This window comes from Artemia sp. Qi Xiang Cuo, chromosome 20 (assembly GCF_049724085.1).
Source record: "Artemia sp. Qi Xiang Cuo chromosome 20, ASM4972408v1, whole genome shotgun sequence".
Taxonomy (NCBI): Eukaryota; Metazoa; Arthropoda; class Branchiopoda; order Anostraca; family Artemiidae; genus Artemia; species Artemia sp. Qi Xiang Cuo.
In genome coordinates this window covers 3,243,432-3,748,323 of record NC_142813.1, presented here as the reverse complement: position 1 = coordinate 3,748,323, position 504,892 = coordinate 3,243,432, and the positions used below count along the sequence as shown (strand labels likewise).

Sequence of the window (504,892 nt, the reverse complement as noted above, 5' to 3'; positions counted from 1 at the left end):
CTAGCCTACTATAGAAATTTATCAATTTGCCTATTTGAAGCAATGTCACAAACAGTGTCCTCAAATAGCGAATCAAATTCTGTCACAATCAAATAGAAATCAGTCGGATCATAATCATAATAGCCATTGTCGTCACAACCATGACTTAAAAACCAAATTCCATTGTGGTTCCAACAGTTGAATCGCTGACCTGTCTCGTCCTCCCAGAACAAACTAAAGCCATGATGGCACCAATCTCTTAGAAATAAACTAAAATCACGCTTAGGATTCTTTCCAATCATACCAGGATATGTATTCTCCCAATGATTACATTTATCGCAGTGGCAATTAGAGCATAGGTGCCCTCTAGGATGAGAGTCACACACCCTTTCAAGACAGGAATCACAACCTTTAATTTGTACAGCATATCCTTTATGCAATTTGCACGGGTTGTATAATCAGCGCTTTTTCATCATACTCATCAATCATTGTACAATTCTCACATGATGACCAGCTGCCCAGTGTATACATGCATAGTGGATATGTTTGCAACATTTTTTTTCATGTGTTGACACTCTCACCGCCAAAATGAAACTGAGTTACTATCAATAAATTGAGTGGGATAGAGATAGAGAGAGAGAGAGAGAGAGAGAGAGAGAGAGTAGTAAATAATCCTTGAACAGCATCTTTATCATGAAAAAAAAGTCTGAAATTTCTAGGTTAGTGTTTAAAAGCATATCCAAAACATTATTTTGTCTTGATGTGGTCAATATGTCAATACATTGTGTAATCGCCTTTGGACGACGATGTAAAAGCTTCAGGCAATAGTCCAAGGATGCTGAATCAGTTTTCATTATATCGGCAAGCATTCACTGAGGAAATATCTTCCGTTGAATGGACAACTCTAGAACATCATCATGTAGAATCAAAGTTTTTCCATAAACATAACATTCCCCATGATTCGCTCTTTCTCAAATCTATCCATTTTCTAGAGTCCAAACACTCTCATAGCCAACTTCAGACTAATCGGGATTCTTTTTTTTCTACGCTAAAAAATATACACTAGCCTACTATAGAAAGAAAAATATCTTCGATTTAGAAACAGTTTTATTTAGCATAATTACAAGAACAATAATCACTTTTTAAATTTATTTTCATCAATATATTTTACTAGTACATCTAATGCTGCCTGAAGTCTATTTATATGCTCAATGCTCAGTTTCGCAGCAAAGCATAATTGCTCCTCCAGTTTAAATTTATTCAATGATATCACGTATCTTGCATAAATATCGTCCCATTCAAGGCTTAGTCTACATTCTCGTCTTATTTCAACGGCCACGTTTGGTACTCTCACCCATGTTTTATTGACATTGGTACCTACTCCTCCGTGAAGCTCTAATAGTTTAAACATACCATTCATTTTCTCTGCTAATAACGTCTTAAATTAACTATTCTCTCTGAATTCAATTCTCTTACTAATATGAACTACAATGAAAATCTCCCTTTATTTGAATCCAATTACTAATCAAGTTATCGTTTATGTAGTAGCCTCATATATATCTTATTGGAAAAAAAATTGAAGTGGTTCCACAGACACCATTCTGGTAACTCATATCGTTCATAGTAATAGGTGACTGACCTCGGTCAGTCAATATACCTGTTAAACCGCGCTGTATATTCATGTCCCAGGCGTAGGATTCCTTGTCCCTTTGATATTGCGTATCCTATCACTGCTCGACTAGGGGGCAAACTCCCTAAAATACGTAATAAAACATACGAATATAGAAGTTTGTTACGTAAGTTAATTCGTAAGTTACGTCAGAACAACATTTCGAAAAAGCTATTTTACCAAAAAAGTAAAATTAATACGCAAACTTTGTTCTAATTATTTTTGTACGGTGAGCCAAAATCAAAGCTGCATTAATTCAAAAGCGTTCACAAATTAAATTAAAAAAAAAAGTTTTTTTTAACTGAAATTAAGGATCAGCATTAAAACTTAAAACGAACAGGAATTATTCCGTATCATGAAAGGGGCTGTCCCCTCCTCAATAACTCGCTCTTTACGCTACAGTTTGAATCTGTCACAAAACTTTTTTTTTAAACAATAAAAAACTTTAGCGCAAAGAGCGAGGTATTGAGGAGGGTACAGCCCCTTTCATATACGGGATAATTTCTCTTCGTTTTAAGGTCTAATGTCGCTCTTTACCTTCAGTTAAAAAAAAACTTGTTTTTTTTTATTTAATAAGACTAGAAGAGAGCTTAATCAAGTTCGGAATATGTTGTCAAGAAAAACAGGACAAATGGGTACATGGGGTGATAAATGGTGGTAGTATAACTAGCCCTAGCAGTAGGAAATACATCTTCAAGAGAATATTACTGCTCAAAGGACCAAAGGATAGTTGGCCTTCTAGTTTCATAGAGAAAACTTTTCTCTATGAGACTAGAAGAGATCTTAGTCCACTTCAGAATATGATGTCAAGAATAACAGGACAAATGGGTACAGGGGGTGAAAAATTGTGCTTGTATACCTAGCCATAGCCGCAGGAAATGCGTCTTCCAAAGAATATTACTGCTCAAAAGACCAAAGGATAGTTGGCCTTCTAGTTTCATAGAGAAAACTTTTCTCTATGAGACTAGAAGAGATCTTAATTCACTTCGGAATATGATGTCAAGAATAACAGGACAAATGGGTACAGGGGTGATAAATGGTGCTTGTATACCTAGCCCTAGCAGCAGGAAATGCATCTTCCAAAGAATATTACTGCTCAAAGGACCAAAGGATAGTTGGACTTCTAGTTTCATAGAGAAAACTTTTCTCTATAAGACTAGAAGAGATCTTAGTCCACTTCAGAATATGATGTCAAGAATAACAGGACAAATGGGTACAGGGGTGATAAATGGTGCTTCTATACCTAGCCCTAGCAGCAGGAAATGCATCTTCCAAAGAATATTACTGCTCAAAGGACCAAAGGATAGTTAGACTTCTAGTTTCATAGAGAAAACTTTTCTCTATAAGACTAGAAGAGATCTTAGTCCACTTCAGAATATGATGTCAAGAATAACAGGACAAATGGGTACAGGGGGTGATAAATGTTGCTTGTATACCTTGCCCTAGCAGCAGGAAATGCATCTTCCAAAGAATATTACTGCTCAAAGGACCAAAGGATAGTTGGCCTTCTAGTTTCATAGAGAAAACTTTTCTCTATGACACTAGAAGAGACCTTAATCCACTTCAGAATATGATGTCAAGAATAACAGGACAAATGGGTAGAGGGGGTGATAAATGGTGCTAGTATACCTAGCCCTAGCAGTAGAAAATGCATCTTCAAGAGAATATTACTGCTCAAAGGACCAAAGGTTAGGTGGCCTTCTAGTTTCATAAAGAAAACTTTTCTCTATGAGACTAGAAGAGATCTTAATCCACTTCAGAATATGATGTCAAGAATAACAGGACAAATGGGTACAGGGGTGATAAATGGTGCTTGTATACCTAGCCCTAGCAGCAGGAAATGCATCTTCCAAAGAATATTACTGCTCAAAGGACCAAAGGATAGTTGGACTTCTAGTTTCACAGAGAAAACTTTTCTCTATGAGACTAGAAGAGATCTTAGTCCACTTCAGAATATGATTTCAAGAATAATAGGACAAATGGGTACAGGGGGTGATAAATGGTGCTTGTATACCTTGCCCTAGCCACAGGAAATGCATCTTCCAAAGAATATTACTGCTCAAAGGACCAAAGGATAGTTGGCCTTCTAGTTTCATAGAGAAAACTTTTCTCTATGAGACTAGAAGAGACCTTAATCCACTTCAGAATATGATGTCAAGAATAACAGGACAAATGGGTAGAGGGGGTGATAAATGGTGCTAGTATACCCAGCCCTAGCAGTAGAAAATGCATCTTCAAGAGAATATTACTGCTCAAAGGACCAAAGGTTAGGTGGCCTTCTAGTTTCATAAAGAAAACTTTTCTCTATGAGACTAGAAGAGATCTTAATCCACTTCAGAATATGATGTCAAGAATAACAGGACAAATTGGTACAGGGGGTGATAAATGGTGCTTGTATACCTAGCCCTAGCAGCAGGAAATGCATCTTCCAAAGAATATTACTGCTCAAAGGACCAAAAGATAGTTGGCCTTCTAGTTTCATTTTGAAAACTTTTCTCTATGAGACTAGAAGAGATCTTAGTCCACTTCAGAATATGATGTCAAGAATAACAGGACAAATGGGTACAGGGGGTGATAAATGGTGCTTGTATACCTAGCCCTAGCAGCAGGAAATGCATCTTCCAAAGAATATTAAAGGACCAAAAGATAGATGGCCTTATGGTGCCCTGCAACATGTTCTATGTGTGAGAAAAAATAAGTATAACCCGGTCTTATGTCAAGGAAACTATACTCACTTAACTATTGAAATGGACTTGGCGGAGGATATTGAGGAGCGGAATTTCTGACTCCTGATTGGTATGAGGAGACACATGATCCTTAAATCTCTTTACAGTAAGGGGCTAAGCCATTTTGCTTAGCCCCCTACTAAAAAAGATAAAACATAAAGAAAGATAAAACATCAACCCTTATATAGGTGACAAGCCAGTATCTTCATCACAACTGTAAACTACTTCAGTGTTTTCAAATGAGGCAGACATTAGATTGCTGGTAGATGAATTGGCATCATTGTCAGGGTACATCATATAATGTTGTGTGGCTGCTAGCAATGAGGCAAACACATATACCGTTGGTGAAAGAGTCTTGATTTTGTTCAAGTTCAGTGATGGAAATAAAATTATTACATTTGGGCGTTTTACATTTGGGTACATACACTTCATCTGTATCTCTGTCTCCGGGGAACAGTGGTAAGTGATGCCAACCTATGTAACATATACCGCACCGTCTTTGAACAATTTTATTGCGTTGATATGTTTCATTGTTTTTATTTCAGAAAACGATCGATTTTTCAGTGCTTACTTCTCGTATATAGTACTCAACAGTATAATTTAGGAAGGATTCTTAAAATTTTTCTTTGGGGAAGGGGACGATCGCCCCCATCACCTCCCCCTTGTATCCGCACTTGTCTGAGGAGGAGCCAATCTCTTCAAACATGGAATAATTTCTGTTCGTTTTGAGTTTTAATGTTGCTCCTTACTTTTAGTTGAAAACACTTTTTTATTTAATCTATAGTAAAACAAGTGTATAGGTTGGAGAAAGTATTTTTTGCCGCAAAGCGACTGAAATTTTCGAAATAAGTTATAAAAAAGTGAAATTGCTTTTATCTTTGCATCCCTTTGAAAACCCATTCAAGAGAAGAGAATACTTAAAGAAAGTATTATGCAGTTAAGGTTCGAAGTTTCTTTGAAATTCACAATTTGAGAAATTTCATTTTGCTTGTTTTCCAAATGAATGAACTGAATTAATGAATGAATTAAGTAGAAGGCCTAGGTCAGTATTTTCTGGCAAGAAGTGCCGTCAAAATAAGCAAACTACCTTCAAAATATGTTTTTTTTTTCTTTTATTTATCTCTCGAAAACATTTGCTAGAATATAATTTATCTTAAAAGGCTGTTTTAAGCTGTGAAGCAACAAAAAAAATTGAATTGTTGGCAGTAGGAAGCGTATTTCTCCCAAGCATTTTTCTCCTATCATACTTTTGTTTAAGATGGCTTCCGAACATCAAGATGGGAGAAGGGGCAAAACATGGTCTAGAGGGAAAGACTTTCCCTCCCAAAACAACCATAGGCTCTGCTTAAGCACTAATGATTTTGAGATGACTGTATCAATTGATGACGGAAATTAATTTATTATACTATTATATAATTATTGTATCTCTAATAACTAGTATGCTTTTCCGGGAAGTTCGAAAACATGCTGTTTAAACATAATAGCGTATTTTTGGAAAGAGGAAGAGGAAAATGGAAGAAAAAACCATAAAAAAATACGGCCGTGTTTGTGGGTACAGAAAGTTTTTCACTTTCAAAGACTTAACAAATGATGCTATTATTATCTTTGTGATAATAAACCAAAACTTATCACCTACACTTTTTATTTTTTAAGTGTTAAAAAAACAGCGTAAATAGAACAGAACCAGTTTTTGATTGACCTGTTTTGTTTTTATTCTGTACCATTCAAGCCCTGTTTATTTTTTTTTCTGTTTCTTCTGAAAAACAGAACAGTACCCATCCTTAAAGTGACGGGTTTTGGAAGTTAACAATGGCTACACTGTGGAAAGTCGAAGACGTTTAAGTGCACTCTAATACTTTTAGAGCGCTTCAAAAATTGTAATAAACATGTTCTCACATTCTTCAGTATTTTTCTTCAAAGCACCTGAGGAACTTCATAGCAACTAAAACAATTTTACGTAAGAAAAGTATGCAAATAAGCAAATGCAATTTAAACATTATTTAAAACTTACATTATTAAGATTTTGTATATTTTACAATTCAAATTTTTTTTGAAAACTTTATTATAATCAAAAATATATTTTAAGTTACTCAATAATATATTAATTGCATGTAACTGTTAAAACAAACTTTTTGTTTTCCAATCAAATTTTGAGATAGCCTTTTTGTCCCGCGCAGTTTATTTCAGGAAATTATACCTTTGAGCAGGGTACTCCCCCCCCCTCAGTCAACAGGGCAAGGGTTATAAGTTATGCCCTGGGAACATATAAGATTTTATTGAAATCTTTGTCATAGAAACTTGAAAAAGGGCTCATTCGTTTGGAAATTCAAAGGTCTAGGGCAGTTTTTAATAGTCGAAAGTGATTTGAGGGCAACTAATCCCCCTCTCACGCCCACCTTTTCCCAAAACACATCCAATCAAAATTTTTAGATAGCAATTTTGTTCAGCGTAGTTTTTTCCAGATAGGAATTAAGTTTTTAAGGAGAACACTCCCCCCAGAGCCCTCAGGGCAAGGCTTGTAAGTTATGTCCTTGGGGCACATAAGGTTTTTATAGAAAGCGTTTTCGTAAAAACTTCAAAAAAGGCTCAGTCAATTGGAAATTCAAAGGGCTAGTGCCCTTTTTAATAGTCGAAAGTGATTGGAGAGCAACTAACACCCCTCTTACGCCCACCTTTTCCCTAAACACATCCAATCAAGATTTTAAGATAGCCATTTTGTTCAACGTAGTTGAAAGTTTAAGAAACTAGGTCTTTTGAGGATAACAACCCCCCCCCCCACAGCCCACAGGGCAAGGGTTGCAAGTTTTGCCCTGGAGGCATATAAGATTTTTAGAGAACAATTTGTCTTAGAAAATTCAAAAAGGGCTCATTCAATTGGAAATTGAAATGGCTAGATGCCTTTTTTAATAGTCGAAAGTGATTGGAAGGCAACTAACACCCTTTCACGCCCACCATTTCCCCAAAAACATCCAATCAAAATTTTGAGATAGCCATTTTTTTCCACGCAGTTTAAAGTTCAGGAAATTATACTTTTGGTTAGAACACTCCCCTCACAGTCTTCAGGGCAAAAGTTATAAGTTATTCCCTGGGGGTATATAAGTTTTTATTGAAATCATTGTCGTAGAAACTTGAAAAACGGCTCATTCGATTGGAAATTATAGGGATAGTGCCCTTTTTAATAGTCTCGAAAGTGATTTGAGGGCAACTAACCCCCTATCACGCCCACCTTTTCCCCAAACACATGCAATCAAAATTTTTAGATAGCCATTTTATTCAACGTAGTTGAAAGTTTTGGAAATTAGGTCTTTAAGGATGGCAACCCCTCCACCCCCACAGCTCTCAGGGCAAGAGTCGTAAGTTATGCCATAGGGGCATATAAGGTTTTTATAGAAAGCAAGGTTGTAGAAACTTCTAAAAGGGCTCATTCGATTGGAAATTGAAAGGGCTAGTGCCCTTCTAATAGTTGAAAGTTACTGAAGGCAACTAACCCCCCTCTCACGCCCACCATTTCCCCAAACACAACCAATCAAAATTTTGAGATATCCATTTTGTTCAATGTAGTCGAAAGTTCTGGAAATTAAGTCTTTTAGGATGATAACTCCATCAGAGCCCTCAGTACAAGGGTTGTAAGTTATGCCCTGGGGGCATATAAGGTTTATATAGAAAGTTGTTCTAGAAATTTCAAATAGGTATCATTTGATTGTAAATTGAAATTGTCCTTTTTAATAGTCGAAAGTGAGTGGAAAGTAATTAACCTCCCTCTCAAGCCCACCATTTCCCCAAACATATTCAATCAAAGTTTATAGATAGTCATTTTGTTCAACGTAGTTGAAAGTTCTGGAAATTATGTATTTAAGGATGACAAACCCCCCAGAGCCAAAGGAGCCAAAAAAAAACCAGAGCCCCCCAGAGCCATGGCAAAGGTTGTAAGTTATGCCCTTGGGGCATGTAAGGTTTTTATTGATAGATTTGTCGTAAAAACTTCAAAAGGGGCTCATTCAATTGGAAATTGAGAGGGCTAGTGCCCTTTTTAATAGTTGAAAGTGATTGGAGGGTAACTAACCCCCCTCTCACGCCTACCATTCCCGCAAACACATCCAATCCAAAATTTTCAGATAGTAATTTTGTTCAACGTTGCAGAAAGTTCTGGAAACTAGGTCTTTAAGGATGACAACCCCCCCCCCCGCCCTTAGAGCAGGGGTTGTAAGTTTTGCCCTGGGGGCATATAAGGTTTTTATTGAAAGCGTTGTCGTAGAAGCTTCAAAAGGGCTCATTTGATTGGAAACTGAAAGGGCTAGTGCCTTTTTTAATGTTTGAAAGTGATTGGAGAGTGACTAACGCCCCTCTCACGCCCACCATTTTACCAGACACATCCAATCAAAATTTTGAGATAGCCATTTTGTTTAACGTAGTTGAAAGTTCTGGAAAGTAGGTCTTGAGGATGGCATACCCCCCCCCCCTAGTCCCTCGGGCAAAGGTTGTAAGTTATGCACCGGGGGTATATAAGGTATTTACGGAAAGCGTTGTCGTAGAAACTTCAAAAAGGGCTCATTCAATTGGGAATTGAGAGGGCTAGTACCCTTATTAATAGTCAAAAGTGATCTGATGGCGAACCCCCCCCCCTACCGGCCCCATTTGCCCCCATCATTTCCCTAAACACTTCCGATCAACAATTTTATATAGCCATTTTGTTGAACGTAGTTGAAGGGTCTGGAAATTATGTCTTTGAGTATGACATCCCCCCACAGCCCTCAGGGCTAAGGTTTTAAGTTATGCCCTGGGGCCATATAAGGTTTTTATAGAAATCCTTATCGTAAAAACTTCAGAAAGGGCTCATTCGATTGGAAATTGAGAGGACTAGTGCCCTTTTTATTAGTCGAAAGTGATCAGAGGGCAAATGCCCCCCCACGCCCCTCATATCCCCAAACACTTCCAATCAAAATTTTTAGATAGGCATTTCGTTCCACGTAGTTGAAAGGTCAGCTCCGCCCCCATACACACACACACACACGTCGTATTGTCCCGAATTGCATCTAATAGAAATCTTGAGATAGCCATTCTATTCAAAATAGTCTTAATATCATATAACAAGGCTTTTGCGGTTAAAACAAATCCCAGAGAATAGGAGCAAGAGTAGTAAGTTATGCCCAGGGGCTATTTAAGGATTTTGTGGAAGGGATGGTTGTTTAACTTTATGAGAGGCTCAGTCTTTTTCCCTGAAAACGACTATGTCAATATAAACGAACAGAAATTAATTAAAAAAAAACTTTTTAATTGTTAAATTAATTAAAGAATTGAAAATTCTTTTAAATATTTTCATAGCTTTAAGAAATCAAATTTAATTAAGATTTTAAGGAATAAATATCAGCACATTTTTTCAGTATATTCATTTAAATTTTTTTTCACTAAAGTATAAATTATATTCTGGCTTTTAGAAAACATAGGGGTTTAGAACCCTACTCATATTAATTTCTGCTCGTTTTGAGTTTGACTCTCTTATTTATTTTAATTTCTGTTTGTTTTTGGTTTTATTTATTTATTGTTACTGATTTGTGTTAGTTGTATGCTTGGTAGATTATTTGATTCTATTTTTGTTCATTTTTGGTTTAGTGGAGTTCTTCAATTTTTTTTTCTTTTTTGAGTTAAAAAACTCAAGCAAGCTCACCTTCTAGTAAAGCACTAGTTTTTCAGAATTCAAAACCAAGAGATAATCTCACGAGTTATTTGAACTAATTTTGTATACATATATGTATATATATATATATATATATATATATATATATATATATATATATATATATATATATATATATATATATATATATATATATATATATATATATATATATATATATATATATATATATATATATATATATATATATATATATATATATATATTGAGTGAACTGCAAAGCAATTATTTTTATTCGTTTCAAGTTTGCTTTTTACTTCCAGCAGAAAATACTAAACTCTAAATATCTTGGAAGCCAAATAAAATAGGATAAATCAGATTGAATCAATCGATAAAATCTCTTGGCATGAGGAGTTGGAGTCTAATCCATGTCTTCTAACATAACCCATAACGCTTTTTGATTGCCAGAACCGAAGTGAATATCTAAAATCTATTAATTGAGTGTTAGCTATTCAAAAAAAATTTAAGGGTACTATCCAGGCTTAATAAGATGATTTTTGTAGCAAGACGCTTTACCGCAATTTCAAATTTTACACATAATAGTTTTCAATATATTTTCAGGCAAATTAATGTTCCTGTGTCAATTCTAAATTCTCGGTCAACCTTCCTAAGACCATAGGCGGTCGTGCCTTGTTTGCCTCTCATTCCAGGCAATCTAATGGTCCTATGTCAATTTTAAATTCTTGGTCACCCTGCTTGAGACTCTAGGCAGGCATAGCTTTCCAAAAACTAGCATACAAGTACTTGTGCAATAAGAGAGTCATACTTACTCCCACCATTTACCCATGCCATTTAAACGTTTTTGCCTCTCAATTACTCGGACTATCTGTCTTGGTTTTATTCCTACAATTAGCCATATATGAATTAGCTACAATTAGCTACAGGAGCTACAATTAGCTCCTGGTATGAGGAGTTGGGGTCTAATCCATGGCTTCTAACATGACACATAACGTTTTTTGGATTGCCAGAACCGAAGTGAACATCTTAAAATCTATTAATTGAGTAATAAGTATTCAAAAAAAATTCAAAGGTACTATCCAGGCTTAACTGCTCATAAGGTGATTGTTGTAGCAAGACGCTTTACCGCAATTTCACATTTTACACATAATACTTTTCAATATATTGTCTTAGGCCTAAAGGATCCAGAAACAATTGTCAGAAAATACATGACACAAATTAAATGGTTACTTTAAAGTTTGATGGCTAATCTGACCTTACAAATAAACTTTAAGTGTGTCTAATTTAGGGTGTGGCATTTTATCAGGGTATCTAAACTGTCGGGTATGACCATTTCACAGACCTTCGAACTTTTGGGTGTGAACTTTAATAATTTGTTACTAGAATTGGTAATTGTTACTACTTCAAATCATAGTTCTATTAGACTTCAAATTTTAGTTTGTGTCTTTTTTAACTGGTTTCAGTACTTGTATGATAAGCCCCTACCGTCCAAGTTGTTTATTCATTGACGCATTATAGAACCAGGGTTTTTTTCGTTAATTTCTTTCAGCTTAGCATGAGACAAGAAAAAGTGACAAAATATATATGGAAAATATATAATTTGGGCTATATATTTGCACCTTAGGGGGGGGGGGGTAAAGTATTTGGATAGAGTGAAGTTGGAAAACAATTCTTACTAAATAATATGCAGAACGATTTTATCTAACGCATTAGGCATGCTGACCCGCTATATTTTTACCACCCCCCCCCTTAAAGTGCAAATTTGTAGCCCAAATTTCTTCCTAAAGTATTATATTTTTCTCTTACTTTGGTATATTTCATTAGGATTGAGCTTCAGAGAAACATATTAGAAGAATATTAGGTAGGGGGTATATCATACAAGTACCCCGATTTCAATTTTTTTTTAAGTTTTGGTGAAAGATTTATATTTTGAACTAAGCAATATAATGATAAAATAATTACTTCATTGTATTCCAAAATTTCAAAGTTAGTATATTTTCAGAAATGCTTCCAATATAACAGAATCCCAGCCCACTCCCCAACACATGTATATAGTCCTGGGCTATACCCAAAAGCTTACTGATTTTGTTAGTACATTTTAAATTAATTCTCGTCAACAGCTGGTTCATAATGCCAAATAATACCCATTTAAAAATAAAACCAACAAAATTAAAACCAAAACAAAATAAAAAAATGTAGCGTCTGGTAACTTCATCAAAAAGGTGGTGAATTTGAAATCGAATATAATAATATATATATAATAGCGAATAAATAATTCGTATAACTAATCAGCAACGTTATAAGATTGAAGCTGCAACTGCTCTGTAAGTGACAAGCTAAGAAGCTTTTTTTTAAGTTGGTTCATATTTTATTAAATTATGTCATAATGCTGTCTGAACAGAGTAGAATAGATAGCTGGGGAAAACCATGGCAGTTTAATTCGGCTAATTGACCTAAAGATCTTTGTCGAAAAAGTCAAAACTTGAGGTTTACTTGACTTCTCAAACATCCCTGGAAAATTGAACGGTATTTTTATGATATACCCCCGACCTTCTGTATGTTTCTCTGACACTCAATATTAATGACATATACCTAACTATGATAAAATATAATACTTTAGAAACAAATTTAGGCTATAGGCTTTATTTGCACATTAGGGAGGGGGAGGGGGTAAAGTATAGCCTGTCTGCATGCCTAATGTGTTTGGTACAATTATTTTGATTATGTAGTAAGAATTGTTTTCTAATATCACACCGTCAGAATACTTCACCGGCGCCCCACTAATGTGAAAATACATAGTCCAAATTCTATGTTTCCCACCTATTTTGTCACTTGTCTTTGAATTGTCTCACGCTAAGCTGAAAGAAACTACCGAAAAAAAACGGTTCTATAATGCGTCAATGAATGAACAACTTGAACCGTTGGGGGTGTATCATACAAGTACCATTTGAACTACAAAAATTATGAACTGTGATATTGTAAACATCGCTCGAAATACGCTATTTTGCGTTTACGCTAATTTTCTATATGAAATATTCCATAATGTATGCAAAATAGCAGATTCGCTATTTTGACAGTGTTCGGTTGTCTGGTAAACATTTGCCCTGGTAAACATTACCGGTTGTCTAAAATTGCTTTTCTATAACATATAATACGGAAGTACCGAATATACAAAAATAGAGCAAGAATTTACTTAAAATTCAGTAAGAATTGCAAATATTAAAAATATCCTTTCAATAGCCTTATCCCCCCCTCCCCACCATAAATCTTTTTAGTCTTAGAGCCCGTGAGACAAAGCTTAAATCTTGTCTATATTAACCCATTAAACTAAAAGTTTTTTCCCTTTAAATATTCCTAAGCCCAATTTATCATCGGAAAAAAAAGACTTTTGTAAATATAAATTTATTGATAAGAAAAAAAATCTATAGAATGATGAAATCACAGAAAAAGCACTTAAATTCAACAAATGGAAAAAAAAAGATTGAAAATGTTTTTAGGGAATGTAGAAATAGTATAGGATTTTTATGAATTATTAGATTATGGATTTTAGATTTGAAGTAATTTTTTTAATGATTGTTTGGAATTTGTTTTAAATTAGTGGAATTTATTTTATGTGTTGAGGGGGATACGATTCGCCTGGATTGTAAAATATTTGAGTTTTGGAAATTGTTTTGAGGATTGTTGTAGCTACCCAATAACGCAAGACCCAGCGAGAGTAGAGTGTGTTGAAATGTGATGTATTAAAAAAAATAGTGTTATATTTTTAATTTTTTTTAAATTTATATAAATCTAGTGAAACGTGTGTTAAAGTGTTCTAAGAAAAGCGAATGTATTTTAAATTAAAAAAATATATATGCATTGTAAATTTTTATTTTACTGTTATATGTTATAGGCTGGGGCGGATCCAGGATTTTTTTTCTGGGGGGGGCGCAAAATAGGTTGATCCGATAAACTTGCGTTAGAAGCAAGTTTAATTCACGCAAAATTGCAGTAATTAAGTAAAATACACTACTTTAGACTACGTTAGGGGGCGCCCCCCTCGCCCCCTCTGGCTCCGCCACTGGTTATATGCCTAATGAATGGGAGCAGTGCCTTGCTGTCGTGGGTAGCTAGAATGAGAATTTTTAAATTGTTGTACGGTAAATTAATGGATGGAGAATCGTATGAATGAAAAATAACATTTTTAGGAAAAAGGTAGATAAAATGTACTATGAGAGACAAAATTATGCATGTGAGGTAGTATAAAAATGGAAAGCTATGGAATATCGAGTAATAGGTAAGATAGATAGGTAGTAAAGTGAAGAAATAATAGAGAAATAGGGACAAATTAGATTACAAAATAAATAAAAAAAAACAAGTTTTTTTAACTGAAAGTAAGGAACGACGTTAAAACTTAAAACGAACAGAAATTATTCCGTATATGAAAGGGGCTGTGCCCTCCTCAACGCCTCACTCTTTACGCTAAAGTTTTTTATTGTTTAAAAAAAGAGTTTTGAGAAAGTCAAACTTTAGCGTAAAGAGCGAATTAATGCAGGTTTTGATTTTGGCTCAACGTACACGAATAATTAAAACAAATTTGCATGCTAATTTTTTTTTTTTTTGGTTAAATGGCTTTCCCGAAACTTGTTTAATTTTATTTACGAACGTTTTTATTAGTAATAAATATACGTAACTTACGAATTAGCATACGTACCGAACTTCTATATTCATATGTTTTTAATACGTATATTAGGGGGTTCACCCCTTAGTCAATATCTTGCTTTTTATGCTAAAGTTTGAATTTTGTTCCGATTCTTTAAAAATGACCCCTTAATCATAAAGGCCGTTAATTAGAATAAATAGCTCTTATGAAAGTACTAAAAAATCCTTGGCTTAAAGAGCGAGGTATTGACTAGGGGGTGAACCCAAGTATAAACGTAATATTTTCTGTTTGTTTTAAGTGTTGACGTTGCTCCTAACTTTCAGTTGAAAAACTTGTTTTTTTTATTCAATTTCTTATCTTTTTTTTAAATAATGCTGGGAAATCCGGCGCCTCCTTCATAGCAATGCCCTCTTCCCCATGAAAATTTCCTCCATGGAAAGATAATCCCACATAACCCCCGACCCACCCACCCCTCACTACCAGAAAAAATCCCCCCTGAAAACGTCTGTATGCTTCCCAATAACCAACACTATATGTTAACATTGGGTAAAGCTCATAACTTTCAGCCATACCCCGGGGACTTCGGGGGAATAAGTCATCCTAAAAGACATAGTTATCATATTTTCGACCATGCTGAACAAGATGGCTATCTCAAAGTTTTGATCGGGTCACTTAAAAAGGGCACTAGAACGTTTAATTTCCGTTCCAATGAACCCTCCTCACGATATTCTAGGACCACTGTGTCGATACGATCATCCCTGGAGAAAAAAAAACAAAAAACAAATAACCACGCATCCGTGATCTTTATTCTGGCAAAATTGCCAAATTCCACATTTTTGTAGATAGGAGCTTGAAACCTCTACAGTAGAATTCTCTGATACGTTGAATCTGATGGTGTGATTTTCATTAAGGTTCTATAACTTTTAGGGGGTCTTTCCCCCTTTTTTCGTAAATTAGCCAAATTTCTCAGGCGCGACTTTTAATGAGTAGCACTAATCTTGATGAATATTATATATTTGACATCAGCATTAAAATCTGATTCTTTTGATGTATCTATTGGTATTAAAATCCCGTTTTCTAGAGTTTCGGTTACTTCTATCCATTCTATCCATTACATGGATTCTATCCATTACATGGATAGATGGTTGATTCTATCCATTACATGAAGCATCAGCAACCCATCATGAAGAAAACGAAAAACGAGGAAAGGAGGAACAAATGAAAGAAAGATAAAAGAAAAGAAAGATAGAAAAAAATAAAAAAAAAAATATAAAAAAAAGATAGAAAAAAAAGATAGAAAAAAAGAAGCTGGATAAAAGAAAGAAAAGAAGAAGAATGTAAAATATGCATTAGAAAAGGATTTTGTATATTTTCAATATTATAGTTTATTTTTGAAGAAAAAAAAGTCCAATTTATCATTATACAAAACCGATGTTAGAAATAGTGATCGCTAATTACCATATTAGGTATGCTGTTACAGTCAATGTAGTTTGCTACGTTTATGCTGCTAATGCAGATATATACAGCAAGCAGCCAATTGCAGCAAGCTGCCACATTTTCTTAACACTAAAAACATGCTCGCAGTATAATAAATTGTATTGTTGCAAACAATGGAATAAATTCGCAGTTTTACTAATCAATGCTTAGTTACTGATATTAACTATGGGCTGCCCACTCTCTGGCATTTGGTTTATACCTCACAGCGCCACGTGATACATTACTTGCGGCAATTTTCGGTACGGACCACAGCCATAGAAAAAAAAAAATTTTAAACAGAAATGATGAGAATGAAAGTGTATAATCATAATTAACTGAAGCATATTGTCAAGGGCGTAGGTAGAAAATTATGTTTTTTATTTGCACGTGTGCTTGTTAAACAGTCTAAAATCTTGTTTTTAGAGGTAGCAGCTTCAATGATTATTGACTGTTTGACATTCAGCCAACTAATTATTCAATGAGCCTTAATCCACTAAGAAATACTCAATCAGAACAATTATTGATTTAATAAATAAAAGATAAAAAATTACTTGACTAGAATTAATAATTTATAAATTTATTTAGTTAATAATGAAGTTGTCGAAGAGACAAAACAACTAATAAACAACCACTGCAGGTGTTCCATATTAAGAATTATATTCTTCATAGGCCATAATTATGCTTTCAGTTTGACACACAAGCGAGGGCGTTTTCTGGCCCATGAACTCCTCCTCAAATCTCAACATTTTTTATTATTTTGTATATTTTAGCTGTTCTTTTTTAATTCCCTTTCCACTGCAAAAGAATCCTCAAACCTCCCTTCATTCAGTGTATCTAATTTTCAGTTTCATGAAAACACACAAGAAACACGTATCTCTTAGAGTGTTTTCAAATATCCCTTATCCAATTTATCCACTTAATAATAACTTTCCCGGATGTAATTCACAAAAGATAATAACAAATGCTTATCTGGCAACTTGTCAACTGAAAAGCAGTAGGCAACTAAGCGAATAACAACATTAACACGTGTATTCCGCTGTGAACATGGTTTATTTACAAACTCTTGAAGGTCCGCCACATTTCCCAATACTGTCCCATCTTGTTTTTTGCATATAATTTCAAATGTTTTTTTTTCGTTTTTGGAAAGATTGAACTTTTCTTTTACATATGGCGTCACTTATCCTCGGTTATCCTGCAATTTCCAGGGTTAGCAGGCATGGGCGCCCATAAGCTGAATTTTAGAGGAGGGCTAACCTGGTCTAATCGGCACTTCCAATGCTGTATAATAGAAGCTTCAAAACAAAACATAAGAATATATGGCAGCATCGTTCCGCAAGGGGGAGGGGGCTGTAGCCCCCCTCTCTATGGGCGCCCTTGTTAGTAGGCGTAAGCTGTAACTCATCTGACTACTAACACCGGACCGTTTCAAGAAGTAATCCTACTAGCCTCTGACGTCATTTACTTTTTGTGAAACGCTAAGGATAAGTAACCAGGCTTGTTGAATAACCCTTGGTTCCTATTGACACGATTTTTTTTTTTTAACAGAAAACGACTCATGGAGAGCGGACGCAGGAAAATCGCAAAAATCTAGGACGCAGGAAAATCGCAAAAATCTAGGACGCAGGAAAATCGTAGGAAAATCGCAAAAATGTAGGACGCAAGAAAATCGCAAAAACGATTCACCGTTGCCGTTGAAACACAAAAGACTACTATGAGATATTTAAACAGCAAATGCATAGGAATATGCTAAATCAGGTTCTTGAAGCCAAGAACAGCATTCAAAGGGCTAACCTGATAATCCTAGGCTTGCTATTCTTATTTCAAGATATAATTCTTATCTAAGAACTTTCAAAGTTGTTTTAGAACTTTTAAGAAATCTTGTTACTCTATTTAAAACCGAAATTTCGAAGGAAAGTTCAGTTTGGCTAGCCGGATACTTACCTCATACGTTGGTACATCTATTAAAAAAAGCTTTCTTCGGTTTTGCAATACAAAGACGGGGTCAAGACACCACAATTCCTCCGAAAAACAAACGTTTCCACAGCGATCCAGTCCCTCTCCATGGCCAACTCAGACCAGTTTCTGTTTTGAACTAAATCCCTTATAATTCCTTAACTCTCAATAAGCGGGGAGGAGGGAGGGACTCTATGTACCAACGCATGAGGTATGTATCGGCTAGCCAAACTGATTTTCCTTCGAAAGTTCGATTTTGGCGTCGCCATTACCTCATACGTTGGTACATCTATTAAAAAAAGCTTGAATTCCAACCGATTTGGTGGTGGGTTCATAAATTAATTAATATAAAATACTAGTTTCAAACTCAAATATTCAAATGTATAAACTATAAAACTGTCTGAACCGCAACAAAATGTAGAGCATCGGTTGGATCTTCTATTTCATGAAGATAGTGTTATCTGGGAGTAGACTCCGAAGACCACCCAGCAGTACTCATTATATTAGCAAGTGGTACTGATTTTGATAGCGCCCATGACACCGCCATGGATCTTGTGTCGTTTGATTTCCCTTTTCTACACTCTTCTTTTGCTGCCTCATATGCCATAGTTATGGCCTGCTTTATCCAAGAAGAAATGGTTCCAGCTGCCACCTCTCGTGGTGCTATTTTAGAAAAAGGAATGAAGAGCCTTTTTCTCCACAACTGTCCTCAGACAACTGTCCGAGTACTGGTTTTGAGAGGATTAATCTTCCTTTCGATACACCAACCCATGAACACTTGCCATTTTCCATTGTACAATTCGATGGTAGATCGTCGCTGGGGCCGGGCAATTGCACGGGCTGATTCCTTAGAAAAACCTCTCTTTTCGAGTCCACGCTCGATATCTTCCAGCCGTGTAAATTTAGATTCCTTAGTGCTGGGTGGCGAAGTCGACCCTGCTGGAGGAGATCTGACTGATCTCCGAGGGGTATAGACAAATCTACTAGCAGGTTGAGAAGATTCGTGTACAAAGCTTGGCGAGGCCATCGCGGAGCAATTAGTGTTATTTGGCAGTTCACAGACTTTCGAACCATCTCCAGAACCTTTGGGATCAGGGCAAATGGAGGGAAGGCATAGCTCTGTTTGTTCGACCAATCGTGGACAAGGGCATATGTGCCAATCGCAAGAGAATCTGGAACTGGTGAGAAATATACGTTGATCTTCCGGTTCAATCGAGTCGCAAATAGATCGACTTTTGGCAATCCGTATTCTTTTGAGAGGACTCTGAACACACTCTGGTTGAGACTCCATTCCGTGGACAAACCTTTTGCTTCACGTGACAGTGTGTTGGCTGCTAGATAGAGTGACCCGGTGATGTGTCTTGCCCTCAAGTGAATGTTCAGGGCCCTCGTAATCTCGAAGAGCTTTATGGACTCCTTCTCTAGGGAGAAAGAACGGGTTCCGCCCTCTTTTTTTATGTAATTGACTACAGTCGAGTTGTCCATCACTACTATGACTACTTCGTTTCTTAGCTCCTCCACAAAGGCTTTGATTGTGTTGGCTACGGCTCTCATCTCGAGGCAATTCATATGAAGATATTTCTCTTCTGGAGACCAAGCCTTCGATGTGTCTTGATGTGGGCCCTCTAGATAGCCATCCCGTCCGTAGATGCAGCTGTCAGTGAATATCAATTTGGAAACAATAGAGGGCTTGAGAGGGAGGCCTTTACTCAGCCAATCTTTTTTCAGCCACGGTGAAAATGTCTTTTTCATCTCTGTCGAAATTAGGATGTTTAAATTTATGTTCTTCCAAGACCTGTCCCACAATCTGAGCATTAGTAACTGACATTTCCTGAGATGTAGTCTGTTGAAAGGAATTGCTCTTGAGCCCGCATTGATGAGTCTAATCAGCTTCATCAGTTGTCTTTTTGAGGCATGCGATTTTTCCAGAGCTGCCTTGATTGCATGTATCAAGTTCTAACTGTTTTCCGAGGTTAGGTACACCCTCTTTACCTCCAGGTCTACCAGAAACCCGAGAAATATGATCCGTCACATAGGTTGCAATTCTGATTTCTCGCTCAGCAAGAACCCAAGTCTATGCAGGAGAATCATCAAGGTCCTTACATTGCTCTGTACTACCGCATTTTGGCGGTCGTGCAGAAGACAGTCGTCCATGTAAGCATGGAGTTGGATGCCTTGAATGTGGCAATAACTCACGATGACACCAATCACGCGGCAGAAAACAGCTGGACTTGGTGCTAGTCCGAAAGGGAGCACCTTGAACTGATAGATCTGGTTTCTGAAGGTGAACCTTAGATATTTCTAATGGCTCTTGGATATGCTAGTAGGCATCTTTCAGATCTATTGATGCTGCCCAATTTGATTCCTGCAATGCAGTTAGTATTGTGGCCTGGTTCTTCATTTTGAAAGTTGTCATGTCCAAGAATTTGTTTAGGCAAGATAAGTTTATTACTGGGTGCCAACCCATATTTTCTTTTTCGGAACCAGAAAAATCTGACTGTAAAAACCTGGAGACGACTGAGTTTGGACTTCCTCTATTACACTTTTCTCGAGCATTACGACAATCTCCGATTCTAAAATTAGCAACTGATTGCTTGACATATTTGATTCTTTGATTGGGTTGCGTACTAGAGGAGGGTATTTTTTGAAGTCCAGACGGTAGCCCTCTATGATGACGTTCAGAACGAACTTGTCGTCTGTTGTTTTTCCAGTTTTCTACAAAGTGAGACAAACAATTTCCGACGGGAAGAGGATCTTGAGGTGGCGCCAGGATCAAGTCATTGAGTATTTGACCGTTTTCTTTCTCCCGTTTTTGGGGCTGAAGTAAAGGTACGACCTTTTTTGTTGGTAAAGCCTTCCCTTCCATGTTGGGAACGAAATGGCTGTTCTTCTTCATATCTTGGCTTCTTTTGTTTTGGGCCACCGAAGTCTCGTCGGTCCCGTTGCAGTTCATATTCTCTCTTTACTGGTCGCTTAGACTGAGCTGTTAAATGAGGGCTGGGAAACTGTCTACTTTCAACCCTATATCGCCTCATTCTCTGAGCCAGGTCCTTAAAGTCGGCGGAAAAAAGGAACTCACTTTCCAGAGATGATGACCTCAATTCATTCCTAATCTCTTGAGCCAAGTCAGGGATTGATTTCAAGACGTTATCCCTTCTCATGAGCATCAAATTTGAGCATATTGTTGAGAGAATATTTCAAAGGGGTTGCTGACATCTATTGATAGATTCCAAGAGCTTCATCAGTTTTGGAATAGTGTCAGGAGAGACATTCTCTGCCTTTAACATTTTATGACAGTACCTAACATGAGGTCACTATGACATCATGCTCATAGCCACCAAGAATGCCAAGAATGACGCCACTCTAAGGCCAAGAATGACTTTCTGTTGACCGATATGAAATTTCTATCCTCTGATTGTGCAGTTGGTGAAAACAAACTGATCTCTGGGTTGACGCGTGGCACTTATGAAGCCAAATGTGTGTTGTGACGTTTGTCAGCTTTCGCTCGGCCCGGTATGTCAAGAGGATAGAAGAAAATACCACGTTCTGAGAATGACTTATTTTTTGTTGTTGACTGCAGTTCTTCTGAGCGCTGCTTGACGAAGTTTTTCAGCATTGGAGAGAGAGGCAAAGTGATAAGCTGTTTTCTCTTGAATGGCTCAATCGCCAAAACCAGCTCTGCCGCCGAGCGAGGCTATTGGACGGTAATGTTAGGCCTGGGGCAAATGGTATCACCCAGTACTTCGTATACAAGGTCCAGTGACTCTGCTAAAGAGACCTTGTCATCTGTTCCAGGATCGGTGTCTACCATCGACTGCTCGTCATCGAAATACAAAGAATCATTGTCGTCAATCTCAGAATTGCCATCACCTGTATCTTCTCGGTCTCTCGAGGCTGTTAATGAGGGGCCCTCATCCCTGTTAATGTTGAAGGTGTGGTCACGCTCGGAAAAGGATCTTCCATCACTTTGCAAACAAACAATCTGTGACTTCATATTTTTCATTTTATCCTGTAGTGATTTCAACATTTCCAAAACTGCATCTTGATTATTCATCTATATAAAAAAATTAAACTTATTTTCATTTCATTTTTTATTTATTTATTTATTTTTAACATATTTAAACAATTACAATATTATAAATACATAATTTTATCCAACTATTGTCAAAACTGAAACACATTTTTCAGATTCTTCCGGCATTCTGTCAAAACTTTTCAAAGTACTCAGTGCAACTGTCAGCATTAAAAGAAATTTTTGAAAGGTAAAGCTATTGATCCCGAATATATTTTTGGCACATCTATAACATAAAAAGTACTTTTACAACCAACTGATTATTAACAACTGTCAATAACTGAAATATATTTTTCTGATTTTTCCAGCTTTCCTTGTCAGAAGGCCTATACGCGGTAGGCCTTATAACCTTATGTAATGGTGGTCTGTACTCCCTAGGCGTTGTGACCTTATGCAATGACGGCCTATATGCCCTAGGTGTTAAGACCTTATGTAATGACGGACTATATGCCCTAGGCGTTATGACCTTATGTAATGACGGCCTATACGCCCTAGGCGTTATGACCTTATGTAATGACGGTCTGTACGCCCTAGGCGTTATAACCTTATGTAATGACGGCCTATACGCCCTAGGCGTTATGACCTTATGTAATGACGGTCTTTACGCCTTAGGCGTTTTGACCTTATGTACTGACGGCCGATACACCCTAGGCATTATGACATTCTGTAATGACGGTCTATACGGCAAAGCTGTTATGATCTCATGTAATTTGTAAAATATAAACTTATGAAAGGTATTATCCACACTCAAATACTGGATTTACCGCCGCTAAACCAATAAAATATAAATAATTATCTGGCCTACTAACCACCAGGCTCATACATAAACAAACTATAAACTCATTTTCTTTTTTACTAAATAAAAAATGTTTTATATGTTGAATTAAAACTAAGAAACTACCTAGGCTAGTGTCTATCCGTCTGACACCTTGTACCACAAAACAGAAACTGGTCTGAGTTGGCCATGGAGAGGGAATGGATCGCTGTGGAAACGTTTGTTTTTCGGAGGAATTGTGGTGTCTTGACCCCGTCTTTGTATTGCAAAACCGAAGAAAGCTTTTATTAATAGATGTACCAACGTATGAGGTAATGGTGACGCCAAACGGCCGATGTGTTTCAGGAGTCATTCCTAAATAATTGGAGCAAAAAGCCAAATTTTAGCAAAAAAGAGCAAGGTATTGAGGAGGGGGCAGCCCCCTCATATACTTATCATATCTGTTCGTTTTAATTTTTAACGTTGCTCCTTACTTTCACTTGAAAACACTTTTTTTCTATTTAATGACAAACAAAATTGTACATTGACGCAGTTCACGAAAATATCACGAGGGGCACGAGTCTTTAGTGTGAACATAGAGCAAGGCTTTTTAAATTTGGTTTTCCGTTTTGGATGAGTTTAAGGTTTTGTCGAGTTTTGTTTAAATCCAATTCCTATTGGTTGATTTCTATAATTGCTACGCAGAAGGAAAATGGTTGGAATTTATAAATTAAAACATATAAACAATTTAACAATTATATATTCATTTAATTTATGAGCACGTCTCCTCACATGCATTAGGAGATTTCAACGCATATGTATTTGTGTTTTTTGCACCAACAGGTAAAAAAAACAGCATTGTGTTAATCGTGAGTTATATTGCGTCATGAAAGCACACCACCGAATATGCATGCGAGAGAAATCTATTATAGAAGTTTCAAGCCTTTATCTACAAAAAATCAAATTTTATGATTATTCAAAAAACATTTTGCCACAGCTAAAGAGCATTTTATGTCATTTCGGGGCGTACAACGACTCACCATATCAGACTTATGACGACTATAACTCGTGACGTCATAATCATGAGTTTTCTTCACTTGACTGGAAAGTTGATGGTTAACAAGCCAAATTTATATACCAGCCGATTCATATGGTCGATGTTTGTATATATTCCCTTGCTGTTCAAGCCAAGGGACAGAAAGTTTCCTATACAGGGGTTTCGAACAAGGCGGTTCTAATGGTGTACTTTTTGTTTTGATGTGACTCTTTTTTTAGGAGTTATGGGTTTTTGTATTTCTTAACATTGGACGTGATCGTCTCTTACTAGGTTGCTAGCTACCGCTGCAACCCGGATTGGTTTGTTTATCAATTATTTGGTTATGCATAAAAAAACACGGTATTTAGCAATTTTTTTAATTTGATTAATTTTAATATTTAGCAAGCGTTTCAGCTATATAACCATTTAAATGCTTATTAATATTATTGTTTAGAGTCTCCGTTTCTTGGAATTATTTTTGCAGGATAACCAATTTTTTCTATGTTTACATCGCAGTTTCTTTATCGAGAATTTGAATACTTTGACATTATTTGCTTCTTGCTCCCCCCCCCCCGCAAAACAGTGGCTAGAAAAGCCTTCACCACAATGAACCAAATTAAGAATTATAAGTATCGTAGTGGACATTTTTCAAAGGAGCATTCTCAAATTCTCTTTTTGAAATTTTCGCATCCTAACACACCAAATTCAGTTTTTGTATTTTTTTTTTCTAAATAATAGATGAATTTTGTTGCACATAAGCAATTGGTAATTTGGCCTATACAGCAACACTAGTCGATCAATTCAAAAGAGTGAAATGCTCCAGACGAATGAAAATGTTACGGTGCTCATTATAAAAAAGCACCAGATTGTCTGCCTCATCATATTTAGAAACTTGTAAAAGGTAAAGAATACGGCATTGGACTTTACAGTCCCTACTGGCGGTGCTGATCTCCGTGTCTTGGCCCTTCAGCCAGGAGGTGCAATGGGGGGTTGGTGGCCAACCATCCTGTGCTTTCGCACACCCTTCCTGTTTACCTTCCCCAGATTTCTCTAGCTACCCATTTAAAGCTGGGTCAACTCTGGCTGAGCTTACTGAGTCACACCACTGACCCTCGTCCCAAACCAAATAATTGGATACACTAAGATTCAAACCCTAGCCCTCTCGGATTAAGAATCCTAAATACCAGGTATGAGAACTTAGAGGCGGGCCCGCCATACGGGCAAAGAGTCATTATTAGATGAACCATGTATAAGTGCTAAGGGCACCAAAATAAAACAGCGTTTGCCGCTTGGACCCACCTTAGGACTATTCATATCTAAAAACCAAGATTTTCTCAAGTTTTTATTTCACATATTTGTCAGTGCTGCCACGTTGAACCGCGAATACAAATAAGGGGAACAATATGAGAGTCATTGAAAGTCCTTTTAAATTACTTTTTCACTTCTTGATTTAGTCTTTTCTTACTATTCAACTGTATGGATGACAGCTTTTCCTTCTGTATTAAAACCTTTCCAAGGTTTACAATAAAACTATAAACCTCATTCAGGAAACAAATCCTTCAGTTCTTCCTTTACTTGATCTTGAATCACTATTATTTCGTGTTTATGTTTTACCTTTTCTCAGCTTCATGGGGATCTCCCCTAGCCCCCAATTGTTCCACCTTTTATTATCTCTAGTCAAAATAAGTATAATCTTCGTAATACAAAAAAATAATTTAAATTCCTTTTACTCCCTCCGCGACGTCACACTTCAAACCGGTCATGGCGAATCAAATTGTATGGAATAGGATGCCCGACTCAGCTCAAAGGTGCCACAATTTTAGCTTCAACAAGAAAATTGTTCAATTTTTTTTTGGCTCTTTAGAATTTTTATTTACTTACCTAATTTATTTAATTATAAATCTAATCTAATTTTTTTTTGTATTCTACATGTTTTTTCTCTTTCTGAATTATTGAGTAAGTGAGTCGCATTTCCTCAACCTCCTTTATAGGCCAAGCAGCTTTTTTGGAGATTAGTATAGTGTATTTTCTTATAAATATGTCTTATCGCACAGTTAATCAGATTTGGCAATGTTTTTTGTTTGTGAAAATTCAAGTGTTAGCAATGTGCTTCTCATTTTCCTCTTTTGTTAGTTTTTTATTCGTGTTTCCAAGGGGAAACAATCACCCCCTGGCGGCACCCATGCCACACATTACCTACAATATGCACAAAAAGCCATGTGTATTATCAACTCAACATATATTTCATTACATATATACAGAACAAACAAAATAATGTACATATTGTGCAAAAATACAACAAAAAACAAATGTTGTTCAATATTGGCAAATTGAGCAAAATCAAAATGATTACAAGTTCTTACGGTGGTATAGTCAAGGCAAACACTGGGAATGTTTATACTAAATAATATACGGAGTAACTGGAATAATTCGTTATAATTAAACATTATAATAATCATATATAATTACAAACAATTACTAACACCATTATAGTTGTATGTAATTATTATAAACCATTGAAGTTACAAATAATTATTATAGTAATTAATAAAAAATATAATAATTACATTTAATCAGTAACTAATTATATATTTTCATACCAAATTATTAGCCTAATTTTACGGGATGTAATGGGATAATTGTGTGCTATAAATCTAGGTTGTGACAAAGCACGAAAGGTTCGTCACTACGAATTGTTCGGCTGGTTTGTGTGATTAGAATAAAAATTGTCCAAGTCTCTCAAGCAAGATTCTAAAAAAAAAATTCTTCGACGAAAAAAAAAGGAATTCAAATGCTACGTCTTCCCAGCAGCACAATTGGAAAATTTTGTATTTACTTTAAATATTTTTTTGTTCAGTAAAACGGATTGCCGAAGCCTATCGATCGGTTTTCAGGCAATGACTGAATGAAACCTGTGCCACGTCATGATCGGGCTTTTTAAAATTGTGAAACAAGCAAAAGGATGACGTAGCTCAGGTCCTAGGTCAGGTCAGGGTCTTAGGTCAGGTATAATTTTGCTTGAAAAACACGTGAAAGCCTCGGAAATTAACAGAGCTAAGGTGAGTAGAAATGTCAATTTCACTTTGTTGAAGAAAAAGGCCTTAAGACATTATATTTTAGATAAAACTTTTAATATATATTATATATCTAATGAAGACAGCATAGTTTTATCATTAAAGACGTTAATAGCTATTATTTTTAGAAAATGTTTCTTAAAAAATTGTTTTTCTACTTAGTAAGTTTCTTGGCAATTGTATAAAATAAAGTAAATCAGGTTAATTGTGTATCAGAAAATTGATGGTGTATATAAAAACTGAACATGAGTTAATAAATTAGGCATTCTGGAATTAAACTGAAAGAAGAATTCAAACTGGAATTTTACATTCTGAAATTCAGTAATGCCTTATAGTATATGATTTGGTACAGACGAAGAAGAAGCAGTTTCTACTCGCCGCTTTTTGCTTTTTTGGCCACTGGCTTGCGGCCAGTTTAAGTTACCGTAAGTATAAAGACTGGAAGATAATATTTGCATTATTATAATCAAAAGCATATCCATAACTTAAAAACAAATCATAAACAAAAAGAACAATAGTAAAATTTTATTTTTATTTTTTGTTTTACAAGACAGTAGAATGCGAAGTAAATAAATAAATATTTCGAATAAATATTTCGACCCTATATCCAGGGGCGGTCCTCAACAAAACAAATAAAAAAAGAAAATCTAAAAGAAAAATCACATTAAATACAATCTTCAATTTTTTTTTTTTTAAACAATCGTAGCATCATTACTTCAGGGAAGTTCAACCAGGACTTCCTGAAAAGATTTTAGTTTTAAACATCGTTTTTTAATGTAAGATTTTCTTCTTTCATTTGTTTTGCTGAGGATGGCCCTTGGATATAGGGTTGAAACGTTCATTTTAAGTTCGCATTCCAATGTCTTTTAGGGAAAAAAATTTCCCTATTGTTTTACTCGTTGTTTATGATGGGAAGGCAATATGGTATTCGAATTACAAAAAGCAAATCAGAGAATAAGGCTCAGTGGCAAGGCCAATAGGCCAACATTACCTGCCGAAACTTTTAGATCACTTACTTGCGGCCAGTTCTAACTACCATAATTTTATAGACTGAGGAGTGCACCAAGGTAATTAAATGCAAATACACCGTTAGGGGACACCTCAACACAGAATAAGGCAGAAAAGTGATATAAATTACAAAATAATAATGGCTTTTCGCTATTTTTCAATGGCTTCTGAGGTACAAACTTCTATAATAAAAATAAACAGCATAAAAATAACGAAAAGCAAATCAGAGAATAAGGCTCAGTGGCAAGGCCGATAGGCCAACATTACCTGCCGAAACTTTTAGATCACTTACTTGCGGCCAGTTCTAACTACCATAATTTTATAGACTGAGGAGTGCACCAAGGTGATTAAATGCAAATACACCGTTAGGGGACACCTCAACACAGAATAAGGCAGAAAAGTGATATAAATTACAAAATAATAATGGCTTTTCGCTATTTTTCAATGGCTTCTGAGGTACAAACTTCAATAATAAAAATAAATAGTATAGGAAAAAAAAATGACTGCGCCAATACATGTACCAAAGATAAGGCCCTTTGAGGGAGGGAGTGGGAGATGCCCAAGAGGATTTTTCGGGGAAGGGGGGGGGGGGTGAAGGACACAAAAAAGTACATTGTATTCCACTGTTTTCAACATTATTCATGGACGGGACTATTCGGAACCACCTCACGATGAGGTTCTCCCTTCTCTGCATGTTGATATCAATAGCGAAATTTGAACAAACACCAAACTTGTTATAATGTTAGGCTGCATACTGCACAGATTAGTTACGACGAAATCTGAAAGATTTATAGGGGGAGGGGTGGCCTCCGGCAACAGAAACATTACCTAAGTTTTAATATTAAGATGTATTTATCAACCCTAACAAAAGTTTGCCGCTCAATCCAAACTAAAAGTTTGGGTATACATTTGGGTCAATCGGTCAACCCTGATCTATTAAAGTGAAAAAAGCGATTCTCGCCAACAGTCAACACTCAAATAAGGCATGTAATTCCAACCATAGAAAAATATTTAATACTTTCTAATACTTGACGGCAAATATATAATACATCAATGGAATAATAGACAACTTTGAATCGACTAAACACTAGTAAACAATAAGAATACAATATAAATAGGGAAATAAAGCCAAGACAAGGGAGACATTGAACTAGGTCCAAGACAACAGGGGATTACGCCATTCTTTTCCGTAGGAGGAGCGACAATGGGTGGTTTATAGACTACATTTCAGTTATAAGCGACACTAAAAACAAATTATCAAAATGAGACTCAAAAAAAAGGTGAAATACCAAACAGGTACGTTAACGGATCTTTTTCAATCTTACTCGGAAGTTATCCCCCCCCCCCCCTCAGCAAAAGGGTGTGATGAGCAGCTTTTAGGGTAATCATAATATAAGGACCGTTCTGTCACTCATCTTAAAAGTGAACGCTTAAAAGTGAAATCTTAGCACTGAGATCTTACATCTTATGGCGTTCTTTTGCAAACATCTTTCATAATTCTGCTTTGATCAGCGGTCTAAGAACAATGATGAGTATATCATCAAAGTTCTCTCATCATTGTTCTATATGGCAATAAGATGGCGCATTTCACTTTTTGCTAACATCATTGAGCTGTAAGATCTTAGTGCAAAAGAACGGGCCTAGAGGTTACAGCTACAAAGCCTGCCTTAGTAAGGAAAGACCATAATGCCATCTATTTTTTCTAGGTCAAAGAATGTGCTTAAATTTAGATATTATATCAATTTGAATGTAGGAAAGAAGACACGTAACCGAAAGCACAATTGTCCTATTTTGTAAAATTCATTGTAGCAGTACCTTAAGATCCCTTTAAGATCCGCCTAGCGGACGGATCTTAAAGGATAAGTTAAAGCTGTAAATAGTGATTGATAATCTCATTTATTAAATATTATTCTTTCATACATCTTGTTAATATATTTACCTTAAAAACCATATGTTATCTTTTTTTCACATGTATATTATTTGTTTTGTTTCTAATTAGTTCCACTTTTTATTTTTGAGTTGGCCATAAAAGGCCAACTCTTTCAGTATATCTTGTTCATATATAAACCCTAAAAACCATATCTTATCTTTTTTTTCACATGTATATTGTTTGTTCTGTTTCTAATTAGTTCCACTTTTTATTTTTGAGTTGGCCATAAAAGGGTGGTTTTACACTATTTATTTTCAAGTTGGTCGCAAAAGGGTAGGGTCGCCTTTGTATTTTTTATTTGCGGTTTTTTGGCAGGTGTATGGAGGGTCGAAACACATGGAAAAAAATTTAACTGATGCAACTGGACTACAGAACGCTCGAAAAGAAAAAAATTAATCGGATTTTTCCCCGAATGAGTTTTCGAGAACTAGGACATATTCACTCAGATAACAGATCGTCTTCCATATTCAACCTACAAAATATCACGGACGAGGCGCTAATAGCGTTTCTAAGGGCGTTAATAACGTTTCGTTAGTAAATGTTTTCTTTTCAGCTAGTAGGAATTTTTTTGACTGAGCATTTGAAAATCCGAATCAAATTAATTTTGTACTTAAAACTTTTTTTTAAGGTCGTATCAACTTTTGAAAACGCAAGGTACAAAAGACAAAGTTCACTTAAAAATAGGCAATAACAACATGATAATGGAAAAACTAATAAAATAATGGAAATAATAAAATAAGATAATAATAATGGAAATAGTAATAAACTAATAAGATAATGGAAATAATAAAAGAAAAACTATAACGGAGAGAAAATTTTGGTAATATCAATGAAATGAAATGATTATCAATGAAAATGTTGATAATCAACAAAAAGGAGAACCAGCGGAAAATGAGAAAAGGCACGTCTTTGACATAAATTTATATAGTTTTTTTTTTACTTTATACATTTTTTTTTTTTTTAAAAAAATAAATTCTGAGGCTCTTCACTGTTTAATTAATCGTTGAAATTTAGTTTAAAAGCTTGAGAAAGAATAAAGCTATTTTTATTGAGAAATTGCTTAAGGATTGTTCTGGGTACCCGGCTGACTGACCGTATGTCAAACAATAGGCTATACGAAAAATGTGGTTCAATACCGCTCTCTAGGGGTATAGTGAAAGAAAGGTTGAGGTGGCTAGGGCACGTTGTGCGGATGAAGGATGACAGATTGCCGAAGATTGTTCTTTCGGCCAACCGTTTAGGGACAAACGGAAAGCAGGTCGTCCTCGTCTGGGGCGGGAGGACGTCATAAAGAAAGATTTAAAGGAAATGGGAACTTCGTGGGCGGGTGTAAAAAGGGAGGCTTTGAATAGATTGGGGTGGAGGAAAAGCGTGCGTAGCTGTGTTGGCCTCAGGTGGCTTGGTGCTGCGGTGAGTTGTGAGTAGTAGTAGTAGTTTATTGCTTATATGTATATTTTGATCACGTCACATTTTCTGTTGGTTTCAAAATTACTAATAAAAGAAAAAAATGAAGTTGCTAAGAAGCAGAATGTACTGTGAACTATAGCAGAAAACTGAAGTTGAAACATTTGAAGTTGAAAAATGGAGAAAAAGAATGGAGTAGTTAAGAGGCTAAATATTGGCAATCATAATAGAAAATTGAAACTGAAAAAAATGGAAGTTGTTGCGAAAAGAAAATCTGTTGATACTCCTGAGAAACAGAGCATAATGCGAAACATAGTTGAAAATTCAAGTTCAAATAGTTAAAGTTGAAAAAAGAAGCTGTTAAGGAACAGAATACGCGAAAGTTGCAAAGAAATAGGAAATATCATACAGCTTGGTAGACAATGAACTGTCTTTCAAATTTGCTTACAGCGAAAAAAAAACATTTATTTCAGGATCTAACTCATTTATTCATTTAGACTATTTTCAAAATATTCATAAAGGCCATAATCTTGAACATGGCATGAAAGGGTCCATAACTATTCATAAAGGCCATAATCTTGAACATGGCATGAAAGGGTGTCATAACTATTTGAGTAAGGTAGTTAAATTGACTTTGAAGACATCATGACCATACTCTAGTAGCAAGAACAAATGAATTCTGTTCATGGAACGAAATGAATTTTGTTCTTATAAAATGAAATTTTCTAGGATACTTCAGACAACTTTCAAAATGCGTAATTGGATTTGGCACACAAAGTGCCAAACAGCTAAAATCAACGCTATTTTTTAGCCCGACAAAACGTTGCACTGCACTTTTTAGAACAGATTTTAGCCTACAGAGGGGGGAAAAGTCAGTTTTTAGCCCCTAATATCCAGAGTTATAATAAATGTTAGGGACATTTTCAAAAAATTTCCCATGGGATGTGGGGGCAACTTTTGTTTTTGTTGTTGTTTTCGGGGGGGGGGGAATGGGGGTACCCGTTTTTTTTCTATGTTTGCATAGTTGGGATCATATCTAAGCTAAACTGGCTAAAGATCTGCATTGGCAACATAAAAAAGGAAATAAATTATCACATAACATTTTGGGCATATCACTTAGCAGTTACTAAATGGAAGATTAAACGTACGACTCCTCTCCACTTGCACTTTCTACCGAGTCCGATCTCTTTGACTTTCTCGTCAAAATTTTCGCATCGCTCCTTTGTGAATCACTAGAGAAAAGTGCACGCAATTTCGTTACGCTCCAATTAATTTCCTCACGAGTTGCGTTAATCACACGTGGCTGGCATTGTTCCTCATCTTGTCCTGGCAAAGACTGTGATCTACTAACTTTCTTTGACCTATCACGAGACCGCAGTCGTTCACTCGGTCCACGCACCCGTTCACCGCCATTTTCTTCTGGTTGTTCATTAGAAATTTTTTCCAAATTCAGCCAAGATCCTGATGTCTGGCAACCCTGATCTCTCATGAATTCATTAGCACTGTAATCACTTTTATCTGTTTCAAAATCGTAAGTCTGAATAGCCATATCAGTTTTAGCTTTACATTTAGTATTTAATTCTTTCCTCTCAGGCTTTGCTTCGTGGATTTCTCGCTCGCGTCTTACGTTATCTGTTTTTGACCTGAGTCTCTCCTTAGGGGGTAACAAGGGGGATTTTCATTTGTCAATCTTAAGCTACTTAAAAAGTTGGTGTCAATATGTACTGTTACTGGCCTTTGTCTTTTTATCGATTCTTTCTTATAGAGCTTAATTTCTTCTCTGGTTCTTTGTTTTGGAGGGAGTGGAGGCGGAGTCATTTTTGGAGGTAAAGATGGCGGAATGTCTCGAATTGACCCGTAAATTGCCCTGCCTTGACAATGTACATTTGTTAATTTCTGCTCTTTTGTCTGATTATACTGTCTTACTGGATCAACACGTTTGGCTTGGGCTTCTTGAAGCTTTTTCGCGCTATCATTCACAGCTCTCTGAGGCTCATAAACCTTCAAAGAAGATCGCTGACTATGGCGAGGCACTTCTTGATAAATTGACAGCTTTTTAGCAACTGTTTGTCTCGTCATCGTTTCCTCATAAGTCGGAGGGACCGACCGTTCTTCCCACTCTTTTCCTCTTGAGTTGGACCTTGAAACATGCGGTGTCAGGTCATCATCAGAGAGTGTGCTCGAATCACCTACATCTTCCATATGTGGGGTTGATGTGCTTAATGACGGCCTAGTTCTACCATAAATTGGCTCTGATGATATATAAGTCCTTGAAACTTTAGGTGAATTCTTCAAATCCGGTTGAGTTTTTGTTTGACGACGTGCCCTAGCCCCAGAATTTAGTTTCGTCATGCTTGCCAAACTTTCATCAGAAGTACTACGTCGTAGACCTCCAACATCATCATAAATATCACACCCCATCTTGTTCCGTATTTCCCTACGAAGAGCAGATCTTCTCCGAAACAATTCTTGTCTCCTATGATTCTCTGAATGATCAGAATTCAGAACTGGCTGAATACTCTGTCTTGGCACTGCATATATATCATCGGCAATCGGAGACACATACGCGCTAGAAAATTTATCACTCAATTTCGTTCCATAGATAACATTTTCAGTTCTAGATAATTTACTCTTATAAACAGACTCATAAGGCACATGTACTTTCCTCATATTCTCATATGGAGACTGATCCCATCTAGGATCAGAGCCACACCCTGAGCTACTATAGTTCGATTTTCGGCTGCTAGAGGCGCTCGATTCGTTTCCCTCTTCTTCATCAACGTTCAATTGAGTATCACTTAGTGTTAGGCCTGAGTCACGACTTAAGTTCGTAACGGAATGTTTGTTGCGTCGCAAGTCACCTGGATGCTCGTCAGATTCGACAGGAACCAAATCTCTTTCTAAAGAATCGACGGATGAGTCATCACGACGGAGCTCTCCTGCAATAAAACGTCTACTTGTAGTAAACCATCTAGTTACAGCATAAAAAAAAGTCTACAAACGTTCATCTACGTTTATTTACCGTGTACTATTAATAAATACTTCCGCCTATGTAGTTATATGACTGTTTGTCTACAAACGTCAATTTATAGATAACAAACTGCTACTTATAGACTATAAACCTATAGACCACTTATAGACTATAACGCCTATTCATAGTCTATAAACATCTATTTACAATTAATAAACAGGTTATAAAAACTTTTTAAACGTTATCCATCTTAATTTACAGTGCACTATTGATAACTGATCCTGTCTATGTAGTTACATGACTGTTTGTCTATAAGCGTCTATTTATAGACTATAAACGCCATTAAGGCTCATTCATAGTCTATAAACATCTAATTACAATCCACAAATAGGTTATAAAAACCTTTTAAACGTTATCCATCTTAGGCAATATTGGTAACTGATCAAACTATAGTCTATAAACCATCTATAAAGACGTCTAAGTTTACTTACACTGCACTTTACTGCAGTGTCTATTGCGTCTATTAACATATTATGAACAACGATTTAAATTATGAACAACGATATTAACGCCTAAAAGCATCTATTAACAAAAGACGCTTAAAAGCGTCTATTAACCGATTATGAACAACGATTTAAATTATGAATAACGATATTAACGCTTAAAAGCGTCTATTAACAAAAGACGCTTAAAAGCGTCTATTAACCGATTATGAACAAGGATTTAAATTATGAATAACGATATTAACACTTAAAAGCGTCTATTAACAAAAGACGCTTAAAAGCGTCTATTAACAGATTATGAACAACAATTTAAATTATGAACAACAATATTAACGCTTAAAAGCGTCTATTAACAAAAGACGCTTAAAAGCGTCTATTAACAGATTATGAACAATTTAAATTATGAACAACGATATTAACGCTTAAAAGCGTCTATTAACAAAGGACGCTTAAAAGCGTCAATTAACAGATTATGAACAACGATTTAAATTATGAACAACGATATTAACGCTTAAAATCGTGTATTAACAAAAGACGCTTAAAAACGACTATTAACAAAAGACGCTTAAAAGCGTCTATTAACAGATTATGAACAACGATTTAAATTATGAACAACGATATTAACGCTTAAAAGCGTCTATTAACAAAAGACGCTTAAAAGCGTCTATTAACAGATTATGAACAACGATTTAAATTATGAACAACGATATTAACGCTTAAAACCATCTATTAACAATAGACGCTTAAAAGCGTCTATTAACAGATTATGAACAACGATTTAAATTATGAACAACGATATTAACGCTTAAAAGCGTCTATTAACAAAAGACGCTTAAAAGCGTCTATTAACAGATTATGAATAACGATTTAGATTATGAACAACGATTAAGTTCATAAACGCTTATCTTTATTTGCAATTTATTGACAAATACTTATGTAATTACATGACAATTTTTGTCTGGTTTAGGCACCTGGGTTCATGCACCCTTATACTTTCGTTTACGGTGTCGTTTATCGGCAAATACTCCTATCTATGACGAATAAATAAAAGTTCAAATGGAGATAAGTCCTTTTATTAGACAGTAAAAACAGATACAAAAAATCTGGATGTTTCGACCACATACACCAGCTGATTTGTTCTGTTGATGACGGTGACAGCCGATACTGATGACTGGTGTATGTGGGCAAATCCAGATTTTTTTTTATTTATTTTCACTGTCTAATAAAAGGACTTATCCCCATTTGAATTTTTTTTTTATTCGTCATAGACAGGCAGTGTGGTTTTAGAAAAAAAACTAACTTAAGGTATTACGCCAAAAATCATATCTATGTAATTACATGAGTTAGTCTAGTTTTCAAATGGAAACTTATCCAGAAGAGACACAAGATACCTTATTCTTGATTGCTGCGTATATTAAGTCAAGCTTTAAGGTAAGATTTTGTCGAGGGAAATAGTTGGGAGAATGGCCACACGAGCCCGAAGGAAAGTTGATAATTTTGATTCTATTCTAGCTCACGAAACTCTTGAATACCAAGATCTTTTAGTTCTTTTTGATGAAACAAACGTCCGCAATAAAGAGTTTACCAGAATCTTTTAAAGAATCGATTGATATAAAAACAAAAAAAGCATAAGGGCATCACTTTGAACAAGAGATACTAGGGTATTTTTAAAATGAGGGTATTTATGAAGGTTTAGCAAGAGAATTGGTATCGGGGTATTGATATTTAAAAAAAAAAGGCTTAATTAGTCATGCTAATACACTTCAAATCAATAGACAGTCTGCATCTATTGCCATCTATGTCTATTGCCATATATTGCCATCTATAAAAAGGCTCAATCCAATTTTGAATGGTTTTTTCGTTTGTGTTTTGGTTTTTAGTAACTTCTTTGCTTTTGTTCAAATTACTTCCAATTATTTTTTCTTTCCACCGACAGCTCTGAAGAAATCATATATGACTTTGACCCCACACCCCAAGGTTGGTTGTGAAATCGAACCACATGGAAGGACAGCCTTCAGAATTTCCTCAAACATGGCTGACACTAATGCTGTCGAGCCCCCCCCCCCCATAGCAGCAGATCGATCCACCTGGAGGAGCAAAGTAGCTACGTTCTCTACACCACATGTCAGGGGGCAGGAGCCTTAAGTAAAGTCAGTTTTTTTCTTTTACAGTATGTATAATATATATACTAAAACAAAGCAAGCATTACGGCAAGGATCACCACTAAGCCGCCTTCAGTGCTCGAGAAAAATATTTTTATAATTTAATAAAAATATTTTTATAAAATTATAATTTTATTATAAAATCATAATAAACTTATTATATAATTTTATAATGTAATAAAATATAATAAAATAATTATAAAATTATAATTTTACAAAAATATATACATATTTTTATAGTATGTATATATATATATATTAAAATTATATTTTCCGAACACCCAAGACGGCTTATCAGTGGTATCTGCCAAAATATCTGCTTTATTTTCGTTATTCACTGACTGATAAGGCTATATATTTAGCCATATAAAACTATACGATTATGTACATAGTTCTTTTTCTAAGGATTCAAAAATATACCAAGAATTTTCTATCTGTAAAAGAACGAATTATTGCTTATTCAAATTTGAAGCGCAATGTCTATTTTTAGGTTTTAAGAAGATTTAAACCTTAGAAATGCCTTAGAAAACCTTGGGAACCTTAGAATTTAAACCTTATGAAAGTAAGCACGACTTACAAACAGGGTTGTCAGTTCTACATTTTCAAGTCAAAATGCACTTTTTTAAAAGGTTTACAGACAATTAAGCTTTGATTTGTAAAACATAGCTTGTCAGGATTCTAGAATATTAAACTAAAAAAATTTAGAACGTTAGAAAACTTTGAAAAATACATAAAAAAATATTATGTTTCCAATCTGAACTAGTCAGACTAAACCTTGCCCGAGTTCTAGCCCGTTCAAGGTCAAGGTTTAGGCTTAGCTAAGTCAAGTTTAGCTGTTTAGTCAAGTTTAGTTAGGGTTTAGCTAAGTCAAGTTTAAGTTTAGCTAAGTCAAGTTTAGGTTTAGCTAAGTCAAGCTAAACCTTGACTAGCTAAACCGTGCTAGACTAAACCTTGCCCGTTCTAAGAGAAAATATACACATTTTAATACGAATATGCCCTGATTTTCCTACATCATATTTTGAGGAGGTCATTAGGAATTTCAAATTAGTTGTTTTCATAAATGGGCCAATATTAAATAGCACGCTGTATTTTAAATTTTAATCATCAAATTTTTAATCATCATTTAATCATCACAATTAATCACAATCACAATTTAATCATCAATATTTTAAATTTTAATCATCAAAATTTTAATCATCAAATTTACATCACAATTAATCACAATCACAATTTAATCATCAATATTTTAAATTTTAATCATCAAAATTTTAATCATCAAATTTACATCAATTACCAATACACTGAATTATTTTAAATTCCAAGTTATTAACTGAAATGTGTCACTGTTATAAAAAAAGCAGCCAATAAAATAAATAACAGTTTTATATTGAAATTGTAGCTAAAAATAAGCTTTGTTATAAAAATTGTTATAAAAGAAGCAGTTAATAAAATAAATAACGGTTTTATATTGAAATTGAAACTAAAAAAATAACCTTTTTTTTCCGTGAGTATAAAACCAATTTCAGATTCTGAAAAACAAAGACCACAAAATTCATGATATTTCAAATTCAAAATTCCACAATAAAGACCACAAAATAAATCGGTTTTTAAATAAATATGAAAAGTTGTTGTAGCAAAACATGAGCAATACTAGCAGTAAATGGGTGATTAAATGAAATTAAAACTAAATTAAATCGATTGCTGGAAGGAAACCTCAAAAGCCATGGATGGCTGCCAGACAGTCAATGACAGCCAGACAGCCAATGAGATGGCTGTACAATTTGAACAATTGTGAAGCAGAATACGTAACAAGAATATGCCGCAAAACTCATTTCCAGAGAGGATTTGTTTGTGTATGTGTGTGTGTGGGGGGGGGGGGGGGATTATAAACTTGAGATCTATACAGCAAATAGTGTAATCTAAGCAATTTAGAAGAAAACTTTTTATTTTCAATTTATATTTATAACGATGTATTTTATAACAGACTATTATTTTCCAATCTGGTATGGTTCCAATTTTTATCAGGAACACTAGCTAAATAAGCACAAAGCTTTATTGAATGATGTCGAGTATAGATGGCACTAAACTCTGATCATATGTTTCAGCGTTTCATGAGTTGCTTATCAGTGAACCAACACTTTACCTGATGTACAAAATATTCACAATAAAAGATTAATAAATTAATTAATTGCGAGTACTCATAATTGACTCATGAAATCTGCGCTGGTGCTATTCCAACTGGAAATTTTTTCATGTAAAACATGATCTAACCCTACATTCAGTAGAGCTTATTGTCAATAATTTATGTAGGTTTGACAGTAGAAAAGGCCTCTCATTGATTGAAAGAATGTCAAGCAATCAGAATCGTGACAAGCCACAATGTTTGGCGGGGGGCAGTGGACTTTACCGACTGGTTGGTCATTTTTACCGACTGATTTGGGTGATGTTACTACTAAAATTACTTTTTTTTTTAACCAACTGAGACTGCTATTGGCCAAATATTGAGCCAAGAAAATAGCAATCTTGTTACTTAGTTTTTTTTAAACGAGTGTCTGAAAACGACGGAGGGGCAACACCCCCCCCCCCCCTACGGGAAGTCCCTGGATGCAAATAATTTCAACCAATTAAAGCCTTTGGCTGCTGAAAAATTTCCATTACAATGATGTCTACTGAACTGGGTCTAAATTTGGACAGTTTTATCTTAAGAGTTTTGTTTAAAAAAAAAGTTTTATTCTCTTTAAGTTCTCCTTAAATTCATGATGTGTTTGCCAAGCTTACTTCCTTGGACCCAAAATGTTTCTTTGCAGAAAGCATAACACTACAGATCCTACTGTTGAAATAAACGCCTATAGAGCTTCTTAAAAAAAAGTTTGGAATCCCGTCATATTTCGGTTTTAATGTTAAATTTCTTGCCCCCGTGTGAATATTGTACACTATTGTATTAATATTGAACCTTATATGTCATATCATTGTCTTTTTCTTTCTTATATCAATACTCTGTCAACAATATCAACAACATAATAGATCCTACTGTTGTAATAGATACACGCGTCAGGGCTTTTTAAATGAAATTATGGATTCGCTCCATCCTCGGAGGTCTATATTTCAGCATTGAATATTGTAGGATTTGTTGTATGAATACAATATGTTCTGTCAGTGTCTCTTCTTTTGTTTTTGTCATTCCGTCTAAGGGTTTCGGACCTCCTTGTCATTGATGGCAAGACCAAACCGACTGGCTGAATTCAGCTTTACACTGGCAATTCTGCATCAAAAACGTAGAGTGATGGTATTTCTGGAAGCTAGCAGCATCTGGCTACACTGAGATCAATAACGGTAGCTGAGTGAGTTAAAACAAGTCAGGGTATTGAATAGCTGATGATGTCACATGATCAGGGGCGAATCTTCAGCTTTTTATTGGGGGGGGGGGCAAGAGGGACCATATCTGGATAGTCAAAGGACATGGGATGTATATTATTTTTTTCTCCATATTATTGGGGGGCAACGCCCCCCCCGTGCCACCCCAAAAGACGCCCCTGTGCATGATATCTCTGAACCACTGATTGAATCATTGTTGGTACTAGAATCAGCGGTAATAGTAAAATAACTGAGTAAGTCAAAATGGTGCTTGTTTAATATACTTCCTATCGTTCAAGTTGTTCATGCATTGACGCACTTTAAACCGGTTTCTTTCGCTAGTTTCTTTCAACTTAGTGTGAGAAAATACAAAGAGAAGTGACAGAATAGATGGGAAATATGTAATTTGGGCTATATATTTGCACATTAGGGGGTAAAGTATTTGGACAGTGTGAAGCACAGTTTATAGAATTATCCAGTAAGTTTATCGCAGATCATCTCTGGTCTTCATTCTCGGTACGAACAAAAAGCTCCTCCCACTTATTTCTACATTAGCGGGTTAGTCTGTTTCCGTCAATCAATGAGAAATGGTTACAAAGTGCATTATTCGTAATAGCGGGTTTCCACTTGTTTCATGTCCAAGAGAAATCTGACTTGTCTACCCGTGAAAAGATCTAATGCCGTTTATGTTTATATCTGCAAAAACGTTCTCTGGAGCACTCGCACCTTGGTCCGGGTTTTTATAATGGGTGAGATAGGGTATGATCATACTGCTAATTCTATAAACTGTGGTGTGAAGTCAGAAAACAGTTCTTACTTCATGATATCATAATATTTGTAGCTAACACATTTTGCATGCAGACCCGCTGTAATTTACCCCCCCCCCCCATCCCTAATTTGAAAATATTTAGCCCAAATTTGTTTCTAAAGTATATTATATTTGTATAATACTTGGGTATATTTTACCAGGACTTCTTGAGCGGTAGGGCGTATATCGTACAAGTACCATCAAAATTATGTCTGCAGTTTAGGATTAAGATTAAGCTTCAATCAATGACGAAATAACTAATTGTACTAAAATCACTAAGCAATTCAAAAATACCTGACTTAATAATAAATATATTAATTGACTGAATTTACGGACGACAAGCCTTGTCAAATTTAACTAATTAATTTTGTTTACTTGAATTCACGGTTGAACGTGGCAACACTGAAAAAAATTTAGTACTACCCTTAAAACTTCATATCTTCGAAATGATAAAAAGAAACATCTAAGAAAGTCACGGCTTTCACGTATGAATAGACCTAAAATTGACCAAAGGACAGAGGCAGTTTTGGGGGATAACATAGGGGGTACTTGCCCTGGGTACAGAAATTTTAGGGGCAGTAAATTTTAAATAAATAATTTAATGGTTACAGTCATTTTGTAATTTTGAAATGTTATTTTATTAAAATAAGGTCTATTTTATAACAATAATTAGATTATAGTAATTAAATAAAAAATTTATAATAATTAAATAGTTTAAATAAAAACTAAAAATAATAAAAAATAAATTATTCATTTATTCATAAATCAATTTACTCATTAATTAATTATTTTTTCTTATATTTAAAAGGGGGCAAAAACTGTTTGATTTCTTTTGGTACTTTAAACACAATTTAGTGATCGTTTTTTTTGTGGCTCTTTGCATTTGTTGAAATTAGGCAAGGTGGGTAAGGGGTTATAGTTTTACCTCTCTCTTTTGAGTGACGGGTGTTGCCTACCCCAGCCGGTCTGAAGCTGCCCAGTGGGAAACTAGATGGGGGAAAACCTTGATGAATGCCTTGACACTACCAAGCCAGCCTCTTCTTCAAAACTGGGAAAAAAAGGATAGACAACCCAGCGGCTAGTTTAAATTATTATTATTAATATCATTTGGTAGTGAAGGAGACGGGTCTTTCTGGTCTGAGCCTCGACAGTTTTACGAGTCTCCCCATAATAATAACAATGAAAATAAATTTACTTAGCAGTGAATCATAATGGCACATTGAATCACTTTAGATTATCAAAATAAATAAAATATAACTAACTGAAAATAATCGAAATAACATAATGAAATATCTAACCTATTCTTCTTTCCTGGAAGAAGCTAGGAGACTCTCCAGTGCCACTCTCCGCCGAGCACCGCCCACTAGATGGCAATAGGTCACTGCGTTCTCTTCGAACAGCCTGTTTGAAATCTAAATATTCAGGAACCCGATCAAACAGCCACAGAGTTTCTGGCCCAAACATTTCACCACAATGCTCAATTAACATTGTTACAAGCAGAGGCACCTAAAAAATTCATTAGTTAAAGTAGATGGCAGAACAGTAGCAAGTCTTCCAAGGATTGGATGGGTCGCTCATATTTAGGGTGAAAATCCGTTAAATTATAGGGAAGAAATCAGATGTGAAAAAAGAAATATAGCCTTGAATTCTCCGTTCAATGCTTTTGACAAATATTCATCTCTGACGTCGCAATTCCGTCCCTCCCCCACTAATAAACCAGATATGGGCCTAGGAAATATAATTATTTTTTTTTATTAGGCATTATGAGTCAAATGTTGAGGAGAAATAAGAAAGAAAAGGTAATCAAATCGGTCCATTGTCCCCTAAAATGGGTTTCCCTTCACCCAGTAGATTTCGAAAAATAGCTCTTATTACTTATTTTTTTTTGAAAAATGGCTTTTTTGGTAATTTCATTTACAAAATTGAAAAAAAACAACAACAAAGATTTCCACCCTAAATCTCATGAAATACACCCCATCCCCAATTTTTTTGTCGTCAAATTTTTGTGAATTTCTGAAAATCAACCAGAGCTTGTCAGATGACAGACGTAAAATAAAAATAATTTTACATGATTATCCTTTCGTTTTTTTTTTTTGCATTATTTTCTGCTTTAACCCCCAAAATGAACAAACTGAAAAGACATACATTGTGATTAAAACAAAATAGAGACCTAGGACTATATCAGGTCTTATCAGGGGGAAAATAGTACCTGAAAATCGCAATATCAGGGGGATAGGACACAACTGCAATGACATTTATATTAACTATAAGCGGCGTTGAATGAAGTATCTAGTGATGTATTTCTTTTTTTTCCTATCTGATTTCTGCTCTATAATATATCTTTTACCAAAATTCCGCCATTGGTTTCGTGAATTACACTCAAAACACCCCGTTTGCGATTGAAAGCGTAATGATTTAAAATTTTATTTTCAAGATTTTAAAAAGGGGTTAATAATTTTAGAAATTATGTTTTCTTAATTGGGCTATATGTAGGACCAACAGGCGGGAGGTTGTGCATTTGCGTGGGTATTGATTTTTATAGTTGTTAAAAACGTAAGAAAGGAATCAAGCAATGTATTCACACTGTCCTTATGTCAGTTATGGAATCTCTTATATATTTACGGTCAATGTTTTGAAGCCCCCTCAACCCCCCACGGAAAAAGCAAAAGCAACAATTGTGATTTTTCAATGAAAAGTTTGTGAACAGCATCTTAGAAAAATCATATGATTGTGTACCTTGTGACAGCGTAGTGGATGAAGCTGGGATTTTTCAATTCAAGGTATCCCGGTTCAATCCCTCGTGTCGCAAGGAAATATGAGTTGGTAAATCTTGGTTAATTTTTTTTATGTTGAATTATTTTCTCCTTTCTTTTCTATCTGGATCAAGAACATATTTGGTATGTAAAAAAATACATCACAAGTTTTATCCGCCACAACTCAATTTTTTATCTCATTTTCTTAATATTTGACCGATGATGTAAGACTTAAACTTTGCCCTAAAAGGCACAAAGAGGATACAACTTTTGGTATATTGGTGTTTGTTACCAAATGTAACTTGGCATCAGCAGGGGCGTCGTTTGGGGGTGGCAAGGGGGGCAGTTGCCCCCCCCCAATAATGTGAAGAAGAAAAAATTATACATCCCATGCCCTTTGACTATCCGGATATGGACCTCTCTTCCCCCCCCCCCCCAATAAAAATTCTGGAGATTCGCCCCTGGGCATCAGTTATATTATTATATTTATTGTTATTATATCATATCCTTATTATATTATAAGTTATATAATCATGTTATTGTTTGGTATGTAAAAAAATACATCATAAATTTTTATTCGCCACAACTCAATTTTTTATCTCATTTTCTTAATATTTGACCGATGATGTAAGACTCAAACTTTGCCCTAAAAGGCACAAAGAGGACACAACTTTTTGTATATTGGTGTTTGTTACCAAATGTAACTTGGCATCAGTTATATTATTATATCTATTGTTATTATATCATATCCTGATTATATTATCAGTTATAAAATAATGTTATTGTGTGCACCAGTTATTTATCCCTAGACAACCGTCTAGATATAAACGAAAAGCAGGACGTCCTCGAATTTCTTTGAGCGTGAATCCATCAATAAATGGCGAAAAAATGAGCTTAATTTGCTATTTGAATGCATAGTCAATCTCGTTCTTCGGGTTCGCTAGAACCCGATAAATTGGGGCAATACTATACTATTGCCCAACTGATAAATTGGGCAATACTATAGAGCTAACTTGAGTACTTTTATATATTACAGTTGCTCATTTTAACGAATTAATTAACTTATTTAGCTTACTTAATTTTTATTTATTATCATTTATATTAAATAATAAATTATTATTTGATAGGGTAGTCTATATATGGGTCGAGGCATTTACTCCCCAACGAAACTTGATGTGTAATCCATCGGGCCGTATACAGGACATTTAATTGGGAGATTATTTTTTCCGAGGGGGGGTACAGAAATACTTTAAAAACGCATAAAAAATGGGGAATTGATATTGAAACCCTCTTGATTCTGAGAATATTTCTGGTCTACCCTGTTATTATGATAGCGAAGACAAAAATTAAACCCAAAAATGAGCAGAATTTATTCCTTAAAAGACGGAGACTTCTCCTTCCTCATCCCCACCTTCAACTCATGGTCGCAGAAACTTCGGAGGTTGCTCATTACGTCAGAAATTGAGAGTTCTAGTTCTATCTTTATAAGTCGACAGTGATTGGAAACCAGCCGGTTACGTGGAGAGGGTTGTTTTCCTTGAGGGGGGGGGGTATTTTTGGAGGGGGTAAACGCCGGCTCTCCTAATATATACATCTGTAAGGGATTCACATTTATCATTTGTACATGTTAAGCAATATCCCGTACAGCAAATTAGTGTATCTCAAGTGATATTTGCAATATCACAGTTCATAATTTTTTTGTTATATTTTCTGGGATATTGGAGAAATCAAGCGCATGGCAAATTTTGTTTCGGAGGTGGGGGCAGACGAGAGAGGCGGGCTAATTATTATTATTTTTTTTTCTTTTTTTTTCCAACTTCCTTTACATACTTTTTTATTACATCTTCCCGCCCTAATAATAATAATAATAATTTATTACAAACCCGCTTATAAAAAAGAAGCATGAAAAAGCGGAGCAAAACAAAAGAAAAGAGAAAATAAAGACGAAAACAAAACAACCGAACATAATAATCAACTAAATACAAACAAATCACACTTCAACTATCAAGCAAGAAAGTCGCTGGGAAATCAAATAATAGTGCCCTGTGTTTCACGAGAGCTTGTTTTTCAAAATTCGGCATGAACTCAACAGGATCAGGTATATGATACTTTTCTAGCAGACCAGTGTTACGGAGGTAAAGTGGCAGACCAAGCAGAAACTTTAAATATTTGCAAAAGCCTGAACGGATTCGCAACATATCCGAATTCGATAGCCAATGCCAAACGGGGACCTGCTTTTGTTTCGCCACCCAGATGGAGATGGGAGGCTTAAAAGTAGGATTTCTTGGCAGCCTGTCACCCCTCAGCCGCCCATCTTAACCTTTCTTTTTATAGTCCAAAAAGTAGGGTCAAACTACAAGTTCTTCCATCTTATTAATTAACATAGGGCCAGTCAATCGAGTACCTGAGACTATCCTTAGACAATTCTTCGGAAAAAAATTGTCTTATCTTCCTCTACCGTTTAAAGTGCCCAGTCAGGGCCATGCTTGATCACTATTATTATTGCAGCTTAGTTCTAAAGCTAATAAATTTCTTTAGTCGACAAAAAAAAATCGAAAAATAAAGTCAAAATTTAAAAATGAAATTCAAAAATTCAAATCACCTGTTTTGAATTTTCAGGCGTAACATGCGAAATGCCCCCATCAAGAGATGGCCAAAGGAGGCTGGGCCCAATGCAGATTGCTAAATTGTTGGCACTCATCAGGTTGTGCGACGATTTTCGTGCCACACGATGGAGAACACAAAGCAGGTGCCGCAATAGTGAACGGTTGGAAGCAGGTAACTGCTCACAAAGACTGCAAAAAGCACATAATTAACATCTCACTGAGTTTGAACCTCCATCTTCAAAGATGTCAATAACCCCTTTATAATGATTACCGAAAACAGCTCCCCACTAATTATTTAACCCCAAAAATTCCAACCAGACAACCTTGAAATCTGACAATATCTTCTGTTAGCTAAGGGGGAGGATTTAAAGACCCCAAAGAGATTGGGTCAGGGAATGGACATAAAAGATATACTAGGACACAGACTCTTTGTTCTCACCTATTATGGTCGAAATCTAACAATCCCCTTTGGTAGATGTCCTCAAGGCAAGAATTTAAAGATAACCTGTACACCCAAGGCGTGTGTTATTCTAGGGATGTTATAACTCCTAAACGTTGATAAACTGCGTTGTTACCCTCTGATACCCAACGTAGACAAAAGACAAGTTTGCCCATTCGTAGACAAGTTCACCCTCTTTAGGCTTTATTCTAAGGCTGATATCACTACCTGATTGTATTATCCCATCAAAGATAAAAACTGATACCCAGTGATACCCCTCGTAGACAAAAGAATTTAGAGATACCCTGTTTACCCATTTTAGCTTTTATTCTAGGGCTCATATTACTACCTGATTGTATTATCCCATCAAAGACAAAATCTGATACCCTGTGATACCCCTCGTAGCGAAAAGAATTTAGAGATATCCTGTTCACCCATTTTAGATTTTATTCTAGGGCTGATACCACTACCTGATTGTATTATCCCATCAAAGACAAAACCTGATACCCTGTGATACCCCTCGTAGAGAAAAGAATTTAGAGATACCCTGTTTACCCATTTTAGGTTTCATTCTAGGGCTGATATCACTACCTGATTGTATTATCCCATCAAAGACAAAAGCTGATACCCCTCGTAGACGAAAAAAATTAGAGATACCCTGCATGTACATTTCAAGTGTTATTCTAGGGCTGTTATAGCTTCCTGATCGTATTATCCTGTCGGACCAAAAGTTGATACCCTGCGATACCCATCGAAAACAAAACAAAATTAGACATATCATGCATACCTCTTTTAGGTATTATTTTAGGGTTGTTATCACTCCCTGATTATATTATCCCAAGACTAAAATTGGTACATATTTCAGAAATAGTAGCCTATTTGATTTTCACCAAAGTTGGTACTTAAAGATTTCTGAAGGTGTTGATTGAAAATTTGAGGTTATTATCCCGATATTTACCACCATAAATTACTGATCTAAGGCTAATACACTAATATAGGTATAATCTCTGAGGTCACACTGTCAAAGCACTACAAAACAAAAAAAAATTACAAAACTAGAAAAAGTAGAAAATTGCAGTCTCTAAAAAAAAAAAAAAAAAAAAAAAATAAAGAAAAAAAATGCAAATATTTCGACTGAGACCTCCGCTCATCCGTCATTAGTGGACAATAAAGAATAAGCAAATTAATAAAAAATATTATTAATATATCATATATTATATAAAGATATGGTTGTGAATTAAGGGAAAACATACACCTCAAAATGTTAACGTTTGTCATTTTATATTATCCCGTGGAATTTACCTATATTTTGTTATTGTAAACATGTTCAATGGTTTAACAGCTACAAATTAAATAGCTAATAGCATATCAGGCACCTAGTGGCATACCTGCCACAGAACATGTCCAAAAAAAGATTGTTTTTGCTAAAAACGAAAATGAATCTCTATCACATTATAGAGACAAATGTCTTAGTTTGGACAATTATTACTTCAGTGGAATAATTGTGATTTGCTTCAGTGTAAGTGTGATCTGCTTTGGTTTCAGATCAAAGTTGAAAATTTTAGTTTCTCCCGCATAAAAACTGTGTTTCAACTTTGACCCCCCCCCAAAAAAAAAAAAAATATTCCGGTCGTAAAAATGGAAAAATGCAGAATAAACTAAATTCTGATTCCGTTGATTTTGAATTGAAGTTATCCAGTATTTTACGGTAGGTTGCATGGGTTGCATCAAGACATGGCTAATTGTAGACAGAGAAAAGCCAAGACAGATAGTCCAAGTATTTGAGAGACAAATGTTACTAAAAATACAAATAGGAAAAAAGTCGGTGAGTCGAGGAAAACAAGTTAAGAAAATCAAGCTATGCGGTAGATTTTTTCTAACTTGACTATTTCCACTTAAACAGTTTAAATCTTCTGTTACCAATTTAATACCTATACAGAGATCACAGCTCTGTGATCTGCTTTGGTTTCAAATCACAGTTGAAAATATTAGCACATTAGGGAGTGGGGGGTGGAGAGGGGGGAACATTAGGTAGAGCGCATATCATACAAGTACCGAAATGTCTATTAGAATATAGAATACAGATATAGGTATTAAATATCGATAAAATATATATAATCAAAATATGTGTAGATAATTAATAAAATGTGTTAAACAATAAAATGAATATAAAATTATATTTATATACTTGTAACCTTTGGTTTTAGTTTAAACCTAACCATTGAAAGCTCCGAGGAAGTCGATTTTACTTTGGTTACTTTGGTAGTCCAATTTCACGTCACCCGGCGAAAAAACTGTCTTCGTAGCGGCAATTATTCAGTTTGTTTCTGTTTCGGACAAGGTTCAAAAGTTCACTTTTCCACCACGAGACACTTTATTTAAAATACACATATTTGTTTAAATTAAAATATATATAAGATACAACTAATTGAGAATATTTTACAACGGTTTCCCAAAACGAAATAAAATAATGTATTTCCCCTTTCTAATCCTTGTATCTCAAACACGGGTACAGTTTATGGTTTTTGCCATTAACTGGTCACTTTAGAGCACCTCCTTTGATTTGATGTGTTATATGAGGTGTGTCTCCTTTGATATGGCTTGTATTTACTAGCTACAATCTTGCGTATTTTTGGTTTAGTGTTGGGATCGCCCTAGGTATTTGGATTAGTGAGGAAGGTCATAACCTCGTGCAAGTGCTTATCTATTCAACTTTTTCTATTCAACACTTTTTTTCAACAAATAATTTTTTTTTCGAAAAATATACATAATAATAACGTGTATAGATAAATAAAAAAATTGTTTAAAATTATCAAATAAATAAAAAACCTATGCATAAATGTAAGCTTTAATTCTAACTTGGATCATAATGGATCCATCTTTTTTGTTTACAGTGTTTGTTTAAATCGTTTTTCCTAGGTATTTGGATTATTGGGGAAGGTCATAACCTCGTTCTAACACTTATCTATTCAACATTTTTTTTTGTTCACCGAATTATTACTTTCAAAAAAATATAGATAATACAAATGTACATTTATTATTACTAACAATTTGCTTAAAATTATCAAAATAAATAAAAAATCTTAAGTATACATTTCTAACCTTTAATTCTAATTCAACCAAAGCCTATAGTTGGATCATATAGAGATAGTATGATCATTTAGATTGAACTGGATCCATCTTTTTCGATTACTGTGTTTGGATGTACTGTTTGCCCTAGGCCTGGTGCTGCGGTGAGTTGATAGTAGTAGTAGTAGTTTGCCTTAGGTATTTGAATTGGCGAGGAAACCCCGTTCAAATGCTTATCTACTCAAATTACCATTGTTAGGAAAAATACTTTTTTTACGGAATTATTACTTTCAACACATTGTAGATATCAAATATAAATAATACAAATGTATAGAAATAAATGACAAAATGTGTTTACAATTGTTAAAATAAATAAATAAAAAACCTATGCAAGGCCGTACCCAGGGGGGGGGGGGGGGTTGTGACCCCCTCCTAACTGTTTGTCCGCCCCCCCCCCCACCAAGAAAAATCCTGGATACGTCCCTGACTCTATGTATACATTTGTAAGCTTTGATTGTAACTTAAATCTAACCTTTTGATTCTAGGAAGAATACGACAGGCTTCAATCCAGGCGCAATATTTGCTACTCATAAGAAGGCTGTCAGGTAATGAACGAAGAAAATCTTTCAACAACACAGCCAAGACAATGACATGAAATTGTTTGATATCAACATCAACTCCGTTGTCAATATGCTCCCGGATTTCGCGAATCTGTCGGGCGTTTGCAGATTTGCGAAAAATTCCAACAGCAGATGGACCATTCTCTGCTAATTGTTGCAAAATTTCCTGTTAAAAAAGGGAGTTTTTCAATTTATATATCAAATAGATATATAATTATAAAATATAAATATATGTATGTACTAATATGTTTATAATTATATAATATATATTATTATATATTTATAGTTATATAATATATACGTAAATATATATTTTATATATAATTATATAAAAATATAATTACAAAAAATATAATATAATTATAATTATAAAAAATCAATAAGAAAAGCGAAAAACACAAGCGGCAATTCTGGTCTTTGAAGTTTTAAGGATATAAAAAAAACATTTCTTGCTTCTTCCATCCAAATTCAAACCTGAAAACAGGAGTTTTCTACTATATTTCTTCTGATTATTTAAAAATTAGGAAGCTTTGGGGCAGTACCATATTTTTGTCAGTGTTGTCAAGTAGCTGTTAAAATAAATAAGCGAAACTGATTAGTCAAATTTGACAATGCTTTTTGTCCGTAAAAAAAAATCCAAACATTAATAATGGGTTGTAACCTCACGACGACCAAACATTCGGTAGAAAGCTGTTTGGTATAATTTTTTTAGCTTTTTTTTTGTCAATTCCTCCCCCCCCCCCGGGGTTTTCTCTTAATTTGATAACTGTTACTACCCAAAACTGCATAACTACAAATGAAAATCTTTTTCGTCAAAACTTTTTCGTCTCGATTCTTCCTTCTTTTTGTTAAATAAATACGGTAATGTAAGTCTCCATTTAAACAAGTCATACAATGTTTTGTTTCAGAAGAAGAAGAGGAAAAAAGGTTTTTATTAAAAGTAAACACATTAACAACAAACCCTAAGTTTATAAACTTGTATGGGTACACAAATGGGAGGCCCCCGTTTGTTTTATTATCAAACAGGCTAGTGCATCTCTGTCTCTCCTTAAGCTAGTTGCTAGATTCGTATGCCCAAAAGCAAATATCTTCCGCCTTTACATTTATTTTATCTGTCCTCTGCTTGAGTATGGTGGATCAGTCCTACTAACACTACTACTACTAACAACTCACCGCAGCACCAAGCCACTGGAGGCCAACAAAGCTATATCTACTCGGGTTCTAGCCTAATCTATTCAAGACCTCCCTCTTTACACCCTCCCAGGAAGTTTTCATTTCCTTAAATCTTTCTTTATGACATCCTCCCACCCCAGACGAGGACCGCCTACTTTCCGTTTAACCCTAGACGGTTGACCTAAAAGGACAATCTTCGGCAATCTGTCATCCTTCATCCGCACAACGTGCCCTAGCCACCTCAACCTTTCTTTCATTATACCCCTAGAGAGCGGTATTGAACCACATTTTTCGTATAGCCTATTGTTTGACATACGGTCAGTCAGCCGGGTACCCAGAACAATCCTTAAGCAATTTCTCTGGAGCAATTTCTCAATAAAAATAGCTTTATTCTGTCTCAAGCTTTTAAACTAAATTTCAACGATTAATTAAACAGTGAAGAGCCTCAGAATTTATTTTTTGAAAAAAAATGTATAGCATTTTTCGTATAGCATACAGTTTGAAATACGGTCAGTCAGACGGGTACCCAGAACAATCCGTAGTCAATTTTTCTGGAAAACATCTAGTAAATCTTCATCCGCTTTTCGGAGCACCTTTGCTTCAGAGCCATATTTGACCTCTGTCATCACTGTACCTTTCAATATTCTAATCTTGGTTTGCAAACTTATCTTCCTATTCTTCCAAACTTCTTTTAACTTTGAAAAAACAACCTGAACCTTGGCTATTCTGCTTTTAGGGTTAGTCAGATAGGCTAGAGATTATCCTGGGAATTATTTACGGTTGGGGCAAAGTGCATTACACTCTCCTCTTCAAGGAATTCCACCTCCCTACCCTGGCAGCCCGACGTGTTACTCTTTGCCCCGTTACCTCAATCAAAAGCACACAAAATTCCGATTTTAAATCCTATCAGTGCAAGAACTTAGCGTTAGAGAAAGAGCTTTGTGCCGGTGATTGTTGAAATCCTAAATAACAAAAAATTTTGTTTGTTAGCGTTTTTAAATGACAGGGATAATTTCGGAGACCACACTGCTTTTCCATGACGATAAAATAAAAGTTCAAAATAGGGATAAAATCCGTTTTAATAGACAGTGTATAGAAATTCACAAAAATACCAGAAATTTCAGCCACATATACAGTGACCAGTCACTGTATATGTGACCGAAATATCTGATATTTTTGTGAATTTCTATACACTGTCTATTAAAAAGGATTTTATCCCTATTTTGAACTTTTATTTTAAATGACAGGACGATCTTTATGTTTTTATAATGCGAAGGGCGACAATGTTTTTATAATGTTGTATGTTGATGTACCTGATAAAAAGCATGATGTACCCATAACAATTATGACGTACCGACAATGTTATGTTTATTTTATAATGTGCCTGACAGAGAACGACAAATTCGACAGTTTGACGTTGTGAAATTCCGTTTGTTACTAAAGTATCATTCACAATTCATTAACATCACCTTTTGCAAAACCCTACATCATTATCGTTATCAGCCAACCTTACCACTAACTCACCCCAAACAACAATAGCAAAATAAATAAAACGATAAAATGACTAAATATATGTTACTAAATATAATTAAATATAATAAAAAATAACTAAATATACTAAATATTCACGACCTAACTGGATGTCCAATACACAAAATTAAAAATCATTTTATCTACTTTAAATCTACTTTATCGCCTTGTTCCCCTTTTCAACATGGAACCTTTTTTTGTGGCAAGTTTTTGTTCAATCTTCCATTTTTCCTTTTTTTATATTCAAATCCTCTACACCTTTTATGTATCATTATGTTGTTAAATATGATAATAATATATTATATTATATATTAATATGTTATGTAATTACGCCATATAATAATAAGGCAGTATTTCCTATTTATATGATTTTTTTAATATTATCCCTTTCCTCCTTCTTTTCTTTAGAATTATGAAGGAGTGGTCACTGTTCAAATCTTCTCCAGGCTACAGTCTGAAGTACAGGGCCGGATTTAAATCTTTGGTGCCCCTAGACCCTAGCATCTTGGCGCCCGTGGGCCCAGTGACTTTCGTTTTCGGGGAGATACAGAGATTTATGAGGAAATCCCCGAAATTCGGGGATAATGGAAGCCCTGAACGGAAGGCAACTGATGAGTGTTGAGCCAAAATTATTTCCCGAGAGGTGATACCGAGCTCTCAGCTGCCATTCTTGGGGTACATCTGAAACTTTATAAGCGGCTATGGAATTCCTGCGCTGTTTTAGAATGACTTTTCTGTGAATAGGCAGCGCAGCAGTAAAGTGCACCTGACACTTTGACGATAAATGATATCAGTCCAGTTTTTGTTAGGAAAAAAGAATCGCTCTTTTTTGTCACCCCTCGGCATTGTGCGCCCTTAGGTCTGGGCCTAGTGGGCCTCGTAAATCCTTGCCTGTGTAGGCTATAAAATGTCCGAAAATATATAATATTCGACCAAAAATAGGAAACAGAGGACACGAGAACTCAATTTATTTCCCTGGAAGCATTTCTTAATTTGTGTTTTAGGGCGTCTAAGCTGAACGTTCGATTTCGGAGCTGAATTCTGCTAATAGTGAAATTCAATAAGCGACTGACTATTAAATTTAGTTCTGAATATTTGCCAAATCCTATTGTTGATCAATTAACAAAGATTATCAAAATACCTTCGTGCTTTATCTTATATCGTATATCCTTTTTATTTATCTACTATTTACCCAATTTGTACTAAACACAAATAATGGTAGCCTATTGAAGGTTGACGCTAGATGGCAGACTAGTTGGCAGACAGATGGCAAATAGTTTCCTGATTTTTTATTTTATTTTGAAATAATGTTGTTTTGTTTTTTTTAATTTCGACTCAACTTTGAAATTATGTGTCAAGTTAGACAGTTCCAAAGGGACCTCGCGTTAACTTTTCCAAATGGGCCTAACTGACTTGAAGTTTCCCAACCAGCCCAGGTTCCAGGGGCTTCACCCTTATTCACAATTTTGTTTCCAAGATTGACCTGAACGACGAACCCTAGGAAAAACTACAACACAGAGTGCACTTCCTTTTTATTTTTACCCCATTCTCTTCCCCAGGAAAAGAACACCTGATTCTCCACTCCCAACCTCTATAAGAAACACGCTTATCCCATTACTTCCCCTCTGAGGATCAGATTAATCTGCATCCATTTTCCAGTTTATTCAAGCGAGGGAGCCATCCACCCCAACCTCTCCCAACCTCAATAAGAAACACGCTTATCCCCTTACTTCCCCTCCGAGGATCAGATTAATCTGGATCCATTTTCCAGTTTATTCAAGCGAGGGAGCTATCCATATCAAATACCTCCAAATATCTTCCGCTTGGTGTAGACATAAGCCTTTATTATTCATTATTTAATACTAATATACAGCTTACCATGATTGGTTGAGGTAGTTTACCCCCATCACAGATAGAAGGCAGTGATTGGCCAAAGATTCTCCTTTTTCCTTCATTAAGGCCTTCTCCCTTGCTGCTCGCTCGTCGAAACACTTGCTGAAACTTCATTGGAGATCTTCGATTTTTTTTCGATTTTTTAGGACTTAAAATCTCTGTGGCTTTTAGTTCTTTCTGAGAACTTCTGAAAAAATAGTCAAAATGAAAAGAAATCTACAATAATACTAAATACCCCTTCTTAGTCCTAAACTCTAGCCTATGAGGACAAATACTAGGATCCATAGCACTTGTTGCATTTCTGCCATGTTAATTCAAAGACAGGGACGAATCTCCATCATTTTTATTGGGGGGGGGGACAAGAGGGGTCCATATCCGGATCGTCCAGGGGCAGGGGATATATAATATTTTTCTCTGCATTTTTACGGAGGCAACTGCCTCCCTTGCTCCCCCCCCCCAACGACACCCCTTTTCAAAGGCAGTATCTGAAACTAAATGTTAAATTGAGATTCATAGAATATACTTTCTTAAACTTAGAACACTTTATCGATTGGTTCAGCCAGTCTTTCTATTTAGCCAGTCTTTGGTATCAAGATATTTAAAAAATTCTGTTTTTTTTATAATGTTTTCTATTAACTTTTTAATTTATTTAAAATTTATTTACTTTTATATTTACTATAAAATAAATTATATTTTAATCTTAAAAATAGTTCAAGTGGCCAAAAATTCAAATAGTCAACATGGTTTTAAAATAGTGAAAATGACGACCAAAGACCACAAAAAAAAATTAGCCTTTGACGACCAAACAAGGGGTTGCCCACTTGTATAGCGGGCAAACACTATTTCACAATATGAACAATAAATGAAAACCCATCAGGGAAAATCAGGCTTTTTTCCACTCAAAATGTCTCCCTCGAATGCTATGGTCTTTGAATTACCACGGCAAACGAGAGGTTTACTGCTTTTAGAGAGTGTAGACCAGGTGACACGTGGTGAGCATGGATGAGGTTTACCATGCTTGCAGTAAACCTCAGAGGAGGTTTAGTATGCCGCGCGTAGCCCAAAAAGGCACGGCAACCTTGAAAGTTAAATTGTCAACTTACAAACTTTTGATGGTAGGTATTAGCATAAACTGATGTGACATAAATTACATTCTATATCAACATGACAATATGTGTATTAATAGAGAGGTTTCAGTATAACGCTTCATCTAGTTCTCCGGCATCACCTTTTTTAGGTAGCCTTAATTTTTTCAAACCAAAAACTGGCGTTTGAATTCTTTGATTCCAAAAAACTAATATTAAATTTTAAATTAACGTTTAAACATACAGGCAATATTTAGTTTTTTCAAATTGAAAATGTTATTAATATTTAATTAAACTATTTTCGTAACACTTTTTTTCGTCCATTCAGTGCAAACAGGGATTTAGTTTTTAGAACTAAACAGAGAAAATTCATCAAAAAATGTGTCAATGTGTCAATCCTTAAACTTGTTGACCCACCTGAGACTCTAGGCGGGCGCGCCTCTCCAAAAGCTAACACAGTTTACACTGAACGCTAAAATTTATATTCAATTCAATAGGATGACCCACTGGGCACCCGGATCCGAAATCCTTGCCGCCAACAACACCACGGTCGTCAAGGCATCTCGCCAGTTCCTAAAGAGAAAGTTATGTTAAGAGAATGTTTCCTTTTAAGCAGAACTTCTACCCAGTGGCATCAATTGGGGAGGGGGCATTGCCCCCCTCCTCCCAGATTTCGAAAATACAATTTTCTTGGGATTTCAGTTGAAAAATGAATTGTTGTTTCACTGAATGATTGAAAAAACAACAAGAGTGCCCCCCCCCCCCCGTACATTTTAAACATAAAATTTTTAATTTGTAGTTGTAATTGACGATGACGGTAAAGATGACGATGACGATTGACGATGACGATTGACAATGACGTATGACGATGACGGATGACCATGACGATGACGGAATCAAAATGCTGAAAATTATCTTTTGGGTTCAATACAATAAGATACAAATTTGTTTTTCATTTTTCGTTCCGAGTCTATTGTTGTTGAATAAATGAACTGTAAATGCTGAAAAAAATGTAAGTAGAATTTCTACTAAAAAAAATACAATAAACAGGCCTGTTTTTCTTCTTTTTTTCTCTCTATTATTGTATCTTTTCTCTCTTTTTCTCTCTATTTTTGTGAGTGGATGTTTTTTTTTTTGCATCTTATGTGGTTAAATACATTTTTAGACCACACTGGCTACTCATGACAAATGAAATTAAGAGAGGAAAGAAATAACAAAATGAAATATAAAATCAAAAAAGGTGAAAAAAAGAGGATTTTGTAAGCCAGTGACGAACCATGAAGAAGAAGAAATAAGCATATATTTCGAAAAGGACCTCCACTAAGTCGTCCTCGGTGATAAACAAAAAGAAAAGAAAAAAAAACCAACGAAAAACAAACTCTCTGTAGTTTGTTTAATAACGACAGAACAAAAACTAAATAAAAACCCGGTTACATTGAAAGAAAAAAAGTTCCAAGGCGATTGAACGACTATCCTTTGTTTTGCAACTACTCTGACCGGCCTACAAAGGTTCACCTGTAACTACAAACCTTTGCAACTACAAAGGTTTGGCTGGCCACAAATGTTTTTCATGGTTCACCACTGGCTGACAAAATCCTCGTTTTTTCACATTTTTTATTTTATTTTTCATTTTGTTATTTTCTTTCCTCTGTGAGTTTCATTTGTTATGTGGTTAAATGATTAATAATATGATGTTTGACTGTCTTGTTTCCTGGTCCCCCTTTTACAGGCTACAAAACCTTTGTGGGGGCTAGTGATTGTGTTATTGAGTTGTTTTTGTATGGTTGGAATATATATCTTATCCATAAAATGGCAGATATAAATCCTGGGTGATCTTATAAGTTACGGTTTTATTCAATTATCTTTGTAATCTTAAGATTCTTGAATGTCAATCAGAGAAAATTCGGTACTTGTCGGTTATTGGAAAAACACCCAAAACGTGAAGTTAGGTTAACCCTAATGAAAAATAACAAAACATGATGATAAAATAATACTTTAGAAACAAAATTATGGAAATATAGCCTAACCCAACCTAACTTAACCTAATCCTTGCCCCCACCCCTAATGTGCAAATATATAGCTCAAATTATACAAGTCTAACGCATTATGTCTAAGTCCAATTCATTGTATCATCCATCACTTGTTTTTGTAGCTATGAAATCGGTGTTCTAAGATGTAACCTAAGCATAATACTTGATTGTGTTTCCAATAGCCGACAATTACAAAAAATTATATGGTATCTGTTAATATTATACGCTATTTACTAGACATTTATAATCACTGTAAATTTAACGACTGTGTGTTAATAACTATTACAAATTTAATTGCTTCATATTAAAATTACTATTCTGATAAATTTATTTTAAAGCTTTACGATGTAATATTACTATTTTAATTGAAATTACTATAGTAACTAAGTGACTACGTAATAGTCAATGGTGATACTGGCATGTGGTTAGTTTATGTTTCAAAAAAGGGTCTGTTTGATTTATTTAAAAATTGATTTTTATTTTTTAAGCATAAAATGAAAAAAAAATATTTCTTGAAACTATAAATAATAAAATTATACTGTGACATAATTTAAATAAAGAAAAAATTCCCGTCAAGTGATTTTATCTAGGTGTTGTCCACTTTCCGCCACTTGGCGTTCATTTTAAAGAACCAGGGACAAACAGTTCTGCCAAGCACCATACAGTCTCCACGTCACTTGGCATAGTTCCGCCACGCTTGGCGTAATTTCGCCAAGCCTGCCAGGAGCCATCTGGTCTACATACTTTCGAAAATCGGCACCTCCTGAGATTTTATTTTTGACGGTGGAAAACGGTATTCTATTTTTAATACAACATTGCTCATACGAGAAATTTTTATGAGTTCAAAAACTTTGTCTAATCTTTTCTGCCTTGTTAAAAACGGTACCTTGTCACTCAATTCGTGGTTTAAAAAGGCTACTAAAGCGTATCAGGAACAATGACAATGAACTTAAAAAGGAGTCATTTGTACTTAATTTGAATATGAAGAAAATTTCAATTAACTTGAAAATGTCTTAATTACCAAAAGACGAAGCTTTGAATATTTCTTATGATTCAAATGCATATAAACAGTGGCAAATACATGTGGCATATTCTATTTCAGTGGCATATAAATTCACTAGATTATAAACTAGCATACAGGGGCGGATCCAGGGGTTCGGGGGGGGGCGCCTCCCAAGATTTTTCTGGTGCCTTAATTAGTTTTTTTCTCTTTCCTTTATCCATTTTTTAAGTAAAATTGTCAATTGGGTCAATTATTGGCGGCCTTGTTCCATTGTCACATAACCACTCAGTGACAAATGCGTCCCTTTTCAGTGGCAAGAAAACTAATGGATTCAGCGGCATTGGACCTATTTAAGCGGAATCCAGTTGCACGTAACAACTCAGTGTCATATAAATGTATTATTTTTCCGTAGCCAGAAAACTGATGAATTCATCGGCATAGGAACTATTTCAGTGGCATACAAATGTGTTCTATTTTAGGAGCATATAAATTCTGTACCTTATAAATGAGTGACTAAACTGAGATATATCTAGGCCTAGTGTGCTAAACTGAGATATATCTAGGCCTAGGTTTTGCACTAAGTGTGCTGTCAACCTTGTCAAGATTTCGGATATTTCGGAAAGTAAGAAGTCTAAATTGTTAGAAAACAAAATCTTAAAGTGGAAGCTTTGAAGAAATGTGACATTAAAATTACGCATGCCAATCTGTAGAACCAAAGTTTGGGGGGGGCGTGGTCATACTGAGAAAATCTATCAGATATGCAGTATTTCAAAATAATATTAAATCCCTTTAGGTCTCATGTACTTCTAAAATGAAATAAGCGAATGCGATGAAATGACGTATAATGTGTCTCCTTTGATTATATTTTAGTTTAATTTATCTGAATCGTTCAATCTGAGCGCAAGAAATTTGAAATATTAGAAGAAACGCATGGAGAAAATCACGAGAGAAATAGACGGATGCTTTGGGAAATGTTAAATAAAACCTATAAAACCTATAAAAAATGTTAAATAAAAGGAAATGTTAAATAAAACCCACACGTCGTGATAAAACCCACAAAAAAGAGATAAAAAGTAAAAAAAAAGAATTTGCCCTAGAAAAAAGATAAAATGTCATGACCCCAACTGCAAAAGACTACGGTAAAATGCGTAGGCATTAGTAGGTACACAGACTAGAGGGGAGTTACTGACCCCGCCAAAACCGACCAGAGATCTAAACACCATATACTATTCAAAACTATACGTACCTTAAATTAGGGAAATGAGTTCGATTTTGCAGGACAACTTAGTTTTAAGTTTCTGATAATAATTTTTACTCTTATCTAAGAGAATTCGTTTTCATTTATCAAACAGGTTGCGGTACCAAAATATAAATAAACAATGGCAATACAAATAATAACTGAATATATTTTTTTTTAATTTGATCTAGAAATTTAGCTTTTTCATGGCTATTTCATGTGTGTTAAATTGATTTAGCGGAGAAATGCCGGCGAAAATTTGCATAGTTTTGGAAAATGAGGGACAACAACCCCTAAAATAAAGGCTCCTTTAATTGATGTTTCAAGTTTTTATTGACAAAAATGTAAAACATCAATTTTTTTTTCAAAAGACAAATTATCAATGAGGCGGCTTTGTTTGTCATTTTTTTTCTTTTTTAAGCTTTTTATCTAGGGACGATCGTAGGAAATTTTGAGAGGGAATAGGTAACATATTGTTAATATTTGAATTTTTATGCTCGAAGAACGTTGTCAAGTTTAACTCATCAATTCCGCTTATCTATTTAAAGGATTATAAGCACTAAAAAAAGCATTATAAGAAATTATAAGAACTATAAGAAAATTGCAGTCTTCAAGTACGAATAGGCCTAAGATGGATCCAGGGGCAAAAAATGGGTATTTGTAAGATATAGCCCCTATCTAATATCTTTCTCATGTTCCTCTGACGCTCAATCTAATGAGATATACCAACGTATGATAAAAATATAATATTTTAGAAACAAATTTGGGCTATTTATTTGCAAATTAGGGGGAGGAGGCAAAATATAGCGGTTCTGCATGCCTAATGTGTTAGGTACAATTATTCTGCATATTATGAAGTGAGAATTGTTTTCTAACTTCAAAATGTCCAAATACTTTACCCCACCCACACCCTAATGTGCAAATATAAAGCCCAAATTATATTTTCCTTCTATTCTGTCACTTTTCTTTGTCTTGTCTAACGCTAGACTGAAAGAAACTAAAGGGAAAAAACGGTTCTATAATGTGTCAATGAAAGAACAACATTAGGTAGGGTGTTCATAATACAAGTTCCCTTCATTGTTTTAAACAACAAAAGGACAAATCTAAAAAAATCGCAGTTTCGCAGATGGATCCAGGGGACAAAAAAAGTTTTCATTTTAATGTCCTTGGTACTTTGAACCGTACAAAGGGAATCCTGAACGTAAACAAAGGTTATGTTTTCTTGGTTGCGTTAGGAGGTGAGCATTTCAAAACCAACCTGCTTGGAAACCATACTGCTTACGATGACAAGTAAAATATGATTCCAGATCATTTATATACTTTGTTTGCGCACTGACTACGCGGATACGGATGGCCTGTTGTGCCGAATCACCTTTTTTCTAGTGAATCCTAAAACTGATTTTGAAAGATCATGCAACTAATTTTGTACATCTCTGCAGGAATTCTCAAGTACATAAATGCTGAAATTATGCTGCACATTGTGCTATATATTTACAGCCATTCTGAGAAAGCTACGTTGTCAGACACAATCAAATTCCCGTTTAGTAAAAAAAAAATTAACGTTAAAGAATCACTGGAGACACTTGGGTCTTTCCGCATTAATTGCCCCAAAAAAACTCTCAAGTACAAAACTGCTTAAATTATGCTGGACATGATGCTTTATACATACAACCATTATGGAAACCTGAGTTGTCAGACACAAGCAAATTCAGGTTTAGCTAAAAACTTAACGTTAAAAAGCTCATTGAAGACATTCCGGGTCTTGCCACATTAATTGCCACCAAAAATTGGTGGCATGTTCCTCTGACGCTCAATCTAATGAGATATACCAACGTATGATAAAAATATAATATTTTAAAAACAAATTTTGGCTATTTATTTGCACATTAGGGGGAGGGGGTAAAGTTTAGCGGTTCTGCATGCCTAATGTGTTAGGTACTATTATTCGGCAAATTATGAAGTGAGAATTGTTTTCTAACTTCAAACTGTCCAAATACTTTATCCCACCCACACCCTAATGTGCAAATATAAAGCCCAAATTATATTTTCCTTCTATTCTGTCACTTTTCTTTGTCTTGTCTAACGCTAGACTGAAAGAAACTAAAGGGAAAAAACGGTTCTATAATGTGTCAATGAAAGAACAACATTAGGTAGGGCGTTCATAATAAAAGGTCCCTTCATTGTTTTAAACAACAAAAGGACAAATCTCAAAAAATCGCAGTTTCGCAGATGGATCCAGGGGACAAAAAAAGTTTTCATTTTAATGTCCTTGGTACTTCGAACCGTACAAAGGGAATCCTGAACGTAAACAAAGGTTATGTTTTCTTGGTTGCGCTAGGAGGTGAGCATTTCAAAACCAACCTGCTTGGAAACCATACTGCTTACGATGACAAGTAAAATATGATTCCAGATCATTTATATACTTTGTTTGCGCACTGACTACGCGGATACGGATGGCCTGTTGTGCCGAATCACCTTTTTTCTAGTGAATCCTAAAACTGATTTTGAAAGATCATGCAACTAATTTTGTACATCTCTGCAGGAATTCTAAAGTACATAAATGCTGAAATTATGCTGCACATTGTGCTATATATTTACAGCCATTCTGAGAAAGCTACGTTGTCAGACACAATCAAATTCCCGTTTAGTAAAAAAAAAATTAACGTTAAAGAATCACTGGAGACACTTGGGTCTTTCCGCATTAATTGCCCCAAAAAAACTCTCAAGTACACAACTGCTTAAATTATGCTGGACATGATGCTATATACATACAGCCATTATGAAAACCTGAGTTGTCAGACACAAGCAAATTCAGGTTTAGCTAAAAACTTAACGTTAAAAAGGTCACTGAAGACATTCCGGGTCTTGCCACATTAATTGCCACCAAAAATTGGTGGCATGTTCCTCTGACGCTCAATCTAATGAGATATACCAACGTATGATTAAAATATAATATTTTAAAAACAAATTTTGGCTATTTATTTGCACATTAGGGGGAGGGGGTAAAGTTTAGCGGTTCTGCATGCCTAATGTGTTAGGTACAATTATTCGGCAAATTATGAAGTGAGAATTGTTTTCTAACTTCAAACTGTCCAAATACTTTATCCCACCCACACCCTAATGTGCAAATATAAAGCCCAAATTATATTTTCCTTCTATTCTGTCACTTTTCTTTGTCTTGTCTAACGCTAGACTGAAAGAAACTAAAGGGAAAAAACGGTTCTATAATGTGTCAATGAAAGAACAACATTAGGTAGGGCGTTCATAATAAAAGGTCCCTTCATTGTTTTAAACAACAAAAGGACAAATCTAAAAAAATCGCAGTTTCGCAGATGGATCCAGGGGGCAAAAAAAATTCATTTTAATGTCCTTGGTACTTCGAACCGTACAAAGGGAATCCTGAACGTAAACAAAGGTTATGTTTTCTTGGTTGCGCTAGGAGGTGAGCATTTCAAAACCAACCTGCTTGGAAACCATACTGCTTACGATGACAAGTAAAATATGATTCCAGATCATTTATATACTTTGTTTGCGCACTGACTACGCGGATACGGATGGCCTGTTGTGCCGAATCACCTTTTTTCTAGTGAATCCTAAAACTGATTTTGAAAGATCATGCAACTAATTTTGTACATCTCTGCAGGAATTCTCAAGTACATAAATGCTGAAATTATGCTGCACATTGTGCTATATATTTACAGCCATTCTGAGAAAGCTACGTTGTCAGACACAATCAAATTCCCGTTTAGTAAAAAAAAATTAACGTTAAAGAATCACTGGAGACACTTGGGTCTTTCCGCATTAATTGCCCCAAAAAAACTCTCAAGTACAAAACTGCTTAAATTATGCTGGACATGATGCTTTATACATACAGCCATTATGAAAACCTGAGTTGTCAGACACAAGCAAATTCAGGTTTAGCTAAAAACTTAACGTTAAAAAGCTCACTGAAGACATTCCGGGTCTTGCCACATTAATTGCCACCAAAAATTGGCAAATGCCTCAGAAAGGGTATTCACCAAAAAATCTTAAGTTTATAACTACTTAGATTATGCTGGGCATTGTGATTTATATTTACAGCCATTCTGATAAAGCTGCGGTCAGACACAACCAAATTGACGTTTAGCTAAAAACGTAAGCTCACTGGAGACATTTTGGGACTGGCCATATTAATCAATTCAAGTAATTAATTACTTAAATTATGCTGGACGTTGTGCTTCATATTTGCAGCCATTCTGAAAAAGCTGCATTATCAGACACAGCCAAATTGACATTCAGCTAAAAACTTAGCGTTGGAAGTTCACTGGAGACATTTTAGATCTGGCCACAGTAATTGCCCCAGAAAAGGGTAATGATCCCAAAAATCTCAAGTACTTAACTACTTAAATTATGCTAGAAGTTGTGCTTCATATTTGCGGCAATTCTGAAAAAGCTGCATTGTCAGACAAAACCAAATTGACGTTCAGCTAAAAATTTAACGTTAGAAGCTCACTGGAGACATTTTGGGTCTGGTCACATCAATTACCCCAGAAAAGGGTAATGATCCCAAAAAATCTCTAGTACATAACTACTAGGACTATACTTGACATGGTGCTTTATATTTAAAGCCACTCTGAGAAAGCTACGTTGTCAAAAACAGCCAAATTGACGCTTACCCAAAAAACTTAACTTTAAAAAGCTCATTGTAGTTATTTTGGATCTGGACATATTAAGAAGATGTTTGATGGCACATTTATTTAAACGTCTCTTAAAATCGTGTCAAGTCAAAAATAACAAAGCTAATAAGATTTTGAACGAAAATATTCTCTCCATGGGCAATGCTTTTTAAACAACACTGACCGAAATTGTACGACAAAAAAAATAAAAAATGCATATGATTTTAAACTATCAACAGTTTCAGTGACTAAATACAACATTTAAAACTTAAGTAACTTAAATCATATATAACTTAAATATTAGACTTAAATCATAATTCCAAGCTCAACAAATATTTTACTCCCCAATATTTCACTCCAATACATGCAAATACATCAGTACACCACTGGAGAAGAGGGGGCAGGGTGAGAACACCCCATAAATTTACACCCCCGCTCTATATTTTGAGAAACACCTTTTCTGTAGCTTCATTTAAAAAAGAATAGAACTCTTACCCCCCCCCCCCCTAGACTTCCGTAAACTTGTGCTACAAAATAAAAGAATATAGTGCATAATAACCAATGCCATAGGGCACTCAATGAATCACTAGTGGCTGCACAGAAGATGTTCTAGTCGATTTTTTTTAGGAAGCCATTAGCAAAAACTTCAAACATGTGTCGGGAAACATTAGGATCAAGACAACCGTCCTTTACAAATATGCATATTCAATGACCCCCCCCCCCTGAAAATTCTGTCCGACTCGTAAAAACTTGACAAAATGTATATAAACGAATTTTTGATGCGTTTTTCAATTTTTTTTGTAGTCTCCCGGAACCCCTCCCCCCCCCAAAAAAAATGGCTAAAGCCATGATTTAGATACTGAGAAGTTATTTTATCTCTGTCAAAAGGTTAGGCCATAAAAAACAAAAAGGCTAAAAATTATTCAAACTCAAAAAATATGCTTCGAGGTTGGTTGGAGAATTACAAACAAGAAATTTATCATGTAACATTTAAAATCTTAAAGTACAAGTGATATTCAAGATAGAAATATTTTTATCCTTGGATCCATCTAAAGTGTATTTATACCTGAAAACGGGATTTCCAATGACTTTTCTTTTGGTTGTTTCAAAATTATTAAGTTTCTAGGAAAGGAAATTTTCGTCAGAAACTGTTGAAACTGTGAAAATAAATGAACAGAACTAATTAATTAAATTTGACAAAACTCCGTGTGTATAAACTCAAAATATTAGCAGTCTGTTGAATCAAACAGTTCGTGGTAACGAACTGTAAGTAAGGAGCGACCCGGCTCAATGGTAACCGAAACTCTAAAAAACGGGATTTTGATACCAATAGATACATCAAAAGAATCAGATTTTAATTCTGATTTCAAATATTTAAGTTTCATTAAGTTTAATCTTACCCATCAAAAGTTACGTGCCTGAGAAAATTTGGCTGATTATCCGAAAAAAGGGGGAAAGACCCCTAACAGTTATAGAACCTTAATGAAAATCACACCATCATATTCAGCGTATCAGAGAACCCTACTGTAGAGGTTTCAAGCTCCTATCTACAAAACTGTGGAATTTTCTATTTTTTGCCAGAAGAAAGATCACGGATGCGTGTTTATTTGTTTGTTTGTTTGTTTTTTTTTTTTTTGTTTTTTTTTCCAGGGGTTATCGTATCGACCCAGTGGTCCTAGAAAATAATAGGAGGGCTCATTGGAAAGGAAATTAAAAGTTCTAGTGCTCTTTTTAAGTGACCAAAAAAATGGAGGGCAACTAGGCCCCCTCCCACTCTCATTTTTTTCCCAAAGTCACCCGATCAAAATGTTGAGATAGCCATTTTGTTCAGCATGGTCAAAAATATGATAAAAATATCTTTTAGGATGACTTGATCCCCCAAAGTCCCCAGGGGGAGGGCTGAAAGTTATGAACTTTACTCACTGTTAACATATCGTATTGGTTATTGGGAAGTATACTGAGTTTTTCAGAGGTGATTTTTTCGGGGCGGTGGGCGACGGCGCGGCTGCCCCCCGATATGGAAGGATCTTTCCATGACGGACGTTTTCATGGGGGAAGGGACATTGCTATGAAGGGGGCGCCGGATTTCCCAGCATTATTAAAGAGAAAGATCAGGAATTAAATAAAAAAAACAAGTTTTTCAACTGATCAACTGATTGTGATTAAGAGGTCATTTTTAAAGAACTGGAAAAAAAATTCGAACTATAGTTTAAAGAGCAGGGTATTGACTAGGGGGCGAACCCCCTAATATACGTGTTAAAAATTTATGAATATAGAAGTTCGTTACGTAAGTTAATTCTAAGTTACGTATATTTATTACTAATAAAAACGTTCGTAAATAAAATTAAACAAGTTTCGAGAAAGCCATTTAACCAAATATAATATGCAAATTTTGTTTTAATTATTCATGTACGGTGAGCCAAAATCAAAACCTGCATTAATTCGAAAACGTTTACTTATTCAATGACGGCGAGCCAAAACAAAAGCTGCATTAACTCAAAAACGATCAGAAATTAAACAAAAATACAAGTGTTTATAAACTGAAAATATTAGCAGTCATTGAATCTCGAACAGAAATGTATTCCGCATATGAAGGCGCCACTCTTCTCGCTCAGTGTTACGCTACAGTTTGTTATTGTTTTAGAAAATAAAGTTGTGAGACAGAGTCAAATTTTAGCGTAAAGAGCGAGGCGTTGAGGAGGGTACAGCCCCTTTCATATACGGAATAATTTCTGTTCGTTTTAAGTTTTAATGTCGCTCCTTACTTTCAGTTTAAAAAACTTGTTTTTTTTATTTAATCCCAAAAAGAAATGCATTCCCAAGAAGCACGTTTTTTTGTCAGTATTGCCACGTTGAACCGTGAAAAGCGATGAGCAGAACTAATTCATTAAATTTGGCAAAACTTTCAATGTGTATGAACAAAATATTAGCAGTCTGTTGATTCCCAAGAAGCGCATTTTTGTCAGTGTTGCCATGTTGAACCGTGAAAATAAATGAGCAGAACTAATTAATTAAATTTGGCAAAACTTTTCGTGTGTATAAACTCAAAATATTAGAAGTCTATTGATTCCCAAAAAGAAATTCATTCCCAAGAAGCACATTTTTGGCAGTGTTGCCATGTTGAACCGTGAAAATAAATGAGCAGAACTAATTAATTAAATTTCGCAAAACTTCGTGTGTATAAACTCAAAATATTAGAAGTCCATTGATTCCCAAAAAGAAATACATCTTCAAAGGAAATATATGTATTTTAAAGCAATTAGATGCCGTAAGGTTTTCTCTTGTATTTTACCGACTTTCATAAAACTTTATTTTTTGTTTTGTGACCCGCTAATAACACAAAACTGCATAACAAGATATGAAGGTCTTTTTCACTGAAAAAAGACCTCCAAAGACCTCCTCCTCTTTACACCCTTCCAGGATGTTACCATTTCCTTTAAATCTTTCTATGACATCCTCCCGTCCCAACCGTGGACGACCTGCTTTCCGTTTAGCCCTAGACGGTTAGCCGAAAAGGGCAATCTTTGGCAATCTGTCATCCTTCGTTCGCAGAACGTGCCCTAGCCATCTCAACCTTTCTCTCATTATAGCCCTAGAAAGCGGCATTTTCAAATGCTCCTAGCTTTTTTAAAGATATATATGACTGTGCAACCAGATTCCATTTTCACTGTCCATGGTACTCAAACGAGCATTTGAATTACCGATAGAAATAACATCAGTAACAAACGAGCAAGGACGTTTTGAAAATGATTGATATATGCTAATGTGCAACAAAACACAGGTGCAATTACCACACCCCTCGGGATGTTTCAAAATGTGGCCAGTGGCCATTAATCATATTTAGCTGTAGAGTTTATTGATTTTTTGTCGGCTACAAACAAAGAAAACAAAACACGCCCCACAATGAGAGAAAAAACATGATTTTTAATGTAGAACAGTCCAACTGGAACAAGAAAGGAGGTCAGTTGAACAATTTGATTTAAACTGCTACTTCTTCTGCATAAAAAATGTCTTAGACAACACTGCCTTTCTATTTACAATAAAAACGAAATGAAAATTATAGAAAAGCAGAATAAAATTTTAATATGACAGTGGAAAAATAACAAAGGTTTTTTTCTAAACCAATGATAATAAAGGTTAAAAAAATAAACTTAGAGCATAAATAACTTCTTTCTTATAAATAAATAGACTTTCATTTATCCAGATTTCTATCAGCCAAAACACCAACTGTGGCCTATTTTCTTGTATCCTTGCCTTGTTTGCACTACGATATTCCATTTATCAGACAACATCACTTTCCAGCTTTGTGCTTTTGGCGCCTTAATGCATATCAACATCACTTTCCAGCGTCGTACTTTTGACGCCTTAATGCATATCAAATCTGGTAGTCATATACAAAACTGATATAAATAAGTATAATAAAAATAAGCAGATAGAAAGAAATAAAAATACTATTTTCGAGCCTCTAAAACCTTGAAATAAAATTGCCTATTGCGACTCTATATTTAGGAGACTTTGATTTAAGGATCCCCAATAGAAGCTCATCATGTCCACCATTAAATAAATCTACCCTTAGATTTGCCGAGTCATTGCACCAAAAAAGAAAATGTTCCAATCCATTCCCCAAAATGCCGCATAGTGGACATATAAATGTATATATTTATAAGTCCAGTCTGTTGAATCCCAATTTAATATTAGCAGTCTGTTGATTCCCAAAAAGAAATGCATTCCAACGAAGCGTATTTTTGTCACTGTTGCCATGCTGAACCGTCATAATAAATGAGGAAAACCAATTAATTAAATTTGGCAAAACTTTCAATGTGTATATAAAAATAGCAGTCTGTTGATTCCTAAGAAGCGGATTTTTGGCAGTGTTGCCATGTTGAACCGTGAAAATCAATGAGCAGAACTAGTTAATTAAATTTCGCAAAACTTTATTAAATTTACAAATATAATATGCTAATATTATAATTGTATATGATTTTTTTAATAGAATACTCTGTCATTTTGTTTCTTCCTTTTGTTTTTCTGCTAATAAAGGCTTTTGGATTTCAAGCCGAAATATTGAGACCATTATTATTAGTTTATGAAAAATTTGTTTTTTACTTGTTTTCCTCAGCTTGCCGACTTTTTCTCCAGTGGCAGATCCAGAGGGGGAGGGGGCGCGTGCGCTCCCCTAGCGTAGTCTAAATTAGTGTAACTTACTCAATTAACTCAAGTTTGCCTTAATTAAACTTGCTCCTAACGCAAGTTTATTGGATCAACCTATTTTGCGCTCCCCCCCCCCTAAAAAAAAATTTTCGGATCAACCTATTTTGCGCTCCCCCTCCCTAAAAAAATCCTGCATCCGCCCCTGTTCTTTTTTTTCATTTATACAATTACAACCTTAAATGAATTCGGTATATAAGTTATGGAAAGCCCAATCCCTTTTTCGTCCTACTCATAAATTCTCGAAAAAAAATTACTTTATAGTCTTTTGAAAACGAATTTTTCTATTTTTCGAGATTTGTTATTTTTCCGCTGTCTTATTTAAATATTACAACAGTTTTCCTTAATTTTCATTTGGTTTTGTTTATTTGTCTTTTGCATTTTCGCAACACAACCGCCAACCCTGTACTATCTGTCTCTGAGGGTTATTACAAAACCCGACAAAACCTGACTACCCGACGTAGTTCGTCATGAGGCAGTCTGGGGCAGTAAACACAAAATTAAGGATTAGCAGAGAAAGGGGTTGGCAACCACTAAGGGTGGCAACCCTGGACCTGAGTTTGGAATAAGAAAACTTCCCATCTTAGCTAATCCCATGACTTGCAAAGCTTTCATTGGCGAAAAATTTATTTTTCGAAATCTAGTGTGGGGGGGGGGGGGTCAAAGTTCCTGTTTTTACAAATATAATACCAAAAACCGCATTTTTCAACGAAAAATGTCGAAAAAAGTGTCTAAACCGCATTTAGACACTGAAGGTATGCCAAGAATCATTACGTACAGACTGTACTTCAACTTCAATCTTACACTAATTGATCTGAGTTTATGTTAATCACCTGATAAATTTTCACAAAAAAGAAGCAAGTTATAAACAGTTCGAAAGTTTATATCATGATTCTATTGGGTCGGTAATAAACGAAGATAGATGATTTTCAGCCCAGTTAGGTAGGTGTCAGTTTTGTGATATGAACCACTAAGTTTTCAATGATGGATTATCAAGCAGTTAAAAAAACAGCTGTTTTACGATAGGTACGCAAATTTTCCGCTTTCACTTCTAAAATACAAGGCCTATTACAACACCAAGGACATTAAATAAAAAAAATTCCAGGATCCATCTTTGGTCTATTCAAACTAGTTCAGTAAAACTACGAAAAAATTGACCAAACCTCGGCATTTGAGCAAAAGAAATGTTTTTGACGACAAATGTTCTGAGAGATTCGCTTAACAACGTATCCAAAAGTCGGCCGTGCAGAAATACCCCTTTTTTCAGGGAAAAGAGAGAAAGGGGATCTTGAATTTAAATTTCTATAATATTTTCTGGATTTAAAGGTCGTTTTCTATTATATTAATTCAAGTCCGGGGAGAACGAAAATAATATCAGAATTGGATAAGTTACATCACATAGTACCCCATTTCGCCTTTTTTTATTATGTATTGTAAGATAAGATAAGATTTATTCTTCATTAGATACACATACAATATTACATATTATTATTCTCCCAAAGACTCATTGGCCTGTAAAAAGGGGGAAGACAAATGAGTTGCCTACTCAGAGATGAAAAACAAAGGAAAATTTAAAATGATCACTTACTCACATACGAAGGAGAAGAAAAGAAAATATAGATAAAATGAAAATTATCGAAAAAATAGAATAAACTAAATTAATTAATTAGATTAAAAAGACTAAACAAATAAAATAAAATAAAAACATAAATAAAAATAACTTCTACGAAGCCAAAGAATTTTTAACAATTTTTATATACACAATTATAATATCACAAATGAGTTTTTACCCATTCTGACCTCACCTAGGGTGGAAATAGGGTTTTCTACATGATAGAATTTTTGAATTCTGATGTCGTGTTTGGTCTTCCTGGACTCAAATTAATAGGAAACGACCTTTGAATCCAGAAAATATTGCAGAAATTTAAATTTAATGTTCCCCCTCCCCGTTTCCCCTCTTCTCTCTTAAAAAAGGGGTATTTCTGCACGGCCGATTTTGGATACGTTATTAAGCGAATCTTTCAGAACATTTGTTGTCAAAAACATTTCTGTTACTCAAATACCAGGTCAAAACCATAATTTTTACCCAACTATATCTGAAAACCGCGATTTTCTAAGGTTCTGCTTACGAAGTTTTTGAGACAGTATCATAAATTCAAAACTGTTACTATATTCAACCATAAAAACAAAAAACTTGACGACGCTTTTCACCCGTAAAAACTGAAATATTAAAAGTGTGCTGATTCACAAAGACAAATACAACTTGAGGGGGAAGCTACGTCTCCTTAAACTGGATTGTGTCATATGTCTACGGTTTATTTTTGCTGTTTTTTCACCAGAGGCGGTCTTAGGGGAGGGAGAGAGGGAGTACTTTTTCCGGGCGGAGGGGCGCAAAATTTCAAACAAACAATCTAACAGTTATAACCGTTTTGAGATTTTTGAAATTTCATTAATAAAGTAGAAAACGCAGTTAATAAATAAAAATAATTAATCGATTATTGATTAATTAAATTAATTTTTTTTAATTTGGCATGAAAATTTTTTCGGAGGACAGGGAGGGTGCAAAAATCAAGATTTTGTCCCGGAGGCAGGAGAGGCCAGAACCGCCCCTGTTTTCACACACCATTCTTTTTTTTTTTAATTTGACGCCCGCTAGAAGCTAAAACTCCTCAACTGCGTATGGAAGCCTTGTTCATATAAAATCAAATTTCCAATCATGCTTATATTGAAGTCCCGTAAGGTTGAGTAAGTTTTCTTGTAACCAATTCCAAAAATAGGCATCATTTTCAATGTCCTTAGTAATTAAAATATGAATGAATACATCTAGTAGCACCAATTTATGCGTCCTGTTTTTATTCAAACCATAGACTTTAAAGGCTGCACAAAATTAGGGTCTTAGCAAGTACTTTTCGAGGCGCAAAAACTCTAAAAAGGTTTCAGACACTACCCCCAGATCAAATCTGTGTATATCTACATAGAGGTGATATTTAAATGTGCTACCCGAATGGTACGCTTTGATGATACATCACCAAGTGAGCAAGAAACTTGTTTTTTCGAAAATTTGGGATAAAAGTCAAACCAAAAACATTTTAGAACGTCTTTTGAATTACAAAGCCGAAATAGCGACACAAATAAGTAAAAACAATTCACATATGAACATAACGAATATTTAAACGCAGAGACATCATTATGTTTATTACAATATCAGTTATAATTTAATTAAAATACTTTACCACGAAAAAAAGAAATGAAACTTCATTTTAGAAATGACGTTTTTCGTAATCAAAAAATAATACGACACTTTTAAGATTTAATGATTTGTTATTTTTCTTTCTCCTAGAAATGTAGAAACAACTTGTAAAATTCAAGGGACTTCAAAAAGGAACTTCACGATGTGTCACTTCGTCTACCACCAAGTCATGGGGGGAAGGGGGTTATCCGAAAAAACGAACTTAATAAATTCAAAATAGGTCAATTCAACGATACGGGATATTTGGGGGGCAGTATTGAGTTTTCGGTGAGACCCCCTTTCCTTTGCATCCGCGCTACCCTGATTCATACGCACACCAACAAAAGAATCAGAGGAATGAGCAGGGGAGGAAACTGCCCTCCCAGACCTCAGTTCAACCCCCCCCCCTCGCCCCAGCTGAAATTTATCGTCTTCAAAAATCATCTCAAAACAAAGACAGGCCGGGCGGACGGTTGGGCGGAGATCTTTAGTATACCTTTGCATTTATGGTACTACACGACTTGTTTTTAATTTTCCACTTGGTCTGACTTCACTTGTCTTGGGAAAATTGTCTCAAACTTTGCCCTCTCCCAGGATTTTGACGAAATTCCACCCCTGGTACACAAGGAGCGTTGAACAGCTTCAAGACTGGCCCTGATATTGCTAACATAAATATGTTATAAGACCACGCTGGCTATACAAAAAAAAGAAACTAAGAAAATAAAAAAAAGAAAAGAAGAAAATTAAAAAAACGAACAAAATATAAAAAAAAACAAGGAGATATAAAAATAATTAAGAAGCCAAAAAACGAGGGTGATTTTCAATCAGGTAAAAAAAAGCGAGGTGAAAGGACAAAGCAGATATTTCGACAATGACCTCTGCCGTCCTCAGTGCTCAAAAAGCCTTTTTTTTGTGCTGAGCACCAAGGACGGTTGGGCGGAGATCTGCTTTGTTCTTTCGCTTCACTTTTTTTTAATGAATGAAAATCACCCTCTTGTCGTGGTTTCTTTAATATTTTTATATTTATTTTATATTTTCTTCGTATTCTTCATATTTTCTTCGTTTTTTTTTTTTTTTTTTTTTTTTTTAATCAAACAATATTGCCAACGTTTTGCGCACCTTGCTAAAATATATAAAATATATATATAAATATATATATATATATAAAATATATATATATATATAAATATATAAATATATATATATATATATATATATATATATATATATATATATATATATATATATATATATATATATATAAATATATAAATATATAAATAAATATATATATAAATATATAAATATATATATATATATATATATATATATATATATATATATATATATATATATATATATATATATATATATATATATATATATATATATATAAAATATATATATAAAATATATAGTCCTGACATCAACCAAACCTCAGGCATTTTTGGTCATCAAGGGTCCCTCCGATGTAATAAGCAAAGTCCTACCTTAGCACAAACTGGCACCGAACAGAATTATTTTGAAATCCTCCCTCTTCATCAGAATCAGCTGCGCGCGCACAGTGCATCCTAATCGCAAAGGGAACCTCGTGGCCGATCAAGGGGTAGGGAGCTTCATCCCCTCCCAGTCCAGTAGTGGATGCCCACAGTTGGTACTTGCTTGGTTCAATCTCAGGCAATTCCATATGAGATAAAGCCATGCGAATACAATCCTTAGCGGTGTCATTGGCACCGACGGCTAAAGTTTTAACCTAAAAAGATATAGAAGACATAAATATTTTTTCCCAATATTTCATGTTATATAGGTAATTAAATATTAAATTTTAAAATACTAAATTAAATTTTGTGCAACTAATTTTATTAGCAGAATGTTTAATGTGAAAATGCGTCATTATCAAATCACGTAGGGGCCACGGGAAAAAAACCGTGTTGTTTCAGTTGAACTGACGGCAAGAGCTTATCCAGTATTTTCCCGGGGGGAGGGGAAGAGGGATACATAAAATCTTACAAAACGCATCAAAATTTATTTTATTTTATGCATTTTTTACATTCTTATGCGTCGGAAAATATTCGGGAAGGGGGGTTCCTCCATGTTTTGTCTCCAATTCGTCTTCGCAACACAAACCATACTCGAATCCTCTTACTTTATCCCTAAGGTCACATTACAAATCTTTGACTCAGGGACGCACCCAGTGACGGGGGCCTCAGGGCCCGCACCCCCACCCGAAACTCTAAATTTTCTTGAATTTCTAGGTTATATTCATTAAAATTTTCAAATAGTTTTTTTGTACTATCTCCTCCCCCCGAAAACGTTATTATTACCCCTGCCTCGAAAAAAATTCCTGGGTTCATGCCTCCTTAGACTGCATGCCATATTGTTAGGAACATGTTACCTTAAGGGGCTCGAAGGTGTCACTCGTTTGGCACTTTTAAGAAACTGTTAAAATTTGATGGTTCGTGTTTGATTTTTTTTTTTTTCTTTGGAATAGGTATACCCAGGATCAGGGGCTTTCACAGGGGGGAGGGCCCAAGCACCCCAAATCCCAAATTTTCCCAAATTTCTGAGCACTTCATATTCAAATTATCAACTGAAAAAATTCTGTTTACGTCTCTGTCCAGGATAGACTGGAACCTGGTAAGTTTGTAGTCAGGAATATACTACTAGAACTTGTTATAAATGCATAAAGATCGAGGCCCGTAATAACCTCGAAGTAAAATTAAATTCAGCTTTCTATGTTTTTTGTATGTGTCCCCCCTTCCCACTAGTGATGTAAATTATTCGTGAGGTATTTAAATTTGCTTTCAGCTTATTTAAACTTCCCTCGCCTGGCATTTAAATATATTATCCAGTATCATTAGTTTATTTGCGATTTTTTTTCTAAGCTTAACTTAGTTATTATATAAATTATAATATAAATTAGCACCTAATTATTTTTGTGATGTTTTATCATCAAATTCTGCGTACCATTCTTATGATACAAAGAATTCCGTGGACCTAGTACAAGAGAAACGACACACTGCTAGGTCTAGTTTTGTATTTAGGCATGTGGGTGTTTCGGTATGGAACAGTCTTCCGGAAAGCACTAGGATGGCTGAGAGTGTGTCCTCTTTTAAAAATAAGATAAATAATTTCTTAATGAATAAGGATGGGTGAGGGGGGGGGGCGCGGTCTTCGGTCTTCTATCGTCTGTAAGTATTGGTTCGCGGTTCTCATGAGGTTTATTTTTATTTATTTTTATGATTGCATTTTTCTTCTTTTTTTTTCAATATATATGTAGTAAGTGAGTAAGATAGTAAGTGAGTAAGTGAGTAAGTCCTGCCACAAACAAATCTGTATAGATTTTCACGGGGTAGGTCTGTTTGATATCCTTTTTTTGTGAATATTGGTCTGTGAAGAAATCTGTGAAGAAATCCTCTTCACAGCTCTCTAGGGCATGTTTCAGAACTCAATCACCATTAATCATTATTAACGACTTGTTATTGCCTAGTTTACAATTGAGAAGAACAACAAAATTTAAGCCCTGCAATGCTTACCCTGCACTACATAAAATTGGGCAACATAGTAGTTTGTTATGCACCTTTAATAATAAGTAATTAAATAAATAATAATAAAATAAATTAATTAATTAAATAAAAAAATAATAATAATTAAAAAAATATACCCTGGGAAAATATTTTGAAGTGCCTTCATTCTCTCATCCCCCCTCCAAAGGTCATCGACATTTGACAACCTTTTACAAACTTTGTGTTATACATATTAATTTATAAGAAAAAATTCTTCTGATAAAACGAAACACAAGGAAAGTGTTTTGTGTCTCATAGCTTCACTCAACCGTAATATATATGGCTTTAAATATTAATCAATTTTTTCTTGAGTTTAGAAAAAATCTCTCGGTAAGGCTTAAAATATCACTAAAATAGGATGCAAGAAATTACATTTTCAAAAATTAGAGGAAACGGAAAAGGCATTGAAAACTCGAAATTAAGGTAAAACACATTTCATTCACTTATTCAACTATTTTCCAGGATAGCAAAAAACCCCTAATCTGAAATATTACCATACCAAGGCCGTATCCAGGGGGGGGGGGGTTATCCGGTTTGAACCCCCCCCCCCGAAATTTTTGACCGAGTCGAAAATAAGTCGAAAATTAGTAAAACCTAGGTAAAAATCAATATAATTAGTCGAAAACTGAGTCAAAAATTAGTAACCCCCCCCCCGAAAAAGTCAAAAATTAGTAAACCCCCCCCCCTCAAAAAAAAAATCCTGGATCCGCCGGTAACCATACAGTAACTAATTATATCAATGATGATAGTTGAGGTTGGGAACATAGTTCTAGTGCTTCCATTCCTCCTTGATCTCTGTGACAGTAAATCAGAATGAACGTAAAACAAATTACAATCAGAAAACGAACACGCAAACTTGACAAATGTCAGGAATTACGGTTGACAGAAAGAAAAATTTCCGATATGCCCATGAGCAAACCCTGTCACACCCATTTCTACTTTGTTGAATTTAACAAAGGGCTAGGAATGCACGCTCATGTCACAAGTTGATTGGCCACTCAGGCGTAAAGTTGTACCTAATTTTTTATAATTTTTTATACTTTAAAAAAGGATGAACAGGTGTAGCGTTGGGGCCAAGATGCAAGAAATACAAGATGCTTTATATTTATAGTTCAAGTATCAAGGACAATGAAGATGAAATTTCATTGTTTGGATTGAACAATTGGAAACGTACACAACCATATGTATATCCTTAAATTTTCTATTTTAAATTTATTAATTTAAATAATAAATTTTGAATGATAATAATAAATTTCTATTTTATTAATTTATTTCAAATTTTCTTTTGTTTTTCATCTCTGAGTAAATAACTCATTTGTCTTTCCCCTTCTTAACAGGCCAATGAGCCTTTGGGGGAATAATAACATGCAATATTGTATATGTATTTAATGAAGAATAAATCTTATCTTATCTTAAAAATTAATTAAAGTTAATTTTTTTTTTAATAATGGTACCAACATTTGCACTTTACTGTAAAAAAAAAACAAATGCAAAAAAACAACAACAAATGAATGTGGATTGACATTTATTCCTTAAAGTCCTAATAATTTTATTTGTTAACGTTAGAAAAGCGAAAAAATTTAAAATATATTTTGTTTTCAGTAAAGTGCAAATTATAATTTGGGCATGAGAAGGCATGAGGGTTGTCAGCACTACTTATTTTAATTTCTGCTCGTCTTGAGTTTGACTCGGTTATTGCGCTATTGCGTTGCCATGGTAACGAGTAAAGCCCCGGAGGAAAGAGGGAAGGAAATATGGTAAAGTTTGGCAAAGGTGGAAACTTTCCTTTCCCCAAAGGAGAGGAACGATGGCAAAATCCCAGGACGCGAATTTCTGCTAGCAGTTACAACAAAACGGCGCGAGGGAGCTGATCAGTCAAAATCAAAGAAAATCAAGCGGAACCAGGTACAATATTACAGTGTATAGAGCCTTCCGGTAATAGAGTACATAGAGCACACAGGTTAGAAAGCATACAAAGGTTATAGAAAGTATCAGGTCAGTGTAGTCGGAATTTTTGTAGAATAAAGTCAGAGTCGGTATATACACAATGCTGGAGTTGGAGTCGGTTATAACTTACAAAATCTAGTCAAATGAAGCTTTAAATTAGGGCTCTCGATTCGGAGTAAATTTTAACTAACTTATAACCGACTCCACAGCCCAGGAAATTATAGATATATCGAAATTCAAGATCGTAATTTTCTTTGATCTAAGCCGGGCAAGCTGAGGCGAGGAGTTCCGCTTCTGCCTATTTTCCGAGACCGAAATCCCAATCCATTTTCCGACAAAAAGAAGATACCGAAACTGCTAAGAATCTACAGAAAAAAAAATCAGAATCGTTGCAAATGTCACTTTGAAATTAATTTTGACAGTTTGAGGTCACTTCTGAGTCAACTTTGACAGAAATTGACAACTTGACAAAAATCAGCAAAATTCAGCTTTTCAATCTTCGAACCAAAGAATCTGCTTTCCGAATTTCCACAACGTGGTAGTTTATTTGCAGTTTGCTCGAACTCCTCGAAATCCTGACACAAAATGAAAAACCCTCCTGCTAATAATTATACTTAACCCCAAGAGCCACCTATTGATTTTCTACCGAAAACGGTTGGGGTTTTAAATATTACTTGAAAAGTGAAAACACTGGCAGGACCTTGAGCTAAAGCAAGGAATTGCACTTCTTATGTTGGTCCATAAGATCTTTTGCCTCAGTCATTTATTCATTCAGTCATATATAGTGAAGGCAGCAGAAAAACGACAAAAAATCGAGGGAAAAAATTAAAAGGTATTTCTTCTCTAATATTTCTTGCTTTTGCATTGAGACGGCTACGATATGATTTCACAGGCACGTACGCAGGAATTTGTTTCAGGGGGGGGGCAAATCCTTTAAGTCACTTGTTTTGTGAGAAATATGAGAAAATTATGGTAGAATAAAAAAATTGTGAAATTTCGAGGGGGGGGGGGGGGGCAGACCCAGAGCACTCCCCCTGCGTACGTTCCAGTGATTTCAGTGTCACTTCTATATTAAATCTGTTCCAGCCTCCCTCAATGTCTGATATAGCACTAGACTACCACAAAATGTGCTTCTTTTTCCATTTTTGTTAAAAATCCCATCCTTACTTAACGTAGGGACTTTTAAATCTTATTTTGACCCCAAAAGTGCGTACAAAAACCCACGGTACCTAAAAAAAATCAATCAACATTAATATGGATAAAAATTAACTTGAAAGAATTAGCACTAAAAAAGCGGAATGAGAACCCTGGCCATTCGGATGACTTTGAGATTTTACCACGCTATTTTATCATTTTTCACGGCGGCACCCATCAATTTACGGGCGTAAAAAACTTCTTTAAACCCAACAAAATCGCAGCGTAAAAAAAAACGGCAAAAACAAGAAACCTTGCAAATTGCACTTGCTAAGGGCAATTATAAAAACCCATACAAATTCCTCAATTGTATTTAAAACAATGGCTCTAAAGCAGGCTATTAAATTCGAAAAAGGCGAGTCTAAATTCTAAATAAAGCGATAAAAGAGAACTACACTACTTAAGAAAAAGCCCATAGCTTGTGGTCGAGGGGTTACGTAGTTATTTGTTGTGTGTACACGAGCGACAGGGCGTAAGGAATCTCGAGAAAAATGTAAAGGGCGAGTATTAGGGGAGTATGGGGACTCTTTTAGCTAAAATCCTCAAACACTTGAGCATTACAAAATTTAACGCTAGGCATTCCCTTTTACGGTACTAAGTGTTATAGCGACCACGCTGCTGTTCTTGATCTGAGTAAAACTAGTTTCTCTGTCTGCATTCGGAGATAATTAACATAGTATTAGTGAGAAAATATATTATGCAGGTATATTTTAATTAAATATTTAATTTATTTAGGTTAGGTATTTAATATAATGCGTTCTGGACGGCCTGCTTTCCATAATTCTCTGATGTAGTTTCTGTAAAATTTATTACTAAAGTATTTTATTTTCATCATACTTTGGTATATTTCATTATGATTAAGCTAACTTCACTTCTTAGGTGTGGTCGCTATAACACGTAAGTAACCCTTTTACAATGGCAGCAATAACCCGCTGCGTTCCCTTGGAGGCTTACAGGGACATGGACATGGGGCTTTACAAATGGGATATTACAGGGACATGGGGCTTACAAAAGGTATAGAAGAAGAACACTAGTTAATAGAAACAAGGGGCAGTGCTATAAGAGCAATGTCTTAGGGGTTTCCAGCTTTCAAAATTGTGTGTACTGGCTGGTGCGCACCATATATGGCGGAAGTGCTCTAAGTGTGGCGGGAAGACGCTCGGCAAAAGTTTTGATGTGTATTATCCCCCCCCCTGTACATATTTATAATGAAACAACAAGCTTTTATTCTGTTTCTTTGAATTTGGCATAGCTCCCAAAACGTACTCTGACATATTTACTCGCCCGGTAAGCAGAATATACTACAATTCATGAAATAATTTATAAAACAAAAACAAATGATATAAGATAAATGATATAAAACAAACCGTCTCAAAAATAGGAAAATATTCCTTTTTTGAAGGAATTTTAGCCAAATCGTGATGTTTTTCAATATAAAAAAAAATGGAACCGCATTTCAAAAATATTGTTCGATAGATTGATAAGCTAAATCTCAGCTGCTGAATGATAATACTAGGTTGAAATATCAAAACTGTTCGATTGAAAAAAAATAAAACGCCAAAAACTTCCGTAAGGGACAAGGGGCGTAATTTTGTAAGGGGGGGGGGACGGCCCCTCTCAAACCTCGATTTACCACACCAGACCACATTTTACCCCCCCCCCCCCCGTTCAACTGAAACTTATTTTCTTCTAAAATCTCTTTAAAACTAAGATAAGTCTGTATAATTCAAGCATCCACAGAAACGGATCAAAAATCATTTTTTAAGCATAGATTTGAAGATTATGATGTAGAAAGACCCTTTTTATGCATCAAATTTCTCCTTTTTTAAACTCAAGTTTATCCTTTTAAAGAATATCCATTTTAAAGGAGTGTCAAATTTATCCTTTTAAAGGACAGGTTTTAAGATAGATTTGAAGAACGGCCCTTTTTATGCATCAAGCTTATCCTTTTCTAAAACCATTGGAGCGAAAAAAATAATTCCAACTCATTGGAACAAAAAAAGATTAATACGATTTTTTCACCACAAGAGGGAATTAGATACTCTGAAATCTTTCCGCCTAAATTCAATGAAGAAGACGACTATAATATATTAAAACTTATTAGCCATGGCTGAGTGGACAAAGAATATACTTAAAGAAGCCTATAATAAAATGTCACAGAATTTATTCATCTAGACTCCTTAAAAGGCTTTACCCTTTCAAAAAGTAGCTATCGCTAAATGAAAAAAAAGTAGTTATATCGCTAAATAATATTATAGGGTCCATTTAAAGCAAAAGCTGATCCGGGTTGCCAACATGGTCAGTTCCTAAACAGGGGGCGTAATGTCGTCAAAATCCTGGGGGAGGGTGGGGGGTCGCAAAGGTGGATCAAGTTTTCCCAGATTAAGTGAAAATGACAGTGAAAAAATAAAAATGAGCCATATAGCCATATAATGAGCCATATAGCCATATAGTGCAAAAAAGTATTGAAGAAAACTGACCCGTTTCTCTGGATTATGTAGGCTTGTTTTAGTTTTGACCAGATTTTTGAAGAAACTAAACTTTAGCCAGGGGCAAACTGGGGTCTGGGGGGGGGGGTCAAACTGGAGTCTGCAGGGGGGTAGTTTCCCTCATAGAAAATTACACCCCTGTTCCTAAAGTGCAGCAATTGCCCAAACTTGCGTGCTTCACAGCGATTTCCGGTGCTACGGTCGAAAAAAATTTGCGCCTGTCACAGCGTGCGTCGCGACATGCGCAAGGTTCGTTTAAGTATACTTATATCAGTTTTTAGGTTGATTTTTTAATCTTTTTTGACGTAAAGGAATAAAAATGTATCCTGAGCAGATAAAAGCGCTGAATGGGAAAATGTACGGGCATACGCATATACCATATTTAAACGTATTTAGATTTTTGTCATACATAGAAAAATGTTCTGATATATATATTTTTATATGAGAAACACAATGTAATTGTATCTTATATGTCTATATTTTCAATTTGGTCACATAAGAGAAGAAGCGGTACATTCAATGTTGTACGTGCCACAGGTGAACCAAATACACATGTACCAAAATTCCATCCCCCTACGGAAATAAAAAAAATAAAACTTAAATTTGGAAAGCCTTATTTTCACGGGGGGGGGGGGGGGTAAACGCCGGCCACCGCTTATACGCTACTAGTCAAAGAGTATGACTAACTTATAACAGTCGAAACTGGTATCAACAAAGAACCACCAACGCCATCTAGCATTTGGAGTTTGCTGTAATAATAAAGCAAAATTTTCTGGGAGAAACACAATTAAGAAGCTGGTAAAATGCCAAATGCTAGATGGCGTTGGTGATTTGTTCTCGGCACTAGCGCTGGTTTCTACTCTTAAATTTTGTCCTAGTAGTCATCTAGGACTACTAGGGACCACCTAGTAGTTATTCTTTAACTATACTAGTCCTGGCAATCATATTAAATTTGACCTACTCCGCAAAGCAGTTGGGACCCTTCACAAACGAGTTTAAAGGTGACTTTCTGGAGAAGGCTTCTCTTGGATGTTAGTCCAACGAGGCAATTAGTCACTGAATGAACTTTTATTATTATAAAGTTTATTAGATCCTAAAATCATCCATATTATTAAAAAAGTATATTATGATTATGAAGTTTATTATTATAAAAGACTGAATAAAATGTAGTTTTATTATTTATATTGTCGGTGTCATGGATCAAAGTCGCATCCGACATTTTCCTGCTTCTGAGACAATTGCCAAAAAACATTCTGTTAAGCTCCTCTTAGTGGAAGGAGCAGCAGGACAATGTAGAGCAGAAGGATCCAAATACGATTGGGCATACATTAGCCTGCTGAACTTCCTTTGAGTACAGCTTAGTAAACGGTTGTGTCAGACATGAGCTTTCGGTGGCAGCGATGATATTCTGTCAACAGATAAGTCTGCTCTTTGCAAACAAAAGACGATAATTCCAAATTTCAAAATTTAAGAAAATATTAAGGTGAATTAGTCATTCAGTGAAACAGCTTTAACTCAAAACAGATAGTATCTTCTCTTTCAAATTCTGGAAGGGAGGGGGGCATCTGTCTTTCTTTGCGAGGACAAAAGCAAACACTTTATATAGTAATTAAAAATCCTGCAAAAGCTTCAGTCTAAATAGTAATCAATTACATTCTTGAATTTCAACTCTCATGCCACTAATTATTTTTTTTTAATTACTCAAAGTTTTTTTTTTATTTTCATTCTTAAATCCTAAGTGGTTACTATGTTTGTGTTCTGGAATTATTTATAATCGTAATGCGTCGACCTTAAGCGGCGCCTATTTTTCAACACCCACTACTATACATCATGCCCGCACGAGCGTGGGTTTAGAAGCTTCGCCCCCACCCCCTCCCCCGTCTACAATCTTAAATGAACAAAAATTACATCTATAATTACTTTGATTCTCGTTTAAGTTAGTATTGGGTATTTTTAATGTGATTATTTATTCTCCCCCCCAAAAAAATGTACGCATAATGTGCTTGATTCCCTGTCAGCACACAGAGGGAGGGGCGTAAGAACAATGAACAAATTATTTTTTAATGTTGACCCATCCCCCTTAGAGGAAAAACTCCTCCCTTAGCCCTTCATCCGTCAAACGCGTTGCTTGAAGCTACACAAAAAAAATACAGTTTACTTTTTTGAAACACCACATTTAATACGCAATTTAATTTTAACTTGGAAATTAAAAGTGCGCTGTAATTTTGAGGCAAGATATTGTCTCACATTTTGGTCGTACGTGTGTCCTCTTTGTAGAGAAGAGGACGAAGGTTTGGACCATTTTCTCCGAAAGTGCCCGGTGCTCTCTGATTTAAGGGAAAAATACTTACATGGGATTGTTCCGCTGCTTCCTGGTATTTTACAATGTAGTAATCCAATCATGTGTTTCGTAATTTGTTCTGTTGTGATTTCTTTATTTTTCATAAATTTTTGTGTGTACGTGGCTCTTGGGCTTTGGAAATACACGATCTATCTATCTATCTATCATTTTTTCAACTTAGTGCGTAGTTCCACAGACAGACCAAGAATAGGATCCTTGGCTGATTTTGGGGGAAAAGAGCCTTACCGATTACAACCAAAGGTACTTACGCATTCTACACCACTGGAATTGTCGTAGTATACAACTTGTATTGGAATGGCTGTAGGTTCCTTTTGACGTTCTCGCTCCGTTCCTTCGTGGAGTCGACTCCACCAGAGATCACGAGCCGCTGTGGAACTGAAATTGACAAAGAATTATTTTAAAATAAAAATCAATCAGGCTTTGCTGATAATAACATCTAAAGGTCTTCATGTTCTTTAGATGTTTCATGTAAAGGTCTTCAAGTCTTGAAGTTCGATATGCCCTGGAGGAGGAGCGTGCATAGCTGTGTTGACCTCGTGCGGCTTGGTGTTGCAGTGGGTTGTTAGTAAACAGTTTGTCTTAGAAACCTTAAGAAAGATATAAACTTAAATTTTGTAATCCAGGATCATTTGCACAAGTTATCTATTCTCAATTATCTATTTTGAAATTCGTATGAGTGTATGTTAATTGGTAATTAGTCAATATTAATGGTAATTAGTCAATGAATAATGGTAATTACCAATTGAAATCTAACGCTTCTTAGATACATTTTAGTGGAGGGCGGACAGAATTTCCCATATTTTTCATATAATTCACAAGTTTTGGCATCCATAAGTGCAAGTCCAATTGAAATGTAAATGTAGATGGGGGCTTGAAACCTCCCCATCAAGAATTTTTTTTTAAACTATATAAATAGATTGTGAAAAAAAGTTAAGGAAAGAAAATAAAAAACCGATGATACCCCTACAAAATCAATCTTGTGAACTGGCTGCTTAGTGAAAACTCGGGCAAAATAGGAGCGCTTCTAATGTTGGAACCTTTAGGTAAGTGTCCACCGTCACTCAAATATCTCGTTTAAAAAAATTATTTCCATATTCCCCCCCCCCCACAATTCACAGGGGCTCCAATTATCGGGATAATTGTCCCCCTACACTTTGAAAAATACTTCTTATTTTTACATCATAGCTATTTTCTATTTTATCATGACTGGTCGTTTTTGCCCTCCCCTACAATCCTTGCCCCCCTCCCTGCAATTTCGTGAATTGGCACCACAGAAAATTCACCTGCTTTTAGGTGTGTTTGACAAAATATAATCCTACATACCACCAGGGGCGTCCTGAGGGTTGGGGCAGTGAGGGGTGCCCCACCCAGCTTTTTTGGTATTCGGTATAATTTTCGCCGATGGCGCAAATTTTGCAAAATCATCCAAAATTAAAAAATTCTTGACGATTCGGTAAAATTTAAAAAGATCGCCCCCCCCCCCAATAAAATGAGCCTCAGGACGCCCTTGCCTACCACACGCCACTAAGCTGACTTTTGAAGATTCATATAGATTAAAGAGTTTATTCAGTGACGTGGTGCCAATTCTCGAAAATGTTGGGGGATACAATTTGCAAAATCTAGGCGGAGGCAATTGTTTTTTTTTTTTCACTGAAAACATGAAAAAAATGTATTTTTCGAAGTCTAAATGGGGAGCGAAAAATGGGGTGTGGTGGGAAATCTAGGGGGAAATTTCACCCTATAACACACAAAAACTTGCACGAAATGAGCAAGATATTTATATCATCGAGCTCATTAGTTTCATATATATTCTTTCACCAAGCCGGAATTACCATATTACAAAGAGAATGATCTTAACTCACTCAGAAAATAGGAAAATTCTTTCTTTCTTTTTTAACGATTTTCAAGAAATTTCCAACGTATTTTTCAATATGTGCAATACAACAGATGGATAAAACTAGATCTTCGCTTTCCGAAGGACAGCAAAAATTCATTATACCGAAAACTTGCACAGAGAACAGAAATCTTAATTTATATCAATTTCAACAACTAAATAAATTAAACTAAGAACAGAGATCACATCATAGGCAGCGCGCTAGCGCTGCCTAAGTAAAGAACGATGTGGCCACAATGTGTTTTTTATTTTCTTCTTCTTTCTTTGACAGGCACTTCGTAACGAAGGTGTTGTCGTAGAAAATTAGAAAAGAGCTCATTCGACTGGAATTTGGGGTGGCTAGGGCCCTTTTTAATAGTCGAGAATGATTGGAGGGCCACTAGCCCCCCCCCCCCCACGCCCATCATTCCCCCTAACACATCCAATCAAAATTTTGACATAGTCATTTTGTTCAGCGTAGTTGAATTCCATAGAGAATATATCTTTTGAGTACGATACTCCGCAACAACCCTTAGAGCAAGGGTTTTGAATTATGGCCTATGGGTATATAAGAACAATGTTGGTACACTTTACCATATATTATTTTTTTATTTTAGAACACGGCACTTCACATGGAAGGGGTCGTCGTAGAGACTTCAAAAGGGGCTCATTCAATTGGAAATCGAGAGTTCTAGTGCCCTTTTTAATAGTCAAAAGTGATTGGAGGGCAACAAGCCCCCCCTCCACGCCCGTCATTCCCCCAAACACATTTAATCAAAATTTCTAGATAGCCGTTTTGTTCAGCGTAGTTGATTTCCAGATAGAAAATGTTTTTGAGGAGCAAACTCCCCCACAACCCTCAGGGAAAGGGTTTTAAGTTTTGCCCTGGGAGCATTTAAGGTTTTTATAGAAGGCTTTGTCGTAGAAACTTCAAAATCAAAACAGGATCATTCGATTGGAAATTCAAAGGGCTAGTACCCTTTTTGATATTCGAAAGTGATAGGGGGCAACTCGCCCCCCCAAGCCAATCTTTTCCCCAAACACATCCAATCAAAATTTTGAGACAGTCATTTTGTTCAGCGTAGTTGGTTTCCATATAGAAAATATGTTTTTGAGAAGGACACTCCCCCATAAGCCTCAGGGCAAGGGTTTTAAGTTATTCCCTGGGGGCATATAAGGTGTTTAAATAAAGTATTGCCGTAAAAAATTCAGAAAAGGCTCATTTTTTTGAAAATTTAAAGGGATCGTTCCATTTTTAAAGCTTAAAAGTGTTTGGTGGGCAAATAGCCCCCCCCCCTCCCAGGCTCATTATTTCCCCAAATACATCCAATCAAAATTTTGAGATAGCGATCTTGTTCAGCGTAGTTGATTTCCAGATAAAAAATATATTTTTGAGGAGGACACTCCCCACAAACCTCAGGGCAAGGACTAATTATGCACTGGGGCATATAAGGTGTTTATTGAAATCTTTGTCGTAGAAACTTGAAAAAGGGCTCATTCGATTTGAAATCAAAGGGATAGTAGCCTTTTTAATAGTCGAAAGTGATTTGAGGGCAACTATCCCCCCTCTCACGCCCACCTTTTCCCCAAACACATCCAATAAAAATTTTTAGATTTTATTCAATGTAGTTGAAAGTTTTGGAAATTAGGTCTTTAAGGTTGAAAACCCCTCCCCCCACAGCCCTCAGGGCAAGGGTTGTAATTTGTGCCCTGGGGCCTATAAAGTTTTTATGGAAAGCGTTGTCGTAGAAACTTCAAAAGGGCTCATTCAACTGGAAATTGAAAGGGCTAGTGCCTTTTTTTAATAGTTGAAAGTGATTGGATAACGACTAACGCCCCTCTAACGCCCACCATTTTCCAAAACACATCCAATTAAAATTTTGTGATATCCACTTTGTTCAACGTAGTTGAACATTCTGGAAATTAGGTCTTTTAGGATGATAACCCCCTCAAAGCCCTCAGTGCAAGGGTTGTAAGTTATGCCCTGGGGGCATATAAGGTTTATATAAAAAGTTGTTGTATAAATCATAGGCAGCACGATCGCGCTGCCTAAGTAAAGAACGGGGACACTCAAGAACGAGACAAGGGACGGGGACTAAGTAAAGAGTGGGACACTCCCCCACAACCCTCAGGGCAAGGGTTTAAAGTGATGCCCTGGGGGCATATAAGAACGATGTTGGCACAATGTATTATTTATTGATTTTTCCCTTTAGAGCAGGGCACTTCGTATCGAAGAATTTGTCGTAGAAACTTCAAAAAAGCTCATTCAATTGGAAATGGGAGTGGCTTGTGTCCATTTTAATAGTCGAAAGTGATTGGAAGGTGACTAATCCCCCTCTCACGCCCACCATTTCCCCAAACACATCCAATGAAAATTTTGAGATAGCCATTATGCTAAATGTAGTCGAAAGTTCTGGAAATTTGGTTTTAGAGGAAGACAACTGCCCTAACAGACCTAAGGGCAAGGGTTTTAATTTATGCCCGGGGGCATATAAGGTGTTTATAGAAAGCGTTGTCGTTTCCAAAAGGGCTCATTCGATCGGAAATCTAAAGGTCTTAAGCCTCTTTCAATGGTCGAAAGCGATTGAAAGGCTTGACATTTTTATAGCAAATATCAAAGTGGGTATTATGTATTATTTTTTTGTTGTTTTTCTTGTTTAGACCCGGGCACTTTGTATCAAAGGAGTTGTCGTGGGAACTTCGAAAAGGGCTCATTCGATTTAAAATAGAAAAGGCTGATGCTCTTTTTGATAGTCGAAAGTGATTTGAGGGCAACTAATCCCCCTTCAACTCCCACCCTCCCATTTCTGTTCTTAAAATTTAACCAAATCAAAATAGCGTAGGTGTATCCAAGCCATCAAAGAAAGTAAACAGATTTTTTTACGAATGGTATCAAGTTTTCCATTTTAGGTCAAATAGAGGAGTTTTAAAACTAATTTAAACACCATTATTTGTGTCTAGGTCTTTAAAAAGATGTATGTTGTTAAAAATTGCTGAAAAATGTTTCTCCAGCATACAAATAGCAAGCCAAAGTATAAAGTCTTAAAAAACGAAAAAATTTGGAGTATTATTTTCTTTTCCCCTGAAAAAGCTATGTCAATATAAAACGAACAGAAATTAATTATAAAAAATTTTTCTACAAAATAAGTTTTTGAAAGAAAATTAAAAACTCCATTAAACAAAAAATGAGCAAAAATAAAATAATCTTCCAAGCGTGAAACTACCACAAATCAGCATCGATAAATAAATGAAACCCAAAAAGAACAGAAATTACAATAATTAACCGAGTCAAACTCAAAACGAGCCGAAATTAACATAAGCTGGGCGCAAACCCCTATGCCTTCCCAAGGCCAGAACAAAATTTGCACTTTACTGAAAAGACACAAATGAATGTGCATTGTCAGTTTAATATACATATACTGATATTTAGTAATCAAAATGTTATCATTATTTGATTTATTAAAGTTATAGAAGTAAAAACATTTGTATTTTTTCAGTAAAGTGCAAATTATGGTCTGGCCTTGGGAAGACATAGGGGTTTTGAGCCCAACTCGTGTTAACTTCTGCTCGTTTTGAGTTTGACTCTGTTAATTATTGTAATTTCTGTTCTTTTTGGGTTTCATCTATTTATCGATGCTGATTTGTGGTAGTTTCACGCTTGGTAGATTATTTGATTTTATTTTTTGCTCATTTTTTGTTTAATGGAGTTCTTTACTTTTCTCTGAAAAACTTATTTTGTGGAAAAAATTTTTAAATTAATCTATACAAGATCAATCAGATGTATCTGCTTAGATTTCAACTATATGAAAACAGTTAAACATTATACGTACTCCCGCAGCGTTAGGGCCTGTAGACCAGTCCTCCATCCTCAAAAATTCAAATTTATGAACTTTCTCATATTTTTGATATAATTCATCTTTTTTAAAGGTTTTCAGATTTACTCCCACCTACAACCCCCCCTCATCTAGTTACTTTAGGAAGCTTCATAAAAGATTAAATAGCTTGTTGTTACACGAACTTCGATTTTCGTCATGCAAGATCATTTGTGCAAGCGATTTATTCTTCATCATTTATTTGAAAAAGAGTCCTATGTGGACATTTTCCATTACTGTTAATTAGTCTATGTGGAAGGGTACTTAGTTATGGTAACTTTTGTTTATTGTTTGTGTGCGGTTGAAAAGCTTTTAAATATAATTATTTCTATTATAATGCCAAATTAATATTGGGGAAAGAACTAGAAGAGTGAAACAATTTTTATAACCCCCCCCCCTCCCCTCGTAGCCTGAATGTCGTAGCCGGAATTTAGTTTAATCCTATTCAGACTCTAAGCCTCTTCATAAGTACATGTTTTAAACCTTCTAACAGAAATTTTCTCGTCTTGGCATACATTAACTTAAAGATAAGATGCACATTAAAAAAAAAAAATCTTAAAAAAACAAAAGCCTACATTGGCTGAAATCATATTTTAGAGTAAGAAACGAACAAAAAAAGTCAAGAAAATCAAAACATAATAGTCTAAAAACTCCCACCGCCCCCATAAGGGGTAGGGAAGGGCAACCACGCCGCAAAATAGGTTTATATTTCCTTCTTTTGCTGATGTCTCAGGAATTATTCGACCTCAGGGTTTTTTATAATTATTTGACCTTATAATTCGATATTATAAATTATATCGAATATCGATAATTTGATATTATAATTTATAATTATTCAAGGAATTATTCGACCTCAGGGTTTGACCCTCTCTACCCTCGCGCAAATAAATCAAGCAGCCATTGAAAAAAAGACAAGAATCCAAGAAAAAGGAAAACAAAGCCAAATCGCTTTTTTGTAGTATTTCTACAACCGTAAAATGGATAAAAAAGAAATCAATAATTAATATTAATTTGAATTAAATAACAATTAATATTAATAAATTAAAAACTAGTATAAATAATTATAACAAATATTTAAATTGAATTGTTATTTAATTTAAAATTAATAGTAAATATTGAATTCATTTTTATCCATTTTACGGTTGTAGAAATACAAAAAAGCGATTTGGCTTGTTTTCCATTTTTTTATTCTTGTCTTTTTGCTCTACGCTGTCCATTTTGTTCAGCGTAGCAACTACGCTTAACAAAATGGCTACCTCAAAATTTTGATTGGACGTGTTTGGGGAACAGGTGGACGTGGAAGGGGTGTTAGTTGCCTTCCAATGGCTTTTGACCCTTAAAAAGGGCACTAGAACTCTCGATTTCCAATCGAATGAGCCCCCTTATTAAAAACTAGTATAAATAATTATAGCAAATATTTAAAGTTTTAAAATTTAAAATTCTTTTAATATTTTCAAAAGTTTTAAAATTCTTTAAATATATAAAATATTTAAAGAATTTGTCAGAAATGTGCATTCTTTTCTAAGCATGCATATTTATTACTGTCGTAATTTAACAGTTTTACTCGTTATCATAAATTTCCACTTTGATTATAAATGGATAGTCAGTAGAGTCTAAAAAAATATTTAAAGGATTTATCATGGCTTAAGCATAGATAATTGGAACAATAGGGAGTTACTAATCACATTTCAGGTGAAAAATTTATTTTACAGGAATAATTATATTATCTGAACAAATTAATAGACTAATAAATTACTAATTAATATACTAAAACAGACTAACTAATACATTAATAGACTAATAAATAACAATAAGTTTGTTGGTTAATTTACAGAATAACAGGTCTCTAGAAGGAGAACACAAGAGAGGTATAAAAGAGGAGACAAAAGAGAGGTATTTCTAGATTGCTAATTTTAAGCTCTTTTTTATGGTTAAACTTACGTTTGTGACAATTCATCCCCCAATCCCCCATATAACTTTAGGATATATACAAAACTGAATGAGATAAAAATGGTACCATATATTTTCATTTCATTTCGATTACAAATGGATAGTCAGTGGAGTCTAAGAAATTATTTAAAGGGTTTATCATGGCTTAGGTATAGATAATTAGAACATAGTGAGTTACCAATCACATTTGAGTTTACAAAAAAAAATTACAGGAATAATTATATTATTTGAAAAAATTAATAGATTAATAAATTAATAATTAATATACTAACTAATAAAATAATAGAATACTAAATCAAATAAATTTATTACTTAATTTACAGGATAGCAGGTCTCTAGGAGGAGAACAAAAAAAGAGAGCTATAAAAAAGGAGACAAATAAGAGTTATAAAAGAGGAAGCAAAAGAGAGGCAAAAAAGAGGAGACAAAAGAGAGATATAGAACAAACAGAGGTATTTCTAGATAGCTAATTATAAGCTCTTTTTTTATGGTTAAAGCTACGTTTATGACAGGTCATCCCCAATCCCCCATATAGCTTTAGGTTATAAACAAAACTAAATAAGATAAAAATGGTACCATTAGACAAAAATTAATAGGGAATTTTAACTGAGCTAAAAATGTGGATACTAATAGACGAAAACATGACAATCTGATGAAAAACATGATAATCATGCAATATACTTCATAATAGAAAGTAAAAACTTCACAATTTTATTTTTTGGTTTGCCTGTATATTCTGAGGCTATGGGACCATCAGGGAAGTGAGGGTAAATTGCCACAAATACGACTTGAATCAAAAAAGGTATAAAATTAGCAATCTAAAAGTGCCTCTCATTTTTCTCTGGAATGTCTATTGGAGAGACAGTATTCTGCAACTTGTCCAGTTTTTTTGTCCGTAAATACCGTTGCAATTAATCAGATTAGATCTGGTAACAATTTTTGTGCTGTGAGACCTCTCCCCTCTTTTAGAAGAACAGTTCTCTCGCATTTTAATTGGTTGACTCTTTTTCCCTAGTGTCCATGAAACTCAAATGAAAAGGGGCTTTGACAATTTTTAGGAAATTCTGAGAAATCCTATTTTTCAAAGGAATATAAATCTCACCATGTTTTGGATCGACGAAAAATCCTAAAAATCAATCTACAAAAATTTTTCAATGGATCCAAGCCCATCTTCCACCGTCGTCTGGACTAGGAAGACGAATACAATGAACTTGCACTACAAACTCCAGTTTAGCGCAAATGTAATTTGAATATTGGCACAAAAACAAATCAATCAATGAAAGGGTTCATACATCATACTAAGTGAATTTCAGTAAACAAGAGGGATCTGCCGTTAAACGTAAATGAAAATTCTTGGACGACTTCCAAAAGCCAAAAGATTAATTATGTAATGAGCTGAGAGATGAGAAAAATTTTTAGGTTCCTGGGGTCTTTAGCCCGACCTCGATTAGAACATCAACTTTAAGTAAATCAATTTTTCGTGACCAAAAACAAGGGAGTGTTGCTCTGGCCATAGGCCTACCCAGAATTTTGATTCAGCTCAACTAGGCAAACTGTCTTTTCATGTAAATTTTTACCTTTAGTAGGGTAAGGTTGAGCCCCCTCCCCTAGATACAGCCCTTGAACAGTTTTCTTTGGAATTTGATACTACATCTCCAAGCAGTCCTCTTGATAAGTAGGACTGTATATCCTCCCCTAGATACAGCCCTTGAACAGTTTTCTTTGGAATTTGATACTACATCTCCAAGCAGTCCTCTTGATAAGTAGGACTGTATATCCTCCCCTAGATACAGCCCTTGAACAGTTTTCTTTGGAATTTGATACTACATCTCCAAGCAGTCCTCTTGATAAGTAGGACTGTATATCCTCAATTACTCTTTACTGGGAGGAGAGTGGAGAGCTGAGTGGATCTGGAGGAGGAGGATGGAATGGAAGAGGAGGATGGAAGATCAACAACAGATCTTGTTGATAGAGTGGAGTGAATCTTGTTGATAGAAATGGGCGGCTTAACACTCATTTTTACATTCAAAGCAGGCATTTTCTACTTCGACCCAGAGTTCTGTACAACCTCCCGAGCAGTGGCGATTCTGGCCTCTCTTGCGCCCAGGGGCAAATCTTGATTAGAAATCAAGAAAACAAATTTTCAGGTTTCTTGATTAGAAACCTGAAAACAAAATTTTTGAGGCTAAATTATAAAAAAAATTCATGTATTAAGAAATTATTTTCTATTTATTAATTAATTAATAATTTGGTACTTGGACACTATATGGGCCTGCCAAGGAAACCAGTCACGAAAAACCCATTTTTGACAGGTTAACTGCTATAGAGTAGGCAATGATAGCGTGGTTTTCATTGTGTATGATATTTAAATGTTGTTTTTTGGGATTTAGGGGGGAAGGTACCTAGGTTAGGTTAAGTTACGTATTTAATATATGCTATGCTTTACCCATCATACCCCCCCCCCTAATGTGCAAATATATAGCCCAAATTTGTTTCTAAACTATTATATATTCATCCTATTTTATTTCATTAGCATTGACCAAACTTGACTTATTAGAAAGGCCCATATAATACCCAAGTACCAATAATTTACTTTTAACTTATTATATAAATTATTTATTGTTAGTGACTAATTAATAACTAATTATTCATTAATTATTTTAATCTATTATCTGCACCCTCTACTTTATTTCAATAAAAATAGAATTTCAAAAATAAGAAAATGATTTTCACCGTTAGATTATTAACTGAAATCTCTTGTACTTCCTAAAATTTCTGCGCCCGGGGCAAGTGTCCCCTTAGTCCGTCTCGTCAAACCGCATCTCCTCCTGAGGCAAGGCAAATACCGTATAACTGATATACAATAGTTACAAGACTTAGTTTCTGCGCCAGGGGCAAGTGTCCGCTTAGTCCGTCTCGTCAAACCGCATCTCCTCCTGAGGCAAGGCAAATACCGTATAACTGATATACAATAGTTACAAGACTTAGTTTCAGCCGCGGAGGTAGGAAATCAGTAACTTGGCAAACTACGAGGCCATTGAGGCGGGATTGAAGGTGAGGGCATAAAAGTCGGGCTCAGAGGAAGTACCAGATGGATGGGCCTTTTGAAAGACACAGGACATCCCGTTTGTCTGAAAAGCCCTTTAAAGACCCAACTCAATTCTATCGAAAGCTGTTTTTCCATGGTTCGTTACAAACTCCCCAAATTAAGTTGCTTACCCTTTTTAATAACTATCCGTATATAAAACTGATACAAATAAGCGTAATAAATAAATAAATAAAAACTCATATTTTCGAGCCTTTAAACCCTTTAAATAAAATTGCCTATAGTCACAATATATCTTGGAGACATTGATTTAAGGATCCCCAAGTAGCAGCTCATTATGTCCACCATTAAACAAATCTCCCAAGGCCGTACCCAGTATTTTTTTCGGAGGGGGTTTTACTCTTTTGGGGGGGGGGAGGGTTACACAAAAAAAACTCAAAAAACACATACAACATTTGTTTATGTCCATTTTTGTTACGCTTTTACAAGTCAGACAAACATTTATGGGGATGGGGGGTCAAACCCCCTAACCCCCCCCCCTGGATACGGCCTTGGAATATCCCGTAGATGTGCCTTGTCACTGAACTTAAAAAGAAAATGTCCCAATTCATCCCCCAAAATACCACATAGTAGTCAAAGCCGTAATCTATTTGGAAAATTAATAACCCTCAAATTTGTTAAAAGTGGTAGACAATTAGGTCGCACCAGAATCCAAATTATAATATATTAAATTGGCAAATTTAACTTAAAATAACATTCTTCGCCAAAACTCTTTTTAACACTTCTGAAGAAAAATCCATTTAAAGGCAGCGCGATTTGCAATAGAAAAACACATTTGAACGAGCTTAAATTTTCCGAAACGTATCTTTTGAAAACTTTCCCTGAATTTTTGTACAGAGATCCCAAAAATAATTCTGATCCCCTTTCTAGAAGACATATATGATTTTCTTTTTTTTTACAATTTCCTGTACTTTAATGACAGCACTGAAAATTTCTAAGACGAAAGAACGGCTAAAAATCCATAGTATTGAATCGAACAGGCACACAGGGACTTTTTCAGCGGGCGAGGGAAAATAATACAAAACAAAATCATTTGCTTTTCAAAATTGCCCAGAAATTCAGGAAATTCCGGATTTTAGCGATAAATGAGCCAGCCCCCCCCCCTCTTACGACCATGCTTTGAATGAGTAATACATTAGTACTTGGTTAACTTTTATTATTCGGATATTTATTTATATTTGTAAAAAAAACAAAGGTACTTGTCTAGAATCCAGTAACCACGCGCACGCGAGAATTGTGTTGCGAAGATCAGATAGGATAATAACCGGTTAGTCTCCAATGTACAGTAGTTTTCGCTGAACCGTGAGGTGTTGCTCACTCCGTGACAAAGATTTAAACTTTAGTTCTTTGGGTTTAGGGGGACTAAAAGGTATCTAGGTTAGGTTACGTATTTAATATATGCTATGCTTTACCCCCCTTAATGTGCAAACATATAGCCCAGATTTATTTCTGAACTATTATATTTTCATCCTATTTTCTTTTATTTCATTAGCATTAACCAAACTTTACTTATCACGTTGTTACTGGATGCAATGCGCAGTTGGGGGCAAATTATCCAACCCTCCCAAGATTTCTCCAAGTACCCATTACCCGACTCTGGCAGACGGGTATTAAAAGTTTTACCCGTTATTAATATATTAATTTTACGATTGTCTCGCTCAAGTTAGAAATAAGTAATTTCATTGAAGCAACAGAAAACGGAGAAACATGAAAGAAGAAAACAAAGAAATCACAATGACAATGATTGGTCATTGTCGACAAAATGACAATGATTGTCATTTTAGTTACGATTGTCTCGCTCAAGTTATAAATTTAATTCATTGCCAGTAAAAAACGATTCACTAGATTAATAATAGCCACTCTCCCCAAAAATTACAAAGCCCATAAAGCAGGCTGGACCCCTACCAAATAAAACCTTAAAAAAGGGTGGGTGCACAAACTAAACTTAAAAAAAAAAAGATTAACCATAAACAAAACTAAACAAAAAAGACAGCAACACTAGATATCCATTAGGACATCTAGACAAATAGACAAAAAAGGACAGATAGAAAAAAGGACAAATAGACAAACAAAATAATACGAAGACCTCAAAAGGGGCTTATCAAACTGGATTTTTTTAAACTATCCATAATTAGAAACAAATATTCCCAATAAAGCAACAGCGGAATCACGAAAAAAAAACATAAAAAAGTATTAACCAGATAAGTAACACCAAAAATCAATTAGGATGTCTAGACCAGCAAAGCGAAGCTAACGACCTCAAAAGAGGCTTATTAATTTGATCTTTTCTATAGACCGACCTTAACCAGAGGCAAAATCAATTACGAAAATATATTAGACCCAATAAAAAACAAATTTGCTTGATACCAATGAGTGGCTACATAAATTGTGGGCAATTAGTTGAGTGGTGGCGACTTGCAAACATTGTCAGGCCGTATAATTGTTGATACGGAAAAGTTTTACAAATAGATCATTTCGTAATAAATGAAAATATAAAAGACATTATTACAGGAGTGGCTAAGGGGCCAAGATTGGGCAATTTCCCACAAGAAAACTCACTACCCTGCTATGATTGGACGACAAAAGACGTTAAATCCCCCCCCCAGACGAAATTACAAGCTACACCAAACGATAGTAAAAAAAAGTGATCTGATGAGGCAAGCTGAATATTCGCGGTCAGAAATAGGGTTCTAAACATTATACATATCGTTTCTTTCTTTGTATTTTATTCGTGTCTGTCTATAGGGATGTTATACGGAGCTCCCAATACAAATGATCCCGGAAAAAATTGTTAAATCGAAACAAGTTCTGATGATTTCAGGTACAGAAATAAGGGCGATGGCTCGTCCATGTTTTGCAACCTGATGTACACTTCAAAGCATCATGTCTGCCACAAAGCTCCGCCGATTACGACGCAGTCCCCGCAGTGTTTGGCAAAGTTCCACCACCCTTGGCTCACGCCACCTGTTGTGAGCGATTTCTGAAATCCAGCACACCCTCGGATCAGGGAAGTAAAAAGGGATTTATTCTGTCATACGAACAAACAAGTAAAATGTTGTTGATTCCTGCAAAAAAAAAGTATTTTCATTGAAAAAGTCCCTTTTCATTATATTCATTTAAAAAAGACAATTCCCCCTTCCCCAATATATATAGAAAAGTTTATCCCCTCCTTAAACTTTCATGAATTGACACTACTGGCAGATAGGACCTGGCAAGTGTGTAAAACCGCACATAGGTGGAAGAACCAGAGGAAAAACTCTTGTTCGCCAAGCCATACAGTGCTTTGCCTTTTAAATTCATTAAGAACAAATTCAAGCTTTAAAATGAAAAGAATACCTATCCGTGAGGTCAATTGAATTCGATTTATAATCTTCAACTGTTACACGGAGACAAGAGCGCTTTCTTAAAGCAAGCCCCTCACTGCTCAGCCGACTTCTATCCCTGGAACTGGATTTCCAGCACTTGCGCTCTAAGAGATCATCTCTAATCTGCTTTTTTTTATATTGCACGTTTTTGATATCTTGGCAATGAGTCAAATTTTCAGCACCATTCACAAATCCACTATTATCAATTTCATCAACTATTTTTTCACAAGAACTTGCACTAGGCCTGTTGCTATCCATACTCCCAATTTTACTTTTAAGAAAAGGTATCCTTCTACCAAAACAAGTTTTCCTATCATAATCAGAACCTTCTAATATCCTATACTGGATACGGCCAACTGACCTATCAGCGGTGTTCGAACTATAGTCATCAAGTTCCTCAAAACTTCTCCACGTTTTAAGCTTCACATTCGAGTCTTCCAAATTCCATCCTAAGTGTTTCCGAATAAAAACATCTCTGCTTGAACTTTTGCTGGTCTTCAAACCATCTTTTACACAACACATCAAATCCATATTACTGACTGACCTCGCTTCAAGTCTCAAATGAGTTTGAATTTTGAATTTAAAATGAAACTATTACAAATGAATGAAAAAAAGAAATCCCTGGAGTCTTCGAGTCAAAACCAACTGCAGAAACAGAAGATAATCTGGTCAACATAATAACTGCTCAATAAATTAGATGTAGTAATAACGGTTTGGTTATCACTAAATGCGTTATTAATTGAAATAAACAGCTGAATATATACTAGCCTAGTTGTGGGCATAGTTAGTTGTGTTGCAATATAGCTTTTTGTTTTTCAATTATAAAAACGAAAAAGTTTTTTTTTTCAAAATCCAGGGGGAGGCGCAATCTATTGTCTTTCAACTTTTTCAATGAAAATACCAAAAACGGTGTTAAAATCTTGTTTCAAAATCTTGGGGGGGGGGGGGGGGGCACTAGTGTGCTAGCCCATTTATGAGTCCAAGTTATGTACAAATTGTGATGTAATTGTGATAGCAGCTAGCAAAAGTCACCTCGATCAAAGCAATTCAAAAGGTGTTATGTGATATTTTTTGGATTTTTTTATACTATATCACTCAAGCAAAGCAACTTATAATGACTGGCTAAATTCGTTTCCTCCTATATTATGCGGAAAACAATACACAACTTGGAAGCTTCTCTTTTTTCCCAGGCGTACTATTCCTCTTTTTTCACTCACAGAAATAGTGAAATTTTTTAGCTTTTTGAGTTGTTTGTAACAGGGTAATGACAAGGCCGTATCCAGGGGGTACCAGGAATACCCCCCCCCCCCCGCCGAAATTTGTTCCAACTCGTAAAAACGTAACAAAAATGCAAATAAACTAATTTCGATGTTTTTTTAAGTTTTTTGTACTCTCCCCCTCAACAAAAATCCTTGCTACGTATTTGGGTGATGCTATCTTTTTCTTTTAATTATATTTTTTGCCTGGTCTGTGTAGTCTCGCATCACCTGAACTGAGTTGATTAATGGTGACAAGTGTAATGGAAATGGTGTAATGGTGAAATCCTGGTGTAATGGTGTAATGATGTAAAAATGGTGTAATGGTGTAAATCCTTATTATTGTTTGGTTTGTGTTTCTTATCTTTCTCTGTCTTTGAGTCTATGGAGTCTACCGGTGTGTGTGTGTGTGTGTTTGTTTTCGTGTTTTTGTACAATATTTTAATAAACGAACTTAAGCTTAAGTTAAGGAGTAAAAGTCGCCTTACCAGTCTTTTTCGGGATAGTCGTTGTTAGTATTTTATCTATTTCTGCTTCCATAATGCCTATACCACCTTTTGAATTACCCCAGCAGACCTCCACTTCAACTCGGTAATGAAAATAAGTTATAGCCAGTTATTCTAATATATATGTTCGGGGGGGGGGGGGAGAATAACTCGTCATGAAAGTAAGAACAGTAGAACTTTATTTGAATTATAGGAAATACTCAGATCAAATGTAAAATTCAAGAAGGTTCAGAACTAAAAAATTTGTAATCTTTTAGTGTTTCCTTAACCAAAAAGCAAAATTAACGCTGGAAATTAGCAACACGCTCCTGTTCTCAGGACAATTTCCGGCAGCCCAAGGATTTTCCGGAGAAGGCTTCAGTCTCTAGCCCCCCCCCCCCTCTGAACTCATAGCTTAGATTAGCCGCTTACATTATCAACTATTTTTCTTAGCATTAGAACAATAAACGATTCTGTCCCAGGGGTTATCCACTTTCCATTAACTGGTGTACATCTGAGAGTGCCACGTGTGTCGCACAGTTCCACCACGCATGCCAAGGTCCCACCCCCTTAGGTACACTTTCGCCACGTTTGGAACATGCCATTTGGTTTACTTGGGTTCTGAAAGTCAGTGTCTCATACCATTATACCATTACCACATAACATACCATTATGGGCATGGCAAGGAACTTGTCTATTGGGAACAACTCATATGTCAAAACTACCCTTAATAATTTTTGGCCTAAGAAAAAAATCTCCTTAAAGAAGGGATACGCAGTTGAAGGGGCAGATAGGAGGACTGCCTTTAAAGAAAATTGGACTTCACTGGTGAGAGTAAAGGGTGAAATTTCAAACAGATTGGGAGGGAGAAGCATGTACGGTTGTGTTGATCTCAGGTGGCCTGGTGATGGGATGAGTTGTTAGTAGTAGTGCTAGTACATTTACCTAATCCCGCGTGTTTCTTTTGATATTTTTTCTTAGTTTTAATATCAAAATCATTGTTCTGTACTGTATCTTGAATCTTAGGCAGCGCAATCGCGCTGCCTAAGTAAAGAACGATGTTGGCACAATGATTTGTTTTTTTTTCATACCAGGGCACTTCGTATCGAAGGAGATGCCGCAGAAACTTCTAAAAGGGCTCACTCAATGGGAAATTGGATTGGCTAGTGCCCTTTTTAATAATCGAAAGTGATTGGAGGGCAACTAGCCCCCCCCCCACGGCCATCATTCCCCCAAACACATCCAATCAAAATTTTGAAATAGCCATTTTGTTCAGTGTATAAACCTTGTATCTTGAATACGTAAAAAAATCTCCCATGTATAACTGGTCCTTGATAATTTTTTGAAAAACTTGAAAAAGCTCTTTAGTAAAATCAGGAATGTAAGCAAAAAATGAGCCTTTCCCCGCCCCCTCCAAAATCACTATCCAAATTGTCAATTTTTTATTACTTTAATCCCTCGCCCGAAAAATGTCAGCGTAAGTGCCTGAGTTGAATGTATGCACTAAGCAGTGATTGCAGCCGAAATAATAGACGCAAACTACATGATTTCATAAGCGAAAAGAAATTTTTACTTTTCTTTTCAATTTATAGTCTGAGAACTAATTGCAACACAATTTTGCGCGGTTTTCATCGATAAAATAACTACCAAAAAAGGGCGTGTCATCAACAAAAGAGCTAACGCAATCGGAAACAAAGTCGTTTCCAACCACAGAATCTAATTAACCGCTCATCATTTCGCACGTGCATTACATGCAAATTGAAAAACAAATTCATACCCCCGTTTCTTGTTTACAAGGTAACTAACTGTCTAGCCAATGGGTTATAAAACTCAGCAGAAGGTACATAAAAGTTCGCTTGGCCGGGCAAACTATACAAAGACTAATGTAATGAGACGTTAAAAAAAAGTTAAAAAGAAAATGTTGACCAATTTCACACCCCAGTTTCTTGTTTATGGTGAAATGTTAAGCCAATAGGTTGCAAAATTCTGCAGAAGTATATATAAATAACTCTTCTGGGAGGAGGAAGCAGTTACTCAAAGATTTTTTTTCGGGGGGGGGGGGGTAAACAAAAACATCAAAAAACATACAAAATTTGTTTATATCCATTTTGGTTACGTTTTTTACCTGCATTTTTAAGACCAACTACGAATCAGAGAAATATTTCAGTGGGGAGGGGTTCGAAGCCTGTAACCTCAGCCTCCTGGTGAAAACCTTTTACTTTATATGATTGAAAGTGTCCACTAGATCCAATCAATCTCTAATCTTAAAACAATGACATGACATGATTACGTAGGTATTTTTGAACATCATACTACCTTTCCAGGGCAAAGTCAAGTGATCTCAATGAAAATCCCACCATCAGATTCAACGTATCAGAGAACCCTTCTGTATAGGTTTCAAGCTCTTGTCTGCAAAAATGTGGAATTTTGTATTTTTGGCCAGAAAAAAGATCACGGATGCGTATTTGTTTTGTTTTTTTTCTTCAGGGGTGATCCTATCGACCCACCCAGTGGTCCTAGAATATCGGGAGAGGGATCATTCAAACAGAAATTAGAAGTTCTAGTGCCCTATTTAAGTGACACAAAAAATTGGAGGGCAACTAGGGCCCCCCGCCAATTTTTCCCAAAATCTTCCGATCAAAATTTTTAGATAGCCATTTTGCTCATCATAGTTGAAAGGTCCAATAACTATGCCTTTGGGTATAACATGACCACCCCCCACAGCCCCAGGGGAAGGGTCTTTAAGTTATGGAATTTGGAAATTGTTTGCGCATAGTATTTTGAATTTAATTTAATTTTGAATTTAATAAAGTTTGAAATTTGTCCCAATTCTTGAATAATAACTCCTGAAACACAAGGGCCGTTTAATTAGAACAAGAAGACGCTTTTTTTATAAAAGTACTTAAAAAACTTTAGCGTAAAGAGCGAGGTGTTGAGGAGGGGGCAACCCCCTTTATATACACAATAATTTATGTTCGTTTTAAGTTTTAATGTTGCTCCTTACTTTCAGTTGAAGAAAACTTTTTTTTAATTCTTTATAGGCCTCAGGGCAATCAAATATTGTCATGCAGTTTAAAGAGATTACATACGTTGTTAAAAAGGGCTTTCATTAAAAGGTGAAAAATTTTATACGTAGTTTGCTAAGTATTGCCTCCTGGGGGGGGGGGTGAAGTTCAAATTTCCATGATTTTGGGGGGGGGAGAGGGATGTGTAAGATCGCTTGTAATTTCACATTTAGGGGAAGGGCTAAACAACTTTTTTTTTTTTATTCCAATATTCACGGCGCCAGGTACTTCAAAGTATCTGATATGCCGCTGTTCATTTACCTCGTTCAATGGCCTCGAGGTTTTTAATGTCTATTGAACCTTCTTTTGAAGGTGTCAACAGAGGGATTTGCAGGGATAATATCCCCATGAATATCGTTCCAGATAGAAGTGCAAGGCCGGATGAAGCTGTTCCTCAAGTAATCGGTTTTCGGCGTATCCTTCTTTAGATAATTGGACCGAGCTGTGTGCCTTCGTGTCTGCCTCGTCGGCTGGACAAAGGCGGGCACAATTCAAGAGAGATCGTCTGAGGGAGGTGAATTCATGTACTTGTAGAAAACAGCCATCGACGCTACATCAAACCTTTCATTTAGAGGCTGGAGCAATTCTTGTGTAGAGGCGCAGACCGCCCTATTCTGGATCTTCTTAAGTGGTGCCAACAGCATTTTCGGAGCACCAGCGAATAGCGGGCATCCATATTCAGCTATGGGTCTGATGCAAGACTTGTAGAGTGGGATGATCGAGCTTGATGGAAGAAGGTTTTTGCAGCGAAGAGTAACTCCCAGCTTTCTTGCGCAGGAGGTTCTCACCCAATCAAGGTGGTTGTTCCAAGAGAGATCGGTGGAGAAATGAATCCCCAGCTCGTCGACTCTCTTTATAGCTTCATTTTTGAAGATAAAACTGGGGTGTTCACGTGGCACCTTTGATTGGGTAATTAGAAGCTCCTTTGTTTTCGATGCATCGAAATTGATCATCCATGCATTATACCACTTCTCAGTTTTAAAAAGATCCATCTGCAGGGAAAGGGAGGCTTATGTTGGGTCTTCGTGTTTTGGGACGCCTGTGTGTGTCGTGGTATGGTCGGAAAAGTGATGCAGAAGGTTTGCGATGTTGTCTCCCATGTCGTTTGTGTAGATAAGGAAGAGCGTAGGTCCCAAGAAACGGCCCTGGGGTACCCCTGCTTTCACTGGATATTCGCGGGAAATAAACCCGTCAAGAACAACCCACAGTGAACGATCGTAAAGAAAGCTCTCAGTCACTTTTAACAGACATCCACGAACACCATACACATAGAGTTTCTTTAGAAGGCCACGGTGCCATACTCTGTCAAAAGCTTTCGCAATGTCGAAGGTGGGGGAGGGGGACTGTCGCCTGACAGGCTGGTTGGTAAATAATTCTGTTTTACTTTCTTATTTGATCAAAAATTATCCTTTGCGCAATTTTTTAATTAAGTTTTCTAAATAAGAAAGGTATTAATAGTTACTACAGCGAGATACTAGCCAACAAACTGGACATAAAAGTGTGGAGCTTGCTTAAGCAAAACGAGAAGTAACTTCCAGGGAAATTATTTCTTTTAAGCTAATCATCAGCTTAAAAGAAATGTTACATTTAATTTACCTACTTCAGACTTACACTTTTCGTTGCAAAGTTATTTATATAGACAAAGAAATAATTTATAGAAATATTATAGAGAAAAAGAAATTTTTATATCGTAGTTATGGAAACCGTCACGGAAACACTTATGGTTTTCTAGCATAGTAACATAGGCACTTCCAAATATTATAGCACCCAATTTTTTCAGAGGCGCCAATTCACGAAACCGCAGCGGGAGGGGGGCAAGTTTTTTTTCATTTTTAACGGATGCAAAAACACGTTTATCAAAACATGGGGGGGTTACCTTTTTTATCAAAAAAGGTAATTTTTGAAAACTAGGGGGCAAATACTGCCCCCCTCCACAATTGGTACCTTATAGATTTTAGCAGGAAATAGTTTTATTCTTCCCTCCGTTCTTATATCTGAGGATTCACGCCAGTGAATGGTGTAAACTAAACTAGGTCGGATTATAGACACATGGGTATACAAGCTATTTATAAATCATGAATCCGAGTTGCGAAGTAATTGCAAAGCCCCTACCCGGACCCCCTATCTTGTTTACAAGGTTGGCAACGTCCAGGAGCTTGATGGTCATCATTCAAACCTTGATAAATACAGTTTAGCCAGTAACAAAATTGTCCAATCAACAAGATGATACGATTATTATACTTGTCAAAACACTGAGATTATATCAGCAATTCTGAAGGGAATAGTAATAAATTAATATTTCATTTTTGTTGGCAGGTTTGCTAGATTTAATCAAGATTAAAATTAGGTTACTATCGATTAGCCATCATTGGTGTGACCATGGATAACAAACAGTTTGCCTTGCCAAAGTGTCACTTTACGCGTATAGCCAAAAGCCTGGGATGCTTAGGAAATGTTGGATTATGTGGCTGCCAAAAATCAAAAACCTTTCCTTCATAATTTATTTTTTAAGCAACGTTTAAAACCTCGAAAAGTTAAAACTCAAACGTAGATATGGAAAAGACATTTCCAACGGTCTCTTTTCCCTGATCCCGGAATTTTCGGTGGAAGTTTTTACTCAGCGGTTTTTGGCTAGTAGCAGCCCTGGTATTGTTTTATTTCTTCTCAAATCGTCCTTTTTTAAGGCTTCTAGAATTTTTTTTTAAGCCCAGAGGAGAGACATGGGAGGATTTACCCACCGGAGGCCAAAACGGCTACCAACACTCTTCTCCCCCTCCGATCTATTCAAACCCCCTTTTTACCTAGTTACACAGCCTCTGTGGTTCCCTCCCCCGCTGCGTCAGTTGGAGGTGATGAGTAACTGGTGTTATTCGTTCATTCTTTAGTTATTTGTTTGATATTGTTAAGAGTTGAAAAAAAAAATAAAAAATAGTGCGTAGTGGCCAAGCCTGATTTTATTGGTCTTTGGAGACTTACCTTGATTCAAAACATGAATCTCTATTGCATCTCCCTGGGTACAAGATGGAATATTTGGTACTGGTACATTATGCGGGCCCACCGCTATATACTGTATCAAGGAAGCCAGTCACGAAACCCGTCAAACGGGCTATTTGCAAGAGATCGCTATAGATAAATGATTGCAGCGCCGTGATTTCTTATCGCGTTTACAATATTTAAACTGTTGTTTTTGGGGGGTTTAGGGGAGGGTGGAAGGTACCTAGGTTATGTTACGTATTTAATATATCCTATGCTTTACCCCCACCCCATCCCTTATGTGCAAATATATAGCCCAAGTTTGTTTCTAAACTGTTATATATTCATCTTATTTTATTCCATTAGCATTAACCAAACTTGGCTTCTTCGCGGTGCCCGCATAATGCACCAGTACCGAATATTTTAATTGAAGAAGGATGGCTAGAGGTAGCCTTGTTGTTTATGTTTCGGGATATCTTCCGTACTCTGTTAGACGTGACCTGTCAAGAAATGAAGAAGGAATTTTTGAATCCGTATTTATTGAGATTAAAACCCAAGCTAAAACTTTGATCGTTGGTAATATACACAATACCAGTCCCCAAGTGGGTCTGTTCGCTCCTTCCTTCAGATTCTTGATGAAGCTTTGGAAACAATCTAACTTCATTCATTTGAACTTGCCGTTATGGGTGACTTCAACCTTAATTTGTGTGACCGGAGGTCATCCTCGTCTTTGGATTTTCTTTCAACGATGCTCGCTTGTGGAACATTACCCTCTGCATTCATTCCAACTCGCATTATTAACACTACTGCTGCTTTGCTTGATAATATTTTTTCATCGTTGACCTTGGTACAGAATTCTATATTGATGAGTGATATCTCAGGCCATTTTCCTGGTTTTTCCACGCATGATTTTTCCGATTGGTTGCCTAGGAGGAGCAAAGGAGCTGGTATTTCCTCTTTAAAATTTAATGATCAGGGTTTGCATCTTCTTAGGTCACGGATGGCGGGTCGTTCGTGTAGTAGTTCTGAAAATGAATCTGATATAGATTCTTTGTTTAATTCGTTTTATGATTCTCTGAAAGAAGTTGCCTTGGATACATGTGATGCGCGCCAGTTGAATCCGACATCGAAAAGAACAACCCCTTTGAATCCTTGGACGACTCCGGGACTCCTTAAAAGTTGGAGGAAGAAAAATAATGCTTGGAAGGCTTACAGGTCTTCTAAGCCATCTTCTCGTGATTCTCGACTTCAATTTTCCAAAGCTTATAGAAGAGTTTACAATTCACTTAGCCGAAAGGCTAAATCGTTATTTTATTATAAAAAATTCTCTGCGTGTGGTAAAGACATTAGGAAGACATGGCAAGTAATCAATTCTGTTATCAGGCCATTTTCTCTGATTCCTTCTACCCCTTCAAGTATTGTGATGGAAGGCGAAAATGTAGACGGTGAGCTAAAAGTTCAAGATGCGTTTACTTCCTATTTTGCTAATATCGGCGAAACTACAGCCTCTTCTGTAAGTACTTCTTCTTCTCTAACTGATTTTAGGTCTTACATTGGACCATCTTGTCCTAAATCAATGGCATTGGAACTTGCCTCTGAAGCTGAAATAGCCAGAATCGTCAATGATCAATGACAATAATTGTCAAATGTCAATGATTAGAATTGTCAATGTCAATGATTAGAATTGTCAATGTCAATGATCTTCTGGCCCAGACCGTATTCCGACTAAGGTTGTCAAGTTCAATCTTCCTGACATCGTTTCTGCCCTCACGAGACTTATCAATCTTTCTTTTGAATTAAATAAAAAAAACAAGTTTTTTTAACTGAAAGTAAGGAACGACGTCAAAACTTAAAACGAACAGAAATTATTCCGTATATGAAGGGGGCTGTCCCCTCCTCAACGCCTCGCTCTTTACGCTAAAGTTTTTTTATTGTTTAAAAAAATAGAGTTGTGAGAAAGTCAAACTTTAGCGTAAGGAGCGAGGCGTTGAGGAGGGACAGCCCCCTTCATATACGGAATAATTTCTGTTCGTTTTAAGTTTTAACGTCGTTCCTTACTTTCAGTTAAAAAAACTTGTTTTTTTATTTAATTTTTGAACGTTTTTGAATTAATGCAGGTTTTGATTTTGGCTCACCGTACATGAATAATTAAAACAAAATTTGCATATTATATTTGGTTAAATGGCTTTCTCGAAACTTGTTTAATTTTATTTACGAACGTTTTTATTAGTAATAAATATACGTAACTTAGAATTAACTTACGTAACGAACTTCTATATTCACAAATTTTTAACACGTATACTAGGGGTTCGCCCCCTATTCAATACCCTGCTCTTTAAACTATAGTTCGAATTTTTTTTCCAGTTCTTTAAAAATGACCTCTTAATCACAATCAGTTGATCAGTTGAAAAACTTGTTTTTTTTTATTTAATTCCTGACCTTTTTCTTTAATAATGCTGGGAAATCCGGCGCCCCCTTCATAGCAATGTGCCTTCCCCCATGAAAACTTCCTTCATGGAAAGATCCTTCCATATAGCCCCCGACCCGCGCCTTCCCCCCCCTCCCCCAACAAATCACCTCGGACAAAGTCGGGAAACTTCCCAAAAACCAATACGATATGTTAACATTGAGTAAAGTTCATAACTTTCAGCCCTCCCCCTGGGGACTTTGGGGGATCAAGTCATCCTAAAAGACATTTTTATCATATTTTCGACCATGCTGGACAAAATGGCTATCTCAAAATTTTGATCGGGTGACTTTGGGAAAAAAATGAGCGTGGGAGGGGGCCTAGTTGCCCTCCATTCTTTTGGTCACTTAAAAAGGGCACTGGAATTTTTAATTTCCGTTCCAATGAGCCCTCCCACGATATTCTAGGACCACTGGGTCGATACAATCACCCCTGGGAAAAAAAACAACAAAAAAAACAAAAAAAAAAAAAACAAATAACCACGCATTCGTGATCTTTCTTCTGGCAAAAAATGCAAAATTCCACATTCTTGTAGATAGGAGCTTGAAACCTCTACAGAAGGATTCTCTGAGACGCTGAATCTGATGATGTGATTTTCATTATAACTTTTCTAGGTTCTATAACTTTTAGGGGGTTTTTCCTCCTTTTTTCGAAAATCAACCAAATTTTCTCAGGCACGTAACTTTTGATGGGTAAGATTAAACTCAATGAAACTTATATATTTGAAATCAGAATTAAAATCTGATTCTTTTGATGTATCTATTGGTATCAAAATCCCGTTTTTTAGAGTTTCGGTTACCATTGAGCCGGGTCACTCCGTACTTACAGTTCGTTACCACGAACTGTTTGAAATGGTGTCTTCTCAAGTGCTTTAAAGCGTGCTCGCGTTAAAGGTGGATCAAGGTATGATCCTGCAAATTATCGTCCCATATCTCTTTTATCAATGTTTAGTAAATTTTTGAAAAAGCTATGCTTTCTCGGCTTCTTGACTTTCTTAATTCTAAGCACTTTTTTCAGGATTTTCAGTTTGGTTTTATGGCGAAGCACTGAACTGAGCATGCATGTGCAACGCTCTTGAATTATTTACATTCAGGTCTTGATTCTCGTCTGATACCTGCTGCTCTTTTTCTCGATGTACGAAAAGCTTTCGACTCATTAACATACGAGATTCTTCTTTGGAAACTGTCCCATAATGGTATAAGAGGGAAAGCTTATTCTTGGTTTCTATCATACTTATCTGGTCGAGTCATCTCGGTTGATCCGCACTTTTCTAACCCTTCTGGAATAGAGTTTGGTGTTCCACAAGGATGTGTCATTGGGTCAATACTTTTTTTAATCTACGTCAATGACCTTATTAATATGGTTCAAAATTTAAAACCTAGCATTTGCTGTCGTCTTTGTCAACCAGCATCCGTCATTAATTGTGACAGGAGTTCGTCCTTACCGGATGCACTTATTGCATTTGTTGATGACAGAACTCTTGGCACAGCTGGTAGAACTGAGTCTGATCTTCGTTCAAAGATGAAAGACCTTTTTGAAAGAGTTATCCAATGGCTTGATGTAAATTATCTTGCCTTAAATGTCGGGAAGTCATATTTTCTCATTTTCTCCTGAGTGTCAAAGGCTTGCCCTGACTTAAATGAAATATATGTATCAAGAGGCTCTCTAAGTAGACCTAAGGATCGTTACGTTCGATTCCTAGGCATCTTGTTTGACGAAAATCTTTCCTTCAAGCATCATATTGACCTGATTAAAATGAAAGTCTCCAGGAGTCTTGGAATCCTTAGAAATCTCAAACACGTATTTCCAGGGTCGATTCTTATGTCAGCCCCCCCCTAGCGTAGTCTAAAGTAGTGTAATTTACTTAATTAATTCAAGTTTACGTTAATTAAACTTGCTCCTAACTCAAGTTTATCGGATCAACCTATTTTGCGCCCCCTCCCCTCCTAAATTTTTTTTCCGGATCAACCTATTTTGCCCCCCCCCCTTAAAAAAATCCTGGATCCGCTCCTGCTTGGAGTTGATGTCTCTGGATTGAGTTGGTGAAATCATGTGCTATCCCCTGCCTAGCTTGCCAATTTCGGGATGATTAAGGTTGCCGACTGAATTTTTTTTTTTTATTTTGTTTATATTTTCTGTCTTGGTATTTTTTTCTCTCCCCTGTTCTTTCCTGGTCATGGAGCCTTATGGGGGAGATTGTGTTGAAGTAGTTTTTTGTTTATGATTTTTTAAGTTAAATAAGGAACTCAGATCCCCCTCCAATGGATTTATGACTTCAAATTCTTTCTAATAAAATCCTTTTTTTTCGTTTGGCTCCGGATGCATTTCAGAAAATCTTTGCCAATCTGACATCCTTCATTCGTAAAACGTGAAGTAGCATGATTAACCTTATCCCCTTATCATAGTCTTGCAAAGAGGGATTGAATCGCATTTAACATACCACTTATTTCTTATATACGGTATCTATGATCATCCCTAGAAAATCCCTCTAGAAAATATTTAACTAATCTGCCTCAGCTTTTCGAAGCACCCGCAATACAAAGCCGTACTTGAACATTGTCGCTACCGTTGCTTTCAATATTCTAATCTTAATTCGCAGGGAAATTTTCCTATCCACCAAACTTTCTCTGAGGGGTCTCTAACATTTAGAAATTACGTACACCAGGTGGCGCATGTCAAGTGTGGTGAAAGTACCAAGCGTGGTGGAACTACACTAAGTGTGGCGAAATTCTGCGGGATACGTTCAAGTTCAAATTCAATCATTTTATTATTAACATATAAATGTATATAATTGACATAGGCCCATGGGGAGACAAGGTCGAAATTCTAGGCGTAGACAAAGATACAATAAAAAATTACGCTACAATACAAAGATAATTACGACGGCAAAGATACAATAATACAACAATAATATGAAAGTAGCAGCTAGCCCAGGATCCAAATATAAATATAAAAATAGTCAATATTATCAAATATATAGAGTTTGGTGTTCCACAAGGATGTGTCATTGGGTCAATACTTTTTTTAATCTACGTCAATGACCTTATTAATATGGTTCAAAATTTAAAACCTAGCATTTGCTGTCGTCTTTGTCAACCAGCATCCGTCATTAATTGTGACAGGAGTTCGTCCTTACCGAATGCACTTATTGCTTTTGTTGATGACAGGACTCTTGGCACAGCTGGCAGAATTAATTCTGATCTTCGTTCAAAGATGATAGACCTTTTTGAAAGAGTTGTCCAGTGGTTTGATGTAAATTATCTTGCCTTAAATGTCGGTAAGTCATGTTTTCTCATTATCTCCTGAGTGTCAAAGGCTTGCCCTGACTTAAATGATATATATGTATCAAGAGGCTCTCTAAGTAGACCTAAGGATCGTTACGTTCGATTCCTAGGCATCTTGTTTGACGAAAATCTTTCCTTCAAGCATCATATTGACCTGATTAAAATGAAAGTCTCCAGGAGTCTTGGAATCCTTAGAAAGCTCAAACACGTATTTCCAGGGTCGATTCTTATGTCAGCCCCCCCCCCCTAGCGTAGTCTAAAGTAGTGTAATTTACTTAATTAATTCAAGTTTACGTTAATTAAACTTGCTCCTAACACAAGTTTATCGGATTAGCCTTTTTTGCGCCCCCTCCCCTCCTAAATTTTTTTTCCGGATCAACCTATTTTGCCCCCCCCCCTTAAAAAAAATCCTGGATCCGCTCCTGCTTGGAGTTGATGTCTCTGGATTGAGTTGGTGAAATCATGTGCTATCCCCTGCCTAGCTTGCCAATTTCGGGATGATTAAGGTTGCCGACTGAATTTTTTTTTTTTTTTTGTTTATATTTTCTGTGTTGGTATTTTTTTCTCTCCCCTGTTCTTTCCTGGTCATGGAGCCTTATGGGGGAGATTGTGTTGAAGTAGTTTTTTGTTTATGATTTTTTAAGTTAAATAAGGAACTCAGATCCCCCTCCAATGGATTTATGACTTCAAATTCTTTCTAATAAAATCCTTTTTTTCGTTTGGCTCCGGATGCATTTCAGAAAATCTTTGCCAATCTGACATCCTTCATTCGTAAAACGTGAAGTAGCATGATTAACCTTATCCCCTTATCATAGTCTTGCAAAGAGGGATTGAATCGCATTTAACATACCACTTATTTCTTATATACGGTATCTATGATCATCCCTAGAAAATCCCTCTAGAAAATATTTAACTAATCTGCCTCAGCTTTTCGAAGCACCCGCAATACAAAGCCGTACTTGAACATTGTCGCTACCGTTGCTTTCAATATTCTAATCTTAATTCGCAGGAAAATTTTCCTATCCACCAAACTTTCTCTGAGGGGTCTCTAACATTTAGAAATTACGTACACCAGGTGGCGCATGTCAAGTGTGGTGAAAGTACCAAGCGTGGTGGAACTACACTAAGTGTGGCGAAATTCTGCGGGATACGTTCAAGTTCAAATTCAATCATTTTATTATTAACATATAAATGTATATAATTGACATAGGCCCATGGGGAGACAAGGTCGAAATTCTAGGCGTAGACAAAGATACAATAAAAAATTACGCTACAATACAAAGATAATTACGACGGCAAAGATACAATAATACAACAATAATATGAAAGTAGCAGCTAGCCCAGGATCCAAATATAAATATAAAAATAGTCAATATTATCAAATATAAATTCATACTAAAAGATAGCCGAGAGAGGCCCACATTCACCTAGAACAACAATCCAAACAAATAACTTACTCATATTAAAAAGACACTTAATTAAAAGTAAACCTGAACTAAAAGAAATTTAAGATTCCTTTTTATTAAATGGATAGAAGAAAATTTATCAATAAAATCCTTGTGAGCATCCCAGCACCGGGCTATTGACACGAACGGGGCGAATTTAGATCTCTCAGTACTATACTTGTGATTTAAACCAGTGATTTAAACCGTTGATTTAAACGTTGCGCTCTGTGATTTAACCCAGGTGGCCGAAAAGTGGACAACCCATCGCTTTTCCAACTATGAAAAGAACTTTTTGCTGCCTTACTTCAGTGGCGGATCTAGGATGGCCGAGGTACCCCCCCCCCCAAAGATTTTTGCCCTCATTCCTTGTTTTTTTTACTCTTTTTTTAAGAATAAATTTGTCAATTTGGTAAATTATTGGCAACTTTGTCACATTGGGGCCTCCCAAGATTTTGCTCTATATCCGTACCTGTCTTACTAAACCCCATAAACCTGAACGAATACGACTTTCAAGAGCTAAGGCCCAACCGATGCCAAAGTTTGCTAGGGCCTCCATATATAGTTAGGGTTTACTGAAAGCACAAATAATGCCCAATGGCCACAATCCTTTCCATCCTTTGATATCCAAAGATCGTGGGGTTTAGGTTCAAATTTCTAATTTTCTTGCAATTGTATTTACTTTTATTATTTTGACATAGTTCTTTTTAAGTTGTGCGTTTCCGTGACGTAAAGTTAATGTTCGAATAGATTATTCTATATTATTTGTTCGTTCTTTGGTATTTAATTTTTTTGCGACGTAAAAAGCGCAAATATTTCATTACTAAAGCTGCCTTTATAATTAATCTTCATTTTATGTTAACTTTTAACAATTACCGGTATTTACCTTCATCCGAATCCTTCCTAACAGTAACCGTCGCGAGGAAGGGCTTCGTGCCCCCCCCCCCCGATATCCGAAGTTTCTCCGAATTTCTGGGCACATCTTATTAAAATTACCAAAAATATTATTATTGCCCCCAAAGGCCGTATCCAAGATTTTTTTTTCGGCGGGGGATTTTACAAAAGCATTTTTTCCGGGGGGGGGGGGGGTCACAATTTTTTTTTACGCATCAGAAAATTTGTTTATATTCATTTTTGTTACATTTTTAAAAGTCGGACAAACATTTTGGGGGAAGGGGTTCAAACACCCTCGAGGATACGGCCTTGATTGCCCCACCCCCACCAAACGAAATCTTGCGTAAGTAGCCGCTTTTTACTATTTTTGGTACATCCTAGCTAGTACAGCCGGACGTAGTAAACGGCAATAATTTGCAATGTTACCGTAGAAAAAGTACGAATTTCAGAGATTATATTGAAGTTATAAAAGGTTAATGAAGTTTAAATAAAAGGTTAAATAAAATATGAAGTTTAAATAAAAGGTTAATGAAGTTTAAATAAAAGGTTAAATAAAATATGAAGTTTAAATAAAAAGTTAATAACATGTGAAGTCGTGATACATAGATTTCTCTTTTCCAGCGTAATAAGTATCATTTCTTGTCTAAAATGAAAACTATTATATATAAAATCAAAACATATATTTTATTCTATAAAATATGAAATAAAAACAAAAAATAATTCAATCATTTATCATCTCTATTAAATCATTTCTTATCTAAAATAAAAACAGAACAAAAACTATTTAATGATGAACTGTTTGTTTTAATTACAGAAATCCAATTTGGAAGTGAAACCCTGTAAAAACAAAGTTTATTTTTCTGCAAATTGCTTTTGTTGATTCATTGGAAGTATTTACAACTTAAGAAGATACAGTTCTGTTCGGTATCTCGACATCTTCGATAAGTTGGTATTCGGATTGACATCAGATTTGATGGCAGTTCCTTCCTCAATTCTCTCCATCTTCGTAAAGAAGCTTCAGCACAAGGTTGGGACGGGCACTTTCAAACCTGGCACGTACGCAGGGGGGCATCTGCCCCCTGAAATATCACATTTTTTTTACTTTCCCATAATTTTCTGATACTTCTCATAGAATAAGGGAATTGAAGGATTTGCCCCCCCCCCTCCACGAAATTTCTCCGTACGTGCCTGTTTCAAGCCAATGAGGGCTAGACCTCCTAAGGCTTTGCGGAACACCTCTAAAACTAATTTGGAACAAAACTAGTAACAATTTTTATTGGATTCATTTGCACCCTCTAAAGGTACAGCAAAAGTCCTAGATGCTAATCCTTACCAAATTTAACTGAGATCAACGAAAATGACAAGAAATGGATGCGGTTGACAAGAATGTAACCCTTTTCTCCCAGAGGTTCGATCGAGCATAAACATCTGGGGCGAGAACTGTAACCCAGGTTTGTTTAAAGAATTTCCTGAGCGTATTTTCCCCTCCCCCTCCTTCCATATCAGTTGAATCAAGTAAAGACAATAACAGGACACAACTATTAGGCTAGCTATTGCTTTCCATCAAGTTTGTTTTGTTCTCTGGTTTACAATTTTCATAACAGGAACGTTCCGTACTTTCATCTCTCACCGTTACCAAGATACAGAACGAAGTTCAACGTTAAAGAATGATTAACGTTAAAAAACGGATAAAAAATTGTTTATATTCATTTTTGTTACACTTTTACTAGTCGGACAAACATTTTTGGGGGAATGGGCTCAGACCCCCTCAAGGATACGGCCTTGATTCCCCACCCCCACAAAATCCTGTGTAAGTACCCACCTTTTACTATTTTAACGAAAGAAAAGAATACAGTCGACTCTCGATAATCTGACATTCGATGATTCGGAGTTCTCGATAATTAGAACTTCTTTCGCAGTCCCTTGAAAAACAATTGATAAATTGAAAAAGAAATAACTCGACAATTTGAATTTGTGAACAAGGACATCTTGGTTGGCAACACTGTAAAATATATATAAAGTCTGCTGGATAGCACTAACTTAAGTGAGAATGTGAAAATGGCAGTTTTGGTCTCTATAATTATGAATGATAAGGCCTGGAAAAATGTCAGTTCTATCACCCCTGCTTCAAAAAAATTTGTTTGCTACGAAAACAGAAAACACAACAAGATGGCCGTTCTTTTGCACTAAGACCTTACATCTAAGATCTCACATCTTTCTGCAAAGATTTCTGTTCTTTTAACTCATCTTTGTTCTAAGATCTTACAGCTCACTGATGTTAGCAAAAAGTGTGAAGGACACCATCTTTCTGCCATATAGAGCGATGATGAGAACTTTGATGATATACTCATCATGGTTCTTAGACCGCTGATCAGAGTAGAATGAAGACAGACGTTTGTTAAAGAACGCAATTAGATGTAAGATCTTAGTGCTAAGATTTCACTTTTAAGCGTTCTTTGTCAAAAGATGTATCTTAGCACAAAGAAGAGTAAAAGAACGGCCCTAAGGTTATCCGTTACGAGATTTAACAGGATCAGGATGCATCCCCCTTGACACAGAGTGGTTACTTCTATCAAACTGTGATGAGTTTACATTTGAAAATTTTGTTCACATCGACGACGAAATTGCTGTCCATGGTGCTTCGACCGATGCAGGTGACCGATGACCGGTGCTTTGACCGACTATTCAAGATGAAGATGAGGAAGATTAAAAAAAAGACCCTGGCCACATTACTCTGGCCACTCTGGCCACATTAACCAGGAGGAGATAATACATCAACACTTTACATTCCTACGCTGTCAGAAGAGAAAAAAATTATAATTTATTTACAGCTCTTATCAGTATTGTAAATGAATTGGTCAATGTAAGATGGAAGTCGCTTCATCCTCCCAAAAAATAATCATATATTACTTTGCAAAATCATTTTTTCGCTCACATGGTTTTAACATACTTAATAGTGATTAAGAAGTTAATTTAAAGAGTTTATATGTAGACCATGTCCATACATAGGTTATGCATATTAAATAAAGCACTTATTGAAATTCTCCTTTGTTCCTTCTGATTATTTGAACTCTTGTTATTTTGAACGTCTCGGCAATTTGAACTTTTCCTCTGCTACCTTGAGTTCCAAATTATCGAGTCGACTGTAAATGCGATCCCATAGTGAGATTAAAAACAAATATCCCACACGAATGCTCAAATTTGACGGATGTTAATTAGGAAAATTTGACAAATTAGTAGGTACGTCAAGAAAAAAAGAGTAGGCAAATAGACAGTCGGGAATATAAAAAAGAAAATGTGTGTCTCTTCTGTTGACTCGTGGTCTTAAAGCACGATGAATTAATCAAAAGAAGTCTGGATCTAACTACTTTTGAAATTTCGTTGATCAAAAAGAAGTTCTTTGATCCTTTGTGTGTAGCAATAGAAAGATGACTGTCGAAAATTCGAACGAACGTTAAATCCAAAAAGAAAGAGAAGAAATAAAAAAAAATAGGGCCCTTTCACGAAATATATCGGGATTGACATGGAAAATCATGAGAATCGTGAATGTAGTCAAAGCCATGTCCAGGGGGATACGGGGTTTGACACCCCCCCCCTCATATAAATTTTTGGCCGACTCGCAAAAACCTAACAAGATGAACAAACACATTTTTGATGCGATTTTTGAAATTTTCTTATTGTATCCTCCCCCCCCCCAAATAAAAAAATCCAGGATGCATACTTTAAAGTAGTTTAAGATGCCTCTTGAACGACCGAAATGATATACAACACTAATATCATACTTTTATATTATGAGGGAAAGCATTGACTAAGACTGAAAGCAGCAATCTGAAAGACGATCTTCTAGACTTCAAAATAATTTATACAAAAACATAAGCCTAATGAAGCTTCTAAATCGACGATTGAGGCTCACTCGTGAGTGAGGCGAATGAGGCATGCAAATTAGCTTACGACTGAAATAATGACTATACCAACAAGATAAAACATGCAAATGGATGAGAATAAAGTTTTGAAAGCCTCTTCACAGATACTTCCTTTTTTGTAGAAATCTCTGATATGCACTCTCTATGCCGCTTCGGATAAGCCTGGTTAAGCGTGCCACTTCGATCCACGCTTCATGAGCGTGGATAGGGGCACACGAGCAGATGGTGGGCTTTGAATCCGTCCACTCATTCCAATTTCAGATTTTTCAGTGATTTCTTTTTTTTTTGGATAATTTTCTTATGCTCCCCGAAACAGTCAACCTACCTGTAAATGAATTCGATGCAGGTGCCTGCGCAGACCGAAAATACGGGAACCCAATCAAAGCAGTACAAAAGATGATTGACAGGGTCAAAGCAGGGCCGGAGGTGAGTGATTGTCAACCTTTCACTGCTCCATGTAAATGCCGGAGCGAAACTACGCGTGGCGCACTTCAACCAACCTATGTCTTTTTTCACTACACATGACACACTTTGTGCCCCCTTAACTAATAAACAGTCAAAGACTTACCAAAAGGTAGAGACAAAATTATAGTTTAATCAGCCAATGACAAAAGAGGAGCCCTTCGATCGTGTACCTTTGTAATCCAGTTAACTGTGTAACTAATAAACAAACTCCCTTAAACGTTCCAAAGACTTACCCAAAAGTCGAGACGACATTACAGGTTGGCCAGCCGATCACAAAAGACGAGTCCTTTGATCGAGATACCTCTGTAACTTCGTCTATACACTTGTCGGAGAGCCACATCTCGGCCAAACGTACTTTCTCTTTGAGTTTGAACGTTCCATCAGATCGAGCTTTAGCTACTAGCAACAGATCCGTAAATAGAAACAGATGCCGGTCTTGGCTTTGAAGACCCTTAAAGGAAAAACGAATTAGAATTTTTTCGTAGATATATTTATTCCGTAGGCCTATATATATATATATATATATATATATATATATATATATATATATATATATATATATATATATATATATATATATATATATATATATATATATATATATATATATATATATATATATATATATATATATATATATATTTTTTTATATATATATATATATATATATATATATATATATATATATATATATATATATATATATATATATATATATATATATATATATATATATATATATATATATATATATATATATATATATATATATATATATATATATATATATATATTTTTTTTTTTTTTTTTTTTTTTTTTTTTTTTATATATATATATATATATATATATATATATATATATATATATATATATATATATATATATATATATATATTTTCATTTAGCAGTTTTTGTACAAACTGATGTTTGTCTTAAATGAGGATAAACCAGTCGATCTTGTTGCCAAAGGGTAGACACATAAATTTATAAAGGGTAGAATGTCAGACTGGGATTCCATATCAGTTTTTTCAATTGTTTTCAGCATTTAATGCTGAACAACAGATTTTAGAAACCGACTTCTAAAAGAAAAACCCGCTACCTATGGAGGACTTCAGAATAACTCTCGAACAAAGCCAGAACTTTCGAGGATGGGGATAAGAGGATAATACAATATGGAGGTTATTGAATTCCAAATAAGAAGCATTTTGTTGCCTAAGCTATCGAAATTCTCTTCGTGGCCTGTCAGATTACTAATGAGGGGGGATACCCCGATAGTCTATACTCACATGTACGCCAAAAGTCATTTGCGGATTCCTTATTGAATCTTAAAAAGGTTCATCGTATTGGCTAAACCAGTGATGCACGAATGACAGGACCCCCCTCGAAATCTGAAATTATCCCGATTTCACGGCATTTCTTCTTGTTCAAATTATGAAATAAAATTTATTCTGATTTCCCTTCCCCCTCCCCTGAAAATTTTCCATCCATCCCGGGGTTAGGCCTACACAGAAGATAAAATCAGAGATGAGAATGGTATAATTTTCATCCATTAAAAAAATATTAAAAAACAAATATTTCGGCAATAATCACCACCAAGCTCGCCAAAGGGCAGAAGAACGTACCAGCATTGAAAGCGACTTGGTGGTCGTCCTTGTCAAAATTTTTCATGCATTCTTTGTTTCCTCACTGGCCTAGGAAATTCCTCACTTTCATCTGTGATCTTCATTCAGAAATATATTAGTAAAACTTAAATGAGCGGGACTTTTCGGTCGCTTATATATATATATATATATATATATATATATATATATATATATATATATATATATATATATATATATATAAATCCACTTTCTGCTGTACTTACCCCCCTCCAACCTCCTTGAGTTTCTAAGGTCAGAAAAATTTCTACACATACTTCTGACAAAGAACCTAGGCGAACGAACGTTCAGTATTCAGTATCTGGCACACAGTACATAAATTTATCTACAGTCGTCTGACAGGAGCTTTACAAATGCTAAATATGCCTGAACAGTATGCTAAAAGCACTGTATATAAATAATATAACAGTAAGATCAGAGTTCAGTGATTTTTGGCTACTACATCCTCGGTGCGTACAAACAGCTCCTCCCATTTAATCTGCCATCAGCGATCCAGTGTATATTACCCTGGAACGCGTATTTTCGCAGAAACTTTCTCAAAGTTTTTCTAAAAAAAGAAAATTTTCTAAAAAAAATTGGAACATACCAGAAAAGTGTATTATATTTGGTTGCAATTCAAAATTCGCTGATAAAATTACCAAAGTCCGTCTTTCAACAGACAAAAAAAGAACGGATAGCTTCCATTGGAGAAAAAAACAAGACAGTGGCTCTAAAATGATACTTATTTGCCATTGCCTTACATTTTAGTGCCAGTGATTATCAAGGTTTTCACAGAAGTTGGCTTACCAACTCCTGCTTCATTAATTTTTGCTGAAGATAACAACAAGACAGTAACTCCGAAATGACCTTTATAAGTTTCCACCTTACATTCTAAGCCGAAAATAGAGAGACTCCGTTAATATGATTTTATCATCAATGTACGATGTCCCGTACGATGTAAATTCTTTTCTCCCTGCAAATTACATAACGTAAGTTGAGATGGTACGGCCATCTCTTTTGAATGCCAGAAGAAACCCCCTGTCACATCACCTACGATTTCAGCTCCATGGCTGACGGCTGGGAATGACACGTGTTCGTCCAAGAACAAGACGCATAGTCTACATTAGTTCCTAAGCAAGGCAGGAATAAGACCTGAAGATGCACCCACGTCTGCTCAAGACCTGGTGTCCTGAAGGAGGATGGAGTTTGCTCTATCGAAGTTGGCGCCAAGTTGGGAGGAGAATTAAGCAGTAGTAAGAAGGGAATTCACATTTTAATGGCATTGATTATCTAGATCTCTAGTGAGGTTGACTTACCAACCACCTCCTGTTTTACAAATTTTTGCTGAAAATAACAATCACGGAGCATCTCCAAAATTATATTGATGTACTTTGCATTTCAACGACAGTGATTAACTACATTCTTTATTGAGGTTGACTTACCAGTCAACTCCTGTCAGAGAAATTTTCGCTGTGGGATTGACAGAGGCAAACATAACGGTAAGCAAAATCTAGCACACGTCAGTGAGATTACTTCATTTTGTATAACACCTTTCGAAAGAAGTGATGAGTAGCATGCTAATAAAGACATGCCTTCCATATCTACTCTAAAGATATAAAGGAAAAAGATTTTTGACAGCGATGTACTCCTGTGCGTCTGGGTACAGGCTTACAGTAGGTAATTTTCTATTTAAGATCAAGAGTTTGATGATTATGGGTATTTCATTTCATCAGAAACCAAAGGCCTTCATGTTTACTCATAAGCAAAAAAAAGAGGTTTTGATGGAAATATACCTCCTGTGTGTCAGGATACAGACTTACAGCATGTTATTTTTTGTACAAGAATGAACAGAATAACATGATTATGGAGGCTTCACCAGACATCAAAATCAAGGCGAAAGGCATTAAAGAAAAGCATGATGAAATAAAATAAATTTAGGTTATCAATCTGAAATACCAAGGACGACAAAATTAAATATTTTTTTTTGTCACCCGGGACCCATCTTAGATGAATTCCTACCACAAAACCATATTTTTTAAGATTTTCCCTTTGGCATTTGTACTACTACTACTAACAATTCACCGCAGCACCAAGCCACCTGAGATCAAGGCAGCTACGCACGCTCTTCCTCCCGCCCAATCTGTTTAAAACCTCCCTCTTTACACCCTCCCTTTCCTTAGATCTTGAAATATAGCCTACCTTGGTACTTACGTATTATAGCGACCCCACTCAAGAAGTGAAGTTAGGTTAATCCTAATAAATATACTAAAATATGATGAAAATATAATGCTTTATTAGCAAAATCAAAGAAACTACAACAAATAATTATGGAGAACAGCCCACCCAGAACGCATTATATTAAATACCTAACCAAACTTAACTTAACCACCTCTATATATATTAATCTAAATCATATATATCTAAACCATAGTTTTTCTCACTAAGACTAAGCTAATTATAACCGATTGCAGACAGACAAACCGGTTCTACTCAAATCAAGAACTTGACTGGGGTTGCTATAATACATAAGTACCTATACCTTTTCTTGGTTTTCTTACTTTCAAAAATAACCTCTTTTTTCTTATTTTCGTTTAAGGTTATTGAAAAAATCTTGCCCCCCCCCCATAGACTTTAAGAAATACATTCTCCCCAGCGTTTTCGTGAATTGACACCACGGGTCCATATAAGTCATTTCTTTTTCAAGTTAAGAACTTACCTTTGGATGAGCAAAAGCAAAGTTTGTGCTTACCTTCGCTTACTTTTTGTAGTTTTCACACGTAAATTGTCACAGAATAGTCACAAAATTATGTATTACAAAAGCCTATATTTTCTATTCTTATTTATAGACATTTCATCTTGTTTAAATTGTCACAAGAATGGGCAAACAAATATTGTGTGATAACTCTTGTGACTATGGCTCACAGTGCAATTTTTCTCAACGAATTTGTACATGAAAACAACAAAACGTAAGTCAACATTACCGCCCCCCCCCCATACACAAAAAAGACTGAATATGCCACTGGCCAGGTTTAATTCTAACTGGCTAAAGCCAAGTAGTATTTTAGGCCACCTTGAGAATCAAAATGCCTTACTGTTGTGAACTGCACTGGTGCTTCCATTATGAACTGCCTTCGTTGTGCAGGAGATCGTGCCATGGCTGATAGACCAGGTGATATTTCGGTGATGTTGTTTTGCTTCACAGAAGTAGGGGTAGATAATTTACCTGATTTCGAGGACAAGGCTCTCTGTAGCGCAGCAGTTGTTGACTTTCTCCGCGCCAAATTTTTCATATTCTAAAATAAATTATTTTAGTTTATAACAAAATAAAATAATTATATGATAATAATGTTGATAGTATGCAGACACAAAACAAAATCCAAATTACATATTAAAAAAGAATCAGTTACTTAGCGTGACCCATGCTTGCCGATACTGCCAAAAATATGCAGCAAGAATTATTTTCCTAACTTCACGCTGTCCAAATACTTTACCCCCCCCTAATGTCCAAATATATAGCCCAAATTTATATAAGCACAATGCATTCTGTCACCCGTAACCATTAGGCAAACCGGTTTTTCAACAGATCTTACGTAGCGTAATTCTTGGGTGTTTCGTTTAATTGACATGTACACAACAAATCAATTAAACAAACATAGCCACTGCTAGAGTGTAAAATTGCAAAAAAAAAATTCTATTTTTAATTTAATAATTGCAGAGAATCAAATTCAGTATTCATGTTTATCGGTTTTAAATAGTAAAGTATGCAAAAAAAATCTTTGTTTGCGCAAGAAATAAGTACAGGAACTGCGGTAGAACATTATCCTAGACTTGGCGGCCAAAAACCTAACCGCAAAATGATACTGGTATGCTATCTTGATACACTAATGTATGAGTATCACAGTAATCTCAAAATTCTACCAACGGTTAGACAAAATCGCACATTCATTATACTTATACAATTTATTAATTAAACAAATATTTTAATTTCTAAGAACTCTTTCAAGAAGACCGATTATGGAACTGAAAGTTGAATGTCGTAGATATACCTAGGTCACTCACAAAAACTTATCTATGGGCCTTTGTATAGCGTGGTTTTAATTGCGTATAAGATGTTTAAAGTGTTGTTTTGGGTGGGGGGGGGGAGGTACCGAGGTTAGATTTAGTATTTAATATATGCTATGCTTTGACCGACCCCCCCCCCCCTAATGTGCAAATATATAGCCCAAATTTGTTTCTAAACTATTATATATTCATCCTATTTTATTTTATTTCATTAGCATTAACCAAACTAGCAGTATATAAAAGAGTAGGTATACTAAAGGTGTACCAAAAAAAAACTGTTTAGTGAGAAAAATTGCAACTTGTACCTGATTGAGAACAGTAAAAGTTTATTATTGAAATAAACTTATGCGAATTTCGGAAGAGCCTGAAAGCTCCCAAATATGGCGTCGAATAGACATGAAAAGTGCACTTTTGGAATCATCATGGTCAAAAACTTAAGACCGGAGAATTACACCCCCCCCCCCCTCCACCTAGAACAACAAGAAAAATCACTTTTCTGCATCGGAAGCACTAATGCCTCCTTTTTTCTCTTTGCTTTTCTTTTTTCCCCGTGATCGTCAGTGGTCATTTAATAATGGGAGAGGGCTCATTTGAAAGGAAAATAATAATAACTAATGCCTTAGCAACGTGGCGTTTTCTGCCACTTTGTGCCACCAAACATCAATTTTTGCCCAAGGAGGTCAACATGGCATAAAATGGAAATTCAAAGACAACCATTCCATTTTTCAGGGTATAAAGCCTTTAACCAGGCACGTGCGCAGAAATTTGTTTCGAGGGCCTAAATCCTTCAAATTCCTTATTCTGTGAGAAGTATCAGGGAATTATGGGAAAATAAAAAAATCGTGAGATTTCGGGGGGCCGGGCCCAGAGGTCCCCCATCTTTGATCTCCTATATTGACAAACTCTAGCGAAGTGGCATTTTCTGCAATTTTTTGCAACAAAACATAAATTGTGGCCCAGAGAAGGTCAAAATGCCAGGGAATTCAAATTCTTAGATAGCCAATTGGTTTCTCATATTCTAAAACCCTATACTAGATGTTTTGAGCTCCCAAGCGTGAGAAAGGGAGAAAATCCCTTTTTTGCACGGCTAGCATGCATCCCATTACTTAGCCTACCACTTTTTTTTCTGTCAGGCCTAGTAGCTTACCGCAAGAATGCAGAGATGTATAATGGATCATTAAAATCTATCGCCTCTCTCTACGCGTCTCTTATAAGTTTGTCTCAGTGGCGTCAATTCAGGAAAATAAAGGGGGTAGGCAAAAAGAACTTAGTTTTAGTATCTAGGGGAGGGACAGACTTGTCGTGTTTTTCGATTTTTTCAGAAATACCAAAAAAGAGGCATTTTTCAACAAAAATACCCTAAATAAAGTATTTTTCAACAAGAATATCCCAAATACGGTATTTTTCAAAATCCAGGGGGCTATTGATATCTAGGGGCACAGGCCCTCACCTATCCGCAAATTGACGCCATTGGTTTGTTTTAATAGCACCATCGTTAGGTGCCATATAACACCTTCTGTTTAGGGCGGGAAGGCTGGAATGCATAATCAGGGTTCCATGACCAAAAATCCTTAAACAAAGTTTTTCTTGTGAAAGTAAAGATATATTTAATAGATATCACCTACCTATATGTTTAAAGATATATATACAACTGATATAAGTAAATATGATGGTGATATTTTCTAGTATCGGTAAAATTCAAAAAACTAGGCCTTCAATGAAAACATAAAACGATCAAAAAGCAAGATGTTCTCTAGGGGTGAAAAATTAAATGAGTAGCCTGCAGACAACAAAGACTTATTAATACGCATCTCTGCAGTCTTTCACCAGCCATTACATCGATAAATTTTATCATATAATTTCCATTCTTGGTACTGTTATATTATCTGTAAAACACGCGTCGAGAAAAGCAAAGCTCAGATAGCCATTAGCCGGTAATTGCCTATCTGACGCTGTATAACAAGGGGTTTCTCACTCCGGGAACTATACTTAAACTTTAGTTTTTTGGGGTTTAGGGGGAGAAAAAGGTACCTAGGTTAGGTTACGTATTTAATATATGCTATGCTTTACCCACCCCCCCCCTCCACCCCTAATGTGCAAATATATAGCCAAAATTTGTTTCTAAACTATTACATTTTTTTCGTCTTTTGTTTTATTTCATTAGCACTATCTAAACTTCATTTTTCACGTGTTTTACAGATAATAGAACAGTACCAAATTCTCTAACAAAACTCGAGCAAGCTCAGTTTTCAATAAATGGCTAGTTTTTAGAATTCTAAAGATATTGGACAATATGATAAATCAGCTTATTTAAGTTAGTTTTGTAGATATATCTTGTGTAATCTCTACAGCCAAATTTTTAACTTCCGTAAGAAAAACTTTTTTTTAAGTTGATTCCATATAATGACACGTAAAAGGGGCAGCCAAATATTTACTTTTCATATATCATCACTTTCCACTTCGGTTATAGATGCCCAGGGTCACCCCTGACACGTACGCAGGGGAGAGGGGGGGGCTCCGGGCCCAACCCCTCCCCTCCAAATTTCACGATTTTTTCTTTTCCCATAATTTTCTGATACTTCTCACAGGATAAGGGATTTAAAGTATTCGCGCCCCCCGAAACAAATTCCTGCGTAGGTGCCTGGGTCACGCCCTTTCCATCGCCTGGTGTATGTTTAGGGCCACCACACGTGCCACAGTTTCACCCCATCTGGCACAATTCTGCCACGCGGTGCACAGTTAGCACGCTTAGTACAGTTTCGACACGCTTGGGAAACGCCACTTGGTGTATGTAGTTCCTGAAAGTTTGCGACACTTCGATAGCCCCTGCACTATCTTTAAGGCACTAATATCAATATCGATCTGCAGCATCCATATATTATAGTATACGGTACTGTGCCTTATCATGGGATGATCAGGCAAGTTGAGGCATTTAGAGTCAATTTTTTCGAACATATGGTTCAAAAATCCCATCAATTATCAATACATTATGTGTCATCCATATAATTGCATCTCATCACCGAATGGTAGAAAAAAAATCTACAAGACTCCTTACTGCTACTACAGCGGTAAAAAGGCCTGGCTTTCTCCTTGAGGCTAGAATCATCAATAGTTCTTAATTTGATAAAGCAAGCTGTTTCATAGCAAATTTTAGGTATGTTCCTTTTAGAGATATTCATATCTATAAGTCGTCTTGTATAATCATAAAAAAACTTTACATTAACCTTACTCTAAAAATGTCACCACCACCCCCCTTTCTGAATGAAACGAACAACTACTCCGAGTGGAACAATTATCGACATAATAATAACAAAACATACAATACACTAACATAGTATTTTGAAATACATAAACTAGTATTTGAAACTGAACATCCTAGCTATTTTATATCTACATAATAATAGCAAAACATATAATAGCACAACATATCTAACATAGTATTTTGAAACACATAACATAGTATTTGAAACTGAACATGCTTTTCTTGCTATAACTTTAGTTAAGAATAAAAATTTTCCAAAAAAGGCAGATACTACTGTGAACTTCTCTTCTTTTTCTCCGTTAAAATTGAATGGAAAGGCAATTAGGAATAAAGCAGTTTGACACATAGAAAAAAACCTTAAATAAGCCCCAATTTTTAAGATATGTTGGAATAATAAATAAACCAGAAAGAAAATACACCTGCAATAATTAATTTAAAGAAAATACTGTAAAACCCACCCGTCACTTTTGTATTTCCGGTTCTTGCTTCGTCGCAGTTGGTTCAATTTATGGATACACGGGTTGAAACAAGAGAGACATTCGTAGAATGCATGGGAAATATATATATATATATATATATATATATATATATATATATATATATATATATATATATATATATATTTCTATTTGTCTTAGATGGAAAGCGACGAAAGCCGAACTCGCTGTTTCCCATAGCAAAGGATAATTTAGGCACAAGATACTGGTGCTACTCAAACCATAACCATAGCCAAACTGGATATAACTGAAGAGAACAAATTCCCGGATGAGAAGTACAGATCCGCAAAGCTCATGATGAAGTTTTAGTTGCAGAGCTAGCAGAGAAGTATGCTGCCTTTGTCAATTTTACATTTGACTAAGTTTGGCAGCGCTTGGAAGCTGAAGGGGTGCTACCATTTCGTCAACACCGTCACAAGCAACAAATAACATAACATCCAACCGTCAGGACATCGACAAAAAAATTATAGGGTTTATATAATAGTAATAAGTATAAAATAGTTTAAAAACAAATTTCGGCAATATAATTGCACATCCGGGGGGGGGGGGTAAAGCATAGCATATATATTAAATATGTAACCTAACCTAACCGAGGTATCTTTTCCCCCCTAAACCCCAAAAAACTAAAGTTTAAAAATTTTGGATTTTGTGACGGTTGGTGGATCTGACGGATTTTTCGTAGATGTCATGACGGATTTTGTGGATTTCCTGACGGTTGGATGTTATGACGCTTTCCCGAAGCTGAACACCCTAGCTATTTGTCCTAAATCAAAGCGGAAACCGATATTTCCCCTAACAAAGGCTAGTTTAAACAAAAGGTATTGATGGCACTCAAGTTAAAGTCAAAACTTGAAACACCAATTTAGACAAAAAAAAACACTCAAGTTAGTCAAAACTGAAAACACCTTAAGATATGAGAGTTAAAAAAAATCTTTCTATTATTCAAACCAAAACATATAACATATCTAACAAATAACAAAACATGACTAGATATCCTAAGTCTAAAATTACCAAAGGTGAATGGAAAAAAATAAAAGGTAAAGGATACGGCACTAGACCATCTAGTTCGAACCGGCAGCATTTATCTCTAGCCCTTCAGGCAGGAAGTACAATGGGGGTTGGGAGCCAGCCATCCTGGGCTTTCGTAAACCCTTACTTCTCCAGGTACCTATTTAGAACTGGGTCGACTCTGGTGGAGCTTACAGTCACGCCACTGACCCCCGATCCAAACCAAATAATCAGCGACACCAGGAGTCAAACCCCTGTCCTTGTAGTCAGGTTTGCAAGTCTAGCGCGCCAACCACTCGACCAGTTCGGCTCAAATTTTGCCAAAGAGCAGGTGACGCGCTTAAACCAATCGTGAGGAAAGATCTACCTAGGATAGCTCCTAAAACACTCCTCACAGCTCATTCACGCACACGGGAATTTCTCTCGGGGGTGCCCATCTTGTCAAAACAGGAGGAAAGACGGAATTATACCAAACCATGAAAACAAAAATTACGATATTTTGGAGGCCGACCAGGAAACCAAAAATACCCATCGTTCGGGGTATACCTTTCACTAATGGCTAGCAACCTCGGTACAGTTCTCTTGCACTTGCTTCCTCCTTAACAAACTTAATTTAAAGCTCCAGTCTTACTAAATTTTGTGATTGTTCCAATGCATCTAGGTCACTCCAGATCACCTGGCTGAGCAAGAGGGCGAGGATCTTTGGGGTCAGATCTAAAAGGGCACAGTGAAACATTTCTTTAAAGGATAAATTTATATTATATTTTTTAGAATTTTCTGTTTCAGGTTCTTTTATGAATCTTTCCCGCTGTATCCTTTTTCCTGTTCTGACGAACGCTCCTCATCGCACCCATAGAAAAGGAATACTTGCCACTATCAAAAGGATCTGCATTAAAAAAAAAAGTTCTAGAAAACAGGTGCTATAGTATACAGCCTAGAAATATAATCGCAGGAAAGGGCCTGGCTGGGCACCTATGAAGGGGCTTATTTCGGGGGGAAAGGGGCCAAAACGAAAAGAAAATTTAGGGAAAAGGTATTAAAAAAGAAAACTAGTGAAACTGAGGGTACTTGTCTGTTTAACGGAACACACTCAAGAATCATGCTGTGTAAGATCTGACAGAAACCGTTTTGCCTCTTTGGGATCGGTCATGATTTGCTTATTTTGAGTGAGAAAAACTACGATATGTGTATATTTTTATTAAATATTCAATATATAGAGATGGTTCGGGGTTATGTTAAGTATTTAATATAATGCCTTCTGTAGGGCCTGCTTTCCATAATTCTTTGTCGTAGTTTCCATAATTTTGTTTCTAAAGTATTATAGATTTTGGTGCATTATATATAACACAGCGCTATAGACTGTACAAGGATATACAAATGGAAACCCGTCAAACGGGTATTTACAATAGATAATGGATTGCAAAGCGTGATTTCTTATCGCGTGTACAATATTTAAACTGTTTTTTTCGGGTTTAGGGGGGGGGGTTACGTATTTAATGTATGTTATGCTTTGCCCCCCCCTAATGTGCAAATAAATAGCCCAAATTTGTTTCTAAACTATTATATTTCCATCCTATTTTATTTTATTAGGATTAACCAAACTTGACTTCTTTCGTGTGTTATATATGATGCAGCAGTAGCCTACCGTATTATATTATCATCTTGTTTTGGTATAGAGATGATATATAGATGAGATTACATTAATATATAGAGGTGGTTAGGGGCTAGGTTAGGTATTTAATATAATACGTTCTCCGGGGCCTGCTTTCCATAATTCTTTGTTGTAGTATCTATAATTTTGTTTCTATAGCATTATATTATCGTCATATTCTGGTATATTTCATTAGGATTAACCCAGCTTCACTTCTTGTGCGTGCCTCGTTTACCAGACAAGTACCAAACTGAAAATTTCGAGGGAGAGGAGGAGCCCAGGCCCAAAAGCTCCCACCTTTGTTTTAAACAGGTGGTAAGATCCACCTTTGTTGCACGACCTTTGTTTTAAACAGGTAAACAACTGCCATGATTGTTTTTTTTCCTTGTGCTTGACAGATTGAAATGCGAGAGAAGACTAAACGAAAGTACACTATACACACGTTAGGGTGACAGTTCCCCTCCAATTGCTCCGCTCCTTGGAATAAAACCCAGAGAGCATGTCTAATTTAGCCCCAATAAATAATATATTCCGTGAATAGAACCACTCAAGTGAAAACGCGAGAGGAAGCAACTTTGAAGATAAGAAACAGTGCATTTGAAAAAAAATCAAGCAGTTTCCGACCTGTTTTTTGAATTTGTCCCAATACCTTAGTTTTTTGTGAACAAAAGATTGTTGACAAAAGATAAAAAGTAATAATGAACCGGAAATGCGACGTAGCTAATGATACCTGTTTCATCTTCTTTTGTGCACCGTCAAATACCCATTTTAGAGGGCAATATTTTATGGTAATTTCATCTCCTAACGAAGTTAAAAGTTTAATCCATTCACAATGTCACAATACTCACGATGTGAAAGTGATCAAGCAAACGAAACAAGAAAACACCATTAGAAGCGAGAATATTCAATTTAATATTTCCTATATAAATGAAGGAAAATCTAACTGAACAGAAGAATGTTTTGCTTCAAACAGGAGTTTACCAGGTTTAACCCCCCCCCCCCCACCGAAAAAAAATATTTAAATCGAAAATTAGTCGCCAAATATAGGTAACAAAAAGACTGTTTATCCTTAAAAAAGGAAAAATATATTTTCAACTCGTAAATTGATCTTGAAAATGCAAGTAAAAAACCTTAACCATCCCCATAACAAATTTTCCTTCGACATACCTCCCTCCAAGCAAAATCCTGTTACGGTCTGTTGAAAACATAGAAACAATCTATTTAATACAAATAACATTTTCCGGCTTCAAAAAATATATACAGAAGCTCACGAGACCAGGTAAGTACACAGGATCAGAAGGCCAAACCACCCCCTCCCCGAAAACTTGCAATCTGTTTCCTGATTTTGTGGCACTTCCTTACAATCAATCCAAATTATATAGCTTACGTACCTAACAGAGATCTAGAATTCTCTTTGTAACCTTGATTACACTTGATTATTTTTTTATATTGGTAAGATAATTATTGATATATAACACAGGAAAACAGATCGTTCACTTTCAAAAACACTGTGAATAAAAAGCTTTTTGTTCTTTTTACTTGCTTGAAATTTCCTACAAAAGCAAAGGCGACATATTACGAAAGCGTAGAGGGAGTAAAATATATTTTTCAAAATCTAGCCGGAATGATTTTTTTAATATTTTTCGATTTTCGATGAATTAAATCAAAATATTTCATTTTTCAATAAAACTACCCCCCCCTAAAAAAATTATTTCTTTAATTTAAGGGGGAAATTAATCTAGGAGGAACAATTTCCCCTCCTCCTAGGGCTGGGTTTAAAGCTTTGACGCTTCTAGGCCCAAGCGTTTTCGTCACTTCATTTTTGCAAGATTTCGGGAAAATCCCCAAAAATTCGGAGGTAGTGGAAGCACAGAACATAACGCAAGTGATGAGGTGTTGTGATTTGAATTAATTACGATTCAAATAGATTAGCTTTTTTCATAAATAAGTAATGCAGCATTTGATACTATTTTTTGCGGTAATTAATTTTCACTCGGAAAATAGCCCTTCTACGTCCATTACTCTTCTTTTTTTTTTCTGTTGCCTAAGTATACCAACATATTTTTGCTGAGGATTCCCCCAGAAAAAAAAGAACAATTAAAATGGAGACCGAAAACACTTAAATCAGATGTAAAAAGGACAACCGATACGTGCATCATGGACAAATTGTCAAGCGCAAAGATAACAACACAAACTTATGTTTCCCAACAAAGCTATTAAAAGGAAAATTCATGGGTAACAGGTATTTTGAAACAGCCGGAAGAGTTCTTAGGTTTCTAACATGCCACTTGGGACAATTCGAAGAAAAAGTGCAATAATTTGAGCTAACTTAGAAATTTCTCTGACAATACCTCTAAAACCGAAATTCTCAGAAATATTCTGATTCCATATTCCTTTTCTTGATAAGTCATTAATCACCAGGGTTGCCAACGGGGTCAATAGCACAAATTTTGGTACAATTTTGAGGTCCTGGTACAATGCGGTACGTTTGAACATTTTAGGATACAATTCCAAATGGTTGGTACATTTTAATACGTTTGGGCTGTATTTGCCGGATCAAGTTTTCCAAATTCCTCATGTCACATCTTACGGATTTCAGCAAAAATAAGCGCTTACAGCAAATAGTGAAAGAGAGGTTGCTTGTCTATCAGTTTATTCTAGTGATTTTTTCTGTGGGATGGAAACTGATGAAAATACTATAATTGTGTTGCAAAGAATATTTCGGGCACAATCTGGTCAGAAAACTGGTACGATTTATTTCAAAAGTTGGCAACGCTGTTGCTCACTACTTGTTTTCTCATGCTAGAGTCACTTCAAACGAACGATGGTAAACTTGAAGTGGATAACCACATCTAATGGGAACATATTAATAAAATAAAAGTAATGCTGTTCTCATGCCATGTTCTTTCCAAATATCATGGTCACTTTACTGTCAATGAAGGGTACTTGTTAATTAAGCGGAACACACTCAAGGATTACGCTTAGGTTAGATCTCAGAAAACCGGTTTCATAGCCACTAAGACGAGTGACTGGTGATACAGTGCATTGGACTATAAAATTTGGGCTATGTATTTGCACCACAGTTTATATAATTATCCAGTATGATCTTTCCCTATCTCACCCATTATAAAAACCTTTGCTTTACCCCCCCCCCCTAATGTGCAAACATATAGCCGAAATTTGTTTCTAAACTATTATACTTTCACATGTTTTGTTTTATTTCATTAGCATTAACCAAAATTCACTTCTCGCGTGGGTTCCAGCTAATTAACAAGTACCATTGCAGCTAACACATTTTGCATGTAGATTTGTATCTCTCGATGCTTTTTTTTTGTTTACAGTTTGTTCCTCCATCAAAAGCATTCACCATCTGTGATTGCAAACGCATTATTTGAAATCTATAGAATATTATCTACTGAATAGTATCTATAAATCTATAGAATATTATAAATAGTATATTATAAATCTACAGAATATTTTAAATGGTTTAGAAACGTTGACAACAACGGAAGGAATCTGATTAATAGAAAAGTGTTGCACATTATAAAGTGACAATTTCACTGTCATAGTGCTTTCGGTACTTCCGTACACACTCGAGAAGTGATGTTAGGTTAATCCTAATGAAATGTACCAAAATATGATGAAAATATAATACTTTAGTTTATATAACAATAAAATCTTGGCTATAGCCTGTATCTCCACATTAGGAGAGAGGGGGGGGGAGGGGTAAAGTAACCTAATCTTACCCCCCCCCCCTAATATGAAAAAATAAAGCCCAAAGGTGCTTGTGTCTTATAGCCACCACACTCAAGTTCTGTCGAGAAGTGAAGTTTAGTTAATGCTAATGAAATAAAACAAAATATGATGAAAATATAATACCTTAGTTTACATAACAATATAATCTCGGCTATAGCTTATATTTGACATCAGGGGGGGGGGGGGGTTAAAGTAACCTAATATTACCCCCCTCCCCATAATGTGCAAAAATATAGCCAAGAGGTGCATGTGTCTTATAACCACGACGCTCAAGTTCTGTCGAGAAGTGAAGTTTGGTTAATGCTAGTGAAATAAAACAAAATAGGATGAAAATATAATACCCTAGTTCATATAACAATATAGTCTCGGCTACAGCCTATATCTGACATTAGGGGAGGGGGAGGGGGGGGGGGTAAAGTAACCTAATATTACCCCCCCCCTAATGTGCAAAAATATAGCCCAGAGGTGCATGTGTCTTATAACCACCACACTCAAGCTCTGTCGAGAAGTGAAGTTTGGTTAATGCTAATGGAATAAAACAAAATATGATGAAAATATAATACCCTAGTTTATATAACAATATAATCTCGGCTATGGCCTACGTCTGCATGTTAGGGGAGGGGGAGGGGGTAAAGTAACCTAATCTTACCCCCCCCCATAATGTGCGAAAATATACCCCAAGGGTGCTTGTGTCTTATAGCCACCACGACCAAGTTCTGTCGAGAATTGAAGTTTGATTAATGTTAATGAAATAAAACAAAATATGATGAAAATATAATACCTTAGTTTATAAAACAATATAAGCTCGGATATAGCCTATCTGCACACTAGGGGATAAAGTGACCTAATCTTACCCCCCCCCCCCAATGTGCAAAACATAGCCCAAAGGTGCTCGTGTCTTATAGCCACCACACTCAAGTTCTGTCAAGAAGTCAAGTTTGGTTAATGCTAATGAAATAAAGCAAAATATGTTGAAAATATTATATTGCATAAAAAAAATTTATGGAAACTACAACAAAGAATTATGGAAGGGGGGCTGCCCAGACTGCATTATATTAAATAAGTAACCTAAACTAACCTAGCCTAACCAAAATACCAACTAAACATTTAATTAAAATATAGCTACGATGTAGTTTCCCACCGAGCCGAAGCTAATATTGTCTGGTATAAAAACCATGAAAACGGTTATTGTCTCCTGTTCGCGACACAAGATCTTGGTGGCTATAAGACAAAAGTACTAGTCCAAATTATACAAGTCCAATGCAGCTTCTATCACCCGTCATTCGTCTTTGTAGCTACGAAACCGGTTTTCTTAGATTTTACATTCAGCAAACTTCTCAAATGGGATACTGGCTAATACGGATGTACCATGTTTTCTTTTACTTTTTTATATATCCTAGGGCTATATCTAGTATCATCAGGCGGCAAGGCCGCACCCAGAGGGAGGGTTAGGGGGTTTGACCCCCCCCCCCGAAATCTTTGTTTGACTGGTGAAACGCAACAAAAATGGATATACAGAAATTTTGTACGCGTTTTTTGAGTTTTTTTTTGTGTACCCCCCCCCCCCCCCGAAAAAAATCCTTGAGTAAAAAAATTCTGGGTACGGCCTTGTCAGGGGGGATGTATTGTCACAAAAGCAACTATTGTATTTTGAATGAGCATAAGCTAAGTCATCTAATGGTATTACTTTTATTATCATGTTTCCGGATTGCACAGACTATGGTCCGTGTTATGGTCACAGACTACAAGTTTACCAAAATGATTTTTGACTTAGAATAAACAATCAGGAAATTATTCATTGACAATTCGTACCTACACAAGCACGGAACACAGCAAGTGACAGTGAACATCCCAGTCAAAATAAACACAAACAAATTGGTACTACCTAATACACCCTTGCAAACACACTAATTCTGATTCTGATAGTCATAAAGCTTTACAAACACTATAGTTTGGATATGAGAGGCGATTTAAGGGGGTGTCAACTCCCTGCCAGCTGGTGTACATCTAAACCTCTCCCTAAACCTCTCCGAACCACGCATGATACACTCTGAATCAAGCGTTATGCACTTCCACCTCGGGCGGCGCAAGCCACCTGATGCACATAACTTTACAAAGTGTGGGACCCCTCAAGGCAATTCTTGTTTAAGGCATGGGCAAGCCGTAGCATAGCCCTCTACCAACAAGAAAATAACAATTGAGTTTAACACCGAGTTAAGAAAAACAAAAGGTAACAAACAAAGCCAATTAACACCCCTGTATGAAAGGAAATAGGGATTATCAGCAATCACAAGCGAAAACTCACGAAAAACTTCTAACACATTTTAGCTGAAAACCTCGTATTAATGCACGAAACAACGAAGAATGAAAAAACGAGGATAATTTCTTAGCCAAAAATAAACAAAAAACAAATAACGAAAAACAATAAATGAAACACCGAAACAAAATAATCAAATAACGAATAAACGAAAAATAAAGATGTATATGTTGCCGTGAATGTCTGAAATTGATGAAAGTCGAGATTCACAGGTGAATGTCCGAAATACCCCCCCCCCCCCCTTGGATTTAGTCAGCGGTGTCAGTGAAATTTATTGTTTTATGCAAGGTTTGATGGTGACAGCTTAGGTTCGGTTAGGTTTTTAACCCATTTCTGAGATTTATAACCTAATTTAACCTAAACTAAATTTAGCTTTTACCACTAAAGCTTGCATAAAATTTTTAAGTTTTATGCAAGGTTTGATGGTGACAAGTTAGGTTCGGTTAGGTTTTTAACCCATTTCTGATATTTATAACCTAATTTAACCTAACATAATATTAGCTTTTACCACTAAAGCTTGCATAAGACTGAAAAGCGCTGATTCGCAAAGCTAATTGAATCCAAGCAGAGAAAAAGGAATTTCGGACATTCACCAGCGAATGTCGACATTAACCAGATTTCGTACATCTACAGCAACATATGTACAACTATTTAATAGCATTAACTGCTATTGGCATTGGCGGGCAGCAACTTCTTTTAGGATTGAGTCATCAATGACTCTCGACATGACTCATTTCATGTGTCATGAGTCATAACTCATGACTCATAACTAAAAACTACTTTTGTTTACTCTTATTGTTATCTATATTACGGCAAAAAACACTTCGGACAAAATTTATTGGCTATTTAAAAGAAATTAGTTGGGCTAGGTGAATAAAACTTATGAATCACCTCAAGTATCTTTTTTAAGGAATCACTTCAGTCAACTTTTTATTTTTTCTCGAAAATACTGCAAAACTCACTTTCCGGCAAAAATTTCTTTGCTATTTTAAAGAAAGTGGCAGAGACCAGTAACTTGAACTTATAAATCACCTCAGATATCAGCTCTGAAAATCTCTTCAAAATTTTTTCAATATTCAAGAAAGTATGCCAGGGGAGTGTTTTTTTTTTTTTTTTTATCTTAAAGCATAGTGAATAAAAATGACTGTTGTCATGGCCATTATATCAAAGGCCAGTCATATTTTATGTTATCTTAACAAATTATATTGGTGGAAAACAACTTCTTTTGCGAATGAACCAGCAATTACTCAAGGAAAAAGCCATTTTTACAAAATCTTTTGCTTCTTTCTAAATTACGGTAAAAAATCAAATCCTCGACAAAATTTCTTCGCAGTTTTAAGGAAAATAGCAGAGCTAGTAAAATAATTAAACAACTTAGAAATCGCCTCAAATATATATTGTTTTTAAGGAATCACCTCAAATATATATTTTTTTAAAGGTATCCTCCAAGCAAAATTTTTTTTTTCTCAAAATTAAGGCAAAAAATCACTTTCTACACAAAATTTCTTTGCTATTTCAAAGTAAGTAGAAGAGCTAGGTGAATAAAACTAGAAAATAACCTCAAATATCAATTTCTTTAGGAATCACCCATGTTCAACCATTAGTTTTTTATTCAAAATTACGGCAAAAATTACTTTCCAGGAAAAAATTATTTGCTATTTTAAAGTAAACAGTAGAGCTAGTATATAAAACTTAGAAATCACCTGAAATATATTTTTTGCGGAATCACCTGAATCAATCTTTTGTTTTTTCGCAAAATTAAAGCAAAAACACTTTTTGACAAAACTTCTCTGCTATTTTTTAAAAAAGTGGTAGAGTCAGGTAAATAGAACTTAGGAATCACCTCAAATATCAGTTCTAGAAATCTCTTCAGATGTCAGTCACCGATCTCAACTACTTTCTTTTAAATACTGAGGAAAGTTTGTCCGGGGAGTGATTTTTTCCTAAAGCGAAGAAAGACAGAGTAAACAAAAATGACTATTGTCATTGTCATTATATCGAAGGCCAGTCACATTTTCAGCTATTTCAACACATTATATTGGTGGAAAACAACTTCTTTAAGGAATATGTCGGCAATAACTCATGAAAAAAGCTATTTTTACTAATTATTTTTTTTTTATCTAAATTACGACAAAAAAATCCATTTCTGGAAAAAAAATTCTCTGCTATTTTAGATGAAGTAGTAGAAGTAGGGGAATAAAACTTAGGAACCACCTCAAAAAATCTTTTTTAGGAATCACCGATCCACCTTGTTTTGTTTTTTTTAATTACGGCAAAAAATCAGTTTCCGGAAAAAAAAAATCTTTGTTATTTTAAAGAAAGTAGTAGAACTGGGTGAATCAAACTTGAACATCGCCTCAAAATGAATTTTTTAGGAATCAATCAATCGACCTTTTGTTTCTCTCTAAATTACGAACAAAAAATCCCTTTGTGAAAAAATTTTTCTCTGCTATTTTAGATGAAATAGCAGAAGTAGGGAATAAAACATAGGAATCACCTCTTTTTTTTCTTTTTTTAGGAATCACCAATTAACCTTTTGTTTTTCGTTTTTTAAATTACGGCAATAAAAATTAATAGAGCTAGGTAAATCAAAACTTAGGAATCACCTCAAATATTAATTCCTGAAAATCATATGTGTTTCATTCACCAAGCCCAACTACTTTCTTTAAAATATTAAAGAAAGGTTGTCCAAAAATTGATTGTCTACCGTACAGCAGAGAAAAACGACAGATTATATAGAAATGACTATCATCATGACCATAATATCGAAGGCCAATCCTATTTTATGCTATCTACCACATTAACTGCTATTTGCATTGGCGGGAAACAACTTCTTTTAAGAATGAGTTGGCCATTTATTAAACATACCTTGCAGTACGCAGTGTCATCAGCATGCCCTTCATTTAAATATTGCGCCACGAAACTGGTTACTTCTCAGAATTACTTTTAACCTGGAATTCCTTTAAAATTACATACCCACCGATTTGTTCACAGAAACAATAATTACAGTATATCTGTTCACATTGTTCAATGCTCTACTTTGGGGTGCGTTAAACTCTTGGTTCTGGCTAATTATGGTCTAATAACACAGCTACTGACTTATGTTAGTTTTATCAATAATCGATATATTTTTTAGTAAAATCCAACAAAATATTCACCATAAGGACGATAGTAATTTCGAAACCAGCAAAAAAGTTAGACAGACACAGCGTTCTTTCCTAACGTGTTTTAAAAGCGTATACGTACGAATCATAAGCTGGCGTTATCCCAGAAAAGGTAGCGTGTTTTTGGCAAACTGTTTTAGAAAATATAAAATGTGGTCACTCAATTAATACAATTTTATTTGCCAAGCAAATAATTAGCATATTAAGTGAGGCAGAAAGCAGCGGAGTCAAATCCCAAAAATGTAACGTGTGAGGGTGGGGGGGGGGCAAATGTAATCTTCAAAACATGGAACCCAATCTGACCCCTCCCCCAATTGACTTCCCTGGTAGTAACTCCACAAATCTTATTGAACATATTCCAATATAGTGGGGAAACCTTTCAAACTTGAAAGTCAGCCTAAAGAATGCTGAAAATGGGCATTAGCGTAGAAAAAAAAAATTCTAGTTCGAAAATTGGCGGGAAATATATATAGAATAAACAGGCCATTCTTAGCTTGAGAAACATTACGTTTGTCTAACCCTTAAGCTAGTTCTTATAGGAAACAAGCTTCACTTTGGTAGTCGAATTTGACATCGTACAGTAAGTTTTTTTTTGTGGGTGAACATTCGGCTCACAACTGCTTTAGATCAGTTGTAAAATTCGTTCGTCTAATTGGAAAAATGTTTAAAATATATAATATTTCCTTTTAAAAAAAGGTTTTGTTCGAAATACGTTCAAGAAAACCAGAAAATTTCACTTTGATTGGATATGCCAGACGAAATTTTTGGAAATATTTGGAGCGCCAAGATTCGGCGGTTTTCGCTTGACAAAATTTATGCTATGACAGACATACTACATCTACACAGACATACTACATCTACACAGACATACTACATCTGCACAGACATGCTGTCTGTGTAGATTAGCTGTATAAGCAGTTTTACCGTTGATAATTGGAATCTAGAAGGTTTTTTTTATATTCTTTGAAACAGAATATTTTTACATTGTAATTTTTTTTTTAGGGGGGGGGGCTGAACTGACCAATAATGACAACATACAAAAAACCAAAAAATGAGCTTCTCATAAGCGAAGTTCAGAAAAGAAAAATTCATATCAAATCTTTCAGAGGGAGAGAGGATTCGGTAATTCGAAAAAAAAATCATGCAATACAGATACGAAAATCTATAAAAGAATCCAAAAGGGTTCATTTTACTGGTGAAACAAAAAAAAATATATATATATTCTATTCAATAATTAATGAATTAACAATCCAACGATTTTTTTTTTAATGAATCCAAAGAAACATAAAAAAAAGCCAACGCAGACTTAAAACTAAGAAAATCAAGAAAATCAGAACTATAGTAAAACAGCTTTTTTGAGATAATTACCTCAGAGTTACCAGTACAAATTTACAATTTAGTTGCCCCTGTCCAAGGCCATGTCCAGGGGGTAGAGAGTTTGAATCCCCCATCCCAAAGAAAAAGAAATTTTCATCCTACTCGTAGAAACGTAACAAGAATATATATAAACACATTTTTGATGCTTTATGAAAACTTTGTGCTACCCCACACCCCGAAAAAAAACTACTGGATATACCCTTGTCCCTGTCAAATACAGAGCATTGCAGGTTGCCTTAATTTTTTTGTCAATTTCTGATTTTCCATTTGAAATGCAACATATTGCTTAATCCGCTATGTATATATATATATATATATATATATATATATATATATATATATATATATATATATATATATATATATATATATATATATATATATATATATATATATATATATATATATATATATATATATATATATATATATATATATATATATATATATATATATATAAAATTCAGTGTTAGCATTACAGTAAATATAATAAAAAACGAAAGACTAAAAGAAAATGTTATTTTCTAAAAGAAAAGGTTACTTTCTAAAAGAAAAGGTTAATTTCTAGAGTCACATTTAGAACATTACATTCTGACGTAAAATTTTGTTTATTTCGGCTTTCTCGTCGCAGCGATTGCATTCTCCTCAAATACCTTTCTCGCACACAATCACTCTCTGTCGGGATTTTCTCTCGTCAACTTAATTAAAAATAATAATTCCTCTTTTTCTAACAGGAATTAGGATGTATAGCAACCTTAATTACAAAACACATTCCACTTCGTATAACAACCCTATTAGGGCTATTCATTCAACTTAATTGCTCCTGCTTAAGGCCTAAAAAACATATAGCACAAAAAGCCTTTTACAATTCAGCTGAAGAGAAAAAAAAACATTAAAGCTGAAAAGAGGCATATATATCAAACCACATCATCAGACCTACCCCACGTAGAATTCCTTCACAAAGCCTATGGGGACCAGAAGTCTCATTAATTTTTGTGGTGATTAACTTTTTCATATCCAGTGGTTTTACGGACTAAAAGATTGATCGTTGATTTGGACAAGACACAAAATCACCCAGCCGGCTGTAGGAAGCATGCAAAAAGCTACTGCTCGTATAAGGACGATGAGCTATTGATTACGGTGCCACATTTGATAGCAATGCCATTTCGTGGCATATATTGATAGCATGCCTAAGAAGTGAGCGCAAAAAGTTCAATCATAGATTTTATAATTTAGATGGCATTTCATATGATTCCGTACGCCAATATAAAGGCAATAAAAACCGTATTACTTTTTTAAAACACTTTTATATGCTAAAAAGACCTTTAAAAACACAATAGCTTTTTCATATAGGCTACAGCGCTTTTACGGACTAAAAGATTTATGTGATGATTTGTACAAGACACAAGTCATCGAACCAGCTGTAGGAAACATGTAAAAATTTACTACTCAATCACGGATGATGAGCTATTGATGGCAATGCTAGATTTGATAGTAGTGCCATTTGTTGTCCATGAATCATTACCTGTCTAAGCAGGTACGGAGGCATCAGGGCCCGATCCCCACCCGGAAATACTAGATTTTCAAAAATTTCGGGACAGTTCTAACTCAAATTATGAAATTCAAATTACTGCCCCCAAACATTAAATTACCCCCCAGAAAAATCCTACTTACCTGCCTGTGCCTTCCAATAAAAATGGGAGATCAAAACTCAAATTGTAGATTTTATAATTTAACATAAATTTTGCATAAATTCACGCATCAATAAAAAAATATAAAAATGGGTTTATATATTACATTCTCCGGTACTGGTGCATTATTTTTGGTACTTATGGATTATATGGTACACACGAAAGAAGTCAAGTTTGGTTAATGCTAATGAAATAAAACAAAATAGGATGAATATATAATAGTTTCGAAACAAATTTGGGCTACATATTTGCACATTAGGGGGGTTGGGGTAAAGCATAGCATATATTAAATACGTAACCTAACCTAGGCACCTTCCCCCTCCCCTAAACCCCAAAAAACAACAGTTTAATATTGTAAATTCAATGATAAACCACGCATTGCGATCAATTATGATAACAAATACCCGTTTGACGGGTCTCCATGTCTGCATACCTTGGACAGTCTATAGCGTGTTAGGTATGATGCACCAGTACCCATTCTTCAAAAAATTACTTTTTTTACTTGAGTGGCTTTTCTACAGCCACAAACAGCTTATCGCGGCACATTGCCACCTGAGCCTTATCACAAAGCTCTTTAAACATACGGCCTCATAACATACGGTTTCCACATATGGCCTCATCTATTACAACGTTAAAATATTTGAGATGCTCATCTTGACTTCAGTAAAGATAGAAGGAGATGTGCGCTCTCTAATCTTTTCCTAGCAGATTGCATACCAAACGACTTAAGGCTTTGGAGTCACGGTAGGAAGTTAGCATTTAGGCGTCGATGCCGGTACACATGGACAAACTGTAGGTTGAATCTTCCGTGAGTACATTCTCCTGGTCACCTTTCCCAGTGATTGCCTTACCGAGGAATGCCGAAATTTTACCCTAAAATGTAGTCTCAACTACCACCTAGCGGCAATAGTGGGTGTGAATTTAACTGAGTAGTCTGGCTGCTGGAATCAAAATGTGGTATGTAAGATATCATAAATGTTTAGGGGAAACAATCCTTTTTATATTTTTATCAAGACACTGCTGTTTATAAAACAAAAATCATGTCATTGGATCGGTTTCCCAACGACTTCTGCAACTGAAAGAAGGGGATATAACCCATTTTGGAAAAAAAACTTCAAAATATCTTGAGGCTAGAGATAGGAGAAAACGAATTTAACCAATCGATACACCCTGCTTAGTTCAAGGGCGTGAACTGTAAAACAAATTTATCAAAATGTCATAACAAATTATCGCAGCCAGATCGCGGTTTGAAGTTGGGGGTTTATACGGAAAATTGTAGCGAAAATTGTATTTCGAGCAAGCATATATAGAAAGGGAGACGCATAGCGCACTCATGAATCGATATAGATAGATAGGTAACCATAAATGATCAAATTTATCTAAAACTTGTGGTCTTACAGGGACCAAGTTTTATTTTGGAAAGTTCACACAGCCACAACTAACCCCCCCCCCCCTGTATTCCCTTGTGTGCATAAATGTATAAAAAAGGTGTACTCACTTGAAATAACGCCCTTTTGTCACGAAGAAATAAGTCATCTCCCGGAAATAACGTCTGTATTCGATCTAATTCACTCCCTTCTTCAGTCACCACACGAACTAACTGAAAAAAAGAAATAAAAAATCCAAAAACGTTTGTGAAGTCAGCGCGTACATGGGGAGGCAACAATTTTTGGAGGGGGGCATTAATTTTTGTTTATATTTTCTCGGGACTGTCAATTAATTCCTATGTTTTTTTCGAAACTGTGTCCACTCCTCCTGACAATTCCTAAGTACAAAATCTTAAGTACAAGCCTATATGACGGCATGGATCCACTCTGGGCAGGTTGTATAAACAAATTATAAACAAGTATAAACAAATCAGTGAACCTGGCCAGCCTCTAGTAAAGTTTTTTTTTCTGTTTCCCGCCTCCAGAAGCGATCTAGGCCATATCCATAAGAGCCAGCACAATAGCGGTACCCGAGAAAAAGCTATATGAGCGCAATGTATTTTTTTTTTTTTTTTTTTTACAGGTCACTTGGCATGGAAGAAGTTGTCGCAGAGACTTCAGAGGAAGTTCACAAGCATAGATCGGGTTAACGGGAAACTTCAGAAGGGGGTAAATTCGACTGAGAATTGAATGTTCGATTGCCCTTTGAATCTAAAGTGATTGAAAGAAGGCATGCCCCCCTCTTACGCCCTTTCTAGTTGCCCCCTTCCCTCAGCCCTCAAAAGACATTCGATCCAAATTTTGAAATGGTGGTTTGTTCAAAATAATCGAAAGTCATAGTTTCACCTCAGAGGATGACATGATAACCCACAGCTGATGGGCTGTAACTTATGCAAGTTGTCCATTGTTTACCTATGGGTTCATTATTAGAAAAAGAATCTGTTAGTTTAGATTTGAATCGATTATTTATTGTAATATCTGTTCATTTTGCGTTTTATTTATTTATTGATAGTGATTTGTATTCACTTAGGGCTTGTTTGTCTTTGGTTTAATGTCACTCTTTACTTTGCTTTGAAAAAAAATCTTTTGGGAATTTTTTTTTTGAATTAACTGTACTTTGTAAGGATTGTTTTGGATACCCGTCTGACTGACCTTATTTCAAACAGTAAGCTTTTCGAAAAATGTGGTTCAATCCTGCCTTTCAGGGTTTTAATGGGAGAAAGGTTGAGATGGCTAGGACACGTTCTGCGGAAGAAGGATAACAGATTGTCCTTTTCGGCCAACCGTCTAGGGATAAACGGAAAGCAGGTCGTCCTCGTCTGGGGTGGGAGGATGTCACAAAGAAAAATTTAAACGACATGGGAACTTCCTGAGAGGGTGAAAAGAGGGAAACTGAGACTTTGAATAGATTGGGATGGAGGAGGAGCGTTGGAGCTCTGCAGATGAAAGATTGCCTAAGATCGTCTTTTCTGGTCAACCATCTAGGGTCAAACGACAAGCGGGTCGCCTCCGAATTGGATAGGAGGTCCTAAGGAAGGATTTAAGGGAAATTAGAACTTACTGAGAGGCTGTAAAGAAGGAGGATTTAAATAGATTGGGAGGAGCACGTGAAGCTGTGCTGGCCTCAGGCGAGTTGGTGCTGCAATGAGTTGTTAGTAGTAGCATAAAGTTTTGGTACTGTTGTATTATCTGTACCACACGCGAGAAGTGAAGTTTGGTTAATGCTAATGAAATAAAACAAAATAGGATACAAATATAATAGTTTAGAAACAAATTTCGTCTATATATTTGCACATCAGGGGGAGGGGGGTAAAGCATAGCAAATATTAAATACGTAACCCAACCTAGGTACCTTTTTTGCCCCTAAACCCAAAAAAACAAAGTTTGAATGTTGTAAACGCAGTGATAAATCACTATTTGCAATCCCCAGCATAAGAATTGTCCGTTGAAAAAAACCAGTTTGACTAGTTTCTTTAGCATGTTCAATGTACAATATCGCGCGTGTGTTACAGATAATACAACAGTACCGATGTTTCCGAAAGGAATATGACTCCACATCAATAACAAATTATTTAATTAGCTTCTATGATTACCGCTAAATTGGTAGAACTCTACAAAAAAACTAACTAATATTTGAGGGGCAAATTGAGGGCAAAAGAATCCTTGAAGCTTCACATTTGTATGTACATTAATCTATGACTGAGCGTAGAGCCTTTAAAATAGTGTACGTTGTTGATCCCGTGAATGCGCTCATGAGAAAGAATTTCAAGGTGTGAGTCGTAAGAGGGAGGAGACAGATAAACTACAAATGTTTTTATCAGTGAAAGCATCAACGTGATTATGACTCATAAATCACCCCACATTCTTTGTCACAACAAGATATCCTATTAAATCCTCGTTTGAAAATGATAGAAGTCATGTAGACAAAACAGAAATGTGAGCGATATGCAATACAAGCCCCAACCTCAAGGACTGAAACAGCATTCTTGAGGCAAGGTAACTATCCAATTCGACGTCCATCAGTAATTACCACAGTTGGTTATCAATGGAAATTAGATTAGCAATCACGAAAAAGAACAAATAATTTCATATATACTGCCCAAGGCAAAAGGTGACCACAACATACCGAAGTTACTTGGCTAATTACAAAAATGTGTTTCTTGTCAAAACCTTTGGAGATCCGGTCTTAAGTAATTAGCTAAATTTAACCACAAACATTTGATTGGCACTTGCATATCTCACCTAAAAAATTGATACCCCGAAAATGAAAATTTGGTAACCGGACTCTTTTATATAGTGCTAGTTTAGTTAATGCTAATGAAATAAAATAAAATAGGATGACTAAATAATAGTTTAGAAACAAATTTGGGCTATATATTTGCACATTAGGGGCGGGGGTGGGGGGGGGCAAAGCATAGCATATATTAAATACGTAACCTAACCTAGGTACCTCCCCCCCCCCCTCCCCAAAAAAAAAAACAAAACAAAAAACAACACTTAAAATATCGTATACGCAATTAAAACCACGCTATACATTGTATTTCTCTACAGCGGTGTCTTGCATCATCCCGTTGAAAAACGGGGTTTTCAACGCGTGTCGAGTTTGAGACATAAAAAGAGTCCGGTTAAATGAACAGTACCGAAAATTTATACCTCGTGCTTGTAATACCTCTGTGCAAGCACTTAACCTGAAGGCCTCCAAGTCAATGACGCCAATTCACGAACATATGGTAGGGGGCAAGGATTTTTTCAAGTTTCTTTTAATGAGGATACACCAAAATACATTTTTTTTTTAATATAGAGGCGGGAGGGTTCAATGAAATAAATGTATTTTGAAAATCTCTGGGAGAGTAACTTCTCATTCAAATTACGAAGTATTTTTTATTCCCCCCCCCCCCAAAAAATCAATCTTTGTACGTGCCTGCCCAGAACGAAACTGCAAAAAAAAATTTTTTTTTGTCAAAAAATTCATTTGGCTGTAGACAGGGTTTTTGTTCGAGGGTAGGGTGTTGTTTTTTCGGCGGGATTACAAAAAAAAACACATCAAAAATGTGTCTTAATGCATTTTTATTACATTTTTACGGGTCAGACAAACATTTCGGGGGAGGGGTTCAAACCCCCTAACCCCTCCCTTGAAAACGGTCTTGGTTTTGGAGCAATGTTCTTTAACAGACTAACAAAGACTAAAATTTTTTTTTTTTTTAAATTACAGAATTAAAAATTAAAAAATTTTTAAATCAAAATTAAAAAAAATTTAAAAATTAAAAATTACCTGTAAAAAATTACAGGGAAATTCTCTCATTTTAAATTGCATTTGATAATTCAAACTTTTGGAAATAATTACCTGTAAAGACTGGACACAATCCCCAACATAAACTAAACTGGGGAGATCTGGGACACACTACATATGTAATATGAAAGGAAATCAAAGTCCTATCTCTACTGACAAGCAACGAGAATCAGGGGCGGATCCAGGATTTTTTAAGGGGGGGGGGGGCAAAATAGGTTGATCAAAAAAAAATTAGGGGGGCGCAAAATAAGATTAATCCGATAAACTTGCGTTACGAGCAAGTTTAGTTAACGCAAACTTGAGTTAATTAAGTAAATTACACTACATTAGGGGGGCACCCCCCCCCCGGATCCGCCACTGACGAGAATGCGACGTAGAGGAAAACCAAAGGACACACTCCGCCGAACCTACCACTAGGACGTAAGAAATGCAAACACAAAACTTAACCAAGCCCGCCCAAAACTTCATAGACCTGACCAGGGACAAACGCAAGAGGAGGACCTCGAAGCCCAACCCCCTTGCTGAATTTCTAAATTTTCTAAAATTTGAGGCACTTCTTATTCAAATTATCAAATAAAATTTTTTTTTTTCAGTATTTGGGCCCCCCAAAAGCTCCTCCGCTCATGCCTAGGTATGGCCCTAAGTAACAAAAGCGCATTTATAGGGTACTATTTTCTCGATTTTGGCCTGGGGGGGGGAGGGTATTCCTCGTACCAACCTCAAGGGAGAACTCGTAACCAGCAGGCGCGAGAACCAGGTAGAAAAACATTTCGGTATTCTAATTCAACCGATTTACGTTCCAATTATCTTAATTTTACAATCAAACAGAATTACCCATTAATTGTTATATTGCTACAAGCAATACCAGATGAGATTGCAGAAGTTAAGGCTATTTAGATGCATTGCATGTTCTGTTGAAATTATATCGAACTAGAAAAATAAATTATTCATCTTATTTACCCTACATAAAATTTCGGGATTTGGAATTTATTGTTGGATTTTGGGTGGCATGAGTTTGGGTTTTGGCTCAGTTTTAGGTGTATTGAGTTTGATACAAACGAAACTTAAAGTGACAAAAAAAAAACACAAATATCTCTTTATTTTTTTTTCTTATTTACAGATTTTTCCATGCCATCAAACGTTGGTATCAAAACATATCAAGTCATACTAAACGCAAACGCATAAACGTAAACAAGCCAAACCAAAACTTTATAGTTAAACAGTTCGTGGTAACGAACTGTAAGTAAGGAGCGACCCCGCTCAATAGTAACCGAAACTCTAAAAAACGGAATTTTGATACCAATAGATATATCAAAAGAATCGGCTTTTTATACTGATTTCAAATATATAAATTTCATTAGATTTAAGTCTTAATTTAAGTCTTAGTCGAAATTTGGTGATTTTCTACAAAAGTGGTTGACATTTCATGCATGATTGGTTTCTACTGTCTTACTGAGGTGAAATAATCAGTGAATTTCATGTTTTATGTCTTGTTTTTATTCGTTATTTCTAAAGAATGGCGTTATTTTGAGCCGTTCTGTATCATTTTAGCTTGGCAATCAGCTTCCCTGTAGTCACAACTTTAATTTATAAATACATGCGTGTCCCATGTGGGCCTAGTGGGCTATAAACGAATTGAGGCTCAGAAACAAAAAAAAATTAAAATAATAGTTATTTTGTTGCGTAATTGCTGTGTAAAAAAACTAGATTTTATTTTGTTGTGGTGGCAACCCTGCCTGTCTGTACTTGTCTTGTTTATGGATAAACGATATTGAAATAAACCATAGACTTGAAGACCGAAATGTTTTGAGTTTCTACAAAAAAGTGACCTATTTCAATTTGCCAGTCATCCAGTTGTAAAAAGAGTAGGTCATGTCCTTACGATGATCATCACTCTCGTTTAGCCAGTCACTATATAACTTTAGTGGAGTTGACCAGATGACATTTAAATAGTAATTCGACAGCTTTTTTTTCATTTTCATGACTGGTACGAGGAGTCACCCACTCTCCAAAACCTGGTATACATCTCAGATGGCCACGTGCGTGGCACAGTTCTACCACGCGTCGCACACTCCCTAAAACACAAGGCACAATTCCAATACATGCGTCACACTTTCGCCACGCTTGGCAAGTACCTTCTGGTGTAAGTGATTTCTGGATTTCTGGTAGCAAAGCAGATCAAACGAGTTTTTTATTGTTTTAAAAAATTAAGTTGTGAGACAGAGTCAAACTTTAGCGTAAAGAGCGAGACGTTGAAGAGGGGACAGCCCCTTTCATATACGGAATAATTTCTGTTCGTTTTAAGTTTTAATGGTGCTCCTTACTTTTAGTTAAAAAAACTATTTTTTTTATTCAATTTCTGGACATTTTTGAATTAATGCAACTTTGATTTTAGCTCACCGTACATGAATAATTAAAACGAAATTCGCATATTAATTTTCCTTTTTTTTTGGCTAATTGGCTTTCTCGAAATTTTGTTCTGACGTAACTTACGAATTAACTTACGTAACGAATTTCTATATTCGTATGCTTTTATTACGTATATTAGTGAGTTCGCTCCATAGTCAATACCTCGCTCTTTACAGCAAAGTTTCGAATTTTGTTCGAATCACAAACCCCTGAATCACAAAGGCCGGTTAGTTAGAATAGATAACTCTTTTGAAAGTACTAAAAAACATTAGCGTAAAGAGCGAGGTATTGACTAGGGGGCAAACCCTCTCATATACGTAAAAACTTCTGTTCGTTTTAAGTTCTAATGTTTCCCCCTTTTTTTCAGTTGAAAAAAACCTGTTTTTTTATTTAATTTCTGATCGTTTTTTAAAAAATGCTGGGAAATCTGACGCCCCCTTCATGGAAATGTTCCTCCCCCCAAGGAACTATCCTCCATGGAAAGATCCTCCCCATAACCCCTACTCCAACCCCGACCCCCCTGAAAAAATTCCTCCTGAAAACACCTGTATACTTCCCAATAACCAATACTATATGTAAACAATGGGCAAAATTTATAACTTGCAGCCCTTCCCCCAGGAACAGGGGGGTTCAGTCATCCTCAAAGACATATTAAATATATTTTCGACTATGCTGAACAAAATGGCTATCTCAAAATTTTGACTGGGTGACTTCGGGAAAAAAATAAGCGTGGGAGGGGGCTAAGTTGCTCACCAATTTTTTTGGTCACTTAAAAAGGGCAGTAGAACTTTTAATTTCCGTTCGAATGAGCCCTATTACGATATTCTAGGACTACTGGATAAATACGATCACCCCTGGGAAAATAATAAAAAAAAAAAATAAATAAAAAAAACAAATAAACACGCATCCGTGATCTTTCTTCTGGCAAAAAATACAAAATTCCACATTTTTGCAGATAGAAGCTTGAAACTTCAATAGTAGGGTTCTCTGATACGCTGAATCTGATAGTGTGATTTTCATTAAATTTCTATGACGTTTTGTAGTTGATTCCCCCTTTTTTCAAAAAAGTGTAAATGTTCTTAGGCGCGTAATTTTAGATTAGCAAGAATAAACTTGCCGAAGCTTCTCTGTTGGGATTTGGCATAATAATCCAATTCTGTTGCTGTACCAACTGGTATCAAAATTCCGTTTTTTAGAGTTTCAATTACTATTGAGCCGAATCGCTCCTTACTTACAGTTCGTTACCACGAACTGTTTGATGAGAGACGAAATCCACCAGACTGGTCAAGGAGGCACACTTGTGCCTCTATAAAGAGGCGACCCACCACAATGTTAAGCGATTTCCAATCCTAGCGGTCGCAGAGAGACAGCGGTGATCGCATTTTGTAGCCCAAGCTCCAACTAAGAAACATGCAAAATTTTACCCCCCTCCGACTTTATCTTCATGGGTAAAAGTGGGCCGGAAGTTTCAACCCTCCGATCACAGCCCCCCTTTAACGTTGTCCGATTGGGCTGAAATTTATAGGTCAATCTTTTCTAGGGCCCAGTAGCTTTTCCTCGAAATTTCAGATCAATCCGATCACTCCTTCCCTGTTTTCCAAAAAACAAATATAGCCACTTAAAGTTCATTTCTCTTTTTTTATCAGCCACGCCTACAGGCCACAGTTGGCAACGGATCCGGATGAATGAAGATTCATTAGAAGTGTAATTTGACTTGTTATGTCCTTTTGATATTTTCAGACCGAAAAAATGATTCCCCGAATTTATATTTACGAAAAACGTCGTTTTCCTATAAGTACCCATGTTAAATTTTCCCACCACAGCCCCCTTTAACGTTGTTCGATCGGGCTGAAATTTAGAGGATAAGCTATCCTGGGGTCTGGAAGCTTATCCTCGAAATTTCCGCTTAATCCGATCACTCCTTCCTTGTTTTCAAAAAACCAAATATCAAGTTTTGTGGGTATTTGCTTGCGTAAAAATACATCGCACGGAATAAAAATAATGTGACGCGTCTCTTTGGTACAGTGGTCACTACTCCTGACTGTCAGGCGGAAGACCCGGGTTCGATTTCCCGGCAGAGAAAGTTTTTTTTACATATTGAATTTAAATTTTAAAAAAGAAACTCAGTTTCTTTTTTAAATCCAATCTTTTAAATCCTTCGGCTCAACAGGCGTCACCAGAAGAACTCTTTAAAGAGGCACAAGTGTGCCTCCTTAATCTTAAAGAGCAGGGGGTTTGGGGGGGGGCGGGGCAGCCCCCCAACTTTAACTCCTGACACGATCAGCTAACAGTTAGTCAAGCAATAATAAGTAACTGTACAAAAATGTGCAGGAATTATTTGAAAAAAACTACGTTTTCTAAAGAGTTAAAGAGGCTGAGTCAAAAGTTCGAACTGTAAAACTTACCGGTATTAGGAGGTACTGTTGGGGGGCCGCCGCCTCCCAAACCCCCCGCTTTCGCAGCCTTTAAATAAAAAAAAAGTTTTTTAAACTGAAAGTAAGGAGCGACATTAAAACTTAAAACGAACAGAAATTATTCCGTATATGAAAGGGGATGTGCCCTCCTCAACGCCTCGCTCTTTACGCTAAAGTTTTTATTGTTTAAAAAAAAGAGTTGTGAGAAAGTGGAGGGGCACCCACTTCCTGCCGCTAGGTGTACATCTTAGGACACCACGTACGTCACAAATTTCCGCCACACTTGTCACAATTTCCGCCACGCTTGAAAGACACCACCCGAAGTACATAATTTCTGAAAGGGGTGTCACTCGCATATAAGGGATGCTATCTGTACGTTGTAATTTTAATTAAGTTGTAATCATATTTAATTATTTTGTAATTAATTACGCATATCGCCGGTCTCATGCCTAAAGTTCGTATCTGACGTTTTCACATTTCTTATATATTTGCCAAACAACTGTTGGTACTTCTCGGTTATTCGAAACACACCCGAGAATTGAAGTTAGGTTAATTTTAATGAAATATAACCAAATAGTATGATAAAATAATACTTTTAAAACAAATTTATGAAAACCTAACCAAACCTAGCCTAAGACGACCTAACGTAACCTAACTTAACCCCCACCCCCTAATGTGCAAATATATAGCCCAAATTATATAAATCCAATGTGTTCTAAGTCCAATGCATTGCATCATCTATCACTTGTTTTTGTAGTTACGAAACCGGTTTTCTGAGATGTAACCTAAGCGTAATTCTTGAATGTGTTTCGAATAACCGACAAGTACCAAACTATTTACTAAGCTGATCTCAAAGGAAGAATCAGCAGCAGAACGTAGATAAAAAGGGTCCAGGTGAGATTAACATACATTGCCATGCTGATCCTTCTTCTGAGAACAGAAGAGCAAAAATGTCAGATACGATCTTTAGCCGTGACAAAGACGAGTACACAAGTAAATTGGGGCATAACAGTTTTACTAAGTAAAAAAATTGTTTTACTTTATGACTGAGAAGAGACTGAATAGAGGACTTAGATGCAGGGACGTACGCAAGGGAAGGCCTCGCCCCCACCCTCGATCGAACCTATGTTATTCTTGAATTTATGGGTACTTATAATTCAAGTTATCTAACAAAGTTTGTTTTTTATTATTGGCCCCCTTCCAAAAAGAGTCCCTGATTATGTGCCTGTCTAGATAGATCAAACAATTTTTTTTTTTGACGTTTTGTAATCCATTGGAGAAGAACTACTTAATAAAGGCTTTTTGTTACGCCAAATTTTTTTGTCACAAATTACACATCAAGTTGTTGGTAAAAAAAAAAATATATTTACATTGTCAAAGCATCTGGCTTTATAAATAGCCTTACCCTTGACTGCGCCTTTAGACACAATAATGGCACATAATAAGAAAAACAGCCATAAATCCTGAAGATGAATTGGTACAATAGCACCTGCGCTACGGGTACTTTATGAGCTGACCCCCTTTAAATAAAGGTTGCTAGGCATAGTTGGAGTTTGTTCAAATGCATCATTGGGTTAAAATCCGATAGAACTACTCCAATAAGTTTTCAAGATATAGTAAGATTTTGAATTAAAAAGGCTTTTTTTATTTTACTCAAAACCTCGTGAAGTACCAACGCCATAAAAACGAAGATATTTCTTGCTCCGGGTTTATCTTACGTCCTGAATATTTATACCTGAATATTTTCTAAGAATTTGCTTTTGATTGATTCAAAATTATGCTACCTCCGTCAATGTTGCCACGTTGAAACGTGGAAATATAAGCAAAACTTGTTAGTTAAATTTGACAACCCTTCTCATCCATAAAAATACGAACAAACAATATTTTGATTCTCTTCTTCTTCTCAGAGACAACACCTTCAAAGAAAAGCTATTTCTTCTTAAGCTACTTGATATTACGTGTTTTTAGTTAAATTTTCCGATGAGTCGCTCAATTTCTGCCACCTGCGTACTTCTCGGAGCGGCATGTGTACTGTACAATTCCGCCACGCATGGCACATCCCACGAAAGGCTTAGCAGGGTTCTGCCATGCTCAGAACACTTTCACTACGCTAAACACATGTCACTTTTTGTAAGTGATTTCTGAAAGTCGGAAACCCTTTTTTTATTTTTCACTCAAGCTTCTTTATCTATTTTTTTTTTAAATTGGCGCCCGCTACAACCAAAATCTGTATAACTCCATATGGACGTCTTTTACATTAAGAATTGAATTTGGTATTTTTCCTGTTTTTTTTTTTAAGATATAGATGGTTGTAGGCTATAACCACTCGGATCAATTCCACTTTACCAATTCAAACAATCAGATCGCATTTTCACTGCCCTTGGCACCTGAACGTCAATTCAGAATGAGAAACAAGTAATACCGAATTACACTGCACATTAGCAAATTACAAACCCATTCATAAATACGGTTTGGCTAGAATCCAAAACTGGATTTAGTCAAAACAGAAGTTCGATGTAACTTTTTAAGGCTCGGCCAATTACATTTATTCAAATGATAGTATCACACTACACCGTAGAATCTTAAGACTTTCCGTTATGTTATGCAATCTTGCGGGGCAAATTTCCGTAAAGTCGGTTAGTCGGCAGCACAGTTTATATAATTAGCAGTATGATCTTTCCCTATCTCACCCATTATAAAAACCCGGACCGAGGTGCGAGTGCTCCAGAGAACCTATAAACATAAGCGGCATTAGATCTTTTCACAGGTAGACAAAGAATAATCACCTACGGAACAAGTACTGACAAAACCACTTGGCCGGCTCAACCAATAAGTGGACAATAAGAGCACAAATAAGTGGGAAGAGCTTTTTGTTCGCACCGAGAATGAAGAGCCAGAAATCATCTGTGGTAAACTTACTGGATAATTATATAAACTGTGGTCGGCAGTTTCAATGACTCTAATTTAATTTAGGGTTTTACGTTACGCGAGTTTATGCTACGTTACGTGAAAGTCTAAATGGAAAACGGAGAAGAAAGTTTAAATAGAGAATGGAAAAGAAAGTCTAAATGCAAAAAAAAAGAATTTCTGCATGAACGACTAATAAATTAAGCAATAAGCCATTCCTGGAAAGCCTTTCAGGTTTGATCAGAACTTGAATCTCCATTTCACATTTTAACTTTTAAATAGTATGATTATGATGGTTTTATGGATTTTCTCGTTAGCCTAGTGAGGAAGGACTTATTTAAGTATTCAATGCCACACTTAGCGTAACGCAGCTTAACCATTTAGCATAGGAAATTACGTACCGTATATAGCATGAAAGCCACTTCAACCCTTTAATCAACTTACTACTTAGAAGAGAATTAGAAACTTATAAGGACCCAGGAGTGTATTCAGGAGGGAGATTTACCCTGTTTTACCCCCCCCCACACCCCAAAAAAACTACAAAGGTGACAAAAATACATGGAAACAAATTTTTATCCAATTTTGCAATGTTTTTGGCGAACCTCCACAAAAGCATTCCTGATACGGCCCTGCAAGAGCATATAAGGGTACTTACGCATTACAACGACCCCACTTAAGTTCCTGACCTGAGTAGATCAGTTAAATCTTAGAAAAACCGATTTAGCTGTCTGTATTCGGAGACAATTAGCTTAGGATCAGTGAAAAAACTACGTTATAGGAATATTGTCATTAAATATTTAATATAGTTGGTATTTTGGTTAGGTTAAGTTAGGTTATGTTAGGTATTTAATACAATGCGCTCTGGGCGGCCTGTTTTTCATAATTCTTTGCCGTAGTCAGGGGCGTCCCAAGGGGGCAGGAAGGGGGCGCGCCGCCCCTCAACTTTGTTGGCATTCGTTAAAATATTCGCCGAAGGCGAAAATTTCGGCAGAAATTTAGCAAAATAAGCTGAAATTTAGCAAAATTCTTGATTTCTGCAGAACATTCGGCATAAATTATATAGCGACTCGGTAAAATTTACGAAGATCTCCCCCCCCCCCAATAAATGATCCTCAGGATGCCCCTGGTCGTAGTTTCTATAATTTTGTTTATAATTATATAATTACTATATATAATATAATTATATTAACAATTATACTATATTTTTATCATATTTTGGTATATTTCATTATGATTAACCCAACTTCATTTCTTGAATGGGGTCGCTATAATACAAAAGCACCCATTTAAGATTATATTGTGCAAAATGTAGCAAAAGAGAAAAAAAGAAACATAACGAAATTACTTCTACGTTTTTAATTCAATTGTTAATTTATAATGTATTTCCCATTGGTCCTTACCTTCAAAAAAAAATAACACCGCTTTTTCAAAACCGGGTAAGCGAATACCCGGTTAAAAAACCGGTTGATGAATTATGAGTGACACTCAGAGAGACCGGTTTTCAAAACCGGTTAATGAATTCTGAGTGACTAAATTTATCTAAATAGACAAAGTAGTGAGATTTCCGGAAAGAAAACCTCTCCACCCTTTTAAAAACCTCGTTGTTTTTTTCTTTTTCTCTCTTTTTTGAACGATTTTATTTTTAGCGGTGACAATTTTTACGAGTATATCTATTTCTCCGTGAAGTAACTACCACAAGCCCTGACAGGCTGAATTCACATTAATGAGTCAATTAAAAAGGACCATTTAAAAAAAAGAGCCCAAAAAAATAAATAGGAAAAATTCCAAACGTAAAAACTAGGTTAAAAAGACAAAGTGAACAAGTATTTTAAGAAAGAAATATATGCAGTAAAATATATCCTTGATAACTAAACTATATTACATTAATTTGAATTTCTTATGGTGAGTTTTGTGAGTAAAAGTCAAAAATTGTCATCCAGAATTATAAAAAAGTGACGACTATAATAACTAATAATTAAAATTACGATGCATAATTCCTTATCAGCAGGTTTCGCCATTTTTTGTGCACTGAAAAAAAAAATACTTCATGCCGTTGGGACGACGACCAGAGCAGTTTTTTTTTGTAGTTTGTTTTTCTTGAATGTATTTACACATTTTTTGTGAATGGTATTATAAGTAATTAAGTACAGTATCAGGCACTAAACAAAAAAGAAAACAAACTAAACAAAGTAACAAAACAAAACTACAGTAAGACTAAACAAAACAAAAAGTAACTAAAACAAAAAAGAAAACAAAAAAGAGAGAAAGAAAATAAAACGGAAAGAGATATTCTTGTTCATATGCTTCAGTGTTAAAAAGTGCGCTTTAATTTTGACAAATCAGTTTGATTTTCTTGAATGTATTTAAACCTTTTTTTGTGAATTATATTATTAGTAACTAAGTACAGTAACAGGCATTACTAAGCAAAAAAGAAAACAAAAAAGAGAGAAAGAAAAAGAAAATAAAACAGAAAATAAAACAGAAAACTAGGCCTAAACAAAAAAAGAAAACAAAAAAGATAGAAACAAAAAAAAATAAAACAGAAAGAGATATTCTTGTTCTATGCTTCAGTGTTAAAAAGTGTGCTTTATTTCCATTGGTTTGTTGCTCAATTTCCGTAGCCCAATGGCATTGTACCTTATTTCTGGAGAGACATATAATCCAACCTTTCAGAACCAGAACTACGTGCATCAAATATACTGATGGTCACGCCTGGCAATGGTGATGGTCACGCCTATCATACACTGATGTATGATCATACACTATCATATGACTATCATACACGCCTACATATACTGATGGTCAGGCCTGGTATGTAAGACCAGTAAAAAGAAAGCAAAACCTCATTGGTTATTTTGTGTGAAGCTTTAAAAAGGTGCAGCCATTGGGCCTAAAACCACTCCTCACCTGAGATGTCTTGTTAAGGGCTCTTCCTATATCCTCAACTTCTGACGTGAAGTTCAAAGGCGTTGCATTGCGAAGGGAAGATAGAAACTTCTCATATTCTCGAAGCCTCTGCACCTATAAAAACTTATTTATATAAAACACTTATGTCAAATAATTATTATAGTGTTTTATTATTGTATTATAATTATATAATGATATAATTATTATAAGTGTATGTACAACACTTATACAATATAAAACACTTATATAAAAAAGGAAAAAAACAACAACAGCTTTTGTTATTGTTTTTCTTTCGTTTTGTTTCACTATTTTATTTAAATTATACCCGTTTTCTCTCTCATTAATTTATAAATGGAAAAGCAGTGTTGTCTGAGAGATTATAACACATTTATTTTAATTATTTCTTTATACAGAAGATCAATAACGCTATTGAGACACGGGGAGTGGATGTATTATTAAAAAATATAGCTAAAATAACCCTTGAAGAATGAGTATTTTGATAAATTTTAATTAGAAAAAGGTAGATTTGAAAACATCACGCATGCTAAGTCTCCTTCCTCTAAAAATCTCACTCCCACTTTAATTCCATTCTGAACATACAACACCATAGACAGCTGTTTTCTTGGAATTGGAGGATTGAAGTTTTCAAAGTTAATTAATTAAAACCGTACATCATAGCCTACGTAGGACCATAGACAAATAACACCAAGGACCATAAGGACCATGCTTGCACAAGCACCCTGAAGAAACCTTGAAGATACGTTTTCCGAAGGATTGTTTATATACCCCATGTTTCATTTCTTTTTTTTAGGGAAAATAGAAAAGTGTATGAAATCAGAATATTTTGCGGAAATTTCACCAAAAATAGAGCTTGATTATTTCGGTAACAGTGCATTAAACGTACTCTTTTTCTCGTATATACTGTATATGGAATGTCAAACTGGAGGCGCTACAGATACCGGGACAGATACCCTCCAGACTGGTTATTTCAAGACACCGCTATTAAGAATTGGAATGCAAAGATTAGTTTTCGTTGCGTTTACGATATTTAAACTATTGTTTTTTGGGGGTTTAGGGGGGAGGTACCTGAGTTACATATTTAATACATGGTTTGTTTTACCCCCCCCCCCCCTAAAGTGCAAATATATAGCCCAAATTTATTTCTGAACCATTATATATTCATCCTATTTTATTTTATTTCATTAGCATTAACCAAACTTGACTTCTTTAACAGTATATAAAAGAGTACGATTAATCCACCAATGCCATTATTTCTAATACTTGATGCACATAGTTAAAAAGCATTGCTTTTCAATGGTTCCTTTTTCAGTGGGGGGACGAGGGCCTAAATACGTCAAATCAGGACAAAACAGTTAAATCGTGCAAGAAACAAGCAAAAGGTTACAAATTTTTTTTTTTTCTGAATTTCTACGACTTTTCTTTTTTTCAAAAATTAGTAAGTCCTTAGGGTAGTACCGTCTTTTCGGCAGTGTTGCCATATTGAAACGTGAAAGTAAATGAGCAAAAGTAATAAGTGTAGTTAAATTTGATATTTATTTGTTATTAATTGATTTAATAATTAATTTAGTGTAGTTAAATTTATTTATTATTGCAAATTAATTTGATATAAAGTTATCGTCGGCCAATCTTAATTCTCAAAGACAATTACACATTCAAACGAAAGCATGATCTTAACCTATTTGGTGCCACCTGTTTCTAGACTTTTTTCTATATGGCTAAGAATAGAAGGCTAAGTCACCTTAACGGCTAGACAGACGCAGCGTTCCACCTTTAAAAGAGTACATAGGCATATTACTTCAAATTTCTAATATATGAACACTCGACAAAAAACTTGGCCAAGCCATCAAGTAGCATGTAAACTAAGGTAGAAAGTAACTCCTCAGATTCTAAATTGAAGCTATTTCAAAATACTGAGAAAATCTTTCAGACATAAAAATTAGCCTAAAAGAACTTGCTAATAGAGCGGAAAACTATAAAGAAATCCTAGTTTGAAAGCTGGTGTAAAATACGCCCGCAAGAACGTATCAGGATTTTTTTTTTCTTTTGTTACAAAAAAAACTTTGAAAAACGCGTCAAAAATTTGTTTATAAGATTTATTGCGAAAATCCTGCGGGCAATAGCAGCAAAAAATGCAGCCTACATACAAAGCTCAGGAACAAAATATAACTTTCAATAGCATAAATCGAAAAAAGGGTACTTTCCCATTATATGGGCCTCTAGGGTTAACCGCTGTAGAGTAGGCAATGATAAAACCCGTTTTTGGCGTGTTAGTAGGCAATGATAGCGTGGTTTTCATTGCGTATACGATATTAAACTGTGGTTTTTTGGGGTTTAGGGGGGGGAGGTACCTAGGTTAGGTTACGTATTTAACATATGCTATGCTTCCCCCCACTCCCTAATGTGTATATATATAGCCCAAATTTGTTTATAAACTATTATATTTTCATCCTATTCTATTTTATTAGCATTAACCAAACTAGACTTTTAAGAAAGGCCCATATAATGGGAAAGTACCAAAAAAGGCATATATGGTACTTGTTAAATATCAAGAAAACGAAATTATAGAAACTACAGAAGAAAATTATGGAAAGCAGGCCACACAATGTGAAATACCTAACCTAACCACCTCTATATATTAAATATTGAATTAAAATCTACCTGTACCGTAGTTTTTCTCGCTGAGACTAAGCTAATATAAACGACTGCAAAAGACAAACTGATTTTTATCAGATGACACAGATCAATTTTGTTTAATGTTTTCGGGATTTTTAACAAGCACGGTTTATATTCATTTTGTTACGTTTTTACGATTCGGATAAGCATTTCGGGAGGAGTCAAACCCACTAGCCCCCTCCACGCCCTCGATACGGTCCTGTACACCCGTATCGAATAAACACGGCCATTCCAATTAAAAAAACACAAGTCTGTCCAGTCCTTAAGTTATCTTAACCTAAGATTGTTTTTATTACTGAAACGGGTAGCAACGCGAATTATCGCCATAAAGGGCAAGATTAACAAATGATCATTGCGTAAATTGAGAACCTCAAAAATATGTTCCCACGTTGAGACAGGAAGTGGTAACATAAAGATTGTAATACGACTACAATAAAATGTGACACAAAAAAGGGAAATTTTTAGCTACATTTTATTGGAAAATGAAACTAAATGTCCTAGAAAAATATTCACTGTAGAATCAGATCGGAGCTGAAATGAGTCAAATTACAAAACTCGCTATGTGAATTTTTAGAAGATAATTTGGTACTCTTCTGAAATACAGGACACATGCGAGAAGTGAAGTTTTGATAATACTAATGAAATAAAACAAAATAGGCCGAAAATATAATAGTTTATTAACATATTTGGGCTATATATTTGCCCATTAGGGAGGTGGGGGAAAAGCATAGCATATATTAAATATGTAAACTAATCTAGCCTAACCTTACCTAGCTACCTTTTAGTCCCCCTAAACCCCAAAAAACTAACGTTTAAATCTTTGTCAGGGACTGAGCAATATCTCACAATGCAGCGGAAATCTGTTTATCGATAGCGGCTCTGAGATTTCGATGCGGTCTTTCTTCCATGTGTCCTGTATTTGAGAAGACTACCGAAATTTTTTTAATTACTACTACTACTAACAACTCACTGCAGCACCAAGCCACCTGAGACCAACGCAGCTACACACGCTCCTCTTTCGTCCCAACATATTCAAATCCTCCCTTTTTGAACCTTCCTAAGAAATTTCCATTCCCCTTAAATATTTCCTTACATCCTCCCACCCCAATTGGGGACGACCTGTTTTTCGTTTGAACTTAGACGGTTAGCTGACGAGGACAATCTTCGGCAACCTGTCATCCTTCTCCTGCAAAACGTGCCCTAGTCATCTCATTCTTTCATATAGCCATAGAAAGGTGAAAGCACACGAAAATAATGGATAGTTTGACTCATTGGCCAAACTATTATATATATACTAAACTATACTATACTATAAACTATAGTATGCTATATTTAGTATACTATATTAAACTATACTGTACTATAAACTATAAAAGATGATGTATCGGGGTGTTCCCATTTGAGCGCTTTCCCATTTGAGCGCCACGGAATTTTGTTCCATTTGAGCGCCATGGAATTTTGTTCCCATTTGAGCGCCACGGAGTACCATTTGAGCGCCAAACCCAAAATTGTGATTTTGCGGTGGATGAAGCGTGGTTTGCTGCCACATTGACCTGTAGAAATATTTATTGCCACGAAGACAACGAACAAAACTGAGGATTTTATTGGGTCAATGGTTGTGAAAATAACTTCCATTTATAGTATTATAAACTAAGTAAATATATATAGTATTTATGTATACCATATATATTTACTACTAAAGGTATATACAGGTACTTATGCATTATGCGGTATCCACCGCTATATACTGTATGAGGAAAACAGACATGAAGACCCGTCGGTAAATTTTTCGCAGTTGATATTATTGACATAAGAATAAAGTAAACATCCCACTCGATACCTTTTTTTGTCAATTACAAAATAGAATAATAATTTTTTCTTATTTGAATTTTACCCCCCCCCATATAAAACCCAATACAGGTTATTTTTTTGCACATTAGGGGGGGGGGGGTAATTTTTATTTCGGTGGGTAAGGGGAGTGAAGTTTAAACTTTACCCCCACCCCCCTAATGTGCAAAAAAAAACCAGGGATTGGTATAAATAGGGGTGGGGGTAAAATTCATTTCCGACAAAAATGATTATTATATTTGGAAAGAGCCTAAAAAGGCATCGAGTGGTGTGTTTACTTTATTCGTAAGTCAATAATATGATTTGCGAAAAATTTACCTGATCACCTAGCTATATCACCTAACATACGCAAAATATTATCTGGCGCTCAACTGGCACACAACTGAACTAATTAAAATACGGCGCGCAAATGGGAAATTCCCATTTGCGCGCCATGGCGCTCAAATGGGAAAGCGCTCAAATGGGATACACCCGATGTATCATCCACCAGAACTAGGTATAAACATGTTCAGCCCTTTGGGATTCCAGGGTAAGAGGGACCAGAGGTATATTCCTCTGGCCCGAGTCAAGGTCGAGGTCGACGTGTCAAGACACAAAAACCCTGTATTTTGTGTCACAATTTTTTTTTTCGAAAGGGTATCTACAAACAGATCTCAGAGGAATGACCCTTCGTATCATGGGCGCCCGCAGGGGGGGGGGGGCTGTGAGGACCATGGTCCCCATAGAAATTCGATACGATCCACCAACACTAAAAAAAAAATAATAAAAAAAAATAAAAGTGAGTAGCAACGGTGATGTTTCAGGCAAATAAAATGGTATTTTTGAGTAGACAATGCAGAGACAATTGATGCTAAAACTTTGGGTTTCAAATCCATAAATCCTACCACATTATAACTATTACCTTACTATTATTTACAATTATTATTTAACTATTATTGCTGTAAAACTATTATTGTACTGAATATTTTAGTCGCTTTGCTTCATTTTTGTGTTAGTTTTTAACTAGATAATTTATATAAAGTAAATAGACTCATGATGAGATAGAATCATGAGTGAATGTAGGTTGATTCATTCTTAACGGACATAACAAAATACTGAAACTTTGGATTTTGTTCAAAATCCAGCTAGTTTTGGGAATTAATAGGATTCGAACCCGCAATGAATAGAAGTTTGGTAAACATACAAACGGAATTCTGGCCAAGCCTGTGTTGAAAAAGGTAGAATAAGTTTTAGGAGATTTGTTATTCTATCTGGCCTCCCCCAGGCCATTCAGCGTGTGCCCAGATGGCGATAGGGGAACGCTCTACAGATATGTAGGGTACCTCCATAGGAGGCACGGGCCAAGGGGGACCTTGTCCCTGGGGGTCCATAATAAAAACTGAGGCACCCTCACCCAGGGTCATAAATACAGGCGGAGGAGGAAGAAGGCTCCTTGAACGCGTACTCAGCAATATTCACTTGCTTGCTCCCAGGTCTCTTTAGGTATGATCTTTTTTCCGACACGGGGTTAAACTTCGTGTAAATGCAGAACACAAGTATAGAATGATTCTCGAGTGGAGGAACACCGCTATGGAATGCTCAATCTAGGTCTCTGAGTAGCGACCTTTTCGCAGGGTTGCCTCGACCCTTTCGGGGTACCTGCAAGACTGGGGACCTTGCGGTCAACTCTGTTCCCACTTGAGGAGTGGCGCCCCTCGAGGAAATTATAGCCTAGTAAACGACACAGCATTCGCACGGGATTATGACTAATGGACAATTTTTATGGGTTTGGTATGTTTTGATGGGCGTCTTTAGGCTGAAAAACCTCTTCCTAGCTAATTTATCTATTAAGGGTTGCCTCCCCGTATTAGCATAATATATGTAGGCATGAATATATAATGAGTCGGAGGTAATAGGCTCGAGACTGTCTGTGCAGGATTTCAACTCTTGTTGATAGAAGAGCATCGCCAAGTGCTGAAAACCATGTTGTGACCAAGATGGGCCCAGGATTGCACAAACCTTCCATTCATGGAGGTCCCAGGGACTTCTTGCTGTCCAGTTCTAAGCCGGCTTAAGCACTTCGGTGTAGACTTGAGAAGATATGTGATCCCCATTCTGCACTGGTATCCAGGATCATTGCTTTTCCTGAGCCGAAAATATTTTCAATGATTTAAAGAGCATGAAAATTGGAACTTGGAATGTTACGACGTTAAAAAATCACTATCGTATCGACATTTTGACTGACGATTTTAGACGATTCGAAATGGATTTTTTAGGAGTTTCAGAAACTCATATCCCAGGGGTAGGAAGCATGAAATTAGGTGATATAATTAGGTGATATGTTTACTCGGGCAGAAGCGGTGGAATATTCCGGGGAAAAGAATATCTCGAGATACACAAGGAGGCTGCCAAGTCTTTCTAAGGCTGGCAAGGTATTAATGATTGATTAATTAATACTGATTTTATTCCAAAGATGCTTAGGATATAATTTAAAGTAGTATATACACATGCAGAATCATTCATAAAGATACTAGGCACTCGGTGGGATTTTAGTTACAGAAGCAAATAGACAGGGTCTCAGGTCGAATTGTGATGTTTTTACTGGGAAATTTTAACGCCCAGGTTGGTAGAATTAGGGATAGATGGTATCCTAGCTTAGGTACATTTGATTTAGTAAAAGAAGACCGTAATGGTTACAGACTTTTGCAATTTTGTAGGTATAACAATATAGTTATAACCAATACGGTGTGTGGTCATAAAATGGCCCATACGTTGACATGGTATTCGCGCGATAGTAAGACATCAAACCTTATTGATTTTACTATAGTAAATCGAAGACTGGTTGGATCAATAAAAGATACTAGGTTATATAGGATTGCCGCTATTGATGTTAAATGTCAAGATCACCATCTAGTAGTGTCAAGGGTTAATTTAAAGCTGAAATATCGGAAGAGTAACTACCTCCCGAGAAGTTAAGATGTTGGTGGACTCCAGGATGAGAATTTGAGAGAAACTTTCCAGGAACAGTTGAATACTAATCTTGAGAGTTTAACATTTGATAATGTGGAAGATGGTTGGAATAATTTTAGAAAAATAATTTGTAAAGTTGCTGAAGGTGTCTTAGGGAAGAAAGCTAGAATTGCAGCCAAGAATATTAGTGAAAAAGCTTTCTGTTCAATAGAAAGGAGAAAGGACTTTAATTATCTGAGTGATAGATCATATGAAAACAAAAGGAATGTAAAGAAAGTAGAGAAAGAATTAAAATATGAACTAAGGAGGTGTGAAGTGGAGGCCATGGATAAAATTGCCGATGATCTAGAAGATGCAGCTAGACGGCATAATAGTAAAATATTGTATTGGCACGTTAACAAATTGAGAGGGAGTAGTCAGTCCGGGCTTGGCCCAGTTAAAGATAGGAACAGGGCCTCAATTAGCGAGAAGGAAAAAACTAAAGAGAGATGGGCCGAACATTTTGAGAATTTGCTTAACCGAGATAGAGTTACAGGAAAAAATACAGAGGAAAATGAAAAAGTTTTTGATACCTTGGATGTGAAGGAAGATTTGTTTTGTGAGGAGGAATTTTAGAGACAGTACTAAAGGGATTAAAAATAATAAGGCTCCAGGTGCTGATAGGGTGGTAAATGAGTTTCTTAAATATGGTGGCTCTGAAGTTAGAAGTAAGTTACTGAAGATTATGAATATGATATTTGAAAAAGGGAAGTACCTGACGATTTTAGGAAAAACTTAATTAAGCCACTTTATAAGAAAGGTGATAAAAGTGAGTGTGGTAATTATCGAGGCATTAGTCTGGTCTCTGTAGGTAGCAAATTACTTAGTAATATGATACTTTTTAGACTGAGAGATGCCGTAGACAAAGTTTAGAGAGAAGAGCAGTGCGGTTTTAGAAAAGGTAGAGGATGTGTCGACCAAATTTTCACTCCTAGGCTAATAATTGAGAAGTGCCTAAGTTTTTAAACACCTTTGGTCCTCAGTTTTATAGATTATGAGCAAGTTTTCGATTATGTTGATAGAAGAGCTTTAATAAAGATTTTATCTTTGTATGGTATACCAGACAAATACATTAAAGTCATTAATGCTATGTACGAAAATAACACTACTGCAGATAAGGTAGGAGATGAGGTTAGCAGCTGGTGTTGTAATAAATCAGAAGTTCAGCAGGGTTGTGTTCTATCCCCATTTATGTGGATTATTTTGACGGATATTTTCTCTAGGAGCACAGGAAACGCAATGGGAGACCACGGAATCAAATGAGTAGGATAAACTCTCCTGACTTAGATTGTGTTGATGATTTAAGCATCCTAGATGAAAGTGTGAATAAAATGAATGAAGTTTTAGAGGTTTTGCGAGTTCAGGGTGCTAGACTGGGCTTGAAAATTAATGTTAGGAAGACTAAGTCACTAAGGCTAGGAATAAGTGAAGATGAAAAGGTGACGTTGGGTAATGAAAAGATTGATCAGGTGGGCAGCTTCACTTACCTAGGTAGCATTATTAGCAAAGATGGTGGCAGCAGTGAAGATGTTAAAAGTAGAATAGCCAAGGTTCAGGGTGTTTTTTCACAGTTAAAAAAAGTTTGGAAGAATAGAAAGATAAGTCTGAAAACCAAGATTAGAATATTAGAAGTTACATTGATGACAGGGGTCAAATATGGCTCTGAAGCATGGACGCTCCTCCGAAAAGCGGATGAAGATTTGCTAGATGTTTTCCAGAGAAATTGCTTAAGGATTGTTCTGGGTACCCGGCTGACTGACCCCTTTTTCAAACAACAGGCTATACGGTAAATGTTATTCAATATCGCTTTCTTGGGCTGAAATGAACGAAAGGCTGAAGTGGCTAGGACACGTTTTACGGATGTGGGGTGAAATATTGCCAAAGATCGCTCTTTATGGTCATACGTCTACGGCTAATTAGAAAGAAGGTTGCTTTGCTTGAAGAGGAAGGACGTCAAAAAGAAAGATTTAAAGGAAATGGGAACTTAGTGGGTGGGTGTAAAAAAGGGAGGCTTTGAATAGATTGGGATGGAGGAGGAGCGTGCGTAGCTGTGTTGGCCTCAGGCAGCTTGGTGCTGCGGTGAGTTGTTAGTAGTAGTAGTAGAATTCAACCCATCCAATGCTAAATACTACATCATAGGCTGTTCATTTGACTACGGTTCCCCTCCAGTATGTTTAATTGTAGTTTCCCCAAAAAATAATCTTAGACAGTTCCACCAACCAGATTGAAAACTTCCTAATGAAGTTTCAGTCAAAGGACTGATGACCAGTAAACTGTGCGCAGTGATCCTTAATCCATGGGTGCACAAAGTTCCAGCCCTTGGGGAGGGGCATAGCGTTTTCCCTATGGGAGGGTCAAAAGCAGAAAATATGTACTTTTTTTACCGATACCAGGCAAAATTATAAGGTAAGCCAATTTTTGGGACCAAACTCAAGAGGGATGGACTCTCCCTTGAATAGAATAGGCATGCACTAATCTACACAAACAAATGAACTGAACTTTTGAAGAAAATAGCTCACAAATTGACATTCAATATCAACCCTTCCATAGTCTCAGTTTCAAAATACATACCCCCTACTATCTAACAGCTTTCGAGGGTGAATGCTTAGAGGTCCGATCCAGCAAAGGGGGTCTTAAACCTATGTCAAAGATCACAAGCCTTATTTATGCAAAACTCATAAAAAATATGTCAATCAACACTGTGGGAATATTATTTTTCATTACTACTTTTAAGCTTAGGCAGCGATCACACGCAGGAACAGCAAGACTTCCGTGCCTACATGTGGATGTCTGCCACTCACTTGCTTAGGCAAGGAAGACCAGGGCCAGCCACATACCTATATCAACACCACTCTTGAGCACAGACGATCAGCACATTGACAAGCTACCTGATTGGTTGAATTTGAAATGCTAGAAACAGAGTTCTAGACTTATGAAAAAGTCAAATTAGTTTTTCTACCCCCCTCCCCCTTGGAAGAACATAAATCCAATGTCATGGAGGAGAATCCACCAACTTTGAAGCCAGACAGACACCAAATGGAGTCCAAGTGATTTCTAAAAAAGAAGAAGAAAAGTGCGGTTGTAAGGCTAACGGAGCCCGTTTAGGATTCCAGGTGCTTTTCTAAGAAGAAATAGAAGAAGAAGACTCTAGGGCTGGATGCTTGGATGTTAACTCGTTGCAACCTAAGCATTGAATTTTACAAGTGACCTGGAACTGGCTGGACAAAATGTCTGGGCAGACATGTAAGTCCAACTAGAGACCCACACGAGCGCCGCTTTACAAATTCTGTGAGATAAAACAAGTGGATCTCCAATTTTCGTCATTTTGTTATCACACAACCTGAAAATGATATTTATATGTATTTCATACAACCCTTTCAAGTTTTTTTTTATATGTGCTCATCCTCCCAAGAGATGATTTGGGGGGGCTTTGGGACTCCAAGTTGCCCTTTTACAAAACTTTAAAATTTTCCTAGTTTTCAGGAAATGTTAAAATTTACTGAAATTACTAATTCTTTATCTCCCCCCCCCCAAAAAAAATAGCCCGATATGCAAGTGCCTGTCCAAAGGTGCAATGGGTTGGCGGCATGTATGTGTGATCGTCAGCCTAAACGGTTTATCACGACACGTACACCTACCCATGTACGTGGCTGTTCTATACCTTAAAGAATCTCCCTTTTTGTTTTGTTTTTTTAATTATGCAAGGGCAGTTTGACCTTATTCCTCAGGGCTTAAAGAGAACAAAGTCACATCCCAATCACAAATGGTGAAAATTTAATAACAAAGCGATAACACTAAAATATTATAAGAATAATAATATTATCAAAGCAATAATATAAATGCCACTCCGATATTTTAGTGGATTTTGCATAGGACTTCACTGCAACGCTAATCTCTAGAATTGGAGTTTCTCAGGACACACCTTTTAGGTTGACCCATTGCACCTCCGGAGAGGCACGTACATTTAGGCTATTTTTTTTGGGGGGGGGGATAATCAAATTACATTTAGTAATTTCAATAGATAATGCCCAGAAATAAGAAAAAATTGGAATTTCAGGGGAGGGCTGGGGCACAAGACCCTCTTGCGGAATTTCTTCCATCCGTTCTAGGATTTCTGTGAGCTGGAATCTCATCATTGCTTCTATACTTCCCTGATAGTGTCATAGTGCCAGGACAAGACGTCCTGGCTAAGTGGACGTGCGCTGGGTTGAGAGTTCTCTGTCCCAAGGGGCACGGGTTCAATCCCTGGCGTGGCCAGTTATTTGGGTTTGGGACGCGGGTCAGTGGTGTGACTCTGTAAGCTTAGCCAGAGTCAACCCAGCTCTAAATGGGCGCCTGGAGAAATCTGGGGAAGGTAAGCAGGAAGGGTGCACGAAAGCACAGGATAGTTGGCCACCAGCCCCCCATTGCACGTCCTGGCTGAGGGCCATGAAACGGAGATCAGCACCGCCGGTTTGGACCTTAAGGGTCTAGTGCCGTCATATTTACTTTATTTACTTACTTATAATAGTGTCATATAACTAACCTAACTTTTGCAGTTTTGACTAATGTCCCCCTTCTCCTGGAGAAAACAAGATCCTCCCTATGTACTCATGAGGATCAGTCAATTTATCCTCTTTCCCATAGAACATTCATTTATAAATTAAAAAAAAAAACTAAGTTGGCATAGATACCGTCTACCCATTCAATCAAGTATTGAAGACGACGAAGGAATTTAGATCTCCACAACTCATAAATAAAAGATTTTATTTCTGCACAACACAATTCATTTGAATTTCGAATAGCCATCGAATGGAGCATAACGGACAAGGAAAAATTAAAGGCCACGTTCACTTTTAACTAAAAACTGAACTAAAGACATACTTAAGATAGGAGAATGTTAAACAAGTTGGTTAAAATTGTTATTTTAAAATGCTATCTTGGTTATTTTTCAAGCCAAAATATCGAAAATGACTGTTACTATCTCTATTACTGAACGCACGTGGGGGAGGCCGGACTGGACATGTTTGTGCAAACCAAGAGACGAGCATTGTTTATATTATTGTTTTGATAATATGGTACTTACATGTGAAGTGAAGTTAGGTTAATTCTTATGAATTACACCAAAATGTGATGAAGTGTGTGAAAATGTGATGAAAATATTATGCTTTAGTAATAATTTGGTTCTTATGCACTTTATGGTACACATCGCTATATATTGTACAAGGAACTACTAAAGGATACCCGTCAAACGGGTATTTGCAAGACATAAATTGATTGCAAAGCGTCATTTCTCATTGCGTTTACAATATTTAAACTGTTGTTTTTTGGGGTTTAGGGGGGGGGAGGTACCTAGGTTAGGTTAAGTATTTAATATATGCTATGCTTTAACCCCCCCCCTAATGTGCAAATATATAGCCCAAATTTGTTTCTAAACTATTATATATTCAACCTATTTTATTATATTTCATTATCATTAACCAAACATGACTTAGCGGTGTGTACCGTAAAATTTCTCTCACTGAGGCTAAGTATCGCCGAGTAGACACAGAAAACTGGTTTCATTACAGATCAAGAACAAAGTGTGGTCGCTATAACACCTAAGTGCCGATAAAATTACTTTAATATTGTATTTTAGCATTGTCGCTTTGTTATTTATTTTCGACCATTTGTGATTGGAATGTGACTTTGTTCCCCCTAAGGCAGTGGCGGATCCAGGGGGTGGCGTTGTGGGAGCCCCCCCCCCCCCTAACATAGTCTAAAGTAGCGTAACTTACTTAATTTACTCATAACGCAAGTTTACCGGATCAACCTATTTTGCCCCCCCCCCTAAAAAAGTCCTGGATCCGCCCTTGCCCTAAGGAATAAGGTCAAACTGCACTTGCATAATTAAAAAACGAAAAAAGGTTAGGTTAAGAACAGGCACTTGAACGGGATTTTTAAAACTTAGGAAAAATTTAGAATTTTGTAAAAGCGTAGCTTGGGTCCCAAGGTGCCTCTACCTTCGTTGCCCGCTTAGGAGCATATTGTTGTTTTTCAAAGTGTCAGAAAATGGTAATGGTCCATGTTTATAGAACCATTCCTGCCTCGTTCGCAAAAAGGGTACTTATCTGTTATAGCCACCACTTCTTGTATTATAGCCACCACACTCAAGAAGTGAAGTTAGGTTAATCCTAATGAAAATATGCCTAAGTATGACGAAACTAAAACCCTTTAGTAACAAAATTATGGAAACTACAGCATAGAATTATGGAAATAATTCCGGAAAGCATTAGGCTTATATTAAATGGTTTCTAACCTAACCAAAATACAAACCAAAATACTTGATTAAAATATACCTTGATTAAAATATTGTAGTGTATATACACTCTTTTACGCTAAGCTGAAAGAGACTACAGAAAGAAACCGGTTTTGTCAGACCAAGAATGACTGCGGTGACTATAACAGATAAGTATCGACAAAAAGAAGAAAAATATAATAAGCCTGTTTTTTCACTCATCAATGTGCTAAGATCTTACATCTTTTGTCAGAAAACGCTTAAAAGTGAAATCTTTGAACAAAGATCTTACATCTTTGGTCGTTGTTGTGAAAACGTTTTTCATCATTCTGCTCTGATCAGCGGTCTGAGAACAATGATGAGTAGATCATCAAAGTTCTCTCATCATTGTTCTATATGGCAAAACAGTGGCGGTCTTCACACTTTTTGCTAACATCTGTGAGCTGTAGGATCATAGAACAAAGATGAGTTAAAAAACGATAATCTTTGCAGAAAGATGAAAGATCTTAGTCCTAAAAAACGGGCCTAATGTCATTGCAAGGGTGAGTCTAGATCAAAACCTTGGGGGTGGGGCAATATGACAAGAGTGCCAAAAACTTACCCAAATTGACAAGCTTATTTAAAAGAGAGTGAAAAACAGAGAAAATCATAGAGGGACGCCTCTCCTGAATCCCCCAGTTTGTCTTTGTTTTTTTCATTGCCAAACTGAAAAAAATGACAAATTTATCCCCTCTGAATACTGAAAAATGCACTTTTAATCCCTTCTAAATTTTTCGGAATCAACACCACTGGTTTTCATTGACATAATTAGCCACATATGCCACATAAGTGCCAAGAGTCATGTCTTGGTTTAAGATAAAAGGAAAAATTCAAGAATACGACATTGGACTTTACAGTCCTTACCGACGGTGCTCATTTCCGGTCAATATATACCAAATCATATTATTGGGTTAGGACTAAAGTGAATACACCATTCGATGCCTTTTTTATGCTGATTACGAATATAATACGCATATCTATCGCAAATGAATTTCAACCCCCCCCCCCCCTATATCTGCCAATTCAGGGCTAGGTTAGGTTGGGTTAGGTTAGGGATATCCGATATCGGGGGGGGGGGCGGAAATTAATTTCCTATTTAAATGATGAATATATTAGTAATAAGCATAAAAAAAAGGCATTGAATGGTGAATTAACTTTAGTCATAACTCAAAAATATTATTTCGTATATATTGACCCTCATTTCCATTTCATGGCCCTTCAGCCAGGAAGTGCAAGCCATCCAGTACTTCCAGACACCCTTCTTGTTCACCTTCCCCAGATCTCTCCAGGTACCCATTTAGAGCTGAGTTGACTCTGGCTGAGCTTACAGAGTCACGCCACTGACCCCCGTTCCAAACCAAATAACCCCAGGACCCGAACCCCGTCCTCACGGACAAAGGATTCCAAGTCTAGCGTTCAAACCACTCGCCTAGGACGACTCTTGTGTTAGAACGGGAACCAAATAACTTCCACGAGGTATTGTCCTTTCCTGAATCCCCCAGGCTGCACATAAGTGTCTACACTTATGCCAGCAGTCAACATCTCAACAACAATGTTTGGTAGAGCATAAAACCGCTACTAGAGTTGAGGCACCCACCTAAGCAAAAACATACACAACTATAAATTCGATTTACTACAACTATAAATTCGAATCAAGCAACCTGAACATTGAATGAATAAGCAATTCCCAGTCAAGCATCAAATCCTAAATAGTTGCCAAAAATTATCAGTGATCTACCGCGCAATTTCACCGTGAGTGGCTTGTATCACAGGGGCTTATATTGCAAAAAGTTTCCAAGGGTAACCCCCCCCCCAAATATTGCATGACATTTTCAACTCGATCCCTCCGCCATTCCTGAGATATAGGCATTATATTTTAATAGCCTGGGTCAGGAACAGATGGAGGTCCTGGTCCCCCTGCGATCGCAACTTTTTCGGATTTTTTGGTCACCTGATTTTCCTAACTTAACCCCTTCCCAAGATAGCCAAAAATAGCTAAAGTACAATTTTACCCATTCGTTATTCTAAAAACAAAATTAAAATTAACCAACCTGAACACTTAATGAATAAGAAATTCCCAGTCAAGTGTAACATCCTAAATAATTGCCAAAAATTCACAATCAATTTCAAAACCTTTGACAAAAACTGGCTGTGCAAAATTGTCTACACTGTAATTCTTCAACTAAGCAAAACAACTGCCAAGGAAGGCTAAGGTGTATAGCCAAGGGCTTTAAATCCAAACCTCTTTGGTAGCATGTTATTAAATACCCAATGCGGCCATGCAGATGAAGAGATTTTTAAAAACCCGTTTGACACTAAATTACTTTAAAATTATTTCTGTCACATAAATATGAAATCAATAAAGCACCATTAACTGTACCTTTACAATCAGGACTATGTACAGGGTTGCCACGGACATTACATCTTTAACTAATTCTAATTAAAAGTTACTGTTGACATTAAGGTCCTAAAAATATTAATTTTTTATTAAGCTATTGCAAGAATCACCAAGTTACTCATTTTTAAGAGCTGACCACTTTTGAAGCAGGTAGTTTTTTCGGTACTTTCCCATTATATGGGCACTTCTAAAAAGTCAATTTTGGTTAATGCTAATGAAATAGAATAAAATAGGATGAATATTAATAGTTTATAAACAAAATCGGGCTATATATTTGCACATTAAGGGGGGGGGGGTAAAGCATTGCATACATTAAATGCGTAACCTAACCTAGCCTAACCTACCCTAGGTACCTTTCCCCCCCCTCCACCCCCCCAAAAAAACAGTTTAAATATCGTATACGTAATGAAAACCACGCTATAGATTGCATTACTCTGAAGCCGTCTATTCAATTAACCCGTCAAAAACGGGATTTTCATGACTGGTTTCCTTGTAGGTGCCCATATAATGGGAAAGCACCGTTTTTTCTTGTATTTCTGTTTTGTTTTTTTTTGTTTTTCAGGGAGTAAAAAAGTCATGCAAAAAATTTTCCTAAAAAATGGTACTTTTGTATTATACCAAACACACTCGAGAAGATTACTGAATGTAAGATCTCAGAAAACCGGCTTCCTGGCAACAGAGACAATTGAAGGGTGACAGAATGCATTGGACTTGTATAATTTGGGCTGTTTATTTGCACATTAGGGGGGAGAGTGGGGGTAAAGTTAGGTTATGTTGAGCTAAATTACTTTACCCCACCTCTAATGTACAAATATATAGCCCAAATTATATTATTATATAAACTTATATATTATATTTTCATCATGTTTGGTATATTTCATTATGATTAACCCAACTTCACTTCTTGAGTGTGTTTGGTATAGTACACAAGTACAAAAAAACGACAGATTGCAACCAAATCAAACATAATTTTATAATTTATAGATATTTTTGCTGCACAAGCAAAATGAGTACATCTGGTCCCCCAAAAGCCCCCAAAAGCAGTTTCGTCTATTTAAAGTGCAAAAAAGGTAGATTTGTGGTACGCTGGACGTTACAAAATTGTTTTCTCCTGAGGCAGCCATTACCATGTAGTGCGTGCAAAATAAAAAAAGGGGTTATTGGGTAATGCAAGAAAAAGATGTCCTTAGAAAAATCCATCTATTAAAAATGAAGGATTGGGTAATGCAAGAAAAAGATGTCTTCAAGAAAAATGAAGGATTATGTAATGCAAGAAAAAGATGTCCTAAGAAAAATCCCTCCATTAAAAATGAAGGATTGGTAATGCAAGAAAAAGATACCGTAAGAAAAATTGCTTGGGGCAAACATGTAAAAAAAACATTCCTGAAAGCCAGGTAAATAAGTTATTTAAATGACATCTATGAGCTACTAAAGGATTTTGCCGCGCAGTAAACCTACCCGCATTGATGACTGTTGAGAAAGAAACTATTGATACATTACACTCTAGAGCTAACGCGTATGCGATTTTTTCTCCCGTGGATTGGGCCAATAAAGAACCAACAAACTTGATTTTGTAATTTGGATACGGATGCCCAGGGATTCAAGAAAATTTGCCTCAGCAGGAGGGAGGGGGTCCCAGGACCCTATGCCATCCCCCTGGATATGTCCCTGCTCTGAGGGGAAATTCTTCTTAATTGTATTTTGTTTTGTAGTTTGATTGGCAGAGCATCAAAGGAGGGATTTCTTTGTGAGTGTATCCTCACGAAAATGTACTAGGAAAGGGATTTTTTCAAGTTTTTTAACAAAAATTTTAATCTGGGGGGCGCAACCTTTTCAATAAAAATAGCCAAAAAAGTATTTTCTAAAATATAAAGGAACCCCCCCCTCCAATCTAAGCACCGCCTCAAGAGTACTACAGCTGAGAGATTTTTGTGATATAAAACAAATTGCAGCGGATTTAAAAAATGAAACAAGTAAAATCAAAAGTAATTAAAGAATTTATTAAAAGAATTAAAGAAAAAAAATGTAATTAAAGAAAGTAATTAAGGAATTAATCAAAAGTAAAAAGAACTTTAATCTGAAAGAGTGAGACATCAAAAATTCCAAATAGTGCATAAAGGTTCGAATCATACACCTGGGCCAAGATCAAATTCCAAAAATAAAGGAATTAGCTTATATTACAGTAAATGAAAAACAATAAATAAAATGCTTTGCAAACGAGGATTTCTGGTATGACCTGTAAGAATGATCAGAAATAAAATATATAACCGATCTTTTTTCAAATGAAAGTATGCTAAGGAGAATTTTTCAGCCAAAATCGTCTGCAGGACATTTTTTTTGGGGGGGGGGGATTTGCAGCGAGGATAGAATTTTCCAAGGGAAATTTCCAGAGGGACGTGGGGATTTGACGCGGGAAGAAATTTCTATGAAAGGATTTTTTCGGGGGCAGGGGCATATTTTTCATGAAAAGGTAGGCATAATTGTATTATAAAGGAATATTACAATAAATGAAAAACTGTGGTGGCAAAAGAACATCTAGGCCATTTATAGCACAGGTCAACTTTCATGAGCTTTTTCAAACAGATATATTTTTTTGGCTTCCATTTACCCCTTTCTTGTTGTTCTGCAATCTATCTTTTACTTTTCATTGATTGTTTTATTCTATTTGCATTTTTTGGGGGCTTCCATTTACACCTTTCTTGTTGTTCAGCAATCTATCTTTTACTTTTCATTGATTGTTTTATTCTCTTTGCAGTTTTTGGTGGCTTCCATTTACATCTTTCTTGTTGTTCTGCACTCTATCTTTTAATTTTCATTGATTGTTTTATTCTCTTTGCAGTTTTTTGGGCTTCCATTTACATCTTTCTTGTTGTTCTGCAATCTATCTTTTACTTTTCATTGATTGTTTTTTCTCTTTGCACCTTTTTTGGGCTTCCATTTACACCTTTCTTGTTGTTCTGCAATCTATCTTTTACTTTTCATTGATTTTTTTATTCTCTTTGCACTTTTTTGGGCTTCCATTTACATCTTTCTTGTTGTTCTACAATCTATCTTTTACTTTTCATTGATTGTTTTATTCTTTTTGCACCTTTTTTGGCTTCCATTTACACCTTTCTTGTTGTTCTGCAATCTATCTTTTACTTTTCATTGATTATTTTATTCTCTTTGCATTTTTTTGGGCTTCCATTTACACCTTTCTTGTTGTTCTGCACTCTATTTTTTACTTTTCATTGATTGTTTTATTCTCTTTGCAGTTTTTTGGGCTTCCATTTACATCTTTCTTGTTGTTCTGCAATCTATCTTTTACTTTTCATTGATTGTTTTTATTCTATTTGTACTTTTTTGGCCTTCCATTTACACCTTTCTTGTTGTTCTGCAATCTATCTTTTACTTTTCATTGATTGTTTTATTCTCTTTGCATTTATAGTTTTTGATCTGTGTTTTACTATGCTTAATGCTTACTCTTTACTCTGCCAACTGCATACGTCTTCATTGACCAAATTGACAAGTTTATTTAAAAAAAGTGAAAAACGGAATGAGGGCGCCAGAAAAATCTTGGGGGACCCATAATCCCTCCTGGCCCCCTGGGTCCGCCAGTGCACCAGGCTCCTAAAAACTCAGGGCCTGTTATGTCAATAGTCAACCAATTACCTAGGCTTCCTCCCTTGATTTGTGTCTGTGAACCTTCCATTTAAGAAAATCAATAGATGCGTTTTGAGTTCAAATTGAACATGAGCATCTTACAAAGTTGTGAACTATTATCTTTACTTGCACACCTTTTACTATGATTTATACACCCTTTTTTCAAGAATTGTCTAATGAATCTAGAAATAGAGAAATAAATAGCAACAATTGAGAAACTTAATCAATATAAGATCATAAAATATCACTCATTAGATAATATTTTCCTCAGTATTTTTATCAAACTCATGTAACAAGCCAAAAAACGGAAAAGGAAAAAGATTTAGCCTACATACTCATAAGAAGTATAGTCTCTAATATATATAATAAAAATAGAAGAATCTTAACTTCCAAAATATTTAACAAACTAAACCACAGTTAAATTTAACAATAATTAGCAAATAATTTAGTTTATACTTTAGACTGCTGAATAAAACTGATGAAAATGACAGAAGCTCAGGGTGTACACACACAAAACTGAATATACACAATGCTGTTTTAGTACATGCTTGTTCTGAGGTTTGTGCTGAATGAAAAAGAAGTAGTTTAACTGTATACAAAGCTATTCTCAGTGACACATCTCAAGAAGAAGGAAATGCCACAGAAAGGTTTAAATTGTTTTTTTCTGTATCTACCTCTTTCACATTCAGTTGAGTTTTTTGACACATCTCATTTGACAGTTTTTTGACACATTAGTTTTGAGTGACACGTCTCAAGAAGAAGGAAATGCCACAGAAAGGTTTAAATTGTTTTTTTCTGTATCTAACTCTTTCACATTCAGTTGAGTTTTTTGACACATCTCATTTGACAGTTTTTTGACACATTAGTTTTGAGTGACACATCTCAAGAAGAAGGAAATGCCACAGAAAGGTTTAAATTGTTTTTCTGTTTCTAACTCTTTCACATTCAGTTTCACATTGTTTTCCTAAATCTTTCACATTCAGTTGAAACGTTGAGAAGTTTGCATATTCAGGTACTTTTTATCCCTTTTTTGTCTTTTTGGAACTTTTTAACCCTTTTTTGGTACTTTTTTGTCTACATTTTATTATCCTTTGTCTGAAACTTATTAATACGACTGCCTAAAGTGTATTTGTGGTGAAATGAAATGAATGAAACCAAAATGAAATGAAAATAATACTTCTACTGCCACTAACAATTTTGTTATGTAACAGATGAGTTAGTTTTATTTGCTCAAAAACACTAATAAGGTTTACCCTTTCAACTACTACTTCTAATAACTCACTACAGCACCAAGCTACTTGAGGCAAATACACCTGCATAATCTCCACCTCAAGCCCAGTCCATTTGTAACTTTACTCATTACCCCCTTCCCACTAAGTTCCAATTTTATTTAATTCTGACATCTTCCTTTTGACCTTCCTTTGAATTTGAGCACTTCCTTTTGACCGTTTACTTTTGACCTTCCTTTAATTTGACTGCTTCCTTTTGACCTTCCTTTTAATTTGACTGCTTCCTTTTGACCTTTTGCCCTCTTCCTTTTAATTTGACAGCTCCCTTTTGACCTTCCTTTGAATTTGACTACTTCCTTTTGACCTTTTGACTGCTTACTTTTGACGTTCCTTTTAATTTGACAGCTTCCCTTTTACCTTCCTTTGAATTTGACTGCTTCCTTTTGACTGCTTACTTTTGACCTTCCTTTTAATTTGAGCGCTTCCTTTTGACCTTCCTTTGAATTCGACCACTCCCTTTTGACCTTCCTTTTAATTTGACTGCTTTCTTTTGACCTTCCTTTGAATTTGACCGCTTCCTTTTGACCTTCCTTTTAATTTGACCACTTCCTTTTAATTTGACTGCTTCCTTTTGACCTTTCTTTTAATTTGACTGCTTACTTTTGACCTTCCTTTTAATTTGACAGCTTCCTTTTGACCTTTTGACCACTTCCTTTTGACCTTCCTTTTAATTTGACTGCTTCCTTTGAATTTGACTGCTTCCTTTTGACCTTCCTTTGAATTTGACTGCTTCCTTTTGACCTTTTGACTGCTTACTTTTGATCTTCCTTTAAATTTGACCACTTCCTTTTGAATTTGACTGCTTCCTTTTGACCTTCCTTTTAATTTGACTGCTTCCTTTTGACCTTCCTTTTAATTTGACTGCTTCCTCTTGACCTGCCTTTGAATTTGACTGCTTCCTTTTGACCTTTTGACTGCTTACTTTTGACCTTCCTTTATATTTGACTGCTTCCTTTTGACCTTCCTCTGAATTTGACAACATCCTTTTTACCTTTTTTTTAATTTGACTGCTTCCTTTTGACCTTTTGACTGCTTCGTTTTAATTTGACCACTTCCTTTTGACCTCTTCTTGCACCATTTGGGGATGACCTACTTTTCACTTGGCCCCAGATGAATGGCTCAAAGCACAATCTTTGATGATTTGTCATTCTTCACTTCATTCATTAGTCTAGCCATTTCAACCTTTCTTTCACTACAGCCCAAAACATTGGGATCAAATCACATTTTTGTATTGCTTATTGTTTCATATACACTCAGTCAAACAACTACTTAAGGCCAGGTCCAGAGGACCTTTAAGTTCTCAAATGGATTAAGGTAAGTTTATGTGTGCAAAAATTTGTTTGCATGTGTTTTTGTTACTTTTGTATGAGTTGGACACAATTTCAGGGGGAGGGAGGTTATAGTCCCCCTGGATATGGCTATGCCTAAGACTATCCTTAGATAATTCCTCTAGAAAGCATTTAACAGATCTAAGATCTGCTTCAGACTCATATTTCATAAAACTAACTCCAGCTATAATCTTAAGCAATTGCGCCTGCACCCAAAAATTAATATTTTGTCCATAAGTTGCTAATATAGAATTTGCAACCAACAATGGGCTAACCTAGGCTAACCTAGAATTTGCTAACCTACTTACACTTCAAAAAAAGCAAATGTCAGTAAAACTCACGCCAAAGCCCAAAACACTAACTTTCATGACCCCCAAGATACGCAAGAAAAGAAACAGGAGGGGACAGTACTGGAGAAAGTACAATAAAGGAGGGAAAGAAGAACACCACCAAAAGTTTGTAAAAGATCAAAATAAACTAAGAAGCCTAACTAAACAACTTTATGCAAGTTATGAGTCCAAGCTAGCTGATGATAGTAAGAATAACCCAAAGAAGTTCTGGAAGTACGTATCTAGTAAGGACCATAGCAGATGGTCAGTAAAAGCACTCAGTACAGATGATAGCAAGGAAGTGACCAACTTGAAGGACATTGCCAAACTCCTAAACAGGCAGTTTGTGTGCCTGTTGAACCAGATGGCCCTCTTCCTCATAGCTCTTCCTCACAGTCCACTGGTCCTGATAACTTGCATCCAAGACGAACAAATAAACTTTCAAATGGGGATAAATCCATTTATTTAGACAGTGAAAAAACAGGTACAAAAGTCCAGATATTTTGGTCACATATACAGCGACCGTCTTCAGTAGAAATACTAAAATAATAAAATTGAAACTAGCATATTTATATCCAACAAAATAAATAACTTTTCGGGTCATTCACAAAATAATGAACTTCCGGATTATTCACTGGATTATTTTCAGTAAACATCTATAAACTCAACATTGGTTTGCAATTAGAAGACATGGAAGGCTTTGCCACTTTCATTGGAAATTTGTTTTACATTTGGGCAAGATTAAAGGAGAAATTTTACATCAAGAACTTTGAATGAACTTTTGTCAATGAATTCTCTCTGAAAATAATCCAGTGAATAATCTGGAAGTTCATTATTTTGTGAATGACCCAAAAAGTTATTTATTTTGTTGTATATAAATATGCTAGTTTCAATTTTATTGTTTTAGTATTTCTACTGAAGACGGTCGCTGTATATGTGACTGAAATATCTGGACTTTTGTACCTGTTTTTTCACTGTCTAAATAAATGGATTTATCCCCATTTGAAAGTTTATTTATTCTTCTTAGAACGGCAGTGTGGTCTAAGAAAACAACACCTAGTTTAAGGGTGTTATGTCGAACATGCATCCAAGACTATTGAAGGAGCTTGCTAAAGAAATTGCACAACCACTATGCAATATATTCCAACTATCACTTGACTTGAAAAAGGTACCCATAGACAGGAAACTGACTTATGTCACCCCCAATACTGAAGAAAGGTGACCGCACCAAAGCCAAAAACTACAGACCCATCAGTCTGACCTCAGCGGTGGCAAAAACCCTTGAGCAGATTGTGAAAGGTGAGATTCGACATCTCCATACCAATAATATACTTTCCCCCAACCAGCATGGCTTTCAGCCAGGAAAATTGGTTGCAACCAATCTCCTTCAGACATAAATCATCATAACAGATCACCTTGAGAAAGGAATCCCTGTGGACATCATTTTACTGGACCTAGCCAAGGCTTTTGACAAGGTACCACACAACTGTCTCAGATTGAAGCTTTTGGCAGCAGGTACCCACGCAGACATGATCAATTGGGTCATGGACTTTCTGACTGGTTGGACTCAGCAGGTTCAACTCTTCACAGCTAATGGTGACAAGGTTTTCTCCAAACCATGTGATGTTGAAAGTGGAGTCCCCCAAGGCACTGTTTTGGGCCCTACCTTATTCCTCATATACACCAACAATATGGTGAACAGAACAGAAAACAACATCACTCTCTATGCTGATGACTCCAAGCTGTTCAGGCCTGCAAATCAACAAAGTCTGCAGTGTGACTTCATAAAATCCAAACATGGGCACAAGATTGGCTACTTGAATTCAACGCATCAAAGTGCAGTGTCCTTCACTTTGGAAGCAACAACCCCTGCCACCAGTACAACATGTCCAATCGCAAATCACTGGCAGACTTAGTACTAAAGACAAGTCCCAAAGAAAGAGATCTAGGAGTGCTGATAGATGAACAATTGAAGTTCCACGGCCACTGGCAACAAGCAGTTTCAAAAGCAAATTCAAGCCTTGGTCTCCTCAAACGCAACATAACCAGCTGTTCCTGTACAGTCTTTCTAAGGCTATAGTTAGACCTGTTTTGGATTTTGGTACATGTCTCACCTCACCTTCCCATAAGAATGATACCAGTCTAATCAAGGGAGTTCGGAGGCATACCACAAAGTGCATAGCTGGCCTACAAGATCTCCTATACAACAAGAGACTGGGTCGCATGCAGCTGCCAACACTCATCTTCAGATGCCGCCATGGCGATATGATGCTGACCTACAAGTATAATGCACAACCAAATAACACTCTTTTTACCTAACATTCAAGTCAGCACCATACAAGAGGACACTCACAAAAGCTGTCAAAACGTTCTGTCAATACACAAATGCAGGAACACTTCTTCTCCAAGTTTGTTGTCAATGATTGGAAGAGCCTTCAAGCTGAAATGACAACTGCACCCACGGCTGCATCCCTCATGTCTAGACTTGACAAGGAATGGAATGACAAGCCATGGAAATATGAGTGGGACTGTCTGTCTCACTCAACTACCAACTGATGCCAACTTCATCATAATGAGTGTCTTGCTAGGAGGCTGATGCTGCTTTGGGCTTAAATTGCATCTCTCAAGGAGACCTCCCTTATGGTGTGTCACTGGGCTTTAACACAGTGACGAAATTTTTCCATCATTGACCCAGAGCACAACAGATCCAGTACAGACCTTAATTTCACTCTGAAGTGTTGCACGGCTGCATCCCTCATGTCTAGACTTGACAAGGAATGGAATGACAAGCCATGGAAATATGAGTGGGACTGTCTGTCTCACTCAACTACCAACTGATGCCAACTTCATCATAATGAGTGTCTTGCTAGGAGGCTGATGCTGCTTTGGGCTTAAATTGCATCTCTCAAGGAGACCTCCCTTATGGTGTGTCACTGGGCTTTAACACAGTGACAAAATTTTGCCATCATTGACCCAGAGCACAACAGATCCAGTACGGACCTTAATTTCACCCTGAAGTGTGAATTAAGGTAATTGACTAATTAAGGTAATTTACAAGTAGTACTTGAGTACGAGAAAGGAACAAGGCAGTGTGGTGCATTTCTAACTTTTGGGACAATAGTACTAACTCTCCTAAATATCCACATTACACACACTAAAATAAGACTAACCAAACATAATAAATGTTTGCAAGTATCAGAAATACAAGCTTCAGAACTACAAAGAAATAGTGAGATACAATTAAATATAAACACAGGATTCGTCCTATCGCTAGCAAGTGCGATTTAAGGTAATTTAAGGTAATAAAACATTGAGAAAATATTAAGAAGCCTCTCCCATTTTAGACTACAGCTAAAATTGGACTGGCAGTTGCCTTATGATAAAATAATGTGATTGCATTACTTCCAGTGTCAAAATGTGTGGTGATTTTTTTGAAGTCAGGACTAACTTGTTGGTCAAGAATTTCATTTACTCAAATATCAACAATCAGTACAACACCAGATAAGATCAAAACACCAAAAGTAAATGTCAGTTGGTGTTACATGTCATGACAATAGCAAAAGAAAACATGGTAAATTTGTCAAATTTTAGATTAAGTTTCTAACTGAGCAAAAAACATGCTATCCAATGCTCTTTAAAAGTATAATAATTGATACTAGCATAATTGCAGCTCAGTTCCCCCCCCACACACCCTATTGCCTTGGAATAGTATTATAAAATTAGCCTATAGTACAATAGTATATGCCTGGGAAATATCATCAGTTGTCATTTTCAAAATTTTTTGGGCTCTTTTTAGAAATTTTTGCAAGTCTGTTTTTGAGTTAACATTACTAATAAGACTAATGAAGATCATAAATATCTTTCCTGAATTAGTAAAAGTGGCAATTTTTCCTCACTAGAGTTTTTTTTGGAAACACATTTTGAAACTGTTTGTTATGATGGACTGTTTGACCATTGTGGGGCCCCATTAAGACCTCAAAATGGAATTTATCATGAAAGAGCATAAAAGAAGGTATCAAGTGACATAATTTTTTTTATCCTAACTAAGTTTTGTTGTCAGCCATAAAGTAAATAAAATTTAAGGTGTAAATTTAGAATTGTGGCTCCTGATAAGGAGAAATGTAAAGAAAACAATTCTTATTTTAAAATATGTATAATGATCCTAGTTAACATATTATCCAAGGGGAGAATCAAGTCTTTCCTCTTTTTTCCTTCTTTTTCCAACTTAAAAGAAAATTTTTTTAATTTTCTCCATGCTAAAATGCAATGCATAATTCTTTTGAAATTGCCAAATAAATTGTTCTATAGATAGCATTCATCCTGGTCATTATTAATTATGTTTTTTTAAGGAGCAGTGGCAAAAATACAAAATATTAATACAACCTAACCTAACCTAACTTCAAAATCAATGGACTCAGGCGGGAACTTGGCTGTTATGAACGCTATCTATAAAAACAATTTATTTGGCAATTTCAAAAGATTTACACATTGTATTTTAGCATGGAGAAAATTGAAGTTTTTTTCTTATAGCCTAAGTTGAAAAAGGGTATAAATTTAGAACTGATTTAATCAGTTCTAAAAATAATTTTAGAACTGATTTAGAACAAATTTAATGTGTCTTCTAAGTCTGGATTGAAGCTGAACATTATAAAATTCATCAGGGGATGAAAAAAAAATATACTATTAGGGCTATACATATGACCATTAGGGAGGGGGACATTGGCAAGGTATTGACCATTATAGGTATAGGCCAATTAAAAAAGGAACATAAAATAAGGAATCTAATGATAATACTTTCATTTCATTAACATAGCCTATTTTCTTTAGAAGAGCAGTAATCTGCTCTGTTACTAGCCTATAGGCTATATTATTTAATATATAGTGGCCTATATACCATTTAGGAAGGAGGGGTTTACAGTCTCCATGGCAACTATTATATTTGGAAAAAGCCTTGATTGCACACAGTAGACACTCTTTTGGGTAGGCCTAGCCTAGTTTCCTCTTTTGTTATTATTATTCTTCTTTCAGAGGAGCCATGAAACACAGAGGTACCCAGAAGACAAATTTTGCAGCAGACTCAAAAAAATTTACAAACTTTGTTGTAAAAGCAAGAGAAATACCATATAAATTTTCAAAGGTTTTTAGTCCTTTTAAGTATTAGAACATCCTAATAGGTTGTACTTTAAAATTATTGCCAAATGTATTTTTCTACCTGGTGAGGTATGCAACTACTAGCCTGACATCTAGATATTTCAAAATACCATTTTGTGTCATAAACCATTCATTGAGCCAAATAAGGTATAGAAACAATTATAGTGGAAACTTTAGAACAACATTTAAAGTTATATTTACTATTAAAAATCAACTATTTGCACAAAAGAATATTAGAAGTTATCAAAGAAACCGCAGAAGCAACCCGAAAATCGTCTTTATCACGTATCTACTACTAGTGTTGCCATATGTTTGGCTATTAGTTTGGCTCTACTAGTGTTGCCATATGTTTGGTTTAATATTGCGCCACCATAAAAGTGGGAATGCGCCGAAAGCTCCATTTTTCTAATGAAAATGCGCTAAATAAACGATCCCCCCCCTCAAAAAAAAATGCGCAGATTTAAATAATTACAGCTCATATACCTCAAAATGGCGCAAATGCGCCCCATCTGGCCACTCTGGTATTTCCACAAGTGAGAAATAAGACATAGTGCTGTCTTCATTGTGGCTTTTTCAAGAAAATTCGTCTCATAAAAATTACCAATGGAGATTGAAGCTCCCAGAAAAAGTAAAAAAGCATGGGCAACTGAAAAAGCCATAATGAAGACATGGCTTAACGCATTTTGGAAACGGAAACTTTGAAGTATCTTGAATACAGCATCTTGAGTGCGTTTCATGCTGTAAATTTAATCAAAAACTCACAGAGATGAAGATGAATTTGCACGTTGGTGAATAGAAACATTTTTCTGGGAGCACTAAAAATTGAAAACGGCAATCTTTGAAAATCATGCTTTGGTTTATACACTTCTTTACAAATTTTGAATTAATATAGATATCCACAGTGCTTTTATAGACTAACCACACTGCTCGAATTTTAACAATGATAAAATGTATGCACGCTTGGCATCATAATACGGGACCATTAAAAGGGGGAGGGCAAGCTGCCCCGGGCAACGCGGCTGGAGGGACGCCACGATTTGAGCTTATTTATTTATTTATTTTTTGGTGGAAGGGGGTTAGAAAGGGGCACCGAATTCAATTTCGCCCCCGGCGAAAAAATAAAGAATTTTTCCTTAGGTAGAATTAATTTTTGGAGAAAAGAGGGTGTTTCAGATCAATAAATTCGGGGGGGGGGGGGGGTGAGGCATCGACACTGGTGTGCAGGTGTATATACCTTCTAGCCATAGAGACTGTCAGGCGACGTCCATCCATAAAAAAATGTAGCATATACTCTTCTGTGAGGGCGGGAGAAAAAAACTAGTTTGTCTCTTTCCCGCAAACATAGAAACCTAATCCCCCCCCCCCCCCCAACCCATCCACCGAAAATCAACTTTCCCAGAAAGCTTTAACTTGATCTCCCAGCTGTTAGACAAAACAAGGCGTACTTACCAAATAATGTACCGTATAAAATTTGGCATATATTAACGAAACTTACTGACTGAATGCAATATTTATAATGAGACATACTCACTTGCCTTTAGGTGTGAGGCATAGAATCGAAAAGAAATACATTTTTTGTGAGGATCTAAAAACCAACTGACTCTGGTTGTAAAAATACTCCAGAAAAACCAATACCACTTAAACAACATCACGTGATTCCTGTGAGATTTGTGACCAGTGTCGGAATCAAAACTCTGACGCCCAAGCGTTTACGTCGATCCGTTTTTGAGAGATTTTTGGCGAAATCTCCGAAAATTCGGGGATAGTGGAAGAATTGAACAGAACGCGACTGATGAGCCTGAGCCAAAAGTAATGAAAGAGAGTTAATACCGAAGTCTCAGCTGTCATTCTTGAGAAAGTTCTGACCGTTTATAAGTGTTCACAGAATTCCTGTGTTGTTCTAAAATCACTTTTCCGTGAATAGGCAGCGCGGCGGCGGAGCACACCTGGTACTTTGGGGTCTGGGCCCAGTTGTAGATCCAGAGGGAAGGGGGCGGGTGGGGGGGTGCGCCCCCCTAACATAGCCTAAAGTAGTGTAATTTACTTAATTAATGCAAGTTTGCGTTAATTAAACTTGCTCCTATCGCAAGTTTACCGGATCAACCTATTTTGCGCCCCCCCCCCCCCTAAAAAAATCCTGGATTCGCCCCTGTCTGGGCCTAGTGGGCCCATTGGTAAATCTAGGCCTGTTTTTGAGAGGTTGAGTGTTATGGACACCTACTTTTTTTCTAGAAAAACATGCAAATATCGAAATTTGAATCTTTCGCTTAATATTATCGATTTTAGACGGCCAGCCAATGCTGGATTGGCATTAAAGAAGCTTGGTTTTTGAGTCACTTCAAATTTACGTAGATGCTCAATCATGCTAAAATGCTCGTTTTAGGACATGTTTACACAAATTGTGGCTGGCATCAATATTTTGTCTGGTACTCTTGCATTATGCGGGCCTCTCGGGTAACTACTATAGAGTAGGCAATGATAAAACCCGTTTTTGACATGTTTACCGCTATAGACTAGGCAATGACAGCGTGGTTTTCATTGCGCATATGATATTTAACTGTGGTTTTTCGGGGTTTCGGGGGGGAAGGTACCTAGGTTAGGTCAGGTTATGTTAGGTCGTATTTAATATATGCTATGCTTTAACCCCCCCCCCCCAAACCCCCACCCACCCCTAATATGCAAATATACAGCCCAAATATGTTTCTAGACTATTATATATTCATCCTATTTTATTTTATTTCATTAGCATTAACCACACTTGACTTTTTAGAAAGGCCCGCATAATACAAGAGTACCTTTTGTCTTTTCTTCATTAGAAAAGCTTCGGGTTTAAACTGCCTTAAGCTGGATATAAACAGTATCAGAAAAGAGCAAGGCATGAGTTGATCTATTGCAGAGGCGTCCATTGGAGGGAGAGGGTTATTGCCCCCTAGCTTAAAAACACCTTTTTGGAGGTATTTCTATTGAAAAATACCTTTTTTTTGGGTATTAATTATTTTATTCAATACAGGAGAAAGCCATAGGCTTGTCACAATAAAAATTTTCATTTTCATTGTTGCAGTATTTTCAATGAAAAGATCGGAAAAAGCAAAAAAATACCCTCCCCCCTAGATTCAAAAGGTATAATTTGTCCCCTTCTATACATTTCCATTAACTGACACCATTGGTCAGCAAAAGTAAAAATATTAAAGAACAAAAATACTGTCACATTCATCTTTAGGTTCTTATAATCAATTTTTATATTTATAATAGGTAACCTCAGATGGCGCTGGTTGCTTTTTCCTACATTTCCTCTCGAATCAGTTGCGATGACCTTTGGAACCGTGGGTAAAAAGACAACCTACCAAAATTATGCAACTCTTTTATTTATTTATCAACAATTTAAAAGGAAATAATTTTGCTACCCAAGTATTATAAAGAGGATATGATTTAAGTTTGTGATGTCAGGAGAAACAACCTTGGAAATAAAAGTAATTAAATAAAATAAACTATTCAAAACCAATAGCTTATTTCTTAGGAGTGCCTGTTTAGTTATTTCATTATATAATCAGGAGCCATGAAGTTTCAACCCATCAACCAATATAAAGGAAGTTTCAACCCATCAACCAATATAAAAATTGCATTTTTGGACTTATAGTGAAATAGCGGGAAAATAGCCTATAGTTCAAGAATAGTTGAATAAAACTTAAAATTTTAATGATTGAGTTATTTCGGAAGGGCAGTTGAAGTTGTCCAAAAAGAAAATTTATACAGAAAAAAAAACTGGGGGATCTTTTAGCTATACTTCTACCACTGCAACTGGAGTGTACAGAGTCATCTATTTTAAACGTGTCAAACAATGGAACAACAACAAACATATATATTATTAGGGCTATATATGTACTCCTCAGGAGGGGGGTCCACCGTCAGGGTGGTAACTCTCATGTTGAAAAGAAACATAAAAAGAGGAACGTAATAATACAATCTTTATTTTAAGCTAATTTTAGATACAGCCCAAAGTAATATAAGGGACGGTCTGGGAAGTTATCGGGGAGTAAAATCGGGGAAGTGATATAAGGGACGGGGGTGGGTGTGAACTGTCACAAATGCGACTTTAAACATAAAAAAGAGCATAAAATTAGCAATCTATAAATGTCTCTCTTTCTGTTACAGTGACAAAAAAATGCCCAAAAACGGAAAAGGTCCAAACCGAGAAATACCATGAAAAAATAAGGACGTCAAAATAAAAGGATTTTCCCCCTGGAATTATCATAAGGCTATTCATACCTAAAAAACATCATTTGCTAAAAATTAACTTTTAGCTGTTTCAGAATTATGAAACTTTTAGGGCAGTTCTTTCGTCCGTAAAAATTCAAACGTTAGCAATGTGTTTCTGCCCAAAGGCAAGTACACCTTCAAAGGAAAGTAATACTTTCTTAAGCTGTTTGGTGTTTTAGCTTATTTTTGGCTGTTTTTCAGCAAAAGTTTCAGCACATTCTCTCCGACTTATAATGAAGGTAATATTATAATCAATAGTGACACTCTTTTTTATCAATAAAAGTCAAAACGTCAAAAAGAACAGAAAAAAATACTGTGATGATTAGGGAATGCTGAGATTCTCCTCTTATAAGTAAATTAATTTGCAAAACAAAGACAAAGGAATATTACCGCTTTATTAAGCATAAATATTTGGCCCATGAGATAAGGGGTTCTCATTCTTTAATCCCCCCCTCAAGGGCAGATCCAGGATTCTTTTTAGGAGGGGGGGACAAAATAGGTTGATCCGATAAACTTGCGTTAGGAGCGAGTTTAATTAACGCAAACTAGCGTTAATTAAGTAAATTACTTTAGACTAAGCTAGGGGGGGCGCGTTCCCCTCGTCCCTCCCTTGGACCCGCCACTACCCCCTCCCCCGGATGTACTTCTGGTTTGCAGCTTCGCTTCCCACAGGAATAAAAGGATTAAAAGGGTTAAAAGTAAATAAAAGTAAATAACAGGAATAAAAGTAAAATAAAAGGAGTTTAGGCAAAGATTAGTAAAGCTTGCAGGATCGAATTGAAATTTTTACGGACGCTGGAGGGCAAACTGAGCTTCGAGTTTCAACTTGGGGGGGGGGATCGAAAGAGACCAGGTATTTTCCAACTCTAAGGACGCCATGTTGTAAACAGATATTAGTTTATGTTCTTGCTTTTCTTCCAACTGGCGATAAACCAACTGTATTTCAAGATTTTCTTCTTTGGCTTTATCAGGTTATCAAAATGGCACATCCGCTTTTTTTGGAATATTATATCTGCAGCATCTTGGGAACGAAAGGTGCGGATAAAACTGAAACTTCGGGGGTGTTGGGGGGAGTAGGCAATAGGGCTTCATTATTTGTGTTTAGGGGGAGGGAATGTGGGAGTCAACAAATTTAAGTCTCCGATCCGCCTTTAAATTTTGGCACTAAAAATCCCGATGAACCAATTCACAATGAGGTTCACCACTAGTTCGGCGCTAAGATAAAATTTAATAGGGTTGTTCAAAGTATTTGGAGGCTGCATGCCACCTCTTGCGAATAGATTATGTTTTATAACAACATTATGAATTTATTTTATAATAAAATCCATCAATCTTCATTGCCCGAAAAAACGAGATTTAATGTGAAAAGAGGAAACGGTCATGTGTGGGTAGCATTACCATTGTAGCTTGTTAAAAGCCTTCTCTCCCCCTCCGGGAAACTATTGAGTTCTTGAAACTCAATGATTTACATCAAGGAAAGTCATTTGAGAGGATAAAAGGGGGGGGGGGTCAGACCGTCTTCTAATCATAGGGAGCGCAAGAACGATATTGGCACAATGTATTTTTTTTCCATACCAGGGCGCTTCGTATGGAAGGAGTTGCCGTAGAAAATTCGAAAAGGGCTTATAGGAAATTGGAATGGCTAGTGCCCTTTTTAAAAATACAATGAATGTGCATTGTCAGTTTAATTAACATATACTAATATTTAGTAATCAAAATGTTAATATTATTTGATTTATTAAAGGTATAAAAGTAAAAACATTTATATTTTTTCAGTGAAGTGTAAATTATGTTCTGGCCTTGGCAAGGCATAGGGGCTTTGAGCCCAACTCAGGTAAATTTCTGCTCGTTCTGAGTTTGACTGTCTTCGTTTGACCGTCTTGTTTTGAGTTTGACCGATGTTTGGGGTCATGGCCGTCTTCTGATTTTCAAAAAAAAAAAAAAAAAAAAACGACGGAAGATGCGACAGCATACATTTTGACTCCTTAACTGTGTGAAATACCGCGCGGATACATTGGTAGCCAAGACAAATTTGCAACCTGAGGAATAAAGACTAGCGATGATGTGCCAAGCTCTTTATGAATGAAGTATATGGATCCTAATATGTGAAAACCAAGAAAAAAGAAAAACAGACCAGTGCTACCCATACAAAAAGTGATTTTCCTTGTTTTTCAACATGAAGTTTCTTTTTCATGATTTTGGCACAGACGATTCTAATGGAGTACTTTTTATGCTACTTACGTCGACCCCACTCAAGACGTTTGATCCGTATGATCTGAGAAAAACCTGTATGTCTGTCTGCAGTAGGCTATAATTATCTTAGTCTCATTGACAAAATCTACGGTGTAGGTATATTTTTTTTTTAACATTTGGTACTAGTGCCTTAAACGGACACTTTTATATACTGTACATGGAATGTCTAACGGGAGATGCTACAGATACCGGGACAGATACCCGATACTAAAGCAGTTCTTAGAGTGGAATTGAATGAAACAGGTAATCTCACATGAATGTTAAAATTACAATTTGGGATTTGCCATTTATGTAATTCTTGTAATTTTGTTCATAAACCATTATAACAGGGTATCTGTCTCTGGTTTAGTTAGGTAACGTATTTAATATATGGTATGCTTTACCTGCCCCCCCCCCCCCAGTGTGCAAATATATCTCAAATTTGTTTATAAACTAATATATATTCATCCTATTTTATTTCATTAGCATTAACCAAACTTGACTTCTTTAGCAGTATATAGAGATGTCCGTATAATGCACCAGTGCCAAACATTTAATATAGAGGTGTAGGTATTTAATATAATGCACCCTGGGCGGTCTGCTTTCCATAATTCTTTGTCGCAGTTTCCATAATGGAAACTACTTCCATAATGGTCTTAAATTGAGCTTATCAATATGCAAAGAATTCGGGCAGGCTGCAGGTAAGAAAATCAGTAGCTGGTCAATAGCCTGTTAGTCTTACGAGATCACATTTTTCCATTCTAAAAAAGAAGAAGGGACTATCTTATCAAACTATAATTATAGACACAACCGGAAGAGAAGGGGTGGCTTTAAGGCCTATAACCACGGTTACCCAGGAAAATTTTTGCAAGATGGGAGGGCCAAACTTAAAATAATAGGTACTTTTCTGTTAAACAAAACACATTCAAGAATTACGCTGTGTAAGGTCTAACAACAACCGGTTTGCCTCTCAGGAATCGGTTTTGATTTGCTTATTTTTAGTGAGAAAAACTACAATTTAGCTATATTTTAATTAGGTGGTTAGGGGTTAGGTTAAATATTTAATATGATGCGTTCTGCGCGGCCTGCTTTCCATAATTCTTTGTCGTAGTTTCCATAATTTTGTTTCTACAGTATTATATTATCATCTTGTTTTGGTATATTTCACTAGGAAATAGCTTCACTTCTTGAGTGTGTTGCATTTAACAAACAAGTACCAAATAATATTCCATGGGAAGGCGAAATCTTGCAATATTTTAGATAGGATAAATAGCACCCCCCCCCCCGGTTTTCCAGGGAGAGGATGAATGTCTTACTGCCTACCTCTGTGCGGGCGAGCCGGTCAACTGTCTTCACTAAGCTTACGGAAAATGATTCATTTCATACATTTTATCGCCATTTTAATATAAAGACAGAGGAAACAACTGCAAAGATAGAAAACAAAAATTCCAAGACAGTGGCGTCGACTGTCCTTAAACGTCTCTATGGATTTTGTCTAGGGGAGAACTAATAAGCAACTGGATAGCTAGGGGGCAGATATATCGTCTACTTCCACAGCTTTGCACTTGCTTTAGAGGAGTCTTCTCTGTGAATACGTTTTGTGGGGTGCGGGTCTACCCGTGCCCACCACCCCCCAACCAACGTCCATGAGTTGAAATATCTGTTGAATGTTTTGACTATTTGCTATCCTGGTTTCATTGGAATTAAGTCTGAGTTAGACGCTTTAATAACACAATTAGTGCTTAATGAAATTCAGAAAATTTATACTTATTAGGATTATCCGGGTCGCTTCCAGTTTAACTGCATCCCAGTCGTCCCCCTCTCCTCTAATGCTTGGAGGTCACTTTCACAATTTTCTGGTTTTACTGTATTTATGTCAAATTGCCATTATTTGCCATTGTTTGTTGATTTTATTGTTGTTTTTTCCTCAGATTTGCTTTATTTGGGGCAAAAGTCAAGAAATGGGGCAGTTGAGAAGGAAACATAGGCTATAAGAAAAATTCTTTCATCATAATATGCAGAATAATTGTAGTTTTCACGTTTCTAATGCAGCTCAACTCCACTTACCCCCCCCCCCCCTTCAGTGTGAAAATATATGGCCGAAATAGTATATTTCCCATGTGATTTTGAGTTTGAGATTTCGTCTAGTTGATTCAATTTACGGGCATGCGGGTTAAAACAATAGTGATGCATGGCAAAATGCACGGGAAACATATACTTTAGGTTATATTTTTACAAATTAGGGGGGGGAGGAAGATAAAAGTAAAGTGGACCTGCATTCGAAAGTTGTAACTACAGTTATTCTGCATATTAGGAAGCAAGAATTGTATTCTAAACGTGGTTCCTTCTCAACTGCCCCAATTCTAGACTTTTACCTTATTTGGCATTATGAACCAACTATTCAAAAAAATGAGGGTGCATATGTATTATAGCGACCCCACTAAAGTTCTTCATTTGAGTAGAACCGGTTTGTCTGTCTGCAATCTGTTATAATTAGATTAGTCTTAGTGAGAAAACTGTGATTTAGATATATTTTAATTAAATATTTGGTACTTGTCTATTATATAAAACACACTCGAGAAGTGAAGTTTGGTGTTTGGTGAATGATAATGAAATAAAATAAAATATGACGAAAATACAGAACTTTAGTAATAAATTTGGGCTATATATTGGCACATTAGTGGGGGGGGGGGGCAAAGCGTAACCTAAATAAGTAACCTAAAAAAACCTACTCTAACCTAAATACCAACCAATTACTTAAAAAAACATAGATACAATTCATTTTCCAACCCACCCAAAGCTACCTGTCTGATATAAAGAAGTTACTTGACCAGTTTCTTGTACCATTTTCGCAGCATTCACGATCGAAATTCTCGAGTGTGTATCATATATTAGACAAGTACCAAATATTTAATATATAGAGGTGTTTGGGTTAGGTATTTAATATAATATGTTCTGAGCGGCCTGCTTTCCATAATTCTTCGTTGTAGTTTCCATAATTTTGTTAATAAAGTATTTTATTATCATCATATTTTGGGATATTTCATTAGGATTAACCTAACTTCACTTCTTGAGTTGGGTTGCTATAATAAATTAGTGCCAATTAAAATAATACAAACCCGAAAAATCACTATACTTTTCTATAATGTTTTAGAGGTAATTACTTGGCAAGAAAAAAAAGAGAGAGAGAGAGAGAAAAAGAAGAAAAAGACTGTCATCCTAATCCAGCAATTGAGACAAATGTGCACTTGAACGAGGTTTTGACCTTACTCATCTATCCAACTACCTAGGACCAAACAGTATAACCGAACCATCAACCAAATCGAAATGTCTAAATCCATGCAAAGTCGTCATCAATAAATGTAAGTGGTTGTAAATTCACAAGCAAAAGCACCTTAAATCTAGCGAAATATTTCCAAGTAGTACCTTCCATTGGGGCTCATCAGAAGAAATACCAGCTGCCTTAACGGGTTTCGAGGCTTTACTTTCTTTACCCGGCACAGCGGGTAAATTGGCACTAATACATTAGTCCCAATTAAAACAATACAAACCCGAAAAATCACTATACTTTTCTATATACCTAGCTAATTTAAGGGGGGAGGCAATTGCAACAGCAGTGATTATTGTATTTAAAATAGCACAGGATCAGGAATCGATTAATAGCCTATGCTGTTTTCTAACTGAAGCCTGTCATATAATATGAATTTACCAAATGTCCTTCATTTACAATTTTGTAAATTTCGTTATTCATATTAATGACTTAGCCTACGAATAAAATAAATATACCACTCAATGCCTTTTTTATGCTCTTTCCAAATATACCAGTCATTTTGTCGGAAATGAATTTTACTCCCACCCCTATATATACCAATTCATGGTATTTATTTACACATTATAGGGGTGGGGTAAAGTTTAAACTTACACCTCATTTACATCAGTAATAAAATTTACCCCCACCTTCCTAATGTGCAAATATATAGCCTACCCTGAATTGGTATATATAGGGGTGGGGTTACAATTCATTTCCGACAAAAATGATTATTATATTTGGAAAGAGCATAAAAAAAGCATCGAATGGTATGTTTACTTTATTCGTAAGTCAATAATATGAATAACTTGCTATAGAAGTCAAGTTTGGTTAATGCTAATGAAATAAAATAAAATAGGATGAATATAGGCTATAATAGTTTAAAAACAAATTTGGGCTATATATTTGCACATTAGGGGGGGGGGGTAAAGCGTACAATATATTAAATACGCAACCTAACCGAACCAAGGTACCGCTCCCACCCTAAACCCCAAAAAACAACAATTTAAATATCGTAAACGCAATGAAAATTACTCTTTGCATTCCAATTCTTAATAGCGGTCTCGAAATAACCAGGCTGGCGGGTATCTGTCCCGGTAGGCCTATCTGTAGCATCTCCAGTTTGACATTCCATATACAGTAGGCCTATATAAAAGTGTCCGTTTAATGCATAAGTACCCTTAGAATTTTACCCTCCCAGAAACAAAACAACAACGATTTAAACTATCAAGGTCAGAAATACTGACCTCTCTTGTTCCTTCAATGTATCCCACAGTCCTAGCACCTTGCTTTTTGCGAGTGCTTATTTCATTACACGGATCCGGGTCAATTACAGGGGCAAGAAAAGGCAGCGATACGGCCACATCATTACATGAATCACTGCTTTCAGAAGTTCTTTCATCAATGTTGATATTATCAACAAGAAATGTGTCAGAAAGCTTTCGAAACTGCCGCCAATAGTCACGCCAACCAGCATCACTCTTTTGACCTGGTGAATCACGCGCACTTTCAGATAATTTCTTCAAACTTTTCCAAGGTGATTTAAGCCCTTTATCTTTAATTTTAGGTGTTTGAATTGAATCCCAGTTTTTTTCGTAAATATCAGCCATCTCGCGAGTTCGTTCTAAGTCAGGCTCTGACATAGCTTCACGCAATTCACGTAACCGAGGTCTATTACGTATCCGTTGTGCACGCGATCTCTTAATAGAGCTTTTCGAGGTGTTGTTCATAAATTCCATTGTCGTTTTTTTTCACATATATGACAGGTCCACCTGTACAATAGAAATCTGATACCTTCTGAGATTGCCCAGACAACAGAATCACATTTCTACCATTCATACAACACTCAATCCCTGATCAAGTTGATAAGAGTATAATTTAATTCAGGTTTGACAGAGACAGATAAAATGAACCTGTTGCTAACATGGAATGAATTATCATTACTCAGAATTGATGATAATAATGATGAGGTCGATGATGAAAGGAACTTTTTGTTAAATCAAATCACTTATCTGAGTTCACAAATGTAACAAGGTAACCTGGCCAATTAGTCTATCAAGTCAATTCTGCTATGTTAATGCTTAATCTGGTTATTAAGGATGATTCCCATCAGCTTCAATAAGCTGTTTTATCTTCTTGAGTTAGTGTTTAAATAGCCTAATATATCCTTTATAGGCCATCGACCCTTTTTGGGGATTAGCGTATTGTTGTTCAGCAATTTTTGCCGTTTTGTTGGTCAATTCATTAATTATAATAATTCTTGACAACACGACAATTTGCTAGAAATTCGCTTGTTGAACTGGTATGCACTAAATTAAGCCTACATTTAATTCACTAGTGTTTTGCACGAATTTAGCTAGATAGTATCACAATTCACTGAATTAGAAACTTCTTATACTGGACTAGCTGCAATTCGTATATCCAAGTTATTTATAAATAGCCTATAGCGCCAAGCCTACAACTTTATTAAAAAACACTCGTGGTTTCACTGAGAACGTTGTTTAACACTTGTTTCAGACTGTTGTTAATTTGAAAATGTTCTCATGTACGCCGCGATTCCGGAGACCCGTAAAAAGACACGAGATGAGATGGGCTGATGGATGGACTCGGTGTGCGTCAAGTGTTGGTCATACACAAAATTTATTAGCGCTGGTTACTAGGTTGACAACCCAACAAATGTTATACTTAAAATGAAATGAAAGCGCGTAAAACTCTTAACGGTAATCCATCGTGAAAACTCGACTCGGGAAGGAAAGGAAATCAGGGGTGTCAATTAAGGAGAGGGGTAGTTTCCCCCCTTCTCTAAATTTTTGGTAAAATGGGATGTAAACGGCTTCGGTACTTGGGCACTATATGGGTCTTTACAAGAAAACCAGTCACGAAAAAATCGTTTTTGACGTGTTACTTCAAGAGACCGCTATAGAGTAATGCCCCTATGCCTTCCCAAGGCCAGAACATAATTTGCACTTTACTGAAAAAATATGAATGTTTTTACTTTTTTAACTTTAATAGATCAAATAATACTAACATTTTGATTACTAAATATCAGATATGTATATTAACCTGACAATGAGCATTCATTTGTATTTTTTTCAGTAAAGTGCAAATATTGGTCTGGCCTTGGGATGGCATAGGGGTTTTGAGTCCAACTTATTTAATTTCTGCTCTTTTTAAGTTTGACTCGGTTATTTATAGTAATTTCTGTACGTTTTGGGTTTCATTTATTTATCGATGCTGGTTTGTGGTAGTTTCACGCTTGGTAGATTATTTGATTTTATTTTTGCTCATTTTTTGTTTAATGGAGTTCTTTACTTTTCTTTGAAAAACTTATTTTGTGGAAAACGTTTTTTTAATTAATTTCTGTTCGTTTTATATTGACATTGTCTTTTCAGGGAAAAAGAAAATAACACTTAAAATCCTTTCGTTTTTGAAAGAATTTATAGTTTGGTCTGCTATTTGTATGCTGGAGAAAAATTTTCAGCAATTTTTAACAATATACACCCTCTTAAAAATCTGGACACAATAGTAGTGTTTAATTTAGTTTCATATCTGCTCTAGTTGACCTGAAATGGAAAACTTGATACCATTCGCAAAAAAATCTGTTTACTATCTTTGGTAGCTTGGATACACTTACGCTATTTTGATTTGGTTAAATTTTAAGAGCAGAAGCAGCCCCAAAAGTTTGAACATAATATCCTCAATCTTTTTTGGGATACTGCTGAGATGCCTTATTGGGAATTAGCATTAAAACAGTGCATTTTGATTTAATCTTATGGCAACATTTAGTTTTTAAACATAAAGTCAAATGGGAGGGTGATTAGTTTCCCTCTAATCACTTTCGACTATTAAAACGGCATCAGCCCTTTCCATTTTCAATCGAATGAGCCTTTGTCGAAGTTCCTGCGACAACTTCTTTGATACAAAGGGCCCTGGTCTAAACAACAACAACAACAACAAAAAAATAATACATTATACCCACATCGATCTTTACTATAAAAATGTCAAGCTTTCCAATCGCTTTCGATTATTAAAAACGGCACTAGGCCTCTCGATTTCCAATCGAAAACGGCTTCAGCCCTTTCTATTTTCAATCGAATGAGCCTTTTTCGAAGTTCCTACGACAACTCCTTCGATACAAAGTGCCCTGGTCTAAACAACAACAACAAAAAAAAAATAATACATTATACCCACATCGATCTTTACTATAAAAATGTCAAGCTTTCCAATTACTTTGGACTATTAAAAAGGGCACTAGGCCTTTCGATTTCCAATCCAATGAGCCCTTTTTGAGTTTTTACGACAACACTTCTTATAAACACCTTATATGCGCCCAGGGCATAAATTACAACTCTTACCCTAAGGGCTGTGAGGGTGGTTGTCATCCTCTAAGACCTAATTTCCAGAACTCTCAACTACGTCACACAAAATGGCTATCTCAAAATTTTGATTGGATGTGCCTGCGAAAATGGTGGGCTTGACATGGGTGTTAGTCTCTCTACCATCATTTTAACTATTAAAAAAGGCACTAGTCCTTTTAATTTCCAATCAAATGAACCCTTTTGAAGTTTCAACGACAACATTTTCAATAAAAACCTTAGATACCCCCTGGGCATAACTAGAAATCCTTATCCAGAGGGCTGGGGGAGGGGGTTGTCATCCTCACAGACCTGATTTCCAGAACTTTCTACTACGTTGAACAAAATGGCTATCTAAAAACTTTGATTGGATGTGTTTGGGAAATGGTGGGCGTGAGAGGGGGGTTAGTTGCCCTTCAATCACTTTCGACTATTAAAAGGGCACTAGCCCTTTCAATATTCAATTGAGCCCTTTTTGATGTTTTTACACCATCGCTTTTAATAAAAACCTTACATTGTCCCAGGGCACTTAACTTAAAACCCTGGCCCTGAGGGTTGTGGGGGGGATGGGTTGTCATCCTTAAAGATCTAATTACCAAAACTTTTCACTGCGTTGAATAAAATGGCTATCTAAAATTTTCGATTGGATGTGTTTGGGGAAAAGGTGGGCGTGAGAGAGGGGTTAGTTGCCCCCAAATCACTTTCTGCTATTAAATGGGCACTAGCCCTTTGAATTTCCAATCGAATGAGCCGTTTTTCAAGTTTCTAAGACAAACATTTCAATACAAACCTTATATGCCCCCAGGGTATAACTTATAACCCTTGCCCTGAAGACTGTGGGGGAGTGTCCTGCTCAAAGGTATAATTTCCTGAACTTTAAACTTCGTGGAACAATATGGCTATCAAAAATTTTGATTGGATATGTTTGGGGAAATGTTGGGCATTGAAGGGGTGTTAGTTGCCTTCCAATCACTTTAGACTATTAAAAGTGGCACTAGCCATTTCAATTTCCAATTGAATGAGCCCTTTTTGAAGTTTCTACGACGACGCGTCCAGTAAAAGCCGTATGTGCCCCCAGGGCATAACCTAAATACCTTGCCTTGAGGGCAGTTGGGCACTGTCCTCCTCAACAACCTCATTTCTATATGGAAATCCAAAACACTGAATAAAATGGCTATCAACAAATTTTAATTGGATGTGTTTGGGGAAAAAGTGGGCGAGAGAGGGGGGCAGTTGCCCTTAAATCACTTTCGACTATTAAAAAGGGCACTAGACCTTTGAATTTCAAATTGAATGGGCCCTTTTTGAAGATTCTACGCCAAGGATTTTACTAAAAATTTAAATACCCTCAAGGCATAACCTATGACCCTTGCCCTGCAGACTGTGGGGGAAGAGTCCTGCTCAAAGATATAATTTCATGAACTTTAACGGCGTTAAAAAAAAGAGCTGTTACAACTTATGGTTGAGATGTGTTTGGAGGACCGTTGGGCGTGAAAGGGTTGTCAGCTGCTTACCCATTGCTGTCGCACATTTTGAGAGGCCCTATCTGATTCAGTTTCCATTCAAATGAGTCCCTGGTGAACCTTATACGACAATGATTTCGATAAAAACTTTATATGCCCCCAGGGCATAACTTACAACCCTTGTCCTGAGGGCTGTGAGGGGGTTGTCATCCTCAAAGACCTAATTTCCAGAACTACGTTGAACAAAATGGCTATCTCAACATTTTAATTGGATGTGTTTGGAGAAAAGATGGGCGTGAGAGAGGGGTTAGTTACCGTCCAATCACTGTCAACTATTAAAAAGGGCACTAGCCCTTTGAATTCCCAATCGAATGAGCCTTTTTTGAAGTTTCAATGACAACGCCTTCTATAAAAACCTTATATGCCCCCAGGAAATAACCTACAACCCTTGCCCCGAGGGTTGTGGGGGAGTATTCTCTTCAAAAATATATTTTCTGTCTGGAAATCAACTACGCTGAACAAAATGGCTATCTCAAAATTTTTATTGGATGTGTTTGGGGGATTGATGGGCGAGGGGGGGGGCTAGTTGCCCTCCAATCACTTTCGACTATTAAAAAGGGCACTAGCCCTTTGAATTTCCAATCGAATGAGCCTTTTTTGAAGTTTCTACGATAACGCCTTCTATAAAAACCTTATATGCCCCCAGGGCATAACTTAAAACCCTTGTCCTGAGGGTTGTGGGGGAATATCCTCCTCAAAAACATATTTTATATCTGGAGATCAACTACGCTGAACAAAATGGCTATCTCAAAATTTTGATTGGATGTGTTTGGGGGAATGATGGGCGGAGGGGGGGTCTAGTTGCCCTCCAATCACTTTCGACTATTAAAAAGGGAACTAGCCACTCCAATTTCCAATCGAATGAGCCCTTTTCGAAGTTTCTGGGACAACTCCTTCGATACGAAGTGCCCGGGTATGGAGAACCAAAAAACAACACATAGTACCTACATTGTTCTTTACTTAGGCAGCGCTAGCGCGCTGCCTATGATATTTAATTAAGATATACCTGCATAGTAGTTTATCTCACCCAGGCTAACCTAATTATCTTGGAGTGCACACAGAGAAACCGGATTTACAACAGATCAAGAACAACAGTGTGGTCGCTATAATACACAAGTACCATTTATTTTATGCTTATTCCAAATATGAAATTCTCGTTTCTGACAATGCATACCACCCCTACCCTGATGGTCCCAGATATAAGCCCTGACAACACCTTTCTCCGATGGTTTTCTTCCCTCGATAATTCGTATTTCTTTGTTTATGGGTTTCTTGACTCGTCGAAATAATTCGCTCTATCTGATTGCAAAAGAATTTAAGGTCTGCTGGATATCGAGCATTATTTAAAATGCTTTAAAAATAGCAATGAAAGGAGACATGATAATCTAATTAATTGAAACATGCAGTATATTTTAAAGTTAGAATTCCACTGTTTTAGTATTTTCTTTTAGTGTTGTATATATCCTAGGGCTATATCAGGGACCATCAGGGATTGTGGGGTACATTGTCAGAAATACGAATATGATATTTGGAAAGAGCATAAAATAAGGCATCTGATGGTGCTACGTTATCTCATCAATACGATTCCTTCTGACGAGCCGCTTATATCCCCTATTTCCAGATTGTTTGCTCCCCCTCCTTGATTAAAAAAATGGGTACTTATGTAGAAAGCGGTAAGTGCGCGAAAAGGGAATTTTTGTTAATGCTAAAGAAATAAAACAAAATAGAATGAAAACATTCTATTTTGTTCAGATTCAAATTTGGGCTATATATTTGCACATTATAGGGGGGGGTGAAGCATAGCATATACTAAATGCGTAACCTAACCTAGGTACCTTTTAGTCCCCCTAAACCCCAAAAAACTAAAATTTAAATATAGTTCCCGGAGTGAGAAACCTCTTGTAATGCCTATCTTTATACAGCGTCTCATATAAGTACCGGGTAATGCGTATCTGTTTTCGCAAATACACTTACCGCTTTCTACATAAGTACCAAAATATACCTGTTTTGGTATTTTCATTAAAATAACTTGTATAATATATCAACCACAGTTATATCATATAAGTACCAATGTTAAGAAAACAATTATTACTTAAAAACTTAGTTAATACATTTTGTATGCAGCCCCGCAATACTTCACCCCCAATCCCCCTGATGTGCAAATATATAGCCCAGGCTATATATTTCTTATCTATGCACAAGAAAAGGCATTGGCTAGTGTATTCACCTTTTTTGGCAATAAGTTGAATAAGGAGACCAGGACATAACTTGCACTTTACTGAAACAATAAATTTTAAATCTTTCACTTTTTTAACTTAAATAAATAAAAAATTATTAAGACTTTAAGGAATTTAATTTTTTTTCACAGACCACACTGCCTTTCTTTGACGAAACGAAAAAGAGTTTCAAATAGGAATAAGTCCTTTATTAGAGAGTGAAAAAACACAAAAAAAGTTTTGAATATTTCGAAGACACAGTCGGTCTCCAACATCAGCAGAAATAAAGTATTTCTGCTGATGATGGAGGCCGACTGTGTCTTCGAAATATTCAAAACTTTTGTTTTTGTTTTTCACTGTCTAATAATCGACTTATTCCTATCTGAAAGTATTATTCGTTTTCAACTTTAAGGAATAAATATCAGTATATGTATATTATACTGACAATCCGCATTCATTTTTTTTCAGCAGTGGTGTCGTTCCTGGGGCGCAAGGGGGCAGTTGCCCCCCATAACTTGGAGAGAGAAATAGAGCCCACGCCCCTTGATTTTCCGTATGGAGACCCCTCTTGCCCCCTCCCCAATGAAAATGCTGGACTACGGCCCTTTTTTTAAGTAAAGTGCAAATTATGTTCTGGGCTTTAGAAGAAATGGGAGATGACAGCCCTACTCAGGTTAATTTCTGCTCGTTTTAAGTTTGACTCGGCTATTTATTGTAAATTTCTGTTCGTTTCGGGTTTCATTTATTCATTGATAGTGATTTATTTTTATTTGTTTTTATTTATTTATTTTGATTTATTTTATTTTTATTATTGATAGTGATTTAGTTTTACGCTTGGAAGATTAGTTGGTCTTATTTCTGTTCATTTTTGCTTTAATGGATCTCTTTACTTTTCTTTGAAAAACTTGTCTTGTGGAAAAAGTTTTTAAATTAATAATTGGAATAAGGCAAATTATGCTAATACGGTTAAAGTAGAACACCGTTCTATTCACAGACATTATGTATATAATACATTAGATATACTTTCATATACTATATAAATATCGTATACTTTTTGCCTGTGTTTCCATTTTCTTATTCATCTTAGCACCCACTTAAAAGTTGGGAGAGGTTGTTGGCTCAGAAGTGAGGAACGCGTGGGCTCTCCCAATCCTCTTCTGTATCATAATGAGGGCACTAATACAATCAAAGAATCCAATTAAGAGAAACCACCAGCGTTGCCAACGCTTTGAGAAAATTGTACCACTTTTCATATACTATATAAATATCGTATACTTTTTGCCTGTGTTTCCATTTTCTTATTCATCTTAGCACCCACTTAAAAGTTGGGAGAGGTTGTTGGCTCAGAAGTGAGGAACGCGTGGGCTCTCCCAATCCTCTTCTGTATCATAATGAGGGCACTAATACAATCAAAGAATCCAATTAAGAGAAACCACCAGCGTTGCCAACGCTTTGAGAAAATTGTACCACTTTTCATATACTATATAAATATCGTATACGTTTTGCCTGTGGTTCCATTTTCTTATTCATCTTAGCACCCATTTAAAAGTTGGGAGAGGTTGTTGGCTCAGAAGTGAGGAACGCGTGGGCTCTCCCAATCCTCTTCTGTATAATAATGAGGGCACTAATACAATCAAAGAATCCAATTAAGAGAAACCACCAGCGTTGCCAACGCTTTGAGAAAATTGTACCACTTTTCTTACTAAATTGTACCATAAAAATTTTGTGGCATAATTATAGTAATCTATATCAATTTCCATTTCATAGACAGAACACCAGAATAGACCGAAAATCAAGCAATACCCTCTGTCAGAATTCCATGTTTCATCCTGTCTTAACTAGTTTGAAATTCGTGAAGATTTTTTTTTGTGTCGATTATGGGTTCGATGAAGCAGCCCTTTTCTCTTCCTGTTAGCAATGAGAGCTGATTGAAGGAGAAGTTAAAAAATTTGATAAGGGAAAATTTGACCCGGTGAATAAAAGCAAGATGTACCGAAGTTTTTGATTGTAGGCTACCATAAAAAGTCTAAATATACTGCATTGTACCAGAATCTGCAAATTAAACCAAAAACGGTACAATTTTACTGCTTTGGCAACGCTGACACCCCCGTAATTAAAAAGGAACTCAGTACCGTTACTGTTAGTCGACAAATGATAGCGAGTATAACATGGGAGAAGATTAAATAATAACAAGCGAAGAAAAAAGGGAGGAATAACTTTGCTACTACTGACCTATAAACCTGAGGCCAAATAAGTAACAAATTTATAATCTGAGAAAAACCACTATTCAAGTATTCAAGTAGCGTCGTATCTAAGCAATCACAATTACTTCAAATTGCCTGTCACAGCAGCAAATTGCATTCTTTGGCTGAAGACACCGAACGTGACAGCCTGTCATTCTGAGAGTAGTTATTTATAGGTTCAAATCTTAACATGTACAGGACATACTATAATTGGCCACCGAGCTGTGGCCATCGGTAGTGGCCACCGAGTAAAAATTATCACTAGGTCCTTAGTAAATTAAACAAAAAAAAAAGTTTGTTTTAAACTGAAAGTAAGGAGCGACGTAAGGAAAGTAAAAAACGAACAGAACTTATTCCGTATATGAAAGGGGCTGTCCCCTCCTCAACGCCTCGCGCTTTAAGCTAAAGTTTTTATTGTTTTAAAAAATAAAGTTATGAGACAGAGTCAAAACTATATATATATATATATATATATACACACACACACACACACACACACACACACACACACACACACACACACACACACACACACACACACACACACACACACACACACACACACACACACACACACACACACACACACACACACACACACACACACACACACACACACACACACACACACACACACACACACACACACACACACACACACACACACACACACACACACACACACACACACACACACACACATATATATATATATATATATATATATATATATATATATATATATATATATATATATATATATATATATATATATATATATATATATATATATTCATGTACGTAAATTAACGGTTTGTCTATTTGAAAAACCTTGACCTACCTTTTGATTAACTTAAAATTCATTGCAACACCAAGCCGCTTGAGACTTGACCACATGGGTGGCCACCAAGCCGTAATACACCCGTCCAAACTCCTCCTCCACTCAAACCTGCAAATTCTTCACTCTTTACTCTCTCTCTCTCTCTCTCTATCTCTCTCTCTCTCTCTCTCTCTCTCTCTCTCTCTCTCTCTCTCGCTCTCTCTCTCTCTCTCTCTCTCTCTCTCTCTCTCTCTCTCTCTCTCATCAAGTTACCTTTTAATCCTTTTTTTAACCTCTCTTCTCATTCAGGGACCACCTGATTTTCATTTGGCCAGAAATGGATATCCAAATAGCGATTTTCGGCAATTTATCATTTTGGCCGTACAATGGGCTGTACAATAAATTTGGTCATAAAAATGGCCAAATCATCTTAATCTTTTTTTCATAATGCTAGCCTGCTAGAAAGTAGAATCGAATAGTATTTTTGTACAGCAAACTCCTTAATACACGACCAGTCAAAAGAGTAACAAAAGCTATCCTTGGACAACTCCTCTTTCTCAACCTTTCCCAGTACCCACGCTTAGAGCATACTTTACCATTGCCATTACTGAGGTTTGCACTATTCTAGTCTTAGCTTGACTACTTATTTACCAATTCTTATAAGCTTTTCTTTTTTTTGCAACAGTAAAAATTTTTTTTAACCTCTCTTCGCCTCATTAAGGGACCACCTGATTTTCATTTGGCCAGAAATGGATGACGATAAATAACGATTTTATCATTTTGGCCGTAAAATGGGCTGCACAATAAATTTGGTCGTATAAATGGCCAAATCATCTTAATATTTTTTATCATAATACTAGCCTGCTAAAAAGTAGGATCGAATAGTATTTTTGCATAACAAACTCCTTAATTCGCGGCCAGTCAAAAGAGTAACAAAAGGTATCCTTGGACAACTCCTCTTCCTCAACCTTTCCAAGTACCCACGCTTAGAGCATACTTTACCATTGTCGTTGCTGAGGTTTGCAATATTCTAGTCTTAGCTTGACTACTTATTTATTAATTCTTATAAAATTTTCTTTTTTTTTGCAACAGTAAAAATATTTTCCTTTGCTAGGAATAAAATGAAATGTATTCTTGGAATAACATAAATTACCGTTCGTCTTTTTCTCCTGTCTTATTTTCCTTTAAAAAATATCATATTCCAAAAAGTTACGAAATAAGTGGATGTAAAACTATCACTTACGCAGATATTTATTTTGGGGGAGGGGGAGCAAGTTCGTCAGAACTGTTGTAAATCAGAAATTGATTTGAAAAAACATAGGAAATTATAGTAGAACTCATAATAACTTGGTTATCTCGGAGCGGAAGCTTCCCCCCCTGCATACGCGTCTGGAGCAAAGATAAATTCGATAAAAAGACGGGAAAGAATATTCAGTTAAGAAAACAAATTAGTTTGAAAACCTTCTAATATCAAATGGAACAAGAAACAGATAGCGGTAATTTATAAAAACTATAATTGTTACTGCAACAATGCTTGTCCAATTGAGACCGAAAATGAACAAAAATACGCAAAAATAAAATAAAAAAAATAATTAACAGGTTACTGCTTCGGAATGCTTACTACCAAGGTTAACTCCATTGGTTTTAAGAAATGCCATTCCTCTGTCAATATTAGCAAGAACGCAACATAGTCCAGCGGTAACAGCTTTTTTCGGAAATTTAGATTCGATGCCTGCTGGGGACACGCCAAGACCATTCCCACCGGGTTTACAAGGGTTTCTAAGGCCACGTTTCCTAGCTTAACGGAATTAAAAAATGACAAACAGGTATTGGCTTATGGAAGTTAAGCCGATTGTTTTTCTTTGTGGGTCAGCCAAATTAACTAGACGCAAATAAGCCTTAAGCGGCTTTCATACTACGTACATGATTTTCTATGCTAAGCTACGGAAAAAACCATCATAATTGTCGCCTAAAATCATTACATTCATCATTAGCGAAGTATTCAAAAAATGTGGATGGAAAATATGGCTCCGATCAAGCGCAAAACGGTTTTAAACATCGCCTTTCGCGATGTTTTTTTTTTCTTTTTTTTATCCTCTCGTTTTTTTCTTTCATGGCACCAGGAAAGGGCTCCTAAACTGTTCGAAGCATTTGTCAGAGGAACAAAACTGATTGTTTGGGCGGGGTTATCTAAACTAAGTGCATTCAGTAATTCTTGCTACATGCGTTGTGCCTGGGGTTCTAGGCGTGTATTATGCGCCACTCACTCAAGTTTACGCTGTGCAAGACTCGAGAACAAACCGGTTTCTTCGTTAGTTTTTTTCGGCTTAGCGCGAGACAAGAGAAAGACAAGTGACAGAATATATGGGAAATATATAATCTGGGCTATATATTTCCACATAAGCGGGGGGGGGGGGTATGTAAATCATTTGTATAGTTTGAAGTAAAAAAAACAATTGTTTCTAGGTATATGGTCAAAAAAAAAAAATTACAGAAGAATAGCGAGGTATCTGGTAATTCTGTAAACTAAAAAAAAAAAAAAAAAAAAAAAAATAATGTTTCATCTAAGTGTTTTTTCCAAGATTTAAATGTTTTTTTGTTTTTTTTTTCAATGACCATTTTTCCAAGTATTAAGTACCATTATTAGATTAATGTAGTGTTTCATTTAAGTGTTTTATGATGATCGCTGATCAAATTTACATTATTTTTGCCTTTCGTTTATGCTATCTTACTGTGTTCATGGCCGTATATTTGCCTTTAAAATATACTTATCTATCTATCTATCTAATATGCAGAATAATTGTACCAAACACACTTTTCTTGCAAACCCGCTATACACCCTAATTGCAGACCCCCCCCCCTAATGTGCAATTCTATAGCCCAAATTTATTTCTAAAATAACGAAGAAACCAACGAAATAAATAATGTGCACTCGAATTTTACACAGCGTAAACTTGAGTGAGTGGCGCGTATTATACAAGTGCCAAATTTCCTTCCCCCAACGGAAATTAAAAAAATAAAACTCAAATAAAGCTCTCAAATTTGGAAAGCCTTATTTCCCACGGGGGGGGGGTATTTTCCGGGGGTATTTACCGCGGGAGAGGGGAGGGGAGGGGGTATTATCGGGGGGGGGGGTGTATTTTCCGGGGGTAATCGCCGGGGGGGATAACTCCGACCACCACGTTACCTCTTTGTGTATTGCTATGCTTGTTCTATATTATCTGGTGTTTATTCAGGTAATAAAACTATTTTAAATCTATTGAGGTATCTCCTCGGAAACTATTTTTCACGCGTTACTTTGGTAGAATATTAAAACCCTGTCAGATGCGTCAGAAATGTCAGTTACAGACTGACATGTCAGGCATAGTCTGTAATATCAGTTACAGAAATGTTAGTTACGGATTTTAGCCGTCAGTTACCGAAATTTCCGTTATGGCTTTTAGCTAAACAGTGATGCTTCTAGACTCCGGCGCCGCGCCGATGAGGGAAGAGCGGTGACGGCGGGGCCAAAACAGCGCACCGCCGCCGCGCCACCGGTAAGATGTTGGCGGCGCGCCGCCAGCGCGATCAATGTTGACCGCAAACATTAATTTTTTTCATCAGTCATTCTCAAATCACAGAAGGGGCGAATCAGGATTTTTTTAGGGGGAGGTGCAAAATAGGTTGATTTGAAAAAAAAATTAGGAGGGGAGGCGCAAAATAGGTTGATCCGATAAACTTACGTTATGAGCAAGTTTAATTAACGCAAACTTGAGTTAATTGAGTAAATTACACTACTTTAGACTACGCTAGGGAGGGCGCCCCTTCGCCCCTCTGGATCCGCCACTGAATCACAGCTTAAATTTACAGCAGATTCGAGCCTATTTTCATCGAGCATTACTGCATACAAAACTTCAAATACCGTATCACAAAATTCGTCAGTTATCTGAGTAAAAACTTTGAATATAACTTTGAACTTAGAAGATTAATTTTTTCATAATGCCCTTTGCCTATATCTTTTTTGTCACCTTTAAAACAGTTGAAATGGGCGACTTTGATATTGTTTTTTTTTTTTTTTTGCTGTTTTTGATTCCTAAAAAGCCTTATTTTATTAAAAACTGACTTTTAGTAAAAATTTAAAAAATGAATTTTAAAGGTTTTTTTGGCTTCTTTATATAATATATGTCATTTAGGCTAAGGCTGAACTGCTGCTTTTTTATTGCTTTTGGCTGCTCTTTTGGATATTATTTTTTCTTTTGGGGATTCATTCCAAATTATAAACTCATAAATACCTAATATCAGTCAAATTATAAACTGCATCTAAAATGAGTAAATTTATCAAATTGAAAAATACATGGTGAACGCTTCACATGAGAACACTTCATTTACAATAAAAAAAAAACACTTAATGGTTTATTCAGTATGAAGAAAAATGAAGTGCCAGCTATTTTCTTAGGTAAAGAAATGAAATAATAAGCAGACTGAAGTAGCTCCAGGAAGATGTTGAGATTGTCTTCCTAGTTCGTCACTTTTAATCCAAGCAAAATGTTAGGACACATAGTATCAGCTATTGAGTTTAAGATTGATTTCTAAATGCTCACAAAAATTACCAAATTTAAGAAAGTCCCAACAATAAGTCACCTATGGTCAAAATACTCAAAGACTCCTCTTTGATCCCCACCCAGGCTCAAAGCTTCTGCTATGGTCATATCCATGGAAATCTCCAAAGAGTTTCTTTTTAAAATAGCTTTCCCGCGTAGTTAGGGGTATTTAGCCTTTTTTGCTTTTCTTCAAAGCTTTGAAAAAGGTGTTATAATATTCCAAATGTTACATTTGTTATATTTGTGCATATTTTTGGTAATCATTTGTGGGGTGATCAAATTTTTTAAACCACTGTAGATATGTAAGAATGTTGCAACATCTAGTACCCTGAGGTCATAAGACTCCTCCTTGGACCTCCTAAATTGAAAGCTTTTATTATGACCTGGCCTTTTAATGTAACTTGGGCACTGGACCAAGGGCGCCATTGTCACTCGAGCGCAACGTTAGGGGGGTATGTCGATATCGTTTTGTCACACCAATTCGTTTTAGTGTGAATCTGCCTGGTACTTATGAATGAATGTTTTCAAAGTAAACCCGTTAAGAAAATAAGAAAAAAAAACAGGTTGGACGCATATGTTTCTTTCCCTTTGGACGATAAAACTATACATGTGCTGTATCAAGTATAACTCACGAAAATCTTGTTAATTTTTGTCGACTTTTCAACTTTTTGGCATCCCTGCTGTCAATAAAAAAAAACAAGGTACTATCACTTATATATAATAACTCCCTATGCCCCCTCCCCCTCTGGATACTATCTTGATAGGATACCGTCTCTGCTTTAAATAAAAAAATATTTAACTTATTGGCATCCCTGCTTTAAAAAAAAATCGAGTATTACCATTTAAATATCATAGCTCACTACCCCCCCCCTCTGGATACCTCCTTGATAGGATGCCGTCTCTGCTTTAAATATAACAAAAATAACTTTTTGGCATTCCTGCTTCCAATAAAAAATTTTGAGATATTATCATTTAAATGTAATACCTCACTATCCCCCTCCCCTCTGGATACCACCTTGATAGGATACCGTCTCAGGTTTACATTAAAAAAATAATTTACTTAATAATTAACGAGTTCACTATATGGTTCAAACAAACACGCAAAGTAACGTTAAACAGCTTAGTATTCCTTGACAAAAATTTGAGGGTATGAGTAAAGGGATACAAAGACAACAACAAAAATTTCGAAATTATTCAGATATACCTAAAATTGTTGGAAAACCGAGTCATAGATTCGCCGTGGCATTCAATAAGATCCAAAGAATCTAATTAAAAGGGAGCACACACAAAAGACAATTAGGCCAGTAGCCTATGAGAAATCGCAAAATACCCAAGACAATTAACAAGTCCCAATGGGGGGCCCTGGGTCTATCAAAATATTTCAATAATTTTCCAAGGAATTTGATATCATTTTCTTCTGTCTCGACTTTAAATGAAAAAAATAATTATCTTTTTGGCATCCTTGCTTTCAATAATAAAAAAAATGAGGTGTATTTAAAATTTATTTATGAATCAAATTTTTGGGGTAGCTTCCGTTTTGATCTTTAATTCCCCAACTTGTATATAGCTTACTCTATAGCTAAATTTTGTCTCAATAGAAGGTTTTTTTTTTAGGGGGGGGGGGTGAAAATGTTTCAGAAAGAAGATTGTATTTTCTATCAGGCGTTCATAAATTGAGTATTAAACATTAAGAAAATCCTATATAAAAACAGCAAAAAAAAGAAAATTCTGCAAACTTACAATTCAGCTGTAGAAACAATCTGTCGGCTGTCAATTTCAAAACCCAACTGAAGGCTGAAGCTGTATAGTAGTGAATGCGTTCTATAATTCTATTCAACTTGAAAATAATTCTTGGCTACGAATGATGTAAGAAATAGCGATTGGGAAACTGCATTCGAAATGATTTAAACTCATTTCATAAAGACGATACGTTTTTTGTCAAAATATGAAGAACTGTGTATATTGCAATATTTGCAATTGCAAATTGCCTCTGTCTGGTTTTTATACAAAGTAACAAAAGAGACGAAAATTAACGAACAAGAGAGTAGTGAAGGATTATGGTATTCAAAGTAATATTTGACAGGAAAAGTCACTGGTAATAAATCGCTAGGGGTGGTACTGTGATTGCGTGATTTTCGGGGATTCGGGGAACCAAATTTCTTTTCGGGTGACGCATAGATTTTCAGGGAAATACCCGAAAATTCGGGGATAGTGCAGGCCCTGCTTGATTTCTAATCAGGAAAATCGATGTACCAAACCACACGAGAAGGAAAAGCTCCGACTTTGCGGTTGACACAATATAGAATTGCCGGAAAATTAATTTAAAGTCGACCGAACGCCACCACCTCTGCCGAGGGCGGCGTTGTGACACTTCGGCGGCGGTCGACTTGGCCTCTCGTCGTTGGTGTTTGGTAGATCCGCCGGCGTGGCACCGGGGTCTAGATGCTTCCATGCATTTTACGCGCTTAGTAAAAGCCAGGATATCTCAGTTTGGGCTGAAGAGTTATAGGAATCCGCTAGTGAAAGGGATCTGCTCTTTACTTTATATATACTACTACTACTAGCAACTCTCCACAGCACCAAACGGTCTGAGTCCAACACAGCTACGCACACCCGTCCTTTATCCCAATCTACTCAAAGCCTTCCTCTTTACACCCTCCCAGGAAGCTTCCATTTCCCTTAAATCTTTCTTTACGACATCTTCCAACCCTTTCGGTTGGAAGATGTCAGTAGTAATAGTGGTAAAGGTCCTGAACGTGATTGCGTAATATGCCTCACCACGGGCCAGTGACCTATTACTATGAACTCTACATGGGTTGGCAGACAGGTTTTCTATTATGACACTCATTTTTTGTGTGTCAGTCGATTAGAGAAAGCTGGTGGTTACTCCATATGATAACTTGATTAGTCGGTTTTTTAAAAAACTTGGCAAGCTATAATGTACTCAATTAAAAACCCTATATAATGTCCTTACAATGCATTCCAATTTTCATTATGTTTTATCAATGGTATTTCATTTGTGTAAAGCTATCTCGATTTGCCAAAACTTTTATCGTTCGCGTAAAACTAACTCAATTTGCAAAAATGGTATTCCATTTGTGTAACTCTGCTCTGAATGTCCTTAATGAGGATATAAAAATATAGAATGGCATTGTGACTTGACCTAGCTTTAGCTCTCCGATGTGGTCTGTATAATACACAAGTAAGCGAAAACCCCGTGTGGATGAGTTGAAATAAAATTTTTTAACAAGAAATGGCTGAAAAGTGTTTTGGGGGAGATGGGTTGATTGGCAGAAGGATGCATTAACGAAGTTAAAGTGGAGGGCGAGTTGCTAGTGAACAATCTAAGCTAATAAGGGTTTTTGATCGTAAACTCTGGTTTTTTGTAAGAAAATTATGGAAAATACAATTCGTTGGTTCATAGGTGAAGCTTAAGTCCAGGTATGGATCGAAAAATAAACTATTTCTGTAGAATCTGAGCTAATAAGGGTTTTTTGACCATAAACTCTAGTTTCCTGTAAGAAAATTATGCAAAATACAATTCTCTCGTTCAAATGTGAAACTTAGGTCCATTCTCTGGTTCAAATGTGGAAAAACCAGTGTGAATGAGTTGAAATAGAAATTTTTTAACAAGAAAAGGATGTATTAGCGAAGTTATAGTGGAGGGCGAGTTGCTAGCGAAAACCCCGTGTGGATGAGTTGAAATAAATTTTTTTTTTAACAAGAAATGACTGAAAATTGTTTTTGGGGGGGGATAGGTCGATTGCCAGAAGGATGTATTAGCGTAGTTATAGTGGAGGGCGAGTTGCTAGCGAAAACCCCGTGCGGATGAGTTGAAATGAAAATTTTTAACAAGAAATGGCTGAAAAGTGTTTCAAAACTTTAGATATCTCTTTTGAAAGTTCTAAAGAACTTTAGCGTAAAGAGTGAGGCTTTTCCTTCATGGACAATCCCCTTCTTCTATACAAAATCCTTCCATGGAGAGACATTCCCACGTAAATTCCTCCTCCCCCGACCCCATCTCCCATCAGAAATAGTCAGCCCTGAAAACGTCTGTATACTTCCCAAGAACGAAAACTATATGTAAACAATGGGCAAAGTTCATAACCTGCAGTCCGTTCCCCTGGAGACTGTGGGGGATTAAGTCATCCTCAATGATATACTTATTAGATATTTCGACTATGCTGAACAAAATGGCTTTTTAAAATTTGGATTCTGTAACTTTGAGAAAATTGAGCATTGAATGGAGCATAGTTGCCCCTTCAGTTTTTTGGTCACTTAAACAGAGCACTAGAACTTTTAATTGTCATTCAAATGAGCCCTACAGTAGGATGTTCGCTACTATCCTAAGCTTCAGCTGAAGCTAGCTTCAGACATTGAACCTAAAAGATTCATACTACCATAGTTACGAAGTGTTTATAGAATTGGTGGTCTTTAAAAAGACCGTTGGGTACTCATGAGTATGATGACTATTGTAAAAATTCATCATTGTTTGTCATCCACTCAGTATGATTCCAATCTATATTACGGATTCGTTTGTTCTTCTTCTTCTTCTTCTTAGGAGAATTGTAAAAATTCATCCTTGTTTGTCATGCACTCAGTATGATTCCAATCTATATCATGGATTTGTTTATTCTTCTTCTTCTTCTTCTTAGGATATCTCACACACATATTCCGAGAAGGAATATCTATTGGTACCCATTTACTAAAAAATCGTTGTTTTATTTCATTTGTAATAACCAAACTTTACTTCTTGTATGGTTAACAGCTAATAGAACAGTACCGTAGAATTTTACTAAACTCTTTTTATTTATAAAAATGTACTATCTTAAAAATTTTGGGGGACATAAGACGCAAATCAAATGATATTAACATTTCGATTGCTAAATATCAGTATATGTATATTAAACTGACAATCGGATATTTATTTATTTTTTTTTTTTTGCAAAAACTGAATTTGGTTTATAAACTATTACATTTTTATCCCATTTTGTTTTATTTCATTTGCATTAACCGAACTTTAATTCTTGAATGGTTTAAAGCTAATAGAACAGTACCGTAGAATTTTACTAAACTTTTTTTTTGATAAATATGTACTATCTTAAAAATTTTGGGGGACATAAGACACATATCAAATGATATTAACATTTCGATTACTAAATATCAGTATATGTATATTAAACTGACAATCCGATATTTATTTTTTTTTTTTTGCAAAAACTGAATTTTGTTTCTAAACTATTACATTTTTATCCCATTTTGTTTTATTTCATTTGCATTAACCAAACTTTACTTCTGGTATGGTTTACAGCTAATAGAACAGTATCATAGAATTCTACTAAACTCTTTTTATTTACAAAAATGTACTATCTCAAAAATTTTGGGGGGGATAAGACACAAATTAAATGATATTAACATTTTGATTACTAAATATCAGTATATGTATATTAAACTGACAATAAACATTCACTTGTATTTTTCAGTAAAGTGTAAATTTTGTTCTGGTCTTGGGAAGGCATATGGGTTTCGTGCCCAACTTATGTTAATTTCTGCTCGTTTTGAGTTTGACTCGGTTAATATATTTATTTATTTTTTTTTTGCAAAAACTGTATTTTGTTTCTAAACTGTTACATTTTTATCCTATATTGTTTATTTCATTAGCATTAACCTATTTATTTTTTTTTTGCAAAGAAGGAAGTTCGTTTCTAAACTATTAATTTTTTAACCCATTTTGTTTTATTGCATTAGAAATAACCGAACGTTAATTCTTGTATGTTTAACAGCTAATAGAACAGTACCGTAGAATTTTACTAAACTTTTTTTATTTATAAAAATGTACTATCTTAAAAATTTTGGGGGACATAAGACACATACTTGATAGGAATTCTGAAACTGGAGTTAAATTATTTCAACAGATAGACGTTAGCACTCTAAAGAGAAATTTGAGTCGCATAAGCTTGGGCTATTAAGCGTTTGAATCTGATAAGAAGAAGTTTAATTTCTTTTAATCCTCAAGATATAGATTCCTCTCCCGTATGATTTTCGTAATAATTAACCATTACCGCATATCCCTGGGGATATTAAGCGTTTGAATCTGATACGAATTGTGTTTAATTTCTTTAAACGTAAACTTAGCAAAACATTACATACTGTGACTAGTGCAAAAACACATCCTCTTGATATTATTTGAAGGGATCGTTACCTAGAAATTCTCGTTCGAGATGTTAATATATTAAATTTCCTTTGTATATAATGTAGTTTCAATTTGGAACATTAAATAGTATGAATATCCATTCTATTAATATAACTTCAAAGATGTAAGGTGTTTTTGACTGTGAATACATTAGCGTGAAGAAATCGGCGTGTGGAGTGATTTTTGAATGCACATTTCTACTGTTTACTACTGATCATCAAGAGGTTTCTTGTTACCACTGGTATATAAACTATAATATGTATACGTACAATGAAGAGAGGTGGCGCAGTACACTATACTTTATAAACAAAATAGGTTTATATAATAGAATGATTCTTCCATCCTATAACAAAGGGAAGGATTTATCCTATGAAAGGAGGAAGTTAGAGAGGTATGCTGTTTTTTGGGGTAACAGCACTGTACACAAGAGGGAATGTGCCCACTGACTAACTTTTAATCGAGAAATGCAAATCATATATACCGTTATTCAACTTGGAAGACTTTAGTTGTGAGATATTTCCGAGTAAGATACACAGCCCAGAGGACGAGGTTCGATTTTTTAGTAAATGGGTACCAATAGATATTCCTTCTCGGAATATGTGTGTGAGATATCCTAAGAAGAAGAAGAAGAAGAACAAACAAATCCGTGATATAGATTGGAGTCATACTGAGTGGATGTCAAACAATGATGAATTTTTACAATAGTCATCACACTCATGACTACCCAACGGTCTTTTTAAAGACCACCAATTCTATAAACACTTCGTAACTATGGTAATATGAATCTTTTAGGTTCAATGTTTGAAGCTAGCTTCAGCTGAAGCTTAGGATAGTAGCGGACATCCTACTGTAGGGCTCATTTGAATGACAATTAAAAGTTCTAGTGCCCTGTTTAAGTGACCAAAAACTGAAGGGGCAACTATGCTCCATTCAATGCTCAATTTTATCAAAGTTACACAATCCAAATTTTTAGAAAGCCATTTTGTTCAGCATAGTCGAAATATCTAATAAGTATGTCATTGAGGATGACTTAATCCCCCACAGTCTCCAGGGGAACGGACTGCAAGTTATGAACTTTGCCCATTGTTTACATATAGTTTTCGTTATTGGGAAGTATACAGATGTTTTCAGGGCTGACTATTTCTGATGGGAGTTGGGGTCGGGGGAGGAGGAATTTACGTGGGAATGTCTCTCCATGGAAGGATTTTGTATAGAAGAAGGGGATTGTCCATGAAGGAAAAGCCTCACTCTTTACGCTAAAGTTCTTTAGAACTTTCAAAAGAGATATCTAAAGTTTTGAAACACTTTTCAGCCATTTCTTGTTAAAAATTTTTATTTCAACTCATCCGCACGGGGTTTTCGCTAGCAACTCGCCCTCCACTATAACTACGCTAATACATCTTTCTGGCAATCGACCCATCCTCCCCAAAACACTTTTCAGTCATTTCTTGTTAAAAAAAAATTTATTTCAACTCATCCACACGGGTTTTTCGCTAGCAACTCGCCCTCCACTATACCTTCGCTAATACATCCTTTTCTTGTTAAAAAATTTCTATTTCAACTCATTCACACGGGTTTTTCCACAGTTGAACCAGAGAATGGACCTAAGTTTCACATTTGAACGAGAGAATTGTATTTTGCATAATTTTCTTACAGGAAACTAGAGTTTATGGTAAAAAAAACCCTTATTAGCTCAGATTCTACAGAAATAGTTTATTTTTCGATCCATACCTGGACTTAAGTTTCACCTATGAACCAACGAATTGTATTTTCAATAATTTTCTTACAAAAAACTAGAGTTTACGATCAAAAACCCTTATTAGCTTCGATTTTTCACTAGCAACTCGCCCTCCACTTTAAATTCGCTAACGCATCCTTCTGCCAATCAACCCATCTCCCCCAAAACACTTTTCAGCCATTTCTTGTTAAAAATTTTTATTTCAACTCATCCACACGGGGTTTTCGCTTACTTGTGTATTATACAGACCACATCGGAGAGCTAAAGCTAGGTCAAGTCACAATGCCATTCTATATTATTTATATCCTCATTAAGGACATTCAGAGCAGAGTTACACAAATGGAATACCATTTTTGCAAATTGAGTTAGTTTTACGCGAACGATAAAAGTTTTGGCAAATCGAGATAGCTTTACACAAATGAAATACCATTGATAAAACATAATGAAAATTGGAATGCATTGTAAGGACATTATATAGGGTTTTTAATTGAGTACATTATAGCTTGCCAAGTTTTTTAAAAAACCGACTAATCAAGTTATCATATGGAGTAACCACAAGCTTTCTCTAATCGATTGACACACAAAAAATGAGTGTCACAATAGAAAACCTCTCTGCCAAGCCAATGTGGGGTTCATTGTAATAGGTAACTGGCCTGTGGCGAGTCATATTACGCAATCACCTTCCGGACCTGTACTACTATTACTACTGTTGTCATCTAGGAGTGGAGGTTTAACCCCCCCCTCCTAGTGCTATAATTTCGTAAAAATCCTGGGGTAGGGCGCAAACTTAGAGCCTTCTCCCACCGCAATTGTGGACGACTTACTTTTTATTTAGCCCTAGACCGTTAACAAAACAGGGTAATGTTTGGCAATCTGTCATCCTTCATCCGCAGAACGTTCCCTAGCCATCTCAACCATAGTAGTAACCATGTATAAGATTTGAAGGGATATTTCAGGGGTGATTTATTCCATATACACCATATACAGTGCAGTTTCACCGGTACATGCCTTACCACAGACAGGCATCTAGTAATATAGAAAGGACATGCCTTACCAGACAGGTTTCTGTGTCAACACCCTTTTTCTGGACCAATCAGAGACGAGGAATACGGACAGTTCTTAATATACAGTGCAATTTCAACGGTACATGCCTTACTACGGGCAGGTATATAATACTATAGACGGTACATGCCTTACCAGACAGGTTTCTAGGTTCAATAGTCATAAATAAAGACCTTGGTATAACGTGTTCAAAGGTTTATGGGACTTTCTGTAAAAAAAAATATTAGTTTCAGCCGTAGGGTGAGGTAATCATGTTTTTTTCGTATAAATAATGTTTTTACTAAAGATACAGCCAAGGCAAATTTGCTTCTGAGTTAAAACTTGTTAAACACTCTAATAACCTCTAGCCTGAAGGTATCTTGCATCTTGTTCAGAATTGATTTCATTATTAGGAATATCTAATAATGATAAAAAGTTGTATCATTTGCGTAAACTAACTCAATTTGCGAAAAAGGTATTCCATTGGCATAACTCTGCTCTGAATGATCTTAATCGGTGATTGAATAATAGCGGTGAAACAGAGCTCGATAACATTTTTAATTGGATTGTATGAAGGTGGTAAAAAGGGTTAAACTGTTTACCAAGTAAGGTAAAACCGAAGGCTTTACCTTCAAAATGGAATGGAATAATGATTGTTCTACTGATTACGAACTAAGGGAAGACAATAGCTACAGTATCAAGGCAGAGCATGATGAACTATTTTATGGAACATATTCAAAATGTCCAAAGTTGTTCATTGATATTAATAATGTATAGTAGTGTATTTTTTGTTTTAATATTCTACAAGACATTATTACATTAAAAATGTATTATGCAGTGCATTGTTATCTGTTAATTATTTTTAGAGTATGCTAGCATATCAAACGTTTAGAATGTCTATTGAAACATCGAAGATGTAAGAAAAGGAATTTGCATACACCATGTGTCGGATAGATAGGTTAATATGGAGAGAATATAAGTTTCAGAATGAATAAATTCTTTATCAACACCTTTTCTCGGATAGGTCAGGATAAAATTGATAAAATCTAAGTATCAGCGCGAATAGATTCTTTATCAACATCCTTTGCCGGATATGTCAGTTAACATTATCAAAACCTAAGTGTCAGAGTGTTGAAATTCTGTGTCAACATCTATTATCAGATACATGGGATAACATTGACAAAATCTAAGTAGCAGAGTGAATAAATTTTTTCGATCAGCATCTTTGTAAGATATATCGGATAAAATTGACTAAATCTAAGTATCAGATTGAATAAATTCTATATCAACATCCTTTGTCGGATATGTTGGATGACATTGTCAAAAATTATGTATTAGAGTGAATAAATTCTTTATTAACTTCCTTTGTCTAATGCATCAGATAACATTCACAAAATCTAAGTATCAGAGGGAATAAATTCTTTATCATCGTCTTTTGTCAGATATACTTGATAACATTGAGAAAATCTAAGCATCAGAGTGAATAAATTCTTTATCAATATGTTTTGACAGATACGTTTGATAACCCTGCCCAAATCTAAGTATCATAGTGAAACTTATTTTGTCGGATACATCAGATAACATTCCCGAAATCTAAGTATCAGAGTAAATAAATCCTTTATCAACTTCTTTCGTCGGTTACATCAGATAACATTCACGAAATCTAAGTATCAGAGTGAATAAATTCTTTATCATCGTACTTTGTCAGATATGTCTGATAAAACTGAGAAAATCTAAGCATCAGAGCGAATAAATTCTTTGTCAATGTCTTCTGACAGATACTTTTGATAACACTGATGAAATGTATGTATCAGAGTGAACAAATTCCTTATTAACATTCCTTATCGATATCATTTGTCGGATACGTCGGATAACATTGACAAAATCTATATATTAGTGAATAAATTCTTTATCAACTTCTTTTGTTCGATAAATCGGATAACATTCACAAAATCTAAGTATAAGAGCAAATAAATCCATTATCATCATCATTTGTCAGATGCACTTGATAAAATTGACAAAATCCAAGCATCAGAATGAAAAAATTCTTCATCAATGTCTTTTGACAGACACGTTTAATAACATTGACAAAATCCAAGTCTCAGAGTGAATAAATTCTTTATTTACATTTCTTATCGACATCATTTGTCGGATACGTCGGATAATACTGACAAATCTATGTATTAGAATGAATAAATTCTTTATCAACAGCCTTTGTAGGATACGTCGGATAAAAGTGAGAAATTCTAAGTGTCAGAGTGAATAAATTCTTTGTAAATGTCTTTTGACAGCATCTTTGTCGGATAAATCGGATAAAATTGACAAAATCTAACTATCAGATTGAATAAATTATTTATCAGCATCTTTTTTTAGATATTTTGCATAACATCGTCAAAATCTAAGTACCAGAGTGAATGAATTCTTTATCAATTTCTTTTGTATGTTAAATCAGATAATATTCACAAAATCTAAGTATCAGAGTGAATAAGTTTTTTCTATCGGCATCTTTGTCGGATATGTAGGTTAACATTATCAAAACCTAAGTGTCAGAGTTTGTATCAACATCTACTGTCAGATAGATGGGATAGCATTGATAAAATGTAACTATCAGAGTGAATAAATTTTTTCTATTAACATCTTTGTCAGATACATTGGATACAATTGACTAAATCTAAGTATCAGAGTGAATAAATTCTTTATCAATGTCTTTTGACAGATACATTTGATAACACAGACAATGTTTAAGTATCAAAGTGAACAAACTCTTTATTAATATTCTTAATCGATATCATTTGTCGGATATGTCGGATAACATTGACAAAATCTATGTATTAGAAAGAATAAATTCTTTATCATCATCCTTTGTCGGATACGTCGGATAAAATTGAAAAATTCTAAGTATCAGGATGAATAAATTCTTTGTAAATGTCTTTTGACAGATACGTTTGATAACATTGACCAAAACTAAGTATCATAGTGAATAACTTCTGTATCAACCTCTTTTGTCGGATACATCAGATATCATTCACGAAATCTAAGTACCAGAGTGAATAAATTCTTTATCATCGTCCTTTTTCAGATATGCCTGATAAAATTAAGACAATCTAAGTATCAAAGTGAATAAATTCTGTATCAATTTCTTTTGATAGTTACTTCTGGTAACACTGATAAAATTTAAGTATTAGAGTGAACAAATTCTGTGTTAAAATTCTTTATTGATATCATTTGTCGAATAACATTGACAAAATCTATTTATTAGAATGAATAAATTCTTTATCAATCTCTTTTGTCGGATAGGACGGGATAAAATTGATAAAATCTAAGTATCAGAGTGGATAGATTCCTTATCAACGTCCTTTGCCGGAAATATCAGTTAACATTATAAAAAACCTAAGTGATAAAATTTAAGTATCAGAGTGAACAAATTCTTTATTAACATTCTTTATCGATATCATTTGTCGGATACGTCGGATAACATTGAGAAAATCTATGTATTAGAATGAATAAATTCTTTATCAACTTCTTTGGTCAGATACATCGGATAAAATTGACAAAATCGAAGTATCAGATTGTATAAATTTTTTATCAACATCCTTGCTCGGATACATTGGATAACATTAACAAAATTTAAGGATCAGAATGAATAATTTTTATCATAGTGTTTTTTGTCAAATACATCGGATAAAATTGATAAAATCTAAGCATCAGATATAATAAATTCTTTATTGACATCCTTTTGTTGGATACGTTAGATAACATTGACAAAATCTAAGTATCAGAGTGATTAAATTATTTATCAGCATCTATTGACGGACACATAGGATAACATTGAGAAAATCTAAGTATTATAGTGAATAAATTCTGTACCTACATCTCTTATCAGATATGTCGGATAAAATTGAGAAAATCTAAGTATAAGCGGGAATAAATTCTTTATCATTATCGTATGACAGATACATAGGTTATCCGGATAAAATTGACAAAATATAAGTATCGGACTGAATAAATTCTGTATCAGCATCTTTTGTCAGATATGTCGGATAACATTATCAAAATCTAGTATCAGAGTGATTAAATTCTATATCAACATCCTTATCTCGGATACATAGGATAAAATTGACAAAATCTAGTCTTTTGACAAAATACGATGATAAAAAATTTATTCACTCAGATTATAACATTATCAAAATCTAAGTATCAGAGTGATTAAATTCTATATCGAAATCCTTTGTCGCATACATAGGATAACATTGACAAAATCTAAGTATCAGAATGATTAAATTCTATATCAACATCCTTTTCTCGGATACATAGGATAAAATTGACAAAATGTAAGTGTCAGAATGAATAAACTTTTTTATCAACATCTTTTGTCAAATATATCGGATAAAATTGACAAAATCTAAGAGAGACATGCAAAAAGTTAGGTTAATTTAGGTTCACTTAGAGTGGTGTGCCACTCTAAGTGAACCTAAGTTACCCTAAATTTTTGCATGTCTCCGATTTATCCGACAAAGGGACTGGTAGAAAAAAATTATTAACTATGATACTTATATTTTGTCAATGTTATTCTATGTATCTGAGAATAGATGCTGACACAGAATTTAAACACTCTGATACTTAGATTTTGATAATGTTATCCGACGTATCCAACATAGGATATCGATAAAGAACTAATTTGTTCACTCTGATACTTAGATTTTGTCAATGTTATCCAACGTTTCCGACAAAGGATGTTGATAAAGAATTTATTCATTCTAATAAATAGATTATGTCAGTGTTATCCGACGTATCCGACAAACAATGTCGAAAAAAATGTTAATAAAGAATTTATTCACTCTGATACTTAGATTCTGTCAATGTTATTAAACTTATCTGTCAAAAGACATTGATAACGAATTTGATCAAGTGTATCTGACAAATGATGATGAAAATAGATTTATTCGCTCTGATACTTAGATTTTGTCAATTTTATCCGACATATCCGACAAAAGATGTTGATAAAGAATTTATTCACTCTGATACTTAGATTTTGACAATGTTATCCGACATATCTGACAAATGATTCGATAAGGAATGTTAAAGAATTTGTTCACTCTGATACTTAGTTTTCGTGAATGTCATCTGATATATCCAACCAAATTAGTTGATAAAGAATTTATTCACTATGATACTTAGATCTTGGTAGTGTGATCAAAAGTATATGTCAAAAGACATTGATAAAGAATTTATTCACTCTGATACTTAGATTTTATCAATTTTATCAGGCATATCTGACAAAGGACGATGATAAAGAATTTATTCACTCTGATACTTAGATTTTGTGAATGTTATCTGATTTATCCGACGAACGAAGTTGATAAAGAATTTATTCACTCTAATACATAGATTTTGACAATGTTATCCAACGTATTTGACAAAGGATGTTGATACAGAATTTCATCACTCTGACACTTAGGTTTTAATAATATTCACGGAAATATCTGGTAATGGGTGTTAACTAGGGATCCATTCGGTCTCATTCCTAAATCTTTATCAATTTCATTCTAACCTAACTGACAAAAGATGCTGATGAAGAATTAATCCATTATGAAACTTATATTTTCTCCATGTCAATCTATCTATCCGACATATGATGTACGCAAATTCCTTTTCTTACATCTGCGATGTTTTAATAGCCATTCTAAACGTTTGATATGCTAGCATACTCTAAAAATAATGAACACATAACAAAGCAATGCACAATATATTTTTAATAATATAATGTCATGTAGAATATTTATACAAAAAATATATTATTATACATTATTAATATAAATGAACAACTTTGGACATTTTGAATCTGTTCCATAAAGTAGTTCACCATGTTCTCTCTTGATATTGTAGCTATTGTCTTCTCTTAGTTCGTAGTCAGTAGAATAATCATTATTCCATTTTGAGTCATACACAATTTTTAACGTATGTCACCGATAGGTTCAATATGCATTTCATTTTTGGTATTATTTGGTTCATTGACTGTTTGATCAAGTGTGGTAGTAACGTTTTCTGGAACTTTATTTTTCATCGATTCATCTTTATATTCCTTAGTGATTTTATCTATCAATACTTTTTTTATTTTTCCGGCAATTTCAATGTCTATTACAGCATCATTTTTACACAGGTAACAGTTCCGGCACGTAGACAAGATATGGTTTATGATATTAGTACAAGAGTAGGCCTTTCTTTTCCCCTTTGCTTTCATTCGAAGGCTAATATCCGAAAGCTGACGATAGGGTTTAACGCTGGGTAACATGTTACCATATATGTTACCATATGGGTAACATGTTACCATATAACACTAGCAAGAAGATGCCCCTCTTCATCAAATATTATTTTTATATTGGCATTCCCTTTGAGTGCAATCTTTTCCGGAGATCTCAATCTCGTATATCCACCATCATAAGAGTTGAATTTTTTGGTACTCCAAAGAAATTTAATTCCTCACTGCCATGACAATGCAGGCATACATTTCCGATAGTTGTACCATTTGTACTTGTTATATAGTTCAAACACTTCTACTTATTAACATTCAAGATTATACTAACACTGTGATGTGAACAAATTTTCTCAAGATGCTCCATCTCCACTCATTTAAAGATTCGAGTTATGTGTTTAACCTTCCACTGCGTAAAAATTATTTATTTACTTCATGCAATAAACTAGGTAGTGTCGATTATCCGCCATAGGGTACCAGTGGGAAAGCCGCGTCGTGTCTATGAGCAAGCTTAGAGTACAATTGGTAGATCTGCAAGCATATTTCATGTCATTTTAATATACGTAAAAAAAAGTTGAATAATTTCTAACTCCAAAAAAATTCAGTCCAAAAAAAAGCGCTACTACAAACAATTTTTTTCTACTAGTAAAAGTCACGACTAACATTTCTGTATCGTTCTCATTTGAATTTGGAAAGTATTAAATGTGAATTACTTATGTTTTAAGTATGTTTCATGTCATTCTAAGATATGTAAAAAAAGTTGAAAAAATACCAAGTTTAAAAAAATAAAAAAAAGTTAAAAAAAACTTCAAAAAATGTAAAAAAAAATTAGGGGAGGGGCCAAAAAGTTGGAGGGAGGGGCCCCTTGGAGGTTGAGGGTAGGGGGCCCTTGAAGGTTGAGGTCCTTGGTGGTTAGGGTTATGGGTGGTTGCGGTCCTTGATGGTTCAAACCGTTAATCATCTCAATAGTTGATTTCTAAGGATTTCTAAGGATTGTACTGAATTTCTCTATTAAAATTCTTTTCTTGGCATCTACATCTTTATTACTTTCAATTTTTTAGTATACTACAATGTTAGAACATATTTTATATTAATAACACTACTCAAATGGTACTTGTATATTCTACAGAACACAGTTGAGGAGTAAAGCTAGATCGAGGCATAAGGTCATCTTGGGGCCTATGACTCTATTAGTTTCAACTTTGTAGCATGCCCCAATTCTAAACCATATTTTATATTGGCAACACTGTACAAGTGGTACTTGTGTACTACACAAAACACAGCCAAGCAGTAAAGCTGAGTCAAGTCCAATGATCACCTTGGCATCCTTAGCCATTTCCATTGATTGATGCCAACGATGTTATTCCGAATTTATAATAAATTACCTAAGAGTTACCACCCCGTTCGGGCTTATCTTAACTGGTAAGCAGTTTAACCCTTTTTACTACTTTCATACAATTGAATTAAACTAATCGTTTCCATAGATTGACAACAATGATGTTATTCCAAATTTATATTAAATTGCGTAAGAGTTAGCACCCCCTTCGGTTTTACCTCACTTGGTAAGCAGTTTAACCCTTTTTACTACTTTCATACAATCGAATTAAAATAATCGTTTCCGTAGATTGACGCCAATGATGTTATTCCAAATTTATACTAAATTGCGTAAGAGTTAGCACCCCCTTCGGTTTTACCCTACTTGGTAAACAGTTTAACCCTTTTTACCACCTTCGTACTATCCAATTAAAAATGTTATCGAGCTCTGTTTCACCCCTATTATTCAATCACCAATTAAGATCATTCAGAGTAGAGCTATGCCAATGGAATACCTTTTTCGCAAATTGAGTTAGTTTACGCAAATGATACAACTTTTTATAAATATTAGATATCGGTAATAATGCAATCAATTCTGGACAAGATGCAAGATACCTTCAAGCTAGAGGTTATTAGAGTGTTGACAAGTTTTGACTCAGAAACATGCTTGGCTTGGCTGTATCTTTAGTAAAAACATTATTTATGCGAAAAAACATGATTATCTTACCCTACGGCTGAAACCAGTATTTTTTTTACAGAAAGTCAAATAAACCTTTGAACACGTTATACCAAGGTCTTAAGTTATGGCTGTTGAACCTAGAAACCTGTCTGGTAAGGCTTGTACCGGGTGTAGTACTAGATACCTGCCCGTGTTAAGGTATGTACCGTTGAAACTGCACTGTATATTAAGTACCGTCCGTATTCCTTTTCTCTGACTGGTCCAGAAAATGGGTTTTGACACAGGAACCTGTCAGGTAAGGCATTTCCCTTCTGTAGTGCTAGATGCCTGTCTGTGGTAAGGCATGTACCGGTGAAACTGCACTGTATATGGTGTATACGGAGTAAATCACCCCTGAAATATCCCTTCAAATCTTATACATGGTTATTTCTAACCTTCCTCTCATTATAGTCCTAGAAAGCACGATTGAATCACACTTTTCGTACAGCCTACTGTTTCAAAAGTTCATCAAAATGATCTATATAAATTGGGGTAGAACAAAACTCTGCAAAATTCCTGATTTAATACGAAAACAGTTATTAGCCTCATTACGTCATTGGGGATAAAAGAAAATGACTTTGGTCTTTTTCGCTCTTCGTTTTTCTTAAAAACTGTCAGATTCCAAAATCTCGCAAATAAAAACGATGTAAAACTAGCATTTAAACAAGAACTTATTTGGGGGGGGGGGCATGTTATTTAGAATAATAGGAATCCCTATGAAAAAAAGGAGGAAATTGTAATGTAGTTCTTAATAATTTATTCGTCTAGGAGTGGGGGTTCAATTCCCTCCCCCACTAGTGGCATAATTTCCCAAAAATCGTAAAATAATTTCGTAAAATAATGGAGCCAATTAATATGGCCATATAATACCGTAAAGGCAAATGCATAATAAATAAAACTGATGTGTTTCTGTAGATGATTGAATTATGTAGGCCTATCTTAGAGTTTACAGGACCTTGAAGACACTAAATTTAAGCTGGGGGAGGGGGCAAACTTGGATCTAGGAGGTAGTTTTTCCTCTGCTTCATAGCAAATTATGGCCTCCCCCTGACCATAGGTCTGAAGCCAAAACAGGAAGGAACATTCAGTCAGAAAACAAATTACCTTTAAAATCTATAGTATCAAACGAAAAACCAACATATGATGATATTTTATAATAACTATAACTATTGCTGCTTCAATGCTCGTCTAGTTGACGCTAAAAATGAACAAATAAAATGCGCAAAAATATAATTTAAAAAAAAGTTATGAACAGGTTGCTGTTTCGGAATCTTACTACCAAGGTTAACTCCATTTGCTTTAAGGAATGCAATTACTTTGTCAATATTGGCAACATCGTGATTTGGTCAAACGATAATATTTTTTTTGGGAAATTTAGAATCGATACCTGCTGGGGACAGACCACAAACCTACCCATAGGATTTATGAGGGTTCCTTAGGCCACGAAACTTAGCTTAATCACATTAACTGGCATCAAACAGTTCGTGGTAAGGAACTGAAAGTAAGGAGCGACCCGGCTCAATAGTAACCGAAACTCTAAAAAACGGATTTTCATGCTGATTTCAAATATTTAAGTTTCATCAAGTTTAATCTTACCCATCAAAAGTTAATAGCCTGAAAATTTTTTCTTATTTTCCAAAGAAAGGAGGAAATACCACCTAAAAGTGACAGAAAATCCGCAAGAATGTGGAATTTTGTATTTTTTGCCAGAAGAAAGATCATGGATCATTGGATGCGTGTTTTTTTTTGCTTTTTTTCTAATTTTTTCCCATGGGTGACCGTATCGATCCAGTGGTCCTAGAATATCGTGAGAGGGTTCATTCAAACGGAAATAGAAAGTTCTAGTTTCCTTTTTAAGTGACAAAAATTTTGGAGGGCAACTAGGCCCCCTCCCACGGTCACTTTTTTCCTTAAGTCACCTGATCAAAATTTTGAAATAGCCATTTTGTTCAGCATAGTCGACAACCTAAGAAATATGTCTTCGAGGCTGACTTCATTCCCCACGATTCCTGGGGGAAAGGGCTGCAAGTTATGAACTTTTCTCATTGTTTATATATAGTATTGGTTATCGGGAAGTTTACAGACGTTTTCAGGAGGGATATTTTCTGCTGGGGTGGGGTAGAAGGAGAGAGTTACGTGGGAGAATCTTTACTTGGAAGATTTTTTCATGGGGGAAGGGACATTTCTATGAAGGGGGCCGGATTTTCCAGCATTATTTAAAAAACGATCAGAAATTAAATAAAAAACAAGTTTTTTCAACTGAAAGTAAGTAGCAACATTAAAACTTAAAATAAACAGAAATTATTACGTATATGAGGGGGTCCGCCCTTTGGTCAATACCTCGCTCTTTACGCTAAATGTGTTTTAGTACTTTAAGAAGAGCTATCTGTACTAATCAAACGGCCTTTGTGATTCAGGGATTTGGGATTCAAACAAAATTCGAACTTTAGCGTAAAGAGCGAGGTATTGACTAGGGGCGAACCCCCTTATATATGTAATAATTTCTGTTCATTTTAAGCTTTAATGTTGCTCCTTAGTTTCAGTTGACTTATGAAACTTAGTTGATTTTTTTTTTTTTTTTTTGTGGAAAGCCGGACTAACTTAACGCAAATAAGACTTTCAACACTTAAGCTGCTTTCACACTACGATTGGAATTTTCTATGATAAGTTGTTAAGTTATATTACTTCAAGTGTAGTTTTTCACACTTAAACAAGTCTTTTCACAATAGGCTAACGTAAAAAAAAACATAAAATCATCGCAATCATCGTCTAAAATATCACATTGGCCTCAAGCGAAATTAAAAAATTAAAATTAAAATTAAAAAAAAAAAAATTAAAAAAAATTAAAAATGCGGAAAGGAGGCGACATTCAAACTTAAATCAAGCGTGACAAGCTTTTAAAAAAAGCTTATTGCATTTTGACTCGTCTAACAACGCCCGTATCCAGGGGGGTGATTGACGGCCTTGAACACCCCTCCTCCCTTAAATGTTTGCCCAACTCGTAAAAACGTAACAAAAACGCATATAAACAAATTGTTTGTGCGTTTTTTTCGTTGCCCCCCCCCCACACAAAGGAACATCCTGGATACGCCCTTGCTATTATACTCAAGGCCAAAGGTCCTATCGGGCATTTTCATACTTCTGAGACAATTACATTAATTAGATTAATTTGTTTTAAAAAATCGACCTAGTCAAACATGGTCAATAGGTAACGGCCCATGGGAAGACAAAAACCCTCATGGGAAGACAATGGCCAAAAATCTCTTGTTAGTGCTCTCTAACGCTTAGAGAGTTAGAGTGTTAGGGAGGATTAAGGATAAGTAAGGCAATATACATAAGGAGGAGCAGGTTGTGATTAAACAAACAATGTCCTTCTAAGCCTCCCTTTGAGGACAGCTTAGAAACTGGTTTTGGGTAATTCTCTCAAAAGCATGGACATCTCAGATATGAACTTTAGGTAAAACAGCGTCAATAGTGGTTTCAAATCTAAAAAAAGGATTCCATCAAATAACCGAAAGGGACTTGGATCCCTTCTAAGTCTCTTTCTTTAGAAGTAGATTGAAAAAGCACAACGTAATGAGAGCAACGAATTGTCGTTGTATCGATACAACGATACAGCCAAAAAAAACTTGGTTGTATCGATTCGTAGTGCTGATGATCCCTTATGTTTCATTACATTGATCCACTTGATAATTTTGGAGCATGAAAATTTCAAGGATCAAGAAAAACTCCATTAAGACAAAATAGTACTTATTTGGTAAAATAACAAAATAGTCAGAAAAAACTTTCATCGAAAGTATGTTGTGATAAAATGTGCTAATTCATATAAACCATGTCTGGCTATTCTCGTAATTCACAAAAAAAGCAAACCACAAAACCATGGAAAGAAAGTAGCCCGGAAATTTACAAAACATGTCAATATATCGTCGTCAATGCAATTTCTGAATGAGTGGCATTTGTGGTCATCCTGATACAGTTCATCACTTGGGCTGAGCTGAAAGTTTCACTTTAATTTTTATGCAATTTTCTGTGGTTGCCCCTGACCGCTTTCACTCAATCTATTCTTCCGGTCTGTTCTCCTTTTTTATTTAATAGCATATTAAATCTAAAAAAATGGTCCTGCACAAGTATCTCTAACCTTTCTCTAACCTATCTCTAACATTTCTTCACCAGAAAGAGACTTTTAGTTAAGATCCTCCAGGAAACCTCTGTATCCCGTAATAAAAAATCATGAAAGTAATTCTTCACAACCATTGCTAACTCCTCATTGTTAATAGTACTTAAATTAAAAAACAAATTGTAACTGAAAGTAAGGAGCAAAATTAAAATTCAAAACAAACAGAACTTATTCCGTATATGAAGGGGTTGTCCCCCTCCTCAATACATTGCTCTTCACGCTAAAGCTTTTAACATTTTTGAAAAAGCTTCTTGTTCTAACATTATGCGGTGCAATTTGACTTTTTTAATCCTTAAGTTGTTTGGGCCTAGCCTGTTAAGCTCAAAATGAGTCGAGGGCCAAATATCACTCCAGAAAGTAGTTATGGGCCGATACAAAAATATCCCCCACGAAAAGTCTGACTTGGCTCGGCTTTCTTTATATAATTTCATCTACATGTGGATTCTAGTAAAAATTATAGGCTATTTCTTTTTCTGTTTTTACGGAGTTGCGTCCAAAGCTCTTAGTTTAGCTACCCTATCAAATATTCCCTATTGGGTTTTAGTCTTACATTTTCTAATATTTGAGTGACGGGAATAAAATATATCTTCTGTACAAATCAAAAATAAAAACTTGAATGCAAATTCTATTTTCAGCTGACCTGACATTTTACTAGAACCCATAAAATGTCTATACTACCCCTTCCCCAAAGAACACCATTCGAAGGACACAACCGGCTGCCTTAGCTCTCCTCTAGTCAGAGCTAAATAAAAAAAAGAGATCACTCCGTTATCAGCTAAAATCTGTTCTCTTGCTGTTGTCCGAGGTCGGCTTCCCATTTCGAATGTATTCTGTATTCGCACCGGGACACAAGAATGCCCTATTGCTGGGCCAAGATGAACCTTTCGACGTCTTCAAAACACTTTTTTCTTTCTTCAATTTTTCCTTTAACTACTTGACCGTTTTTGCGAACACTCTCCACTTACCCAATGTAGGCTAACGGCAAAAAAAACAACATGCCGCACCATTAACACCCATTTTCTAGCCTTGACCCATTCCCCCCCTGCTAAGAAAGCAAGCTTTACACACACACCCCCCAATAAAAAAAATGTAAGTCTAGTTTATCATGGATGCAGCGATAGCTGCCATCCAGTTACTAACGGACCTCAGCCCTACTAAACAAAAATTTAAAAAAGTGTTTTAAGAAAAACTGTCTTGTAAGAAAAAAATTTGCAAAATTTTTTGCAAATAAAACTGAAAAGTGACGTTAATATCTCAAACGAACATTTATTAAGCTATAGTTAAAGGGGGGATAACACCCCTTAGCATCCCGCTATTTTCGCTAAAGTTTGACTAATATTTTCTTGAAATCATGTCAGAATATGAAGCATATCAATATATGAAAACTGTAAATCTATTATTTGTTGATTGTTTTTCAACACAGTTACACTAAAAATTAGTTCCGTAAAACAACTACAGCCGAACAAGGTAAAATAATCAAATTTTTGGGTAAAGAACGGAGGAAGGGGATGGTTTAAAGCAAATAAAACTTAAGTGCCATTGTTTAAACTTAATATAACTAAACAAGCCTTTCGTTTTCAAAAATAAAATAAAAAATAAAAGCGAGTAAGACTTCTTGCATTTCGTCGTGTTAAAACGTCCATTCTTTAGCTATTGGGATAAAAGAATATAAATTTAGCATAAAGAGTAGGGGTTAAGGGTAGTTTTATTCACTTTCAGCAAAGGCACAATAACCTCGAAGAAATAATCAGAATTTGACGCACAAAAAAAGAAAAAAAAAGAAAAAAAAGTTAGGAATTCACCATGTCATTTGCCTTTTTCTAACTCTCTCGTTAGTATAAATTTGACTAAAAAATCATGAAAATAAGAACAATTGGAAATTTTGAAAAAAAAATAGGGCGTGGATATATTAACATTAACAACAATGTTTGGATTTAAGAGCCCTAAAACTCCGAAAGAAAAATGCTATATTATTTTTATGCCATCATTTAAGAGTACTTAAGTATATTGTAATATAAATAAGCTGGTTTTGAAAACCTCTCAACTTAGCTTAATAGGTCCGACTCGTATGAGTCGGAGGAATTTTTCCTCAAGCGGAGCTGGGGTTAAAACTTGAAAAAAAAAATTTTGGCCACAATTCTTCAGAGTGATTTCCTCTTCCTACACCTCCCCGCGATATGTACAGGAATGCTTACAGTAAAAATAAAATTTGAATTAACTTAAAAGCGAATTTCCAGCAGTCAAACTTTTTCGACTTTCTACCATATTTCTTTTAATATCAAAAACAAATTACAAGACGGTTGTAATAAGATTTTTCGGCTCCAAATACGAAACCCAAACTAATTAAATTCAATGGTATAAGGTTACCGTCGACAATATTCTCAACTTTCTTTTACTTTGCAGTAACATGAAATGGTGATATCTTCATCTCCAGTTTCAAGAATCCTAAGATGGAAATATCACTGACGCAATAGTCTACAGAAGAAAACGATGAAGTTGAGCTTGAGCGAGGGTTTACCCGCTCTACTTCTCCTGGTGTATATCTTGTAAAAATACTTGTTCCACAGTACGTGCCACATTTCCGCCAAGCCACGTCTCCATGCACCTTGTGTGGCGTAATTAGCACCACCAAGGGGTAATTGGGATTTTTGTTCAGGGGGGTGTTTTATAGGAGGGGGGGGGACGAGAACAAATTTACAAAACACATGAAAAAATTGTTTTGTGCAATTTTGTTACTTTTTTGCAAGTCGGACAAAAATTTCAGGGGGGTAAAATCCGGTAACATCCCACCCCCCTGGATACGGCCTTGTGCACCACGCATCGTAAACTGTCGCTATACGCAGTACGTAATAACTGGTTTAAATAGTTTTTGAATGTGAGCAATCCCTCGCTTGAGTTACTTTTTGTTATAAAGAAGATTTATTTTTTTTAGATTCGGGATAATCGATTAAATTTTCAAGGATCAGCATATGTGCTTTTTGCTAATTATGAGCAAAAAAGTAGCTCCAGAAACATGAGTTCACACGATTAATATTACACAGACTAACCAAAAGTAGACTCAAATAGGTCAGGGAACAAAATAAGAACATGTGCTCAAAGTAAATTGTGCTCAAAATGTGCTCAAACATAATTCTAATATAGCCTTAGTTGAATTAAAAATAATAATCTAAATTTAAGCATCACCAACGATTTTTACTAACTGGTATCAAATCAATTAATGCAAATAAAATGTTATAGTAGATTATAATTAAATAAGCAAATTTGGTTTTATAAATATCCTTACCGGAAGATCCATAATTTCTTCAATTGAAAATTCTGCTGCTCCCTGACGCAGCTGGCATAACTCCGCAAATTCTTCATCATTCTCCAGTTTCTGCTTAATTGTACTGCAAATATTATTATTATAATTAATTTCACTGTTAGAACTCGGCCTGACCAAATCTACACTTTATCTCTGCTCCTACACAAGGACGGATAAAGAGCGGTTGGTCCCAATTCGGGCCCCGCTTTTGAAAGGGTCCCGCGTTACCATCAGAATGAACAAAATTTTTTCGAAATTGAAAGCAAATTGCTTTTGACGATGGTGAATAAATTATGAATTATTCAAATAATTGAAAATATATTTATTTTAAGTTTGCATTGCTGGATGAGAGTTATTAATGCGTTTACTATTGTATGATATATATTTGATAATATAGAAAACTGACATCTCTAAATACTCATGCCAAACGCATTGAAATGTATTATCAAATGAACTTGATTTTTATTTAAATATAATACGTAGATGGCCCCGCAAAAAAATTCAATCGGGCCGCACACCTATTCCGTCCAAGCCTGCTCCTCCAGAGTTTTCAAAGGTACACAGGGTGTCAGTAAGTTGCTTAGTGTTTCGGAGCAGGCTTAGTGTTAACGGAGTGTTTCGGAGCAGGCTTAGTGTTAACGGAGTGTTTCGGAGCAGGCTTAGTATTAACGGAGTGTTTCGGAGCAGGCTTAGTGTTAACGGAGTGTTTCGGAGCAGGCTTAGTGTTAACGGAGTGTTTTGGAGCAGGCTTAGTGTTAACGGAGTGTTTCGGAGCAGGCTTAGTGTTAACGGACTTATAGTCCGTTAAGCATTCGAAGTTTTCCGTAGAAAATCCGAAGATAGAGTTCCAAATACAGTAGAACTTTCGGTAAAAAGCCGGCAGCTTTTTCCGTTCTAATTGTTCAAAGTAATAAGATTGGAATTTCACCCAAATTTGATACTTTTTTTTCTGGCTTGTAAGGCTCTCCAAACTTTTCTTTTTTGTAAGGGTTGTGTCCAAAACCCCTAGAATAAAAAATACCAATGCGCAATACCACAGACAAAAAGTCGTAGATCAGACTGTATCCGAATTTGGGCATGACGAACCGAAAATTAGAATTTGTAGGGTAATTCTCTAGTGATTTGGGGTAAATATTATAAACGTTTTCGAATGCTGACCAAAGGTCTGCGTTGCGCCAGGAGTGCAAATCGTGGTTGGGGGCAAATCATCCGACGCTTCTAGTGTTTTCCCCCCAGACTTGCTCAAATACCATCTATAGCAGGGTTAACTCAGGCTAAGGTTACACAATCACGTCATTGACCCCCGTTCCAAGGCAAATAAATTTACTCATTCCAGGAAAGAGTAAATGTGACATTTGCAATAGGATTCTGTTTTTTTTTTTGTAGGTATTCTGCAGAGTTCTTAACTGCTTTCTTTGTCCTTGGATCATTGGTTCCCAACGGATCTTGGGCCAAGCCCCACCTAGGCATTTTTAAAATCCTGATGCCCTCCTCGTGATATTTAAATTTCGTAAGTCAAAATTATACTTGTGATCACCTGAAGGAAACATAAATGACCATTAACTCGGTATTTTTTTTCGGATCTTCCTCTAGACATACATTATAATAATGAAAAATTTGTCTGAATGCGACACAGTTTATACAATGTACATCATTGCAATGCTATCATGTATCACGGCTTTAGACGGGCATCAAATTCCGTAGATCTACGGAAGGATCTGTTGAAGTGGAAACACTGGAGTAGCTTCAATCATCCCTCATGTGGGTCGCATTAAATTCAAGAGTGGAATATTTTTCTTCATCCCACTCTTGGATGTGACTTGTCTGAAGGCCTCTTCTGTCACGTTCATACGTCCTATAGAGCGTGTTCTGTGATTCTCCTTGAGGAAAGGCGCTTTCCAGTTGCCAGTGAAGGAATCTATGATCTGGTATGCAGAGAATGCGTGAGCAAGTCTAGAATTCTGAGAATATTTTTCCAGATTTCTGCACACATATATTCATTGTGAAAACTTTTTAACAGCGAGAAATTGGTTGGTAAAGCTGATCCTCCATGTTCTGCTGTTTCCGTAAGGGGAGGGGAGTGAAATATAAGTTTAATTTCTAACTAAAACACCCAAAACTTGAGAGTTACATCCAAACGGTCCTTGACTTCCAATCGTCTTATTACAAAAAACAATCATGACAATCATTTCTGCTGTCAGGGTGAAGCTGCCCTTATCCCCACTAAACCCAATAAAGATGTAGAATAAAAAATAGACATTTCCGGTTCTTTAAACATTCCAATTTATGTGCAAAAAAATGCAAAAAAAATTAACTTAACAGGAATAAAAACTTTTTTCCTACTTAGAAAAAAAATGAAAAATCAAAATTCAAACTTTTTCGAACATTTTAAATTTAGATATACAAAGGTTTAAATGGGTATCAAGACAATCTATTTGGACTTCATTAGGTACGGAGATCCCTCGTATCCCCTAGGATACACAAGTTGGGTCTTATTTGGCCAAAGTGTGTCCCCTCCTAAATTGGTGGAAACAGCAAAAGAATATATATCTTGAGTACAAAAAAGTACCATGAACAAAACTTCACAAACCTGAAACTTTCAGGGTCACAGCAAAAAAAGCACACAACTAATGAGCCGGAAAGAGGTTCCCAGTCATTGTTTTATTTGCAACCTTAACCATGTGAAAGTAGTCGCGCCCTAAGGCAGCTTCAAAACAATAAAAGGCATTTAATTAATAGGGTTACATCATTTTTGCATATTTTGCAACAAATAACTTTAAATGAAACTACGAAACTTTATGCTATGAAAAAAAAATTCTACCAATTTGATCATAGCTTAACTCAGGGAGGAGGGAGCTTCAAAGATAGATCAGCTTCGAAACAATAATGATAAAAGGCGTCACTCCTCTTAATTAATAAATGTTACATCGTTTTTGCATATTTCGCAACAAAAAAATTTAAATGAAACTATGAAACTCCATGCTATTAAAAAAGTATGCTGCCAATTTGGTTATAGATTAAGTCAGGGAGGAGGGAGCTTCAAAGATAGAACAGCTTCAAAACAACAACAATAAAAGGTGCCACTCCTCTTAATTAATACATGTTACATCACTTTGCATATTTTGCAACAAAAGAACTTCAAATGAAGATTGCAAAACTTTTTGGTCATTAATTTGGTCACCAAGAGGAGTGACACCCCTGGGAACCTTGAAATCTTGGCCCCAGTATATTTGACTCCCTGTGTCCTCATATCCATTTAAAAACAAGTTAATGAACTAGAAACGATTGTATCCAGGATTATTATTTGAAGTAGGGAGGCTACCAAAAGAACTTTTTTGGGTAATGGTAACAAAAAAATGAAGAAGACTGGGTTTACCTCCCGTGAATTTCGTCAGTGGCTTTTTTTTCCTGCATTTTAAAGACGAACTTGAGAGTCGGGGAAACATTTTTTATTTTAATAGGAGAAACAGTTTTTGACCTGAATTTTACAAAACAAATTTACGAGTTGGAGAAAAATTTCGGGAGCTCAAACCGGGTACCCCTCCTCCTTCTGGGCATAGTCCTGCTGCTACATACTAACTCATTTAAAGTGCTTTAATTTATTTCCATTACACTGATTCATTGGAAAATACTGGCTCCTCCTATTTTAACAATGAGTCTTGATTCTTTGAATCTTTTTCACTAAGACCTGATTTTTTCACACCAGGAATAGTACACCCCCCCCCTCCCACGGGTGGATGAGAAAACTGCATACCATATATAGATATTTTTTGCTATATTATGTATGCAGTAACTATGTAAATTTGGTAAAAGAATAATTATTTTTTCTTGTCCTTTTAAAAAGTATGCTCATCCTTGTTTACACTATGTGTTGTTCATAGGTAGACCTTTTCATCTATGCAAACATTTGCAATACAAAAGCCGTAGCTATTCGAAAAAAAGAAGAAGACAAGGTACATCATTTTCATTATTACTATATAGGAAACCCCCAACACTATTTAAACCCAAAGGTCAATTGATTTTTAATATATCAATATAATTTAATACTTCTTCTCTGTCTCCATATACAAGTCTTCCTAATCAGTCCCTCCCCCCCCCCCCACAATAACGCTTAACTATTGATACCAGTTTTGGGGTGAGGATCGGAGGCAAGGAGCAGAACAACTGTATTTAGATGGAATAATTCCCAGAAAGAAGAACATATAGAACAGCCTTTGAACAGCCTTTAAAGAGCGATTAAATGCTGAATTTTAGTATATTTGCATCTTGTTAGATTTAAAAGACGAACCTTATCCCCCCCTCCTTGTAACCTTAAAAGTTGATCGATTTACATAAAACGCTCTAAATCTTAGAAACGTGTGAAGAATTTTCAAATGCCAGGCAGTATTGCCAGTTCTAGCTTTGATGTGTTTTGTAGGTTTTATTGCTTATTTTTCACTGACAATGTAATGTTATAGACTGCCACTTTCGCAGACTGCCATTTCTCTCTTTGATGTAAAAACTGTGTTGGCAACCTGGCATAGTAATTTTCAAAATTCTTCGCTATTCTATTATGTTGGTTGCTAAATGCTGACATATATAGTTAATACCCATTTACTGCTACTAGTTTGGGGCAGCAATTCACGAAAATTTAGAGGGTATGGGTTAAGTACTAAAATGAAGTTACAAGTGAATAGTGCGCTAGTCTTGAAATCCTTTGTTCTTGCGGAAGGGGGTTCGAGTCCTAGTATCTATGGTTATTTGGTTCTAAGCGGGGTCAGTGGTGTGACTCTGTAAGCTCAGTTAAGGGTCAACCCAGCTCCAAATGGGCACAATGGAGAAATCTCGGGGAAAAACACGGGAAGCGTCGGATGATTTACCCCAACCACGGAATTGCACTCCGGGCTAAATTTTGCAGTTCACTCTCGAATATTATACTATTTATTTATAAGTTATATATTTATAACTCCTATACCATTTATTTGGTTAAAATCATTCTAACTATCCATAAATTTATTTGCTATTTTTCTTAACTAGAAAGGTGATGTTTTTTTTCCCCGAGTGAACTCACAGTCTTAATAAAAAATCAGCGATATATCACAGAAAATCAAATCGTCATTACAGATTGAAGGAAATGGTGATCGAGAACTTTACCAAGATTGTCGTTTCAAGTCTGGACGATTGTCGTCAGACAACCCGAAGGGTGTAATGGAAAATAATGAACGACACATCAAGTAGTATGGAACGGACACAATAAAATAAATGATATACCTAAAAAAAGAAGACGTCCTCGTCAGCCAACCAAGGCTACCATGGATAATAATGAATGACATATCAAGCAGCATGGAATGGACAGAATAAAATAAACAATATAACACAAAAAAAAGAACGTCCTCGTCAGACAACCAAGGCTACAATGGATGATAATGAACGACACATCAAGAAGCATGGAACGGACAGAATAAAATAAACAATATAACACAAAAAAAATAATAATATAACGTAAGAAACATAATAATGAACGACACATCAAGAAGCATGGAACGGACGGAATAAAATAAACGATATAACATAAAAAAGACGTCCTCGTCAGACAACCAAGGCTACAATGGATAATAATGAACGATCCATCAAGTAGCATGGGACGGACGGAACAAAATAAACGATCTAACACAGAAAAAGACGTATTCGTCAGATAACCAAGGGTGCAATGGATAATAATGAACGACACATCAAGAAGCATGGAACGGACAGAATAAAATAAACAATATAACACAAAAAAAAGACGTCCTCGTCAGACAACCAAGGAGCATATATGAACGAAACATAATAATATAACGTAAGAAACATAATAATGAACGACACATCAAGAAGCATTGAACGGACGGAATAAAATAAACGATATAACATAAAAAAGACGTCCTCGTCAGACAACCAAGGCTACAATGGATAATAATGAACGATCCATCAAGTAGCATGGGACGGACGGAGTAAAATAAACGATCTAACACAGAAAAAGACGTATTCGTCAGATAACGAAGAGTGCAATGGATAATAATGAACGACACATCAAGAAGCATGGAACGGGCAGAATAAAATAAACGATATAACACAAAAAAACGTCCTCGTCAGACAATCAAGGGTGCAATGGATAATAATGAACGACACATCAAGAAGCATGGATCGGACAGAATAAAATAAACAATATAACACAAAAAAGACGTCGTCGTCAGACAACCAAGGCTACAATGGATAATAATGAATGGCACATCAAGTAGCATGGGACGGACGGAATAAAATAAACGATATAACACAAAAAAAATGTCCTCGTCAGACAACCAAGGGTGCAATGGATAATAATGAACGATACATCAACAAGCATGGAAATGGACAGAATAAAATAAACAATATAACACAGAAAAAGACGTCCTCGTCAGACAACCAAGAAGCATATATGAACGAAACATAATAATATAACATAAGAAACATAATAACGAACGACACATCAAGAAGCATGGAACGGACGGAATAAAATAAACGATATAACATAAAAAAGACGTCCTCGTCAGACAACCAAAGCTACAATGGATAATAATGAACGATCCATCAAGTAGCTTGGGACGGACGGAGTAAAATAAACGATCTAACACAGAAAAAGACATATTCGTCAGATAACGAAGAGTGCAATGGATAATAATGAACGACACATCAAGAAGCATGGAACGGGCAGAATAAAATAAACGATATAACACAAAAAAAACGTCCTCGTCAGACAACCAAGGGTGCAATGGATAATAATGAACGACACATCAAGAAGCATGGATCGGACAGAATAAAATAAACAATATAACACAAAAAAGACGTCGTCGTCAGACAACCAAGGCTACAATGGATAATAATGAATGGCACATCAAGTAGCATGGGACGGACGGAATAAAATAAACGGTATAACACAAAAAAAATGTCCTCGTCAGACAACCAAGGGTGCAATGGATAATAATGAACGACACATCAAGAAGCATGGAAATGGACAGAATAAAATAAACAATATAACACAAAAAAAAGACGTCCTCGTCAGCCAAGCAAGGGTGCAATGGAAAATAATGAACGACACATCAAGAAGCATGGAACGGACGGAATAAAATAAACGATATAACACAAAAAAAATGTCCTCGTCAGACAACCAAGGGTGCAATGGATAATAATGAACGACACATCAAGAAGCATGGAACGAACAGAATAAAATAAACGATATAACACAAAAAAAAGACGTCCTCGTCGGCCAACCAAGGGTGCAATGGAAAATAATGAACGACACATCAAGAAGCATGGAACGGACGGAATAAAATAAACGATAACACAAAAAAGACGTCCTCGTCAGACAACCAAGGCTACAATGGATAATAATGAACGACACATCAAGTAGCAGGGGACGGACGGAATAAAATAAACGATATAACACAAAAAAAATGTCCTCGTCAGACAACCAAGGGTGCAATGGATAATAATGAACGACACATCAACAAGCATGGAAATTGACAGAATAAAATAAACAATATAACACAGAAAAAGACGTCCTCGTCAGCCAACCAAGAGTGCAATGGAAAATAATGAACGAAACATCAAGAAGCATGGAACGGACGGAATAAAATAAACGATATAACACAAAAAAGACGTCCTCGTCAGACAACCAAGGCTACAATGGTGTAAAATATGTAGAACATCAATTCAAGAAGCTTTTCCGGGTGTCGCATTTCTTAGTCATTTGGGCATGTATGCGTCAACGAGAGCGGTCCAGGGGGGTCTCTTGGGGCTAAAGCTAGTCGTGGGAAAGGGCTCGTTCCCAGGCCTGGAACTTCCGTTCCAGGAAAGTTATATTCTTGGTTCATTTCTAAAGGCAGTCCATCTTTCGCCTTCGTCGTAGCTAGTTGTTCTTGTGCTACCTTATTTTCTCTATGTATATTCTCACGTTATTTAATAAAGACCATGCACCAACGTTTATCGTCTATCTTTGGAATTTATGTAAACCAGTACATCTGCCAATATAAAAAGGGCATATAGAAAGAACTTAAAACAGAGGGGAGCAGAGATTTACAATGGATAATAATGAACGACACATCAAATAGCATGGGACGGACGGAATAAAATAAACGATATAACACAAAAAAAAAATGTCCTCGTCAAACAACCAAGGGTGCAATGGATAATAATAATCAAGAAACATGGAACGGACAGAATAAAATAAACGATATAACACAAAAAAAGACGTCCTCGTCAGCCAACCAAGGGTGCAATGGAAAATAATGAACGACACATCGAGAAGCATGGAACGGACGGAATAAAATAAACGATATAACACAAAAAAGACGTCCTCGTCAGACAACCAAGGCTACAATGGATAATAATGAACGACACATCAAGTAGCAGGGGACGGACGGAATAAAATAAACGATATAACACAAAAAAAATGTCCTCGTCAGACAACCAAGGGTGCAATGGATAATAATGAACGATACATCAACAAGCATGGAAATGGACAGAATAAAATAAACAATATAACACAGAAAAAGACGTCCTCGTCAGACAACCAAGGGTGCAATGGAAAATAATGAACGACACATCAAGTAGCATGGGACGGACGGAATAAAATAAACGATATAACACAAAAAAAATGTTCTCGTCAGACAACCAAGGCTGCAATGGATAATAATGAAAGACACATCAAGAAGCATGGAACAAACAGAATAAAATAAACAATATAACAAAAAAAAAGACGTCCTCGTCAGACAACCAAGGATGCAATGGATAATAATGAACGAAACATCAAGTAGCATGGGAAGGACGGAATAAAATAAACGATATCACACAAAAAGACGTCCTCGACAGACAACCAAGGCTACAATGGATAATAATGAACGACACATCAAGTAGCATGGAACGGGCGGATTAAAACAAACGATATAAGAAAAAAAAGACGTCCTTGTCAGACAACCAAGGATGCAATGGATAATAATGAACGAAACATCAAGTAGCAATCAACGGACGGAATAAACTAAACGATATAACACACACAAAAAAAGAACAATTTTCAATCCAGAAGCCACAAAGGAACTTGTGCATTATACGGCAAACACGCAAGTGCTTCATTTAATTAGAATCTGTTTCTTTGACGCTCAATCCAAATGCAATATCACAAAATATGATAAAAATATAATGTTTTAGAAACAAATTTGGGCTATATATTTGCACATTAGGGGGTGGGGGTGAAGTATAGTGGGTCTGCATGCAGAATGAGTTAGGTAAAATTATTCTGCATATTATGTAGTAAGAATTGTTTTCTAACTTCACACTTTCCAATGCATCACCCCTACCCCCACCCCCCTAATGTGCCTATAGGCCAAATTATATATTTCCCATTTATTCGGTCACTTCTCTTGTCTCACGCTAAACTGAAATAAACTAACGAAGAAACCGGTTTGTTCTTGAGTTTTACACAACGTAAATTTGAGTGTTTGCCGTATAATACACAAGTACAGGTACAAGTATTAATCATAGCTAAATACCCTTAGGCATTTTAATAGGTAATTTAACACCCTTAGCCGCTCCTATGATCTTGTAGAAACGTCCTTTTGATAACTTGCATGTATGCAGTGTCTTCTGACTAAGCTTAACACCTCCCTTAACATTTCCTGAATTTCATCTTAACACCCTTAGCCTTTTCTGGCAAACCCAGGATCAAACTGCCTCCCTCTTCTTTCCAATGAAATTTTATTGATATAAACAGTGGAGGGATTGCATAATTTACAACTCTTTCCGGGTTTGGAGGGGAAGGGTGCATGACACCCCCAGAGGCATAGTTTTAAAATCTTTCGACTGGTTTGAAAAAAGTGGCTATTTCAGAATTTCATTCAGTGTTAAGGGGGGGGGGCTAGAAAGGGAAATGGCCTCTTTTGCCCCCCAAACACTTTTCAACATGCCCTGAAAGTTTCAGCTTAATACCCTTAGTTGTTCCTAAAATATTACAGGATCCCCTTTAGCCCGGATTCATACAGTATCTTTTTATTTAGTTAAACACCCCTCTCAACTTTCCCTGGAAGTTTCGAACAAATTTCCTTAGCCGTTCATAAGATATGGCACAAGCCTTTTTGTCACTTGGTCGCTGTCTTATCAGTTTTGGCTCTTAAAAAGGACTCTAGAACTATCGGTTTACAATCGAGTTAGCCCCCTCGAAATTTCTTTGGACATATGGGATGAAAATGAGGAATTACATTTAATATAAAATCAATTGGACATTAAGCTAATGTTCACGACTTTACAAAAGGAAACACTATTTCATTTCGTCTGTTTTGCTAGCATACATAATTCAGCATTCACTGTGGTAAACTGCAGGACAAGAAATGAATCACTCTTTCGGAGCTCCAATTTAGAGAGGTCGGAACAACCGATCCCTCAATTTTAGAGCCTTACAAAAATTATTTTCTCGACAAAAAATCTGTTCAGCCTTTTTTCCTTGAAGTCTCAATCTAAAGGTATTCTACCACAAAATGTAGCTAAATGTATAAACCCAAAATAAATAATCATTTTAGGACCTAATTTATAAAACTTAAATTATGTAACATCTTTTTTATTCATGAAATCTTCGTTACAAGCCAAACCTACTTAAATAGCTTAAATGATAAATTGATGACAAATGATAATTTATCTTACTTAAATGAATTTTCCAAAATTTTTACTTTAAACTAATATTCCCTCTGGCTAGTGAAAAGCCCCTGAAAATAAAAACTAGACTTTGGAATCGATCTGATCATCATATTTATGGTCTATGAAGCAATTACACTATATTCACGTTCTAATTTGAAACTAGAAGCAAGGGGGGGGGGAGGGGGAAGGAGAAGCAAAATGTATTTTTCAAAATCGAGAGGGCAATTGTTTTTGTTTTTTCTACATTACTGTCAATTTTGTTCTCTTTTTCCAATGAAAATACCAAAAAGGGATGATTTTTAATGAATACACCAAAAAGAGAATTTTTCAATTTAGGAGGGCAATAGAACACCCCCCCCACCAGTTTGTGCGGCTGAGAGCAACAATTTCTTCATTTATCCTAGCTAATATTAATTTAGAAATCCGAGTTTTTTCTCAAATAGAAGAAAGGAGGGATGTTGAAGCCTTTTGACAGCCACCATGCCCATAATGTAATTTGATTTTATTCAACATCCCTCTGAACCATCTCTTAAAGGTTAACTTTGATCCCCTAATCCTTTTGGAGACCCAGGATAAAACATGCCCCCTTTTCCAAATAAAAAAACCCTACATTTTTAACAATGACCAACTTGCATGAGCTACAGTCCTTTCCTCGGGGGCTGTAGGGGAGATTTGCATGGGCGCCCATAAGGGGGGCAGGGGGCGCACCCCCCTGGCTGAATGACGCTGCCTTATTTTTATATTTTTGTTCTGAGATTTCTATTATATAGCATTAAAAGTGCCAATTAGACGGGGTTTGCCCTCCCCCTGGAATTCAGCTTATGGGCGCCCATGGAGATTTGTCAACCCCAGAGCAATAGTCATTCCACCTTCGGACTATTTTAAGCACTATTTTGCTATTTAAGCAAAAAGCATATTTTAAGCCATTTTAAGGTGTCTCAAAATTAAAAATCAGATGTCTTTGGGGGAAAGGGATGTGAAAGGAGGCTGGTCACTCCCCGAACACTTTTTGCCTCAAATAAGGGCCCTAGAACTCTCAGTTTCCAATCCAAAGAGCCCCTTCCAAAGTTTATAAGACCAGCCCTTACATGTGAAATAGCTCTAGGAACAAAAAAATAATAAAAATAACTCGTTGAAGCCTTATGGCTCTTTACTCTAGGAATCGCTAGAGCTTTGGCTTTGATATTTTTCTTTCCTGCAGCCTGTAACCTCAACTTGTATTGTTATTTTATTTTCTCGTTGCTGTTGATGCTTTGACAAACCCAAATTATATATTGTTTTCAGCAAAGCGCAAGCGACAATAGACTTTTGGAGGGTCTACGCGGGGGGGGGGCAACCCCTCTCTTACTTGTTTTAGCTCCCGGATTAGCATTAAGATTATTTTGTTGTTGTCGTTGAATCTAAGTCAAATTGAAAATACACGGTCTGAAAACACACATTCTAACCTTCAGGGTGTTTAAAGAGGCTCCAAAATTCAAGCGGATTTTCCCGAGTCAAGTGAAAATGACAGTGAAAAATGGAAAATGAGCTATACAATTAAAGTAATTAATTAAAATAAAATAAATTGAAATTTAACTAAATCAAAATAAACTAATTGAAAAAAAATAAACTGATCTGTTTCTGTGGATGTTTGGATTACGTAGTTTGTGGCTTCTCTTTTATTTGTTGCTTCTTTATTTATTTTACTTCATGTTCATTTTAGGTTTCATTTATTCCTTCATAGCAATATCTTTCATTTCTAAGTCTGGAATGGCTTTTTAATTTCAATCTCTGCTTTTTAATGGTTTCATTTATTCATTCATGGTAACATTTATTCGTTTTAAGTTTGACTTATTGTATGCCTTTAATTCTGCTCAGTTTAGAGTCAATATCACTATTTAATTTTAACTGAATCTCTTTTTTAGATTTGTTTTTTTTTAATCAAAAAATATGCCCCTTTTTCAAATAAGAAAACCTTATATGTTTAACAATGGTCGTACTGCATGAGTTACAGCCCTTCCCTCGGGGCTGTAGAGGGGGGGGGGGCTTTGTCAGCCCTGGAGTTATAATTGTTTGACTTTTTAAGTTTGACTTAATGTATTAATTCAAAAAATAGCAAAGCTCTGGAGGTAAACCTAAAACGAACACCTTTCTCATTATTTGTAGCTCATTTTTGACCTTGAAATTAGTATCGAGTAAACGTTAATCGAAGGTAAAAAAATACAGAAGTTTCAAGAACAAAAAACAACTAGTGAATACAATTCACCGGAACTAATATTACTATTTTATGCATATATTTGATTATAAATCACCAACGTGTAGAAGAAGACGCACCTTATACTAGCTGAGAGAAATGTAAGGGCATTGCTCTTACGAATGATGTCGCAAATTTTTCGCATCATAAATGATGAATTTGCAATTATTGATGCATAGTTTTTTGTACACTAATAAGTTTTTATGTCGTAAAAGACTTCAAAGCTTATGGTCCATGAAGTTACGGTTACTACCGTAACTGCTCTCCTGGGCAGTATTGCCAGATGTCCGGTATAGGATAACTTAGCCAAAAAGAGTGATTTCCACCAAAAACACAATTTTTAGCGACACTGCACCGAAGGTACAATTTTACAAAAGAAAATTACTTTAGAAAATAGGCTGTTTTTAAGAATTTAAATATTCCAAAAATATAAGTGGTGTAAATACACCTATCTGGCAATACTGCTCCTGATAGCTTTTTTCAGACCCGTTTTTACCATTGGTCCTAGCCAATTGGTTAGCGCTCCGGGCTTAAAACCCTGAGGTCAGGGGTTCGAGTCCTGGTGTCGCTGTTTATTTGGTTTGAAACGGGGGTCAATGGTGCGACCCTGTAAGCTCAACCAGAGTCGACCCAGCTCTGAATGAGCACCTGAAGAAATCTGGGGAAGAAAAACAAGAGAAGCATCGAATGATTTGCCCCCAGGTTGGGGGCCCCAACCACGCATACCACTCGCGGCCGAAGGCATCGAATCAGCAGATCTGTACTTGCACAACATAAACCATTGTTGAGCATGCGATTTTTTTTTTAAGTTATGACCACTGTTTTCAGTCCGGGGTTTAAGCTGGAATCCCTTCACCTGCGTATTTATTTTAGTCAATTGACCTAAAGTGTAATCCGTAACGGTTAGAAAAGATCCTAGTAATACTAAAAAAAGTACCGACTTACCACTTATAAACAGGAGAAATCCTTACCATAATATGCAACAGGCCTTAATCATTAATTAAGGGCCTTGACATTTTACATTTGTATCTGCAAAATTTTCTTTTGAATATAAATGAATATGGAGTTAGCCTCATATATAATTAGTCTCAAACGAAAACTAAGTAGTTGTTACTACCGTATCCAGGAGTTTTTCTATGGGGCGGTGGTATTTTTTCCGGGGGGAAGGTACAAAAACTTATAAGAACGCAGAAAATATTTGTTCTTAATTATTTTTGTTACATTTTTACGAGTCAGACAAAAATTCCGAGGGCAGGTTTCCAAATCCCGCAAGCCTCTCCTGGATACCAAATAGTGAAGGATAGTCTGGATACCAGGGGTCGATATCCCGATAGTCAAGGGGCATAGGCTATATTATATTTGTTTTATCTAAATTATTGGGGGAAACTGCCCCCCTCCCCCCCCAAATAAATGACACCCATGTCTGTATGTGTTTGTAGTATGTTTTTTATGCCTTTTCTTCGTGTATATTGTATTGTCTTTGCGTTAATATAAGCACTGTGTGCATACCGTTTTTGGCGAAAATCAATAAACAGCATATCCATATTAACACCCCTAAACAAGATAAATCCTTTTAGTCCTTAAGTCCCTTTAGTCCTTTATAACAATCCTTGATTAAGGATCTTAATAGCACGTCCTTAAGCCGTCCCAAGTTGTGGAAACATATATATATATATATATATATATATATATATATATATATATATATATATATATATATATATATATATATATATATATATAACAAACCTTGAAAGAGAAAAACTAAAATTGAAGAGACGGAAGAGAGCTTTCAGGCCGAACTTTTACAAAACTTTGATTTATTAACCAAATTATTTTCAATTTATTAATTAGCTAATAATTTATTAATTATTTTCATTTATTAAATGCGCCCTCTACTTTATTGTAATAAAAACAAAATTTCCAAAATTACAAAAGGATTATAACCGTTAGTATATTTATTTAACCCTTTCTCCGTTACTAGGAAAGGGTCGTCCAATTTTAGTTTGGTGTTTTTATTTTAAGGTTTGGTTTTTATATTTTTATCAGTTTTATTCTGCACTGAGGACGGTCAAGCGGAGGTATTGACCGAAATATTTGCATAATTTTTCAATTTTTTAACTGGCTGTTAATTGTCCTCGTTTTCTTCCTTTCTTTGCGATTTTTCGTTTTTGATTAAGGATCTTAATAGCACGTCCTTAAGCCGTCCCAAGTTGTGGAAATATATATATATATATATATATATATATATATATATATATATATATATATATATATATATATATATATATATATATATATATATAACAATCCTTGAAAAAGAAAAACTAAAATTGAAGAGACGGAAGAGAGCTTTCAGGCCGAATTTTTACAAAACTTTGATTTATTAACCAAATTATTTTCAATTTATTAATTAGCTAATAATTTATTAATTATTTTCATTTATTAAATGCGCCCTCTACTTTATTTTAATAAAAACAAAATTACAAAATTATTATAACCATTAGTGTATTTATTTATTTTAATTTTGCGTCCCTAAAGTTTCTGCGCCTGGGGCAAGCGTCCTCTCTGTCCTTCCGCTAAAACCGACACTTGAAGAGACCGTTTCTTAGGCAATTGTAAAAAGGCGACGGTTGAGCGGAAGTATTGGCCGAAATATTTCCATTTTTCTCCTTTTTTCACTGGCTGTGAATTACCTTGTTTTTCTTCGTTGTCTTACGCTTTCTCATTTTGATATATGTAGTTACATTCAAATTCGTATTACTTCCAAGTGGTCTTTTTTCCCTTGTGCTTGTGTCTAAGTATCCAATGTCTTGGATTCTTTAGAGACGTAAGCACCAGCGTTGCCAACGCTTTGAAATAAACTGAACCAATTTTCCGAATAAAATTGTACCGCAAGAAAGCAATTTGTACCATGGCAAACAGGAGGTTAAAAACTTGCCATAACAATAAGAAAATTTTGAATAAACTAAAATTTGGAACAGATATTTGAGTCAAAAAGGAGCAAGTAAAACCTAAATGTACCGGGAAATCTGAATGAACCAAGAAAATTCAAAATGTACTGCACTGTGCCAGGACCTCTAAATTGTACCAAATACGGTACAATTGTACCGCATTGGTAACGCTGGTAAGCACTTCAATAGAGCTGTCCTTTTGAAGCACAAATTATTGCAAGAAGTACGAAGGCTAGACTGTGTACCTAAGCAGAATATAATATATCGAAAACAGATTCAGCTGTAATGAAATAATTATTTGGGATAAAATGGTAGAACTACCAAAGCCAAGATAGAAGCGTAGAGAAGATTCAGCTAGGATTAATCCCCCCCAGCCTCATATTGTCCTTTTCGGCCAACCATCTAGGGCCAAACGGAAAGCAGTTCGTTCCCTAATGGGGTGGGAGGATATGGTTAGGAAAGACAACGAAAATAAGATCTTCTTGGGAGGGTGTAAAGAAAGAGGATTTGAATAAATGGGGATGGAGGAGGAGCGTGCGTAGCTGTGTTGGCCTCAGGTGGCTTGATGCAGCAGTGAGTTGTTAGAAATAGTAGTAATAAGCTAAAAATGCCCACTTATCATTTTTCGGACAAGGTTAGCAGTGATATTAAGAGACGTTACTCACCTTTTCGCTTTGGGGTAAACGTCGAGATAATCTTCATAGAATTGCCATAGTTTCTTCGAGAAAACTGGTCCTGTAACGAACCAGAGTCAGATTATTTTTTATTTTTACTTTAATTTACATATAATAATGTACATTTAGTTTTTTTTAATTTCTATTTTATGTTACTTTTTATTTGGAACATTTTTAAACTTAAGTTTCTATTAATATTTTCTTAGAATATAAATTAAAAAACAACAATTCGCTGTAAGGCTTGGATTAATAACATTTAATAACTGCACGAATAACTAAAATTATAAGGAAAAAAAGTCCCAAATGATCACCAAGGACAAACACAAGGGGATCTTCGCCCCTATCCAAAATCATACAACGATCACGGCTTTTTCTCTAAATTTCAATAAATTTAATACAAATTTTCAAATTTCAAATTTTTGGAAAAATTACACCCCTCTTCCCCAAAAAAAATAAATTGTTTCATATGTACCTGATATAAATTGGTTTATGACTCTATCTCTACCCCTGGCCTTACTCTACCATTGAGCCCCTATGCGTTGTTGTACACCCTACGTTCATGAATTCAATGCCCCCCCCCACACGCGTGTGGAGGATATTTTCTTCTTTTATTTTTTTTTGGGGGGGGATTAATAAAAGATCAAATTAATGTGGTAATTTGAGCAAAATTGTAAAGAAATTTGGAGGTTGTTTTTCTTTGGGGGGGGGGAGGCTTCTCAATGTGTTATAGACTAAGGATGGTTTGCTGCTCTAAGTCCATGTTTTGAGTCCCATCCCCGAAGTCTCTGGTGTAGGGAATATTATCGCAGCGTAATCCCTTATTATTACAAACGATTTGTTCTGTGTGGTTCTTTATGACCAAGGCCCTGAAGGTTTATCCGACTTGTAAAAACGTAACAAAAACGAATATAAACAAACATTTGAGGCTTTTTTGAAGTTTTTTTTTGTACCCCCCCCCCCCTTGAAAAAAATCCTGTATGCGTTCTTGAACATAGGTTATTACAAAGCCGTATCCAGGAGGGGAAATTAGGGGATTTGAACCCCTCCCCCCAATGTTTGTCCAACTCGTAAAAATGTAACAAAAATGAACATAAACAAATTTTGATGCGTTTTTTAAAATTTCTTTTGCAGCCCCCAACCCAAAAAAATCTTGGATACGTTCTTGGGTTATTGGACTTTTCCCTAGAAAGCCTATCATGCTTGATTGGGGATAGAATCTTCGTTTCCCAACCATATTTTTTTTTAAATAATTTTTTTTTTTTTTTTTTTGGCTAATGATAAATGTGGTGGTTTTAGGCGACGACTGCCATCGTTTTTGCATTTTTACCTTAGCTTAGTGAGAATAGACCTGCTTAAGTGTGAAAGCTTATATTTTGGTACTTGATTAGAATCCAGAAAACACGGGAGAAGTGAAGTTTCGTTAATGATAATGAAAATAAAACAAAATAGGATAAAAATATAATAGTTCAGAAACAAATTTAGGCGATATATTTCCACATTAGGCGGGGGGAGGGGTAAAACATCATATATTAAATACGCAACCTAACCTAACCTAGGTACCTTTTATTCCCCTAAACCCCCCAAAAATAAAGTTTAAATATAGTTCCTGGAGTGAGAAACCCTTTATTTATACAGCGTCTGATGTAGGTACCGGGTAATGCCTATCTGATTTTGATATATTATTCTCGTGTGTTTTCTGGATTCTGGACCTATATTTTTACTCAACATAATTTAATCACTTAGCATAGAAAATTGGGTGCATAGTGGGAAAGCCACTTAATCCTAGCGCTGTAATTTCTGGTGTAGGCGAAGGTATTCACTTGGTAACCCCTTAAATATCATGTTGAAATTGCATGGCTAATTAACAACATTAATGACAATGGATGAGTACTTTTCAAATTTTGCAATAGAGTCATCACGGCCTATATAAAGTGTGACAGTTACAGGGCCAAAATTTGCCGAAACATAATTAATGCAATTTAATATTATAGGGTTCTACCCAAAATCTAATTCATGGCATCAGTTTAATTTTAGGATAGATTTTATCAATATCGGCAACAGTAATTCAAAGCTATAACCATTAAGACCCAATCTTTTAGAAAAGTGAAAACTAAGAAGTAACTTAGGCTATAATTGGCCGTAATTTGGCAACAAAGTTTGGTTGCAATTTGTTTCAGGCCTTAAATATTAGGAAAGGACATTTTTCAAATCAAAAGCTTTGTAAGCATTTCTGAAAGCAAGAGAATGTGGGCAAATACATTTTTGAAAACTTAATAAATAATTCCTGAAACCTCACTGGCTAAGAACGACAAAGCGAAAAATTGTAACGAAAAAGAAAACAAGGTTAATTACAAGGGCGTATCCAGGGCTTTTGTTCGGGGGAGGGTTTACAAGAAAATTAAAACGCTTAATTTTTTTTATATATAGGACCAATGTTTTCCGGGGGGAGTAGTTCAAACCTGGACCCCCCCCCTGGATACGGCCTTGAATGGCATCAAGTGAAAAAAGGGAGTAGCCTACAATGTAAATAGTTTGGTCAAGATCTCTGCTCAACCGTCTTCAGGGCAGAATTAAAAATTAAAATTACAAATAGAAGTTACTTAGTCGTGCTTTCATCGTTTCTTGGAAACACCCTCTTTTATCGGTGTTTTTTTTACGTTTATTGGTTTCAAAAACCGAAAGAAAAATCAATGATATGATAAGTAAGAGCGTCAATTGAGAGGGGGCCAATTGACCCCTGATATTTAAAAAAAATGCCTTTTTTTCGGTATTTTCATGGAAAAAATGAAACAACTACTACAGAATTACCTCCTTTAATTTTGAAAAGAATTGACCCCCCCCCCTTTTTCTTGAATACTCACCCTGATGATAGGTACAATAAATATAGTGAGGCATCATGAACTTTTGTGATTTACAGGGGCAAGGCAGGCCGTGAAGCTTCACTTCCTACGGACCTGTTCACCTTGTACCTTCTTACAGTATTAAAACTAAACCTGAAAATGTCCGAAACCCGAAAACTATAAAATGGAGGAGCTATTTTAAGCTTTTTATTTTTTCTTAGATAGAGTTGTAACACAACACTGCCCTTCCGGTTTTTATAGTGCTCTTACAAAAGAAAGAAAATCCACGGGGTTGCCAACTCGCTGCCATCTGACATACATCTCAGAGCACCACTTGTTCTGTCATGTGGCACTGGCAAATTTCTAACATGCAGCAGTTTTGCAACACGCGTGCCATACTGGCACGGCAAGTTATGCGCCTCAACTGATACACAAATTTGTGAGAGTAGGTAATCCCTCGTAAAATTCAAGTCCGACTTACCTATCTTTGAGATCAGTGGCTCCCATGACTGTAAAACATCTTCAATCTGGAAAAAAGGTTCTTAAATACAAACGGAAATAACATTATCTTTTAAAGACCAGGCTATTATTGCTGTTATCAGTATGCCATATATTTGCTAATAGGTAGGGGCAGTAGAAAGGCCTTATTGACTCGTGACATGACCACGTGGTTTATGGTTTGAATCTTTTGCCAGAAGAAAGATCACGGATGCGTAAACGAAGGGGAGAGGATTTCCGAGAAATTGATTTACATAAACGAAGGGGAGAGGATTTATGAGAAATTGATTTACATAATCGGTGGGGGAATTATTGATTCACGAAAGGGGAATTAAGAAACAAACATGGCTTCTTTGTTGTTTGGCTAACCTAACCTGAGAAATTGCTTTACAGAATCGGGGGGGGAGAATGTATTGATTTACGAAAGGGGGATTAAGAAACAAATATGGCTTCTTTGATCTTTAGGCTAACCTAACCTGAGAAATTGATTTACATAATCTGCGGGGGGAATGTATTGATTCACGAAAGGGGAATTAAGAAACATTATGGTTTCTTTGATCTTTAGGCTAACCTAACCTGAGAAATTGATTTACATAATCGGCGGGGAATTATTGATTCACGAAAGGGGAATTAAGAAACATTATGGCTTCTTTAATCTTAGGTCTGAGGGATAAAAGTTCTTTAGGACAGAGAGAAAAATTAATATTCTATTTTTAAATAGGGCTTCATTGATCTTTAGTGTCAGGAATTAGAAATGACATCACTTGTTATCTTGGAATTATGTGGGAGTCTAAAGAGATAGAAATTCTATTTTTAAATACGGCTTCACTGAGCTTTAAGTCGGAGAGATAAATTGATATTCTAACGAAACCTTAATAGTTTAGCTAGGAACATTTATGAGATGAAGAGATTAACATTGGAAAGGGTTTCCTAGAAATTTGAAATGTGACAGCGCAGGGATGCCAAAAACAAAAGGAACACGCTGAGATTACGTTTAGGGATTATTTGGGTGAAACGGTTTTAGACATTTTAGGGAATTATTTCGGCGAAACAGTTAGAGACATTTTAAAAGATGATTTTAGAAAAGGTTTTAGAAGAGGTTTTGAGTGTGGTCGTTATAGTAAACAAGTTCTATTTGAACAGTGTCGTGAGTTCCTCTACCCCAACCCCAAAGGGCCCCGATCGCCCTACCCCAACCCCAAAGGGCTTAGATCCCCCCACCCCAACCCCAAAGGAAGCCCCCAGCCCCCAAAGGTCCCCCGGGCTCCCAAAGGACTCTCGGTACCCCTTCCCCCCAGTTTTTTAAATAATTTTGAATTTTTAACATGATATTTTTTTAACTTTTTTACGTATCTTAAAATGACATGAAATATGCTTACGGCTCTACCAATCGTACTCTGTGCTTGTTCATAGGCACGAAGCGGCTTTCCCATTGATACTCTATGGCAAGTTATCGACACTACCTAGTTTAATGCGTGCATTAAATCAGTATTTTTTACGCAGTGGAAGGATAAACACACAATTCATATCTGTAAAAAGTGAAGATGAATTATTCGACGAAAATATGTGCACACGATAAAATCATCATCGTGTTGAATGCTGACAAGGAGAAATACCTGAACTATGAAACAAGTGCAAGTGGTAACACTATTGGAAATGTATGCATGCATTGTCATGACAGCGAGAAGTTAGATTCCTTTGGAGTACCCAAGAATTTCCATCATGCAAACGGTGGATATGCGAGAGTAACATTACCAGAGAAAGTAGTACTCAAAGAGAATGCCAACGTAAAAATAATAGTTGATGAAGAGGGACAACTTCTAGCTAATGGTTCTGCTAGCATGTTAGCCGTTGATAGATCTTATCGATATCTTTCCGGTGTTAGCATTCGAATGAAAGCAAAGGGAAAAAGAAGGCATGCATACAGCTGCACCAACATCATAAATCATATCTTGTCAATGTGTCAAAACTGCTATCTATGTAAAAATAATGTGACAATAGACAGTGAAATCGTAGGCAGAATAAAAAGGACATTAGCAGACAATATCATCAATGAATATAAAGATGAATTGACGGAAAGTGAAGCGCAAGGGTACTAATAATGTATAATAATGTATTTAACGTTTTTTTATATTAATATTCTACATGTCATTATTTCATTAAAAATATCTTATGAATTATTTTGTTAAGTGTTCATTATTTTTTAGGGTATGCTAGAACGTCAAACGTTCAGAATATCTATTAAAAGGGTCAGAGATGTAAGAAAAAGAATTTTTAGAGATAAAGATACTACTAGCAGGCTCAATTTTACATAGAAGATAGAAAAGTTCATGATCTCTTCTGAATTTTACCAAAGAACAGAATTCAATTCTAATTTCTCCAGAGAAAACAAAAATCTTCCACTTCAGTTCTTTATTTCACAAAGACATACAGAAATTTAAAGTTCAATTCTAAATTTTTCGGTGGAAGATAGAAAAAGTAATACCATACTTATGAATGTTTTCACGGAAGATAAAAAGTTCTAGTCCAATTTAAAATTTTCTCAATGAAGTGAAGAAAAGTTCAAGTTCTCTACTGAATTTTACCAAAGAACACAATTCAATTCTAATTTCTCAAGAGAAAATAAAAATCTTCCACTTAAGTTCTTTATTTCACAAAGACATAAAGAAATTTAAAGTTCAATTCTAAATTTTTCGGTGGAAGATAGAAAAAGTAATGCCATACTTGTGAATATTTTCCGGAAGATAAAAAGTTCTAGTTCAATTTAAAATTTTTTCAACGAAGTGAAGAAAAGTTCAAGTTCTCTTCTGAATTTTACCAAAGAACACAATTCAATTCTAATTTCTCCAGAGAAAATAAAAATCTTCCACTTCAGTTCTTTATTTCACAAAGACATAAAGAAATTTGAAGTTCAATTCTAAATTTTCCAGTGGAAGATAGAAAAAGTAATACCATACTTGTGAATATTTTCACGGAAGATAAAAAGTTCTAAGGAAAAAGAGGGCATGCATACAGCTGTACCAACATCATAAATCATATCTTGTCAATGTGTCAAAACTGCTATCTATGTAAAAATAATGTGACAATAGACAGTGACATCGTAGGCAGAATAAAAAGGACATTAGCAGACAATATCATCAATGAATATAAAGATGAATTGACGGAAAGTGAAGCGCAAGGGTACTAATAATGTATAATAATGTATTTAACGTATTTTTATATTAATATTCTACATGTCATTATTTCATTAAAAATATCTTATGCATTATTTTGTTAAGTGTTCATTATTTTTAGGGTATGCTAGAACGTCAAACGTTCAGAATATCTATTAAAAGGGTCAGAGATGTAAGAGAAAGAATTTTTAGAGATAAAGATACTACTAGCAGGCTCAATTTTTCATAAAAGATAGAATAGTTCATGATCTCTTCTGAATTTTACCAAAGAACACAATTCAGTTCTAATTTCTCAAGAGAAAACAAAAATCTTCCACTTCAGTTCTTTATTTCACAAAGACATAAAGAAATTTAAAGTTCAATTTTAAATTTTTTGGTGGAAGATAGAAAAAGTAATACCATATTTACGAATATTTTCACGGAAAATAAAAAGTTCTAGTCCAATTTAAAATTTTCTCAATGAAGTGAAGAAAAGTTCAAGTTCTCTACTAAATTTTACCAAAGAACACAATTCAATTCTAATTTCTCCAGAGAAAATAAAAATCTTCCACTTAAGTTCTTTATTTCACAAAGACATAAAGAAATTTAAAGTTCAATTCTAAATTTTTCGGTGGAAGATAGAAAAAGTAATACCATACTTGTGAATATTTTCCCGGAAGATAAAAAGTTCTAGTTCAATTTAAAATTTTCTCAACAAACTCCATAAAAGTTCAAGTTCTCCTATGAATTTTACCAAAGAACACAATTCAATTCTAATTCCTCCAGAGAAAACAAAAATCTTCCACTTCAGTTCTTTATTTCAAAATGAAATAAAGAAATTTAAAGTTCTATTCTAAATATTTAGGTGGAAGAAAGAAAAAAGTAATACCATACTTGTGAATATTTTCACGGAAGATAAAAAGTTCTAGTTCAATTTAAAATTTTCTCAACGAAGTGAAGAAAATTTCAAGTTCTCTACTGAATTTTAAAAAAGAACACAATTCAATTCTAATTTCTCTAGAGAAAATAAAAATCTTCCACTTAAGTTCTTTATTTCACAAAGACATAAAGAAATTTAAAGTTCAATTCTAATTTTTCGGTGGAAGATAGAAAAAGTAATACCATACTTGTGAATATTTTCACGGAAGATACTTGTGAATATTTTCACGGAAGATAAAAAGTTGTAGTTCAATTTAAAATTTTCTCAACGATGTGAAGAAAAGTTCAAGTTCTCTACTGAATTTTACCAAAGAACATATTCAATTCTAATTTCTCCAGAGAAAATAAAAATTTTCACCTTAAGTTCTATATTTCACAAAGACATAAATAAATCTACAGTTCAATTCTAAATTTTTTGGTGTAAGATAAAAAAAGTAATACCATACGTGTGAATATTTTCACGAAAGATTAAAAGTTCTAGTTCAATTTAAAATTTTCTCAACGAAGTGAAGAAAAGTTCAAGTTTTATTCTGAATTTTCTCAATGAAAAAGAAATTAGTTATTGATCCTTTCTATTTTTTCCAAATAATATAAAAATTTTCCACTTTAGTTCAGATCTGTCTCGAAGGGATGAAAAATTTAAAATACTGTTCCAAATTTTTCACAGAAGATAAAAAAGTTCAAGTTCTCTTCTGAATTTTACCAAAGAAAACAATTCAATTCTAATTTCTCTAGAGAAAACAAAAATCTTCCACTTCAGTTCTTTATTTCACAAAGACATAAAGAAATTTAGAGTTCAATTCTAAATTTCTCGGTGGAAGATAGAAAAAGTAATACCATACTTGTGAATATTTTCACGGAAGATAAAAAGTTCTAGTTCAATTTAAAATTTTCTCAACGAAGTGAAGAAAAGTTCAAGTTCCCTACTGAATTTTACCAAAGAACACAATTCAATCCTAATTTATCCAGAGAAAATAAAAATCTTCCACTTAAGTTTTTTATTTCACAAAGACATAAAGAAATTTAAAGTTCAATTCTAAATTGTTCGGTGTGAGATAGAAATAGTAATGCCATACTTGTGAATATTTTCACGGAAGATAAAAAGATCTAGTTCAATTTAAAATTTTCTCAACGAAGTGAAGAAAAGTTCAAGTTCTCTTTTGAACTTTACCAAAGAACACAATTCAATTCTAATTTATCGAGAGAAAATAAAAATCTTCCACTTAAGTTCTTTATTTCACAAAGAAATAAAGAAATTTAAAGTTCAATTCTAAATTTTTCGGTGGAAGATAGAAAAAGTAATACCATACTTGTGAATATTTTCACGGAAGATAAAAAGTTCTAGTTCAATTTAAAATTTTCTCAACGAAGTGAAGAAAATTTCAAGTTCTCTACTGAATTTTAAAAAAGAACACAATTCAATTCTAATTTCTCTAGAGAAAATAAAAATCTTCCACTTAAGTTCTTTATTTCACAAAGACATAAAGAAATTTAAAGTTCAATTCTAATTTTTCGGTGGAAGATAGAAATAGTAATACCATACTTGTGAATATTTTCACGGAAGATACTTGTGAATATTTTCACGGAAGATAAAAAGTTCTAGTTCAATTTAAAATTTTCTCAACGAAGTGAAGAAAAGTTCAAGTTCTCTACTGAATTTTACAAAAGAACACATTCAATTCTAATTTCTCCAGAGAAAATAAAAATCTTCCACTTAAGTTCTTTATTTCACAAAGACACAAAGAAATTTAAATTTCAATTCTAAATTTTTCGGTGGAAGATAGAAAAATTAATACCATACTTGTGAATATTTTCACTGAATATAAAAATTTCTAGTTCAATTTAAAATTTTCTCAACGAAGTCAAGGAAAGTTCAAGTTCTCTTCTAAATTTTCTCAATGAAAAAGAAATTAGTCATTGATCATTTCTATTTTTTCCAAATAATATAAAAATTTTCCACTTTAGTTCAGATCTGTCTCGAAGAGAAGAAAAATTTAAAATACTGTTCCAAATTTTTCACAGATGATGAAAAAGTTCAAGTTCTCTTCGGAATTTTACCAAAGAACACAATTCAATTCTAATTTCTCCAGAGAAAACAAAAATCTTCCACTTCAGTTCTTTATTTCACAAAGACATAAAGAAATTTCGAGTTCAATTCTAAATTTCTCGGTGGAAGATAGAAAAAGTAATACCATACTTGTGAATATTTTCACGGAAGATAAAAAGTTCTACTTCAATTTAAAATTTTCTCAACGAAGTGAAGAAAAGTTTAAGTTTTCTACTGAATTTTTCCAAAGAACACAATTCAATTCTAATTTATCAAGAGACAATAAAAATCTTCCACTTAACTTCTTTATTTCACAAACACATAAATAAATTTAAAGTTTAATTCTAAATTTTTCAGTGGAAGATAGAAAAAGTAATACCATACGTGTGAATATTGTCCCTGAAGATAAAAAGTTCTAGTTCAATTTAAAATTTTCTCAACGAAGTGAAGAAGAATTTAATTTCTTTTCTAAATTCTACCAAATAACACAATTCAATTCTAATTTAACCAGAGAAAATAAAAATATTCCACTTCAGTTGCTTATTTCACAAAGACATAATGAAATTTAGAGTTCAATTCTAAATTTTTCGGTGGAAGATAGAAAAAGTAATACAATACGTGTGAATATTTTCAAGGAAGATAAAAAGTTCTAGTTCAATTTAAAATTTTCTCAACGAAGTGAAGAAAAGTTCAAGTTCTCTACTGAATTTTACCAAAGAACACAATTCAATTCTAATTTCTCCAGAGAAAACAAAAATCTTCCACTTAAGTTCTTTATTTTACAAGGACATAAAGAAATTTAGAGTTCAATTCTAAATTTTTCGGTGGAAGATAGAAAAAGTAATACCATGCTTGTGAATATTTTCCCGGAAGATAAAAAGTTCTAGTTCAATTCAAAATTTTCTCAACGAAGTGAAGAAGAATTCAAGTTCTCTTCTGAATTTTACCAAAAAATACAATTCAATTCTAATTTTACCAGAGAAAATAAAAATCTTCCACTTAAGTTCTTTATTTCACAATGACATAAAGAAATTTAAAGTTCAATTCTAAATTTTTCCGTGAAAGATAGAAAAAGTAATACCATACTTGTGAATATTTTCTCGAAGATGAAAAATTTAAAATACTGTTCCAAATTTTTCACAGAAGATAAAAAAGTTCAAGTTCTCTTCGGAATTCTACCAAATAAAATAATTCGATTCTAATTTCTCTAGAGAAAACAAAAATCTTCCACTTCAGTTATTTATTTCACAAAGACATAAAGAAATTTAGAGTTCAATTCTAAATTTCTCGGTGGAAGATAGAAAAAGTAATACCATACTTGTGAATATTTTCACGGAAGATAAAAAGTTCTAGTTCAATTTAAAATTTTCTCAATTTGAAAGAAAAAGTAATACCATACTTGTGAATATTTTCACGGAAGATAAAAAGTTCTAGTTCAATTTAAAATTTTCTCAACGAAGTGAAGAAAAGTTCAAGTTCTATTCTGAATTTTCTCAATGAAAAAGAAATTAGTTATTGATCCTTTCTATTTTTTCCAAATAATATAAAAATTTTCCACTTTAGTTCAGATCTGTCTCGAAGGGATGAAAAATTTAAAATACTGTTCCAAATTTTTCACAGAAGATAAAAAAGTTCAAGTTCTCTTCGGAATTTTACCAAAGAACACAATTCAATTCTAATTTCTCCAGAGAAAACAAAAATCTTCCACTTCAGTTCTTTATTTCACAAAGACATAAAGAAATTTGGAGTTCAATTCTAAATTTCTCGGTGGAAGATAGAAAAAGTAATACCATACTTGTGAATATTTTCACGGAAGATAAAAAGTTCTAGTTCAATTTGAAATTTTCTCAACGAAGTGAAGAAAAGTTCAAGTTCTCTACTGAATTTTACCAAAGAACACAATTCAATTCTAATTTATCCAGCGAAAATAAAAATCTTCCACTTAAGTTCTATATTTCACAAAAACATAATGAAATTTAAAGTTCAATTCCAAATTTTTCGGTGGAAGATAGAAAAAGTAATACCATACTTGTGAATATTTTCCCGGAAGATAAAAAGTTCTAGTTCAATTTAAAATTTTCTTTACGAAGTGAAGAAGAATTCAAGTTCTCTTCTGAATTTTACCAAAGAACACAATTCAATTCCAATTTCACCAGAGAAAATAAAAATCTTCCACTTCAGTTCCTTATTTCACAAAGACATAAAGAAATTTAAAGTTCAATTCAAAATTTTTCGTTGGAAGATAGAAAAAGTAATACCATACTTGTGAATATTTTCACGGAAGGTAAAAAGTTGTAGTTCAATTTAAAATTTTCTCAACGAAGTAAAGAAAAGTTCAAGTTCTCTACTGAATTTTACCAAAGAACACAATTCAATTCTAATTTCTCCAGAGAAAACAAAAATCTTCCACTTAAGTTCTTTATTTTACAAAGAAATAGAGAAATTTAGAGTTCAATTCTAAATTTTTCGGTGGAAGATAGAAAAAGTAATACCATACTTGTGAATATTTTCCCGGAAGATAAAAAGTTCTAGTTCAATTCAAAATTTTCTCAACGAAGTGAAGAAGAATTCAAGTTCTCTTCTGAATTTTACCAAAGAACACAATTAAATTCTAATTTCACGAGAGAAAATAAAAATCTTCCACTTAAGTTCTTTATTTCACAATGACATAAAGAAATTTAAAGTTCAATTCTAAATTTTTAGGTGGAAGATAGAAAAAGTAATACCATACTTGTGAATATTTTCTCGAAGAGATGAAAAATTTAAAATACTGTTCCAAATTTTTCACAGAAGATAAAATAGTTCAAGTTCTCTTCGGAATTCTACCAAAGAACATAATTCGATTCTAATTTCTCCAGAGAAAACAAAAATATTCCACTTCATTTCCATATTTCACAAAGACATAAAGAAATTTAGAGTTCAATTCTAAATTTCTCGATGGAAGATAGAAAAAGTAATACCATACTTGTGAATACTTTCCCAGAAGATAAAAGTTTAAGTTCATTTTAAAATTTTCTCAACGAAGTGATGAAAAATTCAAGTTCTCTTCTGAATTTTACCAAAGAACACAATTCAATTCTAATTTCACCAGAGAAAATCAAAATCTTCCACTTAAGTTCTTTATTTCACAAAGACATAAAGAAATTTAAAGATCAATTCTAAATTTTTCGGTGGAAGATAGAAAAAGTAATGCCATACTTGTGAATATTTTCCCGGAAGATAAAAAGTTCTAGTTCAATTTAAAATTTTCTCAACGAAGTGAAGAAAAGTTCAAGTTCTCTTCTGAATTTTACCAAAGAACACAATTCAATTCTAATTTCTCTAGGGAAATTCATCTTTATATTCATCAATATAAAGGAAATTCATCAATTCATCTTTATATTCATTGATGATATTGTCTGCTAATGTCCTTTTTATTCTGCTTACGATTTCACTGTCTATTGTCACATTATTTTTACATAGATAGCAGTTTTGACACATTGACAAGATATGATTTATGATGTTGGTGCAGCTGTATGCATGCCTTCTTTTTCCCTTTACTTTCATTCGAATGCTAACACCGGAAAGATATCGATAAGATCTATCAACGGCTAACATGCTACCAGAACCATTAGCTAGAAGTTGTCCCTCTTCATCAACTATTATTTTTACGTTGGCATTCTCTTTGAGTACTACTCTCTCTGGTAATGTTACTCTCGCATATCCACCGTTTGCATGATGGAAATTCTTGGGTACTCCAAAGGAATCTAACTTCTCGCTGTCATGACAACGCATGCATACATTTCCAATAGTGTTACCAATTGCACTCGTTTCATAGTTCAGGTATTTCTCCTTGTCAGCATTCAACACGACGATGATTTTATCATGTGCACATATTTTCGTCGAATAATTCATCTTCACTTTTTACAGATATGAATTGTGTGTTTATCCTTCCACTGCGTAGGAAATATTAATTTAATGCACGTATTAAACTACGTAGTCTCAATAAATTGCCATAGAGTATCCCCGGGAAAGCCACTTCGTGTCTATGAACAAACATAAAGTACGATTGGTAGAGCCGTAAGCATATTTCATGTCATTTTAAGATACGTAAAAAAGTTAAAAAAATACCATGTTAAAAAATTCAAAATTATTTAAAAAATGGGGGGAAGGGGTACCGAGAGTCCTTTGGGAGCCCGGGGGACCTTTGGGGGCGGGGGCTTCCTGCGGGGTGGAGGTGGGGGGAGCGAAGCCCTTTGGGGTTGGGGTAGGGCGATCGGGGCCCTTTGGGGTTGGGGTAGAGGACCTCACGACACTGTTCAAATAGAACTTGTTTACTATACCGACCACACTCAAAACCTCTTCTAAAACCTTTTCTAAAATCATCTTTTAAAATGTCTCTAACTGTTTCGCCGAAATAATTCTCTAAAATGTCTAAAACCGTTTCACCCAAATAATCCCTAAACGTAATCTCAGCGTGTTCCTTTTGTTTTTGGCATCTCTGTTATTTCACATTTCAAATTTCTAGGAAACCCTTTCCTACGTTAATCTCTTCATCTCATAAATGTTCCTAGCTACACTATTAAGGTTTCGTTAGAATATCAATTTATCTCTCCGACTTAAAGCTCAGTGAAGCCGTATTTAAAAATAGAATTTCTATCTCTTTAGACTCCCACATAATTCCAAGATAACAAGTGATGTCATTTCTAATTCCTGACACTAAAGATCAATGAAGCCCTATTTAAAAATAGAATATTAATTTTTCTCTCTGACCTAAAGAACGTTTATCCCTTAGACCTAAGATTAAAGAAGCCATAATGTTTCTTAATTCCCCTTTCGTGAATCAATAATTCCCCGCCGATTATGTAAATCAATTTCTCAGGTTAGGTTAGCCTAAAGATCAAAGAAACCATAATGTTTCTTAATTCCCCTTTCGTGAATCAATACATTCCCCCCGCAGATTATGTAAATCAATTTCTCAGGTTAGGTTAGCCTAAAGATCAAAGAAGCCATGTTTGTTTCTTAATCCCCCTTTCGTAAATCAATACATTCTCTCCCACCGATTATGTAAAGCAATTTCTCAGGTTAGGTTAGCCAAACAACAAAGAAGCCATGTTTGTTTCTTAATTCCCCTTTCGTGAATCAATAATTCCCCCACCGATTATGTAAATCAATTTCTCATAAATCCTCTCCCCTTCGTTTATGTAAATCAATTTCTCGGAAATCCTCTCCCCTTCGTTTACGCATCCGTGATCTTTCTTCTGGAAAAAGATTCAAACCATAAACCAGGTGGTCATGTCACGAGTCAATAAGCCCTTTCTACTAGGGGCGTCGTTTAGGGGTGGCATGGGGGGCAGTTGCCCCCCCCCCCCCGATAATGGGGAGAAAAAAATATTATACATCCCATACCCTTTGAATATCCAGAAATGGACCCCTATTGCCCCTCCCCCCCAATAAAAATCCTGGAGATTAGCCCCTGCTAATAGGCTATTAATATAGACAACTACTGCAGTCTGTAAACCAATGAAAATTTATGATATACTTTAAAGAAGTTTAAAAAAATGAACATAAATCAAATAATTAAACACAAAGTGGATTAAAATATCTTTAATCACATAAGTTACAAACGACGCTGAGACTATGCAATTATTAAATAATTTAAGAAGTGACTTGTAGTTTTCCAATACCGTTTATATTTTTCTTTCGTATTCAAATATGTGTTTCAAAAAGTAAAGACAGAAATGTCATTAAGGGGAGGCAGGCCCCTCTTCATTATACTTCCTTCATTATACCCTCTTCATTATTCCTACTCGATATATATATATATATATATATATATACATATATATATATATATATATCATATATATATATATATATATATATATATATATATATATATACATATATATACATATATATGTATACAAAATCCTACATATATATATATATATGTGTATATATGTTATATGTGTATATAAATCCCACATATATATATATATATATATATATATATATATATATATACATATATATACATATATATGTATACAAAATCCCACATTTTTGAAGATGGGAGCTTGAAACCTCTACAGTATGGTTCTCTGGTTCAGTGAATCTGATGATGCTGTTTTCGTTAATATTCCTTGAATTGTTGGGGGTGTTACCCCCTTTTTCGAAAATCATACAATATTTCTCAGGCTAGTAGATTTTGGTGGATAACATTAAACTTAATGAATCTTACATATTTCGAATCAGGATAAAAATTGAATTCTTTTGAAATATCTGTTGCAATCAAAATTCAATTTTTTAGAATTTCGGTTACCATTGGACTGAGTCGCTTCTTATTTTCAGTTCGTTACCACGAATTGTTTGATAAATGCAGAACAAAGTCCATTGTTAGCCACCTTTACATATTAGAAGTATTTTAGAGGTATTTTATCTGGTATTTAGTTGAAGTTAGTAACAAATAATTAATGGTCATTAATGCTATATGAGCTCTGGAACACCCTTTAAGAGTCATAGCGGTGTCGAGTTTGAAGTACATTTTTGAAATCCCTTTTATCTATTACTTTGCAATTTAAAATGATAAAAAGAGCACAAAAAGGGGTTAGAGTACGGCTGTCAATTCACGAAATTATAGGGAGGGAATAAGCTTATATTTTCAAAATGGGGAGGGGTTAATTATGTTGTTTTTTTTCAAAGAAAATATCAAAATGAATTTATTTCTAATTACTGAAAATATGCAAAGAAGATATTATTCAAAATCAAGGAGAAGTGTGAAAAAAATCTTGAGGGGCCAATTTCCAACCAACCCCCTTTCCTCCAGTTGACGCACCTAGCATGCATATGTAAAGTGCCCATAATACGTAAAAGGTTGACCACCCCTGTGTTATCACACAAACTGAGACTGGAAGTGGTCTCAATTCTTGTTGAAATCACAATTTTTCGTTGTCCTCCTCCAGTTTCTTGAATGAAGTTTCTTGAATGAAGAGGGGCCTGCCTCCCCTTAATGACATTTCTGTCTTTACTTTTTGAAACACATATTTGAATACGAAAGAAAAATATAAACGGTATTGGAAAACTACAAGTCACTTCTTAAATTATTTAATAATTGCATAGTCTCAGCGTCGTTTGTAACTTATGTGATTAAAGATATTTTAATCCACTTTGTGTTTAATTATTTGATTTATGTTCATTTTATATATATATATATATATATATATATATATATATATATATATATATATATATATATATATATATATATATATATATATATATATATATATATATATATATATATATATATATATATATATATATATATATATATATATATATATATATATATATATATATATATATATATATATATATATATATATATATATATATATATATATATATATATATATATATATATATATATATATATATATATATATATATATATATGTAATATAGATTATAGTGGAGCACTACAAAAAGAATAAAGAAACCAGATTCAAAAATGCAGGTGAGAAACGCCGTCTATCTAATTCAACTTTTAGTATTGAATTATTTCGAATGCTAGACCATTGTTTGGATGGCTCTTTAAAACGATATTTTTCAAGGCGGGAATTCCTATAACGCTTGGGTATGTACAGTAAAAATTTTGCAAATTTACAGTAGCAGTTTTTGACGTTTTCAGTGTCTCTTACTGACAGCATGTGGGATGCACCGGCGAGGTAGGTTATGTGTGGTAAGCACACTGAAGCACCTGGAGTAGCTTCCGCAATTCGGTACTACAGACAGATAAGCACATCTAATGGCTTTAGTTGTTTGCTTGACAATGGTTTGTTTAGTTTTAATCACCGTTTGCGCAATCATAATACCAAGACATCACATGTCCGATACCTTAGGGACAACATGATTTCCAAGAGTGACAGAATCAGTTTGTGGTGCATTAAAGGACAAAAATTCACACTTATCAATATTGATAGCAAGCCCAATAGATTGAAAGTCACTTAGGAATCGATTCTGGTTCTCTTGTAAGTCTGCTTTGGATCTACTGAGCAGAAGGACGTCATCAGCGTATGCCAAGTAAGATAGGTCAGTGCCATGGAAGAGAGGGCGAGATCCGGTCCAAGATATTGGAGATGGCATGTTTGAAAATAAGAGGACTAAGAACGCTGAATTGCCTCACACCTCTTCTGATTTTTACAGGATCTGAAATTGTACCTTTCCACTTGGCCAACACAGTCAAATTTTCGTACCAAAATTTCAGAGTACTCACTATGCTCGAACTTACTCCATTGTGCAGTAGAGCATTCATTGCTTGTATGTGATTGACGCTATCGAAAAGTTTTGATATATCAATAGTTCACATATACAGAGGTGACATTTTTTGTTGCGAGTCCATAAGTACGTTAGCCAGAAGGCGGTGAGCCTCTGGGCACCCAAGACCTTTCTGGAATCCAAGCTGATTGTCCCCAAAGTGTCCAGTATCAAGCTCAGAGAAGATCACATTTTCAAACACTTTGCTCAAGATGTACAAGACGGTTATGGGTCTATAAGATTTGCATTTGTTTGGATCTTTTTCTTTTTTGGTGACAGATGAGATGATCCCTTTCAGGAAAGAGTTTGGAACAAACCCCCTAGTGATGCACATCTGAAAGATAAGCTGAAGATGGAAATAGAAACATTCAGGTAAGTGCTTGAGGTGTTTTATCGAAAGACCATTGCTGCCCATCCCATTCTTTGCTTTGGAAAGTACTTTTCTGACAGCTAACTAGATCTTCTCAAGGTAAATGGGAACAATGCAATGCTGCCCTGAGAAACGTGCAAGCCAGCTGGAAACTTCCGTTTCATATTGATTGGTTATAGAAAGATTCTCATCTCCATGCATCGAAGTATAGTAAGAGTGCAAATCATGTAGTGTCAGAAAAGTACTAGATGGACGATGTCTGGTCTGATTAGGCTTATCCACGATTTTTTTTTATCTTCAGTGAACTGTTGCCCGATAATTCGGTACCTCGTCATTTCAGCTTTATATTTGCGTTTTGTGCTCCGTTTCAGCTCGAATACAGTCCCGCGTAACGGTCTACCACAAGCAATCCAAATGTTGTTAAGTGGATTCGGACCACATCGGTTCTTCTGTCTTAACTTTGGCTCGTCTTGTAGGAACCGCTTTCGCTTCAGCAACTTTCAGAGCATGGATTACTTGATAGTAATAAGAGTTAAAATCAACCATGGAAAAGACATTGGAAGAGCCAGAGCAGAGTATATGAAACGGAACTTTGCAGAGTAGACTCAGAGTAGCTGAAACGGACCAAGGCAACAGTGGCGACGTGAGGGTTAATATTGCATTTCGCACAATTTTGCTTGTAGACCCACTTTCTGGAACAAGCGTAAATAGTGCTCTGTGTTGGCTGCATCTGTTGTCTTAGGGCATCTGTTTCTTTTGAGAACTTTGTCAGAGAGACAGTTTTGTTGTAGTTAGTAGGCATGTATATGTTGATGAACTCAAATCCCTCAACATGGATGTACAACAGACTACTTCTTCTAATAGTCGGCTTAGCCAAAAGTTCATCCCTAGCGTATATTGCCAAGCCTTCGGCCGGACGCCCTGCCGTAGATTTCGCCGGCTCTAAAAAGACATCGTGCGACCAGGATTTGTTTAGAAAATTTATATTCATCCCAGAAAGCATCTGCTCCTGGATATATAGCACTTCATAAATTTGAAGGAGATCATCTATGTCTTTTTCTTTGTTGCGACAACCATTGATATTCAGACTAAAAACTTTAAGAGATCTATTCATTGATTATTTTTGTTTATCAGAATCTGTCTCAATTTAGGGCATCTTAGGCTGAAGCAGACATGAGGTCCGTTGCAAGAAGTGCATTTGAGGTCTCCGTTGCACGTTGCACGGACCACACTGTTACTATAGTGCGGTCCGGAACATCTTGCGCATATGGGATTTTTTTTTTGTAGTTTTCAATGAGATGATCAAAGCTCTGGTACCTGAAACACTTTCGAGGGGCCTTCATGTACTTATCTATAATATATAGTGTATATATATATAGTATATATTTAGTATATATGTAGTATATATATATGTATAGTATATATTTACTATATACATAGTATATATATATAGTATATATATATAGCATGTAGTATATATATATTGTACAACAAATTATGATAATTTGTTATTAAGAATCTTCCGCCAATGGGGGTCAAACCCGTGGCCTCCAAAAAACTGGGTAACTTTGCCAACCAATCTTCCACCAATGGGAGTTGGACGAACGGCTTCCAAGAACCTACACAGGACACTGTAGTTATGTGGCAGCCACGAGCAAATTCTGTATAGGCACAAGCTTAATATTTCTGTTTGGCCTATATAATAATTTCAAGTAAAAATAATTAAATGGAATCTAGATTCAATGAAACTCATTATCAGGGGTGGCGAAATTGCATTAAAAGTGAGATTTCGCGTGGGTGTGTATGTAAAATATACCCCCGACATTTGTGCAGGCCGATTTCGACGACTACCGAGATTATCGGTTGTAGTCGTATACAGAAATTGGAGATACCTGCCTAGCTTCCTGGAAACCGTTGGTTCGATTCCCACCGATGCCAGCTTCGCTGTAGCAAATTTTCATCATGTGTTTACAACCGATATAATATTAGTCAAATGTTTTGACTAATCCATCTGCTAAGATATTACTTCTCTGATTTTAGATTTTTCTGCTCAGGTTCCAGTTTTTGATTCATCAAATTGCTAAGATCACTCTAATCTCAGTTAAACTTGTTGGAATTTAAATTTGTCTGCCCAATCGAGGAATGAACAAGGGAATTTGATGATATTTTCATCAAAGTTAATAGACTCCTGACCAGAGCAAAATGAATTTTGATTCTCTGAAAAAAAAAAAGATTGAGAATTATGATCAGGGCCCTCAGATTTTTTCAGAAAAAATATTTTTGTTAAATGATTTGTGATCTTAAAAGATAGGTTGGTCCAAAAAAAAGTATGTATAAACATTAGGGGACTCAGTCAAGATTGAATCCTTTCCAGGCCCGTTTTGTTTAGAGTTTCGTTTTGGCATTACCAAGCCTAACCTCGACGTGTACCTGGCAATTGGAAACGCGGCTCATGACTGACAAAAGGTAATTTACCTGCTGCTGTATGTACCATTAATGGACAAGATAATTAATAACAAATCTGCCCTCTACATTTGGTTGACCATGAAAAAGTCATTGTTTAAATTTTTGGAGCTTCAATTTTGGACAAGGTTCAATGAAAGTGAAACTGGAGAAAGTTACACATGGATGAGTTTTTAATTTGTTCGCCAAAAGAACCTGTATTATAGGAATTTGAATCAAAGGAAATAATAAAAGGTTACCGCCTTCTTTTAATGAATGGCAAAATTAGTGGACCGTAATGGAAGAAATTATCAGAATGCCTTCATCGAATTTCCGTAGGTTGAAATAGCTGTCATTAGAAAATTTATCTAATTAACACCAAATACTTTTTCAGTGTTCCCCCAAGGCAGGAAATAATTGTTATGTATATGTTTTACATATATATATATATATATATATATATATATATATATATATATATATATATATATATATATATATATATATATATATATATATATATATATATATATATATATGTAGATGTGTGATGTGTGATGAGTAAGAAACATATAGAAAACTATCACTACATTGAACTAGGAAGTACTGGGAGCGAGTGATGCTTAACCCTCCAAAATTTTAAAATGTCCAGATTCTAACTAAAACCTCACTTTTGACCCTTTTTTGGAATTAATTGGGCCGTTCCTTGCATTCTTGGAGCACACTCCTTGGCAGAACTATGCTACAAACACTTGAAAATGTATTTACTGTAGTTTCTACTTGCAACAAAATGAAGTTGAAAACAGCTTGAGATCTAAACAAAAATCATGTTTAAACATAACAGCCCAGACCCATGGCCCACACTGGTAGTTAAACCATGAATGTGATCGTTAAAACTAAACAACCAGACATATCCAAGAATCAATTTTCGTTTTTTGAGTAATTAAAAGAGACTTAAAGACTGGGACTTAAAACCATAAAAGACTTTAAAAAGACTATTTTACGTATGAAAGTACAATCTACATGAATATTTTAATTTGCTTCTTATTTTTATAAAGTAATATAAAAAAGTGTCGCATAACTTTGATCTGTAGAACTATGTGTTCTACAGACGGGTGTGCCTCATTTTATTTGAAAAAAAAAAAAAAACAGAAAGCGAGAAAGAATCCTTCAAGTTTTTTTTTTGTCCACTGGTTCGGAAGACTAGCATGAGCATTACCATCGGTTTTCAACTCCCCCACCCCCTAGGGAAAGGGAAGGCAGAAGCCTCACTATTCTACATAGACCCCTGTAATTCTACCCCTCTCCCTCTTCTTCGTCCTTGGATCTTTTTAAAACGAATTCATTGTATTTCGGGAGTAATATTTTGTCTTTGTCCTATTTTTTCCTCTACCACCGATTTAAGTTATGGGAGGAATTGGTAAGAATAAAACCCTTTATGGTATTACGGACCCCCGGCAGGATTAATGTAATATAAGGTTACATTTTTTAAATCTACCGTTAAATCCCGCCTGGGACAAAAAAGGTTTGTGCTTGTCCTTGAGCTTGAGTGAACAGTATGCGAACTGAAGTATAATTTTAAATTTTTTGTATGAGAGGGAGTTATGGGAAGGGGTCCCGCAATGTTTTCGTTTCATCGAGCCGTCTTTCTGTTTTTTAGCGGAAAGCTTGGTTTAAGCAAGTAGCCGGCAACTTCAAATCGTTTTCCAAAAATGGGCCTAAGTCCACTTTTCTCTGAAAATAATTTAAGCATGCGGTTCGAAAAGAACTCGAAGGGATTTATCGCTTGTTCTATTCAAAATGGATTATCTTTAATTCTGATTGAGTTACAAATTGTTCCAAAAGCGCGTAAGTCTCTTATCTTCTAAGTAACGAACAATTTAGCAGTTTGGACATTTCCAACGAATTCCGATCAAAAATTAGTTAGGGATCAGTCTTTAAAAATTCAAGTTTCTTAAATTCTGGATTCTGAGAAAGATTTTTTCATTGTGCGTTTTTATTTTGCTCTTCTGTAAAATTTGGCAAGTGGAGTTACGACCCTCTTTGCAAAACGCCACTGAAATTGAAGGGAGACTAAAATCCACATTTGTTTAAAATGTAATAAAGTCCTATAGCCCAAAAAGAATTTCCCAAAATAATCAAGTTAGGGATCAGTCTTTAAAATAGTTGGATCAGTCTAAGGGGTCAATCAAATAGGGATCAATCAAATCAGGTCAATCAAATAGGGATCAAATCAAATAGGGATCAGTTTTTAATAGTTAGGGATCAGTCTTTAAAAAATCAAGTTTCTTAAATTCTGAATTCTGAGAAAGATTTTTTCATTGTGCGTTTTTATTTTGCTCTTCTGTAAAATTTGGAAAGTAGAGTTACGACCCTTTTTGCAAAACGCCACTGAAATTGAAATGAGATTAAAATCCACATTTGTTTAAAATGTAATAGATCCTATAGCCCAAAAAGAATTTCCTAAAATAATGAATAGAAATATTTTGAGATTTAAAGAAAATCACATTCCAAATGGGTCTAAAAGGGGTTATAGTTATAAATTTGATTGATAAATTTGATAAATTTTATGGACCGGAAGCTATTATTTTGTTTTGTATAAATATGTCAGTTTTAATCTTAATTTTTTAGTATTTTAGCTGATGACGATCGAGGAACATTTGATCGAAAAATCCAGACTTTTGTATCCGTTTTCACTGTCTACTAAATGGACTTATCCCCATTTGAACGTTTATTTGTTCTTCATAGAAAGGCAGTTTGGACTTAGAAAAAAGGTATTACGTCGTATATATGGGGAAATGTGACCAATCAAGTATGTAACTATAAATTCAACAATATTTGTTTTGCAATTGCAGAAAAAGAGGAAGATTTTGCCACCTTCATTAGAAATTCAACTTACATTTAGGCAATATTAAAGAAGAAAATTTATAATTCAAGACTTTGGAGTGAATTAACCATGAACTATTTGTGGACCAGAATTTATTTTTTTGCTCTTTATAAATATGTCAGTTTTAATTTTAATTTTTTAGTATTTCAGCTGATGACGATCGCTGTTCATGTGATCGAAATATTCAGACTTTTGTATGTGTTTTTACTGTCTAATAAACAGACTTATCCCCATTTGAAAGTCTATTTGTTCTCATAGAAAGGCAGTGTAGTCTTAGAAAAAATACCGTATTTGAAGTATTACGTCGGAAATCTGGCGTTTGCAAATGGGGTCTAAGTCCATATTTCTCTGTAAATGAGTTAAGCATATGGTTCGAAAGAGCTCAAAGGGACTGAATTATATTTTTACCGAGTGACCAGAAACATTGGCACTCGAAAACCCCTGCCATACGTGACGGCCCTGCATGTCAGTACAATACTTCGCTATTTTTCCGTCTATCAACATCTTCCAGATCCTCGGCAATTTATCTATGGTGTCCAGCTTAATACCAATGGTCTTCAACTTAATACCCTAGGCATGGGCGTAGGCAGCATTAGGCAGCATATTGTCTAGGTGGGGGGGCAGTCGATCTTGTGATGGAGTTTTATCAACTGCTTTTTCCAAACCATCTGTTTTTTCAGCCATATCTAATGTAAATTTGAAGGTCTAGGGGGGGCAGTTGCCCCCTCCCTACGCCCATGACCCTAGGCCATTCCTGGGATATTGCTGATAAGCCGTTTTGACAGCGTGCATGCACAGAGAGTGTTTTGATTTAGTTCAACATCCCCCTAAGCATTTCCTGAAATTTTCACCTTCTTACCCTTAGAATCAGTAGTAGTAGTTGTGGCAATAGTAAGAATGTATCACTGGTCCACTTTGTCTCTTCAATCATACAAGTTGAAACTCCTTAGATTTATTATCTCGTAGTTAAGAGCAATTTTTGCTGGATATTCCAAGCCCTAGCACGCGGAAAGAGTGGGAATAAATACTGTAGGGATATGGATTCTGGTTCAAACAGATGCATTACATCGAACTTTTTGCAAAAAAGTCAAGATGAGTGGGGCACAAGGGGGAGGATTTTTGAACGGACTGGTCATGGACGGACTTTTCGCCTCCAGTTTTTCTTTTACAACGAATCAGGTTGCTTTTTGCAGATCCATTTTCCAATTTTTTCTGATGTAAACCACAACAAAGAAGCTTTTAGCCCTTCGAAATTTTCAGATTGTGAGTCTGAGGTAATTTTCATTCAATAAAAGATGATGTATCGTATTTCCATCAGCTCTTCAAGGAATTTCCATCCGTGTTTAAATCAAAATTGAATTTCTTTTTACTCCAAAATTGATTCTTTGGACGTGGGACAACTTTCCATTATCACTACTAAAAGAGAGAAAAGAAACATCCCCCAGTTGATTTTAGCAATTAAACAACCATTAAAGCTTAAAGCTCAGGTGGCACATGGGATACCTTTCATCTACCTCAATTAAAATATAGAAAATGAAAAATGAAATCAGAAACTCAACTGAATCAAAACAGAAATAACTTGTAAAAATAGATGACAGCGCTTTTAGACCTACCCATTGGAATATGATCTCTTTTGGACCTCAAAATGTTTCTTTTAATTGTTTTAGGGAATTCTTTCCCTAAAATAATTAATAGAAATAGGACCTTGGAACACTTTAAACAAATTTGTATTTTAATCTCGGTGGTGTTTTGCAGAAAGGGGCGTAAGTCCAACTTTCCCGATTTTAAAGGAGAACAAAATGAAAATAAAAAACGCACAATGAAAAAATCTTTCTCATAGACCAGAATTTAAGAAACTTGAAACTTTAAAGACGGAATTCTTAATTTACTTTTTTATCAAAATTCGCTGGAAATGTCCAAATTGCTAAATCGTCCGTTACTTAAAAGAGAGGGGTCTTACGCCCTTTTTTTACCTCCTCTTGGAACAATTTGTAACTGCGTCAGTATTAAAGATAAACCCATTTGACCGATCGATAGCTGTTACCAACGCCGTTAGAATTCTTTGTTCAGTTCAATAAAGACCACGAAAATACTGACATATCATCTACAGAAATTTCGAACTTGGTCGGTAAACGCAGCAGTTTTACCGACGCCTGCCGTGATATTATAGATGGTGCCACAACTTTCCATTTGGATAAATAAACAGCATTAAAATAGTGACATGATATGTACCGAATTCTAAATCTCAGTTGGTAAATGCAGCGGTTTTTTCGACTCGTGCAGTGATTTTACGTATTGTATTCGAAACGGACATTATGCTAATTATCGATAAAAAAAAGTCGGTAAAAATGACCGGCCAGCCGGTAAAATCTCTTGCTCCCCCAAACATTTTGGCTAGTAATGACACTGCTGACATGTTAATAAATTGAGAGGGAGTAGTCAATCTGGAGTTGTACTAGTTAAACCACAATTAGTGATAAGGAAAGAGTTAAAAGAGAGATGGGGAGCACATTTTGAGAATGCTCCCCAATTTGATAGAGTTACAAGAAAAGATAAAGAGGAAGATGAAAAAGTTTATGGCACCTTGGATGTGAAGGAAGAGTAAGAATAAGCGAGTGGAAGTGGAAGGATACTTTCAGTGGAAGAATAAGTGACAGCCCTAAAAGCATTAAAAAATAATAAGCCCCAGGTGCTGATAGTGTGGCAAATGAGTTTCTTAAATAGGGTGGCTATTAGGTTAGAAATGAGTCACTTAGAAATAAGATTATGAATATGATTTTTGAAAAAGAGGAAGTGCGCAGTGATTTTAGAAAAACTAATTAAACCACTGTATAAGAAAGCTGATAAGATTGAGTATGGTAATTATAAAAGCAATAGCCTGGTTTCTGTATGTAGCAAATTGCTTAGTATGATGATACTTTTTTGACTTATAGATACTGTAAAGAAGTTTTAAGAGAAAAACAGTACGGTTTTAGGAAGGGTAGGGGATATGTCGACCAGATTTTCACTCTTAGGTTAATAATTGAGAAGTGCCTGAGTCATCAAACACTTTTAGTGCTCAGTTTTATAGATTATGAGTAAGTGTTCGATTCAACTGACAAGAGAGCTTTATCGAAGGCCTTATCCTTGTATGGTATACCAGACAAATACATTAAAGTGATTAGTCGTATAGAGGAGAATAACACTGCTGCGGCTAATGTAGCAAATGAGATTAGTATCTGGTTTCGTATTAAATCCGGAGTTAAGCAGGGTTGCGTTCTATCTCCATTTTTATGAGTCATTTTGATGGACTTTGTCTTAAGGAGCATAGGAAAGGTAATGGGTGAACACGGAATCAAATGCGGAAGAAAACTTTCCTGGACTTAGATTATGCTGAATATTTAGGCATCCGAAATGGAACTGGGAACAAAATGAATGAACTTTTAGAAGTTTTGCGAACTCAGAGTTGTAGAATAGGTTCGAAAATTAATGTTAAGAAGACTAAGTCACTAAGGCTAGGAATAAATGAAGTTGAAAAGGTGACGTTGGGTGGGTAATGGAAAAATTGATCAAGTGGGCAGCTTTAGTTAAATTGGTAGTATTATTCGTAAAGATGGTGGGGTGCTGTGAAGATGTTAAAAGTAGAATAGCCAAGACTGAGGGTGATTTTTTGCAATTGGAAAAAGTGTGGAAGAAAGGAAGATGAGTTTGCGAACCAAGATTTGAATACTGGAAGCTAAAATGACGACAGTGGTCAAATATGGTTCTGAAGCATGGGGGCTCCGAAAAACAGAGGAAGATTTGCTTTATGTTTTCCAGAGAAATTGCCCACGGATTGTTTTGTGTAGTCGACTGACTGACCGTATCGCGACCCCCCTTTAGCGTAGTCTAAAGTAGTGTAATGTACAGGGCCAAGAAACGGATATCAGCACCACCGGTAGGGACTTGCCGTATTCTTTTTTTTTTTTTTTTAGTGGTAGCAGTAAGTTAAAACTTTCAGGGCATGCTAAGGGGGATGTCGAACGAGGCAAAATTGAAAATGTACATGCTACTACTACTACGATTGGTACTGGTTCTACTACGGCTGCTAGAGCTACTACTACAACTGCTACTGCTACTCCTACAACTACTACTGTGACGACTCTACTAGTACTACTGAAGCTAGGGGTATCAAGGTGATACCTTCAGTGAATATTGAAGAGGATAGTGAACTAGGCCAAATTAAAATGTGCTATGTGGATGCAGGCTATTAAATGGGGGTAACAGCTATATGTCAGGAACATCTTAGAGTACGGACTTGGCACTAGCCTATATAAATACTACTTATGTACTTCTACTACTACTACTACTAATATTGCTGCTAAAGCTTTAGAGTATTAGGCTGAAAATTTCAGGGACTGTGGATTGGTGTGTTTTAGTAATAAAATGCCCTATGTGTATGCTACTACTACTAGTAGGGCTACTACTACTGTTGTTAGTACTAATATTACTAAGGCTAATTGTATTAATCTGAAACTTCCAGAGACTTTTGAGGGGAATTCTGGGATAAATCAAAACAAATTATTTATATCCAGGTTATGAACATAACGCATCAGCAATATCTACTTGTTTTGTGTTTGACTCGAGTATTTATTGTAATTTCTATTCGTTTTGGGTTTCATTTATGAAGCCCAAAACATTTTGGGTTTCATTTCTGGGTTTCATGATGGTAGTTTCTGGTAGTTCTGCACTTGGAAAATTATTTGACTTTATTTCTGCTCATTTTACCTTTAATATAGCTCTTTACTTTTCTTTGAAAAACTTATTTTAAGGGAAAAGTTTTTTTAAATCAATAACAAGAAAAGGGCTTGAAATAGGATACAGCATTCTAAAAATGTTTAGGAGGACGTACATTCTTTTTGTGTAAAACGTTTAATTTCTTGTGCCCAACGACATTGAAAATGTCGATGTCGACATTGAAAATGTCGCTGTTGTCTAAAATATATATCCAAAACGACATTGAAAAAACTTCGTTTAAAATTATGCTTTACGTTTATTATTTAACCCTTAAATAAATCATTCCCGTCACAGACTGCGACTAATTTGTACCCAACTAATTATAAACCAACTGCTGACAAAAACTCATTATCATAATGTTTGTTAACTTTTATTCAGTCATGTGTAATGTGACGTTACGGCATAAAAAACTAGAGATGGACAGGGGCATATAGTGTGGGGGGGGGCTTTTAACAATGCTTCGCAGACGCTCGATCAAGGCCACAGACAGGAATTTTTTTTAGGAGGGGGTATTTTTTGGAGGAGGGTGAAAAAAAAACTTGAAAAAAAAAAAGTCGTATATCTTCGTTTGTCTAGACCAGTGGTCCTCAAACTCATTTACACACTGTACCCCTTTTTACCTACAAAACATATTAGGTACCTCTTCCCATCTACCGGTACTAAGTAAAATATAGCTAAATATAAATAAAATCGCCAGTCCTAGAGTTAAAGGGTTGTTTTTTTTTTCTTGGCCTGCCGCGTACCCCCCAAAATTTTTTGCGTATCCCCAAGGGGTACACGTATCACAGTTTGAAAACCACTGGTTCTCAAACTGTTCATAGTTTGAGAACCACTGTTTTTTAATTCTATTGGTAACGCTATGTTATCAATGACACCAAGAGTTATCAATGTTTAATGTTTAACAATTAAAGTGTTTTAACGTGTGTTACTTTCCGAATTAGTTTCTCACGCTCTTTGGGGTTGTCGTAGCTCCAGAAGTGACTAATATGCATTTACTAATACGACCCTTCTTATGCCTTCAGCAAAGCATCTAAAATAACCAGACCACATTTTAAAAATCTTGGAATATTCTAAGATCGTTATGGATTATCAAACTGCACCCTAAATAGGTATTTGTTTAGCTCAGATCTCCGTTACAAAGCTCAGGGTGTATATAAGTTCAATGTATCAATATACACGATACCAATGTCCACGATAACTTTTCAATATACACCTCAAATCCACATTACAAGAATTAGCTCAGGATGTACATAACTTCAACATATCGATAACCGTTATATGGATGTCCGCCATAACTTATCAATATCTAGCACTGATCTTTATTACAGGAAGTAGCTGAGGTTGCATCGGTATATCGGTAAGCGCTATATCTACTACTACTACTACTACTAAGACTCACTACAGCCCCTATATGGTTCGCCAAAAAGGACAGTGTTTGACAATCCCTCATCCTTCATCAGTATAACGTGCCTAACTCATCTCAACCTTTTTTTTTTATAGCCCTAGAAAAAGGGATAGAACCACATTTTACTTACAGCTTACTGCTATAAATATGGCCGGTCAGACAGGTACCCTAAAGAATCCGTACACAATTCCCCTGGCAAGTTTCAACTTCACTCTTTACTTACGTAAGAAAACCTTTGTTTTTTATAAGTTAATAACAAATAAAAAAAACATACACTTTTAGAGCTGTAATCAAGGATTGGAGAGCGCGTTCAATAAAAACCATCTAAAGGTGATAATGTCCTTTTCGTAATATTTTGACTTACAGAAGTAACAAAAAATTTTAGATTCCAATTTTTATACCCTGAAATATATGTTATCTGTTTTAGCATTGGCGAACATTTTAATTAATATAATGAATTATATATAGAGGAAAAAACTGCATGCCTGAGCAGTAAGAAGAAGCAAAAATAGAAGAAGAAGAGTGGAAATAGAAGGAAATAGAAGAAGAAAGAGTGAGGAGCAGTAGGACTGAAGAGTAGTAAGAAGAGGAAGAGCATGAATGAGGGGAATAAAGTATTAATTCAAAGTGTTTTTGAATTTGATCAACTTGGCGGAAGACTTGAGAGCATAGCAGTGGCTAATTAGAGTAAAGCCAAGACAGATAGTGTTTGTGAGAGGCTGGCAAAGCTGGCATAACTTTTTCAGAAACAATGCAGTAGCATTGAAGAACTGTAAGAGAAAGTAGCCGAAAGAGCGTCTGAAATCTAAGATTTTGTTTCGCAATAGCTTTTCAAATAAGGTCAAATGAACCTTCTTTCTTGTATGTTCTCTTAATATAATTTTCTATGTTATTGTATACTTTATTTTATATACTTTAAGATAATATGAAATTTATTTTGGTCAAATGATATTTTTGATTAGGCCTTTAGTAACTAAACTTCCAAGACTTCCCAACGACATTTAATGACAAAGTCCATTTAATTTTAATGATGTTCAGCGGCCTTCAATAGAGATAACGCTTGGGTAGCTGGTACTCTTCAATTTTTCTGTGAGGTAAAATTCCAGAAGAAAAGAATTATCAATCTATGTAGCATATATAATAGTATCGGAATTTCTGATGTCGAAAAAAGTGACGAAATTGGACACCGTCGGAAAACCAAATACGCTTGTTTTTACTACTACTAACAACTCACCGCAGCACCAAGCCACCTGAGGCTAACACAGGTACGCTTGCTCTGCCTCCATCCCAATCTGTTCAAAGCCTCCCTCTTTAAACCCTCCCAGAAAGTTTCCATTTCCCTTAAATCTTTCCTTATGACATCGTCCCACCCCAACTGCGGATACCCTTCTTATCGTTTAGCCCTAGGTGGTTAGCCGAAAAGGGCAATATTTGGCAATCTGTCATCCTTCATCTGCGAAACGTGCCCTAGCCATCTCAACCTTTATATCATTATAGCCTTAGAAAGTGGGATTGAACCACACTTTTCGTACAGCCTACTGTTTGAAATACGGTTAGTCAGCCGTTCACCCAGAACAATCCGTAGTTAAACATCTAGAAAAACATCTATTTCTCTGGAAAATATCTTGCAAATCTTCATCCACTTTTCGGAGCGCCCATGCTTCAGAACCATATTTGACCTCTGTCGTCACTGCAGCTTCCAATATCCTAATCTAGGTTTGCAGACTTATCTTCCTGTTCTTCCTAACTGTTTTTTTTTAACTGTGAAAAAACACCCAGAGCCTTGGCTATTCTACTTTTAACATCTTCACTGCTCCCACCGTCTTTACTAATAATACTACCAAGGTAAGTGAAGCTGCATACCTGATCAATCTTTTCGTTACTCAATGTCACCTTTTAATCTTCACTTATTCCTAGCCTTAGCGTCCTAGTCTTCTTAACATTAATTTTCAAACCTATTCTAGCACCATGAAAGTCCATTCATTTTGTCGACACTTTCATCTAGGAAGATTAAATCCTCAGCATAATCTAAGTCCAGGAAAGTTTTTCTTCCCTATTTGATTCCATGGTCTCCCATTGCATTTCCTGTGCTTCTTAAGACAAAATCCATCAAAATGATCCATATAAAGGGGGATAGAACACAACCCTGCTTAACTCCTGATTCTCGTACATAGCACTAATTACTTCAAAGTATTTGTCTGGTACACCATACAAGTATAAAACCTTTACTAAAGCTCTTCTATTAACAGAATCGTTCGCTTGCTCATAATCTATAAAACTGAGGACTAAAAGTGTTTGATAACTCAGGCCCTTATCAATTATTAACCTAAGAGTTGAAATTTGGTTGACTTTATTTGTATGATCCCGTCACCTTTTTCCTATTTAAGATTAATGGTCATATTTTGGTCACAATCACAATAATGGTTATGGTCATAATCATTATGGTCATATGGTCACATATGACCAAGAAGGGATATTCTGTAATGTAAACCCCAGAACAGGGTATTTTCTAAATCTAGGGAAGAAGCAAGAAGCTAAGGTTAATCGGTATGGCGAATTGACGTAGTAATTTTTAAGGTCAATCTCCTTCAAATTGCTATTTTCCACTTTTATCCGGAATCGTATATTCTGACGAGTACTTCTTTGGTGTTAAAACTTAAGACAAGCAGAATCGTAGCAGACTCGCAGGGGAGTAGCTCCAGTATTTTTATTGGAGGAGGGGGGCAAGAGGGGTCCATATCCGGAAAGTCAAGGGGCAAGTGCTATATAATAGTTTTTTCTCCGAATTATTCAATCAATCACTTCAACATAATATCCTCCGTAAGGCTCTATGGCCAGGAATAAACAGGGGAAAAACAGAAATGGCACAAATACTAAAAAAAGAGAAGAAAAGTATTTTCAATATAATGCATTTCAACCTTTCAAAGACAACACACACAAAAAAAAACAAAGAAGAAAAAAAAATAAAAATTTAAAAGACCCAAACAAAAAGCAATTTTAAGAGACCCCCCCCCCAAAAAGAAAGAAGATGTAGGACAATTCAATAAATTGAACCAATTTCCAAATATATATTTGAAACCAAGCCACAAAAAATATTAGACAAATCAGTACCCCTCGCAACAAACGTTTCTAACCCAGGCTAGGGTCACCCCCTCCCCCCTAAATAATAACAATAAAATTTAAAAAATATATTTAAACATGAAAAATCAAAACATAAAAAAATTTCTTAAAATTCTTTTAAAACTAGGCTATTCCAAACGATAAGACAAGCAGTTAATGGATTAAAGTCAGACCTCGCCGATGGAGTAAATAAAACATTAGTATTCCTTGAATTGCGAAGATCATTAGAAGACCTATCAGTGACGAAAGAAGGAGTAGTCTGAAGGGTGTTGGAAGATGACCATGAATTTGATGAAAAGTGAAAGACGAGCACGAAAGAATGTAGAGAGACTGCAAATCAAGTAATGGGCTAGTTGGGTTAGCTGTAGGACAATTTGTTTCCTTTATAACCCTTCTTGCCTTATCATATTACTTAGAAAGTGGTTTCAAAAAAGAAGGGAAAGTTGACATCCATATTGTAGGGCAATAAGAGACGTAGGACTGAACTAAGCAATGGAACAGAATTTTTAAACTGATCCAGGAAAAATGTGTTTTAGCTTCCTCAAAATTCCAAGACTCCTTGAGATCTGCAAATTAATTAGTACAATATGATGCTTGAATGAAAGGTTTTCATCGAGAAGAATACCGAGAAATTGGACATATCGTTCTTTAGGTCTACTGAGAGAGAGAACCCCTTGAAAGCTGGATATTAGTTAACTCAGGGCACGCTAGACAAATACGGGAAAAAATTAAAAAAATTGACTTAGCAACTTATTAGGCAAGGCATTTGGCATGAAAGAAAACCACGACTCTCTCAAATAAGTCAACTAATTTGGGAAGCATCTCAGACTCGGTTCCCACTACAGTACCAATCGTACTGTCATCAGCGAAAGCAACGAGAGTGTCCACATCCTGTGAAAACGATGGATTTTTTTTTAGCATTGAAAGATTCAGGATGACATAGGCGACAGCAAACTGTAGGTTTTTTATTCTTAACCGTAACTGTAAGGTCATTAACATAAATCAAAAACAGAAACGGTCCAAGAACAGGGCCCTGAGGAACACCAAATTCAACTTCAGACGAAAAGTGGAAAAGGGAATCTACGGAGATAGTTCTACCTGACAGATAGGAATCAAACCAAGCATGAGCCTGTCCTCTTACACCATTGTGTGATAGCTTATACAGCAGAATCTCATGAGTTAAAGAGTCAAAAGCCTTACGGACATCTAGGAATATAGCAGCAGGAATCAAACCAGAGTCAAGCGCGGTGTGGAGAAAATTTGAAAGAGTTACACACGCATGTTCTGTAGAATATTTAGCTCCGAAGCCAAACTGAAGATCAAGAAAAAATCTTTTAGCCTCTAGAAAAGCAAGCAAACGGGAAAGCATGGTCTTTTCTAAAATTTTGCTAAAAACAAGACAGCAAAGATATTGGAGGATAATTGGCTGGATCATTTCTTGGTCCACCTTTATATAAAACAATTACTCTAGCTCGCTTAAGCGAACTGAGGAAAATCCTATTTTCAAAAAAAGATTTACATGCTTTGTCAATGGAAAAATAATTGAAGGAAGAATGAACTTAACTGCCATAGTTGGAATACAGTCAGGGCAACACGACGAAGAACCTTTCAAGCTATTTACAATCCTGGCTACTTCAACATCAGAAGGAGGATATGCGATTTGAGACAAGATAGACCAAGATAAGATTTGTAATCTGGTTGTGACTGTGAAGACCTGACTGAAGAAACAGTGGTTTTCCCAATATTGGCAAAATATGATGTAAATGCTTCTTGAACAGATGGAACACCCTCAACAACCCCATCACCAACTACAAGACTTGGAGGGATAGAAGGAGCCGGAGAGGAACGTTTGAGGACGGAATTGATCACTTGCCGAGTTTTTTGAATATCTTTCCCACAGTCCGAGAATTTTTTTGGAATAATAAAGGAATTTAGCCTTCCGGCATAAAGAATTGAAAACATTCCTGTAGAGTTTGAATTATTGAGGCTCAACTGTCCCCCCTGCTCCCCTTCAAAACAACGCCCCTGCAGACTCGTAATTAGAAGTCATCTAATAGAAATCCTCTCAGTAGACCGTGAATAAAGGGAATTGAGGCCATTCCTCCCCAAAGCTACGAAAGTAACTATAACTTCCCGAAGCTACTATCTTTACTTATTTGAAAAACATTAAGACACCCAAAGAACAGTTGATAATTTTTGCTTTGTCGAAAAAGGCTTTGTCGTATTTAAATGAACTCTCTTACTCTCTCTCTCTCTCTCTCTCTCTCTCTCTCTCTCTCTCTCTCTCTCGCTTTTTCTCTCTCTCTCGCTTTCTCTCTCTCTCTCTCCCTCTCTCTCTCTCTTTCTATCTGCTTCTGCCTCTTATTTTTCTTTCTTTTCCTTTATGTATTTAAATGTACATTTTTTTTATGATCTCCCTTTCTACAGGCCACAGAGCATTTAAGGGGATTTGTGATTGTATTTATTGAATATTTTAATATTATCGAATATTTATATTTTTGAATATTTAAAAAATATTTTATTGAATATTTCTTAATTGTTTTTAGATTGAACTATATCTCATCTATATTGTCTTATTGACTCACTAAGTAAAGAAAAACAAGTTGTTTTTTCTAACTGAGAGTAAGATGCAACATTGAAACTGAAAAAGAACAGAAATGGTTACGTAATGAGGGGGTTGTCCCCTCTTCAACACCTCACTCTTTAAGTTAAAGTTTGAATTTTCTCCCAATTCTTCATCATACCATTTGCTTTTAATCAGCAATAAAAAGTATTTATGAATTAAATTATGAAAAGTATTTGTACGTAATTTTACGTGCGTAGTACAAGTAGGTATATATATAGGTAGAGTTAGTTATCTTGTACGTAGAACATATGTACGTGGTTTTCCTAAATAATCAAATATTTTAAAGTGATTTCATGCGTCATTTTAATAATAATAAAGGCAGCGAAGTCGCCAAACCAAATAGTATCTGTTGCTTTAGATCGGATCAATTTGACTAAATTACAAAACAATGAAATCAAAAAAACCTGGGCATTCGTTTTCTCTTTATGGGGCTAGTTTACTATTTTTATTGTTTAGTTTTTATTAAAATGGTTTGGTTTTTGCTTTGCTCCTTACACATTGCATAAATGCTTTGATACGCAGTGATATATTTACTTAGACATAGGCCACTCTGTGTTAAACCATGTATAAGGTGGCAACTGTGGTATTGTATGCTGATATCAAAACTATATGAGACTTCTAAGCAAAGAAACATAAAACCACGCAAAGCTGTTTCGCAGATATTAAACAATTATATAGGTAAATCTTCGCTGTTATTTGGTCTAAGAAATTACTTAGTTTTAGCTGCAAGTTTTAGTATCAAATTTGAATGATATTTTGATGCGAACAAATTGGTTGTGCAGACAAAACGGTTATGGAGAAAATGGTACGGTACTTGTATGATAAACGTCCTACCGTTCAATTTGTTCATTCATTGACCCATTATAGAACCGCTTTTTTTTCGTTAGTTTCTTTCAGCTTAGCGTGAGACAAGACAAAGGGAACTGGCATAATAGATGGAAAATGTATAATTTGTGCTATATATTTGCATATTAGTGTAGAGGTGGGGGGGGGGGGGTAAAGTATTTGGGCAGTGTGAAGTTAGAAAACAATTCTTACTACATAATATGCAGAATAATTGTACCTAAACATATTAGGCATGCGGACCCGCTATAATTTATTCCCCCCCCCCAAACGTACAAACAGATAGCCCAAATTTGTTTCTAAAGTATTATATTTTGATCTTAGTTTGGTATATTTCACTAGAATTGAGCGTCAGAGAAACATATTAGAGTAACATTAGGTAGGGCTTATACCATAAATAAGTAAGTATGACGGCACTAGACCCTTAAGGTCCAAACCGGCGTTGCTGATCTCCGTTTCGTGGCCCTTCAGCCAGGAAGTACAATGGAGGGGGGCAGCCATCCTGTGCTCTCGCACACCCTTCCTGCTTACCTTCCTCAAATTTCTCCAGGTACCCATTTAGAGCTGGGTCGACTCTGGCTAAGCTTACACAGTCACACCACTGACCCGCGTCCCAAACCCAATAACTCGCCACGTCAGGGATCGAACCCGTGCCCCTTGGACAAAGAATTCTCAACCCAGCGAACCCCTATTTAGCCAGGACGGCTTAAACAAACATATATTAGTATATACAAGTATATAAAATATATCATACAAGTACTAATTGTACATTTGTGTTAGCCAGTACACACTTGAGAAGTTTGCTTAGTCGAATCAGCGAAAAACCGGTTTACCGTTTTGAATTCGGAGACAATTCGCTTAGGTTCACTGAAATAAACTAGGTTGAAACTATTTAATATAATGCTTTACATAATTTCGTTTCTGAGGTATTGTATTTTCATCATATTTTGGTGTATTTCCTTCAGATTAACCTAACTCCACTTCTCGAGTGTGTACTGGCTAATACGGAAGTACCGAGAAAATTTTTGCGGTCGGCTAGAGGTTATTATGTATCTTGAAAAAAAAACCTTGATCCAAATTTTTTCAATGATGAAAAAAAAAGAGATCCAAATTTCTCCTTTCTTTATTTTGCAATCTGATTTCTCTGTTATATCAAAATGTTGATTTTTCATGTTTTGAATTATCCATTGATGCAGATAAATCGTAGAATATGCAATAGGTTACATGGGTGCTCGTATTTGGGGGCGGGGACAGAGGGGGATCTAGCCCCCCCCCTCTCTGGCTGAATGATGCTACCTTATATTCTTACATATTTTTTGAGATTTCGATTATACAGCATTGGAAGTGCCAATTAGCCCACGTAAGTCCCCCCCCTAAAATTCAGCTTATGGGCGCCCATGATAGGTTACACCCAAAAACAGTCTGTAAATAAGCAATTAAAAAGCAAGTAAAGGAATCATAAGAAGATTAAATTACAAGAGCACCTTACGACAGAGCTGTGGTTAGAGACGTGCCTGATGATCGCAGATTCAGAAGTTCAATCACACCTGTTGTAAGGAATATATATTCGTATCAATCTTTTTTTTTGAATTTTCACTGAAAATACCATTATTTATGTTTCCAAAAAGAGAAGGAAAAAAAAGTAAAGTTTATTCATTAGATTCATTAAAATACATTTTGCCCCCTCCCTATTGAATTGGTGCTAAAACGAGATTTTGTCTGCCCGAATCCCAACCCAGACCCGTCACCTATTCCCTGTTGACCATTAATGGTCAAATTTTGGTCAGATTCACAGTGATTATAAGGGTCATATCGTCATTATGGTCATATTTGGGATTATATATGAGATGTATCATCATATATGGGATTTGAGATTATATTTATTGGATGTTTTTATTTTTTGGTTGAAATATATCTCATTTATTTTGTCTTATTTATTCATTAAATAAAAAAAATAACTAAAAGTAAGGAGCAACATTGAAACTTAAAACGAACAAAATTATTACGTATATGAAGGGGATCCCCCCCCCGCTAAACACCTCACCCTTCACGCTAAAGTTTTTAAGTAGTTTTAAAAAGTTTCTTATCGTTCGAATTAAGCAACCCTTGTGTTTCAGTAGTCATTCTTATAGAAGTAGCACAAATTTCAAAGTTTAGCGTAAAGAGTGAGGTGTTGAGGAGAGTTAAATTCCCTTCATATACGTAATAGTTTCTGTTCGTTTTAATTTTTAGTGTTGCTTCTTACTTTCAGTTGAAAAAACTTTGTTTTTTTTATTTAATCTCTGTCTTTTTTAAAAGATGCCAGGAAATCCGGCTCCACCTCCACGGAAAAATCCCCCTTCCCGTGGGAGAATATATATATATATATATATATATATATATATATATATATATATATATATATATATATATATATATATATATATATATATATATATATATATATATATATATATATATATATATATAGGCGTGGTCACATAAAATTTAGAGAAGGCTCATTTAATTGGAAATTTTAAGTTATAGTACCCTTTTAATAGTCAAAAGTGATAAAAGGTTAACTGCCCCCCCTGAGGCCCTCTTTTACCCAAACCTATCTGAAAGAAATTTTGAGGTAAACATTTTGTTGAAAATAGTCCAAAGAACATACAAAAAAACTCCAGGGTTGACACACCCCACCAGAGCCCTGGGGTAAGGGTTGTAAGTTATGCCCTAGAGGCATACATGGTTTTTATGGAATGGATGGTCGTATGAACTTTGGATAGGGTTCATTTGATCGGAAATTGGAAATTATAGTGTTTTTTTAAGAGTCAAAAGTCGATTGAGGACATCCATCCCTCCGTACCCTCCCCCATGCCCATAATTTTCCAAAACAAACATCCTATCAAAATTTTCAAACATCCATTTTCTTTAGCATTGTTAAAATATCCAGTAATTATGCCTTTTGGGACGTCAACCCCCTCACAGGCCCCGCACAGTCACTGTTTACATATAGTGAATGCTATTAAGAAATATATGCATGTTTGGCCTTTACTTTCCAAAAAGACAAAGGGTCTTCAGGTGAGTCTTTCAGAGAAATAGCATTGAAACTTTTAAAGGAACCAATTTGATTCAAATTTGAAAGTTCTAGTGCAAATTTTAAGAGTAAAAAGCGACTAGAGGTAAAGCAGCCCTCCTCCCAAACCCATTCATTTTCCAAACACATCAAGTCAAATAATCTTATAAGAGTAAAAATACCACAAATCACCATCAATAAATAAATGAAACTCAAAACGAACAGAAAGTACAATAAATGACCGAGTCAAACTCAAAACGAGCGAAAAGTAACTGAATAGGGCTGACAGAACCCATGTCTTCTCAAGACCAGAACATAAATCGCACTTTACTGAAAGCAAAACACATTTTAAATCTTTTCACTTTTTTTTACATTAATAAATGAAAAATTATTAAAACTTTAAGGAGTAAATGTTTGTATATGCATATTAAACAGACAATCCACATTCATTTTTTTTTCAGTAATATGCCAATTATGTTCTGGTCTTGAGAAGGCAAGGGGGTTATCATCCTTACTCATGTTAATTTTTGCTCGTTTTGAATTTGACTCGCCTATTTATAATAATGTTTATTCATTTTGAGTTTTATTCATTTATTGATGCTGACTTGTGGTAGTTTTACGCTTGGAAGATTATTTGACTTTATTTCTGCTTATTTTTGGGTTAACAGAGCTCTTTACTTTTCTTTAAAAAACTTGTTTTGTTGAAAAATCTTTTTTACTTACCTTGGTAGTATTATCAGTAAAGACGGTGAGAGCAGTGAAGATGTTAGAAGTAGAATTTTAGAAGTAGGCTGTGGGAAAAATGTGGTTCTATTCCGCTTTCTAGGGCTATAATGAGAGGAAGTTTGAGGTGACTAGGGCACGTTCTGCGAATGAATTATGACAGATTGCCTAAGATTGTACTTTTTGGCCAACCGTCAAGGGCTAAACGGAAAGCAGGGCATCCGTGGCTGGGGTGGGAGGATGTCATAAAGAAAGATTTAAGGGACATGGCAACTTCCTGGGAGGATATAAAGAGGGGGACCTTGAATAGATTGGAATGGAGGATGAGTGTGCGTAGCTTTGTTGGCCTCAGGCGGCTTGGCGCTGTGGTGAGTTGTTAGTAGTAGTAGTAGTATTGGTATCAAAATTACGTTTTTTAGAGTTTCTATTACTATTGAGCCACGTCGCTCCTTACTTATAGTTCGTTCCGAACTGTTTGATGCCTGAAAATCACGGTGTCTTTTATTTTTCTTTCGGTTGTTACAAAGTCATAAAGTTATTGGGGAAGCAGCATTTTTTTTTTTAATCGTTTTTTTTTGTCACCCACGATCGTAAAAATAAACAAGCAAGCCTGATGGGGATGGTGTTGCTACACCATCCCCATCAATTTTGATGGTGTTACTATAAGTTTATCAAGATGGTGTACTATCGAGTATTTTAATAGTACATAAAACTATAAGTACTTTTAACCTGTTGATTCACCTTCAAAGCAAATCTAGCACTTCTTAAATTGTTTGGGGCAAATGTTTTTATTTTTTTTTTTCTGATTTAAAACCCACGTTTTAAATCCCTATTTAAATTTTTTGCCTGCTCCTGCCAAAACTGCAATTTTTTTTTAATATATGGCCGTTTACGTTTCCACTTAACCAATTTCAAGAATATAATTATTTTTGGCTCTTCTCGGTATTTTAAAGGGGAATGTATCGATAGTAAAGTAGCATATTTTCATAGCCGTTATTAATTAATTTTTTAATTTTTTTTTAAATAACTAATTTTTAATTTTGTAGTTATAATTAGGGGCACTTTTATGATATACCCCCTGATACCTAATATACCCCCTGATACCTGATACCTAAGTATGATAAAAATATAATACTGTGGAAAAAAATCTGGGCTATATGTTTGTACATTAGGGGGGGGGGGGGTAAAGTACAGCGAGTCTGCATGCAAATGTGTTAGCTTCAAGTATTCTGATATAATGAAGTAAGAATTGTTTTCTGACTTTACACTGTCAAAATACTTCCCCCTAATGTGCAAATACATAGCCCAAATTATATATTTCACATCTATTCTGTCATTTCTCTTTGTCTTTTCTCACGCTAAGTTGAAAGAAACTAGCGAAAGAAACCGGTTTACAGCAAGTCAATGCATGAACAACTTGAGCTGCAAGGGGTATATCATACAAGTACCTTATTAAGTTCTAAAACTATGCACTAAAAATAATACTACGGATGGTCCATTGATCCACATACATATACTAAAAAGGTATAAGATATAGGGATTTCCCTTTACAAAAGAACGAATTTCTAACAGGTATGCCGAACTCTCATGTATTTTTGTTTCAATACCTATAAGCAATAATAATCTATGTAAGTGGGGAGGGGGAGTGGGTAGGGGAGTGGAGTGGGAAGGGGGAGTATCTCCCAATACTTTTTGTGGAAGGGTATCCTACCCGTTTGCGAGTGTGAATGTTTATAAAGCTAGTAATTACTTAAGGCATCTAAAGAAAGTCCTCTCAGTAGACCCAGACTTAGGGGGAATTGAGTCTATTCTTCCCCAAAAATCCCTAAATATTCAATCTTAAAGCAGCAATGCAACGATTACTATTTTTACTTTTTGGAAAGAATTAAGACTTAATTAAAAAGAAAATAATTTGACAATTAATAATTTTGCTACTACTAACAGTTCACAGCATCCCCAAGCCACTTGAGACAAGGCCGTACGCAGAGGGGGGGGGGAGGGGGCTTAGGGGGTTTGAACCCCTCCCGAAATGTTTTTTTTACTTGTAAAAACGCAACAAACACGGGTATAGACAAATTTTGTATGCGATCTCTGAAGTTTTTTTGTGTAACCCCCCTCCCCGAATAAAAATCTTTGAGTAGAAACCCCCTCCGAAAAAAATCTTGGGTGCGGCCCTGACTTGAGACCAAAAAAACCGTGCACGCTCCTCCTCCATCCCAATTTATCGAAAGCCTTACCCCCTTTCAAGCAGCTTTAGTTCCATTTAAATCATTTATTACGACCTCCTCCCTCGCCAATCGGGGATGACCTACTTTACTTCTTCAATCACAAATTGTATTTGCAATTGCAGTTGCAAAACTAAATTTAATTAGACACAAAAGGGATTAGAGAGAGATATAAATACCACTGATTAATTAAATTACATAACAGAATATTTAATCCCTGCAAAATGATGATTGTTGAAATGAAATGATCCAAATGATTGTTGGACAATAGATAGATAGATGTTATTTCATACAAATATAAACAAACACAAATAATTAAATAGAGCCAACAAGGAACTAAGCTCGAAAGCAAGGCTAACAATTATTACAATTAGTTTAAGTACATCAAAAATAAAGATAAAGAAGATAAACCAAAAAACATCATAACATATAAAAGGAGAAGGACAAAGGAGGCTACCCTAGCACGGCAAAATCTAAAAATAATACTAAGAAACAAGTTATCAAGTAGAATCACTCCGTCATCAAAGGTTAGTAATATATTCTACTAATTTAGTCTTTAAAAGTGATCGGCTATTAAGATTTTTAAATTTAGTATTTAATTTGAGCCTATTTGCTATAGAAGAGATTTAGTACCTTATTGAAAATTTATCTCTTTCACAGTTAACCCAAGGGATTCTACACGCTCCAAAACGAGCCGACGAAGAAGCGAGTGAGCGAATAGGGGTGACGAGAACTTGTGATTCATAAAATAACTTGCCGGAGATTCAATATCGTAATGCTAGAGCGATAATTGCAAATCCCTAATTGGATACAATTTTCCAAATTTCTTGGTAACAAATTTCTTGGTTTTTTGAACTGTAACTTTGGCAGCCCTACCTGTCTTTTGGTTATGACTTTTTCCGATAATTTTTTCAGTTCTTCTATTTCCCAAATAATTCACCTATTTTTTCTGTTTTATCCAAGTTGATGTCATCCCACCCACTAAAAATCTCCTCCCCCCCCCAGCAAGATTCTGCTTTCTGGTCTGTTCCCAAAAAATATTAAATTTGTTGTTTTAGTACTAAATGAGATTCTAGTCCAGAGTACGTCTCTGTTATTTCGGTTTCGAAACACAAGAATGCACTTCGACTTTTAGTAAATAATGCTGATGTTGATTTTAAATCTAGATTCAAGGTCATGAGACTCTTGGAGCCTTTTTGGTGATAGCCTCCAAAGTTCAAAGCTATCAGGCATTTTCTGTCTCTTTCATGTTATAACTCACCGCCCCAAACCGAAATTTCGAAAAAATACATGTAAAATTTCAACTCCCATTTAAAGAGCTACCTATTTTATTTATATATTTTTACCTTAGATGGCGTTAATAGCAAGTAGTTTAAGCCGCTTCTCTATTCGGAAGGTCTAGCAAATCGGCAGGGCCAAACGGCCAATCTGTGCCAGTAAACTTCAAGAGACTTAAGGGCCAGACACACGTAAATTTTTTTAGACGGATTTCAGCAGCTCAGTGGGCAAATGATGGCGGTACAAAAACAGTGCCCTTTACGCAAGATTTTGAAAACTAAACATCATGGACACCGATAGTCAACTGTAGTTTATCCATAGTTACACGACTTATCTCAACTTAGTAATTTTAATTTTTCCTGCTGAAGGAAAGGAAACGATATCTTTTGCTTTAGTTTGATATCTTTCGCCTTTTTGTTTTTGGTGATCACGATGAAATTCGATTGCGTTTTAGTAAATCAGCACCGAAAACTAGAAAAATCGCCACCGTTTTCTTTGAAATTTTGTTGCAATTTGACGAATTGCTTCCAAAAAAAAGTTACGTGTGCCCAGCCCTTTTTTTTTACCAATTCCGTAATGCCAGCAATCAGACTGGAGACCAAAATTGTTGTAGAATGAGCAAATTACCAGACTAGCCGAATTTGCCAGATGAAAACGCTCTTTATCTTTTAAATTATTTTCTTATCAATGAAGAAAATGTGATTCATAACCGTTCACAGCTTCCGTTTTCAACAGATGTTGATATTCACATTGTTGCTTATTAGTGCACATACGCTTTTTCCCTTTTGTTTGTCTAGATTTTCCCTTTTGTTTCATACGTTTTATATATAACAAATTACTTTTAACGACAATGAATAAAATGACATAAAAATGTAAGAAGAAGAAATGGAAGCTTTGAAAGCTATTTTCATATCAGAATTTTTTGAAAATCCGTTTAAAATGTTAAAACTTTTGTTGGATATTGTAGAGCAACAGCATTAACTTGTTTATTGCTCTCCGAATATTCTTAACAATGCCAGTAAACGTTGCTTCTGGAGAGACATCGTTTTTCAGGCTAAAATAAATAATAAATTGTTTGAGATTGACAATCAGTCAGGATAGATTAAAAAGCTTATCAATTATGTCGACTGAAAGTGATAAAGAAAGGAAATTGGACTTTCAAAGTATTTTAGAGAACAAAAGCTAAAACAAAATTTAAATTCATGTATTTAAGCTCGGTGATGTAAATTTACGCTCAATAAATGTTTTCGTATATTTAAAATTTTTATTTTTTAACTTATATAGAATTTTAACTATCTGATGATCCATGACATTACTATATAGCATTACATTATTGATGATTATAATATTAAATTACATAATATAAAATTACTTAAATATTTAATATATAAGGAGGGCCAAATCCAATCGGGGCCCTTACCTATTCGCTCTGGGCCTGAAGATGGGCCTCCGGGTCTGTCTAGAAGGGCTATACAGGCTATGACAGTGAGGACCACAGCGATATTTGATTTCAGGGTTAAAAACAAGTTATCCCCGATAGACTAAGCCTAGGTTATGATAGTTTCTACTTTTCTTTTGAAATTATTATATATATATATATATATATATATATATATTCAAAATTCTTCTGAGCTTTTATATTTCTCCTCTTAACTTTTTAACTTTGATGGTCTAGTGCTGACCAGGTCCTCCTATTTTCTATTGTTTTTTTTTATTTTTTTTTTATTAGTATTTTTCACTGTGTTCCTGCGTATTTTCTCTGTTTTTTCTAAGTTATTTTTCTTAGTCTGTGATTAGGTGCACTGTTTATTTTACTCGTGATGTTTTATAATTGTATTATGAAGCCCCCCCCCCCAACAAATTAACCTTTATGGGATAAATAACCGTTTGATGTTTTTGAAAGCAAATTTTCTTTTAGTGTGAATAAAATGACTGCTTGGTCGATCGACTGCCATGAACCAAATAAGTAACTGCAAAAGATGTCAAACAGTCAGAGGTGTCATCCCAAGAGGCGTAGTTATTTTATTTTTCAACTATGCGGAACAAAAGGGCTATCTCAAATTGTATCGGATTTCTTTAAGGAGCGGACAGCAAAAAGTGGGGTGGGGGGAGGCAATTCCAGGGACAAAACACTCAGCAAGCCCTTTGAATATGGCAAAGCTATTTGTTTTAGTTTTTTTTTGTTTTCATTAGATAGGCTATTTTGACAGGATTAAAGTTAATTATATTGTATTTCTTCGCCATCATCAATAAATACGAAATACTTCAATATTTTTTTTTGTATTTCCCAACAGATATTAATAAAACAGTAGTTTTTTGTGTCACGAAAGACAAATTTTTAAAGATGCCAAAGTTGTTGATCTCAGTTTGTTAAGACATTCTACAAGTTCTTTTAAGATGGCTTTTAAGGTGTCAAATAGCTGCCGATCTCAGTTTATAAAGACATTCTGATAGTCCTTTGAAGATGGATCAAACTTCATGGCTAAGTTATTGTTTTAATGTTGCTATTATATAGTAAATTTTAAATCTCGCGACACATAGCGATGAAAAAGTAAATTCTTTTTCAAAGATGTTAAATAGCTGTTGACCTCAGTTTATAAGGAAATTCTGCTAACCCTTTTGAGATGTCTAAGCTATTTATGCGTTTTCATATGCCATTTCGTGGCTAATTTATTTGTGTTTTGCTTTTCTTGTGTTTTTCTTATAAAGTCTGTTTTGACTGGATTTAACTGTTGATTTTTTTTCTTCCCCATCATCAATAACTGTAAAATATTTACAATTACTTCATATTTCTTATATGAAATCACACTGAAAAAAATTACATTTCAAGGCAAAAAAATAGTAAATTTTTATTAAAGATTAGCTGCTTTTTAAAGTTTTATACATAAAATTTGTCCCTGGTCATATAAATGACTAAAAACAATGTAACCAATAAGGACGTAGCAAAAGTGGACATAAAAGAATTAATTCTTTGGATGGCACCATGACTGAATATGTCCATAAACTGAGAAACTGAGACAAGAAAAGTGAAACGAGGGTTAATTAATGTCATGACTTTACCTTGGAAATGAGAAGTTTGGACATTGATGATAGGGGTTTAAGTGATTGAAAAACCAGAAAATGTTCTTCATCTGTAATAGAAGCCAACTTCCTAAGTGGCCGTCCATAAATTTCTTCAGCACTGAAGAGTGCGTCCACGTAGTCTTTTTCATTTTCAAGAAATTCCATGCACAGTGCTTGCCGGTAGTTCGGATCGTCTAAAACAAAATTTAAACAACTTTATTGGAAGTGAATGGACAACTACTCTGTAGGTCATCTCCAAAGAATTATTTGCACTTTCTGCATTAATTCGACCAAGATAATTCAAAAAAATTTGAGTACCTATTTTTAAAGCCCACGCCTCAGACGAAGCATGTTCTAACAATAGGTCCATTTTCTCCTATTTTAATTAGCTCTCAAAGTGTTGCGAAGGTTCTATTTCTGAGTTTTATTATCACTGAAAAGTGTATTTATATAATCCTTGTTATTTACTAGGGATCCAACAATAGTTATTTTATTTGTTCCTATTCTCTCTCTTTGTCTGTCTGTCTGTCTGTCTGTCTGTCTGTCTGTCTGTCTGACTGTCTGTCTTTTTCTCTCTCTCTCTCTCTCTCTCTCTCCCTTTCTCTCTCTCTTTCTCTCTGTATCTCTCTCTCTCTCTCTCTCTCTCTCTCTCTGTCTCTCTCTCTCTCTCTCTCTCTCTATTACGAAATCGTCAAGAAAAAATAAAACATACTGGTAAAAAATACAGGCCAATAGTGGAGAGGGGGATATAAACCTGGTTAGGAATTGCGATTATATTCACAAGCTAAAATAAAGAAAAAAAAAATTTTTTTGCTCTACAAATTAGCATAACCAAAAGTATACCTCTGCTTGGTAAAAAGGATTGAAATATATTTGATAAGAAAAAATAGTAGCGAATTAACTATGCAAAAAAACAAACAAAAAACAACAACAACCACTATATGTACAAAACAAAAAACAAAAAACAACAACAACCACCAAATGTACAAAAAACAACAACAACAACCACCAAATGTACCAAAAAAAAAAAACAACAACAACCACCAAATTTAAAAAAACAAAAAAAACAACAAAAACCACCAAATTTAAAAAAAAAACAAAACAACAAAAACAACAAAAAAATGTGAAAAAAAAACAAAAAAAAAACAACAAAAACCCCCAAATGTACAAAAAAAAACAAAAACAAAAAACAACAACAACCACCAAATACAAAAAAAAAAAAAACAACAACAACCACCAAATGTACAAAAAAAACACAAACAAAAAAGAACAACAACCACCAAATGTACAAAAAAAAACAAACAAACAAAAAACAACAACAACCACCAAATGTACAAAAAAACAAAACAAGAACAACCTCCAAATGTACAAAAAACAAAACAAAAAAAAACAACAACCACAAAATGTAAAAAACAAAAACAAAAAACAACAACAACCACCAAATGTAAAAAAAAACAAAACAACAAGAACAACCTCCAAATGTAAAAAAAAACAAAACAAAAAACAACAACAACCACCAAATATAAAAAACAAAAAACAACAACAACCACCAAATGTACAAAAAAAACAACAACAACAACCAAATGTAACAAAAAAACAAAAAGCAACAACAACAACCAAATGTAAAAAAACAACAAAAAAAAAAACAAAAACCACCAAATGTAAAAAACAAAAAACAACAACAACCACCAAATGTACAAAAAAACAACAACCACCAAATGTACCAAAAAAACAAAAACAACAACAACCACCAAATGTAAAAAAAAAAAAACAAAAAACAACAACAACCACCTAATGTACAAAAAAAAACAACAACAACCACCAAATGTACCAAAAAAACAAAAAGCAACAACAACCACCAAATGTACAAAAAAAAAAAAAAACAACAACAACCACCAAATGTAAAAAAACAAAAAAAACAACAACAACCACCAAATATGACAAAAAAAACAAAACAACAACAACAACCACCAAATATGAAAAAAAAAAAAATACAAAAAAAAACAACAACCGCCAAATGTACAAAAAAAACAAAAACAAAAAACAACAACAACCACCAAATATAAACAAAAACAAAAAACAACAACAACCACCAAATGTACAAAAACACAAAAAAAAAAGAACAACCACCACCAAATGTACAAAAAAAAACAAACAAACAAAAAACAACAACAACAACCAAATTTACAAAAAAAAAAAACAACAACAACATCCAAATGTACAAAAAACAAAGCAAAAAACAACAACAACCACAAAATGTAAAAAACAAAAACAAACAACAACAACAACCACAAAATGTACAAAAAAAAACAAGAACAACCTCCAAATGTACAAAAAAACAAAACAAAAAACAACAACAACCACCAAATGTAAAAAACAAAAACAAAAAACAACAACAACCACCAAATGTACAGAAAAAAAAAAAAAAAAAAAACAAAAAATGTACAAAAAAAAACAACAAAAAACCAAATGTACAAAAAACAACAACAACCACCAAATGTACAAAAAAACAACAACAAAAAACAACAACAACCACCAAATGTACAAAAAAACACAACAAAATACAACAACAACCACCAAATGTACAAAAAACAACAACAAAAGAAACAAATTCATCACTGTGGATAAACTCAGACTTACATTCCGAATTGTTTCAGAATGAATAAACTATAAAATGATTAAACTTAAATTTCCCTCTACATGGGTCCACCAAAAATAAATAAAACAAAGATAATTTAAACGGAAGAAACGGAAAACAAAGAAAATTAAAAACAGTAGAAAAAAACAATATCGTGATGAAAATTTAAAACGAATATTGTTTTTACCATATTTTCTACAAGAATTTAATTTCAAGTTTCTCCACGGACTGACACAAGAAAAAAGATTGGACAGACAGACTTAACCTTGTTTTACACGGTTTTCACACAACATCAATCACACAATCAGAATTATTTCTTAGTGGGGTTTGGCAAGTACATTCTATTTTGTCCTTTAATTGCACCGAAAAATGCGCGAAGATTCCTCGTAAGACTGCTTAAAGCGTGCAAGCTGTAAAGGTTTGCTGATCCTGCATTTTTTTTTTATAAATTAATACTGAAAAAATCTACGGCCTATTTTTTAAGAATTTTGTTCTTTACATCCTGTCAAATCTAATCCGAAGACTCGTTAGGGGAAGAAATAGCCTCCCTTGGGATGGCCCAAAGAAAGTGGGGGGATTAAGGCTTGTTCTCTGTCCAGGTTTTTCATATACTATTTTTCTATAATGCTACGTACAGCAGTAATATTTTCCTGCTGTAAGACAACAGTTTTTTTCTATTAATCAGCGCCTGGCACTTGCCTTGGTGATTTACCAAATTGGAATTCCTAAATTTGCCGTGCTTTTTTATTATTGAAAAATACGGTAGTAAATGTATTTCATTATTTAAATATATTTATTCGCTACTCATTGCCATATAATAAAATATGGAAGTATGATTCGTTATATTCATGGGCGCCCATAAGGGGGGGCAGGGGGGTGCCCCCCCTGGATGAATGATGCTGCCTTAGTTTTATATTTTTGTTCTGAGATTTCTATTATATACCATTAAAAGTGCCAATTAGACCAGGTTTGCCCCCCCCCCTAGAATTCAGCTTATGGGCGCCCATAGTTATATTGACTTAACAAGTCTTCCCTCCTCTTCACTCCATCACTTTTCTTTGGGTCCTGTAAGCTTTCCTGTAAGCTTCCTGTAGGCTTTCTATATTCCTTGGCCTGTAAAGTACCTGGGCTAACCTTTCCCTTACTCGAAATACTTGCCTAATATGTTTTCATCCGATAATTCTTGGCCAAGATATATATATTGAGAGCTACAGTGACGACAGTGGTTAAGGATGGCTCTGAAGCGTGGGCGATCCAAAAAATCGAAAAGAATTTGCTAAATGTTTTCCAGAGGAATTGGCTGCGGATTTTTTTGGGTACCCGACGGACTGAATATATCTCAAACAGAAGGCTGTACGAAAAGAATGGTTCAATGCCACTTTCTAGGGATATACTGAGAGATGGCTACGACACGTTTTGTGGATGAAGGATGACATATTGACAAGGATTGTCCTTGTCCATCAACCGTGTAGGGTTGAACAAAAAGCAGGTCGTCCCTGAATGGGATGGGAGGATATTGTAAGAAAACATTTAGGAGAAATGGGAACTTCTTGGAGAGTGTCAAGAGGGACGTATTTTAATAAATTGGAATGGAGGAGGAGCATGCGTAGCTATGTTGGCCTAAGTTGGCTTGGTGCTGCAGTTATTTTTTAGTAGTAGTAGCTGATCCAACGGCGTGGTTGGACAATGCATGTGCAATTTTATATAAGCCCTTATATACCCAAAACAATCAGTAGGCAATTTCGCTGAAAAACCCCTAACAACACCTCTTCCATTTCTTGGAGCACCCTCACTTCACAATAATACTTGATTACTGTTGTCAAGCAAAGTTGATCATTCTCCAAAAAAAATCTAAGAAACGTAATAATTGTGGCTAGGTGAATGGATAGATTTGAAACTTATAAACCCAATAATATGATAATCTTGTTTTTCTGGTCCTAGTTACAGTTGTATTGGATGTATGGTATGATGTGTTCCCCTAAAAATTAAAAGCCTTAGCACCAAAGACAGTGTAGAGTAGTAAAATTATTTGATGTTAGACCCACAAGCAATACAGGGGTAAAATGTAAAGCTAATACTAGGTTCAAACGCACAGGGAAACAAATCTGTATGAATTAAAAAATATTCAAACGATAGGTGCACAATAGCACAGATGAAAAAGCACAGATAACATGTTTTTTTTCTGGAAAAGCACAGAAAACATGGTTTTTTTTTTGGAAAAAGCACAGATCCCATGTTTTTTTCCGAAAAAGCATGGATAACTTGTATTTTCTTGACAGGTATCTTCCTTTCACTTGTTCACTTTATATGGAGTATGAATCGTACCGTAGGAATACTGGTGGTTCTGAACAAGAACCACCAAATTTCGTACTTTTGCGTGCTTAACAATTCACATGCTTTCTATTTTCAAAAATACTTGCTGATTTGTGCTTGACGACACACGAAAAACCTATTGGTACTATATGGAAACTATAAAAAATTCCTAGCCACAAAAGCGATCTGTATCCGATCGGTTTTTTCATGGTACTGATCAGTTTTTGAGCAATTCCCTATGCGTTTGAACGGGCCATAAAAAAAGTATGGACTAAAAAAGCTTAAGAGTTTTGCTAGAAACGTAGATGGCGTTTATTTTATCTTGGTTAATAAACTAAGCTTGCTGTCGTCAATTGTAGAATTTTGCTGAAAGAAGGCAAACTCTCATTTAGTTTGAGCTTTTTGAAAAGTTGAAAAAAGAATTTACATGAAATATAATTGTAAATGTAATTTTTGACTTTTATTTTCATATACTTAGTACTCTAATCTATACTGAGGAATGCTACTCGTGATACATAAAATACAATTTTGCCGGGGTAATTTCAAGGAGGTTTGTTCTTAGGTCCTGGTGTCCGGGGCTTAAGATAAATATTTTCCCACCTACTTTCTCGTTTTTTTTTTCAATTTAATTTCTGTTGGTCGTGGAGTGAGACAAGGCAGAGTTTATCCCCTTGGGTAAATATTGATCATTAGTTTGAATTACGTTTTGGTAGAATTTCATTTTGACTTTCTATTGCTCTTGTTTATCTGGAGCTGCCTTGTTGTGAGCTTGAGATGCTTAGACACAGATGCGTACACCCCCTGGAGCTGCCTTGTTGCTGCTTAGATACTTAGACACAGATGCGTACACCTTCTGGAGCTGCCTTGTTGTGAGCTTGAGATACATAGACACAGATGCATACAATTCCCGCAGCTGCCTTATCTGGAGCTGCCTTGTTGTGAGCTTGAGATACTTAGACACAGACGCGTACACCTCCTAGAGCTGCCTTATCTGCAGCCACCTTGTTGTGAGCCTGAGATACTTAGACACAGATGCGTACACCACCTGGAACTGCCTTGTTGCTGCTTAGATACATAGACACAGATGCGTACACCTTCTGGAGCTGCCTTACCTGGAGCTGTTTTGTTCTGAGCTTGAGATACTTAGACACAGATGCGCACACCTCCTGCAGCTGCCTTGTTGTGAGCTTGAGATACTTAGACACAGATGCGTACACCTCCTGGAGCTGCCTTATCTGCAGCCGCCTTGTTGTGAGCCTGAGATACTTAGACACAGATGCGTACAGCTCCTGGAGCTGCCTTGTTGCTGCTTAGTTACTTAGACAGAGATGCGTACACCTCCTGGAGCTGCCTTATCTGGAGCTGCTTTGTTGTGAGCTTGAGATACTTAGACAAAGATGCGTACACCTCCTGGAGCTGCCTTATCTGGAGCTGCCTTGTTGTGAGCTTGAGATATTTACACGCAGATGCGTCTCCTCCATGTCAATCTATGCAAATCTTCTCTCTTCATAGCCCCCCCCCCCGTAGAAGTTCCACTTTCCTTTAAATCCTTCTTAAGACTTCTTCTCGCCCCAACTGGGAACGACCTGCTTTTTGCTTGGCCCTAGATGAATAGCCAAAAAGGCTATCCATCTGTCATTTTTGCAATCCAATGTCATCTTTGGCAATCTGTCATTTTTATTCGCAAAATATGTCCTAGCTATCTCACCCTTTCTCTTATTATAGCCCTAAAATGCCGGATGGAGCCAAGTTTTTTATACAACTTACTATTTGAAATATGGTCAGTCAAACGGGTATACAAAACAATCCGCAAATAATTCCTCTGAAAAACATACCTAATCACTATAGCTTCCAATATTCAGATTTGGGCTCGTATACTTAACTTTCTATTCTTCCAAACCTTTTTTCAACTACAAAAAACACCCTAGGCTATTTTACTTTTAGCATCTTCACTGCAGTCACCATCATTACTAATAATTCTACCCATGAAAGTGAAGGTATCCACTTGATCAATTCTCTTGTTACCCAGCATCACCTCTTTGCGTTCATTTATTCCTAGTCCAAGCGACTTAGTCTTCTTAACGTTAGTTATCAAGTCTATTCTTGAACTCTCAAAACCTCCAAAAAACCATTCGTTTTGCAAAAAAAATTCTTCTAGGACACTCAAATTATAAACTTAATCGAAGTTTAAGAGAGTTACCTTTCCACGTGGTTCCATGCTCTGGTGTTAAAGGCATTGTTTAGAACAAAGTCCATAAAAATAATCCATATAAAAAGGGGCAAAGCGCAACCCTACCTAACTCCTGTTTCAATGGGAAACCAGCTACTAACCTTAATGTTGTTTTCGTACATTTCATAAATCAGTTTAATGTATTTATCTGGTATACTACGCAAAGGTAGGACCTTGACTAAAGCTCTTCTATCGCCTGAATTAAACACTTACTCATTATATGTAAAACTGAGGACTAAATGAGTCTGATAACTCCGGCACTCGCCAATTATTAATAATTGGCAATTTGCCAATTACTAAGAATCAAAATTAGTTGAAGCATCCTGTGAATCAATCCGCTTTACTGCGCTTTTTCTGCTTCAATCTGTTCTCCAGCCAAGGCCGAACCCATGGAGAGAGATTAGGAGGTTTGAGCCTCCTCCCTCTTGAAATATTTGTCTTACTCTTAAAAGCGTAATAAAAATGAATATAAGATTTTTTTATGCGTTTATAATGTCTTTTTTGTACCCCCCTCCGCTCACGGGATAAAAATCCTTTTGTATACACTCCCCCCCCCCGAAATAAATCCTGGATACAACCCTGTCTCCAGCACTAGTCCTTGGTCAGTTGCGTCAACTCCAGAAAAAAGAGGGGAGGGAGCAGAATAGATTTATCAAAATCTAGGGCGAGGTGGTGGTGATTGCGGCAGTTTGTTTTTTTCGATTCTACTACCCAATTTTTCAAAATTATATTTCCAAAATCTAGAGAGGGAGGCAAAAAAATTAGGACGGAAAATGCCCTCCTACGCTCCTTTAACGACACCAGCCTGCTTGGTACTTTAAAAGATTTTATTTTTTCCAAAATGCAGAATATCTGTTTTTTTTGTCATAGGCAGCGCAAAAGCGCTGCCTAAGTAAAGAATGATGCTGGCACAATGTATTATTTGTTTAGACCAGGGCACTTTTCGTCGAAGGAATTGTAGCAGAAAGTTCGAAAATGGCTCATTCGATTGGAAATTCAAAGGACTAGTGCCCTTTTTCATAGTCGAAAGTGATTGGAGGGACACCAACCCACCTCCAACGCTCATCATTTCCCCAAACACATCCAATCAAAATTTTGAGATAGCCATTTTGTTCATCGTAGTTGAAAGGTACGGAAATTATGTCTTTGAGGATGACAATCCCTTCACAGCTCTCAGGGCAAGTGTTTTAAGTTATGCCCTGGGGGCATTAAAATTTTTATAGAAAGCATTGTCGTAGAAACTTCAAAAAGGGCTCAATTCTATTGGAAATTGAGAGGACTAGTGCCTTTTTTAATAGTTGAAAGTGATCGGAGGACAAATGCCCTCCTTCACGGCCATCATTTCCTCAAACACTTCCAATCAAAATTTTGATATAGCCATTTTGTTCAGCGTCATTGAAAGATCCGGAAATTATGTCTTTGAGGATGAAAACCCCTCACAGCCCTCAGGACAAGGGTTGTGAATTATGCCCTGGTTGCATTTAAGGTTTTTATAGAAAGAGTTGTCGTAGAAACTTTAAAAAGGGCTCAATGCGATTAAAAATTGAGAGGGCTAGTGCCCTTTTTAATAGTCGAAAGATATCGGAAGGCAAATGCCCCCCCCCACGACCATCATGTTCCCAAACACTTTCGGTCAAAGTTTTGATATAGCCATTTTGTTCAACGTAGTTGAAAGGGCTGGAAATTATGTCTTTAAGGATTACACCCCCCCCCACAGCCCTCAGGGCAAGGGTCGTAAGTTATTCCTTCGGGTATATAAGGTTTTTCTAAAAAAATTTATCGTAGAAACTTCAAAAAGGGCTCATTCAATTAGAAATTGAGAGGACTAGTGCCCTTTTTATTAGTTGAAAGTGATTGGAGGGCAAATGCCCTTCCAGCACGCCTATTATTTTTCCAAATACTTCCAATCAAATTTTGAGATATTCATTTTGTTCAACATATTTGAAAGGTCAGGAAATTATGTCTTTGAGGATGGCAACCCTCCCCTGAGCCCTCAGGGTAAGGGTTGTAAGTTATTCCCTGGGGGTATATAAGGTTTCTATAGAAAGCGTGGTCGTATAGACTTCGGAGGGGGCTCATTGAACTGGTAATTAGAAGCTCTAGTGCCCTTTTTAAGAGTTTAAAGTGATGGGAAGATAGCTAATCCCCTCCAAGACACACAGGTCGTATTATCCCGAAATACATCTAATATAAATTTTGAGATTGCCATTTTATTCAAAATAGTCCGAATATCATATAACAAGACTTTTAGGGTTGAAACAAACCCCCAGAGCCTGGGGGCAAGGGTTGTAAATTATTCCTGGGGACATTTAAGGTTTTTATGGAAGGTATAGGTGTATAAACTTTAGAGGAGGCTCATCTGGTTGAAAATTAGAAGTTCTAATTTCAAAAGTCAAACACAGAAAAAAGTAAAAAAAATTATGTTTTCACTTTTATAACTTCAATAAATCAAATACTATTAACTTTTTAAGGAATAATTATCAGCATATGTGTATTAAACTGACAATGCGCATTGATTTGTATTTTTTTCAGTAAAGTGCAAATTATGTTCTGGCCTTAGGAAGGCATAGGGTTTTGAGCCCTACTCATGTTAATTTCTGCTCGTTTTGAGTTTAACTCGGTTATTTATTGTAATTTCTGTTCATTTTGGTTTCATTTACTTATCGATGCTGATTTATGGCGGTTTTACGCTTGGTAGATTATTTGATTTTATTTTTGGTTCAATGGAGTTCTTTACTTTTCTTTGAACTACTTATTTTGAGGAAAAAGATTTTTTAAATTAATACTTATAAAAATGGTTAGAAAATAGAATTTCAGGCATCAAAATTGATTTTTTTTTGTCTCTCGACACCTAAAAATACCTTATAAAAATACCTTACAAAAACTATAAAAAAAATACCTTACAAAAACTATTACAAAAAAATGCCTTACCTAAAAAAAATACCTTACAAAAACTACCTGTCCTCTACAGTTGAAAACGCACAACAAAATATTCTTTTAATTTGAAGTTCCTTTAAAACTCATGCGTTGTAACATACATCCTTTTGAATTACTGCAGTCAGACTCGTGGATCAATGGACTGAATCTGGTAGTTTTTTTCTTTCATTTGTGACTTGTCAAATGTCACATATAATTTCGTGTCTTACTCCAGTTTTGATGAAAGTGGGACAAAATGTTCTATTAATATTGTTCTTTAAATACTCACCGTGACAACAGAGTTTGCCACCAAAGGCGAATCTTACGGACAAAGAATATTGTAATAAAGCTATTCATTATTAACCTATTAACGTCTATTTATATTTAAGCTATAATTAGTATTACTTGAGAAGTTTCGAAACAGCAATAATTAGGTAGTAGATACGCAAAGGGTTAAATAATGGAGCACTTTGTGGACTTGAGAGGCGGGTTGCACAAAATGCATAACTTGTGAAACATCATTTACAAACGTAGAATTAGAATTCTAATTAATTAAAATTTAATTTGAATTTACAGGTAATTAGTATTTACAGGTAATTAGTATATAGTTGGTAATTAGAATTTACAAACGATCCAAAACTCCACTTATTCCTGACCCCTAGTCCAAAGTTCCACCAAGTAAAAAAAAAGACACAGTAAGTACTTAAAACAGCATTTAGTTGGTAGAAAATAAATGCTAATTTTTGATCAATTGATTTGTGATGCCGTTGAAACTGGACTGAAAAGTTTTGTTTTCAAACAGAAATAATTAGTGTGAATTAATCTGAATAATTTATAAATTAAAAAAATATTAATCATAATTAAATTATTATTCCTAATTAATTAAATCATTAGTAACTAATTAAAATAAACAATCAAAATGACGTTTTAAATAATCAATTAAATTAGCTAAATATTTAGAAAATATTAATTAGTTCTATCGTATTAGCAAATGATTAATAAATCTAATCAATACAAAATTTCGGGATTGATAATGCATGAATATTGTTTTTAAAATAGTGTTAACTTCAGATCAGTACATAAACTAGACCGGAAGAATATATTTTCTCTCAATAGTTCAATTAGTCTAATTTTGTTGAGGAATGCGAACCTTTTCAAACAAAAGGGGATATCAGTAGCGCCAGATTATACGCCAGAAGAACGCGAGGCTCGTACGGCCCTAAGACCTTTATTATCCCAAGCTATAAGCAAAAAGAGACTTGTGAAGCTACGCGGAACTAGATTATGCATAGAAAAACAGACGTTTGGTTATGATTTTGATAGAAAAACAGTGCTGGAAATGGCGGAGCCGACTATGGAAAGACAAACTCATGATAAAAATAGTAGCATAAAAAACCATATCCCGAGAAGGTCTTATATGCGATCTCCGTCAAGCGATAGTGATTCAGATCCTGAAATTGAAAGCGTCTCAAACAGCGATTCAGATACAACGATCATAGAAAAGCCGGCTGCGGTACTAGACCCTAACATTCCTATTAGAAACTACGCAAAAAGTGGTAGGCCGAAAGGAAAAAGGGTCCTGGACATGATTATAAGCCCAAGCACCGATAGTGAGCAGGATCAAAGAAATGTGAGACCAAATAAAGAACCAAAATCGGAAAAGAAACGAAAAAGTCATAGTCCGAAAAAATGTGGCCAAACTCTAGCAGAACGACCACCATTTGTCATAGGATAGGGAAACAGCCATATACAGAAACTATCAGCTATTACGTGGAATGTAGAGGATCTAAGTAGTAAAAGAGATGTGTGTTTAAACAGATCATTTTTGGATTCAAAAATAAGTTACTTAGTTGAAACATGGTTTTTGCCAGTAGAGGAAATATCAGTGTTTGGTTATGTTGTTTTTCGTGTAGATAGAAGGACATCAAAGAATTCCAGGAACTATGGAGGAATAATAGTGCTAGTCAAGCAACATGAATTTTCCAGTTTAAGTCGTTTTCCAAGCATGTCTGAGAATTTGATATGGTTACGTTTGAATTTTTTGGGGAAGTGGTTTATATTGGGGTATGTTTATATTTCACCAGAAAATAGTTCATATTGTGAAGAGGATGCTTGGGCAATATTAGAGGAAGAAATTATTCTTATTAGATCTCGGTATAAAGGAGATTCAGTGTTAGTAATAGGTGATTTAAACGCTTACACTGCTGAACAACCAGAACTAAATATGAATTTTGTTTCAGATGATGAGGACGACCCTGTAGCGGGGATCATTCCTTCAATGTATTTTATACCACGAATGAGCCAAGATAGAAAAAGGAGAGTTAACTCAAGGGGGAGGAAACTGCTTGCACTGTGTGGAGGTTCTGGTTTGGCAATGGGTAATGGGAGATTTTTTGAGGATGGTAGCTTAGGTGAGTACACTTGTGTTTCTGGACCTTGCTTTAGTTTAATTGATTATATATTGATAGATACTTGACTCGAAACTGAATCCCTGAATGTGAAAGTGATACATCGAACAGGATCGGACCACTTTCTAGTTAAAGTAGAGTATATTATTTCTAGAAGGGAATATTGTTCGGTTGAGAGGAGTAATGAGGAGAGGTATGTGAATAAGAAACGAGGAAGAAAAAGGAGCAAGCAATTTTACCTCCTCTTTGAATCAATTGCAATTGGTCACATGAACAATGGGCACTGGTCCATGAGAAATTAATTAATGACCCCATAGCGAAAGAAATGGAACATCTGAAATATGAGGCCGAGGTACCGAATGCCGACCCGGAAACAATAGCGAATAGGTTTTCACAAATTTTAAGCGAATCACTGGCATCAGTAAAATCAGCCGAGAAAAAGAATGAAAGTTTTTATGATGAAGAATGTAAATTCAGTAGCGTTAACTTGGATAAAATATTACAAAATGTAAAGAATGCACCGGATGATGAATAAAAAAACAAGACATTAACAATTTACCTTTTATTACGTAAAGAGAAAAAAAAATTAATAAAAAGGAAAAAGAAAAATTAAAAAAGGAAAGAAAAAGCCACTCTTTTAAAGTGCTTTAGGGAAAATAACTGTAGGGAGTTCTGGAAAATCATAAAAAGAGATAGGCTAAAAGACCGACAGTCAGAGGTGTCCGCCCCCGAAACTTGGCCCAATTACTTCAAACTACTACAAAAAGATACCCGTGATAGCAACATACACCTAGAAGAGACATTAGGTCTAGATAACAGTGAAGAAACATCATTCCCTCTGAACCAAGAAGATTACGTGTTATGCGACCCAATCACCCCGGAAGAAATTGAAGATTTGCTTAACAAAATACGAGGTGATTCAGCTCCCGGGCCCGATGGAATTCCTATGAAGATCTTCAAAGCATTTCGGACTGTTCTTTTATCTTTTTTGGTCTCATTATTTAACCTAATAATTTCAAAGAGGAAGTGGCCAATGACCTGGAAAACCTCACTTATTCTCCCACTTTATAAGAATGGTAATCCCACTACACATAACAACTATAGACCAATAAGCCTCCTAAACAGTGCTGGAAAAGTTCTAGAAAAAATTATAGATAAAAGGCTGGGAATGTGGATAGAAGAGAAAAAAAATCTTGCAAGAAGAACAATTTGGGTTCAGACCAGGGTATTCCACAGCTGATAAGAGTTTTTGTTATTAATGCTCTTGTAGAAAAGCACTGCAAAGGTAAAGGAAAATTATATGTGGCCCTAATTGATTTGAAATCAGCATTTGATAGTGTAGATCGTGTTTTTTTGTTGAATGTATTATTAAATCTAGGCCTACCAGCCTCTTTTTTACAAATTCTATCATCTATGTATTCATTGAATAAAAGTTTTGTAAAAGTTGTTAGGAAGGGAATATCTCTGCCTTTTTTCTCGAAAAAGGGCGTGCGCCAAGGAAGTACACTCTCGCCAAAATTATTTGCTATGTTTATTAATTATATTGTTCCTTATTTCCGACAAAGATGGGCACCTACTCTCCGACTGGGAAATCTGAATATGTCAATACTACTATTTGCAGACGACATTATATTACTGGCAAAGACAAATAATGATTTACAAACTCTCTTGAATCTCCTTGAAAAATATTTGCAAGAGAAGAAACTAGAGGTGAATGTCACGAAATCCCAAGTCATGATTTTTAGCAAAATATCCTTGGAATCAGCACCACAATTTTTATTGAATGGAAAAATGCTGGAAGTGGTGGAAAAGGCCAAATACTTAGGTTTCATCCTTTGTCAAAATGGAAAATGGACGAGTCATATTACAACAATGGCACAGAAAGGAAGAAATGCATTATTTGGTATATACAGAAGCACACTAACAGCAGAAATAAGTGAACTAAGCCTCCACAAACATATATTTAATACTAAAATTATGCCTATCTTACATCACGGATCAGAAATATGGGGGTATCAGCCGGCAAAGCAACAAGAAACCCTTCAACTTCAATATTATAAACGAGTTTTTGGCCTACACAATACAACACATACGTTAGTCTTAAAAGATGATCTGGGTATATTTAACCTGAAATTGAAAAGATATACCCAAATCATCAAATTTTGGTTAAGACTTCTAGAACTTCCCCAGACTAGACTTGCCCGAGCAGCATATGAAGATCTTCTCCTTCAGTGTAACAAAACATCATGGACAGCACAAATCAAGAGGATATTAGATGAGAATGGATTTTCAAGTTCGTGGGAGAAGGGAAAAGGGCCAGAGGATCATGAAAAGTTATTCAAGGAATTTAGTGCAAGACTTGAAGACCAAGAAGTGCAACTATGGCAAGCAGCTGTGGACAAATCTCCGAGTCTTACTTTGTATAGAGAAGTAAAAGAGAATTTTGGTCATGAGTTTTATTTCAAGCTGGGATTGCCCATTAAGCATTTGAGGATTTGGATTCAGATTCGAGCAAATTGTCTTCCAATTTATACTAAGGTTGCAAGGAAAAAGAGGGAAGGTCCGGAGGTCGGGTGTAGTTGCTTGAGATGTGGGGAAAATGATTATGGGTTGGGCCATTTCCTCCTCCGGTGTAAGCAACTATCTCATTTAAGGGGATTAATTATCCAGGAGGGGGAAGATAGGCTGCTTTGTGAGTTAATGAGGTCTAGGACTCCCCGTTATATTGTGGCAGTAGGAAATTTTGTATTGATGGGAAGGATGTCAAATGAAGTGTAATTTTTCTTTAGTATGTCTTTTTGTATATGGCTTTAGTTGGCTTTTAAATACAGATTATTATCATTATTATTATTATTATTCGTTTGTTTAATTGTCTAAAGAAGGAGCAACACAGTAAGTACTTAATGCTCATGCCACGCTATACTACCCCTCTCTTCGATGGCTCGGTATTTCTATTACTAATAGTCTTCCGAGTTTGCGCCAGCGCACAGTCTCTGATATTAATAAGAAAATTCAATTAGGATATGCTAAGATTGTTGCCGATTGAGGTAAATATAATAAACTCGCCTTGGCCAAGTTCTACTCAACTTTTTGTGACCATTCAATTCTTTTTGCTTCTGGAATTTTCCCCCTTGTTAAGAAAAAAGCGCTAAATGAATCTGGATTATTTTAGATTTTGTAAATTTTTGTTGTTTCTTCCACCTTGGACTAAAAACCGAGTAATTATTAATAAATTTCTTGTTCCTGATATTAATGTAAAACTGGAAGCACTACACAGAAAACTTTCAAATACCGCTTGTATCTGTTTTTCTCCGCATCATCACTTTACCAGTTTTTTCAGTCGTAAGTTATTTTTCCTTAATTTGTTTGTTCATTTTTCTCTCTTTGGTCACTCCACATTTTTTAGTATTGTAAAGAATGAGTAAAAAATCAAATAATGATAACAGCAATGACAGCTTGTGTCCATATTTCTATGTGCTACTGTTTATTAGATTCTGCAAGTTGTGAGTGTTTTCTCTTCTTCTTTCCCCCTTCTTTTATGTTATTTCTCTTTTGTTTTAGTTTCTTTTAAATTTTATGTGTTACTCTGTAACTGCTTTTCTTTGATTTCTGTATTGATTTGCGTTGTATTTTTATGTGTTTTTCTTCATGTTACTCCACGTATTATACCTTTGTATAGGGTGGGTTAGAAATAAATAATAATAATAACAATAATAAGAATCTTTGTATACCCCCAGGGCATAACTTACAACTACGTTGACCAAAATAGCTATCTCAAAAATTTGATTGAATGTGTTTGGGGAAATGGTGGGCATTAGCGGGGGGTTAGTTGTTCTCCATTTAGCTTTGACTATTAAAAAGGGCACTAGCCCTTTCAATTTCCAGTCAAATGAGCCATTTTTGAAGTTTCTATGACAAAACTTTCTATAAAATCCTTAAATGCCCCCAAGGTATAACTTACAACCCTTGCCCTGAGGGTTGGGGGGGGGGGGGAGCATTGTCATCCTCAAAGACCTAATTTCCAGAAATTTTTACAACGTTGAAAAAAATAGCCATCTCAAAAATTTGATTGCATGTGTTTGGGAAAATGGTGGGCGTGAGATGGGGGTTAGTTGCCCTCCAATTTCTGTCGACTATTAAAAAGGGCACTAGCCATTTCAATTTCCAATCGAATGAGCCCTTTTTGAAGTTTCTACGACAGCGATTTCTATAAAAACCTTATATGCCCCCAGGTAATAACACAACCCTTGTCCTGAGGGCTGCGGGGGGGGGGGTTGTCATCATTAAAGACCTAATTTCCAAAACTTTCAACTACGTTGAATAAAATTGCTGTCTAAAAATTATTGATTGGATGTATTTAGGGAAAAGGTGGGCGTGAGAGGAGGGTTAGTTACCCTCCAATCACTTTCGACTATTAAAAAGGGTACTATCCCTTTGATTTCCCAGTTGAATGAGCCTTTTTTCAACTTTTTACGACAAAGCTTTCAATAAAAACCTTATATGCCCGCAGGGCATAAATTATAGCCCTTGCCCTGAGGGCTCTCAGGGGGTTAACATCTCCAAAGACCTAATTTACAGTACTTTCAACTACGTTGAACAAAATGGCTATCTCAAAATTTTGATTGGATGTATTTGGATAAATGGTGGGCGTAAGAGGGGGGTTAGTGGTCCAATCACTTTCGAATATTAGAAGGGCATTAGCCATTTCAATTTCCAATCAAATGAGCTCTTTTATAAGTTTCTATGAAAACTCTTTCTATGAAAACCTTATATAGCCCTAGGGCAATAACTTACAACCCTTGCCCTGAGGGCTATGGGGCGGTTATCATCCTCAAAGACCTAATATCCAGAACTTTCAACTATGTTGAACAAAATGGCTATCTCAAAGTTTTGATTGGATGTGTTTGGGCGTGAGGGGGGCGTTAGTTCCCCTCCAATCACTTTCGACTATTAAAAAGGCCACTAGCCCTTTGAATTTTCAATCGAACGAGCCCTTTTTGAAGTTTCTACGACAAAGCTTTCTATAAAAACCTTACATGTCCCCAGGGCATAACTTACAAACCTGTCCCTGAGGGCTGTGGGAGCAGTGTCTTCCTCAAAAACATAATTTCTATTTGGAAATCAACTACGTTGATTATAATGGCTGTCTCAAAATTTGATTGGATGTGTTTGGGGAAATGATGGGCGTGGAAGGGGTGTTAGTTGGCTTCCAATCACTTTCGACTATTAAAAAGGGCACTAGCCATTCCAGTTTCCAATCGAATGTGCCCTGGTCTAGAAAAAATAAAAAAAAGTAAACACTACATTGTGCCAGCTGTAAGGAACTTTTATTTAAATTCCTACTAAAAAGTGATTTATAGATGGGACATTACTTGAATAATCTCCGATTTTTAAAAGTCCGTTTTATGTGTCATGCATAAATTTCGTCTGAAATATATTTGATGATTAAATATATTTATGAAATATATTTATGTATGATTAAAATCTATGGGGCGCAGGGCTTCGCTGCACCTACCTTAACTTTACGCCAATGGAACTAGCACAACTATCTTGCAGATTACAAACATAAATTTGAAATTTTATTTGAAAAAAATTTGAAAAATTTGAAAAAAAATTCTCGAATTTAATGAATTAGTTTTATTTATTGATTTCCAGGGTTGAACTTGGTTGCACAATAATGTGACGCCACCCTAAAGATTTTTGTTGAACCGACAGGTGCACATAAATTTTTTTTTGGAGAGGGGGCAATTCATGGGAACCTATTAGGGATATTTTTACTTGATAAATTGAATAAAAAGTGCCCCAAAAGAAAATTTAGGATTTTTTGGGCCCGGCCTCCCCTGTCTACCTCCCTAAATTTACCATATAAGGGTGTATTCTCTGAATTCTCCATATCATCCTAACGTTATCCAAAAACGAGCAAAGAAAACACTAAACGAATAATGATTTACGGACAAGTTTCGGAAGCAAAAAGTGCCAAAGAGAATTTCATCTAATTCGAACATTTGACCTCCGCAGGAAGCAGTTTATTACTGCTAACTCCCAACAAAATACATAATTGGAGGAACATGCAAATGCCTTTAATCACTTTTTTAGTTCAAGTGTAGAACAAGTATTTTCTCATGTTTAGATAGCTATTTTAGTTTTGCGTAACAGTTAAGTCAAATATTAAGGTCAGAAGTACAGTCGCAGTAAACTCTGGATGAACTCATAATTGGCTAGAGTAAGTCAAAAAGTACTATGTAACATGACATCAGAATCACTAATTCACAAATATATAGGGGATTGGGGCAAGAATTTTTCATCAAATTCCTTAATGAAGAAACCAAAAAGGTATTCTAAACTCTAGGGAGAGCAGTAGTGATTGTCAATCCACAAAATTGTAGGAGAGAAAGCGGGGGGGGGAGAAGAGATTTCTTTCCAATTTTCAATCGAAGTGCCCTAAAAAGGCATTTTTCAACAAAAACACCATATAAAAAGGGTTTTTCACCATCTAGGGGACAGACAGAAATCTAGGGGGGTAAATATCATGCTCCCCAATGGACACCTTTGACAGAGTCATGAAATTTGGGAGGAGGCAATTGTCATCCCTTTGCTTCCAATTAGAATCCCTGTATGACACACACTTCACAGAAGAATGAAAAAAAATGTTTTCCGACTGTTATTAACGAATTCTTATCAAGCAGTACTTGACAACGAACTGTAACCAAACAGCAACTTGTGCCAAAAGTGACCGACACTAATTTTAAACAAGTATTTTTCTAATCTCTAAGAAACTATTTTTGTTTTTGTGTTAACACTAAAATTAGATTTCAAAGTCAAAACTTTGATCGTAGTGAACTTAAGTCCCGATATGCCATTATATTGGCTGCAGTAATTTGAAAAGTATTTTGTTAAATGACATCACAGGCACTAATTAGCGAAAATGTAGGGGGAGGGGCAAAATTATATATTTGTTTTTCTTAATGAAAACGCCAGATATAGATATTTTTTAATTTCCAGAGGGTGGGGAGGGGGACACAATGGAACCTAATAAGGTATTACATTACATGACGAACACTTTACAGATGAGTGTAAAAACGTTTTCCGATTTGTTATTAACGAATTATTGTCAGTCAGTTCGTAGTAACGAACTGTATGTAAAGAGTGACCTGTGCCAACATTAATTCAAGCTAAAATAAAAAACCTAGATATTAAGAATAATAACTAAACAGAAATAATCTCCTTTTTTTGTGGCGATTTTAAATATAAAAGAGTAATTAAGTTTCAGATTGCTCATAAAATGTTGAGTATGATAAAATTTGCATAATTTGAGAAAATAGGGGAATTTTTAGGACCACCTACCCTAAAAGGACTGCAATCTGGATGAACACCCTGCCACACGAAAGTTTGGCAGGGTGTTCAAAGGTGGCAAAAAGGTTCAAAGGGGTGGCAAAGTGTGGCAGGCGCCAATTTCTAACATTTTTTAACGGACAAATTAACATTTTATGGTACACAACACCATACACAACACAACACCAACACCATACACAACACAACACCACAACACCATTGTGTTATAACAATTAACACAACACATGTGCCAATTGAAGAAATGTAGGGGGGAGGGATTTTTCCAATTTCTTTTGAAAAGCAAACATGCAAAAAAGTACTTTTATAAAATTATGGAAGGGGACAATTTGTTGAGATCTAGAGGTATTAGCCTACCTCTCCCCTAATTGGCAGGTAATCAAATATTCGTAAGTGGTTGAAAATAGTTTACAAACAAACACATTTGTCACAAATATGACAGACATATATGAAAGTCGGTGAGTTGAGAAAAATGAGGTTAAGATACGTTTCGATTTTTTTAAACTGGTGTTAACGAATGCTTATTTATATTACTAATAACAACTAACTGTAACACCAATCTGCCCGGGGTCAACACACATATGCGTGCTCCTCCTCCATTCCAGTCTATTCACTCTCCCTCATTACACCCTCTCAGTAAGCTCAAATTTCTTTTAAATTCTTACTTACGAGCTCCTCCCACCCCATTCAACGACGACCTGCTTTTTGTTTAGCCCTGGAAGACCTGGAAGGTTTAGCAAGACGGCATAATAGCAATATATTATACTAACATGTTAAAAATTGAGAAGGGTCAGTCAATCTGGACTTGTCCTAGTCATGGGCGAATTCCACAAGCTGAATTCCAGGGGGGGGGCAAACCTGGTCTAATTGGCACTTTTAATGCTATATAATAGAAATCTCAGGACAAAAATATAAAACTAAGGCAACATCATTCACTCAGGGGGGGGGGGTAACGGGCGCCCCCTGCCCCCCTTATGGGCACCCATGGTCCTAGTTAAGATTGGAATGAAGCCACGATTAGTGATTATGAAAGAGTTAAGGAGAAAAGGGGAAAATATTTCGAGAATGAGGACTATTTATACAGGGAAGGCTTTTTTTTAAAGCCGTGCAAGTTTTAAGGGGGATAAATAGGTCACACACCACCGTTAGTGTCGTAATTCGTATGGTATATGCGGTAAGCATATTTTTTTTGCCTGAAGATTAAATAAAAAAATTCGTGGTAACGAACTGTAAGTAAGGAGTGACCCGGCTCAATAGTAACCGAAACTCTAAAAAACGCAATTTTGATACCAATAGATACATCAAAAGAATCAAATTTTAATGCTGATTTCAAATATATAAGTTTAATCAAGTTTAGTCCTAGCCATCAAAAGTTACGTGCCTGAGAAAAAGCTACGTGCCTGATTTTCGAAAAAAGAAGGAAACAACCCCTAAGAGTTATAGATCCTTAATGAAAATCATACCATCAGATTCAGCGTACAAGAGAACCCTACTGTAGAGGTTTCAAGCTCCTATCTGCAGAAATGTGGAATTTTGTATTTTTTGCCAGAAGAAAGATCACGGATACGTCTTTATTTGTTTTTTTTTGTTTTTTTTCCCAGGTGTGATCCTATCGACCCAGTGGTCCTAGAATATCGTGGGAGGGCTCATTGGAACGAAAATTAAAAGTTCTAGTGCCCTTTTCAAGTGACCCAAAAAATTGGAGAGCAACTAGGCCCTCTCCCACGCTCTTTCTTTTCCCAAAGGCACCCGATCAAAATTTTGAGATAGCCGTTTTGTTCGGCATGGTCGAAAATATAATAACTATGTCTTTTAGGATGACTTAATCCCCCAATGTCTCGGGGGGGTGGGCTGGCAGTTATGAAATTTACCCATTGTTTACATTTAGTATTGGTTATTGGGAAGTATAGAGACGTTTTCAGAGGGATTTTTTCTGGTAGTGAGGGGTGGGTATGTGGGAGGATAAATCCAAAGGGGAAGTTTTCATGGGAGAAGGGACATTGCTATGAAGGGGGCGCCGGATTTTCCAGCATTATTTAAAAAAAACGATCAGAAATTGAATAAGAAAAACAAGTTTTTCAACTGAAAGTAAGGAGTGTAATTAAAAATCAAAACAGACAAAGAATGTTATGTCTATGATTTAGTTCACTCCCTATTCGAGACTTTGCCCTATAACCCAAAGACTTTTTAAGGACTTTCATAAGAGTTATTTATTCTAATTAACGACCTTTGTGATTAAGGGGTAATTTTTAAAGAATTGGAACAAAATTTGAACTTTAGCGTAAAGAGCGAGGTATTGACTAGGAGGCGAACCCACTACTACTACTACTACTAACAACTCATCGCAGCACCAAGCCGCCTGAGGCCAACACAGCTACGCACGCTCCTCCTCCACCCCAATCTATTCAAAGCCTCCCTTTTTACACCCGCCCACGAAGTTCCCATTTCCTTTAAATCTTTCTTTATGGCGTTCTCCCACTCCAGACGGAGGCGACCTGCTTTTCGTTTAGCCCTAGATGGTTGGTCGAAAAGAACACTTTTCGGCAATCTGTCATACTTCATCCGCACGACATGCCCTAACCACCTCAACCTTTCTTTCATTATAGAACAAGAGAGTGGTATTGAACCACATTTTTCGTATAGCCTATTGTTTGAAATATGAAAGTAAGTTTTTAAACTTACTTAAAAAGTTCAGTTAAAAAAACTTTAAGTTTTTTAAAGTTTTTTTAACTGAAAGTACGGAGCGACATTAGAACTTGAAACAAACAGAAATTATTCTGTATATGGAAGGGACTGTCCCCTCCTCAACACCATGCTCTTAACGCTAAAGTTTGACTCTTTCTCACAACTCTATTTGTTAAAACAATAAAAAAGTTTAGCGTAAAGAGCAAGGCGTCGAGGAGGGGACAGCCCCTTCCATATACAGAATAATATCTGTTCGTTTTAAGTTTTAATGTTGCTTCTTACTTTCAGGTAAAAAAAACTTTTTTTTATTTAATTCATTAAGGAACCCATTCGCGATCGGTATTATGATAGCAATGGTGTTAATAGTATCTAGTATTGACATTATAGTAGCCCAATTGGTATTATGGCAAAAGGGTGGAAGTAGATCTTTCATAATTTTAAGGAAAGCAAAAAAAGAAATCCACTAAATCGGTGTTCTGAAAAATATTTCAAACTGGTAAATGAAGTCTTTGGCAAAAAAAAAAGATTTCCTTGTGTTTATAATAAAATTTGTAGATGAATTTAAATTTGAAAGCAAAAATTAAGGAAAGCGTTTGATGAAACTGATGAAGCTTTTTAATGCAGCCTTTTAAAGCTTTTTAATGTCTGCTAAATTAATAGGTATTCTCAATAAAAGTGTGTTTTCCAACCAAAGTAAATTGAGGAGTACGTGCCTATATGAAAGAGAGATGTCATTTCCAACATACTCACATATTCAAACTATACAATAAAATCTATATAATTATCATGCTTATAGTTGATATGGCTAATCCTGGGTGTCATTCACTCTCCGCCATCCAGTGCACATCTTGGGAACGTCACTTTTACAGACAAGGGTGGCAGGGTTCTAACACACTCTGCCTCTTTCGCCAGCCGTAGGTTGTGCCGCCTGGTGTAGACAATTTTTAGAAGGGATCTACTCCTCAGATTAATCTCAATATTCGTAGACTTGTTACTCAATTAAGAAAGAAAATCACAACAGCTGGCTCAGATAATCTTGTCGGTTATCGGTGAAAAAAAAAAAAAATCAAACGATTTATAATGCTTATAATGTAGTTCGGTAACACCATTATTAGAAATAATTCTTGTTACACAGCTAGTGACAGGACCAATTAGCGATGTGAGAAAATTACAGACATATAATGAGATGTACCAAAAATGCCTAAAGTCCAAATTCCACATGTGCTGCGGTAAGAGTACACCTTATAAGGTATTCTCATAAGGCACGCACAGGAAAAAGGAGTAACATTCTAGGACGAGGGCAGTAATTCGAGCAACACAAAAAAAGAAAATGTGTGGAATATAGAAGAATAATAAGCATGAATTGAGGAAATTAGATGCCATTTATTCGTCCAAATGAGCGGTTGCGCACTTTCCACTTGCTGGTTGACACCTGGTATCCCCATATGCCAATTAAAGGGTTGGAAAAATTACAGAAATAGAAGAACCTGTACCAAAAATGCCTAGAGTCCAAACTTCGCATGTTCTGCGGTGCAGCTGCACCTTATAAGGTATTATAAGGTGGGGATAGCCTCCCTCTTGTTCACATAAATATGCTCGTTTCGAGTTTTAAAGCCACGTTTTAAATGTACTTGAAAAATAAGTTAAATTAAATTATTACTGAAATATATTCCTCTGAGAGCCAGGTCAAAAGAATTTTCGTTCAAAAAAGAAAAAAAAAAAGAAGTAGGCTAAGGCGACAAAGAAAGATCCATATATCCTGTTTTATCCAAAATTGCCCTTATTAAAATAATACAATAGTTTGGAAAAGCAGAATTATTAAGAGAGTTACATCCAAGTAGGAATCAGGGAAAAATGGCATCCTCCATCATGGGCGCCTATAAGCTGAATTCCAGGGGGGGGACAGACCTCGTCTAATTGGCACTTTTAATGCTAAATAATAAAAATATCAGAATAAGAATATAAAAACAAGGCAGTATCATTAATACAGGGGGGGCCTCCCCCCCCCCTTATGGGCGCCCATGTTCTCCATAATACTATTCTACTGCTGTTCGAAAAAAAGATCGAGCCATAAGGGGAAAATCATTGACAGTTCATGTAACTATAATAGAAATTGTCTAAAGCTGTATAGCCTACAAGTTAAAGCTGTGTAAGCTTAAAGTTAAAGTTTTGTTATTAGCTAAAGGCCCTTTTAAGTTTATCTACTAACTTAATTACAGTTCACCCACAACTGAGTTGATGATAAGATCAAGGCTGTCAATAAGCACTGCGTTTATCTTATTCCGTAACTAATTAACGAAATACTTACGTAACGTAAAAAAAAGGCACGAAATATATATTTTATTCCAAATGTAATTTGAAATATCAGTGGTGTAAAAATAAAATGGCCAAATTGTTTTGGAGTGCGTTGGTTTTCAAGGACGCTGTCCTAAATGTTTCCTCCTCTAAGAAATCTGAATGCCTTCAAGATCTTTCTGACAGCTTTAAAACAGCGCGAGAAGAGAAAGCTCATAATGAGATGAGAGAATTTACTCGTAGAAAACAGTAATTGACACCATACACAACCTTTCTTATAGAACACGGATGCAGTGACGGATCCAGGGGGTGGGGGGGCACCCCCTAGCGTCGTCTCAAGTAGTTTAATTTACTTGATTAACGCAAGTTTGCGTTAATTAAACTTGCTCCTAACGCAAATTTATAGGATCAACCTATTTTGCCCTCCCCCCAAAAAAGAAAAAAAATCTGGATCCGCCCCTGCCCGGATGGTTGCTTATCATCTAAATTCGGAAAATACACTTATGTTTATGAAGTTCCCATGTTTAGGCTTGATGGGAGGGAGGGGGTACTTAACCAGAGTCAGAGCCTCAAAATCGGACGAGTAAAGTATTTCTTTTCAAGCAGTGATTTGCAGTAAAAAACGTTTAATTTAACTTGCAATCAAAATATTTTTAGTTCTACTTCCATTCTACTAATCCCTCTTTTTCACTCAACAGAATATTTAATAATATTGTAGCCAGGTAGGTAGGATATCCCGTAATTTCTAGTAGTATTTCCATAACTTCTCTGCGTTTGCTATCACGGTAAAGTTGAAGTACACACGAAATTGGTGAATTCGGAAACTGTAAACCGAATACCGCGAAAAAAAGAAGCACAATAAAGAGTTTCATTTAGTGACGAGACAACCCTGCCTAAAACACCCAGAGCCTATATTTTTAATTCATACCTTTAATTCCTATTATTTTGCTAAAAAAAAAAAAAAAAAACCACCCCAAAAAAAAACAACAACAAACCTGGGTTTTTTAAAAGGGGCTTAAAGCACTTAAAATTTTTAGGAGAGAATAAATACTAAAACGTACTTTTTCACTCTTGATTAATTCGGCGGTCTAGGCATAAGTTATTCGGCGCAAAAACAATTCATATCAAAACTTCCTATGTTTAACCAATATTTCTACGAGTGATAAAAGGGGATAATGTGATATTTTGGAAAAAAAAACATTCTTAGCCTTAGTTTACAAAAAATCACATCACATACTGCCTTTGAAACGCAGTGGAAGTCATAGGGGGAAGGGGAGTCTTGAGGAAACTTGTCTCCCAAGACACATCATCTGCTCTCTGTGGCTACTTACCACTGTTCTGTAGCAACTGATTATATACAAATGCTATTTAGATTATGATATCGATGACGTTGGATTAACGTGTTAACACATATCTCCCATAGCATTGGGAAACGATTGAGTTTTCGTCACCTTTATTTGTGTTGCGGGAGCAACACTTCGGTTTGCGAATTATGTAAAAGTACTGAACTGTACTTTTCGTGACAAAACAGATAACAGTTGGCATGACATTTTGTTATAGCCAAAGCCTTATAAAACAAAGAACCAAGAAAGGTCAAACACAAAAACAAAGTGAGACAAATACAGAGGAGAAAGAGAGCCAAGCGACACTGATTGGAAGGAGCAAAGGAACAAACTCAGGAAATTGAGGTTGATAGGGACCACATTATAGAAACTTATTGAACGAAATTATGACCCTACACGGCTTCAAACTACCAAGTAGCCCGTACGTAAAATCCAATGGCGAAAACGGACAAGATTTTAGCGGTATCTCATGAAATTTGATGTTGTTTTTTTTTAACAAGAAAGTTGACAAGGCCATAGCTAGGTTTGTTCTTATTTGCAAATGAAACTCTGCAGTAGCCGTTAATCCAGGTTATGACACAATTTATTTAATGCAAAAAAAAAAACAGAATCAAGCTTATAGGATTATTTTTTGTATTTTTCTTACATTTTGTCACGTCAAATCCTAATAAAACTAAGAACAAAGAAATGAATACGTCAAACAAAGTAACAAAGTGAGACAAAAACAGAGGAGTATGAGAAGGAAACGACACAAAAAGGAAAAAAAACCATAAAATCACGAAGAAAGGAAGAAAACGAGGACAATTAACAACCAGTGCAAAAATTGAAAAATTAGGCAAATATTTCGGTCAAGACCTCCGCTTGACCGTCCTCAGTGCAGAATAAAACTGATAAAAATATAAAAAACCGAACCTTAAACTAAAAACCAAACCTTAAAATAGTTTTGTGTTTTTATTTTAAGGTTTGCCTGTTAACTGTCACTGGCTGTTAATTGTCCTCGTTTTCTTCCTTTCTTCGCGATTTTATATTTTATCATGATTAGCCAATGTGGTCTCAGAAATTATTCACAAAAATGAAGGAGAAAAAAAAAAAAAAAAATCAAATTCGAGAAACAAAAACACAGAAATTAACATAATAAAATACGGAGGAGTGAATAAAAACAGTAAAAGAGAAAAACACAGGGCAGAAGACTTGAGCAAAAAAAGTAATGAAAATCGCAGCAAAAATGAAGCACAGGAACAAACAGAGTAAGGAACACATCATAACACTATGCGAAGCTCCAGGTAAATAAATCTGTACTGGATTAGCTGTTAATAAAGAAGCAGTTTAGTAATGATTCAGTTTAGCCCTGAATTACCATCGATTTACCAAAAAGACCAAAAACTACGAAAAAGACCCTAGCTCGTGGCAAATTAAAATTTTACTAGAAAACTGAATCTGGAGCATAACTGGCAATATCATTGTCTTTTACTAGATTAAACAAAAATAATAGTTTTATTTTCAAGTGAATGCAAATATCAAAACTAAAACTTGAAAATGAACAGAAATTGTTCAGTGTAATAGAGAGGTTTCCTCCTCCTCAATACCTCACTCTTTACGCTCAAGTTTTCTAGACCTTTTAAAAAAGCATAAACGGCCTAATTAATTAAACGGCCTATTCTAATTAAGCGGCCCTTGCGTTTCAGGATTCATTCTTAAATAGTTAGAACAAAAAGTTAAACTTTAGCTTAGAGAGTGAGGTATTCAGGAGGGGACCACCCCCTAGTGTACGTAATAATTTCTGTTCAGTAGAGTTCGCTGAGACAGTGAATCTGACGGTGTGGTTTTTATCAAGATTCATTGACTTTAAGGGTAGCTTCCCCCCTTTTTCGTAAATCAGGCATATTTTCTCAGGCCCGTAGCCTTCGATGAGCAAAACTAAACTCATTAATTGTTATATATTTGGAACCAGCATAATACGCAAATTCTTTTGAAATATTTATCGACATCACAATTCCATTTTTAGAGTTTCTATTACTATTGAGCCTTGTCACTCTTTACTTACAGTTCATTACCACGAATTTTTTGTTTAAAAGCAACGAATTTTTGCATTACAGTGATATCTGTGATATCTATGAGCGTATCAGCGTACCAGCGTATCATACCTCACTCCCTAAAGTGTCGTCGTATCATAGGCAGCGCAATAGCGCTGATTAAGTAAAGAACGATGTTGGCACAATGTACTATTTATTTTGTATTTGAAATGTTGCCATAAAAAGGTTTTTAGAGTATCCCTTGGATTATAGTACCCAAGTCACTCTTAAAGTAATTAAGTAATAAGGTAATTAAGTCTTTCCCTTCGTAAAGTACTTGAATCGTAAATCAGCTTTACTCAAACATCAAAAGTATCTTTGAATCAGGTTCAAATGGTTGCTTTGTTTTTTTTGGCCTGCTTTATATTTATCCCACACAGGAAAATCTTTCACTCTTTTCATAGAAAAAATCTAGTTGAGAACAATTCACACTGTCATCACTTTTACGTGAGCTGCTCTTTAAAGTCATTTATTCTTTTAGAGTCTTAGAATGACGTCATTTATGGTTGAATCCAATCATTTATCACACCATTCTTGTTATATCATCTTGTATAAAAAACTACAGTTTTGTCAAAAGTTGTGATTTATTTTTAATACTATGTTTTATCAGAGGCAACGCTATAGCGTTGCCTATAGTAAAGACCATACGGCTCCAATGCTTTATTATTATTATTTATTTATTTTTTCCCCCAGAAACACTTCATATGGAAGGGGTCGTCGTAAAAACTTTAAAGGGGGCTCATTCGATTGGAAATCGAGAGTTCTAGTGCCCTTTTTAAGGGTAAAAAGTGATTGGAAGGCAACGAACACCCCTCACTCCCTAAAGTGTCGTCGTATCTTAGGCAGCGCAATAGCGCTGCCTTAGTAAAGAACGATGTTGGAACAATGTATTATTTATTTTGTATTTGAAATGTTGCCATAAAAAGGTTTTTAGAGTATCCCTTGGATTATTGTACCCAAGTCACTCTTAAAGTACTTAAGTAATATATTAATTAAGTTTTTCCCTTCGTAAAGTATTTGAATCATAAATCAGCTTTACTCAAAAATCAAAAGTATCCTTGAATCAGGTTCAAATGGTTGCTTTGTTTTTTTTTGGCCTGTTTTATATTTATCCCACACAGGAAAATCTTTCACTCTTTTCATAGAAAAAATCTAGTTGAGAACAATTCACACTGTCATCACTTTTACGTGAGCTGCTCTTTAAAGTCATTTATTCTTTTAGAGTCTTAGAATGACGTCATTTATGGTTGAATCCAATCATTTATCACACCATTCTTGTTATATCATCTTGTATAAAAAACTACAGTTTTCTCAAAAGTTCTGATTTATTTTTAATGCTATATTTTATCAGAGGCAACGCTATAGCGTTGCCTATAGTAAAGACCATACGGCTCCAATGCTTCATTATTATTATTTATTTTTTTTTCCCCAGAAACACTTCATATGGAAGGGGTCGTCGTAAAAACTTTAAAGGGGGCTCATTCGATTGGAAATCGAGAGTTCTAGTGCCCTTTTTAAGGGTAAAAAGTGATTGGAAGGCAACGAACACCCCTCACTCCCTAAAGTGTCGTCGTATCTTAGGCAGCGCAATAGCGCTGCCTTAGTAAAGAACGATGTTGGCACAATGTATTATTTATTTTGTATTTGAAATGTTGCCATAAAAAGGTTTTTAGAGTATCCATTGGATTATTGTATCCAAGTCAATCTTAAAGTAATTAAGTAATAAAGTAATTAAGTCTTTCCCTTTATAAAGTACTTGAATCGTGAATCAGCTTTACTCAAAAATCAAAAGCATTCTTGAATCAGCTTCAAATGGTTGCTTTGCTTTTTCACCTTTTTTATAGGTATCAATTTATCCCACGCAGGAAAATCTTTCACCCTTTTCCTAGCAACGATCTAGTAAAGAACAATCCACACTGTCAGCACTTTTACGTAAGCTACTCTTTAAAGTGATTTATTTATTTAGAGTTTTAGAATGATGTCATTTATGGTTGAATCCAACCACTTATCACGTCATTCTTGTTATGTCATCTTTTATAAAAAGCTACAGTTTTGTCAAAAATTGTGATTTATTTTTAATGCTACGTTTTATTACTTACAAAAAGGAGGTAGGTATATCAGTTTCTTTTCAAATGAGCCACGAAAAATATTTTTATTTCGTTTCAGTCCCCCATCAGAAGCGACAAACGAAAAGACGAAAACAAAAAGAAGACAAAAGACAAAAAAAATAAAAAAATAAATGACTGCTTCCCATGTGAAAAATAAAAGACATTTTATTATTAGTTATAATTTTTGGGTTTAAAATTTTATTATTTCTTATTAAATATACTAAAAACATTATATATAGTTTTCAAACGTTTTATTATTGGTCAAAATGGGAGACATTAATTCTCCTAAATGGGGCTTTTGGCTGGGATGCCGAAAGCCAAGTTGTCTTGTCTAAAAATGGACGACAATTGTATTTTAGCATGGTTGCTTGAGGTCCCTTTCTCAAAACAGACCACACCACTATGACCTTAAAACTTGATCTGCCACGAGTCACGCTGGCGTGGCACCCCAACTTTTTTTTTACCTACAAGTTTCTCTATTGAACTTCTTTTTAAAGGAATCAATACCACAGGAGTAAAGATGTCAGTAGAGATGCCAACAATGGTAGCGGAGGCATTTTAGGGGGTCTCAAGCTTACTCTGCATGGTGTATCTTACCGACGGCATTTTCAGGGTGGTACCTGGATGATGCACCAAGATCTTTTAAATGAGGCCATGCTACATATTTTCTTGTATCTATGTCCCACGTGCCATTTTCTTGTACGTATCGGATTACAGAATCTTACTCCATGCAATCAAGTGTCTTCTGATCTTTAACCTATTCATCTAGGAGCCAAAACCCCGTAAATAGACTAGTTTTAATCGAGTATACTATTGGCCTAAGAATAAAGTGTTCTAACAATAAATTTCGTTTATTAATAAAAATTAATGTACAGAAAACTCTTTTTTCTCATTTTCTTCAGATTCCTTCTTATACATATTAATCATCATCGACGACAGCTAGCCGTGGTAGATCATTTAGTTTGCTTATGTTTTTCAATTTGCTTATTCACTGCAATATCGCACAAATAATCTTCATTCTTCGTAAAAGCCGAATAATAGTCAATAGGCTTATAATAATAATAACCATTGTCTTCGCATCGATGACGTAGAAACCATACTCTCTTTTTATTCCAACAATAGAAGCGCAGACCAGGTTCTTCCTTCCAAAACCATTTAAAGCTACGATGATACCAATCCCTTAGAAATAAACTAATATTTGGTTCAGGGTTCTTAGATATTATACCAGGATGGGTATTTTCTCACTGTTAACACTTATCATAGTGACAGTTAAAGTATCGGAATCCTCTAATGTGAAAATCAAAAACTTCTTCAATACGGGATTTACAATCCTTTATTTGAACTGCATATCCTTTATGTAGCTTATACGGATTGCACAGCCTATACATTTCATCATATCATAGGCAGCACGCTAGCGCTGCCTAAGTACAGAACGATGTGGGCACAATGTGTTTTTTTCTTCTTGTTCTTCAGTCGGGCACTTCGTATCGCAGGAGTTGTTGTAGAAACTTCGAAGAGGGCTCATTTGATTGAAAATTGGAGTGGCTAGTGCCCTTTTTAATAGTCGAAAGTGATTGAAGGGCAACTAGCCCCCCACGCCCATCATTCTCCCAAACACATCCAATAAAAATTTTGAGATAGCCGTTTTATTCAGCGTAGTTGATTTCCAGATAGAAAATATTTTGTTGAGGAGGATACTCCCCCAAAACCCTCGAGGCAAGGGTTTTAAGTTATGCCCTGAGGGCATATAAGAACGATTTTGGCACAATGTACTATGTATTATTTTTTCCCTTTAGAGCAGGGCACTTCACGTGGAATGGATCGTCGTAGAAACTTCATAAAGGGCCCCTTCGATTAGAATTTGAGAGTTCTAGTTCCATTTTTAATAGTCGAAAGTGATTGGGGGACAACTAGCCCCCCCACGCCAATCAGTCCCCAACCCTCAGCCAATCAAAATTTCGTGATTGCCATTTTGTTCAGCGTAGTTGATTTCCAGATAGAAAATATATTTTTGAGGAGGAAACTCCCCCACAACCCTCAGGTCAACCGTTTTAAGTTAAGCCCTGGGGGCATATAAGGTTTTTATAGAAGGCGTTGTCGTAGAAACTTCAAAAATGGCTCATTCGATGGGAAATTCAAAGGGCTACTGCCCTTTTTAATAGTCGAAAGTGATTGGAGGGCAACTAGCCCCTCCCCAAGCCCATCATTTCCCCAAACACATCCAATCAAAAGTTTGAGATAGCCATTTTGTACAGCATAGTTGATTTCCAGATAGAAAATATGTTTTTGAGGAGGACACTCCCCCACAACACTCGGGGCAAGGGTTTTATGTTATGCCCTGAGGGCATATAAGAACGATGTTAGCACACTGTACTATTTATTAATTTTTTTCCTTTAGAGCAGGGCACTTCATATGGAAGGGGTCGTCGTAGAAACTTCAAAAGGGGCTCATTCGATTGGAAATTGAGAGTTCTAGTGTCCTTTTTAATAGTCAAAAGTGATTGGAGGGCAACTACCCCAGCCCTCAGGGCAAGGGTTTTAAGTTATACCCTGGGGGCACATAAGGTTTTTAAAGAAGGCGTTGTCGTATAAAACTTAAAAAAAAGCACATTCGATTGGAAATTCAAAGGGCTAGTGCCATTTTTAATAGTCGAAAGTTATTGGAGGGCAACTAGCCGCCCCTACGCCCATCATTCCCCCAAACACATCCAATAAAAATTTTGTGATAGCCATTTTGTTCAGCGTAGTTGATTTCCAGATAGAAAATATATTTTTGAGGAGGACACTCCCCATAACCCTCAGGGCAAGGATTATAAGTTATGCCCTGGGGGCATATAAGGTTTTTATTGAAATCTTTGTCGTAGAAACTTGAAAAAGGGCTCATTCGGTTTGAAATTCAAAGGGATAGTACCCTTTTTAATAGTAGAAAGTGATTTGAGGGCAACTAACCCCCTTCTCATCCCCACCTTTTCCCCAAACACATCCAATCAAAATTTTTAGATAGCCATTTTATTCAACGTAGTTGAAAGTTTTGTAAATTAGGTCTTTAAGGATGACAACCCCTCCCCCACAGCCGTCAGGGGAAGGGTTGTAAGTTATGCCCTGGGGCATATAAAGTTTTTATTGAAAGCGTTGTCGTTGAAACTTCAAAAGGGCTCATTCAATTGGAAATTGAAAGGGATAGTGCCTTTTTTTATAGTTGGAAGTGATTGGATAGCGACTAACTCCCCTCTCACGCCCACCATTTTCCAAAACACATCCAATCCAAATTTTGATATATCCATTTTGTTCAACGTAGTTGAAAGTTCTGGAAATTAGGGCTTTTAGGATGATAACCCCCTCAGAGTCCTCAGTGCAAGGGTTGTAAGTTATGCCCTGGGGGTATATTAGGTTTATATAGAAAGTTGTTGTATAAATCATAGGCAGCACGATCGCGCTACCTAAATAAAGAACGGGGACACTCGAGAACGAGACAAGAAACGGGGACTAAGTAAAGAGGAGGACACTCCCCCCTTAGAGCAAGGGTTTTAAGTTATACCCTAGGGGCATATAAGAACGATGTTGGCACAATGTATTATCTACTGATTTTTTCCTTTAGAGCAGGGCACTTCATATCGAATAAGTTGTCGTAAAAACTTCAAAAAGCACTCATTCAACTGGAAATTGGAGTGGCTTGTGCCCTTTTTAATATTCGAAAGTGATTGAGAGGCGACTAACACCCATCTCACGCCCACCATTTCCCCAAACACATCCAATCAAAATTTTGAGATAGCCTTGTTGTTTAACGCAGTTGAAAGTTCTGGAGATTTGGTCTTAGTGGATGACAACCACCCTAACAGACCTTAGGGTAAAGGTTGTAATTTATGCCCTGGGGACATATAAATTGTGTATAGAAAGCGTTGTCGTTTCTAAAAGGACTCATTCGATAGAAATCGAAAGGGCTAGTGCCCTTTTTAATAGTCGAAAGTGATTGGAAGGCTTGACATTTTTATAGTAAAGATCGAAGTGGGTATAATGTATTATTTTTGTTGTTGTTGCTGTTGTTTAGACCAGGAAACTTCGTATCGAAGGAGTTGTCGTGGGAACTTCCAAAAGGGCTCATTCGATTGAAAATAGAAAGGACTGATGCCCTTTTTAATAGTCGAAAGTGATTTGAGGGCACCTAATCCCCCTTCCACTCCCACCCTCCCACGCCCATCCTCACACGCCCACCCTCCCACGCCAATCCTTCCATTTCTGCTCTTAAAATTTAACCAAATCAAAATAGCGTAAGTGTATCCATGCTATCAAAGAAAGGCAACAGATTTTTTTTGGCGAATGGTATCAAGTTTTCCATTTCAGGTCAACTAGAGGAGGTATGAAACTAAATTAAACAGTAATATTTGTGTCCAGATTTTTAAAAGGGTGTATGTTGTTACAAATTGTTGAAAACTTTTCTCCAGCATACAAATAGCAGGCCAAACTTTAAAGTCTTAAAAAACGAAAAGATTTAAAGTATTATTTTCTTTTTCCCTGAAAAGACTATGTTTATATAAAACGAACAAAAATTAATTTAAAAAACTTTTTCCACAAAATAAGTGCACTTTAATAAAATAATTCATAAATCAAATAATTAAACTCAAATAGTTAATAGTTAAAATCAAATAATTTTAACATTTTGATTACTAAATATCAGTATATGTATATTAAACTGGCAATGTACATTCATTTATATTTTTTTCAGTAAAGTGCAAATTTTGTTCTGGCATTGGGAAGGCATAGGGGTTTTGCGCCCAACTTATGTTAATTTCTGCTTGTTTTGAGTTTCTCTCGGTTATTTATTGTAATTTCTCTTCGTTTTGGGTTTCATTTATTTATCGATGCTGATTTGAGGTAGTTTCAAGCTTGGTAGATTATTTGATTTTATTTTTGCTCATTTTTTGTTGAATGGAGTTCTTTGTTTTTCTTTGAAAAACTTACTTTGTGGAAAAAGTTTTTTAAATTAATTCATAAGAAATAGTGCAGTTCTCTAGATTAACTAGCTTCCCGCTGTTACGTTCTTTTCACTATTGACTCTCGCACTGCTTACTTCAAAAACTATTCTTTTCTTCTGGGTACTCAGTAATTTAATCTCCTATTAGCTACTTAGAGAAACATGAGAAGTAATTGAAACTCTGGATAATCTTTAAACGAATATGCAATATTATTTTGTTTTGTCTCTAATAACACATCAATAAACTGACTAAATAATTTGGGACCACAGCCCGTAAGTCTTGTACAATCATCCAAGACTGGAAAGTCCTTTTTTATAGTATCGTGAATTATTTTTTGGCTGAAGATTTTCTTTTGCAAAGACAAAATTTGAAACTGATCATTTACATTTAACCATTTTTTCCAAGTAACGACATTCAATGTGATTTTCTGTCTCTCCACTTCATTCATTTTCACTACTGACTCTTGCACTGGCGATTTAAAACTAACCAATATCCAAAAAAATCTTTTGCTCCGGGTACCCGTTTAAGTTGATCAACAGAGTGCTCGCTAGAGGGACGGAAGAGTTTTTGTACATAGTTTCCAACATCGTTTTAACATGTGGTAAGCTTAGAATTAAAAAAAACAAAAAACTATTCAGTATATAAGTTCGACATTAATACATTCAAAATTTTAAAATACACTTGTAATAGGGTGAATACTCAACATTATACATCAGCTTAACTACATTTTCGCTGATATAATCATTTAGGACAATATACTTGTAAATATATTCAAAATAGCTTTAAAACTATATTCATGGCTCTTAAAAAAATAATTAGCACTACATGAAATCTACAAGACATTATAAATGTAGCTTGTATCTATTTTCTATTTTGATTTATTACAGAAAATTTTTCAAGGAAATTCTCCAAAAATGGCCATGCTTTACAATCCCAACCAAAAGCATCGAATATATCAACAGATACTTTTGAAGTAATTTAAATTCCAATCCAATGTCCTTCTTTAAGGAATTAATTACCAGTATTCACGACAATGGCCGTAGGATAATTTCCAGTATTTATTTTGTTTAGATGACTAGAAGGGATACAAAAACTATTAATCTTAGAACTTTTGAAATCGCTTTCCAAAATATTTAGATTTTGAAGGGTATGTATTACGGATGAAGAGACACTATAGGTATGGGCGTACAGATGGGGGGTGGTGGTCCGGGGGGCTGGTGCCCCCTTAGAGATCAAATTTATGCTAGATATGGCTAAAAAAGCAGATGGTTGAAAAAGCAGAAGGTTGATAAAGCAGTTGAAAAAAGATATATGGCTAAAAAAGCAGTTGATAAAAGGTAGATGGTTGAAAAAACTGGATATAAACAGCTGAAATGACAGAGTAAAACAAGAGAGTAAAAGCCAAACAAGAAGCAATTATCCATAATGTCTTGGAAAGATTTAGCTCTAAACCAATAAGATTAATGCTGAAGCTTATTGATGATTTTTGGTGATACCTTATTAATAAAGATTTCATAGGTATGATAGAACTTGATGGCAATGTAAGTCTTTGTGAACTGAAAATATAACTTCAGCTTCCCTGCCCGCCCTTCAACACAGAATCGGCTGCCCCCCCCCCCTAGACAAGAAGCTAAGTACACCCATGACTATAGGCCAGTTTTCAGCAGTAAGTTTCAATATACTTTAGTGAAAAGCAAACACCATAAGAGGTATTGAACTGGGTAAAGCTTCGCTAAAATTTAAATCTGAACGAATCTGTACATTTTTCATTTGGGGTAAATTCTTACTGCCTTCTTACTTATTTTTCTTTACTTATTATTTACTTATTATTCTTACTTACTTATTTTTTATTGGGGTAAATTATCGTATATTATATAACTTTTATGCTTGACCCTTTCCTAATAGTTAAGACCATTTTCAAAGTTGTGGTCGTCTTGAAATAATGCACGGACTTAAGTCATACAGAAGACAATAGCTCGCAATAGCAAACTTTAAGTTGGACAAAGGTTGACCAATGCTCATGTAGAGACATTTGCAGATTCTGAAGCTTGTTGAGATTAAAATTAAATGGGCTCTCATTGAAAGTATCCAAAATTCTGTTTGTTTTCGTGGGAGTAATGGCTTGCTTTGATGGGAGGAGAGACGAAGGGCATGGATTTTCTTCGAATAATGTTAGCGACCCTGTCTTGCATATGATATTATTTTACGGTGCACAAAATTTTACATGCTCGTCTTCAGATCTTAGCTTTTCTACAGCTAGTGCTGGGCTAGGCACAAAATTAATCTTTTTAACATGTAAAATGCATTCGATATTGGAAATAATCGCATGGGGGGATGTATTACTGCTTGTTCTCAAAAGAAATGGGGAAAAGCTTAACATAAACTTTCACACAAGGAGGCAAAAATAGTGAAATATAACATCAATCATAGCTAATCCGATCAATCAAATGAAACATGCCGTTTGATTCAGACAGCTGTTCTTCTTTTAAATAATATCCTAAGAATGATCCAAGTGTCGCTTTCAAGGCAAAAGGGGTTAATAGATCCGAAGATGGCGTGCTTGTGCTGTGTCTAATTATTTCCATTTGATATAATCTTGTCATTTATGTATATACACATATTTAACCAGAGAAATTTTCAGTTTGATTTCTAACAATGAGTTGCTGAAATAATTTTTCAGTCCCCGAAAAGTGAAAATGCACTGGATTTTTATGAGATATCAGTGTAATGGGTAATAAGCTTTATTTAAACAAAAAATATAATTTATTTAAACAGGCATTTACAAAAGGAGGGGGGGGGGGCTTTTCTCTCTTTCCTCTCCCTAAATATTAACATTTTTAGAATTTTTATAAATTTTCCTATAATTAGCTTATTGTTCATTTTATTTTTTAGTTATGTTTTAATTTAGTTTAGTTTGACACAGGAAAGAGTATAGGAAACTTATAAAAATGGAAACTGGCATTGGTGTCAAAAAGAATAGTTTAAAATGTAGGGAAGGGTGAATATAACAGAATTGGGAACACCTTAGAACACCTTAGAACACTAAGGAACACCTTAGATATATTTTCAGAAATTCATACGAGATCAAGACAGATTGAATATATTTTACGCGGGAAAAGGGTTTCCTGGGAATTTCAAATGTAACAGCGCAGGGAAGCCGAAACAAAGGAACACGCAGAAATTACTTTTAGGGGATTATTTGGGTGAAACAGTTTGAGACATTTTAGGTATTTTTTGGGCGAAACAGTGTGAGACATTTTAGAAGATGATTTGGGGTGAAACTCTGTGGTCGTTATAATACACAAATTCCATTTAAACAGTGTTGTAAGGTCCACTACCCCAACCCCAAAGGGCCCCCCTACCCTGGGCATCAAAACGGCCCCCAAACGGCCCCTCCCCCCGGGCCCCCAAAGAGCCCCCTCCCCCTCAGGCCCCCTTCCCCTAAGGCCCCCAAAGAGCTCCCCTCCCTAGTCTAGAGTTTTAGTTTGATATAGGATTACAGTTCTAGTTAGAGTTATAGTTTAGTTTAGTTGTAGTTCTGAGTCTAGAGTTTTAAGTTTGACTCTCAGCACTTAGAGTTTTAGTTAGAGCTATAGTTTAATATAGTTGTAGCTGTGTTTTTGAACTTGTAGTTTAATTTTAGATAAACCTTTTAGTTTAGAATTTTCGCCTAGAGTCTTAGCTTAGAGTTTTTCGTTGCACTTTTAGTTTAGTTTAGTATTAATTAAGAGTTTTAGTTTAGAGTTGTAGTTTAGTTTTAGTAAAGAATTTTAGTTTAAACTTATAGTTTAGTTTTAGTTAAGAGTTTTAGTTTAGAGTTTTAGCTTAGAGTATTAGTTTTGAGTTTTAATTACAGTTATGTTTTAGTTTAATTGTAGTTAAGAGTTTTAGTTTAGAGTTTCAGTTTGGTATTAGCTTACAGTTTTAGTTAGAGTTATAGTAGTTAAGAGTTTTAGTTTAGAGTTTAGAGTTTTGGTTTAGAGTCTTAGCTTAGAGTTTTAGTCAGAGTTTTAGTTTAATTTAGTTTTAGTTAAGAGTTTTTGTTTAGAGTTTAGAGTCTTAGCTTAGAGTTTTAGTTAGAGTTTAGAGTTTTAGTTTAGAGTCTTAGCTTAGAGTTCTAGTTCTATTTATTTTAGTTTAGTTTTAGTTAGCAGCTTTAGTTTAGATCTCTAGTTTAGTTTTACTTAAGAGTTTAAATTAGAGTTTACAGTTTTAGTTTACAGTTTCACTTTAGAGTTTTAGTTAGAGTTATAGTTTTAGTTTAGACTTAGTTAAGAGTTTTAGTTTAGATATTGGAGTTTTAGTTTTGAGTCTTAGCTTAGAGTTTAAGTTAGAGTTATAGTTTAGTTTAGTTTTAATTCAGAGTTTTAGTTTAGAGTCTAAGCTTAGAGTTTTTTTTAGAGGTCCAGTTTAGTTTTAGTTAAGAGTTTAAGTTTAGAGTCTTAGCTTAGAGTTTTAGTCAGAGTTATAGTTTAGTTTAGTTTTAGTTAAGAGTTTTTGTTTAGAGTTTAGAGTCTTAGCTTAGAGTTTTAGTTAGAGTTTAGAGTTTTAGTTTAGAGTCTTAGCTTAGAGTTCTAGTTCTATTTATAGTCTAGTTTAGTTTTAGTTAGGAGCTTTAGTTTAGATCTCTAGTTTATTTTTACTTAAAAGTTTCAGTTTAGAGATTATGGTTTTAGTTTACAGTTTCACTTTAGAGTTTTAGTTAGAGTTATAGTTTTAGTTTAGTTTTAGTTAAGAGTTTTAGTTTAGATATTGGAGTTTTAGTTTTGAGTCTTAGCTTAGAGTTTTAGTTAGAGTTATAGTTTAGTTTAGTTTTAATTCAGAGTTTTAGTTTAGAGTCTTAGCTTGGAGTTTTAGTTTAGAGTTTAGAGTTTTAGTTTAGAGTCTTAAATTAGAGTTTTAGCCAAAGTTATAGTTTAGTCTAGTTTTTGTTAAGAATTTTAGTTTAGAGGTGTTGCTTAGTTTTAGATAAGAGTTTTAGTTTAGAGTTTAGAGTTTTCGTTGCACTTTTAGTTTAGTTTAGTATTAGTTAAGAGTTTTAGTTTAGAGTTGTAGTTTAGTTTTAGTAAAGAGTTTTAGTTTAGAGTTGTAGTTTAGTTTTAGTTAGGAGTTTTAGTTTAGAGTTTTAGCTTAGAGTCTTAGCTTAGATTTTTAGTTAGATTTATAGTTTAGTTTAATTTTATTTAAGAGTCTTAGTTTAGACTTTAGAGTTTTAGTTTAGAGTTTAGAGTTTTAGTTAGGGTTATAGTTTAGTTTAATTTTTGTTAGGAGTTTTAGTTTATAGTTGTAGTTTATTTTTACTTAAGAGTTTTAGTTTATAGTTTTATTTTATTTTAGTTTTAGTTAAGAGTTTTAGTTTATAGTTGTTTTTTAGTTTTAGATATGAGTTTTAGTTTAGAGCTTTAGTTTGATATTAGCTTACAGTTTTAGAAAGAGTTATAGTTTAGTTTAGTTGTAGTTCAGAGTCTAGAGTTTCAAGTTAATCACTGCACTTAGAGTTTTAGTTAGAGTTATATTTTATTTTAGTTTTAATTAAGTGTTTTTGGACTTGTATTTTAGTTTTAGCTAAACGTTTTAGTTTAGAGTTTTAGCCTAGAGTCATAGCTTAGAGGTTTTCCTTGCACTTTTAGTTTAGTTTAGTTTTAGATAATAGTTTTAGTTTAGAGTTTCAGTTTGGTATTAGCTTAGAGTTTTAGTTAGACTTATAGTAGTTAAGAGTTTTAGTTTAGAGTTTTAGTTTAGAGGCTTAGCTTAGAGTTTTAGTTAGAGTTATAGTTTAGTTTAGTTTTAGTTAAGAATTTTAGTTTAGAGTTTAGAGCCTTAGATTAGAGTTTTAGTTAGAGTTTTGAGTTTTAGTTTAGAGTCTTAGATTAGAGTTTTAGTTCTATTTATAGTTTAGTTTAGTTTTAGTTGAGAATTTAGGGTTTTAGTTTAGAGTCTTAGCTTAAAGTTCTTGTTAGAGTTATAGTTTAGTTTAGTTTTAGTTAGGAGCTTTAGTTTAGATCTCTAGTTTAGTTTTACTTAAGAGTTTTAGTTTAGAGTTTATAGTTTTAGTTTAAATTTTTACTTTACAGTTTTAGTTAGAGTTGTAGTTTTAGTTTAGTTTTAGTTAAGAGTTTTAGTTTAGATATTCGAGTTTTAGTTTTGAGTCTTAGCTTAGATTGTTAGTTAGAGTTATAGTTTAGTTTAGTTTTAATTCAGAGTTTTAGTTTAGAGTATTAGCATAGAGTTTTAGCTAGAGCTATAGTTTAGTATAGTTTTAGGTAAGAATATTAGTTGATATATTTTGTTTATTCTTCGTCAAGAGTCTTAGTTTAGTTCATTAGTTAAAGTTAAAGTTTGGTACAGTGCTAGCTTGTAGTCTAGAGTTCTAATCTAGAGTGTTTGCCTGGAAGCTTAGGCTTAGATCCTTTTGACTACATACGTATGATTGAGCTTTAGTTTAGTGCCACTGTTTAGATTCATTTAAGAGTTTTAGTTTAGAATTGTAGTTTAGTTTTAGTTTTAGTTCAGAGTTTTAGTTTAGAGTTGTTGCTTAGTTTTTTTAAGAGTTTTAGTTTAGAGTTCTAGCTTAGTTTAGTTTTAGTTAAGAGTTTTAGTTTAGAGTTGTTGGATAGTCCTAGATATAAGTTTCAGTTTAGTGTCTTGGTTTGATATTAGCTTGCAGATTCTGTTAGAGTTATAGTATAGATTAGTTTTTGTTCAGAGTCTATAGTTTCCAAGTAGACTCTTTATACTTATAGTTTTATTTAGAGTTATATTATATTTTAGTTTAACTTAAGTGTTTTTGGACTTGTAGTTTAGTTTTAGCTAAACGTTTTCGTTTAGAGTTTTAGCCTAGAGTCATAGCTTAGAGTTTTTCCTTGCACTTTTAGTTTAGTTTAGTTTTAGTTAAAAGTTTTAGTTTAGAGTTTTAGTTTGGTATCAGCTTACAGTTTTAGTTAGAGTTATAGTAGTTAAGAGTTTTAGTTTAGAGTTTAGATTTTTAGTTTAGAGTCTTAGCTTAGAGTTTTAGTTAGAGCTATAGTTTAGTTTAGTTTTAGTTAAGAGTTTTTGTTTAGGGTTTTGAGTCTTAGCTTAGAGTTTTAGTTAGAGTTTAGAGTTTTAGTTTAGAGTCTTAGCTTAGAGTTTTAGTCCTATTTATAGTTTAGTTTAGTTTTAGTTGAGAATTTAGAGATTTTAGTTTAGAGTCTTAGCTTTGAGTTTTTGTTAGAGTTATAGTTTAGTTTAGTTTGGATATTGGAGTTTTAGTTTAGAGTCTTAGCTTAGAGTTTTAGTTAGAGGTATAGTTTAGTATAGTTCTAGTTAAGAGTTTTAGTTTAGGGTTTTAGCTTAGAGCTTTAGTTTAGAGTCTTAGCTTAGAGTTTTAGCTAGAGTTATAGTTTTAGTTTAGTTTTAGTTAAGAGTTTTAGTTTAGAGTTATAGTTTAGTTAAGAGTTTTAGTCTAGAGTTTAGAGTTTTAGTTTAGCGTCTTTAGTTAGAAATACAATTTAGTTTAATTTTAGTTAAGAGTTTTAGTTTAGAGTCTTAGCTTAGAGTTTTATTTAGAGTTATAGTTTTAGTTTAGTTTTAGTTAAGAGTTTTAGTTTAGAGATTGGAGTTTTAGTTTCAAGTCCTAACTTAGAGTTTTAGTTAGAGTTATAGTTTAGTTTTAATTCAGAGTTTTAGTTTAGAGTCTTAGCTTAGAGTTTTAGTTAGAGATATAGTTTAGTTTAGTTTTAATTCAGAGTTTTAGTTTAGAGTATTAGCTTAGAGTTTTAGTTTAGAGTTTAGAGTTTTAGTTTAGAGTCTTAAATTAGAGTTTTTGCTAAAGTTATAGTTTAGTTTAGTTTTAGTTAAGAATTTTAGTTTAGAGGTGTTGCTTAGTTTTAGATAAGAGTTTTAGTTTAGAGTTTAGAGTTTTCGTTGCACTTTTACTTTAGTTTAGTATTAGTTAAGAGTTTTAGTTTAGAGTTGTAGTTTAGTTTTAGTAAAGAATTTTAGTTTAGAGTTGTAGTTTAGTTTTAGTAAGGAGTTTTTAGTTTAGAGTTTTAGCTTCGAGTTTAAGCTTAGAGTTTTAGTTAGAGTTATAGTTTAGTTTAATTTTAGTTAATATTTGTAGTTTAGAGTTTGGAGTTTTAGTTTAGAGTTTAAAGTTGTCGATTGATTTATAGTTTATTTTTATTTTTGTTAATAGTTTTAGTTTTGAGATGAAGTTTATGTTTAGTTAAGAGTTTTAGTTTAGAGATGTAGTTTAGTTTAGTTCTAGTTAAGAGTTTTAGTTTAGAGTTGTTGTGTAGTTTTAGATATGAGTTTTAGTTTATAGCTTTAGTTTTATATTAGCTTACAGTTTTAGTTAGAGTTATAGTTTAGTTTATTTGTAGTTCAGAGTCTAGAGTTTCAAGTTAGACTCTCAGCACTTAGAGTTTTAGTTAGAGTTATATTTTATTTTAGTTTTAGTTAAGTGTTTTTGGACTTGTAGTTTAGTTTTAGCTAAACGTTTTAGTTTAGAGTTTTAGCCTAGAGTCATAGCTTAGAGGTTTTCTTAGCACTTTTATTTAGTTTAGTTTTAGATAATACTTTTATTTTAGAGTTTCAGTTTAGTATGAGCTTACAGTTTTAGTTAGAGTTATAGTAGTTAAGAGTTTTAGTTTAGAGATTTAGTTTAGAGTCTTAGATTAGAGTCTTAGTTAGAGTTATAGTTTAGTTTAGTTTTAGTTAAGACTTTTTGTTTAGAGTTTAGAGTCTTAGCATAGAGTTTTAGTTAGAGTTTTGAGTTTTAGTTTAGAGTCTTAGATTAGAGTTTTAGTTCTGTTTATATTTTACTTTAGTTTTACTTGAGACTTTAGGGTTTTAGTTTAGAGTCTTAGATTAGAATTCTTGTTAGAGCTATAGTTAAGTTTAGTCTTAGTTAGGAACGTTATTTTAGATCTGCAGTTTAGCTATACTTAAGAGTTTAAGTTTAGAGTTTATATTTTTAGTTTACAGTTTTAATTTAGAGTTTTAGTTAGAGTTATAGTTTTAGTTTAGTTTTAGTTAAGAGTTTTAGTTTAGATATTAGAGTTTTAGTTTTGAGTCTTAGCCTAGAGTTTTAATTAGAGTTATAGTTTAGTTTAGTTTTAATTCAGAGTTTTAGTTTTGAGTATTAGCTTAGAGTTTTAGTTAGAGTTATAGTTTAGTTTAGTTAAGAATTTTAGTTAACATGTGTTGTTTAGCTTTAGATAAGAGTTTTAGTTTAGAGTTTTAGTTAGAGTTATAGTTTAGTTTAGTTTTAGTTTAGAGTCTAGAGTTTTAATTCAGAATCTTAGCTTAGAGTTTTAGTTAGTGTTATAGTTTACTTTAGTTTTAGTTAAGAGTTTTAGTTTGGACTTATAGCTTAGTTTTACTTAAGAGTTTTAGTTTAGAATTTTAGTTTATTTTTAATTTTATTTAAGAGTTTAAGTTTAGAGTTGTTGTTTAGTTTAAGTTAAGAGTTTTAGTTTGGAGTTGTAGTTTAGTTAAGTTTTAGTTACGAGTCTTAGTGTGGAGTTGTTTTGTAGTTTTAGATATGTTTTTTAGTATAGAGTTTTAGTTTTATGTTAGCTTATAGTTTTAATTAGAATTATAGTTTAGTTTAGCTGTAGTTCAGAGTCTAGAGTTTAAAGTTAGACTCTCAACACTTAGAGTTTTAGTTAGAATTATATTTTATTTTAGTTTTAGTTAAGTGTTTTTGGACTTGTAGTTTAGTTTTAGCTAAAAGTTATAGTTTAGAGTTTTAGCCTAGAGTAATAGTTTAGAGTTTTCCCTTGCACTTTTAGTTTAGTTTAGTTTTAGATAAGAGTTTTAGTTTAGAGTTTCAGTTTGGTATTAGCTTACAGTTTTAATTTGAGTTATAGTAGTTAAGAGTTTTAGTTTAGGGTTTAGAGTTTTAGTTTAGAATCTTAGCTTAGAGTTTTAGTTAGAGTTTAGAGTTTTAGTTTAGAGTCTTAGCTTAGAGTTATAGTCCTATTTATAGTTTAAATTAGTTTTAGTTGAGAATTTAGAGATTTTAGTTTAGAGTCTTAGCTTTGAGTTTTTGTTAGAGTTATAGTTTAGTTTAGTTTGGATATTGGAGTTTTAGTTTTGAGTCTTAGCTCAGAGTTTTAGTTAGAGGTATAGTTTAGTATAGTTCTAGTTAAGAGTTTTAGTTTAGGGTTTTAGCTTAGAGCTTTAGTTTAGAGTCTTAGCTTAGAGTTTTAGCTAGAGTTATAGTTTTAGTTTAGTTTTAGTTAAGAATTTTAGTTTAGAGTTATAGTTTAGTTAAGAGTTTTAGTTTAGAGTTTAGAGTTTTAGTTTAGCGTCTTAACTTAGAGTTTTAGTTAGAAATATAGTTTAGTTTAATTTTAGTTTAGAGTCTTAGCTTAGAGTTTTAGTTAGAGTTATAGTTTAGTTTAATTTTAGTTAAGTTTTAGTTTAGAGATTGGAGTTTTAGTTTCGAGTCCTAACTTAGAGTTTTAGTTAGAATTATAGTTTAGTTTAGTTTTAATTCAGAGTTATAGTTTAGTTTAGTTTTCGTTAAGAGTTTTAATTTAGACTTGTAGTTTAGTTTTAGTTAAGAGTTTTAGTTTAGAGTTGTAGTTAAGTTTTAGTTAACATTTTTAGTTTAGAATTTTAGCTTAGAGTTTAAGTTAGAGTTATAGTTTTAGTTTAGTTTAGTTAGGAGTTTTAGTTTAGAGTTATAGTTTAGTTAAGAGTATTACTTTAGCGTAAAGAGCTAGGTGTTGAACACATTTTTTCTTTGAAATTCTAGACTTGGAATATTTTTATTACGGTTCACATACAAAAAAGTTAGGTTTCTCCACGTTTAAGTTAGGTTAGGTTATCATGACCGCTCATTTGATTGATCGGATTAGCTACGATTGATTTTGTGTTTCACTATTTTTGCCTCCTATCATGAAAGTTTATGTTAAGCTTTTCCCCATTTCTTTTGAGAACAAGCAGTAATACATCCCCCCATGCGATTATTTCCAATATCGAATGCATTTTACATGTTAAAAAGATTAATTTTGTGCCTAGCCCAGCACTAGCTGATTTTATGCACCGTAAAATTGTATCATATGCAAGACAGGGTCGCTAACATTTTCCGAAGAAAATCCATGCCCTTCGTCTCTCCTCCCATCAAAGCTAGCCATTACTCCCTCGAAAACAAACCGAATTTTGGATAGTTTCAATGAGAGCCCATTTAATTTTAATCTCAATAAGCTTCAGAATCTGCAAATGTCAGTACATGGTCATTGGTCAACCTTTGTCCAACTTAAAGTTTGCTATTGCGAGCTATTGTCTTCTGTATGACTTAAGTCCGTGCAATATTTCAAGACGACCACAACTTTGAAAATGGTCTTAACTATTAGGAAAGGGTCAATCATAGAAGTGCAAGAAAAAACTCTAAGCTATGACTCTAGGCTAAAACTCTAAACTAAAACGTTTAGCTAAAAGTAAACTACAAGTCCAAAAACACTTAACCGAAACTAAAATAAAATATAACTCTAACTAAAACTCTAAGTGCTGAGAATCTAAATTGAAACTCTAGACTCTGATATTCAACTAAACTAAACTATAACTCTAACTAAGACTGTAGGCTAATATCAAACTAAAACTCTAAACTAAAACTCATATCTAAAACTAAAAAACAACAAAATATAACTATTAACTAAAACTAAACTAAACTACAACTCTAAACTAAAACTCTTAACTAAAACTAAACAAGAACCCTAAACTAAAACTCTTAACTAAAACTAAACTAAGCTACAATTTTAAAATAAAACTCTTAACTAAAACTAAACTATAAGTCTAAACTAAAACTCTTAACTAAAACTAAAGTAAACTATAACTCTAAACTAAAACTCTAAGCTAACACTCTAACCTAAAACTCTAGACTCTAAACTGAAAATAAACTAAACTATAACTCTAAATAAAACTCTGAACTCTAAACTAAAACTCTTATCTAAAACTAAACAACACCTCTAAACTAAAATTCTTAACTAAAATTAAACTAAACTATAACTCTAACTAAAACTCTAAGCTTAGACTCTAAACTAGAACTCTGAATTAAAACTAAACTAAACTATAACTCTAACTAAAATTCTAAGCTAAGACTCAAAATTAAAACTCCAATATCAAAACTAAAACTCTTAAGTAAAACTAAACTAGAGATCTAAACTAAAGCTCCTAACTAAAACTAAACAAAACTATAACTCTCACAAAAGCTCTAAGCTAAGACTCTAAACTAAAACTCTAAATTCTCAACTAAAACCAAACTAAAATATAAATAGAACTAAAACTCTAAGCTAAGACTCTAAACAGAAACTCTAAACTCTAACTAAAACTCTAAGCTAAGAATAGGGACTCTAGAAAAGCTCTTAACTAAAATTAAACTAAACTATAAATCATACTGAAACTCTAAGTTAAGACTCTAAACTAAAAATCTTAAATACTATAACTCTGACTAATACTGTAAGCCAATAATAAACTGAAACTCTAAACTAAAACTCTTATCTAAAACTAAACTAAACTAAAAGTGCAAGGAAAAACTCTAAGCTATGACTATAGGCTAAAACTCTAAAGCAAAACGTTTAGTTAAAACTAAACTACAAGTCCAAAAATACTTTACTAAAACTAAAATAAAATATAACTCTAACTAAAACTCTAAGTGCTGAGAGTCTAACTTGAAACTCTAGACTCTGAATAACTCTAACTAAAGCTGTAAGCTAATATCAAACTAAAACTCTAAACTAGAGAGGGGGGCTCTTTGGGGACCCGAGGGGGAGGGGGGCTCTTTGGGGGCTCGAGGAGGAGGGGGCCCTTTGGGGTCCCGAGGGGGGCCCTTTGGGGGGCCCGGGGGGAGGGGGCCCTTTGGGGGTCCGGGGGCCCTTTGTGGGCCTGGGGGGAGGGAGGCCCTTTGGGGGGCCAGGGGGAGGGGGTCCCTTAGGAGTCCTTTGGGGGCCCGGGGTAGGGGGCCCTTTGAGGTTGGGGTAGGGGACCTTACAACACTGTTCAAATGGAACTTGTGTATTATAACGACCCCAGAGTTTTACCCCAAATAATCTTCTAAAAAGTCTCAAACTGTTTCGCCCAAAAAATTCCTAAAATGTCTCAAAGTGTTTCGCCCAAATAATTCCCTAAAAGTTATTTCTGTTTGTTCCTTTGTTTCGGCATCCCTGCGCTGTTACATTTGAAATTCTCAAGAATGCAATTCCCGCGTTAAATATATTCAATCTATCTTGATCTTGTATAAATTTCTGAAAATATATCTAAGTGTTCCTACTTACACTATTATGGCTTCGATAGAATATTAATATTTATCTCTCAGACCTAAAGACCTGAGAAGCCATATTTAAAAACAGAACATTAATTTATCTTTCAGACCTAAAGATCAGAGAAGCCATATTGTTTCTCAATTCCCCTTCTTTGATCAATAATTCCCCGTCGATTATGTAATCAATTTCTCAGAAATCCTCTCCCGTTCGATTATGCAAATCAATTTCTCAGAAATCTGTCCCCTTCGTGGATCAATAATCCATGCATAAATTATTTCCTGTTCGTATTGGATAAGGGGGTTCTACTCTTAGTTTGACAAAAAAAAAATGTCACGTACCGCCGTTTGAATCGCAGCGGAAGTGATGTTACTGAAGAAACTGGTCTCCCAAGTCTCAGTATCTGCTCTTGATGGCCCTAAGGACAGTAAAAGCAGTCAAGACGGATCAGAAGGTGTTTGTGGAATGTAAAAATTGTTTTTATTTTTTAATTATGTCGTATCCTCCAGCAGTCTACAAGAAGAAATCCCCCAGTACTCAATACCTAAGGAGCAAGTTTATCGGATAATGAAAGGGTCCTAACACAGACTAAACGAAGATATATTGCTTACCTAATTCTAGTCCTTTCAAATACCTTCTAATTGGTTCAACGATTAGATCAAGGCCATCTATAAGCACTGCATCAACATCGACACGAACTACCGCTCGTGTGTCCTCTTGCCTAATCCGAAACTCAGGAATGTTCAGGTCATCCGAAAGTGATTGAAATAGTGATGAAACCTTTTGGCTCTCTTCACCTTTGATCTAAAATAAAAGTATTGTAATATTAGACCAATGTTTATTAAACATAGCCTAACACAATGTTTGATGCTGCATCAAACATTGTGTTGAACACGACATTGATGAACGCTATGTTCGATAAACTATTTCTTGCATGAGCCACTTCTTTCATACGTTTTCTTTCATTTCTTTCATACGCGCTCAATTCCCAAAACACATCTATCCAAAATTCTGAGATAGCCATTTTGTTCAACGTAGGTAAAAGGTCTCGAAATTATGTCTTTGAGGATGTGATTGGCTTAAAAAGCTATTGTTATAATTAATAAAATTAAAGCAAACTTTTATCATGGAATCATAGGAAAGGAATTTTTCTTTTTGTATTTCGACTTTCATGGATTATGTATTTTTCTCCATTTTGTTTCCTTCTTATTGCTATCCCACATTATAAGAATGTAAGCGCGGGTTATAAATAAATTAATTAGTAAGTTAGGACGAATATTACTACAATTCATCTTTTTAGGCGGAGTTAGGCTTAAAATTTATTGACAGTATTTACCACTATAGGTACGTATGTACTATAAGTACCACTACATTACTCAACAAAAGTAGATTTACACCATTTTGCGCTACTGAATTCTCAAAAAGATTGACTAAAATATTTGAGGAATCAAATTTGGCGACGAACTAATAATGTGAAACACCTTTCTTTTTTACATTTTCTTTACTAAGTATAGGCCTATTAACTGTAATCTTTACAACCATGGAAAACCATGTGTTTTCCAGAGAAATTTCTTACGGATTGTCCTGGGTACGCGGCTGACTGACCGTATTTCAAACACTAGGCTGTACGAAAAATGTGTTTCAATCCCGCTCTCTAGAGCTATAATGAAAGAAAGGCCGAGATGGCTAGGACACTGTGCGGATGAAGAATGACATACTGCCGGAGATTGTTCTTTTCGGCCAACCATCTAGGGCTAAACGGAAAACAGGTCGTCCTCGTCTGGGGCGGGAGGACGTCATAAAGAAAGATTTAAAGGAAATTGGAACTTCCTGGGAGGGTATAAAGAGGAAGGCTTTGGCTAGATTGGGATGGAGGAGAAGGAGCGTGCGTATCCGTGTTGGCCTCAGGAGGCTTGGTGCTGCGGTGAGTTGTTAGTAGTAGTAGTAGTATGTAAATAAGTATATTATAATACATATTTGGATGAATTTGTTTAATTTTACGTTTTGTTGTTGTTTCCTGGGGGAGACTAAGTTGAAGTTATATATATATATATATATATATATATATATATATATATATATATATATATATATATATATATATATATATATATATATATATATATATATATATATATATATATATATTATATATATATATATATATATATATATATATATATATATATATATATATATATATATATATATATATATATATATATATATATATATATATATATATATATATATATATATATATATATATATATATATATATATATATATATATATATATATATAAAGCCTCGTATATATAAAGCCTTGATTGGCTTTTCTAATATTGTGTTTTAGAAAAGCCAATCAAACAGTTTTCAGGCGCTGCATGTGCTAAGCCAGTTGAGATATGATTTAAACTTAATTTAAATTTCAAGAACTTTTCTTCTCTTAAATCCTTTAAATTCTCTTGTGTAAAGCTTTGGCGATGTCAATTCATAAAAATGTGAGGGTAGGGGGCAAATGTATTTTTCTAGGGAGGCAATTTTGTAGTTTTCCGGTTCTTTTCAATGAAAATACAAAAAAAAAACATTTTCAAAATGTACGGAAGGAGGAATCCAAGGGCGGCAATAGCACCCTCCCTGTCCTCCCCTTCCCAAATTAACGTGCCAGACTTTGAAATCTAATCTCTCAACTGTCAATTTTATTCCCTCTATCCCGGGAAGTACGAGTTTACAATACTTCTTTTGAAAAGACAAATCTTAAAGTTCAAGTGAAAAGCATGAAAACTCAAAGAAACAGATATTATCATGTATATGACCGAATCCCTTGCCCTCTCAACCCTCCACCCTTTAAGCTAACGTTAACTAGTGAATTGCATTTTCAGGCATTTTATAATACCCCAAATATAACCAGATGGTCATTACAAGTATTTTATTTACCAATTACCTTTCAAAAACTTGGACTCACCAAGGTGTTCAGGTAAACAGGGGAATTTTAGAGCACAAACAGATACTTTCATTGGGTTTTGCAGTTTTGGTTCTCCTGTCAAAGGAGTACCGAGTGTCAGGAGGGCACCGTGCAAAAGGGTCGAGCAGATGTTGGCTATGATTAATTTGTATCAAAATGCCACAAATTAAATTCTTTTAGGATTTAAATATTTTCGTTTTTAATTGAAAGTGGCATTTAAATGCAGTTATTATTTTCGTTCAATAAAGATGTTAGTACCACTGAGAGGATGGGAAGTGGAATTAAAAATATTTCTAACTACAAATGTTATTATTTAAAGTAAAGACAATTACAGTTGTTTTTTTTATTTTTACAAATTTACTATTCTTCGTTTAATGTAGAGCCTCTGTATACAATAATTCTCAATTTAGCTATCATTTTCCAATATGATGCCCATTACGCAGAATTAAGTACGGTTATGCTAATTGAAAGGCTAAAAAAAGTGCCAGAAATTTCAATTTCCAGCCGACTGTGTTTTTTCTAGTATTGCACGACCACTGGTTCGACACAGTCACTCCAAGAAAAAAACCATCCTACCACACCATCCTGCGCCATCCAGCACCATCCTACCCGGAATGAAAACTAAATTTCCTATTTTTGTTAGTAGGACCTTGAAGCCTCTCAGGGTTGTGGGGGACTACCGGGTTTGAACCCCCCTCCCAAAATTTTTGTCTAACTTGCACAAAATTAAAAAGTACGCATAAACAAAACGTCGGGGTTTTTAGGTGTTCAATTAGCACCTTTTTAGCCTGTTTTTTTTCTTGCATAAAATGCTGTTTCTTACTATTAACACAAAATTGCGAACATATTCTTCTCTTGAAATCGATTTTTATGTTTCACGGTTTTCAATTTAAGCGATCGTAAAAATTTTATTTGCCATCATTATCCGATATGGATCGTGGGAATGAATGTTACGCAATATTAAATAAAAAGGAAAAAATAAATTTTTGTGAGCATATCACACTATTCCTTTTCTCTGGATAAAAAACAACCTCGCATTTTCAAAACCAGGTTAGTATTAGTATCAGATAAGTCTGGGATTAACTAACGCTGAGGGAACAATCAAGGATCATAGGGATATGCGTTTTTAGGGTAGAGAACGTCGTCAACAAGTATCACTGTTGTTTTGATAATGGAAACACCAATTTTTGACCAGTGTGCTTACACACTGACATTGCGCATGCATGGTGGCCAATAGAAACTGCCCCCAGTAAGTGTCAAATTAAAAACAGATGTATCGTGAAATGGTCTTTGATAGGATGAAAGTAATCGCATGGTATCACTTCCAACTAATCAGAAGTCTTTTCCATTGGCGTAAAGTTATTGAAATACCTTAAGTCAAAGCGTCACCAACAACCAATAATAACAGCTCTTTGTAGAGTAACATCAGAACTTCACGATCCTTCTGGTTCGAATTTGGCACTTCTGGTACAGTTTCTAAAAACCGCCATAAATGCGTTAGCGTGTTGAAAGTGTGCCAACACACTGTTCAAAATGACAAAACTTTGGTGATACACAAATGAGACTTGTGGATCATGTTCGTTACCCTGGCTTTCTGAGAGACAAATACATTTGATTTTTTAAAACCTGATTGTGTCTTTTGTGAGATTAAATTTAAAAAAACAAGTTTTTTTAACTGAAAGTAAGGAGCGACATTAAAACTTAAAACGAACAGAAATTATTCCGTATATGAAAAGGGCTGTCCCCTCCTCAACGCCTCGCTCTTTACGCTAAAGTTTGTCTCTGTCTTACAACTTCATTTTTTAAAACAATAAAAAACTTTAGCGTAAAGAGCGAGGCGTTGAAGAGGGGACAGCCCCTTTCATATACGGAATAATTTCTGTTCGTTTTAAGTTTTAATGCCACTCCTTACTTTCAGTTAAAAAAAAACTTGTTTTTTTTATTTAATTTTTGATCGTTTTTTAGTTAATGCAGCTTTTATTTTGGCTCACCGTCACTGAATAAGTAAACAAAAAATTCGCATATTAATTTTACTTTTCATGTGCTAAATGGCTTTCCAATAAACCAAAACCAATACTATACAAAAATACCAATACAGAAATTATTCCGTATATGAAAGGGGCTAACCCCTCCTCAACGCCTCGCCTCTTTACGCTAATTTTTTTATTGCTTAAAAAAATAGAGTTGTGAGAAAGTCAAACTTTTGCAAAAATCTGCAACTTTTGTATTTTTTGGAGAGAGAGAAAAATATACGAATATAGAAGTTAGTTACGTGAGATAATTTGTAAATTACGTCATAACCAAATTTAGAGACATCCATTTAAAGCAAAAGAAAAGTAAAATTTTTATGCAAGTCTGTTTACTTATTCAATGACGGTGAGCCAAAACAAAGTTGCATTAACTAAAAAACGATCAGAAATTAAAATCAAAAACAAGTTTTTAAACTGAAAAGCAAGGGAGCGACATTAAAACTTAAGCGAACAGAAATTATTCCCGTATATGAAAGTGCCGTCTCTCCTCAACGCCTCGCTCTATACGCCAAAGTTTGACTTTGTCTCATAACTTTATTTTTTAAAACAATAAAAAACTTTAGCGTAAAGAGCGAAGCGTTGAGGGGAGGGGACAGCTCCCTTTCATATACGGAATAATTTCTGTTCGTTTTAAGTTTTAATGTCGCTCATTACTTTCAGTTTAAAAAACTTGTTTTTTTTTATTTAATAACGTAAAGAACGAGGCGTTGATGATGAGGGACAGCCCCTTTCATATACGGAATAATTTCTCGTTCGTTTTAAGTTTTAACGTCGTTCCTTACTTTTCAGTTAAAAAAAAACTGTGTTTTTTAATTAAATTTTTGAACGTTTTTGAATTAATACAGGTTTTGATTTTGGCTCAACTGTACATGAATAATTACAACAAAATTTTCATATTAATTTTACTTCTTTTATTTGGTTAAATGGCTTCCTCGAAACTTGTTGCAATTTATTTACGAACGTTTTTATTAGCAATAAATATACGTAACTTACGAATTCAACTTACTTAACGAACTTCTATTAATTCATATAATTCTTAATACGTATATTAGGGAATTCGTCCCCTAGTCAATAATACCTTTCGCTCTTTAAGCTAAATTTCGAATTTTGTTCCAATTCTTTAAAAATGACCTTTAATCACAAATGCCGTTAATTAGAATAAATAGCTCTTATGAAAGTACTAAAACATCTTTTGGCTTAAAGAGGCGAGGTATTGACTAGGAGGTGAACCCAATCATATACGTAATATTTTCTGTTCGTTTAAGTTGTGATGTTGCTCCTTACTTTCAGTTGAAAAACTTATTTTTTTTATTTAATTTCTGGTCTTTTTTTTAAAGAATGCTGGAAAATCTGGCACCCCCTTCATAGCAATGTTCCTTTACCCATGAAAGTTCCTTCATGGAAAGATCCTCCCACATAGCCCCTAACTCCACCCCCATCCCCCTGACTACAAGAAAAAGTCTCCCCTGCACCATTTGTTAACATTGGGTAAAGTTCATAACTTTCAGCCCTCCCTCCGAGGACTTCGGGGAATTAGGTCATCCTTAAATACATAATTATCATATTTTCGACCATGCTGAACAAAATGGCTATCTCAAAATTTGGATCCGGTGACTTTTGGAAAAATATGTGCGTTGGAGGGGGCCTAGTTGTCCTCCATTCTTTTGTCACTAAAAAAGGGCACTAGAAATTTTAATTTCCGTTCCAATGAGCCCACCCACGATACTCTAGGAGCACTGGGTCGATACGATCACCCCTGGAAAAAAAAACAAACAAACAAACAAATAGACAAGCATCCGTGATATTTCTTCTGGCAAAAATGCAAAATTCCACATTTTTGTAGATAGGTGCTTGAAAACTCTACAGTAGGGTTCTCTGATACGCTGAATATGATGGTGTGATTTTCATTAAGATTCTATAGCTTTTAAGGGGTCTTTCCCCCTTTTTTCGAAAATCAGCCAAATTTTCTCAGGCGCGTAAATTTTGATGGGTAGAACTACACTCGATGAAATATATATATTTGAAATCAGCATTAAAATCTGGTTCTTTGATGTATCTGTTGGTATCAAAATCCCGTTTTCTAGAGTTTCGGTTACCATTGAGCCGGGTCGCTCCTTACTTACAGTTCGTTACCACGAACTGTTTGAAACACTAAGATAAACAAGAAAAAAATGAACAATAAAACTAATTAGCCGGGAAGAACGAGGGAAATGTCAGCCAGTGGACAGAAAAGAAGAGACAATGACAAAAGCAGATATTTCGGCAAGGACTTCCACCAAGCCGTCTTGAGTGCTCAAAGCATAAAGAAGCAGAAAAACTAACCTTTTGAAGTAACCTCTAACACAGCAGAAGAAACACAGAATTATTTTTCTTTGAGTAATGAAGGCTACTTGACGGTCCTTGCAAAAATATCTACTTTTGTCATTTTCTTTTCTGTCATTTTATTTTGTTATTTTGTCATTTTCTGGTTGACATTATCCTCGTTGTTTGGCTGTTTAAATTTATTATTTTTTTTCTTGTTTGTAATACGTCATGTATAGCCAGTGCGGTCTTAGAATTAATTTAAGAAATATTAAGCCAGTAAAAAGAATAAAAAGTGTTTTAGTCACAACAATTCTTACAAGTAAATTATCTGTTCCTATGTGATTAACTTGGCGATTTCCAATGTGCTAATTAAGTCTTCCAAGAACATACTTTTTCTTGTACTATAATGTTAAAATACATTTTTGGTACCGGCATAAGCCTAGAATTGGGGCTGTTGATAAGGAAATATGCTAAGAAAGCAATTCTTACTCCATAATATGCAGAAAATATTATAGTTGACACATTTTGACTGCAACTACACTGCATTTTAACTCAAGTGTGCAATGCTCCCCTAATGTGCGAATGTCGAGCCCAAATTATATACTTCCCATGTACTTTGCCGTGCGTCACTGTTGTGTCAACTCGTGTACCCGTAAATTGAATCAATTCTGACGAAATCAAGAAACAGAAAAACATATAGGAAATATATAATTTGGGCTATATATTTGCACATTAGGGGGGCTGATGTAATGTATAGTAGGATTGCAAAAAAATCTGTTAACTTCGATTATTCTACATATTATAAAGTTATAAATGTTTCCTTCACATTTTTCCTTCTCAACAGCCAAAATTCTAGGCTTATACCCTTTTTTTCTTTTTATGAAAATCCATGTCTTCTTCTTCAAGTCTTCTGAAACTCCAATTTTATTTGCAACAGATTTCAGTTCTAACGACTGTGAAAAGAAGTTAGCCTATTTGCCATTATTTCCAGACACTGATGCCGGAAATTCCTGTTGTGCAGCCTATAGGGATTTTCAATCTGTCTTCTAAGTAAAAGCCTTTGGTCAAGGCAATGTCCAGGATTTTTGTTTGGGAGAGGGGGGGGGGTTTGGACACCGTATCCTTCTCTGCTGAACACGGCCTTTCCCTTGATTACAATTTGTTTTATTAATGTCTAGATTAGGGGCTATTGCAAAGGAAAGATGTCAAGAAAACGATTCTTACTTCATAATATACAGAATATTTGTAGCTAACACAGTTTCACTCCAGCTCCACTATACTTTATTCCCAGCCCACCATCCCCAACTTGCAAATATATAGCCCAAACTATATATTTCCCAAGCACTCTGCCGATACGTCTCTCTTGTTTCGGCCCGTAAATTGAATCAACTGGGACGAATCAAGACCTGGAAAAACAAGACTGATGGGTGACGGAATACATGAGAAATATACAATGTGGGCTAAGTATTTGCAAATTAGGGGGGGGGGGGGTGGAAATAAAGTATAGAGAGGCTGCAGTCAAAATGTTTAAGCTTCAATTATTCTGTATATTATGAAAAAAAGATTTGTTTTATTAACGTGCTTCCTTCTCAATAGCCCCTAATCAAGACCTTTTTACCTTTTTTTGAGCGTAAAAAAATAAATATTTTATAAGAGCCATTGTCCCAAATTACCTTTCCTTGCTATAATCCGCTTTTAATGATAGATAATTACCAGATCTATAAGGTGTCAAAATTATCAGTAAATCATACTCTTTAGAGAAAAATGTCACAGCAGTTTTTGCCGTCCAGTTGAATGAAGCTTGGTTGGCTGCATCAAACTTCCCATCAGCGGCATAACTATATGGTACAAAATTAATTCATTTATAACAGTAAAAACTGTTTCAAAACCTCAGTTTAAACAGGTTGTGGATTTATTACATCTACAAGAATTTTTTGACATGTAACCAAAATTCTAATTCAACCACCTGCTGAGAGTTGTCCATATTTCACACTGTTATGCTATGAATTAAGCATCGTTGACGTGCAGCCTCACCTACTTTTGAATCGCCCACGAATTAGCAGTGACATAAGTTTTTGTACCACCCGGGGCATATGGGATATTAAAGAGGAGGCAAGTTTTCTTCAGTCAGTTTCAGCATTATAAAGGGGACTAGAACATCGGTCTGCGACTAAATGAGCCGTCTCTTAAGTGTATGCCACCATCTGGTAAATATCGTGTGGCCAAATGCTCATTACGTTATTATTTCCGTTGTACTCATTTACAAAATATACACGTTTTGATTTCTTTTGCGCCAATCGGCCATGTTCCAGTTCAGCATCGTCATGCTCTTTATTAGTTGTTATTTTCTTCACCATTATCACGTGATATTTTTTTTTATTATAGATCCATGGCAACAAAGACAAATTTTGTTGGGGCAGAATTCTTGAACCTTAGAAAAGGCGATTCGTCGTTGATGGAAATAAACTTATCACAATATGCCAGAAAAAAAATATATTAAAACAACTTGCGATTTCGGATGACGATGAAGCTGAAACACTCACACAAGGTGTCCCTCTCTGCAGAGAGGGATTTGCGGAGATGCAGAGAGGATTTGTTACATGTAACCACAGTTTATAGAATTATCCAGTAAGTTTATCGCAGATCATTTCTGGTCTTCATTCTGGGTACGAACAAAAAGCTCCTCCCACTTATTTCTACATTAGCGGGTTAGTCTGTTTCCGTCAATCAATGAGAAAGGGTTACAAAGTGCATTATTCGTAATAGCGGGTTTCCACTTGTTTCGTGTCCAAGAGAAATCTGACTTGTCTACCCGTGAAAAAATCTAATGCCGCTTATGTTTATATCTGCAAAAACGTTCTCTGGAGCACTCGCACCTTGGTCCGGGTTTTTATAATGGGTGAGATAGGGTATGATCGTACTGCTAATTCTATAAAATGTGCATGTAACAAATTGAAATATCCGAGGGTGTAGTATGCTTCGACAGAATTATATCGGCATCCAAGTTTTATAAAAGAAAAAAATTAATGTATTTGAGAATTACTAATGCTAGACGATTCAGGATATTAAATCAATCTTTTCTGACGGGGAAGAAGTTGAGGGCGTTTTAATACATTCTTCTAGGAATTTTTTCGTGTAGGGCTTATTCGACATATTGGCTGGTCATCATAAAACGATTTTGAAGGACATTTTTCCCCATCAGTTTCCTGGTAAATACAAGGAGAACGAGTAACCTTGCGACGAGCTTCTCACTGTCTCAACTGAGGAAAGGATCACAAAACAAGTTTCCTCAAAAGAAGCATGAAGTATTTTAGAGAACTGACAGAGCTAGGAAGATTTTGAGAGTATGTTGAATCAATCTGTTATTACGAGAAAGAAGTTGAAGGAGTTTAAAGACTGGCTTCTAGGAATTGCTTCTTCTGCAACTATATATCACGGCTTGATTGATCGTCAGATTAAATCTTCTGGTAAACATAAAGATTAAGTCTTCAGACTAAGGCATCTGATAAACATAAAAAGTACAAGGAGGTTGATGCCGAGGCTCTCTCATTACTGAAGCTCTGAACAAAACCACAAGGAAAGTTTTTCAAACGGAGCGTCAAGTACTCTAGAATACTGACAAAGCAGGGGCTGGGAGAAATACCCTCACGGAAAACTCGCCCAGCGGAAAATTAGGCTCTCTCCATAAAATTCGCCAGGATAATTACAGACAGGAAAATTCTCCCACGCGTAAAATTGAGCAGCCAAAAGGAAATTAAGGCAAATAAAAAAAGAGTAAAGAAAATTAGGGATTCTAGAATATTCTACCTACATTCCCAGTTATTTGTAGATTATCAGATCCAACAGTTTAGCGTTACTTATAGTAAATGGTCACAAGGCTATAATGTATTATTTATTATTTTTTCACTTCATAAGGAAGGGGTGGCACTAAAAAATTTGTAGGGCGCTCAATTTATTAAAAATCGACAATTCTAGTACCTTTTTTAAGAGTCAAAAGTGTACCAGTCCTGCTCCCATGCCCTTATTAACTGCCATCCCCCCAAACACACTGAATAAAAATTTTGAAATAGCAATTTTGTTCAAAATAGTCAAAAGGTCAAATAAATATGCCTCCAAGAATGAGATAGTCCCCAAAACCCTTACGGCAAGGGCTCCATATTACTCAAGTTGCCCATTGCTTACATATAGGGTTTAGTTTTAGGAAAAGGGGGGCATGCTTGATCCTGGGCTTCCATAAAGGGCTTAGGTTATTATGTTGAAACTCTCCAAAAACTTTCAGGATAATGTTGAAAAAATCAAAACATACTAAGTGCATCCTGGTTGTTAATAAGGCCCATCAGCAATATCTCAGGAAGAACTGAAGGTATTAAGTTGAAACTTTGGAGATGTTGAAAAGTGATCGGAGGGTAGCATCCCCCCGATTAACACCCCCACACTCTTTTTAGACCCCTCCTCAAAACGGATCGAAATTTTGAAATAGTAAGAGTCCAGAATACTCAGAAGTCAAATGACTATGGCCGCATAAAGTAAGGAGCTCTGCCCTTTCTTGGTTTTATTAACCTGTTATAACGAAATAAAATTGTTACAAACCAAAATTTTAATAGCGTTATAAAACAAACCAAAGTTGAGAGCTGGACAGAACTGTTTTTTTTTACGGAATTAATTTTAAAAAAAACAAAGTTTTTCCGAGGGAAGTAAAGAGCGAATTTGAAATTCAAAACGAACTAAAATTATTACTTCACAGCCTATTTAACATATATCAATAAAACTAGCGCAAATAAACAAACTGGTGATATATCCCTATATTTGTAGGATTACAGAAAGCTAGCGCTTTACTGAAAACGCAAATACCAAGCATAAGAAACAAGAATATTGATTTAGGAGTCAAAACTAAATACGTAGTCTCACAACAATAAACTAATCTATAACGTTTTTCATAGTCTTGCAGGAGCTGTGATATCAGTAACTTTCATTATACAATTAAAATTCATCTTAAAAACTTAGGCATAATAATAATATGTTTAAACTCATTAAACAGCATACAAAACAATGGATTGATTTATCAGGTAGCATCTTGGTTTCACCTAGTATTACTCGAAGTGAAGAACATATCAACCGTAATATAAACTCTGGAAATCCAGTTATTTCTCTCTAAAAAACGGAGAATTTCAAGTTGTAATGCAAACTCTTACTCGATGCTGTAGTATTAATACTAATAAGATTCCCTCACTTCGAACTTGTCTACAAAAACAAATCTTGAAATGTCATTTTCAGATCCAAAACGACAGTCAATCACAGCTTCTGCACAGCTCACTGTGCAGAAGGGATGCCAAATTAGAGGAAAAAAAATAAAATAAAGCAACAATTTAAAACTGCTTTACTTTTATATTGTTAAAAGTGTCCTTAAATGGTTCATGTTTACCGTACCAAAATTACTATATTGTTTTGTGTTTTCAGTAAACCGTTAGTTTTCTATAATCCTACAAACATAGGGAAATATCACCAGTCGATTTATTTGCACTAGTTTTATTGATATATATATTAGATAGGCTGGGAAGCAATAATTTTTGTTCGTTTTAAGTTTCAACTTTGCTCTTTACTTCCCTCGGAAAAACTTTGTTTAAAAAAAATTAATCTCTGCTCGTTTTTGATGAAAATGTAATTTAGAAACAACACTGCTATGATCTTTTTATTTACACAGAATAATATCTGTTAGTTTTAAGTTTTAATATTGCTCCTCAGTTTCAGTTGAAAACTTATTCTTTTATATAATTTCTAATCACCTCCAATCTAGGGGAGATAAGACACCTCAACCCTTATTAAGAAGCTGAATGAAGAAGCCGTACAAGAATTGAAGGAAAAAATAAGTTTAGAGTGGAAAGAAAAATAAAAAAACATAGTGTCGTTTCTTTTTGTTACTTTTTTTTTAAAGAAGAAATCGATCTTTAATTCTTTTTTTTAAAAAAATCAAATTTAGTATCACTTAAGAAAGTAGCTCTAGGCGAGTTGCTTCGACAAAAAAGGTTAACTGTAACAAAAAATGGTTTACATTTACCGTACCAAAATTACTATATTGTTTTGTGTTTTCAGTAAACCGTTAGTTTTCTATAATCCTACAAACATAGGGAAATATCACCAGTCGATTTATTTGCACTAGTTTTATTGATATATATATTAGATAGGCTGGGAAGCAATAATTTTTGTTCGTTTTAAGTTTCAACTTTGCTCTTTACTTCCCTCGGAAAACACCTCCAATCTAGGAGAGATAAGACACCTCAACCCTTATTAAGAAGCTGAACGAAGAAGCCGTACAAGAATTGAAGGAAAAAATAAGTTTATAGTGGAAAGAAAAATAAAAAAACATAGTGTCGTTTCTTTTTGTTACTTTTTTTTTTAAAGAAGAAATAGATCTCTAATTCTTTGTTTTAAAGAAATCAAATTTAGTAGCACTTAAGAAAGTAGCTCTAGGCGAGTTGCTTCGACAAAAAAGGTTAACTAGGCGGAAAAGTTTGCATATCGACATGCTTGTGCAAACTTTTACTAGGTCAACAGAAATCTGACTTTAGGCTTAGGGATTTATTTGAAGTGTCCCTATAGAGAAAAGCCACTCATTACTTAGAAATGAATTGAAATTTAAAAAATATAATTTCTTGTGCAGGCACGATAAATGGCATTATAAACTAAGCTACGTTTTCATTTCAAAAATTTTGGGAAGACTTACCTGAATTCTCCTACAGAACTGTTTTAATTTGTCCTTTTTCCTCTTTGGATGCATAATCTTACGTATGGAGAGAATATTACGATTGGATTGTTAAGTTAATAATAAGGAAGTATAATAAGTAATCTTTCTTTTAAAATACAACTTTGAGTAGTTCCAGAAATACAAGCCTACACTTCTCCCACCAATAAGTGGCAAGGGGTTGGGGTAAGGGGTATAGTCTATGGGGCAGAGGGCGCAACTGCCCCTCCCAGACCTCAGTTTTCCCCAGAACCCCATTTACCCCCCTCCCCTCTGCTGAAATTTAGCTTCTCCAGAAATGTTGTCAAAACTGAAATAAGGTTGCATAATTAAAGCATCCACTGAAACAGATCAGTTTTCTTTAGTACATCTTCGCCCTTTTTACTACTATATGCCTAGTTTTTCAATTTTCTCTGTCATTTTTACTTGATTTGAGAAAATTCACTCAAACTGTGCCCCCCCCCCCCACAGGACTTCGACAAAATTACGCCATTCGTTTTTGGTATGCATTTAGTGATCCCTAAGAATTTTGTTGCAAACCATGAACTGTATGAACTCTATTCCCTTTTGAATCAAAATGCTTGACAAAATACCTTCCCGGGACATGCTTTAAAAAAGAGTTTATCATATTCACAAAAACAGTGAAATTATTTGAAAAAGATCAAATAGAAGGGACAAAACCATGATTGAAAAAAAAAACAAGCAGGAATCAAATGCAAGACACTCTAACTTGAAGTCCAATGCTGTACTAAAAGAACCACGCCTCTACTAATCTAATTTGAAATATTGGTGTTTGTACCTCAATTACACCTCAGTAACCTCAGTGGCTTATTAAGGGGGATTGGAGAAGGAACATACAGAATATGTTATTGTAAACCTCGTGCTAAGGGTTTTTGACCATAATTATTACAATGATGATATGAAACTCTAAAAAACGGAATTTTGATATCAATAGATACATCAGAAGAATCAGATTTTAATGCTGATTTCAAAGCAGTGAGGATTATAGGCAACTATGTGAAAGATGTGAATGATACAAGCCCTAGCTTCACGGCTTTAAATTTGCTTAACGTGGGTCAACTACGTGACTATCAAGCAGCAGTTTTTGTCTTCCAGTGCGTGCATAATCTAGTCCCAAGTATTTTTCGTGATATTTACCGTGCTAACTGTGATAAGATGGGATCAGGATTCCGATTGCAGTTTCTTGGAACTGCCGCCTGGAATTCCTTACCAGTGGGCATTAGGGCAGCTGAACATCTTTTGGATTTTAAGAGAAAGGTAAAAGAATATTTATTTAAAATAGTTAATAAATGTGTGAATTTAATTTAATTTATTATTATTAATGCTATTTATTTATTTTTTGATGAGGGAGGTGTGGTTGGGAGGTTTAGGTGGTTTGGGTTACAGGGAGTAGCGGGTGGATGGGAGTGGTAGGAAGGAATGGGTGGAAGGGGTGGTAGGGTGAATGGAGATGGTAGGGAGGAATAGTATATACCATCTATTGAATTTGCTTGCGCCCCCGTACAAACAGGTTTTTTTCTGGTAGGTAAACAGGTCATTACACTCGGTCATTACACTCTTTGTCAAGAGGATTTACGCAATTTCAAAGTACAACTTGATTGGTGATTAGGATTTGAATAAAAGTAATATTTTTCTTTAAAATTAATATTAGTAAGAGAATTTAATTAAAATATAATAGTTTTTTTATTTGAGATTATATTATTGGAGAAAAAAAAAATGAGTGGTGAATTTAAATTATTGTAGATTAAGGATGGAAACGACAGCAGCAATGATACACGAGTACCTAATGTGGCTGTGGAAATAACCGAAGGTTGTATACTATGTCTTGAATAGGACACTATGTATGCTAGATACGTGATATCATTAAGCAAATTTAAGCAGGAGGAGCAGTTGTGTTTTGCTGGAAAAGTAAATATTCTCCATATAAATAAACTTCGGTCAGCATTAGATGTCCTATCGAAATATATTGATGAGAACAAAATGCATCAGTGAATATTATTATTGTTGTAATTATGATCAATAAAACTGTTTCTAAATCAATGGTATTTTTCTTTATATGGTAGACTAGCGCTTATTTTTTAGAGTAGAAAAAAAAATTCGGTTTAGTCAGAGGGTGATCGTGAGAGGACTCTAAAAAATGGATAGGTTCGGGAAAGATTGAATCATGAGGAATCTAATGCTTTTTGACGAACGTTTAATTCTAGACGATGATTTTCTAGAGTTGTCTATTCAAAGGAAGATATTTTCTCGGGGAATGCTTGTCGATATAATGAAAACTGATTCTCCATCATTAGACTATTGTATGAAGCTTCTACATCGTGGTCCAAATGCATTTACACAATTTATTGATATATTGATCACAACACGACAAAATGATATTGTGGATATGATTTTAAAAATTATTTTCTATAATTTTTTGACTTTTTTTTTCATAAGAAATATGGTGCTTAAGGTTTATTTACTACTCTATCTCTCTCTCAGACAATTTTTTTTTTGTTTCTAGCTAAGATTAATTGTTGCAGTGAGAGCATCAAAACATTACAAAATTTTCCATACATTTCCGTTATGTATGTATACACAGGGCAGTTGGTCATCATGTGAGAATTGCAAAATGATTGATGAGTATGATGAAACGTGTAGATTATGCAACCCGTGTAAATTGCATAGAGGATATGCAGTACAAATTAAAGGTTGTAATTCCTGTCTTGAATAGATGATTGACTCTCATCCTAGAGGCCACCTATGCTCCAAATGTCATTATGATAAATGTAAGCAGTGGGACAGTACATATCCCGGTATGATTGGAAAGAATCCTAACCATGATTTTAGTTTATTGCTACGAGATTGGTATCGTCGTGGTTTTAGATTGTTCTGGGAGGAGGAACCGGGTCAACGATTCAACTGTTGGAACAACAAGAGAATATGGTTTCTACGTCATTGTTGTGAAGACACTGGGTGTTATGATTATAAGCCCACTGATTTCTATTTCGCTGTGACGGAATGTGATTCGACACTTGAGGACACTGTTTGTGAAATTGCTTCAAATAGGCAAATTGAAACATGTGAATTCTATAGAATGAATGCGAATAGTATCATTGACTATACAAAGATATATGACAAGAGTGAAGTCACACTCTACTGTAGAAAATGTGACCCTGACATTGCAATATATCAGGATCAGTACACCGTGAATTCAGATAATCTACCTGCAATAGTTGTTGTCGAAAAATACCTAGTAGTGGATGAAATCTAAAGAGTAGAAAAGTCGTTTTATCATGTATATAATTTTTTTATTAATAAACAATTTCACATACATCTTTAGAACATTTTATTCTTAGGGAACTAAAATCAATATTAAATACAATTGTAATTATATTCTCCACTAGAAAGTCGTTCAATTGAGGTAAGTCAACGTAGATGTTGAGAAACTGCTTGTAGGTGTAGCCACGACATCTGAACATGAAAAAGAGTAGTGCATGAAAGCCACATGTCTTAATCGTTAAATCCTGTACTCTTCGTTGATTTTTAATAATGGTTTTCCCACTGCTTTCAATAAAGTTGCTGATGTATGGAGCGTAGAATTTATACGATAGGTCAAAAGGATCAAAAAATTCAATATTCTTCGCTGTTTGAAAGATGCATAGCCAATGGCCAGTCTTCAAAGTCGACGGACTGCTATTAACAATGATTAGGGTATTGTTAACACTTGGAATTTTTTCAATGAAGTCCGAGGGTATGCAATAGGACTTGTACTGGGACATGTATGGATCCATACTAAATACATTGATTATTTGGTTTGTGTTCACGGTGCAAGGTCTAGTAGAACACTGCCGTCGGGTGTGATTTCCAAATAGGTTTCAAATTGACTCAGTGATATTAGCGTGATACTCTCATTCAGAGCATCGGCAAATGTACACTCTAAACGTACATTCCCTGTTCGTACTATGGTCATATCTTGCATGCCTGACAAATCCAAAACAATAACCCCAGGATTTTTTGAAAACATTGAATCGGTTATTTCATTTTCAAATAGTTGAGAGTCATGATCTAGGGAGTGCATTGTCAACTCATACAGAGTTCTATATGATTTTTTGTCAAACGATAGAGTGTACAGTGGAATACCATTCACTTTGCGCACGAGGCTAGATAGACCGAAAAAATTAAAATCATGGGATATTCAGTCCAGGATCCAACGGCACTGCCACTCTTCACAAAGGCCAAAGCCAATTTTGATGGGATTTCTCCGTTGATAAATGATGAATCGCTATAGCTACGAGAACCGGTGGCAATGTGACGTTGATTGGTGATTGTATGGGAGACAAGAAGTTTAATTTTGTTACCATTGGCTCTTAGATTTTCCACTGCCAATGCAACAGAGCTCATAACTTGTTGTTTTCGGACGTGGAGATCTGCCGATGTGATAATAACAATTGCATTGGGTGCTGCAGGAAGTGTTTTTCTCAAAATGAAATTCGATGGGGCCATCTGCAACTTTATGTCAATCTTGACATTGGGGGGTAGCCATTGGGATATATTGAATATCTCATGATTTAATTTTCCAACTAGATGATACTCCTGGGTCACTGCAGTAGTCAGCTCACCGTCAGTATCAACACCTGATCGATATTCATAGCCCAATGATTGTCATCTCATCTTCTTGTACGCCTTTGCCGTCATCATCATAAATTGTATGTAGCTTGCATAGTTGGATAAATTATTGCTAGTGCTCCCCAATGTTAGATTAATAAATACATTAATTTGTTTGAATAGATTGTGTAGAATACAGTTTCATAGGAGAGAACATCGCCGGCGTTTGGAGTTGTATTATCTGACTTTTTCTTCACCACAACATTTAAATCAATAAATGTTGATGACAATTCAATGAAATAGTCTTCATTGGAAAATATTTGAAAGTGTATATTTTCCGAGAGGGGTTGTTGAGGGTGAAATTGTTCATAGTAGCCATACTTGACACTGACATCAACATTTTCAGCATTGAATAGATTCAATGAGGAACTGATTGATGGATATGATTCCTTGTGGGGAGAAAAGTCATCTTAAGAGAAGAAATCCTTCTTTGATCTAACAATCTTTTTCTTCTTCTGCTGCTGCTGCTGCTGCTTTTTTGTCTTCGTTTTTTTATTTCTGAAAGGCCTTGTTGATGTCCTTTGATTCCTGCCTGGGTGGAGACTGGTGAGTGAATGACGCGTGTGTATGTGTATACACATGTGTACACACATGTGTACACACATGTGTATACATACATATATATATATATATATATATATATATATATATATATATATATATATATATATATATATATATATATATATATCACTCTAAGTGAACCTAGATCAACCCGACTTTTTGAATATCTCTCTCACTATGATTCTGTTTGTGTGTCGTGTCTGTGTGTGTATTGATTCCTATAAAAATTTGTTAACTCGATATAAAATATATCCCTAGAATAACTTATGTAGTTACCATACGAATGTCAAAACTATGGCTCGTGAGGGGATCGAACCCTCGACCTTCGCGTTATTAGCACGAAGCTCTAACCAACTGAGCTAACAAGCCATTAAGAATATTAACTAAACAAAAACAGTATTATGAATTTTTTTAGGCAGAAAAATCACGTAACCCCGTCTAAATTTTTTTTTCATAATTTCTTGAATTAAATTTCTTGGTACTTTGAAATTATTTTAGTTGAAAATGTGGAGTTTTCGTACTGCTCACTTTTTTGCAATGTGTAGGAACCAGCGGGGAATCCCCGCTCGTTTGGAAAGGTGTCAAGGAAAGGCATGCAAGTAGCATGTAGTTTAAAAACGTGTTTAATCACGTTTCTTGAATGATTCAAAATGAAATTTGAAAAATCAAGAAAATGTAACTGTGACAGGGTAAACCACAAGCAAACACTACTGAAATATTCCAACTCTTGCATTTCAACGAAAGAAATTCAAAATGAATTTTGAAAAATCAAGAAAATGTAACTGTGACATGTTAAACCACAACTAAACACTACTGAAATATTCAAACTCTTGAATCTCAACGAAAGAAATTCAAAATGAACTTTGAAAAATCAAGAAAATGTAGCTTTGACAAGGTAAACCAGAACCGAACACTACTGAAATATTCTAACTCTTGCATTTCAACCAAAAAATATTCAAAATGAACTTTGAAAAATCAAGAAAATGTAACTGTGACAAGGTAAACCAAAACCAAACACTACTGAAATATTCCAACTCTTGCATTTCAACGAAAGAAATTCAAAATGAACTTAAACATAACATACAATAAAAAAACTATACTGAGAAAATCTTGCCATTTATTAACTTTTTTTTTATTAATACCAAAAATAAATCACAATGTTATCCAGGCTGGAGATGCCAAATTAAAGAAATTATTGAAAAATTCTCAATACTTAACAGTATCAATATGTTTTTACAAGATTGTATACGCACTACGGACATTTCATTCAAGAAATTATGAAAAAATTGTAAGTAAGTAGCAAATTCTTTTAACAAAATCTAAGTGTTATAGTGATTGGTTGTGGTTTACCTTGTCACAGCTACATTTTTTGATTTTTCAAAGTTAATTTTGAATTTCTTTCATTGAAATGCAAGAGTTGGAATATTTCAGTAGTGTTTTGTTGTTGTTTAACTTGTCACAGATAAATTTTCTTGATTTTTCAAAGTTCATTTTGAATTTCTTTAGTTGAAATGCAAGAGTTTGAATATTTCACTAGTGTTTGGTTGTGGTTTACCTTGTCACAGTTACATTTTCTTGATTTTTCAAAGTTCATTTTGAATTTTTTTCGTTGAAATGCAAGAGTTGGAATATTTCATTAGTGTTTGGTTGTGGTTTTCCTTGTCACAGATACATTTTCTTGATTTTTAAAAGTTGATTTTTTAAAGAATTTCTTTCCTTGAAATCAAGAGTTGGAATATTTCAGTAGTGTTTGGGTCTGGTTTACCTTGTCACAGTTACATTTTCTTGATTTTTCAAAGTTCATTTTGAATTTCTTTCCTTGAAATGCAAGAGTTGGAATATTTCAGTAGTGTTTGCTTGTGGTTTACCCTGTCACAGTTACATTTTCTTGATTTTTCAAAGTTCATTTTGAATCATTCAAGAAACGTGATTAAACACGTTTTTAAACTACATGCTACTTGCATGCCTTTCCTTGACACCTTTCCAAACGAGCGGGGATTCCCCGCTGGTTCCTACACATTGCAAAAAAGTGAGCAGTACGAAAACTCCACATTTTCAACTAAAATAATTTCAAAGTACCAAGAAATTTAATTCAAGAAATTATGAAAAAAAAATTTAGACGGGGTTACGTGATTTTTCTGCCTAAAAAAATTCATAATACTGTTTTTGTTTAGTTAATATTCTTAATGGCTTGTTAGCTCAGTTGGTTAGAGCTTCGTGCTAATAACGCGAAGGTCGAGGGTTCGATCCCCTCACGAGCTATAGTTTTGACATTCGTATGGTAACTAAATAAGTTATTCTAGGGATATATTTTATATCGAGTTAACAAATTTTTATAGGAATCAATACACACACAGACACGACACACAAACAGAATCATAGTGAGAGAGATATTCAAAAAGTTGGGTTGATCTAGGTTCACTTAGAGTGATATATATATATATATATATATATATATATATATATATATATATATATATATATATATATATATATATATATATATATATATATGTATACACATGTGTGTACACATGTGTGTACACATGTGTATACACATACACACGCGTCATTCACTCATCAGTATCCACCAATTAATGAAGCAAAGGAGTTCAACCATTCCTTTCAGAAATAACGCCCCGCTGACGTAGACGCAGCAGCAGCAGCAGAAGAAGAAAAAGAAAAAGAGGGGTAAATCAAAGATTGAGGCATTCGCTTAATATGAAATATGTCCATCCACAAGACTCATATCCATCAATCAGTTCTTCATTGACCCTATTTAATGATGAAAATGTTGATGTCAGTGTCAAGTATGGCTACTATGAACAATTTCACCCTCACCAACCCCTCTCGGAAAATATACACTTTCAAATATTTTCCAATGAAGACTATTTTATTGATTTGTCATCAACATTTATTGATTTAAATGTTGTGGTGAAGAAAAAGTCAGATAATACACCTCCAACTGCCGGCGAGGGTCTCTCCTATGAAACTGTATTCTACACAACCTATTCAAGCAAATTAATGTATTTATTAATGGAACAGTGTGGAGCACTAGCAATAATTTATCAAACTATGCAAGCTACATACAATTTATGATGATGACGCCAAAGGCGTACAAGGAGATGAGAGGACAATCATTGGGCTATGAATATCGAACAGGTATTGATACTGACGGTGAGTTGACTACAGCAGTGACCCAGGAGTATCATCTAGTTGGAAAATTAAATCATGAGATATTCAATATATCCCAATGGCTACCCCCCAATGTCAAAATTGACATAAAGTTGCAGATGGCCCCATCGAATTTCATTTTGAGAAAAACACTTCCAGCAGCACCCGATGCAAATGTCATTATCACATCGGCAATTCTCCACGTTCGAAAACAACAAGTTCTGAGCTCTGTTGCATTGGCAGTGGAGAAGCTAAGAGCCAATGGCAACAACATTAAACTTCTTGTCCCCCATACAATCACCAATCCACGTCACATTGTCACCGGTTCTCGTAGCTATAGCTATTCATCATTTATCAATGGAGAAATCCCATCAAAATTGGCTTTGGCCTTTGTGAAGAGTGGCAGTGCCGTTGGATCCTGGACTGAATATCCCCATGATTTTAATTTTTTCGGTCTATCTAGCCTCGTGCGCTAAGTGAATGGTATTCCACTGAACACTCTATCGTTTGACAAAAATCCTATAGAACTCGTAAGAGTTGACAATGCAATCCCTAGATCATGACTCTCAACTGTTTGAAAATGAAATAACCGATTCAATGTTTTCAAAAAATCATGGGGTTATTGTTTTGGATTTGTCAGGCATGCAAGATATAACCATAGTACGAACAGGGAATGTACGTTTAGAGTGTACATTTGCCAATGCTCAGACTGAGAGTATCACGCTAATATCACTGAGTCAATTTGAAACCAATTGGGAAATCACACCCGACGGCAGTGTTCTACTAGACCTTGCACCATGAACACAAACCAAATAATCAACGTATTTAGTATGTATCCATACATGTCCCAGCACAAGTCCTATTGCATACGTTCTGACTTCATTGAAAAAATTTCAAGTGTTAACAATACCCTAATCATTGGTAATAGCAGTCCATCGACTTTGAAGACCGGTCATTGGCTATGCATCTTTCAAACAGCGAAGAATATTGAATTTTTTGATCTTCTTGACCTATCATATAAATTCTACGTTCCATATATCAGCAACTTTATTGAAAGCAGGGGGAAAACCATTATTAAAAATCATCGAAGTGTACAGGATTTAACGACTAAGACATGTGGTTTTCATGCACTACTCTTTTTCGTGTTCAGAAGTCGTGGCTACACCTACAAGCAGTTTCTCAACATCTACGTTGACTTACCTCGATTGAACGACTTTCTAGAGGAGAATATAATTACAAATGTATTTAATATTGATTTTAGTGCCCTAAGAATAAAATGTTCCAAAGATGTATGTGAAATTGTTTATCAATAAAAAAATTATATACATGATAAAACGACTTTTCTACTCTTTAGATTTCATCTACTACTAGGTATTTGTCTACAACAACTAGTGCAGGTAGATTATCTGAATTCACTGTGTACTGATCCTGATGTAGTGCAATGTCAGGGTCACATTTTCTACAGTAGAGTGTGACTTCACTCTTGTCATATCTCTTTGTACAGTCAATGATACTATTCGCATTCATTCTATAGAATTCACATGTTTCAATTTGCCTATTTGAAGCAATTTCACAAACAGTGTCCTCAAGTGTCGAATCACATTCCGTCACAGCCAAATAAAAATCAGTGGGCTTATAATCATAACACCCATTGTCTTCACGACAATGACGTAGAAACCACATTCTTTTGTTGTTCCAACAATTGAACCGTTGACCTGGTTCCTCCTTCCAGAACAATCTAAAACCACGACAATACCAATCTCGTAGCAATAAACTAAAATCACGGTTAGGATTCTTTCCAATCATACCGGGATATGTATTCTCCCACTGCTTACCTTTATCATAATGGCTATTGGAGCATTGGTAGCCTCGAGGATGAGCGTCACACACCTCTTCAAGACAGGAATTATAACCTTTAATTTGTACAGCATATCCTCTATGCAATTTACACGGGTTGCAGAATCTACACTTTTCACCATACTACTCAATCATTCTGCAATTCTCACATGATGACCAGCTGCCCTGTGTGTACATAAATAACGGACATGTATGGAACATTTTGTCATGTGTTAACGCTCTCACTGCCACAATGAAACTGAGATAGCAACAAAAAAAAAATGTCTGAGAGAGAGAGAGAGGAGTAAATCATCCTTGAGCACCATCTTTCTTATGAAAAAAAAAGTCCTAAATTTCTAAAAACTAATGTTTAAAAGCATATCCACAATATCATTTTGTCGTGTTGTGATCAATATATCAATAAATTGTGTAAATGCATTTGGACCACGATGTAGAAGCTTCATACAATAGTCTAATGATGGAGAATCAGTTTTCATTATATCGACAAGCATTCCCCGAGAAAATATCTTCCTTTGAATAGACAACTCTAGAAAATCATCGTCTAGAATCAAACGCTTTTCCATAAGAACTAGATTCCTCATGATTCGATCTTTCTCGAATCTATCCATTTCTTAGAGTCATAACTCTCTCACAACCACCTTAAGACTAACCAGAATTTCTTTTTTCTACTCTAGAAAATATGTGCTAGTCTACTATAGAAAGAAAAATAACATTGATTTAGAAACAGTTTTATTAATCATAGTTACAATAATAATAATATTCACTGATGCATTTTGTTCTCATCAATATATTTCGATAGGACATCTAATGCTGACCGAAGTTTATTTATATGGAGAATATTTACTTTTCCAGCAAAACACAACTGCTCCTCCTGCTTAAATTTGCTTAATGATATCACATATCTCGCATACATAGTGTCCCATTCAAGACATAGTCTACAGCCAGCAGTTATTTCCACAGCTACATTAGGTACTCGTATATCGTTGCTGCTGCTGCTGTCGGTTCCATCATTAATCTCCAATAGTGTAAATGCACCACTCATTTTTTTTCTCCACTAATATCCTTGCAAATAAAAACTATTCTCTTTGAATTCAATTCTCTTACTAATATGAATTGTAAAGAAAACTATTCCTTTTATTCAAATCCTAATCACCAATCAAGTTATACTTTGAAATTGCGTAAATCCTCTTGACAAAGAGTGTAATGACCGAGTGTAATGACCTGTTTACCTACCAGAAAAAAACCTGTTTGTACGGGGGCGCAAGCAAATTCAATAGATGGTATATACTAGGAACGGGTGGATGGGAGGTCCTGGGGTAGGGAGGTTGGGAGGAAGAAGTTAATTTGGATTTGATAATGTGAAGGAGTTTGGTTTGTTTGTTCCCCCCATTTTTTAGTTTATTTAGTTGTTGTTTGTTCGTGTTTTTTGTAAATGGCTAGCCGTTTTACTGCACGTCAGCAAAAACATAGGTTTTTTCATTAGTGCAGTAATTGTAAATTGATAAGTGTTATAATCGTGTTTATTAATAAAGTAATAAAGTAAAAAAAATAAAGTGATTAAACAATCCTTGTGTTTCAGGGACGGTTCTTAAAGAATTGGAACAAAAGGTCGAACTTTAGCATAGAGAGCAGGGTATTGAGAAGGGGACAGTCCCTTTCATATGCGGAACAATTTCTGTTTGTTTTAAGTTTTAATGTTGCTCCTTACTATCAGTTGAGTTTTTTTTTTTATTTTGATCGTTTTCCAAAAAATATCCATAAATCCACCTTTTCCAAATATAGGAAAAACCGAAAAATTCCTCCATTGCAGTTTCTGCAGTCAAAATTCGTCCCCGGGCACAATTCACATCTTAAAAATCTCCCCATGTGTCAGAACAAACATTATATATGAATTCTTACAACTTTAGTCCCATGTAAAATTTCCTCTGTAAAGTTCACCCCCAAAACTTCCCTCCGATCGGAAAATTCCCCCTTCTCCCCACAGAAAATTCCCCCTCGAAAAATATCTGTGATGGCTGCCCTCCAATATTTTTGGTCACCTAAAAGGACACTAGAGCTTCTAATTTTCGATCAAAAGAGCCTTCTCCCGATTTTGCAGGATCACTGTTTTAATAAGATTACCCTTGGGGAAAAAAATAAATAGAATAAAAAATATACACGCAATCTGTCTTTTGGCAAAAATTGCCAAATTCCACGATTTTGTACATAGGAGCTTGAAATTACTACAGTAGACTTTTCTGATACGCTGAATTTGATGGTGTGATTTTTATTAGGATTCATTGACTTTTAGGGGATACTTTTTCCATTTTTCAAAAATAAAACAGAAACCTAAAAAGTACTTCAGTTTTTATGTTCTCCTGAAAAATATAGATTTTGTAAGATAATCCCTTTCAAATTACCACTGACTGTCATTTTTTGAAGTTTTTTGGCAATATTAGTGCAAGTAAAGGTATGAGGTCATAATATTGGCTCAGGGTGTTGGAGGCAAGGTTGCCACACCACTAAAATGAAACCCTTTATTTTGCTCTTTTTTTCGCGGCATTCGACCTACATTCTCCATTCACCAATTTCGGATGTACTTCAACTTTACAATGATAGCAAACATAGTTATTCAAATACTACTGGAAATTATGGAATATCCTACCTGCCTTGTTAAAACATTATTAAATATTCTATTGAGGGAAAAAAGGAAGCTGAAATAAAACTATTTTGATTGTAAATAAAACTAAACGCTTTTTGAGTCAGTGCCGCAAATTACTTCATTAAAATAATTTTTTTTACTCGGCCGATTCTGAGGTTCTGACTCTGGTTAACTAACCCCTCCCTCGCGTCAGGCCTAACTATGGGAACTTCGTAAACATAAGCGTATTTTCAAATTTATCTGATAAGTTTGCATCCAGATAAAATAGGAAAGGTTATGTGTGGTGTCCATCACTGTCCTCTACGATTAACTCCCCTCATCTCCTTATAGGGAGCTTTCTTGTCTTGTGCCGCTTTTTAAAACTGTTAGAAAGATCTTGAAGGCATTCCGATCCCTTGGATTTCTTAGAGGAGCAAATATTTAGGACAGTGTCCTTGAAAACCAAAGCACTCCAAAACAATTTGACCGTTTTTTTTAAACCGTAATATTTTGAATTACATTTTGAAAAAAAAATATTTCGCGCCTTTTCTTTTAAGTTACGTAAACATTTCTTTAATTAGTTACGAAATAAAATAAATAGCAGAGTCAAACTCAAAAGGAGCAGAAATTAATACGAGTAGGTTTCAAACCCCCCTATGCTTTCTAAAAGCCAGAATATAGTTTGTTCTTTACTGAAAAAATTCAAATGAATAAGCATTGTGAGTTGAATATACATATGCCGGTATTTATTCCTTAAAATCTTAATTAAATTTTGATTTCATAAAGTTATAAAAGCGAAAACATTTAAAAGAATTTTTTCAGTAAAGTAAAAATTAAATTCTTACTTTCAGAAAGCATAGGGGTTTTGAACCCTACTCATATTGATTTCTGCTCGTTTTGAGTTTGACTCGATTATTTATTTTAATTTCTGTTCGCTTTGGGCTACATTTATTTATTGATACTGATTTGCGGTAGCTGTACACTTGGTAGATTATTGGATTCTATTTTTGTTAATTTTTGGTTTGATGGAGTTCTTTACTTTTTTTTTGAAAAACTTATTTTGTGGACTTTTTTTAAATTAATTTCTGTTCGTTTTATACTGACATAGTCTTTTTAAGGGAAAAAGAAAATAATAGTTTGGATCTTTCAGGTTTTCCTTTAAGGATTTATAGTTTGGCTTGCAATTTATATGCTGAAGAAACTTTTTCAGCAATTTTTAACAACAGTAAACTCTTTTGAAAATCATATCACAAATAGTAGTGTTTAATTTAGTCATATATATCCTCTAGTTGATCTGATAAATAAAAGTTAATACCATTCCCAAAAAATTATATCTATGCTCTTTGACAGCCTGGATACACTTACACTCTTTTGATTCAGTAAAATTTTAAGAGCAGAAGTAGCAATAGAATTAGCCCCAAAAATTTGAACTTAATAACCTCAGTCGTACTTGGCATATTGCTGAGATGTCTTATTGGCAACCAGTATACAAACAGTGCATTTTGATTTAATTTTAAAATAACATTTAGTTTTTAAGCATAATGGGCAAATTACATAACTGAGGGGGGTGACCTACCAAATAACCCTAGAGATATAGTTACTAAAAATTCAGCTATGTTGAACAAAATGGCTGTCTTAAAATTTTGATTGGAAGTGTCTGGAAAATTATGAGCTAAACAGGAAGTCTGATTGTCCTCCAATTATTTTTTACTCTTAAGAGGGCACTATAACTTTTAATTTTCAATCAAATTAGCTCCTTTAAAATATCAATGATATTACTAGCTATGATAGAGCATCGCTGCCTGTGTCCTTGTACGCCCTATAGTGCTTATATGCCCTTTCAATACCTGCATTCACATAGATTTTTAATTGAAACTCCTCCTAAACGTTCCCTAAAAGTTTCAACTTATTGCCATTAGTGTCGTAAGTTACAGTAACCGTAGAAAAAACATTAAATGAATACACACATTGTCTTCTGGCTAGCTCAAAATCCAGAAGCTATGAAGGTATAAAGGTGAAATATTCAGAGAATATTTCTGTTGTACGGATGACAACCTCCCATGCGTATGCCGTTTGTCAAAAAGGCATATCAGCAATATCTTAGAAACAGTTTCGCATGTGAAATTAAAAACTTACAAAGCTTGTTGTGGGGGATGTTGAACTAACCAAAAGACAATATTTGCATAATAATCCTAATGCTTCTACTCCTACAACTACTGCTACTGTTGTTATTACTGCTGCTACTACTACTGCAGCTAAAGCTAAGACTACTACTATTAACTGTACTCCTACTGCTGCTACTATATTTACTGGTGCTATTACTACAACTAATAAACCTAAGGGTATTAAGGCAAAAATAAGAACCTTTTCACCAAATGCATCTGATTGAAATTGTGCTAAGTTAATTTTGTTCAAAATAGTCTAAAGAACATATAACAATGCTACCAGGGTTAGCACAACCCTCCAGAGCCCTGGGAAAAGGGCTTTTAGTTATGCACTGGGGACATATAAGATTTTTATGGAATGGGTGGTCGTATTAAATTCAGATGGGTCTCATTTGATTTTAAATTGGAAAATATAGAGCCCTTTTTAATAGTCAAAGTGATTTGAGAGACAAATCCCCCCCACGCCCATGCTTTCCCATAGTAAGTGTCCAAACAAATTTTTGAGGTATCAATTTTTCAATTCTTGTTGAAAGGTTCAGTAATTATATACAGCACTAATTTTAGAAGCCTCAGTGGCATTAATATTAACACTCAAATAACACTTTTTTTCAATATTCCTTTGAAAACATGATATAAATATCAATTTAAAATCATCAACCACCACAGAAGCATCGGTGATGTTGATGCATCCTCTTGATAAACTATATGGACATAGTGCGTTTCAATTTATTTCAATACAGTTACAATATTACCCAAAATTTTCGCCTTAATACCCTTGGGATGATTGGTCGGAGTAATAGTACCAGTAAATATAGCAACCGCAGTAGGGGTACAGTTCATATTAGTAGTCTCAACTTTAATTGAGGCAGCAGTCGCAATGGTAGCATAAGTAGTAGAAGTTTTAGGAACAGAAATAATAGTATTATGATGCAAATATTGTCTTTTGGTTAGTTCAACATCCCCCACAACAAGCTTTGTAAGTTTTAATTTCACATGCGACACTATTCCTAAGATATTGCTGATATGCCCTTTTGAAAAACTGCATACGGATGGGAGGTTGTCATCCGTACAACAGAAATATTCTTTGAATATTTCACCATCATACCTTCATAGCTTCTGGATTTTGAGCTACCCAGAAGACACTGTGTGTATTCATTTAATGCTTTTTCTACGGTTACTGTAACTTACGACTTCAATGGCATTAAGTTGAAACTTTTAGGGAACGTTTAGGAGCTTCAATTAAAAATCTATGTGAATGCAGGTATTGAAAGGGCATATAAGCACTATAGGGCATACAAGGACACAGGCAGCGATGCTCTATCATAGCTAGTAATATCATTGATATTTTAAAGGAGCTGATGTGATTGAAAATTAAAAGTTTATATTGCCCTCTTAAGAGTAAAAAATAATTGGAGGACAATCAGACTTCCTGTTTAGCTCGTAATTTTCCAGACACTTCCAATCAAAATTTTAAGACAGCCATTTTGTTCAACATAGCTGTATGGTCTAGTAACTATATCTCTAGGGTTATTGGGTAGGTCACCCCCCCAGTTATGTAATTTGCCCATTATGCTTAAAAACTAAATGTCGTTTTAAAATTAAACCAAAATATACTGTTTGTATACTGGTTGCCAAGAAGACATCTCAGCAATATACCAAGTACAACTGAGGGTATTAAGTTCAAATTTTCGGTGCTACTTCTATTACTACTTCTGCTCTTAAAATTTTACTAATCAAAACAGTGTAACTGTATCCAGACTGTGAAAGAGCATAGATTTGATTTTTTGGGAATGTTATTAACTTTTATTTATCAGGTCAACTAGAGGATGTATATGACTAAAGTAAACACTACTATTTGTGATATGATTTTCAAAAGAGTTTACTGTTGTTAAAAATTGCTGAAAAAGTTTCTTCAGCATATAAATTGCAGGCCAAACTATAAATCCTTAAAGGAAAACCTGAAAGATCCAAACTATTATTTTCTTTTTCCCTTGAAAAGACTATGTCAGTATAAAACGAACAGAAATTAATTTAAAAAAAAAATTCCACAAAATAAGTCTTTCAAAAAAAAGTAAAGAGCTCCATTAAACCAAAAATTAACAAAAATAGAATAAAATAATCTACCAAGTATACGACTACCGCAAATCAGTATCAATAAATAAATGTAGCCCAAAGCGAACAGAAATTAAAATAAATAACCGAGTCAAACTCAAAACGAGCAGAAATCAATATGAGTAGGGTTCAAAACCCCTATGCTTTCTGAAAGTAAGAATTTAATTTTTACTTTACTGAAAAAATTCTTTTAAATGTTTTCGCTTTTATAACTTTATGAAATCAAAAATTAATTAAGATTTTAAGGAATAAATATCGGCATATGTATATTCAACTCACAATGCTTATTCATTTGAATTTTACAGTAAAGAACAAACTATATTCTGGCTTTTAGAAAGCATAGGGGGGGGGGTTGAAACCTACTCGTATTAATTTCTGCTCGTTTTGAATTTGACTCTACTATTTATTTTATTTCGTAACTAATTAAAGAAATGTTTACGTAACGTAAAAGAAAAGGCGCGAAATATTTTTTTTTTCAAAATGTAGTTCAAAATATTACTGTTTAAAAAAAAAACGGTCAAGTTGTTTTGGAGTGCTTTGGTTTTCAAGGACACTGTCCTAAATATTTCCTCCTCTAAGAAATCCAAGGGATCGGAATGACTTCAAGATCTTTCTAACAGTTTTAAAAAGCGGCACAAGACAATAAAGCTCCCTATAAGGAGATGAGGGGAGTTAATCGTAGAGGACAGTGATTGACACCACTCCTAACCTTTTCTATTTTATCTGAATGCAAGCTTATCAGATAAATTTGAAAATACGCTTATGTTTACGAAGTTCCCATAGTTAGGCCTGACGCGAGGGAGGGGCTAGTTAACCAGTCAGAACCTCAGAATCGGTCGAGTAAAAAAAAATTCTTTTAAAGAAGTAATTTGCGGCACTGGCTCAAAAAAACGTTTAGTTTTATTTACAATCAAAATAGTTTTATTTCAGCTTCCTTTTTTTCCCTCAACAGAATGTTTAATAATATTTTAACAAGGTAGGTAGGATAGTCCGTAATTTCCAGTAGTATTTGAATAACTATGTTTGCTATCATTGTAAAATTGAAGTACATCCGAAATTGGTGAATGAAGAATGTAGGTCGAATCCCGCGGAAAAAAGGATCAAAATAAAGGGTTTCATTTTAGTGGTGTGGCCAACTTGCCTCCAACACCCTGAGCCAATATTATGACCTCATACCTTTGCTTGCACAAATAGTGCCAATAAACTTCAAAAAATGACTGTCAGTGGTAATTTGAAAGGGATTATCTTACAAAATCTATATTTTTCAGGAGAACATAAAAACTGAAGTAGGCTACTTTTTAGGTTTTTGTTTTATTTTTGAAAAAGGGAAAAAATATCCCCTAACAGTCAAGGAATCCTAATAAAAATCACACCATCAAATTCAGCGTATCAGAAAAGTCTACTGTAGTAATTTCAAGCTCCTATGTACAAAATCGTGGAATTTGGCAATTTTCGCCAAAAGACAGATTGCGTGTATATTTTTTATTCTATTTATTTTTTTCCCAAGGGTGATCTCTCCTCAACGCCTCGCTCTTTACGCTAAAGTTTTTTATTCTTTAAAAAAATAGAGTTGTGAGAAAGTCAAACTTTAGCGTAAAGAGCGAGGCGTTGAGGAGGGGACATCCCCTGTCATATACGGAATAATTTCTGTTCGTTTTAAGTTTTAACGTCGTTCCTTACTTTCAGTTAAAAAAACTTGTTTTTTTTATTTAATTTGTGAACGTTTTTTAATTAATGCAGGTTTTGATTTTGGTTCACCGTACATGAATAATTCAAACAAAATTTGCATATTAATTTTACTTTTATTTGGTTAAATGGCTTTCTCGAAACTTGTTTAATTTTATTTACGAACGTTTTTATTAGAATTAATATACGTAACTTACGAATTAACTTACGTAACGAACATCTATATTCATAGATTTTTAATACGTATATTATGGGGCTCACCCCCTAGTCAATACCTTGCTCTTTAAGCTTAAGTTCGAATTTGGTCAAATTCCATAGAAATGAACGTTTAATAACAAAGACCGTTAAATATAGTAAATAGGTCTTATGAAAGTACTAAAAAATCTTTGGCTTAATGAGTGAGGAACTGACTAGGGGTGAACCCAATCATAGACGTAATATTTTTTATTCGTTTTAAGTTTAGGTGTTGCTCCTTACTTTCACTTAAAAAAATTGTTTTTCTTTAATTTAATTTCTTATCTTTTTTTTTAATAATGCTGGGAAATCCCGCGCCCCCTTCATAGCAGATTCCTTTCTCCCATGAAAACTTTTTTTATGGAAAGATCCTCCCATACGACCCCCGACCCAACCCCCCTCTCCCCCCCAAAAAAAAACCTACCAGAAAAATCCCCCCTGAAAACGTCAGTATACTTCCCAATAACCAATACTATGTGTTAACATCGGGTAAAGTTCATAACTTTCAGCCCTCCTCCCCGGGAACTTCGGGTGATTAAATCATTCTAAAAGACATAGTTATCATTTTTTCAACCATGCTGAACAAAATGTCTATCTCAAAATTTTGATCGGGTGACTTTGGGAAAAAATGAGCGTGGGAGGGGGCCTAGTCCCCCCCCCCCATTTTTGATCACTTAAAAAGGGCACTAGAACTTTTAATTTCCGTTCCAATGAGTCCTACCGCGATATTCTAGGACCACTGGGTCGATACGATCACCCCAGGGAAAGAAAAAAAAAAAAAATAAACACGCATCCGCGATCTTTCTTCTGGCAAAAAATGCAAAATTTCACATTTTTGTAGATAGGCGCTTGAAACCTCTACAGTAGGGTTCTCTTATATGCTGAATATGATGGTATGATTTTCATTAAGGTTCTATAACATTTAGGGGGTCTTTACCCCTTTTTTCTAAATCAGTCAAATTTTCTCATTTTTCGCGTAACTTTTGACGAGTAAGACTAAACTAAATGAAACTTATATATTTGAAATCAGCATTAAAATCTGATTCTTTTGATGTATATATTGGTATATCAGCATAAAATCTGATTCTTTTGATGTATATATTGGTATATCAGCATATCAGCAATATCTTAGGAATAGTGTCGCATGTGAAATTAAAACGTTCAACGCCTGTTGTGGGGGATGTTGAACTAACCAAAGGACAATATTTGCATAATAATACTAATACTTCTACTCCAACAAATAGTGCTGCTAATACTATTACTGCCACTACTATTGCTGCTACTAAAATGATGACTGCTAATATGGGATGTATCGAAATAACGGTAGATGTCTCTGATGGTAATGTAACTCTAATAAGTCAATCCCTAAATCTCAAGGCGAAAATTTTGGCTGACGTCGTAGATGTATTTAAATAAATCGAATCACACTATGCCCATATAGGTTGTCAAGAGGACGTATCAGCAATGCTTCAGGACCGGTTGATGGTTTTAAGTTAAAAATTTCATCGTGTGTTGAAGGGGGTGTTGAAAAAAATGTGCTATTTGCATGTTGCTACTAATGCTACTACTGCTACTACAACTATTGCTACGCATAATTACTAAACCTTTCAAAAATGCTGAAAAAATTGATGTCTCTAAACTTTGTTTAGATATTTGTTATGGAAAATGATGAGCGTGGGGGGGATTTGTCTCTCAAATCACTTTGACTATTAAAAAGGGCTCTATATTTTCCAATTTAAAATCAAATGAGACCCATCTGAATTTAATACGACCACCCATTCCATAAAAATCTTATATGTCCCCAGTGCATAACTAAAAGCCCTTTTCCCAGGGCTCTGGAGGGTTGTGCTAAAGTTCTTAACTTTCAGCCCTCCTCCCCGGGGACTTCGGGTGATTAAATCATCCTAAAAGACATAGTTATCATTTTTTCGACCATGCTGAACAAAATGTCTATCTCAAAATTTTGATCGGGTGACTTTGGGAAAAAATGAGCGTGGGAGGGGGCCTAGTTGCCCCCCCATTTTTTTGATCACTTAAAAAGAGCACTAGAACTTTTAATTTCCGTTCCAATGAGTCTTACCGCGATATTCTAGGACCACTGGGTCGATACGATCACCCCTGGGGAAAAAAAAAAAAAAAAAACACGCATCCGCGATCTTTCTTCTGGCAAAAAATGCAAAATTCCACATTTTTGTAGATAGGCGCTTGAAACCTCTACAGTAGGGTTCTCTTATACGCTGAATATGATGGTATGGTTTTCATTAAGGTTCTATAACATTTAGGGGGTCTTTACCCTTTTTTTCTAAATCAGACAAATTTTCTCATTTTTCGTGTAACTTTTGATGAGTAAGACTAAACTAAATGAAACTTATATATTTGAAATCAGCATTAAAATCTGATTCTTTTGATGTATATATTGGTATATCAGCATAAAATCTGATTCTTTTGATGTATATATTGGTATCCAAATTCCGTTTTTTAGAGTTTCGGTTACCATTGAGCCGGGTCGCTCCTTACTTACATTTCATTACTACGAACTGTTTGATTCATCCAGATTTTTAACAAGCTTGAAAACAGGTATTGGGGTCAATCGGGGGGAGGGACATCTGTCCAGTCTATTTTTTTCTTGCCCCTCTCCCTACATGCTGATAAATACCTTGTTCTTAAGATGGGTGAAAAAAATCTGACAATTTTGCCCCCATTTGAATTTCGGAAAATGCATTTGCTGCTTAAAAAAGAAGTAACTTAAAGAAGAGATTTAATTGTATTGTTTTTGGTATTTATTGTAAAAAGATAAAAGTGTTGCATCATCATGCATATGATGATTTAATTTTGGTCAATAAATTTCATTTTATCAAATATTTCAGTTACTATGGGTTCGAGTTCGTCCTTTACTGCAACTTTTATGCTAGGTTGCAGTTAGAGCTGCAACCATCATTCAATTTAGAGAATCATTGCCACTTCATATACAAATGGGCAGAATGTTACAGGATCCTTCTAAAATACTAAAGTTAATTTTATTTTGATCATCTGGTTTGTATCATCTGGTTATGATCATCTGATGATTTTTCAATATTTCGGTATGATAACGCTTTCTTCGAAACTAATATCATTTTGACGAGGGAATCTACTGAAGGTCGCCCACAAGAAATGTGGGCTAGAACACAAGTGGATGGTCCTGATGGGAATATGATACTGAATGAGATAAAGCATGACTCAAGCCAAACAGAAATGTAAGCAGCAGACTGATAATAAGAATTGGAAAGAAGAGGGTCCATGACCTTGGCTGAATAGCTCACAGTTCTTGAAGAAATAAGTAATATGAATGTAAGTGAGACGGTTTGAATATTGAGGTTGATAGGGACAACATCATAGGGACTTCTTTAAATTAAGTTATGACCCTACCCGGCTAAAACTACGAGATAGCCCTTACGTAAAATTCAAAGGCGAAAACGGATAAGATTTTAGCGGTGTTTCAAGAGATTGGTTTTCTTCATTAACAAGAAAGTTGACTAAGCTATTGCTAGGATTCTTCTTATTCACAAATGAAGAAAACTCTGAAGTAGCCATTAATCCAGATTATGAAAAAATATGTCTTAATTCAGAGAAATTATTCAAGCTTATCGGAAGGCTCTTTAGCTTTGCTTTTCTTACGTTTGACATCACCATGACTTCACATGAAATGACGTTTGCTTGGGATTTTGCAACATACTTTTAAAAGTTGTTGCTCAACTGGGAGCTTAATAAAAAATATTCGGAACAATTCAACAAACCTGACTCAAGTTTTACCACATTATACTACGTTATCACAGAGTGGGATGATCTCGAATCCTCCATATCAGAAGGAGAGTCTACTCACCACTGTCCTGTTGCAACTGATTACATAATAATATTGTTTAGATTATGATGTCTATGACGAGAGATTGTCGTGCGAACACATCATATATTGCGTCATGATTACATCAGTCTATACCATTGTAAAACGAGTCAGTTTTTCGTCCCCTGTATTAGCGTTGCAGCAGCAACACTTTGGTTTATGAACTGCGTAACAGTGTGAACTGCAATTTTCATGACAAAACAGCTAACAGTTGCTGTGAAGTTTTGTCACAGTCAAAGCCTAATAAAACTAAGAACCAAGAAAGGAATACGTCAAACACAGGAACAGAGGGAGAAAAAAAAAACAGAGGAGAATGAGAACGAAGCGACACAGGACAGAAGGAGCAAAGGAACAAAGTCAGGAAACAAAAATACAGAAAATAACATAAGAAAATACGGAGGAGTGAATAAATACACCAACAGAGAAAAACACAGGACCAAAAATTTGAGCAAACTAAGTAATAAATTTCACAGCAAAAACGAAACACAGAAACAAATATAGTAACGAACATAGTAACATAGTAACGTATTATAACATTATGCGAAACTCCGAGTAAGCAACTCTCTACTGGATTCATTTTAATAAAGAAGCATTAATGACATAGTTAGCTCTGACGAACAAAAGCCCATAGTAACCGAAAGTTAAAAAACGAGTATTGAATAAAACTGTCGTGTGAAAAAATTGCCATCTGACATTGAATCAGGAAGTTAACTATTGTTTTGGTTAATCTTAAAAGTGAAAGTTTAGTGCAAAAAGAAATTTATGGTAATTTTGTAAAAGAGCCTGAAACTCCCCAGAAATGGTGTCAGATCAACCTGAAAAGTGTACCATTGCAACCAGCATGGTCGAAAACCATTTACAGGGAAATTATATTCCCCCTGCTTGAACAACAAAGAAAATCGCTTTTTTGCATCTGTAGCACTGATCTGTCTCCCTTTTTTCTTTTTTTTCACCAGGGCTAGTGAATGACCAGAACATCATAGAGAGATTTGTAATAGCTCATTGGAAAGAGACTTAAATTTGTAAGTGTCCTTTTAAGTGACAAAAAAGACTGGAGGGCAACAAGCCCCCCCCCTCCCTATAGGTCCGCTCCCCCTAAAGTCATCCAATCAAAATTTTGAGATAGCCATTTTGTTCAACATATTTCAAAGATTCAATATATATGGTTTTGCCAATATGACTCGCCATAGTTCCTTGGGAAACTGCTATACGTTCTGTCGGCATCGGGCGTACCGACATCTCGCGTATTAGAATGGGCGTATTGCTACTGGGCGTTTTGGTATTGCCTGTATCTTAGACAAATGTTTAGTGGCTCATATAAAATACATTGCTCATATAAACGCCCTTCCTTCCTATAGATTCCGCCATCAGCAAGTTTCAAATCATGGTTGCAGCGTTAGCTGCAACCTAGTAAAGCGGGAACCAAAGCCCATAGCAACCAAAAGTTAAAAAACGCGTTTTGAAAAACAAAATGTCTTGTAAAAAAATTGCCATCTGACACTGAATCAGGAATGGTAAGCATTGTTTCGGTTAATCTTAAAAGTAAAAGTTTATTGCTAAAAGAAATTTATAGTGATTTCGAAAAAGAGCCTTAAACCCTTGAAAATGGCGTCAGATCAAAATGAAAAGTATACCATTGCAATTAGCATGGTCCAAACCCTTTCGTAGGGTAAATATAGTCTCCCACCTTGAACAATTACTTTTTTGCAACTGATATCTCCTTTTTTTTTCTTTTTTTTTCACCAGGGCTAACGAATGACCAGAACATCATAGAGATGTTTAATGGCTCATTAGAATGGAAATTAAATTTTAGAATTATGTAGGCTCATCTTAGTTTTGACAACATTTTTGGAGAAACTAAATATCATGGTTGCAGCGGCAGCTGCAACCTTATAAAGAGCGAACCACAGCCCATAGTAACCATAAGTTAAAAACCACGCTTAGAACAAAACTATCTAGTGAAAAAATTGCCATCTGACACTGACTGAGGAATGATGACTATTATTTCGGTTTGTCTTAAAAGTACAAGTTTATTGCGAAAAGAAATTTGTGGTGATTTCGAAAAAAGCCTGAAACCTCTCGGAATTGGAGATAGATCAAAATGAAAAATGTACCGTTGGAATCAGCATGGCCGAAAACCTTGTATATGGAAATTACAGTCCCTCTCATTGGACAACAAAGAAAATCACTTTTTTATATCGGTAGCACTGATCTGTCTCCCGTTTTTTATTTTCTTTTTTTCTAGCAGGGCTAGAGGGTGGCCAGAGTATCTTAGAGAGATGTGTAATAGCTCATTCGAAATGGAATTACATTTGTAAGTGCCCTTTTTAAGTGACCAAAGAGATTGGATGGCAACTAGCCCCCCTCCCTACAGGCCCCTCCCCCCAAAGTCATCCAATCAAAATTTTAAGATACCCATTTTGTTCAACATAGTCAAAGGTCTAGTATCTATTGTTTTATTGATTCTTAATTGCTACTGAATATAATATTTTTTTAAACAAAGGAAATCTATTTCGATATTAAAACGATGAATTACAGATCTATATCTTGTTTAAGAAAAAAAAAAAAAAAAAAAAAAAAAAAAAAAAAAAAAAATATGATGCCCTCATTTTTAAAATCATATCCCGAGAAGGGATATGATTTTAGATATTACTCATATCTACGTGCTTTTTATCAATTTTATCATCCATAAGTGCCATATAGTACTATAAACGGCACTTTTGGTACCACTTCTTAAGTGGAAGAGTTTGGAAGAATAAAACGGTACCATTGCAATAATTATGGTCCAAAGCCCTTAAATGGAGGTTTTTATACCCCTCACATATACTCCTCCTCCAGACCCTCTTAGTAGGTTTCATAAATCTCCTACTCATCTTAAAAGTAAAAGATTAACTAAAACTAAAATCTTTTCAACTCAAAATTTACCAAAAATTAAGCTTGAATCATCAACAGTTTTTAATTGAACGTTCAAACTTCCCTCTGCGATGAAGCCTGTGTGCTAGTTCTAACGGTAGTAATTGAGGGGAAAAGACGTTCGTGCCCCCTTACTTTTTCACTCCTGCCTAGGTTTTGAAAAACACCTTTTTTTTGGTCATTTCATTGGAAAAGATACCTTTTTCATTTAAAAAAATGGCGGAAACAACCGAAAGTACACTTTGTGGGAATGTGCTATCAAGTCAAATTTTTAAAAAGCGATTAGGTATAAATATAAGCTTTTAAATGAGCCCTTGAACAGCTCTCTTTTGCTATAGAAGCCTTCTAGTTTCTGCTAGTCAGTAGGTGTTTTATTTTAAGTCCTGTCTTCCTTATGGCTTTTTCAGGCAAAGTCGGCCGAGTAAAAACAGCCTATTGCTCATCGAAAAACAAACGTTCGTGAAAAACATGTATTGTTTTGGGAAGTATGGATGAACTTCATGTTATAGACTGAAAGTTTTTCGTAGCTGTCAAGGTTGTTTGCAGAGAGGTGTCTTAACTCCCCTGGATCGGTGATAATTAGAACATAACTTTTCAACTGAAACTAAGGAGTGCTATTAAAACTTAAAAAGAACATACATTATTCCGTACAAATAAAGAAGATTATGGCAGCGTTGTTTCTACATTAAATTTTAATCAAAAACTAACAAAGACTAATTTTAAAAAACGAATTTTTTCCGAGGGAAGTAAAAAGCGAAGTTGAAACTTAAAATGAACAAAAATGATTCCTTCACATCCTATCTAACATATATCGATAAAACTAGTACAAATAAACCCACTAATTATGTTTCCCTATGTTTCTAGGATTATAGAAAACTAGCGCTAACACAAAAGTCAAGTATAAAAAACAGGAATATTGCTTTGGGAGTGAAAAGTGAGTATGTAGCCTGACAACAATAGACTAATCTGTAAAGTTTTTATTGTCTTACACCAGTTACGACATCAGTAACTTTCAGAATACAGAAATATTGGATTGATTTATCAGGTAGCATTTTGGTCCCGCCAGCTATAATGCCCATAGTGAGTAATATACAATCTTAAATTGTAAGAAATATGTTTAAGCATTAATTGAAATGAAGATCAAATAAGATATAATATGAACTCTGGAAATCCGGTTATTTCTCTCTATACAACAGTAAATTTCAAGCTATGATACAAATTCTAATGCGAGTCTGTAGTCCTAATACTATTAAGATGGAATTACTTCGAACTTGTCAACTAACTAATCATGACATGTCCTTTTCAGAACGAAAACGAGAACCAGTCATTAAATTGAGCCATTGCGCAGAAGTAATACCAAATCAAACGAAAGTAAAATAAAGCAACCATCCTAAAATACTTTAGTTTTATTCCGTAAAAAGTGCACTTAATCGGTTTGCTTTTACTGTACCAAAACTCCTATAGTGTTTTGTGTTTTCAGTAAAGCGCTAGTTTCCTATAATCCTAGAAACATAGGGAAATATAATTAGTTGGTTTATTTGTACTAGTTTTATTGAAATATGTTAGATAGGATGTGAAGTAATAATTTTTGTTCGTTTTAAGTTTCAATTTTGCTCTTTACTTCCCTCGGAAAAAATTTGCTTTTTGAATTAATAACTGGCAATGGCGTTGTTTTTTACTAGATAATAATCAGCGAATGTTTGCATTACAGTATCATCTGCATCCTCTGTGAACTTTTTGGTTCATATTATTGGTCTGTTCCTCCAGTTCTTTTTCTGGCAAGTTCTAGATTTTGTTGTCCTTGTGTATCACTTCTCACTCCCTAAAGTGTCGTCATATTATCTGAAATGTCGTCATCAACTGGTTTTCCGAATTTGTATTCTTTTACCCAAGACGTTCTTAAGTCTTTCCCATTATAATGTATTATCATTCCTGAACCAGCTGGAATGATTGCTTTTTCTTTTTTGCCTGTTTTACAAGGTATCAATGGTATCAATGGTTTTACCAGCCAAGAACCAACTGCGTTTTCATTTAAAGAACCAACTGCGTTTTCTCTTCTTTTACGCAGGCTGCTCTTTAAAGTGATTAATTGAAAAAAAATTTCCACAAAACAAGTTTTTAAAGAAAAGTAAAGAGCTCCATTAAACCACAAATGTGCAAAAGTAAAGTCAAATAATCTTCCGAGCGTCAAACTACCACAAATCACCATCAATAAATAAATGAAAACCAAAACAAACATAAATCACAACAAATAACCGAGTCTAACTCAAAAATAGGAAAAATTACATAACTAGGGCTGACAACTCCCATGATTTCTCAAAAACAAACCATAACTTGCACTTAACTGAAAAAAAAAAACAAATGGCCGGGGATTGTAGGTTTAATATACATATGCTGATATTAATTCCTTAAAGTTTAAAATAAATTTTATTTAATAGAGTCAAGAAAGCAAAAACCTTTAAAATGTGTTTTGTTTTATTAGGGGAAATGGTAGGCGTGAGTGGGCTGGTTGCCCTCCAATTAGTTTCGACTATTAAAAAGAGCACTAGAACTTTCAATTTCCAATCGAATGAGCTCCTTTTGAAGTTTCTGCGACAACTCCTTCTATACGAAGTGATCAGGTCTAAAAAAATTAAATGAATGAATGACTATGAAAAGAGCACTAGAACTTTCAATTTCCATGCGAATGAGCTCCCTTTGAAGTTTCTACGACAACTGCTTCTATACGAAGTGCTCAGGTCTAAAAAATTTCAATAAATGAATGACTATGAAAAGAGCACTATAACTTTCAATTTCCAATCGAATGAGCCCCTTTTGAAGTTTCTACGACAACTTCTATACGAAGTGCTCAGGTCTAAAAAAATTAAATAAATGAATGACTATGAAAAGAGCACTAGAACTTCCAATTTCCAATCAAACGAGCCCTATCAAAAGATCATACGACAATCCATTCCCTAAAAACCTCATATGCCCCCAGGAAGTAACCTACAGCCCTTGCCCCAGGGCTCTGGTGGGTTTTGTCAACCCTGGAAGTTTTGTTATATGTTCATTGGACTACTTTAACAAAATGACTATCTTACAATTTTGATCACATATGTTTGGGGAAAGAGGGTGTCAGGAGGGGGTCTCTATAAGAACAACAAATAAAAAAACAGAAACATAATAGAACAGATAGATAATCTCTATAAATTCAGAGCAGCCTAATATTAAAAATTCAGTCTTATACACTTATTAATTATACCATACATTCCATAAAAACCTTATATGCCACCAGGGCATAACTTACAAGTCTTGCCTAAGGGCTTTGGTAGGTTTTTGTCAATTCTGGAGTCTTTGTTACATGTTTTTTGGACTATTTTTAAAAAAAATAGCAATATCTTAATTTCGATCAGATACGTTTTGGGAAAGGAGGGTGCCAGGGGGGGGGTTAGCTACCCTCTATCACTTTTCACTTTTAAAAAAGAACTAGAACTTTATATTCCCAACTAATGAGCCTCCTCTAAAGTTTAAACAACCACCCTTCTGTAAAAATATATATGCCTTCATGGCATAGCTTACAATCCTTGCCCCCAGGTTCTGAGGGCCTATTTTAACCCCGAAGGACTTGTTATATGATCCTCAGACTATTTTGAACAAAATGGCTATGCCAATTTTCTATCGAATGTATTTGAGGAAAAGAAGATGTGAGGGTCAGGGGGGGGGGGGGTAGTTAGGGCACTAGAACATCTGGTTTCCAACTGAATAATTCATGTCTGAAGTTTATACGATATACGACCACCCTTTCTACAAAAACCTTAAATGTTAACAATGGGCAACTATCATATCTTATAGCCTTTGCCCTGAGGGCTGTTTGACATAATTACTGGACATTTCAAGTATACTTAACAATATGGATATCTCAGAATTTTGATTGAATGTGTGCGGGTAAATGATGGCCGTGGAGGGGGTGTTGGTTGCCTTCCTATCACTTTGGACTATTAGAAAGGGCACTAGAACTTGCAATTTCCCATGAAACGAGCCCCTTTTGAAGTTTTTACAACAACTCCTTCTGTACACAGTACCCGGGTCTAAGAAAAATAAAATAAAGTGTGCCCGCATTGCTCTTTACTTAGGCAGCTCTATTGCGCTGCCTATGATTTACTCACTTAGTTTTAGTATGACGTCATTTATGGTTCAATACAACCATATATCACGTCATTCTTGTTATATCTTCTTGTACATAAAGAAAAAGTTTTTGTCAAATTTTTGTTTAATTTCCAATGTTATGTTTTATTGCTTACGATAAGCAGGTAGGTATGTCAGTTTCCTTACAAATGAGCCCTTAAAAATATTTCTGTTTCGTTTCAGCACCCAACTAGAGGCGACAAAAGAAAAGAGGTAAAAAAAAAACATATATATATATCACTGCTTCCTATGTGAAAAAGTGATTTTCCTTATTGGTCAGGATGGGAGACTTCTCCTAAATGGAACTTTCGTCTATATTGGTTCCAATGGTGCAATTTTGATTTTTAGTTTGGCGAGAGATAATTCTTGCTGTCATACTTAAGGGAGGTTGAGCTGTGTTTTGTGCCCCTTTCATAAAACATTATCTAAAATTATTTCAAGCTATAACTATGTAGACTGAACATTTTCTGGATATAATAACACTTAAACAAGTGCTTTCAAAACTATTAAATAGTAGGGGAATTAAGGAATTGTTTGGAGGAGGCCGAACAGTCCATACAAAAAGTGTGGCTGAAGTTCATTTTTTTTCTTACACATTTTCATAAGCCAATCATATTGTTCCTTAAACGAATGTCTGAAGGGGAAGAAAATAACCCAATCTTTTTACCCATTGTTATATTTGTCATCACTGTGATGTCAAATTTTGAGCAAGTAAAAAGAACAAAACCTATTGGTTCTATATTATGAAAATTTAAGCCTATATATAAAGAATAATGTGGGAGTCACAAAATTTTTACAAGTAACTTCTCTGTTTCCGTGTGGTTCAGAGGTGTGGAGAATTCATTCGTATAGGTTTTACGTCTAATCCACCTTTTTATTACTTGATATCAAGGAAAACGTATAAAAACACAAAGATTAAACAACGTACAAGGAACTCGTGGACTCCAGCCAATCAACTTAAACTTTGTAAATGCCCAAATACCCAAGAGTCCCAGACCTGTATAAATAGTTTAAAAATATAAACCTTGAATACCTAATCGGTTTAATGTCTTATAATTTTGTTTTGTATTTGACTGACAAAAACTGTAGAGTATGAGCTCTTTTCCTAGAGAAAGTTGTAGATAGTGTTGCATAGGCACATACTCTAGATGCTCTTCCTGGGAGCAGTGTCGTTACTAGCCAAAATGTTTGGGGGGGCAAGATATTTTACCGACTGGCTGGTCATTTTTACCGACTGTATTTTGTTAACAATTAGGATAATGTCCGTTTCGAACACAACACGTAAAATCACTGCACAAGTCGGTAAAACCGCTGCACTTACCAACCGAGGTTTAGATTTCTGTACATATGATGTCACTATTTTACCAAATTTAACCATCTATAAGTAGTGGCACCATCTACAAAATCACGGCAGGAGTCGGTAAAACTGCTGCGTTTACCGACCACGTTCGAAATTCTGAAGATGATATGTCAGTATTTTCTTGGTCTTAATTGAACCGAACAAAGAATTTAGCGGCGTCGGAAAACTTGTGGCACAAGGCCGAATCATATACCGAATCATTTTTTTTTACCGAGTGACCAAAAACATTGGGGGGGGGGGTCCCCCATACGTGACGGCCTTGCCAGGGATGGACAATAGATTTTTGTGTGGAGGGGCAGGGATTGATAAAATGTTTATTCGATAAAATAAATAAGAAGTGCCCAAAGATAAAGGAAACACTACGATATCGAGAGGAAGGGGAACTAAGCACCCCTCTCACAGATATGTCCCTGGTGCTGTAGGTGAATAATTGAATTTCAAGATTTGTTACCCAACATTTCGTTGCTTTAAATCAAGGGCTGAATGTAAAAGCATGAAGATAAAGTCTTCGTAGAAAAAACTACTGAACCGGCTCCCAAGCAACTCAAGCCTGGTTTAGCTCAACCTCATGCAATTAAACCATTGTTTAACTCAACCCCTGCTTAACGCAACCCATGTGCAACGCATTCCATTAAAATCAACTCCCAAGCAATACTACCCCCGTGCAACTCAACACCCATTCAATCCAAGCCCAATTACATTCAACCCTAGCTAATTAAAATGCTGAACCAGGTTATATTAGGTTGAATGGGTCGAGTTGAACGGGGTTAAGTTGCAAGGAGTTGATTTGAATAGAGCTAAATTCGATGGAGTTGAGTTAAACAGGGAGGGGGTGGATGGAGACTGATTTGAACGAGGCTGGGTTAAACTGGTTGAGTCGAACGGGGCTAAGCAGGTGTTGAGTTACACGCATTTTTGATTAATCCAAACTTTGATTAATCAAAAAAGTCATCCGAGGCTTAATTTTCTATCTTTCGGCATTGTATCAGATTGTCTCTATTTGTGGAGCATAAATGCTCCGCAGAGAAAATGATGACTCCACATTTTCAGAGAAAATGATGACTAGTACTGCACGCAAATCATTCGAATCAGCATATTTTGAACTAAGCATGTAGACAATAATTTATTTCAAAGCGCAGGGGCAGACACATACGCATGATTTCTTTTTTTTTGGGGGGGGGGGGGTTGAGGTGATAGTAAAGAGAAAAAACTGACAGCTTGAATAAAAATCCCCAGAAATTCAGAAAAATATAGGATTTTTAGGGGGCCCAAGACCTCTCTCTTGCCTATGTCCCTGGGAGGGAGCCCTCCTAAGACAAAATACCTGCTAAGTCTCAGTTTCAAAAACAGTTTTACAACAAAGATGCAAGTACAATAAAACCGTAAAAGAAGCCAGTCATTTATGAAATGAAAAAGATTTCTAGTTTTATTATCATGCTATATTTTGAATAAACTACGCACTCAAGATTCACCAACAACTCATACTCGCTGAGGAAGCTCAGCTCACCAGCAATTACTACCAATGTTTTCTATGGGTTGGCTGAAATACGTTTGAAAACCATTTGAAAAGCGTTTAAAATACGTGATAAAAACCGTTAGCTAAATTTTTGTGACTGAAAACACGCCTCTTGTCATACCACTATAATCAAGAAGATAATCTTAATGGTGCTTAATGAGAGCCTTACATAGATACTTCATATTCCCATCTCACTGCCTTAGTAGGGTACCTTTTTTTAATCTACGTCCCCGGAACCACCGTTCCCTGCCTGAATTCATACCAGAAGATATATAAAAGGGATTTATAAAAGGGACCTATACTACTATTTAAAATGTATTTTTAGCCGTTTACTCGTCGCTAGAACAACAATAGAAGCAATTTTGCGTTGTTAATTTGATGGTCTCTTTGTTTAAAGTCTTGTTTGTGACTGTTCGCTTTATTGTCCCATCTATACCTCTAGACTGTATCTAAAACTAACATAAAATAAAAATTGGATTATTATTTTATGCTCCTTATTATTTTATTATTATTATTATTATTATTATTATTATTATTATTATTATTATTATTATTATTATTATTATTATTATTATTATTATTATTATTATTATTATATTTTATTATTATTATTATCATTATTATTTTAATTAGTTTCCTTATTTTATCCTCCTTTTCCCCATAAGAGTCAAGACCATGACAATGGATCCCACCCCCTAATGGACACGTGTATAGCCTAATGGACATATGCATGGTATAAACGGACAAGATCCGATAAAAGTTTTGATTTTCAGATATTTCTTGGGAAAAGTTAAAAAAAACTTAAAATATACCTTTTCCATTCCTAATAAAAATACAAAATAACATGAAATCACCTAAACTACCAAACGCAATACTATTAATAAATAGGCAAGAGTCCATAGAATAATGGCTAGTGTGAGAATCGGAAGGTAATGATCATTTCATCATTTCGGTAACTTCTTGTTAGTTAAAGTAGGACACCTCAAGACAAACACAAATTAGTAATTCACTTTAATAAATAATAACCCTGTGGTTTTGCTTAGTAAAAGAGAAACTTCATGCGATTGAAGATTTAGTTTTTTCATTTTCACGTAAAATAGTTCTGTTATAGTAAAAAATACATTAGAAAACTGAATGTATACGAACCTGGAGACTTAATTTTTTCCTTTTTTTTTGGGGGGGGGAGGGAGGGTGGAGGAGATAAACTTGCCCGGAGAATATCTTAACTGTATTAAAGATTTTTTTGGAGCACATAGAATGATTGAAAAATTTTCACGAATCTGAATTTTTGAAATCCCAAATTTTTGGAATCATTAATATTTTGTTGACCTGAGTCTTAAATTTTGAATCTCGGGAACCTCAAGCTGGAGTTTTCGAAGCACTTTTGTTTCTATTTTCTTTTTTTAACGCCTTATTCTGCTTTAACATGTTTTGACAGCCCCAAATTTTTCAAAAATCGATAATAATTTTCAGACTTTGATATATTGTAGATAAAGTTTAAAGAGAAGAACAGTGTCGTTTTAGCAAGCGGGGAGAATGCGTCGACCAAATTTTCACTCTCAGATTAATAATTGAGAAGTACCTGAGTCATCAAACCCCTTTGGTTCTCAGTTGCTATAAAATAAAAGTTCAAAATAGGGATAAAATCCTTTTTAATAGACAGTGTATAGAAATTCACAAAAATACCATTTTGTTTTTGTTTTTGCTTAGTTTTACTACTGATGACGGTCACTATCAGGGTTGCCACTGTCAGTAGTATTTTACTAGATATAGTAAAAAAAAAAATCGAGTAAATTTAGAGGATCTAGTAAATTTCCCGAAATCTAATAAAAACTAGTAAAAAGTCATGATTTACAGTAAACAAAACTTTTTTTATTTTACGTGAAATCAGGGAAAAAAATTATCGCAAACATATGACAATTTGCAATTTTTGCTTGTTAGTCTCAGAGACAAACAAGCAGTCACCTATTTTCATAAACAAACACTTCACTTCCGGTGTTCAAAGGTCGACAAAATCAGCTTTCTGTGTACCAAATCTTACCAAATAAAAATGAAGCTATAATGACACTTGGATTTGTGATGATTGGGGATCTTTTGGAATCAAAACAAAAGCCAACCACCCAAGGTGATTAGGTGAATCTCCTCAGTTTGACAATTTTTATTGAGTAAAAAGGAACCTGCTGAGATAAATTAAAAGTAAGTAGATATATATATATATATATATATATATATATATATATATATATATATATATATATATATATATATATATATATATATATATATATATATATCAAAAAAAGGATTTTTGAACTTGTAGGTTTCCGGAATTTTTAATCATACTATGAAAACGAAAGAAAAAGGAAAAGAGAAAAAAAAAGAAAAAAGGAAAAAATATTGTGAAAATCGTATTGATTATACTCCTATAGTGAAAATCGATGGTTGATGGTGCGCAAAAATTTTTTTTCAGCATTTAGTAAAAACAGATGCGATCTAGTAAATTTTTTCTCTCCGATTTAGTAAATTCTTCCAGGTCAGGGTGGCACCCTGGTCACTGTACATGTGACCAAAATATCTGGTATTTTTTGTGAATTTCTATACACTGTCTATTAAAAAGGATTTTATCCCTATTTTGAACTTTTGTTTTATCGTCATGGAAAGGCAGTGTGGTCTCCGAAATTATCTGGTTCTCAGATTTATAGATTATGAGCAACCGTTTGATTCAGCTGATAGAAGTCTGCAAACCAAGATTAGAATGTTAGAAGCTGCAGTGATGACAGTGGTGAAGTTTGGTTCTGAAGCATGGGCACTCCAAAAAACGGAAGAGGATGTGCTAGATGTTTTCCAGAGAAATTGCTTACGGATTGTTCTGGGTACCCATCTGACTGACAGTATTTCACACAGTAAGCTGTACGAAAAGTGTGGTTCAATACCGCTTTTCTAGGGCTATCATAAGAGAAAGGATAAGATGGCTAGGACAAGCTTTAGGGACGAAGGAATAAAGATTGCCAAAGATTGTCCTTGTCGGCCAACCATATAGAGCCAAACTAGAAGGAGGGCGTCCCCAGATGGGGTGGGAGGATGTAGTGAGAAAATATCTTTAGAAAATGAGAACTTCATTGGAGAGTGTAAAGAGGCAGGCTTTGAATAGATTATGACGGAGGAGAAGCATGCATAGCTGCTTCTAAAAAAATTCTAAGAAATATCTTTAGAAAATGAGAACTTCATTGGAGAGTGTAAAGAGGCAGGCTTTGAATAGATTAGGCTTTGAAATTTTATTCTTAGGAACGATTTCAATTTTCATTTAGAGATTATGAACGATTGACTATTGCAAAATTTGCTTTCGCTACTTTCAATATAGAATTAGAAAGTAAGATTGGAGTCTTACTGGAGAGGACTTTATTAGACATTCTACTTTTTGGGCATAGCACTATAAATCTTGCTACAAAACCACGATTAATCGGGTACCTCCCACCTAGATATGGCCCCGAAGGATACCCAAACATATTTTTTATTTTCCTTTGCCCTTTCTAATATATTTTTTAGTCTTTTTTATTCAAAACTATTTACTAAATATTTTCATTCAACTTATTTTTTAATATATCTCTTTAGTTTTCTTTACCCTTTCCCTTTTTTTGGGGTCGTGGAACCCACTAGGGATATGTATGGTGTTAAATTTTGTATTTTTTTTACTCTTCGACTTCGTTAATTTCAAAGCCTGCACCTTTTGGGTGCCATATGGTAATATATGACCATATATGACCATATATTACCATATGGTAATATATGATGGTGTTATCACGTTGATAACACCTTAAATGTCGGGAAGTAATTTTTTCTCTTTTCTCCAGAGTTTCAAAGGCTTGCCTTGACTTAAATGAAATACAAGCATCAAGAAGTTCTCTAAGTAGACCTAGGAATCGTTACATTCGATTCCTAAGCATCTTGCTTGACGAAACTCATTCCTTCAAGCATCAGATTGTCCTGATTAAAATGAAATTCTCCAGGAGTCTTGGAATCCTTAGAAAGCTCAAACATATAATTCCAGGGTCGATTCTTAGAATCTAGTTCTATAGCCTAGTTCAGTCTTATGTTTCATATAGTTCTGTTATTTGGATGTCAACATTTCCCTCGTCTCTGATGCTACTTTCAAAACGTTATGATAAAGCAAGGATTCTTATTAAGGAAACTAACCAATCTTCACTTAAACTCTTGCTTGATTTGAAATCTCTCTATTTTCTTTCATGTTCTTCTTTCATCTTTTTACCGTTGCACGGCCACCTTCCTGCTACTCTATGTAATAATATATCTTTTGTTTCTGATCAGTCTCCGCACTTCCTGCAATTTACAGATTCTTCATACTCCATCCGTGAGGTCTGATTTCAACCCTCTGACAACATGCAACAGGATTTGGAATACGATCCCTGTGTCTGCACGAAGCTGCCGCTCGTTTGGTATGTTCACAAATCATGTCAGGGATTTTCTAGCTAGTAATTAATTTTTTTTTCGCTCTTGTGTTGAGTCTCTTAAAGGTGTGAATGTATCATGTTGAAAAACTTTTTGTTTTTTTTGTGTATTCGTTTCATTTTTGCTTCTCCCCTGTTTTTTTCCTGGCCATAGAGTTTATATAGGGAGTTTATATTGAACTGTATTTTGTTGAGTTTATTGACGGAATAAACACCCCCCCCCCCCGAAATATTTGTCCTACTCGTAAAAACTTCATGAATATAAAAAATTTTTGGTACGTTTTTTCAAAGCTTTTTTTGGTAGATCCCCCCCCCCTAATAAAAAAATCCTGGATATGGCTCTGTTCCTGGTATGTACCCCTATTCAACAGGTTAGGGCGAAAATAAAAGTTTAGGCTCAAATTTGATGACAGGCTAGGCAAGACCGTACCCAAGATTATTTTTCGGAGGGAGTTTTACTCGAAAAAAAATTTTCGGGGGGGGATTTACACAAAAAAACTCAAAAAACGCATACAAAATTTGTTTATATCAATTTTTGTTACGTTTTTACGAGTCAGACAATTTTTTTTTTTTTTTGGGGGGGGGGGGGTTCAAACCGGGTACACCCCCCCCCCACTGGATACGGTCCTGAGGCTAGGCCTTTAACCCTCCAAATTAAGTATACTCTTCGGAACAGTTATGTCTAACATATTCAGACAGATGGAGGATATCTTGACTATCACCCGACCTTAATTGAAAAATGAAGAATTTGGCTTCCTTCTAGATAATAAAAAAAGAAGTTTGCTCCTCCCACATCTAAATGTTTGTGAATTGACGCCACTGCAAAGAAACAATACTATTGAAGCTCCAGACATTTAAATTCATTGTGAAAGTATAAGCAAAGATTTGTTCTCTCTTTTGTCGGACTATTTATTAATTCATGTGTGTTTCTCTCTCCACTTAATTTTTTGATCATTCTTCTTATTTTTGGCCACTTGTTTTTGGCTAATTTAGTAATGCTGTTAAATTGCAAACCCCCTTTTATATACGAATTTCGACGCGAAGCCAAAACTCAACATTTAATTCGCCACGAGATACCTTTCCAGTGATTGTTTTGCGTTTTGTCAACTTCTTAAGCCAAGTTAATTTCCCCCTCTCTCGCAAAGTATATATTAGAAATAAAAAGCTTATGCAAAAAAAAAAAAAATAACAAACTTAAAGAAATCTGAGGTCTTTAAAAGGGGGTGCCATCTATAAATCCCTTTTGATAGAAATTTAAAGAACAGTTCCTTAAAGCAAAACAATGCTACATAAATGCAAATACCATAACAATTGACATAATTCCGGATCTTTCAGTTATGCTTAACAGAATAGCTGTATCAAAATTTTGATTAAATAAAAAAAAGATTTCAACTGAAAGTAAGGAGCAACATTAAAATTTTGAACGAACAGAGACTATTCCGATAAGAAGGGATGGCTCCCCTCTTCGATACCTTGCTCTTTACGCTAAAGCTTTTAGCTCTGTTAAAAGCTTCATATTCTAATTAATTGGCCCCTGTGTTTCAGGAGCCGCTCTTAAAAAACTGGGACAAAAAAATTAACCTTTAGCGTAAAGAGCAAGGCATTGAGAAGGGGGAAAAACCTTTCATATACGGAATAATCTCTGTTTGCTTTGATTTTTAATGCTGTTCCTTACTTTCAGTTAAAAAACTTATTTCTTTTTCATTTAGTTTCTGATCGTTTTTCAAATAATACCGTTAAATCTGGCTCATCCTCAATGGAAAATCCCCCCTCATGAGAAAATCCCCCGTGAAAATTTTTTATCAAGTAAAATACACCCCCCCTATGAAATTCCATCCGGACAGTTCCATCCTAGCGTAAAATCCCTCCCCCGTAAAATTTATTGCGGAAGATTCAGCCTGAAAAATTCTCGTTAGCATGCTTTCATTTGAAAAAGACTAATTTCTAATCGTCTTCCCAATCACTCCAGAAATCCCACCTTCCGTAGAAATTTCTTCCCATAAATCCAAACACGCTGAAAATTGCCCCCGAATAATTCCTCTGGAACATCTCCACATGCACAATTGAGTTGGCAAAGAGAAAGCAAGACAAATAAAAGAATTTCGTATAGGAATTCTGTCAAACACCTCCAGCGTAAAATTCTCTCTATAAATTGTACCCCCCCCGTAAATTTCATTCCCCATGGAAAATTCTCTCAATGCAAACCCACCCCAAGCACAACCCCCCCCCCCTGAATTTTTTTTTGTACTTCCCAACAAAAAATACTAAGCGTAAACAATGGGCAAATTTCAAAACTTACAGGCCTCTCTCAACGGACTCTGGGGGAGGTCAAGTTACCCCTAAAGATATAGTTGCTGGATCTTTCAAATATGACAAACAAAATGGTTATCTCAGAATTTTGATCGAATAGCTTATGAAAAAAGGGTGTTGGAGGGGGCTAGTTGCCCTCCAAGTTTCTTTGGTCACTTCCGTTAAAATGTATTCTCTCCCAATCTTCTAGGACTATTATTTCGATACTATCATCCCTGGGAAAAAACAGTTCTTGGTGACTAACTGTAAGTAAGGAGCGACCCAGCTCAATAGTAACCGAAACTCTCCAAAACGGAATTTTAATACCAATAGATATATCAAAGGAATTGGCTTATTATGCTGATTTCAAATATATAAGTTTCAATAAGTTTAGTTCTACCCATTAACAGGTAGGAAACTGAGAAAATTTACCCGATTTTCGAAAAACGGGGAATCACCCAATAAAAGTCATTGAATCTTAATGAAAATCACACCATCAGATTCAGCATATCAGAAAGCCCTGCTATAGCGGTTTCAAGCTCCTATCTGCAAAATATGGAATTTGTATTTTTTGCCAGAAGAAAGATCACGGATACATTTTGATGTATCTATTGACATCAAAATTCTGTTTTTAGCGTTTCGGTTACTATTGAACCGAGTCACTCCTTACTTACAATTTGTTACCACTAACTGTTTGATTGGATGTGTTTTGGGAAGTGATGTGTGTTTGCGTTTGTGGGGGGGCATGTTGCCCTCTAATCACTTTTGACTCTTGAAAAGGTCATTAGAGCTTTCAACTTCAATAAAAACCTTATATGCCCCCGGGGTATAGCTAACGACCCTTGCCCCCACGCTCTGGGGAACGCGTCAACCCCAAAGACCTTTTTGTAGGATCTTTGGACTGTTTTTAACGAAATGGCTGTCTCAAAATTTGGATCACCTTCATTTGGGGGATAGAGGATGGGGGCGGGGGGATAGTTACCCTCCGATCACTTTCGACTACTAAAATGACATTGAAACTTCTTATCTTCAATCGCTGAGCCCCCTCCGAAGTTTATGCCGCCACCCCTTCCATAAAAACTTTAGATGCTAATAATGGGCAACTACTATAAAATAAAGGACTTGCCCGGAGGGCTGTGAAATCCCCAAAGGAATAGTTTATTTCCATAGGACGTGTTTGGGAAGATGAAGGTTGTGGGGGGGATAGCTGCCTACCAATCATTTTTGACTCTTAAAAAGGGCACTAGAACTTTCAATTTCTGATCAAATGAGCTTTTTTTGAAGTTTCTACCACAACTCTTCTATACAAAGTGCCTTGGCCAGAAAAACATTGTGCCAGCTTCACTCTTCACTTAGGGACCGCTATTGCACTGCCTATGATATCTCAGGCACTTTTAGTGACTACTTTAGGTTCTGCTGACTGCATAGCCAAAACAGACCCTCCCTACCCTTCGACCAAGAAACATAAACGATGTTTGGTAAAATAAAAATTCCCTCAAACTAAGACAATGTCACAAAAATGCTAGACTGTAACAAATTATTATCAATCTGGACATGAAGACAGGTCAAAACAAAAAGACTGAGGCTCCCAACCTCTCATTTTTTCCAGTTGCTTTTTCCTGATTCTTTAGTCTCTTTTAGTGCCTGCTTTAGGTTCTACTGACTGCGTAGCCAAAAACGGCCCAATCTCTACCCTTCGACCAAGAAACATAAACGACATTTGGTCCCTCAAGGCAAGACAATGTCACAAAATACAAGAGACTGTAATAAATCATTATTATCAATCTGGACATAAAGACAGTTTAAAACAAAAAGACTGAGATTCCCGACCTCTCATTTTTTTCCAGTTGCTTTTTCCTGAATTTTTAGTCTCTTTTAGTGACTGCTTTACATTCCGCTAAGTCTGTAACTATATTAAATCCCCCTTCTTGGACTACTGTTCGCTATTTACTACATTGCAGCTACTGCTGTAACCATGATAACTTGATGATCATTTCTAATTTTAACTTTTCCTAGCATACATCTTTCAAACATAATAAACTCAGCCTTGGAGAGATTTGGGATTGAACACCAAATTAAACAAATGAGAGACAAACAAGGTTAAAATAATTGATGCCGAGTGACCTTAGAAGATATAGCCTCCTTTGAAGTTTTAATCGTCTTTAAGAATCGACAGATTGTTAATGTTTAAACTTTTACGTTTCTTATAAATGTAATAAACAGGATTACTTAATATTCTTCAATACAACCATAATTTTCATGTCTAAAATTCATCAATTAGCCGGATATGGTTTTTTTACATACGAGGCGAGATTTAATGTCCTTGGTAGAAGGCTATACAAGATTTAATGTCCTTGGTAAAAGAATATATGAGTTTTAATAATCTTGGTAAAAGCCTGTACGTAATTTAATGACCAGTTTTTATAAAGTGGGGGGGGAATTAAGTAATATTAATGAAAATGACGGAACTTCAACCGAAAACCCTCAACGAGAACTCCGATTAACCATCACCAAAGTGTCACAATGCCATCAGTGCACCAACACCCGTCAGAAAATAGGGGGAGGGAATGAGTTACTCAGAATCTAGAAGGCCATATCTTACACTGAAAATAACAATAATTTATATTTTTCAACGACAAATCCCAAAAGAATTGTTATTAAAAACACGAGGGAGAGGGATCTAGGAGAATCAGTGCTTCGTTCATTACTTAGACTCCCATCGAGAAAGTTTCCGAGCAGAAATAGACATATTTCATTTAGAAGTTCAATCATTTTTGCATGTTTTTAAGGTTAATTTTTATATATATATATTTTTCTAATAAAGTTGAGTTTTTATTCATTTTTATGGTTACCTGCGCGGGGGGTGGAGGGTATAAAACATTACTTTGAGATTTCATATTGAATTCTATGACCTTTCTAACATTCTCAATACTCAAAGGTTCAAATGCAAGAACTTATTGATTTTATTTAATTTATACAAAAATATCTTATCTATCATGATGATAGCCGCAAAGCAAAGTATATTTATTACACGGTCTACACTTATTATGTAGATTCGTATCTTCATATATCTCGCCATATTAAAATCCACTTCCACTGTTTACACCAATAGCATCTATCATCCCTGACTATATCATCAAGGTTATGAGGATAATACAGTCACCATCTTTAATCATTCACAAACAATACTTAAGAAAACCAATTTCCACTGTTTATCTACATTAAATTATTAAGAAAGACTATTATTTCTTTGAAATAGACATTTACTTTTTTAATTTTCATGTTTTTGATTTTTATATTGATGAAGAATTTAAACACAACTTCAACTAGTTATTTTTTTTTGTTCGGCATAGATGAAAGGGCCAATACCTCCGTTAAACTAAGAGGTTACATTTTGACGTTGTTTGACAATTCAATAATTTTAAGATTTTCTTTAGTTTCAAAATGTTTTTTGTCAGTCACCAGCTTTAATCATTCACAAACATTACTGAAGAAAACCAATTTCCAATGTTTACCGACATTAAATTATTAAGAAGGTTATTATTTCTTTGAAATATGCATTTACATTTTTAATTTTCATGTTTTTGATTTTATATTGATAAAGAATTTAAACACAACTTCAATCATGTCTTAAAAAAGTTATTTAAACTCACATCAACCAATGGAGAAACATCGCATACATTTGAACTATTCATTATTATTGTCTCTTTCTGTCTATATTCCAGTTTGCACTGATTTTAAAATCTTCAAAACCACGAAATAAACTATAATAACGGTTAATTATTACGAAAATCAAGCGAGGTGAAGACAATAGAATACTTATTGTCTACCATTTATCACATATCCCCCATGGGAAAAGGTTTCGAGCAGAAACAAAACATCTTGCATCAACATTTTACATTTCTAAATCCTAACGGCACTTTTTTTCCCAACAGAAATATTCTCTAGATAATTCAATCATGGTGATAATTAACCTGACACAACTACCTTTAACATGTCCACGCGTAAAAGTAAGTCGATAAAATGAAAGCAAGACACATAATAACAAAATACAATGCGTATACAATTGAGAAATTTAAAACTTTAAGGCATTTCTATAATGGCTCTAGGGTGAATTTCTTACCTTCAAAGATATATTTTTGGGTTTTTCAACTATGCTGGACAGAACGGCTATATCAAAATTTTTATCAGACGAAATTGGGAAAAACGGGGCATGGGAGGGGGCCAAGTTGCCCTCCAGCATTTTTGGTCACTGAAAAGGGCACTATAACTTTTAATTTCCGTTTGAATGAGCTCTCTCTTGATGTTCTAGGACCACTGGGTCGGTAAGATTACCCTTGAAAGAAAAACACGCATCCGTGATCTTTCTTCTGGCAAAAAAATACTAAGTTGCAAAATTTTTGCAGATATGAGCTTGAAACCTATGTAATAGGGTTTTTCTGATACGCTGAATCTGACGGTGTGACTTTCATTAAAAATTCTTTCAATTGTAGGGGGATATTCCCCCCCCCCTCTTTCAAAAATCAGGTAAATTTTCTCAGGGTCGTAGCCTTTGTTGAGTAATACTAAAAATTTAATAAAATTTATATACTTAGAATCAGCATTATAAGCCCATTCTTTTGACACATTTATTGACATCAAAAATTCCGTTTTTAAAAAGTTTCGATTACTATTGAGCCGTATCACTTGTTTTTTTTTTTACTGTTTTTTATTACGTATATGAGGGGGGTTCTCCCCTTAGTCAATACCACGCTCTTTATGCTAAATTTTAAAATTTTGTTTAAATCACAAAACCCCATGAATCACAAAAGCCGTATAATTAGAATACATAGCTCTTTTGAAAGCACTAAAAAACTGTAGCGTAAAAAGAGCGAAGCATTGACTTGGGGGACGAACCCACTCATATACGTAATAATTTCTGTTCGTTTTAAGTTCTGATGTTGCTTCTTACTTTCAGTTGAAAAAACTTGTTTTTTTTAATTTAATTTCTGATCGTTTTTTTAAATAATGCTGGGAAATCCAGCGCCCCCCCTTCATAGAAATGTCCCTTAACCCAAGGAAACATCCTCCACGGAAAGATTCTCCCGAGTAACCCCCTCCTCAAGAAAAAAAATCATTCCTGAGAATGTTTGTATAGTTCCCATTAACCAATCCACGGGACAGTATCCCCCACCCCCGGAGGTGCAGGCCGAAGGCCCACCGTGGACGGGACAAGGCCGGTCAAGGAACAGGATCCCCCACCCCAGGGGCCACAGGCCGAAGGCTGGCCGCAGGCGGGATCCCACACCCCCGGGGTCACAGGGCCGAAAGCCGGACACGGTCGGGGCCCCCATCCCCAGGTTAGGTTAGGTTACCTAACATTTCTAGGGTTAGCAGCTTAGGTTAGGTTATATTAGGTTAAGTGGCGCGCCACTTAACCTAATGTAACCTAACCTAAGCTGCTAACCCTAGAATAATGACAATAATAATGAATAGTTCAAATGTATGCGATGTTTCTCCATTGGTTGATGTGAGTTTAAATAACTTTTTTAAGACATGATTGAAGTTGTGTTTAAATTCTTTATCAATATAAAAATCAAAAACATGAAAATTAAAAATGTAAATGTGTATTTCAAAGAAATAATAGTCTTTCTTAATAATTTAATGTAGATAAACAGTGGACATTGGTTTTCTTCAGTATAGTTTGTGAATGATTAAAGATGGTGAGCGTATATTATCATCATAACCTTGATGATATAATCAGGGATGATAGATGCTATTGGTGTAAACAGTGGAAGTGGATTTTAATATGGCGAGATATATGAAGATACGAATCTACATAATAAGTGTAAAACGTGTAATAAATATACTTTGCTTTGCGGCTATCATCATGATAGATAAGATATTTTTGTATAAATTAAATAAAATCAATAAGTTCTTGCATTTGAACCTTTGAGTATTGAGAATATTAGAAAGGTCATAGAATTCAATATGAAATCTCAAAGTAATGTTTTATACCCACCACCCCCCGCGCATGTAACCATAAAAATGAATAAAAACTCAACTTTATTAGAAACATATATAAAAATTAACCTTAAAAACATGCAAAAATGATTGAACTTCTAGATGAAATATGTCTATTTCTGCTCGGAAACTCTCTCGATGGGAGGCTAAATGATGAACGAAGCACGGATTCTCCTAGATCCCTCTCCCTCATGATTTTAATAATAATTCTTTTGGGATTTGTCGTTGAAAAATATCAATTTTGTTATTTTCAGTGAAAAAATATGGCCTTCTAGATTCTGAGTAACTCATTCCCTCCCCTATTTTCCGAGGGGTGTTGGTGCACTGACGGCATTGTGACGATTTGGTGATGTTTAATCGGAGTTCTCGTTGACGGTTTTCGGTTGATGTGCAGTCATTTTCATTAATACCACTTAATTCCCCCCCCCCTTTATAAAAACTGGACATTAAATTACGTACAGGCTTTTACCAAGAACATTAAATCTCATATATGCTTTTACCAAGGACATTAAATCTTGCATAACCTTCTATCAAGGACATTAAATCTCGCCTCGTATGTAAAAAAAACCATACCCGGCTAGTTGATTAGTTTTGTACTTGAAAAGTATTGTTGTACTGTAGAATGTTCGGTAATCATGTTTACTTCATTTATAAAAAAGGTAAAAGTTTAAAGATTAATCTGTCAATATTTAAAGAGGATTGCATGTTCAAAGAAGGCTGTATATTCTAAGGTCACTTGGAATCAATTATTTCAACCTTGTTTGTCTTTCATTTGTTGAATTTAATGTTCAATCCCAAATCTCTCCAAGGCAGAGTTTAGTATGTTTGAAAGACTTATGCAAGTTATTTCTAAAATAAGAAATGATTATCAATTTATCCTGGTTGCAGCAGCAACTGCATTGTAGTAAATGTTGATCAGTAGTCCATCTGCGTTTGAGTTCTTGGTTTTCACTAGTTATTAGCGAAGGGTTGTATCGTCATATTCTAGTTTCTTAGGCTAAATATCTTCGCAGTTGACCTTTACTTCTCTCCCCTTAACTGTGGGAAAATCTGAATGTTTGTGTCTAGTTATTCTATGGCTATAAAAATATTAATTCTGTAGATCAGGCCCTCTCCATTCCAAATTAGATATACAACCGTCAAGTGGGGCCTTATTTCATGAGGACATTATAGTTATCAATCTCAGTGTGCCTTATTTGACAGTACCCCTCCCCCCTTAACTACGAAAAATATTTGCTATGTGGAAAGAGTTCAAAATAAAAAATTGTTTAAAATCATTTACACAAATAAACAAATTCAATTAATTAATTTCTAAATTTGATTACAAATTCATTAACATCAAAAGCATATAATTATAAAAATCGGGGTATTTACCTTCTACATGATTTCCCGGGCTCAATTTTTAGGGGGGGGGGGTGGATTTACCATTCCAATTCTTAGCCGAGTGGTTAGCGCTTCAGACTTGAAATCATATGAGTTTATATGAGGTCAGGAGTTTGAGTCCTGGTTTCGCTGGTTGTTTGGTTTGGAACGGGGGTAAATGTCGTGACCCCGTAAGTTCAGCCACAGTCGACCTAGCTCTAAATGGGTACCTATAGAAATCTGGGGTGAAAACATGGGAAGCGTCAGATGATTTGCCCCCAAACCACGCATTGCACTCCCGGCCGAAGGCATTGAATTAGTATATTGGTACCTGCGCAACGCAGATTTTTGGTCAGTAAGCGAAAAAGTTTTTTTCAATTAAATCTGAAACACCTTGCATCAAAGAATCACTTAAGAAATTCTGGATCTCTATGTACTTGGAAAAAATAATAAATAATTATTGTTTTCTGCTGCTAATTATTGTTGCTATGTGATGACATAGCTCAAATTTCCACCCAATCATTCCTAAAAGATTCTTACTAAAAAAGTTTATGTGAGGTAGAATGTTAATTTTCGTTTCTAAAAGCATTTACTGTTAGAAAAATATGACTCGAAACTGTTTGGAGTTCTTATGCAGATTTTCACTTTGTTGACGCTATCATATCCTATTACTGTATTTAGTTGCCCAAAGAGAGATAAATTCATCCAAAATCTTAATAGTGTCGTTATTTTTGGCTCAACTACTACTACTACTACTACTACTACAACTCACTGCTGCACCGGAACTTTAGTTTTTTTGTAAGAAAATTATGGTAAATACATTTATTTGGTTCGAAAATAAACTATCCCCGTAAAATCTGAACTAATACAGGTTTTTGACCGTAAACTCTAGTTTTTGATCATAGTGTTCTCAATCTTTTAGGATGTATGGAGAGAGTGGGACCTCACTCATGAGGCGGAAATTCTTTTTTGCAACACATGCATTGATGATACTGATGATATAATGGAAGTCCACTATACATTACAAGGATTATCTTACACGTCAGATGATCTAGTGAGGAGGGGGCCTTCTGGAAGAATGTATATCGAAGACGACGATCGTCTATATGTAGATATGCCACCCTTGAGAAATATTGAAATAGTCAGTGACGAAGATGACAGCATACAAATAATTACAATACCTCATCCTCAAATTGAGGAAATTATCATTGAGGAGGAGGAGGTTGATGATGACAGTGATGTTTTATATTTAAAAAGCATTATAAACATCGATTTGATAAATGAATAAAAATATTTAGAAGAATCATTTATTTTTTTATCATTGATAGAAAACTTGGTTGTGGATTGATAATACTCTATGGAGCGACCTAATAAAACTGAACTATTCATGTACAGAAGTCTCTGCTGGTATCCTTATTCTATACATATCTAGTATGAGAAAATAAATATAGTACAATCAAATTTATTGTATGATTATAATATAAAACTCTTTATGCATATCAATAATTAGATTTATCGTTAAATCATATATGAGAACTCTTCCACCACGGTTTTTGTTGTTTAAAATTCATTTCGTAGAATGGCCTCTTATGTTGTCTCTTAAAGGGCCACTTTTTCTCTTCTCTTAGAACATATTCATCATAATATTCAGTGTTATATCTTGCACTGTACACATTTTTCTTTGGGTTTTCACTGCTGTCTTTTACACTATAGAGAAAGCCCTCTTTTCCCAGTCTCTTCTTTCGATCTTCCTTTTCTGTCATATCAACCCTTCTTTTATGTGAGCTAACTTGCAATTGGTATAAATTTCTCGCCGTATCACATATAATTTTTATTTTCATTTTCTCCAGAATCTTCACTTTTATCACCGTCTCTATACTGTCTAAACATTCAGTAGGTTCATGTGAATACTCAAAATCATGAAAATGACCTTTACAAATAGAACAGTCACAAAAAAAAGGATATTTCTAACTCAACTTGTTCACTCATGTTATCACACCGCTAACTAAAAACTTAGTGAATTCTATTCACACGCTAATGAAAACTATAGCAAAAATCCTTTCCTCATATTCTCTGCAATCCTGGCCCGCTAATATGTAACCGAGTCTCTGATTGGTCTAGAAGGAAACACGTGATCCTGTTTCCTATTCCTGGATCTTAACATTCGCCCCGAGCGTGCACTTGGCCCAACAACAACTTACTTGACTTACTTTGACTTATGTCTCCTGCCGGGCGCTGCTCGGCGTAGAGAGTGACGTCTGCCTCCTCCATCCACTTCGGTCCATGGCAAGCGTTTGCACATCACTCAACCTGATATTTGCCATCGCCAGGAACTCGGACAGGCTGTCAGACCATCGTTTCTTCGGTCGGCCGCGAGGTCGCTTCCAACCGGCTTTGACAGGGTCGAAGTCATGGATCGTTTTCGCAGGTATATGTGGAGGCATTCGAAGTAGATGTCCGAACCATCGTAGTGTTCGCTCGGCTGCTTGGGTCGAAAACCGAGACTGCTTGGTGAGCTGCAGCAGCTTCTCATTGCTGACAAAGTCGAACCATCGTAGACCTTCGATCCTCCTCAGGCTCTTCGACTGAAAGACATCAATTGTCTTGAGGGTTGCGGCTGAAGCTTGCCACGTCTCAGCTCCATAGAGCATCACAGAACTGACAAGGGCGTTGAAAATCCACAGCTTTGTTTTGCGACTGATGTTTGGTTTTCGCCAGAGGTGACGGTTCAGTCTGCCCATGGCAGAAGACGCTTTGGATATTCTTGCTTGTAGTTCAGAAAGAAGTAAGCCATCTGAAGAAATTATGGAGCCCAGGTGAGTGAACCGTTAGACAACTTCAATTCTAGTGGTGCTATCCAAGCTAACTGAATGATTGGCAGTAGGAGAGAATGGGTCTATGGCCATATTTTTCATTTTAGTCAAGTTTATCTGCAGTCCTAGTTTTGCAGCCTCTTCTCGTAGGATTCGAAGTGCTTCCAGCAACTGCTCCATGGAGTCTGCCAGAATGGCCAAGTCATCGGCAAAATCAGCATCTGTAATGACACGATCTCCAAACTTGAGTCCAAAGCTGAGACGTGAAGTAGTCCTAGTCATAACGTTGTCTATGATGACATTGAAGAGCTCTGGGGCAACTGCATATCCTTGGCACATTGCTGTCGTGATTTGGAACAACAGGCTGCAGTGGCCGGTCACTTGAACACAGCTCGCTGTCTTAGATTGTAGAGCCTTGAAGACCCAGAAGTATTTCTTAGGGAGGCATGTCGATTCTAGAATCATCCCAAGAGCTTCACGGTCCACTGAGTTGAACGCAGCACGGAAGTCGACGAAGGTAAATAAATTGACCTTGGAAAAAGAGGTCATTGACCCACTTCGATTACGCAATCATTCACTACCACGTGTTCTCCCTAGGGACTCTATGCCCACTGCGATCCTCCGCCGCTAATATGTAAGCGAGTCTCTGATTGGCTGAGAAGGGGGATGTATCCGAGTCTCTGATTGACTGAGAAGGAAACACGTGATCCTGTTTTCCTATTCCTGGATCTTAACATTCACCCCGATTGTGCACTTGGCCAAAACATCAACAACAACAAATAAATTGACCTTGGAAAAAGAGGTCATTGACCCACTTTGATTAACCACGTGTTCTCCCTAGCGACTCTATGCCCATATATGGTGTATGGCCACGAGCTCATGAGGCCTTTCTACTAACGGTTATAATCATTTTATAATTTTTGAAATTTCGTTGCTTAAGAAAAGAAAGCTGTTAACAAATGAAAATAAATATGAAATTATTGATTTATTGATAAAATAAAAATTAAGTAAAAATAATTAAATAATAATGATTATTTTAAAGTAATTAATGATAATTAAATAACTCAAATAGTAAATTATTTGGCCTGAAAATTTTTGGGGAGACAGGGGGGCACTAATAAAGATTCTTTGAGAGGGCGCAAGAGAGGCCAGAACCGACAATGCTCCTGAATAACATGTTTTCAGCCTGCAAGTCTTATGGTTTCTAGACTTAGTTTCCTAAACAAATAGTTTCCAGCTGCGGTATTTACCATAACTTAAAATATATATGAAACTGAGATAACCTGGCATAAGCCAAAAATATCAAAAGGCCTTTCTTTGTTTTAAGCTCAAATCTGGTTTAACAATCAAAACAGACTATTACGACAAAAAAAAGTTGGCGGGGTTTATGACTTCACTAAATTCTTAACCCTATGTATCCCTGAAACCAACATAAACCGCCACCCCTAAAAGAAAAAGAACAGTCATTTACCTATACTGCTCTTTTAAAAAGTGTGGTTTAACTCCATTGGTTTCTTTTTGTGACGTGTTTTTTAAGCCAATCAAATTGTTCCTACAGCATATGTCAGAAAGGGAAGCTAACTAATCCCTTCTTTTTTACTTGTCATTGCTATATCGAATTTTGAGCAAGTAAAAAGAGCACAAAACCCCATTGGTTCTTTAAAGAAAAGTAAAAACAGCAGAAAATTTTTGAGTCACATCATTTTTAGAAGTAAATTCTCTATTTCTCTGCGCTTGTTAGCTTTAGCCATTTGGAAATTTAAACCACAAGTAATAGAATCTATGAAGATTTATGTTTATTAATAAACCCATTTTCCCAGGCCACCGATCGGAATGACAATCGGTGCGTAAAAACACGTTTAGTTAATTAATATTAATAATTATTGATTTGCTTTATATTATAAATTAATACTTATATTATTAATTATTTTTACAATTAATAATTATATTTTTATAATAATTATTAATTATTTTATAAATTAATAATTATATTACTATTAATTATATTAATAAAACTTTATATTATAAATTATAAATTAATAATAATTAATTTGCTTCTTAAATAAATTCCTAAAAAATAAGGGACACATAGGGTCAATTAATGAATACCTGACAATTCGTTCTTAACCTCCGGTACAGGTAACTACACTTGTTGTTACGATACTATCGACAGGGTTGTCAATTCCGCTAACTAGGGCCAGCCTTACGAAGCTTGGAATAAACGGGACCTGAATAGATTTCTTGTGAATTTCGTAGACATCACGGCTGTCTAATAATCTGAGATTTGTGAGATTTGAAGTTCCAATTGTGGGACTTTTTTACTGCACCTTCGCCAATCCCAAAGCAAGCCAAAAAGGTGGTAACTCTGAGAGCAATCAACAATATAACACAATAAATAACACAATTAAGCGTATTCCGAATCCCACTATTTTAAATTTTTCTGCGGGGGAGAACTCGGACCATTTAGGGTGGGGAGGGGGGGGAGTCTTCCTAGCTACGTGTAGGTAAAGTCGATTCTAATTCTACCTTTATATAGATATCTGAAAGATGATCTATAAATTGTTTTAAAGAAATCTTAGTTGACTATATATAGTAATTATATCTATAATATGCATAATATAATATATAATAATTATTTAACTCTGTATACATAATAATTGAAAATATAAATAATTAATAGTTTTTAACCAATATTTGATTGAGAGGCTAAACAACAAAGTTTATGCAAAACATTTCACATTTTATTGTGATAGTTTAAAGCTGAGTAAGGCACTTTTTTCCTTAACTTTTCCAAAAATCAGTAAATTTCTCAGTAAACAGACCTTAAAACTCAGGAAAGTAAGAAAAGGGGTAATTTAGAGGCTCAAATATATAGAAATTTACGAGCGAGATTAATAGCGAGATTACAATAGCAAGATTACTAGCGAAATTTAATACCGCATAACTACATTATTTAGTAGTTCTAATTATATAAAAAAAAAAAAAAAAAAACAAAATAAAAATAATAAAAAAAAACGTACATATTTTAATTGCACACCAAGTCATTGGCAATGCTGTTCCAGTGCAGAATTCAAACATCCAGATTTTATAGAGAGTGCAGAAATCCAAAAAGGTTTGACAATTTAGTCCTAGAGTGGGATTGATTAATGACAATATTCATTCTTAGGTTCTGGAATTTGTACTTTGAAGCCCAGTCGAAGGTGCCCCTAACTGTACCCTATCCATAAGGAACCAAGAATGTCAAAATAAAAAACCTTTTTCGCCCCACCCCTGGACCCATCTCATGCCGATATTTTTTCTTATAGGCTTAACGACCCATCACATGTGATGATATGCCGCTATTTCTGGTAATTACCTCACATATTATTTTTCAGGTTTTTTTTACACCTTCTTTTGAACGCCTTGAAAGAAAAATTTTCTGGGATTACCTCAACTGGGAGGCCGTTCCACAAACCGACGGATCGTCGGCCGAAGCTCAGGCATTAGACCATGATTCGATTTTGGTTGCTTCAAAATTGTGAGGTTATAAGGTCAGCATTGTATTTTCGCCAGTGTTGCACGTTGAACCGTGAAAATAATTAAGCAAAACTAACATTTAAATTTTACAGCGCTTTTCACCCGTAAACATTCAAAGATGAACAATCTGTTGATTTCCACTGATAATTACATCTTCAAAGGAAAGATACATCTTCTTAAGTTGTTTAGTTAAATCGTGTATTTTTAGATTATCTTGCTGATTTTTCATTCATATTTTTTTTTGTTAGGTTCGGCTCCAGCTAGTGGCAAAAATTACATAACTGCATATGAAGGTCCTTTTCTTTAAAAATTAAATGATCAATTTTCCTTAATTACTCATATATATCTAATTACGCACGTTTCCACTTAACCAATCAATGACTGGTCGGATATGAATCTACGCGGTTTGCAGCATAAAATTGCCTTAAAAATCTGTCATAATTTTCAAATAAAACATTCAAAATAAGTCAAATAAATGAGAAGTGTTGTGGCTTTCTTTCGGGGAATGTTGAAGGGAATACTAAACTAAATCAAAAGTCACTACGTACATCTAGGTTGTCAAAAGGACGTATCTGCTACATCTCAGGAACGGCTAAGGATATTAAGTTGAAACTTGCAGGAAATGAAGAGGGAAATATTTGACTGATTCAAAATACACTTTTTACACCCAGGTTGTCAAAAGGATGCATCTGTAGTGTCTCAGTTAATGGCTTGAGGAGCCCAACTGATACTTTTAGGAATATTGGAGAGAAACATCAAATAAAGATGAAGTTTTGCACTAAGTTTTAACTTGTGGGAGGTAAGGCAGAGGGGCTTGTAGAGGAAAATAAAACTTTAAAAAAGATATTGTTATATTGATTTTTAGTATAAAATATCCTTTTTTTTATTGATCTGCTTTAAATTTCAGGCCATGATGAGACCCCAACAAAAGTTTCAGAACCAAGGGAACCTAAAAAAGAGCTAATCAATAAATTTCCATTTTTACAAACAAACCATCAAATATCATTTTCACTCTCTTTAGTACTTTAAAGGCATTTACGTATTCCTAGTTGAGTTTAGAAACGACCATCCTATCTTTTCAGGATTTTGACTTCTGAAAATTTTTGGAAATTGTACGTTGGAATTGGGTTGCACTTAAGTGTGGCACTGAGATCCAAATAGGGTCACATATGAGCATGCCCTCAAAGTCGCTTGTGTACCTAGGTTTGTCGATCAGTAAAACTCCGCGACATATACGAGGGTTGATTGTGAAGCATGTTGTCACGAATATTAGGTCAATTAGGTCAATATATTTAAGGGTACGACTTTGTTTAAATACGGCATATAATTACTGAACTTACCATATACAAAGCAGTTCTTTCCTTTTTTAGATTATTATTCTATTGTTAAAGTCATATAATTCTTTCTAAATTATTACCCATTTTTCACTTTTACTCTTTTAATTTTGCTTTTTTATTTTGTCGATTTTTAACAATCCCCTCTGATATTTTCTCGCTTGCAGAAAACGTACAGATGCTGGAGCCTTAAATATTAAAAATGTTTTTATTGCATCCTAATTTCGAAGTAAAAAAAAAACGTCCTTTAAAAATTAAGAAAAACGTCGTAAAAGAAACAAATGATCATTGATTAAATTGGATTAACTTAAAACAAAAATGCCAGTTTTTCAGCTCTCTAAATATTTATGTAATTTACAATAAAGCCTTTTAAAGCACCATATCCACATTTGCTTTCGATCAAAAAAAAAAATTCCACCGACTCCCCCGACTCCACTTTGACTTGAAACTCCACTTTGACTCCACTTTGAAATTCCACCGACTTTGCGGAGTTTAAGTTTCTTTCAAGTGGTATTTAAATAGATGACTGCGTTCTAAGACGTTTTTGCCGTAACGTTGCTTCATAGTTTTTACGTTTTGCTGTTCTACCAGCTACTCAGTAATAACAATAAAACTGTAACAAGATATTCTTGGGGTACGCCAAGTTTCAATTTGAGGAGCCATTAAGAAAAAGCAATTCGTATTAAGAAAAAGGCAAAAAAACAGAAAGCAATTTGTAGAAGCGTGCTTAGAAAGTTCCACCAAAGAGTAGAGGCCATAACCATCCATGGACGGCCTTAAAACCTTAGATGAGTATAGTTCTAGTCATGTTCGTTGTGTTTCATATTTTCTTTTTATCTTTCCTTTCGTTTTTATCCTTCTATTCCTAAATTGAGACGGGTTTCATTCATTCATTTATATTCATTTGCTATCGTGTTGCCATTTTTTTATCTTTATGGGCTTTTATCGTATGCGGCCATTTTTTTTTTCAAGCCAGCATCAATCCAGTTCTATTGCCAGCCTTCTAATTCCCCATTACCCGGATTCAGTTCACATTTTAAAGACCCTCACCTCCATGTATGCCTATATAGTCGCACACTAGGCTTACCTCTGCCTTCCATTGCTGCGGACTGACAATCCAAGGGGGGTCTTCAAAGATCGATGAACGATTATACAGATGCATTTATTTTGATATATCATTTTTACCCCTTCTCTGACGGTTTACTCTTTGAGACAATTAAATAAAAAAAACAAGTTTTTTCAGCTGAAAGTGAGAAGCAACATTTAAACTTAAAACGAACAAAAATTATTACGTATATAACCAAAAAGAATTTACTGAAAAAAAAGCACATTGTCAGTTTAATTCGTTAAAATCTTAATTAATTTTTGATTTCTCAAAGTTATAAAAGTGAAAACATTTAAAGGAATATTTTCAGTAAAGTACAAATTATATTCCAGCTCTTAGAAAGCATTGGGGTTTAGAACCCTATTCATATTAATTTCTGCTCGTTTTGAGTTTGCCTCTTTTGTTTATTTTAATTTCTGTTTCGGGTTTCATTTATTTATTGATATTGATTTGTGGTAGTTGTATGCTTGGCAGATTATTTGATTCTTTGTTTGTTCATTTTGGGTTTAATGGAGTAATTTATTTTTCTTTTTTTAAACTTATTTTGTGGAAAAAGTTTTTTGAATTAATTTCTGTTCGTTTTATATTGACATAGTCTTTTTCAGGGAGAAAGAGTGAGCCGCTTCTAAAGTTAAACATGCATCCCTTCCAGAAAAACCTTAAATACGTCCTGGACATACCTTACAGCCCTTGCCCCTTATCACTGGGGTTTGTTTTAACCCCAAAAGCCTTGTTATATGATATTTAGACTGTTTTTTAATAGAATATCTATCTTGAAATTTCTATTAGATGAATTCCGGGACAATACGACGTGTGTATGTGTGTGTCTGGGGGGAGGGTAGGATGTAGCTCCCTCCGATCACTTTGACTCTTATAAAGAGCACTAGAGCCTCTGATTACCAATCCAATGAGCTCCCTCCGAAGTTTATATGACCACGCTTTCTATAAGAACCTTACATGTCTCTCGGGCATAACTTATAACACTTGCCCTGAGGGCTGGGGGGACTTGTTATACTCAAAGATATAATTTCCAGAACTTATACGTTGAACAAAATGGCTACAAAATGGAAAAAAATTTGCAATTTGATCATTTCCGACTAAAAAAAGGCACTAGTCCTCTCAATTTCTAATTGAGTGAGCCTTTTTTCAAGCTTCTAAGACAAAAATTTCTATAAAGCCTTATATTCCCCAAGGAAATAACTTACGACCCTTGTCCTGGGGGCTATCGGGGGAGAGTTGTCATCCTCAAAGACATATTTTCTAGACCTTTCAACTACGTTGAACAAAATGGTCATATAAAAATGTTGATTTGAAATGCTTGGGGAAATCATGCGCCTGGGGGGGGGCTTCTTTCTCCGATTGCTTTCGACTATTGAAAAGGGTAATAACCCTCTCAATTTCCAATTGAACGAGCCCAGCTTGAAGTTTTTACGACAACGATTTTTATAAAAACATTATATGCTCCTAGGACATAGCTTACAACCTTAGCCCCGAGGGCTGTGGGAGGATTGTAATACTCAAAAACATAATTTCTGGGCCCTCCAACTACTTTCAAAAAAATAGCTATATCAAAATATTGATCGGCAGTATGTGGGGAAATGATGGGCATGGGGGGGCATTCGCCCTCCGATTGCTTTTGACTATTAATAAGGGCACTAGCGCTCTCAATTCCCAATTAAATGAGCCTTTTTAGAAGTTTCTACGACAACGCTTTCTATAAAAAACTCAGAATTTTGATTGATTGTGCTCGGGGAAATGGTGGGCGTGAGAGGGGATTAGTTACCCTCCTATCACTTTTGACTATTAAAAGGGCGCTAGCCCTTTCAATTTCCAATCGAATGAGGTTTTTTTGAAGTTTCTACGACAACACTTTCTATAAAAACCCTATATGCCACCAGGGCATGACTTACAATCATTGCCCTAAGTTTTGTGTGGGGGGGGGGGGGGGTTGTCATCCTCAAAGACCTAATTTCCACTACGTCACTTCCTAACTTCGAACTTCAAACTTCCTAACTAATTTCCTAACTTCAAACTACGTTGAACAAAATGAATAATTTTGTTCAAAATTTTGACATCAAAATGTGTTTTGGGGAAATGACGGGCGTGAGAGGGGGGTTAGTTGCCTTTCAATCACTTCTGACTATTAAAAAGAGCACTAGCCGTTTCAATTTCCAATCAAATGAACCTTTTTAGAAGTTTCTAGGACAACACTTTCTATAAAAACCTTATATGCCCCCAGGGCATGACTTACAACCCTTGTTCTGAGATTTGTGGGTGGTTGTCATCCTCATAGACCTAATTTCCAGATCTTTAAACTACGTTGAACAAAATGACTATTTCAAAATTTTGATCGAACGTGCTCGGGGAAATGTGGGCGTGAGAGAGGGGTTAGTTACCCTCCGATTACATTTGACTATTAAAAAGGCACTAGCCCTTTCAATTTCCAATAGAATTAGCCTTTTTTGAAGTTTCTAGGACAACACTTTCTATCAAAGCCTTATATGCCCCCAGGGAATGACTTAAAACCCTTGCCTTGAGGGTTGTGGGGGGGGGGGTTGTCATCCTCAAAGACCTAATTTCCAGAACTTTAAACTAAGTTGAACAAAATGACTAATTTTGTTAAAAATTTTGACATCAAAATTAATGACTAAAAATTTTGATTGGATGTGATAGGGGAAATGGTAGGCGTGAGAGGGGGGTTAGTTGCCCTTCAATCACTTCCGACTATTAGAAAGAACACTATCCGTTTGAATTTCCAATCAAACGAGTTCCTTTTAAAGTTTCTGTAACAACGCTTTCTATAAAAACCATGTATGCTCCCAGGCCATAACTTACAACCCTTACCCAGAGGGCTTTGGGGGGCTGTTATCCTAAAAGACCTAATTTATATAACTTTCAACTACGTTGAAAAAAAATGACTATCTCAAAATTTTGATTGGATGTGTGGGGAAATGGTGGGCGTGAGAGGGGTGTTAGTTGCCCTCCAATCACTTTGTATTATTAAAAAGGGTTCTAGCCCTTTCATTTTCCAGTTGAATGAGCCCTTTTTGAATTGTTCTACGACAACCCTTTCTATAAAAACCTTATATGCCCCAGGGCATAAATTATAACCCTTACCTTGAGGGCTGTGGGGGGTTTTCATCCTCAAAGACCTAATTTCCAGAAGTACGTTTAACAAAATGGCTATCTCAAAATTTTGATTGGATGTGTTTGGGGAAAATGTGGGCGTGAGAGGGGGTTAGTTGCCCTCTAATCAATTTTGACTATTAAAAAGGGCACTAGCCCTTTCAATTTCCAATTGAATGAACCCTTTGTGAAGATTCAACGACAACGCCTTCTATAAAAACCTTATATGCCCCCAGGGCATAACTTACAGTACTGGCCCTGAGGGGTGTGGGGGGTTGTCATACTCCAAGAAATAATTTCCAGAACTTGCAACTACGTTGAACAAAATAGCTATCTTAGAATTTTTATTGGATGTATTTAGGGAGATGGTGGGCGTTACATGGGGGTTAGTTGCCCTCCATTCACTTTCGACTATTAAAAAATGCCCTAGCCCTTTGAATTTTCAATCAAATGAACCCCTTTTGAAGATTCTACGACCATAATATCTATAAAAAACATTATATACGCCTAGGGAATAGCCTCAAACACTTATCGTAAGGGCTGGGGGGGGGGGGTCGTCATCCTCAAAAACCTTATCTTCTTGAACTTTCACCAACGTTGAAAAAAATGGCTGTCTCAAAATTTTGATTGGATGTATTTGGGGAAATGGTGGGCGTGAAACAGGGGTTAGTTGCCCTCCAATCACTTTCTACTATTAAAAAGGGCACTAGCCCTTTCAATTTCCGATCTAATGAGCCCTTTTTGAACTTTCTGCGACAATCCTTTCTATAAGAACCTTAAATGACCTCAAGGCATAGCTTGCAACACTGAGGGCTGTGGGAAGGGGGATATCATCCTCAAAGACCTAATTTCCAGAACTTTCACCTACGTTGAACAAAATGGCTATCTAAAAATTTTGATTGGGTGTGTTTGGAGAAATGGTGGGCGTGAGAGGGGGGTTAGTTGCCCTCCAATCACTTTAGCCTATTAAAAAGGTTACTGGCCATTTCAATTTCAAATATAATGAGCCTTTTTTGAAGTTTCTACAACAATGCTTTCTATAAAAACCTTATATGCCCCCAGGAAAAAACTTACAACCCTTGCCCTGAGGGTTGTGGGGGGAGTGTCCTCCTCAAAGACATAATTTTCAGATCCTTCAACTACGTTGAACAAAATGGCTATCTCCAAATTGTTCGGAGATGTGTTCGGAGAAACGGTGGGCCTGGAAGGGGTGTTAGTTGCCTTCCAATCACTTTCGATTATTAAAAAGGGTACAAACCCTTTCAATTTCTAATCGAATGAGCCCTTTTTGAAGTTTCTACGATAACTCCTTCGATACGAAGTGCCCTGGTCTTAAGAAATAAACAGATAAATAATACATTGTGCCAACATCGTTCTTTACTTAGGCAGCGCTATTGCGCTGCCTATGATATACCAAAATATGATGAAAACATAATACTTTAGAAACAAAATTCTGGAAACCATGGCAAAGAATTATGGAAAGAAGTCCGCGTAGAACGCATTATATTAAATACCTAACCTCTCCTAACCTAACCCCTAACCACCTCTATATACTAATGATTTAATTAAAATATATCTACATCGTAGTTTTTTTTCACTCAAAATAAGCAAATCATAACCGACTGCAGAGAAGCAAACTGGTTTTCGTAAGATTTTACAGAGCGAAATTCTTCAGTGTGATCCACATAATTAACATGTGCCTTCCTTAAGATTATAAGGGATTATGATTTTATTTTCAAGTTTAAGAATTTCTCCTCAGGTTTTCAAGACATAGAAAAAACATATTTTTTAATCCCCAAAGTTTCACCTTAATTCCCTTAGCCTTTTCGCATACGCCCAGAATCAAATATTTCACCTATTCATAACAACAAGTCCTGCAAATGGGCAAATTTCATAATTACCAATCCTTGCTAAGGGGCTAGGGGGGCATGGTATCCTTGGAAATATAACTATTAGATCTTCTGGTTAGTTTGAACAAAATTGCAATTCCAAAATTGCCATCAATTTTGAGCAGAAGAACAACTGAAAAGGGGGAAGGAGCGGGGGGGGGGGGCTGGTTGGCCTCTAATCACTCTTCATCATCTCATACCTTAGAAGTTTCAACTTAATACCATTCGTTCTTTAGATTTTTCTGGTATTCCCATTTTCACAACCAGCAAGCAAATAATGTTTTTTGACTCTCTAAAAATTAAAATTATATCTCGTCAGGCTTATAAGATATCGACAAAAACATTTTTTTTAATCCACTTTCGTTGGATTTTGTTGGTTCATGTTCAGACATCTCAAAAACGGCAAGTGATAGAGCATATTTTTAGTCATTTTCGATTAAAAGCATATATTTTAAAACATTCATTCCGCAACTCAAAATTATCTAAAGTCAAACCCAGCCTGAATAAAGTAGGCCTAGATTAGCTTCGGAAGAACCTGGTAGTTTGGGCAGGTTAATTTGAGTCTGAGAGTTAAGAAGTATTTTGACAGCACGGGAGCTGAATTAATGATTACAACGCTTGAAATCATTAAAAATCCTATGTTGGACATTATCAGGTTGGGGGGGGGGGGTGTACGAGAACATGAAGTCACTACCAGTATATACTCCCGATTTCAATACAGATTTGAAATTACCATCCTCATTCATGGCCGATCGTACAGAGGCAATAGCCCGTTCAGCCTTAATCGGATTTAATCAATTATGGAGCTGGGCTGGGGGCTATGTCTTTTACTATACATTGCTACACCCGCTTCCAATCGCCGAGCGCAGATTTCATAGGTTACATTCACAGACCCCCTTTCCTGCTCTGCCTAATAACAATAATTCTATACTTAATCTGGCGAGCTAAGAACATACAATTACTAAATGGTGTGATTTAGGGTGTTAAAGTGGACCTGAAAAGAACTTGATTTGGATTTAACTTCGTGAAATGGTTATTAGGCAATTCAACTTTTAGGAGCACTAGATTAGGCTATAAGATGCCAATGCGTATCATACAGTAAAATGTGCAAAAAGGTGACCCGACACCACTTTCTAGCGCTAAAGTTAAAGAGGGTTTAAAATATTAAGGCCATGTTCTGCTGGCGAAGGATGACAGATTGAGAAAAATTGATCATTCACCTGGGGTCTAAGGAAAAGTAGGTCAAAATTGCGCAATTTCACGTTGGAGGAGAGTTCAATTCTTTGCAGTTTTGATGTTGTGTCCATGTATTCAAATTGTGATTTAAAAGGTGCGAGGATATTTTAAAAAGTAAATTAGAAAAACACTTTGATTTAATACAGGATGTGACGTTAGCCAGTTTGGATATTGATGTCATTATGAAACTAATTATGCTGGTAAATGAATTTTCTTTTTATTTTGGTTTTCGAGGGAGTTTTATAGACAAATTTTTGGGTTACCTATGGGGGCTTCTCTTTCTTCTTTATTGGCAAATCTATTCATAGATGCCATTGAAACCTCCGCTATAAACAGTTTTAGAATCTCCCCTTGTTTCTGGGGTAGGTTCATGGATGATGTGGTCTGCGTTTGGAAACATGGGTTGGACTCCTTAGACCTTTTTTGTAAGCATTTAAATAGTTTTGATAATAATATTAAATTTACAGTTGAATTTGAGGATAATAATAAATTACCTTTTCTGGATATTTTATTAATTAAAGGGATTTCCATTTACTTTTCTCGATTTACAGAAAACCTACGCACACTGATAGGTATTTGAATTGTCAGTCTTGACACCCTATTTCTCTGAAAAGAGAGGTTGTAATTTCACTAGTGTATAGGGCCTTTAAAATCTCTTAAAATGACTTTCTGGATTTAGAATTGTTATACATGATTGATATTTTATTTTGTAATAGTTATCCTATTAAGTTAATTTATAAAATAATTGAAAATATACGGGCCAAACATAATAGTAGGGTTATTGAGGTTTCTCAGTCTTTAGATTTAGTTGTATCAAAAAGCTTCATTTCATTACCATATGTACCTGTTTTGGGTGAGAAACTTTCACGGGTTTTACGTAAATTTGGTATTGATACATGTTTCCAATCGCTGAGGCCAATGGGTAGTTTTTTTAGTTCTGGTAAGGATTTAACTCGGGGAAATTTAGTAAGTGGGGTGTATAAAATTCCGTGTTCTTGTGGGAAGTTCTATATTGGTAGGACTCACCAACAATTTGTTGAAAGGTTTATTGAACACCGTAATTCAATAGAAAAAACCCTACAATTAAGCAAGCCTCCAGAAACTTTCGTTTCAGCTTTAGCAGAGCATATTTGGCTTCAACCAGACCATTTTGTAAAATTTGATGAAGCCTTGGCTATTTCTAATGATAAGGGGTACACCCAATGGGCCAGGGAAGCCATAGAAATTAAAAAACATATGTTTGCTAACCTTTCCATAAATAGGGACACGGGTAATTTAAATATTGACCCAATTTATGATAACCTTCTAAAGAGTGAATCAATTGTCAATAAGGGAGTAAAGATTTTAAATAATCACCAGGGGACTATTTTACCTGTTAGACCAAAACGATTTGCTTCAGTAATAGCTAACAAAAGGATTATTTCGCAACTGAATAATTAAAGTAATTCACAGTTTTTTTTTCCTCAGTTACTCTGGTGTCCACACTTAATTATCTATATATTAGCATCTTTTCCCTACGTGGATTAGTTTGCGCCGTTTGTACATTTTTGTTTTTTTTTTGTGGTGTTTTTTTTTTTTTTTAGTTTTATCTTGTTTTTTTTTTTGTATATTTAGTTCTGACTAAGCCTTGTTTTTAGAAATGTGAAATATAACCAGCTTTTTGTCTATGTTGTTTTTCTTTTCTCTCCACTGGCCACATACTCGTTTGTTTGTTTTTTTATATATTTTTATATTTGTTGGTTTATGACAGATTGAGAAAAATTGATCATTCACCTGGGGTCTAAGGAAAAGTAGGTCACCCCCCCCCCCCCCGAATGAGGCTGGAAGATGTCACGAGAAAGGATTTAAAGGAAACTGGAACAGCGTGGGAGGAGATAAAGCATAGAGCTTTGAATAGATTAGTGTGGAGGAGGACCATGAGCAGCTGTGCTGTCCTCAGGCGGCTCACTGCTACAGTGAGTCGCTAGTAGTAGAATTTGCAGAAGTAGATTAAAGATGGAACTGTGGAGGGATGCCTAAATTATTCAAAATAGACTCTCCTTGCCTGCCTCCAGTCAAAATATTTTCTAGAGCTGATTTGCACTTACAGACCCTGCACTTACACTGCACTTACCCTGCACTTGAACTGCACTTACAGACCCTTCTTCCACTTACTGCCGTAAAAACTGTCGGCCCGTTTTTCTTTTCTTAGCGTCAGGCAAGTATAGGGCCATTTTCGTAAGAGGGCCATGAAAAACAATTTCATAGGATAATTTGAATAAGAAGTGGTCAGAAGTTTGGGGAAATTAAGATTTCCAGTAAAGCTGGGCCCCGAAGATCCCTCATTACGTAATCCCCTGCCTGACGAATATTCACAGAAATACAAATTATTTAGAGCCAAATATGGCCATTTCACAACATAATTACAAAATAGTGCATTTCAAGATTTTATATTTGACTATTTAAAAGGAGTTAGTTTCCATTTTTACCTTTCTGAAAGTGCCATCGGGGAGCTGAACGCTGGCAATGACTTTCCTTACTCGCTTTTTCGGCTGACTTTTATTTTGATCTTTTACAAAATTTGGCTTAAAATCTGGAAGGATTAAGCTCAATCTCCTAGTAAGTATCCTCTTAAATGGCTCTTTCTGGCAATCTCCGCTTCCTTTATAATTTTCAAATAACAGCTCAGAAAATATATGCGGTTCAGGAGTCAAAGATCTCCTCAAATAACTCACTGATTTAGACTTTTCGCCTATCTTAAACTTACTCATTATTATCACTTAAAAATTATATGCTTAACATACCATCGACCACTTTGTAACTACTTACGCATCTAGTGTAAAAACAGTATGTGAGAGGTAACAGGTGGTGTAAATAACCTTTTGGTCGTACCGGATGGCAAACTATATCATTTTTAAATGCCAAATTTAGTTGAATAATGGTAAATTTTGTATTTGTCACTCAATACAGTATGTGAGAAGGAATCCCATGAGATAAGTTAAGTTTAACCGCTGAAACGAAAGGTTCTTTTTTTATGTGGTATGTACAAATTATAGTGAGATGATATGCTTTTGTTTAAGCTTGTGGGAAATATACACTGCTGCAATTAGATACAGCAATTCAAAAAAAAGATTTTTAGAGACGACGTAATTACTTGTAGTACCAAGGGCAGTGAAATTCAATTGCTAGATTTGGATAAATGGCGACTTATAAAATCTTATATATCTTAAAAAAGAAAGGTACTTGTCTGTTAAACGGAACGCACTCAAGGATTATGCTGTGTAAAATTTGACAAAAACCGGTTTCCCATCTGGATCGGTTATGATTTGCTTATTGTGAGCACAGTTTATATAATATACCAGTAAGTTTACCGCAGATGGTTTCTGGCTCTTCATTCTCGGTGCGAACAAAAAGCTCCTCCCACTTATTTCTGCACTTATTGGTTGAGCCGGCCAAGTGGTTTTGTCAGTACTTGTTCCGTAGGTGATTATTCTTTGTCTACCCATGAAAAGATCAAATGCCGCTTATGGTTATATCTGCAAAAACGTTCTCTGGAGCACTCGCACCTCGGTCCGGGTTTTTATAATGGTTGAGATAGGGAAAGATCATTCTGGATAATTATATAAACTGTGATTGTGAGTGAGAAAATAACGACGTAGGCCTATGTATATTTTTAAATATTTAATATATAGAGGTGGTTAGGTTAGGTATTTAATATAATGCGTTCAGAGCAAGGGCGGATCCAGTATTTTTTTTCGGGGTGGGTTTTTACTAATTTTTGACTTTTTCGGGGGGGGGGATTACTAATTTTTGACTCAGTTTTCGACTAATTTTACTGATTTTTACCTAGGTTTTACTAATCTTCTACTTATTTTCGACTCGGTCAAAAATTTCGGGGGGGGGGTCAAACTGGGTAACCCCCCCCCCCCCCCCTGGATACGGCCTTGGTTCAGAGCGACCTAATTTCCATTATTTTTCGTTGTAGTTTCCATAATTTTGTTAATAAAGTATAATATTATCATCATGTTTTGGCATATTTCGTTAGGATTAACCTAACTTCACTTCTTGAGGGCGTTCCATTTAACAGAAAAGTACCAAAAGGAAAACTGGGAATGAAATTTCAATGACAGAAAACCACTATATACAGTTATGCCATTTTGATGATGGGTGCTAAACAAAAAAAAAAAAAAAATGATATGACCAAAAACTCGAAAAGAAGAAAACCCGAGGATATTTGCAGTCAGGTTATTAAAAATAATAATAGTTAAAATTAATAAAATAATATATAAATAAAATAAATAATAAATGCTTAATAAAAATAATAATATTAAAATAAATAATAATAAACATAATAATAAAGAAATAAATAATAATGCAAACATTTCGGCTATGACCTCTGCTCGACCGTCCTCAGTGCAAAAGTAAATAACCACCGTAATAAGAACCGCTAAAATAAATGAATACAACCTATAAAAAAATAATGTCACTAAAATAAAAGCAAGACCCGCTCAATTTAACGGCGAAAGGGTAGGTGAATAAAAAGTCCAACAATGAATGGGAATTCAAGAAGCTAAATCCGAGTTCATTTAATTAATTTTTTAAAGCTAGTCACCTACCAGGTCATCATCTAACATTTTACTAGATTGTGAAATATTATAATGTAATGTAGAACAACCCGAATTAATAAGTTAATTAAAAATGGGGCTCAAATAAAATTCTCCGGTATCTCTATTAAGGGCTATTTTTCAGAGTATATAAATATATATTTATATCTTGGACTATAATAAAAGAAAGGTTGAGTTGGTTAGGGAAGGTTCTGCAGGTGAAGGATGACAGATTGCCGAAGATTGTCCTTTTTGGCAAACTGTCTAGGGCTAAACGGAAAGCAGGTGGTCCTCGTCTGGGGTGGGAGGATGCTGTAAAGAATGATTTAAAGGAAATGGGAGCTTTCTGGGAGGGTGGAAATAGGGAGGCTTTGGATAGTTTGGGATGGAGGAGGGGCGTGAGTACTGCGGTGAGTTGTTAGTAGTAGTAGTACATATCTTGGACTACCTTTCTGAAAAATTTGGACTACCTTTCAGAAAAGAAACCTTCAATGGAGGTGTTTTCCAACAAAATGATGTGGTTTGGGTTGTCATTCACGTTTTGGGCTAAGGCAGAATAAAAATTATAAGGCCTTTGGCCTTGCTTCATAGTTTTATTTATTTTTTTTTTTTTCAGGAGTATAATTTTATTTACACAAAATTTACAAAAAACAAACGCCAAGGAACCTTTCAGTTCGTTAGTCCAACTCCAAGTTCCAACACATAATTCAATATAAATAAACAAAAACAAACATTATTCCCCGCCGACGGGCTAACAAAACAACACAACTAAAGATTCCATTATGGCACTACTAAAAAAAAAAAAAAAAAAAAAAAAAAAAAAAATCAAACAAATTGGTAAATATTATTACAAAAATCCCTCAATTTTCCCCGGAAACTACTTCGGTCATGCTCACGCCCAACCCCAATTGGTAAATGACTCCAGGAGCTCGGCAAAACATGCCGAGCGGAGAACTGTGACCGGGTTGTTTCACACTGCGGCCGCCGAAAAGCATCTGCATTTCTTGTATTATAATTGTGAAGATCCACACCAGTTATAAACATGCCATTAAAACATTCTGAGGTAAAGTTATTAATAATATCAAACATTAGCATAGATCGATAAAAAAGGAATATACCTGCTAGAGGAAGAATAATCAGTTTCAAATACACATTTCTCACTGAATCTCTCGGTCCATAATTTGCTAAAATCCTAGTGGCAGAATTCTGCAAAGCTCTAAGTCGTTTCAGATGGGATTGAAAAGTTGAAGACCATACCGAACAACAATATAAAAGGTAAAAATGGACAAGTGAAAAATACAAAAGTCTAAGGACAATTTTCGGACAAATGTGCTTCAGTTTCCTAATAATTCAACATTACGGGCAATTTTAGATGTTATACAATTTATATGATCTGAAAAACTAAGCGTCTCATCTACAATAATGCCTAAATACCTAGTCGAGTGTACTCTATTAATAAATGAATTCCCATACCTAGACTTATCTACCCAAGGATAATACTTTTTAGAACGAGCAAACAACACAAAATTACACTTCTTAAAATTTATTTTCAGCTTATTCAACCTAGTCCACTTTTCAATCAAACTTATATCATGTTCAACTGCTCGGACTTTTTCAGTTCTCGCGCATACCGTTAAATTTGTATCATAAGCAAATAAAACTAACGCTTTTACAGGGATCATATTTGGGTCTCCACTGTTTACTGAATCAACAATATTAGATAAAATTCCACATAGATCGTTAATATATACAGCAAATAATAGTGGACCAAGGGGAGATACCTGTGGGACTCCAGACTCGACATCATATTCACATGTCACATGTATTGATTGAAGATATGTATTCCAACAACCTCTCTCCCAACTTTTGGTGAGTTCTACCAACTTAAAAGCAGCCGCAAGAACAGGGAACACATCTCCCCACTATTGGGCTAGCTTTACCTTTATTTTAAAAAGGCGGTAGTTCTATTTGATTATTGACTAGTATGTTCAAGTTGTGTCATTTATTTTTAATTTCAGTTGGTTGCCCAGTTTTAGAAAATAGGGTAAAACCTTGGTTTTTTTCTTTTCGGCTACCAATGGGGAGCTTTCAAATGGAGATTGGGGTGTGGTAGTATCTTTTACCGTTTTTTTTTTACATCTTTCCTGTAACTGTTTCCAATAAATTTGTGGGATATCCGTTGAGAAATAGAACGTCTTTTATGTAAGGTTTTGGGACTATGGGAGCTTCAGAACATATTCGAGACAAACCGAGGAAATGACCTCTCCTCTTTTTATAAAGGGGTTGGTGGTGGTTAGAAGTGAAAAAAAAATATATATCGTTAATTGTCGGTTTCCTATGTGTCGAAAACTCAAGGCCTGGAACCTTCTTGAAAATCAAAACGTGTATAAAAGGCAGTTTCTGATTTTCTTCTTGATCTAATGTGAACTGAAGATTCGAATCTAACAAATAAGATGTGTCAAAAAGGTGTTAAGTGAAGCCACTCCATGATACGAAATAGAAATACTGTCAATCCGATCCCCAAAAATGGGTTTCGAATTAAACCTTTTCAGAACAGAGTTTTTAAAATATCCCATCGCCAAAAAAGGTGACAGACTACCCAGACTAGAACCCACTGGTAGACCCATAATTTGTGTGAAAAACTGATTATTATATCGGAAATCTAAGGGGAAATTATTGCAAAGGTTAGTAAGACGCTTAATGGTTTTGATATCTGAAGTTTGATAGTTATTTTATGAAGTTAGTATTTTCACATATAATTATCTTAATAATTTGCTTCCCTCTTCATTTGAAAAAAATTTTCCATTAATAGTAATCCCCATAGTCATGGTCAGTGTTGCCAACGCTTTGAAGTAAACTGTACCAGTTTTCCGATTAAAATTGTACCGCAAGAAATTAATTTGTACCATCGGAACAATAGGTTAAAAATTTGCCATAAAAATATGAAAATATCTGATAAACGAAAACTTGGAACAGATATTTGATTCAAAAAGGAGCAAGCAAAACCTAAATCTAGCGCGAAATCTGATTATACTAACAAATTTCCAAATATACGGAATTGTACCAGGACCTCTAAATTGTACCAAAAGCGGTACAATTGTACCGTGTTGGCAACGCTGGTTATGATACACGATGAGGATTGAATCTAGTACATCAATTTAGAAAAACAACTAGAGGTTCTTTTGTGATAAGAAATTTTGATCTATGCGTATGGGATATAATACCGGTTGCGATTCGAAATGCAAGTCATCTCGTAACCTTCAAGGCAACAGCCTAAAGATTTTGGTAAATTTTTCGTTATTCATATTATTGACTTTCGAATAAAGTAAAAATACCCCTCGATGCCTTTTTTTATGCCCTTTACGAATATAATAATCATTTTTCTCTGAAATTAATTTTACCCCCACCCCTAAGTATATATACCAATTCAGTGTATATATTTGCACATTAGGTGGGGTATATATTTGCGCATTAGGGGGGTGGGGGTAAAATTCATTTCTGACAAAAATTATTATTATATTTGGAAAGAACATACAAAAGGCATCGAGTGGTATGTTTACTTTATTCATAAGTCAATAATTTGAATAACGATTTTTCCTTGCAAAAGAAAAAATATGTGTGGATTTAGTGATAATAAGTAGAATAATATAAAATAGTATTTGTTAGAATACCTAGAATGGAAGATTCCCCCCTGCTGCCCACAAGCCCGCAGGTGTTTTCTTAGCAGGTGCAGCAAAAATGTTCTGTATGTTTTTTTGTCAAATGAAATTATCTGATTTATGATCATTTTGTCTCTATTGTTTTCTAGTTTTCTTTTAAGGGTAAGTTCACTTTTTATTTTATATCACAGGAGGTAGACATAGAGATGGTATTAAAATTCGCCGAAGTCCTGTCTTTTTCATATAAAGGAATTTTAATTTTATCAACAAGGTGAACTGAATTTTTAATATACGAATTTTGCGTCATAAGGGGACATGCCAATAAGGAGACAAAAACTCGTGTACAACCATTTCCCTATTCTGGCTGCTGGAGAGCTATAAGAAGCCACAATGGGGCGTAGAGGGACCCCCTCTTTGTAGATTTTGGTAGACCAAAATCAAGGAGCTAAAATTTAGGAGCTCTGCTCCTAAAATTTAGGAGCAGAGCAGCCTTGTGGATAAAAAAAAATAATACCCACCTGTTGATTACTCTAAATTATAGGGGGCGTCATTCCATAGAAGTATAAAATTTTTATCCTCATCTTAACACGTTAAATTTTAATTTTCAGTTTACATCAGAACTATAAGAAAATCGCAAATTGCCTTTTTTATACAGTTAATTTTCAAGAAGGCCCCAGGCTTTGAGTTTTTGGCATATAGGAAACCCACAAATAACGATAGATATTTGCATTTCTCCACTAACCACCACCCTCGATGCGTAAAAAGAGGAGAGGTCATTTCCTTGATTGATCATGAATCCATAGGTCCAACACTTGATTATATATAAAGCATTCTGTTTGGTAATGGATATTTCACAAAAATATTCGAATCAGTTACAGAAAAAAGGTTTAAAAAAAGCAGTAAAAGATACTACCATAACACAATCTCCATTTGAAAGCGCCTCATTGGTAGCTGAAAAGAAAAATGTCAAGATTTTGTTCAATTTTCCAAAATTGGGCGACCAATAGAATTTTTTTTTTTTTTTTTTTAATGACTTTGACTTTTTGACTTTGACTTTTGACTTTATTGTATATAAACACACAAATAAAACACAACTCCAGGGACTGGTGACAAACCTTAACGTCGCATTATGTAACTCAAATAAATTACACTTTTTAAAACGGTGGGAAAGATAAAACGAGCCCCATACTAGGGAGTGGTGTTTCTAGGATCTCATATTCTTGCTATTGCTTCTGTATTGATAGAGGTCTCAAATAACTGGGAGAGTTGGAACACAAATCTTTAATTGACAAAGCCATGAAGCTGCGCCAAAGGTCCAAGAATTTTATTTCTGCCTTGGCTCAACACGTTTATGACGATCCACACCGCTTTGTTTTGCTGGGAAAAATCTCCCTTATTGTCTTTGTTAAAAGTCTCTTGCAAGTTTTGAGAGAGACAGATGAAAAATTAAATTTATACACCAAAAATTATCCCTTAATAGAAATACCGGAGAAGCTTAACTGCAACCTATCTGTAATGAAGTTATTAATTCAGATTTATCTCTTTTACATTATTAAATAAAAAAAACAAGTTTTTTTAACTGAAAGTAAGGAACGACGTTAAAACTTAAAACGAATAGAAATTATTCCGTATATGAAAGGGGCTGTCCCCTCCTCAACGCCTCACTCTTTACGCAAAAGTTTTTTATTGTTCAAAAAAAATAGAGTTGTGAGAAAGTCAAACTTTGGCGTAAGGAGCAAGACGTTGAGGAGGGGACAGCCCCTTTCATATACGGAATAATTTCTGTTCGTTTTAAGTTTTAACGTCGTTCCTTACTTTCAGTTAAAAAAAACTTGTTTTTCATTTAATTTTTGAACTTTTTGAATTAATGCAGGTTTTGACTTTGGCTCACCATACATAAATAATTAAAACAAAATTTACATATTAATTTTACTTTTATTTGGTAAAATGGCTTTCTCGAAACTTGTTTAATTTTATTTAGGAACTTTTTTATTAGTAGTAAATATACGTAACTTACGATTTAACTTACGTGACGAAATTCTATATTCATAGATTTTTAATACGTATATTAGGGGGTTCGCCCCCTAGTCAATACCTTGCTCTTTAATGGAAAGTTCGAATTTTGTTCCAATTCTTTAAAAATGACCCTTAATCACAAAGGCCGTTAATTAGAATAAATAGCTCTTATGAAAGTACTAAAAATTACACTAGAACTAGAAAGTACACTAGAACTTTTAATTTTCGTTCCAACGAGCCCTCCCGCGGTATTCTAGGGTCACTGCGTCGATACAATCACCCCTGGGGAAAAAAACAAATAAACACGCATCCGTGATCTTTCTTCTGGCAAAAAATGCAAAATTCCACATTTTTGTAGATAGGTGCTTGAAACCTCTACAGTAGGGTTCTCTGATACGCTGAATATGATGGTGTGATTTTCATTAAGGTTCTATAACTTTTAGGGGGTCTTTCCCCCTTTTTTCTAAAATCAGCTAAATTTTCGCAGGCGCTTAACTTTTGACGGGTAAGACTAAACTTGGTGAAACTTATATATTTGAAATCAGCATTAAAATCTGATTCTTTTGATGTATCTATTGGTATCAAAGTTCCGTTTTTTAGAGTTTCGGTTACCATTGAGCCGGGTCGCTCCTTACTTACAGTTCGTAAACCACGAACTGTTTGATAACATTTCTCAACCCAGTAAAATGTTAGATGATACCAGTCCTCGTAAGTGGTTGGCTTTTAAAAAAGCTTTTAATAGAATGAACTGGGATTTAGTTTTTTGAATTGCCGTTCATTGTTCGATTTTTTATTCAATTACCCTTTCACCGTTACTTGGAAAGGGCCTTGCTTTTACTTTAGCAGAGTTTTCTACGGTTTGGTTTTTATTTATTTTATTGGTTGCTATTTTTTATTTTTACCTTTTGTTTCGATTTTCATCTTATTTTATTTTTCACTCAGAAGTGGCATGAGGTTCCGGTTTGGCGTAAAATTGATAAAGAAAAGTTTCAAGATTCTTGTGATCTTCTTCTGTCAAAAATTCGCGTACCGTTTAACCTACTTATGAAATTCTCTTATCGTGACATGAAAGAGATACGCGACTACGTCTTAATATTTTTACGCCGAACTGACTCTTCTGTTTGCCGAATCTCAGGGAGTGCCTAAGTCTCGTGCCAGACAAAAAAACTCAAGAAAAGGGATGGTCTTCTAACCCTTTGTTACAATTAGCATGCGACCGATCTACCTTCTGGTACGGGAAATGGAGAGAATGTGGTAGACCACGCTCAGGAGTAGTTAAAGAGATTAGAGTTGCATCTAAGCATAGGTTTGGGAAGGAACTTGCTCGTCACCGTGTGCAGTTGAAATCTGAGCTTTCTGAGAATGTAATTAAAAATCCTAATCTGTTATGTAAAATGTTTGATAAGAAGGAGTTAGCGGGTCCCGACCCAGATATCCCATCTTTAACATGGATAAACTGTTACCTTGATGAGTTTTCAGTACCAAAACAGGATCTTAACATTTCTGTTCAAGAAAAGATTTCGTCCATCCTCCCATCAATTCCAGATACAGATTTCCTAGTTACCCAATCACTGGTTACGTCCGCGATCCGATGGTTGAAAAAGAAGAAGTCGGCTGGCATTGACCGTGTATCCGCACTTCGCCTTTGCTATTCTAGCCCAACTTTCATGGGAAACCTAACTCTTCTCTTTCAGATGATCTTCACCACTGGACTCGTACCATTGGCATTCAGTACTGGGTTGCTTAGGCCAGTCCCGAAGAAAGGAAAAATTACTTCGGAATGTGCTTCGTTCAGACCGATCACAGTATCACCAACGCTTTGCAAAATCTTCGAACTTTTGGTCATTGATGAAAACAAGGAAAAATGCTCCCCTTTCCCAGTTTGGGTTCCAGAGGGGTCTTGGTTGCGGCCACGCCATTTCTGCTTTGGCTTCAGTCTTGATTGACGCTGTTGAACCAAAGGAGTCCATTGTTATAGGTCTACATGACGGCCGCCGTGCCTACGACTCACTTCTCCATGACCAACTCATTTTGGATGTGGGAAAGAGAGGTGTACAGAAGGACATCCTACTACCCATTAAAGACATGTACGACCATCTAAAGGTTGAACTCCTACTTCCTGGCCATGGGCTAGCCCTCACTGAATATACACCAGACGTGATGCTGTCCTACCGAGGGAATCCTGTAGTCCCAGTAAAAAAGGGTGCTCGACAAGGATCAGTCACATCTCCTTGTGCCTTTAATAATTGTATTATTGAACCACAGTCTACTGTCGAGACAACATGCATAGCTCGTGGCATAGACGTTACAATGATAGCCTACACCGATGACATTCTGAACCCCAGCCGCACAGTCGCAGGTACAGAGACCACCTTCTCCACACTACAATCAAATTACAGTCGCATTGGCCTTGAATTTAACCTGTAGAAATCGGATATTCTTCTATTCAACTGGCGCCAAGAAGAGGTTTCGTCTGTGAGGCTGGGAGAACTGTCTGTAATCCCTGTCCCGAAAAACATTTACCTTGGTTTAAAAATTAGAAAGTATATAAAAACTAACTACGACCTTCTTATTGACCACCTCTGCAAATACTTGGCTTCTGCTTACAATAAAGTATTTTCATCTCTAACCCCTTTCGACTGTTTAATTCTGGCTCAACTGTATGATGCTGAATCCCTTCCCCATTTCCTGTACCTAAGGATCCACGTTTTTTAAGTATGCCAAGTTCTTGTTGCGGCTCCCGCCGTGGACAAGAAATTCGCAACTTGTTAAAAATTTTAAAAATGCGGATCCGACGGCAGCTATAATTGAACAAAATTAAACGGTACAACGAGAAAGTTTCTTCTCACCCTTGGCACCGTTTACTAAGGCAGTAAATCGCTTTCCATTTAATTTTGCTTGCACATCTATTGTCACATTTAGTCTTTTTACCGTCTCTTGTCATATTTAGACTAGTTGATTGAGTCCGTTGATTTTGAATTGAAGTTATCAAGTATTTTATATATGTATATATATATATATATATATATATATATATATATATATATATATATATATATATATATATATATATATATATATATATATATATATATATATATATATATATATATATATATATATATATATATATATATATATATATATATATATATATATATACACATTCAAAGATCACAACATTTCGAAAAGATGTGATGAAAAATATTAAGTTTTGGAAACAACGCTGACAGATGATCGAGTTGGGATATTCATATTTTCATCATTAGCAAAGAAAAATCTTTATAGTTTTGCAACTCGTAAATATAGAATTTTCATTCCCACCCCTAGGAACTAATTTTATGCTAATGGACTATTTTTTGGTACTTCTAAAACAAAACTAAGGCTTCTTTGACCAAGGTAACCAAAGAAAATTTCCCTATACTCTAAAATTCCTATACAAATTTCCAAAATTTAAAAGAAAATCCCAAGATTTTAGATACGATATCCCAGATACTATCCCTCTGTTCGAACTATCCCAGAGTGAAACTATCCCTCTGCTTGAAAACTCGTGCCGAGTTAAACGCGAAATAGGATTTTGAACGCACCATGCCCTACCTAATAAAAGTTTAATAGCTTAATTTTATCATTGAAAAAGCTCTTTTTAATTTAGTCTCTCCAATAGATAAAAAAAATATTTGAAGAATTCTCGTGATAAAAGCTGTAAACCATTTTAATAAAAAGAGTTTCTGGGAAACAATATTTTGATTACAGTTTCGAAAGCAATTCTGACAGGCGTAGGAGTTGGTATATTCATATCTGCAGCATTAGCAATGTTGAATTCAGATAGCTTATACATTTTCCACCTTGCGAATATAGTATTCCCCTACCCCCTTAGAGACTAAAAATACTCTAACCGATTAAATCGAAACCACAACTGGTTTTGATAAGGTACAACTATGAATTTTATGATGTCCCAAGATTTACCTGAAAACTTCCCGAAGTTTGAAAAAAAAATCACAAAATACTAAATGCTAATAATATATACTGCGACATGCCAATGACACTGTCCTGCTCCTCAAAAACTCATTCTGGGATAAGCTCACAAGCAGGTTAAGATAATTACAACGATATATTGATTAGGATAAAACTGAATTTTATATTTCTAAGTAACGGTCCATACCTGGATCATTCAAAAGAACGAAAAAAATACGGAAGATTTCAAAACTCTTGGTTTTTTAAGAAATAGGACAATTTCACTATCTTGCAGTATACTTAATATTGTATATTTTATGACAGTAATGTATAACCTTTAATACCTATGTATATACTTTACCCAAGATCCGGGGCTCAGGGATGAAATCCCAAAATTTGAAAAAAATCTTAAGGAGTGGCCCCTATGCTTTTAACCGTTATTCCAAGGACAGCACAGATGTGACATCACGAATATCTCTTTATAATAATTGGTACCAGAACTTAAACAAAGTTAATGGAATGCTGAAACGGTAGAAAAAGAAACGACATGTGCCCAAAGGGCCAAAGTCTTAATGTTATTACGCTTTGGTAATGAACTACAATCTACACATATGTTACACATTGCTGATGAACTACACATCCCAGGGAAGGAGAAACATATGTACAAGGGCTGCTGCTACATTATTTTTTTGTTGGTGGACTACAAACCCTTGGAAAATACGCCATCTGTTCAGGAGTCAATGTCTTAACGCTACATTAGACATTGCTGATCAACTATACATCCTAGGAAAGCAGCGACATATGTACAAGGTGCCAAAGTCTTGCTGTTCTATCTTTTCTGATAAACAACAGGCCCCGGAGAAAAAATGGCATTTGTAAAGGGGGGTAATGTCTCAGTTCTCCATTAGACCTTGCTGATCAACTACACACCCAAGGGGGGACACCTGTCACTGCTTCTTCTCCATAGTCTTGCTGTTATATTACTCTTTTCTGATGAACCACAAGACTCAGAGTAAAAGTCTTGTACAGGGGATCAATGTTGTTTTTTTTCAGATCCCAGGGATAAACGGCATGTGCACAGGGGCACAAGTCTAGATGCTACGTTGCACGTTGCGAAAACCAAAGTCATTGACACAATCATCATATTATTCTCAGATGGAACAAATAATAGTACTGACGTACCAAACCATGTGTCCTGACGTATTGTCACATTTGGCATAAATCAAAACATTAGCTGTAATTTAGATTCGACTAATAGGCTTTTTCTACTGCCCAGATTTCTTGAAATTATGGAAATTTGCGAAGAAAATGACCGTCATTAGTGGGATTCATCACCATGAACTACAGACCACTAGCGCGGGACCTCACCAATTTGACCGCGACGTGAAGTGGAAAGACTGATGCATCTGATTTCAATTCCCGAAAATGCAGCATCCGCTGAGTTGTTTTTCAATTTCGTAACTTTTCAAGTCAAGACCTTCAAATGGCTTAAATTATTGAAAGCATTAGAATTACAAGAGAGCCTTGCGGTCCTTCTAGTGTAGTTCTGGAGTGAATAACTCTTTCTCAAGTCTGCACAAAACACAAAAGCCAAACTACGAGGGGACAAAAAAAATTCCTGGAACCTCCAGTTGAACAGAGATTGTGTTTACACAAAGGCTCATGCTGGTCATCACCATTTGGTGATGTCTCTTATCGATGAGACTCGACGTCCGGCATAGCTATTTCCCATGACTACTATCCTCAATAGTATCCATACCTGGAAAAATATTATGCCACGATGGATGGCAGCGATAAAAGCAAGTTAAAGGATGGGGCACTAGACTTTTTGGTCCGAACCAGTGGTGCTGATCTTTGTTTCAGGGCACTTCAGCCAGGAGGTACAAGGAGGGTTGGGGCCTGGCATCCTGTGCTTCCGCACAGATTAAAAGGCAACCAATAATGAAACAAACTTGCAAGAGGGGCTGGGAACACCCCACCAAAACAAACAGAACACAGAGGAGCCCTACTTTCTTAAAATCTCGTGCAATGTTGTATTGTTTACTAGGTAATAATTTCCCTGGGAGGCATTGCTCCTCATTGTCAGCCTGCAATATTTCCTTGGACCGCTGTTTACAGTGAGTTCTGGTTAGACAAACTTGTGAAAGATCATTTCAAAAACAAAAGAAACCGCACAAACACAATTTCAGACTGCGGTGCAGCCTTTAATTATGTTAGAAGTTAGAAATGCAAATATGTCATATCTAATTTTTAAAAGGAAGTAAAAATGGTATTTTTCTAAAGTTGAAACAATTTTTGCTGAATTTTTCTTTTTTTTTGTTATCACGTAGTCAAACAGTTCTTGGTAACGAGCTGTAATAAAGAAGTCTTAGACTTACTTAGACTTAAGGCTTCTGCCGAGGGTTTGGCGTAGAGAATGATGAGACCAGGTGCCTCCAGGTTGACCTATCACTTGCGGTCCGTCCAGGTTGACGGACCGCAGCTTCTTCCACCGGGATGTGGGCTTGGGTGAGGAATTCATCGACTTTGTCTTCCCACCTAGGGGAGGGGGGAGGTGTCCTCTGGGTCACTTCCATCCGTGTAGGGTGAGGTCAAAGTCGAATGCTACCCGTGCTGGGGTGTCGCGTGACATGCGAAGGAGATGGCCGTACCACCGAACAGTACGCTGGGCGAGCTGCGTCAAGATAGGAGTTTGTGCCGTACGTGACAGAAGGGTCTGGTTGCTAACGAAGTAAGTCCAGTGAAGTCCCTCGATTCTTCGGAGATATTTTATCTGTGCGACACCGACAGCGCTGAAGATAGATTTTGCAGCTGGCCACGTATCTGCTCCATACAACAGTACGGTGCTGATTGACGCATTGTAAATGAGCATTGTGGTAAAGCGGCTTATGTTTGGCTTTCGCCAGATGCTGCTAAGCCTCCCAACATGTGCCGACGCTTTGGCTGTTCGAGGTGTAAGCCATCCTTCGACAGAATAGATCCCAGGTAAGTGAAGTCTTGAACCACATCTACTCGGTTGTTTCCGATGTTGACTTCCTTTACAGTAGAACGGGATGTCGGGGGCTCAAGGAGCATAACTTTGGTTTTCTTCCAGTTGATCTTCATTCCAACTTTCAAGGCTTCTTCTGAGAGCACCTGGATAGCTTTGGTGACCTTTTCAACGGTGTTCCCAACTAGCACAATTTCGTCGGCGAAGTCAGCATCAGAGAGTAGCCGGTCTCCGAACTGAAGACCGAACTGAAGGCGATTCGTCGTGCTGGTCATAAGGTAATAACATGGATTATGACGCAGTTGAAGAGCTCAGGAGCGGTGGCGCAACCTTGCCAGACGCCAGTCTTCACTGAGAATGTGGGACTGCGTCTTCCATTGACTTGCACCCAGCTTTCCGTGTCCTCATACAGCTTTTCAAAAAGTGAGCAATATTTCTAGGCTAGACCCGTAGTTCTTAGTATCAGCCAAAGTGAACGGCGATCAACAGAATCGAAGGCAGCCTTAAAGTCCACGAATGCGATGTACGCTTTTCGGTGGAACTCTCGGGTCTTCTCGATCAACTGGCGCATAGTGAAAATTTGCTCCGTCTTCGACCTGCTGTGCATGAATCCGGCTTGCTGGACTCTTCTCTTTCTACACAAAAAGGTGGAACACCTGTTCAGGAGTGACAAGGTGAAGAGTTTACCAGCAACGGAGAAAAGCGTAATCCCATGATAGTTGGAGCAGATTTGACGGCTGCCCTTACGTTTCCATAGCGGCAATCTGATGCCAGCAAGCCAGTCTTTTGGTATGCTTTCCGTCGTCCATACAGCTAAGACGATTTGCTGGAGCCACAGAATCATCGCTGCACCCCCGTACTTGAGGAGTTCTACAGAAATACCACAGACGCCGGGGGCTCGATTATTATTTAACTGTTTTACAGCATTTGGATCTCAGAGGTTGTGAACGGTTGCGATACGAGGTCGGAAATAGACTCGGGTGCGGCCATGGCTGCTTCAATCAGATCTAGGTCGGGATGAAAAAACGGCCTAGGCATTAAGAAGCGTTGAGAAGTGACTGCTCCAGGCGGAGAGTTGGCCTGCATCGTTATCCAGCATGCTTCAGTCAGCAGAAAAAGCCCGGCTCATGCTGGAAGTCTTCCCTTCCGTCAGCTCGCGGACGTGTTTGTACAGGGAGCAGGTGTCTCCTTTCCTTGAAGCATTTTAAAGATCGTTGACTTATTTGTCGACAAAGGTCTTCCTATCACTGTGCAGTAGGCTATTGCGCAGGCCATTGAGTCGTCTGTACTCTGGCATATTTGTTGCTAAGCGGGCCTTCCGGCGCAGCTCGATCACAGACAGAGTCTCCCGGGATATCCAGGGTTTATTCTTGTGTCTACTGCGGCCAAAGGTGCTGCCAGCAGAATCGAGGATATTATCTTTGAAAGACCTCCATGCTACTTCAGGGTCGTCCAGAACTTGGAGACAGCTAAACCGGCTAGAGATATCGAGAGCATACTTCTGTTGCATCTCAGTTGTAGCCAGACTGCTCAGATTGAGCTTGGGAGGCCGTCTTTCTTGTCGTTGCACTCTCAGGCGTAGCCTCAGCGTGGCGACTACCATCCTATGGTCTGTGTTTCCAAGCTCGGTGGACCTATAAGTCCGGCAATTTGTTATTGACGAGTTTCAGCGACCCGACATTATAACATAATCGATCATCTTCTTTGTCTGGCCGTCGTTACTATACCAAGTGTATTTGTGTATATCTCGTCTCTGAAAGAGCGTGTTTGATATGAACAGATTATGCATATTGCAGAGCTGGAGGAGTCTTTGTCCGTTATCATTCAGTGGATCCGGAGTCACAGGGCCGAGAACACTTTTCCACACGCCCTCCCTGTCATTTACCGTCGCGTTAAGGTCTCCGTGACGATGACGTGGGGTGGGACTCTAGACAGGGTCGCTGAGAGCTCCACATAGAACTGATCCTTCACTGACATAGGACTCGGAGTCGTGGGAGCATAGCATACAATAATTGTCCACTTTCCATGCTTGTGCTGGAGCTGAGCCATCAGTATTCTGTCTGAAATTTGTTTATAGGAGAGAAGGCATCTCTTGGCTTTGGAGTTCAGCGCAAGGCCTACACCATTTGTCTTGCTTTTTGGGTCACCAGACCAGATCAGGTGGTATCTTTCACCAATATCCTCGGACTCTTTTCTGACAAGGCGGGTTTCCGTAAGACCAGCCACACCTACATTGAAGCGTTTTAGCTCATAGGCAAGCATTGATTTAGCTCCAGGAAAGTTGAGTGTGAGTACATTCCAGGTGGCCAGTCGTATTCCACCTTGGTCAATACGGTTCATTCGACGGTCTGAAATCGGCCCAGGGACATGTTGGGGTCCTGGAAGGTGAAAGGGGGGTAGGTCATCCGAGGCAGTATCATCGTTTCTCATTGCGGTAAAATTGTCGGGTGGAGGGTTGCAGGCCCAACTGACCTTAGGCCTGGGATCCAATTAGAGCTAGGACTTGCCTAGATACTGAGAGTCACTGGGGTGGGCTCCACCCACCTCATCAGGTTGAGGCTGCCCATTAACATAAAGCGTTTAGTTAGGGAAAACCCCATATCCAAAGGCCCGTGGTCAGTAGACATAGTCTGCCTCATTCCGGACGAACTCCATCCCCCTCCGCCTCCTAAGAAAGAAGTGACACGGCTGAATTGTAACAAAAACTCTAAAAAACAAGGTTTTGATAAAATAGGTATATCAAAAGAAACAATTTTTTATGCTGATTCAAAATATGCATAGTTCATTAGATTTAATGTTACTTGTCAAAAGTTAGATTAATGGTCCTGTGTCAATTCTAAACTCTTGGTCAACCTTCTTAAGACCATAGGCGGGTGTGCCTTGTTTGCCTTTCATTCCATTCCAAAACATAGGACTCGGACTGAATTGTAACAAAAACTCTAAAAAACAAGGTTTTGATAAAATAGATACATCAAAAGAAACAGATTTTTATGCTGATTCAAAATATACATAGTTCATTAGATTTAATGTTACTTGTCAAAAGTTAGATTAATGGTCCTGTGTCAATTCTAAACTCTTGGTCAACCTTCTTAAGACCATAGGCGGGTGTGCCTTGTTTGCCTCTCATTCCATTCCAAAACATAGGACTCGGACTATCTGTCTTGGCTTTTTCCCTACAATTAGTCATGTCTTGATGCCTACTGCAAAATACTTGATTTTCAATTCAAACTTGATTCTCGCCTGATCAAAAACAGAAAACATCCCCAAAACGCCAAGCCATCTTAATAAAAATCACACCGTCGGATTCAGGACATCAAAGCATATCAATGTAGTAGTTTCAAGCTCCTATATACAAAAAAGTGGAATTTTTAATTTCCTTTGCCGGAAGAAAGCTTGCGGGAGCGTTTTTATTTGTTTTTGTTTTTTTCCGAGGGGTGATAGTATGGAACTAGTGATCCTGAAAGATTGCGAAGGGCCTTATTTGATCGGAAATAAGAAGTTCTAGTGCCGTTTTTAAGTGACCAAAAAGATTTTAGGGAAGCAAACCCCCTTTTCACGTCCCCTGTTCCTCAAAGTCATCCGATCAAAATTTTGAGATAGCAATTTTTTCAGCATAGTTGAAAAATCCAATCACTATGCCTTTGGGGATAACATAATCCCCCACAGCTCCTAAAGATAGGACTAAGTTAGGATATTTATCCATTCTTTACAAAAAAGTATTTGTTATTAGGAAGTATAGCCTACATTTTTCAGGTAAGGAGGATTCTCTGCTTGGGGGGATTTTCCAGGTGACAACTTTCTGTGCGGAGGGAAGTCTCCAGAGCTTGAGCTTTCCAGGAGAAATTTTATACTTATGGAATTTGCCAGAATTCCTATACGAAATGTCTTTTATTTGTCTTACTCTGTCTTTGCCAACGAAACTTAACATGTGGAGATGTTCCAGGGGAATTATTCAGCGGGATTAGAATTGTCCGGAGGATATTTCGATGATGGGTTATTTTCCGTGGGAGAATTCCCCATGTTGCAATATTCCACGTAAGTAACTTTTCACTGGGTGTGGCTGGACTTCCAAGAAACATTTTTCACAGATTTCCGAATGGTTTTGAAAAACGATGAGAAATTAAGGGCTTTTTAAGGATAGTTAATTAAGGATATAATTATGGATAGTGCGCTACGGAGAGTTATAAGGTGGAATTGTCCACAAAAATTTCCCGAGGATTTTCAGCAAGCATGGAATTGTCCGGGGGGATTTTCTAGGGATGCATGGGGGTATTTTACGAGGGAGGAACTTTACTCTGAAAAACTGTCTGTGGGGGAGGGGGGTTCCATGGATAGGGGCTGGACTTTCTGGTATTATTTGAAGAACGAACAAAATTTATATGAGGGAGGTTGTCCCCTTCTCAATTTGTCACTCTTTACGCAAAAGTTTGTTAAAACTTCCAAATAAGCTTCTTATTCTAACTAGACGGCGTTTGTGTTTCAGGAGTCGTTATAAGGAATTTGGACATAAAGTCAAACTTTAGAGTAAAGAGTGAGGTATTGACGTGGCGGCAACCCCCCTCACATACGGAATAACTTTTGCTTGTCTTAAGGTTCACTGTTGCTCCTTACTTTCAGCTGAAAAAACTTTTTTTATTGTTATTTAATCACTGATAAGGAAGTACGATTTACTCCGTTTGCTTTTTTTAATTAACTCGCTGCGCTATCGCGTCATCTCAATTTTTCATAGTCACAGGCAGCGCAATAGCGCTGCCTATGTAAAGAACGATGTTGGCACAATGTATTATTTATTTTTGATTCTTCGTCTTAGACAAGGGCACTTCGCATTGAAGGAGTTGCCGTAATAACTTCGAAAAGGGCCCATTTGATGGGAAATTGGAGTGGCTTGTGCCTTTTTTAATAGTCGAAAGGGATTGGAAGGCAACTAAAACCCCTTCCACACCCACCATTTCCCCAAACACATCCAATCAAAATTTTGAGATAGCCATTTTGTTCAGTGCAGTTGATTTCCATATAGGAATTATGTTTTTGGGGAGGACACTCCGCCACAACCATCAGGGCAAGGTTTGTAAGTTATGCCCTGGGGGCGAATAAGGTTTTTATAGAAAGTGTTGTCGTAGAATCTCCAAAAAAGGCTCGTTCGATTGGAAATTCAAAGGTCTAGTGCCCTTTTTAATAGTCGAAAGTGACTAGAGGGCAACTAACCCCCCTCTCCCGCCCACCTTTTCCCCAAACACATCCAATCTAAATTTTGATATAGCCATTTTGTTCAACGTAGTTGAAAGCTCTGGAAATTAAGTCTTTGAGAATGACAATCCTCCACAGCCCTCGGGGCAAGGGTTGTAAGTTATACCCTGGGGGCATAGGAATTTTTTTTTTATAAAAAGAGTTGTCGTAGAAACTTCAAAAAGGGCTTATTTGATTGGAAATTGAAATGGCTAGTGCCCTTTTTAATAGTCGAAAGTGATTGGAAGGCAACTAACACCACTTCCACGCCCAACATTCATCCAAACACATCCAATCAAAGTTTTTGAGAGCCATTTTTTTTTCAAAGTAGTTGAAAGGTCAATAAATTATATCTTTGAGGATGAAACTCCCCCCACAGCCCTTAGAGTAATGGTTGTAAGTTAGGTCCTGGGGACATATAAGGTTTTTATTGAAAAATTTGTCGTAGAAACTTGAAAAAGGGCTCATTCGATTGGAAATTCAAAGGGCTAGTGCCCGGTTTAATAGTCGAAAGTGATTTAAGGGCAACGAATCCCCCTCTCACGCCCACCTTTTCCCCAAACACATCCAATCAAAATTTTCAGATAGCCATATTGTGCAACATATTTAAAAGTTTTAGAAATTTGGTCTTTGAGGATGAAAACACCCCTCAGAGCCCTAGGGGCAAAGGTTGTAAGTTATGCCCTTTGGGCATGTAAGGTTTTTATAGATAGCGATGTTGCAGGAACTTCAAAAAAGACTGATTCGATTGGAAATTAGAAGGGTTCGTGCCCTTCTTAATAGTCGAAAGCGATTGGAGCATTTCCCCAAACACATCCAATCAAAATTTTGAAATAGCCATTTTGTTCGACGTAGTTAAAAAGTTTGGAAATTATGCTTTTGAGGATGACACTCCCACCACAGCCCTTGGGGGGCAAGGGTTGTAAGTTACGCCCTTGGGTCATATAAGGTTTTTTTATTGTAGAAAGTGTTGTCGTAGAAACTTCAAAAAGGAATCATTCGATTGGAAATTGAAACAGCTAGTGCCCTTTATAATAGTTGAAAGTATTTGGATGGCAAGTAACCCCCTCTCACGCCCGCCATTTCCCCAAACACATCCAACCAAAATTTTGATATAGCCATTTTGTTCAACGTAGTTGAAAGGTCCGGAAATTATGTCTTTGAGGATGACAACCTTCTCACAGTCCTCAGGTCACAGTCCACAGTCCTCACGTTATGCCCTTGGGCATATAAGGTTTCTATAGAAAGCGCTGTCGTAGAAACTTCAAAAGGGGCTCATTCGATTGGAAACTCAAAGGGCTAGTGCCCTCTTTAACAGTAGAAAGTAATTGGGAGGCAGCTTACCCTCATCTCACTCCCACCATTTCTCCAAAACATCCAATCAAAATTTTGAGATAGCAATTTTCTTCAACCTAGTTGAAAGTTCTGGAAATTAGGTCTTTGAGGATGACAACCCCCCCCAGCCCTCAGGGCAAGGGTTGTAAGTTATGTCCTGGGGGAATATAAGGTTTTTATTGAAAGTATTGTTGCAGAAACTTCAAAAGGGCTTATTCAATTGGAAATTAAGAGGGCTGGTGCTTTTTTTAATAGTTGAAAGTGATTGGAGAATAACTAACGCCCCTCTCAAGCCCACCATTTCCCTAAACACATCCAATAAAAAATTTTGAGATAGCCATTTTGTTTAACATAGTTGAAAGTTCTGGAAATTAGGTCTTTGAGGATGACAACCCCCTCACAGCCCTCAGGGCAAGGGTTGTAATTTATTACCTTGGGGCATATAAGGTGTTTATAGAAAGGGTTGTCGTAGAAACTCAAAAAGGCTTTTTTGATTGGAAATTGAAAGGCCTTGTGCCCTTTTTAATAGTCAAAAGCTACTGGAAAGCTTGACATTCTCATAGTAAACATCGATGTGGGTACAATGTATTATTAATATTTTTTTTTTTTTTTTTTGGAACAGAGCACTTCGCATTGAAGGAGTTGTCTTAGGAACTTTGAAAAGGGCTCATTCGATTGAAAATAGAAAACGCTAAAAAAGGGCTAAGAGTCGAAAGTGATTGGATGGCAAATAGTCCCCCTCCCACACCCACCCTTCTATTTGCCTATTATGTTTAAAAACTAAATGTTGATTTAGACTAAATGTTAACTTTAACTAAATGTTAAAAGATTAAATCAAAATGCACTGTGTTAATGCTAACTCCCAATAAGGCATCTCAGCAGTATCCCAAGAACGACTGAGGGTATTATATTCAAACTTTCGGGGCTAATTCTGCTCTTAAAAGTTTACAAAATCAAAATAGCGTAAGTGTATCCAAGCTATCAAAGAAAGCAGGCACATTTTTTTGTGAATAGTATCAAGTTTTGTATTTCAGGTCAACTAGAGGAGGCATGAAACTAAATTAAACACTACAATTTGTGTCCAAATTTCTAAAAGGGTGTACGTTGTTAAAAATTACTGAAAATTTTTCCCCAGCATACAAATAGCAGGCCAAACTGTAAAGTCTTGAAAAAACAAAAAGATTTAAAGAATTATTTTCTTTTTCCCTGAAAAAACTATGTAAATATAAAACGAACAGAAATTAACTAAAAAAAGCTTTTTCCACAAAATAAGTTTTTCAAAGAAAAGTAAAGAACCCCATTAAACCAAAAATGAGCAAAAATAAAATAAAATAATCTACAAAGCGTGAAACTAAACACAAATCAGCATCGGTAAATAAATGAAACCCAAAACGAATAGAAATTACAATAAATAACCGAGTCAAGCTCAAAATGAGAATAAATTAACATGAGTAGGGCTCAAAACCCCTGTGCCTTCCCAAGGCCAGAACATAAGTTGCACCTTACTGAAAAAATACAAATGAATGTGCGTTGTCAATTAATATACATATACTGATATTTAGTTATCAAAATGTTAATATTATTTCATTTATTAAACTTATAAAAGTAGTGCCATGGTCTAAAGGAAAAAAATATTGGATTGTGCTATCATCGTTCTTTACATCATTCTTTACATCATTCAAAGCCCCTGTGCCTTCCCAAGGCCAGAAGATAATTTGCACTTTACTAAAAAAAATATATAAATGTTTTTACTTTTATAACTTTAATAAATCAAATAGTATTAACATTTTGAGCATTAAATATCAGTATATGTATATTCAACTGAAAATGCACATTCATTTGTATTTTTTTCCATAAAGTGCAAATAATGTTCTGGACTTGGGAAGGCATAGGGTAGACCCCGAAGCCGCGCCGAAAAGTCGGCGGCGCGCCCCCCAAAAAACACGGCGGGGCGCCGCTGAGCTTGCATCAGCGCGCAGACGCCGCCGCTGATTGGATCGGCGGCGGCGTCACTAATACGCCGCCTTTTTTTTGTTTTTTTTTCTCTCTTTTTTTGTTATCGATATCGACCTCCGGGCTTCAACCGTCATCCCGGCTAATCTGTTTCTTAAAAATAAATACTGTGATTTTGGGCTCGCCATGTACATCGGTTCATAGGAAGGAGAAGAAGAATTTTTTCTTGAAACAAAAATTCTACCATCCACTTTAAAATTCTGTTCATTTTTCTTTCTGATTTTTCGGATGAAAAGAGGTAGGTAAAAGAGCATTAGGCAATTCAGGACGTTGTCATAGGCAGCGCAATCGAGTTGTCTAAGTAAAGAACAATGTTGGAACAATGTATTATTTTTTTTTCCATACCAGGGCAATTCGTATTGAAGGAGTTGTCCTAGAAACTTCAAAAAGGGCTCATTCGATTGGAAATTGGAATAACTAGTGCCCTTTTTAATAGTCTAAAGTGATTGGAAGGCAGCTAACACCCCTTACACCGTTTCCCAAAACACATCTAATCAAAATTTTAAGATAGCCATTTTGTTCAGAGTAACTGATTTCCAGAGAGAAAATATGTTTTCTGAGGAGGTTACTCCCCCACAACCCCTAGGGCAAGGGTTTTGTAGTTATGCCCTGGGGGAAAATAAGAACGATGTTGGCACAATGTATTATTTATTATTTTCTCCTTTAGACCTGGGCACTTCGTATCAAAGAACTTGTCGTAGAAACTTCGAAAAGGGCTCATTCAATTAGAGATTGGAGTGGCTTGTGCCCTTTTTAATAGTCGAAAGTGATTGGAAGGCAACTAACACCCCTTCCACGCCCACTATTTCCCGAAACACATACAATAAAAAATTTTGAGATAGCCATTTTGGTTAACATAGTTGAAGGTTCCAGATTTTAGTTTTTAGAGGATGACAACCATCCTCATAGCACTTAGGTTAGGTGCTCTAATTTATACCCTGGGGGCACCTACAGTGTTTGTTGAAAGTGTTGTCGCGGAAACTCAAACTAGGCTAAGACGATTGGAAATCAAAAGGACTAGGGCCCTTTTTAATAGTCGAAAGTGATTGGAAGGCTTGACATTTTTATAGTAGAGATCGATGTGGGTATAATGTATCACATTTTTGTTGTTGTTGTTGTTGTTTAGACCATGGCACTTCGTATCGAAGGAGTTGTCGTAGGAACTTCGAAAAGGGCTCATTCGATTGAAAATAGAAAAGGTTGATGCCCTTTTTAATAGTCGAAAGTGATTGGAGGGAAACTGATCCCCCCTTTCAAGCCCACCCTCCCATTTGCCTTTTTTTTTAAGAAGTAAATTTTGCCTTAAGATTAAATAAAAATTTACCGTGTTAATTCTAATTCCCAATAAGGGATCTCAGCAGTATCCCAAGAACAATTGAGGGTATTATATTCAAAGTTTCAGGGCTTCTTCTGTTCTTAAAATTTGACCAAATCAAAATAGCGTAAGTGTATCCAAGCTATCAAAGAAAGTAAACAAATTTTTTTGTGAATGTTATCAAGTTTTCCATTTCAGGTCAACTAGAGGAGGTATGAAACTAAATTAAACACTACTATTTGTGTCCAGATTTTTATAAGGGTCTATATTGTTAAATTTTGCTGAAAATTGTTTTCCAGCATACAAATAGCAGGCCAAACTATAAATTCTTAAAAAAACGAAAAGATTTAAAGTATGATTTTCTTTTTCCCTAAAAAGACTATGTCAATACAAAACGAACAGAAATTAATTAAAAAGACTGTTTCCAAAAAATAAGTTTTTTCAAAGAAAAGTAAAGAGCTCCATTAAACCAAAAATGAGCAAAATTAAAAGCAAATTATCTACCAAGCGCGAAACTACCACAAATCATCATCGATAAATACATGAAACCCAAAACGAGCAGAAATTATGATAAATAGCCGATTCAAACTCAAAACGAGCACAAATTAACATAAGTTGGGCTTAAAATCCCTATGCCTTCCCAAGGTCAGGAGATAATTTGTACTTTACTGAAAAAAATACAAATGAATGTGCATTGTCAGTTTAATATACATATACTGATATTTAGTAATCAAAATGTTAATACTATTTGATTTATTAAAGTTATAAAAGTAAAAACATTTATATTTTTTCAGTAAAGTGAAAATTGTTTTTTTGTGTTTTTTCGATGTTGTTATTTGTTTGTTTTTTTTCACTTCCCTTTCGTATGTATTTGACAGGAGATGTTTGAACTTTAAACTTTGAAAGTTATACACACATTAGCCCAAACCATTAACAAGAAGGAAATGACTAAACACGGGATTTTATAGGAACAATGCGATGTTAAACATAAACACAACATAGGTTTCCCTGGGTCTAGTGGCTAAAAATGAGAATTCTACTTGGTCTGATCGACGGTGAACATAAACACTTTCCGCACGGCCCAACAAATTCCTGTTTTGTCATATTGTTCTTGTATGTTTTTAGCTAACCATTTAAAAATCCTTACTAAAATCGAGGTTGAACGTCCTTGGTGAAGTGGAATTTTTATTATTATTTTTAATCAGAAAAATCGGCGCGCCATGGCGCGCCGCCGGTCTAAAATCGGCGGCGCGCCGCCAAAAAAATTTCGGCGCGTCTGGTGGCGTGCCGCCGCCGATACTGAATCACACATTTGCCGCCGTCATTTCGGCGTGGTGCGGCTTCGGGGACTAGCATAAGGGTTTGAGCCCTACTAATGTTAATTTCTGCTTATTTTGAATTTGACTCGATTATTTATTGTAGTTTCTGTTGGTTTTGGGTTTCATAAATTTATCGATGCTGATTTTTGGTAGTTTCATGCTTGGTAGATTATTTGATTTTAATTTTGCTCATTTTTGGTTTAATGGGGTTCATTACTTTTCTTTGAATAACATATATTGTGGAAAAAGTTTTTTAATTAATGTATGAAAATGTGCAAGCCAAGCTTTTTCTTTTGGGCCAAGACTAAAAATATTCCGTTTTGTAACTTTCGGGCAGTTTTGCATTTGGCACATATTTTATGAGATGAAATAAATTTGCTGTTCTAAATATAACCGAAATAACTATATTTTCTTTATAAAGATAGTAATTCTTTGATTAGAGTAACTTGCAGCTAAATTGTACATAAACATATTCTCAAGGTTTGAGGCTTGGTAAAAGTAGTTTATATTTACGCATCAGCCATTATGGAGGAAGGCTGGTGGATTCTTGTACAGGGGGAGGAGTTTGCTGGAAGCTTAAAAAATTGTGTTTCTATGCCTCGATTTGCTAATTCTACGTGAGCCTCGAGATAAATATAGAAAGAAGCTTAAGGAGTGAGTTGGAATAAATCTCTTATGTCTTCTGATTTATGAAAATATTTTCTGGGTCTGGATATGTCCATACAGATTACAGAAATGGTTCACTGTAAACGGTCAGGCCTTACAGAAACGGTCAGAATATGTTCATACAGAGACAGTTCGTTTGAAGAACGAAAACTAGAACGATATATTCAAACATCGTTGGCTTCGGAATAGGCTATATCAAGTTCTAGAAGCCAGGAAAAATATTTGTAGCCCTTGAAGCATTATGACGCATAAACTTGCAGAAAAAAAGGATTAAACTTATCAGCTCATGCAAAAATAATCACTTTTGCGTGAAAATACAGTATGGTGACTAAGGGCACATAAGCATGACAAAAGATGAGCAGAATCTGGGGCAAAACATTGTCTGGCTTATTTTGGCTTTTTCAAAGACTCTGGCTTATGTTTTATTTTACAATTTGGCAATAATAATTCTGTGCATGAATCATTTCAAATCAAAAGAAACATGCTCTCTCCTGAAATATTAATGAAGAGAGGAGTTACCATCTTTGAAATATTACTAATTGGTAACATTTATCTTTTTATTCACTTTTCTGAATTTTTACCAATGAATTAAGTTACAGTTGCCTGCGCTCTTTAAACTTGTTGTAGTTCCAGCATGACATGTTTTCTGGGTAGACTAAATTTCTAGGTGGCTCTATAATTTGCCTAGGATGAAAGTGAAAACATCATTTGATGCCTTTTTATGGGTAAATATCTGGTAAATTTTTGGCAGTTTATATTATTGACTTATAAATAAAGTGAACATACTACTCTATGCCTTTTTTATGCTCTTTACAAATATAATATGCCTAATCATTTTTGTCAGAAATGAATTTGGTATTTTTTTTGTAAATCATATTATTGACTTACAAATAAAGTAAACATACCACTTGATGCCTTTTACCTTAAATTACCTTAAATCACATTGTCCAGCAAAATAAGGAAAGATCCTGTAGAGTCACTGGTCAGTGACAATGGGGAGTCACTGGTTTGGCGGCGTCCCACTCTGTTTTCCATGATTTGGTGGACCAATTCTTATCAATGGCAATCTTGAATGCATTGACAGAGGGAGCAGTGACAACTGCACTGGAAAGACTGTTCCAGGGGCCCACCACTCTATTGGAGAAGAAGGGGTTGCGGAGTCTGCTGTGAGCTTTCTTCCTGAGCAGCTTCTTACTATACCCTCTTGTCCTGAATGATTTGTCAAGTTGTAAAGGACTCTGAGAAGAGGAATCAGCATGCAGTAGCTTGTAAGCCATAATGACATTGCCCCTCTGCCATCTGTAGATGAGTGTTGGGAGCTGTAGTGTAGACAAGTGTTGGTTCTTGCATCCATCAATAGCTTTGGTTGCGCGCCTTTGAACAGACTCTATTTTCTGTTGATCACTCTTATTCAGAGGCATGGCAACACACATCCCAAACTCCAGCAATGGTTGCACGAGACCCTTGTACAGCTTTGTCATGACTTTAGATGATCTGCTACATACTGTACGCTTAATTATTCTGAGGGTCTGAGATGCTTTGGCAACCGCTGTTTGTGTGTGTTTGTTGAATTTTAATTCTTCATCGACGACTATTCCGAAATCTCTTTCAGCTACCAAGAAACCAATTGATTGTCTAGAGCCATCCCCCCCACTCATATGGTACTGCCACTTCTCATTCTTTTTCCCAAAATATACTGCCTTGCACTTCTGGATGTTAAACTCAAGCTTCCATTGGCGGGCCCAAGGGGAAAGTGCATCCAGGTCTTCCTGTATGGTGGCTCTAGTTGCTGATGACTCCGAGGGTCCAATAAGCTTTGAATCATTAGCATAGAAGCTCATCTTGTTTTTTACAGTCCGTGCAGCATCATAAATGTAAATATTGACAAATGTTGGGCCCAAGATTGTTTCCCGGAGTACGCCACTATCAACTCCAGCAACTTCAGAGAAAAAGTCTTGCCCGTTATCCCCAAACACTCTAACTCTCTGCTTTCTTCCTGAGAATAACTGCATAACCCATTCAACAACCTCCACATGTATCCTGGTTGCAAGAAGTTTAGCCTTCAAACAACAATGGCAAACTTTGTCAAAAGCCTTTGCAAAATCCAATAGAATCATATCAACAGGGATACCCTGGTCTAGAAGTTCGATGACACATTCATATGCGTCAATAAGATTTGTCTCGACCAAGCATCCAGATCTGAATCCATGTTGGGTATTAGTAAGTATTTTGTTGTCAATTAGGTGTTTCATAACAGCGGTGTTTGCAATTCCTTCAAGGATTTTACTGACTGTTGAGGTGATGCTAATTGGTTGGTAATTGGCAGCACAGTTTATCTTTTTTTATGCTCTTTCCAAATATAATAATCATTTTTGTTGGAAATGAATTTTACCCTCAGCCCTATATATACCAATTCAGGGTAAATATTTGCACATTAGGGGGGTTGAAGTTTAAACTTACCTCTAATTTACATCAGAAATAAAATTTACCCCCACCCTCCTAATTTGCAAATATATATTCTGAATTGGTATATATAGGGGTGGGGGTAAAATTCATTTCCAACAAAAATGATTATTATATTTGGAAAGAGCATAAAAAAAGGCATCAAGTAGTATGTTTACTTTATTTGTAAGTCAATAATATGATTTGCAAAAAATTACCATGAATTTTACCCCCACCCCTATATAGCCTATACAAATTCAGGGTATATATTTGCACATTAGGGAGAGGGGGGAGTAAAGTTTAAACTTACCTCTCATTTGCATCAGAGATAAACTTTCCTACCATTAAAGGTACTTTTAAAGGTAAAGGTACTGATAAAGGTACCACCACAATAAACTTTCCTACCATTAAAGGTACTGTTAAAGGTAAAGGTACTGATAAAGGTACCACCACAATAAACTTTCCTACCATTAAAGGTACTGTTAAAGGTAAAGGTACTGATAAAGGTACCACCACAATAAACTTTCCTACCATTAAAGGTACTGTTAAAGGTAAAGGTACTGATAAAGGTACCACCACTATAAACTTTCCTATCATTAAAGATACTGATAAAGGTACCACCACAATAAACTTTCCTACCATTAAAGGTACTGTTAAAAGTAAAGGTAGGCTACTGATAAAGGTACCTCCACAATAAACTTTCCTACCATTAAAGGTCCTGTTAATATTACCAACACAATAAACTTTCCTACCATTAAAGGTACTGTTAATGGTAAAGGTACCACCACAATAAACTTTCCTACCATTAAAGATACTGTTAAAGTTAAAGGTACTGATAAAGGTACCACCACTATAAACTTTCCTACCATTATAGGTACTGTTAAAGGTAAAGGTGCTGATAAAGGTACCACCACAATAAACTTTCCTACCATTAAAGGTACTGTTAAAGGTAAAGGTACCACCACACTATACTTTCCTTCACCAGTGATAAACAAGTCTGATAACAAACATTTTTTAATTTTTAATCTGTGAAATTTTGGTCAATGTCAATGAGTGACATTTTGGTCAATGAACCTTTTCCCCTTCCTAAAACCATACTGTTCTTCTGTTGAAAATGTATCTACAGTATCTCTAAGACAAAAAAGTATCATCATCCCAAGTAACTTGCATCCTATAGAAACCAAGCTATTGCTTCTAAAATTACCACACTCTCTTATCACCTTTCTTATGAAGGGGTTTAATTAAAGTTTTCCTGAAAGGCACTTTTCTTCTTTCCAAAATCATATTCATAAGTAACTTATCTCTAATGTAACAACTACCATGTATAAAAACCTCTATTTACCCTACTATCAGAACCTTGGGTTGTATTATTTTTAAATCCTTTTAGTACTTTCTCTAATTCTTCCAAACAGAATAAATCTTCCTTCACATCCAAAATGTCATAAACTATTTCATTCTTTTCTAAATTGTTTTCTATAACTATATCATAGTTTAGCATATTCTCCAATGGTTTTGTTCATCTCTCTTTAATTCTTTCCTTATCACTTATTATGGCCTTATTCCTATCTTTAACTGGTACAAGTTCAGATTGACTGTTTCCTCTCAATTTTTTATGTGCTAGTGAAATATTTTACTATTATGCCTTCTGGCAGCATATTCCAGATCTTCAGCAATTTTATTCATGGCCTCTGCTTTGCACCTCCTTAATTTATATTTCATTTTTTTCTCTACTTTTTTACATCTCTCTTTTTCTCATATGATCTATCAGTCAAATTTACAAACCCCTCCTCTTTTTGTTTTACAAAAAGAGGAGGGCCTACAAGTTTAAACTTGTGAAACAAGTTTAAAACTTGTTTTACAAACCCCTCCTCTTTTCTGCCAAGCTTAAAGCATTTTCACAAGTATTCCTAGCTGTGTTTCTAACTTTTCTCTCAAAGATACCATCTGCTACCCCACAAAGCATTGCCTAAAATTATTCCATCAATCTTCTATGTTGTCAAATTTTAGACTCTCTAGTTTAATATTGAACTGTTCCTTGAGAGTTTCTCTCTAATTCTCACCTTGAAGTCTACTAATATCATAACTTTCTAGGAGGTATTTACCCTTCTTAAATTTCAGCTTAAGATTAACCCTAGACACTGCTAGTTGGTGATTTTTCCTCTTAACATTAATAACAATGCTCCTATATATGTAATTCAAGAATGTTGTATTGATCCTGCCAGTCATTGGTTTACAATACAAATTTTCAAAACCTAAACAAGATTTAGCAGCATTATTATTCATCAGGAGCCCAACTCCCTGTCTATGCACCCTATCCTTCTTGCATGAATAAATAGGTTCTCCATCCCCTAATTTTATGTTTCCTGTGCCTAGGATATGAGTTTCTCATACACCTAGCAAGTCCAGTGCAAAAAATATGAATTCATCAGTCAATTTGATAGTTTTGAGGCAGCCCATAATGGATAACTTAGCAAGGAAGAGGTTTCTCAACCCAAAAGACGCCCATCAAAGCAAACACTGGATCAATCAGAATATAATGAAAATGCTAGAACTCCCTTGAGGGGCTCTACTCCTAAAGCTCACCCTGTATTGGCAAGACCAATACAAGGTTTTAGGGTATATAGTGTTATTGATGTGAAAAGTAAATATCACCATATGGTAGTGTCTAGGGTTATCCTAAAGCTGAAATTAGGAAGGGTAACTGCTTTCCAGAAAGTTATGACATTGCTAGACTCCTGGAAGAAAACTTGAGAGAAATTCTTCAGGAAAATATATATATTAAATTAGGGGGTCTAAAATTTTACAATGTAGAAGATGGACTGAATAATTTTAGGAAAATAGTTTGAGAAGTAACAGATGGTGTTTTTAGGGAGAAAAGTTAGAAATGCAGCTAGGAATTCTAGTGAATATGCTTCAAGATTAGTAGAGAAGAGGAGGGGATTGTATCATGGGCATAGGGAAAGAGGGACAGGGGCGGGCAGCTGCCCCCCCCCCCTAGAACTTCAAATTTACACTAGATATTAATGAGAACTTGTTGTATATAGAAATTTGTCTGTTGGATGTTCACTGGTAGACATTTGAAAAAGCTGGAAATAAATAGAAATTTCCAAATATTGTTTCTGATGTCAATATTTACGTTTTGATATTCAATATTGATTTTTGATCAATCAGAATATATAGGACTGGCCCACAATCAGCAGGTTTTGACTTTTTTAATTCCCCAGGAATCAATTCAAGTGATAAGAAGTTGCCAAGTATGTCAAAAGCAAAGGTAACTCATTCAATACCATCCTTGAAAAAGACAATTAGAATACTCCACTGCTTTCCCACCTGGATGCCTCTATCCAAGTGGTCATGATTTCTGAACCTGGGCCACCCTGGTGCTGGTTCGTCTGTCTCTGGCTCATGTTTGGCCACCTGACAAAAGAAACAGAAGAGTGGCCTGAGGAACATTAAAACTGAACATTAAAATTTTTTTTTTTAGCTATAAAATTAAGAAAGAATATGGTCAGTATAAAAAAACTACAAAATGAATTTCGGTAAGGTTTAAAAAAAACTAAAGAGTATTAATTTCAAATTATAAGTTGACTGATCAACACCAAAAGTAAGCCATTCTACTAATCTTGGTGTTCCACCTGTCAGTGGTTGCATTTCCTTCAACTTCTGTCTTTAAGACACTCTCTGTCTTGTCAGTTAGTGCAAAGTTTCTTGTTTTAGTCTCATTCAGAAAATGGGCCTTAAGTTCTTCAGTTGCTAATTTTTTAATGATAATATAATAAACAGGATTCCCTTTTCTTGCTCTTCAGCTCAACCAAAATGTAATTACCAGCTTCCAAAAGGCAGGTAAATAATAAGAGAATACAATATGAGTCTACGGCTTTTCTAGTATTCGTAATTAGGCGTAGGCCTTTGGACAAAAATTGAACAAATTTCCAGATTTAATCACCATAAAACGTGATCCAATCTGATATTTTTGGTAAAACTATTAGTCAAGGCCAGACAATTTTAAAAACATACACTGCTATCTGTCAGAGCTTTTATAATCCTCCAGAAGTCCCCATAGGTTTTTATATTGAGATTATTTGCTTTGGCTGAACGTGGGATGGTCTCCCCTATACCAGTTTTGAAATTTAATTTTGCCCACTTTAGACTTTTGAATGGAATTCTAAGAACAAGAAGCTGTTATCTAACCATATTGTGATTTGTATCAAGTTGCTTTTATGGTGTTTATGTTTTCTGGAAATTAGAAGTATGATAGTGGATCTGTTATATTATAGTATTGTGGGAAAAGTAGAACATAGAAAATTTTAAAGGCTGAGTTTTAACATAATATATAATGTCGAGTTTTTTAAAGACCTGTGTTTAAAGGACCTCGGGAAGCATTTACAAGCCCCCCTCCATTGACTGCCCCTCCCCCCTCTAGACAAGATGCTGCCTACATCCATGGACTGTGCAAGAAGTACTTGAGTGATATAAAGTAGAGAAAGCATTAAAATATGAATTAAGGAGGTGTGAAGTGGAGGCCATGGATAACATTGCTGAAGATCTGCAAGATGCAGTCAGACAGAATAATAGTAAAATATTGTATTGGCATGTTAAAAAATTTTGAGGGAATGATTAATCTGGACTTGTCATAATTAAAGATAGCAATGGGGCCACTATAAGTGATAAGGAAACACTTAGAGAATGCTGTGCAGAATATTTCGAAAATATCCTAAATAGAACTAAAGCTACAGGAAGTAATATAAAAAATAATAGGAAAGTTTGTGATACTTTTGAAGTGAGGGAGGTTTATTTTGTAAGGAAGAACTAGATACAGTAGTGAAAGGATTAAAACCCTGAAAAAACACTCTGCAATGCTATTCTTTTCCCTATAATTAGTTTATCATGGGTCTAATTAATTCATTACACATTTAGCACTGATACTTAATATCCTTCTTATATTATACTCTTAGTTCTGGTACATTTTCTTAAGGACTTACCAGCATTATTTCATCCTTTTGACATGTTGATTAATTAAAAACGTACTTATTTTAAGCAACATTTCTGATTCAAAATCAACCAAAATTTATAAGTATCCATTTAGCAAAATCACAGGCCGTTTTCATATGCAGCAGAATAGCACTGCCTAAGTAAAGAGTTAAGTGGGCTCTATGTTTTTTTTTTCGCCAAGGCACTTTGTATGGAGGAGTTGTTGTAGAAACTTTAGAGGGAGCTTGCTCGATTAGAAATTAAAAGTTCTAGTATCCTTTTTAAGACTCAAAAGTGATTGGCTGTCAAGCTACCCACCCCCCACACACGCCCCTTATTTCACCCAAGATATCCTATAATAATTTTGAGATGGCCATTTTGTTCAGCATGGTTGAAAAGTCCAATAAAGATGTCTATCACAATGGCATGACCCACCACAGGCTGTAAGCTATGCAATTTCCCCATTGTTTACATGTAGTATTTGTTATTGGGAAAGGGGGCATGTTTGATCCTTGGTGTCCAAAAAGCCTAAGGGTATTAAGGTAAAGCTCTCAGTGAATGCTAAAGGGAGTATTGAACTAAATCAAAACACATTATCTGCATGCAGGTTGTCAGAAGGGTGTATCAACAATATCTTAAGAAACAGCAGAGAGTATTAAATTGAAACTCACAAGTTTATAGAAGCATTTTTGAAGACCCTACTGCCTTTTTATGATGTACAAGTAACAGTTCAAATGGGGATAAATCCTTTAATTAGACAGTGAAAACACTGATATTGTATAACGAATGTTGTATGTGATCGAAATTTTGTCATTGTTTTCACTGTCTAATAAAATAATTTATCCCTATTTGAACTGTTATTTTTACATCACAGATTTACTACAAAGTCAAATACCCAAAACATTTAGAGCCTTATAAACATGGGCGGAGATAGGACCTTAAAAAGACTTTTGCAGACCCAAGTTTGGGCTACGGATCCGTCCCAAAAATTCTTATTCTTGAAGCATCATAACTTTTGGAATTGATAAAAAGCTGTTATGCCTCAATTTTACCAAAATTTACCCAGGTTTTACCAATTTTACCAGGTTTTGAGAAGTGTTTTAAAGCTCTTGCTTGTATTCTCCCCCCCTGTATATCGCAAAGGCGGTAAAAAATTTCAAGAGTGAATTTACTGTCAAAATCAGGGTTTGAAAAGGTATTTGCAGGTCCCTTCTTCTTCTTCTTCAATTGCAGGTCCCCGTCTCAAATCATTTTTATTTAAAAGGTATGCCTGACTTTAGGTCTAACCTCAAAACCAAATTTGGCTCAGCTCATTTGAATTGCCTCGTCAGTGTCTATAGTTCAAGAGGAAGCACACTCTAAATCATACATAAGATGTATCTTCAAAAGATCTTTAAAACCTTACAAGTAAGAAAACGGAGGGCAAGGGCGTATCCAGGATTTTTTTTTTTGGGAGGGAGTGTTTTACACCAAAAGCTTCAAAAACTACATCCAAAATTTCTTTATGTACATTTTTTGTTACGTTTTTATGAGTCGGATTTTTTTGGGGGGAGGGGGGCTTAAAATCCACCCCCTGCCTGGATACAGCCGTGCTGGAGGGAATAGGAACTTGGAAACACTTTCTTGTCCCTAACTTGAGATGTTGATCTATTCATGAAAGTTTTATTCACCCAGTACAACAATTTTTTAAGCTAGGAAATATATGCTTGTCCTATATTATTTTGCTTTATTTTTCACTTGCTGCCCTGACCCTTCCAAAAGAGTTTCAGGAGGGTGTATGGTCTTAGGTCAACAAAATTTTCATGCATTACTTCCAGACGTCTGTAATCATCTGATGATTAGCTTATTCACTAATCAATTCACAATTCAATTCACTAATGTATCCACTTGCAAAATCATAACATTGTATGTCTCTGTTTAGGTGTAAAAACAGAAATCACAACTTAAAACCAATTGATTTTGTGGTAAATCCTTATCCAGGATTTATAACCTATATAACCATATAACCAGTCCTAGTTCAGCCACAGATTATTAACATTTGTGCCTAAAAATCCCATTCCTCAACTCCAATCCTCCTCATAGGTAAGTCCTTTGATTCATTCCTTAACCGTGTGCATCAATAGGCCTATTGTAGATAATTTCTTAAACACATTGGCCTGCCATAATATAAAGAAAAAACGAACAAAAATTGTTTTTTTTTTAACAATAAAGCATTTGTGCAAAAAATATTGGTAGTATTTGGTAGTAAAAAAGTAACAAAAAGTTATTTGGTAGCAAAAGGTAAAATTATCGAAACAAAAGGTAACAAAAGGTAAATTTGGTAACAAAAGGTAAAAGTAATTTGGTAACAAAAGGTAAAAGGTAACAAAAAGTTATTTGGTAGTATATGGTGACTTGAAGTGTGCCCAGTTTGGCTACTATTTAATAAAAAAAAAGAGTAGGTGACGTCTAAAGTTAAAATTAGATGTATTTTAAATTTAAAATTTGCCATCACTGAGAGGAGAGGAGGTGGGTTAAAAAAAAAGTTATTAAAATCAGATATCAAATGACATAGTTCTCCAACTTGTTTAATTGCTGGCTCATTTGCTCGAGTGAATGAATTTTTCTTCCATTGGCCAGTCGTTTGCTAGTGTCCTTTGATGGCAGTTCAAAATTTTTTAGATGGTTCTTATTCTTCTAATTTTGGCTTTTATTAAATTTTATTCATCTTTGAATTTTGGATTTTCATTCGTTTGTTTTTTTCACATTGACTTTATGCATTTTTTTTTGTCTTTTTTTTGGCATTTTCCTTGACAATTTTATTGTTCACGCTGAAGAAGAAAGGCAGTTGTCCTTTCGAAATATTCGCTTTGTTTTTTTCAGTATTTTCGTTTGGCCTTGAAAAAAACATTTTTGTTAGTTTTTTCTTTATCTATATTGTATACACTGTATATATTTGTATGTATTTGTAGGCTATACATTGTATATATGTATATATTGTAAAAGCAGAAATCCTAACTTATAACCAATTGATTTTGTATTAAATCCTAATTCAGGATTTATAAGCTTTCAGCTTATAACCAATCCTAATTCAGCCATAGATTATTCACGTTTGTGCCTAAAAATGCCATTTGTAGCATCATATTCTACCACTATAGATATCTTATGATTCATTCCTCAACTGTGTGCAGTGGCGGATCCAGGGGGCAAGGGGGGGGGGGTGCGCCCCCTAACGTAGCCTAAAGTAATGTAATTTGCTTAATTAACTCAAGTTAGCTTTAATTAAGCTTGTTCCTAACGCAAGTTTATCGGATCAACCTATTTTGCCCCCCCCCCTAAAAAAATCCTGGATCCGCCCTTGACTGTGTGCATCTATATTGTATATATATTTTCCGCCAATTTTTGTTTCAGTGTTGTTGCTTATACCCCGATGGAGCATTGCCATGAAGACGAAAAGTGAAAGCACATCTTTATCTAAGCTAGTGTGCTATTATTCTGTAGAAAAAACACTTTGGCCTTTGCTTTCTCCCCTTTCTATTGATCCATTTCTCTGCACACACATTATAGTTGGTTTTCTGACCATTCAAAGTGGTTCACCTTATATTTCCGAAACTCAAAGGAAAGTTTGCCTTGAGATGAAGATACTAAAATCTAAAAATGAAAATTTGAAGCTGATGCTTTCTATCGGTGGTCTGGGAACTAATGGTTTTGGAGAAATGGCACATAATGAAACCTCAAGGAAAAGGTACTTTATCGAATACACTGTTTGTCCATTCTGAAGCAGTAGTATAATCGTAATTGTGCATGGAAAACTCGCTTTCAAAAGCAAGCTTTCGAATACAAGCTTTTGTCTAGTAATTGCCTTTGATGGTGCTATGTAATTTTGCTTTGTGTTCTTATTAGGCTTAAGTCTGCAAAAGGGTATGTATTAATGCTTACCAGAGGCATGCTTTTCTTAAACCTCACTATGGTGCTTTTCTTGCTTCCTCTATTTATAGACAGGTATATACTATTTGTACCAAGTAATTAACAGGTACACAATAGCCATGCATTTCCATTTTTTAAAATGTAGTTCATATCAAAATTGGTATTTTAAATCATCTAAGGCCTTTAGATTAAAGATTTTCTAATAATGATGCTGATCATCATACATGCACCCCATCATCCCTTAGGGCTCAACCCTAAGGGATGATGGTTATTAGAGGATTGTCCCTCGGAGAAGAGGGGACAAAAGAAGTGTTTTCTTTGACTATGAATTTTTTGTTGAGGGGCGGGTTTTCAGAGAACCATTTGGGGGAAAATCCCGAGATTTATTTGGAAATTTCAGGGTACTATTTGGGGGATTATTTGGGCGAAATATGCAGGTATATGTTATTTTTACCTAGCAATAAACAGGTAAGTAGCAGTCCTGCATTTCCATCTTATTAAAGTGTAAATGATGTTAAGACTGGTATTTTTAATCAACTATGGTCTTTAGATTAAAGATTTTCTAGAATAATTATGCTGATCACCATACATGGACTCAGGTCCAACCCTAAGGAATGATAGCTGTTAGAAGATTGTCCATCAAAAGAGAGGAAAAAAAAAACTGTTCTCTTAGACTATGATTTATTTTTGTCAAGGGTCAGGGTCTTCAGAGAACTATTTGGGGGAATTCCCTCCCTATTTCCTGTGTGCATTACATCATTAATTGCTTCAATCCTATTAAATATAATTCAAGTACGGTATGTGAATTCAGTTTTAGTAATATGTAAAAGCAAAAGCAAAAAAATAATGATAAAACTAAAGGACACTTCAGACGGTCAATCATTTTGATCAAAAGCCTCCGTTAATCGATTGATTAAAGCATGATTGACCGTCTAAGAGCCGATTGAGTCATTCAAACTTTCTATAAATCATCGTCAACACTTGACTTAAGCGTCAAACAGGTTCCTAGACGATCAATCATGCTTTAATCAATCGATTGACGGAAGCTTTTGATCAAAATGATTGGCCGTCTAGGGTATCCTTAAGGACAAAAAAGCTCAATGTCTCAAGAGCTTTTAATTTGGTTGAATTCTGGTGCAATTACATTTTTAAAAGTTCATTTCTGCACAAATGAAATTTTGGAGAGACTTTGTTTACTTGGGATGATTACACTTTAGCTGGAGTGGACTGCTTCCTATTTTTTTCTCTCTTTTTTCTCTTTTTTTCTCTTTTTTCTCTGTTGGCTGATTATCGATTAGTTGACTTTCCATGTTTTAATTTTGCCGGTGCGTTTTATTTGTTGCTTTATTTTTTTTTTAACTTAACTATTATTATTATTTTCTGTTTGTGCATTTGTTTGATTATCCCTCCTCCATATAATGTTGTGGTATTTGGAGGGGGTGTATATATGGTAGGTTTTTTGTTAATAATCGATATTAAATTAAATACATAAAATAATAAAATGTGGTTAAATTCCGTAATCTAGGAAACCTGGAGAAATTTAAAAAGAGTTCATGGTATGCGTTTGATTTTTCTCTTGAGCCAAGCTGCCATTGAAATCAAATTCATTGTGTAAAGATGATTGGCAATTTGGCTGGCCTGTACCCAGGGCCGTCCATCGGAATCATCCTCTCCAAGAAACTTCTGGATGAAATCTTGCCCAATGACAGGAGCGTAATTTGCTATGGGACAGGGTGGGGGCAATTGCCCCTCCCAGATCCCAGTTTGCCCCCCCCCAGCTGAAATTTAGTTTCGCTAAAAATTCTGTCAAAACTACGATACGTAAGCTGCGTAATTCAAGCATCCACAGAAAAGGGTCAGTTTTCTTTAGTATATTTTTACCTTAATGGTACTATGTGGCTCATTTTTTAGTTTTCACTGTCATTTTCACTTGATTTGGGAAAATTAGCTCCAAATTTGCCCCCCTCCCGCAGGATTTCGACGAAATTACGCCACAGCCTAATGGCTGTACAACAACTCTTTATGAGCAAACAATTGACTTTGTTAAAGTGTACTGGAGATTGACATCATCTGCGTTAGAATTGTGGAAAAATAACTCATTTAAAAAGAAAAACTCATTTAAAAAGAAAAACTCATTTAAAAAGAAAAAGAAATCTATAGAAAAATTGCTTTAACAGTTTTTTTAACGCTTTATAAAATCATACTGTGGGTGTAAAACATGAAATATTATAAATAATATTTAAAATAATATTTCATATTAGGTAAAATAATTGGTAAATAATAGTTATTATTTAGGTAAAATAATTTTAGGTAAAATAATAGGTAAAATAATATTTCATATTCAAAGAAATGTTTCTGCATTAATCAGAAACACTTTAAACGTATAGTTTCTATTTTTCCTGCATTTTTTAGTTTTGTCGGGTACGGTACCACAACTTTTTCCTTTTTTAATTCTTTGTTCAAAAGGTTTACTGATTTAAGAGCTGCATTTTGCGTACAATTTTTTGTGTAAATCCTTTAGAGTTATGTATTTCCTCTTGCGTGAAAACTACTACTACTACTAACAACTCACCGCAGCACCAAGCCGCCTGAGGCCAACGCGGCTATGCAAGCTCCTCCTCCATCCCAATCTATTCAAAGCCTTCCCTTTTCACTCTCCGACGAAGTTCCGATTTCCTTTAAATCTTTCTTTATGACGTCCTCCCACCCCAGAAGAGGACGGCCGGCTTTCCGTTTAGCCCTAGACGGTTGGCCGAAAAGAACAGTCTTTGGGAATCTGTCATCCTTCATCCGCACAACGTGGCCTAGCGACCTCAACCTTTCTTACATTATAGCCCTAGAGAGCGGTATTGAATCACATTTTTCGTACAGCCTGTTGTTAGAAATACGGTCAGTCAGCCGGGTACCCAGAACAATCCTTATGCAATTTCTCTGGAAAACATCTAGCCAATCTTCATCCGCTTTTCGGAGCGCCCATGCTTCAGAGCCATAATTGACCACTGTCATCACTGCAACTTCTAATATTCTAATCTTGGTTTGCAGACTTATCTTCCTATTCTTCCAAACTTGTTTTAGCTGTAAAAAAACCCTGAGCCTTGGCTATTCTACTTTCAACATCTTCACTGCTCCCGCCGTCTTTACTAATAATACAACCAAGGTAAGTGAAGCTGCCCACCTGATCAATATTTTCATTACCCAACGTCACCTTTTCATCCTCATTTACTCTTAGTCTTGACGACTGTTTCTTCGTGACATTGGTTTTCAAACTTGTGGTTGTCCCTTGAACTCGCAATATCTCGAAGAGTTCATTCATTTTGCTCACACTTTCATCTAGGATGCTTAAATCATCAGCATAATCTAAGTCAAGGAGACTTTTCTCCCCATTTGAGTCAAACATTAGCGTAAAAAGCGAGGCGTTGAGGAGGGGGCAGTCCCTTTCATATGCGGAATAATTTCTGTTCGTTTTAAGTTTTAATGTCGCTCCTTGCTTTCAGTTGAACACTTTTTTTTATTTAATTTCTGAACGTTTTTAAATTAATGCAGGTTTTGATTTTTGCTCACCGTACATGAACAATTAAAAGGCAATTTGCATTTTAATTTTACTTTTTTTTTTGGCTAAATGGCTTTCTCGAAATTTGGTTTACTTTTATTTACGAACATTTTATTAGTAATAAATATGCGTAACTTACGAATTAACTTACGTAACGAACTTCTATATTCGTATATTTTTATTGCGTATATTAGGGGGTTCGCCCCCTAGTCAATGCTTCGCTCTTTACGCTAAAGTTCAAATTTTGTTCCAATTCTTTAAGAATGACAAAGGCCGTTAATTAGAATAAATAGCTCTTATAAAAACTAAAAAACTTTAGCATAAAGAGCGAGGTATTGACTATGGGGCGAACCGAATAATATACGTAATAATTTCTGTTCGTTTTAAGTTTTGATGTTGGTTAATTTCTGGTCGTTTTTTTTTTAAATAATGCTGGGGAATCTGGCGCCCCCTTCACAGCAATGTCCCTTCCCTCTTGAAAACTTTCACCATGGAAAAATCCTCCTACGTAACCCCCGAACCGCCCCCCCCCACTACCAGAATAAAATCCTCAGTGAAAACATCAGTATACATCCCAATAACCAATACTATATATATATAAACATTGGGCAAAGTTCATAACTTGCAGCCCTTCCCCCGGCGACTGTGGGGGATTAATCATCCTCAAAGACATAGTTATTATATTTTTCGACCATGCTGAACAAAATGGCTATCTAAAATTTTGATCGAGTGACTTGGAGAAAAATGAGCGTGGGAGGGGGCCTACTTGCCCTCTATTTTTTTGGTCAGTTAAAAAAGGGCACTAGAACTGCTTATTTCCTTTCGAATGAGCCCTCCCGCAATATTCTAGGACCACTGGGTCGATGCGATCACCCCTGGAAAAAACAACAACAAATAAACACGCATCCGTGATCTTTCTTATGGCAAAAAATACAAAATTCCACATTTTTGTCCATTTTTTTGGTCACTTAAAAAGGGCACTAGAACTTTTACTTTTCGTTCGACTGAGCCTTCTCATGATATTCTAGAACCACTGGGGTGATACGATCACCTTGGGGAAAAAAACAAATAAATACGCTTCCATGATCGTTCTTCTGGCAAAAAGTACAAAATTCCACATTTTTGCAGATAAGAGCTTCAAACCTCTATTGTATGGTTCTCTGATACGCTGAACCTGATGGTGTGATGTTCATTAAGGTTATATGAATTTTAGGGGTTTTCCCTTTTTTCGAAAATTATGGCACATTTTCTCAGGCGCGTATATTTTGATGCGTAAGACTAAACTTGATGAAACTTATATATTTGAAATCAGCATAAATCTGATTCTTTCGATGTATCTATTGGTATCAAAATTCCGCTTTTAGAGTTTCGGTTACTATTGAGCCGGGTCACTCATTACTTACACTTCGTTACCACGAACTGTATCATAACCCTAGAAAGCGCAATAGAACCACGTTTTTTTTGCACAGCTTACTGTTTGAAATATGTTCAGTCAGACGGGTACCCAAAACAACCCTTTTTTTTAATTGACACTGAACTTCTAATTTAGGCATACCATAATTCCAAAAAGCAGAAAACTATACAATTATATACAGCTACCTTTAAAAATAAATAGAAAGTTTTTTTAATATTCTATAACAAATTGATCGAAAGAAACCAATCTTGATGAATGATGAACATAAACACTGGAAAATCAAATAAAATATAATTTTGGCTCTCTGATCTTCCACTGACGTGCTGTTGTTGTTGCCCGTGACGTAATACAATTGAAAGCTAACTTTATATATATATATATATATATATATATATATATATATATATATATATATATATATATATATATATATATATATATATATATATATATATATATATATATATATATATATATATATCATATATATATATATATATATATATATATATATATATATATATATATATATCATATATATATATATATATATATATATATATATATATATATATATATATATATATATATATATATATATATATATATATATATATATATATATATATATATATATATATATATATATATATATATATATATATATATATATATCATCATCATCATCATACATACATACATACATACATACATACATACACACACACACACACACACATATATATATATATATATATATATATATATATATATATATATATATATATATATATATATATATATATATATATATATATGTATGTGTGTGTGTGTTCGTCTGTGCTTGGACACATATGCAAGATTTTGAATAAACCAGACGACGGGAAGGGGGTTTGGAATCAGTTACTGGAATCACGCACAGCAAGACTGACATATAAGTAAAAAATATAAAGCTAAGAAGTTAATTTCAGTAAAATTTACAAGCGGAAGCCCTTGCACTTTTGTTTCAAATATAAGAAGACACAACAAGATGAAATTATCGAATTCTTCTTTTTGCTTTCTTTGAAAGACACACGCTGCCATAAATCTAAGCTATGCATTGCCATGGACATTATTAAAATTAATTAAGATTAAACACTTCAGATTATTAGTTAATGGACTTACCTTACAAAAACATATTTTGAAAAGACCAATTAGGCTGTCCCATTCAGGTGTATTTTTCCCTTTAGAGGACTATTGACATAGAATTGTTATTTTCTTGGGATACTGATAATATCGCTTTGATCACTGAATTTTCACATATACCCATCAGCCTATATTTGTTCAATAGCCCTATTGAACATAACGGTTGTACCACCATATTGAGTGTTGTATTGCTTCGTGATCAGATGCACATAAATTGGGTGTTACAACCGTTGGCTTTTTGTAAACAAGAAAAGTTTCTGCTTGTTTATTTTCACGATTCAGTGTGGCATCAAAAGGAGAATTTTTGCAATTTTGCAGCAAATAATTATGTAATATTGCAATTATGAAATTAATTATGCAAATATTGCAATTAATAATGCAATTATGCAATAAAATTCATGCAGCGAATAATTTTTTTAATTCAAAAGAAAAATCATAGACAATCCCGCTTTTCAGGTATGAATAGATCTGAGTTGGAGCTAGGGGGTACAAAATGTTTTCATTTTGATGTCCTTGGTACTTAAACAAATTTTCTTCTCTGAAGCGTTGATGTGGCTTAAAAACTTTTTCGCATGCTGACCAAAGGTCTGCGTTGCGCAGGTACTGATCTGCTGATTCAATTCCTTCGGCCGGGAGTGCAGTGCGTTGTTGGGGCAAATCATCCGACGCTTCCCGTGTTTTCCACCCAGATTTCTCCAGGTACCGTTTTAGAGCTGGGTCGACTCTGGCTGAGCTTACAGGGTCACACCATTGACCCCCGTTCCAAACCAAATAAACAGCGACACCAGGACTCGAACTAGCAGCAAATTTGGTGTCCATTGATGTGACTAGCTGCAAATTTGACTGTTGATCTGCTTGTATTAGTTTTCCTTGGAGTTTTGATTTTATGGCCCAGACGGCTTCTTTTTTTCAATATACTTGTTCTGACATTAAAAGCTTGTTAAGTGAAAATATAAAATAAAAAAAGCTTGTCTCTATATCTTATACCGTCTATGTGTTTTGTTCTATTCTCACCTCCAGAATTATGATTTTCAGGTTTGTTGCCGAGCTTATTGCTGTCACCAGAAGTCTTGACTACGATGGAATTGACATCGATTGGGAATTTCCTGCCGTTGGAAAGCCATTTCATGAGCGCTTTGACTTCATTCATCTGCTTGAAGATCTTCAGTCAAAAGCTTTTCGTAACAATTTGCTTTTAAGCATTGCTGTGTCTGGTGCCAAGTCAATAATAGACCGTTCTTATAAGATACAAGATATTGGCAGGTAGTTTTCTACTTTTTTTTATGTTAAGGGGCCTATCTTCTATAAATATACTTTTCCTTTTTTTGCCGTCTAAATATACTTTATCCTAAGGACCGTGGCAAGGCCACAGAAGATCATGGTTTTGAATAGGAAGATATGTCTCTTACATACCTCTATTTATATCTCTCCCTATATATCTATATCTCTCATATCTCTCTATATATGCTTTATCCTAAGGAATGCTGCAAGGCTATGGAAGAACTTCGTGTTGAATAGGAAGATATCTCTCTCATAGACCTCTATCTATATATCTCTCTATATATATCTATATCTATCTATGTCTATATATTTCATATTTCTCTATATTTGTTTTATCCTAAGGAACGCTCTAAGGTGTTGAATAGGAAGATATATCTCTCATAGACTTCTGGAGAAGAGACAGCCATTTTGTTCAACGTAGTTGAAAGTTCTAGAAATCATGTCTTTGATGATGACAAACCCCCCACACCCCTTAGGGCAAGGGTTGTATGTTATGCCCTGGGGGTCTGTAAGGTTTTTATAGAAAGCGTTGTCGTAGAAACTTCAAAAAGGGCTCATTCGATTGGAAATTGAAATGGGTGGTGTCCTTCTTAATAGTCGAAAGTGATTGGAAGGCAACTAGCACCCCTTCTAGGGCCACCTTTTCCCTAAACCCATCCAATCAAAATTTTGAGATAGCCATTTTGTTCACCATAGTTGAAAGTTCTTGAAATTATATCTTTGAGTAGAACACTTTTCCCACAGGCAGGAGGGCAAGGTTTATAAGTTATACCGTGGGGGTATAAGACGTTTTTATTTAAAGCTTTGTCGTAGAAAGATGAAAAAGGGCTCATTCGATTGGAGATTCAAAGGGCTCATTTGACTGGAAATTCAAAGGGCTAGTGCCCTTTTTGAAAAAGGGGCTCACTCGATTGGAAATTGAAAGGGCTACTGCCCCTTTTAATATTTGAAAGTGATTGTAGGGAAACTAACGCCCCTCTCACGCCCACAATTTCCCCAACCACAGCCAATCAAAATTTTAAGATAGCCATTTTGTTCAACGTAGTTGAAAGTTTTGGAAATTAGTTCTTTTAGGATGACAACCACCCTAAACCACTCAGCGCAAGGGTTGTAAGTTATGCCCTGGGGGCGTATAAAGTTTTTATAGAAATTGTTTTCGTAGAAACTTCAAAAAAGGCTCATTCGATTGGAAATTCAAAGGGCTAGTGGCCTTTTTAATAGTCGAAAGTGATTGGAGGGGAACTAACCCCCCTCTCATACCCACCATTTCCCCAAAGACATCCACTCAATATTTTGGGATAGACATTTTGTTCAACGTAGTTGAAAGGTCAGGAAATTATGTCTTTGAGGATGAAACTTTCCTTACAGCCCTCAGGGCAAGGTTTGTAAGTTATGCCCTGGGGGCACATAAGGTTTTTATAGAAAGCGTCGTAAAACTTCAAAAGGGCTCACTAGATTGGAAATTGAAAGGGCTAGTGCCCTTTTTAATAGTTGAAAGTAATTGGAGCTCTCACACCCACATTTCCCCAAACACATGCAATCATAATTTTGAGATATTCATTTTGTTCAACGTAGTTAAAAGTTTCGTAAATTATGTCATTTAGGATTATAATCCCCTCAGAGCCCTCCGGGCAAGAGTTGTAAGTTATACCCTGGGGACATATAAGGTTTCTATAGAACGTGTTGTCATAGAAACTTCAAAAAAAGCTCATTTGATTGGAAATTGATAGTTGAAAGTGATTGGAGAACAACTAACCCCCTCTCACATCCAATTAAAAATTTGAGATATTTTATTTTCTTCAACGTAGTTAAAGGTTCTGGAAATTATGATTTTGAGGATGACAAATCCCCCAAACCCCTCAGGGCAAGGGTTGTAAGTTATGCCCTTGGGGCATATAAGGTTTTTATAGGAAGCGTTTTCGTAAAGACTTCAAAAAGGGCTCCTTCGATTGGAAATCGAAAGGGCTAGTGCCCTTTTTAATAGTCGAAAGCGATTGAAGGGCAGCTAACCCCCCTTCACGCCCATCATTTCACCAAACATATCCAATATCTAACCCTATGCTTTCTAAAAGCCAGAATAGAATTTGTACTTCACTGAAAAAAATTCTATGAAATGTTTTCACTTTTATAACTTTAAGAAATCAAAAATTAATTAAGAGTTTAAGGAATAAATATCAGCATGTGTATATCAAACCTGACGTTGTTAATTTTTTTTCAGTAAAGTACAAATTATATTCTGGCTTTTAGAAAAGATAGGGTTTAGAACCTATCTCTAACCTATCTCAGATTATGTTCTGCTCGTTTTGAGTTATACTTATTTAAATTTATGTTTTTGTTGTGTTTCATTTATTGATTGATTCTGGTTTATGGTAGCTACATTCTATGTAGATTGTTTGATTCTATTTTTGTTTATTTTTGGTTTAATGGAGTTCTTTACTTTTTTTTTGAAAAACTTATTTTGTGCAAAAGGTTTTTTGATTAATATCAAACAGTAAGCTGTGGGAAAAGTATAGCTTCGTGTCACTTACATGTCTATAATGGAAGAAATATTAGGATGGCTTGGCCATGATTTGCAGATGCAGGATGGTAGATTGCAAAAATATGTTTCTTTTTCATCCATCTAGGACCAAATTAAATTAGACTATCCCCGAATGACATGGAAAGAGGTCATAAGAAAGGACTTTGAAAAAATGGAGAGTTCATGGAAAGGAGTAAAGAGTTGATCAGATGGGGACGGAGGACGAGCTTGCGCAGTTGGGTTGACCTGAAGGGGCTTGGTGTTGAATGTGTTGTTTGTAGTAGTAAAATATATTGACGCCATTATACCACTGAAGATTGAGTAAAAAACTCCTTAGAAAACGTTACCTGTTCAGGAAAACAAAATATTTGTTTTAAGGGAGCTAGTGAAACGATAGTCCTCGCACTGAAATATTAAATTTAGTTTATAAAATAATGGTTTTTGTCAAAGTGGAAAAGTTAGGAATTCGTAGGTTAATTTGGTCAGGTACATAAAACAAATGGTGTCGGAGATTGAATAAAAAGATACACCTTTTTTTCAGCACTAATCATGTGGCAGACAAAATGTACAGGAGCTTTTGGTTACTCCGATTTTGGTGTTTGTTATGTATTTAAGCATAGTGTTTAAGCTTTTAATGTGTTTAAACTTTAAATGCGTTTCAATATAATGATTTAAGTATCACCTTTGTCGAATTGACTTGTGAGAAGAATTAAGTGTTCACGGGCCAAAATATTTTTCTTTTTTCTTTCCTTTTTTTGAGCCTCATTTTAGGGAGTACCCTTTAGAACATGCTATATTAGAAGCAAGAAAAGGATACTATTACTACTAACAACTCACTGCTGCACTAAGCCATAAAGAGACAGGAAGCAAAAATCTTGAAAAATTGTTATCCTTTGTTATTATCCTTTGTTATCCTTTGTGTTATCCTTTATTGGTGCAGCTAAAAGAGTGAATATGAAATAAAATGGTTTTGTGCAAGGAGGTGCAGTGACTGAGGCAATGTGAAATCAGTAGCCTCCTTGGTTTCGTTCCACAACTACGTGGGCCGCTCTGGAAAAGAAGGGAGATTAGTATTACGACTAAAAGCTGAGGAATCTTTGCCTACCCTGCCCTCATATAGGGATAAGAAAACTTACCAATAAAAGTATACGAAAATCAGGCTCTGAATTCGTTACCACATGCATGTAAGGTGCAAATTCGCTCTGAATCTACGCCAGTGAGTCCTGAGTGAAATAATAAGGCAACGCGGTGGACTGTAGTTTGGCCCGTAGCATTTGCCGCCGCCGTTTTTGTTTCTCTGAAAAAAAGGCTTGGAGGCCGGTCGAAATCTTGCAGGAACATCATCATGTTCGACCATGAACCCATTGTTGGGTTCAGACGACGATGCCGCCGATGGGATCCGTCTTTGCTTGAAATCGTTGCCCCATGACCGCATCAAATAGAATTTGATTGTCTGCCATCCCTTAGCGCCTGGGAGAACTGCAAAGCTTGTGACTTGATTCAAGTACAAGTATGCTAGGAGGTTTTATGAGATAGTAATTTGTCAGTGGGGAGATCCTGAGAAGCGATATTAGTGGGGAGATCCTGGGAAGAGCTATTAGGCAAATGCCAAAGAGATTTGATAGGTTTTGAGACGTTTGGTCCCTTTTGTTTCAGAAAAATACCCCTTTTTATAAATTTAACTTCATTTATCTTCAATTTTCATATCTAAACTCCGGGAAAGCTTTTATTATGAGACGTCTGAAGAAATCCACTAATTAGCTAATGTCTGAAAAAGCCAGGTGAGCTATGAGTCATACAGCTTAAATTTACGGCTTGAAAAGCTTCAAAGGATGCTGGGAGTTTAATTTGATTCGGCCATTCATTGCCTTTGGTCAGAGGTGCGCGCGCAAAGGCGCGTATCAACGTGTTCTTATTAATTGTAAGAGTTTTTGGTTTTAGTTCAGTTTGAGTTATTGTACAGAGTTGAAATAGTGAATACAGTAAGGAATCTTGTCTTAACATCTTTGACCTATTTTGATTGGCTTAGGTAGGGTCGGCAGTTATTGTACAGAGTTATTGTACAGAGTTGAAATAGTGAATACAGTAAGGAATCTTGTCTTAACATCTTTGACCTATTTTGATTGGCTTAGGTAGGGTCGGCAGCCTACAGCTAGACTGAGATTAGATTAGCTTCGTATAGATCGTATACTAAGCCAGACATCTTTCCTTGAGGGGGAATTGGGGAAGTTCGATCTTTATGGTACTTGAGGCCAAATAGTGTGGTTCACTGAAACCACGCGGAAAGTATACTTGCCAGAGAACCCTGATGGTTGTGTGAACCGCCAGAGATGGGAAACGCAGAAATCCGTGGCGGGTAGAAGTTACACTGGCTTTTGGGGTATCGCCAGATTACTCTGGTGGCATTAGAGGTTTTTTCCCCAATTTCAGTGGCGAGGACCATCATCTTCGCCCTCCCTCCAATACTGGTGGCAGTGGAAAAGGAGCTCTCAGCGGCATTGGTAGTAAAAGAACAAGCGTTTCCGAAAAGACTGGTGAAAATTAGTAGGCTGTAAAAATCAGCACGGAAAGACAGAGTTGAAAGATTGCGAATTTATAATTTGACGAGCCAGGCTCCTACCTAGGAACGACGCAGTTCAGGAGAAAGGGTATAACCCCCTTTCGTTACCTCCTTTCATCAAGATTTGGGCTGAGCCTAAACGGAAATTAGAGAAAAAGAAAAAAATACGGAATTATGAAGATCTAAATGGGCTGTGCCTAGTTATACAATAATAAAAAGAAATAACGGGTAATTGATCGAGTTTAGGACTTACAGTGGGGGAATCTTCTCCTTAATAGAAAGTGGTACAAGGTTTAGAAACGGAAAAGAGAAAGTGACAGTCGGGTTATTATTTGAGTGAATTGGTGGACTTAGATGTAATCTTCAGTGACGAAGGGTATAATTTTATTGAAGACGACACATTAGGAGAATTTGTCAGTTTTGTGCGCGCATTTGATAAGAAAGGTGGGAGGCACCTGTCCTATTGAGTAATCGGCGTAAGAGGAGATTACATTGAAAGTACGAGTATCCAGGGAGGATATGTGATTTGTTTTACAGGGTAGTTCCCCTGTTTGAGTTTAGTCCAGCCTATTCACTAGTGGAATATTCACGCAGTTTTTCGGTTTAATTTCTCGTGCAACCCCTGTTAATTCGTTTTTCGGAGATATATTTCACTGGTGTAAAATTGCTTGCTGTGAAAGAAGATGTTAATCTCTAATGAAGCCTAGATATTCCAGTTATTTGAAAAATTGTTGAATCTCATTACGCGGCACTGATAATCCACAATAGTAATGGCGTACCATAATTTTTGTGTGTGGCAGTTTTTGAGCTTACCACGATTGACTAATTAATTAAGAAGTAATATAATCAGGAAGGATTATACTCAGTAAAATTATGGGGTGCGAAATAAACAAGGAAGATGTAATATATGAAAAAAACAAGACGAAATCACCTCTTAGATACTGTGCAAAATGAAAGGGAGTTGCAGATAAGAGAAAATACGGATAGAGAACGAACAGATTCAGAAAATTGATTAAGAAGAAATAACGACAGACGGACTCAAAGTTGTCCAAATAGAAGGAGCAGTGTTGAATCGAGATCCAGCAGGGGCTCACGAAAAAGTAGTCATGTAGCCTAGATATGACACAATGTATATTAAATTTCATGAAGGAAGAAAGAATAGCCAGAGAACGAAAAGAAGAGGCTGATAGAATAGCCAGAGAACGAAAAGAAGAGGCTGATAGAATAGCCAGAGAACGAAAGGAAGATGCTGATAGAATAGCCAGGAACGAAAAGAGGAGAAAGATAGAATAGCTGGAGAGCAGAGAGAAGAGAATATTAAAAAAGCTAGAGAATGAAAGGAGGAAAATAGAAAAGAGGACGAGAGGGCGGGAGAAGCATACAAAGAAACAGACATGAATGAAAAGAAACGTAGAAATGAAGCAGAAAGAGGAAAAAATGCCCATATAGAGGCTTTTGAAAGAAATAAACTGCAAAATTTCTGTTTTCCAGATGTGTGGATATCAACTTACTTTAAAAACGCTAGCTCTAGATTAAATAGTCGTTCTAAGATATTTAGCAACCAAGATCTTCTAATAAGAATCTCGTCTAAAGGCATTAATCATAGCCTTAGGGAGATTTTGAGAAAACTAGCAGAATTCAACGAAGCTAGTAAGGCAGAGGATATTGCTTTTAAAATCCTTACGGAGACCGATAAAAAGCAATTACAAATATATGAAGAAATTGTTAAGGAAAACGAAAAAGAACGGTCGGCAATTGTTGAAATGATTCAGAGTCATATTTACATTTTAAGAGGATACAAGAGGATACATTTTATACATTACATTTTAAGAGGATGAAAGGATACAAGGAGGATGGAAAGACTGTTCTTAAACGTCAACAGATTATTGAGGATCTATATAATGTATTGGATAGGGTTCGTCTTTCTTGTGAAAAGGAAAACAATGCTTACGAGGCTTGCACAACAGCACTCAGAGAAAATTTTCAACCCTACGAAGAGTTAAATAAGAGGGTTGACAGATTTCAGATGGAAATTATTAGCAGGGTTCTTAGAAAAATTTTAGACCGCGAAAAGAATACACCTCTAAATTATACAAAATAATTGAGGAAAATGGAGAGGAAGAAAGACAGGCCCGTAGGGATCCCGGTAAAAAAAATACCAGGATGTTGCAAAAACAATTGACAGACTAATGGAAACTCGTTGGGGAAATTCCCAAAGTGACGTTTTATCACAAGTTACTTATACTACTACTACTACTAACAACTCACCGCAGCACCAAGCTGCCTGAGGCCAACACAGCTACGCACGCTCCTCCTCCACCCCAATCTATTCAAAACCTCCCTTTTTACACCCGCCAACGAAGTTCGCATTTCCTTTAAATCTTTTTTTATGACGTCCTTCCACCCCAGACGGGGACGACCTGCTTTCCGTTTAGCCCTAGACGGTTGGCCGAAAAGAATAATCTTCGGCAATCCGTCATCCTTCATCCGCATAACGTGCCCTAGCCACCTCAACCTTTCTTTCATTATAGCCCTAGAGAGCTGTATTGAACCACATTTTTTGTCTAGCCTATTGTTTGAAATATGGTCAGTCAACCGGGTACCCAGAACAATCCTTAAGCAATTACTCTGGAAAACATCTAGCAAATCTTCATCCGCTTTTCGGAGTGTCCATGCTTCAGAGCCATATTTGACCTCTGTCATCACTGTAGCTTCTAATATTCTAATCTTGGTTTGCAGACTTCTCTTCCTGTTCTTCCAAAACTTTTTTTTAACTGTGAAAAAACACCCTGAGCCTTGGCTATTTTACTTTTAACATCTTCACTGCTCCTACCATCTTTAATAATAATGCTACCAAGGTAAGTGAAGCTGCCCACCTGATCAATCTTTTCATTACTCAACGTCACCTTTTCATCTTCACTTATTCCTAGCCTTAGTGACTTTGTCTGCCTAACATTAATTTTCAAACCAATTCTAGCACCTTGAACCCGCATAACGTCTAAAACTTCGTTCGTTTTGCTCACACTTTCATCTAGGATGCTTAAATCATCAGCATAATTCACGCCCAGGGGATTTTATCCTCCCCATTTGATTCCATGGTCTCCCATTGCCTTTCCTGTGCTCCTTAAATCGAAGTCTATCAAAATAATTCATATAAAGGGGGATAGAACACAACCCTGCTTAACTCCTGATTTAATACAAAACCAGCTGCTAACCTCATTTTCTAGCTTAACCGTAGCAGTGTTATTCTCGTACATAGCACTAATCACTTTAATGTATTTGTCTGGTATACCATACAAGGATAACACCTTTACTAAAGCTTTTCTATCAACAGAATCGAAAGCTTGCTCATAATCTATAAAACTGAGGACCAAAGGTGTTTGAAAACTCAGGCACTTCTCAATTATCAGACTAAGAGTGAAAATTTGGTCGACACATCCTCTACCTTTTCTAAAACCGCACTGTTCTTCTCTTAAAACTTCGTCTACGGCATCTCTCAGTCTAAAAAGTATCATATCACTAAGTAATTTACTACCTACAGAGACCAGACTAATGCCTCGATAATTACCACACTCACTTTTATCACCTTTCTTATAAAGTGGCTTAATTAAGGTTTTCCTAAAATCGTTAGATACTTCCCCTGTTTCAAAAACCATATTCATAATCTTCAGTAACATATTTCTAACCTCAGAGCCACCATGTTTAAGAAACTCATTTACCACTCTATCAGCACCTAGAGCCTTGTTATTTTTTAATCCTTTTAGCGTAGTTGCAAATTCGTCCTCACAAAACAAATCTTCCTTCACATCCAAGGTATCACAAACTTTTTCATTTTCCTCTATATCTTTTCCTACAACTCTATCTCGGTTAAGCAAATTCTCAAAATGTTCGGCCCATCTCTCTTTAGTTTTTTCCTTATCGCTAATTGCGGCCCCATTCCTATCTTTAACTGGGCCAAGTCCGGATTGACCACTCCCTCTCAATTTGTTAACATGTCAGTACAATATTTTACTATTATGCCGTCGAGCGGCATCTTCCAGATCCTCGGCAGTTTTATCATCCATGGCCTCCACTTCACACCTTCTTAGTTCATATTTTAATACTTTCTCCACTTTCTTTACATTCCTTTTGTTCTTATATGATCTATAACTCAGATAATTCTTGTACAAGTCTTTTCTCCTTTCTATTGAACATAAAGCTTTTTCACTAATATTCTTAGCTGCAGTTTCAGCTTTCTTCCCTAATACACCTTCAGCAACTTCACAAATTATTTTTCTAAAATTATTCGAACCATCTTCCACATTATCAAATTTTAAACTCTCAAGCTTAGTATTCAACTGTTCCTGAAATGTTTCTATCGTAGTCTTCCTCTGATGTCTTTATGCACCGTTGCGTCTTGGGCAATGGTTAACATTTTGAAGCATCCTCATTAAACAACTCCTAGGCATCGTTGTACGACGATGTTTATTGTTAACATCAATAACGGCACATCTACGTATCCCCGCACCTTGTCCTAATCCCCAGAGAAAATAAAAAGCTTCCACGTCAGTTTTAAGTTCACCAAGACATAAAAAATTTAAAGTTCACTTCTAAATTTTTCCGTAGAAGATAGGAAAAGTTATACTATGATTGTGATTATTTTCCATGTAGATAAAAAGTTTCACTTTAATTCTAAATTTTCTTAAATTCAATTCCGACCTTTCTCAGAGTCAAATTTAAAGTTCTGTTCCAAATATTTTCCCGGAAGAAGAAAAGTTCAACTTCGATTCTGAATTTTCTCAATGAAAATGAAATAAGTTATTGATTATTTCTATTTTCTCAAAATAATATAAAAATTTTCCACTTAAGTTCAGATTTTTCTCAAACAGATGAAAAAATTTAAAATACTGTTCCAAATTTTTTCATAGAAGATAGAAAAGTTCAAGTTCTCTTCTGAATTTTACCAAAGAACATAATTCAATTCTAATTTCTCCAGAGAAAATAAAAAGCTTCCACGTCAGTTTTAAGTTCACCAAGACAAAAAATTTAAAGTTCAGTTCTAAATTTTTCCGTAGAAGATAGGAAAAGTTATACTATGATTTTGATTATTTTCTATGAAGATAAAAAGTTTCACTTTAATTCTAAATTTTCTTAAATTCAGTTCCGACTTTTCTCAAAGAGATGAAAAAATTTAAAGTTCTGTTCCAAATATTTTCCCGCAAGAAGAAAAGTCCCAAGACATAAAAAATTTAAAGTTCACTTCTAAATTTTTCCGTAGAAGATAGGAAAAGTTATACTATGATTGTGATTATTTTCCATGAAGATAAAAAAATTCACTTTAATTCTAAATTTTCTTAAATCTTAAAATGATATGAAATATGCTTACGGCTCTACCAATCGTACTCTGTGCTTGTTCATAGACACGACACGGCTTTCCCACTGGTACTCTATGGCAGGTTATCGACACTACCTAGTTTATTGCATGCATTAAATCAGTATTTTTTACGCAGTGGAAGGATAAACACACAATTCATATCTGTAGAAAAGTGAAGATGAATTATTCGACGAAAGTATATGCACATGATAAAATCATAGTCGTGTTGAATGCTGACAAGGAAAAATACCTGAACTATGAAACGAGTGCAAGTGGTAACACTATTGGCAATGTATGCATGCGTTGTCATGACAGCGAGAAGTTAGATTTCTTTGGAGTACCCAAGAATTTCAATCATGTAAACGGTGGTTATGCGAGAGTAACATTACCAGAGAAATTAGTACTCAAAGAGAATGCAAACTTAAAAATAATAGTTGATGAAGAGGGACAACTTCTATCTAATGGTTCTGGTAGCATCTTAGCCGTTGATAGATCTTTTCGCTATCTTTCCGGTGTTAGCATTCGATTGAAAGCAAAAGGAAAAAGAAGACATGCATACAGCTGCACTAACATCATAAATCATATCATGTCAATGTGCCAAAACTGCTATCTATGTAAAAATAATGTGACAATAGACAGTGAAATCGCAGGCAGAATAAAAAGGACATTAGTAGACAATATCATCAATGAATATAAAGATGAATTGAGGGAAAGTGAAGTGCAAGTGCACTAATAATGTAAAATAATGTATTTAACGTATTTTTATATTAATATTCTACATGTCGTTATTTCATTAAAAATATCTTATGCATTATTTTGTTAAGTGTTCATTATTTTTAGGGTATGCTAGAACGTCAAACGTTCAGAATATCTATTAAAAAGGTCAGAGATGTAAGAAACAGAATTTTAGAGATAATGATACTACTAGCAGGCTCAATTTTTCATAGAAGATAGAAACGTTCAAGATCTCTTCTGAATTTTACCAAAGAACACAATTCATTTCTAATTTCACCAGAGAAAATAAAAAGCTTCCACTTCAGTTTTAAGTTCACCAAGACATAAAAAATTTAAAGTTCACTTCTAAATTTTTTCCGTAGAAGATAGGAAAAGTTGTACTATGATTGTGATTATTTTCCATGAAGATATAAAGTTTCACTTTAATTCTAAATTTTCTTAAATTCAATTCCGACCTTTCTCAAAGAGTCAAATGTAAAATTTCGGTTGAAAGGGATGGATGCTTCAACTTGTAAAATGGGTTTAGAATGGACATTAAGAAAGGAGCGTTCTCTGAAATGTTTTTTGCAAGTTATATCTTGGTGTTGACATATCCAAAAAGCTTTTAGGTATAGCTTTGAGTGAAAATGAAGGATGCTTCAACTTGTAAAATGGATTTAGAAGGGACATTAAGAAAGGAACTTGCTCTGATATGTCTTTTGAAAAGTATTTCTTGGTGTTGAGTTATCCAAAAAGCTGTAAAGTAATGTTGTTGGGGAAAAGGAATGATGCTTCAACTTGTAAAAATGGGTTTAGGAGGGACATAAGGAAAGGAACATGCTCTGAAATGTCTTTTGAAAAGTATTTCTTTGTGTTGAGGTATCAAAAAAGATGTAAAGTAAAGTTGTGGTTGAAAAGGAAGGAGGATTCAACTTGTAAAATGGGTTTAGGAGGGACATTAAGAAAGGAACTTGCTCTGAAATGTCTTTTGAAAAGTATTTCTTGGTGTTGAGTTATACTAAAAGCAGTAAAGTAAAGTTTTGTGTGAAGAGGATGGATGCTTCAACTTGTAAAATGGGTTGAGGAGGGAGATTAAGAAAGGAACTCGCTCTGATATGTCTTTTGAAAAGTATTTCTTGGTGTTGAGGGATCCTAAAAGCTGTAAAGTAAATTTGTGGTGAAAAGGAAGGATGCTTCAACTCGTAAAATGGGTTGATAAGGGACATTAAGAAAGAAAATTGCTCTGAAATGTCTTTTGAAAAGTATTTCTTGGTGTTGAGGTATACAAAAAGTTGTAAAGTTGTGGGAGAAAAGGAAGGATGCTTAAACTTGTAAAATGGGTTTAGGAGGGACATTAAGAAAGGAGCTTGCTCTGAAATGTCCTTTGAAAAGTATTTCATGGTGTTGAGGTATCCAAAAAGCTGTAAAGTAAAGTTGTGGGTGAAAAGGAATGATGTTTCAAGTTGGAAAATGGGTTTAGGAGGGACATTATGAAAAGAACTTGCTCTGAAATGCCTTTTGAAAAGTATTTCTTGGTGTTGAGGTATCCTAAAAGCTGTAAAGTAAAGTTGTGGATGAAAAGGAAGGATGCTTCAACTTGTAAAATGGGTTTATGAAGGACATTAAGAAAGGAACTTGCTCTGAAATGTCTTTTGAAAAGTATTGCTTGGTGTTGGAGCATTCAAAAAGCTGTAAAGTAAAGTTGTGGGTGAAAAGGAAGGATGCTTCAACTTGTAAAATGGGTTTAGAAGGGACATTAAGAAAGGAACTTGCTCTGAAATGTCTTTTGAAAAGTATTTCTTGGTGTTGAGGTATCCAAAAGCTGTAAAGTAAACTTGTGGGTGAAAAGGATGGATGCTTCAACTTGGAAAATGGGTTTAGGAGGGACATTAAGAAAAGGAACTTGCTCTGAAATGCCTTTTGAAAAGTATTTCTTGGTGTTGAGGTATCCAAAAAGCTGTAAAGTAAAGTTGTAGGTGAAAAGGAAGGATGCTTCAACTTGTAAAATGGGTTTAATAGGGACATTAAGAAAGAAACTTGCTCTGAAATGTCTTTTGACAAGTATATCTTGGTGTTGAGGTATCCAAAAAGCTGTAAAGTAAAGTTGTGGGTGAAAAGGATGGATGCTTCAAGTTGGAAAATGGGTTTAGGAGGGACATTAAGAAAGGAACTTGCTCTGAAATGTTTTTGAAAAGTATTTCTTGGTGTTGAGGTATCCAAAAAGCTGTAAAGTGAAGTTGTGGGTGAAAAGGAATGATGTTTCAACTTGTAAAATGGTTTTATGAGGAACGTTAAGAAAGGAACTTGCTGTGAAATGTACTTTGAAAGCTATATCATGGTGTTGAATTATCCTAAAAGCTTTAAAGTAAAGTTATGGTGAAAAGGAAGGATGCTTCAACTCGTAAAATGTGTTTAGGAGGGACATTAAGAAAGGAACTTGCTGTGAAATGTCTTTTGAAAAGTATTTCTTAGTGTTGAGGTATCCAAAAGCTGTAAAGTAAAGTTGTGTGTGAAAAGGATGGATGCTTCAACTTGTAAAATGGGTTTAGAAGGGACATTATGAAAGCAACTTGCTCTGAAATGTCTTTTGAAAAGTATTTCTTGGTGTTGAGGTATCCAAAAGCTGTAAAGTAAAGTTGTGGGTGAAAAGGATGGATGCTTCAACTTGTAAAATGGGTTTAGGAGGGACATTAAGGAAAGGAACTTGCTCTGAAATGTCCTTTGAAAAGTATTTCTTGGTGTTGAGGTATCCAAAAAGCTGTAAAGTAAAGTTGTGGGTGAAAATGAAGGATGCTTCAACTTGTAAAATGGGTTTAGTAGGGACATTAAGAAAGAAAGTTGCTCTGAAATGCCTTTTGAAAGTTATTTCTTGGTGTTGAGGGATCCAAAAAGCTGTAAAGTAAAGTTGTGTGTATAAAGAATGGATGCTTCAAGTGGGAAAATGGGTTTAGAAAGGAGATTAAGAAAGTAACTTGCTCTGAAATGTCTTTGAAAACTATTTCTTGGTGTTGAGGTATCCAAAAAGCTGTAAAGTAAAGTTGTGGGTGAAAAGGAATGATGTTTCAAGTTGGAAAATGGGTTTAGGAGGGACATTATGAAAAGAACTTGCTCTGAAATGCCTTTTGAAAAGTATTTCTTGGTGTTGAGGTATCCTAAAAGCTGTAAAGTAAAGTTGTGGATGAAAAAGAAGGATGCTTCAACTTGTAAAATGGGTTTAGGAAGGACATTAAGAAAGGAACTTGCTCTGAAATGTCTTATGAAAAGTATTGCTTGGTGTTGGCGCATTCAAAATGCTGTAAAGTAAAGTTGTGGGTGAAAAGGAAGGATGCTTCAACTTGTAAAATGTGTTTAGGAGGAATATTAAGAAAGGAACTTGCTCTGAAATGTCTTTTGAAAAGTATTTCTTGGTGTTGAGGTATCCAAAAAGCTGTAAAGTAAACTTGTGGGTGAAAAGGAAGGGTGCTTCAAGTTGTAAAATGGGTTTAGGAGGGAAATTAAGAAAAGGAACTTGCTCTGAAATGTCATTTGAAAAGTATTTCTTGGTGTTGAAGTATCCAAAAAGCTGTAAAGTAAAGTTGTAGGTGAAAAGGAAGGATGCTTCAACTTGTAAAATGGGTTTAGTAGGGACATTAAGAAAGAAACTTGCTCTGAAATGTCTTTTGAAAAGTATTTCTTGGTGTTGAGGTATCCAAAAAGCTGGAAAGTACAGTTGTGGGTGAAAAGGATGAATGCTTCAAGTTGGAAAATGGGTTTAGGAGGGATATTAAGAAAGGAACTTGCTCTGAAATGTTTTTGAAAAGTATTTCTTGGTGTTGAGGTATCCAAAAAGCTGTAAAGTAAAGTTGTGTGTGAAAAGGAATGTTGCTTCAACTTGTAAAATTGGTTTGGGAGGAACGTTAAGAAAGGAACTTGCTGTGAAATTTCTTTTGAATACTATATCATGGTTTTGAGTTATACTAAAAGCTGTAAAGTAAAGTTGTGGTGAAAAGGAAGGATGCTTCAACTCGTAAAAATGGGTTGAGTAGGGACATTAATTAAGGAACTTGTTGTGAAATGTCTTTTGAAAAGTATTGATTAATCTTGAGGTATCCCAATAGATGTAAAGTAAATTTGTGTGTGAAAAGGAAGGATGCTTCAACTTGTAAAATGTGTTTAGGAGGGACATTAAGAAAAGAACTTGCTCTGAAATGTCTTTTGGAAAGTATTTCTTGGTGTTGAGGTATCCAAAAAGCTGTAAATTAAAGTTGTGGGTGAACAGGAAGGATGCTTCAACTTGTAAAATAGGTTTAGGAGGGACATTAAGAAAGGAACTTGCTCTGAAATGTCTTTTTAAAAGTATTTCTTGGTGTTTAGGTATCCAAAAAGCTTTAAAGTAAAATTGTAGGTGAAAAGGAAGGATGCTTCAACTTGTAAAATGGGTTTAGGAGGGACAATAAGAAAGGAACTTGCTCTGAAATGTCTTTTCAAAAGTATTTCTTGGTGTTGAGGTATCCAAAAAGCTGTAAAGTACAGTTGTGGGTGAAAAGGATGGATGCTTCAAGTTGGAAAATGGGTTTAGGAGGGAACTTGCTCTGAAATTTTTTTGAAATGTATTTCTTGGTGTTGAGGTATCCAAAAAGTTGTAAAGTAAAGTTGTGGGTGAAAAGGAAGGATGCTTCAACTTGTAAAATGGGTTTAGGAGGGACATTAAGAAAGGAACTTGCTCTGATATGTCTTTTTAAAAGTATTTCTTGGTGTTGAGGTATCCAAAAAGCTGTAAAGTAAAGTTGTGGGTGAAAAGGAAGGATGCTTCAACTTGTAAAATGGGTTTAGGAGGGACATTAAGAAAGGAACTTGCTCTGAAATATCTTTTGAAAAGTATTTCTTGGTGTTGAGGCATCCAAAAATCTGTAAAGTAAAGTTGTGGGTGAAAGGGAAGGATGCTTCAACTTGTAAAATGGGTTTAGGAAGGACATTAAGAAAAGAACTTGCTCTGAAATTTCTTTTGAAAAGTATTGCTTGGTGTTGGCGCATTCAAAAAGCTGTAAAGTAAAGTTGTGGGTGAAAAGGAAGGATGCTTCAACTTGTAAAATGGGTTTAGGATGGACATTATGAAAAGAACTGGTTCTGAAATGCCTTTTGAAAAGTATATCTTGGTGTTGAGGTATCCAAAAAGCTGTAAAGTAAAGTTGTGGGTGAAAAGGATGTCTACTTCAAATGCCCTTTGAAAAGTATTGCTTGGTGTTGGATCATTCAAAAAGTTGTAAAGTAAAGTTGTGGGTGTAAAGGATAGGTACTTCAATTTGTAAAATGGGTTTAGGATGGACAATATGAAAAGAACTGGTTCTGAAATGCCCTTTGAAAAGTATTGCTTGGTGTTGGAGCATTCAAAAAAGCAGTAGAGTAAAGTTGTGGGTGAAAAGGATGACTACTTCAAATGCCCTTTGAAAAGTATTGCTTGGTGTTGGAGTATTCAAAAAGCTGTAAAGTAAAGTTGTGGGTGTAAAGGATGGGTACTTCAACTTGTAAAATGGGTTTAGGATGTGGGTGTAAAGGATGGGTACTTCAAGTTGGAAAATGGGTTTAGGAAGGACATTAAGAGAGTAACTTGGTCTGAAATGGTCTTTGAAAAGTATTTCTTGGTGTTGAGGTATCTAAAAAGCTGTAAAGTTTAGTTGTGGGTGAAAAAGATAAGTACTTCAAGTTGCAAAATGGGTCTAGGAAGAACAGTAAGAAAGTAACTTTATCTGAAATTGTATTTGAAATGTATTTCTTTGTGTTGAGGTATCCAAAAAGCTGTAAATTATAGTTGTGAGTGAAAAAGATAAGTAATTAATGTTGGAAAATGTGTTTAGGAGGGACATTAAGAAAGTAACTTGCTTGTCATAGTCGATTACGTCATTCTATGCCCATAAATGTATTCCCGTCATGACCTTCTGATATGGTTCTACCGATTATGTAATCAATTTCTCAGAAATCTAATTGTCCTAGTTGATTACGTCATTTTATGCCCATAAATGGATTCTCGTCAGGACCTTCTGATAGGGTTCCACTGATTATTTTATCAATTTCTCAGAAATCAAATTGTCATAGTGGATTACGTCATTCTATGCCCATAAATGGATTCCCGTCACGAGCTCCTTATAGGGTTCTACCGATTATGTAATCAATTTTTCGGGAATTCTCTCCCTTCGATTACGCAATCAATATATCTCTTCCCCACCTTCCCCTTAGAAACATCAAATTAATTCCCCTTTCTTGAATCAATAATTCCCCTTAGAAACAACAATTAATTCCCCTTTCGTGAATCAATACTTCCCCTTAGAAACAGCAAATTAATTCCCCTTTCTTGAATCAATAATTCCCCTTAGAAACAACAAATTAATTCCCCTTTCGTGACATATCAATCAATCTTGACATCACCTTTCAGACATTATTAAACTTCGCCTGGAAACAATTTGATTAATGATTGACAGTACCTGTCAGACATATTAAACTTTGCCCGGAAACAATTTGATTAATGACTGACTTTAGGTCATTGACCCCATTAACCACGTGTTCTCCCTAATGACTCTATACCCAAATTTGGTATTAAAAAAAGTTGTAGGTGGCAGCAGGGGTGAGTCGTGGGATCAATAACAGCACTCCTATATACCCTAGTATCTTGTATTGATCCTGCCAGTCTTCGGTTATTATAACATAATCAATAAGGTTTGCTGTCTTACCATCACGTGAATACCATGTTAACTTGTGAGCCGTTTTATGACCAAATACCGCATTGGTTATAACTAGATTGATATACCTACAAAATTGCAAAAGTCTGTATCCATACTGTTTTCTTTTCCTACACCAAATTTACCTAGGCTAGGATATATCTATCCCTATTTCTACCAACCTGGGCGTTAAAATCTCCCAGCAATAACATCATATTTCTACCTGGGACCCTGTCTTTTTGCTCCTGTAACTGTAAGTAAAATTCATTTGAGTCACTAGTTTCTCCGTCAGTCGTTTCTACAGGGGCATATACAACTATAACTGATGCTCTGAACTTTTTAGTCTTAAAATTAGCAATTAGTATTCTATTATTAATACCTTCCCAGCCTAAACAAGACTTAGCAGCTTCCTTATTCATCATGAGCCCTACTCCCTGTCTATGTACCCCATCCTTCCCGCCAGTAGAAAGGCCTCAATTGATCCCACGACTCACCCCTGCTGCCACCTACAACTTTTTTTAATACCAAATATGGGTATAGAGTCATTAGGGAGAACACGTGGTTAATGGGGTCAATGACCTAAAGTCAGTCATTAATCAAATTGTTTCCGGGCAAAGTTTAATAATGTCTGACAGGTACTGTCAATCATTAATCAAATTGTTTCCAGGCGAAGTTTAATAATGTCTAACAGGTGATGTCAAGATTGATTGATATGTCATGAAAGGGGAATTAATTTGTTGTTTCTAAGGGGACTTATTGATTCAAGAAAGGGGAATTAATTTATTGTTTCTAATGGGAATTATTGATTCACGAAAGGGGAATTAATTGTTGTTTCTAAGGGGAATTATTGATACAAGAAAGGGGAATTAATTTAATGTTTCTAAGGTGAAGGTGGGGAAGAGATATATTGATTGCGTAATCAAAGGGAGAGAATTCCCGAGAAATTGATTACATAATCGGTAGAACCCTATAAGGAGCTCGTGACGGGAATCCGTTTATGGGCATAGAATGACGTAATCGACTAAGACAATTGGATTTCTGAGAAATTGATTACATAATCGGTAGAACCCTATCAGCAGGTCCTGACGGGAATCCATTTATGGGCATAGAATGACGTAATCAACTAGGACAAATGGATTTCTGAGAAATTGATTACATAATCGGTAGAACCCTATCAGAAGGTCATGACGGGAATTCATTTATGGGCATAGAATGACGTAATTGACTATGACAAGCAAGTTACTTTATTAATGTCCCTCCTAAACCCATTTTGCAACTTGAAGTACTTATCATTTTCTCTCACAACTATACTTTACAGTTTTTGAATGCCTCAAAACCAAGAAATACTTTTCAAAGACCATTTCAGAGCAAGTTACTTTCTTTATGTCCCTCCTAAACTCATTTTCCAACTTGAAGTACCCATCCTTTACACCCACATCCTAAACCCATTTTACAAGTTGAAGTACCCATCCTTTACACCCACAACTTTACTTTACAGCTTTTTGAATGCTCCAACACCAAGCAATACTTTTCAAAGGGCATTTGAAGTAGCCATCCTTTTCACACACAACTTTACTATACTGCTTTTTTGAATGCTCCAACACCAAGCAATACTTTTCAAAGGGCATTTCATAACCAGTTCTTTTCATAATGTCCATCCTAAACCCATTTTACAAATTGAAGTACCTATCCTTTACACCCACAACTTTACTTTACAGCTTTTTGAATGATCCAACACCAAGCAATACTTTTCAAAGGGCATTTGAACTAGACATCCTTTTCACCCACAACTTTACTTTACAGCTTTTCGGATACCTCAACACCATGATAAACTTTTCAAAAGGCATTTCAGAACCAGTTCTTTTCATAATGCCCATCCTAAACCCATTTTACAAGTTGAAGCATCCATCCTTTTCACCCACAACTTTACTTTACAGCTTTTTGAATGCGCCAACACCAAGCAATACTTTTCAAAAGACATTTCAGAGCAAGTTCCTTTCTTAATGTCCTTCCTAAACCCATTTTACAAGTTGAAGCATCCTTCCTTTTCATCCAAAACTTTACTTTACAGCTTTTTGGATACCTCAACACCAAGAAATACTTTTGAAAAGACATTTCAGAGCAAGTTCCTTTCTTAATGTCCCTCCTAAACCCATTTTACAATTTGAAGCAGCCTTCCTTTTCACCCACAACTTTCCTTTACAGCTTTTTGAATACATCAACACCAAGAAATACTTTTCGAAAGACATTTCAGAGCAAGTTCCTTTCTTAATGTCCCTCCTAAACCCGTTTTAAAAATTGAAGTATCCTTCTTTTTCACCCACAACTTTACTTTACAGCTTTTTGAATGCGCCAACACCAAGCAATACTTTTCAAAAAACATTTCAGAGCAAGTTCCTTTCTTTATGTCCCTCCTAAACCCATTTTACAAGTTGAAGCATCCTTCCTTTTCATCCACAACTTTACTTTACAGCTTTTTGGATACCTCAACACCAAGAAATACTTTTCAAAAGACATTTCAGACCAAGTTACTTTCTTAATGTCCCTCCTAAACCCATTTTACAAGTTGAAGCATCCTTCCTTTTCACCTACAACTTTACTTTACAGCTTTTTGGATACCTCAACACCAAGAAACAGTTTTCAAAAGACATTTCAGAACAAGTTCATTTCTTAATATCCCTCCTAAACACATTTTAAAAGAATAAGCAACCATATAATAATCAACACACTAGATTGTTCAGCTTTTGTAAGACTAAACACCAAGCTTAACCTTTCAAAAGACATTTAGCAGCATGTTACTTTCTTAGGTTCCCTCCTCAACCCAATTACCAAGTTTATACAACCTACTTTTTAACCACCACATTACATTACCGCTTTTTGGTTAACTCAACAAAAAGAAATAGTTTTCTAAATAAATATCACAGAGAATTCATTTCTTAATGTCCCTCCTAAACCCATTTTACAAGTTGAAACATTCTTCCTTTTCACCCACAACTTTACTTTACAGCTTTTTGGACACCTCAACACCAAGAAATACTTTTCAAAAACATTTCAGAGCAAGTTCCTTTCTTAATGTTCCTCCTAAACCCATTTTCCAACTTGAAGCATCCATCCTTTTCACCACAACTGTACTTTACAGCTTTTTGGATACCTCAACACCAAGAAATACTTTTCAAAAGACATTTCAGAGCAAGTTCCTTTCTTAATGTCCCTCCTAAACCCATTTTACAAGTTGAAGCATCCTTCCTTTTCACCAACAACTTTACTTTACAGCTTTTTGGATACCTCAACACCAAGAAATACTTTTAAAAGGACATTTCAGAGCAAGTTCCTTTTCTAAATGTCCCTCCTAAACCCATTTTACAAGTTGAAGCATCCTTCCTTTTCACCCACAACTTTACTTTACAGATTTTTGGATATCTCAACACCAAGAAATACTTTTCAAAAGACATTTCAGAGCAAGTTCCTTTCTTAATGTCCCTCCTAAACACATTTTACAAGTTGAAGCATCCTTCCTTTTCACACCCAACTTTACTTTACAGCTTTTTGGATACCTCAACACCAAGAAATACTTTTCAAAAGACATTTCAGAGCAAGTTCCTTTCTTAATGTCCCTCCTAAACCCATTTTACAAGTTGAAGCATCCTTCCTTTTTACCCACAACTTTACTTTACAGCTTTTTGGATACCTCAACACCAAGAAATACCTTTCAAAAGACATTTCAGAGCAAGTTCCTTTCTTAATATCCCTCCTAAACCCATTTTACAACTTGAAGCATCATTCCTTTTCACCCACAACTTTACTTTACAGCTTTTTGGATACCTCAACACCAAGAAATACTTTTCAAAAGACATTTCAGAGAAAGTTCCTTTCTTAATATCCCTCCTAAACCCATTTTCCAACTTGAAGCATTCATCCTTTTCACCCACAACTTTACTTTACAGCTTTTTGGATACCTCAACACCAAGAAATACTTTTGAAAAGACATTTCAGAGCAAGTTCCTTTCTTATTATCGCTCCTAAACCCATTTTACAAGTTGAAGCATCCTTCCTTTTCACCTTCAACTTTACTTTACAGCTTTTTGGATACCTCAACACCAAGAAATACTTTTCAAAGGACATTTCAGATCAAGTTCCTTTTCTTAATGTCCCTCCTAAACCCATTTTCCAAGTTGAAGCATCCATCCTTTTCACCCACAACTTTACTTTACAGCTTTTTGGATACCTCAACACCAAGAAATACTTTTCAAAAGACATTTCAGAGCAAGTTCCTTTCGTAATGTCCCTCCTAAACCCATTTTACAAGTTGAAGCATCCTTCATTTTCACCCACAACTTTACTTTACAGCTTTTTGAATGCGCCAACACCAAGCCATACTTGTCAAAAGACATTTCAGAGCAAGTTCCTTTCTTAATGTCCTTCCTAAACCCATTTTACAAGTTGAAGCATCCTTCCTTTTCATCCACAACTTTGCTTTACAGCTTTTAGGATACCTCAACACCAAGAAATACTTTTCAAAAGGCATTTCAGAGGAAGTTCTTTTCATAATGTCCCTCCTAAACCCATTTTCCAAGTTGAAACATTCTTCCTTTTCACCCATAACTTTACTTTACAGCTTTTTGGATACCTCAACACCAAGAAATACTTTTCAAAAGACATTTCAGTGCAAGTTCCTTTTCTAAATGTCCCTCCTAAACCCATTTTACAAGTTGAAGCATCCTTTCTTTTCACCCACAACTTTACTTTACAGCTTTTTGGATACCTCAACACCAAGAAATACTTTTCAAAAGGCATTTCAGAGCAAGTTCCTTTCTTAATGTCCCTCCTAAACCCATTTTCCAACTTGAAGAAGCCATCCTTTTCACCCCCCCAACTTTACTTTACAGCTTTTTGGATACCACAACACCCAAAAATACTTTTCAAAAGACATTTCAGAGCAAGTTCCTTTCTTAATGTCCCTCCTAAACCCATTTTCCAAGTTGAAGCATCCATCCTTTTCACCCACAACTTTAAATTTGACTCTTTGAGAAAGGTCGGAACTGAATTTAAGAACATTTAGAATTAAAGTGAAACTTTATATCTTCATGGAAAATAATCACAATCATAGTACAAATTTTCCTATCTTCTACGGAAAAATTTAGAAGTGAACTTTAAATTTTTATGTCTTGGTGAACTTAAAACTGAAGTGGAAGCTTTTTATTTTCTATGGTGAAATTAGAATTGAATTGTGTTCTTTGGTAAAATTCAGAAGAGATCTTGAACTTTTCTATCTTCTATGAAAAATTGAGCCTGCTAGTAGTATCATTATCTCTAAAATTCTGTTTCTTACATCTCTGACCTTTTTAATAGATATTCTGAACGTTTGACGTTCTAGCATACCCTAAAAATAATGAACACTTAACAAAATAATGCATGATATTTTTAATGAAATAACGACATGTAGAATATTAATATAAAAATACGTTAAATACATTATTATACATTATTAGTACACTTGCACTTCACTTTCCGTCAATTCATCTTTATATTCATTGATGATATTGTCTGCTATTGTCCTTTTTATTCTGCCTGCGATTTCACTGTCTATTGTCACATTAATTTTACATAGATAGCAGTTTTGGCACATTGACATGATATGATTTATGATGTTGGTGCAGCTGTATGCATGTCTTCTTTTTCCTTTTGCTTTCATTCGAATGCTAACACCGGAAAGATAGCGATAAGATCTATCAACGGCTAACATGCTACCAGAACCATTAGCTAGAAGTTGTCCCTCTTCATCAACTATTATTTTTAAGTTTGCATTCTCTTTGAGTACTAATTTCTCTGGTAATGTTACTCGCATATCCACCGTTTACATGATTGAAATTCTTGGGTACTCTAAAGAAATCTAACTTCTTGCTGTCATGACAACGCATGCATACATTTCCAATAGTGTTACCACTTGCACTCGTTTCATAGTTTAGGTATTTCTCCTTGTCAGCATTCAACACAACGATGATTTTTTCATGTGCACATACTTTCGTTGAATAATTCATCTTCACTTTTCTACAGATATGAATTGTGTGTTTATCCTTCCACTGCGTAAAAAATACTGATTTAATGCATGCAATAAACTAGATAGTGTCTATAACCTGCCATAGAGTACCAGTGGGAAAGCCGTGTCGTGTCTATGAACAAACACAGAGTACGATTGGTAGAGCCGTAAGCATATTTCATATCATTTTAAGATTTAAGAAAATTTAGAATTAAAGTGAATTTTTTTATCTTCATGGAAAATAATCACAATCATAGTATAACTTTTCCTATCTTCTACGGAAAAATTTAGAAGTGAAATTCAAATGTTTTATGTCTTGGGAATTTTCTTCTTCCGGGAAAATACTTGGAACAGAACTGTAAATTTTTTCATCTCTTTGAGAAAAGTCGGAACTGAATTTAAAAAAATTTAGAATTAAAGTGAAACTTTTTATCTTCATAGAAAATAATCACAATCATAGTATAACTTTTCCTATCTTCTATGGAAAAATTTAGAACTGAACTTTAAATTTTTTGTCTTGGTGAACTTAAAACTGACGTGGAAGCTTTCTATTTTCTCTGGAGAAATTAGAATTGAATTATGTTCTTTGGTAAAATTCAGAAGAGAACTTGAACTTTTCTATCTTCTATGAAAAATTTCGAACAGTATTTTAAATTTTTTCATCTGTTTGAGAAAAATCTGAACTGAAGTAGAAAATTTTTATATTATTTTGAGAAAATAGAAATAATCAATAACTTATTTCATTTTCATTGAGAAAATTCAGAATCGAAGTTGAACTTTTCTTCTTCCGGGAAAATATTTGGAACAGAACTTTAAATTTGACTGAGAAAGGTCGGAATTGAATTTAAGAAAATTTAGAATTAAAGTAAAACTTTTTATCTTCATGGAAAATAATTACAATCATAGTATAACTTTTCCTATCTTCTACGGAAAAATTTAGAAGTGAACTTTAAATTTTTTATGTCTTGGTGAACTTAAAACTGACGTGGAAGCTTTTTATTTTCTCTGGAGAAATTAGAATTGAATTATGTTCTTTGGTAATATTCAGAAGAGAACTTGAACTTTTTTATCTTCTATGAAAAATTGAGCCTGCTAATAGTATCTTTATCTCTAAAAATTCTTTTTCTTACATCCCTGACTTTTTTAATAGATATTCTGAACGTTTGATGTTCTAGCATACCCTAAAAATAATGAACACTTAACAAAATAATGCATAAGATACTTTTAATGAAATAACGACATGTAGAATATTAATATAAAAATACGTTAAATACATTATTATACATTATTAGTACACTTGCGCTTCATTTTCCGTCAATTCATCTTTATATTAATTGATGATATTGTCTGCTAATGTCCTTTTTATTCTGCCTGCGATTTCACTGTCTATTGTCACATTATTTTTACATAGATAGCAGTTTTGGCGTAATGACAAGATATGATTAATGACATTATTGCAGGAGTATGCTTGTCTTCTTTTTCCTTTTGCTTTCATTCGAATACTAATAGCGGAAAGATGATGATAGGATGTATCAACAGGTAATGTGTTACCAGATTTAGCAGCAAGGAGTTGTCCCCGATCATCGACAATTATTTTTAAGTTTGCATTCTCTTCAGTTTTTAATGAAATAACGACATGTAGAATATTAATATAAAAATACGTTAAATACATTATTATACATTATTAGTACACTTGCGCTTCACTTTCCGTCAATTCATCTTGGGGCTGGGGTAGGGGGATCTGAGCCCTTTGTGGTTGGGGATAGGGACCATTTCCAGCGAGTATGGTTAGGTTAGGTTAGACTAGATTAAGTTAGGTTAGGTTAGGGTTAGGTAAGTTAGGTTAGGTTAGCTAAGTTAGGTTAGGTTAGCTAGTAAACATCTCTCCATGTTTAAGTTAGGTTAGGCTAGATTAAGTTATGTTAGGTTAGGTTAAGTTAGGTTAGGTTAGCCTACGTACGCGCGCGTAAGTTCCGATCTTTCTGAAACAGGTGGAAAATTTAATGTTCTGTTCCAAATATTGTCCCGGAAAAAGAAAATTCCCAAGACAAAAGAAATTTAAAGTTCACTTCTAATTTTTCCATATAAGATGAAACGAGATATACTATGATTTTAAGGATTTTCCATGAAAATAAAAAATTCACTTTAATTCTAAATTTTCTTAAATCTTAAAATGATATGAAATATGCTTACGGCTCTACCAATCGTACTCTGTGCTTGTTCATAGACACGACACGGCTTTCCCACTGGTACTCTATGGCAAGTTATCGACACTACCTAGTTTATTGCATGCATTAAATCAGTATTTTTTACGCAGTGGAAGGGTAAACACACAATTCATATCTGTAGAAAAGTGAAGATAAATTATTCGACGAAAGTATGTGCACATGATAAAATCATCGTCGTGTTGAATGCTTACAAGGAGAAATACCTGAACTATGAAACGAGTGCAAGTGGTAACACTATTGGAAATGTATGCATGCGTTGTCATGACAGCAAGAAGTTAGATTTCTTTAGAGTACCCAAGAATTTCAATCATGTAAACGGTGGTTATGCGAGAGTAACATTACCAGAGAAATTAGTACTCAAAGAGAATGCAAACTTAAAAATAATAGTTGATGAAGAGGGACAAATTCTAGCTAATGGTTCTGGTAGCATGTTAGCCGTTGATAGATCTTATCGCTATCTTTCCGGTGTTAGCATTCGAATGAAAGCAAAAGGAAAAAGAAGACATGCATACAGCTGCACCAACATCATAAATCATATCATGTCAATGTGCCGAAACTGCTATCTATGTAAAAAATAATGTGACAATAGACAGTGAAATCGCAGGCAGAATAAAAAGGACATTAGCAGACAATATCATCAATGAATATAAAGATGAATTGACGGAAAGTGAAGTGCAAGTGTACTAATAATGTATAATAATGTATTTAACGTATTTTATATTAATATTCTACATGTCGTTATTTCATTAAAAATATCATGCATTATTTTGTTAAGTGTTCATTATTTTTAGGGTATGCTAGAACGTCAAACGTTCAGAATATCTATTAAAAAGGTCAGAGATGTAAGAAACAGAATTTTAGAGATAATGATACTACTAGCAGGCTCAATTTTTCATAGAAGATAGAAAAGTTCAAGATCTCTTCTGAATTTTACCGAAGAACACAATTCAATTCTAATTTCACCATAGAAAATAAAAAGCTTCCACTTCAGTTTTAAGTTCACCAAGACACAAAAAAAATTTAAATTTCACTTCTAAATTTTTCCGTAGAAGATAGGAAAAGTTATACTATGATTGTGATTATTTTCCATGAAGATATAAAGTTTGACTTTAATTCTAAATTTTCTTAAATTCAATTCCGACCTTTCTGAAAGAGTCAAATTTAAAGTTGTGGGTGAAAAGGAAGGATGCTTCAACTTGTAAAATGGGTTTAGAAGGGATATTAACAAAGTAACTTGCTCTGAAATGCCTTTTGAAAAGTATTTCTTGGTGTTGAGGTATCCAAAAAGCTGTAAAGTAAAGCTGTGGGTGAAAAGGAAGGATGCTTCAAGTTGGAAAATGGGTTTAGGAGGGACATTAAGAAAGGAACTTGCTCTGAAATATCTTTTGTAAAGTATTACTTGGTGTTGAGGTATCCAAAAAGCTGTAAAGTAAAGTTGTGGTGAAAAGGAAGGATGCTTCAACTTGTAAAATGGGTTTAGGAGGGACATAAGGAAAGGAACTTTCTCTTAAATGTCTTTTGAAATTTATGTCTTTGTGTTTGTTGTTAACAACTTCTTGAAAGGGTTTGTATATTTTTTCAGGTAGATCTTTACATCTTTTATATTTTGCTGTTGTTGGATAAGAATAAATAGCATTTATATGTAACGACCTATTAACATAAAAGCTTGGTTTTTATGTATACTAAGTGATGGAATGTAATGTTGTGGGTGAAAACGATGGATGTTTCAATTTGTAAAATGGGTTTAGGAGGGACATTATGAAAAGAACTTGCTCTGAAATGCCTTTTGAAAAGTATTTTTTGGTGTTGAGGTATCCTAAAAGCTGTAAAGTTGTGGATGAAAAGGAAGGATGCTTCAACTTGTAAAATGGGTTTAGGAAGGACATTAAGAAAGGAACTTGCTCTGAAATGTCTTTTGAAAAGTATTGCTTGGTGTTTGGCGCATTCAAAAAGCTGTAAAGTAAAGTTGTGGGTGAAAAGGATGGATGCTTCAACTTGTAAAATGGGTTTAGAAGGAACATTAAGAAATGAACTTGCTCTGAAATGTCTTTTGAAAAGTATTTCTTTGTGTTGAGGTATCCAAAAAGCTGTAAAGTAAAGTTGTGGGTGAAAAGGAAGGATGCTTCAACTTGGAAAATGGGCTTAGGAGGGACATTAACAAAAGGAACTTGCTCTGAAATGTCTTTGAAAAGTATTTCTTGGTGTTGAGGTATCCAAAAAGCTGTAAAGTAAAGTTGTAGGTGAAAAGGAAGGATGCTTCAACTTGTAAAATGGGTTTAGGAGGGACATTAAGAAAGGAACTTGCTCTGAAACGTATTTTGAAAAGTATTTCTTGGTGTTGAGGTATCCAAAAAGCTGTAAAGTACAGTTGTGGGTGAAAAGGATGGATGCTTCAAGTTGGAAAATGGGTTTAGGAGGGACATTGAGAAAGGAACTTGCTCTGAAATGTTTTTGAAAAGTATTTCTTTGTGTTGAGGTATCCAAAAAGCTGTAAAGTAAAGTTGTGTGTGAAAAGGAATGATGCTTCAACTTGTAAAATTGGTTTAGGAGGAACGTTAAGAAAGGAACTAGCTGTGAAATTTCTTTTGAAAACTATATCATGGTGTTGAATTATCCTAAAAGCTGTAAAGTAAAGTTATGGTGAAAACGAAGGATGCTTCAACTCGTAAAAATGGGTTTAGGAGGGACATTAAGAAAGGAACTTGCTCTGAAATTTCTTTTGAAAATTAATGCATGATCTTGATGTATTCAAAAATATGTAAAGTAAAATTGTGGGTGAAAATGAAGGAGTTTTCAACTTGTAAAATGTGTTGAGGAGGGACATGAATAAATTAACTTTATCTGAAATGTATTTTGATAATTATTTATTGGTGTTGATGTATAAAAAAAGCTGTAATGTAATGTTTTTGGTGAAAGGGAAGGACGCTTCAACTTGTAAAATAGGTTTAGGAGGGACATTAAGAAAAGGAACTTGCTCTGAAATGTCCTTTTAAAAGTATTTCTTGGTGTTTAGGTATCTAAAAAGCTTTAAAGTAAAGTTGTAGGTGAAAAGGATGGATGCTTCAACTTGTAAAATGGGTTTAGGAGGGACATTAAGAAAGGAACTTGCTCTGAAATGCCTTTTGAAAAGTATTTCTTTGTGTTGAGGTATCCAAAAAGTTGTAAAGTAAAGTTGTGGGTGAAAAGGATGGATGCTTCAAGTTGGAAAATGGGTTTAGGAGGGACATTTAGAAAAGGAACTTGCTCTGAAATGTCTTTTGAAAAGTATTTCATGGTGTTGAGGTATCCAAAAAGCTGTAAAGTAAAGTTATGGGTGAAAAGGAATAATGTTTCAACTTGTAAAATGGGTTTAGGAGGGACGATAAGAAAGGAGCTTGCTGTGAAATTTCCTTTGAAAAGTATATCATGGTTTTGAAGTATCCTAAAAGCTGTAAAGTAAAGTTGTGGTGAAAAGGAAGGATGCTTCAACTTGTAAAATGGGTTTAGGAGGGACATTAAGAAAGGAACTTGCTCTGAAATGTCTTGAAAAGTATTGCTTGATCTTGAGGTATCCAAATAGCTGTAAAGTAAAGTTGTGTGTGAAAAGGAAGGATGCTTCAACTTGTAAAATGGGCTTAGGAGGGACATAAAGAAAGGAATTTGCTCTGAAATGTCTTTTGAAAAGTATTTCTTGGTGTTGAGGTATCCAAGAAGCTGTAAAGTTGTGCGTGAAAAGGAAGGTTGCTTCAACTTGGAAAATAGGTTTAGGAGGGACATTAAGAAAGGAACTTGCTCTGAAATGTCTTTTGAAAAGTATTTCTTGGTGTTGAGGTATCCAAAAAGCTGTAAAGTAAAGTTGTGGATGAAAAGGAAGGATGCTTCAACTTGTAAAATGGGTTTAGGAGGGACATAAAGAAAGGAACTTGCTCTGAAATGTTTTTTGAAAAGTATTGCTTGGTGTTGGCGCATTCAAAAAGCTGTAAAGTAAAGTTGTGGGTGAAAAGAAATAATGCTTCAACTTGTAAAATGGGTTTAGGAGGAACGATAAGAAAGGAACTTGCAATGAAATTTCTTTTGAAAGGTATATCATGGTTTTGAATTATACTAACAGCTGTCAAGTAAAGTTGTGGGTGTATAGGAAGGATTCTTCATCTTGTAACATGGGTCTAGGAGGGAGTTTAAGAAAGGAACTTGCTCTGAAATATCTTTTCAAAAGTATTTCTTGGTGTTGAGGCATCCCAAAATCTGTAAAGTAAACTTGTGGATGAAAAGGAAGGATGCTTCAACTTGTAAAATGGGTTTAGGATGGACATTATGAAAGGAACTTGCTCTGAAATGCCTTTTGAAAGGTATTGCTTGGTGTTGGCGCATTCAAAAAGCTGTAAAGTAAAGTTGTGGGTGAAAAGGAAGGATGCTTCAACTTGTAAAATGGGTTTAGGATGGGCATTATGAAAAGAACTTGCTCTGAAATGCCTTTTGAAAAGTTTTTCTTGGTGTTGAGGTAACCAAAAAGCTGTAAAGTAAAGTTGTGGGTGAAAAGGATGTCTACTTCAAATGCCCTTTGAAAAGTATTGCTTGGTGTTGGATCATTCAAAAAGCTGTAAAGTAAAGTTGTGGGTGTAAAGGATAGGTACTTCAATTTGTAAAATGGGTTTAGGATGGACATTATGAAAAGAACTGGTTCTGAAATGACCTTTGAAAAGTATTGCTTGGTGTTGGAGCATTCAAAAAAGCAGTATAGTAAAGTTGTGGGTGAAAAGGATGACTACTTCAAATGCCCTTTGAAAAGTATTGCTTGGTGTTGGAGCATTCAAAAAGCTGTAAAGTAAAGTTGTGGGTGTAAACGATGGGTACTTCAACTTGTAAAATGGGTTTAGGATGTGGGTGTAAAGGATGGGTACTTCAAGTTGGAAAATGGGTTTAGGAAGGACATTAAGAGAGTAACTTGATCTGAAATGGTCTTTGAAAAGTATTTCTTGGTGTTGAGGTATCCAAAAAGCTGTAAAGTATAGTTGTGGG

General features: G+C 35.4%; 2 protein-coding genes across 2 annotated transcripts; one reads left to right on the top strand and one right to left on the bottom strand.

Moving 5' to 3' along the window:
- Positions 1-26,190: 26,190 nt before the first annotated feature.
- On the bottom strand, positions 26,191-428,718 carry LOC148939778 (uncharacterized). Its single transcript, XM_089106449.1, has 17 exons — positions 428,437-428,718; positions 350,491-350,683; positions 301,296-301,492; positions 258,054-258,099; positions 254,724-254,793; positions 238,174-238,276; positions 159,962-160,075; positions 145,606-145,707; positions 124,415-124,615; positions 119,916-120,133; positions 85,511-85,637; positions 75,195-75,457; positions 55,243-55,444; positions 50,574-50,827; positions 46,530-46,722; positions 42,473-42,680; positions 26,191-34,315 (listed from the first exon to the last, which is right to left on the bottom strand). The coding sequence occupies exons 1-17, from the start codon at positions 428,716-428,718 to the stop codon at positions 33,000-33,002; spliced, it is 4,089 nt and encodes a 1,362-aa protein (XP_088962575.1). The 3' UTR covers positions 26,191-32,999.
- Positions 428,719-455,523: 26,805 nt separating this feature from the next.
- Positions 455,524-473,778, top strand: LOC148939777 (oviduct-specific glycoprotein-like). The gene is made up of 3 exons (XM_089106199.1): positions 455,524-455,585; positions 465,847-466,180; positions 473,547-473,778. The coding sequence occupies exons 1-3, from the start codon at positions 455,525-455,527 to the stop codon at positions 473,776-473,778; spliced, it is 627 nt and encodes a 208-aa protein (XP_088962325.1). The 5' UTR covers position 455,524.
- Positions 473,779-504,892: the final 31,114 nt, after the last annotated feature.

What these genes read in the sequence shown, in the direction of transcription:
- LOC148939778 (XM_089106449.1), bottom strand. Translation starts at nt 428,718, where the DNA reads ATGAGTAAGTTTAAGATAGGCGAAAAGTCTAAATCAGTGAGTTATTTG. An exon ending in CCCTTAACAAGACATCTCAG is followed by an intron (nt 145,708 to 159,961) that starts GTGAGGAGTGGT and finishes TCTTTTTTTCAG; the next exon opens with TTAGTTCGTGTGGTGACTGA. An exon ending in CGCCTGAAAATTCAAAACAG is followed by an intron (nt 42,681 to 46,529) that starts GTGATTTGAATT and finishes TGAATTTTTTAG; the next exon opens with GTGCCTCTGCTTGTAACAAT.
- LOC148939777 (XM_089106199.1), top strand. Translation starts at nt 455,525, where the DNA reads ATGCTCTCTCCTGAAATATTAATGAAGAGAGGAGTTACCATCTTTGAA. An exon ending in CTTTGAAATATTACTAATTG is followed by an intron (nt 455,586 to 465,846) that starts GTAACATTTATC and finishes TTTTTGTTTCAG; the next exon opens with TGTTGTTGCTTATACCCCGA. An exon ending in AATGAAACCTCAAGGAAAAG is followed by an intron (nt 466,181 to 473,546) that starts GTACTTTATCGA and finishes TATGATTTTCAG; the next exon opens with GTTTGTTGCCGAGCTTATTG.